At 39.1% G+C, this 576,716-nt stretch overlaps 2 protein-coding genes, 1 long non-coding RNA gene and 7 pseudogenes across 27 annotated transcripts, besides 4 other annotated features; 5 read left to right on the top strand and 5 right to left on the bottom strand.

Annotated features, from left to right (window-relative positions):
- FOXN3P2 (FOXN3 pseudogene 2) lies at window positions 7,185-9,623 on the bottom strand (annotated as a pseudogene).
- SAR1AP4 (secretion associated Ras related GTPase 1A pseudogene 4) lies at window positions 11,806-12,817 on the bottom strand (annotated as a pseudogene).
- Window positions 70,999-71,293: a silencer, noted in NCBI's record as "tiled region #1365; K562 Repressive non-DNase unmatched - State 24:Quies". NCBI's record gives its function as "represses a minimal TATA promoter and a strong SV40 promoter by Sharpr-MPRA in K562 cells {active_cell/tissue: K562}" and the evidence as "EXISTENCE:reporter gene assay evidence [ECO:0000049][PMID:27701403]".
- Window positions 103,637-374,120, bottom strand: LOC107985664 (uncharacterized). 11 transcript variants are annotated; one of them, XR_007068273.1, is made up of 5 exons: window positions 373,593-374,120; window positions 292,225-292,329; window positions 272,359-272,546; window positions 105,788-105,955; window positions 103,637-105,565 (listed from the first exon to the last, which is right to left on the bottom strand). It is a non-coding gene; the product is annotated as an uncharacterized LOC107985664 (long non-coding RNA). The 11 variants fall into 11 exon arrangements; XR_007068272.1 differs by lacking the exon at window positions 105,788-105,955 and adding an exon at window positions 285,263-285,398 and having other exon boundaries at window positions 105,427-105,565; XR_001755889.2 differs by lacking the exons at window positions 103,637-105,565; window positions 105,788-105,955 and adding exons at window positions 240,225-241,447; window positions 317,509-317,626.
- On the top strand, window positions 111,993-114,260 carry MAGEE2 (MAGE family member E2). Its single transcript, NM_138703.5, has one exon. The coding sequence runs from the start codon at window positions 112,196-112,198 to the stop codon at window positions 113,765-113,767; it is 1,572 nt and encodes a 523-aa protein (NP_619648.1). The 5' UTR covers window positions 111,993-112,195; the 3' UTR covers window positions 113,768-114,260.
- Window positions 154,168-156,709, top strand: TTC3P1 (tetratricopeptide repeat domain 3 pseudogene 1; annotated as a pseudogene). The gene has a single exon (NR_030737.1). The product of NR_030737.1 is annotated as a tetratricopeptide repeat domain 3 pseudogene 1 (transcript).
- On the bottom strand, window positions 311,330-314,593 carry BRAFP1 (BRAF pseudogene 1; annotated as a pseudogene).
- Window positions 335,852-336,351: an enhancer, noted in NCBI's record as "H3K4me1 hESC enhancer chrX:74780731-74781230 (GRCh37/hg19 assembly coordinates)". NCBI's record gives its function as "activates a minimal SCP1, AML or CMV promoter by ChIP-STARR-seq in primed H9 embryonic stem cells {active_cell/tissue: H9 hESC(primed)}" and the evidence as "EXISTENCE:reporter gene assay evidence [ECO:0000049][PMID:30033119]".
- Window positions 336,352-336,853: an enhancer, noted in NCBI's record as "H3K4me1 hESC enhancer chrX:74780229-74780730 (GRCh37/hg19 assembly coordinates)". NCBI's record gives its function as "activates a minimal SCP1, AML or CMV promoter by ChIP-STARR-seq in primed H9 embryonic stem cells {active_cell/tissue: H9 hESC(primed)}" and the evidence as "EXISTENCE:reporter gene assay evidence [ECO:0000049][PMID:30033119]".
- PCNPP4 (PEST containing nuclear protein pseudogene 4) lies at window positions 359,450-359,898 on the top strand (annotated as a pseudogene).
- Window positions 373,918-373,997: an enhancer, noted in NCBI's record as "active region_29774". NCBI's record gives its function as "activates an Ori minimal core promoter by ATAC-STARR-seq in GM12878 lymphoblastoid cells {active_cell/tissue: GM12878}" and the evidence as "EXISTENCE:reporter gene assay evidence [ECO:0000049][PMID:35858748]".
- ZDHHC15 (zDHHC palmitoyltransferase 15) lies at window positions 374,210-528,820 on the top strand. 14 transcript variants are annotated; one of them, XR_001755658.3, is made up of 13 exons: window positions 374,210-374,358; window positions 391,400-391,426; window positions 418,262-418,356; window positions 446,325-446,445; window positions 465,727-465,796; window positions 467,267-467,299; window positions 468,049-468,169; window positions 472,463-472,595; window positions 475,257-475,383; window positions 480,057-480,160; window positions 518,049-518,127; window positions 519,301-519,368; window positions 524,302-528,820. XR_001755658.3 is itself a non-coding variant. In NM_144969.3 (12 exons), exons 1-11 carry the CDS (start codon window positions 374,223-374,225, stop codon window positions 518,093-518,095), a joined length of 1,014 nt encoding a protein of 337 aa, NP_659406.1. In that variant the 5' UTR covers window positions 374,210-374,222; the 3' UTR covers window positions 518,096-518,127; window positions 524,302-528,820. The 14 variants fall into 14 exon arrangements, 11 of the variants coding, with proteins under 11 accessions (NP_659406.1, XP_006724687.1, NP_001139728.1 ...); XR_938393.3 differs by having other exon boundaries at window positions 518,049-519,368; NM_144969.3 differs by lacking the exon at window positions 519,301-519,368.
- Window positions 512,384-512,941, bottom strand: RPL21P134 (ribosomal protein L21 pseudogene 134; annotated as a pseudogene).
- TERF1P7 (TERF1 pseudogene 7) lies at window positions 537,792-570,568 on the top strand (annotated as a pseudogene).
- Window positions 570,569-576,716: the final 6,148 nt, after the last annotated feature.

The following is a 576,716-nucleotide window of genomic DNA, read 5'->3' as shown; positions in this document are numbered from 1 at the left end:
ATAAAAGATGTTTCATGTGGCATTTGGCTCTCTTGTCCTTCTACCCTCCACCAAATTAGGACATAATGTTCATTCCCTCTAAATAATACAGTCATCTCCAGACAACTGAACCTTCCAGTGCCTTGGCCTTGGCCTTTGCAGCCTCCCAAACTGTGAGAAAATAATTATTTATTTTCTTTATAAACTAGCCAGTCAGTGGTATTTTTTTGTAGCAGCACAAATTGAACTAAGACAATGGCATATTACTTAATAACAAAAAGAATGAACAGTTGATACATGCAATAACACTGATAAATATCAAAAATGATTACACTGAGTAAAAGAAGCCAGGCAAAAAAGAAAACCTTTTCTTCAGTTGCATTTTTATGAATAATTTTTAAATATCAACAAATCTATAGAGACAGAAAGTTGATCAATGCTTGCCTGGGGGTGGTAAGAGAAGATAAGAAGAGATTGCAAAGAAGCATAAAAAACTATGAGGATAATAAATTTGTTCATGATCTTGATTGTAGTAACGTTTTCACAGGTAGTTACATATGCAAAAACTTATCAATCAGTACACCCTAAATATGTGTTGTTTATTGTAGTAAATAAATCAATACCATATATGTGGAAAATAACCTATATATGATCATCCATTTTCAATTCTAAGTGCCTTAATTTTAAGCAGGCTACATGGAAATAAAGAGAGAAAGAAGCAGAGTGTACCGAGTCACCACCCTCCCTCCTTCCTGCCTTCCTTTTCACCCAGCAGCCAGGCACCTATTGGTTGGGGCCCCCTCAACTACCCCTTCCCAACCCCACCAAAAAATTTAGTATAAGCTAGCTTGCAACATAGACAATTTTACCTTTTCTTACCAGCTAAGAGTAGCCACCAGAGCCATAAGTCAAATGTTTGAAGTGTCCTGAGACAGTTGTAATGCATTGTGGGCTATGATAAAATGCAGCAGAAAGACCCTAAAGAACGTACTTGAAGCCCCTGCCTAACAATCAATAGGTGACACTGGGAAAGATTGTGACACCATAGTACTCAGCCAATGAGAAACCAGGGGAAGGACCTATGCACTACGGGATAAATTGCTTGTTAAAACTGTGCTGGGTCAAGACAAGGATGCCCTCTCTAACCACTCCTATTCAACACAGTATTGGAAGTTCTGGCCAGGGCAATCAGGCAAGATAAATAAATAAAGTGTATTTAGATAAGAAGAGAGAACGTCAAATAGTCTCTGTTGGCGGATGACATGATTGTATATTTAGGAAACCCCATCATCTCAGCTCAAAATCTCCTTAAGCTGATAAGCAACTTCAGCAAACCTCAAGATGTTAAATGACGATTTACTGGGTTCAGCACACCGACATGGCACATGTATACATATGTAACTAACCTGCACATTGTGCACATGTCCCCTAAAACTTAAAGTATAATTAAAAAAAAAAGATACAGAATCAATGTGCAAAAATCACAAGCATTCCTATACACCAATAATAAACAAACAGAGAGCCAAATTATGAGTGAAATCTCATTCACAATTGCTACAAACAGAATAAAATACCTAAGATTTCAACTTATAAGGGATGTGAAGGACCTCTTCAAGGAGAACTACAAACCACTGCTCAATGAAATAAGAGAGGGCACAAAAAAATGGAAGAGCATTCCATGCTCATGGATAGGAAGAATCAATATTGTGAAAATGGCCATAGAGCCCAAAGTAGTGTATAGATTCAATGCTATCCCCATCAAGCTACCATTGACTTTCTTCACAGAATTAGAAAAAAAACCTACTTTAAATTTCATATGGAACCAAAAAGGAGCCTGCATAGCCAAGACAATCCTAAGCAGAAAGAACAAAGCTGGAGGCACCATGCAACCTGACTTCAAACAATACTACAAGCCTACAGTAACCAAAACAGCATGGTACTGGTACCAAAACAGATATATAGACCAATAAAACAGAATAGAGATCTCAGAAATAATGACACACATCTACAACAATCTGATATTTGACAAACCTGACAAAAACAAGCAATGCAGAAAGGATTCCCTATTTAATAAATGGTATTAGGAAAACTGGCTAGTTATATGCAGAAAACTGAAACTGGACCCCTTCCTTACACCTTACACAAAAAAATAACTCAAGATGGATTAAAGACTTAAATGTAAGAAATAAAACCATAAATACCCTAGAAGAAAACCGAGGCAATACCATTCAGGACATAGGCATGGGCAAAGACTTCATGACTAAAACACCCAAATCAATGGTAACAAAGGCGAAAATTGTCAAGTGGGATCTAATTAAACTAAAGAGCTTCTGCATAGCAAAAGACACTATCATCACAGTGAGCAGGCAACCTACAGCATGGGAGAAAATTTTTGCAATCCATCCATCTGACAAAGGGCTAATATCCAGAATCTACAAGGAACTTTAACAAATTTACAAGAAAAAGAACCCCATCAAAAAGTGGGCAAAGGATATAAACAGACACTTCTCAAAAGAAGACACTTATGCAGCCAACAAGCATGAAAAAAAGCTCATCATCACCGGTCATTAGAGAAATGCAAATGAAAATCACAGTGAGATACCGTCTCACACCAGTTAGAATGGCGATCACTAAAAAGTTCAGAAAAAATAGATGCTGGAGAGGATGCGGAAAAATAGGAACACTTTTACACTGTTGGTTGGAGAGTAAAGTAGTTCGACCATTGTGGGAGACAGTGTGGCGATTCCTCAAGGATCTAGAACCAGAAATACCGTTTGACCCAGCAATCCCATTACTGGGTATATACCCAAAGGATTATAAATCATTCTACTATAAAGACACATACACATGTATGTTTATTGCAGCACTATTCACAATAGCAAAAACTTGGAACCAACCCAAATGCCCATCAATGATAGACTGGATAAAGAAAATGTGGGACATATACACCATCGAATACTTCGCAGCCAAAAAAGAATGAGTTTATGTCCTTTGCAAGGACATGGATGAAACTGGAAATCAACATTCTCAGCAAACTAACACAGGAACAGAAAACCTAACATTGCATGTTCTCACTCGTAAGTGGGAGTTGAGCAATGAGAACACATGGACACAGGGAGGGGAACATCACACACCGGGGCCTGTCAGGGGGCGGGGGGCTAGGGGAGGGATAGCAGTAGGAGAAATACTTAATATATATATATATATATATATATATATATATATATATATATATATATATATATATATATATATATATATATCTCCTGGTTGTGGCTGCATTCCGGACACCAGATCTTGCAAGACCATCATTAAAAGTCTCACTTTCGCTGTTCTCTGGGTCTCTGAGTCCATTCTTGGGTTTGGATGGGTGAGTTTTTTTTTTTTTACAACTTGGTGGCCCATATGGAGATCTCTGTGCCTCCATTGATTGAAACTCCAGCTGAGAGGAGAGACACATCCCACTCAACTTATGTGGCCTGCTCTGTCTGGATGTCCCAGCTCCCTGCAGAAGCCAAAGACAAACCCGAAACCATTATTCAGAAGACAATGGAAGTGACACTGGGAGAAAAGCAGGCACTGTGGCAACCAGGCAACTTCGTGCACAAACCAAGGTATAAAAATTGGACCATAAGTACTGCCTTGGTGGTTGGGCATTTTTGCAGGTCGAGTGTGTGTGTGTCTGAGATGTATCCTAGATACGAAGTGAGTGCGGATGTCCAATCCGCGCTTTTAGTCTCCCTCAAGGGAAATGGCCGGAGATGGACCAAGCAGTTGATTCACTGGGTGTGCCAAAAACCTCCAGTAGGGAGGGTTGATTACACAGGGAAACTCAGAAACAGGGACCAGCAGAAAATGGGAAGCAAAAATTCTAGGCCTAGAGAACAAAGGAAGGAGGGAGCCAAGAAGGTCCCCTCCAACATCCTCCCAGATAGTCCATTGGGCAGGATGTTACAGGCTTTGGGGAATAATCCCCGAACCAGGGTTAAGGAAAAACAAAAGATGATAAAGTATTGCTGTTTTATCTGGCCTAAAGACCCCATTCATCAACTTTCTGTCTTTTGGCCTAAGTTTGGCTCGGACGAAGGTTGGGTATGCCAAGATTTAATTATGTATGTTAATGATAGAACCCCACTTTCACAAGAGGAAGTAAATTATGCTGTTTGCTAGATTAAGGAATTATCTTCCGTGTTATCCCTTAAAGAAAAATAAATGAACAACACTTACTCAGTAAGAAATCCTGGGACATCCTTTCTTGCCTGCCCACCCCCCATATCTCAGGCAAAATAGGAAACAGGAAAATCAGGGAACAATAGAAAAGTCATAAGGGGAGAGGCTGGAGGCCATGAGGAAACTAGACCATCTGTTCCTTTAAACCCTTATCCGAGTTTAAGAAAAGAGAACAATGCAAGAAGGATGCTAAAGCTTCCCTATCCCCTCTAAAGAGAAGATGTCTAATATGTTCCCCCTCAGGGAAGTCCCTATGTGACAGGGAGAAATTGGATTTGTTAATGCAAGTTTAACAAGTACTGAAGTCAGAAATTTAAAAAGGGAAATGAACCCACTCCTACAAGATCCCTTTGGGTTAGCAGAACAGTTGGATCAATTCTTGGGACCCAGTTTCTACACCCAGGCCAAAATGTCTATCGTGAATATTCTGTTTACTGGAGAAGAAAGGGGAATGATTAGGAGGGCAGCTATGACCATTTGGGAAAGGCAGCACCCTCTCAGACAGAAGTTCTGTCAGCTGAATAAAAATTTGCAAATGTTGATCTTGAATGGGATAATAATGATCCTAGATGTCATGCCCAAATGCAGGACCTCAGAGAGCTAATATTTAAAGGGATCAAATAGTCCACTTCTAGGACACACAATTTATCAAAGGCATTTGAAATTCAACAAGAAAAGGAGGAAACTCCCTTTGCATTCTTTCAGAGGCTTAAAGATCTGATGAGAAAATACTCTATATTACATCTGGAGGACCCAGTAGGACAGGGTCTTCTAAAGGTCAACTTTATGACCAAAAGCTGGACAGATATCACCAAAAAGTTACAAAAGATTTATAGCTGGAATAAAAAGTTGATTAAAGAGTTACTGAGGGAAGCTCAAAAGTTTTTTGTAAGAAGAAAGAAAAGAGAAACTGGGAAAGGGAGAAAGAGAAAAAGTAAGAAGGGAAATCTAAAAATAAAGGGGAAGAAACAGCAAACGTAGTGGGCCAGAGAGAGAAAGATAAAGAGTTAAGCTGCTAGGTAATAGGGATACTCATAATCTCAAAAACATATTTTCTTTATGTTGGGAAAATTTCTGTTCTTCTCTCTTAGGTATTTTGAACTATACAATATATTATTATTAACTATAGTCACTCTACTATACCATCAAACACTAGATCTTATTTTTTCTCTTTTTTACTATTATTATTTTTCTTAGTTGAGAAAAATAATCTCGACTCACTGTGTTGGGATCTCACTGTGTTGCCCAGGCTGGTTTTAAACTATTGCCTTCAAGCAATCCTCCCACTTTGGCCTCCCAAAGTTTTGGGATTACAGGGGTGAGCCACCACATCTAACCATATTCTTTCTATCTACCTGTATTTTTGTACCCATTAACCAACATCTCTTCATTCCCCCTGTTCCCTACACTTTCCAACCTATGATAATCACCAATCAACTCTGTATCTCAATGAGATCCACTATACTTTGCTCTGACATATGAGTGAAAACATGCAATATTTGTCTTTTCTGTACCTGGCTTAATTCACTTAACATAATGATCTTCAGTTCCAAACATGTTGCCACAAAAGACAAAATTTCATTCTTTTTATGCTGAATAATACTCCAGTGTATACATGTACTGCATTTTCTTTATCTATTCATCCATTGATAGACATTTAGGTTAAGTCCATATTTTGGCTCTTGTGAATAGTGCTGTAATAAAAATTGGAGTGTAGATAACTCTTCCATATATTGATTTCCTTTTTTAAAAAATATATACTCAGCAGTGGGTTTTTGGACCGTATGGTAGTCTTATTTTTAGTTTGTCAAGAAACCTCCATACTGTTTTCCATGGTGGCTTTACTAATTTACATTCCCACTAACAGTGTATGAGTGCTCCCTTTTCTCTACATCCTTCCCAGCATCCATTAATTTTGTCTTTTTGATAAAAGCCATCTTAACTGAGGTGAGTTGATATCTCATTGCAGTTTTGATTTGTGTTACCTGATGATTAGTAATGGTGAACATTTTTTCATATGCTTATTGGCATTTGTATATCTTCAAAGAACCATCTTTTTTAAAAATTTAACGTTTTATTATTTTTAATTTTTTGACTTTTGTTTAATTTTAAAATTGTTTCCTTTCTTCTACTTGCTTTAGACTTAAATTGCTCTTCTTAACATATTTTCCTAAGGTGGAAGTTTAGGTTATTAATTTTAGCTTATTCTTCTTTTGTAATACATGCATTAATGCTCTATATTTTCATTTCAGCACTACACTTTAGCCACATATCACAAATTTTGATATATTGTATTTTACTTTTTGTTTTGTTGAAAATATTCTTCAATTTTCCTGGAGACTTTCTCTTTCACGTAAATGTTCTGCTTAATTTCAAAATATGTGGGTTTTTAAAATCTCCATGCTATTGATTTTAGATTAATTATGTTATTTCCTGGTAACATACTTTGTATAATTTCTATTCTTCTAAATTTTTCAAGGTTTATTTTACAGCCCAGAATATGATGTATTTTTGTGAATGTTTTATATGCACTTGTGAAGAATGTGTATTCTGTTGTTGGAAGGTTGGTTTTTAAAGGTCAGTTGGGTCACATTGGAAGACTTTTGAAGGACATTTTCACTGGGAATGGAATACTAAGTTGATAATGTTTTTATTTCAACACTTAAAAAATGTATTCTTGTTTTTGTGGTTTCTAAAGAGAAGTCTGCTATGATTCTTATGCTTCTTTCTCTGTAAACAATGTGCCCCTATCCCTGGCTGACTGCAAAATTTTCTCCTTGCTTATAGTTTTTAGCAGTGTGAATATAATATGCCTATGGGTGTGTGTGTTTATATGCGTGTGTGTAATATGTTTTTGTTTTGTTTGTATTGCATTTATCCTGTTTGATGTTTTCTGAAATTCTTCAATTTGTAGTATTTGGTAGCTATTTTGGAAAATTATCAGCCATTTTTTAAAAATATTTTCTCTGTTCTTTTTGTTTTTCAATTGATGCAACTCAGTAATTTTTATTGCAACTGGAAGACAATACATCACAGAAACTTTATGGTAGGTCTGGGGAAAAGTGTTGTTTACAATAAATGATGGAATACTTTGTCTTTGGCAATATGATTACATACGAAGAATGCAAAATGCAGGTATGGATGCCTTCCAAGCAACACCATCAAGTCCCTAGAGTTTGGCTGATTGCACCTGCCTCCACATTGTTTGTTTAGGTTCACACAAATATAACGGAACATCACGTTCTTTCTCCTTTATGGTTCTCCCTTTCTATTCATGATATTTGCATCTTCATACAGAAATACAGAAAAAAATTGGCTTTTGAAAAATTATTACTCTCGTGTTAATTTGGCCATGTAGGTCTATTGGCCAGCCAAGGTCAGACGACCCTAAGCATCGATAGTAAAGCTCTTGGTCTTCTGATCGCTTTATCACATTTTTTCTTCTGTAAAACAAAACAAAACTCAGAAATGTTACAGAATCAGAGTATTAAAAAATGTACAAGTGTATATGCTTCCCAGACACACATGTATACATTTTTCCTCCACATTTTCACTATGGCAGTATTAAGTACTGAGTGTGAATGACACAGCATGAAACTGGTTACTGAATCAGCTATGAGTGCAGATGGCCTCAACATACATACTCAAGAAATGTTGCATGTTTAAATAACTGAGAGTGTGCTAAATCTCATCTAAAAAAAGGAGGAGAGGGGCTGGGGAACTCAGGCCACAGTCATGAAAGGATGAATACAATTTCTAGGTTTAATAGTTTCACCATATCAAAGTCTTCGAGAATCCACTATGGAATATCAATTATTTTGCAAAAGGTAGAGAAAGAAGTTTCAACTTTTTCAAATGAAATACAGTGGAAAAACACTGTTGCATATATTCCAACTAAATAGTCTTGATTTCAATGCTAACAAAACAACTGGAAGGGTACACATGAGCATCTCATGGTTAAGTCAGAAATGATCATTCACACAGGTCTGTTTTCAGAAGTACAACAGCAAGATGCCGCACCTTAGACACATTGGTTTTGGCTGTTAAAAGATGGATCATTTTAAAAACCGTGTTTTCCTTCCTTAATTTTTGTTCAGTGAAGCTAGCACTTGTTTGCTGAACTGTGGAAGAACTGCAAGGTCACACACATTATTCATGATAAAGCTACTGAGCTGACGAGTCTGTGCTTAATTCAAGAATAACCAGTAGGAGAGAGAGAAAACACTAGGAGTTAATCACCATCGCTGGTGTTCTCTCAAAGGAAGAGGGGTTAACAGATGAATTCACAAAGGTAGGCAGATCTGTACAGAACACTGAATGCCATGTGTAAATCCTCATGAAACTCCAGAAACAGGAACACCACAGAATGTATATACTTTGATTTACACATTCAGTTACAAAGGAAAAAAGACACCATTACAACTTTGTACTCTGTTAACTACAATATAAAACAAGTCCAGAGTTTGGCAGGTAACTAAAAGAGGGTTATCACTTAGGTTATATAGCAAAAGTGTTGATGTATATTATATATAGTAGTATAAATAATAAAAAGTATTATTTAAATTAGATCACAGTGCTGCATTATGTGCATAACAGTGTTTGATATAGTATTGGTGGGCTGGGACCTACGACACTAAGGACTTAACTGTCAACATTGGGAAGTCACAATCAAGAGGAAACACAGAGTTCCAATGTTTTCTTTTGGTAGCAAAAAAAAAATAAAATAAAAATCCTGAAGATGAAAGAAAAATACTTCTCTACAGAAACATAAAAATCAGTTGCAACATCTGGACAGCTGTGATCCACCAGAAAGAAATGACTCCCAACCTGAATTAAAAGGAAAGATAAATCACATGGAATTTAATCCAATCTCATCTAGAAAAGTTTCCCATTTAGGTCACTTGTACGTAACTCCAATTCCTTCTCCAAGAGCCCTTCCAGGAGAGGCGCAAGGCCCCTCGTCACAGAGTGGAATGAGTGGAACTTGCGTCAGTAGCCCTTGGCCTGGGCAGTCCTGGCGTGGTGCAGGACTCTGAGCTGGGCACAAAAGGCGTCCACCTGGTTCTCACTCTACAGAGCCCACTGCCTAATGCTGTCCCTCAGGCAGGAGCCTCCTTCAACACAGTGGCCCCTCCCAGAAGGCTCCGTGGTAGTAACTGCTGTGGCCAGCAAGCACTAGACACATTGATTGCCTCTGCAAAACAAAAGAAAACTCCATTCTTGAGAAAGGCCTCTGGCACATTCCTTCTTAAAAACTCCCAAGATAGAGACCTGCCACAGTCGTTTTGGCCATGGTTTTCTCCAACCACCAGTGAAATATGAGTTTGGTTCATTTTAGTTTCAGATAGATGGCTTCACCAAAGAACTCTTGAAAGAATACTGATTAGAGAGGGGCAGGGAAGTAGGAGCTTTTGTCTCTCTTCTCCTCGTAGGATTCTGATGACATGTACATTAGACCATTTATTATCCCACTGGGCTTGCATGTTCCGTACTATTTTCTTACTTTTTTCTCTCAGCATTCCTGTTTGGGGAATTTCTACTGACTCAACTTCAAGATTATTTATGTTTTTCTTAGCTGTAGTATGTCTACTGATGAGCCCAACCAAAACAATCTAATTTCTGTTATTGTGGGTTTTCTATTTGTTTTAACTTTTTAAAAGATGGTTGGGATACAGATTAACTTTCTTTTGTAAATAACTGTTTCACTTTGCCTGAAATAGGACATATATTCACTCTAATAAAACAGAATGGAAAGTCTCAATTCATGGGAGTTCCTGTACAAGGGGCTGATTCTGTGTTTGGAGCTGAGCTTCTCACAGCAGCTTTTTTTCAGTTATCTTATTATAGATGTGCTCTAACTGATATTCAATCCCCTCTTTCTCCAAGGGAATAAACCACTTTCACAAAGAGCTGCCCTATGTAGATCACACAGTTTTATAGCTTGCAACAAAGTGATTAGGGACAAATAAAAAAGCAAAAATAAGGAAACTAACACTGAAGCAATCCTACTTCTCATGTCTCTGAATAGAGAAGTAAGGTAATCTTTAACCAAAGGAAATAAAAATATGCAAGTTAACTACCTACTTTATTTACTGTTAGCTAAATTTGTTTACCTAAGGCTTTATCCCTTTGCAAACCAAAGATTTTTTTTTATTAATGCAGCTATGCTTGCTAATAAATAAAATGTATGTAGTTCCCAGGGATGCACTTCACTGGGTTTCTGCATTTGGCACCTGGTAGTGAAAAAAAGTATTATTTCCCAACAAATCATTACTGAAGACTAAGAATGAGAACTCCAACTAAAGAACATTATTCTCTCACCCCAGTAACATGTTGACCATATTTTCTCTACCCTCATATTAGAATAAATATATCTTTCCAGCTTTTCATCTCCTATATTCTATCTTTTCCTAGAAGATACTATCATTTCATATTTTACTGCAAGTTTAGAATATAGGTTAAGATTATAAAAATCCAATTTCACACTTGGTACTAAGAAAATTGAATGCTATAAAATTAATCCTCATTACTCTAGTAGGGATGCTGGTGCTTTTACAATGAGTCTTTACTGCCTATAAGTGATGCTGCCTCCAAGAAAACAGCTCTGCAGAAAGTTTTTTGGTTAGTGTTTTCCACAGCTTATTTCTGGAAGGAAAAAAGGCAATTTCATACAAAAACAAACAAACAAACCCAAAAAAGCTACATATGTTAATCTTGTCTTTAAACACCAAAAATATATATCTAAAGAGAACAGATGTAAGAAAAAGAGTCCAGGAACAGCCCATTAGGGACCAAATTCTGCAAATGGAAGTTTTGAAGCCCACTAACTAAAATTTTTTCTAGATCCAAATAAGTGCTACAATACCAGATTTTTAAGTCTCAACTCATAGAATTGAGAACCCTTAAGCTGTTAACTTTGTCCTGTGTCTTCCTATTAAAAAAATTACTCCTAAAATCTGTGCAAATGTTACTGAGACACACCTGCAGTATGTGACAACATGAGAGATGTTCTTAACTCTTTTATAAGGTGAAATTCACTTTCGATAACTGAAAATGAAAAAACAAAGTGCTATAGAGAGGAATAAAAGCTCATGAAAGTATTATACAAAAGCAGACTGGCTGAAATCTGTAACTTTATAAGTAAAAATTATAATACCAATAACCCCCTCTATAATTAACTACTCCACAGTGAATAATCTGGTACACATTTCTTGATAATGAATGACTCTAGTTTGCTACAGTCGAAGCCTGCCACAACTGCAAGGCCAGGGTTCTCCCCCTTTTCTTGTTCTTTGTGCACAAGGTGATGCCACCTACTACAAGGCAGTTATATAGACAGGTGAGTTTAGGGGAGCTTCTCACCCCAACCTGCTAACTCAGCAGCGGTAAGTTCACCCAAATGAGCTCTGACCTCCAATATGTATCTGTTCATAATTTTATGAAGTATCTAAATATTATTCATTAGTTTAAAAAATAATAGAACACTCTGGACCAAGTAAATTATGAAATTGAAAAGTTAGGAGGGATACAAATTATATTAACAACACTTTCTTTAAAAAATAGAATCAGTTTCTTTTGAAATCAACCACAGTGGTGAGATGTGTTTTTCTTTTCAGGTGCCCCATGATGGCACACAGCTTTACTCAGCAAATCCTGACAGCTTCCAAGTCCCAGGATACAAACTTGTACCAGCACATGGGGCAACATAACCTTTCAACAGTGTGGAAAAGAGCACATGTCACCACTAGGCAATGAGAGAGTTGACAGATACTCATGGCCTCTCAATAGCAGACATGGTTGGAGAGCTTTCCTCGTTCTTTTAGAAAAGTTCATGAGGAAGCTGTGATTAGGATCAGTCCAGAGAAGCAAAACTCTTTTATTTTCAGTGCCCAGACATCAGTCAATATACTGGGAGAATCAGTGGAAACCCTCACCATAATCTTGCCTCTTGAGCACACTGCACACAAACACTTCTATGGGGCAAGCATTCAACTTCTTCAGGGTCACATTCCCCTTTCCTGTGGTTTGTCCATAAAGCCCAGATATCTCACAGAGTTTTTCTTCCTTGAGTTCATCTGTTCTGTCAATTTTGTTTCCCAAAATACGAATTGGCACATTGTATACTGTTTCATCAGTCATTAAAGCTTTAAGCTCAAATTTGAATTCCACGAGGCAAGAATGATCCACACAATCCACCAGAAAGAAAATCCCATTAATTGCTGGGAGATAATTTTTCCAAACCGATGTGCTTGCTCGTGCCCACCAAGATTAAAAGTTGTAAAAGTCATTCCAGCAATTGTTAGCTCTTGTGATGTCAGATGTAGTGCTGGAATGTGTTGGCCCAATCTGTCACCTTTGAGCATGTGAAGAAGAGTGGTTTTGCCTGCATTGTCCAAACCCATGAATACAAGTTTTCTATATTTCTTCTAGAGTCCTAGAAACTAGATCACAAAGCTGAAGCCATTGTAGATTCACTCAAAGATGAAAGACATTATTAATGCTTACACTGGCCTGAGGGGCTCCTCTGTCAGTAGCGTGTGGCTCAGACTCTCCCTCAGAGCACACGAACCAGCAGCACCTGGGACCACTAGCTACTCACTGGATGTACATCACAAACCTCCCCCAAGACTTTCCTATTGTGATTTTTATTTCTGGCATTGCCATATTATTCTTTCTTTTTTATTGTATAAATTTAAGGTGTTGTTTTGATATACATATACATCATGAAATAATTACTACAGTCTTATTAACATATCCATTTTATTTTTACAAGAGAATTATCTGCCTGAAAATATCAATTATGCCAAAGCTGGGAACTACTGTGTTAAATGCTGTAACAGTAAAAGTAGATGACAAGCAAGATTATATCTGTACTTTCAGCAAAAAATGAAAACTGTAAGAATGAATAAATAAAATGCTGTCCTGCACCTTGCAGGACATTTAGCCTCGTCCTTGGCCCCTACCCACTAGATGCTAGTAAAACATCTCCCATTAAGGCAATGATAAATGTGTCCAGATATTGCCAAATATTTTCTGTGGGCAAAATTACCTGCTTTTGAGAACCAGTGATTACACATGTTAATTGCAGTTGTTTAAAATGTTTTAATGATAGTTCCAACAGCCATGTGATATCTGAGTCTGCTTTAGAAAGATTCTTTGTCTCTTCAGATTGTGTTTATTTCATGTTTTTTGGCATGCCACATAATTTTGTTGTTGAAAGATGACCATTTATAAGATAGTACATATAACTTCATTTTAAAAATACACTTCAAGATTAGCATGATTTTCCTTCTGCTGGGCCTTTTGTGTGGGGGTTTGTGTTGATCTAATCAGGAGTTGGGCTAGGATTGAAATTTGCCTAGTTGCTATGGTTGCTATGGTTACCAGAGTTGGAATTTGTTGCTATGGTTATCAGAGTTTGATTTTGTTGTTGTCATGCGCCTGAGATAATTCAAAATCCTCTAGTGATACTTTGTTTTTGTTTCTCTACTTGGCTTTGGATTTTTCTTTTGTTTTGCTTCCCATAGAGAGCTAGTCTCTTGCCATTTCTCCAGCTGTATTCCACTATAATATTTATTCAAAGTTTGTCAGCCTGATTAGGTAGAGGAAGAAAGGTGATCATTCTCTGATGTTCTTTTAAAACCTCAGTCTTAAGCAAGTATTTTGAACTTCAGTTTTAAGATATATTCTTCACAAGTATTACTATCCCTCCTCCAAATGGAGAAGCTTCCAGGAAGACGAGTATGGGTGCAGTTTTGGTGATGATCTCCATTCTTATTTATATTTTTATTTTATTTATTTATCTTTTATGAAACAGAGTTTCACTCTTGTTGCCCAGGCTGGAGTGCAATGGTGCAATCTCAGCTCACTGCAACCTCCACCTCCCAGGTTCAAGCAATTCTCCTGCCTCAGCCTCCTGAGTAGCTGGGATTACAGGCATGCGCCACCACAACCAGCTAATTTTGTATTTTTAGTAGAGATGGGGTTTCTCCATGTTGGTCAGGCTGGTGTCGAACTCCCTACCTCAGGTGATCCATCTGCCTTGGCCTCCCAAAGTGCTGGGATTACAGGCATGAGCCACCATAACTGGCCCAATTATTTCCATTCTTCTTACACAGGTGCAATGAAATTCTCCCAGTGCACTCCTGTGCAGATAAGGTATTTTCTTTAGTACAGATAGTAAAGATATATTAGTCTGGGTGGATTTTTGCAGTGGCTATTGTTCTTTTCCTCCAGCAAGAAATGAAAGAGTTTTCTTAGTATCTTCCTCAGTCTTCTGAATGGGATTCCTGGAGAAGTGGCCTAAAAAGTGATGGAAAACCACTTATGCCTGAAAACAGGATTCATTTTCTCATGCTACCCCACAATCAGCGTTTAACAGTTGGCTAAATATTTCTAACAAAATATTTAACCTTCCTATATCTTATATGGTATTCCGTGATATCTATTTTTAGTAGAAAATTATCCAGTTATGTTCCCTGCAGACACCTCTCTCCAGGTTTTAGGTTAGATGTCTGCATTTTGACATAACTTCTCCAATAGGTTCAAGAAAAGTTGCTAATTTCTATATCGTCTAGCATTTTTCTTACACAGATAAAAGTAATGCTCATCCTTCATCTCTATATCTTCTGGCAGAGATCAGAAACTACAGTTAATAAATATTTAAACTGATTTAATTACAAGTACCTTATATGTTTACCTAATCAGCTCATTTATGAGATCCATCATTCCTTGGTGTAGATATATTTTTCCCTGGTATCAGTTTCCTTCTGCTTAAAAAAGTTCATTTAACATTTTTGTAATGTACATCTGCTGATGATGAATTATTTTACCTTTTAAGATCTAAAAAAAAATTTGACCTTCATTTTTTGAAGGAAATGTTTTTGGTAAGTATACAATCTAGACTGAGTTTCTCTCTTTCAGTATTTGTATCAGTCAGGGTTCTCCAGAAAAACAGAACCAAGAGACTGACAGAGAGAGAGAGAAAGAGAGAGAGAGAGAGAGTGCAGGGGGGTAGAGAGAAAAAGAAAAGGAGCAATGGAGGGATAGAAGAAAAAAGGGAGGTAAAGAGGGAAAGGAAGAGAGCAGGGTGGGGTGTTGCCTCACCCAGGAAGCACAAGTGGTCAGGAAACTCCTTCCCCTAGTCAAGGGAAGGAGTGAGGAACTGTGCTGTGAGGAACTGTACATTACAGCACAAATACTACACTTTTCCCACATACTTCACAACCCAAAGTCCAGGAGATTACCTTGGGTGCCTACACCATCAGGTCCCTGGGTTTCAAGCACAAAACTCGGTGGCCAACTTGCCAGACACTGAGCTAGCGGCAGGAGTTTTTCTTCATACCCCAGTGGCACTTGGAATGCCATCGAGACAGAACCGTTCACTCTTCTGGAAAGATGGCTAAAGCCAGAGAGCCACTTGGTCTAGGTCAGTGGATCCCACCCCCACAGAGACCAGCAAGCTAATATCCACAGGCGTGAAATTCTCGTTGCCAGCAGAGCAGTCTGAAGTCAACTTGGGACACTCAAGTTTGGTTGAGGGGAGGGGCATCTGCCATTACTGAGGCTTGAGTAGGTGGTTTTCCCCTCACAGTATAAACAAAGCTTCTGGGAAGTTCAAACTGGGCAGAGCCCACCACAGTTTGGCAAAGCTGCTGAAGCCACACTGCCTCTCAAGATCCCTCCTCTCCATGTAGGGCATGTCTGAAAGAAAGGCAGCAGCTTGAGTCAGGGATTTATTGCTAAAACTCCCAACTCCCTGGGATAGAGCACCTGGGGGAAGGGGCAGCTGTGGGCACAGCTTCAGCATTCTTAAGCATTCCTGCCTTCCAGCTCTGATGAGAGCAACAGATCTCTCAGCAGAGCACTCAAGCTCTGCTAAGGGACAGACTGCCTCCTCAAATGGGTCCCTGACCCCCGTGCCTCCTGACTGGGAGACACCTCCCAGCAGGGGTTGACAGACACCTCATACAGGACAGCTCCAGCTGGCATCTGGCGGGTACCCTCTGGGATGAAGCTTCCAGAGAAAAGAATAGGTAGTGATCTTTGTCAATCTGCAGCCTCTGGTGGTGATACCCAGGCAAACAGAGTCTGGAGTGGACCTCCAGCAAATTCCAGCAGACCTGCAGCAGAAGGATCTGACTGTTAGAAGAAAAACTAACAGACAGGAAGGAAAAACATCAACATCAACAAAAAGGACATCCACAGAAAAACCCCATCTGAAGGTCACCAATATCAAAAACCATAGGTAGATAAATCCACAAAGATGAGAAAAAAAAAACAGTGTAAAAAGACTGAAAATTCCAAAAAACAGAAAGGCTCTTCTGCTCCAAAGAATCACAACTCCTTGCCAGCAAGGGAACAAAACTGGACAGAGAATGAGTTTGATGAATTGGCAGAAGTAGGCTTCAGAAGGTGGGTAATAACAAACTCCTCTGAGCTCAAGGAGCATCTTCTAACCTACTGCAAGAAAGCTAAGAACCTTGAAAGAAGGTTAGAAAAATTGCTAACTAAAACAACCAGTGTAGAGAACATAAATGACCTGATGGAGCTGAAAAACACAGCATGAGAACTTCGTCAAGTATACACAAGTATCAATAGCCAAATCAATCAGGTGGAAAAAAGGACATCAGATATTGAAGATCAACTTAATGAAATAAAGCGTGAAGACACGATTAGAGAAAAAAAGAATGAAAATGTACAAACAAAGCCTCCAAGAAATATGGGACTATGTGAAAAGACCAAACCTACATTTGACTGGTGTACCTGAAAGTGACGGGGAGAATAAAACCAAGTTGGAAAACACTCTTCAGGATATTATCCAGGAGAACGTCCCAAACCTAGCCAGATATGTCAACATTCAAATTCAGGAAATACAGAGAACACCACAAATATATTCCTCGAGAAGAGTAACCCCAAGACACATAATCATCAGACTAACCAAGGTTGAAATGAAGGAAAAAAGGGCAGCCAGAGAGAAGGGTCGGATTACCCATAAAGGGAAGCCCATCAGGTGAACAGCAGATCTCTCTGCAGAAGCTCTACAAGCTAGAAGAGAGTGGGGGTCAAAATTCAACATTCTCTAAGAAAAGAATTTTCAACCCAGAAATTCTTATTCAGCCAAACTGGCTTCATAATTGAAGGAGAAAGAAAATCCCTTACAGAGAAGCAAATGCTGAGAGATTTTGTCACCTCCAGGCCTGCCTGCAGGAGCTCCTAAAGAAAGCACTAAATATGAAAAGGAAAAACTGGTACCAGCCACTGCAAAAACATACCAAATTGTAAAGATCATCAACACTATGAAGAAACTGCATCAACTAACGAGCAAAATAACCAGCTAGCATCATGACGAAAGGATCAAATACACACATGACAATATTAACCTTAAATATAAATGGACTAAATGCCCCAACTAAAAGACACAGACTGGCAAATTGGATAGAAGCAAGACTCATCCATGTGCTGTATTCAGGAGACCAATCCCATGTGCAAAGACACACACAGACTCAAAATAAAGAAATGGAGGAATACTTACCAAGCAGTTAGAAAGCAAAAAAAAGCAGGGGTTGCAATCTTAGTCTCTGATAAAAAGACTTTAAATAACAAAGATCAAAAAAGGCAAAGAAGGGCATTACATAATGGTAAAGGGATCAACACAACAAGAAGAGCTAAGTACCCTAAATATACATGCATCCAATACAGAAGCATCCAGATTCATAAAGCATGTTCTTAGAGACTTACAAAGAGACTCAGACTGCCACCCAATAATAGTGGGAGATTTTAATACCACACTGTCAATATTAGACAGATGAACAAGACAGAAAATTATCAAGGATATTCAGGACTTGAAATCAGCTTTTGACCAAGCAAACATAATAGACATCTACAAAATTCTCCACCCCAAATCAACAGAATATACATTCTTCTCAGCACCACATCACACTTATTCTAAAATTGACCACATAATTGGAAGTAAAACACTCCTCAGTCAATGGAAAAGAATGGAAATAATAACAAATAGTCTCTCGGACCACACTGCAATTAAACTAGAACTCAGGATTAACAAAGTCACCCAAAACCACACAACTACATGGAAACTGAACAACCTGCTCTTGCATGACAACTGGGTAAATAACAAAATGAAGGCAGAAATAAATAAGTTCTTTGAAACCAATGAGAACAAAGACACAACGTATCAGAATTTTTGGAACACAGCTAAAGCAGTGTCTAGAGGGTAATTTATAGCACTAAATACCCACAGAAAAAAGTGGGAAAGATCTAAAATCGACACCCTACATCACAATTAAAAGAACTAGAGAAGCAAGAGCAAACAAATTCAAAAGCTTGCAGAAGACAAGAAATAACTAAGATCAGAGCAGAATTGAAGGAGATAGAGACACGAAAAAGTCTTTAAAAAATCAATGAATCCAGGGGCTCATTTTTTGAAAATGTTAACAAAATAGATAGGCAGTTAACCAGACTAATAAAGAAGAAAAGAGGGAGAATCAAATAGAAACAATAAACAATGATAAAAAGGATATTACCACTGATCCCACAGAAATGCAAACTACCATCAGAGAATATTATAAACACCTCTATGCAAATAAACTAGAAAATCTAGAAGAAATGAATAAATTCCTCGACACATACACCCTCCCAAGACTAAACCAGGAAGATGTCAAATCCCTGAATAGACCAATAACACGTTCTGAAATTGAGGAAGTAATTAATAGCCTATCAAACAAAAAAAGCCCAGGACCAGACAAATTCACAGCCGAATTCTACCAAAGGTACAAAGAGGAGCTGGTACCATTGTTCTGAAACTATTTTAAACAACAAAAAAGAGGGACTGCTCCCTAACTCATTTTATGAGGCCAGCATCATCCTGATAAGAAAACTTGGCAGAGACACAACAAAAAAAGAAAATGTCAGGCCAATATCCTTGATGAACATTGATGCAAAAATCTTCAATAAAATACTGGCAAACTGATTCCAGCAGCACATTAAAAAGCTTGTCCACCACTATCAAGTTGGCATCATCCCTGAGATGCAAGGCTGGTGCAACATATGCAAATCAATACATGTAATCCATCACATAAAAAGAACCACTAACAAAAACCGTATGATTATCTCAATACACACAGAGAAGGCCTTCAGTACAATTCAACAGCCCTTCTAAAGACTCTCGATAAACTAGGTATTTATAGAACATATCTCAAAATAATAAGAGCTATTTATGATGAACCCACAGCAAATATAATACTGAATGGGCAAAAGCTAGAAGCATTCCTTTTAAAAAGTGACGCAAGACAAGGATGCCCTCTCTCACCACTCCTATTCAACATAGTGTTGGAAGTTCTGGCCAGGGCAATCAGGCAAGAAAAAGAAATAAAGAATATTCAAATAGGAAGAGAGGAAGTCAAATTGTCTCTGTTTGCAAATGATATGACTGCATGTTTAGAAAACCCCATCGTCTCGGTCCCCAAACTCCTTAAGCTGCTAAGCAACTTCAGCAACGTCTCAGGATACAAAATCAATGTGCAAAACTCACAGGCATTCCTATACACCAATAACAGACAAACAGAGAGTCAAATCATGAGTGAACTTTCATTCACAATTGCTACAAATACAATAAAATACCTAGGAATACAACTTATAAAGGATGTGAAGGACCTCTTCAAGGAGAACTACAAACAACTGCACCAGGAAATAAGAGAAAACACAAACAAATAGAAAAACATTTTATGCTCATCGATAGGAAGAATCAATATTGTGAAAATGGCCATACTGCCCAAAGCAATTTATAGATCCAATGCTATTCCCATTGAGCTACCATTGACTTTCTTCACAGAATTGGGAAAAACTACTTTAAATTTCATATGGAACCAAAAAAGACCTCGTATAGCCAAGACAATCCTAAGCAAAAAGTACAAAACTTGAGGCATCGTGCTACCTGATTTCAAACTATATTACAGGGCTACAGTAACAAAAACAGGATGGTACTGCTACCAAAACAGATATATAGACCAATGGAATAAAACAGAGGCCTCTGAAATAATGCCGGACATTTACAACCATCTGATCTTTGACAAACCTGACAAAAAATAAAAAGCAATGGCAAAAGGATCTCCTATTTAATATATGGTGCTGGGAGAACTGGCTAGCCATATGCAGAAAACTGAAACTGGACCCCTTCCTTATACCTTATACAAAAATTAACTCAAGATTGATTAAAGACTTAAATGTAATACCTAAACCCATAAAAGAAAACCTAGGCAATACTATTCAGGACAGAGGCATGGGCAAAGACTTCATAAGTAGGACACCAAAAGCAATGGCAATGGAAGCCAAAATTGACAAATGGGATCTAATTACACTAAAGAGGTTCTGCACAGCAAAAGAAACTATCATCAGAGTGAACAGGCAATCTACAGAATAGGGAAAATATTTTGCAATCTATCCATCTGTCAAAGGGCTAATATCCAGAACCTACAAAGAACTTAAACAAATTTACAAGAGAAAAACAACCCAATCAAAAAGTGGGCAAAGAATATGAACAGACGTTTCTTAAAAGAAGACATTTATATGGCCAACAAATATATGACAAAAAGCTCATCATCACTGGTCATTAGAGAAATGCAAATCAAAACCACAATGAGATACCATCCCATGCCAGTTAGAATGGTGATCATTAAAAGTCATGAAACAACAGATGCTGGAGTGGATATGGAGAAGTAGGAACGCTTTTACACTGTTGGTGGGATTATAAATTTGTTCAACCATTGTAGAAGACAGTGTGGTGGTTCCTCAAGGATCTAGAACCAGAAATACAATTTGACCCAGCAATCCCATTACTGGGTATATACCCAAAGGATTATAAATCATTCTACTGTAAAGACACATGCACACATACGTTTATTGCAGCACTATTGACAACAGCAAAGATTTGGAACCAACCCAAATGCCCATCAATGATCAAATGGATAAAGAAAGTGTGGCCCATATACACCATGGAATACTATACAGCCATAAAAAGGGATGAGTTTAGGTCCTTTTCAGGGACAAGGATGAAGCTGGAAACCATCATTCTCAGCAAACTAAGACAGGAACAGAAAACCAAATACTGCATGTTCTCACTAATAAGTGGGAGTTGAACAATGAGAACATATGGACACAAGGAGGGGAAGATCACACACTGGGGTCTGTTGGAGGGTGGGGGGCTAGGGAGTGGATAACATTAGGAGAAATACCTAATGTAGATGATGGGTTGATGGGTGCAGCAAACCACCGTGGCACCTGTATACCTATGTAACAAACCTGCACGTTCTGCACATGTATCCCAGAACTTAAAGTATAATTTTAAAAAGTTGAAATAAAAAGGAAAGATGTTTGCTCACATGATTGGGGATTCTGGCAAGTGCAAAATCTGTAGAGTAGGATAGCAGGCTGGAATCCCATAGAAGAGCTAATGTTGCAAATTTCGTCAAGGGTTAGTCAGGCTGGAAACCAAGGGAAGGGTCATTGTTACCGTTTAAGTCCAAAGGCAATCTGTTGGCACAATTTATTCTGGCTGGGGGAGGTCAGTCATTGTTCTGTAAAGGCATTCAGTTGATTGGAGGAGGTACAGCACGTTATGGAAGGCAAACTTCTTCGTTCAAAGTTTACTAATTTAAATCTTAATATTACCCTCACAGAAACACCTAGAATAATGTTTAACCAATTGTCTTGGCATCATGGCCCAGCCAAGTTAACATATAAAATTAACCATCAAAATCTTTTAAAAATATTGATGCACGATCTTCTTGTTTGCATTGTTTCCAATGACAAATCTACTGTCATCCTCGAATTTGTTCTTCTAAATGTAACAGGTATTTTTGTCTGGATGCTATTAAGATTTTTTTTTCCACTTGTTTTGAACAATATGATTAAGGCATGCCTTAATATATTGTTCTTTATGTTCCTTGTACTTAGGGTTTATTGAGATTCTTGTGTCTATTTTCATCTAATTTGGAAAATTTTGGCAATTATTCTTCAAATTTTTTTCCATTTCCTTCTCTATTTCTTCTTGAATTCCAGTTGCATGTGTGTTAGCCCTACTAGAGCTGTCCTTCAGCTTATTGGTGCTTTGTTATTATTTTTTTTACTATAATTTCTGTTTAATTTTGGATAGTTTACAGTGGTTTATCATCAACTTCACTTATCTTTTCTTCTGAAATATATACTCTGCTATTAATTCCATACAATGTATTTTTCATTTTGTTCATTGTAGTTTTCATCTTTAGAAGTTTGAATTGGGTTGTTTCTATAATTTTCTTTAGCGCTACTTAACATTTTTAACATATACAATATGAGCCTTTCGATCTTTCATGCTAGTCCAAGCCACTATTCTTGTTAGTGGTCTCCAGGCATCCAGAGTATTACAGATCTCATCAGCACTCTGAAACAAGTGGAAAAGAAGCTAATCCCTTGGGTAGTTCCTGAAGTTGTAACTCTGAGGGAGAAACTAAAAGCTGAAGCTTATTACTCACTTGCTCTACACTTGAGCCAGAGAGACAAGCTTTGGTGGGTGCCCAGGTGCTAATTCAAACTGCTACTTTGTTCTCAGTAGCCCGCAGGTCACTATAGTTTGGCAAACTTTAACAGCTCTCTATACATGGAAGATAAGCCAGTTCCTAAGGTAGCAATCAGAGAAGTTGGGATGTTAGATGTGCAAACTACCTCCTTTGCTCCTTAGGAAGAAGATGGGATTTCCGGATTCCCTTCTGATCATCCAGTGCTATGCCAGGATGAGGATTTTGGCAAAATGGTGTCACTGCCTTTTTTTAAACTAGTTTTGATATTGCTGATTTTGCACTTTCCTGGGATGCAGGAGCCTCTTAGCTAGTTTCTAGATTTCTCACAAAGAACTGATCCATGTGTCTTTGTTGAAATGGTGTCTATGGGGTGAAGGAGAATTCAGGGTTTTCTATTCTACCATCCTGGTAACGGTCTTAGATGTTAGACTTTTTTTTATTCCCATATTCTTGAGATTTTCTCTGTGATGTGATTAAGTTAAACAGAAATAGTTTTTGAGCCTTTTTGGTTCCATTTTTGTAATCAGGGAGTAGAGCAGTATTTAGTCTACAGATAATTATTCCCCAGTATTGAAACCAGACCTTTCTCAGTACCTTATCAGTATCCTATGTATGTGATTTTCTAGTCTAAATGATTGGAAGAGGCGCTACTTATGAGTGAGTTCTGGGTCTTCTTCCCTCAGCTTCTTCCATGTGGTTCTTTCTCCTGTTTGGGTGCTTTTCTCACATTCAAGCATTAATCAGTAACCTGCTGCAAGTTTGAGTGGCAGTCTTTGTTAATACTCTCCCTCTCTCTAATGAGCTCTCTTTTCTCCTTTAAGTTTAGACTCTAGTTGCTGTGGTTTTCTTCAACTCTCGGCTTTATTTCCTCAACTCTGGGAGCCTATGGCTCCCTTTCCTGCATTGAGTTCTGGAGACTATCACGTAAGTAATCTGATGCAATTACAAGACTCATCTTGTTTGCATCATGATTCTCAGATATCACTGTCCTTCACTGCCTGATTTTTTGAACTGCTGCTTCATATATTTTGTCTTTTAAAAAATTGTTTCAGGTAGAAAGACAAAGCTGCTCCCTGATATTCCATTTTGCACAGAAACACAAGTCTTCTTATAAATGGATTCTTTGTGTATATTAGAATCAAATATAAGCCAGTTTAGACAGCTGGATCTTCCCACACTGACAGCTCAGAGGAGGTAACAAATCCACCCCAATCTGCCAACAGAAGCAGTACCTGCAGAACAGGTGGAAAGGGGTACAACCCATCCTTCAGTCAGCAGCAGTGAGACAATCCAACTGTGATATTCAAAATAATCAAACCCAGCACTTTCTCTAACTATGGCCACTGGCAGCTGTAAGCAATCTGTCTACAGAATTGGCAACAGAGCAATAAGGACTATGAACATAACCCATGTGTCAAATAGCAGGCAGGCTTCTCTAAAGCCAGTGGTGCCCAGTGTCTCACAAATTTCCACCCAGTGGCAGATAGCCACTTAGGCCCAGAAGCTCCTGGCTTCCACAAATTGGCAGAGAGAGATACAAGAAATGTATTCTCTGGACCTGCACCAAATGGGAGAAGGGAACCATGCCAACCAATTCTTGGCCCTCTACCCAGCAGTAGGAGGTAAATAAGGCACATGGACTCTTGAACCTCCACCAACAAGACCCTGGAACTTTTGGTCCTCCACTCATCAAAAAGTATGTTACAGATAGGTGCTTTCCATACCTGGTGCCACTAGTGGAGATACAGTGAGAAGCCTACTGGAATTGGGTGGTTGGAAAACAGGCCAGTAGAAATGATTTCTATGTGCTAGGAATGGCATCCTCTACCCTCAACTAACACCAATATCCCTGGGAAGAATCTTGCATTCCCATAGGTGGCACCAGCATGAATAAACCAGGACATCAAGCAGAAACAGAATGAAGCAGATCATAACAATATTGAAAAGGTTTAGAAAACTAATTTGTCATTATAAATACAGCCCACAAAAGTAGCCAGAACCTATGCTATACCACTAGAAGCTAGGTGACAGTTATGAAAGATTCTCTCTCACAGCCTTCAGAAGAAACTAGTCCTGCCAACATATTGGACTTCTAACCATCAGAACTATGAGGCAATAAATTTCTGTTGTTTAAACCACCCATTGTGTGGTCCTTTGTTATGGCAACCATGGAAAACTACTACACAACATTCATGAGAAAAGATAATCAACTGTTGCTAACAGCAATATAAATCAAATGTAAAAATTATCTGACAAAATTTTTTTAGAAACAAATTTATTGAAATATAATTCATATTAAAATTGACCCATTTGAAATGTGCAGGCCAATGATCTTTAGTATATTCATAAGGTTGTAAGATCATCACCACAATCTAATTTCAGAGCATTCCACTCCTTCCCCCCAAAAATCTACATCTATGAGCAGTCAGTCGCTTAACCATCCAACTTCTGGCCTAAGAAATTACTAATCTACATTCTGCTCCAATCAATTTGCCTATTCTGGGAAGTTCATATACATGAAATTATACAATAAGGAAATAATAATAAAAGAAAGACAGTATTGGGACTTCTGTTTCAAAATGGTGAGCTAGAAGCAATCTGGCATTACACCTCCCCACCTCCCCAAAGAAAACAAAAAACAAATATACAGCATCAAAATTATCACCAAATGTATTAGATCATTCTCACACTGCTATAAAGAAATCCTGAGACAGGGTAATTTTCAAAGAAAAGAGGTTTAATGGGCTTCTGGTTTGGCAGGCTGTACAGAAAGTATGGCAGCATCTGCTTCCGGGGAGTCTTCAGCAAGCTTTCAATAATAGTGGAAGATAAAGGGAGAGTGAGGCACTTCACATGACTGGATCAGGAGAGACAGGGGGAGGTGCTACACACTTTTAAACAAACAGATCTCACAAGATCTAACTATCACGAGAACAGCACCCGTGGGGATTGTGTTAAATCATTCATGAGAAGCCACCCCTGAGTCAACCACCTCCTACCAGGACCCACCTCCAACACTGGGGATTACAATTTAACATGAGATCTCAGTGGACCACAGATCCAAACCATATCATCCTTCTCGGCCCCTCCCAAATTTCATGTCCTTCTCACATGGAAAAATATAATCATGCCTTCCCAACAGTCTCCCGAAGTCTTAACTCATTCCAGTATTAACTCAAAAGTACAGAGTCCAAAGTCTTATCTGAGACAAGGCTACTCGCTTCTGTCTATGAGCCTCTAAAACCAAAAAAGAAGTTAGTTATTTCCAAGATACAATGGGGATACAAGCATTGGGTAAATATTGCCATTCTTAAAGAGAGAAATCTAACAGAAGAAAGGGCCTATGTGCCCCATACAAGTCTGAAACCCAGCAGAGCAGTCATTAAATCTTATAACTCCAAAATAATCTCCTTTGATTCCATGACTCACATCCAGGGCACACTTGTGCAAGGGGTGGGCTCCCAAGGCCTTGGGCACCTCCACCCCTGTGGCTTTGCAGGGTTCATCCACCACAGCTGCTCTCAAGGGCTGATGTTGAGTGCCTGTAGCTTTTCCAGATGCAGGGTGCAAGCTGCCAGCTGATGTACCATTCTGGGTTCTGGATAGTGGCCCTCTTCTCACAATTCAATAACACAGTGCCTCAGTGGGGACTCTGTGTAAGGGCACCAACCCCACATTTCCCCACCACACTGCCCTAGTAGAGATTTTTCATGATATCTCCACCTCTACAGCAGGCTTCTGCCTGGATATTTTAGCTTTTCCATACTTCATCTAAAATCTAGGCAGAGGCTTCCAAGCTTCAACTCTTTCACTCTGTGCACCCACAGACTTAACACCACATGGAAGCTGCCAAAGCTTATAGCTTACACTCTGAAGCTGTGGCCTGAGTTGTACTTGAACTTATTTTAGCCACAGCTGGAGATGGAGGGATAGGGATACAGGGAGCAGTGTCCTGAGGTTCCACAGGGCAGTGGGGCCCTGATATTGGTCCATGAAACCATTCTGTGCTCCTAAGACTCTGGGCCTGTGAAGGAAGGGGCTGCCACAAAGGTCTCTAAAATGCCTTCTAGACGTTCTTCTCATTGTCTTGGCTACTCATACTTGGCTCCTTTTTACTTATGCAAATTTCTGCAGGATGTCTGAATTCCTCCCCTAAAAACGGGCTTTTCTATTCTACCACATGGCCAGGCTGCTAATTTTCCAAACCCTAATGCACAGTTTCCCTTTTAAATATAAGTTCCAGGTTTAGGTCATTTCTTTGCTCATGCAAATGACCATAAATTGACAGAAGCAGTCAGGTCAGATCTTGAACATGCTTTGCTGCTTAGAAATTTTTTCTGCCAGAAACCCCAAATTATCACCCTCAAGTTCATAGTTTCACAGATCCCTAGAGAAGGGGCACAATGCAGCCAACCTCTTTGCTAATGCGTAACAAAATGACCTTTGCTTCAGTTCCCAATAAGTACTTCATTTCCATCTGAGACCTCCTCAGCCTGGCCTTCATTGTCCATATCAATAAAGCCAGCATTAACTACCAGTATTTTGGTCATAAGCATTCCAGCAGTCTCTAGGAAGTTTCAAACTTTCCCTCATCTTCCTATTATCTTCTGGGCACATTTTTTTATTAACTCCACAATTTTTCAACCTCTGCTCATTAACCAGTTCTAAAGCTGCTTCCACATTTTCAGGTATCTTTATATGCCCCACTCCTCTCTACCAATTTTCTGTATGAATTCATTCTCATAGTGCTATAAAAAGTACTGTAGACTGGGTAGTTTGTAAAGAAAAGAAGTTTAATTGGCTCATGGTTATGAAGGCATTACAGAATCTATGACAGCATCTGCTTCTGGGGAGGCCTCAGGGAGCTTTCAACTATGGCTGAAGGAAAAGAAGGAACGAGGTATTTCACATGGTCAGAGCAGAAGAAAGAGAGAGGGGGTAGGGAGGTGCTAAACACTTTTAAACAACCAGATCACATGAGAATTCACTTACTATTATGAGAACAGAACCCAAGGGGATGGTGTTAAACCATTCATAAAAAATTACCCCCATGATTTAATCACCTCACACCAGAACCCAACTCCAACGTTGAGAATTACAATTCAACATGAAATATGGGTTGAGACACAAATCCAAATCATATTACCAAGAATATCCCAGAACACAAATATTAGAATGAGATAGTTCCCAGGGACACAAAGGTGTAAAGAAAACTCTGAGCAGACAGTAAGAAAATTGAACTTTCACATCTGAAATGCCTCTCTACCATTCTGCATGTCATCAACCATGCAAAAAATTTCCCCCAATTCAAATTCCTACACTAAAAAAGTGAGGTTGAGGTAGAAAACCAGTTTCCCCTGCCATCTTGGGTTCCCTGGCAGAAGACCTGTTCCTGCCTTAATCCATGGAAAGCATTCCAACAGCCTGAAAAAAGAAACATCCCTTAGTACAGGCAAAGAAAAGAGGAGTAGGCAGAACAACTATCCCCAGCCTTGGAAGTTCCTCTCTGAATGCTAACCAAAAATTATGCCAAATCAGAGTGGCTATTTAGCAGCACCACATTGCAAGAGGTATGTGCCACAGGTCCCTGGGCATGAACCTCTAGCCAGTCTTCCCACACTGTCAGGACATTCTCTTTAAGAACTCTCCCACTGTGGGATGGGCAGCACTCTAATTGTTTACTAGGGCCAAGATCAACTTTGGTTTAAGGTGCCACCTAGAGCTTCAAAGGAGGCAGCAACCTAGCAGTAAAAAAACCCTAAGCAAAATATCTAATAAAAAAAAAGCTAGACAGGGAAGACTGGAACCAATAATTCCTCAATGCAAAGACATAGAAATATATCCACAAGAAACAACAGCAAACGGGGAGCCATGACCTCAAATCAACAAAGAAAGCAACAACTGACTGACCCTAACAATGCAGTAATATGTGAGATCTCTGGTCAAGAATTCAAAAGAGCAATTTTAAGTAAACTCAATTATCTCAAAGATAACAGAGAAGCAATTTATAAATTTGTGAGATAAATTTTACAAATAAATTAAAATAATTTAAGAAAATCAAACAAAAATAATGAAACTAAAAAATACATTCATTAAACTGAAAATTCATTACAGGCTGTCAACAGAAGTATGTATTAAGCAGAGGAAAGAATCATTGAGCTTTAAAACAGGCTACTTGAAAATACACATTCAGAGGAGAAAAAGGAAAAAATAATAAAAAAGAATGAAGACTTACCTGCAAGACATAGAAAATTACCTCAAAGACAAAATCTAAGAATTAATGGTGTTCAAAGAGAGTTGAGCAAGAGAAAAAGGTAAAAAGCCGATTCAAAAAAATTAACAGAAAACCTTTTAAAATGAGAGAAAAAGATAAATATCCAGGTACATGAAGGTCAGAGAACACTAAACAGGTTTCACTCAAATAACACTACCCCAATGCATATATCAAATACCCAAAGTCAAGGTCAAAGAGAGGCTCCTAAAAGCAGCCAGAGAAAATTAAAAAAAGAGCTCCAATTCATCAGGCAACAGACTTCTCAATGGAAACCATACAGACCCGGAGGGAGCGAAATGAAATTTTCAAAGTGATAATAGAAAACCCTGCCATCAAAACTACTGCATCCAGGAATGCTGTCCTTCAAATATATAGGAGAGATAAAGTATTTCTCAGTGAAACAAAAGCTGAGACAATTCACCATCACGAGACCCATCTTAGAAAAAAAATGCTAAAGAAATTTCTTCAATCTAAAATACAAAGAAACCACTAATGTGCAAAAAGAAAACACTGAAAATATAAAACTCACTGGTAAAATTAAGTACCTGGACAAACCCAAAATACTCAATTACTATAATTTTGGTGTGCAATCTGCTCATAACTCTAGTATAAAGCCAAAAGAAAAATCTATCAAAAACAATAATAGCCACAGTAAACTGTTAAGATATAGGCAATATAAAAATATATAAATTGAGACAACTAAAAAAATAAAATGGAGGAAAGAATGGAATTAAAGTAAATACTTTTCATGTCTGTTTCTATAATTTTCTTTCTGATATAAGTTACTATCTCTTTAGAATAACATGCTACAGCCATAAATGTTTGGTAAGCTACCTGGAAACCAAAACGAAATACCTATAACAGGTTTACTTCAAAAAGCAATGAATTAAATCATAGTACCAGATACAATCGCTTAACCACAAAAGAAAACAGCAAGAAAAAAGACAGAAAGATGAGTTACAAATCAACCAGAAAATAAGCCAAAAAATTGTAGTAGTAAAAGTCCTTACTTATCAGTAATAACACTGAAAAAAATGGACTCAATTTTCCTATTAAAAATACAGTGGCTAAATGGATAAAGAAACAAGAACCAATTATATGCTGCCTACAGGAACAACACTTCACCTATAGACATATGTAGACATCAGTTAATAAGCCAAACTGACATTTAGAGAATATTTCACATCATTGCTGCAAAATACACATTCTTTTTATCAGCACATGAAACATTCTCCAGTATAGACCACATCTTGGGCCACAAACAAAGTATCAACAAATTCAAGAAAGTGGAACTCATATCAAGTGTCTCTTCTGAGTACAATGGGATATAACTAGAAATCAATAACAATAAGAACCTCATATACTACATGAACACATGCAAATTGAACAACATGCTCTAGAACAACCAATGGGTCAATAAAGAAATTAAAACGGAAATTTAAAAATTACTTGAAAAAATAAAAATAAAATTACAACATACCAAAATCTATGGGACACAAAAAGCAGTACGAAGAGGAAAGTTTAAAGCAATAAATGCCTATATCAAAAAAGTAGAAAGACTACAAATATACAATCTAACAATGCACCTCAAAGAACTAGAAAAACAAAAACAGAAAAATACATATTTAGTAGAAGAAAAGAAAAAATTAAAATTTGTGCTGAAATAATAAAATTGAGACTAAAACTACCAAAAATCAGCAAAATGTAAAGTTAGTTTTTTTTTAAGATAAATAAAATTAACTTACTGCTGGCTAGTCTAACCAAGAAAAAAAGACCCAAATAAACAAAATCAGCAATAAAAAGGAGATATTAGAACAGATACCATAAAAATGCAAAGACTCATTACAGACTGTTATGAATATAGGCCAACAAACAGGAAAACATTGAAGAAATAGACAAATTCTTTGACACCTAAAACCTATGAAGATTAAACCAAGAAGAAATGGAAAACATAACCAATAAAGAATAATGAGATCAAAGCTGTAATAAGAAGTCTCAAAAAAAAAAAAAGCCAAGGATCTGATGAATTAACTGCTGAATTCAACTAACACTGGCCAGGCATGGTGGCTCATGCCTGTAATCCCAGCATTTTGGGAGGCCAATTTGGGTGGATCACTTGTGGTCAGGAGTTTGAGACCAACCTGGCCAACATGGTGAAACCCCATGTCTACCAAATATACAAAAATTAGCTGCACATGGTGGTGTATGCCTGTAATCCCAGCTACTCAGGAGGTTTCCAAAACCATGAAGAGAAAACAATATTACCCTGATACGAAAATCAGACAAGAACAGAATCAATAAAGAAAACTTCATGTCAATTTTAGATGCAAATTAAATTTGCATCTTATAAACTTAGATGCAAAAATCCTTAATAACATGCAAGCAAACCAAATCCAAAACACATTGTATAAAGATCATCCACCTGATCAAGTGATTTATCCTAGGGGTTCAGGAATCATTCAACATATGCAAAGTAATAAACATATTATGTCACATCAACAAAATCAAGAACAAAGACCATATGATTGTTTTAATAGATGGAAAAAAAGCATTTGATAAAATTCAACATTCCTTTATTATAAAAGTCATCCATAAAGTGGGTATCCAATAAACACACTTCAACTTAATAAAGGCCATACATGACAAACCCACAGCTAACACTATATTAAATATAGAATAATTGAAGACCTTTTCCTAAGATATAGAAGAAGATCAAAACATTTACGTTCACCACCTTTATTCAACATAATACTGCAAGTTGTGGCCAGAGCAATTAGGCAAGAGAACAAAAAAGAGCATCCAAATAGGACAAAAGTAGGTAAACAATTTTTTTTTCACAGACATCATAATGTTATACTTAGTGCAGGATACAGTATCAAAATGCAAAAATCAGTAGCATTTTTATATGCCAAAAGTGATTAATCTGTAAAAGAAATCAACCTTATTTACCATAGTTACAAAGAATACAAAATATCTGGGTATCAATTTAATCAAAGAAGTGAAAGATCAATCCAAAGAAAACTATAAAATATTAAAGAAATAAGTAGAACACAAAGAAATGTAAAGATATTCAATACTCATGGATCAAAAGAATTAATATTGTTAAAATGACAATACTACCCAAAGCAATTTGCAGATTCAATGCCATCCCTATCAAAATTCCAACAGCATTCTTCACAGAAATATTTTTAAAATCCCAAAATGTATATGGAACTACAAATGAACACAAATAGTCAAAGCAATTCTGAATAAAATTACATGATAAATAAGTCCTAGTGTTTTATAACACTGAAGGATGACAATAGTTAATCATAACCATAATGTAGTATATAGTTTGAAATAACTAGACAGAGGATACTAAATGTTTGCAACATAACACAATGATAAAAGTTTGAGATGATGGATATGCCAATTATCTAAATCACTATTATATTGAAAAGTCACCATATACTACATAAAGGTGAACAATTAGTGTATGTTAATTAGCAAAATAAAAGGAAAAAAAGCTGGAAGCATCAAACTACTTGACTTCAAAATTTACTACGAATTTCTAGTAACAAAATTAGTATAGTACTGGTATAAAAACACACATATGTATCAATGGAAAAGAAGAGACAACCCAGATATATATCCACACATTTACAAACAACTCATCTTTGACAAAGGCACTTATACAATGAGAAAAGAACAGTCTCTTCAATAAATGTTGCTGAGAAAATTGAATAACTATATGCAGAAGAATGAAGCTAGATTCCTATATATCTCCCCAAACAAAATCAAGTAAAAACAAATTAAAAACTTAAATCTAAGACCTAAAACAAGAAAACTACCAGAAAAACAACATTGGGAAAAGACTCTAAGACATTTGTCTTGACAAATATTTTTGTGTAAGACCTCAAAAGCATAGGCAACCAAAGCAAAATTAAAAAATGATATTACATCATGCTACAGGGGTTATGCACAGCAAAGGAGACAACCAAAAAAATAAAGAGACAATCCACAGGACGAGAGAATAATATTTGCAAACCTTCTATCTGTCAAAGAATTAATAACTGGAATATATAAGGAGCTCAAACAAGTTAATAGCAAAAATATAAATAATACAATTTTTAAATGGGCAAAAGATCTGAATAGACATTTTTCAAAATAATACATACAAATTGCCAATACATATATCAAATAGTGCTCAACATAACTAATGATCAAAAAATGCAAATCAAAATTACAATAAAATATTATTTCATGCCAATTAAAATGGCTGTTATTAAACAACAGACAATAAAAATGCTGGCAAGGTTGGGGTAAAAGGGGAACCTTCATACACTGTTGGTTAGAATGTAAATTAGTACAGCCAATATGGAGAAGAGTATGGAGGCACCTCAGAAAACCAGAAAAAGAACTACCATATGATCAGTCATTTACACTACTGGAGGTATATTTAAAAAAAATAAATTAATATATGAAAGAGGTATCTGCATTCCCATGCTTATTGGAGCATTACTCACAGTAGGTAAAATATGGAATCAACCTGAGTTCCCATCAATGAATGCGTGAATAAAGAAAATGTGGTATATTTACATGACAGAATACTATTCATCAATAAAAAAGAATTAACTCCTGTCCTTTGCTGTAACTTGCATGAAACTGGAGGTCATTACAGTAAGTGAAATAAGTCAAGCTCAGAAAGACAAATATCACACATTCTCACTCACATGTAGGAGCTAAAAAAGTGGATCTCATAAAGATGGAGATAAGATTGGTGGTTACCAGAAGTTAGGAAGAATAGAAAAAAGGAGAGAATAACGAAGACTTATTGGGGTTCTGTTCCAAGATGGCCAAATAGGAACAGCTCAGGTCTGCAGCATGATTGAAGCAGAAGACGAGTGATTTCTGCATTTCCAGCTAAGGTACCTGATTTATCTCATTGGGACTGGTTGGACAGTGGGTGCAGCCCACAGCAGGTGAGCCAAAGCAGGGCAGGGCATCACCTCAACTGGGAAGCACAAGGGGTTGGGGGATTTCCCTTTCCTAGCCAAGGAAATCTGTGACAGACTGTACCTGGAAAAACAGGACACTCCTGCCCAAATACTGCACTTTCCCCATGGTATTAGAAACCAGTAGACCAGAGATTCTCTCAGGTGCATGGCTCGCTAGGTCCCACACCCATGGAGCCTTACTCACTGCTAGTGCTGCAGTCTGAGATTGACCTGTGAGGCTGCAGCCTGGTGAGGGGAGAAGCATCTGCCATTGCTGAGGCTTGAGTAGGTAAACAAAGTGGCTGGAAAGCTTGAACTGGGTGGAGCCCACCACAGCTCAGCAAGGCCTACTGCCTCCATAGACTCCACTTCTGTGGGCAGGGCATAGCTGAACAAAAGGCAGCAGAAAATTATGCAGACTTAACCGCCCCAGTCTGACAGCTCTGAAGAGAACAGTGGTTCTCCCAGCATGGCATTTGAGCTCTGAGAATGGACAGACTGCCTCCTCAAGTGGGTCCCTGACCCCCATGTAGTCTAACTGGGAGACACCTCCCAGTAGGAGCCAACAGACACCTCATATAGGTGGCTGCCCCTTTGGGAGGAAGATTCCACAGGAAGGATCAGGCAGCAATATTTGTTGTTCTGCAATATTTGCTGTTCTGCAGCCTCCTCTGGTGATACCCAGGCAAACAAGGTTTGGAGTGGACCTCCAGCAAACTCCAACAGACCTGCAGCTGAGGGACCTGACTGTTAGAAGGAAAACGAACAAATAGAAAGGAATGGCAACAATATCAAAAAAAAAAGGGCATCCACGCCAAATCCCCATCTGTAGGTCACCAACATCAAAGATCAAAGGTAGGTAGATAAAACCAAAAAGATGGGGAGAAACCAGAGAAGAAAATCTGAAAATTCTAAACACCAGTGCTTCTCTTCTCCTCCAAAGGATCACAGGTCCTTGCCAGCAATAAAACCAAGCTGGATGGAGAATGACTTTGATGAGTTGACAGAAGTAGGCTTCAGAAGGTCGGTAATAAATTTCTCTGAGCTAAGGGAGCATGTTCTAACCCATCACAAGGAAGACAAAAACCTGGAAAAAAATGTTAGACGAATGACTAACTAGAATAAACAGCTTAGAGAAGAACATAAATGACCTGATGGAGCTGAAAACCATGGCACAAGAACTTCGTGACACATGCAGAAGCTTCAATAGCCAATTCAATCAAGTACAAGAAAGCATATCAGTCACTGAAGATCAAAATAATGAAATAGAGTGAGAGGACAACATTAGAGAAAAAAAGAGGGAAAAGAAATGAACAAATGCTTCAAGAAATATGGGACTATGTGAAAAGACCAAATCTACGTTTGATTGTTGTACCTGAAAGTGACAAGGAGAATAGAACCAAGTTGGAAAACACTCTGCAGGATATTGTCCAGGAGAACTTCCCCAACCTAGCAAGGAAGGCCACATTCAATTTTAGAAAATACAGAGAACACCACAAAGATATTCCCAGAGAAGAGCAAACACAAGACACATAATTGTCAGATTCACCAAGGTTGAAATGAGGGAAAAAATTTTAAGGGCAGCCAGAGAGAAAGGTCGAGTTACCCACAAAGGGAAGCCCATCAGACTAACTGTTGATCTCTTGGCAGAAACTCTACAAGCCAGAAGAGAGTGGGGGTCAATATTCACCATTTTTATAGAAAAGAATTTTCAACCTAGAATTTCATATCCTGCCAAATTAAGCTTCATGAGTAAAGGAGAAATAAAATCCTTTACAGAAAAGCAAATGCTGAGAGATTCTGTCACCACCAGGCCTGCCTTACAGGAGCTCCTGAAGGAAGCACTAAACATGGAAAGAAACAATCGATATCAGCCACTGCAAAAACATGTCAAATTGAAAAGACCATCGGTGCTATGAAGAAACTGCATCAATTAATGGGCAAAATAACCAGCTAACATCATAATGACAGGATCAAATTCACACATAACAATATTAACCTTAAATGTAAATGGGCTATATGGCCCAATTAAAATAGACTGTCAAATTGGATAAAGAGTCAAGACCCATCAGTGTGCTGTATTCAGGAGACACATCTCATGTGCAGAGACACACATAGGCTCAAAATAAAAAGATGGAGGAAGATCTACCAAGCAAATGGAAAGAAAAAAAATAAAGAGGGGTTGCAATTCTCATCTCTGATAAAATAGACTTTAAGCCAACAAAGATCAAAAGAGACAAAGAAGGCCATTATATAATGGTAAATAAATCAATTAAACAAGAAGAGCTAACTATCCTAAATATATATGCACCGAATACAGGGGCACCCAGATTCATAAAGCAAGTCCTTAGAGACATACAAATTGACTTAGACTCCCACACAATAATAATGGGAGATTTTAACACCTTACTGACAATATTATACAGATCAGTGAGACAGAAGGATAACAAGGATATCAAGAACTTGAACTCAGCTCTGCACCAAGCGAACCTAATAGACATCTACAGAACTCTCCACACCAAATCAACAGAATATACATTGTTCTCAGCACCACATTGCACATAGTCTAAACTTGACCACATAATTGGAAGTAAAGCACTCCTCAGAAAATGTAAAAGAACAGAAATCACAACAATGGGCTCTCAGACCACAGTGCAATCAAATTAGAATTCAGAAGTAAGAAACCCATTCAAAACTGCACAACTACATGCAAACTGAACAACCTGCTCCTGAGTGACTACTGGGTAAATAACGACGTGAAGTCAGAAAGAAAGATGTTCTTTGAATCCAATGATAACAAAAACACAATGTACCAGAATCTTTTGGACACATTTAAAGCATTGTGTATAGGGAAATTTACAGCACTAAGTGCCTACAAGAGAAAGCAGGAAAGATCTAAAATTGACACTCTAACATCACAATTAAACAAAACAGAGAAGCAAGAGCAAACAAACTCAAAGCTAGCAGAAGGCAAGAAATAACTAAGATCAGAGCAGAATTGAAGGAGATAGAGACAAAAGAAAAAACCTTCAAAAAGATCAATGAATGCCAGAGCTGGGTGTTTTCCTTTTTTTTTTTTTTTTTTTTTTTTTTTTAGATCAACAAAATTGGTAGACCACTAGCAAGACTACTAATGAAGAAAAGAGAGAAGAATCAAATAGATGCAATAAAAAATGACAAAGGGGATATCACAACCCATCCCACAGAAATACATACTACCATTGGAGAATACTATAAACACCTCTATGCAAATAAACTGGAAAATCTAGAAGAAATGAATAAATTCCTGGACACATACACCCTCCAAAGTCTACACCAAGAAGAAGTTGAATCTCTGAATACACCAATAACAGGCTCTGAAATTGAGGCAATAATAGCCTACCAACCAAAAAATGTCCAGGACCAGATGGATTCACAGCCGATTTCTACCAGAGGTACAAAGAGGAGCTGGTGTGATTCCTTTTGAAACTACTTCAATCAATAGAAAAAGAAGGAATCCTCCCTAACTCATTTTATGAGGCCAGCATCATCCTGATACCAAAGCCTGGCTGAGACACACACACAAAAAAGAATTTTAGGCCAATATCCCTGATGAACATTGATGCGAAAAATCCTCAATAAAATACGGGGAATAAAATACTCCTTTGTGAGGAGATCCACCTACGACCTCGGGTCGTCAGACCAACCAGCCCAAGGAACATCTCACCAATTTCAAATTGGGTAAATGGTCTTTTCACTCTCTTCTCCAGCCTCTCTCGCTACACTTCAACCTCCCTGTCCTTCCAGTCCCAGTTCTTTTTCCTGTCTAATAGAGACAAAGGAGACATATTTTATCTGTGGAACCAAAACTCCAGTGCCAATCATGGACTCGGGAAGACAGTCTTCCCTTGGTGTTTAATCACTGTGGGGATGCCTGCCCTGATTATTCACTGCCATTCTATTGGTGTCTGATCACCATGGGGACACCTGCCTTGGTCATTCACCCACATTACCTTGGTGGCAAGTCAATTTGTGGGGACACCTGCTTTGGCTGCTCACCCACATTGCAGCCCAGGGCTGCTCACTGTCCCTCTTCTCCGTGTCTCTACCCTCTCTTTTCTCTGGGCTTGCCTACTTCACTATGGGCAACTTTCCACCCTCCATTCCCCTTCCCCTTAGCCTGTGTTCTCAAAAACTTAAAACCACTTCAACTCTTGCCTGACCTAAAACTTAAGCATCTTATTTTCTTCTGCAAAACTACTTGGCCCCAATACAAACTTGATAATGGCTCTAAATGGCCAGAAAATGGCACTTTCAATTTCTCCATCCTACAAGAGCTCGATAATTTTTTGTCAAGAAATGGGCAAATGGTCTGAGGTGCCTGATGTCCAGGCATTCTTTTACACATCAGACCCTCCCTAGTCTCTGCTCCCAATGCAACTCATCCCAAATCTTTCTTCTTTCTCTCCTGTCTGTTCCTCCAGTCTCCACTCCAAGCTCTAAGTCCTTTGAATCTTCCTTTTCAACGGACCCAACGTTCCTCTCCCCTCCTCCCCAGGCTGCTCCCTCATGGCCAGATTTTCTCCTTCTCATCGGTCACTCCCACCTACTCTCCCACTGAAACTTCCACCTGTCAATCTCTACCCACACAAGGCAAATGGTTCTTGGGCAAATGAAAATATCCCCAGCCTCACAGGCCCATTCTATTCTGTCGTCATTTCATAAAATCTTCCATGTAGTTTACAAGCTGCCAGCCTGCCTCTTAGAACCTCTCATTTCCTCTCCATCATGGAAATCTATCCTCAAGGAAATTACTTCTCAGTGTTCCATTTGTTATTCTACTATTCCTCAGGGATCATTCAGGCCCCTTCCCTTCCCTATACATCAACCTTGGGGATTTGCCCCTGCCCAGGACTGGCAAATTGACTTTACTCACATGCTCTGAGTCAGGAAACTAAAATACCTTTTGGTCTGGGTAGATACTTTCACTGGATGGGTAGAGGTCTTTCCCACAGTGTCTGAGAAGGCCACCATGGTTATTTCTTCCCTTCTGTCAGAAATAATTCCTCGATTTGTCCTTCCCACCTCTATACAGTCCGATAACAGACCGGCCTTTATTAGTCAAATCACCCAAGCAGTTTCTCAGGCTCTTGGTATTCGGTGGAAACTTCATACTCCTTATCGTCCTCAATCTTCAGGAGAGGTAGAATGGACTAATGGTCTTTTAAAGACACACCTCACCAAACTCAGCCTCCAACTTAAAAAGGACTGGACAGTACTTCTACCACTTGCCCTTTTCAGAATTTGGGCCTGTCTTCGGGATGCTACAGGGTACAGCCCATTGGAACTCCTGTAGGGACACTCGTTTTTATTAAGCCCCAGACTCATTTCAGACACCAGCCCTCTAGGTGATTACCTTCCAGTCCTCCAGCAGGCTAGACAGGAAATTTGCCAGGCTGCTAATCTTCTCTTGCCTACTCCAGATTCCCAGCCATATGAAGACACCTCAGCTGGATGATCAGTTCTTGTTAAGAATCTGACAAACTTTACAACCTCGGGGGAGCAGACCCTACTTAGTCATCTATAGTACCCCAAAGGCTGTTTGTCTGCAGGACCGCACCCCCCCCCATTAGGTTCATTGTTCCAGAATAAAGCTGTGTCCGTCGGACAGCCAGCCTGATCTCCCCTCTTCCTCCTGGAAGTCGCAATTACTCACCCCTACTTCCCTTAAACTCACTCGCATTTCTTAAGAACAGTAATAACCCTTATGGTCCTAATACACCCTTTCATTTTTATTAGATCTCTTCTTCCTTACCCTACTCTTTACAACAGGGCTTTACACAGTCACCCCCCACTACTTGGACTGCACACCAAAAACTTGTCATCCCTACTATCTTCTATCTAGTCATACTCCTATTCACCATTCTCAACTTCTCGTAAATGCCCTGCCCTTGTTTATACGGCTGGTTTACACTTTTCCTCCAAACCATCATAGTGCATATCTCCTGGTACTCTCCCCAGTCCGCCACTCTTGACTCCCTCTTGGAGTGGATGGATGATCTTTGCTGACACGGCATGCTCCAATACCTCCACCCTGATGAAGTCCTATTCTTCACTTTTATACTCGCTCTTATTCTCTCTCCTGTTCTTATGCCAACCTCTACCTCTCAACAGCTATCTCCACCACACTATCAATCTCACTCACTCTCTCTTAGCCATTTCTAATCCTTCTTTAACAAACAATTGCTGGCTTTGCATTTCTCTTTCCTCCAAAATCGCTGAGGCATCAACTTACTCACTGCTGAAAAAGTGAGTATATTTTTAAATAAAGACTGTTGTTTTTACTTAAATCAATGTGGCCTGGTATATGACAACATAAAAAAACTCAAGGATAGAGCCCAAAAGCTTTCCAACCAAGAAAATAATTGCTTTGAACCCCCTTGCACACCATCTAATTGGATGTCCTGGGTACTCCCAATTCTTAATCCTTTAATACCTATTTTTCTCCCTCTTTTATTTGGACCTTGTGTCTTCCGTTTAGTTTCTCAATTCATACAAAACCGCATCCAGACCATCACCAATAATTCTATATTACAAGTGCTCCTTCTACCAAACCCACAATATCACTCCTTACCCCGAAATCTTTCTTCAGTTTAATGTCTCCCACAGTAGGTTGCTGTGCTGCCCCTAATCCCGCTCGAAGCAGCCCTGAGAAAGATCGCCAATTATTTTTCCAAACCACCCCCAAAAATTTTCGCTGCCCCAACACTTCACCACTATTTTGATTTCTTTTTATTATTAATATAAGAAGACAGGAATGTCAGGCCTCTGAGCCCAAGCTAAGCCATCATGTCCTCTGTGACCTGCACGTATACATCCAGATGGCCTGAAGCACCTGAAGATCCACAAAATAAGTGAAAATAGCCTTAACTGATGACATTCCACCATCGTGATTTGTTCCTGCCCCACGCTAACTGATACGATATATTCTCTCCTGCCCATAAGGAGGTACTTTGTAATATTCTCCCCCGCCCTTAAGAAGGTACTTCACAATATTCTCCCCGACCCTTAAGAAGGTACTATTTAATATTCTCCCCACCCTTGAGAATGTACTTTGTACACCTATTGCAAACCTATAAGAACTAATGATAATCCCACCACCCTTGTTGACTCTCTTTTCTGACTCAGTCCGCCTGCACCCAGGTAATTTAAAAGCTTTATTGCTCACACAAAGCCTATTTGGTGGTCTCTTCACACGGACGCATGTGACAATTGTATATTTAGAAAACTCCATCATTTCAGCTCAAAATCTCCTTAAGCTGATAAGCAACTTCAGCAAAGTCTCAGGATACAAAATCAATGTGCAAAAATCACAAGCATTCGTATACACCAATAACAGACAAACAGAGAGCCAAATCATGAGTGAACTCCCATTCATAATTGCTTCAAAGAGAATAAAATTCCTAGGAATACGACTTATAAGGGATGGGAAGGACCTCTTCAAGAACTACAAAACACTGCTCAATTAAAGAAAAGAGGACACAAACAAATGAAAGAACATTCCATGCTCATGGATAGGAAGAATCAATATTGTGAAAATGGCCATACTGCCCAAGGTAATTTATAAATTCAATGCCATCCCCATCAAGTTACCAATGACTTTCTTCACAGAATTGGAAAAAACTACTTTAAAGTTCATATGGAACCAAAAAAGAGCCTGCATTACCAAGACAATCCTAAGCAAAAAGAACAAAGCTGAAGGCATCATGCTACCTGACTTCAAATTATACTACAAGGCTACAGTAACCCAAACATCATGGTACTGGTACCAAAAAAGATATATAGACCAATGGAACAGAACAGAACCTCAGAAATAACACCACACGTCTACAACCATCTGTTCTTTGACAAACCTGACAAAGACAAGCAATAGGGAAAGAATTCCCAATTTAATAAACGATGCTGGGAAAACTTCCTAGCCATATGTAGAAAGCTGAAACTGGAACTTTTCCTTACACTTTATACAAAAATTAATTCAAGATGGATTAAAGACTTAAATATTAGACCTAAAACCATAAAAACCCTAGAAGAAAGCCTAGACAACACCATTCAGGACATAGGCATGGGCAAAGGCTTTAAGGCTAAAACACCAAAAGCAATGACAACAAAAGCCAAAATAGACAAATGGGATCTAACTAAACTAAAGAGCTTCTGCATGGCAAAAGAAACTACCATCAGAGTGAACAGACAACCTACAGAATGGGAGAAAATTTTTGCAATCTACCCATCAGACAAAAGGCTAATATCCAGAATCTACAAAGAACTCAAACGAATTTAAAGAAGAAAACAAAAAAAAAACCCATCAACAAGTGGGCAAAGGATATGAACAGACACTTCTCAAAAGAAGACATTTATGTAGCCAACAGACACATGAAAAAATGCTCATCATCACTGGTCATCAGAGAAATGCAAATCAAAACCACAATGAGATACCATCTCACACCAGTTAGAATGGCGATCATTAAAAAGTCAGGAAACAACAGGTGCTGGAGAGGATGTGGAGAAATAGGAATGCTTTTACATTGTAGGTGGGAGTGTAAATTAGTTCAACCATTGTGGAAGACAGTGTGACGATTCCTCAAGGATATAGAACTAGAAATAGCATTTGACCCAGTGATCCAATTACTGGTTATATACCCAAAGGATTATAAGTCATGCTACTGTAAAGACACATGCACACGTATGTTTATTGCAGCAGTATTCACAATAGCAAAGACTTGAAACCAACCCAAATGTCCATCAATAATAGACTGGATTAAGAATATGTGGCACGTATATGCTGTGGAATACTATGCAGCCATAAAAAAGGATGAGTTCATGTCATTTGCAGGGACATGGATAAAGCTAGAAACCATGATTCTCAGCAAACTATCACAAGGACAGAAAAACAAAGACTGCATGTTCTCACTCATAGTTAGGAGTTGAACAATGAGAACTCTTGGACACAGGGCCAGGAACATCACAAGTTGGGGCCTGTCAGGGGGTGAGGGGCTGGGGAAGGGGTAGCATTATGAGAAATACCTAATGAAAATGACGAGTTGATGGGTACAGTAAACCAACATGGTACATGTATACCTATATAACAAACCTGCACATTGTGTACATGTACCCTAGATCTTAAAGTATAATAAAAAGAAGACTTATTAATGTGTAAAAAATACCATTAGATAGAATAAATAAGACATAGTGTTTGATAAACCATTACGGTGACCATAATTTACAATTATTTATTGTACATTACAAGATATCTAGAAGACAATAATTTAATGTTTCTAGCATGAAGAAAAAATATATTTGATGTGATGGATATTAAAAGTATACTGACTTGATCATTACTAAATATATGAATTTTAAATTAACACATATATACCCCAAATTATGTAAATCTATTATACATCAATTAAAAATTGGTTTTAAAAAATATTTATTTATGGAAAAATATTTTAAAAGATATTCAATGATCATGGATTGAAAGAATCAATACCGTGAAAATGGCCATACTGCCAAAAGTAATTTATAGATTCAATGCTATCCCCATAAAGCTACTATTGACTTTCCTCACAGAATTGGAAAAAATTACGTTAAATTTCATATGGGACCAAAAAGGAGCCCGCATAGCCAAGAGGATGCTAAACAAAAAGAACAAAGCTGGAGGCATCACACTACCTGATTTCAAACAATATTAAAAGGCTACAGTAACCAAAAACAGCATGGCACTGGTACCAAAATAGACATATAGACCAATGGAAGAAAACAGAGGCCTGAGAAATAATGCCACACATCTACAACTCTCTGAACTTTGACAAACCTGACAAAAACAAGCAATAGGAAAAGGATTCCCTATTTAATAAATGGTGTTGGGAAAACTGGCTAGCCATATGCAGAAAACTGAAACTGGACCCCTTCCTTACACATAATACAAAAATTAACTCAAGATGTATTAAAGACTTAAATGTAAGACCTAAAACCATAAAAACCCTACAAGATAACCTAGCCAATACTATTCAGTACATAGGCATGGTCAAAGACTTCATGACTAAAATACCAAAAGCAATGACAACAAAAGCCAAAATTGACAAATGGGATCTAATTAAACTAAAGAGCTTCTGCACAGCAAAATGAACTATCATCACAGTGAACAGGCAACCTACACAATGGGAGAAAATTTTTGCAATCTATCTATCTATCTGACAAAGGGCTAATATCCAGAATCTACAAGGAACTTAGACAAATTTACAAGAAAAAAACAAACAACCCCATCAAAAAGTGGACAAAGGATATGTACAGACACTTCTCAAAAGAAGACATTTATGCTGGCAACAAACATACGAAGAAAAGCTCATCATCACTGGTCATTAGAGAAATGCAAATCAAAACCACAATGAGATACCATCTCACACCAGTTAGAATGGCGATCATTAAAAAGTCAGGAAACCACAGGTGCTGCAGAGGATGTGGAGAAAAAGGAATGCTTTTACACTGTTGATGGGAGTGTAAATTATTTCAACCATTGTGGAACACAGTGTGGCAATTTTTCAAGGATCTAGAACCACAAATACCATTTGACCCAGCAATCCCCTTAGTGGGTATATACTCAAAGGATTACAAATCATTCTACTATAAAGAGACATTCACATGTATGTTTATCACGGCACTGTTCACAACAGCAAAGACTTGGAACCAACCCAAATGTCCGTCAGTGACAGACTAAATAAAGAAAATGTGGCAGATATACACCACGGAATTCTATGCAGCCATAAAAAAGGATGAGTTCATGTCCTTTGCAGGGGCATGGATGAAGCTAGAAACCATCTTTCTCACCAAACTAACACAAGAACAGTAAACCAAACACCACATGTTTTTGCTTATATGTGGGAGTTGAACAATGAGAACACATGGACACAGTGCAGTGAACATCACACACTGGGGCTTGTCGGGGGCTGTGGGGCTAGGGGAGGGATAGCCTTAAGAGAAATACTTAATGTAGATCAAGGGTTGATGGGTGTAGCAAACAACCATGGCATGTGTATACCTATTTAACAAACCTGCATGTTCTCCACATGTACCCCAGAACTTAAAATTATATTTAAAAAAATGCAGTAGCTAGGGAGAGCCTTACTAAGAAGGTATCTTTTGATTAAAGACCTTGAAAGAAATCGTATAATAAAAGAAGACAGGCTATCAGAATGGTAAGAAGAAAAACAAAAGAGGAAAGAACTGGGGCAGGTATGACAAACTATTCAAGTCTTTACGAGTTTCTTGAATTACATTTGAGAATTGAAGCAAAACATTTAAAAATATTGTTGTGCTGCTCATCATATGTAATGAAAATATGCGTGACAACTAAACTTTTTAAATGGTAAGGATAGTAAGACCTATATGAAGGATAGCTTTAAATATTGTATTCCAAGTGGTAAAATGTTGATAATAGCAAACTGTGATAAGTTATATATGTATATTTTAATTTCTAGAAAAACTACTAAATATACAAAAAGTGGTATGCTCAAGAACACTGAAAATTGTGGTAAGATGGCCAACTAGATGCAGGGAGGAAAAACATCTGCCACTGAGAGACCAGGACGTCAGAATGACTGGTGCAACCCTAGATCTTTAGAGGGAAGACATTGAGAGTGGATGAAGGGCAGACAAAAATGCTCGGCTGAATGGGAATCCTGCACAGGAATACCACACATTGGGACTCATTCCTGGCCCTCCAATGACTCCTGGGAAAAGGGTGAGTTGAACAGGCAAGGAGTAACCCATTCTCACCACAGGCCTCTGGAATCCTGGCAGAAGAAGTTTCTATGACCACCACAGATACTTGAGTTGTGAGAGAGAGCTGCTTAGAGAAGGGTTAGGGGCAGAACTCCAGTAAGTGCAGAGCCCAGAGGGTTTGGTATGGAAGCATCTGTAGTGGAGCACAGCTGGGAACACCCATTCTCCCAGGCTAAACTTGCTCCCATAGAGGACTTTAGCCATAGGCAAACTTTTGGACCCGAACCCTGCAGGGTGGTCACAGTCATGAGACAAGGCTGGTTTAATCTGAGAACTCCTCAGTCTGCTGGCCTTGCCCAGGCCCCAGCCTGGCCATTCCTGCTTGCAGTGTAGCCTCAGGTGCCTGGGGGCATCTCCTGGGTGCAGAAATAACAGCTCCTGCGCTGACAGACTGCACCTGATCAGCAGAGATCTCCAGCAGAGTGGTCCCTGCAGACACACACCAGCCTGCCCACACCCTCCTGCCATGGCAGCCTCTCCCAAGCCACTCTGCCTGAATGCTCTCACACAGCCACTTCCTATATCACTTTGCCAGCACATGTCTGGGTAAGCAAAGCCTACCTCCCTTTTCCCACCAGCACGTGTGTGCACATGAACCCTGCCATTCAGTGTGGCAAGTGTGAGTGTGCCCCATAACCCCTCCCATCACCTCATTACCATCACTGTTGAAGTGTTGGTGGGCACAGAGTCCGTGAGCCCTGCTCGCACCAGTGCCCCTCCCCTGTGCCACAACTACCACCAGCACAAAACTGGATACAAATAATAGTGGACCCACCTCTGCCCTGAGCAGCCACTGTGAAAGTGCACAGAGGGTGCACACAGTCCTCTGCCCACCAGTTACGCATCCCCATGCTAACACGACCACCGGTTCTGATATGGTTTGGCCATGTCCCCACCCAAATCTCAACTTGAATTATATCTGCCAGAATTCCCATGTGTGTGGGAGGACCAAGGGGAAGGTAATTGAATCATGGGAGCCTGTCTTTCCCATGCTATTCTCATGATAGTGAACAAGTCTCATGAGATCTGATGGGTTCGTCAGGGGTTTCCTTTTTTTTTATTTTATTTTTTTATTTTATTCCAATTTTGCTTCTTCCTCATTTCTTCTTGCCGCCACCATATAAGAAATGCCTTTTGCCTCCACCATGATTCTGAGGCCTCCCCAGCCATGTGGAACGGTAAATCCAATTAAACTTCTTTTTCTTTCATATCTCAGTTCTGTCTTTAATAGCAGGATGAAAATGAACTAATACAGTAAATTGGTACCCGTAGAGTGGGGTGTTGCTGAAAAGATACCCGAAAATGTGGAAATGACTTTGTAACTGGGTAACAGGCAGAGGTTGGAACAGTTTGGAAGGCTCAAAAGAAGACAGAAAAATGTGAGACAGTTTGGAACCGCCTAGAGACTTGTTGAATGGCTTTGACAAAAATGCTGATAATGATATGGGCAATGAAATCCAGGCTGAGGTGGTCTCAGATGGAGATGGGGAACTTGTTGGGAACTGGAGCAAAGGTGACTCTTGTTATGTTTTAGCAAAGAGACTGGAGGCATTTTGCCCCTGCCCTAGAGATTTGTGGAAATTTGAACTTGAGAGAGATGATTTAGGGTATCTGGCAGAAGAAATTTCTAAGCAGAAAAGCATTCAAAAGGTGACTTGGGTGCTGTTAAAGCATTCCATTTTAAAAGGGAAACAGAGCATAAAAGTTCAGAAAATTTGCAGCCTGACAATGCCATAGAAAAGAAAAACCTATTTTTTGAGAAGAAATCCAAGCTGGTTGTGGAAATTTGCATAAGTAGCAAGGAGCATAATGTTAATCCCCAAGACCATAGGGAAAATGTCTCCAGGCCATGTCAGAGACTTTTTGGCAGGCCTTCCTATCACAGGCCCAGAGGAAAGGGTGGTTTCACGGGCTGGGACCAGGGTCCACGTGCTGTGTGCAGCCTAGGGACTTGATGCCCTGCATCCCAGATGCTCCAGCCATGGCTGAAAAGAGCCAGTGTAGTGCTCAGGCTGTGGATTCAGAGGGTGGAAGCCCCAAGCCTTGGCAGATTCCACGTGGTATTGAGCCTGCGGGTGCACAGAAGTCAAGAATTGAGATTTGGGGACCTCTGCCTACATTTTGGAAGATGCATGGAAATGCCTGGATGCCCAGATAAAAGTTTGCTGCAGGGGCGAGACCCTCACCAGAATGGTAGATTGACTGACAGCTTGCATCGTGTGCCTGGAAGAGTTACAGACACTCAATCCAGCCCATGAAAGCAGCCAGGAGGGAAGCTACACCCTACAAAGCCACAGAAGTGGAGCTGCCCAAGACCATGGGAACCCAGCTCTGGCATCAGTGTGACCTGGATGTGAGACCTGGAGTCAAATAAGATCATTTTGGAGCTTTAAAATTTGACAGACCTGCAGGATTTTGGACATGCATGGGCCTTGTAACCCCTTTTGTTTTAGCCAATTTCTCCCATTTGAAATGGCTGTATTTACCCAATACCTGCACCCCCATTGTATCGAGGAAGTAATGAGCTTGCTTTCGATTTTGCAGGCTTCTAGGCAGAAGGGACTTACCTTGTCTCAGATGAGACTTTGGACTGTGGAGTTTTGAGTTAATGCTGAAATGAGTTAAGACTTTGGGGGACTGTTGGGAAGGCATAATTGGATTTGAAATGTGAGGACATAAGATTTGCAGGGTCCAGGGGCAGAATGATATGGTTTGGCTGTGTCCCCACCCAAATCTCAATTTGAATTGTATCTGCCAGAATTCTCACGTGTTGTGGGAGGGACCCAGGGGGAAATAACTGAATCATGGTGGTTAGTCTTTCCCGTGCTAGTCTCATGATAGTGAATAAGTCTCATGAGATCTGGTGAGTTTATCAGGGGTTTCTGCTTTTGCTTCTTCCTCAATTTTTCTTGCCACCACCATGTAAGAAGGGCATTTTGCATCCCACCATGATTCTGAGGCCTCCCCAGCCATGTGGCACTGTAATTCCAATTAAACCATTTTCTTCCCAGTATCGGATCTGTCTCAGGACTGCAGTGTGAAAACAAACTAATACAAGTGTAAATGCACACACAGATGCAGGCAGAGGCCCCCCAGTCTTTTGTGTCACTGCCACAGTTTGAACTGTTTCAAACACTCACATGGAGGCTGGAACCCCAGCACTCACTAGCACCCTACTGCAGCCAAAAAACTTGCAAACCACTTGCTACTGCTGCTGCCACTACTGACAAGTGTGAATGAGGATGGATCTCACTGCTACCACCCTACAAAGCACTTTGGCTGGCACCACCCATCAAAATATTGTGACCAGCAGTTCACAAATGCCATGGTCCCTCCAGTGCAGCAGTTTCCTATGATTGAGGATCCAGAGAACAAAGCCAGGACTTGATGACAGTTTCCCAGAGGGAAAGCACCCAGCCTAGGAGTCCTGAGCTGAAACTTGGACCCTTAAAATCTTCCAAAAACAAAGTCAGTCAACAAAATCCAACTTATACATCATAAAACCCCTGTGGTAATCAAATAAGATAAAAGAAAATAAATCACTCAAAGGACAGCAACTTCAAAGATTAAAGGAACATATGCCCAAAAAGATGAGAAAAAACAGTGCAAGAACTCTGACAACTCAAGAAGTCAGAGTGCCTTTTCCTGCAAATCACTGAACTAGTTGTTCATCAATGGTTCTTAATCAGGCTGAGATGGCGGAAATAATAGAAATAGAATTCAGAATATGAATAGGAAAGAAGGTAATCATGATTGGAATGCAGTGCTGGGTTTCAAAGAAAGCTAAGAATCACAATAAAATAATATAGCAGCTGACAGACAAAATAACCAGTATAGAAACAAATGTAACCAACTTGATAGAGCTGAGAAACACACTGCAAGAATTTTATAATGACATTGCAAGTATTAATAGAAGAATAAACAAATCTGAGGAAAGAGTCTCAGAGCTTGAATACTGGCCTTCTGAAATAAGGAAGTCAGATAAGAATAAAGAAAATAGAATAAAAAGAAATGAAGAAAATCTCTCAGAAATATGGAATTATGTAGAGACCAAATCAATGATTAATTGGCATCCCTGAAAAAGATGAGGAGAATGGAAGCAACTAGGAAAACCTATTTCAGCATATCATCCATGAGAACTTCCCCACCTAGGTAAAGAGGCCAACATTCAAATCAGGAAATGCAAAAAACTCCAAAAAGATACTTCATGAGAAGATCATCATCCAAGATACAAGATTATTAGAATCTCCTAGGGTAAAATGAAGAAAAAAATGTTAAAGCATCTAAACGGAAAGGAGAGGCCACCTAAAAAGAAAAGCCCAACAGTGAACCTATCAGCAGAAACCCAACAAGACAGAAGACACTAGGGACTATATTCAACATTCTTACAGAAAAAGAATATCATATCCAGCCAAACTAAGCTACAAAATCAAGGGAGAAATAAGGTTCTTTTCAGATAAGCAAATGCTGTGGGTATTGATTACTACCAAAATTGTCTCACAAGTGTTCCTGGAAAAAACACTAAATATGGAAAAAAGAACATTACCAGCCACTGGAAATACACATTTAAGTATACACAAGAGTGACACTATAAAGTAACCACACAAACAAGTCTGCTTAATAACGAGCTAAGAACACAATGACAGAATCAAATCCACACATATCAATACTAACATTGAATGTAAACCAGCTAAATGACATGAATAAAAAGGCACAGTGGTAGGCTGGATAAAGAAGCAAGACCCATTGGTATGCTGTCTTCAAGAGACCAATCTTATATGTAATGACACCCACAGGCTCAAAATAAAGGGATGGAGGAAAATGTACTAAGCAATTAGAAAACAGAAAAAAAAAGAATCATAATCCTAATTTCAGACAAAACAGACTTTAAACCAACAATGACATAAAAGACAAGAAAGGCCATTACATAATGATAAAGGGTTCAATTCAACAATAAGACCTAACTATTCTAAATACATATGCATCCAATACAGAAGCACTCAAATTTATAAAGCAAATTCTCAGAGACCTTCAGTGACACTTCAACTCCCACGCAGTAATAATGGAAGACTTCAACATCCAACTGACACTATAAAACTAATTACTGATTGCCCTGGCCAGAACTTCCCACATTGTGCTGAATAGGAGTGGTGAGAGAGGGCATCCCTGCCTTGTGCCAGTTTTCAAAGGGAATGCTTCCAGTTTTTGCCCATTCAGTATGATATTGGTTGTGGGTTTGTCATAAATAGCTCTTATTATTTTGAGATACTTCCCATCAATACCTAATTTATTGAGAGGTTTTAGCATGAAGAGCTGTTGAATTTTGTCAAAGGCCTTTTTTGTATCTACTGAGATAATCATATGGTTTTTGTTTTTGGTTCTGTTTATATGCTGGAATACATTTATTGATTTGCATATGCTGAACAAGCCTTGCATCCCAGGGATGAAGCCCACTTGTTCATGGTGGATAAGCTTTTTGATGTGCTGCTGGATTTGGTTTGCCAGTATTTTTTGAGAATTTTTGCATTGATGTTCATCAGGGATATTGGTCTAAAATTCTCTTTTTTGGTTGTGTCTCTGCCCAGCTTTGGCATCAGGATGATGCTGGCCTCATAAAATGAGTTAGGGAGGATTCCCTTTTTTTGTATTGATTGGAATAGTTTCAGAAGGAATGGTACCAGCTACTCCTTGTACCTCTGGAAGAATTCGGCTGTGAATCCATCTGGTCCTGGACTTTTTTTGGTTGGTAGGCTATTAATTATTGCCTCAATTTCAGAGACTGTTTGTGGTCCATTCAGGGATTCAACTTCTTCCTGGGTTAGTCTTGGGAGGCTGTATGTGTCCAGGAATTTATCCATTTCTTCTAGATTTTCTATTTTATTTGCATAGAGGTGTTTATAGTATTCTCTGATGGTAGTTTGTGCTTCTGTGGGATCGGCGGTCATATCCCCTTTATCATTTTTTATTGCATCTATTTGGTTCTTCTCTCTTTTCTTCTTTATTAGTCTTGCTAGCGGTCTATCAATTTTGTTGATCCTTTCAAAAAACCAGCTTCTGGATTCATTGATTTTTTGAAGGGGATTTTGTGTCTCTATCTCCTTCAGTTCTGCTCTGATCTTAGTTATTTCTTGCCTTCTGCTAGCTTTTGAGTGTGTATTTAAATAGGAAAAGAGGAAGTCAAATTGTCCTTGTTTGCAGATGACAGGATTGTATATTTAGAAAACCCCATCATCTCAGCCCAAAATCTCCTTAGGCTGATATGCAACTTCAGCAAAGTTTAAGGATTCAAAATCAATGTGCAAAAATCACAAGCATTACTATACACCAATAATAGAGAAACAGAGAGCCAAATCATGAGTGAACTCCCACTCACAATTGCTTCAAAGAGAATAAAATACCTGGGAATCCAACTTACAAGGGATGTGAAGGACCTCTTCAAGGAGAACTACAAACCACTGCTCAACAAAATAAAAGAGAACACAAACAAATGGAAGAACATTCCATGTTCATGGATAGGAAGAATCAATATCATGAAAATGGCCATACTGCCCAAGGTAATTTATATATTCAATGCCATCTCCATCAAGCTACCAGTGACTCTCTTAACAGAATTGGAAAAAAACTATTTTAAAGTTCACATAGAACCAAAAAAAGAGCCTGCATTGCCAAGTCAATCCTAAGCCAAAAGAACAAAGCTGGAGGCGTCATGCTACCTGACTTCAAACTAAATAAACAAAGCTAAAATTGACAAATGGGATCTAATTCAACTAAAGAGTTTCTGCACAGCAAGAGAAACTACCATCAGAGTGAACAGGCACCCTACAGAATGGGAGAAAATTTTTGCAATCTACTCATCTGACAAAGGGCTAATATCCAGAATCTACAAAGAACTCAAACAAATTTGCAAGAAAAAAAGAAACAACCCCATCAAAAAGTGGGTGAAGGATATGAACAGACACTTCTCAAAATAAGACATTTATGCAGCCAACAGACACATGAAAAAATGCTCATCATCACTGGCCAACAGAGAAATGAAAATCAAAACCACAATGAGATACCATCTCACACCAGTTAGAATAACGATCACTAAAACGTCAGGAAACAACAGGTGCTGGAGAGGATGTGGAGAAATAGGAAAACTTTTACATTGTTGGTGGGACTATAAACTAGTTCAACCATTGTGAAAGACAGTGTGGTGATTCCTCAAGCATCTAGAACTAGAAATACCATTTGAGCCAGCCATCCCATTACTGGGTATATACTCAAAGGATTATAAATCATACTGCTATAAAGACACATGCACGTATGTTTATTTCAGCACTATTCACAATATCAAAGACTTGGAACCAACCCAAATGTCCATCAATGATAGACTGGATTAAGAAAATGTGGCACATATACACCATGGAATACTATGCAGCCATAAAAAAGGATGAGTTCATGTCCTTTGTAGGGATATGGATGAAGCTGGAAACCGTCCTTCTCACCAAACTATCGCAAGGACAAAAAAACCAAACACTGCATGTTCTCACTCATAGGTTGGAATTGAACAAAGAGAACACTTGGACACAGGAAGGGGAACATCACACCCTGGGCCCTGTCATGGGGTGGGGGTAGGGGCAAGGGATAGCATTAGGAGATATACCTAATGTAAATGACGAGTTAATGGGTGCAGCACACCAACATGGCACATGTATACATAGGTAACAAACCTGCACGTTGGGCCGGGCGCAGTGGCTCATTCCTGTAATCCCAGCACTTTGGGAGGCTGAGGCGGGCGAATCACGAGGTCAGGAGATTGAGACCATCCTGGCTAACGTGGTGAAACCCCGTCTCTACTAAAAATACAAAAAATTAGCTGGGCATAGTCGTGGGCTCCTGTAGTCCCAGGTACTTGGGGGGCTGAGGCAGGAGAATGGCCTGAACTTGGGAGGCAGAGCTTGCAGTGAGCCAAGATTGCACCACTGAATTCCAGCCTGGGCGACAGAGCGAGACTCTGTCTCAAAAAAAAAAAAAAAGAAGAAGAAGAAGAAAAAAAACCCTGCACGTTGTGCCCATGTACCCTAGAACTTAAAGTATAAAAATAAAAATAAAAATAAAAAAACTAATTATTGAGGCAGAAAATTAATAAAGATATTCAGAAGCTGAACACAATACTGGACCAAATGGGTCTGATAGATATCTACAGAACTCTCCACCGAAAAGCAACAAAATATACATTTTTCTCATTACCACATGATACATAATCTAAAATCAGTCACACAGTTGGATTAATCTCAGCAAATGCAAAAAAAAAAAAAAATCCTGCCAACCACTGTCTCACACCACACCACAATAAGAATAGATATCAAGACTAGAAAAATTTCTCAAAACCATACAATTGATTCAGTACGTTGTTTCTGAATGGCATAAATAAATGATGAAATTAAGGCAGAAATCAATAAGTTCTTTGACACTAATGAGTACAAAGATACAACATAGCAGACTCTTTGAAACACAGAAAAGATAGTATTGAGAGAAATTTATAGCACTAAACACTAAGATCAAAATGTTAGAAAGTTCTAAAATTAACAACCTAACATCACAAGAAAAAAAAAAAATCTAGAAGCAATTGCAAACCAATTCCAAAGCTAGCAGAAGACAAGAGATAACCAAAATCATAGTGGAACTGAAGGAGATTGAGACATAAAATATTCAAAATATCAACAAGTCTAGTAGTATGTACTTTGAAAAAACTAATAACACAGACCTAGACCTAGGTAGACTAATAAAGAGAATACAAGAGAAGATCCAAACAAGCACAATTAGAAATGACAAAAGAGACGTTACCACTTACCCCCACAGAAATGAAAGCAACCATTAGAAAGTACCATAAACACTTCTGTTAACACAAACTAAAAATCTAGAAGAAATGGATGAATTCATGGACACATACACACTACCTAGACAGAAGCAGGAAGAAATTGAATCTCTAAACAGAACAATAGCAAGATCCAAAATTGACTCAGCAATAAATATACTACAAAAAAAAAAAACCCAAACCAAAGTGAAACAAAACCCAGAATCAAACGAATTTATAGCTAAATTCTACAAGATGTACAAAGAAGAGCTGGTAACATTCATACTGAAAATATTGCCCCGGAAATTAAGGAGATGGGACTCTTCTTCAACTTATTCTATGAGGCCAGGATCATCCTGATATAAAAACCTGGTAGAGATACAAAAAACAAACAAACAAACAACAACAACAACAAAAAAAACACACACCAATATCCTGGATGAACATTAATGCTAAAATTCTCAACAAAATACTGGCAAATGAAATCCAGAAGCACAACGAAAAGCTAATCTAAAATGATCAAGTAGGCTTTATCTCTGGGATGCAAGATTGGTTCAATATAATCAAATCAATAAATGTCATTCATCACCTAAGCAAATTAAAGCAGAAATCAAATGATTATCTCAATAGATGAAGAAAAGGCTTTTGATAGAATTCAACATACCTCAATGTTAAAAATTCTCAACCAACTAGGCATTGAAGGAACATACTTCAAAATAATAAGAGTCATCTATGACAAACCCACAGCCAACATCATACTGAATGGGCAAATTTGGAAGCATTCCTCTTGAAAACAAGCACAAAACAAGGATGCTCTCTCTCAGCACTCCCATTCAACATAGTATTGGAAATTCTTACTAGAGCAATCAGACAAGACAAATAAATAAAAGGAATCCAAATAGGGGGAGAGAAAATAAAACTATCCTCGTTTGCAGGTGACATGATTCTATACCTAGAAAACTTCACAGTCTTGGCCCCAAAGCCCCTTCAGCTGATAAGCAATTTCAGCAAATTCTCAGGATACAAAATCAATGTATAAGAATCACTAAAATTCCTACACACCAACAAGAGCAAAGACAAGAGCAAATTCAGGAAAGAAATTTCATTCACAATTACCTCGCAAAGAATAAAATATCCAGGAATACAACTAGCCAGGTAGGTGAAAGATCTCTACAAGAAGAATTATAAAATGCTGTCCAAGGAAGTCAGAGATGACACAAACAAATGGAAAAGCATTTCATGCCCATAGATAGAATCAATATTATAAAAATGACCATACTGCCCAAAGCAATTTAACGCTATTTCTATCAAATTACCAATGTAATTTTTCACAAAGCTAGAAAAAACTAGTCTACAATTCATATGGAACCAAAGAAAAACACAAATAGCCAAGGCAATCCTAAAAATAAAGGAATAAAGTTAAAGACATCAAACTTACCCAACTTCAAACTATACTACAGAGAAACAGTAACCAAAGCAGCATAGTACTGGAAAAAAAAAAACAGATATGTAGATCAATGAAACATAATAGAGAGCCCAGAAATAAGGTTATCTAATCTTCAACAAAGTTGACAAAAACAAGCACTGAGGAAAAGCTTTCCTCTACAATAAGTAGTGCTGGGATAACTGGCTAGCCATAAGCAGAAGATTGAAACAGGGTCCCTTCCATATACTGTATAAAAAAAAAACTCAAGATGGATTAAAGACTTAAGTGTAAAACCCAAAACTATAAAAACCCTGAGAGACAATGTCCAGCCAATACCATTCTAGACATAGGAACTGATGAAGATTTTATGACGAAGACACCAAAAGCAATTGCAACAAAAGCAAAAATTGACAAATGGTATGTAATTAAAGAGCTTCTACACAGCAAAATAAACTACCAACAGAGTAAACAGACAACCTACAGGAAATATTTGTGAAATATGCATCTGACAATTGTGTAATATCCGCATCTATAAGGAACTTAAACAAATTTACAAGGAAACACACAATCCCCTTAAAAAGTGGGCAAAGGACATGAACAGACTGTTTCAAAAGAAGACATACATGTGGCCAACAAGCATTCTTTTCCTAAAAAAAAGCTCAATATCACTGATCATTAGAGAAACGCAAATCAAACCACAAAGAGATACCATCTCACACTGGTTAGAATGGCTATTACAAAAAATAACAAATGGTGGCGAGATTGTGGAGAAAAGGGAATACTCATACAATATTGTTGGAAGTTTAAATTAGTTCAACCATTGTGGAAAGCAGTGTGGTGATTCCTCAAAAAGCTAAGAACAGAAATACCATTTGACTCAGAAATCCCACTTCAGGGTATATACCCAAGGAGATATAAATCATTCTATCATAAAGATGCATGCATACATACATTCATTGCAACACTATTTACAATAAAAGAGACATATAATCACCCTAAATGCCCATTAATGGCAGACTGGATAAAGAACATGTGGTAAATGTACACCATGGAATACAATGGAGCCATAAAAAAGAATGAGATCATCTCCTTTGCAGGAACATAGATGGAGATGGAGGTCATTTTCCTTAGCAAAGTAATGCAGAAACAGAAAGCCAAATATTACATGTTTTTACTTATAAGGGGGTGCTAAATGATGAGAACACATGAACACAAAGAGGGGAACAACAGGCACTGGGGCCTATCTGGATATGGAAGGTAAAATGAAGGAGATGATCAGAAAAATAACTATTAGGTACTGGGCTTGGTACTTGGGTGATGAAATAATCTGTATAAAAATCGCCCATACCACAACTTTACCTGTATGACAAACTTGTACATGTACCCCTGAACCTAAAATAAAAGTTTTTAAAAAGGCAATAAAGCAGGAGGGCCAAGATGGCCAAATAGAAACAGCTCTGGTCTGCAGCTCCCAGCAAGACCAACACAGAAGGTGGGTGATTTCTGTATTTCCAACTGAGGTACCCAGTTCGTCTCATTGGGACTGGTTAGGCAGTGAGTCCAACCCATGGAGGGCAAGCAGAAGCAGGGTAGGATATGGATTCACCTGGAAAGTGCAAGAGGCAGGGTACCTCCCTCCCTCAGCCAAGGGAAGCCTTAAGGAACTGTGCTACCAGGCCAGGTTTCTACACTTTTCCCACGGTTTTTGCAATCTACAGGTCAGGAGATTCCCTCATATGCCTACACCACCAGGGCCCTGAATTTCAAGCACAAAACTGGGCTATTGTTTGAGCAGACACTGAGCTAGCTGCAACAGTTGTTTTTCTTTATACCCTAGTGGTGCATGGAACCCCAGTGAGACAGAACCATTCACTCCCCTGGAAAGGAAACTGAAGCCAGGGAGCCAAGTGGTCTCTCTCAGCAGGTCCCACTCCGACGGAGCCCAGCAAGCTAAGAAGCACTGGCTTAAAATTCTTGCTGCCAGTACAGCAGTCTGAAGTCGACCTGAAACAATCGAGCTTGGTGAGAGGAGGGCCGTCTGCCATTACTGAGGCTTTAGTAGGTGTTTTTCCCCTGACAGTGCTAAGGAGGCTGGGAGGTCTGGGCTGGGCACAGCAAAGCAGCTGTAGGCAAACTGCTATTCTAGATTCCTCCTCACTGGGCAGGGCATCGCTGAAGAAAAGGTAACAGCTCCAGTTAGGGGCCTACAGAAAAAACCCTATTTCCCTGGGACAGAGCACTTGGGGGATGGGGTGGCTGTGGGCGCAGCTTCAGCGGATTTCATTATTCCTGCCTGCCAGCTGTGAAGAGAGCAGTTCATTCTGACAACAGGGATTCTCCCAGCATAGTGTTCCAGCTCTGCTAAGGGACATACAGCCTACTCAAGTGGGTCCCTGATCCCCGAGCCTCCTGACAGGGAGAAACCTCCCAGCAGAAGTTGACAGACACCTTATACAGGAGAGCTCCATCTGGCATCAGGCTGCTGCCCTCCTGGGATGGAGCTTCCAGAGGGAGGAACAGGCAGCAACCTTTGCTGTTCTGCAGGCTCCACTAGTGATACCCAGGTGAACGGGGTCTGGAGTGGACCTCCAGCAAACTCCAGCAGACCTGCAGAAGAGAAGCCTGACTGTTAGAAAAAAACCTGACAAAGAGAAAGCAAAAACATCAACATTAACATAAAGGACGCCCACAAAAATCCCCATCCTAAGGTCATCACCCTCAAAGATCAAAGGTAGAAAAATCCAGGAAGATGAGGAAAAACCAATAACAAAACAATGAAAATTCCAAAAACCAGAATGCTTCTCCAAATGATTGCAACTCATCTGCATAAAGAACACAAAAATGGACTAAGAATGAGATTGATCAATTGACAGAAGTAGGCTTCAGAAAGTGGGTAATAACAAACTCCTCAGAGCTAAAGGAGCATGTTCTAACCCAATGCCAAAAAGCTAAGAACCTTGATATAAGGTTAAAGGAACTGCTAACTAGAATAACCAGTTTAGAGAAGAATATAAATGTCTTGATGGAGCTGAAAAACACAGCACAAGAATTTTGTGAAGCATACACAAGTATCAATAGCAAAATCAATCAAGTGGAAGAAAGGATATCAGCGATTGTAGATCAACTTCATGAACTAAAGTGTGAAGACAAGATTAGAGAAAAAAGAATGAAAAGGAACGAACAAACACTCCAAGAAATAAGGAACTATGTGAAAAGATCAAATCTACAATTGATTGGTGTACCTGAAAGTGACAGAGAGAATGGAACCAAGTTGGAAAACACACTTCAGATATTATCCAGGAGAACTTTGCCATCCTAGCAAGACAGGCCAACATTGAGATTCAGGAAACAACAGAGAACACCACTAAGATATTCCTCGAGAAGAGCAATCCCAAGACACATAATCATCAGTTTCTACAAGGTTAAAACAAACAAAAAAATGTTAAGGGCAGCCAGAGAGAAAAATCAGGTTACCTACAAAGGAAAGCACATCAGACTAACACCAGATCTCTCTGCAGAAACTCTACAAGTCAACAGAGAGTGGGGACAAATATTCAACATTTTTAAAGAAAAGAATTTTCAACCCAGAATTTCATGTCCAGCCAAATTAAGCTTCACAAGAGAAGGAGAAATAAAATACTTTACAGACAAGCAAATGCTGAGAGATTTTGTCACCACCAGGCCTGCCCTAAAAGAGCTCCTGATGGAAGCACTAAACATAGAAAGGCGTAACCGGTACCAGCTGCTGCAAAACCATGTCAAAATGTAAAGACCATCAAGACTAGGAAGAAACTGCATCAACTAACTAGAAAAATAACCAGCTAACATCATAATGACAGGATGAAATTCATACATAACAATATTAACTTTAATGTAAATGGACTAAATGCTCCAACTAAAAGACACAGACTGGAAAATTGGATAAAGAGTCAAGACCCATCAGTGTGCTGTATTCAAGAAACCCATCTAAAATGCAGAGACACACATAGGCTCAAAATACAAGGATGGAGGAAGATCTACCAAGCAAATGGAAAACAAAAAAAGGCAGGGGTTGCAATCCTAGTCTCGGATAAAACAGACTTTAAACCAACAAAGATCAAAAGAGACAAAGAATGCCATTACATAATGGTAAATGGATCAATTCAACGGGAAGAGCTAACTATCCTAAATATATATGCACCCAATACAGGAGCACCCAGATCCATAAAGCAAGTCCTGAGTGACCTATAAAGAGACTTAGACTCCCACACAATAATAATGGGAGATTTTAACACCCCACTGTCAACATTATACAGATCAACGAGAAAGAAAGTTAACAAGGATACACAGGAATTGAACTCAGCTCTGCACCAAGCGGACCTAATAGACATCTACAGAACTCTCCACCCCAAATCAACAGAATATACATTTTTTTCAGCACCACACCACACCTATTCCAAAATTGACCACATACTTGGAAGTAAAGCTCTTCTCAGCAAATGTAAAAGATCAGAAATTATAACAAACTGTCTCTCAGACCACAGTGCGATCAAACTAGAACTCAGGATTAAGAAACTCACTCAAAACCGATCAACTACATGGAGATGGAACAACCTGCTCCTGAATGACTACTGGGTACATAACGAAATGAAGGCAGAAATAAAGATGTTCTTTGAAACCAACGAGAACAAGGACAAAACATACCAGAATCTCTGGGACACATTCAAAGCAGTGTGTAGAGCAAACTTATAGCACTAAATGCCCACAAGAGAAAGCAGGAAAGATCCAAAATTGACACCCTAACATCACAATTAAAAGAACTAGAAAAGCAAGAGCAAACACATTCAAAAGCTAGCAGAAGGCAAGAAATAACTAAAATCAGAGCAGAACTGAAGGAAATAGAGAAACAAAAACCCTTCAAAAAACTAATGAATCCAGGAGCTGGTTTTTTGAAAGGATCAACAAAATTGATAGACCGCTACCAAAACTAATAAAAAAAAAAAAAAGAGAAGAATCAAATAGATGAAATAAAAAATGATAAAGGGGATATCACCACTCATCCCACAGAAATACAAACTAGCATCAGAGAATACTACAAACACCTCTACACAAATAAACGAGAAAATCTAGAAGAAATTGATAAATTCCTCGACACATACACTCTCCCAAGACTAAACCAGGAAGAAGTTGAATCTCTGAATAGACCAATAACAGGCTCTGAAATTGTGTCAATAATCAATAGCTTACCAACCAAAAAGTGTCCAGGACCAGAAGGATTCACAGCTGAATTGTACCAGACGTACAAGGAGGAACTGGTAACATTCATTCTGAAACTATTCCAATCAATAGAAAAAGAAGGAATCCACCTTAACTCATTTTATGAGGCCAGGATCATCCTGATACCAAAGCTGGGCAGAGACACAACCAAAAAAGAGAATTTTAGACCAATATCCTTGATGAACATTGATGCAAAAATCCTCAACAAAATACTGGCAAACCAAATCCAGCAGCATATCAAAAAGCTTATCCAATATGATCAGGTGGGCTTCATCCATGGGATGCAAGGCTGGTTCAATATATGCAAATCAATAAATGTAATCCAGCATATAAACAGAACCAAAGACAAAAACCATATGATTATCTCAGTAGATACAGAAAAGGCCTTTGACAAAATTCAACAATCCCTCAGGCTAAAAACTCTCAATAAATTAGGTATTGATGGGACATATCTCAAAATAATAAGAGCTATCTATGTCAAACCCACAGGAAATATCATATTGAATGGGCAAAAACTGGAAGCATTCCCTCTGAAAACTGGAACAAGACACGGATGACCTCTCTCACCACTTCTATTCAACATAGTGTTGGAAGTTCTGGCCAGGGCAATTAGGCAGGAGAAGGAAATAAAGTGTATTCAGTAAGAAAAGAGGAAGTCAAATTGTCCCTGTTTGCAGACGACATGGTTGTATATCTAGAAAACCCCATTGTCTCAGCCCAAAATCTCCTTAAGCTGATAAGCAACTTCAGCAGTCTCAGGATACAAAATCAATATACAAAAATCACAAGCATTCTTATACACCAATAACAGACAAACAGAGAGCCAAATCATGAGGGAACTCCCATTCACAGTTGCTTCAAAGAGAATAAAATACCTAGGAATCCAACTTACAAGGGACGTGAAGGACCTCTTCAAGGAGAACTACAAACCACTGCCCAATGAAATAAAAGAGGATACAAACAAATGGAAGAACATTCTATGCTCATGGGTAGGAAGAATCAATATCGTAAAAATGGCCATACTGCCCAAAGTAATTTATAGATTCAATCCCATCCCCATCAAGCTACCAATGACTTTCTTCACAGAATTGGAAAAAACTACTTTAAAGTTCATACGGAACCAAAAAAGAGCCTGCATCGCCAAGTCAATCTTAAGCCAAAAGAACAAAGACAGAGGCATCACGCTACCTGACTTCAAACTATACTACAAGGCTACAGTAACCAAAACAGGATGGTACTGGTACCAAAACAGAGATATAGATCAACGGAACAGAACAGAGCCCTCAGAAATAATGCCGCATATCTACAACTATCTGATCTTTGACAAACCTGACAAAAACAAGAAATGGGGAAAGGATTCCCTATTTAATAAATGGTGCTGGGAAAACTGGCTAGCCAGATGTAGAAAGCTGAAACTGGATCACTTCCTTACACCTTATACAAAAATTAATTCAAGATTGATTAAAGTCTTAAACGTTAGACCTAAAACCATAAAAACCCTAGAAGAAAACCTAGGCATTACCATTCAGGACATAAGCATGGGCAAGGACTTCATGTCTAAATCACCAAAAGCAATGGCAACAAAAGCCAAAATTGACAAATGGGATATAATTAAACTAAAGAGCTTCTGCACAGCAAAAGAAACTACCATCAGAGTGAACAGGCAACCTAAAAAAATGAGAGAAAATTTTCGCAACCTACTCATCTGACAAAGGGCTAATATCCAGAATCTACAATGAACTCAAACAAATTTACAAGAAAAAAACAAACAACCCCATGAAAAAGTGGGCAAAGGATATGAACAGACACTTCTCAAAAGAAGACATTTTTGCAGCCAAAAGACACGTGAAAAAATGCTCATCATCACTGGCCATCAGAGAAATGCAAATCAAAAGCACGATGAGATATCATCTCACACCAGTTAGAATGACAATCATTAAAAAGTCAGGAAAAAACAGCTGCTGGAGAGGATGTGGAGAAATAAGAACACTTTTACACTGTTGGTGGGACTGTAAACGAGTTCAACCATTGTGGAAGTCAGTGTGATGATTCCTCAGGGATCTAGAACTAGAACCCAGCCATCCCGTTACTGGGTATATACTCAAAGGACTATAAATCATGTTACTATAAAGACACATACACACGTATGTTTATTGTGGCACTATTCACAATAGCAAAGACTTGGAACCAACCCAAATATCCAACAATGATAGACTGGATTAAGAAAATGTGGCACATATACACTATGGAATACTATGCAGCCATAAAAAATGATGAGTTCATGTCCTTTGTAGGGACATGGATGGAACTGGAAATCATCATTCTCAGTAAACTATCGCAAAGACAAAAAACCAAACACTGCATGTTCTCACTCATAGATGGAAATTGAACAATGAGAACACATGGATACAGGAAGGGGAACATCACACTCTGGGGACTGTTTTGGGGTGTGGGGAGGTGGGAGGGATAGCATTAGTAGATATACTTAATGCTAAATGACGAGTTAATGGGTGCAGCACACCAGCATGGCACATGCGTACATATGTAACTAACCTGCACATTGTGCACATGTACCCTAAAACTTAAAGAATAATAATAATAAATTAAAAAAAAGAAAGAAAATGCACATGTGGCAGTTGCAGATATGGCTGAAATCAGAACTTTGGCTCCTAAAAAAAAAAAAAAAAAAAACAAAACACTTCTTGGCAAATGCTAAAGAATGGAAATCATTACAGTTTCTCAGACCACAATGCAATCACATTAGAACATAGGATTAACAAAGTCAATCAAAACTGCACAGCTACATGGAAATTAAACAACCTGCTCCTGAATGACCACTGGGTAAATAACAAAATTAAGGCAGAAATAAAGAACTTCTTTGAAACTAATGAGAACCAAGAGACAATGTAGCAGAATCTCTGGGACACAGCTAATACAGTGTTAGGAAAAAAAGTTATAGCACTAAAGGCCCACAAAAGAAAGCTAGAAAGATCTAAAATCGAGAAGAAAGAGCAAACAAATTCAAAAGCTACCATAAGATGGGAAATAACTGAGATCAGAGCAATACTGAAGGAGATGAAGACACAAAAAACCCTCCAAAAAATAATAAATCCAGAAGCTGTTTTTTTTTAAAGATTAAAAAATATATGGGCCACTAGCTAGACTAATATAGAAGAAAAAAGAGAAGAATCAAGTAAACACAATAAAAAATAATAAAGGGGATATTACCACTGACACCACAGAAATACAAACTACTATCCGAGAATACTACAAACACCTCTATACAAATAAATTAGAAAATCTAGAAGAAATGGATAAATTCCTGGACACATAAACCTTCTCAAGACTAAACAAGGAAGAAGTCAAATCCCTGAATAGACCAATAACAAGTTCTGAAATTGAGGCAGTAATTAATAGCCTACCAACCAAAAAAAAAAAAAAAAAAAAAAAAAAAAAAAAAAAAAGAAGCCCAGGAACAGACAGATTCACAGCCCAATTCTACCAAAGGTACAAAGAGAAGATGGTACCATTCCTTTGGAAACTATTCCAAACAATACAAAAAGAGGGATTCCTCCCTAACTCATTTTATGAGGCCAGCATCATCCTGATACCTCCCTAACTCATTTTATGAGGCCAGCATCATCCTGATACCAAAGCCTGGCAGAGACACAACAAAAAAAAGAAAATTTCAGGGCAATATCCCTGATGAACATTGATGTGAAAATCCTCAATAAAATACTGGCAAACTGAATCCAGAGTACATCAAAAAGCTTATCCACCACTATCAAGTAGGTGTCATCCCTGGGATGCAAGGCTGGTTTGACATATGCAAATCAAAAATCATAATCCATCACATAAACAGAACCAATGGCAAAACCACATGATTATCTCAATAGATGCAGAAAAGACCTTCAATACAATTCAACAGCCTTTCATTCTAAAAACTCTCAATAAACTAGGTATTGATAGGACATATCTCAAAATAATAAGAGCTATTTATAACAAACCCATAACCAATATCATATTGAATGGGCAAAAGCTGGAAGCATTCCTTTTGAAAGCTGGCACAAGACAAGGATGCCCTCTCTCACCACTCCTGTTCAACATCGTATTGGAAGTTCTGGCCAGGACAATCAGGCAAGAGAAAGAAATAAAGGATATTCAAATAGGAAGATAGGAAGTCAAATAATCTCTGTTTGCAGACGACATGATTATATATTTAGAAAATCCCATTGTCTCAGCCCAAAAACTCCTTAAGCTGATATGCAACTTCAGCAAAGTCTTAGGATACAAAATCACAAGCATATCTATACACCAACAGTAGACAAATAGAGAGCCAAATGATGAGTTAGCTCTCATTCACAATTGCTACAAAGAGAATAAAATACCTAGGAATATAACTTACAAAAAATGTGAAGGACCTCTTCAAAGAGAACTACAAACCACTGCTCAAGGATATAAGACAGGACACAAAGAAATGGAAAACATTCCATGTTCATTGATAAGAAGAACTAATATCATGAAATGGCCATACTGCCAAAAGTAATTTACAGATCCAATTCTATTCCCAACAAACCACCATGGACTTTATTTGCAGAATTAGAGAAAGCTACTTTGAATTCCTATGGAACCAAAAGAGATCTTGCATAGCCAAGACAATCCTAAGCAAAAAGAACAAAGCTGGAGGCATCACACTACCTGACTTCAAACTATACTACAAGGCTACAGTAACCAAAACAGCATGGTACTGGTATCAAAACAGATATATAGGGCAATGGGACAAAACAGAGACCTCAGTAATAACACCATACATCTGCAACCATCTGATCTTTAACAAACCTGGCAAAAACAAGCAATGAGGAAAGGATTCTCTATGAAATAAATGGTTCTGGGAAAACTGGCTAGCAATATGCCATATGCAAAGAACAGAAACTGGACTTCTTCCTTACACATTATAGAAAAATTAACTCAAGATGGAGTAAAGACTTAAATGTAAAAGCTAAAACCATGAAAACCTTGGAAGAAAACCTGGGTAATACCATTCAGGACCCAGGCATGGGCAAAGACTTCATGACTAAAGCACCAAAAGCAACAACAACAAAAGCCAAAATTGACAAATGGGATCTAATTAAACTAAAGAGTCTCTGCACAGCATAACAAATTATCATTAGAGTGAAAAGGAAACCTACATAATCGAGAACTTTTTGCTATCTACCCATCTGACAAAGGTCTAATATCAATAATCTATAAGGAACTTAAACAAATTTACAAGAAAAAATCAAACTACCCCATCAAAAATTGGGTGAAGGTTATGAATACACACTTCTCAAAGGAAGACATTTATGTGGCCAAAAAAGTATGAAAAAATCTCATCATCACTGGTCATTAGAGAAATGCAAATCAAACTACAATGAGATACCATCTCAAGCCAGCTAAAATGGCGATAATTAAAAAGTCAGGAAACAACAGAGGCTGGTGAGGCTGTGGAGAAATGGGAACACTTTTACACTGTTGGTGGGAGTGTAAATTAGTTCAACCATTGTGGAAGACAGTGTGGTGATTCCTCAAGGATCTGAAAACAGAAATACCATTTGACCTAGCAATCCCATCACTGGGAATAACCCAAAGGATTATAAATATTCTACTATAAAGATACATGCACACGTATGTTTACTGCAGCACTATTTACAATAGTAAAGACTTGGAACTAGCCCAAATGCCCATCAATGATAGACTGGATAAAGAAGATGTGGCACATATACACCATGGAATACTATGCAGCCATAAAAAATGAGATCATGTCCTTTGCAGAGACATGGATGAAGCTGGAAGCCATCACTGCAAGCTAACACAGGAACAGAAAACCAAACACTGCATGTTCTCACTCGTAAGTGGGAGTTGAACAATGAGAATACACGGACCCAGGGAGGAAACATCACACATTGGGGCTTGTCAGGGGGTCAGGGGCAAGGGGAGGGAAAGCATTAGGACAAATACCTAATGCACGCAGGGCTTAAAACCTAGATGACGGGTTGATAGGTGCAGCAAACCACCATGGCACATGTATACCTATGTAACAAACCTGCACATTCTGAACATGTATCCCAGAATTTAAAGTAAAATGAAAAACGAAAAAAAAATCAGATAAAGCATAATGAAAGAATACTGTACACAAAACAAGATGGAATTACTCAAATGTTCCAATAACACACAGAAAGACAAGTAAAGAGAAACAGGGGAATGAGAGAGGACATAAATAGAAAACAAATTATAAACGGTAGATTTAAATCCAGACATGTCAATAACTATATAAATTCAAGTTCTCTATACATGCCAATTTAAAAATAAAGGTTAGCAGAATGATTAAAAAATATGACTGACTACACACTGTCCACTAGAAACTCAGTTCCCACATAATAATATAGGAAGATTGAAAGCAAACAGATGTAAAAGAAATGCCATGCAAACACGGATTAAAAAAAAAACACCTCAAAGTAGCAACATCAATAAGATAAAGTAGATATCATAGTAGAGAAAATTACCATGAACATATAGGGACACAGCATAATAATAAAATAATGAATATACTAGCAATACATAGGAATTTCAAATATGTACCAAAAAAGTTACAAAATATGTGAGGCAAAAACTGATGGAACTGAAAAAGGACAGAAAAATGAGAATTCTAATCAAAGATTTCAACAGTTCTCTCTCAACAATTGATGAAACGTGTACTACACAAAAATCAGCAGGAATATATTCGTATTAATATATTCAAAATAATGGCAAAACTGCAATTACTTTTGTACCAATCTAATGGAAAAACCCCAAAATATAGAACACCTGAGCCAATAACAGCAGAATGCATATTCTATTCAAGTGCCCATGAAAATTTCACCAGGATAGACTAAAACTTGGGTCATAAAACAAATCAACAAATTTAAGAGACTCAAAACAATACAAAGTTTTTTTCAATCATAATTAGATTAAAACATAAATTGATAATAATAAAGAAAAATAAATATTTTCAAAGACCTGCAAAGTTAAAAATCACATTTTCAAAGAATCCACGAGTCAAAGAGGAAATCTCAAAGGAAATTCTAAAAATATATACAAATGAATTAAAATAATTATACAACATATCAAAATTTGTGGGACACAGTTAAAGCAGTGGTTAGAAGAAAAGTTATAGCACTAAAGCTTACATGAGAAAAGATAAAATATCTCAAATCGATAATCTAAATTCTTACCTCAAGAAATTATAAAGAGAAGAGGAACATGAATGTAAAGCAAGTAGAAGGTAGCTAATAAAAATATGAGCAGAAATCTATGAACCTGAAAACAGAAAAAAAAGAAATAAAATAAAATTAAAAGCTAGTTCTCACTGGGTGCAGGTGCTCACGCCTGTTATCTCAACTCTTTGGAAGGCCAAGGCAGGTGAATTTCTTGAGCTCTGAAGTTGGAGACCAGCCTGGGCAACATGGCAAAAGCCCATCCCTACAAAAAAATTAATTAATTAATTAAATTAGCTGGACATGGTGGCACATGCTTGTGGTCCCAGCTACTTGGGAAGCTGACGTGGGATGGTCATCTGAGCCCAGGGAAGTCAAGGCTGCTATGAGTCATGATTGTGCCACTACTCCCCAGTCTGGGTGGCAGATTGAGACCTTGTCTCAAAATAAAAAATCTAGCTCTCAAAAACTAATCAATAAAATTTGAGAAATATCTAACAAGAGTGACAAACATAAAAAGAAGGCACACAAAACACCAATATCATAAATAAAGCCAAAGATGTCTTAGCAGTCCTCTAACTGTTAAAAAGATAATAAGAAAAAGATATCAACAAGTTTACACCCATACATCGGAAAACTTAGAAGAACTAAAGCAATTCCTCAAAACACACAAAATACCAAAACTCAACCAAGATAAACAGATAAGTGGAATAGTCTTATAACTATTAAATTAATTGAATTTGTAATTAAGCAACTCCTGCAAAAGAAAACCCCAGGCTTAGATGGCTTCAATAAAGAATTTTACCAACATTTACAGATGAATTAATACAAATTTTACACAAGTTCTTCTGGAAAATTGAATAGAAAGGAGCAATTGCTAACTCATTTTTTGAAGTTGTCTTTGTGTTGTTATGAAGAAATATCTGTGACTGAGTAATTTATAAGTAAAAACTGTTTAGTTGACTCATAGATCTACAGGCAGTAGGAGAAGCATAGTGACAGCATTTGCTTCTGTTGAAGGCTTTTATGGCATAAGTTAATGAAGAGCTGGCATGTGGAGATCACATGGTGAGAAAGGAAGCAACAGAGACAGAAAGAGAGACAGACAGACAGACAGGGGGGTGAGGGTAGGGTTTGCCAGGCTCTTTCCAACAACTGTTCTCAAAGCAAGTAATAGTGAGAAATTATTCACTCCCATGAGAATGGCACTAAGTTATTCGTGAGGGATCCAATCTCAATCCAAACACCTCCCACAAGGTCCACCTCCAACATAGGGGTTAAAATATTAACATAAACTTGGCAGTGCCAAACAAACCATAGCAGAGGCCTTGACACTGGAATCAGACAGACAGTAAAATAAAATAAAAATTATAAACCCACACCTCACATAAACTTAAATGGAAAAAGTCAACAAAATATTAGCAAATTAAAATTCAGCAATGTATAAAAAGAATTATAAACCATGGCTAAGTGGGATTTTTCTAGGTATGTAAAGCTAGTTCAACATTTGAATATTAGTGTACTCTACTGGTAAGGTTTGGCTGTGTCCCCACCCAAATCTCATCTTGAATTCCCACAATGTGTTGTGGGAGGGACACACTGGGAGGTAATTGAATCATGGGGGCAGGTATTTCCCATGCTGTTCTCATAATAGCAAATAAGTCTCATGAGATCTGACGGTTTTATAAGGCTGAGTTTCTCTGAGCAATTTAGCTCTTTGCCTGCTGCCATCCATGTAAGATGTGACTTGTTCCTCCTTGCCTTCTGCCATGATTGTGAGGCCTCCTCAGCCATGTGGAACCGAGAGTCGATTAAACGTTTTTTCTGTATAAATTACCCAGTCCTGAGTATGTCTTTGTTAGCAGTATGAAAACGTATTAATGCAATAAATTGATACCAGTAGAGTGGAGCATTGCTAAAAAGATACCCAAAAACATAAAACTGACTTTGGAACTGGGTAAGAGGCAGAGGTTTCAACAGTTTGGAGGGCTCAGAAGAAGACAGGAAAATGTGGGAAAGTTTTGAACTCACTAGAGACTTGTTGAATGGCTTTGACCAAAATGCTGATAATGATATGGACAATGAAATACAGGCTGAGGTGGTCTCAGATGGAGATGTGGAACTTGTTGGGAACTGGAGCAAAAGTTACTCTTGTTATAGTTTAGCAAAGAAACTGGCAGCATTTTGCCCTGCCCTAGAGATTTCTGGAACTTTGAACTTAAGAGAGATCATTTAGGGTATCTGGCAGAAGAAATTTCTAAGCAGCAAAGCATTCAAGATGTGACATTGGTGCTGTTAAAGGTATTCAGTTTTAAAAGGGAAAGAGAGCATAAAAGTTCAGAAAACTTGCAGCCTGACAGTGTGATAGAAAAGAAATCCTATTTTCTAAGGAGAAATTCAAGCTGGCTGCAGAAATTTGCATAAGTAAAGAGGAGCCAAATGTTAATCACCAAGACAATGGGGAAAATGTTTGCAGGGCATGTCAGAGACCTTTGTGGCAGGCTCTCACATCACAGGGCTGGAGACCTAGGAGGAAGACATAATTTCGTGGGATGGCCAGGGTCCCTCTTCTTTGTGCGGTCTAGGGACTTGGTGACCTGCCTCCCAGCTGCTCCAGCAATGACTAAAAGGGGCCAAAGTACAGCATGGGCCATGGCTTCAGAGGGTGCAAGCCCCAAGCCTTGTCAGCTTTCATGTGATGTTGAGCCTGCAGGTGCACAGAAGTCAAGAATTGAGGTTTGGGAACCTCTGCCTAGGTTTCAGAGAATGTATGGAAACGCCTGGATGCCCAGGCAGAAGTTTGCTGCAGGAGTGGGTAGCTTATGGAGAACCTCTGCTAAAGCAGTGTGGAATGGAAATATGGGGTGGGAGCCCCCACACAGAGTCTCCACTGGAGCACTGCCTAGTGGAGCTTTGAGAAGAGGGCCACCATCCTCCAGAGTCCAGAATGGTAGATTCATCGACAGCTTGCACCATGCACTTGGAAAGGCTGCAGATACTCAACAACAGCCCGTGAAAGCAGCCAGAAGGGAGGCTGTACCCTGAAAAGCCACAGGGATGGAGCTACCCAAGAACATAGAAACCCACTAGTTGTGTCAGTATGACTTAAATGCAAGACATGGAGTCAAAGGAGATCATTTTGGAGCTTTGAGATTTGGCTGTCCTGCTGGATTTTGAACTTGCATGCATCCTGTAGCCGATTTGTTTTGGCCAATTTCTCAGATGAGACATTGGACTGTAAACTGTTGAGTTAATGTTGAGATGAGTTAAGGCTTTGGGGGACTGTTGGTAAGACATGAGTGGCTTTAAAATGTGAGGACATGAGATTTGAGAAGAGCCACAGGCAGAATGGTATGGTTTGGCTGTGCCCCCATCCACATCTCACCTTGAATTGCCATGTGTTGTGGGAGGGAACCAGTGGGAAGTAATTGAATCATGTGGGGAGGTCTTTTCTGTGCTGTTCTTGTGATAGTGAATAAGTGTCACGAGATCTGATGGTTTTAAAAGGGGGAGTTTCCCTGCACAAGTTCTCTATTTTCCTGCTGCCATCCATGCAAGATGTGACTTGCCCCTCCTTGACTTTCACCATGATTGTGAGATCTCCACAGCCATATGGAACTGTGAGTCCATTAAATCTGTTTTCTGTATAAATTATTCAATATCGGGCATGGCTTTATTAGCAGTGTGAAAATGGACTAATACATGTACCACATCATCAGACTAAAAAAGAAAAATTATTTAACCATATCAATTTGCATTTTACAAAGTCCATTGCTCAATCATAATATAAACTCTCAGAAAACTAATTATAAAAAGAAATTTCCTTAACTTAATAAAAAGCATTTGCAAAACACCTACAGCTAACACTACACTTAATGATTACAGGCTGAGTACTTTTCCCTAACATTAAGAACAAAAGGGAAAAAGCCAAGAAGGCTGACTACACATAGCCAGGATGTACTTCTCCCACTGAGAGACAAGATCAAGAACATAAGCACACCCCAAGCAGATCTTTAAAAGTAAGGTATTGAGAGCGGATTGAAGAAGGATGCAGACCCTGGACTGAAGGGGGAGAAATCTGGCAACTTTGCACAGGTTTCTGAGCACTAGGAACAATTCCTAGCACCACACAGTCCCTAGGGAAGGGGTGAGTTAAGTAGGCATGAAGTAGCACATTCTTACTACAGATCTCTAGAATCCTAGCTTCAGGAGGCCTCATGACCCCCATGGACATATGTGCTGGAGGGCTGCTTGGAGAATTGACTCCAACCTGGACTCCAACCTGTGTGGAGCCCAGAGGGTTTGGTATGAAAATTGCTGCAGTGGAGCATGGCCAAAGATGCCCATTCCCCAAGGCTTGCCATGCTTCCCTAGGAGGCTTTGGCCTTTGTTGACTGTCAAACCTGTACAGAACATGGCTATGTGGCCTGTGGGATGGGGCCAGTATGATCTGAACACTGCCCTGTCTGAAAGCCTCTCCCATAGCCCTGCCTGGCCACACCTGTTTGAGATGCAGCCTCAGATGCCAAGCTGGGACATTTCTCAGTGGTCCCTGCCATAGTTTCTTTGCCATCAGACCCTTCCTAACCATCAGAAAGCTACTGTACACCAGCCCACAGCCTACCACTAACTGCTTTACTGACAAACACTTGCACACAGTCTCCTCTCACTGATTGACCAGCACTTACTAACCCATGGCCTCTCCCCACTTATTGACTGGTGCACATGTGCAGATTTCACTGCTGCTGTCCCACCCCTGTAGACATGAAATCTACACTAAGCTCCGGTGACAAATAATTTACTCATGTAACAAACCACTTATATTCCCTGAACCAAAATTAAAGTTAGATGGAAATAAACAAAAACAAGAAAAGAATGTTCACTCCCACCACTCTTATGCAACATTAAAATGAAATTCCTAGTAAGTGCAATAAGACAAGTAGAAGAAATAATAGGAATACATAGTGAAAACAAAACACAAAACTTTATTTGCAAATGACATGATTGTCTACATAGAAAATCCTAAAGAATACACAAAAATAATTTCCTAAAACAAATTATTGAGTTCAGCAATGTCACAGTATACAAGATAAACATATCCAAATCTATTGTATTTTTATATATTAACAATAAGTATGTGACATCAAAATTAAAAATATAATGGCATTTACAATTGCTCAAATAAAAAACCCCATGAAATATTCAGGTGTGAATCTAACCATACATATACAGGACTTTGTTGTTTTGGTATTTAGAAGATCTAAATAAGGATAGTGACATGCTGTGTTAATATATCGGAAGACTCATCATAATGACAACGTTGATTCTACTCAAATTGGTCTATAGGTTAATGCAATTCCTATCAAAATCTCAGAAATTTTTTTGTAGACATTGACAAACTTGTTCTAAAATTTACATAAAATGGCACAAACCCTTGAACATCTAAAACCAATGGGTGGAGATAATGATATGCAAATATCTATAAAAATTGAAAATACAAATATTTTTAAGTTAGAGAATACAATTAATCTACAATACGATAAAGTCTTGTTGATATAATTTTACCTCTAGGCTGGATGACCATATTAGTAGTGATGATTTTATTTTTTTCCTCAGTGGTTCCTTTCTTTACTTTTTTTTTTTTTAATTTAGATTGCTCTTTCCTATTTCAATAGCTTTTGGGGAACAAGTTGTTTTGGTTAAATTGCTAGGTTTTTAGTGGTGATTTTTTGAGATTTTGGTGCACCTGTCATACAAGCAGTGTACACTGTACCCAATATGTAGTTTTTATCTTTCACACCCCTCTCAATGTTTTCCCCAAGTCCACAAAGTTTATTATATCATTCCTAGGCTTTAGCATCCTCATAGCTTAGTTCCCATTTATAAGTGAGAACGTAATGTTATTTGGTTTTCCATTCCTGAGTCACTTCACTTAGAATAATGATTTCCAACTCCATCCAAGTTACAACAAATGCCATTATTTCATTTCATTTTATGGCTAAATAGTACTCCATGGTGTATATATACCACAATTTCTTTATCCACTCTTTGATTGATGGGCATTTAGGTTGGTTCCATATTTGAGCAATTGAGAATTGTGCTGCTATGCTATAAACCTGTGTGTCTATGTGCCTTTTTCAGACAGTGACTTATTTTCCTTTGGGTAGATACCCAGTAGTAGGATTGCTGGTTCAAATAATAGTTCTACTTTTAGCTATTTAAAGAATTTCCATACTGTTTTCCATAGTGATTGTACTAGTTTACATTCCCACTAGCAGTTTAAAAGTGTTCAATTTTCACCACATCCACGACAACATTAATTTTTTCTAATTTTTTAAATTATGGCCATTCTTGCAGGAGTAAGGTGGTATCTCATTTTGGTTTCGATTTGCATGTCCCTGATAACTTGTGATGTTGAGCATATTTTCTTTTATTATTATTATTATTATTACACTTTAAGTTTTAGGGTACAAGTGCACAACGTGCAGGTTTGTTACATATGTATACATGTGCCATGTTGGTGTGCTGCACCCATTAACTCGTCATTTAGCATTAGGTATATCTCCTAATGCTATCCCTCCCCCTCCCCCCACCCCACAACAGTCCCCGGTATGTGATGTTCCCCTTCCTGTGTCCATGTGTTCTCATTGTTCAATTCCCACCTATGAGTGAGAACATGCGGTGTTTGGTTTTTTGTCCTTGCGATATGTTGAGCATATTTTTATGTTTGTTGGCTGTTTGAATATCTTCTTTGGATAATTGTTTATTCGTGTTCTTTGCCCACTTTTTGATGAGATTATGTGTTTTTTTTTTCGGATTTGTTTGAGTTTCTTGTAGATTCTGGATATTAGTTCTTTGTTAGATGCATAGTTTGCAGATATATCCTCCCACTCTGTGGGTTGCCTGTTTATTCTGCAGGTTATTTATTTTTCTGTGCAGAAGTTATTTAGTTTAATTAGGTCCTATTTATTTCTTTTCATTTCTGTTGCATTTGCTTTTGGGTTCTTGTTTATAAATTATTCACCTAAGCCAAAGTCTAGAAGGGTTTTCGCAATGAAATTTTCTTTTTTGTTGTTTTCTTAGTTGTTTATTCGACTATGAAAACACCACTATTTTCAATAAACATTTTTTTTCACAAAAATTGATAGACAAAGAACTGGAGCTTGGGTGGTTTTCTGAAGCAGAGATTCTATAATTACCGACTTTTATAAAGATTAAACAAGGTTCAGGTAGACATTTCCATGGTGAATACCAAAACTATTTTTAAATTAATGTACGCCAACAAGTTATTATAGAAATATACTTACAATTGTATTGCAACTAAAATATAATGAATTTCCATATCTTTAAATTATAGATTGTACTGTTTGCTAAATTACTTAGTCTATATGTCTGTCTCAGAAACTTTAGATGAGTTTGAGAAGCCAGAAAAATGCACCTACAAGGCACTACTTCAAAAATATTATTCCGAAGTCAAAAATAATGTTCTGACATTGAAATAAATCTTACATTTTAAAAGAAAATTTTTATCTTTTTTTTACACCATATTTTCAAATAAACTGAACTAATTGGAGACAACATATTGAAATAGACTCTAAGGAACAGAATATTGTATACTACCTTGTAATTAGCCTTGGTAGTAAGTAAAGTAGTGTAGCTCATTTGTAAAGATAATTAGAGTGCAGATATTTACAAATTGCGGTCAAAATTTCATTTAAATTGTTATTTTAAAATTTCTTAGACATATATGATAAAAATAAAATTTGAACATAAATTTTACTTGGAATACCAGATTAAATATTTTGGATGTTCTCATAGAAATAAAATTATATATCGTACAGCTGACAAGGTTCATTTTTTAAATCTTATCATGCCACACGGTATGCCCCATTATTATATGGCATAGCAAAGGAATTATATGTCCTAAAGGACACAAGAGATTTATAACTCAGCCTTTGTTATTGCAATTACCATTATGTTTTTAAAAATGTAAATGAAGTATTTCCTCAATTATATTCTGTTGTGCTGGGTACCAATGTCACTTGAATATCTTATCCCTCATTCATTTTTTGGCTTAATATTTTCATTCACTTGATATACATATACCAGTGTATCTATCAGAGTCATTAAACCTCTGTAGTTCTCCTGATTTCATGCCTAACACCATTTCTGTTATAAACTTTTATCAGGTACTTTCTAATACAATAATAGATAACAAGACAGTGGGTTAAAATACTGTTGATCTTTAGTTTCTCAAATGTTGACAGAAGAAACAATATTATGCTGCTCTCCTTTAACCTTCATATTTCATCCTAATATCTAGATTTCTTTTAGTATTATACCTTAAGTTCTGCCATACATGTGCAGAACGTGCAGGTTTGTTACATAGGTATACACTTGCCATGGTGTTTTGCTGCACCCGTCAACCTGTCATCTACACTAGGTATTTATCCTAATGTTATCCCTCCCCTAGCCCCAAACTCCATGACAATCCCGGTGTGTAATGTTTAACTCCCTTTGTCCATGTGTTCTCATTGTTAAACTCCCACTTAGGAGTGAGAACATGCAGTGGTTGGTTTTCCGTTCCTGTGTTAGTTTGCTGAGAATAATGGTTTCCAGCTTCAACCATGTCCTTGCAAAGGACCTAAACTTATCTTTTTTTATGGCTGTATAGTATTCCACGGTGTATATGTGCCACGTATTCTTTATCCAGTCTGTCATTGATGAAAATCTGGGTTGGATCCAAGTCTGTGCTATTGTGAACAGTGCTTCCATAAACATACGTGTGCATGTGTCTTTAGAGTAGAATGATTTATATTCCTTTGGGTATATACCCAGTAAAGGGATTGCTTGGTGAAATGGTATTCCTGGTTCTAGATCTTTGAAAAATCACCACTGTCTTCCACAGTGGTTGGACTAATTTACACTCCAACCAACAGTTTAAAAGCATTCCTATTACTCCACATCCTCTCCAGCATCTGTTGTTTCATGACTTTTTAATTATCGTAATTCTAGCTGGCGTGAGATGGTATCTTATTGCGGTTTTGATTTGCATTTCTCTAAGCACCAGTGATGATAAGCTTTTTTTCATGTTTGCTGGTCACATAAATGTCTTCTTTTGAGAAGTGTCTGTTCATATCCTTCGCCCACTTTTTGATGGGGTTGTTTTTTCCTTGTAAATTTGTTTCTTGTAGATTCTGAACATTAGCCCTTTGTCAGATGGATAGATTGCAAAAATTTTCTCCCATACTGTAGGTTGCCTGTTCCCTGTGATGATAGTTTCTTTTGGTGTGCAGAAGCTCTTTAGTTTAGTTAGATCCCGTTTGTCAATTTTAGCTTTTGTTGCCACTGCTTTTCGTCCATTAGTCATGAACTCTTTGCCCATGACTATGTCCTGACTGGTGTTGCCTAGGATTTCGTCTAGGGCTTTTATGGTTTTAGGTCTTACGTTTTAGTCTTTAATACATCTTGAGTTAATTTTTGTATATGTTGTAAGGAAGGGGTCCAGTTTCAGTTTTCTGCATATGGCTACCCAGTTTTCCCAACATCATTTATTAAATAGGGAATTCTTTCACCATTGCTTTTCTTGTCAGGTTTGTCAAAGATCAGATCGTTGTAGATGTTTGGCATTATTTCTGAGGCCTCGGATCTGTTCCATTGATCTATATATCTGTTTTGGTACCAATACCAAGCTGTTTTGGCTACTGTAGCCTTGTAGTATACTTTGAAGTAAAGTAGTGTGATGACTCCAGCTTTGTTCCTTTTTCTTAGGATTGTCTTGGTTATACAAGCTCTTTTTTGGGTCCATATAAAATTTAAAGTAGTTTTTTTCTAATTCTATGAAGAAAATCAATGATAACTTGATGTGGATAGCATTGAATCTATCAATTACTTCGGGCACTATGGCCATTTCTATGATATTGATTCTTCCTACCCATGAGCATGGAATGTTCTTCCATTTGTTTGTGTCCTCTTTCATTTCCTTGAGCAGTAGTGTGTAGTTCTCTTTAAAGAGGTCCTTCACATTCCTTATAAGTTTTAATCCTAGGTATTTTATTCTCTTTGTAGTAATTGTGAATGGGAGTTCACTCCTGATTTGGCTCTCTGTTTGTCTATTATTGGTATATAGAAATGTTTGTGGTTTTTGCACATGGATTTTGTATCCTGAGGCTTTGCTGAAGTTGTTTTTCAGTTAAAGGAGATTTTGGACTAACACGATGGGTTTTCTAAATATACAATCATGTCATCTGCAAACAGAGATAATTTGACTTCCTCTCTTCTTATTTGAATATCCTTTATTTCTTTCTCTTGCCTGATTGTCCTGGCCAGGAATTCCAATACGATGTCGAATAGGACTGGTGAGAGAGGGCATCCTTGTCTTGTGCTAGTTTTCAAAGGGAATGCTTTCAGCTTTTGTTCATTCCGTATGATATTGGCTGTGGGTTTGTCATAAATAGCTCTTAATATTTTCAGATACTTTTCATCGATACCTAGTTTATTAAGAGTATTTAGCATAAAAGGGTGTTGAATTTTATCGAAGGCCTTTCTGCATCTATTGAGATAATCATGTGGTTTTTGTCATTGGTTCTGTTTATGTGACGGATTACATTTATTTGTTTCCATATGTTGAACCAGGCTTGCATCCCAGGGATGAAGCCTACTTGACAGTGGTGGAATAAGCTTTTTGATGTGCTGCTGGATTCGGTTTGCCAGTATTTTATTGAGGATTTTCACATTGATGTTCATCAGGATATTGCCCTGAAATTTTCTTTTTGTTGTGTCTTTGCCAGGTTTTGGTATCAGGATGATGCTGGCCTCATAAAATGAGTTAGGGAGGAGTCCCTCTTTTTGTATTGTTTGGAATAGTTTCCAAAGGAATGGTACCATCTTCTCTTTGTAACTCTGGTAGAATTCAGCTGCAAATCTATCTGGTCCTGGGCTTTTTTTTGGTTGGTATTCTATTAATTACTGCCTCAATTTCATAACTTGTTATTGGTCTATTAAGGGATGCGACTTATTCCTGGTTTAGTCTTGGGAGGGTGTATGTGTCGAGGAATTTATCCATTTTTTCTAGATTTTCTAGTTTATTTGCATAGAGCTGTTTATAGTATTCTCTGATGTTAGTTTGTATTTCTGTGGGATCAGTGGTGATATCCCTTTTATCTGTTTTTATTGTTTCTATTTGATTCTTCTCTCTTTACTTCTTTATTAGTCTGGTTAGCAGTCTATTTTGTTAAACTTTTCAAAAAAAAAAACAGCTCCTGGATTTATTGATTTTTTTGAAGGGTCTTTCCTGTCTCCATCTCCTTCAGTTCTACTCTGATTTTAGTTATTTTTTGTCTTCTGTGAGCTTTTGGTTTTGTTTGCTCTTGCTTCTCTAGTTCTTTTAATTTTGATGTTAGGGTGCTGATTTTAGATCTTTCTCGCTTTATCCTGTAGGCATTTAGTGCTATAAATTTCCCTCTAAACACTGCTTTAGCTGTGTCCCAGAAATTCTGGTACATTGTGTCTTCATTCTCACTGGTTTCAAAGAACTTCTTTATTTCTCCCTTCATTTCGTTATTTACCCAGTAGTCATCCAGGAGGAGGTTGTTCAGCTCCCATGTAGTTGTGCAGTTTTTAGTGACTTTGTTAATCCTGAGTTCTAATTTTATTGCCCAGTGGTTTTAGAGACTGTTTGTTATGATTTCTGTTCTTTTGCATTTGCTGAAGAGTGTCTTACTTGCAATTATGAGGTCAATTTTAGAATTAGTGCGATGTGGTGCTGAGAAGAATGTATATTCTCTTGATTTGGGGCAGAGAGTTCTGTAGGTGTCTATTAGGTTCGCTTGACCCAGAGATGAGTTAATGTCCTGAATATCCTTGTTAATTTTCTGTTTTGTTGATCTGTCTAATTTTGACAATGGGGTGTTAATGTCTCCCATTATTATTGTGTGGGATTCTAAGTCTCTTTGCAGGTCTATAAGAACCTGCTTTATGAATCTGGGTGCTCCTGTATTGGGTGCATATATATTTAGGATAGTTAGCTCTTCTTGTTGCATTAATCCCCTTACCAGTATGTAATGCTGTTCTCTGTCTTTTTTGATTTTTGTTGGTTTAAAGTCTGTTTTATCAGAGACTAGAATTGCAACCCCTGTTTTTTTTTTCTTTCCGTTTGCTTGGTAAATATTCCTCCATCCCATTATTTTGAGTGTATGAGTGTCTTTGCACATGAGATGGATCTCCTGAATACAGCACATCAAAGGGTCTTGATTCTTTATTCAATTTGCCAGTCTGTGTCTTTTAATTGGGGCATTTAGCCCGTTTACATTTAAGGTTAATATTGCTATGTGTGAATTTGATCCTGTCATTATGATGCTAGCTAGTTATTCTGCCCATTAGTTGAGCAGTCTCTTCATAGTGTTGATGGTCTTTACAATTTGGTATGTTTTTGCAGTGGCTGGTACCGACTTTTCTTTTCCATGTTTAGTGCTTCCTTCAGGAGGTCTTGTAAGGCAGGTCTTGTGGTGACAGAATTTCCGGAATTTGCTTATCTGTAAAGGATTTTATTTCTCTTTCACTTATGAAGCTTAGTTTGGCTGGACATGAAATTCTGGGTTGAAAATTCTTCTCTTTAAGAATGTTGAATATTAGCCCCCACTGTCTTCAGGCTTGCAGGGTTTCTGCAGAGAGATTTGCTGTTAGTTTGAAGGGTTCCCTTTGCGGGTAACCAGACTTTTCTCTCTGGTTGCCTTTAACATTTTTTCCTTCATTTCAACATTGATAAATCTGAAGATTATGTGTCTGGGGATTGCTCTTCTCGAGGAGTATATTTATGTTCTCTCTATTTTTTGAATATGAATGTTGGCCTGTTTTGCTAGGTTGGGGAAGATCTCCTGGATAATATCATGAAGAGTGTTTTTCAACTTGGTTCCATTCTCCCCATCATTTTCAGGTACACTAATCAAACGTAGGTTTGGTCTTTTCACATAGTCTCATATTTCTTGGAGGCTTTGTTCATTCCTTTTCATTCTTTTTTCTCTGATATTGTCTTCGCACTTTATTTCATTAAGTTGATTTTCAACCTCTGATATCCTTTCTTCCACTTGATCACTCAGTTATTGATACTTGTGTATGCCTCACGAAGTTCTCGTGCTCCATCAGGTCATTTATGTTCTTCCATAAACTGGTTATTCTAGTTAGCAATTCCTCTAACCTTTTTTCAAAGTTCTTAGCTTCCTTGCATTGGATTAGAACATGCCCTTTTAGCTTTGAGCAGTTTGTTATTGCCCACCTTCTGAAACCTACTTCTGTCAATTTGTCAAACTCATTCTCCATTCAGTTTTGTTCCCTTGCTGGTGAGGAGTTGTGATCCTTTGGAGAAGAGGCATTCCGGTTTTTGGAATTTTCAGCCTTTTTGCACTGGTTTTTCCTCATCTTCCTGGATTTATCTACCTTTGGTCTTTCTTTGATTTTGGTCACCTTTGGATGGGGTTTCTGAGTGGAGGTCCTTTTTGTTGATGTTGATGCTATTTTTTTCATTTTGTTAGTTTTCCTTCTAACAGTCCAGCCCATGTGCTGCAGGTCTGCTGGAGTTTGCTGGAAGTCCACTCCAGACCCTTTTTGCCTGGGTATCACCAGCGGAGGCTGCAGAACAGCAATGATTGCTGCCTGTTCTTTCCTCTGGAAGGTTGGTTCCAGAGGGTCATCTGCCAGATGTCAGCCAGGGCTCCTCTGTATGAGGTGCCTGTCGACCCCTGCTGGGAGGTGTCTTCCAGACAGGAGACAAGGGGGTCAGGGACCCACTTGAAGAGGCAGTCTGAGATCGAGCACTGTGCTGGGAGATCCTCTGCTCTCTTTTGAGCTGGCAGGCATGAACGTTTAAGTCTGCTGAAGCTGTGCCCACAGCTGCCTTTTCCCTAGGTGCTCTCACCTAGGGAGAAGGGAGTTTTATTTATAAGCCCCTGACTGGGGCTGCTGCCTTTCTTTCAGAGATACCCTGCCCAGACAGGAAGCATCTAGAGAGGCAGTCTGGCTACAGCGGCTTTCCTGAGTTGCAGTGGACTCCACCCAGTTTGAACTTCTTGGTGCCTTTGTTTACACTGTGAAAAGAAAACCACCTACTTAAGCCTCAGTAATGGTGGATGCCCCCCCACCCCCCACCAAGCTGTTGTTTCCCAGGTCAACTTCAGACTGCTGTGCTGACAGTGAGAATTTCAAGCCAGTGGATTTTGGCTTGCTGGGCTCCATGGGGGTGGGATCCACTGAGCTAGACTACTTCACTCCCCGGCTCCAGCCCCCTTTCCAGGGGAGTAAACGGTTCTTTCTCTCTGGTATTCCAGGTGACACTGGGGTATGAAAAAAAAAACTCCTGCAGCTAGCTCAGTGTCTGCCCAAAAGGCTGCAAGGTTTTGTGCTTGAAACACAGGGCCCTGGTGGTATAGGCACCTGAGGGAATCTCCTGGTCTGCGGGTTGTGAAGACTGTGGAAAAAGTGCAGTATCTGTGCCAGAATGCACTGTTCCTCATGGCATAGTTCCTCATGGCTTCCCTTGGGTAGTGGAAGGAGTTCCCATACCTCTTGCTCTTTCCAGATGTGGTGACACTCTTCCCAACTTCAGCTCACCCTCCTTGGGCTGCAACCACTGTCTGAACAGTTCCAATGAGATGAGTCAGTACCTTAGTTGGTAATGCATTGATTTTTGTATAAGGTGAGAAAGGAGGATCCAGTTTCATTCTTCTACATGTGGCTTGTCAATTTTCCTGGCACCATTTGTTGAACAGGGTTTCCTTTCTTCACTTTATGTTATTGTTTCCTTTGTCAGAGATCAGTTGACTGTAAACATTTGGCTTTATTTCTGGATTCTCTATTCTGTTCCATTCGTCTATTTGCCTATTTTTATAGCAGTCCATGCTGTTTTGGTGACTGTAGCTTTAAAGTATAGTTTGAATCAGGTAATATTTTGCCTCCAGATTTGTTGTTTTTGCTTAGTATTCCTTTGGCTATGTGGGCTCATTTTTGGTTCCATATGAATTTTAAATAGTTTTTTCTATTTCTGTGAGGAATGGTGATGATAAGTTTACAAGAACTGCACTGAATGTATAGATTGCTTTAGGCCGTATGGTCATTTTCACTTATTGATTCTATGAGCATGATCCATGAGCATGGGATGTGTTTTTCTTTGTTTGTGTCATCTATAATTTCTTTCAGCAGTGTTTTGTAGTTTTTCTTGTAGAGATCTTTCACTTCTTGAGTTAAGTATATTCCTATGTATTTTATTTTATTTTTTTTTGCAGCTCTTGTAAAAGGAGTTGAGTTTTTGGTCTAATTATCAGCTTGGTTTTTGTTGTACAGCAGTGCTACTGATTTGTCTATGTTAATTTTGTATCCTGAAACTTTACTGAATTCAATTATTAGATTTAGGAGCTTTTTGGGGGAGTCTTTAGGGTTTTTTAGGTATCTGATTGTATAATCATCAGTGAACAGTGGCAGTTTGACTTCCTCTTTACCAATTTGGATGCCCTTTATTTCTTTCTCTTTTCTGATTGCTCTAGCTATTATAACCAATACTATGTTGAAGAGAAGTCGTTAAAGTGGGCACACTCATCCTGTTCCAGTTCTCAGAATAAATGCTTTCAACTCTTCCCCATTCAATATAATGTTGGCTGTGGGTTTGTCACGAACAGCTTTTACTACCTTAAGATATGTCCCTTCTATACCAATTTTGCTGAGTGTTTTAATTATAAAGTGATGCTGGATTTTGACAAATGCTTTATCTGCATCTATTGAGATGATCATATGATTTTGGTTTTTACTTATGTTTATGTGTTGTACCACATTTATTGACTATTGTATGTTAAACCACCCCAGCATTCCTGGGATGAAACCCACTTGATCATGATGTGTTATCTTTTTGATATGCTGTTTTATTTAGTTACCTAGTATTTTGTTTGGGGTTTTTACATCTATGTTCACCAGGGATATTTGTTTGTAGTTTTATTTTTGTGTTGTGTTCTTCCCTGGTTTTGGTATTAGGGTAATACTGGCTTCATTAAACAGTTTAGGGAGGATTCCTTCTTTCTTTATCTTTCGGGATAGAGTCAGTAGGATTGCTACTAATACTTATCTGAATGTGTGATATAATTCAGCTGTGAATTCATCTGGTCCTGGACATCTTTTTTTGGCAATTTTTATTTTATTAATTCAATCATGCTCCTTGTTATTTGTCTGATTGGAGTTTCTATTTCTTCCTAAATTTAATCTAAAAAGGTTGTATATTTCTGGGAAATTATCCACCTTTCTCTAGATTTTCTTGTTTGTGTACATAAAGGTGTTCATAATAGCCTTGAATAATTATTTGTATTTCGGTGGTATCAGCTGCAATATCTCCCATTTCCTTTCTAATTGAGCTTATTTGGATCTTCTCCTTTTCTTGGTTACTCACTAATGGTCTAGCAATTTTGTTTATGTTTTCTCAGAACCAGCTGTTTGTTTCAGTTATAGTTCGTATTTTTTGTTTCAATTGAATTTAGTTCTGTTCTGGTCTTTGTTATTTCTTTTCTTCTGCTGGGCTTGGGTTTGATTTATTCTTGTTTCTTTAGTTTCTTGAGGAGTGACATTAGGTTTTCTATTTGTGCTCTTTCAGACTTTGTGATGCAGGCATTTAATGCTATGAACTTTCCTCTTAGCAACACTTTTGCTAAATCCAGAGGTTTTGATAAGTTGTGTCACTGTTATTGTTAAGTGTATTAGTCCATTCTCACATTGTTATGAAGATGTACCTGGGACTGGGTAATTTATAAAGAAAAGTGGTTTAATTGACTCATGGTTCCACAAGCTGTACAGGAAGCCTGCCTGTGTATGCCACAGGAAGCTTAAAATTATGATGGAAGGTGAAGGGGAAGCCAGAACATCCTACCTGGCTCAAGCACAAGGAAGAGTGGGAAGGGGGAGGGGCTACACATTTTAAAACAATCAGATCTTGTGAGAAATCACTCACTGTCATGTGAACAGGTAGGGAGAAATTTGTTCCCATGATGCAGTTACCTCCCTCAAGGCCTCTCCTCCAACACTGGGGATCACAATTTGACAATATTTGGGTGGGGACACAAATCCAAGCTATATCGTTGAGTTCAATTAATTTTAATTTTTCATCTTTATTTCATTGTCAACCCAAAGATCATTTAAGAGTAGATTATTTAATTACCGTATATTTATATGGTTTTAAGTGTTTATTTTGGAGTTAATTTCCAGTTTTATTCCACTATAGTATGAGATGATACTTGATATGATTTTGATTTTCTTAAATTTACTGAGGCTTGTTTTGTGACATATCATATGGCATATCTTGGAGAATGCTCCATGTGCTGATGAATAGAATGCATATTCCACATTTGTTGGGTAGAATGTTCTGTAAACATATGTTAAGTCCATTTGTTCTAGAATATAGTTTTTCATTGTTTCCTTGTTGACATTCTGTCTTGATCTGTCTAGTGCTGTCAGTGGAGTATTGAAGTGCCCTACTATTACTGTGGTCCTGCCTATCTCTTTTCTTAGGTCTAGTAGTAATTGTTTTATAAATTGCGGATTTCCAGTGTTAAATGCATATATATTTAAAGTTGTGATATCTTCCTGTTGGATTAATCCTTTGATCATTATATAATGTCTTCATTTTTAAAAAATTTACTGTTGTTACTTTAAAGATTTCTCTCACATAAGAATAGCTACTCTTGGAGGGTGGAGCCAAGATGGCCGAATAGGAACAGTTCCAGTCTACAGCTCCCAGTGTGAGCGATGCAGAAGACGAATGATTTCTGCATTTCCAACTGAGGTACCAGGTGCATCTCACTGGGCATTGTCGGACAGTGGGTGCAAGACAGTGGGTGCATTTCACTGGGCCTGAGATGAAGCAGGGTGAGGCATTGCCTCACCTGGGAAGTGCAAGGAGTTAGGGAATTCCCTTTCCTAGGGGTGACGGACAGCACCTGGAAAATTGGGTCACTCCCACCCTAATACTGCCCTTTTCCAACAGTCTTAGCAAATGGCACACCAGGAGATTATATCCCACACCTGGCTCAGAGGGTTCTACACCCACGGAGGCTCACTGATTGCTAGCACAGCGGTCTGAGATCAAACTGCAAGGCGGCAGCAAGGCAGGGGGAGGGGAGCCCACCATTGCTGAGGTTTGAGAAAGAAAACAAAACACCTGGGAAGCTCGAACTGGGTGGAGCCCACTACAGCTCAAGGAGGCCTGCCTGCCTCTGTAGACTCCACCTCTGGGGGCAGGGCATAGGCAAAGAAAAGCCAGCAGAAACCTCTGCAATCTTTAATGTCCCTGTCTGACAGCTTTGAAGAGAGTAGTGGTTCTCCCAGCATGCAGCTGGAGATCTCAACACGGACTGACTTCTTCCTCAAGTGGGTCCCTGACACCCAAGTAGCCTAACTGGGAGGCACTCCCCAGTAGGGGGACACTGACACCTCACACGGCCAGGTAATCCTCGGACACAAAACTTCCAGAGGAACGATCAGGCAGCAACATTTGCTGTTCACCAGTATCTGCTGTTCTGCAGCCTCCGCTGCTGATACGCAGGAAAACAGGGTCTGGAGTGGACCTCCAACAAACTCCAACAGACCTGAAGCTGAGGGTCCTGACTGTTAGAAGGAAAACTAACAATCAGAAAGGACATTCACACCAAAACCCCATCTGTACGTCACCATCATCAAAGACCAAAGGTAGATAAAACCAAAAAGATGAGGAAAAATCAAAGCAGAAAAACTGGAAACTCTAAAAAGCAGAGCGCCTCTCCTCCTCCAAAGTAATGCAGCTGCTCACCAGCAACGGAACAAAGCTGGACAGAGAATGACTGACGAGTTGAGAGAAGAAGGCTTCAAATGATCAAACTACTCCAAGCTAAAGGAGGAAGTTCGAACCCATGGCCAAAAAGTTAAAAACCTTGAAAAAAATTAGAAGAATGGCTAACTAGAACAATCAATGCAGAGAAATCCTTAAAGGACCTAATGGAGCTGAAAACCATGGCACAAGAACTATGTGATGAATGCAGAAGCCTCAGAAGCTGACTCGATCAGCAGGAAGAAAGGGTATCAGTGATGGAAGATCAAATGAATGAAATAAAGCAAGAAGAGAAGCTTAGAGAAAAAAGAATAAAAAGAAATGAACAAAGCCTCCAAGAAATATGGGACTATGTGAAAAGACCAAATCTATGTCGGACTGGTGTACCTGAAAGGGATGGGGAGAATGGAACCAAGATGGAAAACACTCTGCAGGATATTCTCCAGGAGAACTTCCCCAATCTAGCAAGGCAGGCCAACACTCAAATTCAGGAAATACAGAGAATGCCACAAAGATACTCCTCGAGAAGAGCAACTTCAAGACAGATAATTGTCAGATTCACCAAAGTTGAAATGAAGGAAAAATTCTTAAGGGCAGCCACAGAGAAAGGTCAGATTAACCACAAAGGGAAGCCCATCAGACTAACAGCTGATGTCTCAGCAGAAACTCTGCAAGCCAGAAGAGAGTGGGGGCCAATATTCAACATTCTTAAAGAAAAGACATTTCAACCCAGAATTGCACAGCCAGCCAAACTAAGCTTTATAAGTGAAGGAGAAATAAAACACTTTACGACAAGTAAATGCTGAGAGATTTTGTCACACCCAAGCCTGCCCTACAAGAGCTCCTGAAGGAAGCACTAAACATGGAAAGGAACAACCAGTACCAGCCACTGCAAAAACTTCCAATTTGCAAAGACTGTTGAGGCTACAAAGAAACTGCATCAACTAACGAGCAAAATGACCAGCTAACATCATAATGATGGGATCAAATTCACACATAACAATATTAACCTTAAATGTAAATGGGCTAAATACTCCAATTAAAAGACACAGAATGGCAAATTGGATAAAGAGTCAAGACCCATCAGTGTGCTGTATTCAGGAAACCCATCTCACAAGCAAAGACACATATAGGCTCAAAATAAAGAGATTGAGGAAGATCTACCAAGCAAATGGAAAACAAAAAAGACAGGGGTTGCAATCCTAGGCTCTGATAAAACAGACTTTAAACCAACAAAGATCAAAAGAGACAAAGAAGGCCATTACATAATGGTAAAGGGATCAACTCAACAAGAAGAGCTAACTATCCTAAATATAGACATGCACCCAATACAGGAGCACCCAGATTCATAAAGCAAGTCCTTAGAGACCTACAAAGAGACTTAGACTCCCACACAATAATAATGGGAAACTTTAACACCCCACTGTCAACATTAGACAGATCAACGAGACAGAAAGTTAACAAGGATATCCATGAATTGAACTCAGCTCTACAACAAGCGGACCTAATACATATCTACAGAACTCTCCAACCCAAATCAACAGAATATGCATTCTTTTCAGCACCACACTACACCTATTCCAAAACTGACCACATAGTTGGAAGTAAAGCACTCCTCAGCAAATGTAAAAGAACAGAAATTATAACAAACTGTCTCTCAGACAACAGTGCAATCAAGCTAGAACTCAGGAATAAGAAACTCACTCAAAACCACTGAACTGCATGGAATCTGAACAACCTGCTCCTGAATGACTACTGGGTACCTAAGAAAATGAAGACAGAAATAAAGATGTTCTTTGAAACCAATGAGAACAAAGACGCAACATACCAGAATCTCTGGGACACATTCAAAGCAGTGTGTAGAGGGAAATTTCTAGCACTAAATGCCCACAAGAGAAAGCAGGAAAGATCTAAAATTGGCATCCTAACATTGCAATTAAAAGAAAGAGAGAAGCAAGAGCAAACACATTCAAAAGCTAGCAGAAGGCAAGAAATAACTAAGATCATAGCAGAATTGAAGGAAACAGAGACACACAAAACCCTTCAAAAAATCAATGAATCCAGGAGCTGTTTTTTGAAAGATTAACAAAATTGTTAGACCGCTAAGCAAGACTAATAAAGAAGAAAAGAGAGAAGAATCAAATAGATGAAATAAAAAATGATAAAGGGGATATCACCACTCATCCCACAGAAATACAAACTACCATCAGAAAATACTATAAAAACCTCTATGCAAACAAACTAGAAAATCTGGAAAAAATGGATAAATTCCTCGACACATACACTCTCCAAAGACTAAACCAGGAAGGTGAATCTCTGAATAGACCAATAACAGGCTCTGAAACTGAGACAATAATGAATAGTTTACCAACCAAAAAAAGTCCAGGACCAGATGGATTCACAACCGAATTCTAACAGAGGTACAAGGAGGAGTTGGTACCATTCCTTCTGAAACTATTGCTATCCATATAAAAAGAGGGAATCCTCCCTAACTCATTTTATGAGGCCAGCACCATCCTGATATAAAAGCCTGGCAGAGACACAACAAAAAAAGAGAATTTTAGACCAATATCCCTGATGAACGTCGATCCAAAAATCCTCAGTAAAATACTGGCAAACAGAAACCAGCAGCACATCAAAAAGCTTATCCACCATGATCAAGTGGGCTTCATCCCTGGGATGCAAGGCTGGTTCAACATACGCAAATCAATAAACGTAATCCAGTATATAAACAGCACCAAAGACAAAAACCACACGATTATCTCAATAGATGCAGAAAACGCCTATGACAAAATTCAACAACCTTCATGCTAAAAACTCTCAATAAATTAGGTATTCATGGGACGTATCTCAAAATAATAAGAGCTATCTATGACAAACCCACAGGAAATATCATATTGAATGGGCAAAAACTGGAAGCATTCCCTTTGAAAACTGGAACAAGACACGGATGCCCTCTCACACCACTCCTATTCAACAGAGTGTTGGAAGTTCTGGCCAGGGCAATCAGGCAGGAGAAGGAAATAAAGGGTATTCAATTAGGAAAAGGGGACATCAAATTGTCCCTGTTTGCAGATGACATGGTTGTATATCTAGAAAACTCCATCATCTCAGCACAAAATCTCCTTAAGCTGATACGCAACTTCAACTATGTCTCAGGATACAAAATCAATGTGCAAAAATCACAAGCATTATTATACACCAATAACAGACAAACAGAGACCCAAATCGTGAGTGAACTCGCATTCACAATTGCTTCAAAGGCAATGAAATACCTAGGAATCCAACTTACAAGGGATGTGAAGGACCTCTTCAAGGAGAACTACAAACCACTGCTCAATGAAATAAAAGAGGATACAAACAAATGGAAGAACATTCCATGCTCATGGGTAGGAAGAATCAATATCATGAAAATGTCCATACTGCCCAAGGTAATTTATACATTCAATGCCATCCCCATCAAGTTACCAATGACTTTCTTCACAGAATTGGAAAAAACTACTTTAAAGTTCATATGGAACCAAAAAAGAGCCCACATCACCAAGTCAATCCTAAGCCAAAAGAACAAAGCTGGAGGCATCACGCTACCTGACTTCAAACTATACTACAAGGCTACAGTACCCAAAACAGCATAGTGCTGGTACCAAAACAGAGATATAGACCAATGGAACAGAACAGAGCCCTCAGAAATGATGCCACATATCTACAACTTTCTGATCTTTGACAAACCTGACAAAAACAAGAAATGGGGAAAGGATTCCCTATTGAATAAATGGTGCTGGAAAAACTGGCTAGCCAGATGTAGAAAGCTGAAACTGGATCCCTTCCTTACACCTTATACTAAAATTAATTCAAGATGGATTAAAGATTTAAATGTTAGACCTAAAACCATAAAAACCCTAGAAGAAAACCTAGATAATACCATTCAGGACACAGGCATGGGAAGGACTTCATGTCTAAAACACCAAAAGCAATGAAAACAAAAGCCAAAATTGACAAATGGGATCTAATTAAACTAAAGAGCTTCTGCACAGCAAAAGAAACTACCATCAGAGGGAACAAACAACGTACAGAATGGGAGAAATTTTCACAATCTACTCATCTGACAAAGGGCTAATATCCAGAATCTACAATGAACTCAAACAAATTTACAAGAAAAAAACAACAACCCCATCAACAAGTGAGCGAAGGATATGAACAGACACTTCTCAAAAGAAGACACTTATGCAGCCAAAACACACATGAAAAAATGCTTATCGTCACTGGCCACCAGAGAAATGCAAATAAAAACCACAATGAGATACCATCCCACACGAGTTAGAATGGCGATCATTAAAAAGTCAGGAAACAACAGGTGCTGGAGAGGATGTGGAGAAATAGGAACACTTTTACACTGTTGGTGGGACTGTAAACTAGTTCAACCATTGTGGAAGTCAGTGTGGTGATTCCTCAGGGATCTAGAACTAGAAATATCATTTGACCCAGCCATACGATTACTGGGTATCTACCCAAAGGATTATAAATCATGCTGCTATAAATACACATGCACACGTATGTTTATTGTGGCACTATTCACAATAGCAAAGACCTGGAACCAACCCAAATGTCCAACAATGATAGACTGGATTAAGAAAATGTGGCACATATACACCACAGAATACTATGCAGCCATAAAAAAGGATGAGTTCATGTCCTTTGTAGGGACATGGATGAAGCTGGAAACCATCATTCTCAGCAAACTATCGCAAGGACAAAAAACCAAACACTACATATTCTCACTCATAGGTGGGAATTGAACAATGGGAACACATGGACACAGGAAGGGGAACATCACACACTGGGGCCTGTTGTTTGGTGGGGGGAGGGAGGAGGGGGGCGGGATAGCATTAGGAGATATACCTAATGTTAAATGATGAGTTAATCGGTGCAGCACACCAACGTGGCACATGTATATATATGTAAGAAACCTGCACGTTGTGCACATGTATCATAAAACTTAAAGTATAATTAAAATAAATAAATAAATAAATAAAAAAGAATAGCTACTGTTGTTTGCTTTTGGTTCCTATTTGCATAAAATATCTTTTTTCACACCTTTACCTTAAGTTTATGTGAGTCATTTCACGTTAGGTGAGCCTCCTGAAGACAGGTCAGTAGATTGGTATCCATTCTGTTTTTCTGCATATTTTATGTGGCATGTTTAGGACATTTACATTAAGTGTTAGTCATGAGATGTTAGGTACTGTTCTATTCATCATGTTAGTTGTTGTCTAAATAACTTGTTTTTTTTTATTTTTCTTTGTTTGTTTTATAGATCGTGTAAGATTCATGCTTTAAGGAGGTTCTATCTTGGTGTATTTTGAAGTTTTGTTTGAAGATTTAAAACTTCTTTTAGCATTTCTTGTAGTGTTGGTTTGGTAGTGGTAAATTCTGTCAGCATGTGTTTATCTGAAAAAGACTTTATCTGTCCTTCATTTATAAAACTTAGTTTTGCTGGACACAATATTCTTGGCTGACAATTATTTTGTTTAAGGGGACTAAATTAGGACCTGTTATGGGAAGTCAGGGTCCCAGAATGGAGGGACTGGCTGAAGCCATGGCAGAAGAACATAAATTCTGAAGATTTCATGGACATTTATTAGTTCCCCAAATTAATACTTTTATAGTTTTTTATGCCTGTCTTTACTGCAATCTCTGAACACAAATTGTGAAGATTTCATGGACATTTATCACTTCCCCAATCAACAGTCTTATAATTTCCTATGCCTGTCTTTACTTTAATCTCTTAATCCCATCATCTTCATAAGATGAGGATGTTTGTCACCTCAGGACCCTGTGATGATTGTGTTAACTGCAAAAATTGTTTATAAAACAAGTGTGTTTGAACAATAGGAAATCTGGGCATCCTAAAAAAGAACAGGATAACACTGATTTTCAGGGAATAAGGGACATAACCATAAGGTCTGACTGCCTGTGGGGCCGGGTAGAACAGAGTCATATTTCTCTTCTTGCAGAAAGTGAATAGGAGAAATATTGCTGAATTCTTTTCCCAGCAAGGAATAACCCTGGGGAAGGAATGCATTCCCATGGGAGGTCTATGGATGACTGCTCTGGGAGTGTCTGCCTTATGCAGTTGAAGATAAGAGATGAAATATGCCCTGGTCTCCTGCCGTGCCCTCAGGCTTGGTAGGATTAGGAAATTCCAGCCTGGCAAATTCTAGTCAGACCAGTTGTATGCTCGTGAACCCTGTTTCCTGCTAAGATGTTTATCAATGACAATGCATGCCCAGGGGGACATGGAACCTCATCAGGAATTCTAATTTCACCCTGGCCTTGTGATCTTGCTCTGCCTCTCTGCCCTTATGACCTTTTATTGCCCTTTCTAGCAAGTGATCTTTGTGACTTACTCCCTGTTCTTACCCCCCTCCCCTTTTGAAATCCCTAATGAAAACTTGCTGGTTTTGTGGCTCAAGGGGCATCACAGAACCTGTTGACATATGATGCACAGAACCTGTTGACATATGATGTCACCCCCGGAGGCCCAGCTGTAAAATTTCTCTCTTTGTACTCTTTCTCTTTATTTCTCAGACCCACTGACACTTATGGAAAATAGAAAGGACCTACATTGAAATATTGGCAGCTGTTTCCCCAAATAGGACCCCACTCTCTTCTAGCTTGTAAGGTTTCTGCTGAGAAATCTGCTGTTAATTTGATAGGTTTTTCTTTATGGGTTTCCTGATGCTTTTGTCTCACAGCTCTTAAGATTCTTTCCTTCATCTTGACTTTAGATAATCTGATCACTATGTGTCTAGGTAACGATCTTTTTGCAATGAATTTCCCAGTTCTTTTAGTTTTTTTGTATTTCAATGTCTAGATCTCTAGAAAGGCTGGGGAAATTTTTCTCAATTATTTCTACAAATATTTTTTCAAAGTTTTAGATTTATCTTCTTCTTCAGGAATGTCAATTATTCTTAGGTTTGACTTTTTGACATAATCCCAAATTACTTGGAGACTTTGTTCATTTTTTGCCTTCTTTTTCTTTGATTTGGTGTGATTAGGTTAATTCAAAAGGCTTGTCTTCTAGCTCTGAAGTTGTTTCTTCTTGTTGTTCTAGTCAACTGTTGCAACTTTTCACTGCATTTTGTATTTTTAAGTGTCATTTATTTCCAGAATTTGCTATTGTTTTTTTCTTTATGTCTATTTATCTGGAAAATTTTTCATCCATGTCCTTAATTTTTTTAACTTCTTTAATTTGGTTTTCTCCTTTCTCTGGTATCTCCTTGAGAAGCTTAATAATCAACCTTTTAAATTTTTTATTTGGCAACTCAGAGACTTATTCTTGCTTTGTATCCATTTCTGGGGAGCTAGGGTGATCTTTTAAGGTGCTATAGAACCCTGTTTTGTCATATTACCAAAATTACTTTTCTAGTTTCTTCTTTTTCTTGTAGACTATTTCTTCAGATTGTTCTTGAATTTATTTTTGATTGGACTCTGTTTTTTAATGTATTTTTTCTGAATTCCTTAGTTTTAGAGAGTCTTTGTGCACTATCTTTCCTCAATACTGGTTGTAGTAGTTATGCTGTTGGTGTGTGGGTGAGTTCACTGTCTCCTATGGTTTTGAAATGGCTGGGATTTTTTTGAAGCTTATTTCATTCTCTCATGGTGTACACTTTATTTATTTATTTATTTATTTATTTTTCCCTGGTATTTTACTTACTGAGTTGATAACTTAGGCTTCAGGCCAAAAACGGATGTATCCCTGGGTAGGCATTAGTTGTGGCTAAGGCAGGTGAGTATTTGTAAAGCCCAATTGTTGGCCAAGGTCACAGCCTTGATGGTGGTGGCTGCACTCACCCCAGAGTTTTCCAGAAACACTGTCTCTATAGGTGCCTCCCCAGTGCATTCCTGTGAAAAAAAATCCCCAGCTATTTCTGTGGTAGAGTATCAGGGGGAAACAAGGACCCCTTCTCCAAGGTCCTTCGTGATCACAGAGGCGGCCTGCCTGTTGGGGTAGAGGTGCAGACTTTCCCTACTGTGCCCAGCACTGCAATTTTATCTCTGCTGTGAGAAACTTCTCACCAGCAGAAATATCTGGAACTTAAGGCCTGTTGTTCAGATTATTTTGTCCCATGAAATGATCCTTTGATGTGGTGGTCTTCTCTTCCCCTTAAAAATAAGGCTTCCTGAGAGCCAGACTGCAGTGATTGTTATAGCTCTTCTGAGTCTAGCCAGCCAGCCGAGCTACCAAGCCCTCGGCTGTTGCTGGGGAATATCTGCAAAGAGTCCATTGATGTGACCAGTCTTCAGGTCTTCCAGTCATGGGTACCAGCACCTGCTCTGGTGGAAGTAGCAGAGGAGGGATGTCGACTCTGAGATTCTTTGGTTGTAGATAGGTTATTGAGCTGTGTTTCTCAAATGCTGGTTATGCTAGCAGTGAATGTGTCATTTGGACAGATTCAGGACCTCTGGTTAGCCAGGGTGTTGTAGAAAGTATTGTTAACTGTTGTTTTCTCCTTACTGTGAGCAGTGTTATTCTGCCAATAGTTGCTGTAATGGCCCAAGTTGGTTGGCCCTCAGTTAGAAGGTAATGTTATCAAGAGACCATCTGCTGGGGTAGTAGTAGTGGGATATAAGTTTGCCATAAGTTGTTCAGTGAAAGTATTCTAATTTCTCAGGTGATGAGTGGGGCCATAAGGTTCCAAGTGTTTATGTCTTTTGTGTTAGGCTACCAGGGCAGGCAGAGAAATACCATCAGGTTGGCACAGGGTTAGGTGGGTCTGAGCTCAGACTCTCCTTGGGCAGGGCTTGCCATGGCCACTGGGGGAAATGGCAAAGAATGGTTCTCAGGCCAATGGGATTATTATCCAGAAGGGAGTATGGTTGCCTTTGCTGTGCAGTAGAGTTTGCCAGGGCAGTTGGGGATAGCTGGTAGTGAAAGGCCTCACTCATCCCATGCAGTTGGTGAGGCCAGTTTCACTTCAGCTGTGCCCCACTAACAGCACCGAGTTTAAATCCAGGAGGCCTGTGCACAGAACTCAGATCTGCCCCAGGCCATAAACTTCCCCACTGATAAAGCAAGCATGGCTTTCAGGCCGCATCCCTCTCTCTCTGCTCACAATGCTGGGCATCCCATGCCTGCTCTCATATCTGTTGCCGTTCATGTCCAGCCCCCCCAGATTCTGTTTAAGGAAGTTCATGCCCATTCAGAACTATTACAAAATTCAGTTGTAGGCTTCTTTTACCATGTGACTGTTCTGCAATTTGGCTGGCTGCCTTCCCCATAGGACCCTGTGAGATATAGTCAGGAATGGTTTCCCTGGGCTCAAGCTGGAGACTGGAAATGCCTACAGGGCTCTTCCCACCTCTGCTTCTACTTTTATATTTTGCGTTTTTTCCTAAATCCATTCCAGCTCTAGGTAAGGTTAAAGCCTTCTCCTGTTATCTCAATTTTCAGATTCCCCAGTGGGGTTGTGTGTTTGGAGGAAGGTTCTCCCCCTCTCACACTCTGGGAAGTTTTTCACCATATTATGGAATTTTCAGTGGAGTGCTGCTTCTTTCAAAGGATCTGTGAAGTCTTTTGGTTTTCCTGGAATGTTACTTTGGTGGTTTATGGAACAAAAGGTCAAAATGTGAACCTCCACACACTATTCTGATCATCCAAGTGGGAGATGCATGCTAGTGCTGCCTCCTGTCTACCATCTTGGCTGGGAAACCCTTAATCACAAATTCTTTTTGAGCCACAAATTTTCCTTTGGAAAATTATCATATAAAAGCAAAAATACAAAAATATATATGTTATATTAGTCTGGTTGTGTTGCTATAGAGGAATATCTGAGTCTGTGTAATTTATAAAGAGAGGCTTTTTTGCCTCATGATCCTGCAGGCTATATAAGAAACATGGCACTAAGGCGTGGGGCCAAGATGGCTGACAAGAAGCAGTGACGATCAGAGGCTCCCATTGAAAAGAACCAAAACACTGTGTGAATCCTGCACTGGCAACTGAGGTGTCCAGTTGTGTCATCAAGACTGACTAGGTGGTTGGCGTGACCCAAGAAGAAGAAGGAAGAGTAGTGTGGTGTGGTGGCCCGCCTGAGAGCCACATGGGCCAGGGGAGTCAAGGGAGGTGGTGAGTGAGCATGCTACCCAGCCTGGAAAAACATGCTTTTTCACAGAACTGTCCAACCCATGGATAGAAAGAGCCCACTCAAGCCAACACCACCAGAGCTTAGGGTTCAAACCACAGAGTCATGCAGATTCTCAACAGCCACTAAACTAGAATCTGCTTAAGCTTGCTGAGTTCCTGGGGGGAGGGGTGGCCATTACCACAGCTGTGACTGCTTGCTGTCTAAGCTGTCTGAGCTCCTTGGGAGAGGAGCAGCAGCCAACACTGGGACTGCTACCTTCCTGAAACACTAAGTTCCCAGAATGGAGAAAGGATAGCAGCCATATCTATAGCTACAGGCCATGCTTTTCCCCTGCTGGAGCCAGAGAGGCTGGACGGATTGGTCCCAAGAGGTATTCCCCACAGCCCAACGCACTGACTGTGGTAGTCTGTGGCCAGAGTGCCTCTTCAGGCCTGAAGCTGACCTGTCCCTCCTCACTGGGCAGGGCCTCCTGGCAGGAACTCCAATAACTCCAGCCAGAGGCTCAGGGATAGAAATCTGATTTCCTTGGGTCTGAGCTTCTAGGGGGAGGGGTGGCTGTAGTCTCTGTGGACCAGCAGACTTAGTCTTTCCTCCTGCTACTTCTGACGAATCTGGACAGCCCAGATAAGTGGGTTTCCCCTAGTGCAGTACACACCCTCCACCAAGGGAGTGCCAAGGTGCTTTGTTAAATGGGTCCTGCTGCCTGTGTCATCCAACTAAGTGAGAACCTCCAACAGAGATCGTCAGACATCCTATACAGGAGCATTCCTAGTGACATCAGGTGGGTGCTCCTTGAGGTCAGAGATGTGAGAGGAAAGAGCAGGAACCCATCTTTGCTGTTCTACACCTTCCTTGAGTAACAGTGGCAGGCACAGGAGTGAACCAGATGAATAGTGCCTGAAGTGAACTCCCACCAATCAACAACAGCCCCAAAGAGGAGGGATCTGACCACTGAAAGACAAACAAACAAACAGAAAGCAACAACAACAGCATCAACAGCAACAAAAAGTCCCCCAGAAAACCTCATCCAAGGGTCAGCAGCCTCAAAATTGAAATGAGATGAACTCATGAAGATGAAAAAGAATCAGTAAAAAAATGCTAAAAACCCAAAAGTCCAGAGTACCTCTTCTCTTCCAAATGATTGCAACATCTGTCCAGCAAGGGTGTAGAACTGGATGGAGGATGAGATGGATGAATTGACAGAAGTAGGATTCAGAAGGTGGGTAATAACAAACTCTGCTGACCTAAAGGAGCATGTTGTAACCCAATGAAAAGAAGCTAAGAACCTTAATAAAAGGTTAGAGGAGCTGCTAACTAGAATAACCAGTTTAGAGAGGAACATAAATGTCCTGATGGAGCTGAAAAACACAGCATGAAAACTTTGTGAACATACAAAAGTATCAATATTTGAATCAAACAAGCAGAAGGAAGAATATCAGAGTTTGAAGACCATCTTGCTGAAACAAGGCAGGCAGGAAAGATTAGAGAAAAAAATGAAAAGGAATGAACAAAATCTCTGGGAAATATGGGACTACATAAAAAAGATGAAACCTATGATTGATTGGACTACATGCAAGAGATGAAGAGAATGTAACCAAGTTGGAAAACAGACTTCAGGATATATTCCAGGAGAACCTCCCCAACCAAGCAAAACAGGTCAATATTCAAATTCAGAAAATACAAAGAACACCACTAAGATACTCCATGAGAAGATCAACCCCAAGACACATAACCATCAGATTCTCTATGGTTGAAATAAGGAAAAAAGAAATGTTAAGGGCAGCCAGAGGAAAAGGCCAGTTCACGTACAAAGGGAAGTCCATCAGACTAACAGCATAATTCTCAGCAGAAACACTACAAGCCAGAAGAGAGTGGGGACCAATATCCAACAGTCTTAAAGAAAAGAATTTTAAATCCAGTATTTCATACCTGGCCAAACTAAGCTTCATAAGTGAAGGAGAAATAAAATGCTTTTCAGACAAGCAAAGGCTAAGAGATTTCATCACCACCCGGTCTGCCTCACAAGACCTCCTGAAAGAAGCACTAAATATGGAAAGAAATAATGAGTACTGGCCACTGCAAAAACACACCAAAATATAAAGACCAATGGCACTATGAAAAAACTGTATCAACCAGTGAGCAAAATAACCAGATAGAATAATTATGACAAGATCAAATTCACATATAACAATAATAACCTTAACAATAAATGGACTAAAATCCCCAATTAAAAAAAGAACAGACTGGTAAATTGGACAAAGAGTCAAGACCCATGGGTGTGCTGTATTCAGGAGACCCATCTCACATGCAAAGACACACACAGGCTCAAAATAAAGAAATGGAGGAAATTTTACCAAGCAAATTGAAGGCAAAAAAAAAAAAAAAAAAAAAAAGCAGGGGTTGCAATCCTAGTCTCTGACAAAACAGACTTTAAATCAATAAATATCAAAAAAGACAAAGAAAGGCATTACATAATGATAAAATGATCAATTCAACAAGAACAGCTAAGTATCCTAAATATATATATGCACTCAATACAGAAGCACCCAGATTTACAAAACAAGTTCTTACAGAAATACAAAGAGACTTAGACTCCCACACAATAATACTGGGAGACTCACACCCCACTGTCAGTATTAGACAGATCATCAAGACAGAAAAATAACAGGGTATTCAGTACTTGAACTCAGTTCTGAATCAAGTGGACCTTATAGACATCTACAGAACCCTCCACTCCAAATCAACAGAATATACATTCTTCTCAGTGCCACATGGAACTTATTCTAAAATTGACCACATAATTGGAAGTAAAACACTCCTCAGCAAATGCAAAGTAACTGAAATTATAACAAAGAGTCTCCTAGACCACAGTGCAATCAAATTAGAACTCAAGATTAAGAAACTCTCTCAAAACCACATGACTATATAGAAATTGAATGACCTGCTCCTGAATGACTTCTTAACAAATAATGAAATTAAGGCAAAAATCAAGAAGTCCTTTGAAACCAATGAGAAGCAAGAGACAATGTACCAGAATCTCTGGTAAACCACTGTTAAGAGGGAAATGTATAGCACTAAATGCCCACATCAGGAAGCTAGAAAGATCTCAAATCGACCTCCTAACATCACAATTAAAAGAGCTAGAGAGGCAAAAGCAAACTAATCCAAAAGCTAGCAGAAGACAAGAAACAACTAAGGTCAGAGCAGAACTAAAGGAGATAGAGACATGAAAAATCATCCAAAAAATTAATGAATTCAGGAGATGTCTTTATTAAAAAAATTAAAATTAGATAGACTACTAGCTGGAGTAATAAAGAAGAAAGGAGAGAAGAATGAGACAGGCACAATAAAAAATGATAAAGGGGATATCACCACTGACCCCACAGAAATACACACTATTATCAGAGAATACTGTAAACATCTTTATGCAAATAAACTAGAAAATCTAGAAGAAAGGGATGTATTCCTGGACACATACACCCACCCAAGACTAAACCAAGAAGAAGTCAAATCCTTGAATAGACCAATAACAAGTTCTGAAATTGAGGCAGTAATTAATAATCTACCAAACAAAAAAGCCCAGGACAAAAGAAATTCACAATTGAATATTACCAGAGGTACAAAAAGAAGCTGGTACCATTTCTTCTGATACTTTTCCAAATACTAGAAAAAGAGGGACTCCTCATGAACTCATTTCATGAGGTCAGCATCATGCTGATACCAAAACCTGGCACAGACACAAGAAAAAAAGAAAACAACATCAGGCCAATATCCCTGATGAACATTGATGCAGAAATCCTCAATAAAATACTGGCAAACCAAATCCAGCAGAACATTAAAAAGTTTATCACCACAATCAAGCTGGCTTCATTCCTGGAATACAAGCCTGGTTGAAAATATGTAAATCAATAAATGTAATCCATTACATAAACAGAAGTAATGAAAAAACACATGATTATCTAAATAGATGCAGAAAAGGCCTTTGATAAAATTCAACATCTCTTTATGAAAAAACTATCGATAAACTAGGTATTGATGGAACATATTTCAAAATAATAAGAACTGTTTATGACAAACTCACAGCCAATATCATACTGAATGGGCAAAAGCTGGAAACATTCCGTTTGAAAACCGGCACAAGACTAGGATATTCCTTCTCACCACTTTTTTTTTTTAGCATAGTATTGGAAGTTCTGGCCAGGGCAATTAGGCAAGGGAAAAAGTAAAAATAAAAAGTATTCAAATAGGAAAAGAGGAAGTCAAATTGTCTCTGTTTGCACGTGACATGATTGTATATTTGTATATTTAGAAAACCCCATTGGCTCAGCTCCAAAACTCCATAAGCTGGTAAACAACTTCAGCAAATTCTCAGCATACAAAACCAATGTGCAAAAATCACAAGCATTCTTATACATCAAAAATAGACAAGCAGAAAGCCAAAACATAAATCAACTACCATTCACAATTGCTACAAAGAGAATGAAATCTCTAGGAATACATCTAACAAGGGATGTGAAGGACTTCTTCAAGGAGAACTACAAACCACTGCTCAAGGAAATAAGAAAGGACACACAAATGGAAAAACATTCCATCCTCATGGATAGAATGAATCAATATCATTAAAATGACCTTACTGCTCAAAGTAACTTATAGATTCCATGCTATTCCCATCAAACTACCATTGATATTCTTCACAGAATTTAAAAAAACTCCTTTAAATTTCATAGAGAACAAAAAAAACCAGTATAGCCAAGACAATCCTAAGGAAAAAAAAAATGAAACAAAGCTGGAGGCATCACGCTACCAAACTTCAAACTATACCATAAGGCTACAGTAACCAAAATGGCATGTTATGGGTACCAAAACTGACATATAGATCAATGGAACAAAACAGAGACCACAGAAATATCACCACACATCTACAAACATCTGATTTTCAACAAACCTGACAAAAATTAGCAATGGAAAAAGAATTCCTTATTTAACAAATGGCGCTGGGAAAACTGGCTGGCCATATGCAGAAAACTGAAACTGGACCTCTGCCCTAGACATTATACAAAAATTAACTCAAGATGGAATAAAGACTTAAATGTAAAATGCAAAACCATAAATACCCTAGAAGAAAACCTAGGTAAAACCATTCAGGACATAGGCATTGGGAAATATTTCTTGACAAAACGCCCAAAGAAATTGCAACAAAAGCCAAAATTGACAGATGAAATACAATTAAACTAAAGAGCTTCTTCACAGCAAAATAAACTATCATCAGAGTGAACAAGCAACCTACAGAATGGGAGAAAATTTTCTCAATCTACCTATCTGACAAAGGTCTAATCTCCAGAATCTACAAAGTACATAAACAAATGTATATGAAAAAACAAACAACCCTGTCAAGAAGTAGGCAAAGGCTATCAATAGACATTTCTCAAAAGAAGACATTTATGCAGCCAACAAACATGAAAAAAGCTTAACATCACTGATAGTTAGAAAAATGCAAGTCAAAGCCACAATGAGATATGATATCATGCCAGTCAGAATGGAGATTATTAAAAAGACAAGAAAAAACAGATGCTGAAGAGGCTGTAGAGAAATAGAAACACTTTTACACTGTTGGTTGGAATGTAAATTACTTCAACAATTGTGGAAGATAGTGTGACAATTCCTCAAGGACCTACAACCAGAAATATCATTTGACCCAGCAATCCCACTACTGGGTATATAACCAAAGGATTATAAATCATTCTACTATAAAGACACATGTACACGCATGTTTATTGCAGCATTATTTACAATTGCAAAGACACAGAACCAACCCAAATGCCCATCGATGATAGACTGGATTAAGAAAATGTGGCATATATACACCATGGAATACTATTCAGCCATAAAAAAGGATGAGTTCATGTCCTTTGTAGGGACATGGATGAAGCTGGAAACCACCATTCTGAGCAAACTATCGCAAGGAAAGAAAACCAAACACTGCATGTTCTCACTCATAGGTGGGATTTGAACAATGAGAACACTTGGACACAGGAAGGGGAACATCACACTCCGGGGCCTGTCATGGGGGGAGGGGGGAGGGATAGCATTAGGAGATATACCTAATGTAAATGATGAGTTAATGGGTGCAGCACACCAACATGGCATATGTATACATATGTAACAAACCTGCACATTGTGCACATGTACCCTAGAACTTAAAGTATAATAATAATAAAAAATAAACCCCTCTGACATGAAAAAAAAGAGGTTCTATTTTGATGTAATTCCAAGATTTGCTTCAAGATTTAGAGCTTGTTTTAGCAGTTCTTGTAGTGCTGGCTTGGTAGTAGCAAATTATCTCAGCATTTGTTTGAAAAAGATTCTATCTTTCCTTCATTTATGAAGCATAGTTTTGCTGGATACAAAATTCTTAGCTGATCAGTGTTTTGTTTGAGGAGGCTGAAGATAGGGCCCTACTCCCTTCTAGATTGTTGGGTTTCTACTGAGAAATCTGCTGTTAATCTGATAGGTTTTCCTTTATAGGTTACCTCAGATTTTAAGATTCTTTCTATCATCTTATCTTTAGATAACCTGATGACAATGTGCCTAGGCAATGATCTTTTTGTGATGAATTTCCCAGGTGTTCTTTGAGTTTTTTGCATTTGGATGTCTAGATTTTAGCAAGGCCAGGGAAGTTTTTTTCAATTATACTCTTCAATACATTTTACAAACTTCATATTTCTCTTCTTCCTCAGGATGGCCGACTATTCTTAGGTTTTGTCATTTATCATAATCCCAGACTTCTTGAAGGCTTTGTTCATATTTTTTTTATTTGTCATTGTTGGATTGGGTTAATTTGAAAACCTTGTCCTTGAGTTCTAAAATTCTTTCCTCTGCTTGTTCAATTATATTGCTGAGACTTTCCAGGGCATTTTGCATTTCCATAATTGCTCCAATGTTTCCTGAAGTTTTGATTGTTTTTATTTATTTATGCTATCCATTTCATTGAATATTTCTCCCTTCACCTCTTTATTTTTTTTTAAATTTCCTTACATTCGGCTTTGCCTTTCTCTGGTGCCTTCCTGATTAGCTTAATAGGTAGCCTTCTGAATTCTTTTTCAGGTAAATCAGGGACTTCTTCTTGGTTTGGATTCATAGCTGGTGAGCTAGTGTGATTTTGGGGGTATGTTAAAGAACTTTGTTTTTTCATATTACCAGAGTTGGTTTTCTGGTTCATTCTCATTTGGGTAGAACCTGTCACAGGGAAGGTCTAGGGCTGAAGGCTGCTGTTCAGATTGTTTTGTCGCACCGGGTGTTCCCTTGTAGTACTCTCCTCCTTTTTCTATGGATGTGGCTTCCTGAGAGCCAAGCTGTGGTGATTATTATCTCTCTTTTGGATCTAGCCACCCAGCAAGTCTACTAGGCTCTGGGCTGGTACTGGGGGTTATCTGCAGAGTCCTGTGATGTGTACCATCTGTGGGTCTCTCAGCCATGGATACCAGCACCTGTCCTGGTGGAGGTGGCAGGGGGGTGAAATGGACTCTGTGAGGGTTCTTAGCTTTGGTGGTTTAATTCACTATTTTTGTGCTAGTTGGCCTGTCGGGTGCTTTCCTGAGAGCATCAGCTGTGGTACTATGGGGAGAAACAAGCGGTGAGTGGGGCCCTAGAACTCCCAAGAGTATATGCCCTTTGTCTTCAGTTACCAGGGTACGTAGGGAAAGACCATTGTGTGGGGGCAGGGCTAGGCATGTTTGAGCTCAGACTCTTTCCTTGGGCATGTCTTGCTGTGGCTGCTGTGGGGGATAGGGATGAGGTTCCCAGGTCAATGGAGTTATGATCTTAGGAGGATTATGGCTGCCTCTACTGTGTTACACAGGCTGTCAGGGAAGTGGGGGAAAGCTAGCAGTCACAGGCCTCACCCAGCTTCCACTCAACCCAAAGGGCTCGGCTGGAGGTTTCCTTTTCCTTGTGGCCTTTCCCCAGTGCTTCTGGCAGTCCTCTTCAAGAACCCCTGTGAGGCAAAGCAGAAATGGCTTGCTAAGGAACCCAGTAAGTCAACAGGGCTTTCCCTGCTGCTTTCTCTACCCCTGTATTTCAGTCCGCTCTCTAAATTGACTAAGCTCCAGGTAAGGTCAAAATATTCTCCTCTAATCTAGACCTTCAGGTTTCCCAGTGGGGGAGTGTGTTCAGGGGTGGATGATCTCCCTTTCCCAATTCCAGTTTGGGCACTCACAGTATTTGGGGTGTCTCCTGGGTCCTGCAGGAGCAAACCACTTCCTTCAGAGGGACTGTGGGTTCTCTTGGTTTTCCTAATGTATTCCAGCAGTCGTTCTGAAGCAAAAGTTCATGATGCAAGCCTACACATAGCCTGGTATACTATCAGATAAGCCTTGGTGCTCTCCTGTTGAACATGAACATTTTCACACATCACCAACTTCAGATAAGACCAATCTATGACCAAAACTGATCAAGACAAAAACATAACTACTGTATAATCAGATCTGAGCACATTAAAATATGTAGATTGTCTCTGCAACAAAAATTACCAAGCATACCTATATCCTTGCTAACATGAGTGAGTGTCACTCCTTTACCAATTATATTCTTAGCCTTATTCTAAGCTTCTGTCCTTCTAGATAAGATTTGTTAAGACACCCAAACATAGAATTCCCCTAGTTCCTGTCAGAATCCAATCCTGAGTGAACACCCACATCCTTTACATCCTCCACCAAATCACACAAATGAAGCTCAGATCTCATAATAAGTCCCTTTCACATCCACTTACTGAGACAATTCTCCATAATGTGTGTTGTCCCTTTAATGAGCAATAAACCCAATTTGTTCAACTACAGGTATATCCTTGGTTGTCAATATCTAGAGGGCATTTATACTCAAAAGCATATTGAGAAAAATTAGAGATCAAAATACATGAAGGGGTACACCATATTAAGGGATTGTAAGACTTGATATTTTAAAAATACTGACTCTCTTAAATTGGGAAATGACAAAATTCCAAGGCTTCTCAAGTATGAATGTTGATAATAAATTCTAAAATTTAAATAAAATGCAATGGGGCATGAATAGTCAATGCAATATTTAATAAGAACTAGAAAACTAACATTACCATATAGTAATACCTATCAAATTAAAACAATTAAGACAGTGTGGTATTATTGCAAGATAAACAACCTGAGAAATGGAACAACATTGAGAAGATATAAAAAAGCCCATACATATTTGATCACCTGATTTACGATAAGCATGATACTACAATGCCATGATGAAAGCTGGGTTTTCTTTTTTGCAATAATGGTGCTTCATAAATTGAAAATTGGTGTGGTATTTTACCATTTACCATGTGGTGGAAATAAAATGAAAATTCGACCTCTTACCTTACATCATACTCAAAAATAAATTCCAGATAATTTTTACATCTCAAAATAAAAGGTAAAACAATAAATCGTATTTGAAGAAGGCACAGAAATACCTCATTGTCACCTTGGTATACACAAAGATTTTTTAAACATAGCTCATAAAGCACTAATCACATAGGAAATTAATTGATAATGTGGACTACACAATGACTAAGAACTTCTGCTCATTGAAAGATAACATTAAGACTGTGAAAATGTAACCAATATATGAGATAAAACATTTGCAGTACATATATTTGACAAAAGACTTGTATCTATAAAGTACAAAACTTTACAAGTCAACAAGAAAAGAAAGACAGATCAGTTGAAAAAAATGGGCAAAACACTTGAACAAGTATCTCACAAAAGAGAATATCCAAGTGGCTGATAAACACATAAAAATGAGGTCAGTGTTATTTGTTACCAGTGATAGGTAAATTAAAATCATAATACCATACTGCTTCACCACTCATTAAAATAGTTATCATGAAAAAGGAAAAAAAAAGCAAGTATTGGTTAAGACATGGAGAAACCAGAACACTCATTCTCTGCTTATGAGAGTACAAATTGGTGTGACTCCTTCTGGGAATTCTTCAAAGTAGCTGAAAGTATGCATAATCTGTGATCCAAAAATTGTGTTCCTAAGTACCCAATATGAGTGTATGCAAAAGTTCATGAAATGACATATACTAGAATATTAAAAGCAGCACTATTTATTCCAAAAACTGGAAATTACCCAAATGCCCATTGCCATTATAATGAGTAAAAATATATATGTTCAAAAAATAGAAAGCTATAAGGCAAACAATCGAATGTTTTATAATCATAAACAACAGTATGCATGAATCTCACAAACATAATATTCACTAAAAGATGTTAGACACGAAAATAACTATACTGTATAATTCCAATTATATAGAGTTTAGAAATGGGCAAAAATGAATCTATGGTGTTAAAACTTAAGATGATGTTTACTCTTGGGACAGAGGGTCTTCAAATGAGTGGAAGGAGGTGTAAGGGGGACCTCTGGTTGCTGGTAATATTCTGTTTGTTGACTGGCTGCTTGTCATACAAATATGTCCAACTTATGAAAATTCATTGACCTGCATACTTATAATTTACACACTTTTATATAGAAATGTTGTATTTAATAAAAGTATGAAAAAAGAGAAAATTAGAAGAACAAATACTAAAATGTTAAAAACAAATATCTCGGGTGGGTGGAATCATGGATATTCAAAAAAATTTTGACATGTTCTTGTATACTCCAACTTAATAATAATCAGGTCTTGTTATTTGAAACTGAATAAATATTATTGCTTAAAAATGAATTGAATCTAAATGCTTATTACAATTTTAGATATAAAGAAATAAATATAAAAATTTGGGGTATAGCTACCACAATATTATAGCCATACAATGTCATCCAGGGATGATATTTTATGTATGTGAATTTTCTATGTAATTATAATGTTCACTTGAGCACCAATCTTTTTTTTAAAAAAAGTTATGATTTTCTGGATTTAAAATTCTGTAATACTTACTTATCTGCCCTCTTAAACAAAAGTTAACTTTTCTTGGTAAGTCGAGGTCATTCATGATTATACTATACAGTAAAGAATTTGAGAAAAATTAGAACATCTAGGCATTTCTGTCCTTGCACTGAATGCCCTCAGATAACATAGTATTTCAGTCACAATGTCAGCTATGAACATTGTTTCCATCTCCTTCCATTTGAATTATCTATCAATTATCACTTCTTGAGGCTACCTTCTAGCTACTCATACTCCCATACTTCTTAATATTCTGCCTTTAATAACCATTAGCCTGATAAGATAAATGACCAGCTTTTTATGAAAAGTGTTTTTTAAAAAGCTAAATATGAGTAAAAAAAATTATAATGATATACCACAATGCACCCACCAGAATGCCTACAATCAAACAGAACAATAATACCAAGTGTGGACAAGAATACAGAGCAATAGAAATTTTTATGCACTACATGGAGTACAAACTGATGCAAGAATTTTGAAAAACTCTCTGGTAATATCTATGAAAACTAAAAATATACATACTTGTGACCTAGTAATTTTACTCATAGACTTATTTCCAACATAAATATACACATAAACTAAAAGAAAAGTGCAAAAAGGTTCATAGTAACATTACTTGCAATAGCCACAAATGGGAAACAAAGCAAATGCCCATCAACAGTTGACAGGGTAAGTTGTGGTACATATTTCTACAATGGTAAACTATATAGTAATGATAATGAAAAAACTACTTTTATATACAACATGGGTAAATAACACAGTGTAGGATTTTGTTGGAAAAAGATAAATACAAATAAATATATGATGTATAATTCTACTAATATTAGTCAAAGTTTGGGTGGAGGCAAAACTAACTGTGATGCTAGAAGTCTGAACAGGGGTTTTCTCTCAGGACAAATGAGTGGGAAGAGATTGGGAGGGAGTGTCATGGGAGCTTCTGAGATGCTGTAATGGTCTGTTTCTTGAGTGGCATCATGGTCAGATGGTATGTTAAATTTATCATAATTTATCAAGCTCTACATTCATGATTTGTTTACTCTGTGTATGCCATATTTCAATATTAACGTGAAAAAACACTTTATTAAAATTGTTCTGGAAATGTATAAAAAGGAGGTCAGGAAGCATCAAAAAAAGTTCAGAATGGAGAGCATGATCTCATCTTTTTTACATTATACTTAAAGAGCGGAAAACATGCCATATGTCACAGTCACAGAGACAGCTTTTTGTTATTCATTTAACAATAACTAGAACTTTTTAGAAACTTGTAGAATAGAAATAGCTGAGACAAGAAGTGTAGCTCAATATGGCCAGGAAGAAGATATCATGGAAGGATGTACTGGGGAATAAAGATGAAGATAGAGAGCCAAGTAGCGACCAACTTGTTAAGGGTTTCAATGCTGTGGAATGGGATCAGGATGTCATTTCAGAGATAAGATGCTGCCATTCAATGTTGCTTTTCTTTATTAGATGGAGGGAGTAGTAGGAGGTTCAACTCGCGACAAACTGTGAGCTGAATTTCAGGGGGAAAATGTACCAAATTGTTTGTTTTTGTTTATAACTAGAGAGCTTAAAGATCTTATCTCAATTTGCCCCCTGGGAAGCACCTATCTAAGACAAGGAACAGGAGCCCTTCTGGGGAAGGTTAAAGACCAGGGTGAAGGGCCCCATCAGGTCTGGCCTTAATCATACCTTTGTAGCAGCTTGGAAGACAGTGCTGGTTTCTACAACACTCTCCCCGAAAAAAGGATCAGCATACAAACCACACATTTCTACCGTCTAGAACATGCACATTCATTTGTGTAAACATTGATCTCTTTAGCCTAGTTTGACTAAATTCGTGGCCCTGAGTTACCTACTTCAGTACTGAAGAAAGCACCTGGGATGTAGACAATTTCAGAGGTGAGTAACCCCCACATGTGAAGACAGTAGCCTCTGAAGGAATTCCAGGGCATAAGATTACTGAATGTAATGTTCTGTGGAATGTAACAGTATTCATTACCATCAAGAATTTAAGGAAGAATTTCAATTGTAACTGCAGATGGCAACCCTATATAAATCTTTTCCCTTTCCAATGCCGCACTGAAAAATGCAACCATCATAGTCTTCAACTTGATGATTGAAGTCTAGGATTACACCTATGTTTTAGCCCAACTATTTTAGTAGAGCTCTCAGAAAATAAAGCAGCTGACTCACCTCTTCCTGGCAAAAGTGTTTGGATTATGCCTCCCCAAACACACGTGTGCTGGCACGCATACACATACATAAACCCTCTGAATAAATAGCTTCTATTCTGACGCTGCCATTCCTGCCCTGTGGGGCCACAACAAGCTTTGACATACTAAGTGAAGAACAGAAAATCCAATCCTTACTGTCTAGCAACCTTCATCCTCATCTACCACCCATTCTAGTGCACTCTGGCTCTAGTCACCGTGGTGAGTGGCTGTTACACAAACTTGTACCTACACTCCTCTAGGCCTTTCCTGTTGCTGTTACTTCAGGTTAGAATACTACTATAAACCCTTCCCATTTATTCATCACTTAGAGCTCAACTCCTTCTTGAGGCTTTATTGGAAACTGCCCGCAATTTAACATACCCCAGACTAAGCTGTAATTCAATACTTACCTCTGTGTTTGTATCACATGTTAATTCACCCTCCATCAGAGCACCTATTTTCATCTATTTTATGAGTCATGTTTAATAAATAAGGTTAAAGATCAGATGGTGTGAGAGAAAGTAATATGCTTGAGACTGACAGACCTGAGTGGTCTCTTTCATTTATTGCTGCTTGACTTTGGACAGGTACATTTACCTCCATGACCCAGTTTCCTCATCTGTAAAATGAGGATCATTAAGAGTAGCTATCTAAGAGCTAGCATTATATGAATAAGTATGAGGAAAATGAAAGCACCAGAAAGAGTGCCTGCACATAGTCAGTGCTCCATAAGTGTTATCTCTCATTATTATTACCATTGTTTGAACATACCCCAGAATGTAAGCTCCACACAAAAAGGGAAAAATCACTATGTTTGTATTCTGATGTACAGCACTGTGCCTGGCATGTGGCATGTGGTCAGTAAATATCTGTTGAGTGAATGGAAGCTTTAACGAGTCTGTGAAATAATTCTAATCGTTAGCGCCCTCCTCCTCCTCCTCCCTTCCTCCACCTTCTGCTCCTCCTCCTCCTCTCTGAATCCTCTACCGCCTGATAGCATGGTGCTTTAAGCCCCACAGAAAAACTTCAAGTGGAGGGAGCATCACTGAACGGCTCCTCATCCCTTGACCCTTTTGCTATATCTGTTACTCCATTTCTCGAATTCTCTTCTCTAACAAGTTCGAATTCAGCAGCAACCACTTCAACCAGCCTAGCCTGCCCTTCAGAGGTGAGGGGGCAGGAATGAGAGACAAAGCATGGAAGACGAGGAGTGGGGCGTGGCCACCACAATGCAAAGACTGACTGCGCCTGCGTAGGCTGCGGCAAAATAACGCTCTGAGGCTTGCAGTCGTTGCTGGCCAGCACTTGTGTAGAAAGATCGCTCTTCACACCAGATTTCACTTTTGATCCTTCCAGCTCCAGGGTCTCGGGCTTCAGCTTTGTGCCGAGGCACCAACACTGCTGCGGTCCTCTCTCCGACTGATCGCTGATCTCACCGTTCCCGCTCCTGTCTCCTGGAACCATGTCTCTGGTAAGCCAGAATGCACGCCACTGTAGCGCAGAGATCACTGCAGATTACGGCGACGGCAGAGGTGAAATACAAGCTACTAACGCCTCCGGGTCCCCCACCTCCATGCTAGTCGTTGATGCCCCCCAGTGCCCTCAGGCGCCAATCAACTCTCAGTGTGTCAACACTTCCCAGGCCGTTCAGGACCCGAATGACCTGGAGGTCCTGATCGACGAGCAGTCCAGACGTTTGGGGGCGCTCAGGGTCCATGACCCTCTAGAAGACAGGTCGATTGCTTTGGTGAATTTCATGAGAATGAAAAGCCAGACGGAGGGGTCTATCCAGCAGTCCGAGATGCTGGAGTTTCTCAGAGAGTACTCAGATCAGTTCCCTGAGATCCTCAGACGAGCCTCAGCTCACCTGGACCAGGTCTTTGGGTTGAACCTGAGAGTTATTGATCCTCAGGCTGACACCTACAATTTAGTCAGCAAACGGGGTTTCCAGATCACCGATAGGATAGCGGAGTCCCTGGACATGCCAAAAGCAAGTCTCCTGGCCCTAGTCCTAGGCCACATCCTCTTGAATGGGAACCGAGCAAGAGAGGCCTCCATTTGGGACTTGCTGCTAAAAGTTGATATGTGGGATAAGCCTCAGAGGATCAACAACCTCTTTGGGAACACAAGGAACCTCCTCACTACTGACTTTGTGTGCATGCGATTCTTGGAGTACTGGCCGGTGTATGGCACTAATCCCCTTGAGTTTGAGTTCTTGTGGGGCTCTAGAGCCCACAGGGAAATCACAAAGATGGAAGCCCTGAAGTTTGTGTCAGATGCCCATGATGAAGAACCCTGGAGCTGGCCAGAAGAATATAATAAGGCCCTGGAAGGTGACAAAACCAAAGAAAGAAGCCTGACTGCTGGCTTAGAGTTCTGGTCGGAGGACACTATGAATGATAAGGCAAATGATTTGGTCCAGTTGGCTATTAGTGTCACTGAGGAGATGCTGCCTATACATCAGGATGAGCTATTGGCTCACACTGGCAAAGAATTTGAGGATGTGTTCCCAAATATCCTCAATAGAGCTACTCTAATTCTTGATATGTTCTATGGGTTGTCTCTGATTGAGGTTGATACCAGTGAGCACATCTACCTCCTTGTCCAGCAACCAGAATCAGAGGAAGAGCAAGTGATGCTAGAGAGCCTGGGGAGACCCACTCAAGAATATGTAATGCCAATCCTAGGTTTGATCTTCCTGATGGGCAACCGTGTCAAAGAGGCCAATGTCTGGAACTTGCTTCGAAGATTTAGTGTGGATGTAGGGAGAAAGCATTCCATCACCCGTAAGCTTATGAGACAGCGCTATCTGGAATGCAGGCCACTGTCCTACTCTAATCCAGTTGAATATGAGCTTCTATGGGGTCCTCGAGCTCACCATGAAACCATCAAAATGAAAGTCTTGGAGTACATGGCCAGGCTCTACAGAAAGCGACCACAGAACTGGCCAGAACAATATAGGGAGGCTGTGGAAGATGAGGAGGCCAGAGCCAAATCTGAGGCAACTATCATGTTTTTCCTTGACCCCACGTGAAGTCTAGGGAATATGTATCACTTCAGCTGAGTGGCATAAGTTAAAGATGCCTTGGTAAAATAGGCATTGGGGCTCTAAATTAGAATCCAGGTAGGGCTTGTGTGGGAAGTACAAATTGTGCTTGCTGTCTGTGTTCCAATTCTAGTAGTATTTCCTTCCTTTTAATATACTCTTGGATTAGGTTAATGACCAATATTTATAAATGGAATTTTTCATTTGCCATCCCGGTCTTGTTTCAGCATAAAAGTTCAGACAGCTCTGTAAAATGTATTGATAATATTTACATCTTTGAAATAATCAGTAAAATGGTCTGGTACAGGAGTTAAATAACAATGACACACACACAACAAAACAAACACAAAACCACTGATCTGTGATTGCTCTCCCTTTGTGTCTACTGCCGTATACATATATACAACTATATATACACAAATATATATATACACAAAACTGTCATTTACCTGTATTTGCAATAAAAGCATAATGAATTAGACCCTATGCTTGTGCATTCATTTATTCTATAGGCATTAAGCACCTGCCATGCTCTGAGAACAGTGCTGTGTGCTGGGAATAAAAGAGTGAAGAAGACCCAGCTGGGCTCCAGAGCTTAAGGGGGAGGGCTCATGGAAGTAAACAAGCAATTATATTATGCTATGGAAAGTGGCATAATAGGCATAAGCTCAGAGTTCTATGAGAGTCCACAAGAATAACTCCCGATTTTAAGTGCTGGGAAGGATAGTGGGAAGGTGATGGCATCTAAGATAGTCTGGGGAAGGTGCAGGGGTGTCAAGCCTGGATGAGTGGGAAAGTAGTCAGGAATAGTGGTGGGAAGGATGAAGTGGTATGGAGGGCTGGGGACAAGATGTGCTTTAGTGACATCTATTGTAAGATCTGAGGTTGGGGAGAGGAAGGGAAGGACTGCTAGTGAAGACAGAAGCAGCGTGTAAAGCACCTGTGAAGAATTTGAAATAGCTCAGAAAGACAATGACTTTAAAGGAGGAGTGGGAGAAATAACTCTGTGGCAGAGGTAACAAGGGCCCATATCCTCAGAGTGACTCTTGAGAGCCAACAATGGCCTTGCACCTTCAGTCAGACTGAAAAATCTACCTGGAGGAACTCTGCAGGGGATCCTCTGCCAATGCAGTTTATTTCAGCACCCAAGCTGTTAAGGTGAGTGTTTGCATTTAGGCTGTCTTCATTCTGATCCCCCTTACAGCTTCTAACCTGTCTCATAGCTCCCCATAAGCCTTCCCTAGAGAGCCAGCAGGTAACAATTTCTGAGACGGAGCCCTGGTATAAGGATGAGTGTCATATGGAAAATCACTTATTACAGAGGGATGGCTGCTGCCTACCGGTAGTGTAGGATCTATATGTCTTCATTTCCTGGCACACAGAAGCTTTCTGCCTTTTTCATCCATTTAATCACCGGGGGCTACTCCCATCTGCTACCTCCTATTAGATGGGAGAGAGTTGGAAGACATTCCTCACATTTTCATCAGCCTCAGGAAGAGAACGACACAATCGTTTCGCTGGGGGAGCGGCAGGGAGAAGGAAGATATGCCGTTTTGTATCCAAAGTCTGGCCGGTTGAGATGCAGAAGCCTAATTAGAGCTGTCGGCCTGGGGATGCCACTGCGCAGGCGCACTCCGCGGTTGCTAGGGCAATACAGCCCAGTCTCAGTGATCTTCCCATCGGTAGCATTCCAAAGTCTGAATGCTAAGGGCAGGGCTTCTAGCGACGAGAAAATGAGTAATTGGAAAGTCTGGTCTGAAAGGGTTCTTGAAAATGGGGTGGGGTGGGGTTGTCAGGCGGGAGAGTATCCAACTCAAAATCTGGGACCTTGGAACAAAATCTTGCCTGTGTGCTAAACAGCAATTCTCTCATTCTTCAGCTCCCTTGGACTGTTAACCCATACATGCTTGTGAGACGGGAGAGGGTATGGAAGCAAGCACGTTAAGTTGCCAAGTTTTTTTTACTCTGACTTTTTGGATTGGTGCAATTTCTGGGTCCACAAACATGTCAGCTCTTCTGGGGGGCTCCAGTAAAGAGAGAAAGAAATCTGCCAAGGGGAACATGTAGCATCTGGACAACGATGATCAATGTAATGCTGCCAATTGTTTTAATACTAAATATGCGTCAGGCACTGTGCTGGGTTCTTCATGTTCTTAGATCTAATCTTTCCACCATTTCTCTAAGAAGCATTTTAATAGTCCCACTTAACACTACAGGAAACTGAGGCTTAACTAATATGCCCAAGGTCACACAGCCAGTCAATGAGAACTGGGCTTGGAGTCCAAGGATCCCCACTCTGGGCCTGTCCAATAATTCCCCTCAAATTTTCTGACTTTTGGAATATACAAAGAAAGGCTGCATGGTCAGAGTGGAGAAGCAAGATGATAGCACTCAGGAGAATGAAAGTGAAGCTGAAATTTCTCCAGGCTCTTCCTTGTTCCACCACTGGGGCTCCATGAGAGCTGTCTTGGTATAGAGTATGCATTTCTGTCCAGTCTCCCTACTCTGACCTATGAGTCTTCTCCAGCTGAACCTCTTCAAGCCTCCAGCCTTATCTGCTTATCTCATTTAGAGAGCGTCAAATATCATCGTTTCTGGAGCTCCAGAAGTGTTAAGTAATTTTTTTGGAATCTTGAAAGAACAATGACCTGAAAGAACTTCTGACCTGCCCAGGGTTGCTCAGAGTTGAAGAACAGAAGTGGGAAATAGCCCTGTGTCACAGAGACCACGTGCAGTTTTCCAGAAGTGACAAGAGTGAGACTTGCAGGGCACATGCCTATGGTGTGGGAAAAGGTATAGTCTCTCTGTGTCCACAGCCATTCCTTTGAAGACCAAGAGAGATTTGAGTACTCCCATCCTTTAGGCACCAATTTAGAATTAACGCCCACTAAGAAACACTTAGGGGTAGAAGTGAGTGTCTGGTAAACAAGACTTACAGAGGATGCTGTACAAATTACTCCAATGCAAGTCACTATTAAGCCTTTAGAACACCAGACAAAATATCTTTCTTATCTTTGTGAACTCATTTGGAAGATGGAAAGGCCTGAGTTCATTTGCAGACTCTGTGGGCCATCAATGTCCACCAAGTATTGAAGTTTTGGCCATGTTGGGGCTTGCAGAATAGGTATTGGTTAGATATGGATTCATCATCCTGTATATATTCCATCCAGAATTCCCTTTAACCTATGATTTGGATCCTTCCTAGGGAGACAACACGGAGAATATAATCACTTTCAGTTCCTGAGTCCTAGGAGTGCCCTCTTTCAGGGATGAGTGGTTAGAAAATCTTTTCCTGCCCCTTCTCTACATCAGCTTCATACACACACAAGCCATCCAGAAATAAACATACAAACCAAGCAAAAGCTGAGCTAGACTGGCATATGTGGATTTCAAGGAAATTCCCCCTGCCCCAAGGATTGCTGCCCCTAAATCCTCCAATACTGACAATCTAGACCAACTCATAAGTGTCTTTCATGTTCAGACAAGACCCCTGCAGTCTCCTTCTTCTTTCTTAGAGGGGATCTCCAGACAGTAAGATTTCTCGTTGAACAGGGTTTGTCTTCCATCTCAATGAGTGCTCAACAATATCTTTAGGAATTCTCTGCAGGCAGGATTTGAAGATAGTTGCCAAAAAAAGTTGCAAAAAAGTGTACCCTGAAATATTAATACTTTTGCTCTCTAGAAACCATAGGAATAAACAAGCACCTGATAAGGATGGGGCAATATATTTGGAATGGTTAAGAACTCTAGATCTGGACGGTACTTTTTCTGTCACTTACTAGCTGTGTGAACTTGGGAAAGTTACTCACATCTTTCTAGGCCACTTAATGCTGTTTTCAATAAATTGATAGAAAATCCCAGTCACATATCTACCATTTGATGATTTCAGAACTGTGACCCAAACCAGTTGTATCTTAGTCTAGTGATATTTCCATGCCATACAACTGCTTTTAAAACTACTACTTGTCAACACCTGGGTAGCTGAAGTCAAACAACATCTGGGTTGTTAGAATCACTAGTCTTTGTTTTCTTTAGAAAATACTTCAGGCAAATGTTAACCCCAGGTGGTTATGAATTAGTGAGGTTTAGGTGCATCAAGAATATATTATTTGTAGACTCCAATACACAAGATATTTTTATGGAAGCATATGGGTGGTCTATTTAAGCAGACCTCAGTGTCCTACAGGAAACCACCTGCTGACTTGCCACTCAGGGCTTCAGTCAGTGAGGATGATTTCCTTTCTAAGGGGAAAGAGTTAGGGAGGGAGTTGGGAGCTGAGGCCTAAGGTCCAAGCAGCCTCTTTCAAACTGTTCTTCTCTTGAGAACATCTTCTTTGGCATGGGCTAGACAGGATAAAGTTTCTGTCCTCTAAGTGTTCACTTCTTTGGTAATATAGAAGGGAAGGAGGATAGAGAAAGGGAAGACACAAGAATAGCCATTGTTTCTAAAGTTGACCTCTCTACTGAAGACTTGACCTGCTCAGGCCACAGCTCAGACGAGCTTATTTTCCTGTAGAGGCTGCAGGAAAATGGTACCCTGGCGAAGGACCCAGCCTGGATTGCCTCCTTCTGCAAGATAAAGAGGGCTGCTGTCCTGGAAGAAGGTATTTATCATTCCAGGTGGTAAAGGAGATCACCCTGAGATCCAGCTGTGGGGGCCAGGTATGGAGAGCTGGTTGCACACAGGATTGTTCCCCTTTCTCTGTAATGGGGGTGGGGGTTGCAAAAGGCCTAGGAGGGAGGGAGTAAGAAAAATAATCTTTGGCAGGTTGTTAACATCAACCATTTATATAATGTTTTGTCACATAAATATAGCCATGGACATCCTTAGAGTTTCTAACAGGGGAGAACTGCAGAACTCCTGGAACTAACACTTCTGTCCAAACCCCTGTAGTAGTAAGGGAACTAACTAAACTCTAGCATGGTTTCTCACAGCCTAAGGCTGGGTCCCTATAATTGACCCCAAACCCCACTAAAATGACTGCCTGAGAAAGTTCAATGCTGCCAGGAAAATATACTGTTTGTTCTTGCCAAAATCTGATGATAAGACCCTGACCTCCCTTTTTTAGAGCACTTATTTAAAAGGGCTTATTACAGTGAATATGTATCTCTTACAATTTAGAAATGTCTCTCCCAAGGACCTGAGAGCCATTTCTTTGAAATGTAATCAAGAAAGATAGGAACCCTGTCTTCCAGTCTCTGTGGAAGGACAAATCCTAACTTTGATAACTGCCGGCTAACAAACACAGATGGCCTAAACACAGTGCATTTACACTGACCAATATTTTGTAGTTTTCACTTCTCTGACTCTACTCAGCCCCCAACATCATTCTCCCTTTAAAATGCCCAAACCACCTTTGCACAAATTGGAATGGAGCTCAGCTTTTTTCAGCATTGTTAGTAGTTACTGAATAAGATCTGTTTTCACTACTTTAAGTATCTTTGACACGGGGAGGATGAATAGTAGCCAGACATGTGCTGAATGAAGATAATTCACTCTCCAGCTCTGAGAGGGAACAAACTAGTTAGTCCCTGAGGTGAATGGTAAAGCCAGTACCTCTTTTCTAGATAGCCTTTATTGCCTACTCCACCCACGAGGAACCACACCCAGCTCTGCCCAGCCCTCAGGTAGTTCCACTTGAGGCTGTCCTGCCCCCCTGAAACCCCTATACACTGGAGAAGCCCAGAGATGTCTGGCCTATCTGAAGACCACTTACCCAGTTCAATTTAATAAGCAATTTTGAAACACTTGTTATATGTTGGCCTTATTGTATTAGACACTGGGGTACAGGGATGAATTAGATGTGACCCCTGTCTAATCTGTGTTCTAACTCAATACTCAGCCTTGACTCTGTCGAAATATATGAGCAATCTATTAATGGTTTTATTTCAGTGCATACCTGTTTCATTTATAAAATTTCCAGTTGTTTCTTTTTTAAAATATACCTTATTGTTAAAGAAGATTCCTGTTCTTGTCTTACAAATTACAGTCCCTTTTTCGTCTCTTTCAATATTTAAACCAGATTTATCTTTAAAGTTATTTTTACATTGATCTACTATTGTGTGTTTCATTAATTGTGAATTCTGCCATTTGTTGAGTCTGATTATTATCTAACACTTCAAACTATAAAACTACTACAAGAAAATATCACAGAAATTCTCCAAGACACTGGACTAGGCAAAGATTCGAGTAGTACCTCACAAGCACAGACAACCAAAGCAAAAATGGATAAATGAGATAATATCTAGTTAAAAGCCTTCTAAAAATTATAGGCAAGGTGGCTCACTCAGTGCAGCCAAGTGAAATATCTGCCACCAAGAGACTAGGACATTGGGAAGCCTGGCACACTCCAAGCATATATTTGGAGGAAAGACAATGAGAATTGATGGAGGGAAGACTCAGATGCTGGGCTATAGAGAAAGGAAGGTGGGAACCCTGCAAGGGACTTCCATGCACTGGGACTTGTTCCTGGCCACCAGCCACTCCCAGGGAAAAGGTAAGTTGAGCAGGTGAGGAGCAACCTGCCCACACCATGGATCTCTGGAATTCTGGCAGCAGGAGACCCCCTAACCTGCATGGACACTTGTAGTGGCAGGCAGAGCTGCTTAGAGAAGTGGTAGAGGCAGAAGACCAGCCAGTGTGGAACCCAAGGGATTTGGTGTGTGAGTGTCGTCAGTGGAGTACAGCCAGGGATGTCCATCCCCCAAGGCTCACCTTTACTCCCCTAGTGCACATGCTTGCAGTGCAGCCTTGGGTGCCCAGCTGGAATGCCTCCTGGAGACACACATCACAGTTCCTGCACTGACAGACCATGCCTCACATTTGCAGAGCTCCAGCAGAGCAGCTTCTACTGGTGCACACAAGCCCACCCACACACTCCCCCAACTACAGCCTCCTCTGTGCCCCTTTGGCAGCACAAATTTGCCCACAGCTACCCCTGACATTGCTTTGTCAGTGCATGTGCATGCTGGTTGACCTCAACTCCCTTCCCTGCCAGCATGCATTTATGTATGCACCCCACTATGCCACTACTCTGTATGTGAGCACACCCTGCCCACTCCTGCTGCACCACCATTGCTTGCATGTGTGCATAGAGACCAGAAGCCCTGGCCTCCACCCTGTGTTGCCACTGCTGCTTGTGTGAATGCATGCATGGAGGGCACTAGTTTCATATCTGCCGGTGTCATGCTTCCACACCAACACTGCCACCAACATGAATGCATGAATGGAAATCAACAGCCCCACCCCTCCCACATACTGTGCCACCACCACTGCTACTATAAATGCCCACATGGAAGCTGGCAACCCTGTGCCTTCCAGACTCCTTATCCAGCCAATGAGTGTGCACCATGCTGTGATTCCACCACTGCTGGCAGGTGGGAATTAGCATAGATTCTACTGCCACCACCCAGTGAAGTGTTTGATTGGCACCACCCATTGGAGTGTTGTAACCACCAGCCTTGGAATACATCAACCCCTCTAGCACAGCAGGTTCCTAATATCAAGAAGCCAAAGAACAAAGGTGGGGACCTAATATCAGCCCCCCAGAGTTAGTACATGAGGCCCAGGAGTCCTGAGGTGAGCCTTGGCCTCCTAAAATCTTCCAGAAACAAAGTCTGTTGACTGAGTCTACCACAACCAAACCCCTAAAGACATCAAAGAAGACAAAAAAATCTACCCAATGCTTTCCAAAGAAACAGGAACATCAATTATTGAAGAAACATCAGCCCACAAAAATGAGAAAAAAAGCAGATCAAGAAGCCTGGCAACTAAGAAAGCTAGTGTCTTCTTCCCTTCAAAAGACTGCACTTTTCCCCCAGGAATGGTTCTTAACCAGGCTGAAATGGCAGAAGTAGAATTCAGAATAAGGATAGGAATGGAGATCCTTGAAATTCAGGATAAAGTCAAAACCTAATCCAAGGTTTCTAAGGCATACAATGAAACGGTAAAAGAGATGAAAGGCAATATGGCCACTTTTAGAAAGAATCAAAGTGATATGATAAAACTTAAAAACTAACTTCAAGAATTTCACAATGCAATCACAGTATTAACAGCAGAACTGACCAAGATGAGGAAAGAATCTCCGGGCTCAAAGGCTGGCTCTCTGAAATAACTCAGTCAAACAAAATAAAGAAAAAACAATAAAGAAGTACAAACAAGCCTCCATGAAATATGGGATTACCTAAAGAGACCAAAACTATGACCTATTGGTATCCCTGAAAGAAAGAAAAAGTTTGCACTTCCCCTTTGCCCATTGATTCTGCTCAAGAAAATTCACATTTGGTCAAAATTAGTACAAAGTTCAGCTAGAAGCTTCTTTCACCCTGTGGCCCTTCCTTAATTCCAATGGCTTTGTACGCCCAAGGAAACCTATGAGATAAACACAAGGATGATTTCCACAAGCTCAAGCTGGAAACCAGGAGCGCCTACAGGGCTCTTTCCATTGATTCTTCTACTTTTATATTTTGCTAAGCTTCCTAAATCCATTTCAGCTCTAGGTAAGGTAAAATCTTTCTTCCATGATTTATCACTTCTTTGGTTAAGTTAATTTCTAGGTATTTTATTTTATTTGTGGCTATTTTAAATAAGATTGCTTTTTCAATTTCTTTTTCAGATTGTTCACTGCTGGCATATAGAAATGCTACTGATTTTTGTAAGTTGATTTTGTATCCTGCAATTTTGTTTACTAGTTCTAATAGATTTGGTGGAATCTTTACACTTTTCCAAATATAAGGTTATATCATCTGCAAACAAACATACTTTGACTTCTTCCTTTCCAATATAAATGCCCTTTACTTCTTTTTCTTGCCTGCTCTAGCTAGGACTTCCAGTACCATGTTGAACAGCAATGATGAAAGTAAGCATCAATGTCATGTCCTAGATCTCAGAAAAATATAGCTGGCAGGTTTTCCCTACTCAGTATGATACTAGCTGTGTGTCTGTGACATATGTCTTTTATTGTGTTCAGGTATGTTCCCTCTGTACCAAGTTTTTCAGGGTTTTTTTTTTTTATCATAAAGGGATGTTCCATTTTGTCCAATTTTTTTCAGCATCAATTGAAATTTCATTCTGTTGACATGATGTATCACAGTGATTGATTTGCATGTGGTAAGCCATCCTTACATCCCTAGGATAAATCCAACATGGTTATGATGAATAATCTTTTTAATACGTCATTATATTTGGTTTGCTAGTATTTAATTGAGAATCTTTGTGTCAATGTTCATCAAGAATACTGGCCTGTGGTTTTCTATTTTTGATGTGTCTTTTTCTGGTTTTGGTATCAGGGTAATACCGTCCTTGTACCAAGAGTTTGGAAGTATTCATTCCCCTATTTTTCAGAACAGTTTGAATAGGATTGGTATTAGTTCTTCTTTAAATGTCAAATTTCAGCAGTGAAGCTATCAGGTCCAAGACTTTTCTTTGCTGAGAGACGTTGATTATGGCTTTGATCTCATTACTTGTTATTGCTCTGATCATGTTTTGGATTTCTTCTAGGTTCAATCTTGGTAGGTTGCATTATCTAAAAAATTATCCACTTCTAGGTTTTCCAATTTATTGGCATACAGTTGCTCATAGTAGCCTCTAATGATCCTTTGAATTTCTGTATTATCAGTTGTAATGTCCCCTTTTTCATTTCTCATATTATTCATTTGGGTTTTTTCTCTTTTTTTTTAAGGTAAAGGTTTGAGAATTTTTTTATGTTTTCAAAAGACAAACTTTTCATTTTGTTGATCTTTTGTATTGTTTTATTTGTTTCCATTTTATTTATTTATGTTCTGATCTTTATTATTTCCTTTCTTCTACCAATTTTGAATTTGCTTTGCTCTTGCTTTTCTAGCTCTTGAAGATGGATCATTTGGTTGTTTATTCGAAGTTTTTTTAATTTTCTGATGTAGGCACTTACAGATACAAACTTCCCTCTTAATACTGCATACGTGGTATCCCATAGGTTTTGTTATGTTGTATTTCCATTATCATTTGTTTCAAAAATTTTTTATTTCCTTTTTAATTTCTTTATTGATCCACTGGTCATTCAGAAACACATTTTTAAAATTTCCATGTATTTGCATAGTTTCCAAATTTCTCTTGTTATTGATTTCTAGTTTTGCGTCATCTCTGAAGTCTGAGATGATACTTGATATAAAATTTAATTTTAATTTTAATTTTTAAGACGTGTTTTTTAGCCTAAAATATGATTTATCCTTGAAAATAATCTATGTGCTGAGAAGAATGTGCATCTGCAGCCATTTGATAAAATGTTCTATAAATATCTATCTGGTCCATTTGATCTATAGCACAGATTAAGCCTGATGTTTCCTTGCGGATTTTCTGTCCAAATGATTTGTCCAATGATGAAAGAGGAAGTTAAAGTCTCCTGTTCTTATTATATTGTAGCCTATCTCTGTATTTAGCTCTAATAATGTTTGCTTTATACATCTTGATTCTCCAGTGTTGAGTGCATATATATTTACATATCCTTTTGCTGGATTGACCCCTTTACCATTACATAATGACATTCTTTGTCTCTTTTTAAAGTTTTTGTCTTGAAATCTATTTTGTCTGATATATGTATAGCTACTCCTGCTCTTTTTTGGTTTCCAATGGCATGGAATATCTTTTTTCATCCTTTATATTCACTCTATGTGTGTTTTATAGGTGAAGTTTGTTTCTTGTAGGCAACAGATTCTTAGGTCTCTTTTTTTTTTAATCCATGCATCTACTCTTTGTCTTTTGACTGAAGTGCTCAGTCCATTTACATTGAATGCTATTATTGATAAGTGAGGTCTCACTCCTGAAATTTTGATTTTTTTCTGGTTGTTTTGTGATCCTCTCTTTTTCTTCCTTCCTTCTTGTCTTCCTTTAGAGGATAATTTTCCCTGGTGGTGTATTTCAATTTCTTGCTTTTTTCTGTGTGTGCATTGCTGTTAGAATGAGGCTTGCAAATACTATCTTATAACTCGGTATTTTAAAGTAATTATAACTTAAAACTGAGTGCATAAAGAAACTAACAAGCAAAAAGGCAACCAATATCAACTACACTTTTTTTATTATACTTTAAGTTTGAGGACACATGTGCACAACATGCAGGTTAGTTACATATGTATACATGTGCCATGATGGTGTGCTGCACCCATTAACTCGTCATTTAATATTAGGTATATCTCCTAATGCTATCCCTCCCACCCACCCCAACAACTCTACACTTTTTAATTTCATTCTTGGACTTCTTAAGTTTTTGTTGTTGCTATTTACATCTTACTGAACTGCTTAAGTCTTGAAAGGTTGTGGTTATTATTTTTTACTGCTTTAGTTTCAGTCTTTCTACTCAAGATGTCAGTAATTTACACACCAATAATAGTGTTATAATATTCTTGTTTTTGTGTTTACTTGCTATTATCAGTGAGTTCTGTACCTTCAGATGATTTGTTCTTGCTCATTAACATCCTTTTGTTTCAGACTGAAAAACTCCTTTTAGCTGTAGAACTGTAGGACAGTTCTGCTGTTGGTGAAATCTAGTTTATTTGCGTAGAGGTGTTTGTAGTATTCTCTGATGGTAGTTCGTATTTCTGTGGGATCAGTGGTGATATCCCCTTTATCATTTTTTATTGTGTCTATTTGATTCTTCTCTCTTTTCTTCTTTATTAGTCTTGCTAGCAGTCGATCAATTTTGTTGATCCTTTCAAAAAAACAGCTCCTGGATTCATTAATTTTTTGAAGGGTTTTTGGGTCTCCATTTCCTTCAGTTCTGCTCTGATTTTAGTTATTTCTTGCCTTCTGCTAGCGTTTGAATGTGTTTGCTCTTGCTTTTCTAGTTCTTTTAATTGTAAATAGACCAAAAACAGGCTCTGAAATTGTGGCAATAATCAATAGCTTACCAACCAAAAAGAGCCCAGGACAAGATGGATTCACAGCCGAATTCTACAAGGGGTACAAGGAGGAACTGGTACCATTCTTTCTGAAACTATTCCAATCAACAGAAAAAGAGGGAATCCTCCCTAACTCATTTTATGAGGCCAGCATCATCCTGATACCAAAGCTGGGCAGAGACACAAGCAAAAAAGAGAATTTTAGACCAATATCCTTGATGAACATTGATGCAAAAATCCTCAATAAAATACTGGCAAACCGAATCCAGCAGCACAACAAAAAGCTTATCCACCATGATCAAGTGGGCTTCATCCCTGGGATGCAAGGCTGGTTCAATATACGCAAATCAATAAATGTAATCCAGCATATAAACAGAACCAAAGACAAAAACCACATGATTATCTCAATAGATGCAGAAAAGGCCTTTGACACAATTCAACAACCCTTCATGCTAAAAACTCTCAATAAATTAGGTACTGATGGGCCGTATCTCAAAATAATAAGAGCTAACTATGACAAACTCACAGCCAATATCATACTGAATAGCCAAAAACTGGAAGCATTCCCTTTGAAAACTGGAACAAGACACGGATGCCCTCTCTCACCACTCCTATTCAACATAGTGTTGGAAGTTCTGGCCAGGGCAATTAGGCAGGAGAAGGAAATAAAGGGTATTCAATTAGGAAAAGAGGAAGTCAAATTGTCCCTGTTTGCAGATGACATGATTGTATATCTAGAAAACCCCATTGTCTCAGCCCAAAATCTCCTTAAGCTGATAAGCAACTTCAGCAAATTCTCAGGATACAAAATCAATGTGCAAAAATCACAAGCATTCTTATACACCAATAACAGACAAACAGAGAGCCAAATCATGAGTGAACTCCCATTCACAATTGCTTCAAAGAGAATAAAATACCTAGGAATCCAACTTATAAGGGATGTGAAGGACCTCTTCAAGGAGAACTACAAACCACTGCTCAAGGAAATAAAAGAGGATACAAACAAATGGAAGAACATTCCATGCCCATGGGTAGGAAGAATCAATATCATGAAAATGGCCATACTGCCCAAGGTAATTTGTAGATTCAATGCCATCCCCATCAAGCTACCAATGACTTTCTTCACAGAATTGGAAAAAACTACTTTAAAGTTCATATGGAACCAAAAAAGAGCCTGCATTGCCAAGTCAGTCCTAAGCCAAAAGAACAAAGCTGGAGGCATCATGCTACCTGACTTCAAACTATACTACAAGGCTACAGTAAACAAAACGTCATGGTACTGGTACCAAAACAGAGAAATAGATCAATGGAACAGAACAGAGCCCTCAGAAATAATGCCACAGATCTACAACTATCTGATCTCTGACAAAACTGACTAAAACAAGCAACAGGGAAAGGATTCCCTATTTAATAAATGGTGCTGGGAAAACTGGCTAGCCAGATATAGAAAGCTGAAACTGGATCCCTTCCTTACGCCTTATACAAAAATTAATTCAAGATGGATTAAAGACTTAAATGTTAGACCTAAAACCATAAAAACCCTAGAAGAAAACCTAGACATTACCATTCAGGACATAGGCATGGGCAAGGACTTCATGTCTAAAACACCAAAAGCAATGGCAACCAAAGCCAAAATTGACAAATGGTATCTAATTAAACTAAAGAGCTTCTGCACAGCAAAAGAAACTACCATCAGAGTGAACAGGCAACCTACAAAATGGGAGAAAATTTTCGCAACCTACTCATCTGACAAAGGGCTAATATCCAGAATCTACAAGGAACTTAAACAAATTTACAAGAAAAAAACAAACAACCCCATCAAAAAGTGGGCAAAGGACATGAACAGACACTTCTCAATGAAGTCATTTATGCAGCCAAAAAACACATGAAAAAATGCTCACCATCACTGGCCATCAGAGAAATGCAAATCAAAACCACAATGAGATACCATCTCACACCAGTTAGAATGGCAATCATTAAAAAGTCAGGAAAAAACAGGTGCTGGAGAGGATGTGGAGAAATAAGAACACTTTTACACTGTTGGTGGGACTGTAAACTAGTTCAACCATTCTGGAAGTCAGTGTGGCGATTCCTCAGGGATCTAGAACTAGAAATACCATTTGACCCAGCCATCCCATTACTGGGTACATACCCAAAGGACTATAAATCATGCTGCTATAAAGACACATGCACACGTATGTTTATTGCGGCACTATTCACGATAGCAAAGACTTGGAACCAACCCAAATGTCCAACAATGATAGACTGGATTAAGAAAATGTGGCACATATACACCGTGGAATACTATGCAGCCATAAAAAATGGTGAGTTCATGTCCTTTGTAGGGACATGGATGAAATTGGAAATCATCATTCTCAGTAAACTATCGCAAGAACAAAAAACCAAACACCGCATGTTCTCACTCATAGGTGGGAATTGAACAATGAGAACACATGGACACAGGAAAGGGAACATCACACTCTGGGGACTGTTGTGGGGTGGGGGGATGGGGGAGGGATAGCTTTAGGAGATATACTTAATGCTAAATGATGAGTTAATGGGTGCAGCACACCAGCATGGCACATGTGTACATATGTAACTAACCTGCACATTGTGCACATGTACCCTAAAACTTAAAGTATAATAAAATAAAATAATATAAAATATAAAAGGAGACTAGGGTGAAAACTTAAAAAAAATGATGCATGATTTTTTCCTTTAGCATTTTAAATATGTTATGTCATGTCATTCTCTCATGGCCTATAAAATTTCTGCTAAAAAATCTGCTGCCAGACATATTGAAGCTCCATTATATGTTATTTTTTTCTCTTGTTTCTATTAAGACCCTTTGATCTTTGGGTGTTTGAGTATTAATTGCCTTGAGGTAGTCTTCTTTGGGTTAAATCTGCTTGTACTTCTATTTAAATATTGATATTTTTCTGTGGTTTTGGGAAATCTTCTGTTATCATCATTTTGAATGAACTTTCTATCCCCATCTATTTCTCTACCTCCTGTTTAAGATCAATACCACGGATTTGCCCTTTTAAGGTTATTCTCTAGATCCTGTAGGTGTGCTTCATTCTTTTTTATTCTCTTTTCTTTTGTCTCCTCTGACTGTGTATTTTCAAATAACCTGTCTCCAGGCTCAGCATTTCTTTCCTCTGATTGATCAGTTTTGCTGGTAAGAGAGAGTGATGCTCCCCTTCCTGTGTCCATGTGTTCTCATTGTTCGATTCCCACCTATGAGTGAGAACATGCGGTGTTTGGTTTTTTGTCCTTGCGATAGTTTGCTGAGAATGATGGTTTCCAGCTTCATCTATGTCCCTAAAAAGGACATGAACTCATCCTTTTTTATGGCTGCATAGTATTCCATGGTGTTGCAGCACACCAACATGGCACATGTATACATATGTAACAAATCTGCATATTGTGCACGTGTACCCTAAAACTTAAAGTATAATTAAAAAAAAGAAAAAAAAAGAGAGAGAGTGATGCATTCTTCCGTATTGCAATGGTATTTTTCAGCTCCAGATTTTCTGCTTGATTCTTTTCACTTATTTCATTCTTTTTGTTAAATTTATCGGATAGTATTCGGAATTTTTCCTCTGTGATATCTTGAATTTCGTTCACTTTCCTCAAAACAATTATTTTTCATTCTCTTTCAAAGATGTCACATGTCTCTCTCTCTAGGATTGCTCCCTGGTGCCTTATTTAGGCTGTTTGGTAAGGCCATGTTTCCAGGTTAGTCTTGTTGTTTATGTTTGTGGATATTCCTTGATGTCTGGACATTGAAGAGTTGAGTATTTATTGTAGTCTTTATAGTCTGGGATTGTTTGTACCCATTCTTCTTGGAAAGTCTTTCGAGGTATTTGAAGGGACTTGGGTTTTGTAATCTAAGTTTCTGGCCACTGCAGCCATATCTGCATTAGGAGGTACCCCAAGCACAGTAATGCCATGACTCTTGAAGAGTAGTAGATGTACCGCCTTGGTGGTCTTGGGTACAATCCAAAGGAATTCTCTGTATTACAAGGCAAAGGCTCTTGTTCCCTTTTCTTACTTTCTTCCAAATAAATGGAGCCTCTGTCTTGCAGAGCTGCCTGGAGCTTGGGGAAGAGGGACATTAGAACCCTTGTGGCCACCATCACTTGAACTGTGCTTGCTCAAACCTGAAGCCAGCAAGGGGCTGTTTCTCCCCTAAGGCCCATGGTAACAATGATCTACCTAACACCTACGTCTGCTCAAACTTCTAGAGCTGTATAATCAGCAGGTAGCAAAGCCAGCCAGGCTTCTGTCCATCCCTACAAGTTGGCAAGTTCCCATTTTCAGGCAAGTCCAGAATTGTCATCCAGGAGCCAGAGCCTGGAATCAGCAATCTTAGGAATCTACCTGGTACCCTGGTTTACTGTGGCTGAGGTGGCACCCAAGCCACAAGAGAAAGCCATTCCTACCCTTTCTTCCCCTTTTCACAAGAATTGGAGTTTCTCTCTCTGGCCACCACCACCCCAGGACCATGGTGAGTACTGCCTGGACTGGAACCCTCCCTTCCAGGAAGCGAGTTACCCTCTGTACAAGGGAAGTTTCATAAATGCCTTCCACAAACCAGTGCCTGGTATTGAAAAACCCAATTGCCCTCTTGGTGCTCTACCTCACTGTGGCCAAGCTGGTATCCAAGCTGCAAGACAAAGTCCCCTTTACTCTTTTCTCATATTTCCTCAAGCAGAAAGAGTCTTTCCCGCATAGCCACCAGAGCTGGGAATGTGCTGGGTCAAATCTGAAGCTATTAAGTCTCTGTGTCTAACCCAAGGCCCATGGAAAGTACTGTACTGCCTGGATATTGTTGCTGATTACTCATGGCCCAGGGGATCTTTACTTGGCAGGTGATTAATCCTGTCTCCACATTGATTTCTAAGCTACTGCTATCGTCTCATGGAGACATATATTTACATTTTAGAGCTGTTCTATCATTTCTTCTTGCAACAGAAATGATATGTTTTATGTTTTAATAATTTTGCAGGGTATCACTGTGATAAGCATTATGAGAGTAAAAACTTTGTTCTCATAAACGACTATTGCCTTACAATAATTTCCATTAGACAACATCTTCAGGGTCAGAAGATACACAAAGTTTTAAGGTCATAGCAAATATTTTCTAGAGAAAACCCAGAGTGATGCATATACATTTGCACTTGAATCAACAGGATTTGAAAACACCAGTCGGCAAGCCAATAGCTAGTGTAAAGGAACATGAAAATCTATTATTCTTTTTATGTATTTTAACTGCTTTATTGAGATATAATTCACATACTATGTTATTGGCCTATTTAAAGTGTATAATTCAATGGTTATCAGTGTATTTACAGACTTGTACAACCATCATCACAATCTTATTTAGAACATTTTAGTCATTACAAAAATAAAACCCATATCCATTAGCAATCACTCCCCATTCACTTCTTTCTTGAGACCTAGGCAACCATAAGTATACTTTCTGTATCCATAAATTATTCTATTCTAGACATTTCATATAAAAGGAGACATGCATTATATTGTCTTTTGTGACTTCTTTTTTTCTATATATTTATTTTTAATTTTTAAGTTGAGGAATACATGTGCAGGCTTATTACATAGGTAAACTTGGGTCATGGGGGGTTTGGTGTACAGATTATTTCATCATTCAGGTATTAAGCCTAGTATCCATTAGTTAGTTTTCCTGATCATCTCCCTCCTCCCAATCTTCACCTTCTGATAGACCCCAGTGTGTATTGTTCCCCTCTATGTGTCCATGTGTTCTCATCATTTAGCTGTCACTTATAAGTGAGAACATGTGGTGCTTGGTTTTCTGCTCCAGCATTAGTATACTGAGGATAATGTCCTCCAGCTCCATCCATGTACTTGCAAAGGACGTAATTTTGGGTTTTTTATGGCTGCATAGTATTCCATGCTACATATGTACCACATTTTCTTTATCCAGTCTATCACTGATGGTCATTTAGATTGATTTCATATCTTTAGTATTGTGAATAGTGGCTGCAATAATATATATGCATGCATGTGTCTTTATAATAGAATGATGTATATCTCTTTGTGTATATACCCAGTAATGGGATTGCTGGGTCAAGTAGTATTTCTGTCTTTAGGTCTTTGAGGAATAACCAAACTGTCATCCACAATGGTTGAATGAATGTACACTCCTACCAAAATTGTATAAGCATTCCTTTTTTTCACAACTTCGCCAGTATCCATTATTTTTGACTTTTTAATAATAGACATTCTGACTGGTGTGACACGGTATCTCATTGTGATTTTGATTTGCATTAATCTAATGATCAGTGATGTTGAGCTTTCCTTCATACAGTTTTTGGCCACACGTACGTCTTCTCTTGATAATTGCCTGTTCATGTCCTTTGCCAACTTTTTAATGAGTTTGTTTTTTTTCTTGTAAATTTATTTAAGTTCCTTATAGATGCTGAATAGCAGACCTTTATCAGATGCATAGTTTGCAAACATTTTCTCCCATTCTTTAGGTTGTCTCTTTATTCTGCTGATGGTTTATTTTGCTGTGCAGAAGCTCTTTAGTTTAATTAGTTCCCATTTGTCAATTTTTGCTTTGGTTGCAATTGATTTTGTCATTTTTGTCATGAATTATTTGACCATGCCTATGCCCCGAATGACATTGCCTATGTTGACTTTCAAGGTTTTTCTTGTTTTCAGTTTTATATTTAAGTATTTTTAATACATCTTGAGTTAATTTTGTATATAGTGTAAAGAAGGAGTCCGGTTTCAATCATCTGCATCCACCTAGCCAGTTACACTAGCATTATTTATTGAATAGGGAATCCTTTCCCCATTGCTTGTTTTTGTCAAGTTTGTCAAAGATCAGGTAGTTGTAGGGGTGTGGTCTTTTTTTCTGGATTCTCCATTCTGTTCCATTGGCCTATGTGTCTATTTTTGTGCCAGTACTATGCTGTTTTGGTTACTGTAACCCTGTAGAGTAGTTTAAATTCAGGTGGTGTAATGCCTCAGGCTTTGTTCTTTCTGCTTAAAATTTCCTTAACCACTTGTGCTTTTTCTTTCCATGTGATTTTTAAAATAGTTTTTTCTAGCTCTGTTCATGTGGTTTTTAAAATAGTCTTTCTAGCTCTGTGAAGAATCTCAATGGCTTTAAAAATAAGAACAGCAGTGAATCTATAAATTGCTTTGGGCAATATGGCCATTTTAGAGACATTGATTCTTCCTATCCATGAATGAATGAATGAATGAAATATTTTTCATTCATTTGTGTCATCTCTGATTTCTTTGAGCAGTGGTCTGTAGTTCTCCTTGTAGAGACCTTTCACCTTCCTAGTAAGCTGTATTGCTAGGTATTTTATTCTTTCTTGTGACAATAGTGATTGAAAGTTCATTCTTGATTTGGCTCTCAGCTTGACTGTTGTTGGTATAGGAATGTTAGTGATTTTTGCACATTGATTTTGTATCCTAAGACTTTGCTGAAGCTGTTTTTCAGCTTAAGAAGCTTTTGGGCTGAGATGATAGAATTTTCTAGATATAGGATCATATCGCCTGCAAAAAGGGATAATTTGAGTTCCTCTCTTCCTATTTTGAATGTCCCTTCTTTCTTTCTCTTGCCTGATTGCGCTGGCCAGGACTTCCAATATTATGTTGAATAGGAGTGGTGAGAAAGAGCATCCTTGTCTTCTGCCGGCTTTCAAGGGGAATGCTTCCAGCTTTTGCCCATTCAGTATATTGCCTGTGGGTTTGCAATAAATGGCTCTTATAATTTTGAGGTATGTTCTTTCAATATATAATTTATTGAGAGTTTTTAACATGAAGAGATATTAAATTTTTTTTAAAGCTTTTTCTGCATCTATTGAGCTAATCATGTGGTTTTTGTTTTTAGCTCTGTTTATGTGATGAATTGCATTTATTGATTTGCATATTTTGAACAAACCTTGAATCCCAGGGATAAAACCTACTTGATCCTGGTGGATAAGCTTTTTGATGTGCTGCTGGATTCAGTTTCCTAGTATTTTGTGGTGAATTTTTGCATTGATATTCATAAAAAATATTGCTCTGAAGTTTTCTTTTTTTGTAGTATCTCTTACAGGTTTTGGCATCAGGATGATGCTGAATACTGGTCTGAAGTTTTCAGACCAATAACATCAGTTAGGAAGGCCCCATAGCATGAGTTACAGAGGAGTCCCTTCTTTTCCATTTTTTGAATAGCTTCAGTGGGAATGGCACTGGCTCTTCTTTGTACATCTGGTAGAATTCAGCTGTGAATCTTTCTGGTCCTGAGCTTTTTTTGGTTCGTAGACTATTTATTACTGTCTCAATTTCAGAACTCATTATGGGTTTGTTTAACGGTTCAATTTCTTCCTGGTTCAGTCTTGGGAGGGTGTATGTGCCCAGGAATTTATCCATTTCTTATAGATTTTCTAGTTTATGTACATAGAGGAATTAATAATATTTTCTGATGGTTGTTTGTATTTCTGTGGTGCCAGTGGTAATATCCCCCTTGTCATTTCCTTTTTTTTTTTTTTTTTTTTTGAGAAGGAGTCTCGCTCTGTCACCCAGGCTAGAGTGCAGTGGCACGATCTCGGCTCACTGCCAGCTCCACCTCTCGGGTTCACGCCATTCTTACGTGAGTCTTTTCTCTTTTCTTCTTTATTGATCTAGCTAGCAGTCTATCTATTTAATTAATTTTTTCAAAAAAAAAAAGCTCCTGGATTCTTTGATCTTCTGAATGTTTTTTTAATGCCTATATTCTTTAGTTCAGCTCTAATTTTGGTTATTTCTTATCATCTGCTAGCTTTAAAATATGTTTTCTCTTGGCTCTCTAATTCTTTTAGTTGTGACATTAGGTTGTTAACTAGAGATCCTTCTAACTTTTTAACATGGGCAGTTAGTGCTATAAATTTTCCTCTTAACACTGCCTTAGCTGTGTCCCAGAGATTCTGGTATGTTGTCTCTTTGTTCCATTAGTGTCAAAAACCATATTGGTTTCTGCCTTAATTTCATTATTTACTCAAAAGTCATCTAGGAGCAGGTTATTCAATTTCCATGTAATTGTACAGTTCTGAGTAAATTTCTTAATCTTCATTTTGAATTTGATTGCATTGTGTTCTGAGAGACTGTTTGTTATGATTTGAGTTATCTTACGTTTGCTAAGGAGTGTTTTACTTCTGATTATATGATTGATTTTAGAGTAAGTGCAATGTGTTGATGAGAATAATGTATATTCTGTTGGTTTGAGGTCAAAAGTTGTGGAGATAACTATCAGGTCCATTTGATCCAGTGCTGAGTTCAAGTCCTGAATATCATTGTTAATATTCTGTCTCAATGATTGAACTAATATTGTCTGTAGGGTGTTAAAGTCTCCCACTGTTATTGAGTGGGAGTCTAAGACTCTTTGAAAGTCTCTATGTACTTGCTTTATGAAACTGGGTGCTCCTGTGTTGAGTGCATATATATTTAGAATGGCTAGATTATCTTTGTCAACTGAACCCTTTACCATTATATGATGCCCTTCTTTGTCTTCTTTGATCTTTGTTGTTTTAAATTCTGTTTTGTCAGAAACTAGGATTGTTTTTATGTTTTCCATTTGCTTGGTTGGTATTTCTCCATCCCTTTATTTTGAGCCAGTGTGTGTCATTACACGTGAGATGGGTCACTTGAGGGCAACATAGCAATGGGCCTTGGCTCTTTATCCAGCTTGACACTCTGTGACCTTTAATTGGGGCATGTATCCCATTTACATTCAACTTTAGTATTGATATGTCTTTTATCTTGTCATCATAATGCTGGCTGGTTATTTTGCAGACTTGTTTATGTGGTTGATTTATAGTGTCACTGGACTGTGTAATTCAGTGTGTTTTTGTAGTGGCTGGTAACAGTCTTTCCTTTGCATATTGGGTGCTTCCTTCAGGAGTTCTTGTAAGACAGATCTGGTGGTAACAATTTCCCTCAGCATTTGCTTGTCTGAAAAAGATCTGATTTCTCCTTTGCTTATGAAGTTTAGTTTGGCCAGATATGAAATTCTTGGTTTGAATTTCTTTTCTTTAAGAGTGTTGAATATTAGCCCCAAATCTCTTCTGGCTTGTAGGGTTTTAGCTGAGAAATCCACTTTTAGTCCAATGGGCTTCCTTTTGTAGATGACCTGAGCTTTGTCTCTAGCTGTCTTTAACATTTTTCTCATTCATTTCAACCTTGGAGAATCTGATGATTGTGTCTTGGGGATGATCTTCTTGTGGTATATCTTACTGGGGTTCTCAGTATTTCCTGAATTTGTATGTTGGCCTTCCTAGCTACATTGGGGACATTCTCATGGATAATATCCTAAAATATGTTTTCCAAGTTGGTTCCATTCTCCCCATCTCTTTCAGGTACACCAGCCCGTCATAGATTCAATCTCTTTACATAATTCCATATTTCTTGGAGGCTCTGTTCATTTCTTTTTATTCTTTTTTCTCTATTCTTGTCTGCCTGTCTTATTTCAAAAAGACAGTATTCAAGCTCTGAGACTCCTCCATTTGGTCTATTCTGCTATTAATACATGTGATAGAATTATAAAATTCTTGTAGTGTGTTTTTAGCTCTGTCAGGTCAATTGTGTTCTTCTGTATACTGGCTATTTTGTCTGTCAGCTCCTGCAATGTTTTATCATAATTTTTAGCTTTCTTGCAGTGGGTCACAATGTACTCTTGTAGCTCAATGAACTTCATTCCTGTTCATGTTCTGAAATCTACTTCTGTCATTTCAGCCATCTCAGCCTCAGCCTGGTTGTGAACCCTTGCTGGACAGGTGATATGGTCATTTGTAGGAAAGAAGGCACTCTGGCTTTTTGAGTTTTTTGTGTTCTTGCACTGATTCTTTCTCATATTTGTGGGTTTATGTACCTACAATCTTTGAGGTTGCTGACCTTTGGCTGGGTTTCTTTTCTTTTCTTTTCTTTTCTTTTCTTTTCTTTTATTCATGACCTTGATGGTTTGATTGAGGTACAAGTTTGATTCAGCCAAATGGCTTCATTTCAGAAAGCTTTTAGGGGGCCAGTGCTCAGCTCCCAACCCCTGGCCTACATATGCTAACTCTGGGGCCCTGACTTTGTTCTCTGGTCCATGAGGTTTGCAGTCCACTGTGCTGTGGGGCCCAATGTGCAGCAGCTGCAGCAAGAGTGTTAGCAAATACAGGGGTACCTGCCTTCCTGCAGGCATTTACCACAGTGGCAGAGGCTAGGCAGCTGGGGGTGGTGGGGAGCAGAAAGCCCCTGCTGAAGATTGTGTGCACTGTTGCAGTGGAGGTGGTATTGGCTTTTGGAAGGTTGTTGGCCAGCACAGGTCTGGGTGCCTTCTTTGTTCCCTGCAAGCAGGAGTGATCACTCGGGGTGTGGGAGGATACCTTGTTCTCTGTGCAGCATTAGCACAGGGGCTAGGTGCTGGTGGGGGTGGGGCTTGCTGGCTCTGTGCCCACTAAGGCTTCATCTTCATTGGTGTTCAGTGGAGGTGGTGGGGGTGTACTGCAATCCCGTGTGTTGGCAGAGCATGTGAAGCAAAACCTACTCATGCAGACAGGTGCCAGCAAAGGGATGTGGAGAGTTGCCATGGACTTGAGGAAAGCTGCAGTATGAGGATGGAATATGCAGGCTGTGCAGGGCCATAGGGGCCACATTTTTGGCACTCTCCACTGATCAGGCGCAGTCTACTAGTGCAGAAGGTAAGGTGTGTGTCCCCAGGGCATCCAAGACTGCCTTGTAAGCTGGAGTGTCCAGGGTGAAACCCTGAAAGAGGCCAGGAGACCAAGGAGTGCTCAGGTTGGATCAGCCCCATCTGGTGTGCAAGACTGCATGGCAGAGATCAGATCTGACCATTCCCCTAGGTCTGAAGTCTCTTATGGGAGCAAGCTGAGCCAAGAGGGATGGCCGTACCTGGCCACACTCCACTACAGATGCTCCAACACTAAACCCTCTGGGCTCCATATCAGCTGGCTTGCTGTGCCACCACTTTGCTTGCCTCCTGGGGGCTCCACCCCAGAGAAATGTGGGTCAGCAATTGTGCAGTGAAATCAGCCTAGGATGGAGGGTTTGTGCTGTGGGCCCAAGCCAGGGGTTCCTTGTCTGGTGATGAGCAGCAGGGGGTGTGTAGGACCCATTGGAGACAAACTGGCCTCCTCTTCTTGGGTCAACTGCAGCTTGTTGGAGGTGTGGATAAGGCACTTAGGTAGGGTTTTTACTCCTTTGTTAGTCCAAGGTTAGCAAAGACAGGTCCACTACAGAGGCAGTGGTAGAAAGACTTTCAGTTGCCCCTGGAAACTCTGTCCAGGGAGTTGTAAAGTTGCTACTGGCTCAGTATCTCTGGCAGATGATGGCTGGAGGCCCAGGTCTGGAAGACTTGCCTGGTGATGAGATATGGAAACAGATACCAATGTAACAGGCTAGACATTTTCTTTGCCGGATTGCTGTGGTATGCTGGATGCCCACTCCAGTTGCTAGTCACCTTGGAGTTTCTGGTACCTGGAGGTATTACCACCAAAGGCTGCAAAACAGTAAAAATGGCAACCTGCCCCTCCCTCTGGGACCTCCATCCCAGGGAGGTATGGACTTTTTGCCAGCCTGAATGCATCTGAAGGAGCTGGCTGGAGACCCCAGTTGGGAGGTCACCTCCAGTGAGGAGGAATAGGATCAGAGACTTGCTTTAAAAATCAGTCTTGCCATGTTTTCATAGAGCAGCTCTGCTGTGCTGGGTGTCTGCTTCAGCCTTTTGTCACCTCAGAATCTCAAAGCGAAAAGGGTGAAACAGCTAAGTCACCCAAAGAGCAAAGATGGAGGCCTGCCCCTCCCCTTGGGAGCTCCAACTGAGGAAGTATTCGGATCTCTGTTGGCCAAAGAACACCCTCGAGGGTGGCTGGAGGTTCTGGTTGGGAGGTCCTGCCTAGTGAGGAGGAACGGGATTGGAAACTTGTTTTAAACAGCAGTCTAGCCATGTTTTTGTATAACAGCTGTGCTGTGTTGGGTAATCCCTTTCTCCCCTGGTCAGCTTGGACTCTCCAAAACCTGAAGGCTGGAATGGTTGTCACACAAACAGCAAAGATGTCGGTTCACTTTTCTCTCTGGGAGCTCTATCCTAAGGAGGTTTCAAAACTGTTTAGCCAGATAACAGTGGTGGGGGTGGCTGGAGACCCTAGTTGGGAGGTCCCACCCAGTGAGAAGGAATGGGATCAGGGACCCATTTAAAGAAGCAGACTGGCCACATTTTCACAGAGCAGTTGTGCTGTGCTCAGGAGTCCCTTCCACCCCCGGTTGGCTTGGACTCTCCAAAGCTCGAAGGCTGAAACAGCAAAGTTGTCCAAACAGCAAAGATGGAGGTTGGCCCCTGGCCCCTCTCCACAGGAGCTCTGTCTCAGAGAGGTGTAACACTACTACCGGTGCCTGGCTGGAATTCCAAGCCACTGGGTCTTATCCTGTGAGATGCCATGGAAGTGGGGCCTGTAGACTGTTGCTGCTTGGCCCCCTGGATTCAGCCTCTTTCCTAGGGTATGTACGGGGGTCTGTTCCTGCTTTGCTTGAGTTGCAACTACTTTTTTAGGGGAGCCCAGAAAGCCCAAGTATCTAAGGCTCCTGGTCTCTGCACATGCCTGTGCAGTTGCTCTGCCTAAATTTCACTAGCTCTGTGTGTCAGACTGTAACCTTGTAGTATAGTTTGAAGTCAGGTAGCATGATGCCTCCAGCTTTGATATTTTGGCTTAGGATTGACTTGGCAATGCGGGCTCTTTTTTGGTTCCATATGAACTTTAAAGAAGTTTTTTCCAATTCTGTGAAGAAAGTCATTGGTAGCTTGATGGGGATGGCACAACCTACTCATCTGACAAAGGGCTAATATCTAGAATCTACAATGAACTCAAACAAATTTACAAGAAAAAAACAAACAACCCCATCAAAAAGTGGACGAAGGATATGAACAGACACTTCTCAAAAGAAGACATTTATGGAGCCAAAAGACACATGAAAAAATGCTCATCATCACTGGCCATCAGAGAAATGCAAATCAAAACCACAATGAGTACCATCTCACACCAGTTAGAATGGTGATCATTAAAAAGTCAGGAAACAACAGGTGCTGGAGAGGATGTGGAGAAATAGGAACACTTTTACACTGTTGGTGGGACTGTGAACTAGCTCAACCATTGTGGAAGTCGGTGTGGCGATTCCTCAGGGATCTAGAACTAGAAATACCATTTGACCCAGCCATCTCATTACTGAGTATATACCCAAAGGATTATAAATCCTGCTGCTATAAAGACACATGCACACGTACGTTTATTGCAGCACTATTCACAATAGCAAAGACTTGGAACCAACCCAAATGTCCAACAATGATAGACTGGATTAAGAAAATGTGGCACATATACACCATGGAATACTATGCAGCCATAAAAAATGATGAGTTCATGTCCTTTGTGGGGACATGGATGAAGCTGCAAACCATCATTCTCAGCAAACTATCACAAGGACAAAAAACCAAACACCGCATGTTCTCACTCATAGGTGGGAATTGAACAATCAGAATACATGGACACAGGAAGGGGAACATTACACACCGGGGACTGTGGTGGGGTGGGGGGAGTGAGGAGGGATAGCATTAGGAGATATACCTAATGCTTAATGATGAGTTAATAGGTGCAGCACACCAAAAGGGCACATGTATACATATGTAACAAACCTGCACGTTGTGCACATGTACCCTAAAACTTAAAGTATAATAATAATAAAATTTTAAAAAAGAAAAAAAAAAGAAAGTAGATCACTTGCCCCAAGCTGCCCGAGGAGGCATCTGTGCCCCTTATTTGAGGTCACAACACTGAACAGAAGGAAAGAAAGGAAGGAAACTTCTAAGGACAATGCACCACAACTCAACTTTCTTATTATTCACAATCTCACTCAATTCTGTTATAACAATAAAATCCAATCTACTTGTTGATAGTATTGTGGGATATACTAACTGTATAAAGGCATTTTCTCTACCAGGTTTACTAGTCAAGCTCTTTTCTTCTTAAATCTCATGTCTTGAGATATTGTGGGGTGCCAAATCAGTTAATTTACAAATATTTACTGGATCCACACCATATAATGTGTATCATGTTGGCAATAAATAATGTTTGTATATAAGTAATGGTAGAACAGATTCTACTAGCAGAAACAAGAAAAAGGCCCTCAAACATAGCATTAAGGAAATGTCATTCCATGCTACTGTGATCATATAATTTTTAAAGTATTTATCTCATCACAAAATAGTATGCTATCAGGGGTTCTAACAGATATTCTGGAAGAACTCAACTATGAAGCAGTAGGTGTATAATAAACTGGCTAAAGCTGAGATGTCTAGAAATCTCTTGTTCCCAATCCAGAGGATAAATTGTTGTGCATTTGACTATATATTAAACTTGTATAATAATATTTAAAAAAAAGAAAATGGACTTTGAGAATTCACTCATAATTTGGCTCCCTGTTTGTCTGTTATTGGTGTATATGAATGCTTGTGATTTTTGCACGTTGATTTTGTATCCTGAGACTTTGTTGAAGTTGCTTATCAGCTTAAGGAGATTTTGGGCTGAGATGATGGGGTTTTCTAAATATACAATCATGTCATCTGCAAACAGGGACAATTTGACTTCCTCTTTTCCTAATTGAATAGCCTGTATTTCTTTCTCCTGCCTGATTGCCCTGGCCAGAACTTCCAACACTATGTTGAATAGGAGTGGTGAGAGAGGGCATCCCTGTCTTGTGCCAGTTTTCAAAGGGAATGCTTCCAGTTTCTGCCCATTCATTATGGCATTGGCTGTGGGTTTGTCATAAATAGCTCTTATTATTTTGAGATACATCCCATGAATACCTAGTTTATTGAGAGTTTTTAGCATGAAGGGCTGTTGAATTGTGTCAAAGGCCTTTTCTGCATCTATTGAGATAATCATGTGGTTTTTGTCTTTGATTCTGTTTATATGATGGATTATGTTTATTGATTTGCATATGTTGAACCAGCCTTGTATCCCAGGGATGAAGCCAACTTGATCATGGTGGATAAGCTTTTTGATGTGCTGCTGGATTCAGTTTGCCAGGATTTTATTGAGGATTTTTGCGTCGATGTTCATCAGGGATATTGGTCTAAAATTCTCTTTTGTTTTGCTTTGTCTCTGCCATGCTTTGGAATAAGGATGATGCTGGCCTCATAAAATGAGTTAGGGAGGATTCCCTCTTTTTCTATTGATTGGAATGGTTTCAGAAGGAATGGTACCAGCTCCTCTTTGTACCTCTGGTAGAATTCGGCTGTGAATGCCTCTGGTCCTGGACTTTTTTGGGTTGGTAGCATATTCATTATTGCCTCAATTTCAGAGCCTGTTATTGGTCTATTCAGGGATTCAACTTCTTCCTGGTTTAGTCTTGGGAGGGTGTATATGTCGAGGAATTTATCCATTTTTCTAGATTTTCTAGTTTATTTGCGTTGAGGTGTTTATAGTATTCTCTGATGGTACTTTGTATTTCTGTGGGATCGGCAGCCAACAGACACATGAAAAAATACTGATCATCACTGGCCATCAGAGAAACGCAAATCAAAACCACAATGAAATACCATCTCACAACAGTTAGAATGCCAATCATTAACAAGCCAGGAAACAAAAGGTGCTGGAGAGGATGTGGAGAAATAGGAGCACTTTTACACTGTTGGTGGGACTGTAAACTAGTTCAACCATTGTGGAAGACAGTGTGGCGATTCCTCAAGGATCTAGAACTAGAAATTCCATTTGACCAAGCCATCCCATTACTGAGTATATACCCAAAGGATTATAAATCCTGCTGCTATAAAGACACATGCACACATATGTTTATTGTGACACTATTCACAATATCACAGACTTGGAACCAACCCAAATGTCCATCAATGATAGACCTGATTAAGAAAATGTGGCACATATACACCATGGAATAGTATGCAGCCATAAAAAAGGATGAGTTCATGTCCTTTGCAAGGACATGGATGAAGCTGGAAACCATCATTCTCAGCAAACTATGGCAAGGACAAAAAACTAAACACCGCATGTTCTCACTCATAGGTGGGAACTGAACAATGAGAACACTTGGACACAGCATGGGGAACATCACACACGGGGGCCTGCCGTGGGGTGGGGGGAGGGGGGAGGTGTAGCATTAGGAGATATACCTAGAGTAAATGATGAGTTAATGGGTGCAGCATACCAAAAGGGCGCATGTATACATATGTAACAAACCTGCACGTTGTGCATATGTACCCTAGAACTTAAAGTATAATAATAATAAAAAAGAAAATGGACTTTGAATCTTGACACAGTTTATAAAACAGGATTTCTGGATCTGTACTGTCCTTGGCTTGTGAAATTCTCATAGCACTGTGCTGATCAGCAAGGGGCCCAGAATTCTTCATGGTTTCTGATTCTTAAGAAAGTAAAAAAGTCAGGGATGGAAGCAAGACTTGGCACTGGATTATAAATTTGAAAGCATTCTATATATCAGGGAATGGAGGCAGCCTAATTTCTAGGATTGGAAACGTAGGGTACTTGACTGATTGAAGAGTAAGGGTTGATAGAATTGTGTGTTAGGGATTTTAAAACCTTCATTGTAAAGTGGTTGCAACCGGAATCAGTTCAAGGCTTCAGATGTCAAAAGAAAAACTGGAGGTAGGCTTGGATCATTAGACTGCAAAGCACTTTGCTGGTCCGCGTTTGAGAATCAAAATTGCCCTTTGCTAAGGATATTGTCCTGAATATCAGAGTCCATTTTTCCAAAGCTTGGCCCTGATAATGCTGTGCACATGACTATCTCGTTCTGTTTTATGAAATGCCCATATTTCCATTGTAAGGTACTGAAAGAGAAATGTGAAAAAGCAATAAGAATACTTGAAAGATAGAAACAGATTATGAACCTCCTGATGTGATCTCTTTTGAGGTGAGTGGTGGCTATTCTCAATAGGTCCTGACCCAAATTCTCAGCCCCAAGATGAAGCTCAAAATTACCTAAAGAATTGATGAAAAGCAAACATTTTCTGTAGTCCCACCTTGAGAACTGGGTTTTTTTTTTCCAAAGGGAAGGGAATAACTTTTATTGAGCTTCAGGTGAATGCCAGTTCATTCCATACACATACATTATTGCTTCTTACCCTAGAAGCAACTTATTGCTTTTCACATATTTGGGAAACAGAGACTTAGTAAGCTTCTTAGGAGATGCAGTAATGAAGTAAAACTTCCTTGCCCTTCCAGCTGGATTTTAGTCACTGGAAAGCTATTTTCTTATATATTAATCTTATAACTGGTCACTTACTGAACCTGTTTGTTGCAAACAACTGTTTAGGGGAAGCTATAATGTGATGGGGGTCTGGACGTTTCTTTGTTTGGTATAGATATCAAAACTCAATTACTTGAAATGAAAGGCCACAAATAAATGTCTTTATGCAGACAGGGGTCTTCCAGGATCATTCGGCCTTGAGGATCCACAAATAAAAAGTTGATGGGGAAGGAAGGAATGGAATATTTTTGGCCCCTCCTGAGTGTACTGCTGTTTTTATTTTACTCTCAGAGCTCAGTATGACCATTATTATTATATCTTAACAGGTCACCAAAGGGGCAGGGTGCTAATCAGTTCACCCCTCAGTCTCTTGTGTAGTGCCTGTCATGTAGAATGTGCCTCATCAATTATGTGTTGACTGCACAAACAAAAAAAAAAAACATGTCAAGGAACAATGCAGTGTTGGATGGCATAGAACCTGTGCTCGTGATTGATGTGGGAAACAGTTTATGCACCAGAGACTGGGGACAGGATGGGCCATTTGTTAAAGTTCACAAGGCACTTCAAGATCATAGTGAGTCTGGGCTGAATCTGGGAGTCAAGATCTGAGAGCATCTTCTTAAGTTATGACTGAGAGGTGCCCCATCTGGGATTTTGGTAAGACTCGTATGCTGTATCCTGGAAACTCCAAAGCCCTCAATGAGGTAGTGAGAGTGCACGAGAGGGTTGGGACTATGGGAGAAGCACTGGGATTTATCGACTGTTGGTTGTAACTAGAACAGGCCTTGGCTAGGGGGAGGGAAGAATTCCACGCTCATTTCTTGCAATTTGAAGCAATTTTATGGTAAGCCTTAAGGTTCAACAGGACCAGAGGTCAGAGGAATTTTACCTATTGGGAATAATGGTTACTTTGGAACTTGACTTGGGGACACAAACATCATTAGAGCTTAGAGAGTGGAGGTAAATGGATTCTTGCAATTCAGATGCCAATTAATATTTTTAATTTGTAACTCTTTGAAACTGTGCTTCATCCCCTCACCAATAATATTTTTTAATTGAGTCACTAAGTATTTTTTTTGTTTGTTTTTAAAACAGCAATAGAAAAGAAATTAAGAGAATAAAAGGAGTCTGAAGTAAATGCTTTTGAAAACCTGAATTAAACAAATGATTATCTAGGAAAATCTTAACACTTGAGAGTTAAAAATTCTCAGTAAATAAATTGCCCAGAATAATTTGTGGGATTTATTAAAGATCTAACTTCTCTTATCTACCAACATACCCCACCCCCTTCAGGGTTATAGCACTTTTTAAACTGGAATCTGTTAATCTGTCATCACCTCTGCTGGAAACTGAACTCCTTCCAGAGAGAAGAAAGGAGTTTATGTAGTGAGAGAGGGGCAAGCTACAAGTTCAACTCGTTACCTTTAACCTGCACATTACTGCAGGTGAGTCATACAATTGTCTCACTGAATGAAGGCAGGTGTTGGGGGTCTTTCCCAACCAGAAAGCTGTTAGCCCAGGACCTGATGCTATCTCTTGCTTGGATAAATTTCTTCAGCCACCTATATGAAGGCCCAAGTGGTTTCCATTCTGACAACCACAGTCCTATGTTACACACCTTCAATTGGCTAAATAAAAACTTATGTTTTGACTAATAGCTTCTAGCAGGGTGAAGAGGTCAAAGCAGTGAGGAGTAACTAGCCATGACTCTGAAAAATGGCAGACACTGAAGCAGAAGCACAACCAAGAGACAGAAATGTCCTGTAAATTAAGTGAGGAAAGTATTACAAGGAGGAGGAAGTGATCAATTGTGTCAAATTCTACTTTTCAGTCAAGTAAGACCAGCCTGAGAAATAATCACTAGGTTTAACAATATGCAGGTTATTTGGGGATCTTGAGCTATTTCCATGGAGTGGGGGATAAAAGCTTGACTAGGGTGGGTTCAAGAAAAAAATGAGAGTACATAAGTGAACAAATCAAGACCACATAATGATTTTTGAGGAAGTTTGGTGTACAGAGATGATGCAGTAGGTGGAGTGGGTTGTACAGTTAAGGTAGGGTGTTTTGTTTCTTTCTTGTTGGTTTTGTTGTTGTTGTTGCAAGGGAGACTTGTGGAATCTTTGTGTACTGATGGGAATCATCCAGTACATAAAGGTAAATTGATGATGTGGCAAAGAGCACAGACAGCATTGCTGGGACCATGCATTGAATAGTCAAGAAGGGGTGTAATCTAGTGGCCAACGGTAGGTATGGGTTTTCATAGGAATGTAGAGAGTTTATCCATAGTGATGAAAGGGAAAGCAGAGTATCAAGTTGCAGATGCATGGAAGTGAGAAGTTTTTAAAGGCTATTCCTTTACTTTCATGTTCTCAGTGTCATCAGTTGAGACTGTGGCTGATATGGTTTGGCTGTGTCCTTACCCAAATCTCATCTTGAATTCCCACATGTTGTGGGAGGGACCCGTTAGGAGGTAATTGAATCATGGGGGCAGTTCTTTCCTGTGCTGTTCTTCATGATAATGAATAAGTCTCACAAGATCTGATGGTTTTAAAAAGAGAAGTTTCCCTGCACAAGCTCTCTTCTCTTGTCTGCCACTATGTGAGATGTGCCTTTCATCTTCAGCTGTGATTGTGAGGCCTCCCCAGCCACAAGAAACTGTAAGTCCATTAAACCTCTTTCTGTTGTAAATTGTCCAGTCTCGGGTATGTCTTTATTAGCAGCATGAGGACAGACTAATACAGTGGGTATTCCAGTAGTAAATGGAATTCTGCAAATGATAAGGTGTGAACTGCAATGGAGTGAGTAGACAGGGGAAGTGCAGAAAGTTGCACTGCCATATACTTGACACTATTCTAGGCACAGGAGATGCAGTCATGGGAACACACATTTGGAGCATATGTTCACTCATGGGTGTTAGTTTGGTAACAAGGTGGCGTAGGAGGAAGTATGTGGTACCTGGTTCCCTTGACCGGCTTCGGGGCAAAGGATACCTATTCTGATAAAACACAGGCCTTGGCCTCCAGATAAAACAAAACTCATTCTGACTACTCCTCATCTGGAGGCATGGGGATGGAGGATGGGGAGGGGATGGTGTTGGAACACTGAGGGGCCTAGTGGCCTATTTCTCTGCAGCTGAGAGATAAGGTATTTTCCTCCTAAGAGTCAGCCCCTCTCCAACAGATACTCCACTAACCTTTGCTGTCAAATGTCTGGCTCACCCTCCTACTCTGTCTGGCTTCTGGTTGCTATGGCAATGTGTCCAGGAGCACTGCTCTCCCAGTGTAAATGAGTGGGAGCCTGTTAATGTAGACAGGGGTGCATTGTGGGACCAGGGGAAAATCCTTGAAGGCAATAATAGCCTAATACACTTAGGTACTTCAGTGACTAACAGCTTTCAAAGCCCCTCCACCAGGCATTTACACCACCACTGCCAGAAGGCAGGGGAGGTAAATTGCAAACAGGGAGCCTTAGAGCACATAGCAGAGGCTTTCATTAGTGTCATTTCCCAGAAAAATCCAGTGTGTTAGGAAGTCTTCACTTGCTCATGTTCCAAGGTAGTCTCAGTGTGCTCTCACTAGTAGTGCTCTGTCTTACAGAATTGCTGAGCACCAAGCACTATGAGAACCTTAAGTATATGCCAGGTAATTTAATAGGAACTAGGGATACTCAGTGAAAATGACATGTTCACAGGTGTGGGTTTGTCGTCATGGCAGGGTTAGCCTAAGGGCACAAGTTCTGATGTCAACCCAGACATTCATCTTTAATAGGGGACAGCCTTCCTCATTCTAACTTTTTTCTTCCATGAAGCATACAGGGGCAAAGATAAAGGTAGGGCTGAGGTTTGTCTAAAGTTCTGAGGTGCTTATTTTCCCCTTCTCTGTAGCTGAGACCCTCTTTGTCTTAACTCCATCAGTCTTGCTCAGCCATGCAAGCTTCCAGACCCATAATCAGCTTTGAGTATCAGTGTCCAGAAGCACAATGGCCTAGTCTGCCTGGTGGCTGGTTTCTATAGCAATCCTGCCAAGAGCTTTTTTCCCTAAATGAAATAAAAAGAGAGAATAAAAGAAGGGTGGGTGGCTGCCCATGTGGAGAAGGGAAAATAATTAAAATTTGAATATCCTAATTAGACTAACTGATAGACTTTTAAATTTAACAGGCCACAAATACAGGCCAAGGCAGCAGGGGAACTGACTGGGAAAAGAGAGTTTCAAACAAGTAAAAAAAAAAATGCCCTTTTTCATTTAAGAAACTTCTATGGAAAGTTGAAAGATAAGGAAATGTGTCACTAGATTAGGAGTAGGACTCAGGATGAACTCAGTAATTGGTACTGCCCATTGAAAAATCCAGACTCAAATCCATCTACTTGGAGCATGTTGGCAGGAAGGTGTCCAGAATTACTTCCCTGGGAAGAGAATGGGCCTGGTGCCCCTCCCTCTGGTCTGGTGGCTGAGGGTACATGCCAAGGTGTTGACACCCAGGCCCATAGCGCCCATGGCATCCAGGTCGGGGATAGTTTGAAGCACTCAGCTACTCTGTTGTCTACTTGTTTGTAGGTTAAGATCTGCCTCATTTTCCTTCTTTCAGCATCTCTTCTGCAGTTAACATTCTGGACTCTATAATCAGCTTAGATGTCTAATGACTCATCATGGCTTAATAGGTCCTAGCTGCTGGTTGCTATGGTGATGCAGCCAGGAGCTCTGCTCACTAAGTTAAAATAAGAGAGAACCTGAGGTGGGTAGGGGACAGTGCAGGGAGAGGGTCAAGATTGAAGGTGACAATAAGCTAATTACACTAATTGATAGCTTTTTCTAACTAAAATATCCATAAATACATGCCCCAGGACAAAGGTAGAGGGAGCTTACCTGGGAAAATAAAGTATCAAGCACAAAAGAAGAGGCTTTCGCTACAGCCATTTCCAAGAAGCAATCCAGAGGATAAGAAAAGGCTCTATCTGCTCAAGATCAGAGGATACGGGTCTTATGAACACACAGTCATGTTAGGGGATCAAGGTCCTCATTTGTGGGAGTCTAAGACTTCTCCCTTGTCAGTCATGGCTGCTTAGATGGGGAACTGAGGCTCAGAAGTGGAAAGGGACTAGAACTAAATCACATGCTAGGTTAGCAGCAGAGCTGTGAGTGGAGTTCAAGGCCCTGCATCACCATGTCAGAGCTCTCTCTCTGACTCCCATCGACCTCCAGATAGAACCCAGGATGGTCAACCCCCGCCCCCCATTTTACAGATGAAATGAATCCCAGAAAAGGGAAGAAAACTGGCCAGGGTAACACAGTTTCTTCTGAAATGAGAACACAGTTCTCCTGGCTTTTAAAGTGGATCAGGTAAATGGCCAGTCAGTCAAAAATTAGGTCAGAGACAATGGAAACAGACAAAGGAGCACCATACTTTACAGGAATTCTACACAATTTATAAGCCAGGGTAAAAAAAGATTCTCAGTGATTCTAAGTGATGGGAAGAAATGGGTGCCATTAAAAGAGAGAGAGGGGAAAAGGAACAAAGGAGAAAAAGGGACACAGAAAAGCTCCCCTGTATACGACTGTGATTTTCTTTGGAAACAGTCCCTTCCTTGAGCAACAGGTAGAAATAAGATTCAGAGGTTTTCCTCCCAGAATATCTTGCTAGAGAACCTAGGGGAGTGTGATGCTAATTTGCAGGTGTCTGAGCAGCCTCTCATCAGCGTATAGATAAAAAAAAAAATTAGTACATCAGAGTGAAGAAATGACATCCCCAATATCAGACTCTGCTTTAAGGTCAAAGCTGTTAGTGGATCCCAGCCCTTAGGATGACCTTGACAGGGCTCTGTCTAGCAGGAGTGGAGGCAGCAGGAAGAGCACTCTCTATGTGCCTGGCACTTCCATGAGGAGATTATGATTACACCTGGGAGTCAGGGGACATGATGAGAGAGAGGCATCCCCCATGCACTTTCCTGAAAGAACCTGGTTCCCCTTCCTCTGGTCTGTGGGCAAAGGATACATGGCTTCAACCATTAAGACTTTAAAGTACAGCCGGAGAAAATAATGACTGTGGTCAGTATTGACACCGAAACAGTTAAAAGCACTCGCTCCCTCCCACCGTCCGCTGACGTAGAGGGCCGGAGGTGGCGGCGGCGGCGGCGGAAGCGGCAGCGGCAGCAGCGGCGGCGGCGGCGGCAGCGGCGGCTGCTGCGGCGGCGGCCGCGGCGGCGGCGGCGGTGGCGGCGGCGGCGGCGGCGGATGCCTGCGTCCCAGGCTCGCGGGCGGCAGGCCCGGGTGAGTGCACACCCGGCGCGCGGCCGGGCTCCCGGATGTGTTACCTGGTCCCGCTGCAGCCGAGATGCCAGGGGAGCGGGGCCTTCCACACCCCTCCGTGTGTGCGTGACTTGTGCATCACGGACAATTTTGCTGAGGGAGATTTCACTATGGCGGATTATGCCTTGTTAGAAGATTGCCCTTACGTGGACGATTGTGTCTTTGCTGCTGAATTTATGACCGATGATTATGTTCGTGTGACTCAGCTTTACTGTGATGGGGTGGGTAAGCAATATAAAGATTATGTCCAAAGTGAGAGGAATTTAGAATTTGACATCTGCAGTATATGGTGTAGTAAACCAATTTCTGTCCTGCAAGATTATTGTGATGCCATTAAAATAAACATCTTCTGGCCACTTCTGTTTCAACATCAAAACAGTTCTGTAATATCACGATTGCATCCCTGTGTGGACGCCAACAATTCACGTGCTTCCGAGATAAATTTGAAGAGATTACAACATCTTGAGTTGATGGAAGATATTGTGGATTTGGCAAAGAAAGCTGCTAATGATTCACTCCTTATTGGAGGCTTATTGAGAATTGGTTATAAAATAGAAAATAAAATCTTGGCAATGGAAGAAGCTCTGAATTGGATAAAATATGCAGGCGATGTAACAATTCTAACTAAATTAGGATCAATTGACAATTGTTGGCCTATGTTAAGTATTTTCTTTACTGAATACAAGTACCACATAACTAAAATTGTAATGGAAGACTGCAATTTGCTTGAAGAACTTAAAACCCAAAGTTGTATGGATTGTATAGAGCAAGGAGAACTAATGAAAATGAAAGGAAATGAAGAGTTTTCCAAAGAAAGATTTGATATAGCTATTATCTATTACACCAGAGCCATTGAATATAGACCTGAAAACCACCTTCTTTATGGTAACCGAGCTCTTTGTTTTCTTCGTACTGGACAGTTTAGAAATGCACTTGGTGATGGAAAGAGAGCCACTATTCTGAAGAACACTTGGCCAAAGGGTCATTATCGTTATTGTGATGCTCTTTCTATGCTGGGGGAATATAACTGGGCCCTGCAAGCAAACATAACAGCTCAAAAACTCTGTAAAAATGACCCTGAGGGAATCAAGGATCTAATTCAGCAGCATGTAAAGTTACAAAAACAAATAGAAGACCTACAAGGTCGAACAGCAAATAAGAATCCAATTAAAGCCTTTTATGAAAACAGGGCCTACACACCTAGGAGTTTATCAGCACCTGTATTTAGTACTTCACTTAACTTTGTGGAGAAGGAAAGAGATTTCAGAAAAATTAATCACGAAATGGCTAACGGTGGTAATCAGAATCTAAAGGTGATGGATGAGGCATTGATGGTAGATGATTGTGACTGTCATCCTGAATTTTCACCACCATCAAGTCAGCCTCCGAAACATAAAGGAAAACAAAAATCTCGAAACAATGAATCAGAAAAGTTCAGTTCTAGTTCACAATTGACTTTACCAGCAGATTTGAAGAACATCTTGGAGAAACAGTTTTCTAAATCTTCCAGAGGTGCACACCAGGATTTTGCTAATATAATGACAATGCTGAGAAGCTTAATTCAAGATGGCTATACAGCCTTATTGGAGCAGCGTTGCCGCAGTGCCGCACATGCCTTTACAGAGTTGCTGAATGGTTTAGATCCTCAAAAAATAAAGCAATTGAATCTGGCCATGATTAACTATGTCTTGGTTGTCTATGGACTTGCCATTTCACTCCTTGGAATAGGACAGCCTGAAGAACTATCTGAAGCTGAAAACCAGTTTAAGAGGATTATTGAACACTACCACAATGAGGGACTTGATTGCTTGGCCTACTGTGGAATTGGAAAAGTATATTTGAAAAAAAACAGATTTCTAGAAGCTCTCAATCACTTTGAGAAAGCAAGAACCTTGATTTATCGTCTTCCTGGAGTGTTAACTTGGCCCACAAGTAATGTGATTATTGAAGAGTCTCAGCCAGAAAAAATAAAGATGCTGTTAGAGAAATTTGTTGAAGAATGCAAGTTCCCTCCAGTGCCAGATGCCATTTGTTGCTATCAGAAGTGCTGTGGATATTCTAAGATCCAGATATACATAACTGATCCAGACTTTAAGGGTTTTATACGCATCAGCTGTTGCCAGTACTGTAAAATAGAATTTCACATGAATTGCTGGAAGAAGTTAAAAACCACAACCTTTAATGATAAAATTGACAAGGATTTTCTACAAGGAATATGTCTTACCCCTGACTGTGAAGGTGTCATTTCTAAGATTATCATCTTCAGCAGTGGTGGTCAAGTTAAATGTGAATTTGAACACAAGGTCATAAAAGAAAAGGTTCCTCCAAGACCTATTCTGAAACAGAAATGTTCTAGCCTAGAGAAACTAAGACTGAAAGAAGACAAAAAATTGAAGAGAAAGATCCAAAAAAAAGAAGCAAAAAAATTAGCACAAGAAAGAATGGAGGAGGACTTAAGAGAAAGTAATCCACCCAAAAACGAAGAGCAGAAAGAAACTGTAGACAATGTTCAGCATTGTCAGTTCCTTGATGACAGAATTCTACAGTGTATAAAGCAGTATGCTGACAAGATTAAATCCGGCATATGGAATACAGCCACGCTTCTCAAAGAATTACTTTCTTGGAAAGTTTTGAGCACAGAGGACTATACAACCTGTTTTTCAAGCAGAAATTTTCTAAATGAAGCAGTGGACTATGTTATTCGTCACTTGATTCAAGAAAAGAACAGAGTAAAGACAAGAATATTTCTGCATGTTTTGAGTGAGCTTAAAGAAGTGGAGCCCAAATTAGCCGCCTGGATCCGAAAACTTAATAGCTTTGGCTTAGATGCCACAGGACCTTTCTTTTCTCGGTATGAAGCATCTCTTAAACAGCTTGATTTTAGCATCATGACTTTCCTCTGGAATGAGAAATATGGTCACAAACTAGACTCTATAGAAGGAAAGCAACTTGATTATTTCTTTGAGCCAACATCATCGAAGGAAGCCCGCTGTTTAATATGGCTGCTAGAAGAACACAGAGACAAGTTCCCAGCATTACATAGTGCTTTAGATGAATTCTTTGATATAATGGACAGCCGCTGTACTGTGTTAAGGAAACAAGACAGTGGCGAAGCACCGTTTAGTTCTACCAAGGTGAAAAACAAAGGCAAGAAAAAGAAACCAAAGGATTCAAAGCCTATGTTAGTTGGGTCTGGAACAACTTCAGTAACTCCAAATAATGAGATCATCACTTCAAGTGAAGACCATAGCAATCAAAATTCAGATACTGCAGGCCCATTTGCAGTGCCTGACCATCTTCGGCAAGACGTAGAAGAATTTGAAGCTCTCTATGACCAACACAGTAATGAATATGTTGTCCGCAATAAGAAGCTATGGGACATGAACCCAAAACAAAAATGTTCAACTCTATATGATTACTTCTCTCAGTTGTTGGAGGAACATGGTCCCTTGGACATGAGTCACAAGATGTTCTCTGAAGAATATGAGTTTTTCCCAGAAGAAACTCGACCAATACTAGAAAAAGCAGGAGGTTTAAAATCTTTTCTCTTGGGATGTCCCCGTTTTGTTGTGATTGACAACTGTATTGCATTGAAGAAAGTTGCATCACGGCTCAAGAAAAAAAGAAAGAAGAAAAACATTAAAACAAAAGTAGAAGACATTTCAAAAGCAGGAGAGTATTTACAAGTTAAACTACCACTTAATTCAGCTGCTAGGGAATTTAAACCAGATGTAAAGTCTAAACCAGTATCAGGTTCATCTTCAGCACCAGCTTCTGAAGATGTGAAACCCAAACCTTTGTCTGCAAATTCTCCCAAGCCAGCTTGTGAAGATGTGAAGGCCAAACCAGTATCCGATAATTCTTCTAGACAAGTTTCTGAGGATGGGAAACCCAAAGGGTTCTCTTCTAATTCTCCCAAACCAGGCTCTGAGGATGCAAATTACAAGCGAGTCTCCTCTAATTCTCCCAAACCGGTTCTTGAGGATGTGAAACCAACTTATTGGGCTCAATCCCATTTGGTCACAGGATACTGTACGTATCTTCCTTTCCAGAGATTTGATAACACCCGGACATCGCCAGCATACATAAATGTGTTACCAGGTTTGCCCCAGTACACCAGCATATATACACCCTTGGTCAGCCTTTCTCCTGAATATCAGCTACCAAGATCAGTACCAGTGGTGCCGTCTTTTGTAGCCAATGACAGAGCAGATAAAAATGCTACTGCCTATTTTGAGGGTCATCATTTGAATGCTGAGAATGCTGCTGGTCACCAGATTGCCTCCGAAACACAGATCCTTGAGGATTCTTCGTTAATATCTGTAAAGTCACAGTGCAGCACAGGTGATGCTCATACAGTCCTGAGTGAGTCTAACAGAAAAGATGGGCACTGTGGAAATTCTAACAACAAATGTGAAGTAATTCCAGAAAGCACCAGTGCAGTAACAAACATTCCACAGGTGCAGATGGTTGCCATACAGGTATCTTGGAACATAACACACCAAGAAGTCAATACTGAGCCATATAATCCTTTTGAGAAACAACAAGGGGAAATTTCACGGATTGAAAAGGAGTACCAAGTATTACAAGACCAACTTAAAGAAGCGTATGAAAATTATGAGCAGATAAAACTTAAGGGCTTAGAAGAGACCAGGGACCTGGAAGAAAAGTTGAAAAGGCACTTAGAAGAAAACAAGATATCAAAGACAGAATTAGATTGGTTGCTTCAAGATTTGGAAAGAGAAATTAAAAAATGGCAAGAGGAAAAAAAAGAAATCCAAAAAACACTAAAATCACTGAAGAAGAAAATTAAAAAGGTTTCAAATGCCAATGAAATGTATACCCAGAAAAATGATGGAAACGATAAGGAACATGAATTACATCTGGATCAGTCCCTTGAAATCAGCAACACACTTACAAACGAGAAAATGAAAATAGAAGAGTGTATAAAGAAAGGGAAAAAGGATTATGAAGAGAGTCATCAGAGAGCTGTGGCTGCAGAGGTATCCGTACTTGAAAACTGGAAGGAGAGTGAAGTGTATAAGCTACAGATCATGCAGTCACAAGCAGAAGCCTATCTGAAGAAGCTGGAGCTGATTAGCCATGATCCTGCAGCATATCCTGACATGGAGTCCGATATATGTTCATGGGAATTGTTTCTTTCTAATGTTACAAAAGAAACTGAGAAAGCAAAGTATCAGTTTGAAGAACAAATTAAGGCAATTAAAAATGGTTCTCGGCTCAGTGAACTTTCTAAAGTGCAGATTTCTGAGCTTTCATTTCCTGCCTGTAACACGGTTCATCCTGAGTTACTCCCTGAGTCTTCAGGCCATGATGACCAAGGGTTTATGACTTCCGCAAGCGATGTGACTGGAAACCAAGCAGCACTTCACAGGGATCCCAGTGTGTTCTCTGCCGGCGATTCCCCAGGGGAGGCTCCTTCTGCACTGTTGCCAGGGCCACCCCCCTCTCAGCCTGAAGCCACTCAGCTGCCAGGGCCAAAAGGGGCTGGCCAGGCAGCTCTGTCAGAGCAAAGCCCTGCGGCTGATCAGAAGCAGCCTGTTCCTCCAGGGTGTGCTGCATGTTCAAGCCAGTCTCCAAAAAAGCCATTCAATAGTATTATTGAGCACCTGTCAGTGGTATTCCCATGTTACAACAGCACTGAGCTTGCTGGTTTTATTAAAAAAGTGAGAAGCAAAAACAAGAACTCACTTTCAGGATTGAGTATTGATGAAATTGTCCAAAGAGTGACAGAACACATTCTAGATGAACAGAAAAAGAAAAAGCCAAACCCAGGAAAGGACAAGAGGACTTATGAGCCCAGCTCTGCCGCCCACGTGACCAGGTCCTCCCAGGGCCCACCCTTGGCGGTTGTTGCACCATCACCCAAAACCAAGGGGCAGAAAGCAGAAGATGTCCCTGTGAGGGTTGCACTGGGTGCAAGTTCCTGTGAAATATGTCACGAGGTGTTCAAATCAAAAAACGTGCGTGTGCTCAAATGTGGGCACAAGTATCACAAAGGGTGTTTTAAGCAGTGGCTTAAAGGGCAGAGCGCTTGCCCAGCCTGCCAGACTTGTGATCTCCTGTCAGAAGAGTAGCCTGCACCTTCTGGAAGAGGCTGGCCCAGTGAGAATCGGGAGCCGCCTTCCTGCTCCTCTAGGTAGTCACACTTCACTAAAGCGTCATCCGCCAGCGTGTTGAATCGGAAGAATGACAATTTCCTACCATTGGTGTAAAAAGCAAACATCTGAAGACCCTTGTGCATTGTGTGTTACAAAGCTAAATCCATGGAAATCGTTAATATCATTGATATTAAGTAATTTCCCCACTCTGAGTGAATACTTTGATGATGGCCAAGCAGTGGCTAACAAAATGATGGCTACCACACTCATGGGTCGCTTGGGCTGTGCAGGGCTCTTTGAGGTGGGTAGTTTCTTTTGGAAAGTACTGTGAGCGCCTCAAAGCAGTATTCTAGTGATAAGAATTCTTAACATATTCGGCCGGGCGCGGTGGCTCACGCCTGTAATCCCAGTACTTTGGGAGGCCGAGGCGGGCGGATCACCTGAGATCAGGAGTTTGAGACCAGCCTCAACATGGAGAAACCCCGTCTCTACTAAAAACACAAAATTAGCCAGGCATGGTGGTGCATGCCCATAATCCCAGCTACTCAGGAGGCTGAGGCAGGAGAATTGCTTGAACCTCGGAGGCGCAGGTTGTGGTGAGCCGAGATTGCGCCATTGCACGCCAGCCTGGGCAACAAGAGCGAAACTCTGTCTCAAAAAAAAAAAGAATTTTTAACATATTCAAGCGCCCCATGTTTGTTCCCCTTTTGTGTTTGAAAAACCTGTTCAGTAGCTCCGCAAGAGAGATGATACTGACTTTTAAAATTTTTCACAAGAGTCTGTATTCCTGAAAATATGCCTATATTTTTCCTCAAAGATTCTGCATTTTAAGAATGGGCATAAGCAAACTACATTTTAATAATTTATAGTTAATGTTAAAATATTGGCTGATTGAGACCAAAAGATTCAAATCTCCTCTTTGTGAAATCCCAGCTGCATTTCATTTTTTATTATTTTATGTTCCCCTCAATAGATTGTTTTAAGTGTTTACTTTTCATCTTTTATAGATGTAATCTGATTTTCAAAAATCGATAACAGTTTTTAATTAGTATTGACTAAGACTTTTTCCCCCTGGAATCGAGGCTCTGTGTCCGTCATCCCAGCCCCCAGTTGGAGACTGCTCTTTGAACTCTGCTGCCCTCCTCAGCAGCTTCTGTCCTCTTCTGTGAGTCAGTCAGCAAGTTCTTGGGATCCGCATCCAGCCGTGCTGAGCACACAACAGGCTGTGTATGGAAATGGCCACCATCATTCTCCTTCCCGACCCCACCACAAAAAGAGAAGCTGTGTCTTTAGACAACCCTGAGCTGTCTGTGTTACAATCATTCTGTGTTTGACATTTGTGTAAAGTAATGCATGCAATCTTGTACTGTGGCCTAAGAACAAAACTGTAACTGCATTTGAAACCATGAAAAAATTAGATATTGTTTTGTGACTTTTAGACAGTGATAAATGTAGAACCATGAATTCTGGACACATTCCATTTCTCTCCAACATGAAGGATCAAAAAATGTTTTTCAATGTGTTCTTTGTTCCACTGTAAACTTAGAGTCATGAGATTATGAGCTGATTTGGTCACCTTCCTCTGCCTTTGTTCACCGTGAGTTCTGATGTCTTAGTGACTTAGTTCAAAGAAGCTTACGTCTTAGTTTGAAACAGGTTCTCCACGGTGGTCCCCAAAACATTCTCTGCATATCCATAAGAATTGAGCGCTATGGGTGTTAACATGCAGAAAGATCAGTTTGCAGCAGCAAGTACAAAAGGAGAATAGGAATATCTGTCGAATGAGTGTGTTTTGTACATAACTTCAGATACTTGTGAACATGCCTTATATTTGTCCAACAACTGTCAGAATAAAGAACATTCTAAAACGAGCAAAAAAAAAAAAAAAAAAAAAAAAAAGAAAGAAAAAAGAAAGAGTTAAAAGCAAAAGGTGATAAGTTACCAGAGGTGCCCTGTAAAGAACTTTGCTGATGTGTGCAAAGGACCAGAAGGTTTACAATGATTACTTTAATAAAAATATTGGGAACATTTGAGGTTGGGAAAATCATGGAAACTGGTTCAGATTGAGGAGACTTAGAGTCAGCCAGAAAAATGATGGCCACAGAAAAGAAGAGACATAATGCAGGAAGGACTCTGCAAGGATTAGCTGAATATAGATATCTGGAGGGGTGGGGATAGCTGGAAGAAGGCCCTATGTGGATAACTGCAAGAGGGTTGGGGCTGTTAACAGAGAATGAAAAGGGTAAAAAAGAGAGGAGGAAGAAAAAGAGAGGAAGAAGGTAAAATAGAGAGAAAAAAAGATTAAGACAAAGACACAAAGATAATGATGAAGAAGAAATAAAGGATAAGGAGAAAGGAGAAGGAGATGGAGGTGAATGAAGAAAGAAGAGAAATGAAGGTTAGGAAAGTAGACAGAACCTTGTCCGTCACTGTGATACTTGTTTGAAAAATACCAGACACACAGCACAGTCTACTTTCACAGCAGCTAGGGCTAATCTACAGCTGTATATGTGTGTGCACACACATATGCACACTTCCATAGAAACGTGGTTGACACCCTGGATGTTACTTCTGTAGTTGAAAACAGACCCCTTCCCTCCATCCCTTGATCCCTACTTCTGCTCCAGTTATAGCCTCTTTCTAGAAATCTTTCTGGGTTTCTGGCCTATCCTCCTCCTGGTGGGCAGTACTGTTCCTTTTGCACACAAAGCAGAGCCATCGTGGAAAGGCAGTTCTGGAGAGCCCCATGAACAGGTGTGCAAACCAGGACCAGACAGATCTGGAAAAAGCAGACAGCTAGAGGTTGGTGCAAGGGGTACAGGCAGGTAAGCAGGGATGATCCACCAGACCAAAGGCAGGAGCTGCCTTCCCCTTTTTACTTCAGCATGGCTCAATAGCCTCACTCTTCAAAACCAGAAACAAATTGTCCATTTCAGGCCTTTCTTTTGGGAGGTATGATAAGAAAACAGCCAAGACCATGGTGACAGGAGATCCTCTTTCTCTCTAACTTGCAAATAGGGAAGAGATAGACATAGTCCATATGAGGCAGGACAATATGTTTAAGTGAGAACTTATGAGAAACAGTCCCACATTGCCTTTAAAATTCTGACAAAAAGTTGTCCCATAGGCCTCTGTGTTCACATGTGATAGTCTACCTTTCTCTTGGGAGGCCCTTGGGGGCCTTCAGTTGTCTGTAAATCAGAATTTCGGAGAACATCGGCTACCCTTAGAAAAGTCAGTGAGGTTTTGGTGCACTGAGTGTTCATTCATGAAGGACGGTTTGCTCTCACAATCTGGACCTTAATCTCCTTATTCTGGTTCCTAGGAAGGCATGGAGGAAACTCTCCTGCAGGCATCCCCAGTGGGGTATCTGCCCTATCTATTTCAAGAGTGAGGCCAATGGAAGGTTTTCTCTCATGCAGGGTGTAGAGTTGGAAGACCACACAGGGGCAGGTGTGAGATCATCTTGTAAGAAAACAAGCTTCTCCCTTGTCACCTGGAGAAACTTTTGCAAATCAATTTGCCATCTATTAATTTGCCATCACACTTCATATAAAAAAAGCATCTTCTGTGGGTTAATAGGGCATCAGTGGGCATCATTAGAGAGAAGTTGGGTGTGTGAGTAGCACTCATGAACCCAGGACTATCTCTGTATAGAACACAAGAAGTAATTTGTTAGCAAAACCTTTTGCAGCATCTTGTAACAGAGAGCAATGATAGTGCAAGATGGAAAATCCAGGAAAAGCAGTTTCACATGGTTCAGAGACAAGCACAAAGAAAATTAACACAGGAGTAGCATTCAGCACATTTAAAGAAAAAAAAAATGAACTATGTGGCTCTAAGGTAATCAAACCTATATCATCTGAGAAGCTACTTGCCCATTAGCTACTTAGCAGCCTTCTTGGTTATCAAATCAACAGATCAAAAAAAGATGAACTTCCAGTTCCAAAATGGCAGGATAGAAGCAAGCTGGCTTCACTCACCCTCCCTCCCTGAGAAAACCTAAATCAAACGTACAGTGTTGAGATTGTCACCAGCAATATCTGAGAACTCAAATATGAAGGTTAGGCAGTTCCAGGGGCACAGAGAAGTAAAAAAAAAAAAAATCCAAGCAGACAGAGATTTGGATTTCTATGTCTGCAACACATCAACCACAATCTGCCCTGCACCAATGATGCAGAAAAATTTCCCCAGACTTATGTGTTCTACACTGGAATACCTGAGATTGAGGCAGACAACCAGCTCCTCCACCATCTTGAGTTCTTGGCAGGAGAACCGTCCCTGCCTTAACCCACAGGATGCATCATGAGTGCCCATAAAAAGAAATCTCCCTGAGGACAGCCAGGCACAAAGGGTGGAAGTGGGACATTATCACCCACAGCCCTGAGAACTCTGCTGTGTTACTCAGACAAAAAGGACACCATTCAGAGTGGCTATTCAGCAGCACTATGCTGTAAGTGGTTCATTCCACAGGCCCACTCGGCACAACCCCCAGCCAGCCTTCCCACACTATCAGGTTATCCCATTTAGAACCTCCACCACTGGGGATGAGCAGTGCTGGGATCTGTTATGAAAGCTTAGGCAAACCTGGGCTTAAGGCATCATGTAGTGCCAAAAAGGAGGTAGTAACCCAGTGGTGGGGTGGGGGAGGGGCAGGTGTACAGAGAAAGAAATTGAAAAACTAAAACGAATCTCTAGCAAACAAATGCAATAAAAACCAAAACAAGCCAGACAGAGACGACTGGCATAAATAACTAATCTATCAATGCAAAGAAATAAACGTACATTCACAGGAAACAAAAGAAAACAGGGAACTGTGACCTCCACAGTCAAAGCAAGGATCTGGTGACTGACCTTAATGTGAGCTCTCCGACCAAAAATTCAAAATAGCAGTTTGAAGGAAACTCGATAATCTTCAAGATAATACAGAAAAGCAATTCAGAAACTTAGGAGAAAAATTTGACAAAGAAATTGAAATCATTTTTTAAAAATCAAATAAATTGTTGAACTATGGAATGCATTTGCTGACCTGAAAAATTCACTAGAGGTTCTTAACTGCAGAACGGATCATGCAGAGAAAGAAATCAGTGAGCTAAAACCACCTATTTGAAAATACAGTCTGAGGAAAAAAAAGTAATTAAAAAATGAAGGTGTGCTGCTGTCATGGAAAGGAACGGAAAAAGTGAGTAAATACAGCACCTTTAACTGAAATATCCAGGTACATGCATTGGAACTAATCAAGGAAATAACTCAACTCACGAAGAACAGAGAAATGTAAGGCAGGCCAATTCCCCACCTGGGAGTGACACAGAGCCAGGAGAACCTCCCCTGCCTAGGGAAGCAGTGAGTGATTGAGAAACCCTGGGAACCCACGCTTCTTTGCAACTTCTAGTTCAGGAGATTCCCTAATGAACCCACTCTGCCAGGGCCTTCAGTCATAGCTATGTGGAATCTTGGCAGAGCAGCCACTCAGGCACATGCAGAGCCCCAAGAACCTTAGATACCCATGCTTCCCAGCAAAAGCAACTTAACTCTGGCATAGACCCCCATACATATATACCCTTAGAAAAGGGGTTGAATCCAGGGGGCTGAGCAGAGATTTTCTGCAGGTCCTGTTTTCATGGCACCTCACAGGATAAAACCCATTGGCTTGGAACCCCAGCCAGCCACCACCCTGAGTTCACAAAGGGCACTATCATGGCTGGGCCAAAATGATTGCTGATGATAAGCCAGACGCAATGGTATGCGGGACCTACCATCACTGTTAGGTGGGACCAGGCACTGTATCTCTGTAGGGCCATCACCCGGAATATTTCAGTCCACTATGTGCATTTTTCTGAGCCAGACAGATTTGCGCCGGTTTTACACCTCCCTGAGACACATCTCCCAGGGGGAGGAGTGGGAAACCATCTTTGCTGCTTCACAGCCTTAGCGAGTGCCCTAGGGCTCTAGGGAGTCTGAGTCAAATAGGGACTGGAGCGATCCTCTGGCACAGCCAAGAGGCTAAATAGAGAAGCAGTCAGACTGCTTATTCACGTAGGTCTCAAATCCTGTTTCTCTCCACTGGGAAAAATCCGTGATTGGGGTCTCCAGTCACCCCTGCTGGTGTTATGTGGCCATCAGCGGTTTTAAACCTCCCTGGAATGGAGCTCCCAGAAGGAGGAATAGGCTGCCATCTCTTCTGTTTGGCCACCTTAGCCATTCTTGCCTTCGGGCTTTGGAGCATCTGAGACAACTGGGGGCTAGAGCAGACCCCCAGCACAGCACAGCTACCCTATGAAAATGTGGCCAGACTGCTTCTTAAAAGCAGGTCTCAAATCCCATTCATCCTCAATGGGTGGGACCTCCCAACCAGGATTATAGCTACCCTGGAGATGTTTTCCAGCCAGCAGCAGTTCAAACTTCCCTGGGATAGAGCCCCCAGAGGGAGGGGAAGGCCACCATCTTTGCTGTTTGGCAGCCTTAGCTGTTCTTGCCTCTGAGCTTTGAAAAGTCCAAGGTCACTGGTCACTGGGAGCTAATGCAGACCCCTAGCACAGCACATCTGCTGTATGAAAATGTGACCAGATTGCTTTTTAAAGTGGGTCCCCGATCCTATTCCTCTTCACTGGGGGGGACCTCCCAACCACAGTATCCAGCTGCTCTCACCAGTGTTTTCCAGCCAACAGCAGTTCCAAACCTTCCTGGGAAGAAGCTCCCAGAGAAAAGTTTGGGCCACCAACTTTGCTGTTTGGCAGCCTTAGCTGTTCTTGCCTGTGGGCCTTGGAGAGTCCGAGGTGACTAAGGGATTGAGTGGATTCCTACCACAGAACAGCTGCTTTATGAAAAAATGGCCAGACTGCTTTTTTAAGTGGGTCCCTGATCCTGTTACTCTTCACTGGGTGATATTTCCTGAACAAGGTCTCCAGCTACTTCCTGCAGGTGCGTTCAGGCTGGCAACAGAGCCGTACCTCACTGGGATGGAGCTCCCAGAGGAAGGAACAGGCTGCCATCTTTACTGTTTGGCAGCCTTCACTGTTGCCACCTTCAGGTACTGGAAAATCCAAGGTGACCGGGGACTGGAGTGGACCCCCATTATACTGCAGCATTCCTATGGAGAAGTGGACAGACACTTTGTTACATGGGTCCCTGATCCTGTATCTCTTCATTCAACTGGTCCTCCTGGCCTGGGTCTCCAGCCAACTGCCACCAGAGCTATTGAGCCAGCAGCAATTCTGCAACTTCCCAAGACAGAACTCCCAGTGAGAGGGACTGGTTGCCATCTTTGTGATCTCACAACCCTCAACCTTGCTGTCTCCAGGCTCTGAAAATTCTTCAGGGACCAGAGGCTGGTGAAGACCCCCAGTACAGAGCATCCACTTCATGGAAAAAAGGCCAGACTCTTCTTTATGCAGGTCCTGATCCACACTTCTCCTTACTGGGAAGGAATGCTCAATCTGGGACTCCAGCATAACCACCCTGCCCCCACCTGATCAGTTCGATCAGAGGCAGCCCAGAAGTAAAAGGAACAACCACATGCAGAGAGGAGAAAGAACTAATGAAAGAACTCTGGCAACTCAAATGGTCAGAGTGTCTTATGTCCTCCAAACAACTACACTAGTTCACCAACAAAGGTTCTTAATCAGCCTAAGTTGGCTGAAATGACAGAAATAAAATTCAAAATATGGATAAAAATGAAGATCATTGAAATTCATGAGAATGGCAAAACCTAGTCCAAGGAAACTAAGAATCAAAATAAGAAGATACAGGAGCTGACAGATTAAATAGCCAGTATAAAAAAGAAACTGATCTGATAGAGCTCAAAAACACACTACAAAAATTGCACAATGTAATCACAATTATTAACAGCAGAATATACCAAGCTGAGGAAAGAATCTCAGAACCTGAAGACTGGCTTTTGGAAATAGGACTGTCAGACAAAAATAAAGAAAAGGAATGAAAAGCAATGAATGAACCTCTGAAAAATATATGATTATATAAAGATGCCAAATATTAAAATTATTGACATCATAGAAAGGGGTGAGTAGAAAGGAAACAACTTAGAAAACATATTTCAAGATATCATCCATGAGAATTTCCCCAACTTCGCTAGAGAGACCAATAGTAAAATTCAGGAAATACAGAGAACCCCTGCAAGATTTTATGCAAAAAGATAATCTCCAAGACACAGAGTCATCAAATTTTCCAAGGTTGAAATGAAAGAAGTAATGTTAAAGGCAGCTAGAAGTAAAGGCCAAGTCACCTACAAAGGGAACCTCATTGAGCTAACAGTGGACCTCTCAGCAGAAATTCTACAAGCCAGAAGAGATTGGGAGCCTATATTACATTCTTAAAGAAAAATGTTTCAACCAAGAATTTTATAACCAGTCAAACTAAGCTTCCTCAGCAAAGCAGAAATGATATCCTTTTCAGATAAGCAAACACTCAGAGAGTTTGTTATCATCAGCCCTGCCAGATGAGAGATCATGAAAGGAGCACTAAATATGAAAAGGAGACCATTACCAGCCAATACTAAAACATACTTAAGTACACCAACCAGTGACACTCTACAGCAAGCACACAAATAAGTCAGCACAATAGCCAGCTAAAAACACAATGACAGTATCAAATCCACACATATAAATACTAACTTTGAATGTAAATGGGCTAAGTGCCCCATTTAAGAGGCACAGAGTGGAAATCTGTGTAATAAAAGCAAGACTTAATGTTATGCTCTTCAAAACACCCATCGCACATGCAGTGACACTTATAGGCTCAAAATACAGGGATGGAGGAAAATCTACCAAGCAAATGGGTAACAGAAAAAATCAGGGGTTGTAATCCAAATTTCAGACAAAACAGACTTTAAACCAACAAAGATCAAAAAAGACAAAAAGGGGCATTATATAATGATAAAACGTTCAATTTAACATGAAAACCTAACAATCCTAAGTATATATGCAGCAAACACAGGAGTACCCAGATTGATAAGGCAAGTTCTCAGAGACCTATGAAGAGACTTAGATTCCCACATAATAATTGGCGGAGACTTCAAAATTCCACTGACAGTATTAGATCATCAAGGCAGAAAATTAACAAAGGTATTTAGGACCTCAGCTCAACATTGGACCACATGGATTTGATAAACCTCTGTAGAACTCTCCACCCCCAAAACAAGAAAATATACATTCTTCTCATTGCCACATGGCATATACTCTAAAATCAACCACACTATTGGACATAAAACACCCCTCAGCAAAAGTAGAAGAACTAAAATCATACCAACCACTCTCTCTGATCACAGTGCAATAAAAATAGAAAAGAAAACAAAAAATCGCTCAGAACTATACAATTATATCAAAATTAACCTGCTCCTGAATGATTTGGGGGTAAATAATGAAATTAAGGCATAAACCAAGGAGCTCTTTAAAACTAATGAGAACATAGAACACACCAGAATCTCTGGGACACAAGTAATGCAGTGTAAGAGAAAAAAAAAAGTGCTAAATGCTCATTTCAAAAAGTTAGAAAGATCTCAAATTAATGACCAAACATCAGAACAACAACAACAACAACAACAACAACAAAAACTAAAGGTGCAAACCAATCCTAAAGCTATCTGAGGATAAGAAATAATCAAAATCAGAGCTAAATGAAAGAAAATCAAGACTCTCCAAATTTTAAAAAAATCAGTGAATGCAGGAGTTGATTTCTTGAAAAAAAATAATGCAATAGACAGGCTTCTAGCTAGACTAATAAAACAGAAAAGAGAGAATTTCCAAATAAACACAACCAGAAATGACAAAGGGGATGTGACCATTGATCCTGTAGAAATACAATTAATCATCAGAGACTACTAAGAACACCTCTGTGCACACAAATTAGAAAACCTAGAAGATACGGATAAATTCCTGGCTACAGCCATGCTCCAAGCATAAGCCAATGAGAAATTGAATCCCTGATCAGACCAATAGTGGGACCTGAAATCGAATCAGTAATAAATAGCCTACAAACCACAAAAAAGCCCAGGACCAGATGGATTCACAGCCAAATTCTACAAGATAACAAAAAAGAGCTGGTACATTTTCTACTGAATATATTCCCTCAAAAAATGAGGAGGAGGGACTACTCCCCAACTCATTCTATAAAGCCACCATCATCCTCATACCAAAACCTGGCAGAGAGACACATACACAAAAACCTCAGGCCAATATTCTTGATGAACATTTATGTAAAAATCTTCAACAAAATTCTTGCAAACAAAATCCAGCAACACATCAAAAAGCTAATCCACTACGACCAACTTGGGATTTAATCCTGGGATGCAACATTGGTTTCACATACAAAAATCAATACATGTGATTCATCATATAAACAGAATAAAGACAAAAAACACATGATTATCTCAATAGATGCAGGAAAAACTTTGGATAAAATTCAACAGCCCTTCATGTTAAAAACGCTCAATAGCTAAGGTATTGAAGGAACATACCTCAAAATAATAAGAGCTATTTATGACAGACCCACCATGATTGTGAGTTTCCTGTGGCCTCTCCAGAAGCTGAGCAGATAGTCAGCATAATGCTTCCCATACAGCCTGCAGAACCATGAGCCCATTAAATCTATATTCTTTAAAAATTGCCCAGTCTCAGGCATTTCATTATAGCAATATGAGAATGGACTAATACAGAAAATTGGTAATGAGGGGTGGGGCATTCCTATAAAGATACCTGGAAATGTTGAAGCAGCTTTGGAATTGGATAACAGGCAGAGTTAAAAAGAGTGGAATGCTCAGAAGAGGACAGGAAGATGAGGGAAAATTTGGAACTTTCTAGAGACTTGTTGAATGGCTGTGACCAAAATGCTGATAGTGATATGGACAGTAAAAGCCAGGTAAGAGGGGTCTCAGATGGAGACAAAAAACTTATTGGGAACTGGAAGAAAGGTAACTTTTGTTATGCATTACCAAAAAGGTTGGAGACATTGTGCTCATGCCTTAGGAATCTGTGGAAATTTGAACTTGAGAGTGATAATTTAAGGTATCTAGTGAAAAAAATGTCTAAGCAGCAAAGCTTTCAAGTTGTGGCCTGGCTGCTTCTAATAACCTATGCTCATATATGTGAACAAAGAAATGAAATGAACAAAAGCCCATTTTCAAGGGAAGAATTGAGGCTGGCTACAAAAACTTGCATAACTAAAAAGATGGCAAATGCTAATAGCCAAGAAAATGGAGAATGGGCCTTGAAGGAATTTCAGAGATGTTCATGGAAACCCCTCCTATTACAGGCCAAAAGGCATAGGAAGGAAGAATTCTTTCATGGCCAGGCTCAGGGCCCTACCATCCTGAACAGCCTTGGGGCACTGCTCCCTGTGTCCCAGCCATTCCAGCTCCAGCTATGGCTAAAAGGGCCCAAGACGCAGCTCAAGACACTGCTTCTGAGGGTGCAAGCAATAAGCCTTGGTGGTTTCCACATGGTCTTAAGCCTGCAGGTGCACAGAGTGTAAGAGTTGAGGCTTGGGAGCCTCCACCTAGATTTGAGAGGATGTATGAAAATGCCTGAATGTCCAGGCAGAAGCTTGCTGCAGGGATAGAGCCCTCATGGAAAATCTCTACTAAGGCAGTGTGGGGTAGAAATGTGGGGTTTGTGCCCCCACACAGATTTTAACTGAGGCACTCCCTAGTGGAGCTATGAGAATAGGGACACTATCCTCCAGAGCCCAGAATGGTAGACCCACCGAAAGCTTGTGTCATGCACCTGGAAAAGCTGCAGGAACTCAATACCAGTTCATTAAAGCAGCCATAGAAGCTGTACCCTGCAAAGCCTCATGGGTGGAGCTGCTCAAAGCCTTGGGAGCCCACCTCTTCAACCAGTCTGCCCTGAATGTGGCACATGGAGTCAAAGGAGATTATTGTGAAGCTTTAAGATTTAACGACTGCCCTGCTGGGTTCTGTGGCTGTAAATGTTATACTTTAAACCCCCCCTTACTTTTGGCCTATTTCTTCCTTATGGAATGGGAGTATTTACCCAAAGCATGTACTCCCATTTCATTTTGGGAGTAACTATCTTGTTTTTGATTTTAGAGGCTCATAGGCAGAAGGTACTTGCCTTGTCTCAGATGTGACTTTAGACTGTGAACTTTTGAATTAATGCCGGAATGAGTTAAGACTGTGGGGTGACTATTGAAAAGGCATGACTGTATTTTAAAATTGAGAAAGACATAAGATTTGGGAGGGGCCAGGGGCAGAATAATATGGTTTGAATCTCTGTCCCTGTCCAAATCTTATGTCAAATTGTAAACCACAATGTTAGAGTTGTGGCCTGGTGGAAGGTGACTAGATCATGACGGTGGTTTCTAATGGTTTAGTACCATCCCCCAGGGCTGTTTCCATTATAGAGTTCTCATGAGATGTGTTTGTTAAAAAGTATGTAGCTCCTTCCCCTTCTTCCTCCTGCTCCAGTTATGTAAGATGATCCTGCTTCTACTTTGCCTTCCACCATAATTGTAAGTTTTAGGAGACCTTCCCAGAAGCTGAGGAAATAGCCAGCATCATTCTTCTTGTATAGCCTGCAGAACTGTGAGCCAATTAAAACTCTTTTCTTTATAAATTACCCAGTCTCAGGCATTTCTGTATAGCAATGTGAGAATGAACTAATACAACAGCTATCCAGCTAGGTGAAAGATCTCTATAATGAGAAATATAAAACCCTGCTCAATGAAATCAAAGATAATATAAACAAATGAAAAAATATTCTATGCTCACAGATAGGAAGAATAAATATCATTAAAATGGCCACACTGCCTAAAGAAATTTACAGATGCAATGCTACTCCTATAAAACTACAAATAACATTCTTTTTAGAACTAGAAAAAAACTATTTAAAAATTTAAATGAAAATGAAAATAAAAAGAGCCTGAATAGCCAAGGCAATCCTAAGCAAAGAGAGCAAACCTGGAGACATCACATTACTCAATTTCAAACTATACTGCAAGGCTACAATAATCAAATCAGCATGGTACTGGTACAAGAACAGACACATAGACCAATGGAACAAAATAGAAAGCCCAGAAGTAAGGCCACACACCTGTGATTATCCTATGTTTGACATATCTGACAAAAACAAGTAATTAGGAAGGGACTCCCTGTTCAATAAATGATGCTGAAATAACTGGCTAGCCATATGCAGAAGATTCAAATTGGACCCCTTACCTAAACCATAAACAAAAATCCACTTAAGGTAGATTAAAGACTTAAATGCAAAACCCAGAACTATGAAAATCCTGAAAGACAACCTAGGCATATGAACTGGCAAAAATGTGAACATATGAACTGGCATAAATTTTATAACCAAGATGCTGAAAACAATTGAACCAAAAGCAAAAATTTACAAATAGGTTCTAATTAAATCAAGAGAGTAAACAGAATAACTACGAAATGGGAGAAAAGTTTTGCAACTATGCATCTGACAAAGGCCTAGTATTCAACATCTATAAGAAACTTAGTTACCAAAACAACCAAAAAACCACGTTAAAAAGGGAGCAAGAGAAATAAAAAGACACTTTTCAAAAAAGGACATGAATTTGGCCAAAGAACATATGAAAAAAGCTCAGTATCACTGATTAGAGAAATTGCAAATTAAAGCCACAATAAGATACCATCTCACACTGGTCAGAATGGCTACTGTTAGTGAGTCAAAAAAAAAATTAACAGATGCTGGTTATGTTTCAGAGAAGACAGAACACTTAAACACTGTTGGTCAGAGTGTAAAATAGCTCAATTGTTGTGGAAAACAGTGTGGTGATTCCTCAAACAGCTAAGAACAGAACTACCATTCGACTCAGCAATCCCGTTACTGTTATATACTCAAAGAAATATAAATAGTTCTACCATAAAGACATATGCATGCGAATGTTCATTGCAGCACTATTCACAATAGCAAAGACATGGAATCAACCTAAATGCCCATAAATGATAGATTAGATAAAGAGAATGTGGTAAATACAGAACATAAAACACTATGCAGCCATAAAAATGAATGAGATTATGTATTTTATAGGAACATGAATGGAGCTGAAGGCCATTACCCTTAGCAAACCAATGCTAAGGAACAGAAAACCAAATACTACATGTTCTCATTTATAAGTGGGAGCTACATGATGAGAACACACGGACACAAAGAGGGGAACAAAAAACATCTGGGCCTTCCTGAGGGTGGAGGGTGAAGGATAAAGCAAGTGAGAAAAAATAACAGTTGGGTACTAGGCATAGTATCTGTGTGTCAAAATAACTTGTAGAACAAGTTCCCATGATACAAGTTTGCCTATATAACAAACCTGCACCTGTACCTCAAACTTAAAATTAAAGTTAAATAAATCTAGAGAAGGCAGAAAAAGAACAATGTAAATGCACCAAAAAAGGTACAAATATAGTAGATATTTATCAAAATATATCAATAAAACTTTAAATGTGAGTGACCAAAATATACCAATTAAAAATGGAGATTGCCAAAGTGTCCCCCTAAAAAAGCAACTACAGTCATGTGCTATATAATAACTTTTTGGTTAATGATGTGCCTAATATATGATGGTGATCTTATAAGATTATAATGGAGCTGAAATATTCCTATTGCCCAGTGACATCATAGCCAGTCTAATGTTGTAGTGCAATTACTTTATTTTTATATAAATTTAATATAACCTAAGTTAAAAATGTTTACAAAGTCTATAGTAGTGGACAGTAGTATCCTAGGCATTCACTTTCTCTAACCATTCACTCACTTACTGACTTACTCAGAGCAACTTCCAGTACTACAAGTTCCATTCATGATACATGCCTATATAGATGTATCTTTTTCATCTTTTATACCATAATTTGCTGAAGTTTTTCTATGTTTAGATACACAAAAACGTATTGTGTTACAATTGTCTACAGTATTCAGTACAGAGACAACGCACATGTCTGTAGCTGAGAGGCAATAGGCTATGCCATACATATAGTCTAGGTGTGTAGTGGGCTATATTATCTAGGATTATATAGGTATGCTCTATGATGTTCACACATGGATGAAATCACCTGACAATGCATTTATCAAAAATGTATCCCCATCATTAAATGCCTCATGTTTATATATGTAGTCTCCAAGAAATTTAATTTAAAGATTCAGACAACTTAAAAGCAAAGATATAAAGAGACACACCATATAATACTAATCAAAAGAAAACTGGAATAGCAATATTATTTTTATAGTAAGCAAATTTCAGGAATTATCAGGGATAAAGAAAAACAGAATGACAAAGGGGCCAATTCTCCAATAAGACATAACAATCGTTAAAGTGTATGCAGCTAACAAGAGAGTGTCAAACTACTTGAAGCTGAAACTAATGGAATTATATATTTCTATTACAGTTGGAGATTTCAATGACCCTCTGTTACTCACAGGTAGATCACATAGACAGAAAATCAGTAAGAGTACAGTTGACCTGAACAGCACCATCAATGATCTAACTTATCACCAATGTCAATGATCTCATTGACATTTATAGAGTGTTTCATCCCTAACCACAGAAACAATGCAAATTATTCTCAAGCTTACATAAAACATTCACCAACATAAACCACATAGGATATAAAACGTACCTTAACAAATATTAAAAAATAAATTAAACACCACACGCCTAAATTGCACATGGGTCAATTAAGGAGTCTCAAAGAAAGAGACGACCTAGCCTCCCAACCTACATCTTTCTCTGGTGCTGGGTGCTTCCTGTCTTTGAACATTAGACTCCAAGTTCTTCAGTTTTGGGACTCAGACTGGTTTTCCTTGCCCCACAGCTTGCAGACAGCATACTGTGGGACCCTGTGATCATAAGCATTTAAAAAATCAGATTGTGAGTGGCTGGCAATATGGCTGAATAGGAACAGCTCCAGTCTGCAGCTCCCAGTGATATCAACACAGAAGGTGGGTGATTTCTGCATTTACAACTGAGGTATCTGGTTCATCTCATTGGAAATGGTTAGACAGTGGGTGCAACCCATGGGGGGTGAGTGGAAGCAGGGTGGGGGGGGTCACCTTACCTGGAAAGCACAAAGAGTCAGGAAACTCCCTCCCCTAGCCAAAGGAAGCCGTGAGAGACTGTGCCGTGAGGAATGGTGCACTCTGGCCCAGATACTATGCTTTTCTCACAGTCTTTGCAACCACAGACCAAAAAATTCCCTTGGGTGTCAACGCCACCAGGACTCTGAATTTCAAGCACAAAACTGGAAAGCCATTTGGGCAGACACCGAGCTAGCTGCAGGAGATTTCTTTTCATAACCCAGTGGTGCCTGGAACACCAGCAAGACAGAACCATCCACCACAGAGCCAAGCAAGCTAAAACCCACTGGCTTAAAATTCTCACTGCCAGGACAGCAGTCTGAAGTCCACCTGGGATGCTCGAGCTTGGTAGGGGAAGAAGCATCCGCCATTAATGAGGCTTGAGTAGGCAGTTTTACCCTCACAGTGTAAGCAAAGCCCCTGGGGAACTTCGAACTGGATGGAGCTCACTGCAGCTCAGCAAAGCTGCAGTAGCCACACTGCCTCTCTGGATTCCTCCCCTCGGGGCAAGGGATCACGGAAAAAAAGGTGGCAGCCCCAGTCAGGGGCTTATAGATAAAACCCCCATCTCCCTGGTATAAAGCACTTGGGGAAAAAGGTGGCTGTGGGTGCAGATTCAGCAGACTTAAACATCCCTACCTGCCAGCTCTGAAGAGAGCAACAGACCTCCTAGAACAGTGTTAAGCTCTGCAAAGGGACAGACTCTCTCCTCAAGTGGGTCCCTGAACCCCCTGCCTCCTGACTGAGAGACACCTCCAAGCAGGGGTCGACAAACACCTCATACAGGAGAGCTCCAGCTGGGATCTGGCAGGTGCCCCTTTGGGACGAAGCTTCCAGAGGAAGGAACAGGCAGCAATCTTTGCTGTTCTGCAGTCCCTGCTGGTGATACCCAGGCAAACAGGGTCTGGAGTAGACCTCCAGCAAACTCCAGTAAACCTGCAGTAAAAGGCCTGAGTGTTAGAAGAAAAATCAACAAACAGAAAGGAATAGCATAAACATCAACAAAAAGGACGTCCACTCAGAAACCCCATCAGAAGGTCACCAACATCAAAGAACAAAGATAGATAAATCCACAAAGATGAGGAAAAAACAGCACAAAAAGGCTGAAGATTCCAAAAACCAGAACACTTCTTCTCCTCCAAAGGATCACAATTCCTCACCAGCAAGGGAACAAAACTGGAAAAAAAATGAGTGTGACAAATTGACAGAAGTAGGCTTCAGAAGGTGGGTAATAACAAACTCCTCCGAGGTAAAGGAGCTAGTTCTAACCAAATGCAAGGAAGCTAAGAACCGTGGAAAAAGGGTAGAGGAATTGCTAACTAGAATAACCAGTTTAGAGAAGTAAATAAATGACCTGATGGAGTTGAAAAACACAGCATGATAACTTTGTAAAGCATACACAAGTATCAATAGCTAAATTGATCAAGAGAAAGAAAGGATATCAGAGATTGAAGATCAACTTAATGAAATATAGCGTGAAGACAAGATTAGAGAAAAAAGAACGAAAAGGAACACACAAAGCCTCCACAAAATATGGGACTATGCAAAAAGACCAAACCAACGTTTGATTGGTATACCTGAAAGTGACAAAGAGAATGGAACCAAGTTGGAAAACACTCTTCAGGATATTATCCAGGAAAACATCCCTAACCTAGCAAGACAGGAAAACATTCAAATTCAAAAAATACAGAGAACAACACAAAGATACTCCTCGAGAAGAGCAACCACAAGACACAAATAACCAGATTCACCAAGGTTGAAATGAAGGAAAAATGTTAAGGGCAGCCAGAGAGAAAGGTCAGGTTACAGACAAAGGGAAGTCCATCAGACTAACAGTGGATCTCTCTTCAGAAACACTACAAGCCAGAAGAGAGTGAGGCCAATATTCAACATTCTTAAAAAAAAGAATTTTCAACCCAGAATTTCATATCAAGACGAACTAAGCTTCATAAGTGAAGGAGAAATAAAATCCTTTACAGACAAGCAAATGCTGAGAGATTTTGTCATCACCAGGCCTGCCTTACAAGAGCTCTTGAAGGAAGCACTGAATATGGAGAGCAACAACTGGTATCAACTACTGCAAAAACATACCAAATTATAAACAACATCGAAACTATGAAGAAACTGCATCAACTAATGGGCAAAATAACTAGCTAGCATCATAATGACAAGATCAAATTCCCACATAACAATATTAACCTTAAATGTAAATAGGCTAAATGACCCAATTAAAAGACACAGACTGGCAAATTGGATAAAGAGTCAAGGCCCATCGGTGTACTGTATTCAGGAGACCCATCTCATGTGCAAAGACACACATAGGCTAAAAATAAAGAGATGGAGGATATTTACCAAGCAAATGGAAGGCAAAAAAAGCAGGGGTTGCAATCTTGGTCTTTGATAAAACAGACTTTAAATCAACAAAGATCAAAAGAGAGAAAAAAGGCATTACATACTGGTAAAAGGATAACTGCAACAAGAGCTAACTATCTTAACTATATATGCACAACAATACAGAAGCACCCAGATTCATAAAGCAAGTTCTTAGAGACCTACAAAGAGACCTAGACTCCCACATAATAAGAGCAGAAGACTTTAACAGCCCACTGTCAATTTTAGACAGCTCGAGACAGAAAATTAACAAGTATATTCAAGACTTGAACTCAGTTCTGGAATAAGCAAAACTAATAGACATCTACAGAACTCTCCACCCCAAATCAACAGAATATGCATTCTTCTCAACATCACATCGTACTTATTGTAAAATAGACCACATAATTAAAAGTAAAACACTCCTCAGCAAATGCAAAAAATGGAAACCATAACAAACAGACCACAGTGCAATCAAATAAAAATTTGGGATTAAGAAACTCACTCAGAACCGCACAACTACATGGAAACTGAACAACCTGCTCCTGAATGACTACTGGGTAGAAAACAAAATAAAGGCAGAAACAAATAAGTTTTTGAAACCAACAAGAACAGACACAACGAGCCAAAATTCTTGGACATAGCTAAAGCAGTGTTCACAGGAAAGTTTATAGCACTAAATTCCTAGAAAAGAAAGCAGAAAATATCTACAATCGACACCCTAACATCACAATGAAAAGAACTAATGAAGCAAGAGCAAACAAATTCAAAAGCTAGCCAGAGGCAAAACATAACTAAGGTCAGAGCAGAACTGAAAAAGATAGAAATAGGGAAACCCCTTTAAAAATCAACAAATCCAGGGACTGTTTTTTTGAAAAGATCAACAAAATAGATAGACCGCTAGCCAGACTAAGAAAAAAAGAGAGAAGAATCAAATAGACACAATAAAAAACGATAAAGGGGATATCATCACTGATTCCACAGAAATACAAACTACCATCAGAGAATACTATAAACACCTCCATGCAAATAAACTAGAAAATCTAGAAGAAATGGATAAATTCCTTGACACATATACTCTTTCAAGTCTAAACCAGGAATAAGTTGAATTCCTGAATAGACCAATAACACGTTCTGAAATTGAGGCAGTAATTAATAGCCTACCAACCAAAAAAGTCCACAGCCAGACGGATTCCCAGCTGAATTCTACCAGAGGTGCAAAGAGGAGCTGGTGCCATTCTTCTGAAATCGTTCCAAACAATAAAAAAAGAGGGAATCCTCCCTAACTCATTTTATGAGACCAGCATCATCCTGATATAAAAACCTGGTAGAGGCAAAACAAAAAAAGAAAATTTCAGGCCAATATCCATGATGAACATCGATGCCAAAATCCTCAAAAAAATACTGGCAAACCAAATCCAGCATCACATCAAATAGCTTATCCACCACTATCACGTCGACTTCATCCTGGGATGCAAGGCTGATTGAACATATGCAAATCAATAAAGGTAATCCATCACATAAACAGAACCAACGAGAAAAACAACAGGATTATCTCAATAGATGCAGAAAAGACCTTTGATAAAATTCAACGCCCCTTCATGCTAAAAACTCTCAATAAACTAGGTATTGATGTAACGAATCTCAAAATAAGAAGAGCTATTTATGACAAGCCCACAGCCAATATCATACTGAATGGGCAAAAACTGGAAACATTCCCTTTAAAAACCAGCACAAGACAAAAATGCCGTCTCTCACTCCTCCTATTCAACATAGTATTGGAAGCTCTGGCCAGGTAAATCAGGCAAGATAAAGAAATAAAGCATATTCAAATAGGAAGAGAGGAAGTTAAATTGTCTCTGTTTGCAGATGACATGACTGTATATTTAGAAAACCCCAACGTCTCAGCCCAAAACCTCCTTAAGCTGATAAGCAACTTCAACAGTCTCAGGATACAAAATCAATGTGTAACAATCACAAGCATTCCTATACACCAATAATAGAGAGCCAAATCATGAGTCAACTTCCATTTAAAATTGCTACAAAGAGAATAAAATACCTAAAAATACAACTTACAAGATATGTGAAGGACCTCTTCAAGGAAAACTACAAATCACTGCTCAAGGAAATAAGAGAGGACACAAACAAATGGAGAAACATTCCATGCTAATGGATAAGAAAAATCAATATCGTGAAAATGGCCACACTGCCCAAAGTAATTTATACATTCAATGCTATCTCCATTAAGAGGGCATTGACCTTCTTCACAGAATTAGAAAAAAACTACTTTAAACTTCGTATGAAACCAAAATAGAGCCCACATAGACAAGATAATCCTAAGCAAAAAGAACAAAGATGGAGGCATCATGATAAATGACTTCAAATTATACTACAAGGTGGGGAGGTTCCAAGATGGCCAAATAGGAACAGCTCCAGTCTACAGCTCCCAGCATGAGCGATGCAGAAGACGGGTGATTTCTGCATTTCCAACTGAGGTACAATGTTCATCTCACTGGGGCCTACCAGACAGTGGGTGCAGCCCACGGAGTGTGAGACGAAGCAGGCCTCACCCAGGAAGTGCAGGGGGTCAGGGAATTCCCTTTCCTAGCCAAGGGAAGCTGTGACAGAAGGTACCTGGAAAATGGGGTCACTCCCATCCTAATACTGCACTTTTCCAGTGGTCTTAGCAAACACCACACCAGGAGATTATATCCCATGCCTGGCTTAGAGGGTCCCACACCCACAGAGCCTTGCTCACTGCTAGCACAGCAGTCTGAGATCAAACAGCAAGGTGGTAGCAAGGCTGAGGGAGGGCCATCTGCAATTGCTGAGGCTTGATTAGGTAAATAAAGTGACCAGGAAGCTCAAACTGGGTGGAGCCCACCACAGCTCAAGGAGGCCTGCCTGCCTCTGCAGACTCCACCGCTGGGGGTAGGGCATAGTTGAAGAAAAGGCATCAGAAACTTCTGCACACTTAAACATCCCTGTCTGACAGATTTGAAGAGAGTAGTGGTTCTCCAAGCACAGAGTTTAAGATCTGAGAACGGACAGACTGTCTCCTCAAGTGGGTCCCTGACACCTGAGTAGCCTAATTGGGAGACACCTCCCAGTAGAGGGCTGACTGATACCTCATACAGCCGGGTGCACCTCTGAGACAAAGCTTCCAGAGGAAGGATCAGGCAGCAACATTTGCCATTCTGCAATATTTGCTGTTCTGTAGCCTCTGCTGGTGATACCCAGGCAAACAGGGTCTGGAGTGGACCTCCAGCAAACTCCAACAGACCTGCAGCTGAGGGTCCTGACTGTTAGAAGAAAAACTAACAAACAAAAAGGACATCCACACCAAAACCCCATCTGTATGTCACCATCATCAAAGAACAAAGGTACATAAAACCACAAAGATGGGGAGAAACCAGAGCAGAAAAGCTGAAAATTTTAAAAATCAGAGCACCTCTTCTCCTCCAAAGGAACACAGCTCCTCACCAGCAATGGAACAAAGCTAGATGGAGAATGACTTTGACGAGTTGAGAGAAGAAGGTTTCAGACAATCGGTAATAACAAACTTCTCTGAGCTAAAGGAGGATGTTCAAACCCATCACAAGGAAGTTAAAAAACTTGAAAAATATTAGACGAATGGCTAACTAGAATAAACAGCATAGAGGAGAACTTATATGACCTGATGGATCTGAAAACCATGGCACAAGAACTACGTGATGCATGCACAAGCTTCAGTAGCAGATTCGATCAAGTGGAAGAAAGGGTATCAGTGATTGAAGATAAAATGAATGAAATCAAGTGAGAAGATAAGATAAGAGAAAAAAAGAGTAAAAACAAACAAACAAAGCCTCCAAAAAATATGGGACTATGTGAAAAGAGCAAATCTACATCTGATTGGTGTACCTGAAAGTGATGGGGAGAATGGAACCAAGCTGGAAAACACTCTTCAGGATATTATCCAGGAGAACTTCCCCAACCTAGAAAGGCAGGCCAATATTCAAATTCAGAAATTACAGAGAATGCCACAGAGATACTCCTCAAGGAGAGCAACTCCAAGACACATACTTGAAGGAGAAATAAAATCCTTTACAGACGGGCAAATGCTGAGACATTTTGACACCACCAGGCCTGCCTTACAAGAGGTCCTGAAGGAAGCACTAAACATAGAAAGGAACAACCGGGACCAGCCACTGTAAAAACATGCCAAATTGTAAAGAGCATTGAAGCTAGGAAGAAACTGCATCAACTAACGAGCAAAACAACCAGCTAACATCATAATGAAAGGATCAAATTCACACATAACAATATTAACCTTAAATGTAAATGGGCTAAATGTTCCAATTAAAAGACACAGACTGGAAAATTGGATAAAGAGTCAAGATCCATCAGAGTGCTGTATTCAGGAGACCCATCTCACATGCAGAGACACACATAGGCTCATCCCTGGGATGCAAGGCACGTTCATCATATGCAAATCAATAAATGTTATCCATCATGTAAACAGAACCAAAGATAAAACCACATGATTATCTCCATAGATGCAGAAAAGGCCTTTGAATCAATTCAACAGCCCCAATCCTAAAAACTCTCAATAAACTAGGTATTGATGCAATATATCTCAAAATAATAAGAGCTATTTAGCAAAAACCCACAGCCAATATCATACTGAATGGGCAAAAACTGGAAGCATTCCCTTTGAAAACTGGTGCAAGGCAAGGATACCCTCTCTCACCACTCCTATTCAACATACTGTTGGAAGTTCTGGCCAGGACAATCAGGCAGGAGAAAGAAATAAACGGTATTCAATTAGTAAAAGAGGAAGTCAAATTGTCTCTGTTTGCAGATGACATGATTGTATATTTAGAAAACCTCATCGTCTCAGCCCAAAATCTCCTTAAGCTGATAAGCAACTTCAGTAAAGTTTAAGGATACAAAATCAATGCGCAAAAATCGCAAGCATTCCTATACACCAATAACAGACAAACGGAGAGCCAAGTCATGAGTGAACTTCCATTCACAATTGCTTCAAAGAGAATAAAATACTTAGGAATTGAAATTCCAAGAGATGTAAAGGACCTCTACAAGGAGAACTACAAACCACTACTCAATGAAATAACAGAGGACACAAACCAATGGAAGAACATTCGATGCAAATGGATAGAAAGAATCAATATCGTGAAAATGGCCATACTGCCCAAGGTAATTTATAGATTCAATGCCATCCACATCAATCTACTAATGAGTTACCTCACAGAATTGGAAAAAACTCCTTTAAAGTTAACGTGGAAGAAAAAACAGCCCGCATTGCCAAGACAATCCTAAGCAAAAAGAACAAAGCTGGAGGCATCACGCTACCTGACTTCAAACTATACTACAAGGCTACAGTAACCAAAACAGCATGGTACTGGTACCAAAATAGAGATTTAGAAAAATGAAACAGAACAGAGCCCTCAGAAATAATACTACACATCTACAACCATCTGATCTTTGACAAACTTGACAAAAAGAAGAAATGGGGAAAGAATTCCCTATTTAATATATGGTGTTGGGAGAACTGGCTAGCCATATGTAGAAAGCTGAAACTGGATCCCTTCCTTACTCTTTATACAAAAATTAATTTAAGATGGATTAAAGACTTAAATGTTAGACCAAAAACCATAAAAAAACTAGAAGAAAACATGGGCAATACCATTCAGGACATAGGCATGGGCAAGGACTTCATGACTAAAACACCAAAAGCAATGGCAACAAAAGCCAAAATTGACAAATGGGATCTAATTAAACTAAAGAGCTTCTGCACAGCAAAAGAAACTACCATAAGAGTGATCAGGCAACCTACAGAATGGGAGAAAATTGTTACAATCTACACATCTGACAAAGGGCTAATATCCAGAATCTACAAAGAACTTAAACAAATTTACAAGAAAAAAATCAAACAACCCCATCAAAAAGTGGGTGAAGGATATGAACACACTCTTCTCAAAAGAAGACATTTATGAAGCCAAAAGACACATGAAAAAATGCTCATCATTACTGGCCATCAGAGAAATGCAAATCAAAACCACAATGAGATACCATCTCACACCAGTTAGAATGGCAATCATTAAAAAGTCAAGAAACAAACAGGTGCTGGAGAAAATGTGGAGAAATAGGAACACTTTTACACTGCTGGTGGTACTGTAAACTAGTTCAACCATTGTGGAAGTCAGTGTGGTGATTCCTCAAGGATCTAGAACTAGAAATATCATTTGCCCCACCCATCCCATTACTGGGTATATATCCAAAGGATTACAAATTATGCTGCTATAAAGACACATGCACATGTATGTTCATTGCAGCACTATTCACAATAACAAAGACTTGGAACCAACCCAAATATCCATCAATGACAGACTGGATTAAGAAAATGTGGCACATATACACCATGGAATACTATGCAGCCATAAAAAAGGATGAGTTGATGTCCTTTGTAGGGACATGGATGAAGCTGGAAACCACCATTCTGAGCAAACTATCGCAAGGAAAGAAAACCAAACACTGCATGTTCTCACTCATAGGTGGGAATTGAACAATGAGAACACTTGGACACAGGGCGGGGAACATCACACACTGGGGATTGTCTTGGGGTGGGGGAGGGGGGAGGGATAACATTAGGAGATATACCTAATGTAAATGAGTTAATGGGTGCAGCACACTAACATGGCCCATGTATACATATGTAACAAACCTGTATGTTGTGCACATGTACCCTAGTGCTTAAAGTATAATAATAATAATAATAATAATAATTATACTACAAGGTTACAGCAACCAAAACAGCATGGTACTGCTACCAAAACAGTTAAATAGACCAATGGAACAGAACAGAGCCCTCAGAAATAACACCACACATCTATACCAATGTGATCTTTGACAAACCTGACCAAAAAAAGCAATGGGGAAAGGATTCCCTATTAAATAAATGGTGTTGGGAAAACTGGCTAGCCATATGCAAAAAACTGAAACCGGACCCCTTCCTTACACCTTACACAAAAATTAACTCAATACAGATTAAATACTTAAACATAAACCATAAAACCATAAAAACCCTAGAAGGAAACCAAGGCAATTCCATTCAGGAGATAGGCATGAGCAAAGACTTTTCGATTAAAACACCAAAAGCAATGGCAACCAAAGCCAGAACTGACAAATGGCATCTGATTAAACTGAAGAGCTTCTGCACAGCAAAAGAAACTATCATCAGAGTGAACAGGCAAGCTACAAAATGGGAGAAAATTTTTGCAATCTACCCATCTGACAAAGGGCTAATATCCAGAATCTACAAAGAACTTAAACAAATTTACAAGAAAAAATAACCCCATTAAAAAGTGGGCAAAGGATATGAACAGACACTTCTCAAAAGAAGACATTTATGCATCCAACAAACATGAAAAAAAGCTCATCCTCACTGGTCATTAGAGAAATGCAAATCAAAACCACAACGAGATACCACCTCATGCCAGTTAAAATGGCGATCATTAAAAAGGCAGAAACAACACAAGCTGGAGTAGATGTGGAAAAATAGGAATGCTTTTACACTGCTGGTTGGAGTGTAAATTAGTTCAACCATCGTGGAAGTCTGTGGCAATTCCTCAAGAATCTAGAACCAGATATACCATTTGATGCAGGAATGCCATTACTGGGCATATACCCAAAGGATTATAAATCATTCTATTGTAAAGACACATTCACATGTATGTTTATTGTGACACTGTTCACAATAGCAAAGACTTGGAACCAACCCAGATGCCCATCAATGATAGATTGGAGTAAGAAAATGTGGCACATATACACCATGGAATACTATGCAGCCATAAAAAAGGATGAGTTCATGCCCTTTGCAGGGACGTGGATGAAGCTGGAAACCATCATTCTGAGCAAACTAACACAAGAACTGAAAACCAAACACCACAGGTTCTCACTCATTGATGGGAGTTAAACAATGAGAACACATGGACATGGGGAGGGGAACATCATACACCAGGGCCTGTTCATGGGTGGAGGGCCAGGGGAGGGATAACATTAAAAAAATATCTAATTTGGATGATGGGTTGATGGGTGCAGCAAACCAACATGGCACGTGTATATCTATGTAACAAACCTGCACGTTCTGCACATGTATTCCAGAACTTAAAGTATAATAAATAAATACATACATACATACATACATACATAATAGAAGTAACAAAGCAAAAGAAAAATATTTTGGAACTGAATAAAAATACAGCTTATTAAAATAGGTGAGATTCAGCAATGAGTTTTTTTTAAAAATTGTAGCATTAGTGCATATAATAGGAAAGAAAGTGGGATCTAAAATAAGTAATCTAAAAACAGTAGAGAGAAGAAGGCACTCTAACCATGAAGGAAGCGGAAGAAAATTAACCATAAAATGTAGGTGATAGGTGGGAAGATGGCAGACAGGAGGCAAGACCAGCTTGCAGCTCCAGCTCAGACAGACAGAGCAGCTTGTGGAGAATCACATTGTAAATTTTTGCTCCTGAACTATTGGAGGAATATACCAGGAAGGCTGAGAGACTCCACAGGCCCTCTGAAGGAAACAGATTCCTCCTGCAGCACCCAGGAGACAGCCCAGATACTGTGAGTGCCGAGATGTGACAGTGGAAAAGGGGAATTATCTGCCCCTGAACACACACTCTCGCTGGGAAACCTGAAGGTCTACATAATGAGGAAAGGATTTGACCTTACCTGAAGATGAGTCGATTTAGAGAGCCAAGCAAAATACAAGGGTAGAGGAACCAGTGGGAAAACCTGAGGGCTCTCTGGGTCCGTAGAAAAGCCATTTCTGACTTCTCTCACTGGGGTCCTTGGGGAGGGCTGCCAGAGGAACTGGGAAAAGATCAAAGGAACAAGGAAAGCTCCAGCTGAACTTTGTAACAATTCCAACTGAATGCGAAGTCTCCTGGCCAGAACATGGGGGAGGGCGTGAATCCATTGTTCATACAGGACAAGCAGGGAGGCGTAAAAGCCCTGCTTGCTTTCTCAGCTGAAAGGCTAGTAGCCTGGGAAAGTTATCAGCTCTGCTCGCCCACTGCTGGGAAACAAACTCGGTAATGTTGGGGTGGATCACGGTAGAAATGAGACGGGTCTTTCGAGTTATATGAGAGCTGAGTTAGGCCTACAACTGCCATCTTTCCCCCACTTCCCGGACAACCTGCATGCCACAGCAGAGGCAGGCATCATCCGCCTGGAAACATAACTCCATTGACCCGGGAAGCACACCCTCATCCCCCAGAGCAGCTGCAACAAGCCCCACCCAGGGAGAATCTGAGCTCAGATATAGGTAAACCTGTCCCCACCTGTGGGTGGTCCTTCCCTACCCATCCTGGTAGCTGTAGGCAAAGGTCACATTCTCTTGGGAGTTCCAGGGCACCACCCACCATCTAATTTTCCTTACACTATCACAGCTGATCTCTTTTGAAAGTGCCATGTCCTAGCAGGAGGACAACAGGCATAAAAATAGTACATTAAGCAACCAAAACTAAGGACCCTCACAGAGTCCATTTCACTCTCCTGCCACCTCCACCAGAGCAGGTGCTGTTATCCACAACTGAGAGACCTGAAGGTGGTTCACATTAGAAGACTCTGTGCAGTCAACCACCAGTACCAATCTGGAGCCTGGTAGTCCTGCTGGGTGGCTAGATCCAGAAGAGAAATAACAATCACTGCAGTTCAGCTCTCATAAAGTCACATCCCTAGGAAAAAGGGGAGAGTACTTAATCAATAAAACACCCCATGGGACACAGAAACTGGAACAGCAAATTGAGACCCAGATCTTCTCTCTGACATAGCCTACACAAATGAGAAAAGACCAGAAGAAAAATTCTGGTAACATGACAAAACAAGGTTTTTTAACACCCCAGAAAATGAACACTAGCTCACCAGAAATGGATCCAAACCAAGAGGAAATCCCTAATTTACCTGAAAAAGAATTCAGAAGGTCGATTATTAAGCTAATCAAGGAGGCACCTGAAAAAAGTGGGGTCCAATTTAAGATAATTTTTAAAAAGATGCAAGATATGAGGAGAAAACTGTTCAGCAAAATAGCATAAATTTAAAAAATCACAACTTCGGGAAATAAAAAACACACTTAGAGAAATGCAAAATATACTGAAAAGTCTCAGCAATAGAATTGAAGAAGCAGAAAAAAGAATTTCAGAGCTTGAAGACAAGGTTTTCAGTTAAATCCAATCCAACAAAGACAATAAAAAAAGAATTTAAAAAAATGAACAAAGCCCCCAAGAAGTTTGGTATTAAGTTAAACGACCAAACCTGAGAATAATTAAAGTTCCTGAGGAGGAAGAGAAATCTAAAAATTTGGAAAATATATTTGGGGGAATAATCAAGGAAAACTTCCCCAGCCTTGCTGGAGACCTAAAGATCCAAATACAAGAAGCTCAAAGAACATATGGGAAATCTTTAGCCTCCTTAAAATAAAAATTATCCACCAAGAATTTTGTATTGATTGAAAGTTAGACTCATAAATAAAGGAAACATATAGTCTTTTTCAGACAAGCAAATGGTGAGAGAATTTGTCACTACCAAACCAGCACTACACGAACTGCTAAAAGGAGCTCTAAATCTTGAAATAAAAACTGGAAACACACCAACACAGAACCTCTTTAAAGCATAAATCTCAAAGAACCTATAAAACAAAAATACGATTAAAAACAAAAAGGGTTACAGGCAATGAATAGAATGATGCATGGAATAGTACCTCACATGTCAATACTAATGTTCAATGTAAATGGCCTAAATGCTCCATTTAAAAGATGCAGAATAACAGAATGGATAATAATTCACAAGCCAATTATCTGCTGCCTTCAAGAGACTCACCTAATACATAAGGACTTTCATGAACTTAAAGGAGTGGAAAAAAACATTCAGTACAAATGAACATCAAAAGCAAGGAGCAGTAGCTACTCTCATATCAGACAAAACAAACTTTAAAGCAACAGCAGTCAAAAAAGACAAGAGACATTATGTGATGAGGAAAAGCCTCGTCCAACAGGAAAATATTAGAATTTTAAATATATATGGACATAACACAGGAGCTCCCAAATGTATAAAACAATAACTACTAGACTTAACAAATGAGATATATGGCAACATAATGACAGTGGAGAACTTCAATACTCCACTGACAGCATTAGACAGGTCACCAAAACAGAAAGTCAACAAAGAATTTATTTAAACTACAACCTAGAACAAAAAAACTTAACAGATATTTACAGAACATTCTACCCAACAACCACAGAATATGCATTCTATTCATCAGCACATGAAACTTTCTCCAAGATAGACCATATGGTAGGCCACAAGAAAAGTCTCAATAAATTTATCAGATGACCAGATTGCAAAAATTTTCTCCCATTCTGTAGGTTGCCTGTTCACTCTGATGCTAGTTTCTTTTGCTGTGCAGAAGCTCTTTAGTTTAATTAGATCCCATTTGTCAATTTTGGCTTTTGTTGCCATTGCTTTTGGTGTTTTAGTCATGAATTCCTTGCACATGCCTATGTCCTGAATGGTATTGCCTAGGTTGTCTTCTAGGGTTTTTATGGTTTTAGGTCTGACAAAGGGCTAATGTCCAGAATCTACAATGAACTCAAACAAATTTACAAGAAAAAAACAAACAACCCCATCAAAAAGTGGGTGAAGGATATGAATAGACACTTCTCAAAAGAAGACATTTATGCAGCCAAAAGACACATGAAAAAATGCTCATCATCACTGGCCATCAGAGAAATGCAAATCAAAACCACAGTGAGTACCATCTCACACCAGTTAGAATGGTGATCATTAAAAAGTCAGGAAACAACAGGTGCTGGAGAGGATGTGGAGAAATGAGAACACTTTTACACTGTTGGTGGGACTGTAAACTAGTTCACCCATTGTGGAGGTCAGTGTGGTGATTCCTCAGGGATCCAGAACTAGAAATACCATTTGACCCAGTCATCCCATTACTGGGTATATACCCAAAGGATTATAAATCATGCTGCTATAAAGACACATGCACACGTGTGTTTATTGCGGCACTACTCACAATAGCAAAGACTTGGAACCTACCCAAATGTCCAATAATGATAGACTGGATTAAGAAAATGTGGCACATATACACCATGGAATACTATGCAGCCATAAAAAAAGATGAGTTCATGTCCTTTGTAGGGACATGGATGAAGCTGGAAACCATTATTCTCAGCAAACTATCACAAGGACAAAGAACCAAACACTGCATGTTCTGACTCATAGGTGGAAATTGAACAATTAGGACACATGGACACAGGAAGGGGAACATCACACACTGGGTACTGTTGTGGGGTGGGGGGAGGTGGGAGGGATAGCATTAGGAGATATACCTAATGTTAAATGACGAGTTAAGGGGTGCAGCACACCAACATCGCACAGGTATACATATGTAACAAACCTGCACATTGTGCACATGTACCCTAAAACTTAAAGTATAATAAAAAACAATGCAAAAAATTAAAAAAATAAATTAAAAAAGGAAAAGTCTCAATAAATTAAAAAAAGTGAAATTCTATCAAGTACTCTCTCAGACCACAGGAAAATAAAATTGGAAATCAATGCAAAAAGGAACCTTCAAAACCATGCAAACACCTCGAAATTAAATAACCTGTTCCTGAATAATCACTGGGTAAACAATAAAATCAAGATGAAAATTTAAAAATTCTTTGAACTGAAATATAATAATGACACAACCTATCAAAACCTCTGGGATATGGCAAAGGCAGTGCTAAGAAAAAAGTTCATAATCTTAAATGTCTTCATCAAAAAGTCTGAAAAAAAACACAAATAGACAACCAAGAAACTAGAGCAACAAGAGGAAACCAAACACAAACCCAGCAGAAGAAAGGAAATAACAAAGAACAGAGCAGAACTAAATGAAATTAAAACAAAAAATTCAAAAGATAAATGAAACAAATTGCTGGTTCATTGAAAAGAGAAATAAAATTGATAGACCATTAGATTACCCAAGAAAAGAAGATCCAAATAAGCTCTATTAAAAATGAAATAAGAGATATTACAGCAGACACCATAGAAAAACAAAAAGATTATTCAATGGCACTGTGAAAAGCTTTATGTGCATAAATTAAAATACCTGGAGGAGATAAATAAACTCAGGGAAAGATACAACCTTCCTAACTTAAATCAGAAAAAAGAGAAAGCCTGAACAGACCAATAGCAAGCAGCAAGATTGAAATGGTAAGTTAAAAATTACCAACAACATGAAAAAAAAGTCCAGGAAAAGTCAGATTCAGAGCTGAATTTTATCAGACATTCAAAGAAGAATTGGTACTAATTCTATTGATGCTATTCCACAAAATAGAGAAAGGGGAAATCCTCCCTAAATCATTCTATGAAGCCAGTATCACCCTAATACCAAACCAGGAAAGGATATAACAAAAAAAGGAAACTACAGACCAATAACTCTGATGAACATAGATGCTAAAATTATCAACAAAATACTAGCTAACCAAGTCCAACAGCTTAACAAGTCAATAAATGTGATAAAACACCTAATCACATTTAAAAACAAAAGTCACATGAACACTAAATAGATATAGAAAAAGCATTTGACAAAATACAGCATCCCTTTATCATTAAAACCCTCAGCAAAATCAGCATGCAAGGTACATACCTCAAGGTAATAAAAGCCATCTATGACAAACCAACAGTCAACATAATACTGAATGGGGGAAAGTTGGAAGCATTCCCTCTGAGAACTAAAACAAAACAAGGATTCCCACTTTTGCCACTTCTATTAAACATAGTACTGGATGTTCTAGCCTGAGCAATCAGACAAGAAAAAGAAATCAAGGGCATCCAAATCAGTAAACAGGAAGTCAAACTGTTGCTGTTTGCTGATGATATGATTGTACAACTAAAAAAGACCCTAATGACTCATCCAAAAAGCTCCTCAAACTGATAAATGAACTCATTAAGGTCTCAGGATACAAAATTAATGTACAGAAATCAGAAGCTGTGCTATACACCAACAGCAACCAAGCTGAGAATCAAATTAAGAACTCAACCCCCTTTACAATAGCTGCAAAAACAAACAAACAAAGAAACAAACTTTGGAATATACTTAACCAAGGACGTCAAAAATCTCTCAAGGACAGTTACAAAATACTGCTGGAAGAAATCATAAATGACACAAACTAATGGAAACACATCCCATGATCATGGATGGGTAGAATCAATATCGTGAAAAGGACTATCGGGGGAACCCGCCCCCAATATTTCAGCCTAGGTTCTATTTTCCGTAAGTGTTGGCTGGCTGAGAAATAAAGAGAAAGAGTACAAAGAGAGGAATTTAACAGCTAGGGCTCTGGGGGTGACATCACATATCGGTAGGACCGTGATGCCCACATGAGCAGCAGAGTCAGCAAGTTTTTATTAAGGATTTTAAAAGGGGAGGGGGTGTACGAACAGGGAGTAGGTCACAAAGATCACATGCTTCAAAGGGCAAAAGGCAGAACAAAGATCACATGCTTCTGACGAAACAGGACAGGGGCAAAATCAGAACTACTAATAAGGGTCTATGTTCAGCTGTGCACGTATTGCCTTGATAAACATCTTAAACAAAGGAAAATAGGGTTCGAGAGCAGAGAACCAGTCTGACCCCAAATTTACCAGGGTGGAGTTTTTCCCCACCCTAATAAGCCTGAGGGTACTTCAAGAGACCAGGGCGTATTTCAGTCCTTATCTCAACCGCATGAGTCAGACACTCCCAGAGCGGCCATTTATAGATCTCCCCCAAGGAATGCATTCCTTCCCCAGGGTATTAATTATTAATATTCCTTGCTAGGAAAATAATTTAGTGATATCTTCCCTGCTTGCACGTCTGTTTATAGGCTCTCTGCAAGAAGAAAAATATGGCTCTATTTTGCCCGATCCCACAGGCAGTCAGACCTTATGGTTGTCTTCCCTTGTTCCCAGAAAGTCACTGTAATTGTTCTTTTCAAGGTGCATTGATTTCATATTGTTCAAACCCACGTTTTACAATCAATTTGTACAGTTAACACAACTATCACAATGGTCCTGAGGTGACGTACATCCTCAGCTTACAAAGAAAACAGGATTAAGAGATTAAAGTAAGACAGGCATAAGAAATTATAAAATTATTATTTGGGAACTGATAAATGTCCATGAAATCTTCACAATTTATGTTCCTCTGCCATGGCTCCAGCCAGTCCTTCCATTCAGGGTCCCTGACTTCCTGCAACAAGTGTCTATTTATGTTCTTTGTCCACTATTTAATGGGGTTGTTTGGTTTTCTTTTCTTGTAAATTTAAGTTTCTTATCGATGATGGATAGTAGACCATTGTCAGATGCATAATTTGCAAAGATTATCTCCTATTCTGTAGGTTGTCTGTTTACTCTGTTTATAGTTTCTTTTTCTCTGCAGAAGCTCTTTAATTACATGCCATTTGTGAATTTTTGCTTTTGTTGCAATAGCTTTTGGTGTCTTCATCATAAAATCCTTACCCACCCCTATGATCTAAATGGTATTGCCTAGGTTTTCTTCCAGGGTTTTTATAGTTTAAAATTTTCCATTTAAGATTTTAGTTTTGTTTGTGTTGATTTTTGTATATGGTAAAAGGTAGGGGTACAGTTTCAATTTTTTGCATATAGCTAGGTATCCCAGCACCACTAATTAAATAGAGAATCTTCAACTCGTTGCTTGTTTTTGTGAGGTTTGTTGAAGACAAGATCATTGTAGGTATGTGGTCTTTTTTCTGGATTCTGTTCTACTGGTCTATGTGTCTGTTCTTGTAGCAGTACCATGCTGTTTTGGTTACTGTAGTCCTGTAGTATAGTCTGAAGTCAGGTAGCATGATGCCTCCAGCTTTGTTCTTTTTGCCTAGGATTGCCTGGGCTATTGGGGCTCTTTTTTGGTTCCATATACATTTTAAAATATATTTGCTAGGTTTTTTTTCTTTTTTGAGATGGAGTTTCACCTTGATGACCAGGCTGTAGTGCAGTGGTGCAATCTTGGCTCACTGCAACCTCCACCTCCCAGGTTCACGCGATTCTCTTGCCTCACCCTCCCACATAGTTGGAATTACAGGTGTGCACCACAACACCTGGCTGATTTTTGTATTTTTAGTGGAGATGGGTTTTTGCCATGTTGGCCAGGCTAGACTCGAACTCCTGACCTCAGGGGATCCATCAGCCTCAGCCTCCCAGAGTGCTGGGATTACAGGCGTGAGCCACAGCATCCATTTTTTTCTAGATCTGTGATGAATGTTAATGTTACTTTAATAGAAATAGCATCAAATTTATAAATTGCTTTGGGCAGTATAACCATTTTAACAATATTGATTTTTTAAATTTATGAGCATGGAATGTTTTTCCATTTGTTTGTGTCACCTCTGATTTTTTTGAGGAGTGGTTTGTAATTTTCGTTGTATAGATCCTTCACATGACTTGTTAGCCATATTTTTGGTTATTTTATTCTTTTGTGGCAATTATGAATTGAAATTTAATCATGATTTGGCTATCTGCTTGACTGTTGTTGGTGTCTAGAAATGCTAGCAATTTTTGCCCATTGATTTTGTATTGTGAGAGTTTGCTGAAGTTGCTTTTCAGCTTAAAAAGCATTTGTGCTGAGACTATTAGGTTTTCTACATATAAAAAAATGCCATCTGCAAACTAGGATAGTTTGACTTTCTCTCTTCCAATTTGAATACCCTTTATTTGTTTCTCTTTCCTGAGTGCCCTGTCCAGAACTTCCAATAGTATGTTGAGAAGGAGTGGTGAGAAAGGCAATCCTTGTCTGGTGTTGGTTTTCAAAGGAAATGATTCCAGCCTTTGCTCATTCAGTATGACATTGCCTGTGAGTTTGTCATGTGTGGCTCTTATTGTTTTGAGGTAGGTTCCTTTGTATTTATTGGGAGTTTTTAACATGAAGAAATATTGAACTTTATTGAAGGTATTTTCTGCATCTATTGAGATAATCATGTGGTTTTTGTCTTTAGATTTGTTTACGTAATGAATCACATTTTTTGATTTGTTCATGATGAACCAACATTGCATCTCAGGGATGAAGTCAACTTGATCACAGTGGATACCTTTTTGATGTGTTGCTGAATTTGGCTTGCCAGTATTTTACTGAGGATTTTTGCATAAATATTCATCAAAGATATTGGCCTGATGTTTTCTTTTCTTCTTGTATCTCTGCCAGGTTTTGGTATCAGGATAACACTGGTCTCATAGAATGAGATGGGGAGCAGTCCCACCCATTTCAATTGTTTGGAATAGTTTCAGTAGAAATGGTACCAGCTCTTCTTTGTACCTGTGGTAGAATTCAGCTGTGAATTCATCTACTCCTAGGATTTTTTTAGTTTGTAGGCTAATTATTACTGCCTCAATTTCAGAACTCACCTTCGGTCTATTCAGGGAATCAATTTCTTCCTGGTTCATCCTTGGGAGTGTGTGTGTGTCCAGAAATGTATCCATTTCCTCTAGGTTTTCTAGTTTATGTCCATAGAGTTATTTATAGTATTCTCTGATGCTTGTCTGTATTTCTGTGGAGTCAGTGGTGTTATTCCCCTAGTAATTTGGGAGTGTCTTTATTTGATTCTTCTCTCTTCTTTATTAGTCTAGCTAGTGGTCTATTTTATTAAGTTTTTCATTAAATACTTGTTTGTGTGTGTGTGTTTTTGGAGTGACTGGTAACAGTTTTTCCTTTCTGTATTTAGTGTTTCCTTCATAAGCTCTTGTAAGATACATCTGGTGGTAACGAATTCCCTCAGCATTTGCTTGTCTGAAAAGGATCTTATTTCTCCTTCACTTTTCAAGTTCAGTTTGACTGAATATGAAATTCTGGTTTGGAATTTCTTTCTTTAAGAATGTTGAATATTGGCCGCCAATCAGTTCTGCCTTTAGGGTTTCTACTGAGAAATCTCCTGTTAGTCTGATGGGCTTCGCTTTGTATGTGAACTGTTATTTTTCTCTGGCTGCCCTTAACATTTTTTATTTCATTTCAATCTTGAAGAATCTGATAATTTAATTATGTGTCTTGGGAATTATCTTCTCATGGTGTGTCTTACTGGGGTTCTCTGCATTTCCTGAATTTAAATGTTGACCTCTCCAGCTAGGTTGGGGAAGTTCTTATGGATGATATCCTGAAATATGTTTTCCAACTTGGTTCCATTCTCCACATCTCTTTCAGGTACCCCAGTAAGTCGCAGGCTTGGTCTTTTTATATAATCCCATAGTTCTCAGAGGTTTTTTCCATTCTTTTCTGTTCTTTTTTCTCTATTCTTGTCTGCCCATCTTATTTCAGAAGGATCATCTTCAAGCTCTGAGATTCTTTCCTCCTCTTGGTCTATTCTGCTATTAACACTTGTATTACATTGTAAAGTTCTTGTATTGTGTTTTTCAATTCTATCAGGTCAGTTATGTTCTTCTCTATTCTGGCTATTTGGGCTATCAAATTTTGCATTGTTTCATTATGATTTTTAGCTTATTTGCATTAGGTTACAATGTGCGCCTTTAGCTCAGTAAAGTTCATTTTTATTTACATTCTGAAGTGTACTTCTGTCATTTCAGTCATCTCAGCCTCAGCCAAGTTCCAAACCCTTACTGTAAAGGTGTTTTTGTCATTTGGAAAAAAGAGAACACTGGCTGTTTGAATTTTCAGTGTTTGTGCTGATTACTTCTCATCTTTGTAGGATTATGTACCTTTGATCTTTGAGGATGCTGACCTTTGGATGGAACTTTTGGGTTGGGGGGGTTGTTTTTCTTTTAATAGTCTTGCCCCCGTTTCATAGGGATGCTGTAGTTTGCTGTGGGTCTGCTCAAGTCCATAGTTGCCTCAGATTTTCCAGTACCTGGAGGTATCACCAGTGAAGACTGCAAAACGGCCAAGGTGGCAGCCTGGCCCTTCCTCTGGGAACTTAGTCCCAAGGCCGTACTGACCTGCTGCCAGCCCAAATGCACCTGTAGGAGGTGGCTGAAGAGCCTAGTTGGAGTTCTATCCAGTCAGTAGGAACTAGACCAGGGACTAAGTGAAAGAAGCAATCTAGCCACACTTTTGTTGAGCAGCTGTGTTATGCTGGGGTATCACTTCCACCCACAGTCAACTTGGGTTCTCTAAATCCTGAAGGCTGGCATGGATAAGTCACTGAAACATCAAAGATAGAAGCCCACCACTCTCACTAGGAGCTCTGTCCCAGAAAGATTTCATATCTTTGTCAGCAAGAGAACATTGAAGGGAGTGGCTGGAGGCTCTGGTTGTGAAGTCCTCCTCAATGAGGAGAAACAGAGCAGCAATCCATTTAAGGAAGCTGTGTGTTCACGCTTTTATAGAAAAGCTGTGATGTCTTTAATCCATCTTGAATTGATTTTTGTATAAGGTGTAAGGAAGGGATCCAGTTTCAGCTTTCTACATATGGCTAGCCAGTTTTCCCAGCACCATTTATTAAATAGGGAATCCTTTCCCCATTGCTTGTTTTTCTCAGATTTGTCAAAGATCAGATAGTTGTAGATACGTGGCATTATTTATGAGGGCTCTGTTCTGTTCCATTGATATATATCTGTTTTGGTACCAGTACCATGCTGTTTTGGTTACTGTAGCCTTGTAGTATAGTTTGAAGTCAGGTAGTGTGATGCCTCCAGCTTTGTTCTTTTGGCTCAGGATTGACTTGGCAATGCGGGCTCTTTTTTGGTTCCATATGAACTTTAAAGTAGTTTTTTCCAATACTGTGAAGAAAGTCATTGGTAGCTTGATGGGGATGGCACTGAATCTATAAATTACCTTGGGCAGTATGGCCATTTTCATGATACTGATTCTTCCTACCCATGAGCAGGGAATGTTCTTCCATTTGTTTGTATCCTTTTTTATTTCACTGAGCAGTGCTTTGTAGTTCTCCTTGAAGAGGTCCTTCACATCCCTTGTAAGTTGGATTCCTAGGTATTTTATTCTCTTTGTGGCAATTGTGAATGGGAGTTCACTCATGATTTGGTTGTTTGTCTGTTATTGGTGCATAAGAATGCTTGTGATTTTTGCACATTGATTTTGTATCCTGAGACTTTGCTGAAGTTGCTTATCAGCTTAAGGAGATTTTGGGCTGAGACAATGGTGTTTTCTAGACATACAATCATGTCATCTGCAAACAGGGACAATTTGACTTCCTCTTTTCCTAATTGAATACACTTTATTTCCTTCTCCTGCCTCATTGCCCTGGCCAGAACTTCCAACACTATGTTGAATAGGAGTGGTGAGAGGGGGCATCCCTGTCTTGTGCCAGTTTTTAAAGGGAATGCTTCCAGTTTTTGCCCATTTAGTATGATATTGGCTGTGGGTTTGTCATCGATAGCTCTTATTATTTTGAGATACGTCCCATCAATACCTAATTTATTGAGAGTTTTTAGCATGAAGTGTTGTTGAATTTTGTCAAAGGCCTTTTCTGCATCTATTGAGATAATCATGTGGTTTTTGTTTTGGTTCTGTTTATATGCTGGATTACATTTATTGATTTGCATATATTGAACCAGCCTTCCATCCCCAAAAAAACCCTAGAAGAAAATCTAGGCATTACCATTCAGGACATAGGCATGGGCAAGGACTTCCTGTCTAAAACACCAAAAGCAGTGGCAACAAAAGCCAAAATTGACAAATGGGATCTAATTCAACTAAAGAGGTTCTGCACAGCAAAAGAAACTACCATCAGAGTGAACAGGCAACCTACAAAATGGGAGAAAATTTTCACAACCTACTCATCTGACAAAGGGCTAATATCCAGAATCTACGATGAACTCAAACAAATTTACAAGAACAAAACAAACAACCCCATCAAAAAGTGGGCAAAGGACATGAACAGACACTTCTCAAAAGAAGACATTTATGCAGCCAAAAAACACACGAAAAAATGCTCACCATCACTGGCCATCAGAGAAATGCAAATCAAAACCACAATGAGATACCATCTCACACCAGTTAGAATGGCAATCATTAAAAAGTCAGGAAACAACAGGTGCTGGAGAGGATGTGGAGAAATAGGAACACTTTTACACTGTTGGTGGGACTGTAAACTAGTTCAACCATTGTGAATATTAGAGTGGCGATTCCTCAGGGATCTAGAACTAGAAATACCATTTGACCCAGCCATCCCATTACTGGGTATATACCCAAAGGACTATAAATCATGCTGCTATAAAGACACACACACACGTACGTTTATTGCAGCACTATTCACAATAGCAAAGACTTGGAACCAACCCAAATGTCCAACAATGATAGACTGGATTAAGAAAATGTGGCACATATACACCATGGAATACTATGCAGCCATAAAAAATGATGAGTTCATGTCCTTTGTAGGGACATGGATGAAATTGGAAATCATCATTCACAGTAAACTATCACAAGAACAAAAAACCAAACAGCGCATATTCTCACTCATAGGTGGGAATTGAGCAGTGAGAACACATCGACACAGGAAGGGGAACATCACACTTTGGGGACTGTTGTGGGGTGGGGGGATGGGGGAGGGAAAGCTTTAGGAGATATACCTAATGCTAAATGACGAGTTCATGGGTGCAGCACACCAGCATGGCACATGTATACATATGTAACTAACCTGCACATTGTGCACATGGACCCTAAAACTTAAAGTATAATAATAATAATAAAAAAGAAAAACTGTGATGTGCTGGGGTACCCCTTTTACCCCAGTAACCTTGGGCTCCTGAAAGCCCACAAGCTGGAATGGCTGGGTCACCGAAACAGCAAAGATGGTGGCCTATCCCTCTCCTTGGGAACTCCATACCAGGGACAATTCAAATATCTGTCAGGCCAGAGAATATGGTCGGGGATGGCTGGAGGCAAGAGTTGGGAGGTCCCGCCCAGTGAGAAGAAATGAATCAGGGTTCCATTTAAAGAAGGAGTCTGACTACATTTTGGTAAAGCAGCTGTGCTGTACTGCGCTGGGGTATCCCTTCCTTCTCCAGTTGGCTTGGGTTCCCCGAAGCCCACAGTCTAGAACAGCTGAGTCATCTAAACAGCAAAGTTGGCAGACCAATCCTCCCCTAAGCACTCCATCTCAGGGAGAAATCAAAATTCTAATGGCCGTAGAATATAAGTGGGGGTGGCTGGAGGCCCTGGTTGGGAGAAAGAATTTTATTTTTATTCCTGTGGGGTTGGTCATTATGTCACCTTTGTCATTTCTGATTTTTTTAAATTTGAATCTTCTCTCTATTTTCTTTATTAGTTTAGATAATGGCCTATCAATCTTATTTATTGTTTCAAACGGGAATTTTTGGTTTCATTTCTTTTTATGGCTTTTTACAATCAATTTTGTTCATTTCAGCTCAAATTTTGGTTATTTCTTTTCTTCTACTAGCTTTGGAGTTGGTTTGCTCTTGTTCTTCTAGTTCCTCTAGGTGTGATGTTAGGTTGTTAGTTTTATATCTTTCTAACTTTTTGATGTAGCTGCTTATTACTATAAACCTTCCTCTTTACAGTGCTTTACCTATGTTCCAAAGATTCAGGTATGTTGCTTTTTTTCCCTTAGTTTCAAATAATTTCTTGATGTCTGCCTTTATTTCATTGCTTATCCAAAACTTATTCAGGAGGAAGTTGTTTCGTTTCCATGTAATTGCATGGTTTTGAGAGATTTCTTGATTTCTTTTTTCCACAGTGGTCTGAGAATGTGGTTGGTATCACTGTGTGTTTTTTAAGATTTCTTGAGGAATTCTTTCTGGTTGTGCATGTGGTTGATCTCAGAGTATGTGCCAAATGCAGATAAGAAAGATGTATATTCTACTGTTGTTCGGTTGAGTGTTCTGTAGATGTCCATTAGGTCCATTTGGTTGAGTGGCAATTTTGGGTCCAATCTAACACTGTTATCGGGATGTTGAAATCTTCCACTATTATTGTGTGATTATCTTAGTCTCTTTTTAGGTCTCTTAGAACTTCTTTTATGAATTGGGAGCTCCAGGATTGGCTGCATATATATTTGGGGTACTTATGTCTTCTTATTGAATTGAACCCTTAATCATTATGCAATACTCTTCTATGTCCTTTTTGATCATTATTGGTAAAATTTATGTTTTGTCTGAAATAAGAATAGCAACCTTGCTCTTTTTTGTTTTCCATTTGCTTGATAGATGTTTTTCCATTCCTTTATTTGAGCCTATGTGTGTCATTACATATGTGATTGTTATCTTAAAGACAGCATATAGTTAGGTCATGCTTCCTTATCCAACTTGCCACTCTTTGCCTTTTAAGTGGGGCCAATTAGCTTGTTTATATTCAAGGTTAATATTGATATGTGATAATTTGTGTTTTTTTGTTTCATTTTGAGACAAAGTCTCACTCTGTTGTCCAGGCTGGAGTGCAGTGGTGCCATCTCAGCTCACTGCAACCTCTGACCCCCGGGTTCAAGGGATTCTTCTGCCTCAGCCTCCCGAGTAGCTGGGACTACAGGTGTGTGCCACCACGCCTGGCTAATTTTTGAATTTTTAGTAGAGACGGGGCTTCACCATATTGGCCAGGCTGGTCTTGAACTCCTGACCTTGTGATCTACCAGCCTCGGCCTCCCAAAGTGCTGGGATTACAGGTGTGAGCCACTGCACCCAGCCTTTATTATTATTATTATTATTATTATTATTATACTTTAAGTTCTAGGGTACATGTGCACAACGGGCAAGTTTGTTACATATGTATACAGGTGCCATGTTGGTGTGCTGCAGCCATTAACTCGTCATTTACATTAGGTATATCTCCTAATGCTATCCTTCCCCCCTCCTCCCACCTCATGACAGGCCTCGGTGTGTGATGTTCCCCACCCTGTGTCCAAGTGTTCTCATTGTTTGTTTGTTTTTTGAGACAGAGTCTCAGTCTGTCACCCAGGCTGGAGTGCAGGGCATTAACTCACTGCAACCTCCACCTCCTGGGTTCAAGTGATTCTCCTGCCTCAGCCTCCCAAGTAGACAGCATTATGGGCACCTGCCATGACGTCCAGCTAATTTTTGTATTTTTAGTAGAGATGGGGTTTCACCATGATGGCCAGGCTGGTCTTGAACTCCTGACCTCAGCTGATCTGCCCACCTCAGCCTCCCAAAGTGTGAGCCGCTGTGCCCAACTGATATGTGAGAATTTGATCCTGTCATCTTGTTGTTAGCTGACGTTATGTAGACCTGCTTGTAGAGTTGCTTTATAGTGTCAGTGGGATATGTATTTAAGTGTGTTTTTGTGGTTGCTGGCAATGGTCTTTCCTTTCTGTTTTTAGCACTTCCTTAAGGACCTCTTGTAAGGCAAGTCTGGAGATAACAAATTCCCTTAGTCCTTGCTTGTCTGAAAAAAATTTATTTGTCCCTCATTTATACATCTTAGTTTGGCTAGATATAAAATTCTTAGTTGAAGTTTCTTTTCTTTAAGGATGCCCAACACAGGCCCCTGATATGATTTGGCTGTGCCTTCACCCAAATCTCATCTTGAATTGTAAATCCCACAATTCCCACGTGTTGTGGGAAAGGCCAAGTGGGAGGTAATTGAATCACAGGGGAAGGTCTTTCCCATGTTTTTCTAGTAATAGTGAATATGTCTCATGAGATCTGATGGTTTTAAAAAAAGGAATTTCCTCACACAAGCTCTCTCGTCTTCTGAAATGTAAGACATGCCTTTCACCTTCTGCCATGACTGTGAGGCCTCCCCAGCCACGTGGAACTGTTAAGTCCAATGAACCTCATTCCTTTGTAAATTGCTCAGTCTCAGGTATGTCTTTATCAACAGCATGAAAATGGACTAATAAAGTAAATTGGTACCAGTAGAGTGGGGTGCTGCTGAAAAGATAACTGAAAATGTGGAAGTGACTTTGGAACTGAGTAACAGGCAGATGTTGGAATAGTTTGGTGGGCTCAGAAGACGACAAGAAAACGTAGGAAAGTTTGGAACTTCCTAGAGACTTGTTGAATGGCTTGGACCAAGATGCTGATAAAAATATGGACAATGAATTCCAGCCTAAGGTGGTCTCAGACGGAGATGAGGAACTATTTGGGAACAGGAGCAAAGGTGACACTCATTACGTTTTAGCAGAGACTGCTGGCATGTTGCCCAAACACTAGAGATATGTGGAACTTTGAACTTGAGAGAGATGATTTAGGGTGTCTAGCAGAACAAATTTCTTAGCAGAAAAGCACACAAGAGGTGACTTAGGCAGTGTTAAAGGTTAAAGGTTAAAAACAGAGCATATAAATTGAGAAAATTTGCAACCTGACAATTCAATAGAAAAGAAAATCCCATTTTCTGAGGAAAAATTCAAGCCTGCTGCAGAATTTTGCATAAATAACAAGAAGCCGAATGTTAATCACCAAGACAATGGGGAAAATGTCTCCAGGGCATGTCAGAGTCTTTTGTGGCAGTCCCTCCCATAACAGGCCCAGAGACCAAGAGGAAAAAAAATGGTTTCATGGGCTGGGCCCAGGGTCCCTCTGCTGTGTGCAGTACAGGGACTTGGTGCTCTGCATCCCAGCTGCTCCAACCTTGACTAAAAGGGGCCATGGTACAGCTCAGGCCATGGCTTCAGAGTGTGCAAGCCCCAAGCCTTCCACGTGGTGTTGAGTCTGCAGGTGCACAGAAGAATTGAAGTTGGGAACCTCTGCCTAGGTTTCAGAGGATGTATGGAAATGCCTGAATGCCCAGGCAGAAGTTTGCTGCAGGGGAGGGGCCCTCATGGAGAACCTCTGCTAGAGCAGTGTGGACGGGAAATGGGTTGGATGCCGCACACAGAGTCTCTACTGGGGCACTGCCTAGTAAAGCTGTGGGAAGTGGGCCACTGTCCTCCAGACCCCAGAATGGTAGATCCAGTGAAAGCTTGCACCATGCACCTGGAAAAGCCACAGACACTCATGCCAGCTCATGAAAGCAGCCAGGAGAGAGATTGTACCCTGCAAAGCAATAGGGGTGGAGCTGCCCAAGACCCATGAGGACCCACCTCTTGCATCAGTGTGATCTGGATGTGAGATATGAGTCAAACAAGATCATTTTGGAGCTTTAAGATTTGTCTTGTAAGCTGGATTTCAGACTTGCGTGGGGCCTGTATCCACGTTGTTTTGGCCAATTTCTCCCATTTGGAAGGGAGGTATTTACCCAGTGCCTGTAACTCCACTGTGTCTAGGAAGTAACTAACTTGCTTTTGATTCTACAGGCTCATAGGCTAAAGGGACTTGCCTTGTTTGAGATGAGACTTTGGACTGTGGACTTCTGAGTTAATGCTGAAATGAGTTAAGACTTTAGGGGACTGTTGGGAAGGCATAATTGGTTTTCAAATGTGAGGGAATGAGATATGGGAGAAGCCGGGGGTGGAATAATACAGTTTCGCTGTGCCCCCACGCAAATCTCATCTTGAATTGTAACTCCCATAATTCCCAAGTGTTGAGGGCGATAGCCAGTGGGAGGTAATTGAATCATGGCAGCAGGTTTTTCCCATGCTAGTCTTTTGATTGTGAATATGTCTCAAGAGATCTCATGGTTTTATAAAGGGGAGTTTCCTCACACAAGCTCTCGTCTGCCGCCATGTGAGATGTGCCTTTCACCTTCTGCAATGATTGTGAAACCTCCCCAGCCACGTAGAACTGTAAGTCCAATAAACACTTTTATTTTGTAAATTGCCCAGTCTCAGGTATGTCTTCATCAGCAGTGTGAAACGGACTAATACAGCCCTCAATGTCTTCTCACTTCTCAGATTACTACTTAAAGGACAACTGTTAGCCTGGTGGGGTTCCCTTTGTACACGACCTACCTTTTCTCTCTAACTGCCTTTAATGATTTTTTCTTTTGCATTGACCTTGCAGATCTGTACTATGTCTTGGGGATGGTTGTCTTGTGTATTATCTCACAGGAGTTTTCCAAATTTCCTAAATTTGCATGTCAATTTCTCTAAGAAGCATAGGAAAATTTTCATGGACAATGTCTTCAAATATGTTTTCCAAATTGCTTGCTCTCTCTCCCTCTTTTTCTGGGATGCCAATAATTTTAAACTCTGTATATAATCCCATATTTCTCAGAGGTTTTGTTCATTTATTAAAATTTTTTCTTTTTCATTTTTCTCTGAGTGGATTTGAAGAACTGGTATTCCAACTCTAAGTTTCTTTTTTCAGCTTGGCCCTTTCTGCTGTAAACTTTCAATCATATCATAAAATACTTGTAGAGAGATGTTCAGCTCTAGAAGATTAGTCTGGTTCTTTCTTAAAATGGTTATTTCATTTTTCACCTCTTGTATTATTTCACTGGATTCCTTAGATTTCCTGGATTGAGTTTCATCTTTTTCCTGAATCTTGGTGATCTCGGTTGCCATTCAGATACTGTATTCTATGTCAGTCATTTCAACAAGTTCAGTGTGGCTAACAACCATTGCTCAGGACCTGGTCTTGTTGTTTGGAGGTAAGAAGGCACTCTGAATTTTAGAGTTTCCAAAGTCCTTGCACCGGTTCTTTCTCATCTGTGGGGGCTGATGTCCCTTTAATGTTTGTAGTTTTCCTTTAAATGGGGCTTCCTGCTTTTATATTCTTTGATGACCTTGAGTGTTTGACTGTGGTATAAGTCACATTTTGTCAACTGGCTTCATTTCTGCATGATGTCAGGTTGCCAAACCTCAACTAAACACTCCTGGGGTGCATGCTCTAACCCTGTGGTGTTGGGACCAGGCCTGTGGCTTTTATTCTCTGACCCCCAAGGTTAAGTACCTGCCGTGCTGGGGGAACTGAGGTGTTTCCAGCCCACTGACAAACACACTCTGGTGGAGCATATTGGCAAAAGTGGGGTGGCAGCGAGGCAGCAGTGATTCCCACATGCACACGCCAGCAACTAGTGGGCAGTGAAGTCATCACGCACATCAAAGTTGGTGAAGCAGCAGAAGGAGGCTATGCGGGAGTGCAAGCCAGGGAGTGCATGCCAGTGAGGAATGTCTGTGGGAAAGTGTGCACCAGTATGGCCCACCTGTAAAAGTACTCCAGCTAATAGGCATTATCTGCCGGCAAAAGAGTTATGGGCAGGGCTGCTGGCAACTGCCTCAGCTGAGCAGCCAAGGCCACGACTGAAAGTAGATGTGGACACGCACGTACTCTGGGATAGGCCAGCGGCAAGGGGAACATTACTCATCTCACAGGCACGATAGCCCTGCTATGTCCAGGTGCAGCAGCCAACAAAAGCTAAAGCCATTAGAAGAGTATGGCAAGCCTTCTGATGTGAGCACCCATGACCATGAACAACTGCATCCGTTCCCATGCCAAACCTTCTGGGGCACATCAGTGTGCTGTATTCAGTAAACACATCTCACGTGCAGAGACACACATAGGCTCAAAATAAAGGGATGGAGGAAGATCTACCAAGCAATGAAAAATAAAAAAAGGCAGGAATTGCAATCCAAGTCTCTGATAAAACAGACTTTAAACCAACAAAGATCAAAAGAGACAAAGAAGGCCATTACATAATGGTAAAGGGATCAATTCAACAAGAAAAGCTAACTATTCTAAATATACATGCACCCAATAAAGGAGGATCCGGATTCATAAAGCAAGTCCTTAGAGACCTACGAAGACACTTAGACTCCCACACAATAATAATGGGAGATTTTAACACCACACTGTCAACATTAGACAGATCAACGAGACAGAAAGTTAACAAGGATATCCAAGAATTGAACTCAGCTCTGCACCAAGCGGACCTAATACACATCTACAGAACTCTCCACCCCAAATCTACAGAATATATATTCTACTCAGCACCACACCACACCTATTCCAAAATTGACCACACAGTTGGAAGTAAAGCACTCCTCAGCAAACGTAAAAGAACAGAAATTATAACAAACTATCTCTCAGACCACAGTGCAATCAAACTAGAACTCAGGATTAAGAAACTCACTCAAAACCACTCAACTACATGGAAACTGAACAACCTGCTCCTGAATGACTACTGGGTACATAACAAAATGAAGGCAGAAATAAAGATGTTCTTTGAAACCAACGAGAACAAAGACACAACATACCAGAATCTCTGGGACACATTCAAAGCAGTGTGTAGAGGGAAACTTATAGCATTAAATGCCCACAAGAGAAAGCAGGAAAGATCTAAAATTGACACCCTAACATCACAATTAAAAGAACCACAGAAGCAAGAGCAAATACATACAAAAGCTAGCAGAAGGCAAGAAATAACTAAGATCAGAGCAGAACTGAAGGAAATAGAGACACAAAAAATCCTTCAGAAAATCAATGAATCCAGGAGCTGGTTTTTGAAAAGATCAACAAAATTGATAGACTGTTATCAAGACTAATAAAGAAGAAAAGAGAGAAGAATCAAATAGACACAATAAAAAATGATAAAGGGGATATCACCACTGATCCCACAGAAATACAAACCACCATCAGAGAATACTATAAACACCTCTACACAAATAAACTAGAATATCTAGAAGAAATGGATAAATTCCTCGACACATACACTCTCCCAAGTCTAAACCAGGAAGAAGTTGAATCTCTGAATAGACCAATTAACAGGCTCTGAAATTCAGGCAATAATTAATAGCTTACCAACAAAAAAAAGTCCAGGACCAGATGGATTCGCAGCTGAATTCTACCAGAGGTAAAAGAAGGAGCTGGTACCATTCCTTCTGAAACTATTCCAATCAATAGAAAAAGAGGGAATCCTCCCTAACTCATTTTATGAGGCCAGCATCATCCTGATACCAAAGCTTGGCAGAAACACAACAAAAAAAGAAAATTTTAGACCAATATCCCTGAGGAACATGGATGCAAAAATCCTCGGTAAAATACTGGCAAACTGAATCCAGCAGCACATCAAAAAGCTTATCCATCATCATCAAGTGGGGTTCATCCCTGGGATGCAAGGCTGGTTCAACATACGCAAATCAATAAACGTAATCCAGCATATAAACAGAACCAACCATAAAAACAACGTGATTATCTCAATAGATGCAGAAAAGTCCTTTGACAAAATTCAACACCCCTTCATGCTAAAAAGTCTCAATAAATTCAGAATTGATGGGACGTATCTCAAGATAATAAGAGCTATCTATGACAAACCCACAGCCAAGACCATATTGAATGGACAAAAACTAGAAGCATTCCCTTTGAAAACTGGCACAAGACAGGGATAATCTCTCTCACTACTCCTATTCAACATAGTGTTGGAAGTTCTGGCCAGGGCAATCAGGCAGGAGAAGGAAATAAAGGGTATTCAATTAGGAAAAGAGGAAGTCAAATTGTCCCTGTTTGCAGATGACTTGTTTGTATATCTAGAAAACCCCTTCATCTCAGCCCAAAATCTCCTAAAGCTGATATGAAATTTCAGCAAAGTTTCAGGATACAAAGTCAATGTGCAAAAATCACAAGCATTCTTATACACCAATAACAGACAAACAGAGAGCCAAATCATGAGTGAATTCCCATTCACAATTGCTTCAAAGAGAATAAAATACCTAGGCATCAAATTTACAAGGGACATGAAGGACCTCTTCAAGGAGAACTACAAACCACTGCTCAATGAAATAAAAGAGGATACAAACAAATGGAAGAACATTCCATGCTCATGGGTAGGAAGAATCAATATCAAGAAAATGGCCATACTGCCCAAGGTAATTTAGATTCAATGCCATCCCCATCAAGCTACCAATGACTTTCTTCACAGAATTGGAAAAAACTACTTTAAAGTTCATATGGAACCAAAAAGGAGCCCGCATCGCCAAGTCAATCCTAAGCCAGAAGAGCAAAGCTGGAGGCATCATGCTACCTGACTTCAAACTATAGTACAAGGCTACAGTAACCAAAACAGCATGGTACTGGTACCAAAACAGAGATACAAAAGAATGGAACAGAACAGAGCCCTCAGAAATAATGCCACATATCTACAACTATCTGATCTTTGACAAACCTGACAAAAACAAGAAATGGGGAAAGGATTCTCTACTTAATAAATGGTGCTGGGAAAACTGGCTAGCCATATGCACAAAGCTGAAACTGGATCCCTTCCTTACACCTTATAGAAAAATTAATTCAAGGTGGATTAAAGACTTAAATGTTAGACCTAAAACCATAAAATCCCTAGAAGAAAACCTAGGCAATACCATTCAGGACATAGGCATAGGCAAGGACTACTTGTCTAAAACACCAAAAGCAATGGCAACAAAAGCCAAAATTGACAAATAGGATCTAATTAAACTAAAGAGCTTCTGCACAGCAAAAGAAACTACCATCAGAGGGAACAGACAACCTATAGAATGGGAGAAAATTTTTGCAATCTACTCATCTGACAAAGAGCTAATATCCAGAATCTACAATGAACTCCAACAAATTTACAAGAAGAAAACAACCCCATCAAAAAGTGGGCAAAGTATATGAGCAGACACTTCTCAAAAGAAGACATTTATTCAGTCAAAGTACACATGAAAAAATGCTCATCATCACTGGCCATCAGACAACTGCAGATCAAAACCACAATGAGATACCATCTCACACCAGTTAGAATGGCAATTATTAAAAAGGAAACAAGAGGTGTTGGAGAGGACGTGGATAAATAGGAACACTTTTACACTCTTGGTGGTACTGTAAACTAGTTCAACCATTGCGGAAGTCAGTGTGGCGATTCCTCGGGGATCTAGGACTAGAAATACCATTTGACCCAGCTATCCCATTACTGGGTATATACCCAAAGGATTATAAAACATGCTGCTATAAAGACACATGCACACGTATGTTTATTGCAGCACTATCCACAATAACAAAGACTTGGAACCAACCCAAATGTCCAGCAATGATAGACTGGATTAAGAAAATGTGGCACATATACACCATGGAATACTATGCAGCCATAAAAAAGGATGAGTTCATGTCCTTTGTAGGGACATGGATGAAGCTGCAAACCATCATTCTCAGCAAACTATTGCAAGGACAAAGAAGCAAACACCGCATGTTCTCACTCATAGGTGGGAATTGAACAATGAGAACACATGGACACAGGAAGGGGAACATCACACACCGGGCCCTGTTGTGGGGTGAGGGGAGGGTGCAGGGATAGCATTAGGAGATATACCTAATGTTAAATGATGAGTTAATGGGTGCAGCACACCAACATGGTACATGTATTCATATGAAACAAACCTGCACGTTCTGCGCATGTACCCTAAAACTTAAAGTATAAAAAAAAAATCCTTCTGGGGTCCATGTAGACAGGAGTTCTGTCTCGGCCAACTCTCTGGGCAGTTCTTTTTGCCATCTCAAATATCCATGGTGACTGTGTGGTTTCCTGCAGCTAGGATTCTGGGAGTCCGTGGTGAGAGTAGGCCATTCCACATCCATCTCACCCACCCTTTTCTAGGAGTCATTAAGAGCTGGACATGTGTCCCTGTGCTCAGTAACCCCATGCAGGGTTCCAGGCTTCTTCCCCTTGCATCCAAGGGTCTGCATCCTCCCACCATCCACTCTCAATGCCTTCTTCCAAAGATCTATTTGGAATGTGGTGGTCTTCTTGATGATCTAGACTGTCAGTGGGGAACCTCTTCCTTGTTGCATCTAGTTGGCCACTTTGGTTCCCTCTCTAGATTCTTACAATTCAAATTTATTTCACTGATCTTAAATATTTCTCGTTTTTTAATATAGGCATGAAAGCTATACATTTCTTTTAAAAAACTCATTGTTTCATCTATCAAATTTTGATATGCTGTGTTTTCATTATATTTCTGCTCTATGAAGGATACTTGAGAAAAAAATAAGCCACATACTAGGAGAAAACCATTGCAAAACACTTATATAGTATCTAAAATATACAAATAGTTTTTAGAAGTGAAGAATAATAAAACAACCCAATTTTAAAATGGGGTGGAGACCTAAATAAATATCTCAATAAAGAAGATATACAGATGACAAATAAGCATATAAAACAGATGATCAATCTTACATGTAATTTTGGAACTGAAAATCAAAACAATTAGATTCCATTACACACTTATTAGACTGGTTAAAATCCATAACAATAAAATATCAAATAGTAGCTAGAATGTGGATAACTGGAAGTCTCATTTATTGCTGGTGGAAATGTAAAATGTTATGGTCACTTCAGAAGACATTTTGGTAGTTTCTTACAAAACTATACATATCCTTAACACAGAATCTAGCAATCACACTCCTTAGTATGTACCTAAATGAGCTAAAACTTTATGTCCACATAAAACCCTGCACATGAATGTTTATAGGAGCTTTATTCATTATTGCTAAAACATGGACGCAACCTAAATATCCTTCAGTAGGTGAAGGGATAAACTGTAGTACATCAATACAATGGAATATTATTAAGCAATAAAAAATTTACCACTAAGCCACAAAATGACATGAATGAACCTTAAATAAATATTGTTACAAGAAAGAGGCCAGCCTGAAAAGGCTATACATTGTATGATTCTAAAAATATTTCATTTTGAAAAAGGAAAAACCATAGAGACAATAACAGTATTGTCTTTCAACAGCTCAGGCATAGGTGAAAGAAATAATTAGGTGTCACACAAGGAATTTTAGGCCAGCGAAACTATTCTGTAAGATACTTTAATGACAGATACATGTCACACATTTGTGAAAACCTGTAAAATGTACAATACACAGATTGAGCCCTAATGTAAACTATGTACTTTAGTTAATAATAATGTATCAATATTGGCTCACAAAATTTAAGAAATGTGCCACACTAATGCAAAAATGTTAATAATAGAGGAACACACAAATAACATAATGCTCAATGGTGAAAGACACATTCCTATAAGATCAGGAACAAGACAAGGATGCACACTTTTGCCATTTCTATTCAACACAGTATTGGGGGTTACAGCCCTAGCAATTAGGCAAGAAAAAGGACATTTAAAAGACCCATATTGGAAAAAATAAGCAGAATTATCTCTTTAGTATATAACATAATCTTATATGTAGAACACCCCAAAGATTCCACAAAAACATGTTTGAACTAATAAATTCAGAAAATTTGGAGTAATCATTTGCATTTCTATATATTTTCATTCTCTGAAAAGAAAATAAAGAAAACAACTCTATTTACAGTAGCATTCAAAAAATAAAATACTTAGGGATAACAATAAAAAGGTGGACTTGTACACTAAAAAAAATAAAAATTTGTGAAAAAAATTAAAGCAGATATAATCAAATAGAGAGATATTCCATGTCCACAAATGAGAAGAATCAATATTGTTAAGATGTCAATATTACCTGAAGTCATCTATAGATTAAATGAAATCTTCATCAAATTTCCAAAGCAATTTTTGCAGCAGTACAAACAACCATCCTAAAATTCATATAAAATCTCAAGGGATTCCAAAATAGCTGGAACAATCTTTAACAAGAAGAATAAAGTTGGAATACTCTTGCATCCTGATTTCAAAACTTACCACAAAGGTACAGTAATGAAACCAATGTGGTATGGCCATAAATGACATAAATAGAGCAATAAAATAGAGTAGAAATAAGCCATTGCACATATAGACAAATGATTTTTAACAATGGTCCCAAGACAATGCAGTGGTAAGTAAGCACCATTTAACAAATGATGCTGGAAAACTGGATACATAAATGTAAAAGAAAAAATTTGAATCTTACATTACACCACATACAAAAATGAACTCAAAATTGATCAAAGACATAAGAGCTAAAGCTATATAACTCTTAGAAGGAAACACAGGAAAAAAGGCGTTATGACGTTTGACTTGGAGATGATTTCTTGAACATGACACCAAAAGCATGGATAGCAAAAAAAAAAGTTGAACTGTATAAAAATTAAAAAGTTTTATGTATCAAGAGACACTATCAATATAGTAAAATGAAACAGTTTGAAGATTTCTCAAAATCTAAAAATAAAATTACCATTCAACACAGCAATCCCATTACTGGGTATATACAAAAAAGAAAATAAATCTTTCTTCAAAAAGATACCTGCATTCATATGTTTATTGCAGGACTATTCACAATGGCAAAGCCATGGAATCAACCTAGAGCCCATCGACGATGGACTGAATAAAGAAAACATGGTACATATGCGCCATTGAATACTACACATACATAAAAAAAATCATGTCCTTTGCACAACATGGATGCAGCTATAGGCCATTATCCTAAGCAAAGTAATGCAAAAACAGAAAACAAAGTAACACATGTTCTCACTTATAAGTAGAAGCTAAATATTGGGCATACATGGACACAAACATGGAAACAATAAACACTGGGGATTCCAAAAGAGGGAAAGTATAAGAGGGGGCAAGGGTTGAAAAACTACCTATCAGGTACTGTGTTCATTACTTGGGCCACTGGCTCATTAGAAGCCCAAACCTCAGTATCACACAATATACCCATGTAACAAACCTGCACATGTACTCCATGAATCAGCAATTTAAAATATACTAAAATAACATCCCACAGAATGGGTGAAAATATTTGGAAATAATATATATGTATATATATAATGTCTTAGTCTGTTCCAGCCTCTATGACAAAATACCATAAACTGGGTAGTTTATAAAAAACATAAATTTATTTCTCACAGTTCTGGAGCCTGGGAAGTTCAGAATCAAGGTGCCAGCAGATTTGGTGTGTGGTGAGGGCTTGCTTCCCAACAGACAGCACCTTCTTGCTGTGTCCTCACATGGCGAAAAGGGCAAATAAGCTCCATCAAGCCTCTTTTATAGAAGCACTAATCCTTTTCAAGAGGGTTCTGCCTTAATGATCTAATCACCTCCCAAAGGCTTTACCTGTTAATGGTACCACCTTGGGGGTTAGAATTTCAACATCTGGATATAGGAGCCAAGATGGCCAAATAGGAACAGCTCCAGTCTACAGATCCCAGCGTGAGCTACAGAGAAGACGGGTGATTTCTGCATTTCCAAGTGAGGTACCAGGTTCATCTCACTGGGGAGTATCCAACAGTGGGTGCAGGACAGTGAGTGCAGCACACGGAGCATGAGCTGAAGCACAGCAAGGCATCACCTCACACAGGAAGCACAAGAGGTCAGGGAATTCCCTTTCCTAGACAAAGAAAGGGGTGACAAACGGCACCTGGAAAATCAGGTCACTCCCACCCTAATACCACACTTTTCCAATGGTCTTAGCAAACAGCACACCAGGAGATTATATGCTGTGCATGGCTCAGAGGATCCTACGCCCATGGAGCCTCACTCATTGCTAGCACAGCAGTCTGAGATCAAACTGCAAGGTGGCAGTGAGGCTGGGGGAGGGGCGCCTGCCATTGCCGAGGCTTGAGTAGGTAAACAAAGTGGCCTGGAAGCTTGAACTGGGTGGATCCCACTGCAGCTCGAGGAGGCCTGCCTGCCTCTGTAGACTCCACCTCTGGGGGCAGGGCATAGCCAAACAAAAGGCAACAGAAAACTCTGCAGACTTAAATGTCCCTGTCTGACAGCTTTGAAGAGAGCAGTGGTTCTCCCAGCACACAGCTGGAGATGTGAGAATGGACAGACTGCCTCCTCAAGTGGATCCCTGAACCCCGAGTAGCCTAACTAGGAGGCACCGACCAGTAGGGGCAGACTGACACCTCACACGGCCAGGTACTCTTTGGAGACAAAACATCCAGAGGAACGATCAGGCAGCAACATTTGCTGTTCACTAATATCTGCTGTTCTGCAGGCTCTGCTGCTGATATTCATGCAAACAGGGTCTGGAGTGGACCTCCAGCAAACTTCAACAGACCCGCAGCTGAGGGTCCTGACTGTTAGAAGGAAAACTAACAAAAAGAAAGGATATCCACACCAAAACCCCATCTGTACGTCACCATCATCAAAGATCATCAAAGTAGATAAAACCAAAAAGATGGGCAAAAAACAGAGCAGAAAAATTGGAAACTCTAAAAATCAGAGTGCCTCTCCTCCTCCAAAGCAACAAAGCTCCTCAACAGCAACGGAAGAAAGCTGGATGGAGAATGGCTTTGATGAGTTGAGAGAAGAAGGCTTCAGAAGATCAAACTACTCCTAGCTAAAGGAGGAAGTTCAAACCCATGGCAAAGAATTTGAAAACCTTGAAAAACAATTAGACGAAAGTCTAACTAGAATAACCAATGCAGAGAAGTCCTTAAAGGACCTGATGGACCTGAAAACCATGGCACGAGAACCACGTGATGAATGCACAAGCCTCAGTAGCTGATTCGATCAAAGGGAAGAAAGGGTATTAGTGATGGAAAATGAAATGAATGAAATGAAGTGAGAAGAGAAGATTAGAGAAAAAAGAATAAAAAGAAACGAACAAAGCCTCCAAGAAATATGGGACTATGTGAAAAGACCAAATCTATGTCTGATTGGTGAACCTGAAAGTGATGGGGAGAATGGAATCAAGTTGGAAAACACTCTGCAGGACATTATCCAGGAGAACTTCCCCAATCTAGCAAGGCAGGCCGACATTCAAATTCAGGAAATACAGAGAATGCCACAAAGATACTCCTTGAGAAGAGCAACTCCAAGACACATAATTGTCAGATTCATCAAAGTTGAAATGAAGGAAAAAATGTTAAGGGCAGCCAGAGAGAAAGGTCGGGTCACCCACAAAGGGAAGTCCATCAGAGTAACAGCGGATCTATCAGCAGAAACTCTACAAGCCAGAAGAGAGTGGGGGCCAATATGCAACATTCTTAAAGAAAAGAATTTTCAACCCAGAATTTCATATCCAGCCAAACTAAGCTTCATAAGTGAAGGAGAAATAAAATACTTTACAGACAAGCAAATGCTGAGAGATTTTGTCACCACCAGGCCTGCCCTAAAAGAGCTCCTGAAGGAAGGACTAAACATGGAAAGGAACAACCGGTACCAGCCACTGCAAAAACATGCCAAATTGTAAAGACCATCGAGGCTAGGAAGAAACTGCATGAACTAAGGAGCAAAATAACCAGCTAACATCGTAATGACAGGATCAAATTCACACATAACAATATTAACCTTAAATGTAAGTGGGCTAAATGCTCCAATTAGAAGACACAGACTGGCAAATTGGATAAAAAGTGAAGACCCAACAGTGTGCTGTATTCGGGAAACCCATGTCACGTGCAGAGACACACATAGCCTCAAAATAAAGGGATGGACGAAGATCTACCACGCAAATGGAAAACAAAAAGAGGCAGGGGTTTCAATCTTAGTCTCTCATAAAACAGACTTTAAACCCACAAAGATCAAAAGAGACCAAGGAGGCCATTACATAATGGTAAAGGGATCAATTCAACAAGAAGAGATTACAATCCTAACTATATATGCACCCAATACAGGAGCATCTGGATTCATAAAGCAAGTCCTTAGAGACTTACAAAGAGACTTAGACCCCCACGAAATAATAATGGGAGACTTTAACACCCCACTGTCAACATTAGACAGATCAACGAGACAGAAAGTTAACAAGCACATCCAGGAAATGAACTCAGCTCTCCACCAAGCAGACCTAATAGACATCTACAGAACTCTCCATCCCAAATCAAAAGAATATACATTCTTTTCAGCACCACACCACACCTATTCCAAAATTGAGCACATAGTTGGTAGTAAAGCACTCCTCAGCAAATGTAAAAGAACACGAAATGAAGGCAGAAATAAAGATGTTCTTTGAAACCAACAAGAACAAAGACACAACATACCAGAATCTCTGGGACACATTCAAAGCAGTGTGTAGAGGGAAACTTATAGCACTAAATACCCACAAGAGAAAGCAGGAAACATCTAAAATTGACACCCTAACATCACAATTAAAAGAACTAGAGAAGCAAGAACAAACACATTCAAAAGCTAGCAGAAGGCAAGAAATAACTAGGATCATAGCAGAAATGAAGGAAATAGACACAAAAAATCCTTCAAAAAACCAATGAAACCAGCAGCTGTTTTTTTGAAAAGATCAACAGAATTGATAGACTGCTAGCAACACTAATAAAGAAGAAAAGAGAGAAGAATCAAATAGACGCAAAAAAAAAATGATAAACAGGATATCGCCACTGATCCCACAGAAATACAAACTACCATCAGAGAATACTATAAACACCTCTACACAAATAAACTAGAATATCTAGAAGAAATGGATAAATTCCTCAACACATACACCCTCCCAAGACTAAACCAGGAAGAACTTGAATCTCTGAGTAGACCAATTAACAGGCTCTGAAATTCAGGCAATAATTAATAGGTTATCAACCAAAAAAAGTCCAGGACCAGATGGATTCACAGCCGAATTCTACCAGGGGTAAAAGGAGAAGCTGGTACCATTCCTTCTGAAACTATTCCAATCAACAGAAAAAGAGGGAATCCTCCCTAACTCATTTTATGAGGCCAGCATCATCCTGATACAAAAGCCTGGCAGAGACACGACAAAAAGAGAATTTTAGACCAATATCCCTGATGAACATCGATGCAAAAATCCTCAATAAAATACTGGCAAACCAAATCCAGCAGCACATCAAAATGCTTATCCACCATGATCAAGTGGGCTTCATCCCTGGGATACAAGGCTGGTTCAACATACGCAAATCAATAAACGTAATCCAGCATAAAAACAGAACCAACGATAAAAACCACGTGATTATCTCAATAGATGCAGAAAAGTCCTTTGACAAAATTCAACACCCTTTCATACTAAAAACTCTCAATAAATTCTATATTGATGGGACGTATCTCAAAATAATAAGAGCTATCTATGACAAACCCACAGCCAATATCATACTGAATGGACAAAAACTGGAAGCATTCCCTTTGAAAACTGGCACAAGACACGGATGCCCTCTCTCACTACTCCTACTCAACACAGTGTTGGAAGTTCTGGCCAGGGCAATGAGGCAGGAGAAGGAAATAAAGGGTATTCAATTAGGAAAAGAGGAAGTCAAATTGTCCCTGTTTGCAGATGACATGATTTTATATCTAGAAAACCCCTTCATCTCAGCCCAAAATCTCCTTAAGCTGATAAGCAACTTCAGCAAAGTCTCAGGATACAAAATCAATGTGCAAAAATCACAAGCATTCTTATACACCAATAACAGACAAACAGAGAGCCAAATCATGAGTGAATTCCCATTCACAATTGCTTCAAAGAGAATAAAATACCTAGGCATCAAACTTACAAGGGATGTGAAGGACCTCTTCAAGGAGAACTACAAACCACTGCTCAATGAAATAAAAGAGGATACAAACAAATGGAAGAACATTCCATACTCATGGGTAGGAAGAATCAATATCGTGAAAATGGCCATACTGCCCAAGGTAATTTACAGATTCAATGCCATCCCCTTCAAGCTACCAATGACTTTCTTCACAGAATTGGAAAAAACTACTTTGAAGTTCATATGGAACCAAAAAGGAGCCTGCATTGCCAAGTCAATCCTAAGCCAGAAGAAGAAAGCTGGAGCCATCACGCTACCTGACTTCAAAATATACTACAAGGCTACAGTAACCAAAACAGCATGGTTCTGGTACCAAAACAGAGATATAGACCAATGGAACAGCACAGAGCCCTCAGAAATAATGCCACATATCTACAACTATCTGATCTTTGACAAACTTGACAAAAACAAGAAATGGGAAAAGGATTCCCTATTTAATAAATGGTGCTGGGAAAACTGGCTAGCCATAGGTAGAAAGCTGAAACTGGATCCCTTCCTTACACCTTATAGAAAAATTAATTCAAGATGGATTAAAGACTTAAATGTTAGACCTAAAACCATAAAAACCCTAGAAGGAAACCTAGGCAATACCATTCAGGACATAGGCATAGGAAAGGACTACTTGTCTAAAACACCAAAAGCAATGGCAACAAACGTCAAAATTGACAAATGGGATCTAATTAAACTAAAGAGCTTCTGCACAGCAAAAGAAACTACCATCAGAGGGAACAGACAACCTACAGAATGGGAAAAAATTTTTGCAATCTACTCATCCAACAAAGAGCTAATATCCAGAATCTACAATGAACTCCAACAAATTTACAAGAAAAAAACAACAACCCCATTAAAAAGTGGGCAAAGTATATGAGCAGACACTTCTCAAAAGAAGACATTTATGCATCAAAAAAACACATGAAAAAATGCTCACCATCACTGGCCATCAGAGAAATGCAAATCAAAAGCACGGTGAGATATCATCTCACAACAGTTAGAATGGCGATCATTAAAAAGTCAGGAAACAACAGGTGCTGGAGAGGATGTGGAGAAATAGGAACACTTTTACACTGTTGGTGGGACTGTAAACTAGTTCAACCATTTGGAAGTCAGTGTGGCGATTCCTCGGGGATCTAGAACTAGAAATACCATTTGACCCAGCCATCCCATTACTGGGTATATACCCAAAGGATTATAAAACATGCTGCTATAAAGGCACATGCACACGTATGTTAATTGCAGCACTATTCCCAACAGGAAAGACTTGGAACCAACCCAAATGTCCAACAATGATAGACTGGATTTAGAAAATGTGGCACATATACACCATGGAATACTATGCGGCCAGAAAAAATGATGAGTTCATGTCCTTTGTAGGGACATGGATGAAGCTGGAAACCATCAGTCTCAGCAAACTATCACAAGGACAAAAAACCAAACACCGCCTGTTCTCACTCATAGGTGGGAATTGAACAATGAGAAAACATGGACAAAGGAAGGGGAACAACACACACTGGGGCCTGTTGTGTGGTGGGGGGATGGGGGAGGGATAGCATTAGGAGATATACCTAATGTTAAATGAAGAGTTAATGGGTGCAGTACACCAACATCACACATGTATACATATGTATCAAACCTGCACGCTGTGCACATGTACCCTAAAACTTAAATAAAAAAAAAAAGAATTTCAATGTCTGAATTTGGTGGGTGGGAGGAACATACATTCAGAGAAGAGGAAATGTTAGATTATCATTTGGAATATGTGTTTTAAAATCCCACAACTGAAAAACAACAACAAAAAACAAACAACCTTATTTAAAAATGGGCAAAGGACTTGAATAAACATTTCTCCAAAGATGATAACACAAATAACAAACAAGTACGTGAAAACATGCTCAACATAATTAGCCATCAGAGAAATGCAAATCACAACCACAATGAGTACCAGTTTACATCCTTTAAGATGGCAATTACAAAGAAAATAAAGAAAAAATAACAAATGTTGGTAAGTATGTGAAGAAACTGAAACTCTTGTGCATTCTTGGTTGGAATGTAATGTAATGCAGCCATTGAGGAAAACATTGTGCTGATTGTTTAAAAAATAAATAAATAAACACAGAAGCACCTTATCATCCAACATTTCTACTTCTGGGGGTATGCCCTAAAGAATTGAAAGCAGGGACTCAAATAGTTATTTGTGTTCCCTTGTTCATAGCAGCATTATTCACAATAGTCAAAAGGTAGAAGCAACCAAAATATCCATCGATGAATGAATCGATAAACAAAATGTGCTGGACACACACACAGACACACACACACACACACACACACACACACAAATGATTATTCAGCTATAAAAGAAGAAAATTCTACTATCTGATATTTATGAACCTTGATGAAATTGTGTTAACCAAAATAAATCCATCACAAAAGGACAAATATTGATAATTCCATGTTTATGAGATACCCAGCAAAATGAGCTGAATTTTATCCCCCAAAATTCTTATGTTGAAGCCCTAACCCCTAATGTGACAATATTTGAAGATAGGGCTTTTAGGAGGTAACTAAGGCTAAATGAGGTTATAGGGGTATGAATCCTAATCTAATAGGATTTTTCCACCTGTAAGAAGAAATACAATAGAACTTGCTCTCTTTCTTTCCATGCGCATGCATCGAGGAAACACCATGTGAGCACATAGAGAGAAGGCAGCCATATATAAGCAAAGAAGAGAGCCCTCACCAGATCCTAATCATGCTGCAACCCTGATTTTAGGCTTCCATTCTCTGGGACTGTAAAAAAAAACAACAAAAAAACAAAAAACAAAAAAAAAACCCACCAAATTTATGTTGTTTAAACCACCCAGTTTATGGCATTTATGTTAAGACATGCAGACCTGCCTAATATGCTTAGAGTAGTCAAATTCATAAAGACAGAACGTAGAATAGTCATTACCAGGGGCTAGTATCACTACTATGCTGTTTTGATTACTGCAGCCTTCAAATATAGTTTGAAGTCAGGTAATGTGATGCCTCTGGCATTTTTTATGTTGTTTGTTTGCTTAAAATTGTTTTGGATATTCAAACTGACTTTTGGCACTATATTTATTGATTTGTGCATGTTGAACCAGCCTTGTATCCCAGGAATAAAGCACTGCTGGATTTAATTTGCTAACATTTTGTTGAGGATTTTTGCATCAACGTTAATCAGGGATATTGACCTGATCTTTTCTTTTATTTTCCTTTCCTCTTTCCTTTCCTTTCAATTTTTCTTTTTTCTTTTCTTTCTTCCTCTCTCTCTCTCTCTCTCTCCCTCCCTCTTCATTTTTCTTTTTTAAAGAAACTTGACCAAAAGACAGTACATAAACACTGGCAATTGAATGTTGAATGTCACCGTATGCATGAAAGTATGTATTTTGTGGTAATGTGAGCTTTTAATATTAAGTCATATTAAATTCTTAAGTTAAATTAAGCAGGCCTGGCGTTGGCAGTGTAGCCATACCTTTCTGATGTTAGTAAAAACAAAATTGGCGACTTGAAATTAAATCTTGCCAAGGTTTTGATACACTTGTCTTAAGATATTAATTAAACACTTCAGAACATTGATACGAAGTGTCCAGATTCTGAGATGTTTGTTGTGTGAATTTTGTTTAGTTATGTGTGTGGTTTTTTTTTTTTTTCAGTGAATGGCACATTGCAATCCTCAAACATGTGGTTATCTTTGTTGTATTGGTGTAATCAGTGACTTGTAGATTCAGCAATAGCATTTGAGCAGTCAGTTTTATCAGCAAGCAATATTTTCAGTTAATAAGGATTCAAAAATCATGTAAAGATTTAAACTTGCCGAATGTAAAGATTGAACCTCAAGTCACTGTAGCTTTAGTAATTGCTTATTGTATTAGTTCAGGTTCTAGCACTGCATGTGCTGTGCATATTCTGATTTTATTAAATAAAAAGATGAACTGCAAAACAAAAAATTTTCTGAAAATAGGCTCTCAATATATTTTGTCTTGTAAAGTTTCTGCTGAGAAGTCTGCTGCTAGCCTGATGGAGTTCCTTCTGTAAGTGACCTGCCCCTTCTCTCTAGCTGTCTTTAAGATTTTTTCTTTTTTTTCAAGCATTAAACATTTAATACCTTATTTTTATTCATACATATTTTGCCCTAATTTCTTTTTTTCTTTTTTTTTTAATTATACTTTAAGTTTTAGGGTACATGTGCACATTGTGCAGGTTAGTTACATATGTATACATGTGCCATGCTAGTGCGCTGCACCCACTAACTCATCATCTAGTATTAGGTATATCTCCCAATGCTATCCCTCCCCCCTCCCCCCACCACACCACAGTCCCCAGAGTGTGATATTCCCCTTCCTGTGTCCATGTGATCTCATTGTTCAATTCCCACCTATGAGTGAGAATATGCGGTGTTTGGTTTTTGGTTCTTCGATAGTTTACTGAGAATGATGATTTCCAATTTCATCCATGTCCCTACAAAGGATATGAACTCATCATTTTTTATGGCTGCATAGTATTCCATGGTGTATATGTGCCACATTTTCTTAATCCAGTCTATCATTGTTGGACATTTGGGTTGGTTCCAAGTCTTTGCTATCATGAATAATGCCGCAATAAACATACGTGTGCATGTGTCTTTATACCAGCATGATTTATAGTCATTTGGGTATATACCCAGTAATGGGATGGCTGGGTCAAATGGTATTTCTAGTTCTAGATCCCTGAGGAATCGCCACACTGACTTCCACAATGGTAGAACTAGTTTACAGTCCCACCAACAGTGTAAAAGTGTTCCTATTTCTCCACATCCTCTCCGGCACCTGTTGTTTCCTGACTTTTTAATGATTGCCATTCTAACTGGTGTGAGATGGTATCTCATTGTGGTTTTGATTTGCATTTCTCTGATGGCCAGTGATGATGAGCATTTTTTCATGTGTTTTTTGGCTGCATAAATGTCTTCTTTTGAGAAGTGTCTGTTCATGTCCTTCGCCCACTTTTTGATGGGGTTGTTTGTTTTTTTCTTGTAAATTTGTTTGAGTTCATTGTAGATTCTGGATATTAGCCCTTTGTCAGATGAGTAGGTTGCGAAAATTTTCTCCCATTTTGTAGGTTGCCTTTTCACTCTGAAGGTAGTTTCTTTTGCTGTGCAGAAGCTCTTTAGTTGAATTAGATCCCATTTGTCAATTTTGGCTTTGACAAAATGGCCATACTGCCCAAGGTAATTTATAGATTCAATGTCATCCCCATCAAGCTACCAATGACTTTCTTCATAGAATTGGAAAAAGCTACTTTAAAGTTCATATGGAACCAAAAAAGAGCCCACATTGCCAAGTCAATCCTGAGCCAAAAGAACAAAGCTGGAGGCATCATACTACCTGACTTCAAACTATACTACAAGGCTACAGTAACAAAAACAGCATGGTACTGGTACCAAAACAGAGATATAGATCAATGGAACAGAACAGAGCCCTCAGAAATAACGCCGCATATCTACAACCATCTGATCTTTGACAAACCTGACAAAAACAAGCAATGGGGAAAGGATTCCCTATTTAATAAATGGTGCTGGGAAAACTGGCTAGCCATATGTAGAAAGCTGAAAGTGGATCCCTTCCTTACACCTTATACAAAAATCAATTCAAGATGGACTAAAGATCTAAACGTTAGACCTAAAACCATAAAAACCCTAGAAGAAAACCTAGGCATTACCATTCAGGAAATAGGCAAGATTTTTTCTTTTGCATTGGCCTTGAGGAGGATGGTTGTCCTTTATAGTATCTGGCTTAAGTTCTCTGTATTTCTTGGATTTGCATGTCAACCTCTCTAGTGAGATTAGAAAAATTTTCATGGACTATATCCTCAAATATAGTTTCCAAGTTGCTTATTATCTCCCCTTCTGTGTCAGGAATGCCAATGAGTCATAGATTTGGTCTCTTTACATGATCCCATTGTTCTTGGAGATTTCGTTGATTTTTCTTCATTTTCCTCTTTATTTTTGTCTCATTGAATTGACTCAAAGAACTTGTCTTTGAGCTCTTAGATTTTGTCCTCAGCTTAGTTTATTCTGATGTTAATACTTCAGATTAGGAAATTCTTTTTTTCATTAATATCAGCTTTATTTAGGTATAATATACATGCAATAAAATTATTTTTTAACATAAGCATTTAAACTGTATATTTCCCTATAACCACTGCTTTAACTACACCACATAAGCTTTGATATATTGTATTTTTGTTTTCATTTTCATTCATTTCTAATTTCTCTTGTGATTTATTCTTTGACCTATTGCTTATTTAGGGGTGTGTCTGTGTGTGTGTGTTTAAATTTGCACACAATTGAGAATTTCCAAATTTTCCTTTTGTTACTGATTATTGATTTCACCCCATGGCTGGGTGTGTTGGCTCACACCTATAATACCAGCATTTTGGGAGGCCGAGGTGGGCAGATCACTTGAGGCCAGGAGTTCAAGACCAGCCTGGCCAACATGGCAAAACCCTGTCTCTACTAAATATACAAAAATTAGTTGGGTGTGGTGGTGAATGCCTGTAATCCCAGCTACTCAGGTGGCTAAGGCACAAGAATCACTTGAACCTGGGAGGCAGAGGTTGCAGTGAGCCAAGATTGTGCTACTGCACTCCAGCCTGGGTGACAGAGTGAGACTCTGTCTCAAAAAAAAAAAAAAATTCCATTGTGATTGCAGAAGTTTGTATGATTTCAATCTTTTAAATTTATTGAGGCTCAATTTGTAGTCTAATTCATACTTGAGAAGAACATGTATCTGCTGTTGTTTAGAGTGTTCTATAGATGCCTTTGAGGTCTAGTTGGTATAGAGTGTTGTTTGAGTCTTCTATTTCTTTGTTGAACTTCTGTCCAGTTGTTCTATCCATTATTGAAAGTGGGGTACTGAAGCCTCCAGCTATTATCACTGAATTTCTATTTCTCCCTTCAATTCTATTAGTTTTTGCTTCATGTATTTTGGAGCTTAGGTGTTAGGTGCACATACATTTATAGTTATGTCTTCCTGATGGAGCAATCCTTTTATAATTATAAAATGTCTCTTTTTTTGCTTCCAGTAATGATTTTTGTCTTACAGTCTATTCTGCCTGATAGTAGCATAGCCATTCCAGCTTTCTTTACTGTTTGCATGACATATATTTTCCCATCCTTTTACTTTCAACCTATTTGTGTCTGACTCAGTTTGTCTTCTGTAGACAGCATATAATTGGATCATGTTGTTTTTTTAAAAAATTATTCTGCCAATCTCTGCCTTTTGGTTGGAGCATTAATCAACTCACATTTAATGTAATTATTGATAAAGTAGGATATATGCCTGCCATTTCGCTGTTTTCTGTGTGTATTTCCTTTTTGTTCCTCTGTTTTGCCATTACTATCTTCTGTCATTACTGCATTCTTTGTGTTAGGTATTTTTCTAGTATACAATTTTAACTCTCTTGCTGTTTCTTCCACTATGCATTTTTTGAGTTATTTTCTTAGAGGCTGCCCTGAGGATCGTCATTAATATTTTGACTTAAAACTAGTTCAGAATTCTTGTAGTGAATTTTGCAGCTCAAAAGTTCAGTTTGGGTCTTTCTTAAAATGGCTTTTTCAACTTTAAGCTCTTGAATCATTTTACTTGATGTCTTGGCTTCCTTGGATTGAGTTACAATTTTTCCCAGGGATTTCGGTGACCTTTCTTGCCAGCCACATTCTGAATTCCATGTGTATCATTTGAGACATTTCGGGCTGTTTAAGAACCATTGCTGGGGAGCAAGCAGGCCCATTTGGAGGTAAGGGGACACTTTGGCTTTTTTAATTGCCAAAGATCTTGTGCTGATTCTTTCTCTTCTGGGAGGGTTGGTGTTCTTTTTTTGTGGTTTAAATTGAGTATAGTCACTTGGCTTCGTTTTGAGTTTTCAGAAGGCTAATTAAAGCTTTGTACAGAGTCTTTGTTTTTTGTTAACTTCTTATCCTTGATTTTCCAAAGGGTAAAATTAGCAGTGTTTTTTGGTGTTGTGGTTTGGACTGCAATCCAGTAGATGATGCTTGAGAGCAATGGGTGGTACATAGGCTCATATTCAGTCATGTGACTCCTTTGTTCCTCTTTGCATTTGAAGCTGTGCTCTATGGGACAGGGAGGTGATCTACTCACCAGGTCCACTTCTGAGCTTTCAGGGAGCCACCTCAGATCACTAGCACTGGGCCCTCAATTTTTTTGTTGCTGTTAAGAGTTTCAAGCCACAGGGCTCCTTTGAGCAGAAGTCTGGTAAAGAAATAGGCCAGACACTTACCAGGTGATCTTATGGAGAGAGGCATGCCTAGTTCCCAAACCAGCCTGCAAACCTAAATGACTCACCTCTCTCAGGTTCTGGAGAGTGCTTGTTCCTCTCCCACTTGAGTGCTGGGCACAGATCCTGGCTCAGAACTCCTGATCCACAGGCTTCAGCCATGGGCACCAGGAACTACTCGTGGCTTCCTCCTCCAGACTCTGGAGTTTAAATTCTGGGTATTTTGTAAAACTCAGAGGGCTCCCAGCCTGCTGGAATGCACTCAGATGGAGCAAAGCACCGAGGTTGGGCAAGAGGGCTGTACTCTGAACTTGTTCTTGTGGGTGGCCAGCCAGGAGCCCTGGGAGTGGCTGGCAGCAGGCATGCAGGACAGACATGCACCAGTCTCATAGGGAAGCTAGCCTTGCTTTTTCCCTGGCAGTTATCTAGGGCCAGCTCCTCTTAGAGGGAGATGAAGTGCTCTGAAAAATGAATGCTTATGGTCAGGCTCTGCTGGAGCTATCCTGTATACAAAGTCCCTGGCTTTGTGCCTGCTGCAGTTCCATCTCTATCTAATCTCCACGGAGATCCTCCTGCCAGCTCAAATATTTGTGGAAGGATGTGGAATCCCCTACAGATAGGATCTCAGAGGTCCGTGGTGATGGTGAACACTCTCTCAGTTGCTTCACTTGCTCCTTCCCCAGTAGCTGTTTGGGGCTAGGAACCAGCCCTAACATTTAGGCACCACATGTAGTGCTCTCAGCTTCCTCCCTCATCAGTGTCAGCTTCTGCATCTATTCTCCATCCACATTTAACATTTTTTTTCTCCAAAGATCTGTTCAAATTATGCTAGTTTAGCTGAAATCCTAGTCTCTGTATGTGGGAGTGACCCTTTGCAGCTGAATAAAGATGGCCATCTTGAAATTCCTTCCAATGACCATGTTTCTATCAAAAATTACTCATCATAGTTCATGTCCTTTGCAGGGACATGGATGAAGCTGGAAAACATCATTCTAAGCAAACTAACACAATAACAGAAAACCAAACACCACATGTTCTCGCTCATAAGTGGGAGTGGAACCATGAGAATAAATGGACACGGGGAGGGGAACATCACACATCGGGGCCTGTCCGGAGGTGGTGGCTAGAAGAGGGACAGCATTAGGAAAAATACCTAATGTAGATGACAGGCTGATGGGTGCAGCAAACCACCATGGCACGTGTATACCTATGTAACAAGCCTGCACGTTCTGTACATGTATCCCAGAACTTAAAGTACAATAAAAAAAGAAGAAGAAAAACAAATACTGAGAGGATGATAAAGATAATACACATAATGAGGAAATCAAATTCATCTCTAGGGTTGGGACACATTAATCCATGTTACTGTAATTATGATGGGAACACCTCTGATTATTCAAATGAAATTTAAAAAATTACCCATCATACCAAAAAAGAGAAGTATCTCAAGCTGAATGAAAAAAGACAATCTGTGTCTTCACCTCTGTGTGCTTTCTCTTTTACGACAGACCTCCAAGAGACAAGATCCATGTACTCAATCACACTAGGTCCATTTGACCTTTCTCATTCTTCTGTAGTCTCTTCTCTGTGACTTTTGACAAAAATACTCGGTTCACAATATTAGCTGCCTGCTTCTGATGGGTAGGAGGTATATAATCAAAATACTCCCACCAAAGCACTCTATGGTCTAGACTTGATACATAAAATTTAGCATTCCTCCACAAGGATACCTTGAGGTAACAGGAGATATTTTGGTAAGTGAAAATAATTCCTGCTTGGAACACAGCTTACTGAACTCAGGGTTCCATTTCTTTTGAGTATTAGGCAGTTCTCAATAAATTGATGTATATTGAGGAATGATTCTAAAGAGGTTAGTGATATCCTGTTTGAGAATAGATTTAGAAAACTGAAGGTACTCTCCAGCTCTACAATTCTGTATTAGGAACAATAGGGAAATGAAAAAGTGTCTCTATATTGCAGTCTAGTCAGTCAGCATCCTCACCCAGAGATCGCAACATCTATTAAGATCAATGCAATACCTTTTCATCTTCAACAAATGTTGTTTCATCTGTTTTTTATCCTTGGCATTGTCAAGAAGTTAACTGCAGGTCCAGTGTATATTTTTTCTTATTTTTCCCTTTTAGCTATCTGCTAAAATGAGTAAATGCCACAACTGTACTTTTCCAAAGAAACATAACTATTGACAACTTATAGTCTGTCATGCAGGTCATGTTTCAAATAAAGGCTGAAATTTTCAACAGCTGTGGGAAAAACTAAAACACAGAAACATTGTACAATATTAGTGTTTTTTTAAATAAATTGTGCATTATTGAGTATACTAAATATCTGTGATAGATTAAATTAGTTCTAATCTTACTTTTGATTTTGGGAGCCCAAAATAAAGGGAATGTTGTTTTCATGGTTATGCCTTGTTTATGGAGTCAAGTGTTGATATACTTGAGGCATGTTATGTGTCTTCTAATTAATATTTTTATCACCTTGAAATTGTGTCTCTTCCGAGCATTAAACTTTAAGATACTATGGATCTTAAATTCCTTATTAAAAAAATGAAAGTGTGGAAAAAAAGAAAGAAAAAAGACAATCAATAGATGCCAACATCAAAATGACAGTGATGTGAAAATTATCAGATAAAGATTTGTAAAAAAAAAAACATGAAAAAGCTTCAATTACCAATTACAAACATAGTTGAAGCAAATAAAAAAATTAATACAGCTACAGATTCAATAAGTTGAGCAAACACAAAAAAGGAAAAAAACAAATAAATCCATGCCATACCACATGTTCTCACTCATATGTGGAAGCTGAAAATGTTCTCATAGAACTAGAGAGTAGAATAGTGGTTAGAAGAGGTGGGAAAAAGTAACAGAGAGTGGTGTAGCCAAAAGTTAACAAACAGATACAAAAGTACAGCTAAAAGAATGGAATATATTATAGTGTTCTATAGTATTATAGAATGATTATAATTTACAATGTATATTGGAATACTATGCAGCCATAAAAATGATGAGTTCATGTCCTTTGTAGGGACATGGATGAAGATGGAAACCATCATTCTCAGCAAACTATCGCAAAGACAAAAAACCAAACACCGCATGTTCTCACTCATAGGTGGGAATTGAACAATGAGAACACATGGACACAGGAAGGGGAACATCACATACCGGGGCCTGTCGTGGGGTGGGGGGAGGGGAGAGGGATAGCATTAGGAGATATACCTAATGTTAAATGACGAGTTAATGGGTGCAGCACACCAACATGGCACATGTATACATATGTAACAAAGCTGCACGTTGTGCATATGTACCCTAAAACTTAAAGTATAATAAAAAAAAAATTACAATGCATTGTGTATTTTCAAATTGCAGAAGAATGGATTTTGAATGTTCCTAACACAAAGAAATGATAAATGTTTGAGGTGATGGATATGTTAATCACTCTGATTGAATCATTATGCATTGTATACACCTATCGAAATACCACACTGTATCCTATAAATATGTACAATTATTATAGGTTAATTTTTAATTAAAAATAATAATAAAAGCAAAAAATAAAGCAATCCATGCCAAGACACATTAAAGTCTAGATTCTGAAAACTAAAGACAAAGAAAAGATCTTTGGTCGAGTAACTATAGTTTACAATAATCTATGATATATCATTATTTTTTATAAGCTCTTGCTCTGTCACCTAACCTGGAGTGCAGTGGCTTGATCATAGCTCAATGCAGCCTTGAACTCTTGGGCTCAAGTAATCCTCCCACCTCAGCTTCCTGAGTAGCTAAGGCTAAAGGTGTGCACCACCACAAATCACTGAATACTTAATTTTTTTGTGAAGATGGCAGTCTTGTTTTGTTGCTCAGGCTGGTCTCAAACTCCTGCCCTCAAGCAATCCTTGCATCTTGGCTTCCCAAATTATTGGGATTACAGGTATAAGCCACCACACCCACATTACTAAATATTTCAGAAAAGCTAGAGGAGAATAATTTGAATGTGTCTATCATAAAAAGATAAATTTTAAGGTGAAGGATATCCCAATTATGCTATCTTGATATTTACAAATTATATAAATGTATTAAATTATCTATTGTACCCCCAAAATATGTATGTTTAATATAAATTAATAAAAATAATTTTTAGAAAGAAAGATATTAAAAGCTGTGTGAGAAATGAAACTTGTACCTTTAGGAGAAAAGCAATTTGAATGACATGAACACCACCAGCAGACTGTGATGAATTATGTGTATATAATGTAACACCTAGAAAAACCATTATACAAGCTATACAAAGAGATAGACTGAAAAAAATTATAAACTGGTAGTGAAATAAGCCTGTCACAGAAGAACAAATACTGCATGATTCCACTTATGGGAGGTGTCTAAAGTAGTCAAACTCATAGAAGCAGAAAGTAGAATGGTGATTGCTAAAGTTGGGTGAGGGGAAAATGGGAGTTGCTGCCAATGGGTATAAAGTTTCACTTGTGCAAGATGAATAAATCCTAGAAATCTACTGTACAGCATAGTGCCTACAGTTAACAATATTTTATTGTATACTTATAAATTTGTGAAGATAATCTTAAGTTACATTCTTATAAAAATTAATAATAATAAAGTTGATGGGAGGAAGTTTTTGGAGATGTTGGGTATGTTTATGTCATAGATTGTGTTGACGGTTTCATAGGTAAATACTTATCTTCACACTCATAAAGTTGTATACATTAAAAATGAACAGCTTTTTGTATGTCAATTATACATCAAAAAATTGTTTAAAAAATAAAAGAATACACGTAGATAAAATGTCTACACACACACAGACACACATACACACATATATTGTACCAATTTCTGTTTTCTGGTTTTGATACTGTAGTTAAGCTAGGTAAGAGGTAACCATTTTGAGAAACTATGTGAAAGGCATATGATACCTCTCTGTACTTCATTTGCAACTTCCCATGAACCTATAATTCTTTCAAAATAAATAAAGTTCTAAAATATACCATTTAGGGTAGTATCAAAATTATAAATTAGAAATAATCTAAAAAGTGAGCAAGACCTATATATTAAAACCTAAAAAACATTGCTGAGACATTAAGAATAACTAAATAAGTGGTGTGATATACCATGTCCATGGATCAGAATATTTTACAAACCTCTCCTGAGTGGTTCACCTTGCCACCACTCTCTACTTCACTATACATCCTCTTAAATTTGCATTAACTCCCCAGCTCCAGACAGTTTTTCAAAGCACAGATGTGGCAAATTTTCATTATTAGGCCCAAAAACTCAGCTGTTTGCTTATATTGATTTACTTCAAGCACCTGGAATGAAAAAACATAGGACTCCTGAAGGTTAAAATCCCAAGTAAATGAAGGGAAAGATAATAGCAATAATGATTAGACAAGAGGAGCACAAAACAAAACCCACTAAGAGAATAAATGAGCTATGACTTCAGGGAACTCTATATTCTCTAACTCCCAAACCTGCCTACTACTTAAACATTTACACTGGTTTATGCAATAATTATAATGAGTTTTCCTATCAGATAGTAGATTTGCGGTAAAAAAAAAATGTTTGCAAGTTTTTATAGCTTGTATTCAGTAGATGAGGGTTTGGATGAGGGATACCCAGACTTATATTAGTACACTCACCATTGAAATCTCTTGTTTAAAGATTGATATATGGTTGTTTCTACCTGTCATCAGACTATGAGCACCTGGAGAAAATAAAAACTGTCATTTCATCTGTACATCAACTCACAGATCTCAGAACATCATCCTGTACAAAATGCCTCATGTAGCTAGTTTTGCCACTAGGAATTTCACTAATGACTCCAGACTTCTAGTTCAGAAGTCTTTCTATTTTATGAAAGAAATAAAAGATTAGAATATGGTGAACTCAGAGGCACCAACTTTTAGCAGTAGACGGTTTAAGGAGTTTCTCATTGCTACTCCTTACTTCCAAGGCTCCTGGGTTTCTTATCCAAACCTGTGGAAAAAAATAAAAGTTGTGGGCCTGATGAGGAAAATCCATGGATCCTAGGAATGAGATTGTAAGTAGAAATTAAAGAGCACTGATGAATGACCATACTTTATCTAGTATTCTGCCATAATGCACTTTTGTAAGCATCCAGAAGTGGGTCTAGGAACTCACAGAACTGGGAGTAAAAGAGGACTTAAAGTAGAAAAGCTTAGAACCCCTTACATACCATAGGATCCAAACAAGAGAGCAGTATACCTTTGCTCTTATCTTCCAGAGAAATAGCAGAGCCATCACTTGGGTCTGGAACCTAGGTCACTGTCTGTAATTCAGCTGTTCAGAGCACCATCCTGGGGGTTAGCAAACACTGAATCATACAATAATGGAGTGTATAAATAAAATTATTTTACTTACCCCTCTGTGTATAGCTTATCTGAAAAACTCATGGGGAAAAAGGAGAGAGAGTTAGGGTAGGAATGTGAAAGCTCTGAATCCCCAGTCAAAATATTAACTAAAAACTTAAACACCTGACTCTTCCCATCTGACACAGGAAGACACTTAAATGTTTTTGAGTAGTCAATACAGGTAGAGAAGAGGAGACAATAAACATAAGGAAAACTAAAACTTTTAAAGGAATAAAAGACTGAATAAACCAGATGACTTTAGAGAAGATTTCAAGGCATCCTGAGAGTACTAGACTTGCCCTCATGGATATATAATGCCTGAATATAAAACAACTTCCTTCCTTCAGAAGGTAAAGCTTGCCCTAGAGAAGCCGATACCTTATAATCCCTGTTTTAAGAACCACGTAAGTTTTATTTTTCTTTCCAAGATACGAGATTAGAGAATTTTAGCATGCCTAGCCACTTGGAAATAGCAAGATAGTGCATAAAGATCACCTCTTTGAATTTTAATTGAAGGAGGAAAACAAAATTCCACTGGAAAAATGAAGGACACGCCAGATCCTGGGGAAGAGAATGCTGGCAAACAGTCTGCAGGTAAACACTGATAAAACTGAGTGAAGCTGCAGTACGTGAGAGAGGCTGAGAGCCTCCCTCTGTTACCATCTTTTCCACTGCGGATCTGAGCAACTCAACCTGAGGGAGAGTAGTTTGTTCCTCCCAAATCCTGGAGCTAACTTGGATGGGAGATGCTGTGAGGAAAAAACACCAGGAAAATGTGCAGATGTTTTCCCAGATGCAGGACTGAGAGCGGAATGCCATTTTTAATTAAAGCACATAAAGAGTCAGCCATCCTTTGCTGACCTGGATGCATGGCCATGCAGGAATTTTACTCTTGGGCCAGGAACTTGAAGAACTGCTCTGGAGTGGGGTAAGGGCCTCCACAGCAAGAACCATGAATAATGCTCCAGCAGTAGGTGGTGAAATTGTGTTCTCTCCTGCCACAGGCCTGGGGAAGGAGGAGAGTTGCTACAGCTAAAGTTTCTCATGGGCAAAGAGACTTGAAGCCAGAGTCAGTGTGTTGACATGGAACCAATCTGTGTGTGCCATTCCTGGGTGCCCCAGTCTGTTCCTCTGAGATTGTGGTGCAGTGGGGCCCTCTCTGCTCCACCCCCAGAGAGAAATCCAGGTATTCAGAGAACCCACTTGCTGGCACCAGCAGCCTGAAATGCCCCACCCTCCATGGACATAGATTGTGGTGCAGCAGGGCCCTCTCCACTCCATGCCCAGAGAAATCTCCAGGTATTCAGAGAACCCCTGCACCCAGATCAACAGCCTGACCCAGTCCACCTTTCTTGTACATAGATTGAGGTGCAGTGGGGACACTCTGTATTCAACATGTAGGCAGATCTCCCAGCATTTCTAACACTTGTGTAGACTAGCACTCTAAGTTGCCCTACCATTCTTGGACATAAATTGTGGTGCAGGGGTGTCCTCTGTACTCCACATCCCAGCAGATCTCCAGAAATCTAGAGCACCCACTGTCCTGGATTAAGAGTATAGTCAACCACAATCCCCATGCAGAGAACTTAGGGATGAAGAAGTTTCACTGCTCCGTGCCTAGGCACATCTCTGGGCACTTGGCAGTCACCCACTGGATTCTCCATTGGTGCTGGTGCCTGTGCCTGTCATTGGGGGACCAGTAGGCAGCCTCACCCATCTTGTCCCCCAGTTTCCCCCAAGGCCCAGCACAAGAATTCAGAAACTAAAAGAAATCTGAATGTAGTGACACCACCAAAAAATCGCAATAGCTCTCCAGCAATGTTACCTAATCAAAATGGAAACTAAGAAATGTCAGATAAAGAACTCCAAGCATGGATTGCAAGGAAACATAACAATATCAAACACAACGTTGAAAATCAACATGAAAAATTTCTAGAGCAATCAAGGAAATAAAGAAAGAGATAAACATCTTAAGAAAATAATCAGTTGGAGCTTCTGGAATTGAAAAACTCACTTAGGGAATCTCAAAATACAGAACAAAGATTTATCAGTAGACTGAATCAAGCAGAAGAAAGAATTTCAAAGGTTGAAGACCAGTTTTTTTAACTAACCCATTCAGACAGAAAATAAAGAAAAAAATATTTAAATGAAACAAAGTCTTTGAGATATATGAAAATATACAAAGCAATGAAGCCTATTAATGATTGGCATTCCTGAAAGAGAAGGGAGAAAAAGTAAACAACATTGACACTCTGAAAACATATTTGAGAGAGTAATTCAGAAAACCTTCCCTAATCTTGCTAGAGAGGTAGACAACTAGATAGAAGAAATCCAGATGACACTTATGAGATGGTTTCGCTCTGTGTCCCCACCCAAATCTTGTCTCAAATCCCATAATTCCCACGTGTTGTGGGAGGAACCCAGTGGGAGATAATTTCAATCATGGGGGTGGTTAACCCCACACTGTTCTCATGGCAGTGAATATGTCTCATGACATCTGATGGTTTTATCAGGGGTTTCCACTTTTGCATCTTCCTCATTTTTTCTTGCTGCTGCCAAGTAAGAATGCCTTCTGCCTCCCATCATGATTCTGAGGCCTCCCCAACCTTGTGGAACTATAAGTCCAATTAAACTATTTCTTCCCAGTCTCGGGTATGTCTTAATTAGCAGTGTGAAAATGGACTAATACAACTTGCAAGATACTATACAAGGCAAACATCACCAAGGAATATAGTCACCAAACTGTCCAAGATAACTCCTAAAAATAAAATCTTAAAGGCAGCCAGAGAAAAAGGTCAGATCATGTACAAAGGGAAATCCATTATACTAAAAGGAGACTTCTCAGCAGAAAACTTACAAGCCAGGAGAGACTGAAGATCTGCTTTCAGCATCCTTAAAAGAAAGAAATTCCAACCAAGAATTTCATATCCCACCAAACCAACCTTTATAAGTGAAGGAGAAATACAATCTTTTCCAGATCAGCAAGTGCTAAGTGAATTTATCAACACTAGACCAGCCTTCCAGTAGATCATTAAGGAAGTTTTAAACATGGAAACCAAAGAACATCCGAGAAAAAAAAAAAAAAACACTTAAATTAAGTACCTATTAAGTACCTAGCCCACAAACCCTATAAAGAAACCACATAATAGAAACTACAAACAAATCAACAACATAACAACTTCATGATAGGATCAAAATCTAATATATCAATATTAACACTGAATGTAAATGATATAAATGCCCCCACTTAATAGGCACAGAGGGGCAAATTGTATAAAAAAATTAACACCCATCCATCTGCTGTCTTCTAGGAACAAATCTCACATGTAATGACACACGTAGTCTCAAAGTAAAGGGTGGGAGAAAGATCTACCATGCAAATGAAAACAAAATAAGCAGGGATCACTATTCTGATAAATTCTTATAAAACAGATTTCAAACCAACGACAGTAAAAAAGATAAATGTTTCAATTCAACAAGAAGACATAAATATCCTCAATATATATGCACCCAACATTGAAGTACCTAAATTCATAAGAGAAATACTTCAAGACCTACAAAAAGACTGAGGCAACCACACAATAAAATTGGGTGACCTCAACACACCACTGACAGCATTAGACAGACTTTTAGGGCAGAACACTAACAAAGAAGTTCTGGACTTTCAATAAAATCTGCCATCTTTTCATGATAAAAATTCTCAACAGACTAGACATCAAAGAAACATACCATAAAATAATAAAAGCCATCTAAATAATAAAACCCAGAGTGAACATCATACAGAGTGGGCAAAAACTGGAAGGATTCCCCTTGAGAACTGGAGTAAAACATAAATGCTCACTCTCACCATTTCTATTCAATACAGTATTGGAGGTGCTAGCCAGAAAAATCAGATTAGAGAAAGAAATAAAAGGCATTCACATAGTAAAAGAAGAGATAAAATTATATCTCTTTACAAAGGATATGATTCTATACCTAGAAAACCCTAAAGGCTCAGCCAAAAGACTCCTGGAACTGACAACTTCAGCAAAGTTTCAAGACATGAAAGCAATGTCCAAATATCAGTAGCATTTCTACATACTAATAATGTTCAAGCTGATAGTCAAATAAAAAATGCAATCTCATTTACAATAACCACAAAAAAATCACTAGGAATACATTTAACTAAAAGGAGTTTTACAAAATAATGTTGAAATAAATCATAAATGACACAAACAAATGGAAGAACATTTAATGCTCATAAACTAGAAAAATCAATATAATTAAAATAACCATACTGGCCAAAGCAATTTACAGAATCAACATTATTCTTATCAAACTACCAATGTCATTTTTCACATAATTTAAAAAAAATTCTAAAATTCGCGTGAAACCTAAAAAGAGCCCAAATACCTAAAAGGAGCCCAAATAGCTAAAACAATCTTAATATAAACGAAAAAAAAGCTGGTGGTATCACATTACCCAATGTCAAACTATACTGTAAGCCTACAGTAACCAAAACAGCATGGTACTGGTATAAAAACAGACACATAGACCAATGGAACAAAATAACCTAGAAATAAAGCTGCACACCTTCAGCCATCTGGTCTTTGACAAAGTTCACAAAAATAAACAATGAGGAATGAATTCATTACTCAATAAATGGTTCTGGAATAACTGGCTATCAACATGTAGAAGAATTAAACTGTATCCCTACCTTTCACTGTATACAGAAATGAACTCAAGACCTAAACTATAAGAATTCTATAAACAACGCTATAAACACCATTCTGTATATTGGTCTTAGAAATAAATTTATGACTTATTCCTCAAAAGCAATTGCAACAAAAATAAAAATTGACAAATGTGACCTAATTAAAAAGAGCATCTGCACAGTAAAAGAAACAATCTACAGATTAAACAAACTGAAGAATGAGAGAAAATATTCACAAACTAACAAAGGCCTAATATCTAGAAACTATAATGAACTTAAACAAGTGAACAAGCAAAAAACAAAGAACCCCATTAACAAGTGGGCAAAAGACATAAACACTTTTCAAAAGAAGACATACAAACAGCCAACAAACATATGAAAACATGCTCCACATCACTAATCATCAAAAAATGCAAATCAAAACCATAATGAGATACCATCTTACAACAGTCAGAATGGCTACTATTAAAAAGTCAAAAACTAACAAATGCTGGTGAGGCTACAGAGAAAAGGGAATGCTCATAAACTGTTGGTGGGAATGTAAATTAGTTCTGCCATTGTGGAAAGCAGTTTAGAAATTTGTCAAATATCTTAGAACTATCATTCAACCCAGGATTCCCATTACTGGCTGGATATCCAAAAGAAAATAATTCATTCCACAAAAAAGACACAGGCAACCATTGCCGCAACATGGATGCAGCTGGAGGCCATTATCCTAAGCAAATTAATGCAGAAACATAAAACCAAATACCGCATGGTCTCACTTTTAAGTAGGGTGTAATCATTGGGTACTCATAGATATAAAGATAGCAACAAAAGAAATTTGCGACTACTGAGAGGAGAGAGAAATAAAGGGCTAAGTATTAGAAAACTAATTATTGGGTACTATGCTAAGTATGTGGGTAATGGGATTACTCATAACCCAAACTTCAGCATCATCCTATATACTCATGTAACAAACCTGCAATGTACCTTCTGAATTAAAGTTAAAATTCGGTTTTCTAAAAATAAACCGTGTAAACTCCTCAAGAATGGGAAATGTAAACTCTTCAATAACCACTGTTGAAAAAACTGAATATCTGTATGCAGAAGAATAAAACTAGATCCCTATCTCCTGTAATAAGCAAAAATCAAATTAAATGGATTAAAGACCTAAACCTAAGACCTGAAACCATGAAATTACTAACAGAAAATATTGGAGAAATGCTCCAGGACATTGGTCAGCATAAAGACTTCTTGAGTAAGACAACAAAAGTATAGGTAATCAAAGCAAAAAACAACAAATGGAATCATAGCAAACTAAATGACTTCTGCATGGCAAAGAAAAGGATCAACAAATAAACAGATGACCTACAGAACAGGTGATAATATTAGCAATCAACTTATCTAACAAGGAATTAATAACTGGAATATATAAGTAATTCAAACATCTCAATAAAAAATAATTTGATTAAAAATGGGTAAAGAATTTGAATTGACATTGCTCAAAAGATGACATAAAAATAGTCTACAGGTATATGAAAAAATGCTCAACATCACTAATCATCAGAGAAATTCAAATTAAAATCACAATGAGCTATCATCTCACCCCAGTTAAAGTGGCTATTATAAAAAAATGGGCAATAACAGATGCTGGCATGGATAAAAGGGAACCCTTGTACACTGCCAGTGGGAATGTGTATTACTAAAACCACTTATGGTATGAAAGTTCCTCAAAAAGCTAAAAATAGAACTGCCATATTGCAATCGAAAAACAGGTTAGTGGCTTACCACATGTAGTGTCCAATGAACAAGCGTGAGTACTGGTACAAAAAAAGAAATTCAATTTTAAAATTAGCTTGGAAGAAGTATCACATTTAAAGTGTCCTGCTGTAAATGTGCTGTTTTGCCTTTGCAGCAAAAAGTAGACATTTTTATAAGGTAGGGGAGGAAATGAGCAAGGGGAGGGGTTCCCTGCTAGCTTGTGCCTTATCTACCAGAAAGCTGAGTTGGCACCTTCCTGGGCAGAAGTAAGTTGTAAAACTGGCCAAGTGTGCATGCTTTCGGCATGCTCTCCTGAGGTGACCCCCTGGATGTGGGAGTTCCAACCTGGAGCACATAGATGAACTTGCCCTGGAGGGAATGTTCAACAAAGCTGACAAAAACAAGCAATGAGGAGAGGACTCCCTATTCAGTAAATGGTGCTGCGGTTACTGGCTAGGTATATGCAGAAGAATGAAAGTAGATCCTTACCTTTCACCATATACAAAAATTAACTGAAGATGGATTAAATATTTAAATGTAAGATCTCAAACAAAAAATTCCAGAAGCAAACCTAGGGAATACCCTTCTTAACGTTGGCTTTGGCGAAGAATTTATGGCCAAGTTCCCAAAAGCAATTGCAATAGAAACAAATTGACAAGTAGGGCCTAAATAAATAAAAGAGCTTCCGAACAGTTAAAAAGAAAGAAAGAAAGAAAGAAAGAAAGAAAGAAAGAAAGAAAGAAAGAAAGAAAGAAAGAAAGAAAATCAATAAAAACCAGACAACCTACAGAATGGGAGAAAATATTGACAAACTATGCATCTGACAAGGGTCTAATATCCAGAATCCTTAAGAAACTTAAGCAAATCAACAAGTAAAAAACAAAAAACCCTGTTAAAAAGTAGACTAAGGACATGAAGAGACACTTCTCAAAAGAAGACATACAGGCGGCCAACAAACATGAAAAAATACTCATTACTAATCCTCAGAGAAATGCAAGTCAAAACTACAATGAGATATTATCTCACACCTTTCAGAATGGCTACTATTAAAAAGTCAAAAGACAATGCTGGTGAGGCTGTGGAGACAAGAGAATGCCTATGCACTGTTGGTGGAAATGTAAATTAGTCTAGTCTCTGTGGAAAGCAGTTTGGAGATTTATCAAAGAACTTAAAACAGAGCTACCATTCCACCCAGCAATTCCATTGCTGAATATACACCCGAAGGAATATAGATCATTATACCAAAAACACACATGCACTCATATGTTTGTCACGTTATTATTCACAATAGCAAAGACATAGAATCAACCTAGGTGCCCATCAATGGTGGATTGGATAATGAAAATGTGGTACAAATATATCATGCAATACTACGTAGCCATAAAACAGAATAAAATCATGTCCTTTGCAGCAACATGGATGGAGCCAGTGGCTATAATCCTGACTGAATTAACACAGGAATAGAAAACCAAATATGTATATTCTAACTTATATGTTGGAGCTAAACATTGAGCACATGTGGACATAAACGTGATAACAATAAGCACTGTGGACTACTAGTGCAAGGAGGGAGGGGGATGTGGGTTCGAAACTACCTATTGGGTACTATGCTCACTATCTGGATCCAATATGCTTATGTAACAATCCTACCTATGTACCTTCTATAACTAAAGTAAAAGCTGGAGGTAATGGATATCCCAATTACCTCTATTTTATCATTACACAATGTATGCTTGTATCAAAATTTCACATGGACCCTATATATATGTACAGCTATTACATACCCAGAATAATTGTTTAAAAATTTAAAGAGTGAGATATGTACAATAGATAAGGGAAATGCTTTTAATATTTCAGGTTTACCATAACACATTTTCATGAGTAAAAGAGATACTGAGGCTCTTTTTTCAACTTCTATTTTAGAATCAGAGGGTACATGTGCAGGTTTGTTTCAAAGGTAAGTTGTGTGATGCTGAGGCTTGGGGTATGACTGAACCTATCACCCAAGTAGTGAGCATAGTGCCCAATAGGTAGTTTTTCAGCCCTTGACCTCTTCCTTCTCTCCCTCCTCTAGTAGTCTCCAGTGTCTGTTGCTCCCATGTTAATGTCCATGGGTACCCAATTGTTTAGCTCCCATTTGTAAGTAAGAACATGCAGTATTTGGTTTTCAAGGAAAAAACAAATATTTATAAATTATTACTTATACAATAAGTATAATTACTTATACTTTGGAATTAGTTTGCTTAGGATAATGGCCCCTGGCTGCATTCATGTTGCTGTAAACAACATGATTTCATGCTTTTCCAAGGCTGCATAGTATTCCATGTTGTATTTGTACCACTTTTTTTTTATTCAATCCACCATTGATGGGCACCTTGGTTTATTCCATGTTTATGCTATTATGATGGGCACTGCAATGAATGTACAGGTGCATGTGTCCTTGTGGAAGAATGATCTATTTTCCTTTGGGTATATACCCAGCAATGGAATTGCTGGGTTAAACAGTAGTTCAACTCAGTTCTTTGAGAAATCTCCAAACTGCTCTCCACAGTGGCTGAACTAATTTATATTCACACCACCATTGCATATGTCCCCTTGTCTTCACAGCCTCCCCAACATCTGTTATTTTTTGAAATTTTAATAAAAGCCATTCTGACTGGTGTGGTATCTCATTGTGGTTTTGATGTGCATTTCTCTGACGATTAGTGATGTGAGGCATTTTTTCATGTTTCTTGGCCGCTTGTATGTCTTTCAGACTCTTTCTGAGCAAAGTTTGCCAATGTCTATTTCTGAAGAGTCTGCATGGTCACCTATACTAGATTGGGTTAAAAAGAAAAACAATTTGAGAAATTAATATGATCATTATATGAAATGTTTTGCTAAACTTCAGGTTTCATAAACTCCATCTGAGGACACCCTGGCTATCTGTCAACTGTAAGGAGCAGCTCCCACATGGCATTGATCACAGACCCCCATGCACTTGGTCTCAGCTCTGAGAAATCACCTTAGCATGCAGAAAACTTTTCCCTGGCAGTCTCCATTTGGAAGGATACAATTCCCATTGAGCACCTTCCATCACACACTTAAGAGCCTTGATCATGTAATCTTCAGCACACACCAGCAGAGGGTAGGCTCGACGATGCATGCAGTAGGTGCAGGGTTGCCCAAATAAAGACCCTGGTTCCAAAAAATCCCAGAAACATTTTGTGGAAATCCCCTCTCAGTAGTAATTCATTTCAAACAGCAATTATAGCACACAAAAGAGTGTTTTTTCCCTTCTTCTCCTCCCCTTCCCTTCTCTTTGTTAATGGCCTTACTATCCCCTTATTTGGTCAGAAAGTACCCTTATATACATATGCTCAAATACATCCAAACTCCTGCCAAATCCTGTAGGTTCATACTGCTACTGTGCTTCTATCTTAAAATCTGATCCTTCTCATCTTTTCCTGCTAGCATGGCCTAGTTCATGTCAATTTTCCTTCCATCTATATTTGGATGTTTCTGCCTATATAGGTTAGGTGCTGGGATATTAACCTCCTCTGGTTTTACTGTGTCCCTTCAGATTAAGCCACATTAAACAAGCCACTAAAATTATCTCTTTAAAACCTCAGTGTGTTTACCATCTGAATGTAGCTCTGTGATGGAAAAATCATGTCTCTTTGATTATTGTGGTGTTCTAGACACTTAGAAGAGCTCTTGGGGGCACAATAGACATTATGTATGGATGTAGAGGAAAGGGAGATAATAAGGAAGACTCCCTTTTGGTTCTTATTTTGCACAAGAGGTGAACGCAAATAACATTCAATGGAAGTGGATAAAATTAAGGACATCTCAGAGATGTCTGTCCTCACCACATCCAAAGCCTAGGCTTTTGCTTTTGTAAACATGCATATTCTCTTTCTCTTCCTTCTTTTCTATTACTATCCAATTACAAAGATTTAGATTATTTGATCAACTAGCTGCATCAAAGCCAGGTTAACATTTAATGGTATATAATTGTCTATTTTTAAAAACACATATATATGCATTTACAATGTATCAGGCACTGTTCAAGTATTTTTTAGAAATGTTAACCCATTTAATCATCATAACAACCCCATAAGACATGTAAAATTATTATCCTTATTTTATACATGATAAAATTGAAGTACAGGAATATTAATGAATTTTCTCAAGGTTATATAGCTATTAAGCAGTAGAGCTGGGGGTTTGGGTTCAGAGGTTGAGTGGCTAACCATTGGGCATGCTGCCTCAAATTGAATACATTTGTCCAGAAAGGACATAAGTTCACAACAGGATGTCCCCATTACACAGCTCTGGCATTCAGTTCTAGCAAGAGTAGGGTTCTGGAAGGCCTCTTCCAAAAGAGGCTCAGGCCAGTATTCAGGATCAGGAGTTTCTTGTGATCTTCCAATATCCCCAACAGTGACAGTCAACAGTGCAGCACAGCATTCAGACATGTGAGACAGTGTTGCCTAAACAATGAGAATAAAAGCCTTAAATCCTGAGTAGAATTTCTGCAATTGATAGTAATAGTAATCATTGGCATTTATGGAGTATTATAGGTAATTTACAGAAATAAATTGATTTAACCTGCACAGAATCCCATAAGGTGGGTACAATCATCCAAGTTTTAAGATGAAGAAACTGAAGCACAGAAAAGTTAAAAAATTTCCCAAAGCCTTGCATGCTAGGAATTAGGGAAGCTAGGATATAACTCTTAATAGCCTGGCTCCAGACTTATTGTCATTAATTAACATATGATACTGCTATCCTCTGGAACTAGATTCCAGCCACAGCAGAGGAAAAAAAAAAAAGGTCTTTCACTCAGAGATTAAAGAGAAACTACCAGAGGGTTCCCCTAATTCTTCTTCACTCAACTTCCTCTATTCATGTCAAGAGAATTTTCCTAGGCCTTCAAGGACAGCAACCATACTGCCCAGTATGCCAGTCCTATACCTTGTCCTCTGCCCAATATACATAGAGATTTCAAAGAGACATAATATCATCATCCTATTTGCTGCTCTCCTACACTTTTCCCTATCCAGTCTGCAACCCCATAAAGAGTAGACTAATGCTCTCCCACAGGGAGCAAGTGCTGCTACTCACACTGGCCATGACTGGATCAGTAACTCCTCATTAAGACATCTTGTATATCCTCTCCTTTGGCACTTTCTGCTTTTCCTGCTTTCTGCCTCCTTGTGGTGAGCAGACCTGTGTAGGGTTCACCTTATCACCATATTGCCACATCTGTCTGCTCTTCCACCTCTGCTACCCCTGTGGATAGATGAGTGAATGACATGAAGACAGGGTCTGCCAAGCAATCCAATCTCTCTTTCTTATTTGCACTCCCACATCCTCACTCCCTGATCAGACCATTCTAATAATCTTCTCTCTAGTCCTCGGTTCCATCTTCAATAATACTTCTAAAGACTCCACTTAAAATACAAATCTGGTCATTTACATTTCTCTATCACATAAAACATAGTTCACTCATGATGGCCAATCTCTTATGCTGGTGAGGTACACAATCTTCCTTCAGCAAACCTTGTCCTTTCATTTGGATCATTCATTTAGAAAGCATCAATACCACGACTAATGCATTGGCTTGTCAAGGAGTCAGTTCTGGTTTTTCTCCCAGAATACACTTTCCATCCAAGCTATGTTGCCAGTAATAATTATACAGAAGTTCTTAAAGTGGTAGTTTCCAAAATTTTATGGATATTTTAACATGAAAACTTTAAAATTTTCTGACACTTGTGTCACACTCCATATACATTAAATCAGAATGTCTGCGGGGTAAGACCCAGACATTAGTATTTTCTGAAGATCAACAGGTAATTCCAACAAGCAGCAAAATTTAAGAACCACTGCCTTAAAAAATTAATCACTACTGTGTCTCACAGCAACAACAGAAGTATAGAAAAGCAGGGTATAGGTATTTAGATACTCTTAAGGAAGAACTGGCTCTGAAAATCAGAGGTACTGCCCTGGTAAAGCCAGAATGGATATCTCTGTGCTCACCAAATCTGAAGCCAATCAGGGATAGATGACAGATTTCTAGCTTTCACTGATTGGATTTACAGCTAGCCCATATGCCCTGTTCATAATCCCAGCAAGCCTGAAATTGCAGACAGTAAGGGGGAGGGAATTGGGGTTACTGATGAATGCATATACAAATAGTATAACTTCTATAGTTTCTCTCTCTGAAGTATCTGCCAAGGCCAGCCCTTCTTTAATATTCATGCCATCACTGCCATAGTTAAGGTCTTAAGCCCACTCTCTGGGTTGATTGCAACAGCTTCAGAGTTGATTCACCTATTTCCAAACTCCGTCACACTCATCATTTCCCTACACTGATCTTGTCCTGATCTTATTCAGGAGAAGAGTCAAGGACTATAGAAATAATTGTTTTTCTAGCAGAGAGAACACAATAGACCTGGAGGTGATAAAACGGTAATGAGGGCACCTATAAATAAATTACCCACATTCTTTTAGATTTACACTAATGGACATTATCTTCAGGACAGTTCTGGGTATGAATAGTACAGGAAAGTCCCACCTATAAACTGAAGGATAGAGCAGAGAAAATGAGGAAAGACAAACCAAGTAGGATCCTTAAAGCCTCAAGAGCCTCCTGCCCAGTCTCCCCTTACATTCCTGGGGAAATGTGAAAGCAGGGCCAGAAACTTCAGGTGTACAAGTTAGTAGCTCTTAATGTATGCGAGTGACCCACCTCAGGCAGAACAAAGCAGATTGACATTCTTCTGATTACTCAGTCTTTACTCAAAATGCTTGTGGTATATCGCAGGGCCAAAAGTCAAAGGCCTCTTGAGTAATAGTTTCTTTCCTTTGCTAAGAAATCCATTAAGTCCTCCAATTATTTTCAGCCTTTGAAATTTTTATTTTAAAAATTAAGTCTTTTTTCATATATAGTTCTATGAATTTTAACATATGTATAGATTCACATAACGACTGCCTCATTAGGATACAGTACTTTTCCACCACCTCCAAAATTCCTTTGTGCTATCCTTTTGTAGTCATACCTTCCCCCATCCTTAATTTTTGGCTACCAGTAATCTGCCATCAGTCACTATAACTTTATCGTTTCAAGACTGTCATACAAAACCAAACATAGAGTATGTGACATTTTGAGACTGGCATTCTTTTACTGAGCATAATGCCTTTTAGAATCATCCAACTTGTGTGTATCAATAGCTTATTCCAATTTGTTCCTGAATAGTATTTCATAGTATGGATGTAACAAAGTTTATCTAGTCACCTATGGAAGGACATTTGAGTTGTTCATACTCTTTATTTATTAATAAAAGTGCTGCTATAAACAATGTACAGTTTATTGTATAATCTTAAGTTTTCATTTCTCTAAATAAAACACCTAGGAGTGGGACTGCTGGGTCATATGAAAAGGACATGTTCAATTTTTTTAAATCCAAATTATTTGCCTGAGTTGAAGTACCACTTTGCATTCCCATCAGTAATTTATGAGAGTTCCAGTTTCTCTGCATCCTTGCATTGGTATGATCAATATTTTTATTTTAGCCATTCTAATATCTGTGCAATCTTATCTCATCACTGTCAGCACTTCCCTAAATGGCTAATGATATTGAACATTTTTCATGTGCATACTTTCCACCCATAGATCCTCTTTGGTAAAATGTCTGTTCATGTCCTTTGTCCATGTTCTAATTTGTTTCTTTTTCAATGTTGTGTTTTGAAAGTTCATTATGTGTTTTAGATAGAAGTTCTTTGTTGGAAATGTGATTGATGAATATTTTCTTCAGGTCTGTCACTTGACTTTTTATTCTCTTTAACAAAGATTTTGCAAAGTAAGAGTTTCCATTTTAATAAAGTCAATTTTATTCTTATTTCTTTTATGGATCAGGCTTTTGGTGTCATATCTGAGACATTTTTGCCAGACTCTAGGTCCTGAAGATTTCCTCCTTTCTATTATTCTACATGTTTTATAGTTTTATGTGTTACATTTAGATCTGGGATCCACTTTGACTTATTTCTATAAGGTATGAGGTGCATTTTTTTTTTTTTTTTTGCTTATGGATGTCTAGTTTTTCCAATACCATTTACTGAAGAGACTATCTTTTCTCCATTCAATTGCCTTTCCACCTTTGTTAAAAATCAACTGATCAGGGGAGGGGCCAAGATGGCCAAATAGAAACAACTCCAGTCTGCAGCTCCCAGCAAGACCAATGCAGAAAAGTGAGTGATTTCTGCATTTCCAACTGAGGTACCCAGTTCATCCAACTGGGACTGGTTAGGCAGTGGAAGCGACCCACAGAGAGTGAGTAGAAGCAGGGTGGGGCGTCACTTCATCTGGGAAGTGCACAGAGCCAGGGGACCTTCCTCCCCAGCCAAGGGAAGTGGTGAGGGACTGTGCTACCTGCCTGGGATACTATGCTTTTCCCACGGATTTCTGCAGTCTGTGGATCAGGAGATTCCCTCATGTGCCTACAGCATCAGAGTCCTGAGTTTCAAGCACAAAACCAGGGCAGGCACCGAGCTGCAGGAGTTTTATCCTACTCCAGTGGCATCTGGAACTCCAGTGAGAAAGGAGAACCATCCACTCCCCTGGAAAGGAGGCTGAAGCCAGGGAGCCAAGCAGTCTCGTTCAATGGGTCCCACTCCCACGGAGCCCAGCAAGCCAAGAAACACTGGCTTGAAATTCTCACTACCAGCACAGCACTCTGGAGTTGGCCTAGGATGATCAAGTTTCATAAGGGGAGGGGTGACTATCATTCCCATAACTTTAGTAGGCAGTTTGCCCCTTACAGCGCTAAGGAGACTGGGAGGTTTGGACTGGGCAAAATTCACCACAGAGCAGCAAAGCAGCTGCAGCCAGACTGCTCCTCTAGATTCCTCCTCACTGAGCAGGGCATCTCTGCAGGAAATCTGGCAGCTCCCATCAGGGTCTAACAGACAAAACTCTGATCTCCCTGGGACAGAGCACCTGGGGGGAGGGGAAGCTGCGGTAGCAGGTTCAGTGGACTTAATCTTTCCTGCCTGCCAGCTCTAAAGAGAGTGGCTGATCCTGACAAGCAGGATACTCCCAGCACAGGGCACCAGCTCTGCTAAGGGACAGACTGCCTCCTCAAGCAGGTCCCTGACCCCTGTGCCTCCTGACTGAGAGAGACCTCCCAACAGGGGTTAACAGACACCTCATACAGGAGAGCTCCGAGTGGCATCAGGCTGGTGTCCCGAAGCTTCTGGAGGAAAGAGCAGGCAGTAATCTGCTGTTCCGCAGCCTCCACTGATGATACCCAGGCAAACAGGGTCTGAAGGGGACCTCTAGCAAACTGCAGCAGACCTGCAGAAGAGAAACCTATTGGGGGAAAAAAACAAAACAACAACAACAAACCCAGAAAGCAACAACAACATCAACAGAAAAGAACCACCCCCCAACACACACATAAACCCCATCCAAAGATCATCAGCCTCAAAGATCAAAGATAGATAAATCCACAAAGATGAGGAAAAGCCAGCACAAAAACACTGAAAACCCAGAATGCCTCTTCTCCTCCTAATGGGTGCAACACCTCTCCAGCAAGGGTGCAAAACTGGACAGAGAATGAAATAGACAAACTGAAAGAAGTAAGCTTCAGAAGGTGGGTAACAACAAACTGCTGAGCTAAAGGAGCATGTCCTAAGCCAATGCAAAGAAGCTAAGAACCTTGATAAAAGGTTACAAGAGATGCTAACTAGAATAACCAGTTTAGAGAGGAACATAAACGACCTGATAAAGCTGAAAAACACAGCATGAGAACTTCGAGAAGCATACACAAGTATCAATAGCCTAATTGATCAAGAGGGAGGAAGGATATCAGAGTTCGAAGACAATCTTGCTAAAATAAGGCATGCAGACAAGATTAGAGAAAAAATAATGAAAAGAAATGAACAAGAAAACGTCCAAGAAATATTTGACTATGTATAAAGACTGAACCTACGATTGATTGGAGTACCTGAAAGAGATAGGTAGAATGAAACCAAGTTGGAAAACACACTTAAGGATATTATCCAGAACTTCCCCAGCATAGTGAGACAGGCCAACATTCAAATTCAGGAAATACAGAGAACACCACTAAGATACTCCACAAGAAAATCAACCCCAAGACACATAATGATCAGATTCTCCAAGGTCGAAAAAAAAAAAAAATGGAAAAAATGTTACGGGCAGCAAGAGAGAAAGGTCAGGTTACCTACAAAGGGAAACCCATCAGACTAACAGTGGATGTGTCAGCAGAAACCCTACAAGCCAGAGGAGAGTAGGGACCAATATTCAACATTCTTAAAGAATTTTTAACCCAGAATTTTATATCCAGCCAAACTAAGCTTCATAAGTGAAAAATAAATAAAATCCTTTCCAGACAAGCAAACGCTAAAGAATTTTGTCACCACCAGGTCTGCCTTGCATGGGCTCCTGAAATAAACACTAAATATAGACAGGAAAAACCAGTACCAGCCACTGCAAAAATGCACCAAAATATATAAAGGCCAATGACACTATGAGAAAACAGCATCAACTAGTGTGCTAAATCACTAGCTAGCATCATGATGACAGGATCAAATTCACACATAACAATATTAACCTTAAAAATAAAGAGGTTAAATGCCCCAATTAAAAGACACATATTGGCAAATGGGGTAAAGAGTAAAGACCTATATGTGTGCTGTATTCAGGAGACACATTTCACATGCAAAGACACAGATAAGCTCAAAATAAAGGGATAGAGAAACATTTACCAAGCAAACGGAAAGTTAAAAAAAAAAAAGCAGGGGTTGCAAACCCAGTCTCTGATAAAGCAGACTTTAGACTAACAATTATCAAAAACGACAAAGAAGGGCATTACATAATGGTAAAGGGATCAATGCAACAAGAAAAGCTGACTATCCCAAATACACATGCACCCAATACAGGAGAACCCAGATGCATATAACAAGTTTTTAGAGACCTACAAAGAGGGGTAGACTCCCACACAATAATAGTGGGAGATTTCAACACCACACTGTTAAAGATCAATGAGACAGAAAACTAACAAGAATATTCAGGACTTGACCTCAGCTCTGGGTCAAGTGAACCTAATAGATAGGTAAGGAACTCTCCCCCCAAAATCAACAAAATATACATTCTTCTCAGTGCCACATGACACTTATTCTAAAATTGACCACATAATTGGAAGTAAAACACTCTAAAAATGCAAAATAACTGAAATTATAACAGTCTGACAACAGTGCAATCAAATTAGGACTTAGGATTAAGAAACTCATACAAAACCACACAACTATATGGAAATTGAACAACCTGCTCCTGAATAACTCCTGGTAAATATTGAAATTAAGGCAGAAATCAAGAAGTTCTTTGAAACCAACGGGAACAAAGAGACAATGTACTAATAAAGTGAGTGAGAGTCTCAAAGGGGGGAAATGAGAGAAGAGAAAAACGCTCTCAGATAGTTTTATATTGTTTTATACTCAATATCTGTCTTAAAAAAAAAAGGAAGCAAAACAAAAGGCAGGCAGCCTGGCACTGAGAACTGGACCCAAACCAGGCCTGGGCCTGCCTGGCCCAAGCCTAGTAGTTAAAATTCAACCCCTGACCTAGCCACTGATGTTATCTATAGATTCCAGACATTGTATGGAAGGACATTGTGAAACTTCCTGCTCTGTTCTGCTTCACTTTGACTACTGGTGCATGCAGCTCCTGTCACGTACCCCCTAGCTTGCTCAATCAGTCACGACCCTCTCGTGTGAAACCTTTAGCATTGTGAGCTCTTAAAAGGGACAGAAATTGTGCACTCAGGGAGCTCGGATTTTAAGACGCTAGTCTGCCAACACTTCCAGCTGAATAAAGCCCCTTCCTTCTACAACTTGGTGTCTGAGGGGTTTTGTCTGTGGCTTGTCCTGCTACATTTCTTGGTTCCCTGACTGGGAAATGAGGTGATTAACTGACAGACGGTCGAGGCAGCTCCTTAGGTGGCTTACACTTCCCTGTGGAGCATCCCTGCGGGGGACTCTGGCCAGCTTGAGCAATGCGGATCCTGAAAGGGCTCCTGGGTAGGCCTTTTCCCCGGTGGAACACATCATCAGAGCGGTGCATGGCAGGTCCCCACAGAGGATCAACGTAGTTGCTGAACACCAGGAAGGAGCTGGCACTTGGAGTTCGGACATCTGAAACTCGGTAAGACTGGGCTTTGGAACTTGCCCACTCCATTTGAGTGGAAGCGTGGCCTGATCACCCACGACATGCCTGTACCAGCACTTTGGTTTTTATTTTTGACTTGACTTGAACTGCTTGATACTTTGGTTTTGGTTTTGATCTGGCTTGGTTTTCTTGATACTCTGGTTTTGGTTTTGATTCTGGTTTGGTATAAACTGTAAAAGTGTGTGTGTGCCCTTTTTACCCATTCTTTGTTTTGTGGTGTGTATGTGGTGTGAGTGTAGTGTTTTTTTCTTGAGGAAGCATGGGGCTATTCTGTAAAAAAAAAAAAAAAAAAAGGATGATTTAACTTTAACCACTGAAAATTCCCTTAACCCACCAGGTTTCCTAACAGGAGATCTAAATCTTAATTGACATACAAAGGTCCAACCAGACCTAGGAGGAACTCACTTCAGGACAGGACGATAGATGGTTCCTCCCGGGTAATTGAAGGAAAAAAAAAATAGCCATCTATACCAATTCTAAGTTAGTTTGGACTAAACAAGGTCTTATTAATAGCAAAGGATAATTGAAATCCCAAACTTACAAGGTTTTCAACAAAAGTAAAGTTTGCTAAAAGTTAACAGTGTAACATGTATTATAGTAATTTCTAATCTTGTGGCCTTAGACAGTCTAGTCCACAGACATAAAGGAAGTTCGCTGTGGAAAGAATGGTTATCTTCGATAAAAGGGAAAAAAGGAGGGGGCAAAATTTATGTAAAAAAAGTTATATGGTAAATTCTTCTCCTGAAATAAATTAACTGGTTGTTTAAAGAAAAAAAAGTTTGTAATAAGTCAGAAAGTTAAAACATGTTGAAGAATTGCCTGTAAAAGTCACGAAAAAAAATTATTTTAAAAGTGTGTTAGAAAAAGAATTTATGCAAGAAATGTTGTATAATTTAAAAGTAATTAGGCCTCCTGAATGTAAAGCTATTGAAGAAACAGCAAGGTGTATAAGAAAAGTAAAGTATACCTTTGGTAAAGGGATTATAAGGAGGCATAAGAATGTGGACTTTTACCTATATTAAAAGGTTAAAAAATTGTTGTAAAGGTTTAAGCAAGTTTTAAGATGTTAATTGTGTGTAAATTATGTGTGTAAAAATATTAGCTAAAGTTAAAGGGGTATCATCCAGTTTTTCTGTGAACTGGACATTAAAGTAAAAACACAATGGGTTTTTCTTAAAGCACTAACCTGCTCTTCAACAAAGATTATAAAAGTTTGAAAAAAGGTCTACAAAAACCTTACCTTATGGTCTGACATTAAAAGTTGAATACATATGTCTACAAAGTTTTATTAAAACTAAGTTTAACATTAATGACACACTAATATAAAGGTGAAATTTAGCTTATCTGGTATAAACATCATACAAAAAGCATTATTAAATATAAAATGGTGTTTGGCTTTCTTTGGTCTAAAAACTAAAAATAGGTGCTAAAATAAATTTCTCAGTAAGAAGGCACCAAAGACTATAAAGTCCACTGTTGATGTCCCCACATTTAAAACAAAAGGTCAGTCTCTTAGAAATTATATACTTGGTTTATCTTCCACTTTCTTTTCCCTCAAAACTAAAAGTCTTGTAGCACAGGTAGCACCCCTAGAATTTCCGGTAAACCAGTGCCAGCCTGAAGATCACCTTCTAATCAAAGGGAGGAAAGAAGAAAAACTCGAGCCAGCCTAGGAAGGACCCTACCTTGTGCTACTAACCACCGAGACTGCTGTTCGTACAGCAAAAAAGGGATGGACTCATCACACCCCAGTCAAAGCCCCACCCCCTTGAGTTGTGGGCCACAGTCCCAGGGGAATAGCCTACCAAACTAAAGCTAAGAAAAATTTAACTCTTTCATCTATGCTATTACTCTTTCTTCTTTCATCGCTCTATTGCTGACCATCTAGTTATTAACATAACCAAGTCAACTTCACCTCAAACTATTGCATTTAATGCTTGCCTTGTTATACCCTGTGGGGACTTGCCAAGTCAAAGACAGCTCTCTACCTCAGAAAAGTACCCCTGTCCCTCCTGACTCTCCTCAGGTTAGGCATTAGTAAATTAGGACAATTTAATCCGGGAAAATTTCGATAAAGACTCCAGTGTCAACCAGGAGTCTTGCCACTCAATGTAGAGCTTTTATGCCATAGTTGGTCCAACATTCTGTGGACCACTAAAGAGCAAGGATGGACTGCCCCAACCGGTTTTTGTAATTTCCTAAAATCATACATTTTTTTTACTAGAGGATCATAGAAGTTAAAGACTTAAACTTTGGCAATTAAGACAAGATACCAAGATGCAAATGCCTGGTTGGAATGGATCAAATATTCCATCCGCACATTAAACAAAAGCCCAGATTGTCCCCTTTCCACTAAGGTGGTCCTCCAGTCGACCAGGTGTGGGCTGCATGGTAGCTTTTTTCCAGGATTCTACAGCCTGGAGTAATAAGTTGTGCCAAGCTCTCTCTGCTTTATCCTGAAGTCCAGCACCCTGCAGGTCAGCCCCCAAGGGCCATCCAGCTTCTGTCTCCCAACACTAAGTTCACCTCGTGTCTCTCACGACAGGGAGGAAACTTAGCATTCCTTGGAGACCTGAAGGGATGCAGTGAGCTTAAGAATTTTCAAGAGCTTATCAATCAGTCAGCCCTTGTTCATCCCCAAGCGGATGTGTGGTGGTATTGTGGTGGACCTTCACTGAGCACTCTGCCAAATAGCTGGAGTGGCACTTGTACTTTAGTCCAATTGGCTATCCCTTTCACCCTGGCATTTCATCAACCAGAGGGAAGAATAAGACATCGTAAAGCGAGAGAAGCCCCTTATGGGTCTTTCAACTCTCATGTCTATTTAGATGCAACTGGAGTCCCACGGGGAATACCAGATCAATTTAAAGCTTGAAATCAAATAGCTGCAGGATTTGAGTCAATATTTTGGTGGGTGACAGTTAATAGAAATGTAGATTGGATAAACTACATCTATTACAACCAAGAGCAATGAGCTTTTCATGAGTTAAAAGAAAAACTGATGTTGGCCCCAGCCCTGGGGCTACCTGACCTGACAAAACCCTTTACACTCTATGTGTCAGAAAAAGAAAAAATGGCAGTTGGAGTTTTAACCCAGACTGTGGGGCCCTGGCCAAGGCCAGTGGCCTATCTCTCAAAACAACTAAATGGGGTTTCCAAAGGCTTGACCCATGTCTAAGGGCCCTGGCAGCAATGGCCCTGTTAGCACAAGAAGTAGATAAACTAACCCTTGGGCAAAACCTGAATATAAAGGACCCCTATGCTGTGGTAACTTTGATAAATACCAATGGACATCAATGGTTAACAAATGCTAGATTAACCAAGTACCAAAGTTTGCTATGTGAAAATCCCCGCATAACCACTGAAGTTTGCAACACCCTAAACCCCAACGCCTTGCTCCCAGTATCAGAGAGCCCAGTTGAACATAACTGTGTAGAGGTATTAGACTCAGTTTATTCTAGTGAGCCCAACTTCCAAGACCATCCTTGAACATCAGTAGACCGTGAGCTGTACATGGACAGGAGCAGCTTCACCAACTCCTGCAAAGTGACTGAAGAAGAGGACAAGCGCTGCTCCAGTCACACGCAGAAGCTGACTGGCCCACACATGGCCGAAGCATGAGAAAACTCATCGCAGGACTCATTTTCCTTAAAATTTGGACTTGTACAGTAAGGACTTCAACTGACCTTCCTCAGACTGAGGACTGTTCCCAGTGTATACATCAAGTCACTGAGGTAGGACAAAAGGTTGCTACAGTCCTATTATTTTATGGTTATTATAAGTATACTGGAACTCTAAAAAGAACTTGTTTGTATAATGTTATTCTATACAAGGTATATAGCCCAGGAAATGACCAACCTGATGTGTTATGACCCATCTGAGCCTCCCATGACCACAGTTTTTAAAATAAGACTAAGGACTGAGGACTGGTGGGGGCTCATAAACTATATGAGTAAAGTGTTAGCCAAAACAGAAGAAAAAGGGGTGCCCAAAGAAGTCACCTTAAAATTTGATGCCTGTGCTGTCATTAATAGTAATAAGTTAGGAATAAGATGTGGTTCTCTTAATTAGAAAAGAGGCTATATGGCAGAAAATAAGTACATTTGTCATGAATTAGGCCTGTGTGAAAATGAACGTGGATACTGGTCTTGAGTCATTTAGGCTACTTGGATAAAAAATGAAAAAAATCCTATCCACCTTCAGAAAAGGAAAAGTGGCCCTTCCTGTACCAGTGGTCAGTGTAACCCCTTAGAACTAGTAATAACCAACCCCCTTAAACCTCGCTAAGAAAAAAGAGAGCGTGTAACCCTAGGAATCGATGGAGCTGGACTGGATCCTCAAGTAAATATCGTGGTTTGAGGAGAAGTTTATAAACGCTCTCCTGAGCCAGTATTTCAAAGCTTCTATGATGAACTGAATGTGCCAGTACCAGAAATTCCAGGAAAAACAAGAAATGTGTTTTTGCAATTAGTCGAGCATGTATCCCAGTCTCTCAATGTCACTTCATGCTATGTATGTGGAGAAACTGTAATAGAAAATCAATGGCCATGGGAAGCCTGAGAATTAGTACCTACAGACCCAGTTCCTGATGAATTCCCAGCCCAAAAGAATCACCCTGCTAATTTCTAGGTTCTAAAAGTGTCAATTACTGGAAAATATTGCATAGCTAGAGAAGGCAAAGAATTCACTCATCCTGCAGGACAACTTAGTTGTCTGGGACAGAAGCTGTATAATAGTACCACAAACAACAACAACAACAAAAACAGCCACCTAGTGGAGTTCATACCAGACTAAGAAAACTCCATTTAGTAAATTTCCAATGTTGCAAACTGTGTGGACCCACCTGAAGTCCCACCAGGAGTGGAGAGCCCCAACTGGATTATACTGGATATGTGGGCATAGAGTTTACGCCAAATTACCCAACCAGTGGGCAGATAATTGTGTTATTGGCACTATTGAACCATCTTTCATCCTACTGCCCATAAAGAAAGGCAAACTCCTGGGCTTCCCTGTCTATGCTTCCCGCAAAAAAAAAACAAAACAAACAAACAAAAAAAACACCATAGCTATAAAAAAAATTAGAAAAATAATGAATGCCCCCCCCCCCCGAGAGAATCATACAATACTATGGGCCTGCTACTTAGGCACAAGATGGCTTGTGGGGATACCAGACTCCCATTTGCATGCTCAACCAAATCATACAGTTACAAGCTGTCTTAGAAATAATCACTAATAAGACTGGCAGAGGCTTGACTATTCTGGCCCAGGAAGAAACTCAGATGAAAAATGCTATCTATCAAAATAAATTGGCTCTCGACTACTTGCTAGAAGCTAAAGGAGGAGTTTGTAGGAAATTTAACCTTACTAATTGCTGGCTACACATAGAAAATCAAAGACAGGCAGTTGAAGATACAGTAAAAGACATAACAAAACTGGCACATGTGTCTGTATAAGTGTGGCACAGATTTGCCCCTGGGGCCATGTTTGAAAGGTACTTCCCAGCACTACGAAGATTTAAAACCCTAATAATAAGAATTATAATAATAATAGGAACCTGCTTACTGCACCCTTGTCTACTACCTATACTAATTCATGTAATAAAAAGCTGCTACCCTAGTTCATCAAAATGCTTCAGCACAAGTGTACTATATGAATCACTATCAGTCTATCATACAGGAAGACATAAGTAGTGAAAATGAAAGTGAGAACTCACACTAATAAAGTGAGTGAGAGTCTCAAAGGGGGGAAATGAGAGAAGAGAAAAACTCTCTCAGATTGTTTTATACTCAATATGTCTTGAAAAAAAAAAAAAGAAGTGAAACAAAAGGCAGGGAGCCCAGCGCTGAGAACCAGACCCAAACCAGGCCTGGGCCTGCCTGGTCTAAGCCTAGTAGTTAAAATTCAACCCCTGACCTAGCCACTGATGTTATCTATAGATTCCAGACATTGTATGGAAGGACATTGTGAACCTTCCTGCTCTGTTCTGTTTCACTCTGACTAGCGGTGCATGCAGCCCCTGTCATGTACTCCCTAGCTTGCTCAATCAGTCACGACCCTCTCATGTGAAAACTTTAGCATTGTGAGCCCTTAAAAGGGACAGAAATTGTGCACTCAGGGAGCTCGGATTTTAAGACGCTAGTCTGCCAATGTTTCCAGCTGAATAAAGCCCCTTCCTTCTACAACTTGTTGTCTGAGGGGTTTTGTCTGCGGCTTGTCCTGCTACAACCTGACAAAAACAAGTAATGGGGAAAGAATTCTCTCTTAAATAAATGGTGTTGGAAAAACTGGAAGTCATATGCAGAAAACAGAAACTGGACCCCTTCCTTACACCTTATACAAAAATTAACTCAAGATGGATTAAAGACTTAAATGTAAAACCCCAAACCATAAAAACCTTAGAAGAAAACCTAGGTAATACCATTCAGGACATAGGCATGGGCAAAGACTTCATGATGAAAACACCAAAAGCAATTGCAACAAAATCCAAAATTAACAAATGGAATCTAACTGAACTAAAGTGCTTCTGCACAGCAAAAGAAACTATCATCAGAGTGAACAGGTAACCTATAGAATGGGAGAAAATTTTTGCAATCTATCCATCTGACAAAGGTCTAATATCCAGAATCTACAAGGAACTTAAATTTACAAGAAAAAAACAAACACCACCATCCAAAAGTGGGCAAAGGATATAAACAGACACTTCTCAAAAGAAGACATTTATGTGGTCAATAAACATATGAAAAAGAGCTCAACATCACTGATCATTACAGAAATGCAAATCAAAACCACAATCAGATACCATCTCATGCCAGTCAGAATAGCAATTATTAAAACGTCAAGAAACAATAGATGCTGGCGAGGCTGTGAAGAAATAGAAATGCTTTTACACTGTTGGTGGGCACGTAAATTAGTTCAACCATTGTGGAAGACAGTGTGGCGATTCCTCAGGGATTTGGGACCAGAAATCCTATTTGACCCAGCAATCTCATTGCTGGGTATATACCCAAAGGATTATAAATCATTCTACTATAAAGACACATGCACATGTATGTTTATTGCAGCACTATTTACAATAGCAAAGACATGGGAACCAACCCAAATGCCCATCAATGATAGACTGAATAAAGAAAATATGGCACATATACACCAGGGAATCCTATGCAGCCATAAAAAAAGAATGAGATCATGTGCTTTGCAGGGACATGGATGAAGCTGGAAGCCATCATTCTCAGCAAACTAACACAGGAACAGAAAACCAAACACCACATGTTCTCACTCATAAGTGGGAGTTGAACAATGAGAACACACTGAAATGGGGAGGGGAATATCACATTGCAGGGCCTGTTGAATGGTGGAGGGCAAGGGGAGGGAGAGTATTAGGACAAATACCTAATGTATGTAGGGCTTAAAACATAGATGATGGGTTGTTTGGTGTAGCAAACCACCATGGCACATGTATACCTGTGTAACAAACCTGCACGTTCTGCACATGTATCCTGGGACTTAATGTAAAAAAAAAAATCAATTGGTCATATTTGTTAGGTCTATTTCCAGACTCTCTATTTCGTTCCATTAATCTATGTGTCTATCCATTCACCAACACCATGAAGTCTTGAATAAGTAGGTCTTTAATTTAAGTGTTGTGATTCATCCAACTGTATTCTATTTTCCCCCAATTTTCCTGACTATTCTAGTTCCTTTGCCTCCCCATAAAAAAATTACAAACAGCTTTCTATATTTAAAAAGAATCCCCATGGCATTTTAATGGCAATGATGTTAAATCGGTATATAAATCTACATAGAATTGACATTTTTACTATGTTGTATCTTCCATTCCAAGAACATTGTTATGTTTCTCCATTTATTTAGGTCTTCTTTGATTTTTTATGAACATTTAATACTTCTAAGCATAAAAATTCTTTAAATGTTTTGTTAGGTTTATACATATTTTGGTCTCTTTGAGCATATTTGAATAGTATTGTAATTTTAGTTTCAGTTTCCAATTGTTTACTGCTAATATATAGAAATACAGTTGCTTGAGACCTTGTATCTGAAGTTATTAGACCTACCCTTTATGCAACCTTATCTCAACTGTTTTCATGACTTCCAACAACCCCTGGCTATCACTTGTGGTCCTCTACAAGGAATCTTCAGGATCAAAATAACTAGTCTGGGGGACTATCACCACCAGGCTGTCCTCTCAGCAGGCACATCTCCCACCATGTCTAAATAAACAGACATCCTATTTGGAAGTTAGCTTCCCATAAAACTCACTAACCTGCCCAAAGGAAAAAAAAAAAACGTCCTGATAAGGCCATTTCTTACCTGACACAGCAGCTACCACGAGAGACTAAGATTTGATCATTTATAGTTATTTCACTCCAGAGGCCTAAAGATTGAGCCATAGGCCTATGACCTAGCTCCCGAATCATCAGCAAATACTTTAGAGTACAGTCTGCCACACAGACAGACACATAGGCAGCTGGAACTGCCTAATAAATAGAGAAAATTAATAAGATCTAATATTTGATAGCACAACAGGGTAACTATAAGTAGTAATTTAATTTTACACTTAAAAATAACTAAAAGTATAATTGGATTGTTTATAACACAAAGAATAAATACTTGAGGTAATGGGAAGAAAATAAAATAGAGAACTTCTCAAGGAAACGGTGAGAGACATCGTCAGGAAAATATAGAATAATCAGGCTATTTTAAAGTCCTTTAATTCCCCCATAAGCTAAGGAAAACTATCTAGGAAATATCTTTAGCTCCCATACTCTATGGTGGTGAAGGCAGGAGTATATTGAATGTATCATGTCTCAGAAGTTCTGATTTTCCTCTCCTCACACTGCTTCTACATAAGGAAATATGTCCTTAGAGACTTTGAGTCTGTGTATATATCAGTGAGGGAAAGGTTATGTAAAGGAAGGGCCTATTCTTAAAACCACAAAGAGAACCACTAAGGCAAACTGATATAAGGCAGGAACCTCTGGGGTCTAATAATCACTCATTCAGTCTCCCCTAAAATTGGTGTGGCAATTTTTAGGAAGATAAGGTACATAGGTGACAACTGCTGTTTTGTGGGCTACTACATTTATTGTCCTAGAAGACTGAAATTGTATAGGGTCCCCCCAACAATCTCAGCACCTAGGCAGCTAGAGGACAACAGACTTTGGGCCCAGATATAAAGTAGCTATCTTTACCCTCAAGGGTCAGTGTGTGCCTGCCCATGACTGGGCCCTCCACACATCACTCAGTATTCATAAAATATCCAGTCTCCATCTTTTGCACCCTGACTCACACATTATCATGGCAGAGCACCAACTATGGACAGTGCCGTAATATAGTTTGGATATTTGTCCCTGCCCAAATCTCAGGTTGAATTGCAATACCCCATCCTGGAGGTTAGGGCCTGGTGGGAAGTGTTTGGTTCATAGGGATGGATCTCTCATGACTTGGTGTTGTCTTGGTGATAGTGAGTTCTCACAAGCTCTGGTCATTTAAAAGTGTGTGGCACCTTCCCCTCACTCACTATCTGTTGCTCCTGCTTTCACTACATAATATGCAAGCTCCTGCTTAACCTAATGTCATGAGTAAAAGCTCTGTGAGGCCTCCCCAGAAACCACGTGATGTCAATTCTATACTTGCTGTACAGCCTGCAGAACTGTGAGCCAATTAAACCTCTTTTCTTTATAAATTACCCAGTCTTAGGTATTTCTTTATAGGAACGCAAAAACAGAGAATTTTGTCGGGATCATGGGACTAGATTGCAACTCTGGACAGAGCAGCATGTGGAGGCTTGCACTGTGCATTTTAGCTCCAGATCAACTGCAAGAACAAACGGGCAATACTGAGAGGACTCACAGACCCTCTGAAGGAAGTGGACTGCTCCTGCAGGACCCCAGAGACACCCCAAATACGGTGAGTGCCCCAACTGTGGAAGTAGGAAAGGGAGACCCTCCTCTCCTGAACACACAGCTGAAGGTCTGTTTGCAAGAGAAGTTTCTGACTTTACCTGGAGCTGAGTCAAGTCAGAGTGCCAAACCAAGTGAAATACAGGGGTAGAGGGAGCAGCAGAAAGGCCCCAGGAGATCGCGAGATCCCCAAGCAGCCCATTCCTGCCTGGTACCACAAGGATCCATTACAAGGGTGGCCAGAGGCGCAGGGAGTAAAACTCTACAGAAAGAAGGAATTCTCTAGCTGAACTCTGTAACAATTTGAAAGGGTGAGAAGCCTCTTGGCCAGAACTCTGGGGTGGGGGAAGAGGCACAAATCCCGCTTGCAGACTTCACAGGTGGTGGAAGAACTAAAGCTCTTTTCTTTTGCAGCTGGGAGGTGGAAAGTATCCAGCAAGTTTTCAAGCCTGTCTCACCCTCTGCCTGGAAACAGACTCGGGGCTGTTGTGGGCTGCACAGTGGGACTGAGAATGGCCCTCTGGTTTATGTGGCAGCTGGGTGAGGCCTGTGACTGCTGATTTTCCCCCACTTCCCTGACAACCTGCATGACCCAGCAGAGACAGCCACAGTCCTCCTAGGTACACAATTCCTGTGACTTGGGAATCTCAACCCCATCCCCCACAGCAGCTGCAGCAAGACCAGCCCAAGGAGACTCTGAGCTCAGACATGCCTAGCCCCACCCCCACCTGATGGTCTTTCCCTACCCATCCTGGTAGCAGAAGACAAAGGGCATATAATCTTGGGAGTTCTAGGGCCCCACCCACTGCTGGTTGTTCTCCACAGTACTACAGCTGATGCTATCTGGAAAGCACTACCTCCTGGCAGGAGACAACCAGCACAATAATAGAGCATTAAACCACCAAAGTTAAGGACCCTCACAAAGTCCACTGCACCTTCTGCCACCTCCACCAGAACAGGCACTGATATCTACAGGTGAGAGACCCATAGAGAGTTCACATCACAGGACTCTGTGCAGACCCCAGTACCAGTCCAGAGCTGGGTAGACTCACTGGGTGGCTAGATCCAGAAGAGAAACAACAAGCACTGCAGTTCGGCTCACAGGAAGCCACATCCACAGAAAAACGGGGAGAGTACAACATCAAGGGAACAATCCGTGGGACAAAAAATCCTGAACAACAGCCTTCAGCCCTAGACTGTCAGGCTTCTGAGCCGAAGCTCAGCCATTGTAACCCCTGTGACCTGCACATATATGTCCAGATGGCCTGCAAGAGCCAAGAAGTCTGGGGCAACCCAAAACTACAGAAGAAGTAAAACAGCCAGCTCTTGTCTTAACTGATTGACCAACCTTACAACATTCCATTATGACTTGTTCCTGCCCTGCCCCAACTGATTGATCAACCTCGTGACATTCTTCTTCTGGGCAATGAGTCTTATGATCTCCCCACCATGCACCTTGTGACTCCCTCCTCTGCTGACTGTAACTTTCCACTGCTTACCCCAGTCCTATAAAACTGCCCCACCCCTATCTCCCTTTGCTGACTCCTTTTTCGGACTCAGCCCACCTGCATCCAGGTGAAATAAACAGCTTTATTGCTCACAGAAAGCCTGTTTGGTGGACTCTCTTCACACGGACGCATATGACATTTGGTGCCAAAGACCTGGGACAGGAGGACTCCTTCGGGAGACCGTTCCCATCCTCGCCCTCACTTCGTGAGGAGATACATCTATGACTTCAGGTCCTCAGACCAACCAGCCCAAGGAACATCTCATCAATTTCAAATCAGGTAAACAGTCTTTTCACTCCCTTCTCCAGCCTCTCTCGCTACCCTTCAATCACCCTGTCCTTCCAATTCCAGTTCTTTTTCCTCTCTAGTAGAGATAAAGGAGACACATTTTATCTGTGGACCCAAAACTCCGGTGCCAGTCACGGACTCGGGAAGACAGTCTTCCCTTGGTGCCTAATCACTGCGGGGACCCCTGCCTGATTATTCACCCACATTTCAGAGGTGTCTGATCACCACGGGGACGCCTGCCTTGATTCTTCACCTTAGTGAATAATCCAGTACTAGAGTCCATAAAAACTCCCCTGGGTGGCAAGTACCACCACCCACCTCCATGTCTCTACCCTCTCTTTTCTCTGGGCTTGCCTCCTTCACTACGGGCAACCTTCTACCCTCAATTCCCTCTTCTTCTCCCTTAGCCTGTGTTCTTAAAAACCTAAAACCCCTTCAACCAACACCTGACCTAAAACCTAAACGTCTTATTTTCTTCTGCAATACCGCTAGGCCCAAACACAAACTCAACAGTGGTTCCAAATGTTCAGAAAATGGCACTTTTGATTTCTCCATCTTACAAGACCTGGATGATTTTTGTCGAAAAATGGGCAAATAGTCTGAGATGCCTGACATCCAGGCATTCTTTTACACATTTGTCCCTCCCTAGTCTCTGCTCCCAATGCGACTCATCCCAAATCTTTCTTCTTTCTCTCCTGTCTGCCCTTCACCCCAAGCTCTGAGTCCTTTGAATCCTCCTTTGCTATGGACTCATCTGACCTCTCCCCTCCTCCCCAGGCTGCTCCTTGCCAGGCCAAGCCAGGTCCCAATTCTTCCTCAGCATCCGCTCCCCCACCATATAATCCCTCTATCACTTCCCCTCCTCACAACCAGTCCGGCTTACAGTTTCATTCTGTGACTAGCCCTCCCCCAACCTGCCCAACAATTTCCTCTTACAGAGGTGGCTGGAGCTGAAGGCATAGTCAAGGTTAGTGTTCCTTTTTCTTTATCTGACTTCTCCCAAATCAGTTAGTGTTTAGGCTCTTTTTCATGAAATATGAAAACCCAGCCCAGTTCATGGCCTGTTTGGCAACAACCCTTAAATGCTTTACCACCCTAGACCCAGAGGGGCCAGAAGGCCGCATTATTCTCAATATGCATTTTATTACCCAATCCGTTCCCGAAATAAAGCTCCAAAAATTAGATTCCAGCCCTAAAACCCCACAAAAGGACTTAATTAACCTCGCCTTCAAGGTGTACAATAACAGACAAGAGGCAGCCAAATGGCAACGTATTTCTGAGTTGCAATTACTTGCCTCCCCTGTATGAGAAACGCCAGCCACATCTCCAGCACACAAGAACTTCAAAATGCCTAAACTGTAGCAGCCAGGCATTCCTCCAGGACCTCCTCCCACAGGATCTTGCTTCTAGTGCCAGAAATCTGGCCACTGGGCCAAGGAATGCCCGCAGTGCAGGATTCCTCCTAAGCCATGTCCCATTTGTGTGGGACCCCACTGGAAATTGGACTGTCCAACTCACCCAGCAGCCACTCCCAGAGCCCCTGGAACTCTGGCTCAAGGCTCTCTGACTGACTCCTTCCCAGATCTTCTCGGCTTAGTAGCTGAAGACTGACACTGCCTGATTGCCTTGGAAGCCTCCTGGACCATCACAGACACTTTGGCTAACTCTTACAGTGGAGGGTAAGTCCATCCTCTTCTTAATCAATAAGGAGGCTACCCACTCCACATTACCTTCTTTTCAAGGGCCTGTTTCCCTTGCCTCCATAAATGTTGTGGGTACTGACAGCCAGGATTCTAAACCTCTTAAAACTTCCCAACTTTGGTGCCAACTTGGACAATATTCTTTTATGCACTCCTTTTTAGTTATTCCCACCTGCTCAGCTCCCTTGTTAGGTCGAGACATCTTAAAATATCTGCTTCCCTGACTATTCCTAGGCTACAGCCACACCTCATTGCCTCTCTTTCCCCCAGTTTAAAGCCTCCTTTGCATCTTCCTCTTGTATCCCCCCACCTGAACCCACAAATATGGGATATCTCTACTCCCTCTCTGGCAATCTACCACACGCCTACTAAAACCTTTACCCTTACCCTGCTCAACGCTAATACCCCATCCCACAGCAGGCTTTAAAAAGCTTAAAGCCTGTTATTACCCGCCTGTTACAACATGGCCTCTTAAAGCCTACAAAATCTCCTTACAACTCTCCTATCCTAACTGTCCAAAAACTGGCCATTCTTACAGGCTGGTCCAGGATCTTCGCCTTATCAACCAAATTGTCTTGCCTATCCACCCTTTGGTGCCAAGCCCATATACTCTCCTATCCTCAGTACCTCCCTGTACAACCCATTATTCTGTTCTGGATCTCAAACATGCTTCCTTTACTATTCCTTTAGACCCTTCATCCCAGCCTCTCTTTGCTTTTACCTGGACTGATCCTGACACCCATCAGTCCCAGCAGCTTACCTGGGCTGTACTGCCTCAAGGCTTCTGGGACAGCCCCCATCACTTCAGCCAAGCTCTTTCTCATGATTTACTTTCTTTCCACCCCTATGCTTCTCACCTTATTCAATATATTGATGACCTTCTACTCTGTAGTCCCTCCTTTGAGTCTTTTCAACAAGATACCCTTCAGCATTTATTTTCCAAAGATAATGGGTATCCCCCTCCAAAGCTCAAATTTCTTCCACATCTGTTAACTGCCTCGGCATAATTCTTCTTGAAAACATGCATGCCCTCCCTGCCGATCATGTCCAGCTGATCTATCAAACCCCAACACCTTCTACAAAGCAACAACTGCTTTCCTTCCTGGGCATGGTTGGACACTTCAACCTTTGGATAACTGGTTTTGCCATCCTAACAAAACCATTTATAAACTCACAAAGGAAAACCTAGCTGACCCCATAGATCCTAAATCCTTTCCCCACTCCTCTTTCCATTACTTAAAAACAGCCCTAGAAGTTGCTCCCACACTAGCTCTCCCTAACTCATCCCAACCCTTTTTCATTACACAAAGCCGAAGTGCAGGGCTGTGCGGTAGGAATTCTTACAAAAGAGCCGGGACCGCGCCCTGTAGCCTTTCTGTCAAAACAACTTGACCTTACTGTTTTAGGCTGGCCTCCACATTATTCCTGATACCTCACCTGACCCCCATGACTATATCTCTCTGATCCAGCTGGCATTCACTCCATTTCCCCATATTTCCTTTTATCCTTCTCCTTACCCTGATCACACGTGGTTTATTGATGGCAGTTCCACCAGGCCTAATCGCCACTCACCAGCAAAGGCAGGCTATGATATAGTATCTTATACATCTATCATTGAGGCTACCGCTCTGGTCCACTCCACTACCTCTCAGCAAGCCTAACTCATTGCCTTAACTTGAGCCCTCACTCTTGCAAAAGGATTGCGTGTCAATATTTATACTGGCTTTAAATATGCCTCTGACGTCCTGCACCACCATACGGGCTGAAAGAAGTTTCCTAGTGAGCAAGGGTCCTCCATCATTAATGCCTCTTTAATAAAAACCCTTCGCAAGGACGCTTTACTTCCAAAGGAAGGTGGAGCCATTCACTGCAAAGGCCATCAAAGGACCTCAGACCCCACTGCTCAAGGCAACAGTTATGCTGATAAGACAGCTAAAGAAGGAGCCAGTATTCCTACTTCTGTCCCTCATGGCCAGTTTCTCTCTTTCTCATTAGTCACTCCTACTTACTCTCCCACTGAAGTTTCCACCTATAAATCCCTCCCCACTCAAGGCAAATGGTTCTTAGACCAAGGAAAATACCTCTTTCCAGCCTCACAGGCTCATTCCATTCTATCGTCCTTTCATAACCTCTTCCATGTGGGTTACAAGCCACTAGCCCGCCTCTTAGAATCTGTCATTTCCTTTAAGACATTTGCCCTGCATTTCACTCCATCCTTGGCTACCTTCCCCTTGTTCTTTGGAATCTCCTCCTAGCCCCTCCACTTGCTTGCTTATAACCAGCCCCATGAATAGCAGTGAAAGGTTACTCATAGACATTATGAGCTTACTCATACACCATAAAAATAGAACCTCCCCCTCTACCCAGTTGCCCCATCAATCCCCATTACAACCTCTAACATGTGCTGCTCTCACTAAATCCCTAAGAGTCTAGGTGCAAGACACCTCTTTTGGTGCTTCTTCTCATCTTTTCACTTTACATTTCCGGTTTTGCCTTACAAAGGTCTTTTCTTCCTCTGCAGCTCCTCCACCTACATGTCTACCTGCTAATTGGATAGGTACATGTACGCTAGTTTTTCTTGTTTCCAAAATTCAATTTTCTAATAGGACCATGCAACTTCCTGTCCCCCGCATGACACCAACCAGACAAAAAAGAATTATTCCTCTAATCCCTCTACTTGTAGGCTTAGGACTTTCTGCTTCCACTACTGCCCTTGAAGCTGGAATAGCAGGGGTTTCAACTTCTATCACGGCCTTCTGTAGCCTTTCTAATAACTTTTCTACTAGCATTACAGATAAATCACAAACTTTATCAGTCCTTCAGGCCCAGGTTGACTCCTGAGCTGCAGTTCTCCTTCAAAGTCGCCAAGGACTTGACCTACTCACTGCTGAAAAAGGAGGACTCTGTGTATTTTTAAATGAACAATTTTGTTTTTATCTAAAACAATCCAGCCTGCTATATGACAACATACAAAAGCTTAAAGATGCCCAAAAACTCGGCAGCCAGGCAAATAATTATAGTGGATCCACCTGGACACTTTCTAACTGGGTGTCTTGTCTCCTCCCTATTCTTAGTCGCCTGGTACCTGTGTTTCTCCTTCTCTTATTCAGGCCTTGTGTCTTCTGTTTGGTTTCTCAATTCATACAAAACCACATTCAGATCATTACCAATCATCCTATACGACAAATGCTACTTTTAACGACCCCACGGTACCATCCTCTGCCCCAAGATCTCCCAACAGCCTAAATTCCTATTCCTTGTAACTCATTATAAAATTTTTTTAAGGTGTCCATGCAGTCCCTGGTCACGCTTTAAGCAGTCCCAAGAAACATCGCCCCTACACCAATAATCCCCAGTAAAACTTATATTTTCTTTATCTTTTATTATAACTTTATATTTTATAAATAAAAAGACAGGAATGTCAGACCTCTGAGCCGAAGCTCAGCCATTGTAACCCCTGTGACCTGCACATATATGTCCAGATGGCCTGCGGGAGCCAAGAAGTCTGGGGCAACCCAAAACTACAAGAGAAGTAAAACAGCCAGCTCCTGTCTTAATTGACTGACCAACCTTACAACATTCCATTATGACTTGTTCCTGCCCTGCCCCAACTGATCGATCAACTTCGTGACATTCTTCTGGGCAATGAGTCTTATGATCTCCCTACCATGAACCCTGTGACTCCCTCCTCTGCTGAAAATTGATAACCACCTTTAACTGTAACTTTCCACTGCTTACTCCAGTCCTATAAAACTGCCCCATCCCTATCTCTCTTTGCTGACTCCTTTTTTGGACTCAGCCCTCCTGCACCCAGGTGAAATAAACAGCTTTATTGCTCACACAAAGCCTGCTTGGTGGACTCTCTTCACATGGATGTGCGTGACATAGATCTTCCCTCTGACAGAGCCTACCCAAATGAAAAGGAACAAGAAAACCAACCCTGGTGATATGACAAAACAAAGCTTGTTAACACCCCCCAAAAATCACACTAGTTCACCAACAGTGGATCCAAACTAACAAGAAATCCTCCATTTACCTAAAAAAGAATTCAGGAGGTTAGTTATTAGGCTAATCACAGAGGGACCAGAGAAAGGCAAAGCCCCACGCAAGGAAATCCAAAAAAATAATACAAGAAGTGAAGGGAGAAATATTCAAGGAAATAGATAGCTTAAAGAAAAAGCAATAAAAAATTCAGGAAACGCAGAATACACTTTTAGATATGCGAAATTCTGTGGAAAGTCTCAGCAATAGAATTGAACAAGTAGAATAAAGAAATTTAGCGATCAACGACACGGTCTTTGAATTAGCCCAATCCAACAAAGACAAGGAAAAAAGAATAAGAAAATATGAACAAAGCCTCCAAGAAGTATGGAATTATGTTAAATGACTAAACCTAAGAATAACTGGTGTACCTGAGAAAGAAGACAATTCTAAAACCTTGCAAAACGTATTTGGGGGAATAATCAAGGAAAACTTCTGTGGTCTTGTTAGAGACCTAGACATGCAATTACAAGAAGCACAAAGAACATCTGGGAAATTCATTGCAAAAAGATCTTCACCTAGGCACATTGTCATCAGGTTATCCAAAGTTAAGACAAAGGAAAGAATCTTAAGGTCTGTGAGACAGAAGCACCAGGTAAACTATACAGGAAAGCCTATCAGATTAACAGCAGATTTCTGCCAGAAACCCCACAAGCCAGAAGGGATTGGGGCCCTATCTTCAGCCTCCTCAAACAAAACAATTATCAGTCAAGAGTTTTGTATCCGTGAAACTAAGCATCATATATGAAGGAAAGATACAGTCATTTTCAGATGAACAAATGCTGAGATAATTTGCTATTACCAAACAACTACTACAGGAACTGCTAAAAGGAGCTCTAAATCTTGAAACAAATCCTGGAAACACATCAAAACAGAACGACTTTAAAGCATAAATCACACAGGACCTATAAAATAAAAATACAAGTTAAAAAGCAAAAACAAACAAACAAAACAAAGCACACAGGCAACAAAGAGCATGATGAATGCAACAGTACCTCACATTTCAATACTAACATTGAATGTAAATGGCCTAAATGCTCCATTTAGAAGATACAGTACTGGAGAATGAATAAGAACTCACCAATCATCTGCTGCCTTCAGGAGACTCACATAACACATAAGGACTCACAAAAATTTAAAGTAAAGGGGTGGAAAAAGGCATTTTGTGCAAATGGACACCAAAAGCGAGCAGGGGAGCTATTCTTATATCAGACAAAACAAACTTTAAAGCCACGGCAGTTGAAAGAGACAAAGAGGGACATTATATAATAGTAAAAGGCCTTGTCCAACAGGAAAGTATCACAAACCTAAATATATATGCACCTAACACTGGACCTCCCAAGTTTATAAAACAATTACTAATAGACGTAAGAAATGAGATAGACAGCAATACAATTATAGTGAGGGACTTCAGTACTTCACTGACAGCAGTAGACAGGTCAATCAAGACATAAAGTCAAAAAAGAAACAATGGATTTAAACTATACGTTGTAACAAATGGACTTAACAGATATATACAGAACATTTTATCCAACAACTACAGAATACACATTCAATTCAACAATGCATGGAACTTTCTCCAAGATAGACCATATAATAGGACATAAAAGGAGGCTTGATAAATTTAAGAAAATTGAAATTATATCAAGCACTGTCTCTCACTATAGTGGAAAAAAAACTGGAAATAAACTCCAAAAGGAACCTTCAAAACCAGGCAAATACATCGATATTAAATAACTTGCTCCTGAGTGAGCACTGGGTCAAACAAAATCAAGATGGAAATTTAAAAATTTCTTTGAACTGAATGACAATAACAACACAACCTAGGACAGGCGCAGTGGCTCACGCCTATAATCCCAGCACTTTGGGAGGCCGAGGCGGGTGGATCACAAGGTCAGGAGATTGAGATCATCCTGGCTAACATGGTGAAACCCGTCTCTACTAAAAATACGAAAAAAAAAAAAAATTAGCCGGGCATGGTGGTGGGTGCCTGTAGTCCCAGCTACTCGCGAGACTGAGGCAAGAAAATGGCATGAACCTGGGAGGCGGAGCTTGCAGTGAGCTGAGATCGCGCCACTGCAGTCCAGCCTGGGCAACAGAGCGAGACTCCCTCTCAAAAAATAAAAATAAATAAAAACAAAAAACACAACCTATCAAAACCTCTGGGATACAGCTAAGGCTGTGCTAAGAGGAAAGTTCAGAGCCCTAAACGCCTATATCAAAAAGTCCAAAAGAGCACAAAGAGACAATCTAAGGTCATACCTCAAGGAACTGGAGAAACAAGAATAAACGAAACCCAAACCCAGCAGAAGAAAGGACATAACCAAGATCAGAGCAGAACTAAATGATACTGAAACAAACAAACAAATCTCCACAAAAGATAAATGAAACAAAAAGCTGGTCTTTGAAAAGATAAATAAAATGGATAGACCATTAGCAAGACTAACTAAGAAGAGAGAAAAATGCAAATAACCTCAGTAAGAAATGAAATATGAGATATTACAACTGACACCACTGAAACAGAAAACATCATTTAAGGCTACTATGAACACCTTTATGTACATAAACTATAAAACCTAGAAGAGATGGATAAATTCCGGAAAAATACAACCCTCTTAGTGTAAATCAGGAAGAAATTGATACCCTGAACAGACCAATAACAAACAGTGAGATTGGAATGGTAGTTTAAAAATTACCAACAAAAAAAAGTCCAGGACCAGATAGATTCACAGCAGAATTCTACAAGACATGCAAAGAAGAATTGATGCCAATCCTTTTGACACTATTCCACAAGATAGAAAAAGAAGGAACCCTCACTAATTCATTCTATGAAGCCAGCATCACCCTAATACCAAAATCAGGAAAGGACACAATCAATAAAGAAAAGTACAGACAGATATCTTTAAGGACTGTAGATGCTAAAATTCTTAACAAAACACTAGCTAACCAAATCCAAAAACATATCAAAAAGATAATCCACCATGATAAAGTGGGTTTCATAACAGGGATGATTTAACATATGCAAGTCAATAAATGTGATACACCACATAAACAGAATTAAAAACAAAAATCACATGATAATCTCAATAGATGCAGAGAAAGTATTCAACAAAATCCAGCATCCCTATATGATTAAACCCTCAGAAAAATCGGCATGCAGGGGACATACCTTAATATAATAAAAGCCATCTAGGACAAACCCACAGCCAACATAATACTGAATGGGGAAAAGTTGAAAGCATTCCCTCTGAGAATGGGAACAACACAAGCATGCTCATTCTCACCACTCCTCTTCAACATAGTACTGGAAGTCCTAGCCAGAGTAATCAGACAAGAACAATAAATAAAGGGCATCCAAATTGGTAAAGAGGAAGACAAACTGTCCCTGTCTGCTGAAGATATGCTTGTTTACCTGAAAACCCTAAGGACTCCTCCAAAAATCTCCTAGAACTGATAAAAGAATTCAGCAAAGTTTCCAGATACAAGATTAATGTACACAAATCAGTAGTTCTTCTATATACCAACAGTAACCAAGCTGAGAATCAAATCAAGAACTCAATCCCTTTTACAATAGCTGCAAAAAAAAAAAAAATACTCAGGAATATACCTAACCAAGGAGTTGAAAGACCTCTATAAGGAAAACAACAAAACGCTGCTGAAAGAAATCATAGATAACACAAACAAATGGAAACACATCCCATGCCCATGGATGGGTAGAATCAATGTTGTGAAAATGACCATACTGCCAAAAGCAATCTACAAATTCAATGCAATCCCCATCAAAATAAAACCATCATTCTTCACAGAGCTAGAAAAAACAATTCTGAAATTCATATGGAACCAAAAAATAGCCCACACAGCCAAAGCAAGATTAAGCAAAAAGAGTAAATCTAGAGGCGTCACACTACCTGGTTTCAAATTATAATATAAGGCCGTAGTACCAAAACAGTATAGCACTGGTATAAAAATAGGCACATAGACCAATGGAACAGAAGAGAGAACAAAGAAATAAACCCAAATACTTATAGCCAACTGATGTTTGACAAAGGAAACAAAAATATAAGGACGCCCTTTTCAACTAATGGTGCTGGGATACTTGGCTAGCCACATGTAGGAGAATGAAACTGCATCCTTATCTATCACCTTATAGAAAAATCAACTCAAGATGGATTAAGAACTTAAACCTAAGACCTGAAGCTATAAATATTTTAGAAGATAACACTGGAAAAACCTTTCTAGGTATTGGCTTAAGCAAGGATTTCATGACCAGGAATCCAAAGGAAATGCAATAAAAACAAAGATAAATAGTTGGGACCTAATTAAACTAAAGAGCTTTTGCACAGCAAAAGGAACAGTCAGCAGAGTAAACAAACAGCCCACAAAGTGGGAGGAAATCTTCACAATCTATACATCTGACAAAGGCCCAATATCCAGAATCTACAATGAAGTCAAACAAATCAGCAAGAAAAAAACAAACGATCTCATCAAAAAGTGGGCTAAGGACATGAATAGATAATAATCAAAAGAAGATATACTAATGGCCACCAAACATATAAAAAATGCTCAACATCACTGAAGATCAGGGAAATGCAAATCAAAACCACAATGTGATACCACTTTACTCCTGCAAGAATGGCCATAATCAAAAAATAAAAAAAAGAGTAGATGTTGGCATTGATATAGTGATCAAGGAACACTTCTACACTGCTGGTGGGAATGTCAACTAGTACAGTCACTATGGAAAACAGTGTGAAGATTCCTTATAGAACAAAAAGTAGAACTACCATTTGATCCAGCAATCCCACTACTGGGTATCTACCCAGAGGAAAATAAGTCATTATTCGAAAAAGATACTTGCACACCCATGTTTATAGCAGCACAATTCTCAATTGTAAAATCGTGGAAACAACCCCAATGCCCATCAATCAATGAGTGGATAAAGAAAATTGTGGCATATATATATAATACTCAGCCATAAATAGGAATGAATTATGAATTAACAGCATTTGCAGTGACCTGGATGAGATTAGAGACTATAGTTCTAAGTGAAGTAACTCAGGATTAAAAAACCAAACATCATACATTCTCACTGATATGTGGGAGCTAAGCTATGAGGACGCAAAGGTATAAGAATGATGCCATGGACTTTGGGGACTTAGGGGAAGGGTGGGAATGGTGTGAGGGATAAAAGACTACAAATATGGTGCAGTGTATACTGCTCCAGTGATGGGTGCACCAAAATCTCACAAATCACCACTAAAGAACTTACTCATGTAACCAAACAAGACCTGTACCCCAATAACATATAAAAAAAAATTAAAAAATTAAAATTAATAAAACAAAACAAACAATAAAACAAAAACAAAAAAGCAAAAAGAGAAACAAAACAAAACAAAAAGCCTAACACGGTCATGTAACAAACAGAACACTTGTTTGGAAAAAATGTAGAAATTTTATGAAATAAGCTTCAAGTTCTACCAAGGAAAACAGGAATATAGTAATACAAAGTGTTGTTTCTCCCATACCTATCCCCCGTCGTTCCCCTTCTTGTTAATGGCACCAATACCTTTCAGCATTGACTGTGAAATCACTCTCACCATCTCACAATCCAGTAAGAAAATCATATAGACCATAAGTCTGTAATGTCTCACTGGCTAATACTTCCACATTATCATGTCTTACCTAGAATTTTAAAAAGTATTTCACCTACTTAGCACTTCTTACTCCCTCCAATGCATCTTTTAAAATATATCATTCTCAAACTGATATTTTTAAACCACAGATCTAAGTTATAATGTATCTTTCACTCTCTTGCCCACAACCCTTTGACAAAGAGATAAAGCAGAAAATATCTCTGCTGAGCACACATTGGCCACCAGGTTCTGATTCCCATCTATTCTTTCAAGCACAAAACACAGCTCCACACCATTCATGCTCCTTATGAATGACTATGACTTATTTCCCTGAAAACGGCCCCTGAGTCACACAATGAAGCCTCTGATTGGAAATTCTCTTACTCCACTCAATTATCATGTGATTAACATGGCCTATCTTCTTTCCTACTATGACATCAGAATTCATTTTCTTGAGCTTTAGTGCTTTTTGTGGCCTTTGTATAGATTCTTCCCTGGTGCCCCAGGTTCTGGCACATAGAAGCTGGACATTTATCCCTGCAGTCTCTGAGAGATAAGAATGTAGGAGGCAGCAAGTCCTGGGTGAGAGAGGAAGCTGGATTAAGTACCACTAGGAATAAATGCAGAGGGAAAAGCAGATCACTGGCTGGGAGAAGCTTTTGGTCTTCCTAGAGATATGTGAACAATCACTCTTTTACAGACATAAGAATGAATATTATCTCTTTTCCAGGTACCTTACCCTCACTAAACTTGGTTGGGGGAAGTCTTCACATTGCAACATACACAGTTTTGGTCTTTTTAGAGATATGTGAACAATCATTCTTTTACAAACATAAGAATGAATATGATCACTTTTCCTGGCACCTTACCCTCACTAAACTCGGTGGAGAGAAGTCCTCCCATTGCAACACACACAGAAGATGTAGTCTCCATCCGACTCTCTTAGTCTGACATTGAGGGTCTGGCTTCAGACAGAATGACAGTTTTGCCCCAGAGACCTTGCATATGGAAGAGCTGTATGTGGTAATTAAACTTCTTCCTCCACTCCCTCCAGCATCTGTGACAACAAACAAGAGGATAGATATATTAGACCACAAAGCTTCACAAAGAAAAATGTTTGTACATGTCTGTACATCTGACATCCGACACCCCTCATAATGAACCTGTCTTATGGGTTCTGCCACACAACCAGGCCTGATTATAAACCACAGCCTGACCAGCACCAACAATGGCAGAGGCATGAACCCCAATTATGCTGCCAGGGCTATACCACTCTATACCCCAGCTCCACCACTGGGGTCTGTATGGTATGGAAGCATGGAAGCCCCAACACCCAACATAAAGATTCATCAATTTCCTTCAACACCCAGACTGAACATAAGCACTGTAGCCCCACCCAATCTTTATTTGAAATGGTTTCTGCACCTTGTCTTTTATACACAACCTTGATCAGATCCAGCTGTTTCCTGAATACGACAATAGCCAGGATAAAGTCCTGAAACCTGACTCTGCATCTGTCTCAATTCAAAACAGGAAGATGTAACTAGTCCTGTAAGTAATTGGCTCCTGTCCCTGTAATATATCACGTTCAGTTGTAATCCCCAATGATGGAGGTGGGAAGGTGACTAGATCATGGGGGTAGATTTCTCACAGTGGTTTAGCACCATCACCTTGGTGCTGTTCTCATGATAGTGAGTCAGTTCTCCTGAAATCTAGTTGTTTAAAAGTGTGTAGCACCTCCCTCGCCCTCTTACTCCTGCTCCTGCCATGTAAGACGTGCCTGCTTCCCCTTCACCTTCCACATGATCATAAGTTTCCTGAGGCTTCCTCAGAAGCCAAGCAGATGCCAGCACCAAGCTTCCTGCACAGCCTGCAGAACCATGAGCCAATTAAACCTCTATTCTTTATAAATTACCCAGTCTTAGGTATTTCTTTATAGTAATGTGAGAATGGCCTAAGACACCCTGTCAATCTGCACCTGGGCAGTGTCTTCATAATTCAAGGTGCAGTACAGCAATTCTGACACTGGAGGCTGCGTTGCCTAACAAATAATCACAAGAGCCAGAATTATTCAGGAAATATCTGAGACTGGCCTTTATCTCTAAGAGACAATGGAAAGAAGATTTCCAATAAATATTACAGTTAGTGGCATAGAGGTTTTCCCTCTTTCTCCTCTACATCCTGGTTTATTCCCTGTGTTGATGCCTCCAGATCTACTCCCAGTCACTGGACACAGTCATACACAAACGCATAATGCACAGCAATCCACCTCTGTACAGTCTGACTGACAATATTTTCAACAAATGCTGTATTTTTCTGAACATAACCCCATCATACATAGAAAAGCAACTGAAAGTTGAGAAACTGTAAGTTGAGTCATCATAAGTCAAGGACATCTGTCTATTCTACTTTTATGATGCCTGTCATGGCAAATCAAGTAGCCTCCTAATTTCTCTTCCCTGTTCCACTTTCTGATTCTCTCAAAAATCCATCCTCAACACCGTAAAGAGATGGCTCATCAATCCATCAACAACTGACAAGAAACTTGTAATGAATTCGCAAAGAGTTGCATGGAGGAATCAAATGGGTAGAGGCCTTGTTATACATATTTTAAATTAATCTTTACTGTTTAAACGACAGTTGTTACATGCAGTTGTAAGAAATAATTCAAAGATTACACAGAGATCCTGTGTACACTTTATTCAGTTTCCCCCAATGGTAAAATTTTGCAAAACTACAGTACAATATCACAACCAGGAAATTCACATTAATAGTGAGATACAGAATATTCCATCGCCACAGGGATCCTGCCTGTTGCTCTTCTACAGCTATACTCACTTCCTTCCTGCTCCCACCCCTTTCTTAACCTCTGGAAAGAACTAATCGTTTCTCCAATTCCATAATTTTGTCATTTCAGAAATGTAATATAAACGGAATCACACATCGTGTAATCTTTGGGACCGCCTCATTTCACTCAGCATAATTCTCTGAAGATTCCTCCAGGTTGCTGCTTGTCCTGTGTTTGTTCCTTTTCATTCCATTGTATGGAACGGTTCAACAGTTTGTTGAACCATTTGCATTTTGAAGGACAACTAGGTTGTTTCCCATTTGGAGTTATGACAAGTAAAGTTGCTACAAACATTCATGCACAGGACTTTGTGTAAACATGTTTTCATTTCTCTGTGATAAATCCCTAAAAATATAATTACTAGATCATATAGCAGTTTTTTATTAAACTTTTAAGTTATAGGGTACATGTGCACAATGTGCAGGTTTGTTACATATGTATACATATGCCATGTTGGTGTGCTGCACCCATTAACTCTTCATTTAACATTAGGTATATCACCTAATGCTATCCCTACCCCCTCCCCCAACCCCACAACAGGCCTCGGTGTGTGATGTTCCCCTTCCTGTGTGCATGTGATCTCACTGTTCAATTCCCACATATGAGTGAGAACATGTGGTGTTTGCTTTTTTGCGCTTGTGATAATAGGCTGAGAATGATGGTTTCCAGCGTCATCCATGTTCCTACAAAGGACATGAACTCATCCTTTTTTATGGCTGCATAATATTCCATGGTGTATATGTGCCACATTTTCTTAATCCAGTCTATCACTGTTGGACATTTGGCTTGGTTTCAAGTCTTTGCTATTGTGAATAGCGCTGCAATAAACATATGTGTGCATGTGACTTTATAGCAGCATGTTTTATAATACCTTAGGTATATACCCAGTAAAGGAATGGCTGGGTCAAATGGTATTTCTAGTTCTAGATCCCTGAGGAATCGCCACACTGACTTCCACAATGGTTGAACTGGTTAACAGTCCCACCAATAGTGTAAAAGTGTTCCTATTTCTTCACATCCTCTCCAGCACCTGTTGTTTCCTGACTTTTTAATGACCACCACTCTAACTCGTGTGCGATGGTGTCTCATTCGGGTTTTGATTTGCATTTCTCTGATGGCCAGTGACGATGAGCATTTTTTCATGTGTCTTTTGGCTGCATAAATGTCTTCTTTTGAGAAGTGTCTGTTCATATTCTTTGCCCACTTTTTGATGGGGTTGTTTGTTTTTTTCTTGTAAATTTGTTTCAGTTCACTGTAGATTCTGGATATTAGCCCTTTGTCAGATGACTAGACTGCAAAAATTTTCTCCCATTCTGTAGGTTGCTTGTTCACTCTGATGGTAGTTTCTTTTGCTGTGCAGAAGCTCTTTAATTTAATTAGATCCCATTTGTCAATTTTGGCTTTTGTTGCCATTGCTTTTGGTGTTTTAGTCATGAAGTCCTTACCCATGCCCATGTCCTGAATGGTATTGCCTAGGTTTTCTTCTAGGGTTTTTATGGTTTTAGGTCTAACTTTTAATTCTTTAATCCATCTTGAATTAATTTTTGTATAGGGTGTAAGGAAGGGATCCAATTTCAGCTTTCTACATGTGGCTAGCCAGTTTTCCCAGCACCATTTATTAAATAGGGAATCCTTTCCCCATTTCTTGTTTTTCTCAGGTTTGTCAAAGATCAGATAGTTGTAGATATGTGGCATTATTTCTGAGGGCTCTGTTCTCTTCTATTGGTCTATATCTCTGTTTTGGTACCAGTACCATGCTGTTTTGGTTACTGTAGCCTTGTAGTATAGTTTGAAGTCAGGGAGTGTGATGCCTCCAGATTTGTTCTTTTGGCTTAGGATTGACTTGGCAATGCAGGCTCGTTTTTGGTTCCATATGAACTTTAAAGTAGTTTTTTCCAATTCTGTGAAGAAAGTCATTGGTAGCTTGATGGGGATGACATTGAATCTATAAATTACCTTGAGCAGTATGGCCATTTTCATGATATTGACTCTTCCTACCCATGAGCATGGAATGTTCTTCCATTTCTTTGTATCCTCTTTGATTTCATTGAGCAGTGGTGTGTAGTTTTCCTTGAAGAGGTCCTTCACATCACTTGTAAGTTGGATTCCTAAGTATTTTATTATCTTTGAAGCAATTGTGAATGGGAGTTCACTCATGATTTGGCTCTCTGTTTGACTGTTATTGATGTGTAAGAATGCTTGTGATTTTTGCACATTGATTTTGTATCCTGAGACTTTGCTAAGTTGCCTATCAGCTTAAGGAGATTTTGGGCTGAGACGATAGGGTTTTATAGATATGCAATCATGTCATCTGCAAACAGGGACAATTTGACTTCCTCTTTTCCTAATTGAATACACTTTATTTCCTTCTCCTGCCTGATTGCCCTGGCCAGAACTTCCAACACTATGTTGAATAGGAGTGGTGAGAGAGGGCATCCCTGTCTTGTGCCAGTTTTCAAAGGGAATGCTTCCAGTTTTTGCCCATTCAGTATGATAATGGCTGTGGGTTTGTTATAGATAGCTCTTATTATTTTGAGATATTTCCCATCAATACCTAATTTATTGAGAGTTTTTAGCATGAAGGGATGTTGAATTTTGTCAAAAGCCTTTTCTGCATGTATTGAGATAATCATGTGGTTTTTGTCTTTGGTTCTGTTTATATGCTGGATTACATTTATTGATTTGTGTATGTTGAACCACCCTTGCATCCCAGGGATGAAGTCCACTTGATCATGGTGGATAAGCTTTTTGATGTGCTGCTGGATTTGGTTTTCCAGTATTTTATTGAGGATTTTTGCAACGATGTTCATCAGGGATATTGGTCTAAAATTCTCTTTTGTTGTGTCTCTGCCCAGCTTTGGTATCAGGATGATGCTGGCCTCATAAAATGAGTTAGGGAGGATTCCCTTTCTTTCTATTGATTGGAATAGTTTCAGAAGGAATGGTACCAGTTCCTCTTTGTACCTCTGGTAGAATTCGGCTGTGAATCCATCTGGTCCTGGAATTTTCGGTTGGTAAGCTATTAAGTATTGCCCCAAATTCAGGGCCTCTTATTGGTCTATTCAGAGATTCAACTTCTTCCTGGCTTAGTCTTGGGAGGGTGTATGTGTCAAGGAATTTATCCATTTCTTCTAGATTTTCTAGTTTATTTGCATAGAGGTGTTTATAGTATTCTCTGATGGTAGTTTGTACTTCTGTGGGATCAGTGGTGATATCCCCTTTATCATTTCTTTTTGTGGCTACTTGATTCTTCTCTCTTTTCTTCTTTATTAGTCTTGCTAGCGGTTTGTCAATTTTGTTGATCTTTTCAAAAAACCAGCTCCTGGATTCATTGATTTTTTGAAGGGATTTTTGTGTCTCTATTTCCTTCAGTTCTGCTCTGATCTTAGTTATTTCTTGCCTTCTGCTAGCTTTCGAAGGTATTTGCTCTTGCTTCTCTAGTTCTTTTAATTGTGATGTTAGGTTGTCAATTTTAGATCTTTCCTGGTTTCTCTTGTGGGCATTTAGTGCTACAAATTTCCCTCTACACACTGCTTTGAATGTGTCCCAGAGATTCTGGTATGTTGCGCCTTTGTTCTCTTTGGTTTCAAAAAACATCCTTATTTCTGCCTTCATTTCGTTATATACCCAGTTGTCATTCAGGAGCAGGTTGTTCAGTTTCCATGTAGTTGAGCGGCTTTGAGTGAGTTTCTTAATCCTGAGTTCTAGTTTGATTGCACTGTGGTCTGAGAGATAGTTTGTTATAATTTCTGTTCTTTTACATTTGCTGAGGAGAGCTTTACTTCCAACTATGTGGTCAATTTTGGAATAGGTGTGGTGTGGTGCTGAAAAGAATGTATATTCTGTTGATTTGGGGTGGGGAGCTCTGCAGATGTCTATTAGGTCCGCTTGGTGCAGAGCTGAGTTCAGTTCCTGGATATCCTTGTTAACTTTCTGTCTCATTGATCTGTCTAATATTGACAGTGGGGTGTTAAAGTCTCCCATTATTATTGTGTGGGAGTCTAAGTCTCTTCGTAGGTCTCTAAGGATTTGCTTTATGAATCTGGGTGCTCCTGTATTGGGTGCATATATATTTAGGATAGTTAGCTCTTCTTGTTGAATTGATCCCTTTACCATTATGTAATGGCCTTCTTTGTCTCTTTTGATCTTTGTTGGTTTAAAGTCTGTTTTATCAGAGACTAGGATTGCAACCCCTGCCTTTTTTTGTTTTCCATTTGCTTGGTAGATCTTCCTCCATCCTTTTATTTTGAGCCTATGTGTGTCTCTGCACGTCAGATGGGTTTCCTGAATACAGAACACTGATGGGTCTTGACTCTATCCAATTTGCCAGTCTGTGTCTTTGAATTGGAGCATTTAGCCCATTTACATTTAATGTTAATATTGTTATGTGTAAATTTGATCCTGTCATTATGATGGTAGCTGGTTGTTTTGTCGTTAGTTGTTGAAGTTTCCTCCTAGCCTCGATGGTCTTTACCATTTCGCATGCTTTTGCAGTGGCCGGTACTGGTTGTTCCTTTCCATGTTTAGTGCTTCCCTCAGGGGGTCTTGTAGGGCAGGCCTGGTGGTGACAAAATCTCTCAGCATTTGCTTGTGTGTAAAGGACTTTATTTCTCCTTCACTTATGAAGCTTAGTTTGGCTGGATATGAAATTCTGGGTTGAAAATTCTTTTCTTTAAGAATGTTGAATATTGGTCCCCACTGTCTTCTAGCTGGTAGAGTTTCTGCGGAGAGATCCGCTGTTAGTCTGATGGGCTTCCCTTTGTGGGTAACCCGACCTTTCTCTCTGGCTTCCCTTAACATTTTTTCCTTCATTTCAATTTTGGTGAATCTGACAATTATGTGCCTTGGGGTTGCTCTTCTCGAGGAGTATCTTTGTGACATTCTCTGTATTTCCTGAATCTGAATGTTGGCCTGCCTTGCTAGATTGAGGAACTTCTCCTGGATAATATCCTGCAGAGTGTTTTCCAACTTGGTTCCATTCTCCCTGTCACTTTCAGGTACACCAATCAGACGTAGATTTGGTCTTTTCACATAGTCCCATATTTCTTGGAGGCTTTGTTCGTTTCTTTTTATTCTTTTTTCTCTAAACCTCTCTCTCGCTTCATTTCATTCATTTTATCTTCCATCACTGATACCCTTTCTTCTAGTTGATCACATCAGTTACTGAGGCTTGTGCATTCGTCATGTAGTTCTCGTGCCGTGGTTTTTCAGCTCCGTCAATTCCTTTAAGGATTTCTCTGCATTGCTTATTCTAGTTAGCCATTCCTCTATTTTTTTTCAAGGTTTTTAACTTCTTTGCCTTGGGTTCAAACTTCCTCTTTTAGCTCGTAGTAGTTTGATCGTCTGAAGTCTTCTTCTCTGAACTCATCAATGTCATTCTCTGTCCAGCTTTGTTACATTGCTGGTGAGGAGCTGCATTCCTTTGGAGGAGGAGAGGTGTTCTGATTTTTAGAGTCTCCAGTTTTTCTGCTGTTTTTTCCCCATCTTTGTGGTTTTATCTACCTTAGGTCTTTGATGATGGTGATGTACAGATGGGGTTTTGGTGCGGATGTCCTTTCTGTTTGCTAGTTTTCCTAACAGTCAGGATCCTCAGCTGCAGGTCTGTTGGAGTTTGCTGGAAGTCCACTCCAGACCCTGTTTCCCTTGGTATCAGCAGCAGAGGCTGCAGAACAGTGGATGTTGGTGAACAGCAAATGTTGCTGCCTGATCCTTCCTCTGGAAGTTTTGTCTCAGAGGAGTACCCGGCCGTGTGAGGTGTCAGTCTGCCCCTACTGGTCGGTGCCTTTCAGTTAGGCTACTCAGGGTTCAGGGACCCACTTGAGGAGGCAGCCTGTGAGTTCTCAGATCTCCAGTTGCATGCTGGGAGAACCACTACTCTCTTCAAATCTGTCAGACAGGAACATTTAAGTCTGCAGAGTTTTCTGCTGCCTTTTGTTTGGCTATGCCCTGCCCCCAGAGGTGGAGTCTACAGAGGTCGGCAGGCCTCCTTGAAACTGCGGTGGGCTCCACCCACTTCGAGCTTCCTAGCCACTTTGTTTACCTACTCAAGCCTCAGCAATGGCGGGCGCCCCTCCCCCAGCCTCGCTGCTGCCTTGCAGTTTGATCTCAGACTGCTGTGCTAGCAATGAGTGAGGCTCCGTGGGCGTAGGACCCTCCGACCCACGTGTGGGATATAATCTACTGGTGTGCCGTTTGCTAAGACCATTGGAAAAACACAGTATTAGGGTAGGAGTGACCCGATTTTCCAGGTGCCATCTGTCACCCCTTTCTTTGACTAGGAAAGGGAATTCCCTGACCCCTTGTGCTTCCCGGGTGAGGCAATGCCTCACCCTGCTTCAGCTGACGCTCGGTGTGCTGCACCCACGGTCCTGCACCCACTGTACAATACTCCCCAGTGAGATGGACCCGGTACCTCAGTTGGAAACGCAGAAATCGCCCATCTTCTGCATCGCTCACACTGGGAGCTGTAGACTGGAGATGTTCCTATTTGGCCATCTTGGCTCCACCCCCTCATATAGCAGTTTTTTGTTTAGTTTTGTAAGAAATTACCAAACTGTTTTCCAAACTGGCTGCACAATTTTACAACCCGAAAAGCATTGTATGTGTAATCCAGTTTCTCCTCATCCACACTAGCATTTGGTGTTGTCTCAATTATTTTTAATTTTAGTTATTCTCATATATGTGTAGTGATATCCCATCATGGCTTTAATTTGCATTTCCGAAATGGCGAATAATTTTGAACATCTTTTCATATGCTCATTTGCCATTTGTATATCCTCTTTGGTAAAGTATTGTTCATGTCTTTCCATATTTTATTCTCAGATAGTTTGCTTTTACTATTAAGTAATGAGAGTTCTTTAAATATTCTGGAAATTATTCCTTTGTGAGATATTTGTTTTATAAATATTTTCTCCCAGTCTGTAGCTTGTTTTACTGTTCACTTCACAGGGTCTTTTGTAGAGTAAGAACTCAACTTTGCCTATCAGCTTAAAGAGATTTTGAGCTGAGATGATGGGGTTTTCTAAATATACAATCATGTCATCTGCAAACAGGGACAATTTGACTTCCTCCTTTCCTAACTGAATACCCTTTATTTCTTTCTCTTGCCTGATTGCCCCGGCCAGAACTTCCAGTATTATGTTGAATAAGAGTGGTGAGAGAAGGCATCCTTGGCTTGTGCCAGTTTTCAAGGGAATGCTTCCAGCTTTTGCGCATTCAGTATGATATTGGCTGTGGGTTTGTCATAAATAGCTCTTTTTTATTTTGAGATACATTCCATCAATACTTAGTTTATTGAGAGTTTTTAGCATGAAGGGGTATTGAATTTTATGGAAGGCTTTTTCTGCATCTATTGATATAATCATGTGGTTTTTGTCATTGGTTCTGTTTATGTGCTAGATTACATTTATTGATTTGTATATGTTGAACCAGCCTTGCATCCCAGACATGAAGCCGACTTGATCATGGTGGATAAGCCTTTTCATATGCTGCTGGATTCGGTTTGCCAGCATTTTATTGAGGACTTTCACATTAATGTTCATCAGGGATATTGGCCTGAGATTTTCTGTTGTTGTTGTTGTGTCTCTGCCAGGTTTTGCTATCAGAATGATCCTGGCTTTAAAAAATGAGTTAGGGAGGAGTCCCTCTTTTTCTAATGTTTGGAACAGTTTCAGAAGAAATGGTACCAGCTCCTCTTTGTACCTCTGGTAGAATTTGGCTGTGAATCCATCTAGTACTGTGCTTTTTTTGGCGGGTAGGCTGTTAATTACTGCCTCAATTTCAGAATTTGTCATGGGTCTATTCAGGGATTCAACATCTTCCTGGTTTAGTCTTGGCACGGTGTATGTGTCCAGGAATTTATCCATTTCTTCTAGATTTTCTAGTTTATTCACATAGAGGTGTTTATAATATTCTCTGATGGTAGTCTGTACCATTTCTAGGGGATCAGTGGTGATATCCCCTTTATCATTTTTTATTGTGGCTATTTGATTCTTCTCTCTTTGCTTCTTTATTATTCTGGCTAGTGGTCTATTTTGTCAATCTTTTAGAAAAAATCAGGTCCTGGATTCATTGATTTTTTGAAGCGTTTTTCATGTCTCTATATTCCTCAATTCTGCTCTGATTTCAGTTATTCCTTGTCTTCTGCTAACTTTTGAATTTGTTTGCTCTTGCTTCTCTAGTTTTCTTTAACTGTGATGTTAAGGTGTCAATTTTAGATCTTTCCCAGTTTCTCCTGTGGGGGATTTAGTGCTGTAAATGTTCCTCTAAACACTGCTTTAGCTGTGTCCCAGAGATTCTGGTACGTTTTGTCTTTGTTATTGAATTCAAAGAACTTATTTATTTCTGCCTTAATTTCGCTATTTACCCAGTAGTCATTCAGGACCAGGTTGTTCCGTTTCCATGTAGTTGTGCAGTTTTGAATGAGTTTCTTAATCCTGAGTTCTAATTTGATTGCACTGTGGTCTGAGAGACTGTTTGTTATGATTCTCTTCTTTTGCATTTGCTGATGAGTGTTTTACTTCCAATTATGTGGTCAATTTTAGGAAAAGTGTGATGTGGTGCTGAGAAGAATGTATGCTCTGTTGATTGGGGTGGAGAGTGCTTTAGAGGTCTATTAGGTCGGCTTGGTCCAGAGCTGACATCTCAGTATACAGAATCAATGTGCAAAAATCACAAGCATTCTTGTACACCAATAAAAGACAGAGAGCCAAATCATGAGTGAACTCCCATTCACAAATTCTACAAAGAGAATAAAATACCTAGGAATACAACTTACAAGGGATGTAAAGGAACTCTTCAAGGAGAACTACAAACCACTGCTCAAGGAAGTAAGAGAGGACAAAAACAAATGAAAAAACACTCGATGCTAATGGGTAGGAATAAACAATATCATGAAAATGGCCATACTGCCCAAAGTAATGTATACATTCAATGCTATCCCCATAAAGCTACCAATGACTTTCTTCACAGAATTGGAAAAAACTACTTTAAAGTTCATATGGAACCAAAAAAGAGCCCGCATCGCCAAGGCAATCCTAAGCCAAAAGAACAAAGCTGGAGGCATCACACTACCTGACTTCAAACTATACTAGAAGGCTACAGTAACCAAAACAGCATGGTACTGCTACCAAAACAAAGATATAGACCAATGGAACAGAACAGAGGCCTCATAAATAACACCACACATCTACAACAATCTGACCTTTGACAAACCTGACAAAAACAAGTAATGGGCATAGGATTTCCTATTTAATAAATGGTGTTGGGAAAACTTGCTAGCCATATGCAGAAAACTGAAACTGGACCCCTTCCTTATGCTTTACACAAAAATTAACTCAAGTTGGATTAAAGACTTAAATGCTAAGACCTAAAACCATAAGAACCATAGAAGAAAACCTAGGCAAGACCATTTAGGACATAGGCATGGGCAAAGACTTCATGACTAAAACACCAAAAGCAATGGCAACAAAAGCCAAAATTGACAAATGGGATACAATTAAACTAAAGAGCTTCTGCACAGCAAAATAAACTATCATCAGAGTGAACAGGCAACCTACAGAATGGGAGAAAACTTTTGCAATCTATCTATCTGACAAAGGACAAGTATCCAGAATCTACAAAGAACTTAAACAAATTTACAAGAAAAAAACAACCCCATCAAAAAGTGGGTGAAGGATATAAACAGACACTTCTCAAAACAAGACATTTATGTGGCCAACAAACATATGAAAAAAAGCTCATCATCACTGATCATTAGAGAAATGAAAATCAAAACCAAAATGAGATACCATTTAACACCAGTTAGAATGGTGGTCATTAAAAAGTCAGGAAACAACAGATGCTGGAGAGGATGTGGAGAAATAGGAACACTTTTACACTGTTGGTGGGAGTGTAAATTAGTTCAACCATTGTGGAATACAGTGTGGCAATCCCCCAAGGATCTAGAACCGGAAATACCATTTGACTCAGCAATCTCATTACTGGGTATATACCCGAAGGATTATAAATCATTCTACTGTAAAGACACATGGACACGTATGTTTATTTCAGCAGTATTCAGAATAGCAAAGATTTGGAACCAACCCAAATGCCCATCAAGATAGACTGGATACAGAAAATATGGCACATATACATCATGGAATACTATGCAGCCATAAAAAAGGATGAGTTCACGTCCTTTGCAGGGACATGGATGAAGCTGGAAACCATCATTCTCAGCAAACTAACACAGGAACAGAAAGTCAAACACCGCATGTTCTCATGCATAAGTGGGAGTTGAACAATGAGAACATATCGACACAGGGAGGGAAACATCACACACCAGTGCCTGTCATGGTTAGGGGGCTAGGGGAGGGTAGCATTAGGAGATACCTAATGTAGATGACGGGCAGCAAACCACCATGGCACGTGTATACCTGTGTAACAAACCTGCATGTTCCGCCCATGTGTCCTAGAACTTCACACTGAACTTTACAGCCCTGGAAGTTGGGTATTTTCCTTCATTCTCCCACTCCTCCTTCTCCTCCAGATGTGGGCCTCCCTCTGTTAATGGCCCAAGATCATAATCAAAAACTAAATCTTACCTCTTCCTGAAGCACCTCATAAACAACGAACAGTCAGGTCCCAGAGATGCCACCATAGTTAATACCCTCCAACAACACCAACACAGTCTCACCTAGGTTCCCTAACTCATTCTATTCCACCCTCCAATCTATCTAGGCAGCACGTTTAGCCAATGAGCTCATCATCCTTGAACTGTCCTGACCAGGGTAAGAGTCAGTTAGACATCAATGTCAGTTAGTTAAATCAGTTAGTCAAGATGTCAGTTAGACATAAGTAAGTTATGTTTAACAAATGAAAGCTAATCTGCCTAAAGGAACATTCTATGTGTACTTGAGTGAACTACAGCACAACTTCCAGCATACCTGGTGCTTCAGTCTCCTGGCTGAAGCTATGCCTGGCTACTTCATTAATATAGGCCCTATACTTGTAAGGACCACACCTTTCTTCATGCTGTCAATTTCGTCTGTAAGCAGCTTCCTCAACATAGCCCATAGAGCTCTGCAAAGACATAACACACTGCCTTAGAATATTCACTTTACGGTAATTTGTGTTAAGTGCCATTATATCCTCTAGCGGAATAATTGAGTATAAAAATAAGATTATTTCAGACATTGGTAAAGTCATGAGAAGAAAATAACACAGGGAAGAATGATATAGAGTTACAGAGGGTGTGGGAGGGACCAGTTGAGGGAATTTAATTCAAGAAAAAAGGTCAGAGAGGGCCTCTCTGACAAATAAAAATCAGGAGATAGAAGCAATAGCTAAGAGATCTCTGGGAGGAACTTTCAGGGAAGAGTGAAGAGCAAATGAAAGACTTGGGGACAGAGGCTTTCTTATGCATAAGTGGTTATGCTCACAGGGGAGCATAGCAAGAGGCCCTAGTGCTGTGACCTGAAGCAGCACTATGGTTGAGAAGGCTCATTCATATAGACATTACTGTACCAGGCAAGGCTACTGCATTCTTTGTCCCTAATCCAGGCAGGGGACAGTCTATATTAACTCTATCTCTAAAATAAGAGTCTGTTTCCCTGATGACTGATTCACAGTCTTCATTCAACCCCCTACACTGCTGTCCCAGTGATATTTTTCAATCACAAATCAACATCATTCAGCATTGTACCACAAACATACTTACAAAATTTTAATCCCATTAACCACAGAATATACTCAAATCTCTGATGAACATTTGACTTTTTCCAGAAAATAGAACAGCATTATCCTACTTGCTAGCTCCCAACATATCCCTCACACATTCTATTATTTGGCTATTGGCTCTTCTCAGAAAGATCCTGTACCTGGAAAAAACTTCTTCCCATATTTCACATGAGTTCTTCAGTCCATGCTGAAATCCTTTCCCCTGGATGAGGCATTCAGAGATACCATGAAGTTGAACTTTACATTATTCCAGACTTTTTTTCTTTTTTTATGAGCAGGTAAAACTTTTAGTCTTTATAAGTAACAGTAAATGAATAATATTACTCAGGAATACTCCCTTGGAAGGAGTTCAAAAACATAACATCTTACAATTTTAATTTAGAGCTTATATTATAAACATTATCAGGTCTTGGCTGGGCCTATAAAAACATTTGAATGAATGGTTTTACAAGGTGAATTTTTTTTAAAAAATTGTAAGAGTGACCATAATAAAAGTAAGAAATTTCACTTACCTTTTTTCATCTTAAATACTTGTCATTTATTCTTCCTGTCTAACTGTAACTTTGTATCCTTTGACCCATATCTCCTATTTACCCTATCCCCACCCTCTGAGAACCACCATTCAACTCTCTGCTTCTATGAGTTCAATTATTTTAGATTGCACATATAAGTGAGAACATGCAGTATTTGTCTTTCTTTGCCCAGCTTATTTCACTTAGCATAATGTCCTCCAGGTTCATCTATGTTGTTGCAAATGGCAGAATTTCATTCTTTTTTAAGGCTAAATATCAAAAATCATTTTTTCTGAAGCACTGATCTGACTCTTACTTCATTCCTAGGCCCAAACCTATTTGCTTCCTCTAAAGTACCTACAAGATCAGCCTGGAATCCCCTGAGCTTAGCGTATTAGGACCAACAGGTTCTAGCTCCCATCCACTTTTCAAAAGCAATACCTTTCCTAAAACACTTCATGATCCATCCATTGTGGACTATTTGTTGTGTCCCTAAAATAAGCCCTATACATTCTGAGATTAGCTCCTTCAACCTGATTTGTCCCCCATTATTATATCATTCAAAGCTGTGCTCACATCTTATCACTGACATGAGAAATTTGTGACTTCCCTAAGCTGAAATTTTTATCACTCCCTTTTCTGTCACTGAAGGCAATATCTCTCATAAGGTTCTCATCATTAGCATTATTATATGACAGTCGGCTATATGTATATGGATTTTAAGACACCACACAGCAGGGACTGCATTATTTTCTCAACTGGGCACCCTACAGACACATACAAATACTACAAGGTACAAACTGGAAATTCAAAGCACATCTACTTTTACTTTACAGAGAGAAAACTGGAAATCAGAGATGTTAAAGAATTTGTTCAAGGACACACAATCGTTTAGTGGTAGAAAGCAGACCAGGATCCAGGCCACCAGGCTTCCAGGCCAGCAGTCTTTCCTTTTTGTGTGTGCACTGTTCATTATACTAGAGACATGGGACTCAAACAATATGAGTGCAAAGACAGTGAGAAAGGAAAAAACGACCTTTCGACTCATCTGTTTCCTTGGGACCTCGGTCTCACATGCAAATAAGGGGAGACAAGGAGAAGGCACACCCCTCCCACTGCCTCTGGCAGGCAATTCAGCGCCTTTCTTTTAATCCATTATTGTAGCCTTTGTGAATCAATTTCCAGGCCACCAGTCCCCCCTCCCCCCAACTCATCCAGTCTTTCCCTGGTTTTCTCAATGATTTTTCCATACAGGAAACAAACATAAGGACAAATTTTAAAGGAAATTCCCATGTACTAAAGGATATACTAAATTTATCTTTGATAAATGTTCAAAACTTTTCAGGAAATAGAACATCACCACTGGTACTCCACTAACACATCCAAAATTCTAACATTTCTGACATCTGGCTCATGGCTCTTCTTTAACCAGAGTCTGTGCTAGAAAGACCTCACCCCAGTCTTTCAGTATAAGCTCAAATCTTATACATTTCATGCAATTAATATCTCTTGTATCAATTAAACTTCCCACTAACTTGGTTCCCCACTATCTATTTGCCTTAAATCTGTAGAAAATAATTCCCAGGCTTTACATACCATTTCCTTCACTCTTGACAAGCATTACAAAATCCATATATTTTCTGTAACTTGCAGAATTTTTGTGTTTCTATGACCTTTGCATCAGCCAAATCACACTGCCAAGAACACAATCTCTCACCTCTGCTTGCCCGTGCAATGACTATTCATGCTTTAGGTTTCAGACTGGATGTTACTTCCTTCCAGAAGCTGACATGGAAACACAAGTCCAGATGAGGTGGCCCTCTTATGAGTTTCCAGTAAACCCAGTGCAAACATTCCATTTTTATGGTACATCAGACCATATTGTGTTGTACTTTCCAAATTCCTGTGGTGTCAAGATTTTTAGTATCTAGCATAGTGGTTGGATGGAGTAGGTTGGCTCTTATACAGTAAATGAATAAATGCAAAAAACAATAAATGCGAGGGATATAGGTATGCCTGTAGACCACAATATACCTCCACACGCTCTTCACTTCTATCTCTTCCAATTATTGGCAGATTCACCCAGATCAAACCCTTCCCATACCCATGACCTCACATTTCATCTGCATAAGGTCCATAATACATGAGACTATCTTCTCCACCTTGTTTTTACAGTGCATTGTCTGAGACTTCTCTGTCAGCAGCATGGCATCTCTTTATTGTCCATATTCCACATAACTTACAACATACAATATTCAAGGACCTGGGGGCATGACATAAGGATGGGTGTGGGGGAGAGGGTGCTGATCTAGGAAACAGTGGCGGACCACTGAGGCTTGAACACTAATAAGGCAGCAAGCCTCAGCAGAACTTCTAGATCATGTATTATCCTTGGGACCTTGTTTTATGAACTCTAGCTTACCTCAATAGTGTGTTGTGGTTTCAGTATAGAAGTTTGAAGAAGGTGGAGAAATTTGAAAACAGTTCTTATGGGAAATGGATAAGAGAACTCATCAGAAAAATGGAGAAGGATGAATAGGCTAGGCTGGAGGCCTTACCTTTCCCACAGTGGGGAAAATAACAAAAGATAAAAAGAGATGTCCAGTGAGTTTTCCCAGGTCACACACACCTTAGTGGTCTGATCAGGAGTAGAATCAGGAGTAGAACCATGATGCTGTAACTGGAGTCTTGGTTCATTTCATGTTGCTTCTTCACAGGAAAAAGTACCCAGTTGACTGTGGGCCAATGTGTGGGTTATGAAGGTGAAAGGACTACATAATTAAAGTCTTATTAGAGAATATGGATAACTTGTTGAAAAAGACCAGTAAGACAAGAATGTTTTGAGTTTAAAAGATCCCCAACTTGTCTTTACTTACTTTCTTATGTACATTTGGAAAACCAAAAGCCACCAACCGTAGCTTAATATATGTGGACTAGGATATTTAGAGTGAAAAAATAGTAATAACACATCTTGACTATTTCCACCTAACTCTACTAGCTAGGCCTTAATGTATACACCAATCATACCTGTGGTGCAAAACAGGAGAAGAAAAATACCTCCTCGGATTATGAATTGCAGCACAGCAATTGACCAAGTCTCTGCATGTTTACAAGTAAAGGAAAATGCACAAAGGTCCCTTTTGTTTGATGGTGTTTCTGATTATCATAAAGAAGGATCAATGAAACCATCAGAAAAACATCAGCTTTTGGACGCGTTACAGAGTTCTCATGCTTCATAGTCCCTGGATTCTAGCTCGAATTCTAATCAATGGTGGTATGAGGAGGCCAAATTCGAACCATAAGATACCAGTACAAGATGCCTGAAATGCCAGGCAAAGTACTGTGTTGGAGAAATGTACAAGGAAAAGCAGGTACCTGCCTTGGAAGAGCAATCATCCTAGTCTGAGAAACCAATCATTTATGGATAAATACAGAAAACAATAAAACGGGGGAAAACCCAGATTGACTTTGGTTCAGTGGACTCAACTGTGGGAAAGTCCTCCTTTCTTTAGTCTTATTTTACAAGAATTTGTAGATATTTTAAATATTTGCATATAAAGGAAATTTGAATGTGAAAAATAAGGAAATTTGAAAAATACCCAATTCCAGAATGAAACACATGATGAAGTGACCTTTGTTTGAAATATTCAGTGGTGTCTTGATGCCAGCATACTCCTCTAATGAATCTGAAGTCCACTTCTGATTGAGTATGGTAAGCACCTTCTTTGCTCACATGGTCTTTGGCTTTCTCAATTTGAAGACCCACCCCACCTTATTGTGAACCGCAGAGACAGTATGGCCTAACTATAGAAATCCTGGCCAGAAGTCCTAAAGGAGGTTTTTGGAATATGCCTCAAGGTGTAGCAGGAGAGAGAGTGGCCCTTGAAAACAAATCTTGGGGCAAAAGCAAGGTGGGTTTCTTCCCACTTTCACCTCTTCTGCTCACCTTCATCACCTCCACTCCAGTTTCTACTACTCTAGGAAACATATTACACTGGTCAGTCACTGAGGCTGAATACTAGCCATCATACCCACCCCACTTTTATCCAGTTCTACACTTTTGACCTCTGGAAGGCCACACCACTCAATCAACTCTTTACTCACATGTCCCATATCCTGGTGTGAGCCCTGATTGTATCTCACCTGAACTGCTAGGAGAGCCTCCCAAATGACATGCACATCAGCAGTCTCTCTCCCCTTAGTTCATCAGAAAGGTTTTATCATTCCCAGAGTAATCTGTCTAGTGTGCAATGTAAACTCTATTTCATTCCATTGTCCCAACTTTCATTCACTTGTAACACATATATCATGTATATACATATATACTATACATGTATAGTATATATATACTATACATGTATAGTATATATATACATATATAGTATATATACATATATATACATATATACTATACATGTATAGTATATATACACATATATACATATGTATATATAGTGTCTACTATGAGCCAGGCACTCTTCTGAGCATTTGAGAGAACAAATACTTGTTTAACTTCTCCTCCAACATGAACCTTCAGGCTCAACCCTAGGGAAAATTTCTGCAGAGAAAACCCCTCGATTAAACAGACAGGGACATCAAGAGAGGGAGAGGGAGTGGGTCTGAACCCTGCTTGCTTTCTAGCCCAGAAGACATCTCAATAGCTTATGTTTCACCTACAACTGACTCTTGAAGCTCTAGCATCCATCTTCAATAGTATCTACAAAAAGTGTATCAAAAGTTTACCTAGTCACCTACCATTTCTCTGTACAGAAACATTACTAACTACCATACACTGTTCTAAGACATTTATATATGTTAACTCATTTAATCATAACAAATTACCATTTTATCCCCATGGTATGGATGATTCTAAATCATATAAATATCATAGCTGCTAAGTAGTGATGCTTGGATTCAAACCCAGGAAGTCTAGCTCCAAAGCTTGCTTCCCCAGTGATCCAAGAATCAAACTCAAGCCTCTAACATGAAGTTATCTTCCCTTATATTCAAATTATGCTCACTTCTCACCTCATCCTAAAGTCTCCACAGATGTCATGGGTTAGAATTAACTCCTCTCTCACTGAATGAGCTCTTTTCTTCATCTTCTCCCTTTTCCTTACTCTCCTTTATTGTGAACTCATGATATCTCTGTATCCTCCCACAGAAACACTGGGAACTAGAAAAGATGTGTTCATGGATTTCAAAGTATTTCAAATGGATTTCAGGTATCTCAGAGCTCATCTGGCTCTACCCCCTTAATAAAGGTGAGAAACCAGACATCAGACATATTAAGCAATATTCCCCATGCCAGTAAGATACTTAATGATAAACTTCAACTCCTTTCTAGAAGGAGCTTTTCACAACTCCTGTTCTAGAATTCTTTCTAGTCTACATGCTGGTTCTGGATTACCCCCCAATGAATACAACAATGTACCTACAGTCAACAATACTGTATCGTACACTTAAAAATGTATGACAAGTATAGATCACATGTAAAAATAACATAAAATTAATAAAGTAAAAAAATGTCCATTAGTGATGGGGTTACCAGATTGAGAGGACTTAGATTCAGGAAAGATGGAGAAGAAAGAAGGAAATAGTGAAAACAGGAAAAAATAAAAAAGGAAGTGGGGAGGGCAATCCCACTTGCTACTCACCTGTGTCCTAGAACTGTTACCTCTTAGGAAATTTTCAGGCAGGGTCAGAAGCCATCAGTCGTTTGAGTAACAAGATGATAAAATCTGTGCATGAACACATTCAATCTGCAAGAAATATATTGACAAAATTGTAACTAGTCATTATTTACTTTAATTGTTCCATGCCAAAATAATTAGAGATTGAAAGCAGAACAAAAGTCACAGTAGACCTACCCCATTATACTCTTTTCATTTACACTTTCAATTTAATTCCCATGATGTGTAGCTCATGGCTGCCTGCCATTCCTGGCTTCTTGAGGCTAGTGCCAAAAGATAGGCCAGTCTCCCTTGAAAGTGTATAAGGGAGGACCGCGCACTGAATTGACACACTCAGTGTGTGTTTAAGGTTGAGACTAAAGACTTTTGGTTGAGAATTATGGCTATCCCCTGGAAAAGTAAGGGCAGCCCTGAGGACTAAGACATCCAGGCTTCTACATGATAGGGGTGGTGCTTTGCACAACTGGGACTGGATCTTGACTTGGCATCTTCTTGTGCTTTCACATCCTAACAAGGCTTCAACTGGAAGGCAACTATCCTGGCCTTGAAGGATAGGCAAAGGATGACAAAGAGGGGCAGTTCATAAATTCAGTAGTTCCTGCCATAGACCACCTATGAAAAGTAACCCTCAAAACTCATTAAGGTGTTATTCTTAGTCCATGGCATTGTAGATATGGCAAAGCTGAAGGCAGTTTCTTGAAAGAAGATACTATTTTTATACCTGACATTTATATGAATTAGCCTCACAAGGCAAAAAAAAGACACCAGGTCCACCCTCCACAGCCTCTCCTAATAAGCAGACTTTACCAGTGTATTTCTGGTGAGAGTGTACCTGGTCATCTATATCAATTTTGACAAAGAAGAAAAACTGTCTCAGCAATGTGATCTTTGCAATTGGTCTTTTTTAAGCCCTCATCAAGAAATCTTGTCTAGCAGATTGTGATACTGTCATATAGACACTAGGGGCACTGTTGCCTAAGAAATACAGATACTGGCAGACCAGCCCTAGGGAAAATTTCTGCAAAGAAAACTCTTTCTGCAGAAAGAAATGTAGTGGTCATTTCAAACAGAAATTACAGAAATGGGAGGGTATTTCTTCTATCTTTTTGTACTATGTTCCTCTCTCTGTCCTCTCATTTTCTCAGAATTAGAAATCCTCCTTTCTCGACATACACATGCATACACATACAAACACACACAAACACACACACACACACACTTCAGTCAAATCCTGGAAAACCTATCTTCACTGGCACATCTAAATGCTAATCCCTTTTATCTACTTGCTCTCAGTGCTCGCTAGTTCTTTTTTACCCTGTTTTGATCTCTCTGGCCCCTGAATCTAGATTTCTTCTTCTCAGTGCTTCCAAATGTCTCTATCTAAAACTCAAATTTAATCTCTTAGCATTTCCCTGCATAGAAACCTCGAATAATACAGGATGCTCCATCTCATACATCAAGGGCTGGCAAAATATTTCTGCAAAGGGCCAAATAGTAGTTATCTTAGCCTCTGTGGGCCATATGGTCTCTACTGCAACAATTCAATTCTGCAGTCATCACACAAAAGCAGCCACAGACAATACATAAGTGAATGGATGGCTGTATTCCAATAAATTTTTATTTACAAAAACTGGTAATAGGCTAGCTTTGACCAGCTGCCTGTAGTTTCCTTGACTTAGTATTATCAAGCATAGCCTCCCTTCAGCGAAACTTGCTCCCTATTCCTGGTTTTTGATATTTCTCTAGCATGAAGACAAGACATCCTCATTCCACATACCCATGAACTAATTCATATAGAAAGCCTGCTCTGTTTATCCCAGCAGTCCATCAGCCCCACTCACTTTCTGACTCTGAAATATGCAAGCATAGAGTTCCATAGTAGGATAAACTAGTAGGAATACTCACCAAGCACCACATAAAATACTTACAATAGAGGCAGAGATATGAGGACTACTAAGAGATTTCCTACCAAGTCACTGTGAGGGCAGTGTTAATGAGACAGGAGTATTTAATCATAGGCAAAATAACAATAATAGTAGGTAACACAGAAAGAAGAAATGATTGAAGGGAAGTAGTAAAGGCAGAGAAAGCTACTAGGAGATTTTCTGTTTCTACTCACCTTCGTTCAAGGATCTTTGGCCTCTTATGAGGTAGCAAAGCATAATATTGAAGAGCCTTGGCCACGGAGTCAGGCTACCTAAGTTCTCAATATTGGCTCAATCACTTACTTTCTATATGAATTGTAGGCAAGTCTGTGTCTTAATTACTACATCTCCAAACAGGGAATGATAATGGTATAACCTCTGAGAGTTTTTAACATGATTAAACAAACGGTGCACAGAAAGCAGTTAAAGCAGGGCCTCAGCCAAGATGGCCAAATAGGAACAGCTACCAACATGAGAAACACAAAAAACAAATGATTTCTGCATTTCCAACTGAGGTACCAGGATCATCTCACTGCGGATTGTCAGAAAGTGGGTGTAGGACAATGGGTGTAGCACAGTGAGTGTGAGCCGAAGCAGGGAGAGGCATCGCTTCACCTGGGAAGTGCAAGGGGTCAGGGAATTCTCTTTCCTAGCCAAGGAAAGGGGTGACAGACGGCACCTGGAAAATCGGGTCACTTCCACCCAAATACTGCGCTTTTCTCACAGTCTTACCAAATGGCACATCAGGAGATTATATCCCGTGCCTGGCTCGGAGGGTCCCACGCCCACGGAGCCTCACTCATTGCTGGCACAGCAGTCTGAGATCAAACTGCAAGGCCGCAGCGAGGCTGGGGGAGGGGCGCCCGCCATTGCCAAGGCTTGAGTAGGTAAACAAAGTGGCCAGGAAGATCGAACTGGGTGGAGCCCACCCCAGGTCAAGGAGGCCTGCCTGCCTCTGTAGACTCCACCTCTGGGGGCAGGGCATAGCCAAACAAAAGGCAGCACAAGCCTCTGCAGACTTAAATGTCCCTGTCTGACAGCTTTGAAGACAGTAATCGTTCTCCCAGCATGCAGCTGGAGATCTGAGAACGGACAGACTGCCTCCTCAAGTGGGTCCCTGACCCCCGAGTAGCCTAACTGGGAGCCACCAACCAGTAGGGGCAGACTGACACCTCACAAGGCCAGGTACTCCTCTGAGACAAAACATCCAGATGAAGAATCAGGCAGCAACCTTTGCGGTTCACCAATATGAGCTGTTCTGCAGGCTCCGCTGAGGATATCCAGGCAAACAGGGTCTGAAATGGACTTCCGGCAAACTCCAACAAACCTGCAGCTGAGGGTCCTCACTGTTAGAAGAAAAACTAACAAACAGAAAGGACATCCCCACCAAAACCCCATCTGTACGTCACCATCATCAAAGACCAAAGGTAAATAAAACCACAACGATGGGGAAAAAACAGAGGAAAAAAAATGAAAATTCTAAAAATCAGAGTGCCTCTCCTCCTCCAAAGGAATGCAGCTCCGAACCAGCAATGAACACAGGTGGATGGAGAATGACTTTGACGAGTTGAGAGAAGAAGGCTTCAGACGATCAAACTACTCTGAGCTAAAGAAGGAAGTTGAATCCATGACAAAGAAGTTAAAAACCTTGAAAAAAGATTAGACAAATGTCTAACTAGAATAACCAATGCAGAGAAGCCCTTAAAGGACCTGATGGAGCTGAAAACCATGGCACGAGAACTACGTGATGAATGCACAAGCCTCAGTAACCGATGTGATCAACTGGAAGAAAGGGTATCAGTGAAGGAAGATCAAATGAATGAAATGAAGCGAGAAGAGAAGTTTAGAGAAAAAAGAATAAAAAGAAATGAACAAAGCCTCCAAGAAATATGGGACTATGTGAAAAGACCAAATCTACGTCTGACTGGTGTACCTGAAAGTGACGGTGAGAATGGAAACAAGTTGGAAAACACTCTGCAGGATATTATCCAGGAGAACTTCCCCAATCTAGCAAGGCAGGCCAACATTCAGATTCAGGAAATACAGAGAATGTCACAAAGATACTCCTCGAGAAGAGCAACTCCAAGACACATAATGGTCAGATTCACCAAAGTTGAAATGAGGAAAAAATGTTAAGGGCAGCCAGAGAGAAAGGTCGGGTTACCCACAAAGGGAAGCCCATCAGACTAACAGCTGATCTCTCAGCAGAAACTCTACAAGCCAGAAGACAGTGGGGGCCAACATTCAACATTCTTAAAGAAAAGAATTTTCAACCCAGAATTTCATATCCAGCCAAATTAAGCTTAATAAGTGAAGGAGAAATAAAATCCTTTACAGACAAGCAAATGCTGAGAGATTTTGTCACCACCAGGCCTCCCCTACAAGAGCTCCTGAGGGAAGCACTAAACATGGAAAGGAACAACTGGTACCAGCCACTGCAAAAGCATGCCAAATTGTAAAGACAGTCGAGGCTAGGAAGAAACTGCATCAACTAACGACAAAACAACCAGCTATCATCATAATAACAGGATCAAATTCACACATAGCAATATTAACTTAAATGTAAATTGCCTAAATGCTCCAATTAAAAGACACAGACTGGCAAATTGGATAAAGAGTCAAGACCCATCAGTGTGCTGTATTCAGGAAACCCATCTCATGTGCAGAGACACACATAGGCTCAAAATAAAGGGATGGAGGAAGATCTACCAAGCAAATGAAAACAAAAAAATGCAGGGGTTGCAATCCTAGTCTCTGATAAAACAGACTTTAAACCAACAAAGATCAAAAGAGACAAAGAAGGCCATTACATAATGGTAAAGGGATCAATTCAACAAGAAGAGCTAACTATCCTAAATATATATGCACCCAATAAAGGCGCACCCAGATTCATAAGGCAAGTCCTTAGAGACCTACAAAGAGACTTAGACTCTCACACAATAATAATGGGAGACTTTAACACCACACTATCAACATTAGACAGATCAATGAGACACAAAGTCAACAAGGATATCCAGGAATTGAACTCAGCTCTGCACCAAAAAGACCTAATAGACACCTACAGAACTCTCCACCCCAAATCAACAGAATATACATTGTTCTCAGCACCACACCACACCTATTCCAAAACTGACCACATAGTTGGAAGTAAAGCACTCCTCAGCAAATGTAAAAGAACAGAAATTATAACAAACGGTCTCACATACCACAGTGCAATCAAACTAGAACTCAAGATTAAGAAACTCACTCAAAACTGCTCAACTATATGGAAACTGAACAACCTGCTCCTGAATGACTACTGGGTACATAACAAAATGAAGGCAGAAATAAATAAGTTCTTTGAAACCAACGAGAACAAAGACATAACATACCAGAATCTCTGGGACACATTTAAACCAGTGTGTAGAGGGAAATTTATAGCACTAAATGCCCACAAGAGAAAGCAGGAAAGATCTAAAATTGACACCCTAACATCACAATTAAAAGAATGAGAGAAGCAAGAGCAAACACATTCAAAAGCTAGCAGAAGGCAAGAAATAACTAAGATCAGAGCAGAACTGAAGGAAATAGAGAGACAAAAAACCCTTCAAAGATCAATGAATCCAGGAGCTGCTTTTTTCAAATGATCAACAAAATTGATAGACTGCTAGCAAGACTAAAAAAGAAGAAAAGAAAGAAGAATCAAATGGACGCAATACAAAATGATACAGGGGATATCACCACTGATCCCACAGAAATAAACTACCATCAGAGATTACTACAAACACCTCTACGCAAATAAACTAGAAAATCTAGAAGAAATGGATAAATTCCTCGACACATACAATCTCCCAAGACTAAACCAGGAAGAAGTTGAATCTCCGAATAGACCAATAACAGGCTCTGACATTGAGGCAATAATTAATAGCTTATCAACCAAAAAAACTCCAGGACCCGATGGATTCACAGTCAAATTCTACCAGAGGTACAAGGAGGACCTGGTACATTCCTTCAGAAACTATTTCAATCAACAGAAAAGGAGGGAATCCTTCCTAACTCATTTTATGAGGCCAGCATCATCCTGATACCAAAGCCTGGCAGAGACACAGCAAAAAAAGAGAATTTTATACCAATATCCCTGATGAACATCGATGCAAAAATCCTCACTAAAATACTGGCTAACCGAATCCAGCAGCACATCAAAAAGCTTATCCACCATGATCAAGTGGGCTTCATCCCTGGGATGCAAGGCTGGTTCAATATACACAAATCAATAAAGGCAATCCAGCATATAAACAGAACGAATGACAAAAATCACGATTATCACAATAAATGGAGAAAAGGCCTTTGACAAAATTCAACAACCCTTCATGCTAAAAACTCTCAATAAATTAGATATTGATGGGACATATCTCAAAATAATAAGAGCTATCTATGACAAACCCACAGCCAATATCATACTGAATGGGCAAAAACTGGAAGCATTCCCTTTGAAAACTGGCACAAGACAGGGATGCCCTCTCTCACCACTCCTATTCAACATAGTGTTGGAAGTTCTGGTCAGGGCAATTAGGCAGGAGAAGGAAATAAAGGGTATTCAATTAGGAAAAGAGGAAGTCAAATTGTCCCTGTTTACAGATGACATGATTGTACATCTAGAAAACCACTTCGTCTCAGCCCAAAATCTCCTTAAGCTGATAGGCAACTTCAGCAACGTCTCAGGATACAAAATCAATGTGCAAAAATCACAAGCATTCTTATACACCAATAACAGACAAACAGAGAGCCAAATCATGAGTGAACTGCTATTCACAATTGCTTCAAAGAGAATAAAATACCTAGGAATCCAACTTACAAGGGATGTGAAGGACCTCTTCAAGGAGAACTACACACCACTGCTCAATGAAATAAAAGAGGATACAAACAAATGGAAGAACATTCCATGCTCATGGGTACGAAGAATCAATATCGTGAAAATGGCCATACTGCCCAAGGTAATTTACAGATTCAATGCCATCCCCATCAAGCTACCAATGACTTTTATCACAGAATGGGAAAAAACTACTTTAAAGTTCATATGGAACCAAAAAGAGACCACATTGCCAAGTCAATCCTAAGCCAAAAGAACAAAGCTGGAGGCATCACGCTACCTGACTTCAAACTATACTACAAGGCTACAGTAACCAAAACAGCATGGTACTGGTACCAAAACAGAGATATAGACCAACGGAACAGAAAAGAGCCCTTAAAAATAATGCCACATATCTACAACTATCTGATCTTTGACGAACCTGACAAAAACAAGCAATGGGGAAAGGATTCCCTATTTAATAAATGATGCTGGGAAAACTGGCTAGCCATATGGAGAAAGCTGAAACTGGATCCCTTCCTTACAACTTACACAAAAATTAATTCAAGATGGATTAAAGACTTAAATGTTAGACCTAAAACCTTAAAAACCCTAGAAGAAAACCTAGGCAATACCATTCAGTACATAGGCATGGGCAAGGACTTCATGTCTAAAACACCAAAAGCAATGGCAACAAAAGCCAAAATTGATAAATGGGATCTAATTAAACTAAAGAGCTTCTGCACAGCAAAAGAAACCACCATCAGAGTGAACAGGCAACCTACAGAATGGGAGAAAATTTTTGAATTCTACGCATCTGACAAAGGGCTAATATCCAGAATCTACAAAGAACTCAAACAAATTTACAAGCAAAAAAACAAACAACCCCATCAAAAAGTGGGCGAAGGATATGAAGAGACACTTCTCAAAAGAAGACATTTATGCAGCCAAAAGACGCAAGAAGAAATGCTCATCATCACTGGCCATCAGAGAATTGCAAATCAAAACCACAATGAGATACCATCTCACACCAGTTAGAATGGTGATCATTAAAAAGTCAGGAAACAATAGGTGCTAGAGAGGATATGGAGAAGTAGTAACACTTTTACACTGTTGGTGGGACTGTAAACTTGGTTCAACCATTGTGGAAGTCAGTGTGGCGATTCATAGGGGATCTAGAACTAGAAATACCATTTGACCCAGCCATCCCATTACTGGGTATATACACAAAGGATTATAAAACATGCTGCTATAAAGAAACATGCACACGTGTGTTTATTGCAGCACTATTCACAATAGTAAAGACTTGGAACCAACCCAAATGACCAACAATGATAGACTGGATTAAGAAAATGTGGCACATATACACCATGGAATACTATGCAGCCATAAAACAGGATGAGTTCACGTCCTTTGTAGGGAGATGGATGAAGCTGGAAACCATCATTCTCAGCAAACTACCACAAGGACGAAAAACAAAACACTGCATGTTCTCACTTATAGGTCGGAATTGAACAATGAGAACACATGGACACAGGAAGGGGAACATCACACGCTGGGCCCTGTTGTCGGGGGGTAGGGGGGAGGGATAGCATTAGGAGATATACCTAATGTTAAATGAAGAGTTAATGGGTGCAGCACACCAACATGGCACACGTATGTATATGTAACAAACCTGTATGTTGTGCACATGTACCTTAAAACTTAAAGTATAATAAAAAAAAAGCAGTGCCTAGCACATGGTAAGCAGTCAGTAAGTTTCAGCTATTATTACTGTGAGAATCTGGGGATAGAGCCAGCACTCACAGAACAGTCAGGTGGTGAGGAGTCTGCATTCTTTGGCATGGCTAGTTGTGTCCCAGGATCTGCATTCCAGAACTTCCATTCTGACACAAGATAGAGTGTTGCCTAGCAAATGTATACACAAAGTCCCGCTGTTCTAGAATTTTATAAAGTTGGGCTCTTAGTCAAAGCGAAGGAAGGAAGGGTCCTTTCAAATAAAGAATTTACTAACAAAGCATTTTTTTCCTGCCAGTGAAATCAGTGAGGAATTCCTGTAGATTTTATCATAACATGTAACAAATCTAGACCTCACCAAACCTTTTCTCTTCTTGCTCTCCTTTTCCTTTTAGAGGTTTATTATCTCTCATACAGAATATTTCCCGTTTTCTGTTTCACTTCTTTCCATCTGTCGTCCATTCTTTTCAAAGTGGTATTTGTATAAATCAACTCCCAATAGACTTTTCACTGCTCAACTTAAATGTTCATTTCCTCACCACTACTTGATGAACAAATCCCCAATTCCTCTGCTGAATACTTAAGGTTCACTATATAGCTCCATTCCACTATTTTGAGTGATTTGCATCCATACTTAATTAACTACATGGTTAGTATTTTTATATTAAATTTATTTTAAATTCAGTTTTTATAATAAAGCAAAATGGTATTTTTGGTCTACAGTTCCATGAATTTTTACACAGGCATAGGCTCATATAACACTATCATAATCATGACAAAAGACAGCTACAGTATCCAAAATACTCCCTCATGCTATTACTTTGTAGTCATATCCTATCACCACCCTTAACTCCTGAGACCCACTAATCTGTTTTTCGACACTTTAATTTTGTCTTTTTGAGAAGGATCTATAAATGGAATATTATTCTATGCAACATTTTGAGACTGGCTTTTTTTCATTCAGTATAATGCCTTTGAGAATTGTCCAACTTGCATCTATGTATAGCTTACTCCTATTTGTTCCTGAGTAATATTCCATGGTATAAATGTACTGTAATTTGCTTATTCATTTACTTGTTAAAGGCATCTGGATTTTTCCTACCTTTTAGCTACTATGAATAAAGCCAGTATAACATTTGTGTACAAAGTTTTGTGTGGATATATGTTTTCTTTTTTTTTGGTTAGAAAAAATAATGTTTTTATTTGGAGAATATATTTAAAACTCAGCATAAAACAAAACCCAAGAACAAATACAATTAAACCTAAAAGTGAAACATTTAATTCTACTGCTTCCTATTTCTCCAGATCCATGTTAGCTAAACATGTCACCTGTTACATTTTTAATGTCCTTTCACTAATATTTCTGGTGGGCTTAATTTGGAAGGGAGAGTAGAATTACCCTGTGATACTTTGGAGGTATGTTTTACTGGCTACAGGATGGGACAATGAGTTTTTGGGCAGCTCTACAGAGCTTAGCCATGTCCCACTGCAAAGGAGACTAGCAAAGAAAGAAAGGAAAGGCATCAGATGCAGATGATGGGAGCCTAGGCAGGATGGCACTGAGAAGAAAAAGAGAGTGAAAAATGGAAGGAAGATAACAGTGAGGCAGGTATGCTGGGAAATTATAGAAAGAGCTCTATCAATAAACCTTGTGCCTCAAAATGGCCAAACTTTCAGAGTATTCCACAGACAAAGTAAAGTTTTTAAAAACTCTGTTAGTTACATGCTTGCTAGTCTTCTATTTTGAATGAGTAAAACCCTATCTAACAATTACTAATAATCATATCTTCAGTGCCACCAAAGGCTTTAAAAATGATACACTTTGATATTTTCCAATAGTTACATTTCTTTATTCCTTTCTTAGTCTCATTTTTTAAAATATGAGAAATGCTCCTTTTTATTTTCTTAACTAAACTGAAAGTCATGAAACAATTCTGAAATAATAATGGCATTACTTATCTTAAGCTAACCAAATGAGGGGTTAACGGTTTGCCATAATTATTATTGAGTGATTTTCCTGGATGACATCTAACTTTCAAGTAAAGATAATGTTTCAAAAATTTATTTGTGGGTACTTAAAAACTAAATTATCATTAATTTAAAGTCTTCACAATTTTCTTCTTTATTGACTTCAAGGAAGCATTTATACAGATGTCTGTTCACTGGAAAAATCTTGAACCATTGGCTACATTTAAAAATCATGACAAAACCAAATTGAGTAAGTGAAGATAGAGTTAAGAGGCTGACAATGAAGTAGAGAGATGGCCAAATCTTTGATAGGCCCACCTGCTGTTGCTTTCTACTTTTGATTTCCCGAATCAGAGTAAGAATACACTGACCATCACATTACAGTCATTTTTTTTTTTTTTTTTTTTAGGGACCATGGTATAAAAACTTTAATTGGTTTTATTTTTGCTGTCATTTTTCAGTGTGTATCTGTCTCCCTTCCTCATTTTTAACCCTCTTGAGACTGGATAGAGATTTCCCAAGCAAGTATAAAAGTAATTATATTCAAAGACAGATTTTTTTTTTCTTCCTAAAGGTATCAAGTTAATTGTCTTTTCTGGGGCTAATTGTCTTTTCTTTGGTCCAGGTGTGAAATGACAGCTTGGTGCCAATGATAGTTTGCATTTGTAAGTCCTTTTCATATACATGATCTCATTTTGTCCTCCAGATGTCTCTGTGGTTTGTTCTTTTTGTTCCATTGCTCAGATGAGTAAACTGAGGTACCACTTGGCAAAGCTCGCAGAATCAGTGTCAGCTCTGCTGTGAATGCTGCTGTTTTCCCATCTTGTTCTACCACTACACAACACAGCAGTGGGGAAGCTACAGGGTTCCTTGTTCTCTAGCTGGCCAGAGCCCCTGAGCTTCCCTGTGGCTGGCAAAGGCAAGTTGGCTTGAGACAATGTTTTCACTGGTTGGTAGGAGAATGAAGACCTTCCCAGCAATGCAGCGAGTTGGAAAAGGAGCATAGCTTTATGCAATAGTTTCCTGGGACAGCTCTAACAAAGTACCAGCAACTGGGTGGCTTAAGACAACAAAAATTTATTAGCTCATAGTTCTGGAGGCCAGAAGTCTGAAACCAGGGTGTTGGCAGGGCCACGGTCCCTCTGAAGTCTCTAGGGAAGATTCCTTCCTCGCCTCTTCCCGGCTTCTGGTGTTACCGGCAATCCTTGGCGTTCCTTGGCTTGTAGTGGCCTCACTCCAGTGGCCACTTCCATCATCACATGGTTGTCTTCCCTGTGTCTCTGTGTCCACATCTCTCTATCTCTCTAAGGACACTAGGGATTAGATTTGCAGTACGGCCTACTACAGTATGACCTCATCTTGACTTGATGACATCTGTAAAGACCCTGTATTCAAATAAAGTCACATTCACAGGTACCAGGTGTTAAGACTTCAACATGTCTTTCTCAGCCCACAACACCTCATCTTAGTCTAGCCTTCCTGCTGGTTTGATTTAAAAATTACCCTTTTAATACACAAAATTATAGTGCTCATAGATGGTAGTTTTTATTTTATAAATGTATGAGACTCAACAAAACAGCAAACCCTTATATTTTTATCACTCAAATGAACAACTGACATATGTTTTCTTACAATATTTTTTAAGAACAAAAATATTACAAATGTAGATTTAAAAACTAATGTTAACCATCTTCACACATTATCTTCTCTTTTTGCAGAGAGCAGTGGTTCTCAACCAGGACAGTTTTGGGGGTGCTATTGTCATCTAGTGGGTAGAGGGCAGGGATGTTGCCAATCATCCAGCAATGCAAGGAGAGCCTGCAACAAGGAATTATCTAGTCCTAAATGTTAATAGCACTCAGGTTGAGAAACTCTATTTTAAAGAGAAGAATAATCATGATATTGACCTGCATCCTTCTAGAAATATTATTCATTCTTTTTCATACATTTACAAGTCCGAAAGGTATTGTATTGTGGTATTGTATTGTGCATGAGTATTCTCTTTTTTCTTTTTAATTTATTATTATTATACTTTGAGTTTTAGGGTACATGTGCACATTGTGCAGGATAGTTACATATGTATACATGTGCCATGCTGGTGCGCTGCACCCACTAACTCGTCATCTAGCATTAGGTATATCTCCCAATGCTATCCTTCCCCCTTCCCCCCACCCCAAAACAGTCCCCAGAGTGTGATGTTCCCCTTCCTGTGTCCATGTGATCTCATTGTTCAATTCCCACCTATGAGTGAGAATATGCGGTGTTTGACTTTTTGTTCTTGTGATAGTTTACTGAGAATGATAATTTCCACTTTCATCCATGTCCCTACAAAGGACATGAACTCATCATTTTTTATGGCTGCATAGTATTCCATGGTGTATATGTGCCACATTTTCTTAATCCAGTCTATCATTGTTGGACATTTGGGTTGGTTCCAAGTCTTTGCTATTGTGAACAATGCCGCAATAAACATACGTGTGCATGTGTCTTTATAGCAGCATGACTTATAGTCCTTTGGGTATATACCCAGTAATGGGATGGCTGGGTCAAATGGTATTTCTACTTCTAGATCCCTGAGGAATCGCCACACTGACTTCCACAAGGGTTGAACTAGTTTACAGTCCCACCAACAGTGTAAAAGTGTTCCTATTTCTCCACATCCACTCCAGCACCTGTTGTTTCCTGACTTTTTAATGATTGCCATTCTAACTGGTGTGAGATGGTGATCTCATTGTGGTTTTGATTTGCATTTCTCTGATGGCCAGTGATGGTGAGCATTTTTTCATGTGTTTTTTGGCTGCATAAATGTCTTCTTTTGAGAAGTGTCTGTTCATGTCCTTTGCCCACTTTTTGATGGGGTTGTTTTTTTCTTGTACATTTGTTGGAGTTCATTGTAGATTCTGGATATTAGCCCTTTGTCAGAGGAGTAGGTTGCGAAAATTTTCTCCAATTTTGTAGGTTGCCTGTTCATTCTGATGGTAGTTTCTTTTGCTGTGCAGAAGCTCTTTAGTTTAATTGGACCCCATTTGTCAATTTTGGCTTTGGTTGCCATTGCTTTTGGTGTTTTAGACATGAAGTCCTTGCCCATGCCTATGTCCTGAGTGGTAATGCCTAGGTTTTCTTCTAGGGTTTTTACGTTTTTAGGTCTAATGTTTAAGTCTCTTATCCATCTCGAATTGATTTTCGTATAAGGTGTAAGGAAGGGATCCAGTTTCAGTTTTCTCCATATGGCTAGCCAGTTTTCCCAGCACCATTTATTAAATAGGGAATCCTTTCCCCATTGCTTGTTTTTGTCAGGTTTGTCAAAGATCACATAGTTGTAGATTTGCGGCATTATTTCTGAGGGCTCTGTTCTGTTCCATTGATCTATATCTCTGTTTTGGTACCAGTACCATGCTGTTTTGGTTACTGTAGCCTTGTAGTATAGTTTGAAGTCAGGTAGTATGATGCCTCCAGCTTTGTTCTTTTGGCTCAGGATTGACTTGGCAATGTGGGCTCTTTTTTGGTTCCATATGAACTTTAAAGTAGCTTTTTCCAATTCTATGAAGAAAGTCATTGATAGCTTGATGGGGATGGCATTGAATCTGTAAATTACCTTGGGCAGTATGGCCATTCTCACGATATTGATTCTTCCTATCCACGAGCATGGAATGTTCTTCCATTTGTTTGTATCCTCTTTTATTTCCTTGAGCAGTTGTTTGTAGTTCTTCTTGAAGAGGTCCTTCACATCCCTTGTAAGTTGGATTCCTAGGTATTTTATTCCCTTTGAAGCAATTGTGAATGGGAGTTCAATCATGATTTGGCTCTCTGTTTGTCTGTAATTGGTGTATAAGAATGCTTGCGATTTTTGCACATTGATTTTATATCCTGAGACTTTGCTGAAGTTGCTTATCAGCTTGAGGAGATTTTGGGCTGAGATGATGGGGTTTTCTAGATATACAATCATGTCATCTGCAAACAGGGACAATTTGACTTCCTCTTTTCCTAATTGAATATCCTTTATTTCCTTCTCCTGCCTCATTGCCCTGGCCAGAACTTCCAACACTATGTTGAATAGGAGTGGTGAGAGAGGGCATCCCTGTCTTGTGCCAGTTTTCAAAGGGAATGCTTCCAGTTTTTGCCCATTCAGTATGATATTGGCTGTGGGTTTGTCATAGATAGCTCTTATTATTTTGAGATATGTCCCATCAATACCTAATTTATTGAGAGTTTTTAGCATGAAGGGTTGTTGAATTTTGTCAAAGGCCTTTTCTGCATCTATTGAGATAATCATGTGGTTTTTGTCTTTGGTTCTGTTTATATGCTGGATTACATTTATTGATTTGCGTATATTGAACCAGCCTTGCATCCCAGTGATGAAGCCCACTTGATCATGGTGGATAAGCTTTTTGATGTGCTGCTGGATTCGGTTAGCCAGTATTTTATTGAGGATTTTTGCATTAATGTTCATCAAGGATATTGGTCTAAACTTCTCTTTTTTCGTTGTGTCTCTGCCCGGCTTTGGTATCAGGATGATGCTGGCCTCATAAAACGAGTTAGGGAGGATTCCCTCTTTTTCTATTGATTGGAATAGTTTCAGAAGAATGGCACCAGTTCCTCCTTGGACCTCTGGTAGAATTCGGCTGTGAATCCATCTGGTCCTGGACTCTTTTTGGTTGGTAAGCTATTCATTATTGCCACAATTTCAGATCCTGTTATTGGTCTATTCAGAGATGCAACTTCTTCCTAGTTTAGTCTTTGGAGAGTGTATGTGTCGAGGAATTTATCCATTTCTTCTAGATTTTCTAGTTTATTTGCATAGAGGTGTTTGTAGTATTCTCTGATGGTAGTTTGTATTTCTGTGGGATCGGTGGTGATATCCCCTTTATTATTTTTTATTGTGTCTATTTGATTCTTCTCTTTTTTATTCGACTTGCTAGCAGTCTATCAATTTTGTTGATCCTTTCAAAAAACCAGCTCCTGGATTTGTTAATTTTTTGAAGGGTTTTTTGTGTCTCTATTTCCTTCAGTTCTGCTCTGATTTTAGTTATTTCTTGCCTTCTGTTAGCTTTTGAATATGTTTGCTCTTGCTTTTCTAGTTCTTTTAATTGTGATGTTAGGGTCTCAATTTTGGATCTTTCCTGCTTTCTCTTGTGGGCATTTAGTGCTACAAATTTCCCGCTACACACTGCTTTGAATGCGTCCCAGAGATTTTGGTATGTTGTGTCTTTGTTCTTGTTGGTTTCAAAGAACATCTTTATTTCTGCCTTCATTTCGTTATGTACCCAGTAGTCATTCAGGAGCAGGTTGTTCAGTTTCCATGTAGTTGATCAGTTTTGAGTGAGATTCTTAATCCTGAGTACTAGTTTGATTGCACTGTGGTCTGAGAGATAGTTTGTTATAATTTCTTTTCTTTTACATTTGCTGAGGAGAGCTTTACTTCCAAGTATGTGGTCAGTTTTGGAATAGGTGTGGTGTGGTGCTGAAAAAAATGTATATTCTGTGGATTTGGAGTGGAGAGTTCTGTAGATGTCTATTAGGTACACTTGGTGCAGAGCTGAGTTCGTCTCCTGGGTATCCTTGTTGACTTTCTGTCTCGTTGATCTGTCTAATGTTGACAGTGGGGTATTAAAGTCTCCCATTATTAATGTGTGGGAGTCTAAGTCTCTTTGTAGGTCACTCAGGACTTGCTTTATGAATCTGAGTGCTCCTGTATTGGGTGCATATATATTTAGGATAGTTAGCTCTTCTTGTTGAATTGATCCCTTTACCATTATGTAATGGCCTTCTTTGTCTCTTTTGATCTTTGTTGGTTTAAAGTCTGTTTTATCAGAGACTAGGATTGCAACCCCTGCCTTTTTTTGTTTTCCATTTGCTTGGTAGATCTTCCTCCATCCTTTAATTTTGAGCCTATGTGTGTCTCTGCACGTGAGATGGGTTTCCTGAATACAGCACACTGATGGGTCTTGACTCTTTATCCAATTTGCCAGTCTGTGTCTTTTAATTGGAGCATTTAGTCCATTCACATTTAAAGTTAGTATTGTTATGTGTAAATTTGATCCTGTCATTATGATGCTAGCTGGTGATTTTGCTCGTTAGTTCAGGCAGTTTCTTCCTAGTCTCGATGGTCTTTACATTTTGAGATGATTTTGCAGCGGCTGGTATCAGTTGTTCCTTTCCATGTTTAGCGCTTCCTTCAGGAGCTCTTTTAGGGCAGGCCTGGTGGTGACAAAATCTCTCAGCATTTGCTTGTCTGTAAAGGATTTTATTTCTCCTTCACTTATTAAGCTTAGTTTGGCTGGATAGGAAATTCTGGGTTGAAAATTCTTTTCTTTAAGAATGTTGAATATTGGCCCCCACTCTCTTCTGGCTTGTAGATTTTCTGCTGAGAGATCCGCTGTTAGTCTGATGGGCTTCCCTTTGTGGGTAACCCAACCTTTCTCTCTGGCTGCCCTTAACATTTTTTCCTCATTTCAGCTTTGGTGAATCTGACAATTATGTGTCTTGGAGTTGCTCTTCTCAAGGAGTATCTTTGAGACATTCTCTGTATTTCCTGAATCTGAATGTTGGCCTGCCTTGCTAGATTGGGGAAGTTCTCCTGGATGATATCCTGCAGAGTGTTTTCCAACTTGGTTCCATTCTCCCCGTCACTTTCAGGTACACCAATCAGACGTAGATTTGGTCTTTTCATATAGTCCCATATTTCTTGGAGGCTTTGCTCGTTTCTTTTTATTCTTTTTTCTCTAAACTTCACTTCTCACTTCATTTCATTCACTTAATCTTCCATCACTGATACCCTTTATTCCAGTTGATTGCATTGGCTCCTGAGGCTTCTGCATTCTTTACGTAGTTCTCGAGCCTTGGTTTTCAGCTCCATCAGCTCCTTTAAGCACTTCTCTGTATTGGTTATTCTAGCTATACATTCTTCTAAACTTTTTTCAAGGTTTTCAACTTCTTTGCCTTTGGTTTGAATATCCTCCCGTAGCTCGGAGTAATTTGATCGTCTGAAGCCTTCTTCTGTCAGCTTGTCAAAGTCATTCTCCGTCCAGCTTTGTTCCGTTGCTGGTGACGAACTGCGTTCCTTTGGAGAAGGAGAGGCGCTCTGCTTTTTAGAGTTTCCAGTTTTTCTGCTCTCTTTTTTCCCCATCTTTGTAGTTTTATCTACTTTTGGTCTTTGATGATGGTGACGTACAGATGGGTTTTTGGTGTGGATGTCCTTTCTGTTAGTTTTCCTTCTAACAGACACGACCCTCAGCTGCAGGTCTGTTGGAGTACCCAGCCATGTGAGGTGTCAGTCTGCCCCTGCTGGGGGGTGCCTCCCAGTTAGGCTGCTCGGGGGTCAGGGGTCAGGGACCCACTTGAGAATGCAGTCTGCCCATTCTCAGATCTCCAGCTGCGTGCTGGGAGAACCACTGCTCTCTTCAAAGCTGTCAGATAGGGACATTTAAGTCTGCAGAGGCTACTGCTGTCTTTTTGTTTGTCTGTGCCCTGCCCCCAAATGTGGAGCCTACAGAGGCAGGCAGGCCTCCTTGAGTTGTGGTGGGCTCCACCCAGTTAGAGCTTCCGGGCTGCTTTACCTAAGCAAGCCTGGGCAATGTCGGGCGCCCCTCCCCCAGCCTCACTGCCGCCTTGCAGTTTGATCTCAGACTGCTGTGCTAGCAATCAGCAAGACTCCGTGGGCGTAGGACCCTGGGAGCCAGGTGTGGAATATAATCTCCTGGTGCGGCGTTTTTTAAGCCCGTCGGAAAAGCGCAGTATTCAGGTGGGAGTAACCCAATTTTCCAGGTGCTGTCTGTCACCCCTTTCTTTGACTAGGAAAGGGAACTCCCTGACCCCTTGCGCTTCCCGAGTGAGGCAGTGCCTCGCCCTGCTTCGGCTCGTGCAAGGTGCTCCCACTGTCTGGCACTCACTAGTGAGATGAACCCGGTACTTCAGATGGAAATGCAGAAAGCACCCGTCTTCTGCATCGCTCATGCTGGGAGCTGTAGACCGGAGCTGTTCCTATTCAGCCATCTTGGCTCGATACTCCCACTTTCTACACAACAAAGTATAAGTATTAGAGAACACTAACAAATACTTCATACTATGGAATGCAAAAAGGAGAATAGCATTCATTCATCATAAGTAGAATCTTGCTGGGCAAAGAATATAAGGAGGACCGAAATTTCATGAGACAATGATAAGGTGATTGCTAAAAGATGCATAATAACAGGTAAGAATAATCTAATAGAGAACTTTAAAATATCTATTACCTGGTGTTTGGAAACCAGAGTTATCTCAAAGAAAAACACATCTAAAAGTTCTCACAGAATTCTGTGAAGATTTTTTGCAGTGGAGGAAGTGGGTGTGAAGGGGGCAATGCATTTGCAATGAAATTTGACTTCTCCATGAGCAAGACATCCTTAATATATTTTTTAAAAAGTTATTTAAAAGGAATTCCTATTTATAACATTTTCCCACTAAAAATCCAAAGTTAAGACATTTTACTCATGTCAAGTATGCTACTCCTCAGCAATATTTTTGGTCACCTGCACTCACAATTTATAAAAAGAAATTTAGTTTATTGCTTCAAGGAAATAAAGGTTATCCACATTTTCCAAATTGTTGTAAAATCACTATAGAAAAAGTATTAAGGGCTGGGCGCGGTGGCTCATGCCTGTAATCCCAGCACTTTTGGAGGCCTAAGCAAGCAGATCACAAGGTCAGGAGATGGAGACCATCCTGGCTACCACGGTGAAACCCCATCTCTACTAAAAATACAAAAACAAAATTAGCCGGGCGTGGTGGTGGGTGCCTGTTGTCCCAGCTACTCTGGAGGCTGAGGTGGGAAAATGGCATGAACCCAGGAGGCGGAGCTTGCAGTGAGCCGAGATTGCACCACTGCACCCTAGCCAGGGCGACAGAGCAAGACTCTGTCTCAAAAAAGAAAAAAAGAAGAAAAAAAAGAAAAGAAAGAAAGAAAAAGTATTAAGAATAAAAATAGAATTATTAAATTCTAGTGACTTCCTAAATTAGATCTATTCAGTTTGCCTTATCTAACCCAGGTTAACCTACTGCCAACTTCCCACCTGCAAACATAGGCACAGGTATGGTCTTCTTCTGGAGTCCCTAGTGGACATGTGATAGCTAGTAACAAAAGTTGCATGAGAAAACTGAAGTTTAATACTTAAAATAACCAAGTGAATGAAACAAACCCGGAATAGAAAGTAAAGCCTCTAGAAGAGGCACTGCCAATTTTTAGCAATGTCTATGTATTTTAATCCTTGGATGTTAAAAATGTGATGTTAAGTAGAAATACTAGTTTGGGGAAAAATTATATCTAGTCTTTAACCACACAGGTTTTCTTTGGTTCACCTTAAAAAAAAGAATATTTTATTCAATTTAACATATAAGCAAACATATGTTCATTTATTTTCCTTTTGTTTCTACTCTCCTGCACTCTCTCACTTATTTGTTTCAGTAGACAAGAAATGCACCATATCCCCCTGCCTGGATGGGTGTTTTTGGAGAAGAACAAGCATATAGACTAAAATCCTCTGTTTGGAAACCAGCCCAATTCAAGGAGGGTTTTGATGCACTGTGGTGAATTTTTGGCAATGAGCGGGTCAGCAGCTTAATAGAGGTGAGAATTTGGGGAAAGAGTGGTCTCTCATCTCTTTTCTTTTTGAGGCACTCTGCCATTAATCTCTTCATGGCTTTTGGACAGTTACTCCGTACCTTACTGAGATCTGGAGATAGGTATCCTTGTCCCACCATAAAAATTATCTGGTCCCTGTTGTTGATGTTTGAATAAGGTAACTGTCCAGTCATCAATTCATACAGAACAATCCCAAATGCATATATATCTGACTGAAAGCTGTATGAATTTTTATCTTGCATTCTGATGACTTCTGGTGCCATACACAAAAAAGATCCAGACAACTGTTCAAACTGATGGGACCCACTCCATCAAGATTTCACTGTGGCTAGACCAAAATCACCTATTTCCACTGTGAGGTCTTCATGAAGAACTATATTATTACTCTTGAGGTCTCTGTGGATGACTGACTTGGCGTGTCAGTAATCCATGCCCTGTGCAGTCTGTTGTGCAATATCTATAAGTTTGATCATCTCAGATTTGGTCTCAATTATATGGAGAAGGTAATACAAGCTGGAGCCCTAACACCACTGGGTGACAATAGCCAGTTGTGGCTTTGTGGAATAGCCCATGAAGAGTAGGATATTCATGTGTTATGTTTTCCTGAGTACTCCTCCTTCATTTTGAAGGCTTCTACCTGGTGAGGTGTAGGTGCTGCCACATTCAACATTTTCACTGCCACAACACCATGCCACTTTCCCTTGTAGACTGTTCCAAATGATCCAGATCCAATTCTTTGTCCCACTGTAATCTGCCCATCAGGAATCTCCCAATCATCATTCAAGTCCTGTCTACCAAGTGTTTTCATTTGATTCCTGTCTTCTGAGGATGAAGATGACTTCCTTTCTCACTGAAGTCCTGGAGATTTCTGTAAGGCTTTCACGTTAGTGAGTGACCCAGGCAGGGGGTGTGGCAGACAAACCTGTGGTTGAGCCTCCAACACCACGAAATCCTTGGTCTCTGATCAAGTCATCAATATCGTCAGGTTCTATTGTGCTTATATGCACATTGGGAGCTGATGAGGACCGGTCTCGCCCAAATTGATTTCAGTGATCTTCATCTGCTGGTCGGAAGGGCTGTGGAATTGGAGTGGATTTTGAAGGAGACAGATTGGTGAGAATTTGGGGCCCAGTAGAATCTGAGGGGGGTGCCGAAGGAGATGATCCAGATGTAAGGGCAGTCTCTGCTAAGGAGGCCTCTTCCTGGGGTATTGAGTGGCGTTCAAAGAACTTGGAGAAAAACAACAAATCAAGATGGTCATAATTAACAAACATCAGTGGAACAACTGTACTACAACACTGGTGAAATTTATAACCACATGTTTGACAGCGGAAACCCTGGAAAAGCAGCTTTTGACAAAAGTCACAAAATGCTAAGGTGAAAAATGTTTTTCGTACAAAGTTGTGTGTTGTAAGTGGAACATTCTCCAACACTTCCACATGCAATTCTTCTCCAGTAAGCCAGGAAACACCAGTGTCCTGGTCAATTGTTTTCTTCTCTCCATCCTGAATTCTGTAAACAGCACCGCACTCTGGGATTAGACCTCTCATCATCAGTGCTTTCTTTAGACTGTCTCCGACTGTAACTCCACACCTTGCAGGTACCACTGTCCTCTGCTTGTTGGGCAGGAAGACTCTAACAATAGGTTTTTGTGGTGACTTGGGGTTGCTCCATGTCACATCTATGGGATTTCGGAAAACTGAAAGAGATAAAGGTTTTTTGAAAAACTGAAAGAGAAAAACTGAAAGGCTAAAAGAGGAAGAAGATTTAACGGTGTCCATTGATGCAGAGCTAGAAACAGAAAAATCAGTTCCGTTCCCCAGACATTCCAATAACTGTTGTTCTCTTTGTTGGAGTGTATCTAGCTTGCTGGTGTATTCCTCATAGGCCTCCAGATATATTGATGGTGGAATATGCTCCCCAACAAATTTGTATAATAGGGCCTCTATATGTTCCTGTGTCAACTTAATTGATTATTTGTTTGATATTCCATACTTTGTGGTATTTGTCCTACTGGTTCTTTCTTTTCTTCACTTCTTTGGGATTAATTTTTATTAATCATTTGTTCTCTTCTGTTGGTTTAAAAGTTAAAAGTCTGGTTTCTACATTTTTAGAAGATAACCTCCACGGGAATGGCAGGATCCACAGCCGAAGAGGCCGCGGCGCCAGCGCCGGCTTCAGGCTCCACGTCCCCGTTGAATAGAGCCTCACCGGGCTCCGCACTGCCACCACCGCCACTGCTCAGCACCGCCATCTTATCATATGTTTTTATTTATCTGGGATAAATGCCCCCAAATTCAGTTACTGTGTCATGTGGTAATTGCATGTTTACTTTTTAAAGAAACTTCCAAGCTGTCAAGGACAAGGCAGGTGAAGGCAGTCAAGGGCAAAGCAATAATAGCAATAACAATAATAATAATGATAAGGCAGACTCACTCCAAAAGGGAGAATACTAAGGATGCTGGACAAGGTCTTAAGATGGCACAGCTAAAAGACAAAATAAAAGCTTTATAGCTTTTTTCGTATGCTGATCAACAGTGCAGCTCCAGAAGAGTGAAGTTAAACAGAATGGTGAAATTCCTTTATTGCTCCTCCCCATACACTGACTACCAAAGCAAGATGACTTGCTACCTCAGTAACTATGATTCCACCTTTACTTAATAGCATTAAGGATGGCCGAACAGACTGCAACAGAGAGATATTAGGTTCTTCATTTTGTAGGGCTGGGGCTACAGAGAAAAATAAATAGCAAAGAGTCTTAGAAGCAAATACTTCCCCAAATCTCCCAGAATAGGCTATCCAGCTGTACTACCCACCTCCATTTTCCCAGAACTGGTAGAGCTTCAGGAGAACATGGCTTGAAACATGCCCCTAAATAGTAGGTTTTAAGGGCCTATACTACATTTAAATCATTCTATGTTAAGTATTTGAGACATTTACAAGTATAGAAGTTAGAAAAATTGGGTTTAAGTGGATAAAGTACCAGAGCAGGAAGTCAATGGAGTGTAATGGTTAAGGATGTGGATACTGACAGACTATGGCTGATATTCCTAACATACAAAGAAGTCTTAAAAATTGAAAGAATAAAACCAAAAACCCAATAGAAAAATAGGGAAAATACATAAACAGACAATTCACACAAAAGATATAAAAACTATCCTCAAACATATGAAAAGATGTTCAAACTCAGAATTAGAGAAATGCAAAGTAAAAATACACTGAGACACAATTTCTCACCTATCAGACTGGCAAAAAAAAATGACAACATATTCTGTTGGTGAAGCTGCGAGGAAACAGGCACTCTCATACGTTCATGGTGAGAAAGCAAACTGCTACAACACTTCTGGTGGCAAATCTGCAATACCTAATAAATCTACACATGTCCTTACTTTTTTAAAAAAAGTAACACCTTTATTGAAATAAAATTTACCTACTATACAATTCACCCATTTAAAGTGAATACACCCATACAATTTAATGATTTTTCATAAATTCACAGTTGTGTAACCATCACCACAATCAGTTTTACATCATTTTCATCACCTCTAAAATAAATTGCATTCACAATAGCAGTCGCTCCTCATTTCCCCTCATAGCTCTCCCCACCCCTATCACTGGGGTGGGGAGAGCAACCACTAATACCTACTTTCTGTCTCTAAATAGCAGAGAGGCATATGGGAAGATATAAGACTGAACATTCACAGCAATCATGGGGAGAATACTAGACTTGCACAGGTTATAAAATTGAGGATTCAAGCTATATTTACCTAAATTCCCAGGGAAAGGGAAGTTCTAAGTCACATCTCCTTAAAAGTGAATGACACTCTTGATTTTAGACCAGGTATACCACTCTCCCTTCTAGGTCAACCTCGAGAAATTTGCTTTTAAGAATAAAAGAGAAGCTCTTGAATTATGCCTTGTTGAGCCGTGGCATCCACATGATTCTAGAAAGAACATCAGAAGTTCTATACCAAGAAGCCCTCCAGACAATCAAGGAAGTTTAGCAGCTCTGGAGTTGCTAGATATTACTGATAGCTCTTTATCATCCTTTCATAATGACTACTCCATTAAATTACTTTTCCAGAAAAGGAAAGAGTTATACAGAAAATAGTTTTGCACTCCAGGAGCTAAAAACTTTTATCTCATAATATTGGCCTATGAATATCCAACCATTTACCCAGGCAAATTATTTCTCTGTTACTAATTTTCAAAAAAAGTTGGTCATGGCTAAAGGCAGCTACCCAATGTGAGAAAAGAAAGTTGATGATCAAGGCCATTACTGAGACATGAATATATCACATTGAAAAATCCCAAAATTTCATGGAGGTCTAATGTAGCTATCACAACTTACAGCATCAGAGGCCAGAAAAACTCAGTCTATACCAAGTGAGGTAGACTTTCTTTTATAGATAACTTTCCCTTTTCCTATTATCCTGAAGTTAAAACAGGCCCCCAATCTTAGGAGGTAGCAGAGGAATATGATTCTGAAAGATTATCTGGCCTGAGAACATTCTGATTATCAATTTCAGCTATAGCACATTAGATAAATGGTGAGCGATAAAGATTTAATTTAGCAGGCCTGAGACTGCTATTCTTAGAAGGGCCTAGTTACAAGGTTGGCCCTTAGCTGACATCTTCAACCTTGGTTCTGGAGTATTCTCAGTCAACAGATAACTTATTAGGGAGGCACACTGTAGATTATATGTGCAAGCTATATGATTTTTGCTGAACACCTACCTTCCTGCTGAATCCGGCAATTTGGCATGTGCCAGGCAGGGAGTGCTTGTGTGATTAGTCCCCAGTAAAAATCTTGGGTCCTGAGTCTCTAGTGTGCTTCCATGGTAGAAATCATTTCACACAAGTTGCTGCATTTTCATTGCTGGGCTAAATGTGCACTCTGTGTCACCCCTCTTAGAGAAGGAGAGCATACAAGGCTTGCACAGGGATTTCTCTAGACTTCACCTGTGTCTTTTTCCTTTATAATCTAGTTGTGTATCCTTATTGCATCACTAGAATAACTCTTAACCGTCCATAAAACTATGTGCAGGCAAGATGATGGAATAGAAAGCTCCACCAATCATCCCCATCACAAGGACACCAAGTTAACAACTATCTACACAGAAGAAAAAAAATACCTTCATAAGAACCAAAAATCAGGTGAGCATTCATAGTACCTGGATTTAACTTCATATTGTTGAAAGAGGCACTGAAGAGACAAAAGTCCTGAATTGCTGATGCTACCCCTCCTCCACTCTGGCAGCCACAGAGTGGTGCAGAGAGCTTCTCTAGGCACTGGGGGAAAAAGAACACAGCAGTTATTACCCAATGAACTCAGTGATGTCCAGTTAGAGCAGAAAGGAAAACCAGACCAAACTCAGCTGATGCCCACTTACGAAGGGAGCATTTAAATCAGACCTTGCCAGAGGAAAATTATCAATTCTAGAAGTCCAAACTTGAGTGCCTGCAAACCTCACCACTAAAGACAATAGAATCCTGTGTCCCCAAGTAAACTTGAAAAGCAGTCTAGGACATAAGAACTGCAACTCTTAGGTGAGTTCTAGTGCTAAATTAGGCCTGGAGACAGTGAACTGAGTGAGCACATGACATACTAAGACATCAGCTGGGGCAGCCAAGGGAATATTGCCATCACCCCTCCATAACTTCAGGCTGCACAGCTCATGGCTTCAAAAGAGACTCCTTCCTTCCACTTGAGGAGAAGAGAGAGAAGAGAGGGGAGAACTTTATCTTACATCTAAGATACCAGCTAAGCCACAGCAGGATAGGGCACTGGTCAGAGTCCTAAGGGCCCCATTCTAGGCCCTAGATCCCAGACATTTCTAAACACACCCTGGGCCAGAAGAGAACCTGCTGCCTTGAAGGAAAGGACCCAGTCCTGACAGCATTTATCACATGCCAACTGAAGAGCCCTTCGACCCTAAATAATGAGCAGTGACACCCGCCTTGGGTGAATGGCTAAGACTTGTTGGCTTCAGGTGAGACTCACAGCACATGACCAGCTGTGGTGGCTACAGGGCAAAACTCCATCTGCTTGAGAAAAGCAGAGAAAAAAGGAAAGGGGACTTTGTCTTTCACATTAGGTACCAGCATGGCCACAGTGGGGTAGAGCAATTCCAGGACTTGAATCTTGGACAGCATTTCTGGACCTGCCCTGGGCCAAAGGTGAGAATATTGTCCTGAAGGGTGAGTCCCAGGCCAGGGAGCATTCATAACAAGCTGACTTAAGAGACTTTGGGTGTTAAGGGAGTATAAGCAATAGTCTGGCAGTACTCTTTGTGGGCTGGGGTGGCAGTAGCTAGGAAATGAGGTTCCTTTGCCTTTGAAAAGGGGAGGGAAGAGTTTTTAAAAATGTGTTTTGTGGTTTGACTGCCAGCACAGTCACAAAGCAATAGAACACTTGGTAGACTTCAAAGGAATTTGACTGTAGTCCGTGAATTCCAAACAGCACTTCTGGACCCACCAGGGAATTGGGGGACCTTGCCTCCCTGAAAGGAAGGACACAGTCCAGGCTAGCTTTGCCACTTGATGATTGTAGAGCCCCAGGACTTTTGAGTGAACACAGGAAATAGAAAGGGAGGGGTCACAGCAGGCCTTAGGCTAGATCCAGCACTGGGCTGGCTTCAGGTCTGACCCAGTATAGCCATAGTGGTGGTGGCCACAGGGTTGCTTGTGCCACCCATTCCCAGCTTTAGGTGGCTTAGAAAGAGAGATTCTTTTTTGGAAGAAAGTAAGGGAAGAGAACAAGTCTCTGCCTGGTAATTCAGAGAATTCTTCCCCATCTTGTCCAAGACCATGAAGAGGATACCTCTATAAGTCGGTGAAAACCACAATGTTACTATATTTGGGGTGTCCCCTAGAGCAGAAGCAGCTTAGGTCATGACACCCAAGTCCTTTCAAATACTAGAAAACCTTCCCAAGAAGGGCAGCTACAAATAAGCCCAGAGTGAAGACTATAATAAACACCTAACCTTTCAATGCCCAGACAAAAAAGAACACCTACTAGCATCAATATCAACCAGGAAAATATGACTTTATCAAATGAACTAAGTAAGAGCCCAGGATGAATCCTGGAGAAACAGAGATATGTGACTTTTCAGACAAAGAATTCAAAATAGCTGTGTTGAGAAAAATCAAATAAAAGCATTCCTACAGGACTTAGATAATAACCTCAAAAGGACAAACTAAGAGTTATTGCCCTAAAACAGGAAGTAGAGAAATAGACAGGAATAGAAAGTTTATTCAAAGGCATAACAGAGAATTTTCCAAACCCAGAGAAAGATATCAATATCTAAGTAAAAGAAGTTTGAAGAATACCAAGCAGATTTAATCCAAAGAAAACTACCTCAAGACATTTAATAATCAAACTCCCAAAGGTCAAGGATAAAGAAAGGATCCTAAAAGCAGAAAGAGAAAAGAAACAAATAACATACAATGGAGCTCCAAAACACCTTGCAGCAGACTTTTCAGTGGAAACCTTACAGGCCAGGACAGAGTAGCATGACATATTCAAAGTGCTGAAGGAAAAAAACTTTTACCCTAGAAAGGTATATCCAGAAAAAATATCCTTCAAACATAAAGGAGAAATAAGGACTTTCCCAGACAAACAAAAGCTGAGGAATTTCATCAATACCAGACCTGTCCTATAAGAAATGTTAAGAGCAGTATTTCTTGCGATAGTTTACTGAGAATGATGATTTCTAATTTCATCCATGTCCCTACAAAGGACATGAACTCATCATTTTGTATGGCTGCATAGTATTCCATGGTGTATATGTGCCACATTTTCTTAATCCAGTCTATCATTGTTGGACATTTGGGTTGGTTCCAAGTCTTTGCTATTCTGAATAATGCCGCAATAAACATACATGTGCATGTGTCTTTATAGCAGCATGATCGCAAGAACAAAAAACCAAACACCACATATTCTCACTCATAGGTGGGAATTGAACAATGAGATCACATAGACACAGGAAGGGGAACATCACACTCTGGGGACTGTTGTGGGGTGGGGGGAGGGGGGAGGGATAGCATGGGGAGATATACCTAATGCTAGATGACGAGTTAGTGGGTGCAGCGCACCAGCATGACACATGTATACATATGTAACTAACCTGCACAACGTGCACATGTACCCTAAAACTTAAAGTATAATAAAAAATAATAATAATAATAATAAAAAGAGCAGTATTTCAACCAGAAATAAAAGGACAATAATGAGCAATAATCATCTGAAAGCACAAAACTCACTGGTAGTAGTAAGTACACAGAAGAACACAGAATATTATAACACTATAACTGTGGTGTGTAAACTACTCTTATCCTAAGTAAAAAGACTAAATAATGAACCCATCAAAAATAATGACTACAACAAATTTTCAAGACATAGCCAATACAATAAGATATAAATAGAAACAACAAAATATTAAAAAGCGAGGGACGAAGTTCAACCATAAGGTTTCTACTTGTTTTATTTTGCTCATTTGTTTGTTTATGCTAACAGTGTTAAGTTATCAGGTTAAAACAATGGGTTGTAAAATAGTATTTGCAAGCTTCATGGCAACCTCAAACCTAAAAACATACAATGGAGACATAAAACATAAAAAGCAAGAAACAAAATCATATCACCAGAGAAAATCCCCTTCACTAAAGGAAGACACAAAGGAAAGAAGGAAGGAAGAAAAGACCACGAAACTACTGGAAAACAAATAACAATATGGTGAAAGTAAGTTTTTACTTACCAATAATAACATTGAATGAAAATGGACAAAATTATCCAATCAAAAAGACACAGACTAGCTAAATAAATAAGTAAAAAGACCCACTGATGTGTTGTCTACAAGAAACACACTTCACGTATAAAGACACACATAGCCTGAATATAAAGGGAGAGGAAAAAGTTATTCCATGTCAATGAAAAAAAAAAAAAAAAAAGTAGGAGTAGCTATACTTATGTCAGCCAAAACAGATTTCAAGACAAAAGCTATAAGAAGACACAAAGAACATCACTACATAATGATAAAGGGGTCAATTCAGCAAGAGGACATAATGATTATAAGTATATATGCACCCAACACTGGAACACTCAGATATATAAAGCAAATATTACTAGAGCTATAGAGAAAGATAAGACCTGGTACAATAATAGCTGAAGACTTCACCACCCCACTTTCAGCACTGGACAAAGCTTCCAGACAGAAAAATCAACAAAGAAATATCAAACTTCATCTGCACTATAGACCAAATGGTTCTAATAGATAATTACAGAACATTTCATCCAATAACTACAGACTACACATTCTTTTCCTCAGCACAGGGATCATTCTCAAGGACAGACCATATGTTAAGTCACAAATCATAATACATTCAAAAACACTGAAATAATATCAAGTAGCTTCTCTGAAGACAGTGGAATAAAACTAGAAATAAATAACAAGAGGAATTTTGGAAATGATACAAATACATGGAAATTAAACAATATGCTCCTAAATGACAAGTGGGTCAATGAAGAAATTAAGAAAAAAAATGAAAAATTTCTTGAAATAAATAATAATGGAAACACAATACACCAAAACCTATGGGACACAGCAAAAGCAGTACTCAGAGGGAAATTTATAGCTATAAGTGCCTACATCAAAACAGAGAAAAAACTTCAAACAAAAAAATTGATGATGCGTCTTAAAGAACTAGAAAAGAAAGAGCAAACCAAACTCAAAACTAATACAAAAAAAGAAATAACAAAGATTAGAGCAGAAATAAATGAAATTGAAATAAAGAAAACAATACAAAAGGTCAATGAAACAAAAAGTGGCTGTTTTTGAAAAGTTACACAAAATTGACAAAGTTTTACCTAAACTAAGAAAAAAAGAGAGGAATTAAAGTAAATTAAATCACAAATGAAAAAGAAGACATTACAACTGACACTGCAGAAATTCAAAAGATTGTTAGAGATTCAAAAGATTGTTAGTGGTTACTAGGAGTAACTATATGCCAATAAATTGGAAAATCTAGAAGAAATAGGCAAATTCCTAGATACATACAAGCTATCAAATGTTTTTTACCAAATGTTTAAAGAAGAACTAATACTAATTCTACTCAAACTATTCCCAAATACAGAGGAGGAGGAAATACATCCAAACTCATTCTATAAGGCCAGTAGTACGATGATACCCAAACCAGAAAAAGACATTAAAAAACAAAAAAAAAAACTACCGGACAATATCTCTGATAAATACTGATGCAAAAATCCTCAAACAATACTATCAAACTGAATTCAACAATACATTAGAAAGATCATTCCTCATGACCAAGTGAGATTTATCCCTAGGACGCAAGGATGGTTCAATACACACAAATGAATCAATATGGTATATCATATCAACATAACAAAGGATAAAAATTATATGAGCACTTCAATTTATGCTGAAAAAGTTGATAAAATTCAACATCTCCTCAGGATAAAAACGCTTAAAAAATTGTGTATAGAAGGAGCAGCACACCTAAACACAATAAAAGCCACATATGACAGACACACAGCTAGTATCATACTGATCCTAGCTAGAACAATCAGACAAAAGAAAGATATAAACAGCATCCACATTAGAAAGAAAGAAGTCAAATTATCCTTGTTTGCTATGGTATAATCTTATATTTGGAAAATCCTAAGACTCCACAGGAAAACTGTTATAACTGATAAATTCAGTAAAGTTTCAGGATACAAAATCAACATACTAAAATCAGTAGCATTTCTATATGCCAACAGTGAACGATCTGAAAAAGAAATTTAAAAAGTAATTCCATTTACAATAGCTACACATGAAATTAAATACTCAGAAATTAACTCAACCAAAGAAGTGTAAGATTATTATAATGAAAACTATAAAACACTGATGAAGGAAATTAAAGAGGACACAAAAATATTGAAAGATATTCAATGTTCATGTATTGGAAAAATAGTATTTTTTAAACGTTCATACTACCCAAAGCAATCTACAGATTCAATGCAATCCTTATCAAACTACCAATGACATTCTTCACAGCAATAGAAAAAAATTCTAAAACTTATATGGAATAACAAAAGACCCAGAATAACCAAAGCTATCCAAAGAAAAATGAACAGAATCGGAGGAATCACATTATCTGACTCAAATTATACTACATAACTATATGACTCAAATTATACTACATAACTATAGTAACCCAAATAGCATGGTACTGGCATAAAAACAGACATGCAGACAAATGGAACAGAATACAGAACCCAGGCACACATCCACCCACCCATCATTGAAGTCATTTTTGACAAAGTTACCAAGAGCATACACTGAGGGAAAGACAATCTTTTTGATAAATGGTGCTGGGAAAACTGGATACCCATATGACAAAAAATAAAACTAGACCCCTATCTCCTGCCATATACAAAAATCAAATCAAAATGGATTAAATACTTAAATCTCAGATCTCAAACTATGAAGCTACTACAAGAACACATTGAATAAGATCTCTAGGACATTGGTCTGGGCAAAGTCTTCTTCAGCAATACCCCACAAGCACAGGCAACCAAGTCAAACATGGACAAAAGCTTCTTCACAGTAAAGGATATGATCAACAGAGTGAATAGACAACCCACAGAATGGGAGAAAATATTTGCAAACTACCCATCTGACAAAGGATTTATAACCAGAATATATAAGAAGCTCAAACAAATCTACCGGAAAAAAATCTAATAATCCCATCAAAAAATGGGCAAAATATTTGGATAGACCTTTCTCAAAAGAAGACATACAAATGGCAAGTAGGCATACGAAAAGATCATTAGAGCAATGCAAATCAAAACTATAATGTGATATCATCACATCCCAGTTAAAATGAATTATATCTAAAGACAGGCAATAACAAATGCTGGTGAGGATGTGGGGAAAAAGAAAGCCTCATATAGTGTTGGTGAGAATGTAAATCAGCACAACCACTATGGAGAACAGTTTGGAGGTTCCTCAGAAAACTGAAAATTGAGCTACCATAAAATCCAGCAATCCCACTGCTGGGTTATTGCAGGATCGGGCCAGCAGCCCGCAATGCAACGGGGCTCTTTCTTTGTTCCCAGACAGATCGGCAGGTCAAGAAATAATAGACACACACAAGATAGTGAAAGCTGGGTCCAGGGGGGTCACCGCCTTCTGGTCCCACGATGCTGCCAATGCACTGGATATACCAGCATTTATTATTAAGTTTAGTGAGGGTGGGGGTAGGTTAGTGAGAGATTTAGGGTCATTTGATTATGATGTGAGATGGTCACATGGGGATGAAGTAATTCTCTAACATAACATCTGTATGCAGAAGTACAGTATACAGAGATAAGAATTTACAATATAGTGTGTGTATCAGTAATTTCTAACAGAACCTTAAAACTGAAACACAGTCTTTCCATAACCTATGATTAGCAAGATATTTATCAGCAGTAACAGTTGCAGCAAAAGCTGGTTACAAACAATCCATAGAAACAGGACGTGAAGCTAGACAACTGGTTAGACCAGAAATTCTCAGAAGGGAGTATGTCTTAACCCTAAAGAGGCCTAGAAGAGCCATGGCAAGATGAAGGCGTTTATAGCCCTACCTTATCCATATGAAAAGGCACCCCTCATGTGTCCATTTATAGGCCCTCCACAAGGGTCGCAATCCATTCCCAGAGCTATGAACATCTGCTTTTCTGGGATAGGAATCTTGGTGATATGAAACCTCCCTGACTGCACGTCCATTCATAGGCTCTCTGCAGGAGGAAGCACATCACATGCTGTTGGCTCATTCTGGCAGTCCAACCTGGCATTGTCTTTACACAATCCTGCATGCAATTTTGTATTTACAATAATCAGGAGCATTTCATCTTTTATTCCATAGCAATAGTTTCAGGGGGTCTCCCTACACTGGGTATATACCCAAAGAAAGGAAATCAGTATATAAAAGAGATATCTGCACTTTTTGTTGCAGCACTTTTTACATTAGCTAAGACTTAGAAGCAACCCATGTGTCCACCATCAGATGAATGGATAGAGAACATTTGGTACATAAACACAATGGAGTACTATTCAGCCATAAAAAAGAATGAGATCCAATCATTTACAACATAGACAGAACTGGAGATTACTATGTAAAGTGAAATAAGCTAGGCACAGAAAGGCAAACATCACATGTTCTCGCTTATTTGTGAGATCTAAAACTCAAATCAATTGAACTCATGGATATAAAGAATAGAAGGATGGTTACTAGAGGCTGGGAAGGGTATGGGGGCTGAGGAGGAGGTGGGGATGGTTAAAGGGTACAAAAAATATACGATAAATAAGACCTGCTATATTTAGCACAATATAAGTCTTGTATATTTTTAAATAACTTAAAGAATGTAATTGGATTGTTTGTAATTCAAACGACAAATGCTTGAGTAAATGGATAGCCCATTCTCCATGATGTGCTTACTTCACATTGCATGCCTGTATCAAAACATCTCATGTACCATATACATGCATACATATATGTGTGTGTGTGTGCATATATATATATATATATATATATAAATACACACTATGTCCCCACTTTTTTTAAATAATAAAAAGATTTATAAAAGACTATATGCAGAGCCCTGTGTGTCTTTCTAGCAAATCACAAAACACGGGGATAATCTTGGAAACTTCTCACATAACATGCTTATTCAACTAACTACTAGCAGCTAGTCCCAATGTTCAAAGAGTGTTCTATGTCATAAAAAGAGTAGCCTAAACTTCAGGTACGTGGTTCTTCTTCACTACCTTAAAAAGCCACTGCAGCCCATTCAAAACTCTTAACATGGCTAGTAAGTGAAAAGAAAATCATTCATTCGTGCAAAAGATATTTATCAAGCACCTACTATATGCCAGGCATGGTTCTTTTAGACTGAGGACACAGAGTGTTTATATGGACAGGCACTGCAATCCCAAATGTATTATTCTATCCTATCTTGACCACCAAATTCTCCATTAAATACCATTTCATTGTACTTCAACATGGATCTTTCTCCTTCTTAAAGATATGATACCATATTGGAAGTGGTAGAATCCTCATTAAGATGATAGGTTTTATCCCCTTTCCCGAACTCCCATTCACAACTAGTATTGCCACTTTGTTTATCAAAGAAGTGTCTCATTTCCATGAACTTCATAAAACCTGAAAGTTGACCAAAGATCTCACTTAACATCCAGGTTCTAAAAAGCACTATTGAGAGACTTCTATAACACTGACCCACAATTTCCCCCATACTTAATATTAAGCAATACTACAACCCTGTCAGGCCCCATAGTACCCAGAAGGGATAAAAACCACCCAAGAAGATATACTATAAGACAGCTGAATAGCTCCATGGGAGATATAAATGTGTGGCATGCTGCCTTCTCCTTTTCAGACCTGTCATCATTATCTAACATTGACAATAATATTTGTGGCTATTGAAAAACCATGCCAGCCTTTCAAGTTCCAATTGCTTCCCACCCAAACTATATTAATATCTATTCCACCACTCCCTGCTAGGTCCTACCTATCAATGCCATCCCATGCCTCTCCAACTGCCTAGGAAACTTCATATGGGAAATCAGAATACATAGTGAAATAAGTATTTGACTGCCATTGATACTAATCAGCTCCAATACTTAGCACAATTGGACAGATATCAGCTAGAAGAGCAGTTATAGGAGCTTTCCTGCTACCACAAAACATTTTAAAATATGTCGGAATTTTCCTTCAGGAAAATCTAGGAACAGTGTGCACCAACTCAGTAAAGGGTTATGTCTACCATTTTTCTGTTAATCTGACTGACCCACATAAGTATCATACATTGGCTGACTCATAAACCTAAGCTACATATACTAACAGGCATTTTAGTAATCACCTCAGACCTCTCACACCACCTCTAAAAGCATATTCTCATTCTCTCGTTCTTTCCGACTACACCAACAACCCACTCCAGTTGTTGCTGCCATTGATTCCAAGTTGTCTGCATTTATTCTTGCTCTCATCTTTTAATCTCCCTGGTTCTGGATGTCTGGCTTTGTCTCAGCTTCAAATTCCTGCCTCTAGCCTTCCTTGAGTTGTAATAAACTTCAATCAATCCCCCCTCCTCCTTAACCATCATTTTTCCTAGATTGTTTCTTTTTTTTTTTTTTTTTCAGATGGAGTCTTGCTCTGTCGCCCAGGCTGGAGTGCAGTGGCGTGAACTTGGCTAACTGCAAGCTCCGCCTCCCAGGTTCACACCATTCTCCTGCCTCAGCCTCCTGAGTAGCTGGGACTACAGGCGCTCGCCACCACGCCCGGCTAATTTTTTTTTTGTATTTTTAGTAGAGACAGGGTTTCATCGTGTTAGCCAGGATGGTCTCGATTCCCTGATCTCATGATCTGCCTGCCTTGGCCTCCCCCGCTCTGGCTTTCCTACATTGTTTCAACTCATTCTGTTCTCTGGTTTGGTCACCCCAAGGTACCTTGGATGAAAACTCTCTGCTTCTACCTTGGGCCCACTGAGACTTCCACCGCCAGCCTCACCAATATCCATCCATTTTCTTACAAAGAATGGAAGAGGCTTTGACCATCTAGTGCTGATGTTTATAGTTGTGCTCTTTGGAATTTGAATCTTGTTTTTTTTCTAGACCAGGGTTGGCAAACTAACCATAAAAAATCTGATAGTAAAAAAAAAAATGGCTTTGGAAATCCAGCCTAACATGTAAAAATGTTAGAATCATCACTCTGTCCTAAGAACAAGTAAAAAGCAAAACAAACTGAAGTTAAAAAGAGTATAACTAATATTCTAAGAAAGCAGATAAAGTGGAATCATGTAAAATGCTCAATCAAAACCATAAAATGTAGAAGAAAGTGAAAGGCAAAAATAGAAAAATAAAACAGGGTCAACAAACACAAAACAGTAACAAATATGGTAAATATTAATCTGAATATATCAATAATAACTTTGAATGCCAATAGTCTAAATATTCCAATTAAAAGATTAAAAAATTGTCAGATTAGATCAAAAAGCAAGACCCAACCTGTTTATTCTCTAAATAAATGCACTTTAAATACAAACACACAAATAGATTAAAAGTAAATGAATAGAGAATAATACACTACTCTCATACTAATCAAAGTAAAATGAAAGTAGCTATATTATTTCCCGACACAGCAGACTTCAAAGTATGGCAAACTGTCAGGGATAATAAAAAGCATTACATAATAATAAAACTGTCAATTCTCCAATAAGATATAACAATCCTTAATGTGCATGTACCTAACAAAAATGTGCCTAAATATGTGAAGCAAAAACTGATAGAATTACAAAGAGAAATAGATGAATCTACTATTACAGTTGGAGATTTCAACATTGTTCTATCAATAATAGAACCAGGAGTGATGTCAGTAAGAAGGCAGACTAGGACGTGCCAGCCCTCATCCTCTAACAAAAACAATAATGTAAATATCCATAGACAAAAATATCTCTGGGAGTGCTCCTGAGTACAATAACAAATCTGTAGCAAACCAGCGGAACACAAAAACTAAGGATGGCCACATAGAAAAGGGTAGGAAGAATTTTATCCTTGTCCTCCTGTACCCCAGGCTAGCATAGCTCAGTACAAAGAGTAATCACCTCAACCATAAGGTCTCCAGAGGGGAAATGAAAGCAAGAGAACCTCAGCAGCCCTTGCCACTACCAAGGACCTCTGCAGCATTCACTGCCGAGGACTTCTACAGTCTTTGCCAATGCAGACCCCACCATCCAGAGTTGCTTGGACTCTACACCACTGCATACTCCTAGAGCTGCAGCTGGTGTGCACTCTTCTAGAGCCAGTAACACAACACCTGTCCCCAAGCCTTGGCTCCACCACATGCACCCACACCCACACCTCAGACCTGTTGCCTCTGTATGCTCCTGCACCTGGTGCCCCTGCACACCCCCATAATTGATGTCCCCTTGCAAACCCAGACCTGGTTCTAATCTGGCATTGATATGCACCCTACCCAACCAGTACCCTCATACCCACTTGCAGGAGAAAATCTTTCCCTATAGAATCTACTCTGTAAAGGCTTCAAGAAGTGACTTCTTCAAATGTACAGAACACAATGCAAGGCTACAAGGAATATGAAAAATCAGAAAACATGATCCCCCGCCACCAAAGGAACATAATAAATTTCCAGTAAACAACTCAAAACAAATGGAGATCTATGAAATTCCCAAAAATAATTCCAAAAATACTCATTACAAATTCACAAAAGCCAGAGACTGGCTGAATGAATTTTAAAAAGTAAGATCCAGTGAAATGCTATATATGAGATTCACTTTAGTCTTAAGGACACATATAATGAAAGCAAAGAGATAGGAATATATATCCCATGTAAATAGTAACTAAAAGAAAGTAGGGGTAGCTACACTTAATCAGACAAAATGGGCTTCAATTCAAAACACTTTTTGTCAAGAAACAAAAAGGTCACTATAAAATGATGAGGATCAACTTGACAGGAAGATATAGCAGTTATAACTAAACCTGGCCTTGTCTCTCTATTTATCAAAAATATTCTTAAAAAATAAAAGAATGGGGGGAGGACCCAAGATGGCCGAATAGGAAGAGCTCCGGTCTACAGCTCCCAGCGTGAGCGATGCAGAAGACGGATGATTTCTGCATTTACATCTGAGGTACCGGGTTCATCTCACTAGGGAGTGTCAGACAGTGGGCGCAGGTCAGTGGATGCCTGCACCATGCGTGAGCCGAAGCAGGGCGAGCCATTGCCTCACTCGGGAAGCGCAAGGGTTCAGGGAGTTCCATTTCCTAGTCAAAGAAAGGGGTGACAGATGGCACCTGGAAAATTGGGTTACTCCTACCCAAATACTGCGCTTTTCCGACGGGCTTAAAAAACGCCACACCAGGAGATTATATTCCACACCTGGCTCCCAGGGTCCTACGCCTACGGAGTCTTGCTCATTGATACCACAGCAGTCTGAGATCAAACTGCAAGGCGGCAGCGAGGCTGGGGGAGGGGCGCCCACCACTGCCCAGGCTTGCTTAGGTAAACAAAGCAGCCCAGAAGCTTGAACTGGGTGGAGCCCACCACAACTAAAGGAGGCCTCCCCGCCTCTGTAGGCTCCACCTATGGGGGCAGGGCACAGACAAAAAAAAAAGACAGCAGTAACCTCTACAGACTTAAATGTCCCTGTCTGACAGCTTTGAACAGAGCAGTGGTTCTCCCAGCACACAGCTGGAGATCTGAGAACGGGCAGACAGCTTGCTCAAGTGGGTCCCTGACCCCTGACCACCGAGCAGCCTAACTGGGAGGCACCACCCAGCAGAGGAAGACTGACACCCCACATGGCAGGGTACTCCAACAGACCTGCAGCTGAGGGGCCTGTCTGTTAGAAGGAAAACTAATAAACAGAAAGGACATCCACACCAAAAACCCATCTGTACGTCACCATCATCAAACACCAAAACTAGATAAAACCACAAAGATGGGGAAAAAACAGAGCAGAAAAACTGGAAACTCTAAAAAGCAGAGCACCTCTCCTCCTCCAAAGGAACGCAGTTCCTCACCAGCAACGGAACAAAGCTGGATGGAGAATGACTTTGACGAGCTGACAGAAGAAGGCTTCAGACGATCAAATTACTCCGAGCTACGGGAGGACATTCAAACCAAAGGCAAAGAAGTTGAAAACTTTGAAAAAAGTTTAGAAGAATGTATAACTAGAATAACCAATACAGAGAAGTGCTTAAAGGAGCTGATGGAGCTGAAAACCAAGGCTCGAGAACTACGTAAAGAATGCAGACGCCTCAGGAGCCAATGCAATCAACTGGAAGAAAGGGTATCAGCAATGGAAGATGAAGTGAATGAAATGAAGCGAGAAGTGAAGTTTAGAGAAAAAAGAATAAAAAGAAACGAACAAAGCCTACAAGAAATATGGGACTATGTGAAAAGACCAAATCTACGTCTGACTGGTGTACCTGAAAGTCACGGAGAAAATGGAACCAAGTTGGAAAACACTCTGCAGGATATCATCCAGGAGAACTTCCCCAATCTAGCAAGGCAGGCCAACATTCAGATTCAGGAAATACAGAGAACGCCACAAAGATACTCCTTGAGAAGAGCAACTCCAAGACACATAATGGTCAGATTCACCAAAGTTGAAATGAAGGAAAAAATGTTAAGAGCAGCCAGACAGAAAGGTTGGGTTACCCTCAAAGGGAAGCACATCAGACTAACAGCAGATCTCTCGGCAGAAACTCTACAAGCCAGAAGAGAGTGGGGGCCAATATTCAACATTCTTAAAGAAAAGAATTTTCAACCCAGAATTTCCTATCCAGCCAAACTAAGCTTCACAAGTGAAGGAGAAATAAAATGCTTTACAGACAAGCAAATGCTGAGAGATTTTGTCACCACCAGGCCTGCCCTAAAAGAGCTCCTGAAGGAAGCGCTAAACATGGAAAGGAACAACCAATACCAGCTGCTGCAAAATCAGGTCAAAATGTAAAGAGCATCCAGACTAGGAAGAAACTGCATGAACTAACGAGCAAAATAACCAGCTAACATCATAATGACTGGATCAAATTCACACAAAACAATATTAACATTAAATGCAAATGGACGAAATGCTCCAATTAAAAGACACAGACTGGCAAATTGGATAAAGAGTCAAGACCCATCAGTGTGCTGTATTCAGGAAACCCATCTCACGTGCAGAGACACACATAGGCTCAAAATTAAAGGATGGAGGAAGATCTACCAAGCAAATGAAAAACAAAAAGAAGCAGGGGTTGCAATCCTAGTCTCTGATAAAACAGACTTTAAACCAACAAAGATCAAAAGAGACAAAGAAGGCCATTACATAATGGTAAAGGGATCAATTCAACAAGAAGAGCTAACTATCCTAAAAATATATGAACATAATACAGGAGCACCCAGATTCATAAAGCAAGTCCTGAGGACCTACAAAGAGACTTAGACTCCCACACATTAATAATGGGAGACTTTAATACCCCACTGTCAACATTAGACAGATCAAGGAGACAGAAAGTCAACAAGGATACCCAGGAATTCAACTCAGCTCTGCACCAAGTGTACCTAATAGACATCTACAGAACTCTCCACCCCAAATCAACAGAATATACATTTTTTTCAGCACCACAAGACACCTATTCCAAAATTGACCACATACTTGGAAGTAAAGCTCTGCTCAGCAAATGTAAAAGAACAGAGATTATAACAAACTACCTCTCAGACCACAGTGCAATCAAACTAGAACTCAGGATTAAGAATCTCACTCAAAACTGCTCAACTACATGGAAATTGAACAACCGGCTCCTCAATGACTACTGGGTACATAACGAAATGAAGGCAGAAATAAAGATGTTCTTTGAAACCAACAAGAACAAAGACACAACATACCAGAATCTCTGGAACGCATTCAAAGCAGTGTGTAAAGGGAAATTTATAGCACTAAATGCCCACAAGAGAAAGCAGGAAACATCCAAAATTGAGTCCCTAACATCACAATTAAAAGAACTAGAAAAGCAAGAGCAAACACATTCTAAAGCTAGCAGAAGGCAAGAAATAACTAAAATCAGAGCAGAACTGAAGGAAATAGAGACACAAAAAACCCTTCAAAAAATTAACGAATCCAGGAGCTGGTTTTTTGAAAGGATCAACAAAATTGATAGACCACTAGCAAGACTAATAAAGAAAAAAAGAGAGAAAAATCACATAGATGCAAAAAAAAAATGATAAAGGGGATATCACCACTGATCCCACAGAAATACAAACTACCATCAGAGAATACTACAAACACCTCTACGCAAATAAACTAGAAAATCTAGAAGAAATGGATAAATTCCTCGACACATACACTCTCCCAAGACTAAACCAGGAAGAACTTGAATCTCTGAATAGACCAATAACAGGAGCCGAAATTCTGGCAATAATGGATAGCTTACTAACCAAAAAGAGTCCAGGACGAGATGGATTCACAGCCGAATTCTACCAGACGTACAAGGAGGAAATGCTACCATTCCGTCCGAATCTATTCCAATCAATACAAAAAGAGGGAATCCTCCCTAACTCATTTTATGAGGCCAGCATCATCCTGATACCAAAGCCGGGCAGAAACACAACAAAAAAAAGAGAATTTTAGACCAATATCCTTGTTGAACATTGATGCAAAAATCCTCAAAAAAATACTGGCAAACCGAATCCAGCAGCACATCAAAAAGGTTATCCGCCATGAACAAGTGGGCTTCATCCCTGGGATGCAAGGCTGGTTCAATATACGCAAATCAATAAATGTAATCCAGCATATAAACAGAACCAAAGACAAAAACCACATGATTATCTCAATACATGCAGAAAAGGCCTTTGACAAAATACAACATCCCTTCATGCTAAAAACTCTCAATAAATTAGGTATTGATGGGATGTATCTCAAAATAATAAGAGCTATCTATGACAAACCCACAGCCAATATCATACTGAATGGGCAAAAACTGGAAGCATTCCGTTTGAAAATTGGCACAAGAGAGGGATGCCCTCTCTCACCACTCCTATTCAACATAGTGCTGGAAGTTCTGGCCAGGGCAATTAGGCAGGAGAAGGAAATAAAGGGTATTCAATTAGGAAAAGAGGAAGTCAAATTGTCCCTGTTTGCAGATGACATGATTGTATATCTAGAAAACCCCTTCGTCTCAGCCCAAAATCTCCTTAAGCTGATAGGCAACTTCAGCAAACCCTCAGGATACAATATCAATATGCGAAAATCACAAGCATTCTTTTACACCAACAACAGACAAACACAGAGCCAAATCATGAGTGAACTCCCATTCACAATTGCTTCAAAGAGAATAAAATACCTAGGAATCCAACTTACAAGGGATGTGAAGGACCTCCTCAAGAAGAACTACAAACCACTGCTCAAGGAAATAAAAGAGGATACAAACAAATGGAAGAACATTCCCTGCTCATGGGTAGGAAGAATCAATATCGTGAAAATGGCCATACTGCTCAAGGTAATTTATAGATTCAATGTCATCCCCATAAAGCTACCAATGACTTTCTTCACAGAATTGGAAAAAACTACTTTAAAGTTCATATGGAACCAAAAAAGAGCCCGCATTGCCAAGTCAATCCTGAGCCAAAAGAACAAAGCTGGAGGCATCACACTACCTGGCTTCAAACTATACTACAAGGCTACAGTAACCAAAACAGCATGGTACTGGTACCAAAACAGAGATATAGATCAATGGAACAGAACAGAGGCCTCAGAAATAACGCCACATAACTACAACTATGTAATGTTTGACAAACCTGAGAAAAACAAGCAATGGGGAAAGGATTCCCTATTTAATAAATGGTGCTGGGAAAACTGGCTAGCCAGATGTAGAAAGCTGAAACTGGACCCCTTCCTTACACCTTATACAAAAATCAATTCGAGATGGATAAAAGACTTAAACTTTAGACCTAAAAATATAAAAACCCTAGAAGAAAACCTAGGCATTACCACTCAGGACATAGGCATGGGCAAGGACTTCATGTCTAAAACACCAAAAGCAATGGCAACAAAGGCAAAATAGACAAATGGGATCTAATTAAACTAAAGAGCTTCTGCACAGCAAAAGAAACTACCATCAGAGTGAACAGGCAACCTACAAAATGGGAGAAAATTTTCGCAACCTACTCATCTGACAAAGGGCTAATATCCAGAATCTACAATGAACTCCAACAGATGTACAAGAAAAAAACAAACAACCCCATCAAAAAGTGGGCAAAGGACATGAACAGACACTTCTCAAAAGAAGACATTTATGCAGCCAAAAAACACATGAAAAAATGCTCACCATCACTGGCCATCAGAGAAATGCAAATCAAAACCACAATGAGATACCATCTCACACCAGTTAGAATGGCAATCATTAAAAAGTCAGGAAACAACAGGTGCTGGAGAGGATGTGCAGAAATAGGAACACTTTTACACTGTTGGTGGGACTGTAAACTAGTTCAATCCTTGTGGAAGTCAGTGTGGTGATTCCTCAGGGATCTAGAACTAGAAATACCATTTGACCCAGCCATCCCATCACTGGGTATATACACAAAGGACTATAAATCATGCTGCTATAAAGACACATGCACACGTATGTTTATTGCAGCATTATTCACAATAGCAAAGACTTGGAACCAACCCAAATGTCCAACAATTATAGACTGGATTAAGAAAATGTGGCACATATACACCATGGAATACTATGCAGCCATAAAAAAAGATGAGTTCATGCCCTTTTTAGGGACATGGATGAAATTGGAAATCAGCATTCTCAGTAAACTATCGCAAGAACAAAAAAGTAAACACCGTATATTCTCACTCATAGGTGGGAATTGAACAATGAGATCACATGGACACAGGAAGGGGAACATCACACTCTGGGGACTGTTGTGGGGTGGGGGAAGGGGGAGGGATAGCATTGGGAGATATACCTCATGCAAGATGACAAGTTAGTGGGTGCAGCGCACCAGCATGGCACACGTATACATATGTAACTAACCTGCACATTGTGCACATGTACCCTAAAACTTAAAGTATAATAATAAAATAAAAATAAAATAAAACAAAATGAAAGAAAAATAAAATACTTAGGGAAAACCTAACCAAGGATGGGAAAAAAATGATACAATGAAAGCTACAAAACAGGGCGGAGGAGCCAAGATGGCCGAATAGGAACAGCTCCGGTCTACAGCTCCCAGCGTGAGCGACGCAGAAGACGGGTGATTTCTGCATTTCCATCTGAGGTACCGGGTTCATCTCACTAGGGAGTGCCAGACAGTGGGCGCAGGTCAGTGGGTGTGCGCACCATGCGCGAGCTGAAGCAGGGCGAGGCATTGCCTCACTTGGGAAGCGCAAGGGGTCAGGGAGTTCCCTTTCCAAGTGAAAGAAAGGGGTGACAGACGCACCTGGAAAATCGGATAACTCCCACCCAAATATTGCGCTTTTCGGACCGGCTTAAAAAACGGCGCACCACGAGATTATATCCCGCACCTGGCACGGAGGGTCCTACGCCCACGGAGTCTCGCTGATTGCTAGCACAGCAGTCTGAGATCAAACTGCAAGGCGGCAGCGAGGCTGGGGGAGGGTTGCCCGCCATTGCGCAGGCTTGCTTAGGTAAACAAAGCAGCCCAGAAGCTCGAACTGGGTGGAGCCCACCACAGCCCAAGGAGGCCTGCCTGCCTCTGTAGGCTCCACCTTTGGGGGCAGGGCACAAACAAAAAGACAGCAGTAACCTCTGCAGACTTAAATGTCCCTGTCTGACAGCTTTGAAGAGAGCAGTGGTTCTCCCAGCACACAGCTGGAGATCTGAGAACGGGCAGACTGTCTCCTCAAGTGGGTCCCTGACCCCTGACCCCCGAGCAGCCTAACTGGGAGGCACCCCCCAGCAGGGGCACACTGACACCTCACATGGCAGGGTATTCCAACAGACCTGCAGCTGAGGGTCCTGTCTGTTAGAAGGAAAACTAACAAACAGAAAGGACATCCACACCAAAAACCCATCTGTACATCACCATCATCAAAGACCAAAAGTAGATAAAACCACAAAGATGGGGAAAAAACAGAACAGAAAAACTGGAAACTCTAAAACGCAGAGTGCCTCTCCTCCAAAGGAACGCAGTTCCTCACCAGCAACGGAACAAATCTGGATGGAGAATGACTTTGACGAGCTGAGAGAAGAAGGCTTCAGATGATGAAATTACTCTGAGCTACGGGAGGACATTCAAACCAAAGGCAAAGAAGTTGAAAACTTTGAAAAAAATTTAGAAGAATGTATAATTAGAATAACCAATACAGAGAAGTGCTTAAAGGAGCTGATGGAGCTGAAAACCAAGGCTCGAGAACTACGTGAAGAATGCAGAAGCCTCAGGAGCCGATGCGATCAACTGGAAGACAGGGTATCAGCGATGGACGACGAAATGAATGAAATGAAGCGAGAAGGGAAGTTTAGAGAAAAAAGAATAAAAAGAAATGAACAAAGCCTCCAAGAAATATGGGACTATGTGAAAAGACCAAATCTACGTCTGATTGGTGTACCTCAAAGTGATGGGGAGAATGGAACCAAGTTGGAAAACACTCTGCAGGATATCATCCAGGAGAACTTCCCCAATCTAGCAAGGCAGGTCAAAGTTCAGATTCAGGAAATACAGAGAACGCCACAAAGATACTCCTCGAGAAGAGCAACTCCAAGACAAATAATGGTCAGATTCACCAAAGTTGAAATGAAGAAAAAATATTAAGGGCAGCCAGAGAGAAAGGTCGGGTTACCCTCAAAGGGAAGCACATCAGACTAACAGCAGATCTCTCGGCAGAAACTCTACAAGCCAGAAGAGAGTGGGGGCCAATATTCAACATTCCTAAAGAAAAGAATTTTCAACCCAGAATTTCATATCCAGGCAAACTAAGCTTCACAAGTGAAGGAGAAATAAAATACTTTACAGACAAGCAAATGCTGAGAGATTTTGTCACCACCAGGCCTGCCCTAAAAGAGCTCCTGAAGGAAGCGCTAAACATGGAAAGGAACAACCGGTACCAGCCGCTGCAAAATCATGCCAAAATGTAAAGACCATCAAGACTAGGAAGAAACTGCATCAACTAATCAGCAAAATCACCAGCTAACATCATAATGACAGGATCAAATTCACACATAACAATATTAACTTTAAATGTAAATGGACTAAATGCTCCAATTAAAAGACACAGACTGGCAAATTGGATAGAGTCAAGACCCATCAGTGTGCTGTATTCCGTAAACCTATCTCATGTGTAGAGACACACATAGGCTCAAAATAAAAGGATGGAGGAAGATCTACCAAGAAAATGGAAAACAAAAAAAGGCAGGGGTTGCAATCCTAGTCTCTGATAAAACAGACTTTAAACCAACAAAGATCAAAAGAGACAAAGAAGGCCATTACATAATGGTAAAGGGATCAATTCAACAAGAAGAGCTAACTATCCTAAATATATATGCACCCAATACAGGAGCACCCAGATTCATAAAGCAAATCCTCAGTGACCTACAAAGAGACGTAGACTCCCACACATTAATAATGGGAGACTTTAATACCCCACTGTCAACATTAGACAGATCAACGAGACAGAAAGTCAACAAGGATACCCAGGAATTGAACTCAGCTCTGCACCAAGCGGATCTAATAGACATCTACAGAACTCTCCACTCCAAATCAACAGAATACACATTTTTTTCAGCACCACACCACACCTATTCCAAAATTGACCACATACTTGGAAGTAAAGCTCTCCTCAGCAAATGTAAAAGAACAGAGATTATAACAAACTATCTCTCAGACCACAGTGCAATCAAACTAGAACTCAGGATTAAGAATCTCACTCAAAACTGCTCAACTACATGGAAACTGAACAACCTGCTCCTGAATGACTACTGGATACATAACGAAATGAAGGCAGAAATAAAGATGTTCTTTGAAACCAACGAGAACAAAGACACAACATACCAGAATCTCTGGGACGCAATCAAAGCAGTGTGTAGAGGGAAATTTATAGCACTAAATGCCCACAAGAGAAAGCAGGAAAGATCCAAAATTGACACCCTAACATCACAATTAAAGAACTAGAAAAGCAAGAGCAAACACATTCTAAAGCTAGCAGAAGGCAAGAAATAACTAAAATCAGAGCAGAACTGAAGGAAATAGAGACACAAAAAACCCTTCAAAAAATTAATGAATCCAGGAGCTGGTTTTTTGAAAGGATCAACAAAATTGATAGACTGCTAGCAAGACTAATAAAGAAAAAAAGAGAGAAGAATCAAATAGCCACAATAAAAAATGATAAAGGAGATACCACCACCGATCCCACAGAAATACAAACTACCATCAGAGAATACTACAAACACCTCTATGCAAATAAACTAGAAAATCTAGAAGAAATGGATAAATTCCTCGATACATACACTCTCCCAAGACTAAACCAGGAAGAAGTTGAATCTCTGAATAGACCAATAACGGGAGCCGAAATTGTGGCAATAATCAATAGTTTACCAACTAAAAAGAGTCCAGGACGAGATGGATTCACAGCCGAATGCTACCAGAGGTACAAGGAGGAAATGGTACCATTCCTTCTGAAACTATTCCAATCAATAGAAAAAGAGGGAATCCTCTCTAACTCATTTTATGTGGCCAGCATCATTCTGATACCAAAGCCGGGCAGAGACACAACCAAAAAAGAGAATTTTAGACCAATATCCTTGATGAACATTGATGCAAAAATCCTCAAAAAAATACTGGCAAACCGAATCCAGCAGCACATCAAAAAGCTTATCCACCATGATCAAGTGGGCTTCATCCCTGGGATGCAAGGCTGGTTCAATATATGCAAATCAATAAATGTAATTCAGCATATAAACAGAGCCAAAGACAAAAACCACATGATTATCTCAATAGATGCAGAAAAAGCCTTTGACAAAATTCAACAACCCTTCATGCTAAAAACTGTCAATAAATTAGGTATTGATGGGATGTATCTCAAAATAATAAGAGCTATCTATGACAAACCCACAGCCAATATCATACTGAATGGGCAAAAACTGGAAGCATTCCGTTTGAAAATTGGCACAAGAGAGGGATGCCCTCTCTCACCACTCCTATTCAACATAGTGCTGGAAGTTCTGGCCAGGGCAATTAGGCAGGAGAAGGAAATAAAGGGTATTCAATTAGGAAAAGAGGAAGTCAAATTGTCCCTGTTTGCAGATGACATGATTGTATATCTAGAAAACCCCTTCGTCTCAGCCCAAAATCTCCTTAAGCTGATAAGCAACTTCAGCAAAGTCTCAGGATACAAAATCAATGTACAAAAATCACAAGCACTCTTATACACCAATAACAGACAAACAGAGAGCCAAATCATGAGTGAAATCCCATTCACAATTGCTTCAAAGAGAATAAAATACCTAGGAATCCAACTTACAAGGGATGTGAAGAACCTCTTCAAGGAGAACTACAAACCACTGCTCAAGGAAATAAAAGAGGATGCAAACAAATGGAAGAACATTCCATGCTCATGGGTAGGAAGAATCAATATCGTGAAAATGGCCATACTGCCCAAGGTAATTTACAGATTCAATGTCATCCCCATCAAGCTACCAATGACTTTCTTCACAGAATTGGAAAAAACTACTTTAAAGTTCATATGGAACCAAAAAAGAGCCCGCATCGCCAAGTCAATCCTAAGCCAAAAGAACAAAGCTGGAGGCATCACACTACCTGACTTCAGGCTATACTACAACGCTACAGTAACCAAAACAGCATGGTACTGGTACCAAAACAGAGATATAGATCAATGGAACAGAACAGAGCCCTCAGAAATAACACCGCATATCTACAACTATCTGATCTTTGACAAACCTGAGAAAAACAAGCAATGGGGAAAGGATTCCCTATTTAATAAATGGTGCTGGGAAAACTGGCTAGCCAGATGTAGAAAGCTGAAACTGGATCCCTTCCTTACACCTTATACAAAAATCAATTCGAGATGGATTAAAGACTTAAACGTTAGACCTAAAACCATAAAAACCCTAGAAGAAAACCTAGGCATTACCATTCAGGACATAGGCATGGGCAAGGACTTCATGTCCAAAACACCAAAAGCAATGGCAACCGAAGCCAAAATTGACAAATGGGATCTAATTCAACTAAAGAGCTTCTGCACAGCAAAAGAAACTACCGTCAGTGTGAACAGGCAACCTACAGAATGGGAGAAAATTTTTGCAACCTACTCATCTGACAAAGGGCTAATATCCAGAATCTACAATGAACTCAAACAAATTTACAAGAACAAAACAAACAACCCCATCAAAAAGTGGGCGAAGGACATGAACAGACACTTCTCAAAAGAAGACATTTATGCAGCCAAAAAACACATGAAAAAATGCTCATCATCACTGGCCATCAGAGAAATGCAAATCAAAACCACAATTAGATACCATCTCACACCAGTTAGAATGGTGATCATTAAAAAGTCAGGAAACAACAGGTGCTGGAGAGGATGTGGAGAAATAGGAACACTTTTACACTGTTGGTGGGACTGTAAACTAGTTCAACCCTTGTGGAAGTCAGTGTGGCGATTCCTCAGGGATCTAGAACTAGAAATACCATTTGACCCAGCCATCCCATTACTGGGTATATACCCAAAGGACTATAAATCATGCTGCTATAAAGACACATGCACACATAGGTTTATTGCGGCATTATTCACAATAGCAAAGACTTGGAACCAACCCAAATCTCCATCAATGATAGACTGGATTAAGAAAACGTGGCAAATATACACCATGGAATACTATGCAGCCATAAAAAATGATGAGTTCATGTCCTTTGTAGGGACATGGATGAAATTGGAAATCATCATTCTCAGTAAACTATCGCATGAACCAAAAACCAAACACCGCATATTCTCACTCATAGGTGGGAATTGAACAATGAGATCACATGGACACAGGAATGGGAATATCACACTCTGGGGACTGTGGTGGGGTGGGGGGAAGGGGGAGGGATAGCATTGGGAGATATACCTAATGCTAGATGACGAGTTAGTGGGTGCAGCACACCAGCATGGCACATGTATACATATGTAACTAACCTGCACAATGTGCACATGTACCCTAAAACTTAAAGTATAATAAAAAAAAGAAGAAAAAAAATAAAAAAAAATAAAAATAAAAATAAAGAAAACTACAAAACAATGAAGAAATTAAAGCAGGCACAAATAAATCACAAGATATTCCATATCCATGAAATGTAAGAATTAATGCTGTTAAACTGTCCATACCACCTTAAGATGTTTACAAATTCGTGTTCCCCATCAAAATTCCAATGGCATTTTTCACAGAAAGAGAAAAACCAATCTTAGTCGTCATATGAAACTACAAAAGACTCTGAATAGCCAAAATGATCTTGAAAAAGTATATCAAATCTGGCCTCACACTTCTTGATTTCAAATTTCAAAGTATATTACAAATCTATAGTAATAAAAACAGTATGATACTGCCATAAAAACAGACACAAAGAACAATGGAAAAACATAGGGAGCCCAGAAATAAACCCATAAATACACAGCCAACTGCTCTTCCACAAGATTGCCAAGAATACAAAATGTTCAAAGAACAGTCTCAATACACTGTATTAGAAAAACTTAATATATTGCTTTTCAGCCTTTTGGCTAAGATGAGGTATAGGAAATCTAGATTATCTCCATGCAAAATAATTAGATTGAACACTTATCTTACACCATTCACCAAAAACAATTCAAAATGGATTAAAGACTTAAACATAAAAAATGAAAACATAAAATTCTGGTGAAAGCTCCGTGACATTGGTCTTCACAGTTATTTCTTGGATCGGACACAAAAACAGTGAGAATAAAAGTAAAATAAACAAGTGGGATTACATCCACCTAAAAAGCTTCTGCACTGCAAAGGAAATAACACAGTGAAACGGCAGTTTACAGAATGGGAGAAACTGTTTGGAAACTATACATCTGGTAAAGTGTTAATATCCAAAATATATAAGGAACTCACACAACTCAAAAGCAAATAAGGAAAACCAGATTAAAAATGGGCAAAAAACTTGAATAGACATTTTTCCAAAGAAGACATACAAACAGGCAACAGGTATATGAAAATGCAAATCAAATATTCATGAGATATCACCTCATACCTGTTAAAATAAATATTACCAAAAAGTCAAAATATAATAAGCATTGGTGAGGATGTGGAAAAAATGAAACATTCATACGTTGTTGATAAAAATGTAAATTGGTAAGCCATTACAGAAAACAGCATAGAGGCTCGTCAAATAAATAAAAATAGAACTATCATTTGACCCAGCAATTCCTCTTCTGGGTACATACTCAAAGGAAGTGAAATCAGCACCTCAAAGAGATATCTGCATTCCTATGCTCACTGCAGCATTATTCACAATAGTCGAGATATGAAAACAATATACATGTCCATAACAGACGAATGGATTAAAAAAATGTAGGGTGTGTGTGTGTGTGTGTGTGTGTGTGTGTGTATACATATATATGTATTTGTGTGTGAGTGTATGTGTGTATAGTAGAAATATTCTCAGCCTTATAAAGAAGAAACTCCTGCCATTCCCAACAACATGGATGAACCTGTACAACACGGTAAGTGAAATAAGCCAGGCTCAAAACAACATATATAAGTGAATATTGCACAATCACTTATATGTGGAATCTAAAGATAGCCAAACTCATAGAAGCAAAAAGTAGAATGGTGATTTCCAGGGGGCTTGGTGGGGCCAGGGTTGGGGGGTGGGCAGCAGGCGTGGAGTGGGAAATGGGGAAATGGTCAAAGTGTACAAAGTTTTATTTATCTGAGATAAATAAGTTTTGGAGATCTAATGTACAGCATTGTTAACAATACTATACTGTAAACTATTTTTTCATTTAAATTGAACTTTATTAAAATAGGTGCCAGTTTTCCTCTCTCCTAGTTCCACTGATGAGCTAGCCCAGAACTATATAACTTTGAGCCAAGTTTCCAAAGATGGTAAAGCTAAGAACAGCAAACTAATAAGGACAAATAGGTCACTTTTGGTAATGACACACAAATTAAACTTTCAAAACATGTGCATAGCTTTATTCATCTACTTAGATCTAACCTTTTCATGGAGCTTCGGCAAAATTAGAGTGTGCAAAATGCATTTCTAAAACTTAATGCAAGCAAAGCTTTCACATTTACACTGTCAGGAAATACACAGAGAAACTAACAAGTCACATTAGGGAGAATTCAATCTTTTCTTTAATGACAAGAATTGCACAGCTTATTATTTTGAGAAAATTGTTGCAGACATAGATATTTAAAATTTTCTAAGCAAGGTGCTTTTAACAACAGAATTTTTAAAGTTAGAAAGAGCTGATAATTTGGAACATAGCTCATACAGAATTCCAAATTAAAGTGGACTCCATTATCTCCCTACATTCTGCAAACAATGCTTTGTATAACACTTCTTTAAAACACTAAAGGAGGCAGCAAGCTGAAACTTTTTTCAAAGCACACAAGAAATGGTGTCATCACATTACTTGAAGAAGGTGCTGAGGGGAAAAGAAAAGGGAGTGAAGAATCCTTTTACTATTTCCCACTACAGAACAGCCACTAACAGACTAACAACAAAAAAGACACAACAAAAACAGTAAATCAACATCCCCAGCTTATAAAATAGTTCCAGTTTGACAAGATCTATAAATAGAGAACACCATTTGGACAACAGAATGAGCATTTCATACTGCATAAAAATTAATGAGGTGGTAAGAACCATCAACTATCTCAGGCATTACTACATGGCCTTTCAAAAATTTTTTTAACGTACGTGCAAGGCACATTGATACAAAAATAGCTCTCTGGCCAACAAATATATTAAATAAGAAAATTAAAATTTTGACTTTGTGATATTGGCAACATCAAAATATAACCAGATAGCTTTGGCCCACACATCTTTCTCATACTCCTCCAACTCATTCGGTGTTGCCCACCTATTATTTTTGGTTCAATCACCTTCAAGTTTCGGTATGTGCTTGAGAAATTACTTTTCTTCTTATCAAGTAGCATTCTTCCTAAAGTTTTCCTTTGCTAAGTAAAAATATATAAGATAAACAGAATAGTTGGAGTTATTTCTTCAATAATTTAATTTTTTAATATTTTTATTATACTCTAAGTTCTGGGATACATGTTGCAGAATGTGCAGGTTTGTTACATAGGTATACATGTGCCATGGTGGTTTGTTGCACCCATCAACCCATCATCTACATTAGATATTTCTCCTAATGCTATCCCTCCCCTAGCCCCCTACTCCCTTGACAGGTACCAGTGTGTGATGTTCCCCTCCCTGTGTCCATGTGTTAAAATTATTCAACTCCCACTTATGAATGAGAACATGCAGTGTTTAGTTTTCTGTTCTTGTGTTAGTTTGCTGAGAATGATGTTTCCACCTTCATCCATGTCCCTGCAAAAGAGATGAACTCATCCTTTTTATGGCTGCATAGTATTGCATGGTGTATATGTGCCACATTTTCTTTATCCAGTCTGTCATTGATGGGCATTTGGGTTGGTTCCCAGTCTTTACTATTGTGAACAGTGCTGCAATAAACATACATGTGCATGTGTCCTTATAGTAGAATGATTTATAATCCTTTGGGTATATAACCAGTAATGGAATTGCTGGGTCAAATGGTATTTCTCGTTCTAGATCCCTGAGGAATCACCACACTGTCTTCCACAATAGTTGAACTACTTTACACTCCCACCAACAGTGTAAAAGTGTTCCTATTTCTCCACATCCTCTCCAGCATCTGATGTTTCCTGGCTTTTTAATAATCACCATTCTAACTGGCGTGAGATGGTATCTCATTGTGGTTTCGATTTGCATTTCTCTAATGACCAGTGATGATGAGCTTTTTTTCATATGTTTGTTGGCTGCATAAATGTCTTCTTTTGAGAAGTGTCTGTTCATATCCTTCACCCATTTTTGATGGGGTTGTTTGTTGTTTTCTTGTAAATTTGTTTAAGTTCTTTGTAGATCCTGTATATTAGCCTTTTGTCACATAGACAGATTGCAAAATTTTCTCCCATTCTGTAGGTTGCCTGTGCACTCTGATGATAGTTTCTTTTGCTGTGCAGAAGCTCTTTAGTTTAATCAGATCCCATTTGTCAATTTTGGCTTTGGTCATTGCTTTTGTTGTTTTAGTCATGAAGTCTTTGCCCATGCCTATGTCCTGAATGGTATTGCCTAGGTTTTCTTCTAGGGTTCTTATGGTTGTAAGTCTTACATTTTAGTCTTTAATCCTTCTTGAGTTAATTTTTGTATAAGGTGTAAGGAAGAGGTCCAGTTTCAGTTTTCTGCATATGGCTAGCCAGTTTTCCCAAGACCATAAGTAATCCTTTCCCCATTGCTTGATTTTGTCAGGTTTGTCAAAGATCAGATGGTTGTAGATGTGTGGCATTATTTCTGAGGCCTCTCTTCTGTTCCATTGGTCTATATATCTGTTTTGGTAGCAGTACCATGCTGTTTTGGTTATTGTATCCTTGTAGCATAGTTTGAAGTCAGGTAGTGTGATGCTTCCAGCTTTTTTCTTTTTGCTTACAATTGTCTTAGCTATACGGGCTCTTTTTTGGTTCTATATGAAATTTAAAGTAGTTTTTTTTTGCAATTCTGTGAAGAAAGTCAATAGTAGCTTGATGGGGATAGCACTGAATCTATAAATTACTTTGGACAGTATGGCCATTTTCACAATATTGATTCTTCCTATCCATGAGCATGGAATGTTTTTCCATTTGTTTGTGTCCTTTTTTATTTATTTCCTTGAGCAGTGGTTTGTAGTTCTTGAGGAGGTCTTTCACATCCCTTGTAAGTTGTATTCCTAGGTATTTTATTCACTTTGTGGCAATTGTGAATGGGAGTTCACTCATGATTTGGTTCCCTGATTGTCTATTATTGGTGTATAGGAATTCTTGTGATTTTTGCACATTGATTTTGTATCCTGAGACTTTGCTGAAGTTGCTATCAGTTTAAGGAGATTTGGGGTGAGATGATGGGGTTTTATAAATATACAATCATGTCATCTTCAAACAGAGACTATTTGACTTTCTCTCTTCCTATTTCAATACCCTTCATTTCTTTGTCTTGCCTGATTGCCCTGGCCAGAACTTCCAATACTCTGTTGAATAGGAGTGGTGAGAGAGGCCATCCTTGTCTTGTGCTGGTTTTCAAAGGGAATGCTTCCAGCATTTGCCCATTCATTATGATATTGGCTGTGGGTTTGTCATAAATAGCTCTTTTTTATTTTGAGGTACATTCCATCAATACCTAGTTTATTGAGAGTTTTTAGCATGAAGGGGTATTGAATTTTATGGAAGACCTTTTCTGCATCTATTGATATAATCATGTGGTTTTTGTCATTGGTTATGTTTATGTGATGGATTACATTTATTGATTTGCATATGTTGAACCAGCCTTGCATCCCAGACATGAAGCCGACTTGATTGTGGTGGATGAGCTTTTTGATGTGCTGCTGGATTCGGTTTGCCATCATTTTATTGAGGATTTTCGTATTGATGTTCATCAAGGATATTGGCCTGAAATTTTCTTTTTTTGTTGTGCCTCTGCCAGGTTTTGATTGATGTGATTTATACTAAATGTGAGTGGTTCAGGGCAGCATTATTTCTCCTCTATATATAAACAAAATATAAGTCCCCAGCATACATAGATTAATGTTTTCTAAAAGTTCAGCAACAAATCAATGACACTACATCCTTTAAGCCATTCTTCCCAATTCCCCTTGCTGAGGCAGAGAGAGGGAGTAATAGAAACAAAGCTAATATTTAAACTATTTTCAGTAGTAGGAGACATTTAAGGCCAAAAAGTGTACTATTAACAGAAATCTTAAGTTCCTAAGTTACTGTCCTTCATAGGCCAATACCAGCTAAGAATTAGTTACTTGCACTGATTCCTTCCCAAAGAGAATTTTATAATTCACTCACTCTTGTTAGTGGCTGTGCTACAGGAAAGGTATCAAAGCAAGCTATGGTATATATATGGTATATAGTAATGTAAAAAGTGCATCACATTCTTGATTTTCAGTTTCTCATAGCAGCAGCACAATTAATCTAAGACAGAAAACAGCTGTACTTTCATTCTTAAAATGCAACAATATCTAGTGAAATGTATTCAAGATCATGAAAGGATCCGCCTCTATGAAGTATAAATGAAAACAGACTAATAATAATAGACAAACAGGGGTAAACTAAAGGCATTCATTCATATTTACATATTAAAACCCCTTTTGTTAACACCAAATCTTTACATCTAGTAAAAGAATGAGCACTTTAAGAATAAAGCAGACAATATTAAAGCAGTATCCATTTTCAGAGCCTTTGATTAGCACATGAGGAAACAAGGGTATATGGGAAGCTATGTAATTTGCCTCATGTTGGTTTGTTGGTCTGAAGAGTACAACTTTGATATGCACAGAAAGTAAAACTAAATAGGAAAATAAGTGTTTGTAGCTGTTTTAATATGGCTGTAGAAAAGGGATACTGGCCAGGTGCAGTGGCTCACATCTGTAATCCCAGCACTTTGGGAGGCTGAGGCGTGTGGATTGCCTGAGGTCAGGAGTTCAATACCAGTCTGGCCAACATGGTGAAACCCCATTTCCACTAAAAATACAAAAACATTAGCCTGGCGTGATGGTGTGTGCCTGTAATCCCAGCTACTCGGGAGGCTGAGCCAGGGGAATTGCTTGAACCAGGGAGGTGGAGGTTGCAGTGAGCTGAGATTGTGCCACTGTACTCCAGCCTAGGCAACAGAGCAAGACTCCATCTCAAAAGAAAAAAAAGAAAAGAAAAATATGTTCACACAAAAGACATACACACAATGTACATAGCCAAAAAAGTAGAAACAACCCACATGTCTACCAAACTACAACAAAATGTAGTATATCCATACAGTCAAATGTTATTCAGCCATGAAAAGAATGAACTACATGGATAACCCTCACAAAACACTGTCAGCTCCCACTTGGCTTTGCACTTCCACCTGCCCTGGTAGCTTAACACAAAACACAGAACTTTTGGGAGCTCTATGGCCCTGCTCATTGCCTGAGACACCAGATTACCTTCCCTGGGTAATATAAGGCAGGCACAATTCCCACTGCTACCACTGCAGTTGGTGCTCTCTTACAAGCACCACATCCTGGCTGGAGGCCAACCAACATGGTTATGTAGCAACAAGCTGTGAACTTTTTTCCAAGAAGCAACACAGGAACTTAACAGGGAAACAGAAAGAAACCACAGATCCTTTGAAAGAAGCAGCGGGCTGCAGCCTACACCGTGAGCCAGGCAGAAAGCTATTAAGTCCTCAGAGTGCAATAAGGGGAGAGACTGCCTCCAAGATATAGTCTCCACTGGGGAACCTGGCAAACAGCCCACAGTGGAAGGCCTTAACCCTATCCAGTTCTGGAGCTGTGACCGGTGAGAGTACATGAGGAGGAGCAGCATCAGCATGTACTTTGCATGCACTCCCAGACTCCAGAAAGAATGGAGGGAAGCCATTCCTGATCCTACCTCATAGGGGACCTTGCACAAGTCAGCTGGATAACTCAGATGGCAGTCCCAGGTTGATAGAAGCTCCCAACTGAGATTCATAATATAATCTCGAGTGGGACAAACCCCCTTAACCAGAACCGAGGGGCAAGGAGGAAGAGTGCTATAGCCACAGGTGCAAGTGTGGAGTGGGTGGGCCCTGGCCTGAAAGCCATGGTTTCTGTCTTGAGGGAGAAGACTTATGGCCTGGGGCAGTTTTGAGTTCTGAGTGTAGACTGCCTAGAATCTATCTAGCTGCTCCTAGTGGAACACTGTGGTGTGTGAAACATGCCTTGCCAATTGTGTGGGAGCTGGGTGGGGCTTACTGCTCCCTGCTACTCCCTCCCCTAAATGCAGATTCTTCCGTGCAGCGGAAGCAGCTGTACTCCTCCATGGAACATTATATCAGTGACCAAATAATTGCCATCTGATCCCCACTGGGGCTGCTGCTTACAACTGCACATGGGGAGTCAGAGTGCAGACTTGACTGACTCAACCCCCACTTGGCTTTGCCCTTCCACCTGCCCTGGTAGCTTAGTACAAAACACAGAAACTTTTGGGAGCTCTATGGCCCTGCTCATTGTCTGAGACACCAGATTACCTTCCCTGGGTAATATAAGGCAGGCACAATTCCCACTGCCACCACTGCAGCTGGTGCTCTCTTATAAGCACCACCTCCTGGCTGGAGGCCAATCAATATGGTCCAATACAGTATATGTAAGCAAAGTAACACAGTGTCCAGGAACAAGAAAACTTGTATAAGACCTCAGCTATCACCATTGCTTGCAGCACCCTGGTTAACCAGGAAGTCTTGAGTCTGTCCACATGACTAGCTCATTACTACTACAACTGGCACTTGAGAAAGCCAACACACTAAGACTATTTATAACCAAGGAAATCTAACTGATGGCAGTGACAGGAGAGTGAGAGTTGGTGCTGATACCTGCTGCTGGGAGACTTGAGGAAATGTCACATCACTGGATCCCTTGCAGACATGCCCCAGCACCATCCCTAAGTGTGGCAGTTCCACTAGGTGGGTAGGCCCAGAAGAGCAGCATGATTCACAGTAGCTCATCCCTCAGGGACTCTTACTCCTAGGGGAGGGGAGAGTGTACCACATCAAAAAAGTACCCTGTGGGACAAAAGAATCCAGACAGCTGGCTTTGAGTTCCAGAACTTTCTGCTTGTGAAAAGTTTCTTTAAGCACAGGCACAGGAGCAGTACTAGACTCAGTGGAGAAAGTCTGTGGCTCTACCCAAACAAGCAGCCCTGGTACTTGTGAAGGGTGCTAGAGAAGGTGACTTCTTCCCCTTGCCCACCAATGCTGACATAGCTGAGGCTTCTCCCATAAGAGCTCAGTGGTGGGTAAACCTGTAGACAGCCTTTCTAGAGAACTTCAGGGTGACTGCATCCCCAGAGGAGGAGCACCCTCCAGGTTCAGGCTTGCATGAAGGGTAGAGTAACGATCCTTTTCTATGTGAAACATCAGCATTTCTGCTAGTGAAAAGGGTGCCTGTCTAATCTGTATAGCTGGAACACTGGGTCAGGACTGTGACTTGGAGGTAGATCGCTTTCCTGCTGGCCTGGCAGGGGAGCTGAGGTGGCTCCCTCCCTTCCCCCTGAAAAGACAGTATGTTTCACTGAGAGCTCCCACAGCCACTTCTATCAAGGCTGGGACCTCTGTGCAACTTTAGGTATTGTATTTACCCATTTGCCTTAGCCATGCACAGTTTTTACCCATAGACACTGCTTACTGGCCTGAAGCCTGAACTGTTCAAATGAGAGAAAAAAATACTGGAAAGAAAAACAAATAAATAACAGTGCACACCACTGGGAGCAAGATAAACTTCATGAGACTTCTGCCTTTCAAACCCCAGAAGAGACAGTGAACCTGCTCACACACCAAGTATATCGCTACTATAACCAGCTTCTGAGAAAGCCATCATACAAAGACTCTCTGTAACCAAGGAACTCATACAGAGTCTTCACCACTAAAAGCATCCAGAGTCAAATTAGGTTACAATGAACCATAAACATTTAAGTCATATCCCTAAGGAGAAAAAAAGAAATTTCTAAAAATGTAGTCAAATAAAAAAATAAATTCAAAACAGAAGAAACAGTTTATCAAAATGAGAAGAAGCCAAAAACTAATTCTGGCAAAATGAAAAAACAGGGTTCTATAAGGTCCCAAAAATACCACACTAGCTCTCCAGCAATGGATCCAAACCAAGATAAAATCCTTGAAATGTCAGATAAAGAATGCAAAAAGTTAATGATTAAGTTACTCATGAAGATACAAAAGAAAGGTGAACACCAACATAAAAAAAATTAAGAATAATTTGGGATATAAATGAAAAATGTCTAAAGAGATAGATATTTTAAAGAAAAAACAGGAGGTGGTTAAAAAATGGCAGATAGAAGACAGAACCAGAGTGCAGCTCTCGCTTGGATGAACAGAACAGTGTCTGAAGATTCACACTGTAAACTTTTGCTCCAAGAACCACCACAGGAACACACCAGGAAGATCAAAATAATTCACAGCCCCTTTGAAAGAAGCAGCTTGCTGCTGAAAACTCTGTAAGACAGCCAAAAAATTATGAGTTCCCAAAGTGAGAGAAAGGAAGTCTGCCTCCGAACACACATAACCACTGAGAAACCTGAAAATCCAGATCTGGGAGAAGGATTTAACCTTACCTAGAGCTGAAGTGGATTTAGAGAGCTGAGCAAAATACGAAAGTAGAAGGAGGAGCAGGAAGAAACCTGTAGGCACTCTTGGTCCCCAGCTCAAGCTTAGGGAAGCCATTCCTTATCTAACAGAGGTCCTTGGGGAAGGAAAAGCAGCCAGAAAGAATTGAGCAGGGCTCACAGGGTGAAGGAAGCTCATAGCTGAAGCTTGTAATAATTTCTATTGAGCACAAATTTTCCTGAGAAGAATCTGGGTGGCGGGGGTGGGGGGGTGGGGCAGGGGCAAACCAGAAGTGCACATACAAGCACAGAAGCCTCAGCTGAAGGTGCAGGCAGGAAGGGAGGGATGAGGCCTGAGAACCCTGCTTGCTTTCTCAAGGGGGATGCTTGAAGCCTGGGGTAATGTCCCTGCCCTGCTCACCAGTTGCCTGGATGTAAACTCAGTGCTGTTGGTGGGGCACAGCAGGAATGAGATTGGCTTTGCTGATTACATGAAAGCTGGGTGAAGGCCTGTCACTGCCGGCTTTTCCCCACTTCTCTGGTGACCTGCATGATGCAGTAGAGGTAGCCATAATTCCCCTGGGAACATAACTTCATTGGCCTGATAACCACCCTACATCTCCAACAGTGGCCACAGCAAGCCCCACTTAAGGAGAGTCTGAGCTCAGACCCGTCTAACCCTGCACCCACCTGATGGTTTTTCTCTATGCACTCTGGCAGCCAAAGGAAAAAGACATAAGCTCTTGGGAGTTCCATGACTGTACCCATCACCCAAGAAACTGGAGTATTTGTCCTGGCCAATGTAGGGCAAGATTGTATCCTCCTTCTACGACCACAGCTAGTGGTCCTTGAAAGCACCACCTCCTGGCTGGAGGCCAACCAACTCAAGCCATTACAGCAACTCCTAACAGAACACCTCTGCTCCAAAGGAGAAAACAACAGCTAATTCCCCCGCCTGCAACACCCTGGCTAATCAGATGTCCTGAATCCATCCATGTCATAACTTCACTGTCAGCATGACAAGCATTTGAGAAAACTGGTGCACTAAACAAAACTACAACCAAGGACGCTCAGAGTCCACTACACTCCTGAGCTACTACTGTAGCACTGGACCAGGTGCTGGTATCCACAGCTGGGAGATTGAAGATGAGTCACATCACAGGACTTTTTGCAGACATTCCTCAGCACCAGCCAAAAGTCAGGTAGCCCTGCTGGGTGTTTAGACCCAGGAGGGCAATCACAATCACTGCAGTCTGGCTCTCAGGAAGTCCTATCCCTAGGTGAAGGGGGATAGCACCACATCAAAGATCACCCCATGGGACAAAAAAATCTGAACAGCATCCCTTGAGTTCCAGATTTTTCAACCAAAACAGTCTACCCAAATGAGAAGAAACCAGAAAAGTAATTCTGGTAATATGACAAAACTAGGTTCTATAACAACACCAAAAGATCACACTAGCTCTCCAGCAATGGATCCCAACCAAGGAAAAAAAATCTGAATTGCCAAAGAATTCAGAAGGATGACTATTAAGCTACTCAAGGAGGCACCAGAGAAAAGTGAAAACCAACTTAGAGAATGTTTTTAAAAATATAGGATATAGATAAAAAAGCCTCCAGAGAAACGGCTATCATAAAGACAAGATAATCACAACTTCTGGAAGTGAAAGACACACTTAGAGAAATGCAAAATACACTGAAAATGTTAAAAAAATATAATTAAATGAATAGAAGAATTTCACAGCTCAAAGAAAAGGCATCTGAATTAACCCAATCTATCAAAGACAAAGAAAAAAATTAAAAATGAATAAAGCCTCCCAGAAATTTGGGATTATGTTAAATAATCAAACATGAAAACAATTGTTCTTCCTGAGAAAGAAAAGAAATCTAAAAGTTTGGAAAACTTATTTCAGGGAATAATCAAGGAAAACTTCCCTCGTCATGCTAGAGATCTAGACATCCAAATATAAGAAGCCCAAAGAACACCTGGAAAATTTATTGCAAAAAGATTATCACCTAGGAACATAGTCATCAGGTTATCTAAAGTCAAGATGAAGGAAAGAATATTAAGAGCGGTGAGACAAAAGCATCAGGTAACCTATAAAAGAAAATCTGTCAGACTAACTACAGATTTGTAAGCAGAAACCCTAGAAGCCAGAAAGGATTGGGGTCCTATCTTTAGGTTTCTTAAACAAAGTAATTATTAGCCAAGAATTTTGTATTCAGCAAAATTAAGCTTCATAAGTGAAGGTGGTATGGTTTGGCTCTGTGTCTCCACTCAAATCTCATGTTGAATTATAATCCCCATATGTCAGGGGAGGGACCAGGTGGGAGGTTATTAAATCATGAAGGCAGATTTCCCTCATGCTGTTCTTGTGATAGTGGGTGAGTTCTCACAAGATCTGATGGTTTAAAAGTATGGCACATCCCCACCTTGTGCTCTCTCATTCTGTCATGTAACATATACGTTGCTTACCCTTTACCTTCTGCCATGATTGTTAGATTTCTGAGGCCTCCCCAGGCATGCAGAACTGTGAATCAATTAAACCTATTTTCTTTATAAATTACCTAGTCTCAGGTAGTTCTTTATAGCAGTGTGAAAATTGACTGATATAGGAATTCTGTACCAGACGAGTGGAGCACTGCTATAAAGATACATGAAAATGTGGAGGCGACTTGGTAACTGGGTAACAGGCAGAGGTTGAAACAATTTGAAAAGCTCAGATGAACACAGGAAGATTTGGGAAAGTTTGGAACTTCCTAGAGACGTGTTGAATGGTTGTGACCAAAATTCTGATAGTGATATAAACAATGAAGTCCAGGCTGAGGTAGTCTCAGATAAAGATAGAAACTCACTGGAAATTGAAGCAAAGGTCACTCTTGTTATGAAAAAACACTAGTGGCATTGTGCCCCTTCCCCAAATATCCGTGGAACTTTGAACGTGAAAGAGGTTATTTAGGGTATCTGGAGTAAAAAGTTTCTAAGCAACAAAGCATTCAAAATATTGCCCGGCTGCTCCTAACAGTGTACAGTCATATGCATTCACAAACAGCTGGTCTGAAATTGGAACTTACGTTTAAAAGGAAAGTGGAGCATAAAAGTTTAAAAAATTTGCAGCTGACTTTGTGGTAGAAAAGAAAAACCCATTTTCTAGAAAGAAATTCAAGCCAGCTGCAGAAATTTGCATAACTAAAGAGAAGCTGAATGTTAATAGCCAAGACAATGGGGAAAATGTCTCCAAGGTCAGTCAGAGACATTCATGGCAGCCCCTCCCATCATGGGCAAAATGAACTTGTTTTGTCTCAGATGAGACACTGAACTTGAAACTTTGAGTTAATGCTGAAAGGAGTTAAGACTTTGATGAACTGTTGGGAATTCATAATTGATTTTGTAATGTGAGAAAGACATGAGATTTTTTTTTCCACTTTTTTTATTATTATTATACTTTAAGTTTTAGGGTACATGTGCACAATGTGCAGGTTAGTTACATATGTATACATCTGCCATGCTGGTGCGCTGCACCCACTAAGTCGTCATCTAGCATTAGGTATATCTCCCAATGCTATCCCTCCCCCTTCCCCCCACCCCACAACAGTCCCCAGAGTGTGATGTTCCCCTTCCTGTGTCCATGTGTTCTCATTGTTCAATTCCCACCTATGAGTGAGAATATGCGATGTTTGGTTTTTTGTTCTTGCGATAGTTTACTGAGAATGATGATTTCCAATTTCATCCATGTCCCTACAAAGGACATGAACTCATCATTTTTTATGGCTGCATAGTATTCCATGGTGTATATGTGCCACATTTTCTTAATCCAGTCTATCATTGTTGGACATTTGGGTTGGTTCCAAGTCTTTGCTATTGTGAATAATGCCGCAATAAACATATGTGTGCATGTGTCTTTAAAGCAGCATGATTTATAGTCATTTGGGTATATACCCAGTAATGGGATGGCTGGGTCAAATGGTATTTCTAGTTCTAGATCCCTGAGGAATCACCACACTGACTTCCAGAATGGTTGAACTAGTTTACAGTCCCACCAACAGTGTAAAAGTGTTCCTATTTCTCCACATCCTCTCCAGCACCTGTTGTTTCCTGACTTTTTAATGATTGCCATTCTAACTGGAGTGAAATGGTATCTCATTGTGGTTTTGATTTGCATTTCTCTGATGGCCAGTGATGGTGAGCATTTTTTCATGTGTTTTTTGGCTGCATAAATGTCTTCTTTTGAGAAGTGTCTGATCTTTGACAAACCTGAGAAAAACAAGCAATGGGGAAAGGATTCCCTATTTAATAAATGGTGCTGGGAAAACTGGCTAGCCAGATGTAGAAAGCTGAAACTGGATCCCTTCCTTACACCTTATACAAAAATCAATTCAAGATGGATTAAAGACTTAAATGTTAGACCTAAAACCATAAAAACCCTAGAAGAAAACCTAGGCATTAACCATTCAGGACATAGGCCTGGGCAAGGACTTCATGTATAAAACACCAAAAGCAATGGCAACAAAAGCCAAAATTGACAAATGGGATCTAATTAAACCAAAGAGCTTCTGCACAGCAAAAGAAACTACCATCAGAGTGAACAGGCAACCTACAAAATGGGAGAAAATTTTCACAACCTACTCATCTGACAAAGGGCTAATATCCAGAATCTACAATGAACTCAAACAAATTTACAAGAAAAAAACAAACAACCCCATCAAAAAGTGGGCAAAGGACATGAAAAGACATGAGATTTGAAAGAGGCCAGGGGTGGTAAGATATGGTTGGGCTCTATGTCCCCACCCAAATCTCATGTTGAATTGTAATTCCTGTGTCAGGGGAGGGACCTGGTGGGAGGTAATTAGATTATGGGAATGAATTTCCCCCATGCTGTTCTTATGATAGTGAGTTCTCACACTGTCTGATGGTTTTAAAGTGTGGCACTTTCCCCATTTCTTTCTCTCTCCTGCCACCATATAAGACATGCCTTGCTTCTGCTTCACCTTCTGCCATAGTTGTAAGTTTCATAAGGACTCCACAGCCATGTGAAACTGTGAGTCAATTAAACCACTTTTCTTTATAAATTACCCAGTCTCAGGTAGTCCTTTATAGCAGTGTGTAAACATACTAATACCGAAAAGATAAAGTCTTTCTCAGACAAACAAATGCTTAGAGAATTTGCCACTATCAAGCCAGCACTACAAGAAATGCTAAACGGAGTTCTAAATCTTGAAACAAAACCTTGAAATACAGCAAAATAGAACCTCCTTAAAGCATAAATCTCACAGGGCCTATAAACCATTACACAAGGAAAAAAAGATATTCAGGCAGCAAGTAGCACAATGAATAGAATGGTACCTCACATCTCAATACTAATGTTATATGTAAGTTGCCTAAACGCTTCGCTTAGAAGATACAGAATGACATAATGGATAAAAATCTACCAACAAAGTATCTGCTGTCTTCAAGAAACTCACCTAACACATATGGCCTCACATAAACATAAGGTAAAGGGGTGGAAAGAGATATTCAATGCAAATGAAAACCAAAAGCAAGCAGGAGTAGCTATTCTTATACCAGACAAAATAGATTTTAAAGCCTCAACAGTTTAAAAAGACAGAGAGAGACATTGTATAATGATGAAAGAATTAGCCAACAGGAAAATATCACAATATATATGCACCTAACACTGGAGCTCCCAAATTAATAAAACAATTTTAAAAAACAATAAAACAGTTACTACTAGGCCTAAGAAATGAGACAGATGGCAACACAGTAATAGTGGGAAACTAATACTCCACTGACAGCACTGGACAGGTCATCAAGACAGAAAGTCAAATAAGAAACAATTGACTTAAGCTATACCCTTAGAACAAATCAACTTAACAGACATTTACAGAACATTCTACCCAACAACTGCAGAATATATAATCTTTTTATCAGAACATGGAACACTTTCCAAGATAGACCATAAGATAGGCAACAAAAAAGTCTCAATAAATTTAAGAGTATCAAAATTATATCAGTACTCTTGCTGACCACAGTGGAAAAAAATTGGAAGCCAATACAAAAAGGAATGTTCAAAACTTTACAAATATGTGGAAATTAAATAATCTGCTCCTGAATAATCTTTGGATCAACAATAAAATTAAGATAGAAATTTAAAAATCCTTTGAACGGAATGATAATAGTGACACAACCTATCAAAACATCTGAGATACAGCAGAAGTGGTGCTAAGAGGAAACTTCATAGCATTAAATGCCTACGGCAAAAAGTCTGAAAGAGCTTGGCTTGGTTGCAGGGTAGTCCACGGCACACAAAATGGCAGATGGGAAGGTGGGAAGGAGAAGGCTGAAAAGATGCAGTGAGCTGGAGCCACTGGAGGACCTGAAGAAGAAGTGGAAAAAACGGTGAAAACTAAGGCTGTTTATTCCAGTAATGGAGGGAAAACTTCTGGTCGCAGCACTGAGAAGCCATCAGCCGAAAAAGAAGCAGCAGTCCTCCCAACAAAGCCTACAAAGATCAAGTTTAGATCTACCACAGGTAGTCACATGACAAAGAAAGCATCAGCCATATCCATCAAACTTAGATTAAGTAAGCCTAAAGAACCTGTTCTGTGTAACTAGTTCAACCATTGTGGAAGTCAGTGTGGCGATTCCTCAGAGATCTAGAACTAGAAATACCATTTGACCCAGCCATCCCATTACTGGGTATATACCCAAAGGACTATAAATCATGCTGCTATAAAGACACATGCACACGTATGTTTATTGCGGCATTATTCACAATAGCAAAGACTTGGAACCAACCCAAATGTCCAACAATGATAGACTGGATTAAGAAAATGTGGCACATATACACCATGGAATACTATGCAGCCATAAAAAATGATGAGTTCATGTCCTTTGTAGGGACATGGATGAAATTGGAAATCATCATTCTCAGTAAACTATCGCAAGAACAAAAAACCAAACACCGCATGTTCTCACTCATAGGTGGGAATTGAACAATGAGAACACATGGACACAGGAAGGGGAACATCACACTCTGGGGACTGTTGTGGGGTGGGGGGAAGGGGGAGGGATAGCATTGGGAGATATACCTAATGCTAGATGACGAGTTAGTGGGTGCAGCGCACCAGCATGGCACACGTATACATATGCAACTAACCTGCACAATGTGCACATGTACCCTAAAACTTAAAGTATAATAATAAAAGAAAAAAAAAAGAACCTGTTCCAACTCTTGCTTCAAAAATTCTTTTGGTAGCAGCAGGTTTTAATGAAGATGAAGGTAGTCAACCTGAGGCAATGCCTCCAGAAGCAAAGATGAGGATTAAAAATATTGGAAGAAATACATTAACATCAGCTGGACCAAACTCCTTCAATAAAAGAAGCGTGTGTTTTTTGTTAACCAAAAGCTATGGGAGCAAAATATAAAACCTCATCTTGGTGTAATGCCCATGACTACGACAATTAAATACTCTGTTTTGAAACTGCAGTGTGGGGTGGGTGTAAAGTTAAATGAAACAGTTTCCTTTTTAAAGACTGGTATAAGACTATCTTTGGAGCTGCTTTTCTTTTTCTTTTCCATTTTTTTTAAAGATTGAGTGATACACTAATAAATCAGAGTTTGAAATTAGTGATAATTTATGTTTTCTATATGGATTTCAAGAAATTTGCTAATATTGTAGTTTCATGTGGTTAGTTTCCACAGGTTACAGATGACAACAAAATCAGAAATGATACCTTTTTAAGAATTGCATTTTTTAGACACAACTATTAGCAAATTAAGAGAAAAGCAAAAAGTTATTGTCGATTTATAACTACAAGCAGTTACCTTCTTGGCTACCTTATTACCTAAACCGTCTGGCTCCCAAGAACAGCCTTATATATAGTACTGGGAGGAAAACGCTACTTAACTATTGACTGAAAGTAAATTTAGATAAAATACAGCTTTTTCCTTATGGGTATTTGTTTTGTTTCAAGTCATCATAAACTAGGTATTGCATTTCTGTCAGTGGATACAGAAGCTTAGCTCTTAAAAACTTTAAGTCAGGAAACAACAGGTGCTGGAGAGGATATGGAGAAATAGCAACACTTTTACACTGTTGGTAGGACTGTAAACTAGTTCAACCATTGTGGAAGTCAGTGTGGCAATTCCTCAGGGATCCAGAACTAGAAATACCATTTGACCCAGCCATCCCATTACTGGGTATATACCCAAAGGATTATAAATCATGCTGCTATAAAGACACATGCACACGTATGTTTATCGCGGCACTATTCACAACAGGAAAGACTTGGAACCAACCCAAATGTCCAACAATGGTAGACTAGATTAAGCAAATGTGGCACATATACACCATGGAATACTATGCAGCCATAAAAAATGATGAGTTCATGTCCTTTGTAGGGACATGGATGAAGCTGGAAATCATCATTCTCAGCAAACTATCTCAAGGACAAAAAACCAAACACCGCATGTTCTCACTCATAGGTGGGAATTGAACAATGAGAACACATGGACACAGGAAGGGGAATATCACACACCAGGGCCTGTTGTGGGGTTGGGGGAGGGGAGAGGGATAGCATTAGGAGATATACCTAATGTACATCGCGAGTTAATGGGTACAGCACACCAACATGGCACATGTATACATATGTAACAAACCTGCACATTGTGCACATGTACCCTAAAACTTAAAGTATAATAATAAAATTTTTTAAAAAATAGCAGTTTCTAGGCAAAGATAAAAAAACTTTTTTTAATATTTATGTAAACTGGGGTTGGGCGTGGTGACTCACACCTGTAATCCCAACACTTTGGGAAGCCAAGGTGGGCAGATCAGTTGAGGTCAGGAGTTTGAGACCGGCGTGGCCAACATGGTGAAACCCAGTCTACTAAAAATATAAAAATTATCTGCGCATGGTGGTGCGCACCTGTGGTCTAGCTACTCAGGAGGCTGAGCTGGAGAATCACTTGAACTCAGGAGGCAAAGGTTGCAGTGAGCTGAGATTGGGCCACTGCACTCCAGCCTGGAAGACAGAGCAAGACTCTGCCTAAAACACACACACACACACACACACACACACACACATGTAAACTGTTGAATATTTGAAATAGCCCACTTCACCTTAATCGGTCTTGTCTATCTTCATTAGTATTCAAAGAACAACCATTTGCTAAAAGTAAATCAATACTTTGAATGTGCTTTTCTTAGTTTTAATTAGCTAGTTCCTGTAAGCATTTCTACCAGAAATTGAGGCAAATTCTAAGAAAGCTGTTTATTTTAAAATACAAACCACCACCAAAAATTTAAATGTACATATTGCTTAAGTATTAGGCTGTGTTTATTTTTTAAATGGTATAAACACCGAAGAGAAAAATTTAACATTGTATGCAGATGGAAAACAAGAAGATGCACTTTCTGTAACTTTGTCTAAGGATTTAGATTACTAACTTGTGAAATTCAATTTGAATTAAACTTAACTACAGGCTTCTTACTAGTAAAATTGTATGGTTTATTTTAAATGTATATATTTTGATCACTTCTAGAAGATAACTTTGGAAAAATTCTTCTAGACATTGGCCTACGCAAAGAGTTCATAAGCAAGAACCCAAAAGCAAATGCAACAAAAACAAAAATAAATAGATTGGACTTAAACTAAAAAGCTTCTTCACAGCAAAAGAAATAATCAGCAGAGTAAACAGAAAATCCACAAAGTGGGAAAAAATACTCATAAACTATGTATCTGACAAGGGACTAATATCCAGAATCTACAAGGAACTCAAAACAAATAAGCAAGAAAAAAGCAAATAACCCCATCAAAAAGTGGGCTAAGGACATGAATAGATAATTCTCAAAAGAAGATACACAAATGGCCAACAAACATTAAAAAAAAGTTCAAAATCACTAATTATCAGAGAAATGCAAATCAAAAACACAATGAGATACCACCTTACTCCTGCAAGAATGGCCATAATTTAAAAATAAAAAAAAAATAGATGCTGGCATGAATATGGTGAAAAGGGAACACTTCTACACTGCTGGTAGGAATGTAAACTAGTACAACCACTATGGAAAACAATATGGAGATTTCTTAAAGAACAAAAAGTACATCTACCATTTGATCCAGCAATCCCACTACTGTAGTATCTACCCAGAGAACAAGGAGTCATTATATGAAAAAAACACTTGCATACACATGTTTATAGCAGCACAATTCACAGTTACAAAATTATGAAACCAGCCTAAATGCCCATCAACCCACGAGTGGATAAAGAAAATGTGATATATTTATATATACATATATATATACCACGGAATACTTCTCAGCCCTAAGAAAATGAAATAATTGCACTCACAGCAACCTGGATGGAGTTAGAGACCATTATTGTACATGAAGTAACTCAGAAATGGAAACCCAAACATTTTATATTCTCACTTATAAGTGGGAGCTAAGCTATGAGGGTGCAAAAGGATAAGAATAATATATTGGACTCTGGGGACTCAAGGGGAAGGTTGGGAGGTGGGTGAAGAATAAAAGACTACACAATGGGTGCAGTGTACATTGCTCGGTGATGGGTACACCAAAATCTCAGAAATCACCACTAAAGAACATAGGCATGTAACCAAACACCACCTGTTCCCCAAAAACTACTGAAATAAAAAATACTCTAAATAATCTTTAAAAAGTACAATACATAATTAAATGTTTCATTATATGCATTATCAAAACTAGGCTGGTCTATTTATAGAGAAATTGAGTATCTCACTATTTTGATTTGAAGATAGATGTTGGCAAACAAAGAATAATTATTGTTATCATTATTGTATAAATACTATAATGGCTCTATCATATGCTGAATGATCACTAAAATGGAAATAAAGAGTCAAAAAAAAGAAAAAACGAAAAAGAAAAAAAAAAAAGAAATACTGGCCAGGTGTGGTGGCTCACGCCTGTAATCCCAGCACTTTGGGAGGCCAAGGCAGGTGGGTCACCAGAGGTCAGAAGTTCAAGACCAGCCTGGCCAATATGGCAAAACCTGGTCTCTATTAAAAATACAAAAATTAGCTGGTCATGGTGGTGGGCGCCTGTAATCCCAGCTACTCAAGAGGCTGAGGCAGGAGAATCGCTTGAACCCAGGAGGTGGAGGTTGCAGTGAGCCGAGATCACACCACTGCACTCCAGCCTGGGCGACAGAGTGAGACTTGGTCCCCCTGCTCCAAAAAAAAAAAAAAAAACAGAGACAGAGGCTCAACTTCAGTAGAAAACACAGAAACATAAAACAAAGCAATGAATACCAAATTGTACCCATCCAATTGAAAAACATTAGAAAGTCATATAATACTAAGTGTTGGACATGATATGAAGATCTGAGAACCCTCAGACCCTGCAGATGCAAACCTACATTGTTGCCTACTCAAGGAAATCAAGAATGAGCACCCCAAGGAACCAGAAACCCCACTCCTAGGTGTACACCTCATATGTTCTCATACTAGTCCTTAGGAAGACACGTCCAAAGACGTAGCCAGGAGCTGAGTGTACACACAGAGAGATAAATGATGAATATATATGGCTAAATTGTAAAGAAATTCAAACAATGCAGAAACATATCATGAATACTAAAAAAAGATGAAGAATAAAAAATTAGAAATTTTGGAAGTAAATGACACATTTAGGAAATTACAAAATGCAATGGAAAATTTTAACAATACACTATACCAAAGAGAAAGAATTTCAGAGCTCAAAAAAGGTTTTTTAATTAGTCCAATTAGACAATAAATAAATAAATAAAAGAACAAAGTCTCCAAGAAATGTGGGACTATGTACAATTGCCAAACCTAAGAATCACTGGTGTTCTGAAGAAGAAGCAAAAACTTTGAAAAACTTGCTTGAGGAAATAATTGAGGAAAACCTCCCTGGCCTTGATAGAGATTTATACATCCAAATACAAGAGGGTCTAAGGGAGAAAAGAATTCTAAGAGCAGCAAGACAAAAGCATAAGGCAACCTATAAAGGAAAACCTATCAAACAGCAGACTTCTCAGCAGGAACCTGACAAGCCAGGAGGGATTGGGGTCCTAGCTTTGGCTTCCTTAAACAAAATAACTATTGACCAATAAATTTTTATCCAGCAATACTATGTTTTATAAATGGAGGAGAAATAAAGATTTTTCAAGCAAATGCTGAGGGCATTTGACACTACAAGACCAGCCCTACAAGAAATGCTAAAAGTTCTAAGGATTAAGACAAAAGGTCGATATGCACCAGAAGAGAACCTCTTGAATGCATAAAACTCACAGGGCTTATGAAAGAATAACACAATGAAGAAAACAATGTAACTAAGTAGCAATCAACATAATGACTCGAGTAGTACCTCACATCTCAATATTAATGTTGAATATATGTGATATAAATGCTCTTCTTAAAAGATACAGATTGGTGGAATGGATTTTAAAAATCACAAACTGATCTCTACTAAAAATACAAAAATTAGCTGGGTGTGGTGGTGCGTGCCTGTAGTCCCAGCTACTTGGGAGGCTGAGGTAGGAGAATCGCTTGAACCAGGGAGGTGGAGGTTGCAGTGATCCGAGATCGCACTACTGCACTCCAGCCTAGCAACAGAGCAAGACTCCATCTTAAAAAAGAAATTATAAACTGAGTATCTGCTGTCTTCAAGACACACACCTAACATGTAAGGATTTTTATAGACTCAAGGTAAAAGGGTGGAAAACAATATTCCATGCAAAAGACAACCAAAAGTGAGCAGTAAGTCCTATTATTATATCAGATGAAGCACATTTTAAAGCAGCAACGGTAATGATAATAATAAGAGAATCAATCCAACAAGAAAATATTACAATCTTAAATATGTATGAACCTACCTCGGGAGTTCCCAGATTCATAAAACTATTACTACTTGACTTGAGGAGATCAGTAGACAGCAACACAATAACAGTGAGTGACTTTAAGACTCCACTGACAGCACATGGCCAGGCGCGGTGGCTCACGCCTGTAATCCCAGCACTTTGGGAGGCCAAGGCAGGCAGATCACGAGGTCAGGAGATCAAGACCATCCTGACTAACACGGTGAAACCCCATCTCTATTAAAAATACAAAAAAATTAGCCAGGCGTGGTGGCAAGCACCTGTAGTCCCAGCTACTTGGGAGGCTGAAGCGGGAGAATGGTGTGAACCCGGGAGGCGGAGCTTGCAGTGAGCCGAGATCGCGCCACTGCACTCCATCCAGCCTGGGCAACAGAGCGACACTCTGTCTCAAAAAAAAAAAAAAAAAAAAAGACTCCACTGACAGCACTAGACAGATCATCATGGCAGAAATTCAACAAAGAAACACTGAATTTAAACTGTACTCTAGAACAAATGGACTACACAGATATCTACAGAACATTCTATCAATAACTGCAGAATATACCTTCTTCTCGTCAGCACACGGAACATTCTCCAAGATTGAGCATACAACAGGACACAAAATAAGTCTCAATAAATTTTTAAAAATCAAAATCATTTAGAGTATCTTCTCAAACCACAGCGGAATAAAACCAGAAATCAATTACATAAGGAACCCTGAAAACTATACAAATACATGAAAATTGAACAATCTGCTCCTGAATAATTTTGGGGTTAATAAAATCAAGATGTAAATTTTAAAATTCTTTGAAATTAATGATAACAGTGATGCAACTTATCATAACTCCTGAAATAAAGCAGAAGCCATGCTAAGAAAAAAGTTTACAGCACTAAATGCCTACAGCAAAATATCTGAAACCTCACAAATTGACAAACTTACAACACATCTCAAGGAACTAGAGAAAGAAGAACAAACCCAAAGCTAGCAGAAGAAAAAAAAATGACAAGGATCAGAGCAGAACTAACTGAAATTAAAAATAAAAAATAAAAAACACAATACCAAAGATCAATGAAACAGAAAACTGTTTTTTGAAAAGACAACATCAATAGACTATTAGGTAGATTAACCCAGAAACAAAAAGAAAAGATTCAAATAAGCTTAATGGAAAATGAAAGTGAAGACTTACAACCAACAGCACAGAAGTATAAAAAATCCATCTGAGATTATTATGAACACCTCTATGCACTCAAACTAGAATATCTGGAGAAAATGAATAGATTCCTGAAAACATACATCCCTCCTAGCTTGAATCAGAAATAGAAATCCTGAACAGACCAATAGCAAGCAGTGATATTGAATCAGTAATACAGAATTTGTCAGGAAAAAAAAAGCCCAAGGCCAGATGGATTCACATGCAAATTCTACCCAACATTCGAAGAATTGGGTACTACTGAAACTATTTCAAAAGACTGAGAAAGAGCAAATATGCCCTAATTCATTCTATGAAACCAGTATCTCCCCAATACCAAAGCCAAGAAGGGACATGATAAGAAGAAGAAAACAACACACCCATATCCCTGACGAACATAGATGCAAAAATACTCAACAAAATACTAGCGAACCAAATTCAACATTGAAAAGTTAATTAGCCATTATCAAGTGAGTTTTATCCCAGGGATGCAGGGATGGTTCAACACATGCAAGTCAACAGATTCAGAAAAAGCATTTGATAAATTCCATCATCCCTTTATGTTAAAAACCCTCAACAAACTAGGTATAGAAGGGACGTACCTCAAGATAATAAAAGCCATACATAAAAAACCCCGCAGCCAGCACTATACTGAATGAGGAAAAATTGAAATCATTCCCTGAGAACAGGAATGCAACAAGGATGCCCACATTCAACACTTTTATTCAACATAGTACTGGAAATACTAGCCAGAACAATCAGATAAGAGAAAGAAATAAAGGGCACCCAAACTGGAAAAGAGGAAGTCAAACTACCTCTGTTTGCTGATATGATTGTATACCGAGAAAACCCCAAAGACTCCTCCAAAAAATCTCCTAGGTTTGATAAATGAATTTAGTAAAGTCTCAGGTTATAAAATCAATATGCATAAATCAGTGGCACTGCTATACACCAACAACGACTAAGCTGAGAATCAAATCAATAACTCACTTCCTTTTGCAACAGCTGGAAAAAATAAAATGAAATACATAGGAGTATTAACCAAGGAGGCGAAAGAAATCATAGATGACACAAACAAATGGAAATATATCCTATGCTCATGTGGTGAAGAAGAAACACTTACACACTGCTGGTGAGAACATAAATTAGTAAAACTTTTTATGGAAAGGAGTATGTAGATTTCTCAAATAACTAAAAGTATATCTACCATTTGATCCAGCAATTCCATTACTAGATATCTACCCAAAGGAAAAGAAGCCATTATAATGGAATACTATGCAGCCATAAAAAATGATGAGTTCGTGTCCTTTGTAGGGACATGGATGAAACTGGAAATCATCATTCTCAGCAAACTATCGCAAGGACAAAAAAACCAAACACAACATGTTCTCACTCATAGGTGGGAATTGAACAACGAGAACACATGGACACAGGAAGGGGAACATCACACTCCGGGGACTGTTGTGAGGTAGTGGGAGGGTGGAGGGATAGCATTAGGAGATATACCTAATGCTAAATGATGAGTTAATGGGTGCAGTACACCAACATGGCACATGTATACATATGTAACAAACCTGCACATTGTGCACATGTACCCTAAAACTTAAAGTATAATAATAATAAAATAAAAGAAAATAAAAAGAAAAGAAATCTGCACATGTATGTTTATTGCAGCACAATTCACAACTGTGAAGACATGGAACCAACCTAAGTGCCCATCAACTGATGAATGAATAAATAAAATGCCATATATATATATATATATGCACACACACACCCCAAGGAATACTACTCAACCATAAAAAAGAATGAAATAATGTAATTTTCAGCAACTTGGATGAAACTGGAGGCCATTATTCTAAGTGAAGTAACTCAGGAATGAAAAACCAAACACCATATGTTCTCACTTATAAGTGGGAACTAAGCTATGTGTATGCAAGGACATACAGAGTGGCTTAATGGACACTGGAAACCCAGAAGAGGGGAGAGTTGGAGGAGGATTAGGGACAAAAAACTACATATTGGGTACAATGCACAGTACTTGGGTGACAGGTGCACTAAAATCTCAGACTTCCCCACTATATAATTCATCCATGTAACCCAAAATCACTTGTACCCCTATCACTATTGAAATTTTTAAAAAGAACCAAAAAATAAAATTAAAAATTAAGAAAAAGAAATAAACAATCTGAATAGGGCTATATCTATTGATGATATTGAATCAATGACTAATAACCTTCCAAAACAGAAATCACCAGGCCCTGATGGGTTCACTGGTGAATTCCACAAAACGTTTAAGGAAGAAATTATACCAATCCTGTACAATCTCTTTCAAATTATAGAAGCAGAGGAAATACTTCCTAACACATTCTATCAGGCCAGCATCACCCTAATACCAAAAACCAGGCAAAGACACTACAAGAGAAGAAAACTATAGATCAATATCTCTAATGAACATAGATGCAAAAATTCTCAAAAAAATACTAGCAAATCAAACCCAATGTATAAAAATAAGTATAAACCTCAATCAAGTGAGATTTATTCCAGGTATACAAGGCTGGTACAACATTAGAATATCAATTAATGTAATCCATACCATCAACAGGCTACAGAAGAAAAATCACATGATCATATCATTAGATGCAAATAAAACATCTGACAAAATCCAACATCTATTCATAATTTTTTTAAAATTTTAGAAATCTTAGGAAATGAGGGGAACTTCCTTAATGTAATAAGAATTTCTATTTTAAAAGCCCTGTAACTAACATCATGTTTAATGGTAAGAAAATAGAATCTTTCCCATTAAAATCAGGAACAGGGCAAGGATGTCCATGAGCAAGGATGACCCTCTTGTCATCCTTTCAATAACATACTGGACGTCCTAGCTAATGCAATGAGACAAGAAAATGAAACAAAAGGAATACTAATTTGGAAGGATGAAATAACATTGTTTTTGTTCATCAGTTACATGATTGTTTATGCAGAAAATCTGAAAGAATCAACGGAAAAGCTGGAGCTAATAAGCAATTATAGGAAAGTCGAAGGACACAAGGTGAATATACAAAAGTCAATCAGTTTTCTATAAAGCAGCAATGAACAAGTGGAATTTGAAATTACTAACACAATCCCATTTACATTAGCACGAAATACTTAAGTGGAAATCCCATTTACATTAGCATGAAATACTTACGTGGAAATCTAACAAAATATGTAGAAGATTTATATGAGGAAAACTACAAAATTCTGATGAAATCAAAGAAGAACTACATAAATGGAAAGGTGTTCCATGTTCATGGATAGGAAGACCCAATATTATCACGATGTCAGTTCTTCCCAATCCATAGATTCAATGCAATCCCAATCAAAATCCCAGCAAATTACTTTGTGGATATCAACAAACTCGTTCTAAAGTTTTTATGGAGAGGCAAAATAACCAGAACACCACAATATTGAAAAAGAACAATGTTAGAGGACTGACACTAGCCAATTTCAAGACTTACTATAAAGCAACAATAATCAAGACACTGTGATATTGATGAAATAATAGACAAACAGATCAGTGGAAAAAATAGAGAACCTGGAAATAGAAATAGACCTACATAAATAAAATCTCCTGATCTTTGACAAAGGGGTAAATGCAATACCATGGAGAAAAGACCTTGTTTGTTTTGTTTTGTTTTGTTTTGTTTTATTTTGTTTTTAAAGACGGAGTCTTGCTCTGTCTCCCAGGCTGGAATGCAGTGATGCAATCTTGGCTCACTGCAACCTCCACCTCCTGGGTTCAAGCAATTTTCCTGCCTCAGCCTCTTGAGTAGCTGGCATTACAGGCGCATGTCATCACACCTGGCTAGTTTTTGTATTTTTAGTAGAGACAGGGTTTCACCATGTTGGCCAAGCTCGTCTCGAACTCCTGACCTCAGGTGATCCACTGGCCTCGGCCTCCCGAAGTGCTAGGAAGGATCATCATTTTTACAAATGGTTCTGGAACAAATGGATATCCACATGCAAAAAATATAAATCTAGACACAGACCTTACACCCTTCATAAAAATTAACTCAAAATGGATTACACACCTAAATATAAAACACAAAACTGTATAACTCCCAGAATGTAACATATGTGAAAATCCAGATAACCTTGGGTTTGGTGATGGCTTTTTAGATGGAACACCAAAGACACAATCCATGAAAGAAAGAATTAATAAGCTGGACTTCATTAAAATAAAAAAGTTGCTCTGCTAAAGACACTATCAAGAGAATAAAAAGGCCACATGCTGAAAGAAAATATTTGCAAAAGACACATGATAAAGAGCTGTAATCTAAAATACACAAAAATTATTTAAAATTAAACAATAAGAAAGCAAGCATCTCAAAAAAAGGGCTAAAGACCTGAACAGACACCTCACCAAAGAAGATATATAGATGGCAAATAAACATACAAAAAGATGCTCCACACTATATGTCATCAGAGATGTGCAAATTAAAACAATGAAATACCACTACAGACTTTTCCAATGGCCAAAATCCAGAACACTGGCCTCACCAAATTCTAGCAAGGATGTAGAGCAACAGGAACTCTCAGTCATTTCTGCTGGAAACACAAAATAGTACAGCTACTTTTGAAAACACTTTGGCAGTTTCTTACAAAACTAAATATACTCTTACCACATGATCCAACAATCTCAGTCCTTGGTATTTACCCAAATAAGGTGAAAACCTACGTCCACACAAAAACTTGCACATGGATGTTTATAGCAGCTTTATTCATAACAACCAAAATTTGGAAGCAACCAAGATGTCTTTCAGTGAGTGAGTGTATAAATAAACTGTGGTACATCCAGAAAATGGAATATTATTCAACACTAATAAGAAATGAGTTATCAAGCCATGAAACGACATGGAGGAATCTTAAATGCATATTACTAAGTGAAAGAAGCCAATCTGCAAAGGTTACATACTGTATCATTCCAACTATATGACATTCTGGAAGAGGCAAACTATGGAAACAGTAAAAAAAAACAAAAAAAATCAATAGTTTCCAAGAGTTGTGGAGAGGGAGAGATGAACAGGTAGAACACAGAGGAGTTTTAGGGCAGCAAAAATATTCTATATGAGATTGTAATGGTGGATACAAGTCATTATATATTCATCCAAACCTACAGACTGTACAACACCAATAGTGAATGCTAATAGAAACTATGGACTTTGGATGATAAATATATGTTGATGCTGATTCACAGATTCTAACAAATGTACTACTCTGGTGGGGGATGTTGATAATGGAGGTGGCTATGCATGTGGTGGTAGGGGTTATATGGGAAATCTTTGAACCTTCCTTTCAATTTTGCTGTTAATCTAACATTGCTCTAATAAATAAAGTCTTTAAAAATAAATTTAAATAAATGTAGGCTTTGCATGCTATATGACCTATGTCACAACTACTCCAACTCAGCATTGTACAAAACAGCCATAGACTACAAATTGACATGAATGTGTTCCAATAAAACTTCATTCATAAAAAGTCAGTGGGCCATATTTGGCCCATAGGCATAGTTTGCCAATCCTTGATGTATACACTTGAACATGGTTTGTCTCTCTGGTTCTTGGCCCTCCATGCTCCTTTGGGTGTGAGCTATCCCTGTCATAAGCCCCCCGGCCCCAGACTATTTGATTAGTGATCGGGCTACCTTAGAAGAGGAAGACTTAGGCAAAATTAATCATGTCAAAACGTGAAAGTTATCAACTTCCCCCACGAACTCTGCTCTTCTCACAATAGCCCCTATCATAGTGATTGGCAACATTGTTCATTCAGGCATTGAAGTTAGAAATCTGGCTGTTAGCTTTAACTTATCTCACTCCTCACCTGCCAACTGGTTGACAAATTCTGTTGATTTCCCCAAACACTATTACATCTTTCCCCTCCTCTCCTTCCCTTCATAGCCTGGCTTAGGCCTAGGCTCTTACCATCTCTTGGTTAGAGTACTGTTAATATCTTCCAGCAAAAGCGGGCTACTTGCAGTCCCCCAAGTATGTTGTGCTGTTTCGCATACATTTGCCACTACATATTTCCTTTTGCCTGGAATCCCCTCCTCCCTTAAATCCTGCTCCCATCTCTTATCTTCCTGGTGAAATCCTAGTCATTATTCAAAACCCAACTGGGACTTTCCCTTTCACACTTAATCATTGCCTCCTCAAGGCTACTTGGTTTAAATAGTATACCCTTGACAATCCCAATATACATGTTCCACAAGCCCCGAATTATGAATATTGGAAAATTTAAGTATACATGTCAGAAACTTAGGGCTCAAATAATTAACTAGGCTACTAAATATTGTAACTAAAATGAACTCTGCATTTCATTGCATCATGAATTTAGTAACATCAACCATAAAATTAGCTTAATCTGAAAAGAAACAATAAATCTTTTATCACTTCAGGTAATTTACTGCATATATAACCATAAATAAAGAACAGAGATCAACCTCGTAGAGACACTTGCTCCCACACAGTAGTCACACAGAATGTGAATCACACATGCATCTCAGCAAAATCACAAATTTCTCCATGTAAAAGACCTTTGGGAAAAACAGTGAGTGTCAAATCCATAAATGCCAAGAGCCTGCTGTACTTCTATTATTGTACTTGTGTCAATGAACAACTACAGCCCCAATGAGAACATGAGCTTCTTGGGGTCAGGCCCACTATTTTGTCATTCTTTTTGTACCAAAGTTGATCTAACAGGAAGCAACCACTCCAAAAACATTTGTTGAATTAAATTACCTCCTAATTGATCTTCCTACTTCAAGGCCATCTTCCTTTCCAAAATCCTGCCAGTTATTTCACAAAAACATATCCCTGATGTCACTCCATTTCCCCCAAACCTTTGATGGCTCTTCATAATCTGCTTTACATGATTATGTCCCCATGCCATGCTAGGACATATAAGAGCCTTCACACCATGGCCTCATACTCCCAGTCTCATTCTTAGCCTCTCTTCTTCACAAACACTCTTCAAGCCACACTAGCTGCTCCTGGAACATTTTTGGACTTTCATTACTCTATGACTTTGTAAATGCTGTTTCCTCTGTCTAAAAGGTCCTCCTCCTCTCATCTGCCTGGAAAACCTGAATTTATTAATATAGCTCAGCTTAAATATCGCTACCTTTGTAGCTTTCCCTGACCCCTCTCAGAATCAGTCTCCCTCATTTGTTTTTTTATACCAATGTGTTTGTTCTAAAAACATACTAAGCTGATTCTGCGGGGAGGGAAAAGGGAAGGAGGGAGTGCCCTGTCAAAGGACTTACCCAAGCAGCGACTGCGGCACTACGTGTTAAGCATATTGTTCAAGCAGCAGTGGGAGGATGGAGCTGGATGGCCTTCATGTTACGAGATGCTATGGCTCGCATCTTTCACACTGCGTGTGTGTGTGTGTGTGTGTGTGTGTGTGTGTGTGTGTGTGTGTAACTGTGGGGGGGGGTAGCAGGGGGAGAGAAAGAGAACGAAGGGAGACAGAGAGACTGAGACAGAAACAAAGAGGGCGGACGCAGTGCAGTAAGAGCAGATGGGCGGACCCAAATTTCTTCGGCTTCACGATTTTGCGGAGGTCTAGCCCTGCATCCAGCCTTGAAACAGGGTGGGGAGGAGGCAGAAAGGGGAGGGACTGCACTCCCTCTGAGCGTGCTAGCTCCGACTGCCTGACGGATCACCCTTCCGCTCCAACATGGCTAGTTCCTCAACGCCGTGACTCAAGCCTGTTGTGCCAGGCAGGGCGCACTCAGCAGCGCAGCCCCACAGGTGGCGAAGGCTCCGCGAGAGGGTTCCCGCCAGGCTAGACAGTGGAGTGCCGCACAGCGCGCCTTCCAGCCTCGCAGCCGCCACCCTAGCGGTTCCGACCCGGCGCCAGCAGGCCTGCTTGGTCGATCTTCGAGCCAAAGATGCGGCGAGGCTGGAAGATGGCTCTGTCTGGGGGGCTGCGGTGCTGCCGCCGGGTACTGTCCTGGGTGCCAGTGCTCGTTATTGTCCTCGTCGTGCTCTGGTCCTACTATGCCTACGTCTTTGAACTCTGCCTGGGTAAGTGGGGCTGGGCACCTAAGGTGGGGAAATTATACTCCAATATAATCGTTTGCCCTACCTTCACACTGGTGTCCCTTGTGTTCTCAAGCCTTCTCTCTGCGGTTTTCCTTTCTCTCCCTGGAGAGTTCCTTGTCCCCAGCCTCTGGCTTCCCACAATATTTCCTGCGCCCTCCCACCAGGGTCCCGCCGTGTCTCCATCGTCTCCCACCTAGGGTTTCTTATTTCTTTGCCCTACCCACAATAATGTCCTGGCTCTTCCCACGAGGGCTCCCTTTTCTCATACAGGGCAACCATCTGCACCTTGTGCTCTCCTTCTGGGAGCCCCTACTGTACCAAGTTGAGGAAACAACATACCCTGTGTCTTTAAACTGTTTGCTCACACTAGGAATCTCACCAATGCATCCAACTAGGAGCCCCACCATTTTCCCTCCTACTAGAATCCTACTAGGATTTCCTACTAGGGATTTCCTACTGAGAGTTCCAAAATATTTCCTCTACTCTCTTACTAGCTCTCCTTTTTCACACACTGGAATCTATCGTTTTCCCGTGATCCTCTCACACTGGCTGAAGTGCTTCATATCTTTGTCCACTTGTGATCCCACAGTGCACCCTATTCTACTCCATTAAGATCTTCCGTTTTCACACAGTGGTAAGCCCTCCATTCTCTTTCCCTGTGGGCTCCCCCCATTTAATCATTTTCTTTAATGGGATTGGTATTCTATAATACATCCTCTCTCACATGAGAGGCCCTGATTATATTATACTGGAGTTCCCTCCAGTCTCCTGCCTTCTTGCTTTGAGGAGCATTCGACTCCTTCCCATTAGGAGCCCCACATTATTTTCTGACACCTTATACTGGTGACCCTGCTATTGTCACATGATGATAGTGCCTTCTCCCACTAGAGTCACCTCTTTTACCCTCCCACAAGGGTTTCCGTAATTTATCTCCTATTCCATCAAAGGGCCGCTACTTTTCTAATCATTATTCCTCGTTATCTTTTTTAGGAAACCCACTCCCCACCTCCCACAGTGTTCTTTCACTTTTAGCCCCACATTCTGCCATCCACTTCCTTTGGGATTTCTTATTATTATTTCTTCTTACTTCTCATTGGATTGCACTTGTCCCATCTTCTCAAACTGGGGAAACCCCATTCTTTCTTACTGGGGTTTCTAATATTTTCTACTCCTCCCAATGGGCATATCATTTCTCATTCCCTCTCATTAGACTACCCCTTTTATAATTCTATGATCTTTTTTTACCCTGTCCTGTCACACTAAGGAGCACTCTATATCCTCCTTATTTGCAAAATGGTTCTCACAGTATAGCTTGTGCATTCAAACTCAGAATTCTACAATATTTCCCGACACAAACCCCAAGTCTCTCCCTTATATTATTCCCACTTTCCACTTTAATTCCCCCCGTTCCCCATTCTTATTATTATTGGCCTTGCAATGCTCTCATCAACTCACAATGGCGTTTTCATATTATATCCTGTCTTGTTACAATAGGGTCCCTGCTTTTCTCACAGTAAAATCTCCCCTTGTCCCTGTCTTCTCACATTGAAGAATCCCTGTCTCCTCTCAAAAGAGATTCCACTAATACTTGTCAGTCTTGTCACTTCGACACTGTAATTCCATCGCCAGCACCCTTAAACTTGTGGCCTACAATGTTCCCTATTCATCTAGTTTGGGGCTCCAATATGTTTATACTCCTCTCACAGTAGGACTCCTGACCCATTGGACATCCCCTCACTCCCAAGTCCTTCTGAGACTTCTTTATTTTTTCATACCAAACTCTTCTCACCTTAAAAATGATGGTAAGGATGCTGCTTTTTTGAACTCCGGGACCTGACTCCATTTGTAATTTTCTTCTGTTACATATTTGCAAAGCAATAGTCTACCCCAGGTAGACTGGGATAAACTAGGGAGGCAGGAGATGATCCTCTTTTCCAATATAGAACTTTCTATATTCTAATTCTATAATTTCCTATATTCTAATTCTAATTACCTCTCTGAATCACAATTGGAATTTTTTTTACCTCTTCCTTAGAGATATTATGGAAAATGCAGAAAGAGCTCTTAAAATAAATGTCATTAGTTGCCTTCATAGATACAAGTTAGCCTAGTTTTCTTTTGTATCTCAATCCAGTATTGGGATGCATTAAGTAGACTATGCAATGACTGGGAAGCTTTTCTATTCTCAGACCTTACTACTTTGGCTTTTTGAATGATTGATTGAAGGGTCAAAAGTTCAGCACCATTATTATGGTATGGACATTGCTCCTAGGATCAATGCCATATTGTAAACAACTTATTTTGGAGTTTTTCAGTATTGACTCATATGAGCTTCACCAAGATATATTTTAAAAATTAATGATGATAATGACTAACACTTATGTATTGCTTACTCTGTGCCAGAAAATGTTCTAAGTTCTGTAGATAGATTAACTATATATTAATTCATTTAATCATCACAATAACTATATGAGGCAGGTACCATTACTGTTTCCATTGTACAAATGTGTAAACTGAGGCACAGATGAGCAAACCAAGGTAAAGACCAAGTTACTGCAAATAATTGGCCTTCTATAAGTTCTTCTTTAGTCATGTAATATTAACAGATGAAAGGAAGCGTAGGACTTATTTGTTTGTTTTAGTTAACATACTTGCACCACACTGCTACATGCCAAGTACTATTTCTAGGTGACTACACACACAGACACTTAATCTTTATAACAACTTTCCAATGTATATACTATCATTACTTGTTTGTAAACTGAGGAACAGACAGAATAAGTAGCTTACCTAAGGTCACAGAGCTAGTAAATGGCCAAACTTAAAACCCAGGCAGTATGTTGCCACAGTCTCCTCTAAACTAATGCAGAGGTAAAAACTTTGTGACATACAAGCCAGATGTAGCCTTCAGATATATTTTGCCTGGCCTGCACAGTGTTTTCTTAACATTTTGCATCAGTTCCCATTATTTAAAAGTCAGGAGAATAAGGCAGCTTTGACTTTCAACTCTGGCTGAACCAGTCCCTCCTGCCATCATCAGTTTAACAATCTTGTAACAAATTAGCAACCTGGGTTTTGGAAAGGTTAAATCAAATTTTCCTAAGGCCACACATTTAGTAATAGTGAAGAGTTGGAAATCCAGGCTGCCTGATACCAAGGCCATACCTTTTCCAACACAAATAAATTAACAAATTTGCATTTCAATATGTCTCAAAAAGTAACATTAAGGACCTAACTTCTTTCCAGGGATAAAACCTGATGTCTTTCTCCCTAACGTTACATTAGAGCTGAAACCAAAAGAGATGTTTTTGTCCTTTAATTCTTAGAGTTTGAATTCTGCCATTTACTAGCCTGGAGACCTGGGGCAAGTAACTTCACTCTCTCAACCTCAGTTGTCTCACATGTACCTTGCTTCTACAGTTGTTCATCCATATGACAAATGGTTGCTTAGCACTCAGTATATGCCAGGTATTACTGCTGTGAGGCTCAAATAACATGATGCCTGAAAAGCATGCATCACAGTTCACAACACATTATAAGAGCTCATTAGATAGTAACTTGTGATTAGTAAAGAAATAAAGGATTCTTCCTGACCCAGGAAAATAAGAAGCTTAGCTTTTTAGAGAGGAGGGAAAGTAACAGTATCCATTTTATTGGGGTGAAATTTATATAACATAAAATTAACCATTTTTAAGTGTTCGCCTCAGTGCCATTTAGCACTCACAATGTTGTGCAGCCATCACCTCTATGTAGTTCCAAAATGTTTTTGTTATCCCATAAAGAAACCTCATAAGCATTAAGCAGTCACTCCCTGTTCCCTCTTCCCCCAAGTCCTAGCCAATTATTAATCTGCATTCTGTCTCTATGGATTTACCTATTATGGATGTTCCATATAAATAGAATCATAAAATATGTGTTCTTTTGTGTCTGACTTCTTCCAATTAACAAAATGTTTTTGAAATTGGTCCACATTATATTATGTAACAGTAATTTATCCCTTTTAATGGCTGAATAATAGTCTATTGTGTGTGTGTGTGTGTGTGTGTGTGTGTGTGTGTGTGTGTATATATATATATATATATATATATATATATATATATACCAGTTTGTTATCCATTCATCCATTAATGGCCATTTGGGCTATTTCTACCTTTTGTCTCTTCTGAATAGTGCTGTTACAAACATTCATGTATTTGTTTGAATATCTGTCTTCAATTATTTTGAGTATATACACCAGGGAGATGGATGGGGATAATTGGACTGTATGGTAATTCTATGTTTAACTTTCTGAGGAACCTCCAAACTATCTTCCGCAGTGACTGCACCATTTTACATTCCCATCAAGCAGCACAGAAGGGTTCCAATTTGTCCACATTCTCACCAAGACTTGTTATTTTCAGTTTTATTTTTATTATAGCCATCTTACTGGGTGTGAAGGGGTATCTCATTATGGATTTGATTTGTATTTCCATAATGAAAAAAATATTGAGTATCTTTTTATGTACTTGTTTGCCATCCATATATCTTCTTTGGGAAAATGTCTATTCAAGCCATTGTCCATTTTTTAAATGGGATTTTTAAATTGGGTTGTCTTTTTGTTGTTGAATTTTAATATTTTTTGCATGTTCTGAATACTTGATCTTTATCAGATACGTTATTTGCAAACATTTTCCCCCATACTTGATAGTATCATTTTATACACAAAGATTTTTAATTTTAATAAAATTCAATTTATCTATTTTTTCTTTTGTTGCCTATGCTTTTGGTGTCATATTTAAGAATCCATTACCAAATGCAAGAGCATAAAGATTTACCCCTGTGGGATTTTTTTGTTTGGTTGGTTGGTTGGTTGGTTTTGGTTTTTTGTTTGTTTGTTTGTTTTTTGTTTTTTTTTGTTTTTGTTTTTGATACGGGACCTCACTATGTTGCCCAGGCTGATCTCAAACTCCTGGGCTCAAGTGATCCTCCCACCTTAGCCTCTCAAATAGCTGGGGCTACAGGCGTGTGCCCTGTGTTTTCTTATAATAATTTTATACTTTTAGCTCTCACCTTTAGGTATTTTAGCCATTCTGAGTTAATTTTTTATATCTGGCATAAGATACGAGTCCAGCTTTTTTTTAAAATTTTATTATTATTATACTTTAAGTTTTAGGGTACGTGTGCACAACATGCAGGTTTGTTACATATGTATACATGTGCCATGTTGGTGTGCTGCACCCATTAACTCCTCATTTAACCTTAGGTATTTCTCCTAATGCTATCCCTCCCCCCTCCCCCCACCCCACGACAGGCCCCCGTGTGTGATGTTCCCCACCATGTGTCCAAGTGTTCTCATTGTTCAATTCGCACCTATGACTGAGAACATGCAGTGTTTGGTTTTCTGTCCTTGCGATAGTTTGCTGAGAATGATGGTTTCCAGCTTCATCCATGTCCCTACAAAGGACATGAACTCATCCTTTTTTATGGATGCATAGTATTCCATGGTGTATATGTGCCACATTTTCTTAATCCAGTCTATCATTGATGGGCATTTGGGTTGGTTCCAAGTCTTTGCTATTGTGAATAGTGCCGCAATAAACATACTTGTGCATGTGTCTTTATAGTAACATGATTTATAATCCTTTGGGTATATTCCCAGTAATGGGATCTCTGGGTCAATTAGTATTTCTAGTTCTAGATCCTTGAGGAATCACCACACTGTCTGCCACAATGGTTGAACTAGTTTACACTCCCACCAACAGTATAAAAGTGTTCCTATTTCTCCACATCTTCTCCAGCACCTGTTGTTTCCTGACTTTTTAATGATCGCCATTCTAACTGGTGTGAGATGGTATCTCATTGTGGTTTTGATTTGCATTTCTCTGATGGCCAGTGATGATGAGCATTTTTTCATGTATCTTTTGGCTGCATAAATGTCTTCTTTTGAGAAATGTCTGTTCATATCCTTTGCCCACTTTTTGATGGAGTTGTTTGATTTTTTCTTGTAAATTTGTTTGAGTTCTTTGTAGATTCTGGATATTAGCCCTTTGTCAGATGTGTAGATTGTAAAAATTTTCTCCCATTCTGTAGGTTGCCTGTTCACTCTGATGGTAGTTTCTTTTGCTGTGCAGAAGCTCTTTAGTTTAATTAGATCCCATTTGTCTATTTTGGCTTTTCTTGCCATTACTTTTGGTGTTTTAGTCATGAGGTCCTTGCCCATGCCTATGTCCTGAATCGTATTGCCTGGGTTTTCTTGTAGGGTTTTTAAGGTTTTAGGTCTAACATTTAAGTCTTTAATCCATCTTGAATTAATTTTTGTATAAGGTGTAAGGAAGGGATCCAGTTTCAGCTTTCTACATCTGGCTAGCCAGTTTTCCCAGCACCATTTATTAAATAGGGAATCCTTTCCCCATTTCTTGTTTTTGTCAGGTTTGACAAAGAGCAGATGGTTATAGATATGTGGTATTATTTCTGAGGGCTCTGTTCTGTTCCATTGGTCTATATATCTTTTTTGGTACCAGTACTATACTGTTTTGGTTACTGTAGCCTTGTAGTATAGTTTGAAGTCAGGTAGCATGATGCCTCCAGCTTTGTTCTTTTGGCTTAGGATTGTCTTGGCAATGCAGGCTCTTTTTTTGGTTCCACATGAACTTTAAAGTAGCCTTTTCCAATTCTGTGAAGAAAGTCATTGGTAGCTCGATGGGGATGGCATTGAATCTATAAATTACCTTGGGCAGTATGGCCATTTTCATGATATTGATTCTTCCTATCCATGAGCATGGAATATTCTTCCATTTGTTTGTGTCCTCTTTTATTTAATTGAGCAGTGGTTTGTAGTTCTCCTTGAAGAGGTCCTTCACATCCCTTGTAAGTTGGATTCCTAGGTATTTTATTCTCTTTGAAGCAATTGTGAATGGGAGTTCACTCATGATTTGGCTCTCTGTTTGTCTGTTATTGGTGTATACGAATGCTTGTGATTTTTGCACATTGATTTGGTATCCTGAGACTTTGCTGAAGTTGCTTATCAGCTTAAGGAGATTTTGGCCTGAGATGATGGGGTTTTCTAAATATACAATCATATCATCTGCAAACAGGGACAATTTGACTTCCTTTTTTCCTAATTGAATACCCTTTATTTCTTTCTCCTGCCTGATTGCCCTGGCCAGAACTTCCAATATGTTGTTGAATAGGAGTGGTGAGAGAGGGCATCCCTGTCTTGTGCCAGTTTTCAAAGGGAATGCTTCCAGTTTTTGCCCATTCGGTAGGATATTGGCTGTGGGTTTGTCATAAATAGCTCTTACTATTTTGAGATACATTCCATCAATACCTAGTTTATTGAGAGTTTTTAGAATGAAGGGCTGTTGAACTTTTTCAAAGGCCTTTTCTGTGTCTATTAAGATAATCATGTGGTTTTTGTCTTTGGTTCTGTTTATATGATGGACTACGTTTATTGATTTGCATATGTTGAACCAGCCTTGCATCCCAGGGATGAAGCCAACTGGATCTTGGTGGATAAGCTTTTTGATGTGCTTCTGGATTCGGTTTGCCAGTATTTTATTGAGGATTTTGCATCAATGTTCATCAGGGATATTGGTCTAAAATTCTCTCTCTTTTTTTTCTTTGTTGTGTCTCTGCCAGGCTTTGGTATCAGGATGATGTTGGCCTCATAAAATGAGTTAGGGAGGATTCCCTCTTTTACTATTTATTGGAGTAGTTTCAGAAGAAATGGTACCAGCTCCCCTTTGTACCTCTGGTAGAATTCGGGTATGAATCCATCTGGTCCTGGACTTTTTTTGGTTGGTAGACTATTAATTATTGCCTCAATTTCAGAGCCTGTTATTGGTCTATTCAGGAATTCAACTTCTTCCTGATTTAGTCTTGGGATGGTGTATGTGTCCAGGAATTCATCCATTTCTTCTAGATTTTCTAGTTTATTTGCATAGAGATGTTTATAGTATTCTCTGAAGGTAGTTTGTATTTCTGTGGGATCAGTGGTGATATCCCCTTTATCATTTTTTTATTGCGTCTATTTGATTCTTCTCTCTTTTCTTCTTTATTAGTCTTGCTGCTGCCTCACAATTCTATCTCGGACTGCTGTACTAGCAGTGAGCAAGGCTCCATGGGCGTGAGACCCACCGAGCCTTGCATGGGATATAATCTCCTGGTGTTCCATTTGCTAAGACCATTGGAAAAGCACAGTATTAGGGCGGGAGTGTCCCGATTTTCCAGGTGCAATCTGTCATAGTTTCCCATGGCCAGGAAAGGGAATTGCCAGACCCCTTGTGCTTCCTGGGTGAGGTGATGCCCCGCCCCGCTTCGGCTCACACTCCATGGGCTGCACCCACTGTCCAACCAGTCCCAGTGAGATGAACCTCGTACCTCAGCTGGAAATGCAGAAGTCACCTGTCTTCTGTGTTGCTCACGCTGGGAGCTGTAGACTGCAGCTGTTCCTATTCAGCCATCTTGGAATGATCCTGTTGAATACCAGCTTAATTTAATAGTATACAAAACCCAGCCGTTTACAGCTCTGTTGCCCCCTTTATGCTATTATCACAAATTACATCTTTATACATTGTATACTCCTTAACGTAGATTTATCATTGTTGTTTTATGCATTTTTTCCTTTAAATTAGATAGTAAAAAGAGTTAAAAAAAACGTAAAACTCAATATTACTTGCTTTTGTAGCTACCTGTATAGTTTACCAGTGTTCTTATTTTTTTGTATAGCGTGGGTTACAGTGAGTGCCTTTTCAGTTTTTCTAAAGAATGCCCTTTGGCATTTCTTGAAGGGCAATTCTACTAGTGATCAGCTCCCTCAGTTTTTGTTTATCTGAGAATGTCTTGTTTTCGCTTTCATTCTTTGAAGTATAGTGTTGCTGGACATAGAGTTCTGTATATGTGTTGACAGATGTTTTTCTTTTTCTTTCAGCAATTTAAATATCACATTTCACTGCCTTCTAGCCTCTGTGGGTTCTTAAGAGAAATCAGCTGTTAGTCTTATTGTTTTTTTTTTGTTATGTAAAAAGTCAATTTTCCTGCTTTCAAGATTTTCTTTTTGTTTTTTGGCAATTTGACTATAATGTGTCTGATTGTGGATATCTTTTAGTTTATTCTATTTGGAGTTCATTGCACTTCTTGGATGTTTAGATTCATATTTTTTACCAAATGTATGAAGTTTTTTAGCCATCATTTTTTCAAATACTCTTTCTGTTTTTCCTCTCTTTCCTCTCACTTTGGAAGCCCCGTTATGTGTATATTAGTATGTTAGGATATAGGCTGTATATTAGAGTGTAGGCTCTATTATTGTATATAGTAGAGTGTAGGCGGCTGTCCTCACAGCCTCTACTGATCTGGGATGTGGAGGATGGTAGGCAGCCACTTTAAAATGTCACAGTATCCTCTTACTACAAAGCATCAGTTCTTTTCTTCACCAAGTCTTCCTCTCTGGTTATTGTAACAATTTTACTAGATTCCAGAGTTCTGCAAAAGTTTATTCTGACAGTTTTTGCCAGCTCATTAGTTGCTTTTGAGGAGGGATGTAAGTCTGGAGTACTCTTAGTTTTGGTGCCCAATAGTATCCATTCTGAGATTAAAAAATAAAAATAGCTATGATATAATTCTACTTGAAAGGTAGAAATTTTCCGAAGAGACATGAAGTCCTTGCCCACGCCTATGTCCTGAATGGTAATGCCTAGGTTTTCTTCTAGGGTTTTTATGGTTTTAGGTCTAACGTTTAAATCTTTAATCCATCTTGAATTGATTTTGTATAAGGTGTAAGGAAGGGATCCAGTTTCAGCTTTCTACATATGGCTAGCCAGTTTTCCCAGCACCATTTATTAAATAGGGAATCCTTTCCCCATTGCTTGTTTTTCTCAGGTTTGTCAAAGATCAGATAGTTGTAGATATGTGGTGTTATTTCTGAGGGCTCTGTTCTGTTCCATTGATCTATATCTCTGTTTTGGTACCAGTACCATGCTGTTTTGGTTACTGTAGCCTTGTAGTATAGTTTGAAGTCAGGTAGTGTGATGCCTCCAGCTTTGTTCTTTTGGCTTAGGATTGACTTGGCGATGCGGGCTCTTTTTTGGTTCCATATGAACTTTAAAGTAGTTTTTTCCAATTCTGTGAAGAAAGTCATTGGTAGCTTGATGGGGATGGCATTGAATCTGTAAATTACCTTGGGCAGTATGGCCATTTTCACGATATTGATTCTTCCTACCCATGAGCATGGAATGTTCTTCCATTTGTTTGTGTCCTCTTTTATTTCCTTGAGCAGTGGTTTGTAGTTCTCCTTGAAGAGGTCCTTCACATCCCTTGTAAGTTGGATTCCTAGGTATTTTATTCTCTTTGAAGCAATTGTGAATGGGAGTTCACTCATGATTTGGCTCTCTGTTTGTCTGTTGTTGGTGTATAAGAATGCTTGTGATTTTTGTACATTGATTTTGTATCCTGAGACTTTGCTGAAGTTGCTTATCAGCTTAAGGAGATTTTGGGCTGAGACGATGGGGTTTTCTAGATAAACAATCATGTCGTCTGCAAACAGGGACAATTTGAGTTCCTCTTTTCCTAATTGAATACCCTTTATTTCCTTCTCCTGCCTGATTGCCCTGGCCAGAACTTCCAACACTATGTTGAATAGGAGCGGTGAGAGAGGGCATCCCTGTCTTGTGCCAGTTTTCAAAGGGAATGCTTCCAGTTTTTGCCCATTCAGTATGATATTGGCTGTGGGTTTGTCATAGATAGCTCTTATTATTTTGAAATACGTCCCATCAATACCTAATTTATTGAGAGTTTTTAGCATGAAGGGTTGTTGAATTTTGTCAAAGGCTTTTTCTGCATCTATTGAGATAATCATGTGGTTTTTGTCTTTGGCTCTGTTTATATGCTGGATTACATTTATTGATTTGCGTATATTGAACCAGCCTTGCATCCCAGGGATGAAGCCCACTTGATCATGGTGGATAAGCTTTTTGATGTGCTGCTGGATTCGGTTTGCCAGTATTTTATTGAGGATTTTTGCATCAATGTTCATCAAGGATATTGGTCTAAAATTCTCTTTTTTGGTTGTGTCTCTGCCCGGCTTTGGTATCAGAATGATGCTGGCCTCATAAAATGAGTTAGGGAGGATTCCCTCTTTTTCTATTGATTGGAATAGTTTCAGAAGGAATGGTACCAGTTCCTCCTTGTACCTCTGGTAGAATTCGGCTGTGAATCCATCTGGTCCTGGACTCTTCATAGGCGTGGGCAAGGACTTCATGTCCAAAACACCAAAAGCAATGGCAACAAAAGCCAAAATTGACAAATGGGATCTAATTAAACTAAAGAGCTTCTGCACAGCAAAAGAAACTACCATCAGAGTGAACAGGCAACCTACAACATGGGAGAAAATTTTCGCAACCTACTCATCTGACAAAGGGCTAATATCCAGAATCTACAATGAACTCTAACAAATTTACAAGAAAAAAACAAACAACCCCATCAAAAAGTGGGCGAAGGACATGAACAGACACTTCTCAAAAGAAGACATTTATGCAGCCAAAAAACACATGAAAAAATGCTCATCATCACTGGCCATCAGAGAAATGCAAATCAAAACCACTATGAGATATCATCTCACACCAGTTAGAATGGCAATCATTAAAAAGTCAGGAAACAACAGGTGCTGGAGAGGATGTGGAGAAATAGGAACACTTTTACACTGTTGGTGGGACTGTAAACTAGTTCAACCATTGTGGAAGTCAGTGTGGCAATTCCTCAGGTATCTAGAACTAGAAATACCATTTGACCCAGCCATCCCATTACTGGGTATATACCCAAATGACTATAAATCATGCTGCTATAAAGACACATGCACACGTATGTTTATTGCGGCATTATTCACAATAGCAAAGACTTGGAACCAACCCAAATGTCCAACAATGATAGACTGGATTAAGAAAATGTGGCACATATACACCATGGAATACTATGCAGCCATAAAAAATGATGAGTTCATGTCCTTTGTAGGGACATGGATGAAATTGGAAACCATCATTCTCAGTAAACTATCGCAAGAACAAAAAACCAAACACCGCATATTCTCACTTATAGGTGGGAATTGAACAATGAGATCACATGGACACAGGAAGGGGAATATCACACTCTGGGGACTGTGGTGGGGTCGGGGGATGGGGGAGGGATAGCATTGGGAGATATACCTAATGCTAGATGACACGTTAGTGGGTGCAGCGCACCAGCATGGCACATGTATACATATGTAACTAACCTGCACAATGTGCACATGTACCCTAAAACTTAAAGTATAATTTAAAAAATAATAATAATAATAATAATAAAAAGACAAAAGATAAAAAAAAAAAAAGAAATTTTCCGAAGAGAGAAGAAATATAAACTGATCAGACAGAAAAAAAAAAAAAAACAGAAGAAACATTTTCTAGAAACCAAGTTTCTATAGAGGTAAAAGTATCCATTCAAGCCTATAGGAATCATGGTATTACCACATCTAAAACAGTTTTATGTCATTCATATGACAAACAGTTAAATGTATCATCACACCTGACTAGTAACTTGTTGTAACAAATGCCTAATATAACTCCAATGGTTTTAAAACCTAACTCAGAATCACCTGCTGAGGTTTTCAAATACAAATTTCTGCACCTCCATCCAAAGTTGTGCTATGTGAAGAGAGCCCTGGAATCTATATTTTTATTATGCTTCCTAAGTAAGTATTACGATCATCCAGGTTTGAGAGGGACTGCCTTAAAAGTAAATGAATGGCTGGTGTGAGTAACTTTTTCAAAGAAGTAAATAAAGACTGACCTGATTAGCTAACTTTCAACAGAAAACACTCAGAAATGTGTCTCAGTTCCCTATATCAAACTCTACCCTCTCCTAACCTAGAATCTAAGAAACATCTAAGAGAAAAAGTGGGGGGAATCAAAGTTATTCATTTTGACACTGAATAAATTATTTTAATACCATCATATGTAACTCTGGGAACCATAACATTTTTTAAAATCAGACTTGTTTTGTCCTAAACTTATTGTAAAATGTAACCTCACTAAACAATTTATTTTTGTAGAAAAATGATTATAAATTGCTAACAATAATTAAGTACTTATGTGCAAAGCACCCAAGTGCTTTACACATATGTTATTACTTAATCCTTGTAACAATCTGATAACATAACCAATTTTATCGTTTTACAGATGAGGAAACTGAGGCACACAGTGATTAATTAACCAAGGTCACAGAATAAGTGTCAAGAGCCAAAATACGAATACATGCCAAAGTATATGCTGTACATCATTATAATAAACTCTCTTCCCAAACATGTCATTCGTTAAAAAAGAACTTCATGTTGTAAGTGAGTGCTTATCTCACTGGATATTTTCAAACTTCCTACTCTCCTTTCACAAGTCCCTTTTGAACTCCACTAATTCTGTAGCCACTAGCCACATGTGGCTATTAAACACTTGAAATGTGTCATCTGGATTCAGATGTTCTGGAAGCATAAAATATACACCAGCATTCCAAAACTTAGTGAAAAAAAGAATATAAATTATCACAATAATTTTTATGTGGATAACATGTTGAAGATTCTGGATATTAGCCCTTTGTCATATGAGTATATGGCAAAAATTTTCTCCCATTCTGTAGGTTGCCTGTTCACTCTGATGGTAGTTTCTTTTGCTGTGCAGAAGATCTTTAGTTTAATTAGATCCCATTTGTCAATTTTGGCTTTTGTTGCCATTGCTTTTGGTGTTTTAGACATGAAGTCCTTGCCCATGCCTATGTCCTGAATGGTATTGCCTAGGTTTTATTCTAGGGTTTTTATGGTTTTAGGTCCAATATCCAGAATCTACAAAGAACTCAAACAAATTTACAAGAAAAAAACAAACAACCCCATCAAAAAGTGGGCGAAGGATATGAACAGACACTTCTCAAAAGAAGACATTTATGCAGCCAAAAGACACATGAAAAAATGCTCATCATCACTGACCATCAGAGAAATGCAAATCAAAACCACAATGAGATACCATCTCACACCAGTTAGAATGGCGTTAATTAAAAACCAGGAAATAACAGGTGCTGGAGAGGATGTGGAGAAATAGGAACACTTTTACACTGTTGGTGGGACTGGAAACTAGTTCAACCATTGTGGAAGACAGTGTGGCCATTCCTCAAGGATCTAGAACTAGAAATACCATTTGACCCAGCCACCCCATTACTGGGTATATACCCAGAGGATTATAAATCATGTTACTATAAAGACACATGCACACGTGTGTTTATTGCAACACTATTCACAATAGCAAAGACTTGCAACCAACCTAAATGTCCATCAGTGATAGACTGGATTAAGAAAATGTGGCACATATACACCATGGAATACTATGCAGCCATAAAAAAGGATGAGTTCATGTCCTTTGTAGGGACATGGATGAAGCTGGAAACCATCATTCTCGGCAAACTATCGCAAGGACAAAAAAAACCAAACACTGCATGTTCTCACTCATAGGTGGGAATTGAACAATGAGAACACTTGGACACAGGAAGGGAAACATCACACACTGGGGCCTATTGTGGGGTGGGGGGAGGGGGGAGGGATAGCATTAGGAGATATACCTAATGTAAATGACGAGTTAATGGGTGCACCATACCAACATGGCACATGTATACATCTGCAATGAACCTGCATGTTGTGCACATGTACCCTAGAACTTAAAGTATAATTTAAAAAAACATGTTCAAATGAAAATATTTTGATATATTGGTAAAATATATTTTTTAAATTAAGTTCACTTGGCATTCTTTAACTTTTTAAAAAATGTTCCTACTAGAAAATTTAAACTACCTGGCTCACATTATATCTATTGGATCGCACTGCTGTAGAATTTCTTCAGTGTCCTTTCTACGACTTTTTACCTTTTCCATCTAGCCCCAAATTAGGCTTTTTCTACTTGTATACTTCTGTGAACCCTACAATATGCATCTATTTAAAGGAAATTATAAACTATGCTTTGGTTTTAACACTGGTTGTCTGTGATGAAAAACTATTCCATATATACCATCCTTCCTTAATTTTTCTCCATAACTACTTGCAAAGAGTCAATAAATAATGAAAGAAAAAAGGAGAGACAGTGCAAAAAGCCATTTGATGATAACTCCAATAATTTACCCCCTAGTAGTGAGTGAAACTTAAAGAAACAGAGAAGGTGTATAATTACATGTATCACCACATCACTCTAAAATCTTCATGCCAAGTTACCCATAGCATGGCTAAATGTACACTTACCCATGAGATTAGTGATAACAGATTCATTTTGTAAAAGTTTGTTGTGACTCTTGTAACATTTTCATTTTAAATATGACTGAAATATTCTAGCCTCTTTCTTTAATAGTGCAAAAGGCATTATTAGAAAAATACAGGAAAGGCAGAAGTACCAAGATAAGTGCCACATCTTTTAGAATAGATGTCCTTTTGTCCTCAAAAGTATGTAATTTCCAAAAGGGAAGTTTGCAAAAAAAAAAAATTCCCTTGGACTTACTTCCTACACAATTTCAGAGGTAATAAAGACTTTACAAGTCAATTCCACTGCCAAACTAATGTCTGAATGTCCTCTACAACATTTCCAAGTGTATGTAATGGGAAACACTTTTTCCCAAGGCTGCTAGTCATTGTCATCGTCATTATCGTTGTCATTATTTTTTCTAATACTGAGCTAAAATGTGTTAACCTGCAGCTTTAACCTATTGGTTCTATTTCTGCCCTCTGCTCTTGGGTCATATAAACCAATCCCATTTGCACTTAAAAGTTCTGCAGTTATTTACAGATAGCTGTTCCCCACCTGGAGAATTCACCGGCTCCCACTCCTGTATACACGTCTCGTCTCACTATCTACAAGTACTAAGTGACTTTCCCTCACCCACAGTACTTTAGCAAGTAGCCAAGCAAATGGGAGTTGCACCTCCACTTCTTGTTTAGCTGCAAGTATTCAGCCAGGGATAGGAAACATACCAAACAGCAATTTATCAGCTCCTCCTTATTAATATTGGTCTCCAAGAAACTATGCTTTCTCTCTCACTTCATTTTAAAGTTTTTTAAAAAAGAAATGTTACTAGTCCAATTCAGGGCCTAGTGGAACCAATGCAGTCATGCAGCATGTACATACAAAATCATGAAGTCCCAGGTTGACTGATCAATGCTTCATTTCCACTTCCATTTGTATTGGGAAAGTAGCATATGTGCCTCTTTCAAGCATTCTTAACCAGTATTGGTTGTTTAACTGGAAGACAACAACAAGGAGTTGGTATCAATCTTCAAGCAGACTCATTAGAAAAAAGAAAAACATTGTCTGGTCAGATTTTTAACACAGGTGAAATGTAACCATAGTAACAAATCCATTCAAATAATCATGAAAAGGAGAATTTTTAAGACCCAATAAAATAGACCTATATGTGAAGAAAAAAAGAAAGTATGACTGATGAAAGGCCTGAAGAAATAGCCCTTAGAACATAGTCTCATTCTCTGGACTTTTTCCCTATTTTTCTGACCCTTAACTGTTGATCATTTTGTATGAAAACCATCTTTTGTTTGTTTTGTTTGTTTACCAACATGGCACATGTATACATATGTAACGAACCTGCACGTTGTGCACATTTACCCTAAAACTTAAAGTATAATAATAATAAAAAAAAGAAAGCATGTTTACATAGGCCTTTTATTGCTGGATCTCTACCCAGCTAATTAGAGCCCAATGGAGAAAGAAACATTGAAAATAATCTTGATTAAGCAGCTTCTCATGATTGAAAGCCTTGCTGAAGGTTTAAGACAAAGGAAGATAGCAAAGGATGGAATGTAATCACCCTTGCCTTCCCTCATCTTTGCCTAGTGGTTTCCTAAAGTACTATTATATAAATTACTCAAATGATGCTGTGGAAAATGAGTTAGACAAGACTTTTTAAATATAACTAATTTCTCTCTCTCTCTCTCTCATCCATCTCTGTCTGTCTGTCTGTCTCTCTTTCTCCTGTCTCTTCACAGTGACTGTTTTGAGCCCAGCAGAAAAAGGTAAGATGATGTTGGAAATTGTATTGATCAGGACCGTGTCCTTTTTTTCATCTAAAAGTAAATAACATAAAAGCCTATAGACCGAGCAATTTTCCCAGAAATAAACTTGGGTGAGGAGAAAGTTTAGAATGATGGTTTTCAGGAAGCTTACACAGAGATAGAGAAAAACATTTTCAGTGTCCCCTTTGGCTGTAGGGCAAGAATTGGAAATTATCAGGATTTATGACAGAGAAGGACACAGTTAAGCACTCTGTCTGACATAGTGACCCTAGGCTGTCTCTTTGTTCAACACTGTTGTCCTAGGTATGTTGCCTTTCTGCCCAGTCCATCTCCTCTTTAAGGCATGGAGTAAAGGCCCCAGAAGAGACTTTAAAGGCTAACTCCTTCACCATCACAGTTCCAGTATATTTATTGTGCTCCTCTCTGCTCCTCACCACCATCTTGGCTTGACCTGCAAAATATACTACCTTTCTAAAGAGATTGTGGCATTTTTCCATTTAAAAAGTGTAAGCTAATCATTAGTCTTAATAAACCTTTAGCTTTACATTATTTTATCAGTAATAACTGTGAGTGTTTATGTAGCCACTTTATACAGCCAGTTGAGAACTTCAGGGGAATTAATTGTTATAATTCGTTAACCTACCTAGCATTCATATTATGCTGTTTTAAAGCTCCAATTTGCTGTTATTCATTCAACAGAGGCATTGGCTATAGAGGCAAGAGAGCAGAGTGGTTGGAAGACAGTAGACCATAGTATACAAAAGTGTGAGTTCTGTAGCTAGACTGTCTGAATTCAAATCCTGGCTCTGCTATTTCCTAGTAAATTATTTTACCTCATTGTGTTCATTTTATTCATGTATAGAATAAAAATGATAATACTACCTGTTACATAGAAGTGTCAAGATATAATGAGTAAATGTATGTAGAGCACTTAGAACAGTGGTAAACAGAAGGTACTGGTGAATCAGTGCATGTTTCCTACCATTATTACAAAATTAGAGCAAGTCTTGAGTTGCCTCTTATTCGTATGCATGACCCTTAAGGTCAGAGATCATCTTCTGAATAAAATATTAAATAATTATATATAAATATTTTCCACAATAAATTTTCAAGACAAATTGAGTAGAGGCTTAGATGATACTGTACCATAATAAGAATAATGGCATAAGCCAGTGAGACTTGACTAGAAACAGAGTCATAGTCTAATGACTATCTGGGGTCCCTTCTAATCCTGTGGATTTGTGACAGATCTGGGATGATCTGGAGCTTAGGAATTTAGTAGAGTCCAGGGATGGGGTGATGATTAAGAGATGAATTTAGGAATGAGATGAACATTAGGCATGATCCATCAGATGATTCACATATAATCAAGAATAATGCATTGTCCACAGTTGCTCATCTTCAAATTATATTTTCACAATTCTATGTAATAGGTTTCAAATTATACTGCACTATCAAAGTAAAACACAATACAGTATATGACTGCCAGTAAGAACATTATTTGGCATTGGCAAAAAAACACAAAAAGCAGTGAAATTAAAGCCTCAAATCACATAACCTTTCAGTCTCCAAAGCTTAAGAAAACCATAGTCAAACATACTGCAAAAGTTTTCCCATTTCTTATCTACTTATAATGATTCCTGTACTGGGTTGTAGAGTGTCTCCCTAAAATTCACATCCACCTGGAACTTGTAAATGTGACCTTATTTGGAAAGATGGTCTTTTCAGATATAATCAAGTTAAGATGAGGCCATACTGGATTCAAGTGAGCCCTAATACAGTCATTGGTATCCTTATATGAAGAGGGAAATTTGGATACACAGACACATACAGAGAGAGGACAGCCATATGAAAATGGAGACAGAGTCTGGAGTTATGCTGCCACAAGCCAAGTAACACTATGGATTGCCCGCAACCTTCAGAAACTAGAAAGAGGCAAAGAAGGATACTCCCCTGGGCATTTCAGCAAGAGTATGGCCCTGCCTACACCTTGATTTCAGACTTCTAGCTTCCAGAACTCTGAGAGAATAAATTTCTATTATTTTAAGCCACCCAGCTTGTGGTCATTTATTACCACAGCCCTAGGAAACAAATACAATTCCTGATAAATTTCACTCTCTAATGCACTGTTAAAAAGCATTATATCAGTAGCAAATAACCAGACTTTGGTGTTAGATCTACCTCGGATCAAGTATTGACTTTGCCACTTACTATATATGTGATCTTGGGGAACTTAACTTCTCTAAGTTTCACTTTCTTCCTCTGTGATCTTTCATGGTTATTTTGAGCACTAATGAGATTATGTATGTAAGTCTCTTGGTATAGTGCCTGACACATGATAAATACAAAATAATAGTTAATAGTATTATGATTATGATTTTTATTGTTATTAACATTGGAGAGGATCTGAAAGATCTCTCTTCTAAGAAGCATAACATATTTCAGGATTATAATTCCTTATGACTACTTTTGTGAATAGATTGTCAAAATCCATACATTTGTATTTTATAGGGAGAACAATTCAGAACCAAAGAAGTAAAATATATTGACCTAGTTATGCTGATTCTACTGCACAGAAAGGACTAAAGCTCAGATCATCTGAATCACAATCCTGAATATTATAGATATATAATATCTGCCTTGGTTTTGCAGGATTCAGATACTCTTTTTTTATTTTTTAATTTTTTTGGATAGATAGTAGGTGTATATATTTAGGAGGTACATGAGATATTTTGATATGGGCATACAATGTGTAATAATCACATCAGGGTAAATGGGATATCCATCACTTCAAACATTTATTATTTCTCTGTATTATAAATATTCCAGTTATACCATTTAGTTATTTTTAAATATACAGTAAAATATTGACTGTTGTCACCCTGTTGTGCCATCAAATACTAGATCTTTTTTAAATATGTGAGTTCATATGTTTTCCCATAGATCATACTTTTAAAAACATGATAATGTATTTATTTTGATTTCATAAATATATTGCATAGATGATTTCATTCAGCATCATACTATCCATATTTTGAAGATCATGACTGGGAAATCTTCCCTGCTCCACACTTGAAGTAAAAATCTGGGATGATCTGGAGCTTAGGGATTTAGTAGAGTCCAGGGATGAGGTGATGATTAAGAGATAAATTTAGGAATGATATGAACTTTAGGCATGATCCATCAGATGATGCACATATAATTAAAATAATGCGTTGCCCACAGTTGCTCTTCTGCAAAAAGGTCCATTAATCATTTTAAACAAAAGTTCAACTAATCTAATAATTAATTTGCATTTTAAATGGTTTGCATACTAAATTTTCTGATTTCATTCATAAAATGGTTGTAATTATTTACCTTTTCAGAAACAGATGTAATTTCTAAATAACAGAACTGTTATGGGTCAACTTGTGTCCTCTCAAAATTCATCTGTTTAAGCCCTTACTTTCAGTACTTCAGAATGTGACTATTTGTATAAGGTCTTTAAAGAGGTAGTTAAGTTAAAATGAGGTCAACTAGGGTGGGCTGTAATCCAGTCTGATGTCCTTATAGGGAAAGGAAATCTGGACACAGATAGGTACAGAAGGAAGACCATGTGAAGACACAGGGAGAAGATGACTATCTACATGCCAAGGAGAGAGGCCTTCAAAATGGCCAATCCTGCTGACACTTTTATCTTGGACTTCTAACCTCCAGAATTGTGAGACAATAAATTTCTGCCATTTAGAGACCCAGTCTGTGTTACTTTATTATGGCAGCCCTAGCAAACTGATACAAGAATATTAGGTTTCCATTTGAAAATCCAAAGTGTAGAAATATCTGCTTCTAACAAAAGCAAAAATTGGCAAATGGGATCTAATTAAACTGAAGAGCTTCTGCACAGCAAAAGAAACTATCAACAGAGTAAACAATCTACAGAATGGGAGACAACCTACAGAATGGAAGAAAATTTTTGCAAACTATGCACTTGAAAAAAGTCTAATATCCAGCAGCTATAAAGAACTTAAATTTATAAGAGAACATCAAATAATCCCATTGAAAAGTGGGCAAAGGGCATGAACAGACAATTTTCAAAAGAAAACATACCTGTGGCCGACAAATGTGAATAAAAGCTCAATATCACTCATCATTACAGAACTGCAAATCAAAACCACAATGAGATACCATCTCAGAATGGCTACTATTAAAAAGTCAAAAAATAATAGATGCTGGTGAGATTGTGGAGAAAAGGGAACACTTACACACTGTTGGTGGGAGTGCAAATTAGTTCAACAATTGTGGAAGACAGCGTGGTGATTCCTCAAAGACCTAAAAACAGAAATACCATTCGACCCAGCAATCCCATTACTGGGTGTATATTCCCCGAGTAATATAAATCATTTTACCATAAAGACACATGCAAGCAAGTGATCATTGCAGCACTATTCACAATAGCAAAGATGTGGAATCAACCTAAATGCCCATCAATGACAGATTGGATAAAGCAAATGTGGTGCATACACACCATGAAGTACTGTGCAGCTATAGAAAAGAATGAGATCATGTCTTTTGTGGGAACATGGATGGGGCTGGAGGCTATTATCTTTACCGAACAGAAAATACCACATGTTCTCACTTATAAGTGGGAGCTAAATTGTGAGAACTCATGAACCATGAAGAAGAGAACAACAGACACTGGGTTCTACTTGAGGATGGAAAGTGGGAGGAGGCAGAGGAACAGAAAAAATAACAATTGGGTACTAAGATTAATAATACCTAGGTGACGAAGTAATCTATACAACAAACCCCTTTGACACAAGTTTACCTATATAAGAAACCTTTACATGTGCCCCCGAACCGAAAATAAAACTTTAAAAATAAAAGAAAGATCTGCTTTGTGTCAGATTCTCAATTATACTAACCTTAATTTATTGGTAATACATTAAACATCAGGAAGGTGAGAGGGCACTGAGAGTAAAACGTCTGGGCTACAGTATGATCTTTTAGACTCACCTCCAGACTGTATAGGAAATCTTCAGGTTGGTTTTAATTAGTTATCTCAGTGCTCTCAATAATATATTATTTTATATTTATTATTATAAAATTACTTTATAATTAAGGTTTAGAGATCAGATAAAAGCCTCCCTTAGATGCTAACCCACTCCTAAAAGACATTTAAATATAGATATTTTTGTTACAAAAATATTTATTGAAAAGTCAAACAATATAGAAATCTAGAAAATGAAAATTTCCAGTTATCTTCACACTGCCTCCTCTATCACTATTCATAGACAACTGCTATATTTAGTTTTATTTGTATTTGAGATCTTTTTCTTTGCATTCACATAGAAACATATAAGTATAGGTATGTATATTTATATAGGCTTGGTTGTTTATTTTAATTGAGTGATACTGTGCATATTTTTCTGAAACTATATTTTTTAATAATATATCATAAATGTATTTCCATGTTACTATATACAAATATATTTCATTTTAAAATGATCTCCGAGTATTTCATAGTATGGGTATACTAGATTTATTTAACCATTTATTATTATTATTATTATTATTTCAATAGTTTTGGGGGAGCAGGTGGTGTTTGATTACATGGATAAGTACTTTAGCTGTGATTTCTGAGATTTTGGTGTACCCATCACCCAAACTGTACACTGAACCCAGTGCGTAGCCTTTTATCCCTCACCCCACTCCCATCCTTCCCCTAAATCCCCAAAGTCCATTCTTATGCATTTGCATCCTCATAACTTAGCTCCCACTTATAACTGAAAACATAGATGTTTGGTTTTCTATTTCTGAGACACTTCACTTAGAATAATGGTCTCCAACTCCATCCAGATAAAATGCCATTATCTTATTCCTTTTAATGGCTAAGTATTATTCCATGATATGTATACACCACATTTTCTTTATCCACTCATTGGTTGATGAGCATTTGGGCTGGTTTCATATTTTTGCAATTGTGAATTGTGCTGCTATAAACATACATGTGCAAGTGTATTTTTCTTATAATGACTTATTTTATTATTTTATTTTAAACCAAAGATACATAGTAGTGGGATTGCTGAGTCAAATGGTAGATCTACTTTCAGTTCTTTAGGGAATCTCCGTAATGTTTTCCATAGTGGTTGTAATAGTTTACCTTCCCATTAGCAGTGTAAAAGTGTTCCCTTTTTACCACATTCATGCCAATGTTTATTGTTTTTTGATTTTTAAATTATGGCCATTCTTGCAGGAATAAGGTGGTATCTCATTGTGGTTTTGATTTGCATTTCCCTGATCATTAGTGATGTCCAGCATTTTTTCATGTTTGTTGGCCATTTGTATATCTTCTTTTTAGAATTGTCTATTCATGTCTTTAGCTCACTTTTTAATGGGATTATTTGTTTTTTCTTGATGATTTGTTTGAGTTCCTTGTAGATTCTGGATATTAGTCCCTTATCAGATGCATAGTTTAAGAATATTTTTTCCCATTCTGTAGATTTTCTGTTTACTTTGCTGAATATTTATTTTGCTGTGCAGAAGCTTTTTAGTTTAAGTCCGATCTATTTATCTTTGTTTTTGTTGCATTTGCTTTTGGGTCTGGGTCATGAGCTCTTTGCCTAAACCAAAGTCTAGAAGAGTTTCCCCATGTTATTTTCTGGAATTTTTATGATTTCAGGTCTTAGGTTAAGTCTTTGATCCATCTTGAGTTGATTTTTGTATATGATGAGAGATGAGGCTTCAGTTTCATTCTTCTGCATATGGCTTGCCAACTATCCCAGCACCATTTGTTGAATCGGGTGTCCTTTCCCCATTTTGTGTTTTGTTTTCTTCCTCAAAGATCAGTTGGCTCTAAGTATTTGGCTTTATTTCTGGGTTCTCTATTCTGTTCCATTGGTCTGTGTGCCTGTTTTTATACAAGTACCATGCTGTTTTGTTGACTATAGCCTGGTAGTATATTTAGAAATTGGGTAATGTGATATCTCCAGATTTGTTCTTTTTGCATAGCCTTTCTTTGGCTATGTGGGCTCTTTTTTGGTTTCATACAAATTTCAGGAATTTTTTTCTAGTTCTGTGAAGAATGATGATGATATTTTAATGGGAATTGCATTGAATCTGTAGATTGCTTTTGTCGTATGGTCATTTTCACAATATTGATTCTACCCATCCATGAGCATGGGATGTGTTTCTACTTGTTTGTGTCATCTATGACTTCTTTCAGCAGTGTTATGTAGTTTTCCTTGTAGAAGTCTTTCACCTCCTTGGTTAGGTATATTCCTAAGTTGTTGCTTTATTCAGTTATTGTAAAAGGGGTTGAGTTCTTGATTTGATTCTCAGCTTGGGCGTTGTTGGTGTATAGCAGTGCTACTGATTTATGTACACTGATTTTATATCCAGACACTACTGCATTCATTGACCAGATCTGGAGCTTTTAGGATGAGTCTTTAGGGTTTTCTAGGTGTACGATCATATCATCGGTAAACAGCAACAGTTTGAATTTCTCTACAGATTTGGATTTTTTTTCTCTCTTTACCAGTTTCTTTCTCTTGTCTGATCGCTCTGGCTAGGACTTCTGATCCTATGTTGATTATAAGTGGTAAAAGTGGGTGGCCAGGCACGGTGGCTCACGCCTGTAATCCCAGCACTTTGGGAGGCTGAGGCAGCCGGATCACCTGAGGTCAGGAGTTTGAGACCCGCCTGACCAACATGGAAAAACCCTGTCTCTACAAAAAATACAAAATTATTCTGGCGTGGTGGTGCATGCCTGTAATCCCAGCTACCCAGGAGGCTGAGGCAGGAGAATCGCTTGAACCCAGGAGGTGGAGGTTGCGGTGAGCTGAGATCACGCCATTGCACTGCAGCCTGGGCAACAAGAGCAAAACACTGTCTCAAAAAAAAAAAAAAAAAGTGGGCATCCTTGTCTTTTTCCAGTTCTCAGGAGGAATGCTTTCAGCTTTTCCCCATTCAGTGTAATGTTGGCTGTGTGTTTGTCATAGATGGCTTTCGTTGCCATAAGGTGTATCCCTTCTATGCTGATTTTGCTGAGGGTTTTAATCATAAAGGGATGCGGGATTTCATCAAATGCTTTTTCTGTGTCTATTGAGATAATCGTATTATTATTGTTTTTAATTCCATTTATATGGTGTATCATATTTATTGCTTGCGTATGTTAAACTAGCCCTGCATCCTTGGTAGGAAACCACTTGATCATGGTGAATTATCTTTTTGATATGCTATTGGATTCGGTTAGCTAGTATTTTGTAGAGGACTTTTGCATCTCTATTCATCAGGGATATTGGTCTGTAGTTTTCTTTTTTTGTTATGTCCTTTCCTGGTTTTGGTATTAGGGCGATACTGGCTTTATAGAATGATTTAGGGAGGATTCCCTTTGTCTCTGTCTTTTGGAATAGTTTCAGTAGGAGTACCTATTCTTCGAATGTCTGATAGAATTCAGCTGTGAATTTATCTGGTCCTGGATTTCTTTTTGTTAGCATTTTTTTGTTACTCTTTCTATCTTGCTACTTGTTATTGGGATGTTCAGAGATTCTGTTTCTTCCTGGTTTAATCTAGGAAGCTTGAATATTTCTAGGAATTTATCCATCTCCTCTAGGTTTTCTAGTTTGTGGTCTTGAAGGTATTCATAGTAGCCTTCAATGATCTTTTGTATTTCTGTGCTATCAGTTGTAATATTTCCTATTTCGTTTCTAATTGAGCTTATTTGTACTTCTCTCTTTTTATGTTGGTTAATCTCGCTAATGGTCTATTGATTTTGTTTATCTTTCAAATATCTAGCTTTTTGTTTTATTTATCTTTTGTATTTTTTGTTTCAATTTCATTTAGTTCTGCTCTGACTTTGTTACTTTTTTTTTCCACTTGCTTTGGTTTGGTTTGTTCTTGTTTCTCATGTTTCTTGAGGTGTGAGCTTAGATTGTTTGTTTGCACTCTTCAGACTTTTTGATGTAGATGCTTAATATTACAAACTTTCTTCTTAGCACCACTTTTGCTGTATCCCAGAGACACAATAGGTTGTGTCACTATTATTATTCAGTCCGAACAATTTTTTCCTTTCCATCTTGATTTTACTGTTGATCCAGGAGCAGATTATTTAATTTCCATGTATGTGTATAGTTTTGAAGGTTCCTTTTGGAGTTAACTTCCAATTTTATTCCACTGTTGTCTGTGAGAGTACTTGATATAATTTCAATTTTCTTAAATTTATTGAAACTTTTTTGTGTCCTGTCATATGATCTATCTTGCAAAATGTTCCATGTGCTGATGAAAAGAATGTATATTCTGCAGTAGTTTGGTAGAATATTCTGTAAATATCTGTTAATTCCATTTGTTGTAGGGTATATAGCTTAAATACATTGTTTCTTTGTTGGCTTTCTGTCTTGATGACCAGTCTAGTGCTGTCAGTTGAGTATCGAAGTCCCCCACTACTGCTGTGTTGCCATCTATCTTGTTTCTTAGGTCTAATAGTTATTGTTTCATAAATTTGGGAGCACAAGTGTTAGGTGCATATATATTTAGGATTGCTACATTTTCCTATTGCCCTAAATTTTTCATCATTATATAATGTCTCTCTTTGTCTTTTTTAAATTTGTTCCTTTAAAGTCTGTTTTGTCTGATATAAGAATAGCTACTCTGGTTCACTTTTGGTTTCCATTGGCATTGAATATCTTTTTCCACACCTTTACCTTAAGTTTATGTGAGTCCATATGTCTTAGGTGAGACTCTTGAAGACAGGAGATACTTGAGTGGTAGATTTTTCTCCATTCTGCCATTCTGTATCTTCTAAATAGATTATTTAGGCCATTTATATTCAACTTTAGTATTGAGATGTGAACTAATGTTCTATTCATTATACTAGTTGTTACCTGAATACCTTGTTTTTCTTTTTTTTTTTTTAATTATGCTTCAAGTTTTATGGTACATGTGCACAATGTGCAGGTTAGTTACATATGTATAGATGTGCCATGTTGGTGTGCTGCACCCATTAAATCATTATCTAACATTAGGAATGCCTCCTAATGCTATCCCTCCCCCCTCCCCCCACCGTACAACAGTCCCCAGTGTATGATGTTCCCCTTCCTGTGTCCATGTGTTCTCATTGTTCAATTCCCACCTATGAGTGAGAACATGCGGTATTTGGTTTTTTGTCCTTGTGATAGTTTGCTGAGAATGATCTTTTACAGTTTCATCCATGTCTCTACAAAGGACATGAACTCATCATTTTTTATGGCTGCATGGTATTCCATGGTGTGTATGTGCCACATTTTCTTAATCCAGTCTATCATTGTTGGATATTTGGGTTGGTTCCAAGTCTTTGCTGTTGTGAATAGTGCCGCAATAAACATACGTGTGCATGTGTCTTTATAGCAGCATGATTTATAATCCTGTGGGTATATACCCAGTAATGGGATGGCTGGGTCAAATGCTATTTCTAGTTCTAGATCCCTGAGGAATCGCCACACTCACCTCCACAATGGGTGAACTAGTTTACAGTCCCACCAATAGTGTAAAAGTGTTCCTATTTCTCCACATCCTCTCCAGCACCTGTTGTTTCCTGACTTTTTAATGATCGCCATTCTAACTGGTGTGAGATAGTATCTCATTGTGGTTTTGATTTGCATTTCTCTGAATGCCAGTGATGATAAGCATTTTTTCATGTGTCTTTTGGCTGCATAAATGTCTCCTTTTGAGAAGTGGCTATTCAAATCCTTTGCCCACTTTTTGATGGGGTTGTTTTTTTTCTTGAAAATTTGTTTAAGTTCATTGTAGATTCTGGATATTAGCCCTTTGACAGATGAGTATATTGCAAAACTTTTCTCCCATTCTGTAGGTTGCCTGTTCACTCTGATGGTAGTTTCTTTTGCTGTGCAGAAGATCTTTAGTTGAATTAGATCCCATTTGTCAATTTTGGCTTTTGTTGCAATTGCTTTCGGTGTTTTAGACATGAAGTCCTTGCCCATGCCTATGTCCTGAATGGTATTGCCTAGGTTTTCTTCTAGGATTTTTATGGTTTTAGGTCTGACATTTAAGTCTTTAATCCATCTTGAATTAATTTTTGTATAAGGTGTAAGGAAGGGATCCAGTTTCAGCTTTCTACATCTGGCTAGCCAGTTTTCCCAGCACCATTTATTAAATAGGGAATCTTTTTCCAATTTCCTGTTTTTGTCAGGTTTGTCAAAGATCAGATGGTTGTAGATAAGCGGCATTATTTCTGAGGGCTCTGTTCTGTTCCATTGGTCTATATATCTGTTTTGGTACAAGTACCATGCTGTTTTGGTTACTGTAGCCTTGTAGTATAGTTTGAAGTCAGGTAGCATGATGCCTCCAGCTTTGTTCTTTTGGCTTAGGATTGACTTGGCAATGTGGGCTCTTTTTTCTTTCATATGAACTTTAAAGTAGTTTTTTCCAATTCTGTGAAGAAAGTCATTGGTAGCTTGATGGGGATGGCATTGAATCTGTAAATTACCTTGGGCAGTATGGCCATTTTCACGATATTGATTCTTCGTACCCATGAGCATGGAATGTTCTTCCATTTGTTTGTATCCTCTTTTATTTCATTGAGCAGTGGTTTGTAGTTCTCCTTGAAGAGGTCCTTCACGTCCCTTGTAACTTGGATTCCTAGGTATTTTATTATCTTTGAAGCAATTATGAATGGGAGTTCACTCATGATTTGGCTCTCTGTTTGTCTGTTATTGGTGTATAAGAATGCTTGTGATTTTTGTACATTGATTTTGTATCCTGAGACTTTGCTGAAGTTGCCTATCAGTTTAAGGAGATTTTGGCCTGAGATGATAGGGTTTTCTAGATATACAATCCTGTCATCTGCAAACAGGGACAATTTGACTTCTTATTTTCCTAATTGAATACCCTTTATTTCCTTCCCCTGCCTTATTGCCCTGGCCAGAATTTCCAACACTGTGTTGAATAGGAGTGGTGAGAGAGGGCATCCCTGTCTTGTGCCAGATTTCAAAGGGAATGCTTCCAGTTTTTGCCCATTCAGTATGATATTGGCTGTGGTTTTGTCATAGATAGCTCTTATTATTTTGAGATACGTCCCATCAATACCTAATTTACTGAGAGTTTTTAGCATGAAGGGCTGTTGAATTTTGTCAAAGGACTTTTCTGCAACTATTGAGATAATCATATGGTTTTTGTCGTTGGTTCTGTTTATATGCTGAATTAAGTTTATTGATTTGCGTATGTTGAACCAGGCTTGCATCCCAGGGATGAAGCCCACTTGATCATGGTGGATAAGCTTTTTGATGTGCTGCTGGATTCCATTTGCCAGTATTTTACTGAGGATTTTTGCATGGATGTTCATCAAGGATATTGGTCTAAAATTCTCCTTTTTTGTTGTGTCTCTGCCAGGCTTTGGTATCAGGATGATGCTGGCCTCATAAAATGAATTAGGGAGGATTTCCCCTTTTTCTATTGATTGGAATAGTTTCAGAAGGAATGTACCAGCTCCTCCTTGTACCTCTGGTACAATTCGGCTGTGAATCCATCTTGTACTGGACTTTTTTTGGTTAGTAAGCTATTAATTATTGACTGAATTTCAGAGCCTCTTATTGGTCTATTCAGAGATTCAACTTCTTCCTGGTTTAGTCTTGGGAGGATGTATGTGTCGAGGAATTTATCTATTTCTTCTAGATTTTCTATTTTATTTTCATAGAGGTGTTTGTAGTATTCTCTGATGGTAGTTTGTATTTCTGTGGGATCAGTGGTGATACCCCGTTTATCATTTTGTATTGTATCTATTTGATTCTGCTCTCTTTTCTTCTTTATTAGTCTTGCTAGCGGTCTATCAATTTTGTTGATCTTTTGAAAAAACCAGTTCCTGGATTCACTGATTTTTTGAAGGATTTTTTTGTCTCTCTATTTCCTTCAGTTCTGCTCTGATCTTAGTTATTTCTTGCCTTCTGCTAGCTTTTGAATGTGTTTGCTCTTGCTTCTCTAGTTCTTTTAATTGTGATGTTAGGGTGTCAATTTTATATCTTTCCTGCTTTCTCTTGTGGGCATTTAGTGCTAGAAATTTCCCTCTACACACTGCTTTGAATGTGTCCCAGAGATTCTGGTATGTTGTGTCTTTGTTCTCATTGGTTTCAAAGAACATCTTTATTTCTGCCTTCATTTTGTTATGTACCCAGTAGTCATTCAGGAGCAGGTTGTTCAGTTTCCATGTAGTTGTCCAGTTTTGAGTGAGTTTCTTAATCCTGATTTCTAGTTTGATTGCACTGTGGCCTGAGGGACAGTTTGTTATAATTTCTGTTCTTTTACATTTGCCGAGGAGTGCTTTACTTCCAACTATGTGGTCAATTTTGGAATAAGTATGGTGTGGTGCTGAGAAGAACGTATATTCTGTTGACTTGGGGTGGAGAGTTCTGTAGATGTCTATTAGGTCCGCTTGGTGCAGAGCTCAGTTCAATTCCTGGATATCCTTGTTAACTTTCTGTCTCGTTGATCTGTCTAATATTGACAGTGGGGTGTTAAAGTCTCCCATTATTATTGTGTGGGAATCTAAGTCTCTTTGTAGGTCACTCAGGACTTGCTTCATGAATCTGGGTGCTCCTGTATTGGGTTCATATATATTTAGGATAGTTAGCTCTTCTTATTGAATTGATCCCTTTACCATTATCTAATGTCCTTCTTTGTCTCTTTTGATCTTTGTTGGTTTTATTAGAGCCTAGGATTGCAACCCCTGCCTTTTTTTGTTTTCCAGTTGCTTGGTAGATCTTCCTCCATCCCTTTATTTTGAGCCTATATGTGTCTCTGCACATGACATGGGTTTCCTGAATACAGCACACTGATGGGTCTTGACTCTTTATCCACTTTGCCAGTCTGTGTCTTTTAATTGGAGCATTTAGCCCATTTACATTTAAGGTTAATATTGTTATGTGTGAATTTTATCCTGTCATTATGATGTTAGCTGGTTATTTTGCTCGTTAATTGATGCAGTTTCTTCCTTGCCTCGATGGACTTTACAATTTGGCATGTTTTTGCAGTGGCTGGTACTGATCATTCCTTTCCATGTTTAGCGCTTCCTTCAGGAGCTCTTTTAGGGCAGGCCTGGTGGTGACAAAATCTCTCAGCATTTGCTTGTCTGTAAAGGATTTTATTTCTCCTTCACTTAGGAAGTTTAGTTTGGCTGGATATGAAATTCTGGGTTGAAAATTCTTTTCTTTTTTTTCTTTTATTTTATTATTATTATACTTTAAGTTTTAAGGTACACGTGCACAATGTGCAGGTTAGTTACATATGTATACATGTGCCATGCTGGTGTGCTGCACCCATTAGCTCGTCATTTAGCATTAGGTATATCTCCTAAAGCTATCCCTCCCCCTCCCCCCACCCCACAACAGTCCCCAGAGTGTGATGTTCCCCTTCCTTTGTCCATGTGTTCTCATTGTTCAATACCCACCTATGAGTGAGAATATGCGGTGTTTGGTTTTTTGTTCTTGCGATAGTTTACTGAGAATGATGATTTCCAATTTCATCCATGTCCCTACAAAGGACATGAACTCATCATTTTTTATGGCTGCATAGAATTCCATGGTGTATATGTGCCACATTTTCTTAATCCAGTCTATCATTGTTGGACATTTGGGTTGGTTCCAAGTCTTTGCTATTGTGAATAGTGCTGCAGTAAACATCCATTTTCATGTGTCTTTATAGCAACATGATTTATAATCCTTTGGGTATATACCCAGTAATGGGATGGCTGGGTCCAATGGTATTTCTAGTTCTAGATCCCTGAGGAATCACCACACTGGCTTCCACAATGGTTGAACTAGTTTACAGTCCCACCAACAGTGTAAAAGTGTTCCTATTTCTCCACATCCTCTCCAGTACCTGTTGTTTCCTGACTTTTTAATGATTGCCATTCTAACTGGTGTGAGATGGTATCTCATTGTGGTTTTGTTTTGCATTTTTCTGATGGCCAGTGATGGTGAGCATTTTTTCATAAGCTTCAGCAAAGCCTCAGGATACAAAATCAATGTACAAAAATCACAAGCATTCTTATACACCAATAACAGACAAACAGAGAGCCAAATCATGAGTGAGCTCCCATTCACAATTGCTTCAAAGAGAATAAAATACCTAGGAATCCAACTTACAACGGACGTGAAAGACCTCTTCAAGGAGAACTACAAACCACTGCTCAATGAAATAAAAGAGGATACAAACAAATGGAAGAACATTCCATGCACATGGGGAGGACGAATCAGTATCATGAAAATTGCCATACTGCCCAAGGTAATTTATAGATTCAATGCCATCCCCATCAAGCTACCAATGACTTTCTTCACAGAATTGGAAAAAACTACTTTAAAGTTCATATGGAACCAAAAAAGAGCCCACATCGCCAAGAAAATTCTTTTCTTTAAGAATGTTGAATATTGGCCTTCACTCTCTTCTGGCTTGTAGAATTTCTGCTGAGAGATCATCTGTTAGTCTGATGGGCTCCCCTTTGTGGGTAATCCGACCTTTCTCTCTTGCTGCCCTTAACATATTTTCCTTCATTTCAACTTTGGTGAATCTGACAATTATGTGTCTTGGAGTTGCTCTTCTCGAGGAGTATCTTTGTGGCGTTCTCTGTATTTCCTGAATTTGAATGTTGGCCTGCCTTGCTAGGTTGGGGAAGTTCTCCTGGATAATATCCTTCAGGGTGTTTTCCAACTTGGTTCCATTCTCCCTGTCACTTTCAGGTACACCAGTCAGACGTAGATTTGGTCTTTTCACATAGTCCCATATTTCTTGGAGGCTTTGTTCGTTTCTTTTATTCTTTTTTTCTCTAAACCTCTCTTCTCGCTTCATTTCATTCATTTGATCTTCCATCACTGATACCCTTTCTTCCAGTTGATCGAATCGGCTACTGAGGCTAGTGCATTCGTCACATAGTTCTTGTGCCTTGTTTTTCAGCTCCATCAGGTCCTTTAAGGACTTCTCTGCATTGGTTATTCTAGTTAGCCTTTCCTCTAATTTGTTTCAAGGTTTTTAACTTCTTTGCCATGGGTTCGAACTTCCTCCTTTAGCTCGGAGTAGTTCGATTGTCTGAAGGCTTCTTCTCTCAACTCGTCAAAGTCATTCTCCGTTCAGCTTTGTTCCATTGCTGGTGAGGAGCTGCATTCCTTTGGAGGAGGAGAGGTCCTCTGATTTTTAGAGTTTTCAGTTTTTCTGCTCTGTTTTTTCCCCATCTTTGTGGTTTTATCTACCTTTGGTCTTTGATGATGGTGATGTACAGATGGGTTTTTGGTGTGGATGTCCTTTCTGTTTGTTAGTTTTCCTTCTAACAGTGAGGACCCTCAGCTGCAGGTCTGTTGGAATTTTCAGGAGGTCCACTCTAGACCCTGTTTGCCTGGGTATCAGCAGTGGAGGCTGCAGAACAGCGGATATTGGTGAGCAGCAAATGTTGCTGCCTGATCATTCCTCTGGATGTTTTGTCTCATAGGAGTGCCCTGCCATGTCAGTTGTCAGTCTGCCCCTACTCGGGGGTGCCTCCCAGTTAGGCTGCTCAGGGGTCAGGGACCCACTTGAGGAGGCAGTCTGTCCGTTCTCAGATCTCCATCTGCGTGCTGGGAGAACCACTACTCTCTTCAAAGCTGTCAGACAGGGACATTTAAGTCTGCAGAGGATTCTGCTGCCTTTTGTTTGTCTGTGCCCTGCCCCCAGAGGTGGAGTCTACAGAGGCAGGCAGGCCTCCTTGAGCTGTGGTGGGCTCCACCCAGTTCAATCTTCCAGGCAGCTTTGTTTACCTACTCAAGCCTAGGCAATGGCGGGCACTCCTCCCCCCTGCCGCCTTGCAGTTTGATCTCAGACTGCTGTGCTAGCAATGAAGGAGGCTCTGTGGGTGTAGGATCCTCCGAACCAGGCGTGGGATATAATCTCCTGGTGTGCCGTTTGCTAAGACCATTGGAAAAGTGCAGTATTAGGGTGGGAGTGACCCGATTTTCCAGGTGCCGTCATCAGTCACCCCTTTCTTTGGCTAGGAAACGGAAGTCCCTGACCCCTTGTGCTTCCTAGGTGAGGCAATGCCTCGCCCTGCTTCGGCTAGCGCTTGGTGCACTGCACCCACTGTCCTGAACCCAGTTTCCGACACTCCCCAGTGAGATGAACCTGGTACCTCTGTTGGAAATGCAGCAATCACCCGTCTCTGTGTCACTCATGCTGGGAGCTGTAGACTGGAGCTGTTCCTATTCAGCCATCTTGGGTATTTTTCATTATGTTATTTTTTAATATGTCCTGTGGGATTTATGCTTTAAGGAAATTTTATTTTGGTGTAATTTGAGGTTTTATTTCAAGATATAGAGCTCCTTTTAACATTTCTTGTAGAGCTGGCTTGGTAATGGCAAATTCTCTCAGCATTTGTTTTTGTGAAAAAGCCTTTATTTCTCCTTCATTTATGAAGCTTAGTTTTGCCAGATACAAAATTCTTGACTGACAATTATTTTGTTTAAGGTGGCTAAGGATAGGACCCCAATCCCTTCTGGCTTGCAGGGTTTCTGCTGAGAAATCTGCTGTTAATCTGCTAGGTTTTTCTTTATAGTTTACCTGGTGCTTCTGCCTCACAGGTCTTAAGATTCTTTCCTTCATCTTGACTTTAGGTAACCTGATAACTGTATGCCTAGGGATGATCTTTTTGCGATGAATTTCCCATGTGTTCTTGGCTTCTTGTATTCGGATGTCTAGATCAGTAGCAAGACCAGGGAAGTTTTTCTCGATTATTCCCTCAAATAAGTTGTCCGAACTTTTAGATTTTTTTTCCTCAGGAACAACAGTTATTCTTATGTTTGGACATTTGACATAATCTCAAAATCTTTGAAGGCTTTGTTCATTTTTTAATTATTTTTCTATGTCTTTGTCAGATTGGTTTAATTTGAAAGCCTTCTCTTCGAGCTCTGAAGTTTTTTCTTCTCTTTGTTCAATTCTTTTGTTGAAACTTTCCAGTGTATTTTGCAATTCTTTAAGTATGTCTTTCATTTCCAGAATTTGTGTTTGTCTTTTATGATCTCTATTTCTCTCTAGACTTTTTCATCTATATTTTGTGTTGTTTTTTAATTTCTTTAAGCTGGTTTTCACCTTTGTCTGGTGCCTCCTTGAGTAGCTTAATAATCAACCTTCTGAATTCTTTATCTGCAATTCAGAGAGTTCTTCTTAGTTTGGATCAATTGCTGGAGAGCTAGTGTGATCTTTTGGTGATATTATAGAACCCTGTTTTGTCATATTACCAGAATTGTTTTTCTGGTTCCTTCTTATTTGAGTAGACTGTTTCAGTGGAAAGATTTGCAACTCAAGGGCTGATCTTCAGATTCTTTGGTCCCATGGGGTGATCCCTTGATGTGGTGCTCTCCTTCTTTCTCCAGGGATACAGCTTCCTGCAAATCAGACTTCAGTGATTCTTATTGTTCTTCTGAGTCTAGCCTCCCAGTGGGGCTACCAGGCTCCAGGCTATTTCTGGGGAATGTCTGCAAACAGTCCTGTGATATGATCCATCTTCAGGTCTCCCAGTCATAGATTCCAGCACCTGCTCCACTGGAGGTGGCAGGGGAGTGAAGTGGACTCTGTGGAAGTCCTTGCTTATATTTTTGTTTAGTGTGCTGGCTTTTTTCAAATACTGGTTATGCTAGCAGTGAAGTTGTCACAGGGACAGACTCAGGACCTCTAGTTAGCCAGGGTGTTGTAGGACATGGAATTAGCTGTTGTTTTCTCCTCTTTGGATCAGGGTTGTTCTGTTATGAGTTGCTGTAATGGCTTGAGTTGGCTGGCCTCCAGCAGGTGGTGCTTTGAAGAGAGTGCCTTCTGCTGTAGTAGAAGGGTATGTAATCTTGCCCTACATTGGCTAGGATGGGTACTCACGTTTTTCAGGTGATAGGTGGTGCCATAGATTTCCCAGGAGTTTATGTCTTTTGTCTTTGGCAACCAGGGCAGTTAAAGAAAAACCAGCATGTGGGGGCAAGGTTAGGTGAGTCTGAGCTCAGACTCTCCTTGGGTGGGGCTTGCTGCAGCCACTGTGGGAGATGGTGGAGGGGCGGTGATTCTCAGGCAATGAAGTTATGTTCCCAGGGGATTATGGCTGTGTCTGCTGCATCAAACAAGTTGCCAGGGAAGTGGGGGAAAGCCAGCAGTGACAGGCCTCACCTAGCATCCATGCAGCCAGCAAGGCCAATCTCATTCTTGCTTTGCCCCACCTCCCAACTGCACGTTTATATCCAGGCAGCTGGTGAGCAGGGCTGAGATCTTGCCCCAGGCTACAAGCCTCCCCAGTGAGAAAGCATGCAGGGCTCAGGCCTTACCCCTCCTTGCCTGCCTGCCCACCTGGTCAGCTATGGCTTCTATGCTTATATCTGAGCTTTCTGATCACTTCCCCCTACCAGGTTTCTGCTCATGAAAATTTATGCTCAGTTGAAATTATTACAGAGTTCAGCTAGAAGCTTTTTTCATTCTGTGGCCTCTCCACAATTCTTGCTGGCTGCCTTCCCTTCCCCAGGGACCTCTGTGAGATAAAGCCAGGAATGGCTTCCCTGGGCTGGAGCTGGGGACCATGAGTGCCTATAGGGCCCTTCCCACTGCTTCTTCGACTTTTATATTTTGCTTGGCTCCCTAAATCCATTTCAGCTCTACGTAAGGTTAAATCTTTCTCTGGTGATCTGGATTTTCAGGTTTCCCAGTGGGGATGTATGTTTGGAGGTTGACTTTTCTCTGTGTCATACTTTGGGAACTCAGTTTTTCAGCTGTCTCATGGCATTTGCAGCAGCAAGCTGCTTCTTTCAAAGGGTCTGTGATTTTTTTTGGTTTTCCTTGTATGTTCTTGCAGTGGGTCTTGGGGCAAAAGTTCACCATGTGAGTCACCAGATGCTGTTCTGTCTGTCCAAGTAGGAGCTGCACATTAGTTTTGTCTCCTGTCTGCCAATTTTCTATTTAACCATTAATGATCAACTTAAAACTGAAGCTTATTTTTTTCTTGATTATGAAAGTACTTGAACGTCTTAAAATGCAAGTAATACAGAAATGGATAACTTAGCGTAAGTTGTTAGTAGTCACTACAGAGTTACGGATGGAGTGAGCTTTGGTAGTGTCTATTGTATACATCACGTTTTAATTTTTTAAGTGATTTTTCCCCTTTACGTTTTGACAAGTCGCTTTTGATATAGCTACATCTAAATGTACCATTTCAAAGCTCTGCCTTTCCTATGCTTCAATACGTCTCTCTCCAGTGGGCTGGGCTGGACCTCCCATCCTCCTTTGCCTTTCCCAACATGCCTTGCAGTCTCCACTTGTATCAGGTTACTGATGGTGGGGCGTATATTGAGCCAAAATGATTATATATATATATACATGGAAACATCAACCACAGTGCAGCCAATGGTAGGTTTTAGAGTCATGATTTTGCTTCCCACCATAGCTGTGTACCTATCAACACAGCTTTCAATCCTATAGCCTGTAAGTCCTAACACATTTGAGTATGACTATTGAGGAAAATAAAAATATTAGACTGGGAAGTCAAGTTAGATAAATATGTGTCATCTTTTTTTTGCCAAATGTCAAAAAATCTAAGATGAAAAGACACCAAAGGTAAATATCTATTTTTAGATCTTTGTTTTTGTCAGATTTATTGAGATATAATTTATATGCAGTGTCACCATTTTTGAGTATACAGGTTGATAAGTTTTGACAGTAGTAAACAGGAATGTAAAAACCACCACTATACAGTTACAGAATATTTATATTACCCCAAATGATTCCCTTTACCCCATTCACAAGAAACCCTCTCACTCTTCATCCCTGACAACTGCTGATCTGTTTTCTGTCCCTTTAGTTTTACCTTTCCCATAGTTATATAAATTGAATCATACAGTATGGAGCCTTTTGTATTAGGCTTTCTTCACTTAGCATCATATATTTTTAAGATTCATCTGTGAGTATGTGTATGAAGTAACTTGTTTTTATTGCGGAGAAGTATTTCATATTACAGATGATCACAGTTTGCTTATTTATTCACCAGTTTAGGAACATTTGGTTTGTTTCCAGTTTGAAACTATTTTGAATAAAGCTGATAAGAATATATATGTATAAGCCTTTGTGGAGATATATGTTTTTGTTTCTCTTGAGTAAATACCTAGCTGTGGGATTCTTGGGTCATATGGTAAGTGGATGATTAACCTTATAAGAAACTGCCAAAGTGTTTTCCAAAGCAGTTCTACCATTTTGCTTTCCTATAATTGATATATGAGAGTTCTCCTTATTCCACATCTTCATTATCATTTAGTGTTATAAGTTTGTTTTTGTTGGTGGTGGTGATAGTTTCTTATATTCTATTCCATAAAGTATGAAATGGAGGCTCCTTGTGATTTTTAATTTGCACTTCTGTAATGACTAATCTTTTCATGTGCTTGTTTGCCATCTGTATATCTTCTAATGCGAAGTGTCTGTTTAGTCTTTTTCCTTTTTTTATTGAGTTGTCTTATTATTGAGCTATAACAGATCTTTAAATGCCTGAGTATAAGTCTCTTTGTTTTTAAACAAATCTGATTCCTCCCCATGGAGCAAAATTACAATCAATGGAAGGGAGTTGTGAGGAGGTATATATATACTTGATATGAGGAAAATGTGTCTAACAATTGGAGTTTTCCAACAATAGAATAGACTGTTCCAGGAGCTAAGTTCCTCCATTACTTCAGGTGTTCCCAAAAGCTGAGTAAGCAATTATTAGGGATAATGTACAGCAGATTGATGCATCTTCTTAATACATTAGATCAAATGGTATCTAAGTTTTCTTCCAACTCTGAAAATGTGTGAAATTAACATAAATTAAGTCAACATCATATTAATGAGATAGAGGAATTATTGGTTGCATCAACAAAAGGTAATACATTCTGAGGGAACCACGTTGTGATTGGTAGAATCCCTTCCACTTCCTTAGCAAGCAGAGAACTAGCTTACAAATCCGTACCCACCATATAGGCAATAGGGATTCTGCTTTGTGTGTGTGTGGGTGGGTGTGTGTGTGTAGTCTTCTGTGAATATCCCTGACAATTTGAATGCATTGGGCAGTACTTAATCCAAATTATACATGCAGAATAATGATATTTCAACTATCCATTTTAAACCAGGAAAGAAGCCAAAGATTATTCCCCAAGGCATATTGGCCTGTGTACTTTCTTATCCCCAAGATCAATGAATCAATGAAACTTGTGGGTAGGCGTTATCAACAAGAGGACTAGAAATAAACTATTTTCTTTTTTTAATTTAGTTTTTATTTTTTTAGAGACAAGTTCTCACTATATCACCCAGGCTGAAATGCAGTGGTGACATCATAGCTCACTGCAGCCCCAAATTTCTGGGCTCAAGTGATCTTCCCACTTCTGCCTCCCAAGTAACTGAAATTACAAGCATCTGCCACCATGCCCAGATAATTTTTTTTGTAGTGATAGGGTCTTACTTTTCTGCCTAGGCCAATCCTCCCATGTCAGCCTCCCAAAGGGCTGGGATTACATGTGTGAACCACCACGCCTGGCCCATTTTTTCTCTTTTTTAACAAACCCGTGGTTCATCTGCCCCTGAAATCTGTGTAATTTTTATCACCATGTCTCAGAAAACAAATCACTAAGATTTAAGAGGGAGTGAGAGGAAGAAAACAGGTTTATTAAGTCCTAAGAGTATGTCAGATACTTTCACACATTTAAGCCAATTAATTACCACAACAACTTTGACAAGCAGGTATTTTAATCATATATATATATATATATATACACATACACATATATATACACATATGTGTATATATGTATATATGTATGTGTGTGTATATATATACATATATATATATATACACATACACACACATATACATACATGTGATCATATATATACACTTATGATTATCGGCAAGGTTAACCAGCTTCTCGAGGACATATAGTTATTAAGGGCAAATCCAGAGTTCAAAACCTAGTCATCTGATTCCAAATCCATTGGATTTTGCACGACACTTCAACGCCCAAAACAGACCAAAAAGGAGAGACCTCGTCAGCATGGAACAAACAAAATCTGAAAGGGACTATCAATAAAGCTTATAAACATAAGAAGTTTATATATTTTGGTAGCTTGATGTCATTCACCAAATTCCAATACATGAGTACTAGAAAGCTCTTTGAAACTTAACAATGCTGTTTAAGACAACTAATATGAAGCCCTGCTTTGCATAGTGGCTGGCAAACTTATGAGACTCACTACTCCCAAAGAATTGGTATAGACTGATAATCTAACCAGCTTCATAGAAGGTTTATGTAAATTGATGAGTAGTAGATGCCTAATGGATAATTAGAAGAAATTAGGATACCTGGAAGACAACCCTAACTTTTGAAGTGGATATCAATGAGGAAAACTAAGCCATTTCAAAATGTAATATCATGTATTAGCACCAGAATTTGATCCCAGTATTAGAGATACTCCCAGTGGGTAGCCAGCTAAACATTGGATGCAACTCTTGAGAAAATCTTGAATTCTAGAGGGTGGCTAAATCATGGAAACAACTCTTTTAAAAAATAATTTCAACTTTTTTTGTAGATTCAGGGGGTACATGTGCAGGTTTGTTAGCTGGGTATATTGCATGATGGTGAGATTTGGGGTACAATTGAGCCCATCACCCAAATAGTAAGCATAGTACCCAATAGGTAGTTTTTCAACCCTTGTTCCCCACCCCCCAACACAGTAGTCTCCATCATCTATTGGGAAACAACTCTTGAGCAATTCTTGTACTGTCATGAAGAATGAGATCTTGGGCACACCTTATGGGCGTCTTACACCATTATCTTCATTCCTTCAAATAGCTGAAAAACAAGGTCTAGCTTTTTGTTAGAGTTTGTAAAGCAGAGAAAGTAAAGTGAAGCAATGAACTCAAATATTAGAATTAACATTTTATTGCTAAGTGTTAGGCTCAAAGAGAGATGTGACCGTCTGGCTGACAAACCTCCCCCTGATCTGCAGCATCTTAATAACCTTTATGGGTGGCTTTGATGCAGACTGAAATTTGAGAATCACTGCTCTGAGGAAAAGCACTCTGGACTGGGACTGAAGAAACTTGGATTCTGGTTCCATTGCTTCCATAACTTTGCTGGGTAATTCTGATCAAATCACTTGCCCCTCTGGGCCTCAGTTACTTCTCTGTAAAATGAGAGTGTTGAACCAAATGATCTCTATGGTCTCACCTTACTCTAAAATATTGGTATAGTTCCTATTTTACCGGTTTATAGAATAACCTCGACTTAGTCATTTAACCTCAAAATCCTTCATTTTCTACCGATTTATTTAACAGTACCCATAATTTCTATGAAACCTTGTAATGTAGGAATGGGAGCCAGCTGTTTCCAATTCCGTGATTGAACCAGTTGATGCGTAGTAGTACCTGGAACAAGTTAAAGTCCCACACTTCCCATCTCAATCATTGGAATTAAAAATACAGTTAATGTGCTTAAGATACTGCCAAGTGTAGGAGTTTAGTGCTCAGTCACTCAGGTGATCCAAATTGGTTAACCACATTACCCTTGAAGTGTATAATGAGAGGGTAAACATGAAATTGTTTTCTCCTGATCTCTTTAAAAATCAAAGATTTCACACTCCCATACTGAAGGAACATGGGTTAACATAACTTAGTCATGTAATTTTCCCCGTACAAACCTCATAAAATCAAAGAAACAAAAAAATTGCAAAAGATAACACATTAAAAAAAAATTTAAAGGCATTGCCTAAGAGAAAAAAGTATGATAACACTTCACAAAGGCTAGCCTAGAGACACTCCCAGGGGGTAGCCAGCTAAACACTGGACACAACTCTTGAAAAAATCTTGAATTCTAGAGGGCAATGGAAGAGGCGCTCTCACTTATTGATGATGAGAATATAAATTAAATACAAATATTCTTAATGGCAGTTTGGCAGTATCTACAAAAAGACATGCTTTTTGACCTTGCAGTTCCACTTCAGAGAATTGATCCTATAGATATTTTTTGTGCATGTGCTGATGACATATATAAAAATTATTCATTGAAGCATTATTTGTATTAGCAAGAGAAGGGGGAAGAACAAATTTTCCTCAGAGACAGCCTGGTTAAATAAATTATGGTAACTTATAGTAAGTGAAAAAGAAGTAAGGTACAAAACAGTGTGTATCGAATACTGCCATTTGTGGAAAAACACACTATTTGGGTGATTTTATATGTATAAAATCATAAAGGATACACAACAAAGTCATGGCTTTGTGATGTTGGTTGCTTCCAGCGAGGAGAACTGGGTGGCTGGGGGACAGGTATAGAAGGAAGACTTTTCACTGTATACTATTCCATACTTTCAGATTTTAAAACTTATAAATATATTACTTTTAAAAAGAGATACAATTAAAAATGTTAAAATATTACAAATCTTTCATGTTTGTGGTGTACATATGTTTGTATAAACATATACAAATAAGAGGATCTGGAATGATACATACCAAACACCAAAGAGGTGTTGTGCCTTAGAATGGGGAGGTGAGAAGTTAGATGTATGTGTGGGGTGGACATTTACCTTTTACTTTATATTGCTTGAATTTTAAAATGAGATTTCATAGTTACAAAAATCAAGCACATATAAATGGTCTTGTCCTGTAGGGCTGGGAGAACTGAGCCAGGAGAGTAGAGTCTCTTTTTTTTTCAATTCAATTATAAATGTATGAGAGGCTCAGTCCTATTAAGTTGGTCTTGAGTCATTATTCCCTTGAGTCTTTCTGACGGATTGAAGTAATAAGACCATACCATTTAAGGACTCACAGTCTTGCAGTCTTATAACCACCTCTGTGGAGAATACCAAAATATCGCATATGAGAAGAGCTATCTAAAAGGCAAAGGGTATGAAAAGAAAGGTAGTAGAGAGCCACTTTTATAACTGTCTCAGAAGTACAACCCACACTTCAAAAGTATATAATCTTCAATGGAATACTATTCAGCCATAAGAAAGAATGAAATCATGTCTTTTGCAGCAAGATGGATGGAACTGGAGGCCATTATCTTAAGTGAAACAACTCAGACACAGAAAGACAAATACCTCATGTTCTCACTCATAAGTGGAAGCTAAATAATGTGTACATATGGAAACAGACTGTGGAATGATAGATAATAGAGACTGGTATGGGTGAGGGGGTAGGAGAGGGGTGGATGATAAGAAACTACTCAGTAGGTACAATGTACATTATTCAAGTGATAGATACTCTTGAAAGCCCTGACTACACCACTGTGCAACCTATGCATGTAACGAAATTTTCCTTGTACTCCATGAATTTATACAAACTTTTTTAAAAGAAAAAAACTGTTTAGTCTTTAACACCTGGCTACATTATAGACTACCTGTGTGACTTTGGTTAATCAACTACCTCTGGTAGTTAATCGACTATCCCTATCTTATTACCTATCTTACAAATTTATTGAGAAAATAAAATGAAATAATATATGTGAAAGCATGTTGTAAACTCTAAAGTGCTGTGTAAATTGTGTCATTATCACCTTTCAGTACTCAAAGTAGCAAAGATAATGACAATTGGCTGAAGTAGTTTTCCCTACATTGTCATAAAGGACATTTCCCCCTTCAAGAATGACATGGCAACTTTTAAGGTGTGCAACTTGCAGAATGTCTTTGTTTCAGGTTTGTCATTATGGCTTGTTTCTGTCACTGTATGGGAAAATAAAATTAACACTTCATAATAATACCAGAGAATACATGTTAATAAGAAAACAATAAAAATTCGTCATGGAGCTTTGTATTTTTGAATTCTTAGAAATGGATAAAAAGATAGTATAAACACTGATTTTTTTTTTATTTCAGTTATTTACCTCATACTCTACCATGCCATCTTTGTGTTCTTTACCTGGACCTACTGGAAGTCTATCTTTACACTCCCACAGCAGCCAAACCAGAAGGTAAGAATATTGGTTACTTCTTAAAGGATAAGAACAGAAAAAAGTAGAAGTGACAATAAAGCAAGAAGAGGACAAAAAGAGGAGTAAATAATACGAAAGAGTCAGGGTAATCTTAAAGAACTCCTAGTGATAAAGGTGAATTGAGGGTAGGATAGGCTATTGAAGGAGTTTGTGAAATCACCAGCTCTGGATATCTTTAATACTAAGAAGCCAACTGGGTGCTGTGGCTCACACCTGTATTCCCAACAATTTTGGAGGCTGAGGTGGGAGAATCACTTGAAGCTAGGAGTTTGAGACCTAGGCAACAAAGTGAGACCCTGTCAATACACAGAATTTTTTAATTATCTGGGCATGGTGGAGCACACCTGTGTTCCCAGCTACTCAGGAGGCAGAGGCAGGAGGATTACTTAAACCCAGGAGTTTGAGGCTGCGGTGACCTGTGATGGTGCCACTACACTCCAGCCTGAGTGACAGAGTAAGACCCTGTCTCAAATTTTAAAAAGAGTAGGAAACCACTACCTGCATTGGTGATATAATTAGAAAACAAGAACCCACTTGGACTCTGAGGCCTCATCTAATTCAATTCTATGAAACTACTATTTTAGTACCAGTGATTATTTTATTTATTTAGTGCTGTTATTTCATTCCAGTGAGACTCTGAAATACAACTCTGAGAAAAAAGCACAATAGTTAAATAAATCATTTTCAGACTGTGTTACCTTAAATGCGAGTGTTTCATGCAATATTTTTAAAGGTTCATGAAATAATTTGTGATTATATCAGGCATTTGTAATGTGTAACTACTCTAAATTAGGGTAGGTTCCAAAGTAGTAAAAGAACAATAGGGAAACTTTCCAGCCTCCGAACATTAGGAAAAATACTGTCTCCTTAATGAAGCCAAAATGGTGCACAAGAAAAATAAAGTTAACTACAGAGAAAGGCAACAATGTAGAAATTGAGGAATGTAAGAGATATGAGATATGAAGAAAATAAAGAGTAAAATGACAGAAGTTATTCATAATAAGTAATTACTTGAAACATAAATGGATTAAACTATTCAATTAAAAGGTTGAAATTGGCAGAATGGATAAAAAATTGTGATTTACCTTTATACTGTTTACAAAAGTCTAACTTTAGAACCAGAAACATAAATAGGTTGAAAATGTAAAGCTAGAAAAAGATATCACTAGTAAATAGTAATCAAAACAGAGCAAGGGTGGTTATATTAATATCATACAACAAAGACTCTTTAAGTAAAAAAATGTTACAAGAGACGAAGAAGGACATATATTTACAAAAGAGTCAATTTATCAAGAATATGTGACAGTTATAAAATATATGTGTGTAATAAGAGAGCCCCAAATTATAAGAAGCAAAAACTGAGAGAAGTAAAGAAAAAAATACACAATAACAGTTACACAGTAATAGTTGGAGACTTCAATACCCCACTTGCAATAATGGATACAATAACTAAACAGAAGGTCAATAAGGAAATGGAGGATTTGAACAACACCAAACCAGCTACATGTAACACACCTATATAGATCACCCAAAAAGAGTAAAATGTACTTTCTTCCTAAGTGTACGCAGAACATTTTCCAGTATAGACCATATATTAGGCCATAATACAAGACTCAATAAATTTAAAAGACACAAAATATCTTCTCTGATTGTGATGGAATGAAACCACAAATCAATAACACAAAGAAATCTACAGTTTCATAAATATGTGGAAATTAAACACATGCTTAACAAATGAATCAAATAAGACAGCATAAGGGAAATTAGAAAATATTTTGAGATGAATGAAAACAAGAAAAAACTTAACAGAAATTAGGGGATGCAATAAAGCAGTGCTCAGAAAAAAATTTATGGCTGTAAGTACCTTCATTTAAAAAGGATAAAAATTTCAAAATAGTCTGACTTTTCATCTTAAAAAACCATAAAATAAATAGCAATCTAAAACCAAAGTAATCAGAAGGAAATAATAAAGATTAGAACAGAAGTAAACAAAATGAGGAATAGAAAATAATACAGAGACCCAACAAAACCAAAACTGAGGGTTAACAAAATTGTCAAACCTTTATTTAGCTAGACTGAAAAGGAGAGAAGGAGGGAAGAGAAGGGAAAAGAGGAGAGAAGGGAAGGGAGGGGAGGAAGAGGAGGAGAGGAGAAGGGAGGGAAGGGAGGAGAAAGGAACATAAAAAAGAGTACAGGCACAAATTACTTATATTAGGAAGGGAGGGAGGGAAGAAAGGAAAGAAGGAAGGAACAAAGGAAGGGAAGGAGGGAGGAAAAAAGGAAGACGTAAATTACTAATATCAGAAGTGAAAGTGGAGATGTAACTACCAACTTTAAATAAATTGAATTATAAGAAAATAATATGAAGAATTGTGTGCCCCTAAATTTGATAACCTAGATGAAATGGAAAAACTTTTAGAAAGACACAAACTGCCAAAACTGACTCAAGAAGAAATAAAAAATCTGAATAGACTTTTAACAAGTAAAGATATAGAATTAGTAATCAAAAACCTGCCAACAAAGAAAACCCAAGGACCAGATGGCTTCACAGATGAATTCTATCAAATATTTAAGGAATAATTAACATCAATCCTTCCCAAATTTCTTAAAAAAAAAAATAAGAAACATTTCCTCTGGCTAGTGCAAGTAGGCAAGAAAATCAAATAAAAGACATTGAAATTGAACAGGAAGAAGTAAAATTATCTCTGTTTGTAGGTATGATCTTACATATAGAAAACCGTAAATATTCCACATGTAAAACCCTATTATAAATAATAAATGAATTCAGCAAAGTTGCAGGATACAAAATCACCACATCACGCAAAAACCAATTATGTTTTGATACACTAACAATGAACAATCTGAAAGGAAACTAAAAAAGCAATTTCATTTATAATAGCACCAAAAACATAAAATACTTAGGAATAAACATAACCAAAAAAGTGAAAGACTTCTAAAGTGAAAACTAAAAAATGTCACTGAAAGAAAGTAGACATGAATAAAGGGAAAAGCATCCTGTATTCATGAATTGGAAGAGTTAATATTGTTAAAACGTAAATACTATCCAAATCAATCTATAGATTTAATGCAATTTATATCAAAATCCCAATGATCTTTTTTTTGCAGAAATAAAAAGTCATTTTCTAAAATTTATATGGAATATCAAGAGATCCCACATACCAAAAACAATCTTGAAAAAGAACAAAGTTGTAGCTTCACACTTCCTGATTTCAGAATTTACTGCAAAGCTACAGTAATCAAAACAATGTGGTACTAGCATAAGGACAGATATGTAGACCAATGGAATAGGATAAAGAGCCCAACAACAAACACTTGCATATTTGGTCAGAAATCTTCAACAACCATGCTAAAAGCATTCTAATGGAGAATGCACAGTCTTCAACAAGTGGTGTTGGGATAACTGGATGTCCATATCCAAAATAATGACGTAGAACCTTTACCTCACACCATATATAAAAATTAACTTAAAATAGATCCAAGATCTAAACTTAAGAGCTAGGATTATAAAACTTAGAAAAAAAATCCACAGAGGAATATTTTTATAACATTGGTTTGGGAATTTCTTGGATATGACACTGTAAAAAAGTAAACATACATAAATTGGACTACATCATAATTTAAAATTTTCATATGTCAAAGGATACATTTAACAGAGTGAAAAGGCAGCCTACAGAATAGCAGAAAATATAAGTAATATGTTAGATAAACAGTTATTATACAGAATATTTAAAACCTACAGCTAAACAAAAAACTTTTTTTTATTTATTTTTATTTATTTATTTATTTTTTTGAGACGGAGTCTCGCTCTGTCGCCCAGGCAGGAGTGCAGCGGCGCAATCTCGGCTCACTGCAAGCTCCACCTCCGGGTTCACGCCATTCTCCTGCCTCAGCCTCCCGAGTAGCTGGGACCACAGGCACCCGCCACCACGCCTGGCTAATTTTTTGTATTTTTTTTAGTAGAGATGGGGTTTCACCGTGTTAGCCAGGATGGTCTCGATCTCCTGACCTCATGATCCACCCGTCTCGGCCTCCCAAAGTGCTGGGATTACAGGCATGAGCCACCGCGCCCGGCCAACTCATTTTATTTTTAAAAAATAATTTCAATTTTTATTTTAGTTTCAAGGGTTATATGTGCAGATCAGTTTTAAAATGGGTAAATAACTTGACAGTTCTCCAAAGAAGATACCTCAATGATCAGGAATATTTTAGTCAGGGTTCTCTAGACGGACAGAACTAACTGTGTGTGTGTGTGTGTGTGTGTGTGTGTGTGTGTGTATAAAGGGGATTATATATATATATATAAAGGGGATTATATATATATATATACACACATATGGGAGTATATAAAAGTGTAAGTATAATAAAAGTACATATATGTGTGTGTGTGTGTGTGTGTGTGTATATATATATATATAAAGGGGAGTTTATTAAGTATTAATTCACACAATCACAAGGTCTCACAATAGGCCATCAGCAAGCTGAGGAGCAAGGAAAGCCAGTCTGAATCCCAAAAATGAAGAAGTTGGAGTCCGATGTTTGAGGGCATGAAAGGTCCAGCACAGGAGAAAGATCGAGGCTTGGAGGCTAGGCCAGTCTAGTCTTTTCACGTTTTTCTGCCTGCTTTATATTCACTGGCAGCTGATTAGATGGTGCCCATCCAGATTAAGGGTGGGTCTGCCTTCCCAAGCCTACTGACTCAAATCTTAATCTCCTATGGCAGCACCCTCACAGACACACCCAGGATCAGTCCTTTGCATCCTTCAATCCAATCAAGTTGACACTCAGTATTAACCATCACAAGTCCACCCTTGTCAAGTTGAAACCATACACATCTCCTGAGACCATACATAATCTTCAAATCAAGACAATAATAAGGTCATAATTATGCCTGACATGATACAACTATCCTTTGTACAACAGAAACGCACCAATACCCAAACCAAATGCTATTACATAAAGTTAACAATACTTAAATGCTGATATGAAGTCAATAAATCTTATGTCACATGATAAAGGAAAAAGGAAATGGAAGATATTTTCTTAGTACGAGTGTATACATGCACAAATATGTTTTTAAGAAAAGAAGGAGGAAATACTCATGATAATTATAGTTCTTGTTTCTGCAACTGGTCACATGGTTGTAGCTGGTATTGATGACCACCTTCTACTCCTGTATTACATGCATATTCTTTCTTACCTCCGTTGTGGAGTAATAAATTGATTTCATCTTGATAGTCTGGGTCAGTCACCCCAGGGAACACTATAACTCCATTCTTAGCTTGTTGACTTAAAGGTAGGAGGAGCCCAAACTGTCCAGGTGGCAATCTTAACTTCCAGTTTAATGGAATCGTTGTGTCTCCTGGTGGCAATGTTCCTCCATCTGGAACAAAGACCTCTGGGCAAGCAGAACATAATGTTGTGGGAACAGGAAGCAAAAATTTTGCTAGTGGATCACTAGGGGTGATAGTGAGTAGTGCCACTTCCACTTCCACCACTTGATTTCTAGACACATGAATCCTGCCTATGCAAGAAAGAGTACCATATATTGGATGCTGATTGAAAGCATACACGGCCTTCTGGAGAACTATGCCCCAGCTCTGCAAAGTATTGTCACCTAGTTGACATGTAATTGTGATTTCAAAAGGCTATTCCACTGTTCTATCAATCCAGCTGCTTCGGGATGATAGGGAACATGGGAATTCCATGAGCATGAGCCCACTGCCTCACGTCTTTAGCCGTAAAGTGAGTGCATTGGTTAGAGGCAGTGCTGTGTGGATTACCGTGATGGTGGATAAGGGATTCCATGAGTCCATGTATTGTATTGACAGAAGCATTGTGTGCAGGATAGGTAAACCTGTATTCGGAGTCAGTATCTATTCCAGTGAGGAAAAACCTCTGCCCATTCCTAATAAATGAAGTCCAGTATAATCAACCTGCCACCAGGTAGCTGGCTGATCACCCCAAGAAATGGTGCCAGTTTGAATGCTGAGTGTTGGTCTCTGCTGCTGGCAAAATTGGGCACTCAGCAGTGGCCATAGCCAGGTCGACCGTGGTGAGTGGAGGTCCATATCACTGAGCCCATGCATAACCTCCATCCTTGCCACCACAGCCACTTTGTTCATGGGCCCATTGGGCGATGACAGGGGTGGCTGGGGAAAGAGGCTGAGTGATGTCCACAGAACAGGTCGTCCTATCCACTTGATTATTAAAATCCTCCTCTGCTGAAGTCACCCGTTGGTCACCACTCACATGGGATACAAATATCTTCACAGTTTATGACCACTCAGAGAGGTCCATCCACATACCTCTTCCCCAAATTTCTTTGTCACCAATTTTCCAATCATGCTTCTTCCAAATCCCTAACCATCCAGCCAAACCATTGGCTACAGCCCATGAATCAGTATATAATTGCACATCTGGCCATTTCTTCCTCCATGCAAAGTGCACAACCAGGTGTGGTGCTCAAAGTTCTGCCCCATGGGAAGATTTCTTTACACCGCTGTCCTTCCAGGATGTCCTAGAAAGGGGCTGTAGTGCTGCAGCTGTCCACTTTTGGGTGGTGCCTGCATTTCGTGTAGAACCATCTGTGAACCAGGCCCTAGTAATCTCTTCCTCTGTCAATTGATCATAGTGAACCCCCCATGAGGCCATCAGTGCAGGCTGGGGGAGAGAAGGCAAGGTGGCAGGAGTGGAGACCATGGGCATTTGAGCTACTTTGTCATGTAACTTGTGCCTTCAGGACCTGCTCGAGCATGATCACGTATATACCACTTCATTTGATGATCGAATACTGATGTGCACAACCAACTTTATGGCTAGATGGGTCACAGAGTGCCCAGTTCATGATAGATAGTTCAGGTCACGTGGTGACTTTATGACCCATAGTCAATCGTTCAGTTTCCACCAAAGCCCAGTAATAGGCCAAGAGCTGTCTCTCAAAAGGAGAGTAGTTATCTGCAGAAGATGGCAGGGCCTTGCTCCAAAATCCTAGAGACCTCTGCTGTGATTCACCTGTGGGAGCCTGCCAAAGGCTCCAAACAGCATCCCTATCTGCCACTGACAACTCAAGCACTGTTGGATCTGCTGGGTCATATAGCCCAAGTGGCAGAGTAGCTTGCACAGCAGCCTGGACCTGTTGAAGAGCCTTCTCCTGTTCTGGACCCAACTCAAAACTGGCAGCCTTTTCGGTCACTCGATAAATGGGCCAGAGTAACATGCTCAAATGAGGAATGTGTTGCATCTAAAATCCAAATAGGCCCACTAGGCATTGTGCTAATTTCTTGGTTGTAGGAGGGGCCAAATGCAGCAACTTATCCTTCACCTCAGAAGGAATATTTTGACGGCCTCACACCACTGGAACCCTGGAAATTTTACTGAAGTAGAAGGTCCCTGAATTTTAGTCAGATTTATTTCCCATCCTCTGGCATGCAATTGTCTCACCAATAAGTCCAGTGTATTTGCTACTTCTTACACACTGGATCCAATCAGCATAATGTCATCAATGTAATGGACCAGTGTGATATCTTGCAGAAGCGAAAAACGATCAAGGTCTCTCCCAATAAGATAATGTCACAAAGACAGAGAGTTGATATACTCCTAAGGTAGGACAATAAAGGTATATTACTGGCCTTGCCAGCTGAAGGCAAATTGCTTCTGGTGGGCCTTATGGACAGGAATGGAGAAAAAGGCATTTACTAAGTCAATGTCTGCATACCAGGTACCAGGAGATGTGTTAATTTGCTCAAGCCATGAAACCACATCTGTTATAGCAGCTGCAATTGGAGTCATCGTGAAGCTTACGATAATCCACTGTAATTCTCCAAAATCCATCTGTTTTCTGTTCAGGCCAAATTGGAGAGTTGAAGGAGGATGTAGTGGGAATCACCACCGCTGCATCTGTCAAGTCTGTGATGGTGGCACTAATCACAATCCCTCCAGGGATGTGATACTGTTTTTGATTTATTGTGTTTCTAGGTAGAGGCAGCTCTAATGGCTTCCATTTGGTCTTTCCCACCATAATAACCCTCACCCTATCAGTCAGGGAGCCATTGTGGGGATTCTGCCAGCTGCTAAGTATGTCTATGCCAATTATGCATTCTGGCACTGGGGAAATGACCACAAGATGAGTCCGGGGACCCACTGGACACCAGACACTGTAAATCAGACCTGAGCTAAAACTCCATTAATTACCTGACCTCCATAAGCACCTACTTTAACTGGAGGACCGTAATGACATTTTTGCTTGCCTGGAATCATCAGCTCAGAGCCAGTGTCCAGTAGTTCCCAAAATGTCTGATCATTTCCCTTTCCCCAGTGCAGTTACCCTGGTAAAAGGCCACATGTTTCTTTGGGGAAGGATGGGAGAAAGATTATGTTCCTTGGTTCTCCACATATGGTCAAAGGTATTATGTATAGAGTCACTAAACTCCTCGCCTCTCACAAGCCATGAAACTCCAGGAGTTTGTTAAGTATTAACTCCCACAATCACAAGGGCCCACAATAGACCATCTGCAAGCTGAGGAGCAAGGAAAGCCAGTCCGAGTCCCAAAACTGAAGAACTTGGAGTCCAATGTTCGAGGGCAGGAAGGCTCCAGCTTGGCAGAAAGATGTAGCCTTGGAGGCTAGGCAGTCTAGTCTTTTCGCGTTTTCCTGCCTGCTTTATATTCGCTGGTAGCTGATTAGATGGTGCTTACTCAGATTAAGGGTGGGTCTGCCTTCCCCATCCCACTGAGTCAAATGTTAATCTCCTTTGGCAGCAGCCTTGCAGACACACCCAGGATCCTTTGCATCCCTCAGTCCAATCAAGGTGACACTCAATATTAACCATCACAAAGAAGCACATGAAAAGATGCTGAATATCGTTAATCATTAGATTAATGCAAATCAAAACAATGAGATACCACCTCACACCCTTTATTAAAATCTTTTTTAAAAGGCTTACTATAAAAAAAACTGTAAAACAGCAAGTGTTGGTGAAGATGTAAAGAAATTGGAACATTTGAAGGCTGTTGGTGGGAATGGTAAAATGGTGTAACTGCTATGGAAAACAGTATAATGGTTCCTCAAATAGTTGAAAATAGCACCACCACAGGGTCTAGCAATTCCACTTTTGGGTTTATACCCAAAAGAGTTGACAGCAAGGTCTCAAAGAGATGGCTGTATATCTATGTTTATAGTGTTATTCACAATAGCCAAAAGGTGGAAGCAACCCAAATGAACTGGTAAGTAAAATCAAGTATATACATACAATGGAATATTATTCAGCTTTTGGAAAGAGAGGGAAATTCTGACACATGCTACCACATGGACGAAACTTCAGGACATCGTACTAAGTGAAATAAACCAGTAACAAAAGGCTAATATGTATGATTCTACTTATATGAGGTACCTAAAGTAGACGAATTCACAGAGAAAAAGTAGAATGGTCTTTGCTAAGACTGGGAGGAGAGGGAAATGTGGAGTTATTTAATTAGTATAGAATATCAGTTTGGGAAGATGAATAAAGTTCTGGAGATGGATGGTAGTGATGGTGGAACAGTAATGTGAATGTACTTAATACCACTGAACTATATAATTTAAAATGGTTAAATTTCATTACACATATTTATCACATTATTTTAAAAAGGACCAAATGCTTAAATGTAAGGCCTAAACTTACAAAACTCTTTGAGTAAAACTTAGGGGAAAATCTTTATTATCTTGGATTTGGCAATGAATTCTTTGATATGACACCAAAAGCACAAGTAATAAAAGAAAAAGTGGATAAATTTGACTTCATCAAAGTTAAAAAAAAAAGCCTTTTGTACATCAAACAACACTATCAAGAAAGTGAGATGATCATCCAAAGAATGGGAGAAAATATTTGCAAGTCATGTATCTGATGTGTCAAGTGTTCAGAATATATCAAGAATTTCTACAAATAAACAACAAGAAAACAAACAACCAAATTTAAAACTGGTGAAAGGATTTGAATAGACATGTCTCCAAAGAATATATACAAATAGCCAAAAAGCACAGAAAAGATGCTTGACATCATTAGTTACTAGAGAATTGCAAACAAGACCATGATAGATACCTACTAGGATAGCCAAATTAAATAAATGAATGAATGAAAAATAATAACTCTTGGAGAGGATGTGAAGAAATCAGAATCTTCATACATTGCTACTAGGAATGTAAAATGGTATGACTGATGTGAAAACAGCTGTGCAAATTTTCATGAAGTTAAATATATAATTACCATGTGACCCAGAAATCCCACTCCTAGATACATACCCAAAATAATTGAAAACAGGTGTTCAAACAAGTACTTATACATAACTATTCATAGCAGCACTATTCACTATAGCCAAAAGGTAGAAACAGTCCAAATTTTCATCAGTGAATAAATGGATAATGAAGGTGTTGTATGTCCATATGCTGGCTGGAATTTTATTCAGCCATGAAAAGGAATGTAGTACTGATACATGGTACAACACGGATGAACCTTGAAAACATTATGCCAGGGCTGGGCTCGTGGCTCATGCCTGTAATCCCAGCACTTTGAGAGGCCGAGGCAGGCGGATCACCTGAGGTCGGGAGTTCGAGACTAGCCTGACCAACTTGGAGAAACCCCGTTTCTACTAAAAATACAAAATTAGCCGGGCATGGTGGTGCATGCCTGTAATCCCAGTTACTCGGGAGGCGGAGGCAGGAGAGTCGCTTGAACCCAGGAGGCAGAGGTTGTGGTGACCCGAGATTGTGCTATTGCACTCCAGCCTAGGCAACAAAGAGCAAAACTCTGTCTAAAAAAAAAAAAAAAAAAAAATTATGCCAGTTGAAAGACACCAGACACTGAAGGCCACATAGTTTTGATTACATTTATGTGAAATATCCAGAAAGGCAAATCCATAGAGACAGAATTCAAATTAATAGTTCCCAGGCTCTGGGGATAGAGAGAAATGGAGAATAACTGTTATTAGGTATGGTGTTTCCTTTTGGGGAGATGAAACTCTTCTGGAACTAGATAGCGGTAATGGTTGCACAACACTCTGTACTAAATGCTACTGAATTGTACACTATAAAATGGACACTTTAAATGGAATTTATGTTATGTGAATTTTGCCTAAATAAAAATGACTGTCGTCATCACCTTATGAAGCTTGTAGGCCAGTAGAAAGTCTGATTGTTTGGGAATTTCATAGCCCTAACCTGGGTGAGATGATGACAGAATTTAGACATCCACTACAAATATCTAACACTTAAGACCACATCTTTATTATTTTTAACGTGTAAAAAGAAAAGGAGAGTACATTGGGCCAATTTAATAGCCACAGTATTACATTCTTTAATACCCAAGTACATCCCAATCTATCATCAATTGCCTCATCCAAAATGCATTTACTGGCTCACTGTATTATAAGTTTTCAATAAGGCTTGTTAGTGCCAGAATTAGGGCATCCAGGCCTGACATCTTATTCCAAACAAAAGCCAGTTTGTTAAGTAGACATGAGATATTTATCACATACAAATAGAAAATCCTCTTCCTGTGCCTTTCAAGTAGGTGCAGTGTACTATAAGGAAGTTATATTCCCAAGGACATCCCAGAAATTAAAGTGCCACCACAAGGTGCTACTTTTAATTATAATGTTAAAAAGAATTTTTAAAACCTTATAATTTTGTCTTAACTGGTATAACTGTTCTTCTAAGTAAACAAAATAACCAGTTGTTTTTCATATTACTTTGCAGTATTTAGTTCATTTAGCTACTGTTTTATAATATCAATTTATTGACTTTTGTTTTTTTCTTTGTCTTAAACTTTTATTTTAAGTTCAGGGGTACATGTGCAGGATATGCAGATTTGTTATACAGGTAAATGTTTGCCATGGTGCTTTGCTGCACAGATAATCCCATCACCTAGGTGTGAATCCCAGCATCCATTAGCTCCTCTTCCTGATGCTGTCCCTCCCCCCACCCCTAACAGGCCCCAGTGTGTGTTGTTCCTCTTCCTGTGTCCATGTGTTCACATTGTTCAGCTCCCACTTATAAGTTAGAACGTATGGTGTTTGGTTATCTGTTCCTGTGTTAGTTTGCTGAAGATAATGGCTTCCAACTCCACCCATGTCCCTGTAAAGGACATGATCTCCTTCCATTTTATGGCTACATAATATTCCATGGTGTATATGTACCACATTTTCTCTATCCAGTCTATCATTGATGGACATTTAGGTTGATTTCATGTCTTTGCTATTGAGAATAGTGCTGCAATGAACATATGCATGCATGTATCTTTATTTATTTATTTATTTATTTTTAAAGAAAAGAGGTTTAATTGACTCACAGTTACACATGGCTGGGCAGGCCTCAGGAAACTTACAATTAATGCATGTATCTTTAAACTCAAATAATTTATATTTCTTTGGGTATATACCAAGTAATGGGATTGCTGGGTCAAATGGTATTTCTGGCTCTAGGTCTTCAAGGAATTGCCACACTATCTTCCACAATGATTGAACTAATTTACACTCCCACCAACAGTGTAAAGGCATTCTTTTATCTGCAACCTTGTCAGCATCTGTTGCTTTTGACTTTTTAGTAATAGCCATTCTGACTGGCGTGAGATAGTATCTCTTTGTGGCTTTGATTTGTGTTTAATAATCAGTGATGTTGAGCTTTTTTTACATGTTTGTTTTGGCCACATCTATGTCTTCTTTTGAGAAGTGTTTGTTCATGTCGTTTGCCCACTTTTTACTGGGGTTGTTTGTTTTTTTCTTAGAAATTTAAGTTCCTTGTGTAATAGACTCTGGATATTAGACTTTTGTTAGATGGAGAGATTGTAAAACTTTCCTCCCATTCTTTAGGTTGTGTGTTCACTCTGATGATGGTTTCTTTTGCTGTGCAGGAACTCTTTAATTACATCCCATTTGTCAATTTTTTCTTTTGATGCAATTGCTTTTGGTGTTTTCATCATGAAATATTTGCCTGTGCCTATGTCCTGAATAGTATTGCCTGGATTTTCTTCTAGGGTTTTTACAGTTTCAGGTTTTATACTTAAGTCTTTTAATCCATCTTGAGTTAACTTTTATATAAGGTGTAAGGAAGGGGGCCAGTTACAATTTTCTGCATATGGCTAGGCAGCACTCCCAGCATCATTTACAAAATAGGGAATCCTTTCCCCATTGCTAGTTTTTGTCAGGTTTGTCAAAGATCACATGTTTTTGGCGTGTGGTCTTATTTCTGGGTTCTGTTTTCTGTTCCATTGGTCTATGTGTCTGTTCTTCTGCCCATACCATACTGTTTTGGTTACTGTAGCCTTGTAGTATAGCTTGAAGTCTGTAGCATGGTGCCTTTAGCTTTTTTCTTAGGATTGTCTTGGCTATTCAGGCTCTTTTTTGGTTCCATACGAATTTTTAAATAGCTTTTTCTAATTCTCTGAAGAATGCCAGTGATAGTTTAATGGGAATAGCATTCAATCCATAAATTACTTTGGGCAGTTTGGCCATTTTCCCGATATTGATTCTTCCTATCTCATGAGCATGGAATGTTTTTACATTTGTTTGTGTCCTCTCTGATTTTGTTGAGCAGTGGTTTGTAGTTCTCCTTGAAGAAGTCTTTCACTTCTCTTGTTAGCTGTATTCCTAGGTATTTTATTCTTTTTGTGACAATTGTGAATGGGATTTCATTTATAATTTGGTTCTCTGCTTACCAGTTGTTGATGTATAGGAAGGCTAGCGATTTTTGCACATTAATTTTGTATCCTGAGACCTTGCTGAAGTTGCTTATTAGCTTCAGAAGCTTTTGAGCTGAGACAATAGGGTTTTCTACATATAGGATCATGTCATGTGCAAACAAGGATAGTTTGACTTCCTTTATTCCTATTTGAATGCCCTTTATTTCTTTCTCTTGGCTGATTGCCCTGGCCAGAACTTCCAATAATATGTTGAATAGGAGTGGTGAGAGAGGGCATCCTTATCTTGTGCCAGTTTTCAAGGGAAATGCTTCCAGGTTTGCCCACTTAGTATGATATTACCTGTGGCTTTGTGATAAATGGCTCTTATTATTTTGAGGTATGTTCCTTCAATACCTGGTTTATTGAGAGTTTTAAACATGAAGAGATGTTCAATTTTATCACAGGCCTGCATCTATTGAGATAATGATGTGGTTTTTGTCTTTAGTTCTGTTTATATGATAAATCACATTTATTGGTTTGCATATGTTGAATGAACCTTGTATCTGGGGATGAAGCCACCTTGATTGTTGTGAATAGCTTTTTGATATGCTGCTGGATTCATTATGCCAGTATTTTATTGAGGATTTTTACATCAATGTTTATCAAGGATATTGACCTGATGTTTTCTTTTTTTGTTTTAACAAGCAGGAGGTAGCAGTTTTTATTTTTATTTTTTGTGAGTTTATTTTTTATTTTATTTTATTTTATTATACTTTAAGTTCTAGGGTACATGTGCACAACGTGCAGGTTTGTTACATATGTATACATGTGCCATGTTGGTGTGCTGCACCCATTAACTCGTCATTTACATTAGGTATATCTCCTAATGCTTTCCCTCCTCCCTTCCCCTACCGCACAACAGGCCCCGGTGTGTGACGTTCCCCTTCCTCTGTCCAAGTATACTCATTGTTCAATTCCCACCTATGAGTGAGAATATGCGGTGTTTGGTGTTTTCTCCTTGTGACAGTTTGCCGAGAATGATGGTTTCCAGCTTCATCCGTGTCCCTGCAAAGGACATGAACTCATCCTTTTATATGGCTGCATAGTATTCCATGGTGTATATGTGCCACATTTCCTTAATCCAGTCTATCATTGTTGGACATTTGGGTTGGTTCCAAGTCTTTGCTTTTGTGAATAGTGCCGCAATAAACATACGCGTGCGTGTGTCTTTATAGCAGCATGATTTATAATCCTTTGGGTATATACCCAGTAATGGGATGGCTGGGTCAAATGGTATTTCTAGTTCTAGATCCTTGAGGAATGGCCACACTGTCTTCCATAATGGTTGAACTAGTTTACAGTCCCACCATCAGTGTAAAATTTTTCCTATTTCTCCACATCCCTCCTGTTGTTTCCTGACTTTTTAATGATTGCCATTCTAACTGGTGTGAGATGGTATTTCATTGTGGTTTTGATTTGCATTTCTCTGATGGCCAGTGATGATGAGCATTTTTTCATGTGTCTGTTGGCTGCATAAATGTCTTCTTTTGAGAAGTGTCTGTTCATATCCTTCGCCCACCTTTTGATGGGTTTTTTGTTGTTGTTGTTGTTGTTGTTGTTGTTGTAAATTTGAGTTCTTTATAGATTCTGGATATTAGCCCTTTGTCAGATGAGTAGGTTGCAAAAATTTTCTCCCATTCTGTAGGTTGCCTGTTCACTCTGATGGTAGTTTCTTTTGCTGTGCAGAATTTGTTGTATCTCTTCCAGGTTTTGGTATCAAGATGAAGTTAGCCTCACAGAATGAGTTGGGGAAGAGTCTCTCCTTTTCAATTTTTTGGAATAGTTTCAGTAGAAATGATACCAGCTTTTCTTTGTAACTCTGGTAGAATTCAGCTGTGAATTCATCTGGTCCTGGGCTTTTTTTGATTGGTAGGCTGTTTATTACTGCCTCAAATTCAGAACTCATTATTGGTCTATTCAAGGATTTAATTTCTTCCTTGTTCAGTCTTGGGAGGGTGTATGTACCCCGGAATTTATTCTAAATTTTCTCATTTATGTACATAGAGGTTTTATAGTATTCTCTGATGGTTGTTTGTATTTCTGTGGGATCAGTGGTGATATCCCCTGATCATTTCTGATTGTGTTTATTTGATTCTTCTCTCTTTCCTTCTTTATTAGTCTGGCTAGTGGTCTATCTATTTGATTAATTTAAAAAACCCTGGATTTGTTGATTTTTTTTGAAGAGTTTTTTCATGTCTCTGTCTCCTTCAGTTCAGCTCTGATCTTGGCTATTTCTCGTCTTCTGCTAGCTTTGGTGTTTCTTTGCTCTTGGTTCTCTAGTTCTTTTAGTTGTGATATTAGGGTGTCAATTTGAGATCTTTCTAGCTTTTTGGTGTGGGGATTTAGTGCTATAAATTTCCCTCTTAACACTATTTTAGCTGTGTCCCAGAGATTCTGGTACATTGTCTTTTGGTTCTCATTCGTTTCAAAGAACTTGTTGATTTCTGTCTTAATGTCATTATTTGCCCAAGAGTCATTCAAGAGCAGGTTATCCAATTTCCATGTAGTGGTGTGGTTTTGAGTTAATTTCTTAATCTTGAGCTCTAATTTATTATGCTTTGGTCTGAGAGACTGTTATGATTTCAGTTCTTATGCATTTGCTGAGGAGTGTTTTACTTCCGTTTATATGCTCAATTTTAGAGTAAGTGCCATGTGGCAATGAGATGAGTGTTTATTCTGTTGTTTATGGCTGAAGAGTTCTGTAGATATCTATCAGGTCCTCTTGATCCAGAGATGTGTTCGGGTTCTGCATATCCTTGTTAATTTTCTGTGTTGATGATCTGACTAATACTGTCAGTGGAGTGTTAAAGTCTTTCACTATTACTGTGTTAGAATATAAGTCTTTTTGTAGATCTCTAAGAACTTGCATTATGAATATGGGTGCTCCTGAATTTGGTGCATATATATTTAGAAAGCTCTTCTTGTTGAATTGAACCTTTTTCCATTATGTAATATCCTTCTTTGTCTTTTTTTATTTTTGTTGGTTTAAAGTCAGTTTTGTTAGAAACTAGGATTGTAACCTCTACTTTTTTCTGTTTTTCATTTGTTTGATAAATTTTCCTCCATCCCTTTATTTTGAGCCTATGTGTGTCTTTGCACTTGAGATGGTCTCTTGAAGACAGCATACCAATGGGTCTTGGCTCTTTGTCCAGATTTATAGTCTGTGTCTTTTAATTGAGACATTTAGCCCATTTACATTTAAGGTTAATATTGTTATGTGTGAGTTTGATCCTGTCATCATGATGCTAGCTGGCTATTTTGCAGACTTGTTTATGTGGTCATTCCATAGTGTCACTGGTCTGTGTACTTCAGTGTGTTTTTGTAGTGACTTGTAACAGTCTTCCCTTTCCATATTTAGTGCTTCCTTCAGGAGGTCTTGCAAGGCAGGCCTGGTGGCAATTAATTCCCTCAGTATTTTCTTGTCTGAAAAGGATCTTATTTCTCCTTCAGTTAGGAAGCTTAGTTTGGTAGGTGTCAAATACTGGGCTGAAAATTATTTTCTTTAAAAATGTTGAATATTGGCCCCAATCTCTTCTGGCTTTTAGGGTTTCCACTGGGAGATCTGCTGTTAGTCTGATCTACTTTCCTTTGTAGGTAATGTGGCCTTTTGCTCTGGCTGCCCTGAATATTTTCTTTATTTCAACCTTGGAGAATCTGATGATTATGTGTCTTGGAATTGATTTTCTCATGGAGTATCTTACTGGGGTTCTCTGCATTTCCTGAATTTGAATGTTGGCCTGTCTTGCTAGGCTGGAGAAGTTCTCCTGGATGATATCCTGAAATATATTTTCCAGCTTGGTTCAATTCACGCCATCTCTTTCAGGTACCCCAATCAGTTGTAGGTTTGCTCTCTTTATATAATTCCATATTTCTCAGATTTTATTCATTCCATTTTATTCCTTATTCTCTATTCTTGTCTGTCTTATTTCAGAAAGATAGTCTTCAAGCTCTGAGATTCCTTCCTCTGCTTTATTTATTCTGCTATTGATACTTGTGATTGCATAGTAAAGTTGTCATATTGTGTTTTCTAGCTCCGTCATGTCGGTTATATTCCTCCCTAAAGTGGCTATTCTGGCTATCAGCTCCTGTATTGTTTTATCATGATTCTTAGCCTCTTTGCATTGGGTTACAACATGCTCCTTTAGCTCAGTGAAGTTTGTTATTACCCACCTTCTGAAGCCTACTTCTGTCAATTCAGGCATCTTAACCTCAGCCCAGTTCTGTGCCCTTGCTCTAGAGGTGTTGCATTCATTTGAAGGAATAGAGACACTCTGGCGTTTTGTTTTCAGCCTTTTTGTGTTGATTATTTCTCATATTTGTGGGCTTATCTATCTTCAATGTTTGAGGTTGCTGACCTTTGAATAAGTTTTTTGTGGGGTCTTTTCTGTTGATGTTGTTGTTTTCTGTTTGTTTTTCTTTTAACAGTCAGGTCACTCTCCTATAGGGCTGCTGTGGTTTGCTGCAGGTCTACTCCAGACCCTACTTGCCTCATTTTTTTTTTCATACCTGGATGTATCACCAGTGAAGGCTGTGAAACAACAAAGATGGCAGCCTTCTCTTTCCTCTGGAACCTCCATCCCAGGGGGGTAATGACCTGTTTCTGGCCCAAATGCACCTATAGGAGGTATCTCGAGACCCCTGTTGGGAAGTTTCACCCAGTCAGGAGGAGTGGAAACAGGGACCCACTTAAAGAAGCAGTCTGGCTGCTTTTTGGTAGAGCAGGTTTGCTCTACTGGAGGGAACCCATCCTTGTCCAGAAAATTTGGACTCTGCAAAGCCAGCAGACTGGAATGGCTGAATCAACTGCACCACAGAGATAACAGCCACCCCTCCCCCTGGAAGCTCCATCCCAGGGAAAGTTCAGAGCTCTGTCCCTATAAGCCTAGGTGGAGTGGCTGAAGACCCCACAGGGAGGTCCTGCCCAGTGAGGAGAAATGGGTTGGGGTCCCACTTAAAGAAGCAGTCTGGCCAGTCGTGGTGGCTCACGCCTGTAATCCCATCACTTCAGGAGGCCAAGGCAGGCAGATCACCTGAGGTCGGGAGTTCAAGACCAGCCTGACCAACATGGAGAAACCCCATCTCTACTAAAAATACAAAATTAGCCAGGTATCGTGGCCCATGCCTGTAATCCCAGCTATTTGGGAGGCTGAGGCAGGAAAATCGCTTGAACCTGGGAGGCAGAGGTTGCAGTGAACTGAGATTGTGCCATTGCACTCCAGCCTGGGCAATAAGAGTGAAACTCCATCTCAAAAAAACAAACAAACAAAAAAGCAGCAGTCTGGCCATGATCTGCCAAAGCAGCTGTCCTTCATTGTGTTGTATATATTTAGCGTAAATAGATAAGTCCAAAATTTTCCAAACTGACCCTTCCTCATCGGGACAATTTTCACTCTCTAAAACTGGAGGCTGAAATGGCTGAGTTCGCTGAACTGCAGATATGGTGGCTGCCCCATCCCCCAGGAGCTCTGTCCCAGGGAGAAATCAGAGCTCTCTCTGTATTACCCTGGCTGGAGTGGCTGAAGTCCCCACAGACAGGCTCCACCCAGTGAGGAGGAATGGATTGGGGTCCTGCTTATAGAAGCAGCCTGGCCACAACCTGGCAAAGTAGGTACGCTTCACTGTTGGGGGGTCCTTCCTCCTCTGGGCCATTTGCACTCTCCAAAGCTGGCAGGCTGGAATGGCTGAGCTGACTGAATCACAGAGAAGGCAGCCACCCCTCCCCACAGGAACTTTATCTCATCTCAGGCAGACTTCAGCCTGTTGCAGTTGGCTGGCTAGAATTACAAGCCAGTGGGTCTTAGCTTGTACAGTGCTATGGAAGTGGAGCCTGCAGAATGACACTGCTTGACTCCCTAGATTTAGCCCTCTTCTTAGGTGTATGTACAAATGGATCTCCCACCTTGCTGGGGCTACTGGGGCTGGAGTATGTAAAACTCCTGGGTCTCTGTGTGTGGCTGAGCAGCTGCTCTGCCATGACTCCACACAGCTTTGTGTATCGGACCCAAGGCCCTGGTGGCATGGGATCACCAGAGGATCTCCTTATCGGTGGGTTGCAGTGATCTGTGGGAGAAGAGTGATTTCCTGAGCAGGGTGGCACAATCATTCACCAATTCCCTTGGCTGGGGGTTGTTTTTTTTTTTTTTTTTTTTGTCTCTGTGCCACTCCTGGGAGGGCTATTTCCCCACCCTGCTTTTCTTCATTCTCTATGGGTCTAGTTGTTTGCCTAGTCAGTCCGAATGCGAGAACCTGTATATTTTAGTTGAAGGTGCTGAACTCACTCACTACTTTCATTCCTCTCCATGAGTGCCACGGACTGCTGCTTCTAATCAGCCATCTAGGCCCCTCCCATACCACCTATTGACCTTTGGTTGGGAAAAACAGTATGAATTTGTTCAGTTCATTGGAGAATCTTTAGCACCCTAGGCTAAGGATTAATTGCCTATGGTACACCACATTCATTGTAATAGCCAAAAATGCCCCTACATAGTTCCACATACCCCAAGCAGGGTACTTAATTCTCACTCTACCTGAGAATGACAGTACCATAAAAACGCACCACTAGGTGTGGTTCTTAAAACACAGTGTTTGATTTTATATGTTTTCAATTTTTTAAGTTAGATATATTTAAATTATCTCAAATATTTTATTATTTGTTCTGCTAATTTTATTGAAGTATAACATACAGACTCTACTCCCAGAATTAAGTTTTAAAGAGAATAATTTGATGAATGTTTCCCCATATATTATACCTAAGTAATCAGTATCCAGGTTAAAATTTTAAACATTCTAGTATCTCATAAATCTTCATGCCTCTTTTCAATCAACCTCCTCTTAGAGGTAACTACTACGCTAACTTCTATCACCATAGATTGGTTTTGCCTGTTTTTGAAGTCCATAAAAAAGGAATCCTAGTTGGTACTATTCTATGTGTACCTTTCACTCAACACAGTGTTTTTCAAATTTATCCATGTTGATGCATTTTTCAGTAGTTAATTTCCTTTGATTGCTGTTAGTTATTCCCTTTTATCACACTTGGTTTAACCATTCAGCCATTGAAGTATACTTGTTTCCATTGTTTTGTGTGTTATGAATAAAGCTCCAATGAACATTCTTGTACATGTCTTTTGGCATATAAATATAGTTGTTCCTCAGTACCCACAGGGGATTGATTTCAGGACCTCCCATAGATACCAAAATCACAGATGCTCAGGTTCCTTACATGAAATGGCATGGTATTTGCATATAACCCATTCACACCCTCCTACATATTTTAAATCATCTCTAGATTATTTACAATACTAATACACTATAAATGCTATGTAAATAGTTTTTGTATTGTTTGTTATTTGTATTATTTTTCTTGTATTGTTAATTTTAAAAATATTTTTTAATCCAGTTGGTTGAATGCATGAATGTGGAACCATACATAGGGAAGGCTGACTCTGTGTATCAGAGACTCTGTGTGTGTGTGTGTGTGTGTGTGTGTGTGTGTGTGAGTGTAAATAAAACTTTAATACATGCTCACACATATACACCCAGATACTCATTTTTCTTGTGTATATAAGTAGGAATAAAATTGCTGGGGTCATAAGACAGGCATATATTTAGCATAAATAGATAATGACAAAATTTTCCAAACTGATTATATAAATCTGCACTCCCACCATGATCTTCTGTACATCAAAATCCACCATAAAGGAAGTAAAAGGGAAAGCCACAGACTGGTAGAAAATATTCAACCAAAGACTAGTATCCAAAATATATAAAGAATTTCTACAAATTAATACCAAAGAAAGACAAACAACCCAATTCTTTTTTTAATGGACCAAAGACTTGAAAAGCTATTTCACAAGAGGATATCCAAATGGCCAATAAACTCATGAAAAGGTGCTCAATATCATTAGTAATGAAAGGAGTACAAAATAAAATCACAATAAGATGCCACTACAAATGATATGGTTTGCAAGAATAGACTAATGCAACACACCAACTAGAAGAGTTAAAATTAAAAACATTGGCAATATCAAATATTTTTTAGATTTTTTCTAAATATCAGTTTTTTAATGTTATACATGTTTATTATTTTAGCTAACATTTGTTGAGTACTTACACTGTGCCAAACACCACAGCTAAATGCTTTACATTTAACAGTAATTATGGGGATGATATTATTATCTCTATTTCTTGGATGAGGAAATTAAAGCTTGGAGAAATTAAGCAAGAAGCTCCAAGTCACAGAATTTAAATGGCACTTAAGTGGTTGGGACTTGAACCTGGATCTGTCTAAATTTACAGTATGTGGCCTTGACAGGGGAGACACCCGTTGCTGTTATGTTTGGTAAGTGCTGGACCCAACTGCTCTCAGAGAGGAAACGTTGTCATAGAGCAGCGTTGCTCAGAGGATTCTGCCAGTAGTTGTCTCTAAAAACAGTCTCTTTATACCCAGTAACGGGATTGCTGGGTCAAATGATATTTCTGATTCTAGATCCTTGAGGAATCCCCGCACTGTCTTCCACAGTGGTTGGACTAATTTACACTCCCACCAACAGTATAAAAACATTCCTCTTTCTCCACATCCTTGACAGCATCTGTTGTTTCCAGACTTTTTAATTATTGCCATTCTTTTTTGTTTTTGATTATTATACTTTAAGTTCTAGGGTACATTTTCACAACGTGCAGGTTTGTTACATATGTATATATGTGCCATGTTGGTGTGCTGTGCCCATCAACTTGACACTTACATTAGGTATTTCTCCTAATGCTATCCCTCCCCCAGCCCCCCACCCCATGACAGGCCCTGGTATATGATGTACCCCGCCCTGTGTCCAAGTGTTCTCATTGTTCAATTCTCACCTGTGAGTGAGAACATGTGGTGTTTGGTTTGCTGTCCTTGTGATAGTTTGCTCAGAATGATGGTTTCCAGCTTCATCGATGTTGCTACAAAGGACATGAACTCATCCTTTTTTATGGCTGCATAGTATTCCATGGTGTATATGTGCCACATTTTCTTAATCCAGTCTATCATTGATGGACATTTGGGTTGGTTCCAAGTCTTTGCTATTGTGAATAGTGCCACAATAAACATACATGTGTGTGTGTCTTTCTAGTAGCATGATTTATAAACCTTTGGGTATATACCCAGTAATGGGATGGCTGGGTCAAATGCTATTTCTAATTCTAGATCCTTGAGGAATCGCTACACTGTCTTCCAAAATGGTTGAACTAGTTTACACTCCCACCAATGGTGTAAAAGCATTCATATTTCTCCACATCCTCTCCAGCAACTGTTGTTTCTATGATCGCCATTCTAACTGGCATGAGATGGTATCTCATTGTGGTTTTGATTTCCATTTCTCTGATGACCAGTGATGATGAGCATTTTTTCATGTGTCTTTGGCTGCATAAATGTCTTCTTTTGAAAAGTGTCTGTTCATATCCTTTGCCCACTTTTTTATGAAATTGTTTGATTTTTTCTTGTAAATTTGAGTTCTTTGTAGATTCTGGATATTAGCCCATTGTCAGATAAGTAGATTGCAAAAATTTTCTCCCATTCTGTAGGTTGCCTGTTCACTCTGATGGTAGTTTCTTTTGTCTGCAGAAGCTCTTTAGTTTAATTACATCCCATTTGTCTATTTTGGCTTTTGTTTCCATTGCTTTTGGTGTTTTAGTCACGAAGTCCTTGCCCATGCCTACGTCCTGGATGGTATTGCCTAGGTTTTCTTCTAGGGTTTTTATGGTTTTAGGTCTAACATTTAAGTCTTTAATCCATCTTGAATTAATTTTTGTACAAGGTGTAAGGAAGGGATCCAGTTTCAGCTTTCTACATATGGCTAGCTAGTTTTCCCAGCACCATTTATTAAATAGGGAATCCTTTCCCCATTTCTTGTTTTTGTCAGGTTTGTCAAAGATCAGATGGTTATACATGTGTGGTGTTATTTCTGAGGCCTCTGTTCTGTTCCATTGGGCTATATCTCTGTTTTGGTACCAGTACCATGCAGTTTTGGTTGCTGTAGCCTTGTAGTATAGTTTGAAGTCAGGTAGCATGATGCCTCCAGCTTTGTTCTTTTGGCTTAGGATTGTCTTGGCAATTCGGGCTCTTTTTTGATTCCATATGAACTTTAAAGTAGTTTTTTCCAATTTTGTGAAGAAAGTCATTGGTAGCTTGATGGGGATGACATTGAATCTATAAATTACCTTGGGCAGTATGGCCATTTTCAGGATATTGATTCTTCCTATCCATGAGCATGGAATGTTCTTCCATTTGTTTGTGTCCTCTTTTATTTAATTGAGCAGTGGTTTGTAGTTCTCCTTAAAGAGGTCCTTCACATCCCTTGTAAGTTGGATTCCTAGGTATTTTTTCATTTTTATTTTTTATTATTATACTTTAAGTTCTAGGGTACATGTGCACAATGTGCAGGTTTGTTACATATGTAAACATGTGCCATGTTGGTGTGCTCCACCCGTTAACTTGTCCCAAATCAAAACCACAATGAGATACCATCTCACACCAGTTAGAATGGCAATCATTAAAAAGTCAGGAAACAACAGGTGCTGGAGAGGATGTGGAGAAATAGGAATGCTTTTACACTGTTGGTGGGACTGTAAACTAGTTCAACCATTGTGGAAGACAGTGTGGCAATTCCTCAAGGATCTAGAAATAGAAATACCATTTGACCTAGCCATCCCATTACTTGGCATATACCCAAAGGATTATAAATCATGCTGCTATAAAGACACATGCAAATGTATGTTTATTGCAGCACCATTCACAATAGCAAAGACTTGGAACCAACCCTAATGTCCATCATTGATAGACTGGATTAAGATTCCTAGGTATTTTATTCTCTTTGTAGCAATTGTGAATGGGAGTTCACTCATGATTTGGCTGTTTGTCTGTTATTGGTGTATAAGAATGCTTGTGATTTTGCACATTGATTTTGTATCCTGAGACTTTGCTGAAGTTGCTTATCAGCTTAAGGAGATTTTGGGCTGAGACGATGGGGTTTTCTAAATATACAATCATGTCATCTGCAAACAGGGACAATTTGACTTCCTCTTTTCCTATTTGAATACTCTTTATTTCGTTCTCTTGCCTGATTTCCCTGGCCAGAACTTCCAATATGATGTTGAATAGGAGTGGTGAGAGAGGGCATCCCTGTCTTGTGCCAGTTTTCAAAGGGAGTGCTTCCAGTTTTTGCCCATTCAGTATGATACTGGCTGTGGGTTTGTCATAAATAGCTCTTATTATTTTGAGACACGTTCCATCAATACCTAATTTATTGAGAGTTTTTAGCATGAATGGCTGTGGAATTTTGTCAAAGGCCTTTGCTGCATCTATTGAGATAATCATGTGGTTTTTGTCTTTGGTTCTGTTTATTTGATGGATTACGTTTATTGATTTTCATATGTTGAACTAGGCCTTGCATCCCAGGAATGAAGCCAATTTGATCTTGGTGGATAGCTTTTTGATGTGCTGCTGGATTCGGTTTGTCAGTATTTTATTGAGGATTTTCACATCGATATTCATCTGGGATATTGGTCTAAAAGTCTCTTTTTTTTGTTGTGTCACTGCCAGCCTTTGGTGTTAGGATGATGCTGGCCTCATAAAATGAGTTAGGGAGGATTCCCTCTTTTTCTATCAATTGAAATAGTTTCAGGATTGGTACCAGCTCCTCTTTGTACCTCTGGTAGAACTTGGCTGTGAATCCATCTGGTCCTGGACTTTTTTTGTTTGGTAGGCTATTAATTATTGTCTCAATTTCAGCTCCTGTTATTGGTCTATTCAGAGATTCAGCTTCTTCCTGGTTTAGTCTTGGGAGGGTATATGTGTCCAGGAATTTATTCATTTCTTCTAGATTTTCTAGTTTATTTGTGTAGAGGTGTTTATAGTATTCTCTGATGGTAGTTTGTATTTCTGTGGGATCGGTGGTGATATCCCCTTTATCATTTTTTATTGTGTCTATTTGATTCTTGTCTCTTTTCTTTATTAGTCTTGCTAGCAGTCTAGCAGTCTATCACTTTTGTTGATCTTTTCAAAAAAACCAGCTCCTGGATTCATTGATTTTTTGAAGGGTTTTTTGTGTCTCTATCTCCTTCAGTTCTGCTCTGATCTTAGTTATTTCTTGACTTCCGCTAGCTTTTGAATTTGTTTGCTCTTGTTTCTCTAGTTCTTTTAATTGCAATATGAGGGTGTTGATTTTAGATCTTTCCTGCTTTCTCTTGTGGGCATTTAAGTGCTATAAATTTCCATCTACACACTGCTTTAAATGTGTCCCAGAGATTCTAGTATGTTGTGTCTTTGTTCTCATTGGTTTCAAAGAACATCTTTATTTCTGCCTCCATTTCATTATCCAGTAGTCATTCAGGAGCAGGTTGTTCAGTTTCCATGTAGTTGTGCGGTTTTGACTGAGTTTCTTAATCCTGAGTTCTAATTTGATTGAACTGTGGTCAGAGAGACAGTTTGTTATGATTTCTGTTCTTTTACATTTGAGGAGTGCTTTACTTCCAACTATGTGGTCAATTTTGGAATAAGTGCGATGTGGTGCTGAGAAGAATGTATATTCTGTGGATTTGGGGTGGAGAGTTCTGTGGATGTCTATTAGGTCTGCTTGGTGCAGAGCTGAGTTCAAGTCCTGTATATCCTTGTTAACCTTCTGTCTCATTGATCTGTCTAATATTGACAGTGGGGTGTTAAAATCTCCCATTATTATTGTGTGGAGTCTAAGTCTCTTTTTAGGTCTGTTAGGACTTGTTTTATGAATCTGGGTGCTCCTGTATTGGTTGCATATATATTTAGATTAGTTAGCTCTTCTTGTTGAATTGATCCCTTTACCATTATGTAATGGCCTTCTTTGTCTCTTTTGATCTTTGTTGGTTTAAAGTCTATTTTTTCAGAGACTAGGATTGCAACCCCTGCTTTTTTTTTTTTTTTTCGCTTTCTATTTGCTTGGTAGATCTTCCTCCATCCCTTTATTTTGAGCCTATGTGTGTCTCTGCACGTGAGATGGGTCTCCTGAATACAGCACTCTGATGGGTCTTGACTCTTCATCCAATTTGCCAGTCTGTGTTTTTAATTAGGGCATTTAGCCCGTTAACTTTCAAGGTTAATATTGTTATGTGTGAATTTGATCCTGTCATTATGATGTTAGCTGGTTATTTTGCCCATTAATTGATGCAGTTTCTTCCTAGCATCGATGGTCTTTACAATTTGGCATGTTTTTGCAGTGGCTGGTACCAGTTGTTTCTTTCCATGTTTAGTGGTTCCTTCAGGAGCTCTTTTAGGGCAGGCCTGGTGGTGACAAAATCTCTTAGCAGCAACATCAAATATTTTTAAACAATTCAAAAATTAGACTTCTAAAGGAGATTTTTATTTACCTGTTATTATCTGGCACTTCTGCACCAATATTATGAAGTAGGTATTATTTCTTCTATTTTACATGTGAAGAAACAGGTTGAGAATGTCTGATTTTGCAAAGTGATTTTCTATTAAGTAATAGAGATGAGACTTAAACCTAGAAATTCTGACCACAGATCCTTTTTTTCAACTCAGTCTACCCTTCGGCACAGATAGAATAAATGCTTTCAGGTTCATATTACTTTTGAAGATCAATGGCATATCTTTTGCAAGATTAGCAAAATGTGGCACTATTGTGGCAACAAGCTCCATACGAGACTAAAAAAGTATTCAATAGTGAGAATATCTAAATTTCCCCTTATTTACAAGATTAGAATATGCAGACAATGTTACAAGCAGTCTCATCCAGCTTCTCCAAGGGTGTTATCAGTGTTACCTGTGAAAACTCTTGCAACTTGGTAAGCATGGTTAATTATCAACAGGGCCCTGGCAAAAATGTGTTACACATCTGTATGCAACATCATATTATGAATCAATGGAAAGGGACAAGTCTTGAAATCAGATGAATTGAGTTTGAGGTCCAGCATTGCCACTTGTTAGTTGATTGAGTCCAACTTTAGGCAAGTTACTGAATCTCTCTGTTTTATTTTCTTTATTAAAAAATACACATATCTCATGCTTTTGATAATTGAGATAAAAGCCAGATTATTGAAGTAATTATCCAGAGAACATTATAAGACTAAGTGGTACCTGAGCTTCAAGGGTAGGTAACAAATAATTTCATTAAAGTAGTTATTGTTGTTGGTTTTAATCTTTTCTATTAACTTTAGATAATAAAGTCTTACCTTTCACTCCTGCTTCCAGTTCCACTTGTCCTACACAGACAAGGAGCGCTATGAAAATGAAGAAAGACCTGAGGTCCAGAAGCAGATGCTTGTTGATATGGCCAAAAAGCTACCGGTTTACACAAGAACTGGAAGTGGAGGTCAGTTCATCCAAAGGCAGCTAGAGAGGCAGCTCAGCAAGTATCTCAGAAAGGCTAAGTCATATATGTTCTCAAACTAGCCCTTTTTTTTCCTCCCATCTTCTGAAAACCACTATGGAGATTTTTCTCCACATTTTATTTCTAAAAAATTTTAAACACATATCAAAGCTGGAAGAATTGTATAGTAAACAAACTGTATACCCCAAACTGGATTCTTCTGCTAACATTTTTCTGTGTTGCTATATCACATATCTATCCACATATGCATACCTCTATTTATCTTTCGTCAAGCCATCTTATGTTTCTGATGCATTTCAAAGTAAATAGCTGACATCAGTAAGACATCTACCTAAATATTTTATTCTGTTTTGTTAAAATTTACATACAAAAACATGCATAATCTTAAGGGTACCATTCCATGTATTTTGAAAAGTGTACACATCTGTGTAACTAAACCCCCAATAAAATTGCCATCACCTCAGAAAGTTCTGTCATGCCTCATTTCCAGTCAATCCGACCCCACCCCACTTCCCACAGAAACCGCTATTCTGATAGCTTTTCACTATAAATTAGTTTTGTCTGCTCTCAAATTTTATATAATTGGAATCACAGAGTACATACTCTTGCGTCTGGCTTCTTTTATTCAACATAATGTTTGTAAGATTCATCCATCTTTTTTGTGTATTTTTTTATTGCTGTGTAGCATTATATTGTATGAATATATCAAAGTTTATCCATTCACTAGTTGATACATACTTGGGTTGTTTCTAGTGTTTAGTTATTATGAGTCAATTTGCTATGAATATTACTGTATAAGTATCTGTGCAAAGACATATCTTCTTTTTCCTTGAGTAAATATCCAATACAGAATTTTACTCTTAGGTTTCATCTGCATGACTAAAACAGTACTTGCTGAACTAATTCTCCACCTTTTAAATTTTGAAAACATACAGAGGTATGGGGAATATGTTAAAAAGTTTGAAAACCATGGTTCTTCTGATATGTCATCCTAATGTTTCTAATAAGGATGATTATGTTTCGTATTTCAAGGCTTTAGAAAGTTTACTGTCAGACACATATTCATTTGTTCATCATTTATTCAGCAAATATTTTTTAAGATATATGGCAATGGGGGAAATTTTACTATGTTCTTGGTATTATATGATATTAAGGACTTGCTGTTAATTTTGTTAGAGCAATAATATAGTGGTTATGATTTTTAAAAGTCTTCATGCATATGGAAATATTTATGGTTTGAAGTGACACAGTGTTTGGGATTTGTTTAAAATGATCAAGTAAAAAGCCAGTGGAAGAGATAGGTGAAACAAAAATGACACAATGTTGATAATTGTTGAATCTGGGTAATGGTACTTACCACGGTACCTTTGCTACTGACTATTCTCTGGGACCTTGAGGTATTTGCAATTCCCAGGATAGGCAGTAATAGGAAAGGCTTCTCTGAGGAAATACTATTTGAAGACTTAAATGATAAGGATTTAGCCATGTGTGTTAGTCAGCGTTCTCCAGATAAATAGAGCCAATAGAATTGTGTGTGTGTGTGTGTGTGTGTGTGTGTGTGTGTGTGTGTGTGTGTGTGTGTATAGAGAGAGAGAGAGATTATGAGGAATCAGCAAATGATTATGGAACCTGAGAAGTCCCACGGTCTGCCATCTGCAAGCTGGAGAATCAGGAAAGCTGGTAATGTAATTATAGTCTGAGTTAAACGGTTTGAGAACCAGTAGTGCTGATGGTGTAAGCCCCAGTCTAATGGCAGAAAACTGATGTCTCAGCTCATGCAGTCAGGCAACAACAGCAAATTTTCTCATCCTCCACATTTTTGTTCTGTTCAGGTCCTCAAAGGATTGGATGAGGCCCACCTGCATTGGGGAGGACAGTCTGCTTTACACAGTCTAGATTCGAATGCTAATCTCACCCAGAAGCACCTTCACAGAGACACCTAGAAATAATACTTAACCAAATATCTAGGTACCCTATGACCCAGTAAAGTTGACACACAAAATTAACTATCACAAGTCCAGCCCTTGTCAACTTGGCACCCATACACATCTCCTTAAGCCATACTCTCCACTTAAAGACAATAACAAGGTTACAATTTTACCTAACATGATACAAATATCATGCATTCAACTGAAAACGCACTAACCCCTTCCACAGAAGAATAGGTATTCTTGAGTGAGTTTACTTTTCTCCTTGCTATTTTGTTAATTAAAAACTAAATACTATGATATAAAATAACAACACTTAAATGTTACGATGTAAAGTCAATGCACCTTATGTTACATGATAAGGGGATAAGAGAAGGAAGAAGACAAAGATATTTGAAATACACACACACAACTGTATTCATAACAACATAAGAAGGAAACACCCATAACAATAACAGATCTTGTTTCTGTAACTGGTCACATGGTCATAGCTGGTATTTATAGCTACTTTCTCCCACCATCCATTCTGTACTCCCTTTGCCTTTAGCAAGCACCTCAGCTGGTACTGGTTTTTTACCTGACGTGGTGACCCAAATCTCCAGTTCTGAAGAGTCTGGGTCATTAGTAGTCCTGCCTGAATTGGATTGTTGTGGTTTTCCATTGACCTAATCACGGGGCATGGTAATACTAAGAGATGCCCTAAGGCACCTCCTGTATTCTTGACATAGTCTTTCTTTCCTCCATTGCAGAGTAGTAATAGTCCAATTTACACTTAATAGTCTAAAAGTCTATTATACCAGTTTACACTACCATTTCCACCCCTTGATTTCCACCCAGGACTCAAGGAGTAGAAATGGAAGTGGCACCACTCACCATTACCTTTAGTTACCCACTAACAAAATTGGACTATTAAGTCTAATTTACACTTCATAATCTGGATCAGTTATCCCAGCCAACATTGCACCTGCCTCTTGTCCTGTTGATTCAGAGATACGAGGATTCCAAAGTGGCTGGGTGGCAGTCTTAACTTCCAGTTCAATGGAATCATTGTTGTGTCCCCTGGTGGAAGTCCTCCCTCTGGGACTAACACCTCTAGACTAGCAAAGCACAAGATTGCAGGAACAGGAAGAAAACATTTTGTTAGTGGGTCACTTAGGGTAATGGTGAGTGGTACCACTCCCATTTCCACCCCTTGATTTCTGGACCTGTGAATCCTAACTATCAGAGAATCAGCATCATCTATTGGACACTGATTCAGAGCATATACAGCTTTTGGGAAAATCTTGCCCCAGCCCTGCAAGGTATTGGCACTGTAACTGACACTTCAAAAGACCATGTCATCACTCTGTCAAGCTAGCTGCTTCAGGATGATGGGGAACGTGATAACACCAGTAAATTCCACAAGCATGGGCCTACTGCAGCACTTCTCTTGCTGTGAAGGAAGTTCCTTGATCAGATGTAATGCTGTGTGGAATATCATGATGGTGGATAAGGCATTTTGTAAGTCCATCGATGGCACTTTTGGCAGAAGTGCAGCATGCAGGGAAGACAAATCTGTATCCAAAGTGTCTATTCCAGTAAGGACAAAACGCTGCCGCTGCTATGATAGAAGCACTCCAATGTAATCAACCTGATACCAGGTTGATGGCTCATCACCCCAGAGAATGGTGCTATATCAGGTGCTCAGTGTTGGTCTCTGCTGCTGGCAGATTGGGTAGTCAGCAGTGGCAGTAGCCAGGTCAGCCTTGGTGAGTGAAAGTCAATATTGCTGAGCCATGTAACCTCCATCCCTGCCACCATGGCCACTTTGTTCATGAGCCCATTGGGCAGTAACTGGGGTGGGTAGGGAAAGAGGCTGACTGGTAATCATTGAACAGGTCATTCTGTCTGTTTGATTATTAAAATCCTTCTCTGCTGTAGTGCTATTTTTCAAATGTTTGTGTGCCCCTAAAATTTATATATTGAAATCCTGTCCCCAAGGGGATATTAGGACGTGAGGTCTTTGGGGACATGGTTAAGTCATAAGTGTAGAACCCTCATGAATGTGATTAGTGCCCTTATAATAAGGCTCCAGAGAGCTGCTTTGCCCCTTTCACCATGAGAGGGCACAGCAAGAAAGCACTATCTATAAAAGAGGCCCTCACCAGCACTAAAGCTGTTGGTACCTTGATCTTGGAACTCCAAGCCTCGAGAACCATGCGAATAAATTTGTTGTTTAGAAGCTACCCAGTCTATGGTACTTTGTTAGAGCAGCCCCAAATGGAGTAAAACATGTGATCAACCATGAGTGAGTGTTCACACAAGATACAAATATCTTCACACTTTTTTTCCATTCAGAGAAGTCTTTCCACACACTTCTTTTCCAAATTTCCTTGTACCAGGGCTCTCTTTACAAATGTATTTCTCACAGTGTTAGTGAAAGGTACATTTTCTATACCTTCCCAGTGTGAGTGAGAAGAACTATTCTAAGTTCTACCTTCCATTCTCCTTAAGCCTTTGAATCCTCCCCTCAACATTAAACCAAGGCAGGTCCAGCATTTCCATCTCACTCACTGTGAGCCACCTTTTCATCGTGTTTTAGCAAACCAACCAACCAAATTGTTAGAATGCTTTCTAACTCCCTGAGCTGCAACATTAAAATCAGAATCTCTGCATAGTAGGCCCCTATCAATAAATTTGGCCAGATTCAACTTTATGTTTTTTCCAACATTAGTATTTGTTTCCACCTATGTTCCCTAGATTTCTATCTGTATAAATTAGAAAATTTGAGTAGTTCTTTTGGAGTGTAGTACGTGTCTTCATTGGTCACACTTTGTACCTTACCTTTAGGGATCTGTTAGGACTTGATTCTTATTATAGGCCTTAGAAGCAAAGAGGGATGGGTCCAGAGGAGAATCAACATTGTCTTGTATAGTGGCCTGAGTTTCCTCAAGCAACGCAGCGTTGATCCCTTCAGACAGGATTGGAGAGGCCAATACCATGGGCAGTTGGAAGCTGCTTCTACTGGTTGCAGGGAGGCCTCGTCTCCTGGCAAATAAGATGCATTGGAATTTAGGCACTCAGTATCCCTGGCTTCATAAGGGTCTTCCCACACATCCCCATCCTAACTTACAGGATCCAATTCTTTACAAATCAGTGCCCTCATTTTAACAGTAGATACCCTACAAGACTGGGAGTTCAACTATCATTGTAATTCGGCTATTTACAGATGGAATTCTGTGGTTTTCAGAAATCTCAGTCCTGTGGCTACATGCAATAAGCATCTCCTTTAGGAGATACATAGAAGCTTTCAGGTCATTTATCTACCACTTTGGCTGGGAATTCCTGAACTCATCTGTTTCTTTTAGCACTTTGTTCAGTCATGTTAGAAGCTACAAGCCAACCTCATTTTATTCATTGTTTTTCAAAAATGTTAAATATTATCATATATAGTCACCCAGCTACTTGCTTCTCATAAATGGTTGACTAAGAGCATCTATTGAAGATACTTTGCATATTTCCATTGTCAGATCATGCCACAGATTACCAGTGCTCTTTTTATTACTTGATACAGTGTCATTAGCATCATCAAAACTACTAAGATTGAAGAGCCAATTCCAGAAACTTCAGAACCAATTCAGAAAAACTCATTCCTAAAATTCTGTTTCTTTGGAATAACTATCAGTAGGGTTCTCTATAGAGAAAGAACAATGAGGTATATGTATATAAATTATTATTTACATTATTTACATTGAGGAATTAGCTCACATAATTATGGAGGCTGAGAAGTCCCACTGTCTGCCATCAGTGAGATGGAGACCCAGGAAAGGTGATGGTGTAGTCCTACTTTGAGCCCAAAGTATAAGCACTAGGAGAAACAATGGTATAATTTCTACTCCAAGTCCAAAGGCCTCCTGAGAACCTGAGAGCCAATAGTGTAAGTTCCAGTTTGAGTCTAAAGTTCTGAGAACCAGGAACCCTGATCACGTAAGTCCCAGTCTGACAGACTGATGTTTTATCTCATGCAGTCAGGCAGAGAGAACAAATTCTCCCTTCCTCTGAATTTTTTTTTATAACGGATATACAGTAATTTATTTAAACATTACCATTTCCAGTCTGCAGTAGTACACATGGTATTTTAATAAATACCATTCTACATAAATTTGTGTGTGTGTGTGTGTGTGTGTGTATATATATATATATATATATATATATATATATATATATATATATATACAGTGTTGCTTTTTTCTTTTTTTATTATACTTTAAGTTGTACGGTACATGTGCATAACGTGCAGGTTTGCTACATATGTATACATGTGCCATGTTGGTGTGCTGCACCCATTAACTCGCCATTTACATTAGGTATATCTCCTAATGCTATCCCTCCCCCCTCCCCCCACCCCACGACAGGCCCTGGTGTGTGATGTTCCCCTTCCTGTGTCCAAGTGTTCTCACTATTCAATTCCCACCTATGAGTGAGAACATGCGGTGTTTGGTTTCTTGTCCTTGTGATAGTTTGCTGAGAATGATGGCTTCAAGCTTCATCCATGTCCCTACAAAGGACATGAACTCATCCTTTTTTATGGCTGCATAGTATTCCATGGTGTATATGTGCCACATTTTCTTAATCCAGTCTATCATTGTTGGACATTTGGGTTAGTTCCAAGTCTTTGCTATTGTGAATAGTGCCGCAATAAACATACGTGTGCATGTGTCTTTATAGCAACATGTTTTATAATCCCTTGGGTATATACCCAGTAATGGGATGGCTGGGTCAAATGGCATTTCTAGTTCTAGATCCCTGAGGAATTGCCACACTGACTTTCACAATGGTTGAACTAGTTTACAGTCCCACCAACAGTGTAAAAGTGTTCCTATTTCTCCACATCCTCTCCAGCACCTGTTGTTTCCTGACTTTTTAATGATTGCCATTCTAACTGGTGTGAGATGGTATCTCATTGTGGTTTTGATTTGCATTTCTCTGATGGCCAGTGATGATGAGCATTTTTTCATGTGTGTCTTGGCTGCATAAATGTCTTCTTTTGAGAAGTGTCTATTCATATCCTTCGCCCACTTTTTGATGGGGTTGTTTGTTTTTTCCTTGTAAATTGGTTTGAGTTCTTTGTAGATTCTGGATATTAGCCCTTTGTCAGATGGGTAGATTGCAAAGATTTTCTCCCATTCTGTAAGTTGCCTGTTCACTCTGACGATAGTTTCTTTTGCTGTGCAGAAGCTCTTTAGTTTAATTAGATCCCATTTGTCAATTTTGGCTTTTGTGCCATTGCTTTTGGTGTTTTAGACATGAGGTCTTTGACCATGCCTATGTCCTGAATGTTATTGCCTAGGTTTTCTTGTAGGGTTTTTATGGTTTTAGGTCTAACCTTTAAGTCTTTAATCCATCTTGAATTAATTTTTGTATAAGTTGTAAGGAAGGGATCCAGTTTCAGCTTTCTACATATGGCTAGCCAGTTTTCCCAACACCGTTTGTTAAATAGGGAATGCTTTCCCCATTTCTTCTTTTTTTCAGGTTTGTCAAAGATCAGATAGTTGTAGATGTGTGGCATTATTTCTGAGGGCTCTGTTCTGTTCCATTGGTCTATAACTCTGTTTTGGTACCAAAACAGTAGCATGCTGTTTTGGTTACTGTAGCCTTGTAGTAGAGTTTGAAGTCAGGTAGCATGATGCCTCCAGCTTTGTTCTTTTGGCTTAGGATTGACTTGGCAATGCAGGGTCTTTTTTGGTTCCATATGAACTTTAAAGTATTTTTTCCAATTCTGTGAAGAAAGTCATTGGTAGCTTGATGGGGATGGCATTGAATCTATAAATTACCTTGGGCAGTATGGCCATTTTCTCAATATTGATTTTTTCTTTTTTTTTTTTTTTTTTGAGACGGAGTCTCGCTCTGTCGCCCAGGCTGGAGTGCAGTGGCGGGCTCTCGGCTCACTGCAAGCTCCGCCTCCTGGGTTCACGCCATTCTCCTGCCTCAGCCTCCCGAGTAGCTGGGACTACAGGCGCCCGCCACCGTGCCCGGCTAATTTTTTGTATTTTTAGTAGAGACGGGGTTTCACCTTGTTAGCCAGGATGGTCTCGATCTCCTGACCTCATGATCCACCCGCCTCGGCCTCCCAAAGTGCTGGGATTACAGGCGTGAGCCACCGCGCCCGGCCCAATATTGATTTTTTCTATCCATGAGCATGGAATGTTCTTCATTTGTTTGTATCCTCTTTTATTTCATTGAGCAGTAGTTTGTAGTTCTCCTTGAAAAGGTCCTTCACATCCCTTGTAAGTTGGATTCCTACGTATTTTATTCTCTTTGAAGCAACTGTGAATGGGAGTTCACTCATGATTTGGCTCTCTGTCTGTTATTGGTGTATTAGAATGCTTGTGATTTTTGCACATTGATTTTGTATCCTGAGACTTTGCTGAGGTTGCATATCAGCTTAAGGAGATTTTGGGCTGAAACAATGGGGTTTTCTAGATATACAATCATGTCATCTGCAAACACGGACAATTTGACTTCCTCTTTTCCTAATTGAATACCCTTTATTTCCTTCTCCTGCCTGATTACCCTGGCCAGAACTTCCAACACTATGTTGAATAGGAGTGGTGAGAGAGGGCATCCCTGTCTTGTGCCAGTTTTGGTCCTCAAAGGCTTGGTTGAAGCCCACCCCCACTGGGGAAGACAATCTGCTTTACTCAGTCTACTGATTCAAATGCTAATCTCACCCAGAAAAACTCTCACAAAGACACTTAGAAAGAATGTTTAATCAAATATCTGGGCACCGTATGACTCAGTCAAGTTCACACATAAAATTAACCATCAGAATTAAAACCAGACAAAAATACGGCATATAGGAGGCAGGACTAACTTGCCGCTCCCACTTGGATGGACAAAGCAACATGTGGAGACTCACACCATGAACTTTTGATCTAAGAACTACCACAGGGTGGCCGGGTGTGGTGGCTCATGCCTGTAATTCCAGCACTTTGGGAGGCTGAGGTGGGTGGATCACGAGATCAGGAGATCGAGACCATCCTGGCTAACATGGTGAAACCCCATCTCTACTAAAAATACAAAAAATTAGCCGTGCGCAGTGGCGGGTGCCTGTAATCCCAGCTACTCGGGGGGCTAAGGCAGGAGAATGGCGTGAACCCAGGAGGCGGAGCTTGCAGTGAGAGGAGATCACGCCACTGTACTCCAGCCTGGGCGACAGAGCGAGACTCTGTCTCAGGAAAAAAAAAAAAAAAAAGAACTACCACAGGAACATACCAGGAAAGCGGAAAGAATTCACAGATCCTTTGAAAGAAGCATCTTGCCACTGCAAACTCCATGAGACAGCCAAAAACCTGTGAGTGCCCAAAGTGTTGAGAGGGGGAAAGTCCACTTCTGAACATGCATCCCCACTGGGGAATCTAAAAATTCTGATTGTGGGAAAAGGATTTCACCTTCCTTAGAGCGGAAACAAATTTGGAGAGCCGAGAGAAATATAAAAGTAGAGGAAGCAGTGGGAAGAACCCTGTAGGCACTCACGGTCTTCAGGGAAGCCCAGACTAGCCATTTCCTTTTCACTAGGGCTCTCTATTTCAAGGGTTCCTTGGGGAACAGCCACAGAGAGAAGGAAACTCACAGCTGAGCTTTGTAATAATTTCAACTGAGCATGAATTTTCTTGGGCAGAATCCAGGGAGATGAATGGGAAGTATAGATACGAGCACAGAAGCTGTGGCAGGCAGGGAGGGGCAGGGCCTGAAAGCCCTGCTTGCTTTCTCCATGGGGATGCTTGTAGCAAGGCAAGATGTCAGCCCTGCAAACCGGCTTCCTGGATATAAACTAGGTGCTGTTGGTGGGTACGGGGAGAGTGTGACTGGCCTTGCTGGCTGCATGGGAGTTGGGTGAGGCCTGTCACTGCTGGCTTTTCTCCACTTCCCTGGTGACCTATATGATGTAGCAGAGGCAGCCATAATCCTCCTGGGAACATAACTCCATTAACCTGAGAACAACACCCCTATTTCCCACAGCAACCATAGCAAGCCCCACACAAGGAGAGTCTGAGCTCAGACATGCCTAACCTGCCCTGATGGCCTTTCTCTACATGCCCTGGTAGCTGAAGATGAAATCTCTTGGGAGTTCTATGTCCCTGCCCATTGCCTGAGAAACCAGAATACTTATCCAGGTGACCCTAGGGAAAGATTGAATCCCCGCTATACTACCACAGCTGATGCTCTCTTGAAAGCCCCACCTCCTGGCTGGAGGCCAACCAACTCAAGCCATTACAACAACACATAAAAGAACGTGGTTGGGCACGGTGGCTCACGCCTGTAATCCCAGCACTTCGGGAGGCCGGGGCAGGCAGATCACGAGGTCAGGAGATCGAGACCATCCTGGCTAACACGGTGAAACCCTGTCTCTACTAAAAATACAAAAAATTAGCTGGGCATGGTGGTGGGCGCCTGTAGTCCCAGCTACTCAGGAGGCTAAGGCGAGAGAATGGCATGAACCCGGAAGGCGGAGCTTGCATTGAGCCGAGATCGTGCCACTGCACTCCAGCCTGGGCAACAGAGCAAGACTCCATCTCCATCTCAAAAAAAAAAGGAAAAGAAAAAAGAAAAAAAGAACAACCCTGCTCCAAGAAAGGAGAAAACAACAGCTAATTCCACTGCCTGGGACATCCTGGCTAACCAGAGGTCCTGAGTTTGTCCACGTGATAGCTTCACTGTTAGCACAAACAGCATTTGAGAAAACCAGGGCCATAAAAAAATCTACAGTCAAGGATCCTCACAGAATCCACTTCAACTCCCCTGCTACCTCCACTGGAGCAGGTGCTGGTATCCATGACTGAGAGAACTGAAGATGGATCAAATCACAGGACTCTTTGCAGACACTCCCCAGTACCAGCACAGAGTCCGGTAGCTCTGCTGGGTGGCTAGACCCAGAAGAGTAAATAACAATCACTGCAGTCTGGCTCCCAGGAAACCCCATCCTTAGAAAAATGGGGAGAACACCACATCAAGGGATCACCCAGTGGAAGAAAAGAATCTGAACAGCAGCCCTTGAGCCACAGAACGTTCCTCTGACATAGTCTACCCAAATGAGAAGGAACAAGAAAAACAATTCTGATAATATTATAAAGCAAGGTTCTTTGACATCCCCCAAAGACCACATTAGGTCACAAGCAATGGATCTAAACCAAGAAGAATCCTGTGAATTGCCCAGAAAAGAATTTAGAAAGTCAATTATTAAGCTGTTCAAGGAGGGATCAGAGAAAGATGAAAAATAATTTAAAGAAATTTTAAAAATATTATAGGATATGGATTAAAATATCTCCAGAGAAATATACAGCATAAATAAAAAACATCCACAGCTTCTGGAAATGAAACACACTTAGACAAATGCAAAAGAAACTGGAAAGTTACAACAATATAATTGAAGAAGTAGAAGAAAGAACATCAGAGCTTAAAGAAAAGGCTTTTGAATTAACCCAATCTGACAAAGACAAAGAAAAAAGATTCAAAAAAATGAACAAAGGCTCCAAGAAGTTTTGTGATTATGTTAAATGATTATGTTATTCTGAAACCTAAGAGTAATTGGTGTTCCTGAGGAAGAAGAGAGATCTAAGTGTTTGGAAAACTTATTTGGGGGAAAAACCGAGGAAAATGTCCCTGGCCTTGCTAGAGATATAGACATCCAAATACAGAAGCTCAAAGAACACCCAGGAAATTCATAGCAAAAAATCATCAGGTAGGCACACAGTCATCAGAGTATCTAAAGTCAAGACAAAGGAGAAAATCTTAAGAGCTGTGAGGCAAAAGCATCAGGTAACCTATGAAGGGAAAGCTATCAGACTAACAGCAGATTTGTCAGCAGAAACCCTGCAAACTAGAAGGGATTTGGGTCCTATATTTTGCCTCTTTAAGAAAATAATTACCAGCCAAGAATTTTGTATCCAGCGAAAGAAAACTTCATAAATGAAGGAAAGATAAAATATTTTTTAGACAAAAAAATGCTGAGATAATTTACCATTACCAAGGCAGAGCTACAAGAAATGTTAAAAGGAGTTCAATATCTTGAAACAAAACCTCAAAATACAGCAAAATAGAACTTCCTTAAAGCATAAATCTCACAGGGGTTATAAAACAAAAACACAATGTAAAAAAGGCATTGATGCAACAACTAGCATGATGAATAGAATGATACCTCACATCTCAATATTAATGTTGAATGTAAACGGCCTAAATCCTCCACTTAAAAGATACAGAATGGCAGAATGAATAAAAGTTTACCAACCAAGTATCTGCTGTCTTCAACGCACCTAACATAAAAGGACTGACATAAACTTAAGGTACAGGAGTGAAAAAAGGTATTCAATGCAAATGGACACTAAAAATATGCAGGGTTAGCTATTCTTAGAAAAAAAAACAGACTTTAAAGCAACAACAGTTTAAAAAGACAAAGAGGGACATTATATAATGATAAAAGGACAGTTAAACAGGAAAATATCACAATCCTAAATATATATGCACCTAATACTGGAGCCCACAAATTTATAAAACAATTACTATTAGACTTGAGAAATGAAATAGATGGCAACACAATAATAGCGGGGGACTTCACTACTCCACTGACAGCACGAGACAGGCCATCAAGACAGAAAGTCACACTGACTTCCACAATGGTTGAACTAGTTTACAGTCCCACCAACAGTGTAAAAGTGTTCCTATTTCTCCACATCCTCTCCAGCACTTGTTGTTTCCTGACTTTTTAATGATTGCCATTCTAACAGGTGTGAGATGGTATCTCATTGTGGTTGTGATTTGCATTTCTCTGATGGCCAGTGATGGTGAGCATTTTTTCATGTGTTTTTTGGCTGCATAAATGTCTTCTTTTGAGAAGTGTCTGTTCATGTCCTTTGCCCACTTTTTGATGGGGTTGTTTGTTTTTTTCTTGTAAATTTGTTTGAGTTCTTTGTAGATTCTGGATATTAGCCCTTTGTCAGATGAGTATGGAAGTCAGTGTGGTGATTCCTCAGAGATCTAGAACTAGAAATACCATTTGACCCAGCCATCCCATTACTGGGTATATACCCAAAGGACTGTAAATCATGCTGCTTTAAAGACACATGCACACGTATGTTTATTGTGGCATTATTCACAATAGCAAAGACTTGGAACCAACCCAAATGTCCAACAATGATAGACTGGATTAAGAAAATGTGGCACATATACACCATGGAATACTATGCAGCCATAAAAAATGATGAGTTCATATCCTTTGTAGGGACATGGATGAAATTGGAAATCATCATTCTCAGTAAACTATCGCAAGAACAAAAAACCAAACACCGCATATTCTCACTCATAGGTGGGAATTGAACAATGAGAACACATGGACACAGGAAGGGGAACATCACACTCTGGGGACTGTTGTGGGGTGGGGGGAGGGGGGAGGGATAGCATTGGGAGATATACCTAATGCTAGATGACGAGTTAGTGGGTGCAGCACACCAGCATGGCACATGTATACATATGTAACTAACCTGCACATTGTGCACATGTACCCTAAAACTTAAAGTATAATAATAATAAATAAATTTAAAAAAAAAAAACAAAAAAAAGAAAGTCAACAAAGAAACAACAAAGAAACAGTAGACTTAAACTACACACTAGAACAAATAGACTTAACAGATATTTACAGGGGCTTGGCGCGGTGGCTCAGGCCTGTAATCCCAGCACTTTGGGTGGCCGGGGCGGGCGGATCACGAGGTAAGGCGATCAAGACCATCCTGGCTAACACGGTGAAACCCCATCTCTACTAAAAACACAAAAAATTAGCCGGGCATGGTGGTGGGTGCCTGTAGTCCCAGCTACTCGGGAGGCTGAGGCAGGAGAATGGCGTGAACCCAGGAGGCAGAGCTTGCAGTGAGCCGAGATCACGCCACTGCACTCCAGCCTGGGCGACAGAGCGAGACTCCGTCTCAAAAAGACAAAACAAAACAAAACAAAATAAACAAAAAATAAAACAAACAAAACAAAACAGATATTTACAGAACATTCTACCCAACTACTGCAGAATATACATTCTATTCATTAGCACATGGAACATTATTCAAGATAGACCATATGATAGGCCACAAAACAAGTTTCAGTAAATCTAAGAAAATCAAAATTATTTCAAGTACTTTCTCAGACCACAGTGGAATACAATTGGAAATCACCTTTAGTAGGAACCTTCAAAACCATGTGAATACATAGAATTTAAATAAACTACTCATGAATGATTGTTGAGTCAACAATGAAATCAAGATGGAAGTTTTAAAAATTCTTTGAACTGAATGATAATAGTAACACAACCTATCAAAACCTCTGGGATACAGCAAAACAGTGCTAAGAGGAAAGTTCATAGCATTAAGTGCCTACATCAAAAAGTCTGAAAGAGCACAAATGGACAATCTAAGCTTACACCTCAAGGAACTAAAGAAACAAGAACAAACCAAACCCAAACCCAGCAGAAGAAAAGAAATAACAAAAATCAGAGCAGAACTAAATGAAATTGAAACAAAAAATAAGAATACAAAAGATAAATGAAACGAAAAGCTTGTTCTTCGAAAAGATAAAATTGATAGACAATTAGTGAGATAAACCAAGAAGAGTGAAGATCCAAATAAGCTCAATTTGAAACAAAAAGGGAGATATTACAGCCGATAACAGAAATACAAAAGATCATTCAAGGCAACTAAGGACACATTCGTGGGCACAAACTAGAAAATTTAGAGGAGATGGATAAATTCCTGCAAATATACAACTGTGCTAGATTAAACCAGAAAGAAATGGGAACTCTGAAGAGGCCAGTAACAAGCAGCAAGATTAAAATGGTAATAAAAAAATTGCCAACAAAAAAAAGTCCAGGGCCAGATGGATTCACAGCTGAATTCTATCAGACACTCAAAGAAGAATTGGTACCACTCCTACTGAAACTATTCCAAAAGACAGAGAAAGAGGGAATCCTTCCTAAATTATTCTATGAAGCCAATATTACCCTAGTACCAAAAACCAGGAAAGAACATAGCTAAAAAAGAAAACTGCAGACCAATATTCCTAATGAATATAGATGCAGAAATCCTCAACAAAATACTAGCTAACCGAATTCAACAGCATATCAAAAACATAATCCATCATCATCATGTGGGTTTCATACCATGGATTCAGGGTTGGTTTAACACAGGCAAGTCAATAAATGTGGTACACCACATAAACATAAGTAAAAACAAAAATCACATGATCATCTCAATAGACGCAGAAAAAACATTTGACAAAATCCAGCATCCCTTTATGATTAAAATCCTCAGCAAAATCAGCATAGAAGGGAAATATGTTAAGGTAATAAAAGCCATCTATGACAAACCCACAGCTAAATTATACTGAATGGGGAAAAGTTGAAAGCATTGTTCCTGAGAACTGGAACAAGACAAAGATGCCCACTTTCACCATTTCTATTCAACATAGTACTGGAAGTCCTAGCCAGAGTGATCAGACAAGAGAAAGAAATAAAGGACATCCAAATGAATAAAGAGGAAGTCAAACAGTCACTGTTTGCTGATAATGTGATCATATACCTAGAAAACCCTAAAGACTCTTCCAAAAAGCTCCTGGATCTGATCAATGAATTCAATAAAATTTCACGTTACAAAATTAATGTATACAAATCAGTAGCAGTGCTATACACCAACAGCAACCAAGCTGAGAATCAAATCAAGAACTCCACTACTTTTACTATAGCAGAAAACAAACAAACAAACAAAACTTAGAAATATACCTAACCAAGGACATGAAAGACCTCTACAAGGAAAACTACAAAACACTGCTGAAAGAAATCATAGACAACGTAAACAAATGGAAACACATCCCATGCCCATGAATGGGTATAATCAATATTGTGAAAATGACCATGCTGCCAAAAGCAATATACACATTCAATGCAATTCCCATCAAACTACCACCATCATTCTTCACAGCACTGGAAAAAACAATTCTAAAATTCATGTGAAACTATAAAAGCCCGCATTAGGCAAAGCAAGAGTAAGCAAAAAGAACAAATCTGGAGGCATCACGTTACCTGACTTCAAACTATACTACAAGGCTATAGTCACCAAAGCAGCATGGTACAGGTATAAAAATAGGTGCATAGACCAATGGAACAGAATAGGAACCCAGAAATAAGCCCAAATACTTACAGCTAACTGATTTTTGACAAAGCAAACAAAAACATAAAGTGGGGAAAGACACCCTATTCAACAAATGATGCTGGGATAATTGGCAAGCCACATGTAGAAGAATGAAACTGGATCCTCATTTATCACCATATACAAAAATCTACTGAACTCAAGTTGGATCGAAGACTTAAATCTAAGACCTGAAACCATAAACATTATAGAAGATAACATTGGAAAAACTTTGCTAGATATTGGCCTATGCAAATAGTTCATGACCAAGAACCCAAAGGCAAATGCAACACCAACAAAGATAAATTGATGGGACTTAATTAAACTAGAAAGCTTCTGCATAGGAAAAGAAATAGCAGAGTAAACAGACAACCCAAAGGCTGGGAAAAATTATCCACAAACTATGCATGTGACAAGGGACGAATATCCAGAATCTACAAGGAACCCAAACAAATCAGCAAGAAAAAAACAATCCCATCAAAAAGTGGGCTAAGGACCTGAATAAACAATTCTCAAAAGAAGATATACAAATGGCCAACAAACGTGAAAATATTCTCAACATCACTAATTTTCAGGGAAATGCAAGTCAAAACCACAATGCAATACCACCTTATTCCTGCAAGAATGGCCGTAATTTAAAAATCAAAGCATAATAAACGTTGGCTTTGATGTGGTGAAAAGGGAACGCTTTTACACTCCTGGTGGGAATATGAACTACTACAACCACTATGGAAAACAGTATGGAGATTCCTTAAAGAACTAACGTAGATCTGTCATTTGATCCAACAATCCCACTCCTGGGTATTTACCCAGAGCAAAAGAAGTCATTATATGAAAAAGACACTTGCACAGGCATGTTCATCGCAACACAGTTTGCAATTACAAATTACAAAAATATGGAACCAGCCCAAACCAATGAGTGAATAAAGAAAATGTTACATATATATATATATATATATACACACACACACACACACACACACACACACACACACACACACTACTCAGCCATAAAAAATATACACTACTTGGCCATAAAAAGGGAACAAAATCATGGCATTCTCAGCAACCTGGATGGAGTTGGAGACCATTATTCTATGTAAAGTAACTCAGGAGTGGAAAACCTAATATCATATGTTTTCAATTATGAGTGAGAGCTAAGCTATGAGGATGCAAAAGCCTAAGAATGATATAGTGTACTCTGGGGACTCAGGGGGAAGGGTAGGGGGTGGCAAGGGTTAACAGACTACATGCTGGGTACAGTGTTTACGGCTTAGATGGTGGGTGCACCAAAATCTCAGAAATCACCACTAAACAACTTATCCATGTAACCAAACACCACCTGTTCCCCAAAAACCTATTGAAATAAAAAAAGTAAAATTAACCATCATACCAAAAGGAGCAGAGGGATGATCATCCCAGGCAAAAGGAACTGCAAGCACAAAAAGCCTTGAAACAGGAGCAAGCTTGATTACAAGAGCAGATAGGCAGCCAGTTTCACTGGAACATAGTATGAGGAGAGTTTTACAAGATTCATTTGAAGAGATAGGCAGAGGCTAGATGATACAGGCCATGGTAAGGAGTTTGGATTTTATTCTGAAGGTGTTGGAAATCCATTGAGAGTTTTAAGTGGAGAGTGATATGATCTGATTTACATTTTTTTTTTTATTTTTAGAAACAGGATCTTGCTCTATCGCCCAGGCTGGAGTACAGTGGTTCATTCATGGATCACAGCAGCCTCGAACTCCTGGGCTCTAGCAATCCTCCCGCCTCGGCCTCCCAAGTAGCTGAGGCCACAAGTGCACACCACCATGCCTGGCTAATTTATTTTATTTTATTTTTTTATAGAGACAGGGTCTCACTATGTTGTCCAGGCTGGTCTGGAACTCTTGGTCTCAAGCGATAGTTGTGCCTCAGTCTCTCAAAGTGCTGGGATTATAGACATGAGCCACTACACCAGATCTGATGTAGATTTTGACAGATCACCCAGCTACTCTGTATAGTAGGTCTTTTGAGGGGCAAGTATGAAAGCAGAGTGATAAATTACACAGATATTGCAGTCAACTAGCTAAGAGACAATGTGGCTTAAATGAGGATAGGAGCATTGACAGTATATTTTAAAATATGCAAAAGGACCCAGATATGCATGTTCTTCTCCCTTCCTCTTTGACTCAATTATACCCACGACTTTAGTCACTCACATACTTCCATTAGTGGAAGTAAACACAAATCTCTGCTGAATTAACTGTCTATTGTGTTGAATCAGTAATATGTGCTTAATGTACACTTTAGATGAAATGATTATATTAGTTCAAATTATTCATCATTTTAGTTTTTATACTTAATAATCACATTAAACACAGTCGTACTCTATCAATGAACATCTAGAAAATGAGAGGGAAAGTAAAATACCTTTCATCTAAAGGAAAGGAAGGAAGGAAGAAAGGAAGGAATGAAGGAGGGAGGGAAGGAGGAATGATTTTTTTATATTAGAATCCTAAAATAAGAATTACAGAGTTAAAAGAATCCTAAAATAAGAAATCATCAAAACTGTACAGGTCACAGCCCTGCCAGCAACTTGCTGTGTGACCCTGGGCAAATCACTTGATATGACCCAGATCTTTATTTCCTTTATCTGTGAAATGGTCAATTAAACTAATTGTTCTAGAATGTCTCTTCTGTTCCCCAAATTATTATTCTAGAAACCACTCTCTTTACCATGTTTTAGGAGTGTTATCCACCACATACAATCCAACCTCTGGAGACAGGAGATAAACTGTGAATCCTTATTTTCAGATCAGAAAGTTGGGGGTAAATAGAGGCTAAATGGTTTTTCAAGATCCCTCAAGCATTTGATAGTATAGTTTGTTTTATAATGAAAGATCTTATGACAGATATCCAGATAAGAAACTTTTCTCGTTCCTTTCAGCCCCCAAAAGTGCTTTCAAAATTGGATACAACAAGGAAAAAAATATATACCCCAATTCTCTTATGTAGTCTGCCTTTTGCTTGGTAACTTGAGATGAGTTTGACTATCTATAATCAGTGCATAACAAGTCATCCAGATAAGCTAGTAAGATATAAGGTCTTATATTGAGCCCTAACAAGTGCTAACCACCTTATTTTTTTTTTTATAGCTGTACGATTCTGTGACCGGTGTCATCTGATCAAGCCAGACCGCTGCCACCACTGCTCTGTCTGTGCTATGTAAGTGACGGCCATATTTCCCCTGGGCTGGGCTTGGCCACTGAAGGTTTCCTAGACAACAAAATGACTGATCCTAACATGTAATCATACCTAGATAAGAGCATTTCCTTTCAATTATAATGAGCATATGCCAAAACCCCTCACACGGATGATGATGATCCAAGCTACTCTAAAGATAAGTAAGAGAAGTAAGACCACATTTTAAAAACTAACATTGTATTTGTGGACAGTTTTAGACTTACAGATTTATTGTGAAGATAGTTCTTGTATGTCTCACACCCAGTTTCCCTTGTTGTTAACATCTTATATTTGTATGATACATTTGTTACAATTAATGAACTAATACTGATACATTATTTTTAACTGAAGTCTATATTTAGATTTCCTCAGTTTTTCCATAATGTCCTTTATCTGTTCCAGGATCCCATCCAGGATACCACATTACATTTAATAGTGATGTCTCATCTCCTTAGCTTCTCTTAGCTGTGGCAGTATCCCAGACTTGTTTTTGATAACCTTGACAGTATTTAGGATTAATGGTCAAGTAGGTCATAGAGTGTCCCTTGATTGAGATTTGTTTGATGCTTTCCTCATCATTGTTAGACTGGGGTAATATGATCTGGGGGAGGAAGACGACAGAGTAAGGTGCCATTCTCATTACATCATATTAAGGGTACCTATAAACATGACTTATCACTGAAAGGTTAATTTTGATCATCTGGCTGAGGTAGTATGTCAGGTTTCACCACTGTAAAATTGTTCTTCCTTTCTATGCTTTACTCTTTGAAAGGAAGTCACTATGCACAGCCAACACTAAAGGAATGGAAAGTTATGCCCTCCATCCTTGAAGGTGGAGTATCTACACAAATTATTTCAAGTTATTTTGCTTGGGACATTTATCTCTTCTCTTCATTTATTTATTTATTCAATCATTTATTTATATCAGTATGAAAGCATAAATATTCATTTTACATTTTGCATTATAACCCAATACTACTTTTTTGTTGCCCAAATTGTTCCAGCTTTGCAAACCCCATTTTTATATTGATACATGTAATGCCTTTTCTCTTGAGTACTTATTCCACCCATATTTTTCTTACCCTTGATTCAGATAGAGGCTATAGCCATATATTTTCTTCTGTATTTTTATTAAACTAAGTATTGAATAAAATGATAGGAGACATCTTGAACCTTTTCTCTGTATTAATAATCTGGAGTTTCCAATCCCTTTGAAAGGTTGGACTTATAAGCATGTAACTTGCTGCTGGCATGATCCTATAAAGTGTTGTTGTGATTACCTCATCCTAGAAATAACTGAGGGCCACAGTTTTGGAGTCACTATAGTGGAAATCTGAGAATGGGTGTTATTAGAACCATGTAAAAATACTGGTGAAACCTTGAGTTTAATTATGAGATGTTGCTTCATTTCCATAGCCTCACTTATCACACTGTATTTTGTCCCCTTCGTAGGTGTGTGTTAAAAATGGATCATCACTGCCCTTGGTATGTCTGTTTGATTCATTTCTCTCCTCTAAAGGGGTCAAAGTTGCTCAATTATATGCACTTTTCTAAGCATAGTTGTCACATGCCTGTTTCTGCCACCATAATTCACTGGGTTTTATATTTCTGTAGGGGACAGGGGAGGGGTAACATTTTAAATAAAGAAAAAATATAACACCAAAGGTATGGTAGTGAATTCCTGGAGTTACAAAGCTAATGGTCTCATATTCATTAACTTTAGCAATTGAGCATAGTAATGAAATACAGCACAAACATTTCTCCTTTTAACATTACACAATTCAGTTCTGTTTCTAGTTGGCTTGATGTTTGAAATATTCTAGAATGTTAAATTCAGCAATTTTCCAAATTTTGTATATCAGACCCTGCGGGCCAGTCTGAAATCACCTAACTACAAAAAGAACATGCCACAACTGTACCAAATGTAGCTGCTAAAACTGTAATACATTTTTAGCAACCAGGATCCAGGTTTGCTTGGATGTGTCACGAACCAGTCCAGAGCTATTAGGCAGGCCAGGTGTTTCTGTGCCTGTAAATGAAAGAATAAACAAGTGAGACATGAACTTGTTTTATCCAGTTTGTTCTTATTAAGGGACTTCTATCTCTATTGGGCTTTTACACGACACATAATGAAGCAGCAGAACTAGCATTATTCCATTGCTTAGTTCACTTATGTATCAGTGTGCTCTCAATCAAGAGGTCCTGATGTCAAATTAGTTTTTCTTTTTTTTTAGGGTTAATAACTGCATTGGATTTTCCAACTACAAATTCTTCCTTCAATTCTTAGCTTACTCTGTTCTCTACTGCCTGTACATTGCTACGACAGTCTTCAGCTATTTCATCAAATACTGGAGAGTAAGTTAAAAATATCCTGAAGGGTCCCCTAGAACAAATGCACACCCACTCCAACTTGTGACATTGTTCACCCTCTATCTTTTTACATTTTTAAATAGCTAATACTGTTGAAGTAACTGGAAGAGAAGGCACTAAAAACAGGTTTTCCATATTGAATACTCTGAGATTTCGGAAGCTGTTATTTAAAGATTCTAGTTAAACAAGTTTCTGTCATACACGAGAATCTTGCTAAGGCCTTTGGGTACCTAATCTCTTGACTCCTATTGATTCTTTACAATGTATTTCTCCAGGTGAGTTTTAAAGTTCCACTTCCTACCAGTTATAGATTTGAAAAATGTTGAAACTAATTTTAAATCCCTAGTTTCCTAAGAAAAAGGCTAACAAATCACTCCCCTGTTGTTAGAAAATACTTCCTAATTCCCTATTCAAAGGAGAGTTGCAGAATTCCTATGAGACAGAAAGATATACTGACCTATCTCACATAATGGGGAGGGGTTTTTTTGTTTGTTTTTTAACTTTGTTTGACAAACACTGGGTTAGCAATTAGGAGAACTGGGATCTAATACTGGATCTCTTACCTGCTTCACTGGCTCATTGCCAAGATCAAATGAAACAGACGTTGAAAGTGCTTTACCTTTAAAAATGTGAGTCTAATAATTATAATGAAATCTCAAAAAAAGTTATTTCATCTACTTGAAGATATAAATCATATCCAACTACTTCCAAAAAAGAAAAACAAACTTAAGGCAGATTTTTTTATTTACATATGTGTACAAGGTCTGGCAAAAGTATAGTGAAATATGTTCTTTTTAAATGTCATACTAGTGGACTCCAGGAGATATCCCTTCCCCACAACTCCAGTACAATTACTAAGACATCCATGATGAAGGCTGTCCAAACTGAACCTGAATATCAAAAGACAGATGTGGACAGAGCTACTAGTTATTTAGGGATTGCACAAAAGCCTATATAACATGAATATCTCACCTCAAATGGAGACATAAAGCCGTAGAGAAAGAACATGAATTCAGTGACCAGAATATAGACTATAATAAACTGAAGAAAAAAGGAGAAGGGTAAGGCAATAGGAACCTAAATAGCCAAGAATATTTAAATTATTAATCAGTGCATTGATCCCTAGTAATATAGAAAAGATAGTGTAGAAAATTATAGTGATGTGTGTTTTCCATTTCCCTTTCAACTTGCTTAATCAGTTCAGATATTTAATAACTTTAAGAATAAGGAATTATATAATAGATGCCATAATCATTAACTCAGGGATACAAGCAAAACTTTATGCAGAAGTAAAACTTTTTCATAAATTTTTCTACAAATATAAAATGCTTCATCATCTCTTCCTTTGTCCCTTTCCACAGCACAGGATTATTATTAAGTTACAATAATTTTAAAATATATTATAAAATCCACATACTGAGCTACTACCCTGAATGTGAAGAAAATCTACTATGTCCAATCAGCAGGGAAAGTGTCGGCCTTGATCTTCACTATAGACCTTTCTTGGTTCTTAACACAGTAGGCTACTGTTTAGGAACCACTTTTTACCCTTGTAACAAAATAAACAATATTACATTTCACACATTTTGCCTTTAGCCCACCTAGTCAGCCAATAATCAAATGTCACAATGCCAGCCAGGTGCTATATGCTTTTTTCATTCTTGAAAGATAATATTTGGATATGAATTAATCATCAGTAATGTGCCAATATTCACAAGTAATACCAAGAGTGAACATAACCTTGTTCTCTTTCTATTCCCTCATTTTTTTTCTCCACAGTAGGCTAGCTCATGCCTCACAGATGAGAGGCAAGGAAATGTGTCCTGGCTTGTCCTAAAATGAAAAGGGCATTGACAGTTCAGAGAAATGCTCCCTGGCAGTCTCTTTAGCCAGATAACACTTTAGTGTAGTTTAGGGATGGCTTTCTCTGTTTAAATTGAATATCCCCTTAAAATAAAAAGTAAACACTGCCATATATTTTGAAAGCTGTGTATCAAGGAGACAAGCTGTGCTCCTATCAATAGCAACCTTCATTTGTATGGTACTTTACAGTTTTTGAAGCACTTTCATACCCCTTATCTCATCTGATCCTTACCACAACCCTGTGAAGTAGGCAAAGCATGAATTATTAGTCTTATTCAAAGATGATAAAAACTGAGGCTCATAGTAGTTAAGTGACTTGTCTATGATCACCCAGCTTGTAAATTTCCAAAGTTAGGACTTTCACCTAAGTCGGACCCTAAGCCCCATGAATTTACACACTATACCATGTCCTACTGCCCATTATGGCTCTGCTGTGGAGAGCTCTAGCTCCATGAGATTAAAGAATTCAGAAGACCAACAGATTATTTCTCTCTTCTCTATATTAAACAATAGCTACTTTGATAAGAGATTGAGCTTTTCCTTATGTAAAAAATAGTAATACATCCCTCACATATTGGGCCATGGATCTCCTCACAGAGCTATGAATTATTTTAGAATCAGGATAATAGCATTATTCTGCCAGTATTCATCTGCTCTCTCTCTGATGGCTATTACTTTGAGTGATTTAGCTTGGTTATCTCCTGAGAAGGTATTTTTGAACATAGGGCTATCACCCTCTTCTAAAAAAAAAAAAAAGTTTAAGAAGAACTCTATCAAGGGACAACACAGTAGATATGCTTTGGGAGACAGAAAAATGTTCTTTGAGAGTAATTGGGTGGGGTGAGGGAATAGACTGCAGCTCAGCCAGACAGACTGTGGACTGACTTTATATCAGTCCCTCTTGTCCAGCCATTTTCTACTATCCATTTATATGTGAAACAATAAGAAGTAAAATAAATGTGAGCTTTAAAATATTTTTAAAACATTCTTTAAAAACTAAAGATTGTGAAAGCAAAAACACAGTCAAGGCAAAACCCACTGCAAAGCAATGTATGGAATCTTTTCTATAAGTTCAAAATAAAACAAAAACCAATCTAATTCAATTTGCCTGCTTAGGCCGAGAATTTGTAGAGGGATCATTTCAAAAAGGAGAGTTTCAAATAAATATTCTTGAAGGTTGAAGTTCTTGAGGTAGCTCTTTGCTGGGCTGCTCTGCCCCTATGCAATTTTCACCTGGACCCCCACTCAGCTGACAGCATCTGACTGGCTGAAGATAAGGGGAAGCATGCTTATCTTCATCCTTCAGTATACAACCTGGAAGATTCCCAATATTTCCATACATAAAAATGAATAAAAATATTATCTCAGAGAAGAAAAAAATCTGTACTATCTGAACTTGCCAAGTGTTGCCAAGCCTTAACTTTCTCCTCCCAAATTGGAGTAGAACTAGATCATTCAGAAGTTAAGGTCCACTTAAGAATCACATTTAACTTTATTACTAGAGAGCAATTGGAAATATTTCAAAGTGATTCATCACACTGAAACAATAATCATCACAGGGAAGGAGGAAATAAATAGTAGTCATTCCCCCAACTATTCACTCCAAAATTGAAAATGTTTTCTAAGATTCTCTTCAGAAGATAAATGTTACATGCTGCGCATGTTACAGAACTTTATAACATTCATTCTGGTCTAGGCTGCATGTCGGAAAAAAAGGCTGGTGCCACATGGAAAATAAGATGTCCTAGATAACTATAAAAATCTTTAGCCACCTACTTTTACAGTTGCCTGTAAAAATTCTGCTTGATTTTTACTGTCTAAACAGCTGTTTCACAGGATGTAATATATCAGCACATTCTACCTCAGCTATAAAAAACAACCACACAAAATCTACAACAACTTTAAAATCAGGTTATGACTTATGGGTAGGACATTTTAAAATTCTACCTATGTTTTAACTTCTTACATACATCACCGTGACATTTTCAATACACGCATGCCCAAGGAAACATTATATATAAAGAATTCCAGAATAACTTACCCTGAGACAAGAGGATAAGGCATATGACTTCAAGATCTCAAACTAAATTGACTACAAGCTGTAAGCGGTTGCATACCAATTATGGCCCGAGAATACCCTTTTCACATTACCCTTTTATAATTGGTACTTAAGATACTCTATTTTACACTGAACTGCACTTAAGCAAGGATCCATTTTAGGCTTTGTAGGCTGAGAGCACACTCACAGGTATCATCATTGACAGAAAGAACCATATTATAAAAATTTTACAGAATCTATTTTTTAAATTACAGCTAGACACTTTATACATGTGAAAACTACTAACCTATATATTTAGAAAAACTAGCCATCCGTTTCCACTTTAATCTTTTGCTTGTTTATTATTTCTTTTCTAGGGGGAATTACCCAGTGTTCGCTCTAAGTTCCATGTCCTTTTTCTTCTCTTTGTGGCCTGCATGTTTTTTGTCAGCCTTGTGATTCTCTTTGGTTACCATTGTTGGCTTGTCAGCAGAAACAAAACCACCTTAGGTAAGACTGAATATTAAGATTAGGAAAAAACATATTAATGTGTATCAGAGGGACCTGTGAATTGTTCCCAATTAAAACTTCCAGTGAAGCATTTTAGCTGCAGTGACATCCCTCTACCCCCAGACTGAGACAGATGAAAATACATTTTACCGAAATAGAAAGGCATAGTGAGTGAAGCTTATAGGCTAATTATGAGAATATTTTTTAATGAAACCCCACACAGAAACAAAAATGGCCATTGTTCTTTATAGTGCATACTGGGTAATAGCTCCCAAGGTTAATAGCTCAGAAGATTTCTAAAAGGTGTTCACATGAGGAAATTAAAGAAAGAATCAGTACAGAAGGGGATGTCAGAAGGGAGAAGTAAAGTTTGATAAAGATAGTAGAATCTAATTTATTATGCACATCTAAAAACAGAGCCCTGAGAAAAAATCCAAACCAACCACAACAAGAATCCAAAAGTCTTGAGAAACAAAAAAAAAAATCAGTAAATATCTGCAATCATCAAGGGGCTGTTTAGGTACTATGGGAATGAGATAAATACATTGAACAAATGATTCTCTAGAAAATGAGTAAAATAAATGAACATATTTTCTGTCAGTTAGTCTATAGGCTATTATGTGGAAAACTATATTACTGATGGATTCCAGTACATTTTATTTCATCTATGGTGAAATAAGTATTTACATTGTGTACAAATCAGTACATGAGGAGTGAGGACAAAGTGTCCAAGTTTTGAATGTTGAATGTTTAGCTAGGATAGATTTGAGAAAAGTTTAGTGCAAAAGCTACTACACATTGGGAATTTGTTTGCTAATAATGCTAACAGCTAAGAAAGTATTTGCATCTATTGGCCGTACATGATGGCTCACTCCTGTATTCTTAGCACTCCTAGCACTTTGGAAGGCCAAGGCAGGAGAATCACTTGAGCTGAGGAGTTTGAGACCAGCCTGAGCAACATAACAAAACCCCATCTCTACAAATAAAAATAAAAATAATTAGCTGGGTGACTATTCACAATAGCAAAGCCGTGGAATCAACCTAAAGGTCCATCAATGGCAAACTAGATAAAGAAAATGTGGTACATATACACCATGGAATGCTACGCAGCCATAACAAAGAACGAGATCCTGTCCTTTGCAGCAACACAAATGAAGCTTGAAGCCATTATCCTAAGTGAACTAACTCAGGAACAGAAAATCAAATACTTCATGTTCTCACTTATAAGTGGGAGCTAAAGACTGAGTACACGTAAACACAAAGAATGGAACAACAGACACTGGGGCCTACTTGAGGAAGGAGTATGGGAGGAGGGAGGGGTTCAGAAAAAAAAATTCACTCGGGTACTATGCTTAGTACCTGGGTGACAAACACCATACCCTCAAGTCACAAATTTACCTATATAACAAACTTGCACATTTACCCTGAACCTAAAATAATAGTTAAAATATTTTTAAAATAATAATCATTAGCTGGGTGTGGTGGCATGTGCCTGTGGCTGCAGCTCCTCAGTAAGCTGAGACAGGAAGATTGATTGACCCTGGCCAGGAGTTTAAGGCTGCGGTAAACTAAGATTGTGCCACTGTACTCCAGCCTGGGTGACAGAATAAGACCCTGTATCTATTTTTTAAAATGAGAACACATGGACACAGGAAGGGGAACATCACACTCTGGGGCCTGTTGTGGGGTGGGGGGAGGGGGGAGGGATAGCATTGGGAGATATACCTAATGCTAGATGACAAGTTAGTGGGTGCAGCACACCAGCATGGCACATGTATACATATGTAACTAACCTGCACATTGTGCACATGTACCCTAAAACTTAAAGTATAATAATAATAAATTTAAAAAAAAAGTATTTGCACCCATTTTCTTAACCAAATATGTATGTAGCCCCTAGTTGCTAGGGTGGTAGATTAGCACATTTGGCTTAGAGACCAGCTACGAAGTGGAAAACCACTAAAAGCTTCATGATAACAGAGTCTGAAAACAAAGAACAAATGAGAAACAGTCAGATGCAGCTAGAGTCCAACAGTGAAATCATTTACTTAATGGGATAAATGTGTGTCTAAAAATAATGTGCACTAACATGGTCCCATTCCTTACAGTCTTTGAAGTGATTATGGCTCACCAATTGACATTTTAGCTGAAGTAAAACTCAGTTTCTTACACTGCAGGCTTCAGCATGAACACTTTCATTTTTGAAATGTTTCAAAACCAAATCAATGTCATTACCATCTCTTTATGTGTCATTACTTTCTTCCCAGCTCTAAAGATGGTGGTCATTCGGCTGTTGTTGCCGCTTAGATTCAAATAAAGTGCTGTTAAATCTGTTCCTATATTCTAAATTCAGCAGTACAAAATACATACTACCCCCGTGGCTGCTTAATTATTTCTGCCACCATGTGTTTCCCCTGTCTTTTAAAAAGAGAGTTCTAATTCTTTATATGCAGTAACAAGTTTAGTTTGTGTGAAGTGATTAAACTGGTTTTTACTAAGCAATTTAGCAATACCTAAAAATGAGAGGTCTGTGCTACCACAGCAAAAAGATATAATAGAACCAAGTCACATACATGGAGAAATGTAAAATCATGACTATGCTGAAATTTGTTTCTTTATTGCTTTCTTCCTCTTTTCTTCAACTCTCCTGCCCTGCCTTAGAGGCCTTCTGCACTCCAGTGTTTACAAGTGGCCCAGAGAAAAATGGGTTCAACCTTGGCTTCATCAAGAATATCCAGCAGGTGTTTGGAGATAAGAAGAAGTTCTGGTTAATACCTATTGGTTCCAGGTGAGTAAATATTACCACTGGAAGAAGTTAGTACTGGACCCTGCCTTGAACCAGCAAATTCAATTTTGATTGTAGTATGCAGCAGGTATCAGTCCAGTGTGAAACTCTATTCCCCAAGTTCTTCATTTCTAGGTTAATAAAGGCAAATAAAGAGGTGAGGGTCTGATAAAATAGATATTCTCATGCTTTCTTTGTGGCAGTGTGCAGTGGCACTACCAATCTTTTATAACTGAATTTGGTAATATCTATCAAAAAATTTAAGAATCTACTTGCCCAACATCCCAGTAATTCCATTTCTGGGAATTGAATCTACCCTAAAGACAGAGACAAACTATGCACAAAAATGTTCATCACAGCATTATTTATAGCCAATAATTAGGAAACAACCTAAACAGCCAACAATATGGGAATATATATATATAATATATATTATATATATATTATATATATATTATATATATATAATATATATATATACACACATACTGGATGGAATATTATACAATCAAAAGTAATGGTTATAAAGACTATGTCACAAAAAGGGAAAGTGCTTACTATATTTTAAGTGAAAAAAGAAAAATCCAATACACTGTGATTAAAAACATAAGTATATATAGAAGAAAAACAGCAGAAGAGAAATATACCAAAAAATGGTAAAAATGGTACTATATTTTAAGTGAAAAACGAAAAATTCAATACACTGTGATTAAAAACATAAATATATATAGAAGAGAAGCAGCAGAAGAGAAATACACCAAAAAATGTTAAAAATGGTAAGGGCAATAGTCTTAGAAATTATTTATATTTTCTCCATTTTATATATTTTGTGGTTAATACTAATATTATTTTATGAATAAAAATATGAAAAGCAAGAACAAAGATTAATTTGAGGTTGTAGGTAATTCTTTTTTTATTATACTTTAAGTTCTGGGGTACATGTGCAGAACATGCAGGTTTGTTACATAGGTATGCACGTGCCATGATGGTTTGCTGCATATCAACCCATCATCTACATTAGGTATTTCTCCTAATGCTATCCCTCCCCTAGCTCCCCACCCCAGGACAGTCCCTGGTGTGTGATGTTCCCCTCCCTATGTCCATGTGTTCTCATTGATCAACTCCCACTTATGAGTGAGAACATGCGGTGTTTGGTTTTCTGTTCTTGTATTAGTTTGCTGAGAATGATGGTTTCTAGCTTCATCCATGTCCCTGTAAAGGACATGAACTCATTTTTTTGATGGTTGCATAGTATTCCATGGTGTATATGTGCCACATTTTCTTTATCCAGTCTATCATTGATGGGCATTTGGGTTGGTTCCAAGTCTTTGCTATTGTGAACAGTGCTGTAATAAACATACGTGTGCATGTGTCTTTATAGTAGAATGATTTATAATCCGATGGGTATATACCCAGTAATGGGATGGCTGGGTCAAATGGTATTTCTAGTTCTAGATCCTCGAGGAATTGCCACACAGTCTTCCACAGTGGTTGAACTAATTTACACTCCCACCAACAGTATAAAAGCGTTCCCATTTCTCCACATCCTCACCAGCATCTGTTGTTTCCTGACTTTTTAATGATTGCCATTCTAACTGGCATGAGATGGTGTCTCATTGTGGTTTTGATTTGCATTTCTCTAATGACCGGTGATAATGGGCTTTTTTTAATATGTTTGTTGGCCACATAAATGTCTTATTTTGGGAAGTGTCTGTTCATATCCTTTGCCCACTTTTTGATGGGGTTGTTTGGTTTTTTCTTTTTTTTATTATACTTTAAGCTTTAAGGTACATGGGCACAACGTGCAGGTTTGTTACATATGTATACATGTGCCATGTTGGTGTGCTGCACCCATTAACTCATCATTTAGCATTAGGTATATCTCCTAATGCTATCCCTCCCCCCTCCCCCCACCCCACAACAGACCCCAGTGTGTGATGTTCCCCTTCCTGTGTCCATGTGTTCTCATTGTTCAATTCCCGCCTATAAGTGAGAACATGCGGTATTTGGTTTTTTGTCCTTGTGATAGTTTGCCGAGAATGATGGTTTCCAGCTTCATCCATGTCCCTACAAAGGACATGAACTCATCATTTTTTATGACTGCATAGTATTCCATGGTGTATATGTGTCACATTTTCTTAATCCAGTCTATCATTGTTGTACATTTGGCTTGGTTCCAAGTCTTTGCTATTGTGAATAGTGCCGCAGTAAACATACGTGTGCATGTGTCTTTATAGCAGCATGTTTTATAATCCCTTGGGTACATACCCAGTAATGGGATGGCTGGGTCAAATGGTATTTCTAGTTCTAGATCCCTGAGGAATTGCCACACTGACTTCCACAATGGTTGAACTAGTTTACAGTCCCACCAACAGTATAAAAGTGTTCCTATTTCTCCACATCCTCTCCAGCATCTGTTGTTTCCTGACTTTTTCATGATCGCCATTCTAACTGGTGTGAGATGGTACTCATTGTGGTTTTGATTTGCATTTCTCTGATGGCCAGTGATGATGACCATTTTTTCATGTGTCTTTTGGCTGTATAAATGTCTTCTTTTGAGAAGTGTCTGTTCATATCCTTCGCCCACTTTTTGATGGGGTTGTTTGTTTTTTTCTTGTAAATTTGTTTGAGTTCATTGTAGATTCTGGATATTAGCCCTTTGTCAGATGAGTAGATTGCAAAAATTCTCTCCCATTCTGTAGATTGTCTGTTCACTCTGATGGTAGTTTCTTTTGATGGGGTTGTTTGTTTTTCTCTTGTAAATATGTTTAAGTTATTTGTAGATTCTGGATATTAGCCCTTTGTCAGATGGATAGATTGCAAAAATTTTCTCCCATTCTATAGGTTGCCTCTTCACTCTAATGAGAGTTTCTTTTGCTGTGTAGAAACTCTTTAGTATAATCAAATCCCATTTGCCAATTTTGGCTTTTGTTGCCATTGCTTTTGATGTTTTGTTCATGAAGTCTTTGCCCATGTCTATGTCCTGAATGGTATTGCCTAGGTTTTCTTCTAAGGTTTTTATGGTTTTATGTCTTACATTTAAATCTTTAATCCATCTTGAGTTAATTTTTGTATAACGTGTAAGGAAGGTATCCAGTTTCAGCTTTCTGCATATGGCTAGCCAGTTTTCCCAACACCATTTGTTAAATAGGGAATCCTTTCCCCATTGCTTGTTTTTGTCAAAGGTCAGATGGTTGTAGATTTGTGACGTTATTTCTGAGGCCTCTGTTCTGTTCCATTGGCCTATATATCTGTCTTCATATCAGTACCATGCTATTTTTGTTACTGTAGCCTTGTAGTATAGTTTAATTTGCGGTTGTAGGTCATTCTTAGAACTGCAACAATTATGCAGGGAAAGTAGTGGATGAGAAATAAACAGTCAAGCTTGTGTTCTCTGAATGACTTTGTGAACCAGATTGAACCACCATCAACTAAACTAGTTCTAGAGCAGAGCTTGCTTATAGCCTTCTTGCAGCCACTTTTCAGTCCCCTCCTTAGACAGGAATACACTCATGTTCACTTAGTTGAGGTAACTTTGTTGGGGGTAGGGTGGTAATTATGGAAAAATTTCTCCTTGATTGATTGCCTTGATACTTCCTGTGTAGCAGTTAGTATTTTAAAGACTCATGTATTTCAGAGATGTGGTGTATCCAACTAACCTGTCTATAAATCACAAGGCAAAACTATGTCAGTGGGTAATATTGATTAATAACTGTTACCAGATATTACCTATACCCTATTCACATACTCACATACACAAATATCCACACATCATCACCACATCAAAGGGAGATGTAAAATCAGTCTTCTCTGGAATAAAGAACAAAACCAAAAATCAAAGCCCATTCATTTATAATCAGTACACTTACATTCTCTTTAGAGTGCTATCAATAAAATCTGTCAAATTTCAATTTACCACATACATGAACAGGAGAAAAGGCATAGGTAACATCAAAAGTCATTCAGACTCAAATGTGGAATGCATTCAGATACCTAAACTGAAATGTTCAAACTGTAGCCTCTTCTAGCCAGGGCCAGCTCAGTTCCCTCCAATGCATCCCATCTGTTAGTGGCCAGAAATTACCCAAGGAGTTGACCCTAGCTTACCACAGGTAGCCACAAAGCGAGACCCCACATGTGGATAATTGCCCTGAAAATCTGCAGTCTAGAGATGGCTCACTCTGGCTCTTTCCCCTAGTTCCTAATAACCTTTCTGCCATGCACACCAAATAAATAACAGTGCATTTGCGCATTGTCTTTCACCAATTCACACCAGCTTATCTCCACTGTATTTAGTGTTTCAGAGACTGGTCATCTTTCTTGAAAACTTAGAATCAAAGCAGTGAGATAATTGGATATAAATTGGTATCATCATCATTAAGTGATATGTATGAAGCTTGCTGTGTGTGCATATTGCCATACTGGGCATTTTGGGAAGCAAACTATAGAGTTCTTACAAACAAGAAGTTAACACTGATGCAGACACACAAATAAGATATGGAAATCGAGAGCAATATAGCAACTAAATAATGCTATTGTAAGAGCCCATTCCACCATGGCTTTAGACAATGAGACTAAATATGGCTAAGAACCCCCCTCTTGTTTTTAAGAGGATTATAACCTTCACAAAAGTCTATGTCAGCTGCAATAGGTCACTGCCTTTCTTTTCCCATCAGCCCTGGTGATGGACACTCCTTCCCTATGAGGTCTATGAATGAGTCACAGAACCCACTGCTAGCAAATGAAGAAACCTGGGAAGACAACGAGGATGACAACCAAGGTAAGTGGGGTCAAAGACTATGAAGTCCACATTAATACAACCAATGTAATGTGGTGAGTAAATAGTGTCCAGAAAGATTTTATAAGCATGTCAACCTCATAAGTGTCCTCTGGATGGTGGAGAGCAAGTATGGCCATATTTGTTTAGTAACCATGGGTAGTTTAGATAAGATTAGATTGCAGCTTGGGAGGCTCCTTACCAGCTTTGTGATTCTGTGATTTATATTACCAGTCAGATATACATCTGGATATATATGGATTTCTAAACAATCCTGCTGGGTAGTCACTTGTAGTACTTTGCTTGAATGTGGAGTTCAATTTAATCAATGGGCAACATTGCACCTTTCTCCATCCTCTTTCATTCACATTGGTTAAATTTTCTTTAAAATCCTATACTCACTCTCTTTTTAGAATGGTTTCAATACACTAAAAACTAAAAGATAGTAATGGGGCAAGCCTACACATGCATGTAGTCTACTTTTCTAAAAGGAAGAGGGGCAAAGGAAAATAAGCTTCAACTTTCTCCTACCAGGTCACTGGGTCATCCTAAGGCATTTTGTAAAGAGCTAAAAGTTGAGTTCTCATATAATGTATCCCCATTGCCAGCCCTATTCCTTGTCTCCACCTGTTGCTGTGCCTACTTTTGTGTCTCCAACATTTACTTATGTTGCTAATACCAACCATTAGAAAGTAGTTTTGGCTACTGTTCCCAATAATGCAGTAGCTGGCAGCAATTTTGAGTAGGAACTTGTAGTAGCTATCACAAACTGTACCTGGGGTGAAGGAGGCTAAATGAAGACATGGAAAAGTATTGAAGTGGGAGCAGCGGTAGAGAACAAGCCTTTCTAATTTTTTACCCAGTTGGATTATCCAGGCCCTGATTACCAGGAAATCTAGTTTTAGAGAAAAGCATGTTACTAGGCCCAAGGAATACAAAACAGCCACAAATCCATAGATAAAAAAGAAAACAGTTATTGTCCATCCCAAAGAACTTACAAGGGCAACTCCCTTACTTCCTCCTGCTGACTATTGGAAAATTGACTATATTTTGACCTGTCTTCCTTCAGTCTTCAGTCTTTCTGAACTGACTTTTACTTACAGCAGTCACAAGTTATAACAACTCTTATTTTGGTATTAAACCCAAACTCTAATAGAAGCCAAATAATTATCAGGTCTTTACCTGGTTTGAAATAATTCACAATGAAAAAAGCTATTCATAGCTGAGCTTTGTGTTGGCAAGTGGAATACTTTAAATGTAGATATAGCATCACATCATAAAGAGGTTATATTTTGAAGCAGTCTCCAATTCCAGACCTTTTCAAAAATATTCAATCATTAAAAATTAGTATGTTATTTTATAGTTTACAAAGTGCTTTCCTATATTTTTTCTTCATATCCTTTGACCCTCACAACTTTCAGGTTAGATAGGCAGTGTTATTAATAGCATCCCTATTTTATAATTAAGAAACTAAAATTGAGAGATGTTAATCTCACATGTCAAGGTATCTTGATTCCAAATCCTAGTTTTTTTCCACTACAATGCTAGGTCTCTCCTTTGGACAAGTACATATGAGACACAGTGCTGTGATTGCATGCCATTTAGTGATCTGAAGCATTCAACTGCTTCTTACATAATCATAAAATCATAAACTGTAAGGTGCCTTTAGCTTTAGCAAGACCACTATGCCATCTTAGATAGCTGAGGGGTTTTTTTTAAGTTCATTGAAGGAGACTCCACAATCCTCCTTTGTAACCCATTCTAGTATCTAATGCAAGTTCTCATGCTGTGTTATTTGTTAGGTTGATTCTATGTTAACTTCAGTTGCTCCCATTTTCTGTGCATAACTGTCATAGACAAACAGTTCTTACATTTTTAACAACTTAGATTCCTAGGAAAGGTGCTGTAAGTTGAAATTACATGTGTGTATTTAAGTTAATTTCTTTTAGGAATCAAGTGGAATTTTTATTCCTAGCCCAAAATATAACATTTCATTTAGTATAAATGTGCTTGTATGGCCGGGCGCTGTAGCTCACGCTTGTAATCCCAGCACTTTGGGAGGCTGAGGCGGGCAGATCACCTGAGGTGAGAAGTTTGAGACCAGCCTGGCCAACATGGCAAAACCGCATCTCTACTAAAAAAGTACAAAAAAAAAAAATAGCCAGGTATGATGACACACACCTGTAATCCCAGCTACTCGGGAGGCTGACACAGGAGAATCACTTGAACCCAGGAGATGGAGGTTGCAGTGAGCTGAGATCGTGCCACTGCACTCTACCCTGGGCGACAGAGTGAGACTCTGTCTCAAAAAAAAAACGTACTTGTACATTGCATAATATAAAACAAACTTTTGGCTGGGCGTGGTGGCTCACACCTGTAATCTCAGCACTTTGGGAGGCCGAGGCAGGCAGATCACGAGGTCAGGAGATCAAGACCATCCTGGCTAACACAGTGAAACCCCATCTCTACTAAAAATACAAAAAAAAAAAAAAAATAGCCAGACGTGGTTGCGGGCACCTGTAGTCCCAGCTACCCGGGAGGCTGAGGCAGGAGAATGGCATGAATCGAGGAGGCAGAGCTTGCAGTGAGCCGAGATCGCGCCGCTGCACTCCAGCCTGTGCGACAGAGCGAGACTGTGTCTCAAAAAAAAAAAAAAAAAAAAAGATAAAATATGCTAACAATAACCTGTTAGGTACAAATATAATATCACAGTCAGGAACTACATAAAGCCTTTGTGTTCTTTGAAATCATGGCCTTGTATTAGCACAGCAAATTATAAGGTAAAGAAACACCTTTATGAAATCAAGGGATTTAAATAGGCTTCTCTGATGTCATTTTTGAAAATAAAAGGTTTAATTAATGCACAAATATATAGAAAACGCATAAATACACAGTGTATAGATCCATGTAGTCTTCTGAGGAGATTTAACAGGCATCTTTTTAAAGACTTTTGAGTCTTGGGGCTATATTTTAGCTTTTTGAGGAAATGATCCAGAGATGTCTGTTATATTACCACTTTTGCTCATTATAAATTTTCCTGTAGCTTACATAATGAAAATTAAAGATTACAGTATAATTCTTTCTGCTCTATTCAAATTGGGATCCATTTCCTTCAAATTGGATGGGTGGCATCTATGGCTCTACCTGTCATGAGTATCATGAATAATAAGTTGGGTATGATTGTCAGGGTGATTCTTAAATGAAAACTGCTGTGGGTCAGAGCTTGCCTGTATGTGAAGCCCATAAAGAACTTCTTCAGCTTTCTCGGGGTCGGGGGCTGGGAGTAATCTTAGTTCCTTAATATTTCTTGTACAGCTGATTTCTCAGTTTTTTACATCTTTATGGCTCTGGTGCCTTTTTGAATGTTCTGTGTTTTTTTTTGTTTTGTTTTGTTTTTGTTGTTGTTGTTTGTTTTTTTTTTTCTTGAGACGGAGTCTCGCTCTGTCATCCAGGCTGGAGTGCAGTGGCGCAATCTCGGCTCACTGCAACCTCTGCCTCCCGGGCTCAAGTGACTCTCCTGCCTCAGCCTCCCAAGTAGCTGAGACTATAGGCATGCGCCACCATGCCTGGCTAATTTTGTATTTTTAGTAGAGTTGGGGTTTCACCATGCTGGCCAGCTGGTCTTGAACTCATATGTTTCTTTATTGTTTCAGTAGTAACAAAGGCTCTGCCATTTTCCAAGTGTCACTCCTTTCAAATTAGTTGCCGAACTCTTTGATTGTGGTCATTTATTTGAGATGCAGTATCCCTGGAAATCTGCAGGAGACAGCCACAGTTAATATTCTCTATGAAATAAAGTTAACAGCAACATTGACAAAGACTCCAGCAGCAGAGCAATGTTTCTTTCTATTTGCAAAGGAATAACTCTAGTTTTTAAATATGTATGCTTATTTATTTGTTTTCTTTCATTGTAAAAATTTAAGATGTACAACATGATATTTTGAAATACAAATACATAGTAAAATGATTACAAGTAAGCAATTTAACAAATACATCATCTCACATAGTTACCTTTTTTTGTGGGATAAGAGTACTTATAATCTATGCTCTTAGAAAATTTCCAGTATACAATACAATATTATTAACTATAGTCCCCATGCTGTACTTTAAATCTCTAGATTTGTTCATCCTAAATAACTACTTACTTTGTACACTTTGGCCTACATTTCCCCCAACCCTGCCTGCCTCTGGTAACCACTGTTGTATTCTCTGGCTCTCTTTGTCTTAGAATCCACACATAAGAGAGATCATGCAGTATTTTTCTTTCTGTGTCTGGCTTATACCACTTAACATTATCCTCCAGTCTCATCCATGTTGTTGTAAATGGAAGAATGGCCTTCTTTTTAAAAACTGAATAATAGCCAGGCGTGGTGGCTCACACCTGTAATCCCAGCACTTTGGGAGCCCAAGGTAGGTGGATCACGAGGTCAGGAGATCGAGACCATCCTGGCTAACACAGTGAAACCCCATCTCTACTAAAAATACAAAAAATTAGCCGGGCGTGGTGGCACGTGCCTGTAATCCCAGCTACTCGGGAGGTTGAGGCAGGAGAATCGCTTGAACCCGGGAAGTGGAGGTTGCAGTAAGCCAAGATCTCGCCACTGCACTTCAGCCTGGGCAACGGAGTGATACTTCCGTGTCAAAAAAAAAAAAGAATAATAATCAGTTGTATATCTGTCCCGCAATTTCTTTATACATTCATCCATCCACAGACACGTCAGTTGTTTCCATAGCTTAGTTACGGTGAATAATTCTGTGGTAAACATGGGATTGCAGATATCTCTATGAGGTACTGATTTTATTTTATTGGATATATACACAGAAGGGGGATTGCCAGATCATATAGTAGTTCTATTTTTCAATTTTTGAAGAACCTCCATACTGTTTTCTGTAATGGCGATATCAATTCAAATCCCCTCAACAATGGATAAGGATTCCCTTTCTCCATATCCTCACCAACGTTAGTTATCTTTTGACTTTTTGAGAATGACCATCCTAACTGGTGGAAGGTGATATCTCATGGTGGTTTTGATTTGCATTTCCATAAAGATTGGTGATGTTGAGCATCCTTTCACACACCTGTTGGCCATTTGAATGTCTTCTTTTGAGAAATGTCTATTCAGGTCCTTCACCCGTTGTTTAATCTGTTTATTTGTTTTTTTGCTATTGAGTTGGATGAGTTCTTCATATATTTTGGATATGAACCCCTTATCAGGTATACAGTTTGCAAATATTTTGTCTCATTCTGTAAGTTGCATTTTCATTTTTTTAAGATTTCAAAATTCCAGTTTCTTGTTTCTTTTTTTTAAATTTTGGATGTATCACTATGAGGAAACCATACTTATTTTACTTGAAATTATTAACACAAAGAATCTAGGAACTCAAAATTGCACTGTGGTTTTAAAAATATTTTTATAATAGATGTACATATTTAAGGGGTACATGTGATATTTTTATACATTCATAATGTGTAAAGATTAAATCAGGTTAATTGGGATATCTATCACTTTAAATATTTATCTTTTATTTAGGCTAGGAACATTCAAATTATTCTCTTCTAGCTATATCGAAATGTACAGGCTGGGCGCGGTGGCTCGCGCCTGTAATCCCAGCACTTTGAGAGGCCGAGGCGGGCGGATCACGAGGTCAGGAGATCGAGACCATCCTGGTTAACAGGGTGAAACCCCATCTCTACTAAAAATACAAAAAATTAGCCGGGCGTGGCGGTGGGCACCTGTAGTCTCAGCTACTCGGGAGGCTGAGGCAGGCAGGAGAGTGGCGTGAACCCCAGAAGCAGAGCTTGCAGTGAGCTGAGATCACACCACTGCACTCCAGCCTAGGCGACAGAGCCAGACTCCATCTCAAAAAAAAAAATGTACAATAGATTATTGTTAACTATGGGCAACCTACTGATCTATCAAACACAAGGTCTTATTTCTCCTATCGAATTGTATACTTACACCCATTAATCAACTTCTCTTTATTCTCCTCTCCTCCCTAATCTTCCTGGCCTCTGGTAACAACCAATCTACTCTCTATCTTTGTGAGATCCACTTTTGTAGCTCCTACATATGAGTAAGAATATGCAATATTTGTCTTTGTGTGCTTGGCTTATTTCCTTAACGTAATAACCTCCAGTTCCATCCATGTTGCTGCAAATGACAGGATTTTAACGTTTTTATAGATGAATAATATTCCATCGTGTACATATACCACATTTTCTTTATTCATTAGTCCACTGAGGAACATTTAAGTTGGTTCTAATATTTTGGCTCTTATAAATAGTGCTTCAGTAAACATCATAGGAGTACAAATATCTCTTTGATACACTGATTTCCTTTCTTTTGGATGTGTACCCAGTAGTGGAATTGATGGATCCTATGGTAGTTCTATTTTTAGTTTCTATTAGAACTTCTGCACTATTTTCCATAGTGACTGTACTAATTTACATTTCCACCAACAGTGTGCAAGCATTCCCCTTTCATGTGCTTGGTAGCATCCATTATTCACGGTCTTATTTTAACAAGGATTACATGGTATCTCACAATGGTTTGATTTTCATTTCCCTGAAGATTGGTGATGTTGAGCATTTTTCATATACCTGTTGGCCATTTGTATGTCTTCTTGTGAGAAACATCTATTCAGATATTTTGCCCATTCTAGAATCAGATTACTTGGCTTTTTCTTTTTTCTTTTCTTTTTTCTTTTCTTTTTTTTTCTTTTTTGCTATTAAGTTGTTTGAGCTCCTTATATATTCTGGTTATAAATCCTTTGTCAGATGGATAGTTTGCAAATATTTTCTCCCATTCTATGGGTTGTCTCTTCACTTTGTTGGTTGTTTTCTTTGCTGTGCAGAAGCTTTTTACCTTTATGTAATCCCAATTGTCTATTTTTGCTTTGGTTGCCTGTGCTTTCAACGTCTTGTCCTGGAGCATTTCCCCCAAATTTTCTTCTAGTCAATTCATAATTTCAGGCTTTAGATTTAAGTCTTCAATCCATTTTGATTTGACTTTTGTATACGGAGAGAGATATGGGTCTAGTTTCATTCTTCTGTATATGGTTGTCCAGTTTTCACAGCACCGTCAGCTGAAGAGACTGTTCTTTCTACATTGTATGTTCTTGGCACCTTTGTCAAAAATGAGTTGACTGTAAATGTGTAGACTTAGACCTGGTTTCTTTATTGTCTTCATTGGTCTATGTGTGTTTTTATCCCAACACCATGCACCATGCTGATTTACTTAACATTGCTTTGTAGTGTTGTTGTTGTTGTTTTTTTTTTTTTTTTTTTTTTTTTAGAGATGGGGTCTCATTCTGTTGCCCAGGCTGCAGTACAGTTGCTCAATCTCAGCTCACTGCAAGCTCCACCTCCCAGGTTCATGCCATTCTCCTGCCTCAGCCTCCCAAGTAACTGGGACTACAGGTGCCTGCCACCACGCCCAGCTAATTTTTGTATTTTTAGTAGAGACGGGGTTTCACCGTGTTAGCCAGGATGGTCTCAATCTCCTGATCTCATGATCCGCCCGCCTCAGCCTCCCAAAGTGCTGGGATTACAGGCATGAGCCACCACTTTGTAGTGTTTTTTTTTTTTTTTTTTTTTTTTTTTTGGCAGGGACTTCCTTGGTTGCCTGGGCTGGAGTGTAGTGGCACAATCTCAGCTCACTGAAATCTCCACCTCACAGGTTCAAGCAATTCTCTTGCCTCAGGCTCCTGAGTAGCTAGGATTACAGGCGTACACAATGCCTGTCTAATTTTTGTTTTTTAGTAGAGACAGGGTCTTGCCATGTTGGCCATGCTGGTCTCAAACTCCCGGCCTCAAGTGATCTGCCCACCTGAGTCTCCCAAAATGCTGGGATTACAGGCATGAGCCACAGTGCCTGACCACTTTGTAGTATATTTTGAAATTAGGTAGTGTGGTGCCTCCAGTTTTGTTCTTTTTGTTCAGGATTGCTTTGGCTATTTGGGGTCTTTTTTTGTTCCACATACATTTAAGAATTATTTTTTCCATTTCTGTGAAGAATGCCATTGGTATTTTGATAGGGATTGCATTGAATCTGTAGATTGCTTTGGGTAGAATGGACATTTTAACAATATTGATTCTTCTTCCAATCCATGCACATGAAATATTTTTCCATTTTTCCTTTATATCCTCTTTAACCTTTTTCATCAATGTTTTATAGTTATCCTTCTATAGATCTTTCACTTCTTAAATTAATTCCTAGGTATTTTATATACTTTGTAACTATTTGAAATGGAATTACTTCCTTGATTTATTTCTTAAGATTGTTTGTTGTTGGTGTGCATAAATTCTACTGATTTTCGTAGGTTGATTTTGTATCTTGCAGCTTTACTAAATTCATTTATTAGTTCTAACAGTTTTTTGGTGGAGTTCTTAGGGTTTCCTAAATATCAGGTCATCTGCAACCAAGGATAACTTGGCTTCTTCCTTTCCAATTTGGATCCCCTTTATTTATTTCTCTTATCTGATTGCTTTGGCCAGGATTTCTAGTATTATGTTGCATAAAATTGGTGAAAGTGGGCCTCCTCATCTTGTTCCAGATCTTAGAGGATCAGCTTTCAATTTTTCCCATTCAGTATTATGTTAGCTGTGGGTTTGTCATATATGGCCTGTATTAATTTGAGGTATGATCCTTTTATACCCAGTTTGTTAAGGGTTTTTATCATATAGGGAACTTGTATTCTATCAAATGCTTCTTCAGCAGCTATTGAAATAATCATGTGCTTTTTTTCTTGGTTCTGTCAATGTGATGCATCAAATTTATTGATTTGTGTATGTTGAACCATCCTTGCATCCCTGGGATGAATCTCATTTGACTGTGGTGACTAATGTTTTATTTATTTATTTTTTATTTTTTTTTAGTATTTATTGATCATTCTTGGGTGTTTCTCGGAGAGGGGGATTTGGCAGGGTCATAGGACAATAGTGGAGGGAAGGTCAGCAGATAAACATGTGAACAAGGGACTCTGGTTTTCCTAGGCAGAGGACCCTGCGGCCTTCTGCAGTGTTTGTGTCCCTGGGTACTTGAGATTAGGGAGTGGTGATGACTCTTAACGAGCATGCTGCCTTCAAGCATCTGTTTAACAAAGCACATCTTGCACCGCCCTTAATCCATTTAACCCTGAGTGGACACAGCACATGTTTCAGAGAGCACGGGGTTGGGGGTAAGGTTATAGATTAACAGCATCCCAAGGCAGAAGAATTTTTCTTAGTACAGAACAAAATGGAGTCTCCTATGTCTACTTCTTTCTACACAGACAACGCAACAATCTGATTTCTCTTTCTTTTCCCCACATTTCCCCCCTTTCTATTTGACAAAACTGCCATCGTCATCATGGCCCATTCTCAATGAGCTGTTGGGCACACCTCCCAGATGGGGTGGCGGCCGGGCAGAGGGGCTCCTCACTTCCCAGATGGGGTGGCCAGGCAGAGGCGCCCCCCACCTCCCAGACGGGGCGGCTGCTGGGTGGGGGCTGTCCCCCACCTCCCAAACGGGGCAGCTGGCCGGGCGGGGGCTGCCCCCCACCTCCCTCCCGGACGGGGCGGCTGGCCGGGCGGGGGCTGCCCCCCACCTCCCTCCCGGACGGGGCGGCTGGCCAGGCGGGGTGGCTGACCGGGCGGGGGCTGCCTCCCACCTCCCTCCTGGGCAGGGCAGCTGGCTGGGTGGGGGCTGCCCCCCACCTCCTGGACGGGGCGGCTGCCAGGTGGAGACACTCCTCACTTCCCAGACGGGGTGGCTGCCGGGTGGAGGGGCTCCTCACTTCCCAGATGGGACGGCTGCTGGGCGGAGGGGCTCCTCACTTCTCAGACGGGGCGGCTGGGCAGAGACGCTCCTCACCTCCCAGATGGGGTGGCGGTCGGGCAGAGACACTCCTCAGTTCCCAGATGGGGTCGCGGCCAGGCAGAGGCACTCCCCACATCTCAGACGATGGGCAGCCGGGCAGAGACGCTCCTCACTTCCCATACGGGGTAGCGGCTGGGCAGAGGCTGCAATCTCGGCACTTTGGGAGGCCAAGGCAGGCAGCTGGGAGGTGGAGGCTGTAGCGAGCCAAGATCACGCCACTGCACTCCAGCCTGGGCAACATTGAGCACTGACTAATGTTTTAAATTTGTGATTGAGTTCAGTTTGCTAGTATTTTGTTGAGGATCTTAACATTTTGTGTTCATCCGTGATATTGGCCTGAGTTTTCTTTTTTCACTGTGTCCTTGTTTGGTTTGGGTATCAGGGTAATGCTGGCCTTGTAGAGTTTAGTAGTATTCCCACCTCTTCAATTTTTGTGAAAGGTTAAGTAAAATTGTTATTAGTTCTTCCTTAAACATTTGGTAGAATTCAGCAGTGACGCCATCTTTTTTTTTTTTTTTTTGATGGAAGACTTTTTTTTACACCATCAATCTCATTACTCATTGGTTTATTCAGCATTCTGTTTCTTCATGGTTCAACCTTGGTAGGTTGTATGTGTCAAGGAATTTATCCATTTCTTCAAGGTTTTCCTATTTGTTGGTGTATAGTTTTTCATTATAATCTCTAATGATTCTTTGTATTTCTGTGGCATCAGTTGTAATATCCCATTTTCACTTCTGATTCTATTTATTTGGGTCTTCTCTCTTTTTTCCTTGGTTAATCTTGCTAATATTTTGTCAATTTTATCTTCAAAAATCCAACTTTTTGTTTCATTGGTCTTCTGTATTGCTTTGGAAAATATTAATTTTATTTGTTTCTGATCTGATATTTATTATTTCTTTCCTTCTACTAATTTGGTGTTTGGTTCATTCTTGCTTTTCTAGTTCCTTAAGGTGCATGGTTACGTTCTTTTTTCAAGTCTTTCTACTTTTTTGATGTAGGCATTTATATAAACTTCCCTTTTAGTACTGCTTTGCTGTGTCCTATAGATTTTAGTATGTTGTACTACCATTTCCATTTGTTTCAAGACATTTTTTAATTTCTTTCTTAATTTTCTTCATTGACTCATTGGCCCAGGAGCATGCTTTTTAATTTCTATGTGTTTGTGCAGGTTCCAGGGTTCATCTTATTTATTTCTAGTTTTATCCATTGTGGTCAGAAAAAATACTTTTTAAAAATCAGGACAGAAAATGAAGCTCAAGAAAATGTAATTGATATGATTTCTACTTTTTAGAATTTGGTGATGCTAGTTTTGTGGCCTAAGATCTGGCCTATTCTAGAGAATGCTCTATGTGCTGAAGAAAAGAATGTATATTCTGTAGCAATTGTGTGAAATGTTCCATAAATGTCACTTGGGCCTATTAGGTATAGTGTGTAGTTTAATTCTGATATCTTTGTTGATTTTCTGTCTGGAGGATACTCCCTTTACTGAAAATGGGGTGTTAAACTGCCCTACTGTTATTTTATTGCAGTCTATCTCTTCCTTTTAGATTTAGTGATGTTTGTTTTATATACTTCAGTACTCCTGTGTTGAGTGCATTGATATTTATAATTGTTATATCATCTTGTTGAATTGACCCTTTATCATTATATAGTGACCTTCTGTGTCTCTTTCTATATATTTTATTTGTAATTCATTTTATCAGATATGAGTAAGTTACTCCTGATCTTTTTTGGTTTCCAGTTGCATGGAGTATCATTTTCCATTTATGTACTTATGTGTGTCTTTATAGGTGAAATAGATTTCTTGTAGGCAACATAGTTAGGTCTTGTTTCTTATTTTTTATTTTTTATTTTAGGTTTGGTGGTACACGTGAAGGTTTCTTATATAGGTAAACTCATGTCACGGGGATTTGTTGTATGTATTATTACATCACCCAGGTATTAGGCTTAGTACCTAATAGTCATCTTTTCTGCTCCTCTTCCTCCTCTCACCCCCTGCCCTCAAGTAGACACCAGTGTCTGTTTTTTCCTTCTTTTTGTTCATAAGTTCTCATCATTTAGCTCCCACTTATAAGTGAGAACATGCAGTATTTGGTTTTCTGTTCCTCAGTTAGTTTGCTAAGGATGATAGCCTCCAGCTCAATCCATATTCCCACAAAAGACATGATCTCATTCTTTTCTATGACTGAATAATATTCCATGGTGTATGGGTGCCACATTTTCTTTATCCAGTCTGTCATTGATGGGCATTTAGGTTGATTCCACATCTTTGCTATTGTGAACAGTGCTGCAGTGAACATTTGTGTGCATGTGTCTTTATGGCAGAATGCTTTATATTCCTCTGGGTATATACCCAGTAACAGGATTGCTGGGTGAAATGGTAGTTCTGCTTTTAGATCTTTGAGGAATTGCTATAGTGCTTTCCACAATGGTTGAACTAATTTACACTCCCACCAGCAGTGTATAAGGGTTCCCTTTTCTCTGTAACCTCACCAGCATCTGTTATTTTTTGACTTTATTATAATACCCATTCTGACTGCTGTAAGATGGTATCTCATTGTGGTTTTGATTTGCATTTCTCTAATGATCAGTGATATTGAGCTTTTTTTATATGTTTGTTTGCTGCATGTATGTCTTCTTTTGAGAAGCATCTGCTCATGTCCTTTGCCTACTTTTTAATGGGGTTGTTTGTTTCTCTCTTGTAAATTTACCTAAGTTCCTTATACATGATAGATATTAGACCTTTGTCAGATGCACAGCTTGCAAATATTTTCCTCCATTTTGTAGGTTGTCTGTTTACTCTGTTGATATTCTCCTTTGCTGGGCAGAAGCTCTTAGGTTTAATTAGATACTATTTGTCAATTTTTGCTATTGTTGTGATTGCTTTCAGTGTCTTTGTCATGAACTCTTTATCCATTCCTGTGTCCAGGATAATACTGCTTAGATTGTCTTCCTGGGTTTTTGTAGTTTGGGGTTTTATACTTAATTCTTTAATCCATCTTGAATTGATTTTTGTATATGGTGTAAGGAAGGGGTCCAGCTTTAACTGTCTGAATATGGTGAACCAGTTATCCCAGCACCATTTATTGAATAGGGAGTCTTTTCCCCATTGTTTATTTTTGTCAGCTTTGTCAAAGACCACATGTTCATAGATGTGCAGCCTTATTTCTGGGCTCTCTATTGTGTTCCTTTGGTCTATGTGCCTGTTTTTGTACCAGTACTATGCTGTTTTTGTCACTGTATCCTTGTAGTATAGTTTCAAGTTGGCTAACATGATTCCTCCAGCTTTGTTCTTTTTGCTTTGGATTGCCTTGGCTATTCAGGCTCGTTTTTGCTTCCATGAGAATTTTAAAACATTTGTCTAGTTAAGTGAAAAATGACACTGGTAATTTGATAGGAATAGCATGGAATCTGTACATTGCTTCCAGCAGTATAGCCATTTTAATGATATTGATTCTACCTGTCCATCAGCATGGGATATTTTTCCATTTGTTTGTGTCTTCTCTAATTTCTTTGAGCAGTAGTTTGTAATTCTCATTGTAGAGATCTTTCACCTCCCTGGTTAGCTGTATTTCTAAATATTTTACTTTTTTGTGGCAATTGTGAATGGGAATTCGTTCCTGATTTGGCTCTTGGTTTGACTGTTGTTGGTGTATAGGAATGCTAGTGATTTTTGTACATTGATTTTGTGTCCTGCAACTTTGCTAAAGTTGTTTATCACCTGAAGGAGCTTTTGGCCAAGACTATGGGGTTTTCTAGATAGAGAATCATATCATCTGCAAACAGATATAGTTTGACTTCTTCTCTTCCTATTTGGATGCCACTTATTTATCTCTCTTTCCTGATTGTTTTGGCTAGGACTTCCCATACTACGTTGAATAGAAGGGATGAGAGAGGACAACCTTGTCTTGTGCCGGTTTTCAAGGAGAATGCTTCCTGCTTTGGCCCATTCAGTATAATGTTGGCTGGGACTTTGTCATAGATGGCTCTTATTATTTTGAGGTATGTTACTTCAATACCTAGTTATTTTAACATGAAGGGATGTTGAATTTTATTAAAAGCATTTCTTGAATCTATTGAGATAATCATGTGGTTTTTGTCTTTAGTTCTATTTATGTGATTAATCACATTTATTCATTTTCATATGTTGAAACAACTTTGCATTCCGGGGATGAAATCTACCTGATCATGGTGGATTGGCTTGGTGATATGCTGCTGGATTCAGTTTGCAAATATTTTATTGAGGATTTTTGCAACAATTTTCATCAAGGATATAGGCCTGAAGGTGAATTGTTGTTGTGGCTATTGTTGTGTCTCTGCCATGTTTTGGTATCAAGATAATGCTGGCCTCAGAATGAGTTGGAGAGGAGTCCTTCCTCCTCATTTTTCTGGAATAGTCTCGGTAGGAATGGTACCAGCTCTTTGTAATCTCGTAGAATTTGGCTGTGAATCCATCAGGTCCTAGGCATTTTCATTTAGTAGGCTGTTTATTACTGATTCAATTTTGGAGCTCATTCTTGGTCTTTTCAAGGAGTCCATTTCTTCTTTGTTCAGCCTTAGGAGGGTATATGTGTCTAGGAATTTATCTCTTTTAGGTTTTCTAGTTTGTGTGCATACAGGTGTTCATAGTAGCTTCTGATGGTTTTTACTTCTGTGGGGACAGTAGTAACATTCTCTTTGTCATTTCTGATTGTGTTTATTGGATCTTCTCCCTTTTCTTCTTAATTAGTCTAGCTAGTGGCCTATCCATTTTTTTAATGTTTCAAAAAAACCAGTTCCTGGATTTGTTGATCTTTTGAATGGTTTTTCATGTCTTGATTTCCTTCAGTTCAGCTGTGATTTTTGTTATTTCTCATTTTCTGCTAGCATTTGGGGTTTATTTGTTCTTGCTTCTCTAATTCTTTCAGTTGTTATGTTAGGTTGTTAATTTGAGATCTTTCTAGCTTTTTGATATGGGCATTTAGTGCTATGAATTTCCCTCTTTAATACCACCCTAGCTGTGTCCCAGAGATTCTGGTATGTTGTATCTTTGATCTAATTATTTTCAAAGAACTACTTAATTTCTGCCTTAATTTCATTATTTACCTAAAAGTCATTCAGGAGCATGTTGTTTAATTTCTATGTAATTGTATAGTTTTGAGCAATTTTTATTGTGTTTACTTCTATTTTTATGGCACTGTGGTTCCAGAGTGTGTTTTGTAAGATTTTCATTCTTTTACTTTTGTTGAGGATTGTTTTATGTCCATCTATGTGGCTGATTTTAGAGTATGTGCCATGTGGCAATGAGAAGAATTTATATTCTGTTGTTTTTGGGTGGAGACTTCTGTAAAGGTCTCTCAGATCCATTTGGCCCAATGCTGAGTTTAGGTCCTGAATGTTTTTGTTAATTTTCTGTCTCATTTATCTGTCTAAAACTGTCAGTGGTGTGTGGAAGTCTCCCACTATTATTGTGTGGGACTCTGTCTCTTTGTACATCTCTAAGAACTTGCTTTATGAATCTGGATACTCCTGTGTTGGGTACATATATATTTAGGATACTTAGGATCTTCTTGTTGAATCGAACCCTTTACCATTATGTAATGCCCTTCCTTGTCTTTTTTTATATTTGTTGGTTTGCAGTCTGTTGTCAGAAATTAGGATTGCAACCCCCGCTTTTTTCTGTTTTCCATTAGCTTGGTAGATTTTTCTCCATCCCTTTATTTTGAGCCTATAAGTGTAATTACATGTGTGATGGGTCTCTTGAAGACAGCATGCCATTGGATCTTGCTTTTTAACTCAGCTTGCCACTCTGTGCCTTTTAAGTGGGGCATTTAGCCCATTTACATTCAAGGTTAGTATTGATATGTGTGAATTTGATCCTGTCATTGTACTATTAGCTGGTTGTTATGTTGGTTTATTTGTGTGCTTGCTTTGCAGTGACACTGGTCAGTGTGTTTAAGTGTGTTTTTCTTTTTTCTTTTCTTTTTTTTTTTTTGGAAACAGCACAGGAAAAGTGACTGCTTTAATGTATTAGGCAAAACTTTACATAAAATCAGAAATCTATGATCTGTCCGTGCTCCAATTTGTAAAAAAACACAAGATTCATCAGAAGCCATGTGCAGTCAGACCCCAGCTGGCTGGCAGTGCAGATCTGGAGTCCAGCCTCAGTGATGCGCTACTTTCCATCCTCTTCATTGAACATTTGTTCTGTCAGCATCCGTTCCAGCTTCACTATTCACTGGTAGCAGTCTTTCCTTTCTATATTTAGTGCTCCTTTCAAGATCTCTTCTGAGACAGGTCTGGTGGTCGTGAAGTACTTCAACATTGCTTATCTGAAAAGGATCTTATTTCTCCTTCACTTAGGAAGCTTAGTTTGGCTGGATATGAAATTTTTGGTTGAAGTTTTTTTCTTTATAAGTGTTGAATATAGGCCCCCAGTCTTTTCTGGCTCATAGGGTTTCAGCTGAGAGTTCCATTGTTAGCCTGATGGGGATCCCTTTGAAGGTGACCTACCCTTTCTGGCTAGCTGCCTTTAACATTCTTTCTTTCATTTCTACCTTGGAAAATCTGATGATTATGTGTCTTAGAAATGATCTTCTTGTGTAGAATCTTGCAGGGGTTCTCTGTATTTCTTGCTTTTGACTGTTGACCTCTCTAGCAAGGTTGGGGAAGTTTTCATGGACAATATCCTGAAATGTATTTTCCAAATTATTTGCTTTCTCCCCCTTCCTTTCAGGGATGCCAATGATTTGTAGCTTTGGCCTCTTTACATAATCTCATACTTCTTGGAGGTTTTGTTCATTTCCCTGTATTCTTTTTTCTTTATTTTTCTCTGATTGTCTTATTTCAGAGAACCAGTCTTCAAGTTCTGAGATTCTTTCCTCAGCTTGGTTTATTCTGCTGTTAGTATTTGTGATTGCATTGTGAAATTCTTATATTCTGTTATTCCACTCTGTCAGACCCATTAGGTTCTTTTTTATACTGGCTATTTTATCCTTCAGCTCCTGTATCACTTTATTATGATTCTTATTTTCCTTGGATTGGGTTTTGCCATCCTCCTGAATCTTGATGATTTTTGTTCCTATGCATATTCCGAATTCTACGTCTGTCATTCCAGCCAGTTCAGCCTGGTTAAACACTCTTTTGGGAGAAGTTGTACAATCATTTGGAGAACATATGACACCCGGGCCATTTGAGTTACCAGAGTTCTTGCATTGGTTTTTTTCTCATCTCTGCGTGTGGGTGTTTCTTTAACTGCAGTGTAGCTTGAGTACAGTCAATATACTTCTTTTCTGGATGTTTTCACTGGGCTGAGGCTTTGTGTAGTGTCTTTATTTGAAGCTGATTTCTTGTCTCTGGTATCAGAGGGGGTTATTTTAGTGATGAATTTTTGGTGTTGAAGTTTTGGGGTATGAACCAGCAGGTGACACTCAGGCTTACTGGTCATTTGGTAGACTCTTGCTCAGTTGTGTAGCTCCCCTATTTTTTCTCACAGTTGCAGCCATATTTCCTCTCAGTGCTCTGAAAGTGAAGGTTCCTCTCCCCCTTTAGTCTGGCTGTAGTTCATGACTTGGCACAGTTGGGCTGCCCACTGGAGCTCTGGGGTGATCTTAGTGCTTATGTTCCTTCCCCAGCGTAGAGGCAGCAGAGGAGGAGATCTTAGTAGTGGTTGTGACCAAGGGTCGTTTACTTGACTCCTGGAGGCTTTACTCCAGAGAGATACAGGTCAGCAATTGCTCAGTGCAGTCAGCCCAAGGTGAAGGGTTTATGCCCAAGCCAGGGGTTCCCTGTCTGGTGATGAGCCATGGGTGGTGTTTAGGACCTGTGGGAGATGGACTGGCCTCCTCTCCTTGGGTCAACTACAGCTTGTTGGAGGTATGGATAAGACACTTAGGGTCTTTGCTCCTTTGTTACTCCAAGGGTGGCAAGAGTAGTTCCACTACAGAGGCAGTGGCTAAGAGGCTTTGCTTTCAGTTGCCCCTGGAGGCTCTGTCCAGGGAGTTGCTGAGTTGGTACTAGCTTAGTAGCTCTGGTGGGGGGTGGCTGGAGGGCCAGGCCTGGAGGACCTGCCCATTGAGGAGATATGAAAACGGGCAACCACATAACAGTCTGGCCACTTTTTCATAGGGCTGCTGTGGTATGCTTGGGGCCTACTCCAGATCCTAATCACCTCAGATTTTCCACAACCTGGAGGTGTCACCAGTGAAGGCTGTGAAACATCAAACATGGCAACTTGTCCCTATTTCAGGGAGTTTTGTCCCAGGGAGTTACAGACCTGTTGCTGGCCCAAAGGCACCTGTAGGAAGTGGCTGGAGACCACAGTTGGGAGGTCCCGGCCAGTGAAGATGAACAGGATTGGGAACTGCTTAAAAAGCAGTCTGATCCTGTTTTGATAGAGCAGCTGCGTTGTGCTGGGGGTCCACTTCAGCCCTTGGTCACCTCACACTCTGAAGCCCAAAGGCTGGAATGGGTAAGATGCCCAAAGAGCAATGATGGCAGCCCACCCCTCCCTGTGGGAGTGCTGTCCCAGGGGGAGTTCAGATCTCTGTTGGCTGGAGAGCTTGGGTGGGGATAGCTGGAGGCCCCAGTTGGGAGGTCCCGCCCAGTGAGGAGGAACAAGATCAGGACCCACTTATAAAGGCAGTTTGGCCATGTTTTGTTAAAGCAGCTGTGCTTTGCTGGGGGGTCCACTTCAGACCCTGGTCACCTCAGACACCCCAAAGCCCAAAGGTTGGAATGGCTAAGTCATCCAAAGAGCAAAAATGATGGTCCATCCCCCTCTGGGAATGCCTTTTGAGGGGGAATTCAGATCTCTGTCAGTTGGAGAGATTGGGTGGGGGTGGCCGGAGGCCCTGGTTGGGAGGACCTGACCAGTGAGGAAGAACAGGATCAGGCGCCGGCTTAAAGCAGCAGTCTGGCTTTGTTTTGGTAGAGGAGCTAGGCTGTGCTGGGGAATCCCTTTTGCCCCAGGTCAGCTAGACTCTCAAAGCCTGAAGGCTGGAACGGCTAAGGCACCTGAAAAGCAAAGATGGTGGCTCGCCCCTCCCACCAGGAGCTCCTTTTTAGGGAAGTGCAATGCTGCTACTGCTAGCTGACTGGAATTCCAAGCCAGTGGGTCTTATCTTGTGAGGTGCCATGGAAGTGAGGCCTGTGGGCTGTTACTGCTCAGCCCCCTGGATTCAGCTTCTTTCCTAGGGCTATGTACAAGAGTCTAACCTCCCACTTTGTGGGAGCTGCAGCTACTTTTGCTGAAACGCCCAAGTTTCTAAGGCTCCAGTGTCTCCACACATGCCTGAGCGGCTGCTCTGCCAAGACTCCATGTAACTCTATTTGTCAGACTGAAGACTGAAGGCCCTGGTGGGGTGGGTTCACAAGGAAACCTCCTTACCCAAGGGTTGCAAAGATCTGTGGGAGAAGCATGGCTTCCCTGGGTGGAGGAGGATTCACCTGCCTCCGTGTTGCTCCCAGATGGGCCGTTGTCCTCTTGCTTTTCTTTGTTCTCTGTGGGTCAAGTTGTTTCCTAGATTAATCCCAATGTGAGTACCTGAATATTTCGGTTGAAGGTCTTGTATTTATTCACCCCTTCTGTTCCTCTTCATGAGAGCCACACAACCTAGCTGCTTCTAGTTGACCATCTTGGCCACTACTCCCCAGGTTGTTTCTTTATTCATTCAGCCACTCTATGCCTTTTAAAACAAGTTTTTTTTTATTTTTAATTTTTCTGGGTACATACTAGGTGTATATATTTATGGGGTATATGAGATATCTTAATACAGGTATACAATGTGTAATAATCAAATGAGGATAAATTGAATATCTACAACTTCAAGCATTTATCCTTTATTTCTGTTACAAACAGTCCAATTATACTTTTAGTTATTTTAAAATACTAAATCTTGTTTATTCTAACAATTTTTTTTTTTTGAGATGGAGTCTCACTCTGTTGCCCAGGCTGTAGTGCAGTGGTGTGATCTCAGCTCACTGCAACCTCCGCCTCCTGGGTTCGAGTGATTCTCATGCCTCAGCCTTCTGAGTAGCTGGGATTACAGGCATGCACAACCATGCCTGACTAATTTTTGTATTTTTAGTAATGACGGGGTTTCACCATGTTGGCCAGGCTGGTCTCGAGCTCCTGACCTCAGGTGATCCACCCGTCTTGGCCTCCCAAAATGCTGGGATTGCAGATGTGAGCCACCGCACCCAGCCAATATTTTTATAAGTGTTAACCATCCCAACTTCCCCGACCCCCAAACACCATTCCCAGCCTCTGGTTACCATCATTATACCCTCTATCTCCATCAATTAAATTGTTTTAATTTTTAGCTCCCCAAAATAATTGGGAACATGTGACGTTTGTCTTTCTGTGCCTGGCTTATTTCACTTAACATAATGACCTCCAGTTCCATCCATGTTGTTGCAAATAACAGGATTTCATTATTTTTTTATGGCTCAATAGTACTCCATTGTATGTATATACTACTTTTTATCTATTCATCTGCTGATGGACACTTAGGTTGCTTTTAAATCTTGGCTATTATGAGTTGTGCTCCAATAAACATAGGAATGCAGATATCTCTCCAATATACTGATTTTCTTTCTCTTCAGTATATAACTAGGAGTAGAATTGCTGGATCATATGTTAGCTCTATTTTTAGTTTTCTGAGGAAATGCCAAACTATACTCCATAGTAGTTTTAATAAAACATACATTTGCACCAATACTGTTCAAGGGTTCTCTTTTCTCCACATCCTCACCAGCATTTGTTATTGCCTGACTTTTGGATAAACTTTAACTGGGGTGAGATTTGGTCTCATTATAGTTTTGATTTTCATTTCTCTGATCAATGATGTTGAGTACTTTTCCATGTACCCGTTTGCCATTTGCATGTCTTCATTTCAGAAATGTCTATTCACATCTTTTGCCCATTTTTAATCAGATTATTAGATTTTTTCCTATAGAATTGTTTGAACTCTTTATGTATTCTGGTTATTAATCCCTTCTCAGATGGGTATTTGCAAATATTTTCTCCCATTCTGTGGTTTGTCTTTTCACTTTGTTTATTGTCTTCTTTGCTGTATGGAAGGTTTTTAACTTGATGTGATCCCATTTGTCTATTTTTGCTTTGGTTGCCTGTGTGTTAGGGGGTATTACTCAACACATCGTTGCCAATTCCAATGTCCTGAAGAATTTCCCCAAAAGTTTTATTTCATAGTTTCATATTTTGAGGTCTCAGAGTTAGGTCTTTAATCTATTCTGATTTGACTTTTATATATGGAAAGAGGTAAGGGTGTAGTTTCATTCTTCTGCATATGGATATCCAGTTTTCCCAGCACCATTTGTTGAAGAGAGTGTTCTTTTCCCAGTGAGTATTCTTGGCATTTTTGTTGACAATAAGTTTACTCTTTGTTCTCTATTCTGTTCCATTGGTCTATGTGTCTCTTTTTATGCTAGTTCCATTCTGCTTTGCAGTCAGGTAATGTGGTTCCTACAGTTTTGTTTATTTTGCTCAGGATAGCTTTGGCTATTCTGGGTCTTTTGTGGTTCCATATAAATTTTAGGATTATTTTTCCTATTTCTATGAAGGATGTCATGGGTATATTAAGAGGGATTGCATTTAATCTGTAGATTGCTTTGGGTAGTATGGACATTTTAACAATCTTCTTCCAAATCATGAACATGGAATATCTTTCTATTTTTTTGCTTCCTATTCAATTTCTTTCAATGTTTCACAGCTTTTCTTGTAGATATTTTTCACTTCTTTGGTTAAGCTAATTTATGGGTATTTTATTTTACCTATTGTGAAGGGGGTTACTTTCTTGATTTCATTTTATGTTGTTCACTGTTAGCATACAGAAATGCTACTAATTTTTGCATGTTGATTTTGTATTCTGCAACTTGACTGAATTTGTTTATCAGATCTAATGTTTTTTTTGTGGAATCTTTATGTTTTTTCAAATATAAGATTATATCATCTAAAAACAAGGATAACTTGACTTTTTCCATTCCAATTGGGATGTGTTTATTTCTTTCTCTTATCTGATTGCTCCAGCTAGGACTTCTAGTACTGTGTTGAATCACAGTAGTGAAAGTGGGCTGAAATTTTTCACTTCCCTTCTTAATTTCTTTATTGATCTACTGGTAATTCAGGAGCATATTATTTAATTTCCATGTGTCTATATACTTTCCAAACTTCCTCTTGTTATTGATTTCTAATTTTATTCCACTGTGGTCATATAAGGGATTTGATATTATTTCACTTGTTAAATTTTTTTAACACTTGTCATCTAACATATGGTCTGTTCTTCAGAATGATCCATGTGCCAAAGTGAAGAATATGTATTCTGCAGCTGTTGGATGAAATGTTCTGTAAATATTTTTAGGTTCACTTCATCTGTGGTGCATATTATCTGATGTTACTTTGTTGATTTTCTGTCTGGGTGATCTGTTCAATGTTGAAGGTGGGGTATTGAAGTCTCCAGCTGTTATTGTTTTGGAGTCTTTCTCTGTTAAGCTCTAATAATATTTGCTTTATACCTCTGGGTGTTCCAGTGTTGAGTGTAAGTATACTTAGAATTGTTATATTCTCCTGCTGAATAGACCCCTTTATCATTATATAATCACCTTCCTTGTGTCTTCTTATAGTTTTTGTCTTAAAATGTATTTTCTCTGATATTTTTGTAGCTACACATGCTCTGTTTTTGTTTTCACTTGCATGGAATATCTTTTTCCATTCCTTTATTTTCAGTCTATTTGTGTCTTTATAGATGAAAGGTGTTTCTTGTAGGTAATAGATCATCGGGTCTTGTTTTTTTTTTTCATCCATTCAGCCACTTTTTCTCTTTTGATTATAGTTTACTCCATTTACATTCAATGTTATTATTGAAAAGAGCTTGCTCCTACCATTCTATTACTTGTTTTCTGGTTGTTTCATGGGTTTTTGTTTTGTTTTGTTTTGTTTTTGTTTTTGTTTTTTGTCCTTCCTGTCTTCTTTTAAGTAAAGGTGATTTTCTCTTGTGGTATGTTTTAATTTCTTGCTTGTTATTTTTTGTGTATCTGTAATATGTTTTTTGATTTGCAGTAACCATATGATGGTTAGTACTGAGTGTCAACTTGATTGCTTGAGTGGATTGAAGGATACAAAGTATTGATCTTTGGTGTGTCTGTGATGGTGTTGCCAAAGGAGGTTAACATTTGAGAATCAGTGGGTTGGGAACAGCAGACTCATTCTTAATTTGGGTGGGCACAATCTAATCAGCTGCCAGCACAGCTAGAATATAAGCAGGCAAAAAAATGTGAAAAGATGGACTGTCCTAGCCTCCCAGCCTACATCTTTCTCCCATGCTGGATGCTTCATGCCCTCAAACATCAGACTCCAAGTTCTTCAGTTTTGTAACTTGGACTGGCTCTCCTTGCTCCTCAGCCTGCAGACAGCCTATTGTGGACCTTGTGGTGGTATAATACTTAATAAACTCATATATATAATTCCATTAGTTCTGTTTCTCTAGAGAACGCTGACTAATACAGATTTTGGTACCAGCAGTGGTTCTAGAAGAACAGAATATTAAGGATGGAGTTCTTTTGTTGGTTTGGGGGTTTCTGGAATTGGCTGCTTAATATGATTAGACACAAAAATGTTAAGGACTCTACTTCTAATAGTATGGAGAACACTGATGGTCCTTGGCATGAACTGTTTAGAGAGTTAGTAAAATAAATACACTCGACACTCCTGATTCATTGCTCATGAGAGGCAAGGAGTTTAGTGACTCTATACATAATACTTTTGACCTTATGTGGAGAACCAAGGAACATAATGAAGCTGGTTGGCTGCTCCTAAGTTCAGTGGAAAAACTGGTGAAGGAAAATGATGAACTCAAGGATTCTGTCTCCTGGCTTCAGAAGCAGATACTGAGTCTCAAATCTGCTAAGATTTCCCTCAGTGAGAGTCTTATTTCAGAGGGAGGAACACTGCCACCAGGAGACACAACAAGGATTCCATTAAACAGGAAGTTATGATTGCCACCTGAACATTTTGGGCTCCTCCTACCTTTAAGTCAACAGGCTAAGAATGGAGTTACAGTGTTGTCTGGGGTGATTGACCCAGACTATCAAGATGAAATCAGTCTACTACTGCACAATGGATGTAAGAAAGAGTATGCATGGAATACAGGAGATCCATTAGGGCGTCTGTTAGTATTACCATGCCCTGTGATTATGGTCAATGGGAAACTACAACAGCACAATCCAGGCAGGACTACAAATGACCCAGACCCTTCAGGAATGAAGGTTTGGGTCACTTTATCAGGAAAAAAAAAAAAACCATGACCTGCTGAAGTGCTTCCTGAAGGCAAAGGGAATACAGAATGGGTAGTAGAAGAAGGTAGTCGTCAGTACCAGCTACAACCACATGACCAGCTGGAGAAATGAAGACTGTAATTGTCATGAGTATTTCCTCCTTGTTTTGTTAAAAAAAATGTTTATGCCTATATACACTTGTACTAAGAAAATATCTTCATTTTATTTCCTTTCTCCTTTATCATGTGACATAAGATTTATTGACTTCACATCAACATTTAAGTATTGTTAACTTTATGTAATAGTATTTGGGTTGGGGATTGATGCGGTTGCAGTTGTACAAAGGATAGTTGTATTATGTTTGGTGTAACTATGACCTTATTATCATCTATATTTGAATATTATGTATGATCTCAGGAGATGTGTATGGGTTCAAGTTGACAAAAGGTAGACTTGTGATGGTTAATACTGGTCAACTTGATTGGACTGAAGAATACAAAGTATTGATCCTGGGTATTTATGTGACAGTGTTGCCAAAGGAGATTAACATTTGAGTTGGTGGGCTGGGAAAGGCAGGCCCACCCTTAATTTGAGTAGGCACAATCTAATCAGCTGTCAGTGTGGCTAGAATATAAGCAGACAGAAAAATGTGAAAAGAGAGACTGGCCTAGCCTCCTAGCCTACATCTTTCTCTAGTGCTGGATGCTTTCTGTCCTTGAATGTTGGACTCCAAGTTCTTCAGTTTTGGATCTCGGACTGGCTCTCCTTGCTCCTCAGCCTGCAGACAGCCTATTTTGAGACCTTGTGATCATGTGAATTAATGCTTAATAAATTCCCCTATAGATATATTCCATTAGTTCTGTCCCTCTAGGGAACCCTGACTAATACAAACTGTAAGGCTTGCAATAATATAACCCATTATTTTAAACTGATGACAACACTAATTGCATAAACAAACAAAGATAAAACTAATAAAAACTGCAAATGAACTTCATCCTCATGCTTTTAATTTTTTTATGTCTATTTGTATCTTATTGTACTGCCTATGCCTTCAAAAGTTGTTATAGTTATTTTTGATCAGTTCATCTTTTAGTCTTTCTACTCAAGATATGAGTAGTTTACATATCACACCTACAGTGTTACAATATTCTGTGTTTTCTGTGTGCTATTACCAGTGAGTTTTGTACCTTCAAATTTGTATTTTTTGCTCATTAACATTCTTTTCTTTCACATCAAAGAACTCCTTTTAGCATTTCTTATAGAACACTTCTGCTGTTGATGCTTCAGTTTTTGTTTTTCTGGGAAAGTTTTTATTTCTCCTACATGTTTGAAGAATATTTTTTGCTATATATACTATTCTAGGGTAAAAAGGGATTTTATTCCTTCAACACTTTAAATATGTCATGCCAGTCTCTCCTGGCCTGTGAGGTTTCCTCTGAAAAGTCTGCTGTGAGATATGTTGAAGTGCCATTGTATGTTGTTTCTTGCTGCTTTTAGGATCCTTTCTTTATTTGTCACCTTTGGAAGTTTTATTATCAAATGTCTCGATGTAGTCCTATTTGGCTTAAATCTGTTTGGTCTTCTATCACCTTCTTGTAATTGAATATTAATGTCATTCTCTAGGTTTGGGAAATTCTGTCATTATTCCTTTGAATAAACTTTCTACCCCTATCTTTCTCTCTACCTCCTCTTTAAGGCCAGTAACTCTTAGATTTGCCAGTTTTAGGCTATTTTCTAGATCTTGTGAGTGTGCTTTTTTCTTTATTCCTTTTTTTGTCTCTTCTCTGTGTGTATTTTCAAGTAGCCTGTCCTCAAGCTCACTAATTCTTTCTTCTGTTTAGTCAATTCTGCTGTTAAGAAACCGTTTTGCATTCGTCAGTATTCAATTGAATTTTTCAGCTCAAGAATTTCTGCTTGGTTCCTTTTAATTATTTCCATCCCATTTTAAAATTTATCTGGTAAGATTCTGAATTCCTTCTCTGTATTATCTTGATTTTCACTGAGCTTCCTTAAAACAGCTATTTTGAGTTCTCCTGTCTGAAAGGTCTACTATCTCAGTCTCTCTGAGATTGGTCATTATGCTTAATTTACTTTGTTTGGTGAAGGCATCTTTTCCTGGATGGTCTTGATACTGTGTCTGTTCATCAGTGTCTAGGCATTGAAGAGTTAGATATTTATTGTTGTCTTCACAGTCTGTGCCTGTTTGTGCTTGTCCTCCCTGGGAAGGCTTTCCGAATATTCACAGGGATTTGGGTGTTGTGATCTAAGTCTTTGATCATTGCATTATATGTACATTTGGTGGCTCCTCAAGCCCAGTAATGCTGTGGCTCTTGCATACTCATATAAATACCATCTTGGTGGTGTTGGATAAGATCCTGAAGAATTCCATGGATTACCAGACAGAGGCTCTCGTTCTCTTCCCTTACTTTCCCCCAAACAAACAAAGTCTCTTTCTGTGCTGAGCTGCCTGGAGCTAGGAGAGGGGTAACACAAGTGCCCCTGTGGCCACCACCACTAGGGCTGTGCTGGGTCAGCCCTGAAGCCTGTACAGCACTGATTCTCACCCAAGACCCATCATAACTACTGCCTATATTCTCTCAAGGCCCTAGGGCTCTACAATCAGCAGGTTGCAAAGCCAGCCAGGTTTCTGTTCTTCCCTTCTGGGTGGCGAATTCCCCCAGGTTCCAGGCAGTTCCAGAGATGCCATCTGGGAGTCAGCACTTAGATTTAGAAATCTTAAGTATCAACCTGGTGCTCTGTTCCAATGTGGCTGAGCAGGCACCAAAGCCAGAAGACAAAGTCCTTTTCACTCTTCCCTCCCCTTTCCACAAATACACAGTTATCTCGCTGTGGCCACTACTGCCCCAGGCCCACAGCACCTACTGCCTGGCTACTGGCAATGTTCACTCAAGGCCCAAGGGCTCTTCAATAAGGGTATGGTGAATCCTGTCCGATCTGGGACTCACCCTTCAGGGCAGTGAGCTCCACTCTGGCCCTGGGTAGGTATAGAAATGCCATTCAAGAGTCAAGGCCTAGAATTGGGGAACCCAAGAGCCTGCTTGGTGCTCTTCCTCACTGTGGCCAAGCTGGTACCTAACCTGCAAGTCAAAGTCTCCTTTATCTTCCCTTTGCTTTTATCAAGCAGAATGAGTCTCTGCTCATCGTCACCATAGCTGTGCATATGTTGGGTGACACCTAAAGGTAGCATATCTCTGAATCTCACCCAAGGCCCATGGTAAGTACCGCCTGGCTACCTCTAGTGACTATTCGGGGCCCAAGGGCTCTTTAGTTAGCAGGTGATAAATCCTGCAGGACTGGGTCTTTCACTTTAATACAGCATGTTCCCTTCTGGCACAGGGTGTGTCTAGTAATGTCACCCATGAGCTAGGACCTAAAATTGAGGCCTCAGGACTCTTCCTGGTACCCTATCCTACTGTGGCTAAGTTGGTATTCAAGTTACAAGACAAAGTCCTCTATTCTCCCTTCTCCCTCCTCAAGCAGAAGGAAGGAGTCTCTCCTAGAGCTGCAAGCTGCACTGCCTGACGTTGTGGGAGGGGTTACACAAGCAATCCCTTGACCACCCTGGCTGGTATCTCACTAGGTCATGTGTACCCCACATTCACTGGCTTCGAGCCCAGCAAAGCACCAGGATTTGCTCAGGAATTGCAGTCCTTGTGCCCTAGACTGCCTTTCAAGTTTATTTAGGACCCCAGAGCCTCAGCTTGCAGTAGCGGTACTTTCTAGAACTCAGGTTCTGACCACTGGGATTGGCATTTCTTATCTGATTAGGGCTTGTCTAAATGTTCCCTCTGTGGGCACCAGCTGAGTTCTGCCCAGTATTGCTTTCTGCTGTGACAGGGCAGCACTGAGTTCCAACACAAACTGCCACAGTCACTGCACTCTCCCTCTCCCAAGTTCACAGAGTCTGTCTCCATACCATGCAACCACTGCTAGGAGATGGGAGAGGGGTGGTGTAGGCAATTCAAGACTGTCTTCCCTACCCTCTTCAGTGCCTCTTTCCTTAAAATGATGTTGAAACCAGGTACTGTGATCTCTCACATGATTTTTGGTTCTTATGAAGGTGCTTTTTGTGTAAGTAGTTGCTCAATTTGGTGTTGCTGTGGGGAGGATGATTGGTGGAGGCATCTATTCAGCCATCTTGCTCCACCCAGTCTCTTCTATGCTTTTAATTGGAGAATTGAACCTATTTACATTCAATGTTGTTATTGGCAAGTAAGGACTTTCTACTGCCCTTTTTTGCTTGTTTTCTGGTTGTTTTGCAGCTCCTCTCTTCCCTTCTTTCTTTCTTCCTTTGTAGCTGTGTTATTTTCTCTGGCATTAAGTTTTAATTGCTTTTTATTTTTAGTGAATCTATTACAGGTTTTTGCATTCTGGCTATCATGAGGCTTACCAAAAAATATGTCATAGATGTAACAAGTTATTTTAAAGAGAGGACAGCTTTTCTTAAATCACAAAGAAAATAATAGAAACAAAGAAAAAAATTCTACAATTTAACTTCATCCCCTCTACGTTTTGATTTTAATCATCTCTACTTATGTATTTGTATACTACCTATCTTTTAACAGGTTTCTTCAGTGATTATTGTTTTTGATAGATTTGTCTTCTGGGCTTCATACTAGAGTTTTGAGTTGATTACACAATTAAAGTAGTAGAGCACTCTGGGTTTGTCCATGTACTTAATTTTGCCAGTGGATTGTATACCTTCAAATGTTTTCTTTTTGCATTCTTTCAAATTGAAGAGCTCCTTTACCATTTCTTGTAAGATTGGTCTGGTGATGGTTAATTCTCTCAGCTTTTGTTTATCCGGGAAAGACTTTATCTCTGCTTTATTTTTGAAGGATAACTTTGCTGGATACAGTATTCTTGGATGACAGCTTCCTGCTCCCTGCCCCTCAGTAGTTTGAAAATGTCATCCTACTCCCTCCTGGCCTGTGTGGTTTCCATTGAGAAGTCTGTTGCCAAATAAATTGAAGCTCCTTTATATGTTATGCACATCTTTTCTCTTGCTGTATTTAGGATCTTCTCTTTGACCTTGACCTTTGAGAGTTTGACTATTATATGCCTTGGGGTAGTTTGACTATTATGTGCCTTTGAGGTAGACGATTTTGGTTGAATCTTTTGGTGTGCTCTGACCTTCTTATACCTGGATATTTATCTTTCTCAAGTTTTGGAAAGTTTTTGTTATTATTTATTGAATTATGCTTTCGATCCCCTTGCTCTTGCTCAACTCCCTCTTGTACACAAATAATTCTTACGTTTGATGTTTTGAGGCAGTTTTCTGTATCTTGTAGGTGATCTCTTTTCCTTTTCATTCTTTTTCTCTCCTTTATTTTCAAAAAGGTTTTCTTTGAGCTCACTGATTCTTTCTTCAGCTCCATTTTGTTATTGAGAGCCTCTAATGATTTTTTTCAGATTAGCAAATGTATTTCTAAGTTTCATGATTTCTGTCTGATTTTTTCTATTTAAATTTTTTATTAACTATTTCTGATAAATTTCTGAATTGCTTCTCTGTGTTGTCTTGGAAATCACTGAGTTTCCATAATATTGCCATTTTGAATTGCTGATCAGAGGGCTCAAATATTGCTGTCTCATTAGGGTCAGTCACTGGTTCCTTGATTTGTCCATTTGGGAAGGTTATGGTTCCCTGTTCAGTATTACTTCTTGTGGATGCATGTCTGTTTTTGCATTGAAGAATTAGTTATTTATTCCAGTCTTCTCTGTCTGTCTTGTTTTGGTTTTTATTCATTATGTTTGCTTAGAGATTATTTGTAATTTGCCTGTTGGATTTCAGTTTTTTTCCTCACTAGGTCACTGTCTTCTTTTCAGTAGTAGATGGTGCCTTAAGCTCTGTTTTTCCTAGGATCTAGTAAACAATGGGAGCACTGCCCATCCAAAATGTGGAAACTTCCAAAGAGGAACTGTCAGTTTTAATTATATGACCTCTATCCATTAGGTGTAGTTCCTTTATTTCCTAGTAAGGAAGGTAAAATCAGTTTCTCTCCTCACTGAGCTCTTCTTTCAGCCTGGTTTGAAAATCCAGTAGAGAGCTCCAGGTCACAATCAAGCCCCGGGGTACATGATAATTATGCATAGCTTATTCCAGTTACTCTCTATCAGTATAGTAACCATGACAAGAAAAATAATTTAAAAAGAATCCAGCTGGCCAGGTGCAGTGGCTCATGCCTGTAATCCCAGCACTGTGGGAGACTGAGGCTGGCAGACTGCTTGAGCCCAGAAGTTTGAGACCAGCCTGGGCAACATAGTGAAACCTCTTCTCTATGAAAAACTACAAAAATTAACTGGGTGTCGTGGTGTGCATCTGTAGTCCCAGCTACTCAGGAGGCTGAGAGGTGGGAGGATCGCTTGAGCCCAGGAGGTCAAGGCTGGAGTAAACTGACCACACAACTGCACTCCAGCCTGGGCAACAGCGTGAGACCCTGTCTCAAAAAAAAATCTAGCAATAAAAGAACTGAACTTTTCTGAACTAAACAGCGGCTTTTCCCTTGAGCTAATGTGATAAATTGCCTCTTTATTTTGATAATTTTTATAGAATATATCCTAGAAGGCATATTTTTATCAAGTAAAGGTATAATACAAAAATAAAAATTTTCTTGAGTGTGCTAATACAACCTTCCAGTGTTAATGATAATCAGGACTGGGGGGAATTAATCTCCTTCCTGTGAAATGCTGAACACTTGTCCTGAAAAAATACTGACATCAGACTCTAGTATATTCAATGTTTTATATATTGTGGCCTATTTCCTCTTTTGTTATTTGGATAAAACTTTCTTTATATGACACCCATTAATACTGCCCACAGTAGAAGAAATTTCTGATTTATTTTCAATCTGGTACTTTATGCTGCCATGACAAATAACCTGTTAGAAAGAATAACAGAAAAAATAAACTAATATTTATTGAGAGAATATTAAAGTTATGAGATTGGACCCAGAAGGGGTGTTCAGGCAATACAATATATTGTCTCAGCTCAAGGGTATTTTATTTATTTGGGGAGATAAGATACATAAAGTTCCCTAACAGAACACAATACAGGATACATTATTTGCCAAATGATTAAAACCATAAAATTTGTGCTATAAGAATTCAAAGGAAAGGTGATTTGCTGTGGGCCAGGGTGGTCAGAAAAGGCTTTAGATAAGTAGAATTTGGACCTTGAAGATTAGATAGGATCTAGATTGGTGGCAAGGAATGCAGAGGCCAAAGGTAAAAGGAAAGTCACAGGTTGTAATGCGCAACACCCCAAGCTAAGTGAGGGGGACATGAAGAAAGTAGCCTGACTCCAGTAGAAATTTTGGGCAGTAAGGGAATAGATGGGAACTCATTAAAATAAGAGAACTCATCATCTTTATTTCAGTATTCTCTGCACCTCTTTCAAAACAGGGTTACATGTAGAAAATGATTATTAGATTAATTCAGCAGGTAAATTGGTATCAGTTTGGGTGGGACCTTAGACGTAAGACTAATAAGTTTATTCTGTGAGTGATGGGGAACTACTGAAGGTTTTTGAGCTGGGGCATGATGTGAAGGAAATGTTTCAGGAAGATGAGGAAGTGATTCTCCTATCAAAGCACACTTTCATCCTATGCCAGAGATTGCTGTAATCCCTGGACCTTCTGAGAGGATTGGTGAGAGCCCTTCTCCTCATCAGAATTCAGACTCTCCAAGTACATCCTATATACAAGAGCTCTGGTTCAGAGATGAGAGGCCTTTCACATCAAAAATTTTGTTGTTTAGAAGCATCTGTGGGTGACATTCTGTGCAATCACCTCCCAGTCAGAGACAATGATTAACTCTTGCTTGAAGAAAAAATTACTTTATCACTTAGTTCTTCAGACCTAACCAGACCTGTACGATTATTCCTAGGAATTTCAAAACTGCCACAGGACTTAGACAGAGTCATAAGTTAAATTCATGCCTTCTACCTCAAAGAAAGTACTTCTTCAAGGGTACCAAATTGCCCTTATGTATTTCCATGCATATTGGCGATAGTAGATAGTGCCAATGATGGAAGAGTCTTTAATCTTAGTCAATTATTTACCATCTTTTTTTTTACAGCCCAGATGTCTTTTATTTATTTTTTAACACCTATTATGCCATAAATTCATAGAGAATAGGTTCCAGCAGCTCAGGCTCCTTCCCATTGGTTCTCACAAAGTGTGCTTCTCTGGGTGGAGCAGGCTGGCACTTTAGTTGAACACAGGTACCTTTCTCTTTGGCTTATTTCTTTCTCTGATCATTTTCATTCATGCGTTTCAGGAAGCTATCTCGGCTCTTAGAGTGCTTAATGTGCTCAATACGCACATTAATTCTCTTGGCAAGAATCTTGCCCTTAACTTGTTTGTTTACAACAATGCCAACAGTATGCTGGGTAACATTGTAGACTCTTCCAGTTTTGCCATGGTAACACTTGTGGGGCATTCCTTTTTGAACAGTACCCATTCCCTTGATGTCTACAATATCACCTTTCTTATAGATTTGCATATACGTGGCCAAAGGAACAACTCCATGTTTTCTAAAAGGCCTAGAGAACATATATTGGGTGCCTCTCCTCTTTCCCTTTGTGTTCGTCATTTTGGCGAATTACTGGAAGATGGCGGTTCCAGCCAAAAGGGCATTTACCAGCTTTCTATATAGGAATTCAAGATACCTTGGCCTATACTAACATTTTACCAGTGTATTCTTCACATGAGTTGTATACTTTTGATTACATATTTGGGATGATTAGATAAGTGGATGTTTTCCAAAAGCTTTTTTCTCTTTTATTCCCTCATATGAGGAATGAAGAGGCATTACCATTCTGGGGTAGGATGGCTGTCTGGTTGACCAAGTATATAATAGGAAAAAGGAGAGAGAATAGGGAAAAACTAACATTTCTGGCCGGGTGCGGTGGTTCACGCCTGTAATCCCAACACTTTGGGAGGCCGAGGCGGGCAGATCACGAGGCCAGGAGATCAAGACCATCCTGGTTAACACAGTGAAACCCCATCTCTACTAAAAATACAAAAAAAAAATTAGCTGGGTGTGGTGGGGGATGCCTGTAGTCCCAGCTACTCGGGAGGGTGAGGCAGGAGAATGGCATGAACTCGGGAGGCGGAGCTTGCAGTGAGCCGAGATTGCAACACTGCACTCCAGCCTGGGTGACAGAGTGAGACTCCATCTCAAAAAAAAAAAAAAAAAAAAACCTAACATTTCTTAAATTTGGGGTAGTGGGGGTGATAAAATACATACGTGGAAAGCTGCCTAACAAAACACAATACAGGATATGTTATTGGTCAAATGAATAGAACTATAAAGTTTGTGCTATCAGAATTCAAAGGATACAATGATTTCCCGTGAGTTGATTTGGTCAGAAAAGGCTTCACAGAGGAGGGAGAATTTGGGCCTTGAAGACTAGATAGGATCTGTATTGTCAGAGAGCAGTGCAGAAGCAGAAGGTATAAGGAAAGTCACAGGTTGTAGTGCACAAGACCCCAAGCTAAGTGAAGAGGACATGAAGAAAGTAGCCTGGCTCAAGTAAAGAATTTGGGGACTAGATGGGAACTCACTGGAGTCAGAAACATCATCTTTATTTCAGTATTCTCTGCAACTGTTGGAAAATAAGGTTGCATATAGAAAATGATTGTTAGATTATTTCAAAGTGTGCAACTAACATTTGTTGAATGCCAATTATGTGCCAGGTATAACCACTTTGTGAGTTGTAAACATTAAATAACCCCATTTTGTAGATGAGGAAACTTAAGCTCAAAGAAACCCAAAGTCACACAGCTAGCAAGTGACAGATCCTGGCTCAAAAGTCCAAACTCTTTTAACAACTATACCACCCAGTATCTCTCCTTTGTTCCTGTTTACCTTTCAGTTTATAGATCTTTTAAGGACCACTTGAAAGAAAATTATTTTAGTTCCTGTACCTCTTTCACCAGAAAGAGAAGGTGTAAAAATATGGATAGAGCTCTAGCATGGGAAGCATCTCCCACCTCTGCCACTAAGTTCAATGCATGACTTTTGGAAAGCCTCTTCTCTCTGGACCTGTTTAAATTCCATGATCTTTAAGCTATCTTCAATTATAATATCACATTTTGATACCACCTTACACTGATGGGACAGATGTCAAGCTGACTAACCTCAACCTGATATCTTTCACCAAATGGCTCCAAGCTCAACCTGATATCTTTCACCAAATGGCTCCTTTACTTTTTCAGAAGGAATGCTATTATAATCTAGAGGCCACTGTAAACATGCAAATTGATTCATCTTCCACATTATAGAACCAAATTTCTTTCTTCGTGTATTCTCTCGATATACACTTACTTGTTCCCTCTTAACACATCTGCCCTAACATTTTGGCCACATGCCTATAAACAACCTGTTCATACACTTGTCATTTGCCTTTTTATGAGAGTAGGAATCCTAGGCCTCATTTCTGAAAACATCAAACACAATACACTGGGTTATAGAAGGGTACTCCTTTGGGTAGCGAGACATTTTCCAAGTAACTTTTCCCCCATGTTTCTAGATAAGAATGTATCCATACTCTCAGCTCTTGGAAAACTTACTTCATGCAGTAATATCATGGATGTTCATTTTATTCCTTTACCTTTGTTGTCAAACCCTAAGCTCTAAATTGGTGTGTGTTCCTGAAATAACGCAAGTCTCTAATCAATCAGTTCAATTCATAAAGCATTTCCTGAAGGTACATATCAAAAGGTCCTGTGGAGGGACATAGAGGTAAATAAATGGTGGCCTCTGTCCTCAAGGAGTTTGCAGTTGCAGGGAAAGACAATCTAACACAAGACTTGGTGTGCTCATTGCCATAAAAATGGTGCTACTAATTACATACCTAATATAGGCTTAGCTCTGCATTAAGCAATGTGTGATACATGTGGGAATTGTGTGATTGTTAGTGATGTTTAAACCTGAGTATATCAGTAAAGGGGGGAAGTGGGCTATTCTGGTGAGAGTTTTGAGGATGAGGCAAGACTTAAGCTAGATGTTATTGGAATGAGAAACATAAGGATAGATGCGAGGAAGAAGGAATTAGCATTCCAGGAAAGTGGGCTATTCTGGTGAAAGTTTTGAAGATGAGGCAGGACTTAAGCTAGGTGTTATTAGGATGGGAAACATCAGGATAGATGCTAGAAGAAGGAATTAGCATTCCAGGTCAGAGTTACAACATGAATGTGGTAAGAACACTGAAGCATAGGGTGGACATTGTGGTTGTGGGCTACAGTCTTAGAGAGGTAAGATACGGCCAGATGATAGAGGGTTTTATAGACTTGATAACATAGAAAATAGCTATTAAGTTTATGATCTTGAGTGATATATTGATATAAGGAAAGGTTAATTTTAGAAAGATTACTTGGGTGCTAGTATGCAGGATGGATTGAAATTTGGAGAGACAAGAACTGGAAAGAACAGCAAAAAACTGTGCATGTGTTGCAATGGATTCATGAGTGGTAGTAACACTATAAATTGAGAGGAATGATCAAACCCAAGAGACATTTTAAGTATCTGGAAATAGTCCCACTAACTAGAGAGATCTGGGAGTCATTTGTATAGAGATGGCAGTTAAATCCTTGGAGGTAAAGAAGAATCAATAAGGAGAGAATAAAACTAGGGAAGAAAGATAAAATGTAAAACTAGTAATCACCTAAGCAGTGTTGACATGCATCCACATGGACAAGGAAATAAATGAGGAAGAGAAAGCCAGAGGGTCAAGAATAGAACATTACACAATGCTCATAGTTTGGGGTAGAGTATCCCAAAAATACTATGAATGAAAGAGTATTGCCCCTATTTTACAGATGAAAAAGCTGAGGCTGGGGAGGTAATGCGACTTATATAAAGTCATAAAGCAGTGGTGACTCAACCTAAGTTTTCCCAGACTCCACTGTGTCATTTGCTCTGTTCTTCCCAATCTCTGAGAACCAATGGCTAGAAAGAAGTGTACCTATACTGCCAAAGTCACTTCACATAGCATCAAGGGTTTATGTGAGAACCTAGAATTTTAAAGTAAAGGAGATCTAGGAGAAGACAGGAAGAGAGCCAGAGCTTAACCAGCACACACTAAGACTAAAATAACATCATTCTTGGTTCAAGTAGACATATATTGAGTAAGTGAAATCACTACTACATAGGCAGCAAGGGCAGGTGTAGTTGGGGGAAGGAGTATAGGTGCAGATGGTAGGAGGTGAAGGTGAATTGACTCCCTAAATTCTGTGTTTGTCTTCTATTACCCAGAGCCTGATTTTTTTTAGGTATCTTCCTTTTTTAATTTAGTCCTCACCCGGTGAGCTACCTTTGCAACCTTAGCTTAATCTTATCCTGGGAGTGAAACCAAAGTTGATAATTGGGTTTTCAGCTCAAGCCTCAGTGTCTACAAGAGCAGGATTTTAATTCAAATAATTGCTTGGAGGAAAAATTTTCTGTGCCAAATAAGAGTGTATGTTGCAGTACGAAAAGGTAAAAGCATCCTAAAAGCAGAATCCAAACAGCCAACTTTTGGAAAGGTTCATCACCAAACCACACCTAAAAATTCTGAAATAGCCAACCATCAGCAAGGAGTGAACATTGAAAGAATTAGCATCACTTCTTTGGAACAGCAAGGCAAGGAAATTTATTGCACTTTCAGAACTGTCTTTCACTATTTTTCAGTTGCCTTCTTAGTAGAAATGTTGGGTAGGCAAGATGAGATATATGCTTAAGCACTTGCAACCTCTTTTTCTCTTTATTTGATAAACATAAAGTTATTTTCTGTGTATCTTTCACTGAAGACCTAGGCCAATACATTTGCTTTCTGCCCAAACTTAAAGGGAAGAATACCCTAAGGCTAGGATTCCAGACAAGACAGAATGTTGGGCCTACCATAGGGTCATGATTCCAAAGAGACATTCTCAGAGCCACTTTTATTTTTCCAGTTTTCCTGGAAGAAAGCAACCTGCTGTCTGGAATCTGCCTGTTTAACTCAGTGGCATGAGAGCTTGCAGCCTTCTGTGGCAAGGATAACTCACACTGACTGGCTGGCCTCTGTCTTTAGGAATCTAGATTTCACACTTAAGAAAGCACTCTGAATGGCACATAAAAGACACTGTGCTGTGCAGAAACTGTAGGGGATGGCTACTGTCAACTTTTTAATCTCAAAATGCCAAGTATATTATTATGCTGTGAGTATGAGAAAAGTGATTACCTGTACATTCAGCAAGCTGATTCAGAGTGTGCTCTCCCAAAAGGCTGGAGGTCAGAAACAAAAACATTTGTACCATAAATGATGTTGCTTGTTAATCCCAAAGCCTCTTATTTTCTAGATACCTCATTCCTTTTTTAGAAACACACCATCACCTAAAGTACTGTAATAGCTAACTCAATTATGTCCGGTGGAATAACAGCAAAACAGGGTAATTTTGTGGGTAGCAAGATGCAAAACATTCCATTAAAGTCAGATTATGTTGAGCTGTCATCATAGCTATTTAAGTCAAATACCAGCCAGTATTATAGATCAGATAATGCTGATAAATAATCTTAGTTCATAGTATAGCAGGCTGACTATTCTTAGAATGTGAATGTCTGGTTACAAATGCTTCTGTGTTACACATCAGTCTTTAGAGGTTTGCAGGTATCTGTTGCCTGCAGAGATTGAACAAGAAGGAAAACTGCCAGTGAATGAATACCCACCCATATAAGGCACGGGGACATTTGATCATCTTCACGTTTCAACCTTGCAGATTATCCAGAAGGCTCATCATCTCTTGCTGTGGAAACGGAAACATAGCAGTTTTCACATTTCCTGCATCTCTCAGACAGGTCAGTATTCTGAGGGAGACACATACAGTGGCACCTGGACTGCTAAGAAGGCGGCTTGGGAGAAGAACTAGAAAAGAAATAAGTTCTTATCCTGGGTGAAAAAGATTTTAAATTCTTCACTCTTGTAATGCATGCATAAGCAGAAGTTCTATACATAATTTCCCTTGGCAGTGTGCTGAAAAAAAAGATGCCCTTATTCCCTGCAAACTCACACTTATGTCACTTGTGCTGAAAAAAACTCCGGGGATCCAGACACCCAAACATTCCGTTAAGGTTATTTACTCTCATACTGTGAATTATAAGCCTCCTCCTGTTTCATTCCAGGTCTCTGAAATGGTACAGATTACAAATAGCTTTCTTTTGCCTGACTCCATTATGTCAGTTAATAACCTAGTCTTCCCCACTAAGGGCAAAAAAGCATCCTTCCTACACTGTAACCCTCCTAAAATGCTATGAGTTTGTTAAGTAGTGGCAGACAACTTTACACATGGGATTCTCTTTGGCCTGGTGAAAAGCTCGACGACCTTCTTTTTGCAACACTCACAGGTATAAACCCAGTGTAATTAAATATTAAAAGAATGTTAGTAATAGAAATACCATAGAGCTTATAGCTCTGATCGGATGAAACTTCTAATCCTATTCTCATGAAAAAAGCTAGCAATTATTCAGAAGCTTACAATCTGTTCGTGGGTTCCCAGGTCTTCAGTTCTTTCCCTTACAGAAATTCTGCTGTGTACAAGTGTACATATTGTATAAAACTTTGTATATGCCAGCCACTTTGGTGTGTACTTGATATATATGATCTTATTTAATCCTCACATCAACTGTAAGATGAATGTTACTATTCCCATTTTACTTATGAGAAAACTGATATGCAGAGAGGTTAAATCACTTATCCAAGTCTGCATATGTAGTAAGTGGCCAACCTAGGGTTGTAACTCAGGTCTATCTGACCTCAAAGCATGCTATTTCCACCATGGCACTACATTTCAAAATCTGAGTTATTTGTGATGTGTCTTTATTTATTATCAAAGATTAAAAAAGGAGAGAACCAAGTCTGTTTCCTTATCCAAAGCCCTGATGAAATGTTTGATGTTTAGGTAAGACAACTTATATGATAGTAATATCTAGATTTGGGTTATCTGTGGTGCTAATCTGTCTATTTTATTTTAGTATTTTCCTAGGGGAAACACTACTACTTTGGCATGGTAACAGATGTTAAAGGGAAGAAAAATTATCTGGTAAATAAATTTATAAAACCCTATATAAGCAAAATTAGAAAGTTGGCTTTAGTGTAGGAATTCTCAGGGGTTTTACTACACTATTGAGTTTTGTGGCTCACCAAAAGGAGGTTGTAGTGGTCCCTTAAATTTTATTTAACTGTTGGATCCTTTCTTTTTTGTGCCTATCATGGAACCTAGTATTTCGTGCAATACTTATCAGGACCATTAATATGCTAAGGAACTTTGAAATGCATTTTTTATATACTTCCCTAGATAAGCAAAATTGCCTTCAAGCAATGCCTTATGCCTTTTACAGGGCACTCTGTCCAAATATATTAATAAAGTGATTCATTTTGTGGAAATCACAAACTCATATATACATATATATATATTTTTTTTTTGAGATGGAGTCTCACTCTGTTGCCCAGGTTGGAGTGCAGTGGAGTGATCTCGGCTCACTGCAACCTCCACCTCCCAGGTTCAAGTGATTCTTCTGCCTCAGAACCCAAGTAGCTGGGATTACAGGTGTGTGCCACCACGCCCGGCTGCTTTTTGTATTTTTGGTAGAGATGGGGTTTCTCCCTGTTGGCCAGGCTGGTGTCTAACTCCTGACCTCAAGTGATCTGCCCACCTCGGCCTCCCAAAGTGTTGGGATTAGCCACCGTGCCGGGCCTCATATTCTGATAATAATAGAAAAGTACTTGGGAACACAGGAGGGAAGAGTGGGAGAAACCTTTTAAAACTTATTAAGATATGAAGAATTGTTTAAACTGTATGTAGATAATTACTACAGTGATATTTGTAAAAAGCTCCAAACTGAAAACAACCTGAATGTCTATCAGTAGAAGAATGCATTAATACATTATATATGTCCAAGTAATTAGATATTTAATATATATTTCCCTTCATTTTCTTTTGAAGTTTTTTAAATAAAAAAGGATGAAAGAAAACATGAATCCCTTGTGTTTAAAATGTAGAATCAATGCTAATTTTTTCATTTTGCCTCTAAATTTTGTATATAAAAAATTATTGCCATAATTTTTACCCCAAAAATGTACTTATTCTAGATTATATTTTCTTCAAAATGAAAAGACAAACTTGAAAAATATTTGCAAACTATACAACACACAAAATTTAATATGCTTAATTTACAAAGCTCTTGCAAATCAGTAAACAAAAGAAAAACACAACAGTTAGAAAATGGGCAAAGCAACAAAAGAAAGCAATGAGGAAAGAACTCTCTATTCAATTAATGGTGCTGGGATAACTGGCTAGCCATATGCAGAAGACTGAAACTGGACCCTTACTTTTCTCCATATGCAAACATTAACTCAAGATGGATTAAAGACTTAAATGTAAGACTTCAAACTATAAAAATCCTAGAAGCAACCCTAGGAAATACCCTTCTCAACATTGGCCTTGGCAAAGAATTTTTGGCCAAGTCCCCAAAAGCAATTGCAACAGAAACAAAAATTGACAAGTGGGATCTAATTAAACTAAAGAGCTTCTGCACAGCAAAAGAAATTATCAGTAGCAAAAACAATCTACAGAATGGAAGAAAATATTTGCAAACAATGCATCTGACAAAAGTTTAATATCCAGAATCTATAGGGAACTTAACAAGCAAAAAAAAAAAAACAACCCCATTAAAAATGGGCAAAGGACATGATGAACAGACGTTTCTCAAATGAAGACATACAAGCAGCCAACAAACATATGAAAAAAAATGCTCATCATCACTAATCATCAGAGAAATGCAAATCCAAACCGCAATGAGGTACTATCTCACACCAGTCAGAATGGCTATTATTAAAAAGTCAAAAAATAACAGATGCTAGTGAAGCTCCAGAGAAAAGGGTATGCTTATACACTGTTGATGGGAATGTAAATTAGTCCATCCACCGTGGAAAGCAGTTTCAAGATTTCTCAAAAACACTTAGAACTGCCATGCCACCCAGCAACCCCATTACTGGGTATATATACCCAAGGAAAATAAATCCTTCTAACAAAAAGACTTATGTACATATATGTTCATCACAGCACTATTCACAGCAGCAAAGACATGCAATCAACCTAGGTGTCCATCAACAGAGGACTAGACAAAGAAAATGTGGTACATGTATATGATGGATACTACACAGCCATAAAAAATAATGAAATCTTATCCTTTTCTGCAACATGGATGCAGCTGGAGGCCATAATCCTAAGAAAATTAACACAGAAACAGGAAACCAAATAATGCATGTTCTCATTCATAAATGGGAGCTAAACATTGAGTACCCATGGAAACAAAGATGGCAACAATAGACACTGTGGACTACTAGTTGGGGAAGGACAGAAGGGGGTGGGTTGAAAAACTACCTATTGGGTACTATGCTCACTACCTAGGTGATGGGATCTATACCCCAAACCTCAGCATCACACAATATACCACCTAACGAACCTGCACATGTACCCCGAATCTAAAATAAAAGATGAAATTATTTTCAAATTTTGTAAAAAGTAAATGGGCAAAGGATGCAAACAATCAACAAAATAGAAATTAAAATGAAAAATAAACATTAAACTTGTTCAACTTCACTGTAAAGAAATGCAAATTAAAATAACCTAAAATACTAATTTTTATCTATTAAGTCAGCCAATTTTTACAAATTACAGTACCTATTGTAGGCAAGGACATGCTGAAACAGATGTTCTTATACAATGCTGATGTGAGTTTAAATTCATAGATCATTTTTTGAGTGCAACTTGGAAACACGTATAAAAACATTAAAATCTCATACTTTTTTAATTCAAAGAAACTAGCACTTTAATTTTATTCTGCATTTTTGTGCCTTTATACTACAAAAAAACTATATACTTTTATAATATACAATCTGGTGAGTTTTGAAATACGTTTACATCTGTGAAACCATCGCTGCAATCAAAATAATGAATATATCCATCTCTCCCAAAGGTTTTCTTCTGCACTTTTATAAATAACCCCTGCGCCATCACCAGGCAAACACTGATTTATTTCGTTACTATCAGTTTTCATTTTCTAGAATTTTAAACAAGTAGATCTGTACAAATGTATTTTTTTGTTTTGTCTGGCTTCTTCCACTCAACATAATTGAGATTCACCTTTGTTGCTGTGTGTAAGGATAATTGATTTCTTTTTATTGATGAGTAGTATTCCACTGGATATATACATATATTATATATATATACACACACACACACACACACACACACACACTAAAATTTACTTTTCCATCTATTAATGGATATCAGAAGTGTTTCTAGTTTTTTGCTCATACACATAAAGCTGCTATAAACATTTGTGACCAAGACTTTGTGTGAACCTGTGCTTGGGTAAGTACCAAGGAGTAGGATGGCTAAGTCATATGGTAGGCATAGAATTTTTTTTTTAATGAACCATTTTTCTATCCTGTCCCTGTGTGTGGTAGATGCTCACTCTCTCATTCTTTCTAGATAGCTTTATCAGATTAAGGAGGTTCCCTTTTTTTTAAATTATACTTTAACTTCTGGGACACATGTGCAGAACGTGCAGGTTTGATACATAGGTATACATGTGCCATGGTGGTTTGCTGCACCCATCAACCCGTGGTATATCTACATTAGGTATTTCTCCTAATGCTATCCCAAACCTAGCCCTCCAGCCCCCGACAGGCCCCGGTGTGTGATGTTCCCCTCCCTGTGTCCATGTGTTCTCATTGTTCAACTCCCACTTATGAGTGAGAACATGTGGTGTTTGGTTTTCTGTTCCTGTGTTAGTTTGCTGAGAATGATGGTTTCCAGCTTCATCTATGTCCACTTATCTGTGGAAGCTAAAAATTAAAACAATTGAACTCATGGAGTTAGAGAGTAGAATGATGATTACCAGAGGCTGGGAAGGGTAGTGGAGGGGTGAGTGCTGGAGGGGAATTGGGGATTGTTAATGGCTACAAAAAAAAAAAAAAAAAAAAAACAGAAAGAATGAATAAGACCTAGTATTTGCTAGGGCAACAGGGTAACTATAGTCAAAAATAATTTAATTGTACATTTTAAAATAACTATAAAAGTATAACTGGATTGTTGGTAACACAAAGGATAAATGCTTGAGGTGATGGATACCTCATTTACCAAAATGTGATGATTATGCATTGCATGCATGTATCAAAATATCTCATGTAATACATAAATATATATATACCTACTATGTACCCATAAAAATTAAAAATAAAAATAAATTTAATAAGATATGTTATCCAATTTTCCATCATCATAATGTTGTGAATAATATCACTAAACATAAATCTTTCTCCTCATTTATAATCATTTCCATAGGATAGAATCCTGGAAGCAAAATTACTGGTATGAATTTTTTAAAGGGTCAATGGATAAGGCCAAATCATTTTCCGGAAAGCTTAAACAAATAGCTACTTGAGGGCCTACTATATGCCAGATATTGTTTCAGGAAGATTATATTATACCAGTTTTACAGATGAGTAAACTAGGATCCATTGACATTATTTTTCTAGAGTTATGGAGATAAGAGGCAAAGCTAGAATTCAGCTTCATAATTGCCCAATTTCAAAGCTCTTGTTATTTCCATGTGGATTTCAAAAATAGTATTTTTGAAGTATCAAATTATATATTTACTAAAGAAAATGTGGAAAATGCAAGTAGAAGGTAGAGAAATGAAAACAAATTACCCATGAATCCACCACTTTCAATAGTTCAGTGTATTTCCTCAGTCTCTTATTCCAAATGTAATTTTGGGGGTCAAAAATATAGCATTGTATATATAATTTTATATCCTGCCTTTTTCACTTAACATTTTTCAGTGCTGATCTATACTCTTCATAAATGTAATTTTAATGGTTGCATATTATTGTCAAGTGGGTGTTACCACATGAATATTTACAGTTGTTCAGCTCATCTGTGAATTTCTTCTCTTCATTCCCAGGACTCACCATCTCTGCCTCCCATGAGGCTTACAGAGTTCAATGTTGGAAATCATTGTAATCTTCAAAATAAGTCACCGTGTTGGATTGAAAGCTTCAAAATTTGAAAGAATTCCATCAAATACTTGCTGTGTAAATGTTTCTGGACTTTATGTTATTTAATTTACTGACTGAAATCCAATTTGGAATTTGGTAGCAGTTAATTCAAGCCAATTTTTTTTGTTTCTTCATTTCCCCTCCCCCAATCCATGAAAGCCTAAATGTAAAATATATCTTTTCATTCATCTTATCAGGTAAAAGGAAATTCAGAAAATTTCCTTAGAGTCTTTAATTCCCCCACAAAGATTATTAATCACATATATAGGGCCTTTTTGGTGTTGAAGGGAATCAAACTACATTTGCTGCTTGTGTGCGTGTGCATTTGTGAACACGTACAGCATATCTATACAAAATTCTGCTATAGTGTGAAAATCAGGGCTAAAAACCTGAAGCCTTTGTTTAATTATGCTTTTCCTCTAAATAGCAACTTAAATATTTGCTAGACTTTGAATCATCGCTATATCAAGTATCTAAAATTTGGGAGGGTGAATCAGTACACTGTGACCAAGGTCCTCAAATTGGAATTTGAACAACAATGTAAAACCTGTTCTGTCACAAATGTTCCTGAAAGCACCACAGCTACTCAAGAAGATCAAATTCAGGACATAAACTTTATTGAACATAATAACCAGTGTTTTTTAAAGACTTTTTTGTCAGGGTGCAGTAAAATTCTCCAATTACTTTTATTCATTTATCTGCTTCCTAGTTTTATTTTAGCCTTTATGAGTTATTTTATGATGAAAGAAAATCTATAAGCCTAAGTTATGGCCCATAGGTTTTGTTAAGGGTTTTCAGAGTGATTTTCAGGTTTAATTTCACTGCCTTTCATAAGGGTAAAGTTTCACAGCTGACATTAGCCTGAGGATTAGCACTAAAGAGCTGTGTTTTCATAGCAGGGGCTATTGTACAGACAGTGATAACCAAATAGTAATATGCCAGTTCTTTCTTCTTTTTTTAGCTTCAGTAGTAGCTAAGCCATTAATACAGTTTGCATCAATTTCCCCATTTATTTATAATCAGCCTTTCTTTTAGTCCTAGTGCCTGAATCAATGAGTGAGAATACTAGTACTGATTCTTTACAATAATAATATCTTAAGAGTATTGATATCTTTCATTTTTTCATCCAGCAGTCTAGTGCCCAGCTGCTGACAATAAAAGCTCCAACTCTTTTAGAGATCAGTGGAATTTAGAAGCATCTTACAGGTATCAAGGAATTGAGCTTCTAGAGGGATGGTTTGGCTTACTAATTTATCTTCCCTGAAATATGTTTGAGTAAAAAAGAGTTGCCTGCCACAATTTAGTGTTGGGGTTCCAGTGGAGCTGAGAAAGTGAACAATCCAGCTACTTAAAGCAACAACAAAACCTGTTCATCTGGATCCCTAGGTAATTTTGACCAAGGTGAGACTTTTGGCATAAATTAAATGGATTGTGGTCAGCATTACATTTGAGAGAATACTAGACATGACTACACTTATTAGGGCTAGTGACTTTCTCAAACTCAGAAGCTAAAAAGCAGCCTAGATGACTATGCACACACTGGGTTTCAAGATGAAATCTTCTTATATATTCAGATGGAAAAAAATTTCCCCTTACACTCTTTCTCAAAATACTCTCATTTCGGTTTTTCCTGAAACCTTATTTGGCCATTCCCATGGTTTTATGACAGACAAGCCTTGTCTTCTATTCATATAGATATGCACCTTTTTCTACATGTATGGCCTTTACTTACTACACAGCAAGTAGGCCTCAAAGTAATCTTCCTCTTTCCCATCAATCATCTTCTGCCAAGCATTCAGGCAGAGCAGCTGTTAACTGTGATTCAAAGTCAGAAAAACATCAAGAACTTCTTTGATGCATAGGGTGTATCAGCACTCAGCTCCCACAGAAGTCAAGTCACAAAATATAGTGTCAGTTAACTATAAGGAAGTTCCGGAGAGGTAAAGCTCAGGAAAGATGTAATGCAAAGCTGATTGTTTAATGTCTTACAGATTTACACTGTCTTTAAAAGGCCAAATAAGGCTGGGCGCAGTGGCTCACACCTGTAATCCCAACATTTTGGGAGCCCAAGGCGGCCGGACCACCTGAGGTCGGGAGTTCAAGACCAGCCTGACCAACATGGAGAAACCCTGTCTCTACTAAAAATACAAAAATTAGCCAGGAGTGTTGGTGCATGACTGTAATCCCAGCTACTCAGGAGGCTGAGGCAGGAGAATCGCTTGAACCTGGGAGGTAGAGGTTGTGGTGAGCTGAGATCGTGCCATTGCACTCCGGCCTGGGCAATAAGAGTGAAACTCTGTCTCAAAAAAAAAAAAAAAAAAAAAAAAAGCCAAATAAATCAGGGTTTTACCAGGGGCTCAGAGATAAAAAGAAAACCTATTCCTATCTTAGCATTTTGGTCTCATTGGTTTATAGACTCTGATAATATCCCTATCCATGGATCATTTGAGTATTGACTAATGTACATAGGTACCCAACTGGTTGATTATTAATCAAGAATACAGAACTTTATTTAATAATTAGCACACCCTGATCTGGCTTCTTTGCTTGCTTTTCTTTGGATCCCTGTCCAATAACCTCTGTGGAATCTCATTCCCTAATTGTTGATACTCATTTTCTCCGTTTGCAAAATGAAGATACTCATTGTTAGGATCCTACTGCTGAAGGGTGCTATGTCACTTTCTAGTGCTCTTATATGTCTTTAATTATAGGACTGGAATGAAAAGCTTAACCATACAGTATTTCTAAGCAAAATAATGTACTCCATTCTTTTGTCCATGCTCTCATTGCTGATTTGTTCTTGCAGGACTTAGAGCACTTTGTTAATGTTCTTCCATTCACTCCAACAGCGTCCTCAGAAAGAGACAGAATAAAAAAATTGTTCCCCATGGTACAGCTGGAAAAATTAAGGGGAAAAGAGATTAAGTGGTCCCCAATGGAACACAGCTGTCTTATGCAGGGCTCACAGTTACCATGTTCAGTACATTGTTAAAGTAACTTGGCTTCCCAGGACTGGAATTATCATGGAGCAGTTAGAATTTTGAGAGTAATTACAACAGGATCACATTCTGAAAGAGTCACATTTTGTCAAAAATCTGAAAAGTATGCAATTTGTACAACTCTTACTTTCTATGTGATAAGAATGCAATATGTGCCTCTTTCCCCTACTAGCCCCATGTGACACATATTTTTCACACTATGTGGCATCAACCAGTGCCATTACCTCCTGTGGCACCATAGAGCCCAATCTCAGGGCAGACATTGCCAAGGTAAAGAATGCACTCCATGTTTATACCAAATTGCACAAAGTATAGACATTGAGGTTAATGGAGATTTAAGCACAATCCTAGCAAGTAAGTTTTAAGAATACTGAATATTATACATTATTGTAACATGAACCTAAAATTAATTTAACAGGGCCCAAATTCATAGGAATGTAACAGTCATTGAAAGCCTATTCTTTTCACCTCTCATCACACATATCTACATACATGTATGCACATGTACACACACACACACACACACACACACACACATACACATTTTCTCCAAAGCAGGCTGCCTCTTCAGCAGGAGCAAATACTTTAATTTAAAAGAATGATTATCTGTTTTCTCCTTTTAGAAAAAGAGTCTAAGAAACACAGCATGTGAAGAACATTAGATTTATACATTCCAGAATCTCTGCTCTCAGAGTAGCTAAGAGATTCGGTACAGAAGACGTTCTATGGAGAAGCACAGGGGGCATCTAATGAGATTGTCAGGCCCTTGGACAAGATCCATATTCTTAGAAAATTAATGAGTTCCATCTCGTTAGGAATTGGTTGATGAGGTATGGTACATCTGCATTTCTTTAACCATAGCTGTAATGTACCATATTAAATTGTAGCCTTTTGCATGCGGGTATTATATAATAATGAATGGGTGGCTCCTAGTAGCATGCAACCCATGACTGTTTACTTCCCTAAAAGGGTTAGGTCTGTGTCCTGCACAGTGTTCAAAACCATTAAATGTGTTCTTTGTAGCAGGATGGTACACAGCCATCAGCAGAATGAGTTAAAACCAACAATGAATTCAATATACCAGGAAATAGATTGTTAGTAGGGAATGGCATTAAAGGAAAAAAAAATTAGATAAGATGCATTCAAGGAATAATTACTTTCACTCTGCTGGCTTAATCAGTGAAGGAACATAAAAGGAAAGCTGGCAGTGGGTCTTGGTAATATATGAACTATATTAGAGTGCCAGAAAAGGAGACCTCAGAAGTTAAGCATAGGTTGCCAATCTGCTACAATTATTTTTCCCACCAATCTGCTCAAAATGATTGTATATAGTATTCTTAAAACCATGTGTCTTGGTGCAGAAATATTGACAAATGCTGGCCAGCTTTATCTTCCTATATCCTTCATTAAAAGTATATGCATATAATTGTTGGTTTTTTTTCCTAAATTGTGGCTTTGTTAAACAATGTTGACAAACCCTAAAGTTTCAGACTACTCTAAGGAAGTTTCTATACATCTAATTTCATAGGGGTATAGTGATGTTTGTTCACTCAGGTTGATTGGTATGCGTGGTATGTAGACTTCTCTGTAACATCTCACCTTCTGAACAGCCCCTTCCATGTGTTCGGTATTTCTGTCTTATGTTCCTACATGAATATGAATTGGGAAATTAGCTGCAATGGCTTTTAGATAGAAAGCTGACCAGTCTAGTGACACTTAATCACATTCAGTCTCTACTCAGCCTCACACATCTTTTGCCTTTCACTCTGCCATTGTGATGAAAGGAAAAAGAAAGAACTTTTCTTATGTGCCTAAGGGTGAAGTGAACTCTGGTTTGCTTTTTCTTACACTGAAGGCTATGTGTACTATTCTCCAGATGCATGTCACCTGAAAAAAGATACATAGAGGGGAACAACAGACACTGGGACCTATCAGAGGGTGAAGGGTGGGAGGAGGGAGAGAACCAGAAAAAATAACTAATGGGTACTAGGCTTAATACCTGGGTGATGAAATAATCTGTACAACGAACTCCCATGACACAAGTTTACCTATATAACAAACCTACACATGTACCTCTGAATTTAAAAGTTAAAATAAGTATAAACAAAACACACTAAAAAAGAAACACAGTAGCCCACTTACTCCTAACTCATACATTACCCTCAGAGAAATATTTGAGGAGACCCTCATTAAGGTAAGCCCCAGATAAGGTTTCCCTCAATTGATGCACCATTTGCAGGAAAAGTCCTTTTTCAGACAGAATGGAGAAAGCCCCCAATTAGCCAACCAGGAAGGCAGAAGTCATTCAAAATGCAGAGCATTGAAAACTGAAGTTTGGAACAGTCATTGCTGACTTTCTGACCAATTAATAATGGAGAACTTGAATCACTTAAAAGAAGCCCAACCCATAGATGTCAGGCTTAACACAAAACCAGAAAAAAATCTTTTATTCCAGCCAAGCTTATTTTTTTTAAAAAAAGTACTTACTTTGTCCTAGGTAAAGACCTCAAATATCTCTGTAGAAAATCCCATGTCATTTATTCTAGTGAATCAGTTACAAAGAGCTCATATTACAAACAAAGTGTTACTGGAAAGGGGTCTGGACCCAGACCCCAAAAGAGGGTTTTGGATCTCATGCAAGAAAGAATTTGAGGTGAATCCATAAAATGAAAGCAAGTTTATTAGAGAAGTAAAGAAACAAAAGAATGACTCCTCCATATGCAGAGGAGCCCAGAGGGCTGCTGGCTGGCCACTTTTATGGTCATTTCCTGATTATATGCTAAACGAGGGGTGGATTATCCATGCGTTCTCCAAAAAGGGGTGGGCAATTCCAGGAACTGAGGATTCCTCCCATTTTTAGGCCATATAGTGCAACTTCCTGACATTGCCATGGCATTTGTAAACTGTAATGGTGCTGGTGAGAGTGTCTTTTAGAGTGCTAAGGCATTATAACTAGCATATAGTGAGCAGTGAGGAAAATCAGGTCATTTCCATTACCATCTTGGTTTCGGTGGGATTTGCCTGGCTTCCTTACCACATGCTATTTTATCAGCAAGGTCTTTGTGACCTATATCTTGTGCTGACCTCCTACTCATCCTGTGACTTAGAATTCCTAACCACCTGGGAATGCAGCACAGTAGGTCTCAGACTCATTTTACCCAGCCCATATTCAAGATGGAGTCACTCTGATTCCAATGCCTCTGACATATCTTTCCCCTCCTTTTTATAAGAGAACATTTAATCCTAAGGTTTGTAGAGGGTTGAAGATCCATCTTCTGTAACTTTTTCAGGCTGAATAAGGGTGATGACATTCCTGCCTAATTATTAGGGTCTCCTGTAGTTGGAGTAGAGAGGAGCTCAGTCAGAAAGTGTCAGTATGGTGAGGGCCATTTATAACTCTGACACAAGGTGATATCTGGAATATTAAAAAGTGTTCCATTTAAAGAAAACAGTAAGCTTATCCTGTATTCCTACAAAAGGGTACAACAGCAATATATTCCACAACAATAAAGCAAAATAAGTAATACTATCCCAACTAAACTAAATAAGAAGGTTTTCCATGGACTGGGCAACTGTTGGAACCAAGCTGATATGGGGTTGCCAACTGATTCCAATGTGCCCAGAATTAGAATATAGATCCAGATTTTTGACTACCCATCCCTCTTGTTTCTTCTGTGCAGCAGTCAGAGATTACAGATTGGTTCACAGGAATAAGTAGGGTTAGTCTAAATTGCAGGAAAAAAACTCAAAAACAACCAATGAGACTAGAATCTAATAACAGGTATACCATAGTTCTTGAAACATAATTGTTCTCTCTCCAGTTTCCCATTTTTACTAAAGACAAGTTATAATAGGACCAATTCATTTGCAAAAATAAGCCTTAGTCTTATAATTGGCTTGAATATTTGTATAAAGTGCAGCAAGAATAATTTTTTCATGTAGTAGGCATTTTAAATTGGCTTTGATGAAACTGTTTCATAAGGAATCTCAGATATGAATTTTTTTAAGCTGAGCCCAGCCGTGGGTTGGTACCCTCAAATACCAATGAGTTGAGTAAATTTCTCTCCTCTTGAAGTCCCAAGATAACTTGAACCTGCTGAGCCTATCAGAAAGTGACATTCTTTACTTACCACAGGTTAGAAACCCTCAACAAGGACTTTGCAGAAAAGGCATGAGGCCAGTTTTCCCAAGGGGCTTTTATTGGATCTACAAGTTAAGTTTGATTCCTTAAAAAGAAGCATGCCATTCTAGTCAAAGCCTTGGTAAAACAAGATTCTCCAATTGTGTCCTGCTGCAAAAGAAAACATTCCTATTGCACTTATGCAAATAACTATATTTCCATAAATTAAGAATACTCACAAATAGTTACCAAATTCTAGAGAAATTAGGTAGAGAGAAACAAATATGTTCCAAATTTTGTTCACAGTATATTTTATTCAATTGTTAAAAGCTGTAAAGGGCTCAAAAAAACTTTCCTTGACTCTGAAAAACAAAACAAATGATCAGAAACATTTTAAGCAAAAAGTTTAAAAAGATTACTTCAGACTTTTAGTTTAGTCCATGCAGTTGACTCCTGTTCTGCCTGATATTTATGAACATTTCAGCTCTCCATGAGAGTCTTGAAAGTTTTTTCAAGGTTACCATAACTTATGATAACCTGGGATTCCATTTTGTTATTTAGCAAAATTGATAACTTAAAAATTTTAAAAAGGCAAAAACCTTTACTCATGAAGAGGGAAGACTTAGCTTTCCAAACAACCTGTCTCATTTCTTTCCCTTCTTTTTCCTGCAGTTTATTCAAAGGGCAAACAAAAATTTTTATTATCCTTTAATATTATATAAAAATCTTGTTCAAGAGAGAAATTCAAATTTCACCTTTTGCATTAGTGTACTATTAATGTAAACCCCAATTTCTAATAAAACCTGATAGACAAATCTACCCAATTTTAATGTTTGACCATAAGGTTAAGATTTCCATTAACCTTTTACAACCCTTTACAAATTTTTGTTAAAAAAAAGATCAGTGCTCTAAGAAAAACATGTTGTGCTTTTATTCCAATCTTCACTTTATGGAAGACCTAAACAATTCCCCTTTAATTTTAGCCAATATGTTCACACACAATTTCTTTCACAAAATTAATTTTTCACAAACCTTCCACAACTTGCTCAAACCTTCAGCTTTATCCTACCTAACTTAAAATAATCCTTTAACCCTTTAAGCAGAAAAATCCACATTCCCATGCCTTTTTATAATCTTTTACCAAAAACATATTTCACTATCCTTACACACCTTGCATGTAAAATATTTTATTTCCCAACAATTACTAAAGTCATGTAAACTAAAGGCTTATGCCTTTTTATTTTTCTGATAAAATATTTAAGCTCTTTCTTAAAAAACCAATTAGTCAATGCTCTTTCACATTACACACACATCACATATAAATACACAGATACACAGAAGATTCAATAGTTGTAAGGGTTTTCATTTTCCCATTTCTTAATTAGATTACTACCTTCTGGGTGGAGCCCTTGGAGGAACAGGGCCAGGAAAGCATTACAGTTTCTACAGCCTAATAAGCAGGCACAGCTGGAAGGCAAAAACAAATCCCAAAAATTAAGGGTCCCATTTTTATACTGGATCCCCAAAAGAGAAATGCTGCAGAAAAAGACAATGCAATGATTTTATCATGTATTTTTTTGCAAATCAATCCAAAGCCAATTAGCCTATTCTTTGATTAGCCCATCCCCCATGGGAGGTTTAACTCTCGTGGGCAGGGGAACATCTCTATACCTTCTGGGTGGCCAAGAGCATACTACTTTGATCCAAACGTGCAAGGAGCTGAGTATCCCCCCATAACTTTCATTAGCTATCTCCAAAACTATATTTCCTACCTAGTTATTACACACCAAAGCTCTCTCATAATGTAAAGTAACTTCTGATACCCCCAAAAGTAAAAAATGTCAGATAATGCAACACAAAATACAACAGAGTCTTAGATTTTGAGAGGGATCTATTTGCTTTTAATTCCTGGGGTTGCATGATGAAAACAGAGGATTTTCCCAAAACGGGGACTGTGGCACCTCTTCTGTTTTCCCAAGGAGTCCCAGGCTATTAGAACTTGAATAAGCAGACTTTTATATATAGCACTTTAAAAAAAAGTTTTAAAATTTTCTTATTACCCAACTTTTGCCAGGCCAAACGGCCAATATTTCTGGCTTTTAAACTTACCAAAGGCAACCTCCCAGGTGCTCAGAGAAAGGAAAATTCAAAATGGTCCATGGAGGGGAAGATAATCAACAAATGATAAAGGTTACACAGATATCAAATGAGAAAGGACTCATTCCCTAAGCCAGTATTGAACCCTGAACCCAGGCCACCATTGTGAAAAGACAAAGCCTTAGTTACTAAGCTACAGCATTGGGCAGTTTCCATTGCCCTTCCCAGAAGGAGCCTAGAGCAGCCAATTTTGAGCTTGCAATGGTTGTTAACTGCTCAAGATAATTTTTATAGCTAGTTATGACAGGCACCCAAAAATTTCTGTCTGCTGGATGGCAGAGACCAAGAGAAAGTACCACCATGTGGCTACAAGGTCAAGCTCCCAAGGACATAAAACAAGAGTAAAAGGAAACTTCATCCAATTTTTCCCCAACAGGGACCCGCAGCAAAGTGGATAACTGATCAGTTTGCTGGACTGTCTTGAACAGCAGGTTTATGGAGGCCTAAGCCTGTGTTCTATCCTAAGGTATTCCTCTTTATGACAGAGTAATACAGAAAGACAAATTTATAGCACAAAGTACACAAGATTTGCTACAGCAGCCACTCTGCTTAGCACCCAATGTCGAACTGGCAAAGCTCAAACTTGCCCCCAGATTGGCCCTGTCATCTTTAATTCAACAAACAACCAGAAGTTAACATATAGTCTTTGGGCAAGATGGTCACCCTGAGTAACAGAAAATATAGGAAAGGGAAAGAAGAGAAAGAGACAGAGAAAAAAGTATTGCCTGTGGCAGAGTGGGGAAGGTGAAAAGAGCTCAGGGAGGTCAGAGAAACACCTACCCATTGCAGCGACATGGAATCAAAAGTTCAGGCGGCCACTTGTCAGTGGCAAAGGGATCTTTTCCAGCAGTCCCATCAGCTCTCAAGTTTCCCCTTTTGGGGAGATAAAAGCTTCCCATGTCCCAAGATCATGTACATAGCCAACCCTGTCACCCATAGCCATTAGCAAAGAGTGCAAGACAGAGTAATCCAAAGCGAATAGTGGTTAACATTCCATAATGCCAAATCCATTTTTATTTGAGAAGGACTTTCCTGAGCAGGATCTCTAACCCCCTAAATCTTAGGAAGGACTAATCTTCGTAAGTTTGGTCTCGAACACAAGTTGGTTTAAGCATGCTTGCCTTTTTCCTAAGAGGGTCCTTTAACCCACTCCATCTTAGGAGAGAGTCTAACTCCCCTAAATTGGGCCTCTAACCCAATCCCACCCTTTACCCAGGTAAAATGCACCCCACTTACCCAAAGTCACCAATTGGTGTTGCAGTATATTTCCTTTGGGTCGGGGGTCTCCTCAGTATCATCCTTTCATGGTTACCAAGAAGATGTTACTGAAAAGGGGCCCCAATCCAGACCACAAGAGAGGGGTCTTGGATCTCACACAAATAAAAATTGAAAGTGAATCCATAAAGTGAAAGCAAGTTTATTAGAGAAGTAAAGAAACAAAAGAATGGCTACTCCATAGGCAGAGCAGACCCAAGAGCTGCTGACTGGCCACTTTTATGGTCATTTCCTGATGACATGCTAAACAAGGGGTGAATTATTCATAAGCTTTCCAGGAAAGGAGTGGGCAATTCCCAGGACTGAGGATTCCTCCCCTTGTTAAGCCATACAAGGTAACTTCCTGGTGTTGCCATGGCATTTATAACCTGTCAAGGCACTGGTGGGAGTGTCTTTTAGCATGCTAATCATTATAATTAGCATATAACAAGAATGACCAGGTCACTTTCATTGCCATCTTAGTTTTGGTGGAATTTGGCCAGCTTCTTTACCACATGCTCTTTTGTAAGGTCTCTGTGACCTGTATCTTGTGCTGATGTCCTACTCATCCTGTGACTTAGAATGCCAACCACCTGGGAATGCAGTCCAGTAGGTCTCAGTCTCCTTCCACCCAGCCCCTATTCAAGATGGAGTCGCTCTGGTTCAAATGCCTCTGACAAAATGACAACTGATATCTTTCTAGATTTAAGAAAGGCATAAAAGAGGAAACTTCTGTACAAGAATCTCATTTAAGTAAAGGTTACTGAGGAAATTTAAGGCATAAATGTCTAAAAGGAAACTTTAATTTATAGATATAAATAAAAGTATATGTATAATGTCTTATATAGGAATGTGCAAATATATTGATGTGCATTTTCTTTACATTATAAGCAATATTTTTCAAATCTAATATTCTCACTATGTGCAATGATACTGAACAATTAGTTTCTCTTTTAATATTACAATATTCATTTTTGCACAGTAGCAAAATATGTCAGTGTTTAGACTTCCAAATCTAGAGGGGTAAAATAATTGTGACAACAAAAAGTACATTTTAAGCAAACATTTTTGAAAGAAAGAATCTGAATGTTTATGGTTTTGAAAAAAAATTTTCTCATAAACTTTAACTGAAGTACTCATATCAATTTTGCACATTAGCATAGTCTCAGACCCAGATCCTGACAATGTTGGCAAACTCTAAAATAAATCTGGATATAGAATATAAGAAGGTCAATGAAAATAAAACACAATTCACTACACAGGCAAAGCAAAAGTTTTGTTATTGGAACATTAAAGAATGTAGTAATAATTAGTCAAAAATTATGATTAGGTTATACTTACCAATCCACTTTCATGCTATGCATAAATTACCCTGGGCAATTAGAAAACACTTATTAGAATAATGTGGTTCAGACGAACCCAATACAAATGCAAATCTGAAGCTACCTCTGAATCACAAAAAGTCTGTGTGTGTGTGGCAAGGCTACCACATTCTGAATATTGAAGGTCCTGTAAAATATAAAAGATCAAAGGGGAATACTGGGGAAATAAAGCAAGATGAGATAGGAAACAGTAACATTTTTTTTTTTTTTTTTTTTTTTTTTGAGACGGAGTCTCGCTCTGTCGCCCAGGCTGGAGTGCAGTGGCGCGATCTCGGCTCACTGCAAGCTCCGCCTCCCGGGTTCACGCCATTCTCCTGCCTCAGCCTCCCGAGTAGCTGGGACTACAGGCGCCCGCTACCACGCCCGGCTAATTTTTTGTATTTTTAGTAGAGACGGGGTTTCACCGTGTTAGCCAGGATGGTCTCGATCTCCTGACCTCGTGATCCGCCCGCCTCGGCCTCCCAAAGTGCTGGGATTACAGGCGTGAGCCACCGCGCCCGGCGGGAAACAGTAACATTTTTAACCCACTTTCCACTTGATTGTCATTTCCCCTAAACTTTGAGGCCTTCTATTTTCTACTTACGCATTTTCAATCTATAAAAATTATGGTTTTGTTGAGGGTAAAATTAATTTACCTCTTCTATGTCTACCTTATTAGCTGAATAATAACCAAGAAACAACTTCAGACATGCATTTCTACCATTGCTTCACTCTGACTATCTTAACAGAACCACCTGGTGCACCTATTACTGAACATTATTTTTAAATACTTTCATTTGTCATGAACTTATAAGGTTTCTACTCTTTATTCACCTGTAAGTTTTGGACAACCTCAGTTCAGCCAAAGTAATCAGAAACCAGTTTGCGTCTATGTGGCTATTTACAAGGGGTGTAGACACTACAGTCCCAGTTTCTAAATTGAAAACTGTATATAATATGGAGTCTCTCTCGTGTTGCACAATCTACATTTTAATTCTACTTCTTCATAATAATTGTCACTGCCATAGGCTATCATCTTTGTTAACACTGTTAACAAGAAAGATAGGGAAGATAGTAGAAAAGGAGAGAAAGGGAGAGTGCCTGAACTCATTTGAGGTTGCCTAAAACATTATTTTGGTAATGCACTGCTTTTGGAATCTGAAAAAAGCTATGGACACTCTCCACATAAAAATACAAGCATGTGCAGGCACACATACACAAACGCACATGTGCACACATAATTTTACAATTTCAGAGTGTTTTAAACGACTCTGAAATTACATAACTTACTTAACTTAGTTGATAATTTCTACCTTACATTGTGTCCCATCTTTATAGAATCATCAAATCAAATAAGTGCACTCGAATGTGACCCTGTGCTACATGATGAAACTGGGCTACAAGTTACCAATTAATGCAAATTCTATTACTGAGTTTATTATATTTTCATAATTTGTTATTTCCACAATCTTCCACTCCATTACCTGAGGCTTTGGAGCAGTTAGATGAGCAGCAGTATAGCCGTTGCTAAGGATATCAGAGAGATGGGCTATGTACACAACAGGTACTATATAAAGTCCTCTCTTCAAACAACAAGGGACCAAATGTATTTCATCACATTAAAGGAGCCTTAAGATGATAGATGTTGGCGTATTTAGCTCATGACAGTGTTATTTTTAGTAACATTGCCATTGGTTTTTAAATGTCAGAAATGGGTTTTCAAAGAAAATTTTATATTATAAGCATTATGTTCATTTTTACTCTGAAACCCTCTGTTATTTATTGGATCTTGGAAGGTGCATGCTGGAAGTTTTAATAGCTCTTTTAATTGTGTGTTAATTAATACTACATGGCAGTGGCTCTCAAAAGTAGGGTCCCTAAAGAACCACCCAAAAGCAGTATGGGAAACAACCTCTGTACCTCATACAGTGCCAGAAACAGTTCATTTTAACCTCCACCAGAGGGTAAAAACCTGGTAATACATGGACAAGGGGCTAGAAAATTCACAAGGGTTTTATGTAGTGAGTAGTAGGGAAATTTTATGCCTAAGCTAAAGAGCGTTCTAAACCTGCCCAGAAAAGCTTAGAAACAAATCTTATAAGGATCAAATTGTTCACAAGTAACTTCACTACATCTCAGAACAAAACTCAATGTTAATTATAACAAACATATCTAGCACCCAAAGTGATAAATTTCACACTATCTGGCATACAATAAAAAATTACCAGGCATTCAAAGGAGCAGTAAAATACAACCAATGAAGAAAAGAAAAGTAAATCAGTAAAATCAGACCCAGAAGTAATAGGGACAATGGAATTTGTAGAAAAGTAAAGAAAAAGTATTAAAACAGTTATTATATCAATATTCCATATTTCCATATGTTCAAAAAGGTAGAAGAAGATATAAGTGTGTTAAGGAGGAAGATGAAGGATTAAAAAAAGACAGAGGTGAAAAAACATGCCAGATGGTATTAACAGGTGATTAGACACTGCAGAAAAATAATTTAGTGCTTCATCACATAGCAAGTTTAAATAGTTTAGAAGCTACCTAAAATTAAACAGAAAAAAAGACAAACAGAACTGATAATCAGTGAGCTGTGGCACATCCTCAAGCTGTTTGATATAAGTGTAACTGTAGTCCTCAAGAAAAGGGGGCAGAAAAATATTTGGAAGAAATAATGGCCAAAGGAGATTAGTTCTAGAATGGTGGTGTAAGGAACTCCACAGGTACTCCCCCCAGCAAAAGCATCATAACTGGTAAAACAATATTTTTAAAGTAAACGTTTTAAGTCTCTGAAAATTGTCTTAAGAGCACATAGCAAATGAAACAATGATTCAAGAAAATCTATCAAATCTCACTATGAACAGTGAGACTCTAGCACTTGAAACACAGCCTGCTCCCTCCATTTTCCCTCCGCTCCACCAGCTCAGCCTGATCCAAGCTCTACTCCAAGTGGGTGCAGCCAAAAACACAGACTCCCTTCTCCCTACTTCTTACCAGTGAAGACTTCAGTATTTGCTCTGGAGTGGCAGGCCACCAACATTTTTTACCCCTCTCTAGTTCCACATGACAGAAGCTCTATCCTGGGCAGGAGCGACTTAGAACTTTGAGATTCTTCATTCACCAGCCCACAACCACAGGGGAGGGTTCTACCCAAGGCAAGACAGGCTAAGAATACCAGTGCCCCAACAACTTTCATGATAACACTCAAAACATTAGGAATGGAAGGAAACTTCCTAAACATAAAGTACATTTATGAAAAACTCACAACTAACCTCATACTTAATGAAAGACTGACAGTTTTTCCCGTAAGATTAGGCACAGGATTCCCTATTTCACCACTGCTATTCAACACTATACTGGAAATTCTAGCCATAGAAATTAGACAAAAAAGAAATAAAAGTCATCCAAATTACAAAGGAAGAAGCAATACTATCACAGATAGTGAAGTGAAACTATTCACAGATGATATGTTCCTATATGAAGAAAATCCGAAGGATTCCACAAGAAAGCAACTAGAGCCAGAAGTGTTGGCTCATGCCTGTAATCCCAGCACGTTGGGAGGCCAAGGCAGAAAGATCACTTGAGGCCAATTCAAGACCAGCTTGGGAAACATAGCAAGACCCCATCTCTACAAAAAAAGAATTTTTTTTTTTAATTAGCTGTGCATGGCGGTGTGTGGCTAAAGTCCCAGCTACTTCGGAGGCTTAGGCAGGAGCATCACATAAACACCCAGGAGTTCAAGGCTATGATCATACCACTGCACTCCAGCCTGGGTGACAGAGTGATTCTGTCTCAAAAAATAAAAATGAAAAAGAAGGAAATAATAGCTAATAAATAAATTTCACAAAGCTATAGGGTATAAGATAAATACACAGGAAGTTAAGAAAGCAATTTTATTTACAATAAAGAATACCTAGAAATAAATTTAACTAATGAAGTAAAAGATTTACACACTGAAAACTACAAAATCTTGTTGAAAGAAATTAAAGAAAACCTAAATAAACAGAGATATCCGGTGCTCATGGATGGAAATATTTAATATTGTTAGGATGTCAATATTACCCAAAGTGATTTACAGATTCAACACGATTTCAATATTCCAATAGCATTTTTGCATTTATGAAAAAAGCTGATCTTCAAATTCATATGAAACTGCAAGGGGCCCTAAATAGCCAAAATAATCTTGAAGAAGCAGAACAAATTAAGATTCACATTTCTCAGTATCAAACCCTTCAACTAAACTACAGTGATTAAAACACTGTGCTACTAGCATAAGGACAGACACATAGACAATGCAACAGAAATAAGAAGCCTGAAATAAACACATATATCTATGGCCAAATAATTTTTTACTAGGGTGCCATGTTCAACCAATGGGAAAAAAGTCTCTTCAATAGCTGGTGCTGGTACAACTGGATCTCCACATACAAAAGAATGAACTTGAACCCATACTTTACACCATATAATAGGGAATTTCAAATAATTCATGGAAAATGCATATTATAATAAAACTATCCACAACATTCAAAAATGTTTTACACCAAAATAAACCCATACTGTTATAACATGTCTGAACAGGATTTAGCTTGAGGCACTCAGAAAGATAAGTCCCTATCACAGCAACATGAAGTCTGCTAAATTTGAAACAAGAACAAATATCAATATTATAGTGAAGCTTGAGTGGAAGAATAGTGAAATCACTGATGCTTTATGAAAAGATTATGAGAACAATGGCACCAAAAAATAGATATTTGCAAATGAATAACTCATTTTAAGAAGAGACGATACAACATTGAAGATGAAGCCCATGGCAGCAGACCATTCACATCAATTTGTGAAGCAAAAATTCATCTTGTTCATGCTGTAGTTGGAGAGGAGCAGAAACAATAGCCAACATGACAGACATCTCAATTGTTTCAGCATACACATTTCTGACTAAAAATTAAAGTTTAGCAAACTTTACATTTGATGAGTGCCATAACCATTGCACCAAGATCAGCTGCAGACAAGAGCAGAGTTTTCAATGGAAATTTTAAAAAAGTGAGATCAACATCCTAAAGCATTGCTTCAAAGACTTGTAACAGGAGGCAAAATGAGGCTTTACCAGAACTATCCTGAAGACAAACACAATCAAAACAATGGCAACAAAGAGGTCGAAGTGGACTAGTCAAGAGCAAAGGTCATGGACACAGTTTTTTGGGTTGCTCAAGGCATTTTGCTTCTTGACTTTATGGAGGGCCAAAGCACAATAATATCTGTTTATTATTAGAGTATTTAGGGTTAGCCAAATATTTAGCAGAAAAATGCCCAGGAAATCATCACCAGAAAATCCTTCTTCACCACAACAATTCTCCCACTCATTCTTACCAAACAAGGGGAATTTTTTGAGAGTTTCAGTGGGAAATCATTAGGCATCCACCTTACAGTCCTGACTTGGTTCTTTCTGACTTCTTTTATTTCAGAATCTTAAAAAATCTGTAAGGGCACCAATTTTTCTTCAGTTAATAATGAAATAAAAGACTGCATTGACATGCTTAAACTCCCAGGACCCTCAGTTGTTTAGGAATGGACTAAATTATATCACAATTCCTGAGTCCTTTCAACTATCTGGAAAGCCTTCTGAAGAGGGACAGGTGCAAACAAAGCCAGACTGCAAAGACTAAAATAAATATCTAACTCTTCACTACCAAGACACAGGCAGACACCTACAAGTATCAAGACAATCGAGGAAAACATGACTACACTGAATTAACTAAATAACCAGGGAGCAATCCAGAAAAAATAGAGATATATGACCTTTCAGACAGAGAATTCAAAATACCTGTTTTGAGGGAACTCAAAGATATTCAGGAGAACACAAAGAAATCAGACTTCTATCAAATAAATTTAACAAAGAGATTGAAATAGTTAAAATGAATCAAGTAGAAATTATGGATGTGAAAAATGCAATTGGAATACTGAAGAATGCATCAAAGTCTTTCAATAGCAAAACTGATAAAGCAGTAGAAAGAATTAATGAGTTTGAAGACAGGCTATTTGAAAATACAGTCAGGGCCAGGCATGGTGGCTCACATCTGTAATCCCAGCACTTTGGGAGGCTGAAGTGAGAGGATCACTTGAAGTCAGAAGTTTAAGACCAGCCTGGCCAACACGGTGAAGCCCTGTCTCTACTAAAAATACAAAAAAAAAAAAAAAAAAAAAAAAAAAAAATTAGCCAGGCATGATGGCAGACACTTGTAATCCCAGCTACTCAGGAGGCTGAGGCAGGAGAATCACTTGAACCCAGGAGATGGAGGTTGCAGGGAGCCAAGATCACACCACTGCACTCCAGCCTGGGTGACAGAGTGAGACTCTATAAAAAAAAGAAAAGAAAGAGAGGGAAAAAAGAAAACACGGTCAGAAATGACCAAAAAAAAGGGTAAAAAATAATTAAGCACACCTACAGGATGTAGAAAATACTCTAAAAAGGCCAAATCTAAGTGTTATTAGCCTTAAAGAGGAAGTGGGTGGGGGGGTTGAAAGTTTATTCAAAGAAATAATAAAAGAGAACTTTCCTAACCTAGAGAAATATATCAATATTAAAGTATAAGAAGGTTATAGAAGACCAAACATATTTACCTCAAAGGAGACTACCTCAAGGCATTTAATAAACTCCCAAAGATCGGGGACAAAGAAAGGATACTAAAAGCAGCATGAGAAAAGAAACAAATAACATACAAAGGAGGAGCAGACCTTTCAGTGGAAACCTTACAGGCCAGAAGAGAGTGGCATAACATATTTAAAGTGCTGAAGCATAAAAAAGCTTTTATCCAAGGACAATATATCTGGTGAAAATATCCTTCAAACGTGACTGAGAAAAAAGTTTCCCAGACAAACAAAAGCTTAGGGATTTCTTTTTATATTTATTTTTATTTAATTATTCTATTTTATTTTTTCATAATTCTTAGTACATTCTGAAGCAAAGGGATTTCATTATCACCAGATGTGTCCTACAAAAAATGCTGAAGGGAGTACTTCAATAAGAAAATAGAACATTTATGTGCAATAAGTAATTACCTGAAGGTGCAAAACTCACTGGTAATAATAAGTACACAGAAAAACACAAAATATTATAACACTGTAACTGTCTTGTGTAAACTATTATCCTAAGTAGTAAGACTAAATTATGAACCAATCAAAAATAATACCTACAACAACTTTTCAAGACATATGCAGTAAAATAAAATACAAATAGAAACAACAAAAGCTTAAAAATTAGGAGGACAAAGTTAAGGCATAGAGATTTTATTAGACTCCTTTTTGCTTCTTTGTTTATTTATGCAAACAGTGTTAAATTGCTATCCACTTAAAATAATCCCGTGTAAGATGGTATTTGCAAGCCTCCTAATGACTTCAAAAAAACAAAAAAACACAACAGATACAATAAAAAGTTAAAAGCAAGAAAATAAATCATATCACCAGAGAAGACCACCTTCACTAAATAAAAGACAAGACAAGACAAGAAAACAACAAAACAACCAGAAAACAAATAACAAAATGGCAGGAGAAAATCCTTACTTATCAATAATAACACTGAATGTAAATGGACTGAACTCTCCAATCAAAAGGCAGAGATAGGGCTGGGCATGGTGGCTCACACCTGTAATCCTAACACTGGGAGGCTGAGGCAGGTGGATCACCTGATCTCAGGAGTTTGAGACCAGCCTAGCCAAAATGGTGAAACTCCGTCACCCCTAAAAATACAAAAATTAGCCAAATGTGGTGATGCATCTCTATAGTCCCAACTACTCAGGAGGCTGATGCAGGAGAATCACTAGAACCAGGGAGGCAGAGGTTGCAGTGAGCCAAGACTTCACCACTGCACTCCAGACTGAGGGACAGAGCAAGACTCAATCTCAAAAAACAAAAAAGACAGAGAGAGGCTGAATGGATTAAAAAGACAGACACATTGATCTGTGATCTGATGCCTGCAAGAAACATGCTTCACCTATAAAGACACACATAGACTGAAAATAAAGGGAGGGAAAAGGATATTTTATGCCTATGGTAACAAAAAAAGAAGAGCAGGAGTCACTATGTTTTTATCAAACCAACTAGATTTCAAGGCAAAAACTACAAGAAACAAAGAAGGTCAATATATAATGATAAAGGGGTCAATTCGGCAAAAGAATATAACAATTGTAAATATATATGCCGAACACTGGAGCACTCAGATATATAAAGCAAACATTATTACAGCTAAGGAGAGAGATAGACCCCAATAAAAAGAAAATAGCTGGACATTTCAACACATCCTTTCAGCATTGAACAAGTCTTCCAGAAAGAAAATCAACAAAGAAAGATCAGACTTCATCTACACTATAGACCAAATGGTTCTAATAGACATTTACAAAACATTTCATCCAATGGCTACAAAATACACATCTTTTCCTTAGCACATTAATCATTCTCAAGAATAGACGATATATTAAATCACAAAACAAGTCTTAAAATATTCAAAAGCATTGAAATAATATCAAGCATCTTCTCTGAAGACACTGGAAGAAAATTAGAAATCAATAACGAGGAATTTTGGAAACTACGCAAATAGATGGAAATTTAAAAATATGCTCTTGAATGACAAGTGGATCAATAAAAGCTACAGAAACGTGGTCAGACTGTTAAAAGAAAAACCAATTCAAAGGTTAGCAACGTCAAAGACTGAAGGTAGATAATCCCACAAAGATGAGAAGGAAAAAAACAGTGTAAGAACACTGAAAACAGAAACCCAGAGTACCCTCCTTCCTCCAAATTACCACATCACCTCTCCAGCAAGGGTTTGGAACGGGGCTGAGGCTGAGATGGCTTTAATGACAGAAGTAGATTTCAGACGATGGATAGGAATGAAGTCCACTGGCAAAAGGAGCATGTTGTAACCCAATGAAAGGAAACTAAAAATCATGATAAACATTGCAGGAGTTGACAGACAAAACAGCCAGTATAGAGAACAAAAAAAAACCGTCCTGTTATAGCTGAAAAACACTACAAGAATTTCATAATGTACTCACAAGTATTAATAGCACAACAGACCAATAGAAGGAAAGAAAATCAGAGCTTGAAGACTGCCTTTCTGAAACAAACACTCCCCAGCAAATACAAAAGAACAGAACTCATAACAGTCTGTCAGACCACAGTGCAATCAAATTAGAACTCAGGATTAAGAAATAAACTCAAAGCTGCACAACTACATGGAAACTGAACAAACTGCTCCAGAATGACTACTGGGTACATAACAAAATTAAGGCAGAAATAAATAAGTTATTTGAAACCAATGAGAACAAAGACACGACGTACCAGAATCTCTGGGACACAGCTAAAGCAGGGCTTAGAGGGAAACATATACCATTAAATGCCCACAGGAGAAAGCAAAAAAGATCTAAAATTGACACACGAACATCACAATGAAAAGAACTAGAGAGGGAAGAGAAAACAAATTCAAAAGATAGCAGAAGACAAGAAATAACTTAGATCAGAGCAGAACTGAAGGAGATAGAGACATGAAAAACCCTTCAAAAAATCAATTAGTCCAGGAGCCGATTTTTTGAAAAGGTTAACAAAATAGAACGCTAGACAGACTAATATAGAAGAAAAGATAGATGAATAAAATAGACAAAAAAAGGGTAAACAGGATATCACCACTGATCCCACAGAAATACAAACTACCATCAGAGAACACTATAAACATCTCTACACAAATAAACTAGAAAATCTAGGAAAAAATGGAAAAATTCCTGGACACATACACCCTCCCAAGACTAAACTAGGAAGAAGTTGAATCCCTGAATATACCAATAACAAGTTCTGAAATTGAGGCAGTAATTAAGAACCTACCAACCAAAAAAAGCCCAGGACCAGATGGATTCACAGACGAATTCTACCAAAGGTACAAAAAGGAGCTGGAACTATTCCTTCTGAAACTATTCCAAACAATAGAAAAAGATGGACTCCTCCCTAACTCATTCTATGAGGCCAGCATCATTCTGATACCAAAACCAGGCACAGACACAACAAAAAAAGAAAATTTCAGGCCAATATCCCTGATGAACATCGATGCAAAAATCCTCAATAAAATACTGGCAAACAGAATCCAGCAGCACATCAAAAAGCTTATCCACCACGATCAAGTTGGCATAATCCCTGGGATGCAAGGCTGGTTCAACATAAGCAAATCAATAAATGTATTCCATCACATAAACAGAACCAGTGACAAAAACCACATGATTATCTCAATAGATGCAGAAAAGGCCTTTGATAAAATTCAACACCCCTTCATGCTAAAAACTCTCAATAAAGTAGCTATTGATGAAACTTATCTCAAAATAATAAGAGCTACTTATGGTAAACCTACAGCCAATATCATAGTGAATGGGCAAAAGCTGGAAGCATTCACTTTGAAAAGCAGTACTAGCCAAGGATGCCCTCTCTCACCACTCCTATTCAACATAGTATTGGAAATCCTGGCCAGGGCAATCAGGCAAGAGAAAGAAATAAAGGGTATTCAAATAGGAAAAGAGAAAGTCAAATTTTCTCTCTTTGCAGATGACATGATTGTATATTTTAAAAGCCCCATCATCTCAACCCAAAATCTCCTTAAGCTGATAAGCAACTTCAGGAAAGTCTCAGAATACAAAATGAGTGTGCAAAAATCACAAGCATTTCTATACACCAATAACAGAGAGCCAAATCAGAGTGAACTCCCATTGACAATTGATACAAAGAGAATAAAATACCTAGAAATACAACTTACAAGGGATGTGAAGATCTCTTCAAAGAGAACTACAAACCATTACACAAGGAAATAAGAGACGACACAAACAAATGGAAAAACATTCCATGCTCATGGATAGGAAGAATCAATATCGTGAAAATGGTCATATTGCCCAAAGTAATTTACAGATTCAATGTTATCCCCATCATGCTACGATTGCCTTTCTTTACATAATTAGAAATAACTACTTTAAATTTCATATGCAACCAAAAAAAGAGCCCATATAGCCAAGACAATCCTAAGAAAAAGAACAAAGCTGGAGGCATCACACTACCTGACTTCAAACTATACTACAAGGCTATGGTAACCAAAACAGCATGGTACTGGTACCAAAACAGATATATAGACCAATGGAACAGAACAGGGACTTCAGAAATAACACCACACATCTACAACCATCAGATCTTTGACAAACCTAACAAAAACAAGCAATGGGGAAAGGATTCCCTATTTAACAAATGGTGTTGGGGATACTGGCTAGCCATATACAGAAAACTGAAACTGAACCCCTTCCTTACACCTTATACAAAAGTTAACTCAAGATGGATTAAAGACTTAACCATAAGACCTAAAACCATATAAACCCTAGAAGAAAACCTAGGCAATACCATTCAGGACATAGGCATGAGCAAAGATTTCATGACTAAAACACCAAAAGCAATTGCAACAGAAGCCAAAACTGACAAATGGGATCTAATTAAACTAAAGCACTTCTGCACAGCAAAAGAAACTATCATCAGAGTGAACAGGCAACCTACAGAATGGGAGAAAATTTTTGCAATCTATCCATCTGACAAAGGGCCAATATCCAGAATCTACAAAGAACTAAAACAAATTTACAAGAAGAAACAACCCCATCAAAAAGTGGGTGAAGGATATGAACAGACACTTCTCAAAAGAAGACATTTATGGAGCCACCAAACATATGGAAAGGAGTTCATCATCACTGGTCACTAGAGAAATGCAAATCAAAACCACAATGAGATAACATCTCATGCCAGTTAGAATGGCAATCATTAAAAAGTCAGGAAACAACAGATGCTGGAGACGATGTGGAGAAATAGGAATGCTTTTACACTGTGGTGGGAGTGTAAATTAGTTCAACCATTGTGGAAGACAGTGTGGTGATTCCTCTAGGATCTAGAACCAGAAATACCATTTGACCTAGCAATCCCATTACTGGGTATATACCCAAAGGATTATAAATCATTCTACTATAAAGACACATACACACATATGTTTATTGCAGCACTGTTCACAATAGCAAAGACTTGGAACCAACCCAAATACCCATCAATCATACACTGGATAAAGAAAATGTGGCATATATACACCATGGAATACTATGCAGCCATCAAAAAGGATGAGTTCATGTCCTTTGCAGGGACATAGATGAAGCTGGAAACCATAATTCTCAGCAAACTAACACAGGAACAAAAAACCAAACACCACATGTTCTCACTCATAATTGGGGGTTGAACAATGAGAACACATTGACACAGGGAGGGGAACATCACACACCAGGGTTTGTCAGGGGGTGGGAGGCTAGGAGAGGGATAGCATTAGGAGAAATACTTAATGTAGATGATGGGTTAATGGGTGCAGCAAACCACCATGGCACGTGTATACCTATGTAACAAACCTGCACGTTCTGCACATGTATCCCAGAACTTAAAGTATAATTTTAAAAAAGAGAGAGAGAGAGAATTATGGGAGCTACAAGATGAGATTTGGGTGGGGACACAGAGCCAAACCATATCATTCTGCCCCCGGCCCCTCCCAAATCTCATGTCTTCACATTCCAAAACCAATCTTGCCTTCCTGACAGTCTCTCAAAGTCCTAAGTCATTTCAGCATTAACACACATGTCCACAAAGTCTCATCTGAGAAAAGGTATGTCCCTTCTGCCCATGAGCCTGTAAAGTCAAAAGCAAGTTAGTTACTCCCTAGATACAATAGGGGTTCAGCCATTGGGTAAGTACAGCCACTCCAAATTGGAGAAATTGGCCAAAACAAAGGGGCTACAAGCCTCATGCAAGTCCAAAATCCAGTGGGGCAGTCAAATCTTAAAGCTCCAAAATGGTATCCTTTGACTCAGTGTCTCGCATCTGGGTTACACTGATGCAAAAGGTGGGTTCCCATTGTCTTAGGCAGCTCTGCCCCTGTGGCTTTCAGGGTATAGCTGCCCTCCTGGCTGCTTTCACAGGCCAGGATTGAGTGTCTGTGGCTTTTCCAGGTTCAAGGTGCAAACTATTGGTGGATCTGCCATTCTGGGGTCTGGAGGATGGTGCCCTCTTCTCACAGCTCCACTATGTTTGTGCCCCAGTAGGGACTCTGCATGGGGGCTCCAACCCCACATTTCCCTTCTGCACTGCCCTAGCAAAGATTCTCCATGAGGGCCCCACCCCTGCAGCAAACTTCTGTCTGGGCATCCAGGCATTTTCATACATCCTCTGAAATATAGGCGAAGGTTCCCAAACCTCAATTTTTGACTTCTATGTACCTGCAGGCTCAACACCACATGGAAGCTACCAAGGCTTTGGGCTCCCACCCTCTGAAGCAACAGCCCAAACTGTCCCTTGGCCCCTTGTAGTCACAGCTGGAGTGGCTGGGATTCAGGGCATCAAGTCCCTATATTGCACACAACAGAGGGACCCTGGGCCCGGCCCATGAAACCAATTTTTCCTCGTAAACCTGCAGGCCTGTGATGGGAGGGGCTACTGCAAAGATCTCTGACATGCCCTGGAGACATTTTCCCCATTGTCTTGGAGATTAACATTTGGCTCCTCGTTACTTATGCAAATTTCTGAAGCCAGCCTGAATTTCTCCTCAGAAACTGGGATTTTCTTTTCTATCACATTGTCAGGCTGCAAATTTTCTGAACTGTTATGCTGTTTCCTGTTTAAAAGTGAATGCCTATAACAGCACTAAGGTCACCTCTTGAATGCTTTGCTGCTTAGAAATTTCTCCACCAGCTACACTAAATCATCTCTTTCAAGTTCAAAGCTCCACAAATCTCTAGGGCAGGGGCAAAATGCTGCCAGTCTCTTTGCTAAAACATAACAAGAGTCACCTTTGCTCCAGTTCCCAACAAATTCTTCATCTCCATCTGAGACCACCTCAGCCTGGATTTCATTGTCCATATCATTATCAGCATTTTGTCAAAGCCATTCAACTAGTCTCTAGTGGGTTCAAAACTTTCCCACATTTTCCTGTCTTCTTCTGAGCCCTCCAAACTGTTCCAACCTCTGCATCTTACCCACTTCCAAAGTCACTTCCACATTTTTGGATATCTTCAGCAATGCCCCACTCTACTAGTACCAATTTGCTGTATCAGTCTGTTTTCATGCTGCTGATAAAGACATACCTGAGACTAGGAAGAAAAAGAGGTTTAATGGACTTACAGTTCCACATGGCTGGAGAGGCCTAACAATCATGGTGGAAGGCAAGGAGGAGCAAGTCATGTCTTACATGAATGATGGCAGGCAAAAAAAGAACTTGTGCAGGGAAACTTCTGTTTATAAAACCATCAGATCTCATGAGACTTATTCACTATCATGAGAACAGCATGAGAAAGACCCATATGGTTCAATTATCTCCCACTGGGTCCCTCCCACAACATGTGGGAATTATGGGAACTACAAGATAAGATTTCTGTGGGGACACAGTGCCAAACCATACCAAACTCCCACACAGTAATAGTGGGAGACTTTAACAACCCACTGAAAATATTAGACAGATCATTGAGAGAGAAAATTAACAAAGATATTCAGGACCTGAACTCAGCACTGCATCAAAAGGATCTGATGTATATACACACACACACACACACACACACACACACACACACACACACACACACATATATATTTGGCTGGAGCATTCTGTGTGTGTATATGTATATACACACACATACACACACACACGTACACAGAATGCTCCAGCCAAATCAACAGAATATACATTTGTGTCAATGCCACATGTCACTTACTCTAAAACTGATCACATTATCAGAAGCAAAACACTCCCCAGCAAATGCAAAAGATGTGAAATATGTGTGGTATCTCAAACCACAGAGCAATCAAATTTTATATCGAGACTAATAAATTCACTCAAAACCATGCAATTACATGGAAATTAAATAGCCTGCTCCTGAGTGACTTTTAGGTAAATAGTGAAATTAAGGCAAAAATTAAGAAGTTCTCTGAAACCAATAAGAACAAAGATACTACATACCTGAAACTTTGGGACACAGATAAAGGAGTGTTAAGAGGGAAATTTATAGCACTAAATGTCTACATCAAAAATCTAGAAAGATGTTAAATTAACAACCTAATTCACAACTGAACTAGAAAAGCAAAAACAAATCAACCCTGAAGCTAGCAGAAGATAAAAAATAACCAAAATCAGAGCTGAAATGAAGGAGATAGTGACATGGAAAACCACTCAAAAGATCAACAATGCCAGGAGTTGGTTTCCTGAAAAAAACAATAAAATAGATAGACATCGAGCCAGACTAATCAAAAAGAAAAGAGAATATTCAAATAAACACAATCAGAAATGAAAAAGGGAATATTACCACTGAACCCACAGAAATACAAACAACCATCAGAAAATATTATTAATACCTCTATGCACACAAACTAGCAAACCTAGAAGAGACAAATAAATTTCTGGACACGCACACCCTCTGAAGATTGAACCAACAAAAAATTAAATCCCTGATCAGACCAATATCAAATTCTAAAATTGAGGCAGTAGTAGCATACCAACCGAAAAAAAAGCCCAGAACCAGATACATTCACAGCTGAATTCTACCAGATGTACAAAGGAGCTGGTACCATTCCTACTGAAACTATACCAAAGAATTAAGGAGGACGGACTCGTCCCTAACTCATTCTATAAGGTCAGCATCATCCTGAAAACAAAACCTGGCAGACAAAAACAAAAAAACTTCAGGCCAACATACTAGAACATTGATGCAAAAATCCTCAATAAAATATTGGCAAACCCAATCCAGCAGCACATCAAAAAGCTTATCCACCACAATCAAATAGGCTTCATCCCTGGGATGCAAGTTTGGCTCAATATACACAAATCAATAAATGCAATTCATCTCATAAAGAGCACTAATGACAAAAACCACATTATTATCTTAATATATGCAGAAAAGGCTTTCAGTAAAATTCAACACCCCTTCACGTTAAAAACTCAATAAACTAGGTATTGATGAAACATACCTCAAAATAATAAGAGCCACATATGACAAACCCAGAGCCAATATCATACTAAATGGGTAAAAGCTGGAAGCCTTCCCCTTGAAAACGGGCAAAAGACAAAAATGCCCTTTCTCTGCTTTTACACCGTTGGTGGGAATGTAAATTAATTCAACCATTGTGGAAGACAGTGTGGAGATTCCTCAAAGATCTAGAACCAGAAATACCATTTGACCCAGCAATCCCATTACTGAGTATATACCCAATGGATTATAAATCATTCTACTACAAAGACACATGCACTTGTATGTTTACTGCAGCACTATTTACAATAGCAAAGACTTGGAACCAAAACAAATGCCCATCAATGATAGACTGGATAAAGAAAATGTGGAACATATACACCATGGAATACTATGAGCTCATGTCCTTTGCAGGGACATGGATGAAGCTGGAAGCCATCATTCTCAGCTAACTAACACAGGAACAAAAAACCAAACACCACATGTTCTCACTCATAAGTGGGAGTTGAACAATGAGAACACATGGACACAGGGAGGGAAACATCACACACTGGGGCCTGTCAGGGGTTGGGGGACAAGTGGAGGGAGGGCATTACCACAAATACCTAATGCATGTGGGGCTTAAAACCTAGATGACAGGTTGATAGGTACAGCAAACCACCATGTCACATGTATAACTATGTATCAAACCTGCACATTCTGCACATGTATCCTGGAACTTAAAGTAGAATTTTTACAAAATATCCTTTCTCATCACTCCTATTTAACATACTATTAGAACATAGAGGCAGAACATAGAAAGTTCTGGCCAGGAAAATCAAGCAAGAGAAAGAAATAAAAGACATGCAAATACAAATAGAGGAAGCCAAACTATCTCTGTTTGGAGATGACATGATCCTATATCTAGAAAACCCCATGGTCTCAGCCCAAAAGCTTCTCAAGCTGATAAACAACTTCAGCAAAGTCTCAGGATACAAAATCAATGTACAAAAGTCACTAGCATTCTTATACACCAACAACAGTAAAGCCAAGAGCCAAATCAGGAGCAAACTCTCATTCACAATTGCCACAAAAAGAATAAAATACCTAGGAATACAGCTTATGAGGGAGGTAAAATATCTCTACAAGGAGAACTACCGACCACTGCTCAAAGAAATCAGAGATAACACAAACAAATGGAAAATCATTTCATGTTCATGGACAGGAAGAATCAATACCATTAAAATGGCCATGCTGCCCAAAGCAATTTACAGACTCAATGTTATTCTTATTAAACTACCTATTAAACTACCATTGACATTCTAAACAGAACTAGAGAAAACTATTTTAAAATTCATATCAAACCAACAAGGAGCCAGAATAGCAAAGGCAATCCAAAGCAAAAAGAACAAAGCTGGAGGCATCATGCTACTCAAACCTAAACTCTACTACAGGGCTGCAGTAACCAAAATAGCATGGTATTGGTACAAAAACAGACACATAGACCAAAGGAACAGAATACAGAAGCTAGAAATAAGACTGCACACCTGCAACTATCTGATCTTTGAGAAACCTGAGAAAAACAAGCAATGGGGAAAGCATTCCTTATTCAATAAATGGTGCTGGGATAACAGGCTACACATATGCAGAAGATTGAAACTGGACCCCTTCCTTACACCACATACAAAAATTAGCTCAAGATGGATTAAAGACTTAAATGTAAAACCCAAAACTATAAAATCCCAGAAAACAACCTAGGCAATACCATTCAGGACATATGCCCAGGCAAAGATTTCATGATGAAAATGCCAAAAGCAATTGCAACAAAATCAAAGATAGAAAAATGAAATCTAATTAAACTAAAGAGCTTCTGTGCAGCAAAAGAAACTATCAACAGACTAAACAGACAACCGAATGGGAGAAAATTTTTTGAAACTATGCATTTGACAAAAGCCTAATATCCAGCGTCTATAAGAACTTAAACAAATTTACAAGGAAAAAACCAAACAACCCCATTAAAAAGTGGGCAAAGGACATGAACAGACACTTTTCAAAAGAAGACATACGTCCAACCAAAAATCATATGAAAAAAAGCGGCCGGGCACGGTGGCTCATGCCTGTAATCCCAGCACTTTGGGAGGCCAAGGCGGGCGGATCGCGAGGTCAGGAGATCAAGACCATCCTGGCTAACACGGTGAAACCCCGTCTCCACTAAAAATACAAAAAATTAGCTGGGTGAGGTGGCGGGCGCCTGTAGTCCCAGCTACTCAGGAGGCTGAGGCAGGAGAATGGCGTGAACCCGGGGCGCGGAGCCTGCAGTGAGCAGAGATCACACCACTGCACTCCAGCCTGGGCGACAGCAAGACTCTGTCTCAAAAAAAAAAAGAAAAAGAAAAAAAGCTCAACATCATTGATCATTAGAGAAATGCAAAGCAAGACTACAATGAGATACCATCTTACACCAGTCAGAATGGTTGTTATTAAAATATCAGAATATAACAGATGCTGGCAAGGTTGTGGCATAAAAGGAATGCTTACACACCGTTGGTGGGAATGTAAATTATTTCAGCAATTGTGGAAGACAGTGTGGTGATTCCTCAAAGACCTAAAGACAAAAATACCATTCAACATAGCAATCCCATTACTGGGTATATACCCAAAGGAATATAAATCATTCTATTATAAAGACACATGCACGTGTATGTTCATTGCAGCATTATTCACAATAGCAAAGACATGGAATCAACCTAACTGCCCATCAATAATAGAATTAAGAAAATGTGGTACATATGCACCATGGAATACTATGTAGCCATAAGAAATAATGAGATAATATCCTTTGCAGAGATGTGGATGGAACTAAAGGCCATTATCGTTAGCAAACTAACACAGGAATAGAAAACCAAATAACACATGTTCTCACTTTTAAGTGGGAGCTAAATGATGAGAACACGTGGACATGTAGAGGGGAACAACAAACACTGGGGCCTTTCAGAAGGTGGAGGGTGGGAAGAAGGAGAGGATTAGGATAAATAACTAATGGGTACTAGGCTTAATACCTGGGTGATGAAATAATCTGTACAACAAATTCCTATGACATAAGTTTACCTATGTAACAAACCTACCCTTGTATACCCCTGAACTTAAAATAAAAGTTAAGAAAAGTACATATACAAAATGAACTGCTATTAAGCCATGAAAATGAATGAGATCTAGTCATTTGCAACAACATGGATGGAACTGGGGGTCATTATGTTAAGTTAAATGAGCCAGGCACAGAAAGACAAACTTTGTATGTTCTCACTTATTTGTGGGATCTAAAATCAATAGAGTTGTACCGTGGAGATAGGGAGTAAAAGGTTAGTTAGCAGAGGCTGGGAAAGGCAGTGGGGCTGGTGAGGGGATTTGATGATGTTTAATGGGTTTAAAATTATAGTCGGAAAGAATGAATAAGGCCTACTATTTGATAGCACGACAGGGTGACTATAGTCAATAATTAGTGTACATTTTTAAATATCTAAAAGAGTATAATTGGATTGTTTGTAACACAAAAGATAAATGGTTAAGGGGGTGGATACCCCATTCTCCATGATGTGATTATTATGCATCACACCTATATCAAAACATCTCATGTACCCCATAAATGTATATACCTACTATGTACCCACAAAAATTACAAATTAAAATTTTGTATAAAAAATATGATATAGCTGGTTGGTCATAAACACAGGTAAAACCACTTGGGTATGCCACTGGCATGTGAAGTAAGAGGCAGTCTTGTGAGACTGAGCACTTAACCTGTGAGATCTGACATTATCTCCAGATTGATAGTGTTAGAATTGAATTGAATTGATGTGTGTGCTGGTGTATGCTGGACAACTGATTGCTTGGTGTGTGGACAGAAATTCCTACACATCTGGTATCATAAATGTGTGTTAAGTGTGTGAGAGTAGAAAAAACACTGGGTTTTCCTATCTCTAATAGACCACTTAGCAGATTCTGGTAAGTTGAGATGTATAGGGAGAGTCTAAAGTAACGAATAAGAAACTAACAAAAAATGTAGTAAAAAATAGAATAAATTCTAACATTATAAAATATTCACTTAATGAAAAAGAAAGTAGACAAAAGGGAACAGAGGAACAAGAAAGGCACAACATATGCAGAAAAGAAAAAGTAAAATTGCAGACACAAATCCAACTATATTAATAATAATATTAAATGTGAATGGATTAAGCAATCCAATAAAATGTCAGAGATTGCAAGAATGGATGAAATAATATCCAACTGTATCTTATCTAAGGAGAGATACTTTAGGTTCAAAGATAAAAGTGGATAGAAAGTAAAACGATGGAAAAATGTATATCATATAAAGATAAACCATAAGAAAACTGGAGAGACTATACTATTATCAGCCAAAGTAGGCTTTAAACAAAACATGTTAATAGAGATGAAGAGGTACATTTTATAATGATACTCAATGGTGAGAGTCTGAATTGTTTTCTCTAAGACCTGTAACAGTACAAGGCTGTTTGCTTTCACAAATTTTATTAAACATTGTAATGGAAGTTCTAGCTACAGCAATTAGAAAAGAAATAGAAAGCATCCAAATTGGAAAGGAAGAAGTAAAACTATCTCTATATGCTAATGACATGAACTTATATGTGGAAAATCCTAAAGAATACACACACCTAAAAAAAATAGGTAAAGCTAATAAATGAATTCAGCAAAGTTCCAGGATACAAAATCAACACACAAAACCACGCTACATCTACACTAGCAATAACAAAACTAAATGAAGAAAACAATTCCATTTACAATAGCATCAAAAAGAAGAAAATATTTAGGAATAAATTTAACAAAGGAGGTGCAAGGCTTGTACACTGAAAACTACAAAACATTATTGAAATAAATTAAAGACCTAAATAAAAAGGCATTCCATGTTTATAGACTGAAAGACTTACTATTAAGATGTCAATACTACCCAAAATGACTTACAGATTCAATGCAATCCCTATCAAAATTCAAATGACCCATTTTGTAGAAATTGAAACGTTAATCCTAAAATTAATAATGAATTTCAAGGCCCAAATAGCCAAAACAATCCTGATAAAGAAAAACTAAGCAGGAGGACTCACAGCCCCTGATTTAAAAACTTACTACAAAACTACAGCAATCAAAACTGGCATAACAATAGATACATAGAGCAATAAAATAGAATTGAGAATCCAGCAATAAACCCTTACATTTGTGGACAACTGATTCTTGACAAGGGTGCCAAGACAATTTAATGGAGAATGAAAGGTCTTTTCAACAACTGGTTCTGGGACAACTAAATAACCACAGGCAAAAGAGTAAAGTCACCTTCTTTCCTTATATCATACATGAAAATTAACTGAAATAGATCAAATATTACCTGATTCCATTTATACCAAATGTTCAGAATAGCCAAATTCATAAAGATAGCAAATTAGTAGGTTAAGAGTAATTTACATTGGTATACTCTGCCTGCCCTCACTCCAAGAATGGTTTAAAATAAGTTGTATCCTGTAATGCAGTTCACAGAAATAGGAACCATTGTGAATTACACTCAGACTTACCATGAGAAAGAGATAGTACATAACAGTATACAATGGAACATTTCAGTAAAATCATGACAATATGACTAGTTTTGTCTTCATATATTAATGGGCTGAATTGTGTCCCTGCCTAAAATTCCTGTTGAAGCCCTAACTCCTAGTACCTCAGAATGTGACTATATTTGGAAATAGGGCCTTTAAAGAGGCAATTTAGTTAAAATGAAGCCTTTTAGGATGGGCCCTAATCCAATCTGACTGGTGTCCTTATATGAAGAGAAAATTTGGATATACAAAGAAAAACCAGAGTCACATACACAGAGGAAAGATCCTGTAAGGACAACCAAGAAGGTGGGTACCTGCAAGCCAAAGAGAGATCTCAGAAGACACTAAGCCTGTCAACACCTTAATATTGGACTTCTAGCCTCCAGAACTATGAGAAAATAAATTTCTGCTGTTAAAGCCACCCAGTCTGTGTTAAAGCCATCAGTTGCCATCTTACTTGGAACCTGGAAATAAAGGCATCCTGGTCCCTTGTGATGACATCTGTCCCTAAGAACATCTGCTAAGTGGTCAAGAGCCAATTATGTTGGGTAAGGTATAATAACTCTTACTGACTTGTGGAATGAAACAGAACTGTACTACTGCCATTGCACGATATGGTATAACATTAGCATTGCTGGTAGGGTTCTATTACCTTATGTTAATAAGTCATATAATACAAATAATGGTAATTATATGTATTGTGAAATTTAATTAAAGCCTCCTCAGGATCTGATATCAGTGAAAAATTATTGGCTTGAGGAACTAGATCTAGTTAACCACCAGCTAATTAATATGCTAAATAACTATAGGTAAGTTTATCATAAAGCACAAGTATCATTAGACCAAGGGAAGAAGCAATCAAATTACTACAAAAATATGAAGAAAATATGAAGATGTATACAATGGCTTTATCGGTGAATTAATTGTTTCTTCAAGTCTATATCTTGCACCAGCTCCTCCAAATGTTGGACATTCTCATGCTAATATTATTAATATATCTATTATAAAATACAGTAGTTTTCCTTTAAGAGAGCCTGAGCCTAGGGCCAGGAAGGTAGACTGTACAGGAAACAGTTGACTCAGTAGGTCTGAGTTGCTCAAACTTGTACATTTTCAGAAGGGTCTATTGTCATGAATGGTCCTTGTCCAGCTACTGGAAATTGAGGTCTTGGAATGTTCTAACTAATAAGATTGTTTTGCATACTTGGAACTTTTACCCACAGTGTACCAATTTGTCTACATAGTCTGTGAGGGCCACTTCTTGCCCAGCATGTGGAAGACAGAGCACAGACCAGTCTGATGTAGCCCACACCTGCTTTTGCTCCTCCACCAGCTTAACACAAAACGCAGAAACTTTTGGGAGCTCTATGGTCCCACCATTGCCTGAGACACCAAAGTACCTCCCCTGGGTAATGTAAAGCAAGCACAAATCTCACCACTACCACCACAGCTGGTGCTCTCTTGCAATCGCTATCTCTTGGCTGGAGGCCAACCAATACAGTCCACTACAGCATCTCCAGGTAGAATAACAGTGTCTAGAAAGGAAAAAACTTGTGTGTGACCTCAGCTGTGACCACTGCCTGCAGCATCCTGGCTAACCAGGAGGTCCTGAGTCTGTCCACATGACCAGATAATTACTACTGCAACTGGCATTACAGAAAGCTGTCATACTAAGGCTATTTATAACCAAGGAAATTCAAAGAGTCGACATCACTCCCCTGTCACCCCCATCAGTGCTGGTGTTGGTACCCACTGCTGGGAGACTTGAAGACAGGCCATATCACTGGATCCCCAGCAGACACTCCCCAGCAACAGCCTGGAATGTGCCAGCTCCACTGGGCAACTAGACCCAGAGAAGCGGCAGCATTCAGAGTAGTCTGGCTCTCAGGGACTCCTACTCCTAGGGGAAGTGGCAGCGTACCACATCAAAGTAGCACCCTTGTAGGACAAAAAAAAAAAAAATCCAGATGGAAGGCCTTGCATTCCAGAAATTTCTACTTGTGGGAAGTTTCCTTCAGCAGAGGTACAGGTAAGGTGCTGGGCTCAGCAGGGAAAGTCTGCGGTTCTACCTTAACAGTCAGGCAGCCCTGGTGCTTGTGAAGGGTCTTGGAGAAGGGGACTTCTTTTCCCACTCATCCACCATTGAAGACAAAGCATGGGCTTCCACCATGGGAGCTCAGCATGGGTGCATCTGTAGACAGCTTTTCTGGAACACTTCAAGGTGACTGTATCCCCACAGAAGTAGTGCCCTCCAGGTTCAGGCTTACATGAGGAGTAGAGTCACAATACTTCTCTACTTGGACTATCAATATTCTTTCAGATAAAAAGAGGTATCTGTCTGATCTGAATAGCTGAAACACTGAGTCAGGAATGTGACTGGCAATGGGATTGCTTTCCGGCTAGCCTGGCAGGGGAGCTGACATGGCTCCCACCCTTCCCCCTGATAAGACCTTAGTGCATTACACTGAGAGCTCCTCCAGCCACTGTTTTCAAGGCTGGGACCTCTTCCCACCATGGGGTATTCTATTTATCCACCTGTTTTAGACACAGCCAGTTTCTATCTGGGGACACCCCCTCTACTGACTTGAAGCGTAAACTATTCAACCCAATAAATAAAATACAGAAGAAAAATAAATACATAAAAAAGTGCAGACTACAGGGGAAAGAGACAAGTTTCAAAAGATACCTCTGCCACTCCAACCCCACAGGAAACAGTGAACTTAATCATATACCAAGCACACTGCTACTAAAACAAGCATCTGGGGAAGTTAACATACAAAGACTCTCTATAACCAAGGAACTCATACAGAGTCTTCAGCCTTGAAAGCACCGAGAACTGAATAGGCTACAATAAACTGTAAACATTAAACTCAAATCCTTAAAGGGGGAAAGAAATTTTTAAAACACAGTTTAATAAAAAATCAATTCAAGAATAATTAGAAAAAATAGTCCTCCCTCTCCCTCTCGTCTCCCTCTTTCTACGGTCTCCCTCTCCCTCTCGTCTCCCTCTTTCTATGGTCACCCTCTCTTGCAGAGCCTGGACTGTGCCGCCATGATCTCAGCTCGCTGCAACCTCCCTGCCTCGGGCTCCAGTGATTCTCCTGCCTCGGCCTGCCGAGTGCCTGGGATTCCAGGCACGCACCGCCACTCCTGACTGGTTTTTGTATTTTTGGTGGAGACGGGGTTTCGCTGTGTTGACCGGGCTGGTCTCCAGCTCCTGGCCTCAGGTGATCTGCCCGCCTCGGCCTCCCGAGGTGCTGGGATTGCAGACGGAGTCTCGCTCACTCAATGCTCAATGTTGCCCAGGCTGGAGTGCAGTGGCGTGATCTCGGCTCGCTACAACCTCCACCTCCCAGCCGCCTGCCTTGGCCTCCCAAGGTGCTAGGATTACAGCCTCTGCCTGTCGGACACCCCGTCTAGGAAGTGAGGAGCGTCTCTGCCTGGCCACCCATCGTCTGGGACGTGAGAAGCCCCTCTGCCCGGCCGTCCCATCTGAGAGGTGAGGAGCGCTTCTGCCAGGCTGCCACCCTGTCTAGGAAGTGAGGAGCGTCTCTGCCTGGCTGCCCATCATCTGGGATGTGAGGAGTGCCTCTGCCCAGCCGCCCCGTCTGGGAAGTGAGGAGTGCCTCTGCCCGGCTGCCCCGTCTGGGAGGAAGTGAGGAGCACCTCTGCCCGGCTGCCCCGAATGGGAAGTGAGGAGCGCCTCTGCCTGGCCGCCCCGTCTGGGAGGAAGTGAGGAGCGCCTCTGCCTGGCTGCCTCGTCTGGGAGGAAGTGAGGAGCGCCTCTGCCTGGCTGCCCCGAATGGGAAGTGAGGAGCGCCTCTGCCTGGCCACCCCCTCTGGGAAGTGAGGAGTGTCTCTACCCGGCCGCCCTGCCTGGGAAGTGAGGGGCGCATCTGCCCGGCCGCCCTTCATCTGGCAGGTGGGGAGCGCCTCTGCCCGGCCGCCCCATCTGGGAAGTGGGTGCCTCTGCCCGGCCTCCCCGTCCGGGAGGTGAGGGGCGTCTCTGCCCGGCCGCCCTGTCTGGGAGGTGAGGGGCGCCTCTGCCCGGCCACCCTGCCTGGGAGGTGAGGGGCGCCTCTGCCTGGCTGCCCTTCATCTGGGAGGTGGGGAGTGCCTCTGCCCAGCCACCCCATCTGGGAGGTGGGGAGCACCTCTGCCCAGCCGCCCCGTCTGGGAAGTGGGTGCCTCTGCCCAGCCGCCCTTCATCTGGGAGGTGGGGAGCACCTCTGCCCGGCCACCGCGTCGGGGAAGTGGGTGCCTCTGCCTGGCTGCCCCGTCTGGGAGGTGAGGGGCATCTCTGCCCAGCCGCCCCATCTGGGATGTGAGGAGCGCCTCTGACCAGTAGCCCCGTCTGGGATGTGAGGAGCGCCTCTGCCCGGCCGCCCCATCTGGGAAGTGGGGGGCACCTCTGCCCGGCCGCTCTTCATCTGGGAAGTGGGGAGCGCCTCTGCCCGGCCGTCCCGTCTGGGAGGTGAGGAGCGCCTCTGCCCGGCTGCCCCATCTGGGATGTGAGGAGCACCTCTGCCTGGCCGCCCCGTCTGGGAAGTGGGGGGCGCCTCTGCCGGGCTGCCCCGTCTGGGAGGTGGGGAGCACCTCTGCCTGGCCACCCATCATCTGGGATGTGGGGAGCGCCTTTGCCCAGCTGCCACCCCATCTGGGAGGTGAGGAGCACCTCTGCCTGGCCGCCACCCCATCTGGGAAGTGAGGTGCACCTCTGCCCGGCTGCCCCGTCTGGGAAGTGAGGAGCGCCTCTGCCCGGCCGCCCCGTCTGGGAAGTGAGGAGCTCCTCTGCCCGGCCGCTCCGTCTGGGAAGTGAGGAGCGCCTCTGCCAGGCCGCCCCATCTGGGAAGTGTGCCCATCAGCTCCGAAGAGATAGTGACCATCGAGAACGGGCCATGATGATGATGGCGGTTTTGTTGAAAAGAAAAGGGGGAAATGTGGGGAAAAGAAAGAGAGATCAGATTGTTACTGTGTCTGTGTAGAAAGAAGTGGACGTAGGAGACTCCATTTTGTTCTGTACTAAGAAAAATTCTTCTGCCTTGGGATGCTGTTAAACTATAACCTTACCCCCAACCCCCTGCTCTCTGAAACATGTGCTGTGTCAACTCAGGGTTAAATGGATTAAGGGCGGTGAAAGATGTGCTTTGTTAAACAGATGCTTGAAGACAGCATGCTCATTAAGAGTCATCACCACTCCCTAATCTCAAGTACCCAGGGACACAAACAGGGCCGAAGGCCGCAGGGACCTCTGCCTAGGAAAACCAGAGACCTTTGTTCTCGTGTTTATCTGCTGACCTTCTCTCCACTATTATCCTATGACCCTGCCACATCCCCCTCTCTGAGAAACACCCAAGAATGATCAATAAATACTTAAAAAAAAAAAGAAAAAGAAAAAGAAAAAATAGTCTAGCCAAATGAGAAGGAACCAAAAAAGTAATTTTGGCAATGTGGCAAAATAGGGTTCTATAACACCCTCAAAAATTCACACTAACTCTCCAAGAATGGATCCAAACCAAGAGAAATCATTGAAAAACCAGATAAAAAATTCAAAAGGTTGATTGTTAAGCTACTAAAGGAGATACGAAAGAAATGTAAAAACCAACCTGAAGAAATGTTAAAAAAAATCAGAATATGAATGAAAAATTTTCTAAAAGATGGATATTTTAAAGAAAAAACAATCAGAACTTTTGCAAATGAATTACACATTTAGGGAATTACAAAATGTAGTGGAAAGTTTTAAGAATACACTAGACCTGGTAGAAGAATGAATTTCACAGTTCAAAGACAAGGCTTTTGAATTAACTCAGACAATTTTTTTAAATATCAAAATAAATGAACAAAGTCTCCAAAAAACATGGGATTGTGTAAAAGGGCTAAATCTAAAAAGGAATGGTGTTCCTGAGGGAGAAGAGAAAGCAAAAAGTTTGGAAAACTTATTTTAGGGAATAATCGAGGAAAAGCTCCCGGACCTTGATAGAGATTTAGATACCCAAATACAAGAAGCCTGAGAGAAATCCTGAGAGACTCATTGCAAAAAGGGTATCACCAAGGCAAACAGTCATTAGGCTTTCTAAACTCAAAGAGAAGTGAGATAAAAGCATCAGGTAACCTAAGAAGGAAAACCTATCAGACTAACAGCAGGCTTCTAAGCAGAAACTTTACAAGCCAGAAGGGAATGGGGCCCTATCTTTAGCCTCCTTAAACAGAATGACTGTCAGTCAAGAATTTGGTATCCAGCAAAACTAAGTTTCATACACGGAAGATAAATAGTCTTTTTCTGACAAATGCTGAGAGAATTTATCACTACCAGACCAGCTCTACAAGAAATGCTAAAATTAGTTCTAAATCTTGAAACAAAAGATCAATATCCAACAGAATAGAACCTCTTGAAAGCATAAAACTCAGAGGGCCTATGAAACAATAACACAATGAAGAAAACAAAGTATAGGTATCAACTAATATGATGAATAGAACAGCACCTCACACTCCAACATTAACCTTGAATATAAATGGCCTAAATGCTCCACTTAAAAGATAACAGATTGGCAGAATAGAGTTTAAAAATCACAAACCAAATGTATGCTATCTTCAAGAGACTCGCCTAATATGTAAGGACTCATATAGACTCAAGGTACAAGGGATAGAATATATACTAAATGCAAATGGAAACCAAAAGAGAGCAGGAGTATCTATTCTTGTATCAGATAAAACAAACTTTAAAGCAACAACAATAAAAAAATACAAAGAAAGTCATGATGAAATGATAAAAGGATCAATCCCACAAAAAAAAATTACAATCCTAAATATACATGCACCTAACTCTGGAGATCCTAGATTCATAAAACAATTACTACTAGTCCTAAGAAAAAACATAGACAGCAACACAATAATAGTGGGGAACTTCAGCACTCCACTGACAGCACTGGACAGATCCTCAAGGCAGAAAGTCAACAAAGAAACACTGAATTTAAGCTGCACTCCAGAACAAATGGACCTAACAGATATTTACAGAACTTCTACCCAAGAACAACAGAATATACTTTCTTTTCATCAGCACATAAAACATTGTCCAAAATAGAGCATATAATAGGCCACAAGTCTCAAAACATTTTAATAAATTGAAATCATACCCAGTAACTTTTCAGAACACAGTGGAATAAAACTAGCAATCCACTCTGAAAGGAACCCTCAAAACTATACAAATACATGAAAATTAAACAATCTGCTCCTGACTGACTTTTGGGTTAACAATGGAATCAAGATGGAAATTTAAACATTATTTAAAATGATTAATAATAATGACACAGGTTATCAAAATCCCTGAGTTACAGCAAAAGCAGTGCTAAAAGGAAAGTCTATAGTACTAAATGCCTACATCAAAAAATCTGAAACATCACAAATTGACAACCTAAGGTCACACCTCAAGGAACTAGAAAAACAATAATGAACCAAACTAAAAGCCAGCAGAAGAAAAGAAATAACAAAGATCAGAACACAACTAATGACACTGAAACAAAAATAAAATGAAATCAAAAAGATCAACAAAACGAAAACTTGATTATTTGGAAAGATTAAAAAAGTTGATAGAGCATTAGGTAGATTAACCAAGAAAAGAAGAGAGAAGATTCAAATAAGCTCAATTAGAAATGAAAATGGAGACATTAAAACTGACACCAAAGAAATACAAAAGATCATTTGAAACTACTGTGAACACCTCTATGCACACAAACTAGAAAATCTAGAGGAAATGAATAAATTCCTTGAAACATATGGCCTTCCTAGATTAAATCAGGAAGAAATATATACCCTGAACGACCATTAACAAGCAGCGAGACTGAATCAGTAAGTTAAAAATTGCCAAAAATAAAGCCCAGTTCCAGATGATTCACAGCTGAATTATACCAGACATTCAAAGAAGAATTGGTACCAATCCTACTGAAACTATTACAAAAGATTAACAGGGAAACTTCCCTAACTCATTTGATGAAACCAGTATCACCCTGATACAAAAACCAGTAAAGAACATAAAAACAACAAAAAAAATGACAGACCAATATCCCTGATGGACACAGATGCAAACAACCTCACAAAAATACTAGCAAACTGAATCCAACAGCACCTCAAAAAAGATAATACGCTATGGTAAAGTGGGTTTCATCCTAGGGATGCAGGAATGGTTTAACACAAGTCAGTCAATAAATGTGATACATCACATAAACAGAATTAAAACAAAAACCATATGATCATCTTAATAGATTCAGAGAAAGCATTCAATAAATTCCAGCATAACTTTAATATAAAAATCCTTAACAAACTAAGTATAGAAGGGACATACCTCAAAATTATAAAAGCCATATATGACAAACCCACAGACTTTATCATAGTAAATCAGGAAAAGTTGAAAGCATTCCCGCTGAGAACTGGAACAAGTCAATGATGGCCACTTTCACTACTTCTATTTAACATAGTACTGGAAGTCATAGCCAGAGCAATCAGGCAAGAGAAAGAAATAAAGGTTATTCAAATTGGAAAAGAAGGAGTGAAAATATTCCTGTTTGCCAATGATAGGATTTTATATGTAGAAATCCCTAAAGACTCCTCCAAAAGACAACTATATTTGATAAATGAATTCAGTAGTCTCAAGTTACAAAATCAGTATACACAAATCAGTAGCCCTGCTATAACCAATGACCAAGCTGAGAAGGAAATCAGGGACTCAATCCCTGTTACAATAGCTACAAAAAAAAAAAAAAAAAAAAAAAAAAAAAAAAAACACCTAGGAATATACTTAACCAATGGGGTAAAAGAGCTCTACAATGACAACTACAAAAGTACTAAAAGAAATCGTAGAGGACACAAATGAAAACACATCCCATGCTCATGGATTGAAAGAATCAATATAGCGGAAATGAGAATACAGCTCAAAGCAATCTACAGATTCGATGTAATTCTTATCAAAATACCAACATTATTTTTTAGAGATTTAAAAAGTTAATCCTAAAATTCATAGGGAACCACAAGAGTACAAACAGCCAAAGCAGTCCTAAGCAAAAATAGCCAATCTGGAGCCATAACATTACCTGACTTCAAATTATACTACAAGACTACAGTTACCAAGACATCACAGTACTGGCATAAAAGTAGATACACAAATGGAATAGAATAGAGAACCCAGAAATAAAGCCTAACACCTACAACCTACTGATCTCCAACAAAGCATACAAAAATATAAATTGAGAAAAAGACACTCTATTTAATAAATCATGCTGGGTAAACTGGATATCCACATGTAGAAGAATGACACTGGATCCCTATATCTCACCTTTTATAAAAATCAACTCAAGATGGATCAAATACTTAAATTTAAGACATGAAAACATTAAAATTCTAGTAGAAAAACTATGAAAAATTCTTCTGGACATTGGCCCAGGCAAATAATTTATGAATATGTGCCGAGACCAGCTCGGTCGGGGAGACCCTAACCCAGCGGCGCTACAGGAATTAAAGACACACACACAGAAATACAGATTGTGGAGTGGGAAATCAGGGGTCTCACAGCCTTCAGAGCTGAGAGCCTTGAACAGAGATTTACCCACATATTTATTGACAGCAAGCCAGTGATAAGCATTGTTTCTATAGATTAACTATAAGTATTCCTTATGGGAAATAAAGGGATGGGCCGAGGTAAAGGGATGGGCTCTGGCTAGTTATCTGCAGCATGAACATGTCCTTAAGGCACAGATAGCTCATGCTATTGTTTGTGGTTTAAGAATGCCTTAAGTGGTTTTCCGCCCTGGGTGGGCCAGCTGTTCCTTGCCCTCATTCCGGTAAACCGACAGCCTTCCAGCGTGGGCGTCAGGCTATCACAAGCATGTGACAGTGCTGCAGAGATTTTGTTTATGACCAGTTTAGGGGCCAGTTTATGGCCAGATTTTGGGGCCTGTTCCCAACTTGTCCCCCTTCTTTGTTTTGCAAAGCGATAAAAGCAAAGGCAGCTTTGTCACGGTGAGCTACTTCTCACAGGAGTCAAGATCAGCATCTGCAGACTATATAAAGACAAACAACACAGATTAAAAGCACAATCATCATTGAAATCACAGAGCTTCTAAGTGTTTTTATCCATTTTAATGGGTTACTAGCTGCTAATCTGTCTGCAGCTCCTTCGAGCACTCCAGTTCTGGCATTAAGGTCAGGTGTGCCTGGGATGCTTTAAATATATATATATATTTTGCAATATCCAAAGACAAGTTTGCAGAGTGTCCTTCTAGATGCTTTTTTATTCTTTCCCAAATTTTGATCTTATTAAGAGCTATTAACAGTTGCCACAAATCCTTATGTTTAGCTCCTACAATGGGCCATATCATTTGAGGTTGAGGTGCCCCTATACTGCCATGGTTCCAGATAATAGGAACTCTTGCCATACGTCTTACCATTTGTACCATCTGACCATTCTGTTCAGACCAGTTGAACACAGTGTGGCTGTGACATGCAGACTAAGAGGTGCAATTCAAGCTAAACATCCCCTTAGGGGACCAATCAATAATGATTCCATAGGATTCGTTGTGCAGCACCTCTGCCTGTTCTGCAATGCAACCTTCCTAAAAAAGTACATTCATTTTTTCTGGCCAGGTTCAATTTTGTTTACAAATAGATTTTTGAGGGTGGTATGCCTCAATTATAGAAGCAGACTTATTATGGTAAATATTGAGACCAGAAAGCATGTGTAACTGTGTCATAAAGTGATTATATCCAGGCATTATTGCCAGCCAAAATTGACAAATATGCCCAATAAGTATAACTGATCTCTGTGTCAGCCCTTGTTGAAGGAATACTCACGGCAATGGTGATCACTGCTATCATAGCTACCATTAAATTACTCATTGTGACTGGTTGTCCCGCTTTCCTCAGGTTTTCTCCCACCATCTGTGACAGCTTCTTGATCTGTTCCCAGGTGGATGGCTGTGTTCGATGGGTGTTGCTCATGACAGTTGGGATCCTCCTGAGCATCAGTCTTGACATGACTGCAACTGGGGGGTACTCGGGATCCTCCCAGAATCTCTTCCTCAGCATCTGGTTCATGATAAGGTTTCAGGTGTCCTGAGGGTATCCAAATCAGTGTTGATTTTGGCCTGGAGAAACACAAGCATAACCTCTACCCCAAGTTATTATTTTACCGATTTCTCAACTTTTTGGTATTGGATATTTCCACCAAACCAGTTGTTCTGCTTCTGTCTTTGCAGCTGGTTTCTGTAGATGCTGTTCAGCTGCTGATAACATCTGGCTTTTAGGAAGGCTCAAAAAATTTAAAGCTGGGCCCCGAGCCCTTGGGGCTGTGCAGATGGTAGGGATGCCAACCCTACTGAGGAGCAGATGGCAGAAACAGAGAGAAACGACGAGGAGCAGTTCGAGTGCCAGGAACTGCTCGAGTGCTGGGTGCAGGTGGGAGCCCCCGAGGAGGAGGAGGAGGACCCGGGCCTGGTGGCTGAGGCCGAGGCTGTGGCTGCTGGCTGGATGCTCGATTTCCTCTGCCTCTCTCTTTGCTGAGCTTTCCGCGACGGCCGCCCTGAGGACTTCTGCCGGACCCGCAACAGCGCAGAGGCTATTATTCATGGACTATCCAGTCTAACAGCTTACCAGTTGAGAACAATATGCATATGTCAGTTTTTGACAAGCATTGCAGCAGGAAAAACCCTTGATGTACAGTTTGAAAATGATGAACGAATTACACCCTTGGAATCAGCCCTGATGATTTGGGGTTCAATTGAAAAGGAACATGACAAACTTCATGAAGAAATATAGAATTTAATTAAAATTCAGGCTATAGCTGTTTGTATGGAAAATGACAACTTTACAGAAGCAGAAGAAGTCTTTGAAAGAATATTTGGTGATCCAAATTCTTATATGCCTCTCAAAAGCAAATTGCTTATGATAATCTCTCAGAAAGATACATTTCATTCCTTTTTTCAACACTTCAGCTACAATCACATGATGGAGAAAATTAAGAGTTATGTGAATTATGTGCTAAGTGAAAAATCATCAACCTTTCTAATGAAGGCAGCAGCAAAAGTAGTAGAAAGTAAAAGAACAAGAACAATAATTTCTCAAGATAAACCTAATGGTAATGATGTTGAAATGGAAACTGAAGCTAATTTGGATACAAGAAAAAGGTCTCACAAGAATCTTTTCTTATCTAAGTTGCAACATGGAACCCAGCAACAAGACCTTAATAAGAAAGAAAGGAGAGTAGGAACTCTTCAAAGTACAAAAAAGAAAAAAGAAAGCAGAAGAGCCACTGAAAGCAGAATACCTATTTCAAAGAGTCAACTGGTAACTCCTGAAAAACATCAAGCTAAAAAAAAACAAGCATGGCTTTGGGAAGAAGACAAGAATTTGAGATCTGGCGTGAGGAAACATGGAGAGGGAAACTGGTCTAAAATACTATTGCATTATAAATTCAACAACCGGACAAGTGTCATATTAAAAGACAGATGGAGGACCATGAAGAAACTAAAACTGATTTGCTCAGACAGTGAAGACTGATTGTGTTTGTAAAAGCTTGATGAAAGGACAGTTAAGTATTTTGATCACTGCATTTTGTTTGAAACTTGTGTCATTGATGTATTTTAAAACTTTTGTTTAAACCATTACAGTATTTTTCTGTGACCATCAATTAATATGTGGGTTTGTGCTATAAGAGTTAAAGCATATGCTATCATTGTATTCTTTAAGAACTTTATTTTGATAAAATGTAAATTTGTTGAACCCTGCCACATTTAGTATCCCCACCACCAAATCCTGTTTCAATGAAAAAATTAAAACCTGATACAAAAAAAAAAATTTTCAGTTAACCTATTTTGTGTCTGTAGGCTGACCTCAACCCTGTAACATAACCCATTAAAATGAATTTTTTTTTTAAGACAGAGTTTCTCTCTGTCGCCCAGGCTGGAGTGCAATGGCGCAATTTCAGCTCACTGCAACCTCTGCCTCCCGGGTTCAAGTGATTCTCCTGCCTCAGCCTCCTGAGTAGCTGGGATTACAGGCACACACCACCACGCCCAGCTAATTTTTGTATTTTTAGTAGAGGCGGGGTTTCACCATGCTGGTCAGGATGGTCTCGAACTCCTGACTTCATGATCCACCCACCTCAGCCTCCCAAAGTGCTGAGATTACAGACGTGAGCCACTGAGTCCTGCCTAAAATGAATTTTCTAGATGATTGAATAACAGTAGTCCTTTGATAGGAGATAATGATTTGGTTTATGGCCTTAATATACTACATAATTATTTAAGATGTTTATTAATAGAATGATAAATGTACAGAGTGACCTATAAGCATGACATACTTTTGCTTTCAGTAGTTTCATGTAAAGAAAAAAATTTGAAAATAGTAATACCTGAGGACCCATGGGAATAATAGACACTGGGGAGGTAGGTTGGGGAGCGGGAGCAAGAGCTGAAAAACTACCTACTGGGGACTCTGCTCACTACCTGGGTGACAGGATCATCCATACCCCAAACCTCAACATCACACAGTATACCCAGCTAACAGACCTGCCCATGTGTTCCCTGAATCTAAAATAAAAATCAAAAATTTTTTTAAAAAAGAAAAAGACAATAGTATTACCCATGGGACAAAATTTGTATTATTAGCAAGAATCATTTTGTGTCTCATTTAGAAACAATTTGACTTTTGCTCCAGTGTTTAAACTTTGACAAAAATGGTTTTGAATAGATCTTTATAACCTGATGCCATAAATACAAGATTCTCTGATACCTTCATTTAACATATCAATATTGGGCCTAAAACAGTATTCTGTAAAGCTTAAATTGGTATTAACTATGATCATCTTCATGTCTGTGATAGATAATAAACAAGGTCATACATACCTTACTAAACAATTTTGGTTTTTCACCAACATTTTATTCTTTAAAAGATTTAGACTAACAGAATTATTTAGGATTTCGAGTCATGTGCTTTATTTAGCAAGTGAGTAAAAATATTGGAAGATTGAAGTATTTGCATAAAAAATCAAATGGTAGTGTTTTGTAATCTCTATTGTATTTCCTATTAAGGTTTCATATATTACTTTCCCATTGTTCCTGAATTTGTTATCCTGTATATAAACAGAAACATGGATGAGTTAAAAAAAAAAAAAAAAAAAAAAAAAGTTTAAAGATAATAATGTTAGATTCAATTACATATGGGCTGTCCTGTAATCCCTGTTTCTCCCTCTTTTTTGTTTTTGTCATCAGTTGTTCAACTGTATGAAATCATAACTGAGCATTGCAATAAATCACTTCCCTATAAATTTATAGGTATAGAAGTTATAATTGGTTGAATAGTCCCAGGTTGTTCATCAGGCCCTTCACAAGGCAAAATATAACTACTTGGATATACTTCAGGGGCTTTACCAACTCCAACTATGTTAAATTGAGTGGGTTGAACTGGCCAAGTGGATGGCCAGTGCTGTAGAGAAATAATTGAAATGTCCGCTCCTGTATCTACAAAACCTTTAAATTTCTTTCCCTGAATAGTTATTTCACAGGTAGGATGTTTATCAGTAATTTGATTCACCCAGTAAGCTGCTTTGCCTTGTTTAGTTGTGCTTCCAAATCCTCCTGTTAGTTTAATTTCACTTTTCCCCGTTTCCATATACGGCACAATCAGGAGCTGTGCTATACGCTCTCCTGGCTCTGCTTTACAGGGAACAGAAGTAGATATAACAATTTGAATTTCCCCATTGTAATCTGAATCAATGACTCCTGTTTGTATTTGTACCCCTTTTAAATTTAAACTAGACCTTCCTAAAAGTAATCTTATCGTCCCCGCTAGCAAGGGTCCACAGACCCCTGTTGGAACTTTTTGTGGGAGTTCCCCAGGCAGAAGGCTCACAGTTTTTGTGCAGCAAAAATCTACTGCAGCACTACTGGCTGTGGTGGGGGACAGACATTGTACAGACGTGAGGGAATGGCCTGAGCCAGAAATGCCTCGGTTTGGAACGGGGCCAGGGACGGGCCCCTCATGGGTTTCCCAAATTTAAAAGGAAGAGGCTCAAATGTAGCTATAATATTTCTCTGTTGATCTGGGGGGTGTATTCTAACAGGGAACTGCCAAGCCTCTAAATCACCCTCTCATCTAGCTCGCTGAATTCCTGCCTGAATAGAACTGAGAGCGGTCGCTTGAGGCTCTGCTCGAACAGTCACTGGGGCAACTACTTTTCACCCAGTATCCTCTGGAAAAGAAAGATCTGGAGGGCCAGGCCACTCTTTTTCTTCAAAATAAGGAGGGGGTACAGAAGGGTAGGGATGAACCTCTCCCTCCTTTGCCGCTATAGCTTTAGCTGGCAAACAAACCTGCTCTGTCACATCTTCTGTTACTCATTACACTTTCCTTCTTCCTCATCATTAGTGTGAAAAGGTTCCAAGGTGGAAAGAACCAGAGCTCACACTTGTCCCATTGTTACCTTGATGCTTCCAAGCTCACTTTCTTACTCACCGCGGGGATTGCTTTAAGAGTACTCATGTGTCCTCCAGCTTAGTTCCACATTCTCCAACTGTCGCTCTGGCAACCCTTCGACCTGGGTTCAAGCCCCATGTATGGGCACCACTTGCCAAGACCAGCTCGGTCAGGGAGACCCTAACCCAGCGGCACTAAAGGAATTAAAGACACACATACAGAAATATAGATTGTGGAGTGGGAAATCAGGGGTCTCACAGCCTTCAGAGCTCAGAGCCTTGAACAGAGATTTACCAACATATTTATTGACAGCAAGCCAGTGATAAGCATTGTTTCTATAGATTATAAGTTAACTAAAAGTATTCCTTATGGGAAATAAAGGGATGGGCCGAGGTAAAGGGATGGGCTCTGGCTAGTTATCTGCAGCATGAACATGTCCTTAAGGCACAGATAGCTCATGCTATTGTTTGTGGTTTAAGAATGCCTTAAGTGGTTTTCTGCCCTGGGTGGGCCAGGTGTTCCTTGCCCTCATTCCGGTAAACCAACAACCTTCTAGCGTGGGTGTCAAGGTCACCATGAGCATGTCACAGTGCTACAGAGATTTTGTTTATGGCCAGTTTTGGCGCCAGTTCATAGCCAGATTTTGGGGCCTGTTCCCAACAAATATGACCTCAAAAGCAAATGCAACAAAAACAAAAATAAATAAATGGGACCTAATTAAACTAAAAAGTTTCTGCACAGCAAAAGTAATAATCACAGTAAACAGATAATGAATAAAATGAAAGAAAATATTTGCAAACTATGCATCCAACAAAGGTCCAATATCTAGAATATACAAGGAACTCAAACAAATCAGCAAAAAAAAAAAGTCCCATCAATAAGTGGGCAAATGACATGAACAGACATTTCTCAAAAGAAGATATACAAAATACAAATGGCCAAAAAACATGAAAAAATACTCAACATCACTAATCATCAGGAAAATGCAAATTAAAACCACAATCTGATACCACCTTACCCCTACAAGAAAGGCCATTATTAAAAAGTTAAAAAATAAGAGATGTTGATGTGGATGTGGTGAAGAGGGAATGCTTAAACACTGTTGGTGACAATGTAAATTAGTACAACCTGTATGGAAAATAGTATGGATAATTCTTAAAGAACTAAAAGTAGTAGATCTACCATTCAATGAAGTGATCCCACTACTGCATATCTACCCAAAGAAAAAGAAGTAATTATATCAAAAATACACTTGTATGTATATGTTTATTGTAGCAAAATTCACAATTGCAAAACTATGGAACCAACCTAAATGTCCATCCACTAATGAGTAGATCAAGAAAATGTAGTAGGCTAGGTGCAGTGGCTCATGTCTGTAATCCCAGCACTTTTGAAGGCCAAGGTGGGAGGATCACTTGAGTCCAGGAGTTCAAGACTAGCCTAGGCAACATAGCAAGACCTCATCTCTACTAAAATTCCAAAAAAAATAAAAAAAAAAATTAGCCAGGTGTGAGGTGCATGCTACTCCAGGGGCTGAGATGATCACTTTATGGGGGATAGCGGCTGCAGTGAGGCCTGATCATGCCACTGCATTCCAGCCTGCACAACAGAGTGAGACCCTGTCTCAAAAAAAAATGTGGTACATATACAACACCATGGAATACTACTCAGCCATAAAAAAGAATGAAATAATGTCTGTTGCAGCAACTTGAATGGAGCCAGAGGCCATTATTCTAAGTGAAATAACTCAGGAATAGAAAACCAAAACTGTATGTTCTCAGTTATAAGTGGGAGCTAAGCTATGGGTATGCAAAGGCATACACACTGGAATAATGGACTTTGGAGACTGAGAAGGGGTAGGGTGGAAGGGGAGTAAGGGATTAAAAAAACTACGTATTCAGTACAATGTACACTACTCGAATGATGGGTTTACTAAAATCTCAGACTTCAACACTATACAATTTATCTATGTAATCAACAATGACTTGTACACCAAAATATATTTAAATAAAAAAATTAAAAAAAAAAACATAGTCTGTGAAATAATGTGACTTATGGGGAACACCTGCTTTCTTTCTAGTGGTCTGTTTTGGTAACTGCAATCAACCATGCAGGCACTGTGTGCCTATGTGACCAAACCCCACTAAAAAAACTTGAATCTTAGGCTCAAATGAGCTCTCAGGTAGACCACACTTCACATGTGTTCCTATAAATTGTAGATAGAGGAATTAAGTGAATCCTGTACAATTCCACTGGAAAAGGACTCTTGGAAGCTTGCACCTGCCTGGTTTCCTCCAGACTGTGCCACATGTGCCTATTCCCTGTGCTGATACTGCCTTGCATCTTTTTGCTGTAATAAGCTATAACCATGAATATAATGACTTCTGGGTACTATGAGTCCTAGAGTTGGTCTTGGGGATCACCAAAACAGGTACAACAGAAAATAATCTAAGTAACATAAAAGAAGGCAGTAATAGAAATACAAGATATATAGAAAACAGCAAAATGGCAGATGTAAATCCTACCTAGGCAGTAATTATATTAAATATAAATGGAAGAATAACAGCAGATTTATCATCAAAGAAATCCAACAAAGACAGTGAAGAAACATTTTTAAAGTACTAAAAGAAAAATGCTGCCAACCTAGGATTCTATAACAGTGAAATGTCTTTCAAAAGTATAGGTGAACTTTTGCAACTTTTCAGACACACAAAAGCTGAAATAATTCATTACTGGGAGATGTGCACTACAAGAAATAGGAAGTCCTTCAGGTATAAGAAAAATAATACCTAATGGAAATCTAAATCTACACAAACAGAAAACACCAAAAGTGGTAAATATGTAGGTAAATAAGAAAGACATTTTGAGATCTAGCAAGATGGCTGAATAGGAACAGCTCTGGTCTGCAGCTCCCAGCCAGTCCAACACAGGTGGGTGATTTCTGCATTTCCAACTGAGGTATCCACTTCATCTCATTGGGACTGTTCAGACAGTGGGTGCAGCCCATGGGGGGCAAGCAGAAACAGTGTGGAGTGTTGCCTCACCCATGAAGTGCAAGGGGTCAGGAACCTTCCCTCAAGGGAAGCTGTGAGGTATTGTGCTATCTGGCCCAAATACTACACTTTTCCCACGGTTTCTGCAACCCACAAACAAGGAGATTCCCTCGTGTGCCCACACCACCAGGGCCCTGGGTTTCAAGCACAAAGCTGGACAGCTGTTTGGGCAGACACCGAGCTAGCTGCAGGAGTTTTCTTGTATACCCCAGTGGCACCTGGAACCCCAGCGAGACAGAACCATTCACTCCCCTGGAAAGGGGGCTGAAGCC

Source organism: Homo sapiens, chromosome X (assembly GCF_000001405.40).
Source record: "Homo sapiens chromosome X, GRCh38.p14 Primary Assembly".
Classification (NCBI taxonomy): domain Eukaryota; kingdom Metazoa; phylum Chordata; class Mammalia; order Primates; family Hominidae; genus Homo; species Homo sapiens.
This window is presented reverse-complemented; position numbering and strand designations above follow the sequence as displayed.

What these genes read in the sequence shown, in the direction of transcription:
- MAGEE2 (NM_138703.5), top strand. Translation starts at nt 112,196, where the DNA reads ATGTCTCTGGTAAGCCAGAATGCACGCCACTGTAGCGCAGAGATCACT.
- ZDHHC15 (NM_144969.3), top strand. Translation starts at nt 374,223, where the DNA reads ATGCGGCGAGGCTGGAAGATGGCTCTGTCTGGGGGGCTGCGGTGCTGC. An exon ending in CACAGCAGCCAAACCAGAAG is followed by an intron (nt 418,357 to 446,324) that starts GTAAGAATATTG and finishes TCCTGCTTCCAG; the next exon opens with TTCCACTTGTCCTACACAGA. An exon ending in ATTTCATCAAATACTGGAGA is followed by an intron (nt 468,170 to 472,462) that starts GTAAGTTAAAAA and finishes TTTCTTTTCTAG; the next exon opens with GGGGAATTACCCAGTGTTCG.